Genomic DNA, 567,049 nt, shown 5'->3' on the forward strand with positions numbered 1-567,049 from the left:
GGCACGACCATCTGCTTTGCCTCTGCACCCTAAGGACCTTTCCATTCGACTTGGGAAGGGAAGGAGAAGGGAATAAACATTTATAAAGTGCATACGCTGAGCCAGGCACTGTGCAAAGTGTTTTATAATCACTATCTCAATTGATCTTAACGACCCTGGGAGGTAGGTGCTACTACCTCCATTTTACAGATGAGGAAACTGAGGCAAACCAAGGCTAAGTGCCCTTCTCAGGGTAACACACAAGAGTTCTCTGGGCCTGGCTTCAGTAAGACCTGAGTTCCAATCTCTCCACTCTGGTGCCCTCTAGTGGTCTCAGACTTGTAGCTGAAACCTTCCATCTATGTTGTCTCCCCCATTAGAGTGTGAGTGAGCTCCTAGAGCAAGGAATTTCTCCCATCTGAACCTCCAGGGCTCAGTGCGGCACTTCAGTCCTACTAAGTACTTAATAAATGCTTCATTCAGGGACTTAGCAGCAGGGACTAGGGGAGTGATTCAGCCTAAAGAAGTTTCATACATGTCTCCAAGGTGTGAAGCAACCCTTGTCCCAGAAGGGCTTAAAATCTTAGCCATGACAGACCAAGAGGGAGACGAGATAATGGGGGGGGGGGGTGCACCTAGGAAGGGCAAGGGGAATCAGAAAAGAGATGAGGTGGGGGAATGCTTGAACTGAGCCTTGAAGATGGAGAGGGATTCTCAGAGGCAGAGGTGAGGACACCCTTTGGTTTGCTAACCAGAGAGATGAGTCCTGACAGAGAAGTCAAAGAAGCCAGGCAGACAGGCAGACAGGCAGGAAGGCAGGCAGACAGGCAGACAGGCAGGAAAGCAGACAAGCAGGAAGGCAGGCAGACAGGCAGGCAGGCAGGCAGACAGGCAGGAAGGCAGGCAGGCAGACAGGCAGGCAGACAGGCAGACAGGCAGGAAAGCAGACAGGCAGGAAGGCAGGCAGGCAGGCAGGCAGGCAGGCAGACAGGCAGGCAGGCAGGCAGACAGGCAGGAAGGCAGGCAGACAGGCAGGCAGGCAGGCAGACAGGCAGACAGGCAGGAAGGCAGGAAGGCAGACAGGCAGGAAGGCAGGCAGACAGGCAGACAGGCAGACAGGCAGACAGGCAGGAAGGCAGGCAGACAGCAGGAAAGCAGACAGGCAGGCAGGCAGGCAGGCAGGCAGGAAGGCAGGCAGACAGGCAGGCAGGCAGACAGGCAGGCAGACAGGCAGACAGGCAGGAAAGCAGACAGGCAGGAAGGCAGGCAGGCAGGCAGGCAGGCAGGCAGACAGGCAGGCAGGCAGGCAGACAGGCAGGAAGGCAGGCAGACAGGCAGGCAGGCAGGCAGACAGGCAGGAAGGCAGGAAGGCAGACAGGCAGGAAGGCAGGCAGACAGGCAGGAAGGCAGGCAGACAGCAGGAAAGCAGACAGGCAGGAAGGCAGGCAGGCAGACATCCTGCCTCTTCCCTCCATCAAGAGCTGCTTCTGGCCAAAGGGGTCCAGGCTGGCCATGAGGCCGCCAAAGGTGGTAGTGGGGGGGGGGGGGGTATAGAGGAAGTGTTGTAGGTGGCCCCTCAGAGCTGGTAGACCTTTGGGGTCCTCCCCAATGGTCTCAATGGAGACCTCAATGGAGATTCTTTGCTCATTGTCTCATCAGCACAAAACAGGAAGAGGTCTAAGGAAAATGAAAAGGTGTCTCTTCCATCACCTGAAAGATGCTACTTGGTCCCCACCAGTAAAATGAACCGCTTGAACCAAAGGATTTCTAGAAATCTCTTGGAGCCATAGCCAGAGGCAAAACCAGCGCCTACATGGACCCTGACACCAAGGGGACAAATGGCTGGGCATCTGGTCTGCTCTCCCTGGGGCCCCACTCCCAAACTCTTACTTTGCAACGGTTAGAAATGCACGTTAACACAATTATCTTCCAGAATGAGCTGCGTGCTGAAATGGGGCATGTCTGTGTGTATGGGGAGCGGGGGGGGGGGGGGGGGGCAGGGCGGAGAGGAATGGAGGTAGGAAATAGGAGAAAGGATGAAGATGGGACAGAGACAGACAGAAAGGGAGAGAGGGGGGAAGGGAGATGGGGAGGGAGAGAAGGAAGGATGGGGCAGGAGGAGAATGCTCAGACTTCAGGCAGCCAGCCCCTGACAGCATTCTGGGAAGCTCAGGACCGGGGAGTCACCCGTGTGTCGTCAGGGGGATTCAGGACAAGAGGATTCGTTTTCATTTCTCTCTCCCTTTGCAGGAAAGCACCAAGATGAGGATGTGGCGACCATGGCCAGAAGTGAAGCAGCCCAAGCTGCAGTTCAGGGCCAGCCACCAACCACACCAGCAGCCCAGGGGTCACTCCCCTGCTGCATGTGTCCTCTACACCGCCTGCTAGGATGCTGCTCCCTCTCCTACCCACATCAATCAGCCACTGATTCAGAGCTAAAGCCTCTGGACACCTGGAGGCTCCTCGGATCTTTTGCAGCCCCCCCCCATACGCAGTGCCATGGCCACATGGGCACTGCCATCCTCCCTGCCCATGTCCAGCCTCCCCTCTCTGGAGGGCTCTCCTGAAAATTCTCAGAATTTACGTGGCTGTCAGGAACCTGATGATAGCTCCACTCATACCCATTAACCCCCTAAAAGAAAAGCCAGGTTGGGAGGACCTTTCAGAATGGGGTGACGACTTTTCACCACAGCCCTGGTGGTGAGGCAGGGAGACCTGGGGCACTCACCAGCTGGGAGCCCAGGCCAGGTCACTCCACCTGTCTGCTTTCGTTTGCTGAACTGTAACACAGTTGTAAAGCTCCAATGAGATAATATAGGCAAAGTGCTCAGCGGCTGTGTATTGCTGCTGCTGCCACCGCCGCCACCACCACTACCACTTACCTCTTACGACCACCACCACCACCACCTGGGAAAGGCGAGTAGTGAGAAGCCAGATGAAGCCCAGAGGGAGGCAAGAGGCCTCTAAAGTCAAGCTCAGCCCACGGAGAGGGGGATTCTCTCCAAGGCTCCTTCCTGGTTAAGGGAGATTGTCTCCTAATGACACAAGCCCTCCATCTCTCCTCTTGGGCTCTGACCAAGATGGGCTGTGGCCCACAGGAGCTGTTCTGCCAGGTCAAGCCCTCCGCACATTCTCAGGAGACAACCACTGCTTTAATTGAGATCAAGACATGTCTTTCTTGTCCTCTTTATTCAAGTATTTCACAGCAGGTATATTACAAATTACAGTAAATGTTCAAAAATTCCAGAAGTCCAAAAAAATTAAATAATTTACTTCAAACTAATGCAAAATGAAGTCAAAATGCAAAAACATCAATTTAACACAATTCCAAATCGAGCTACAGAATCCCAAAGAGACCATCACGGATGATGTCTACTTAATTCTCCAAGTAGACAGAACAGGAACAAAACTGAACAACAGGACGCCCAAAGTCTAAATAACCAAACGTATAAAATACAAAAGATGCAGGTACAAGCCCAAATTCAAGCTTACTTTGTGATTACAAATAAGAATTATACTTATAATGATGACAACTGTATCCAGCTACAGAACCCGACACTGAAGATACCGACTGGATGGTTCCACGGCTGATTCACGGAAAACTTAACCAAGGAATGGGAAGACAAGGTATTACCACGACCCACCCCACCCCACCCCCCAAAGAAACCCAGTCAACCTATAAATACATTGGCATATGAGAAAAAAAAAAAATCAAGTAACATACAAAGGACACAACAACCCGAATTAACGCCAGGTGAGGTCCCTGGCCATCAGCTCCTGCATCACCAGGAGTGACCAGGTGGGGCGGCTGCCCTGGGCCACCCGCTAGACAGACCCAAGAGCTAGCTGATCGTTTGCAATTTTCACAAGAGGAAGCAAGAGCAGAGGTCAATTTTCAGAGTCTTCGCCAGATGCTACGCAGTGAAGACCAAGCTCACATTAAGTAAGCCACAGTGAACACTCTTGGCAAACTCTGCCAGCCACTTTTCACTGAACTATTCAGCGTCTGTGACGGAAACATAGCACGCCGTGGGGCTTCAGTGACAAAGACCACTTCTGCTCAAGTGGCCGCTCCCAGGCTGCTGTCCTCGCCCCCGTTTCTCCATCCACATATAAGGGTTAGATTAAGGTGAAAACAACAAACCAACAAACCAACTTGATCTTTCGGAAGCACCCTAAAATCCCTCAACAAACTCACTGATGGCTAGAATCTGGTCCGTACAAACTGAGGAACTCACTGAAAGCCTGAAGTTCTGCCATTCACAAGCTTGGCCGTTACTAGAACAGAATGCTTCTGAATTAGTGAAACAGGAATCAAGATTAAAAAAAATACTGCAGCAAGAACCTGAGACTTGCCAAAAACCCTTTTACCAGAAACTTGCTACAAAAATCTGCTACATTTTATTTCATCAAATCTTCAAAGTCTGTAACAATTTTCATCAAAATACAAAATGTTAATGTATTAGACAGTAAAATATTTGGAACAGGTATGATGGTAATAAATACTAAAGAAAGCATGAAAATCCTCCTGGGAATCAAATGGGAGCTACCCCAGAAACCCCGCTTTTCAAAGGTTTGATTTTTAATCGCACTTGCCCACCTACAAAATACAGTGCTTGGACATGGGACGCATCTCGAGCGATGAATGCTACAAAGTCAAAGTCTCTTAGGAATAGGGATTAAGGGAACAAGTGGCATTTTAAAAAGGGAAAGCGAGGCGCGAGGGAGCCACCTCTTGCGTCCGTCCACACCAACAGCTCCACGCAGCAGGGACGGACAGCAGAGGAGCGAGGACCTTAGCCTGAGCTCCTGTGGGCACTGACGGCTGTGGCCACGGTGCTCAAAAGCTCACAGGGCTTTGTAAACACTGGTGGTCATAAATACAAAAAGCTGAGGTCGCCCCACACCTCCGCAGTAGTCTCAGACTACGCAAATGAAGCCCAAACACGCCGTGTGTTGCATATATGGGAAAGATGCACCTGTGGGTGAGTGATGCTGATGGAGAAGGAGGTGATCCTGGGCAGCTGGTCTGGGCACGTCCCTGACTACCTCAGAGAAACAGGCAGTGGGGCACCTGCCTTTTGGGGAGAGCCAGGGTTGTGTCCAACTTCTAGAGCTCCTGACCCACAATTCACCTCTCAAGAGCTAGAATCCATACCGATTTGTGAATGACAGACCCAAAATGGGTCCAAATTAATAACTTTTTTTTTTTTGGGGGGGGGGGAGGAGAACAACACAGGGGGAAAGATGGGAGAATAGATTTCTGACTAATACTGTTTGTGCCTGGACTGCGCCATCAGAGCCTCCGTGCAATGGAGACATACAGAGAACGGGGGAGGGGGCAGGAAGGACACGGATGATACACACAACACGCCCTGCAGACCAATTCCCTCTTTTCTCTGGTCACTTGGCAAGTCCTGGCTTTAAAAGGGGGGCCTGAATTCACTCATCATGGACAATTGATAAAGACATCATGGAGAGAACACAGGGAGGCCCGCGCTGATTATGCTCTGGTCAGCATGGTCAGCAATGAATGCAGAAAAGGTTTTGTTTTGCTTTGTCTTTCCAATGTGATATTTCTAGAAAAGCAAGAGACCCTACAGGAAAAAGTGGTCACCATTTTGGTCAATCGGCAGCTTCCTCTGATGGCCACCCGAGGGGGGGGGGGGGGGAAGATGTGTCGGCCATCCTTCCTTGAAGCTCTCGCAGTCATCTGCTACAACCCCCCCCCCCCTCCCCGTCTGTAGCCTTATCTTTCTCCAATGAATTAAAAGGCACATTAAAAGCAGTCCGAGAGAGCCTCCTCTCCTCATCACATCCTGTTCCCCAGCGTCCCACCAGAACACACTGTAGCCAATGCGGTAAGAGAAGCAAAGGGCGAGAAGACGGGGAGGGGGAGACAAGACCCACGGCTGCCCACTGTTCCCAGAACCCCACGTGGCTGGAACTGCCCCCATCCCGCTTTCTCACGTCAGCTGGCCTGCCCACCGGAGGTGAAGCAGAGGGAGAACAATTTCTGTAGCACCAAAGTCTCCACACGGTGACGTTGTGTTCAGTCTGTGGAAATACAACATGTGCCTGAAGTTCGGTTTGGTTCTTGTAGGCTGGCTGGTTTCAGGTACCTGAGACAATAGCACCAAATGCAACAGAGGGAAAGGGGAGCGAGCCCTTTGGCCCGGACCGAGGCTCCACACAGGCTTGGTGCAATCACGAAGTGAATGGCTCAGAGAAGGCTGCCCGCCCGCCCGCCTGCCCGTCCTCACGAGCAGCGTGGAGAAAGAGAGGAGAGCAGGGGAGCGAGCTCAGAGGAACGTCTCAAACAGATGGACAGTTCTTTCCATCTCCTGCGAGCAAAGAGAGAGCAGCGCATCATCCCACAGGGCACTCATTCATCCGCCCCAACCACGCCCAGTCCAGCCCAGCCCAGCAGGAGGTCACAGAGGCGACGAGGACCCATGTTCAGGGGCCCAGTGCCCGCTTGGCCAATATCTACTGAGCAATTCCTCCTTTTCTCTGTGGAGAGTGACCAGAGGGAGCCCTGGCTCATCTCATGTGGCTCTAGGCAGGGTCAGAAGCCCACAGCCACACAGGGAGGGTCAAAAGTAAAGTGGGATGGCAGGTGGACTACAGACTGCCACAGGGGGCTGGGCACCTCCATGGGAAGGAGAGGCCACAGATGGGCTGCCATCCCCACCACTGCAAGGAATGCCCACAGGCCCATCCAAAGGGCCCAAAGCACGGTGGACCTTTGGTCTGAACATACATCCTCAGTGAAAAACCTCAGTGAAATGCCCTGTGTCCCGAGTCCCTCTATAGCTGGACGCACACCTGAGAAACAACCTGTGCCCCACCCAGAGCCCCCCACCCACTCTGCAGAGGGAGAAGGGCTCCGCTCCACTGCCTGTGCCTGGGGCAAAGGACAGCTCTGACAGGAGGAAGGGGAGGAGAGCGACAGCAGGAAATGGGAAGATGGACATGGCTCAGAAATCTCACAGAGAGCCTTGCTCCTCAGCAGCCAGAGAGCTAAACCCAGACGCGGCAGATGCCTTCTCCGCCCCTCCCCACCACACATACTCGTCCCTGGGCATCTGAGCGAGCTCCTTGGGAGCAGGCCCCGGCCCACGCGCTCCAAACCCCGAGAGCCCCGTGAAGCTGGCATTCTCTGCTCTTGGCTATCCCAGGCCAATTGCGCATCAGCCAGACAATGGCCACCAGCCTTCTTTCTCTCTCACCTCCACGAGTCGGGACTTGTCGTAGTCTTTGCGATGTCGGTAGATGCACTGACTGAGCAGGGAGTACAACCTCTCCAGCTGATCCACGGCCAAGTTGTTGCTTCTCTTGACCAGCAAATCCAGCAGCTTCTACAGGTACAGCGGGGAAGAAGAGAGTGGGTCTTCTCCTGCAGGTACTGAAGCCGCACCCCCCAACAGGGACACCCCCCCCCGGGGGGCTGCTCACTCACCTTCAGCCGCTCGTGGTCCACTACCAGGGCGGGCACGGGCTCCAAGGGCTCCTCCGGCACCAGGTCCAGGCTCGCTGTGCGGGATGGCTCCAAGACCAGCTTACGGTACCTCTTGCCCCGAGCAGCACCTACAAGCAGAGACACGAGGGGAAGGCAGGCATTGAGCAGGGTCGGGGCTTCTGAGGAAGGACAGGCAGGCACAAGATGGGAGAGGCCGGGACCAAAGCCCTGGGGCCGCCTGGCTAGACACTCAGGCCAAGAGCGCATTCACACACAGGGGCCGTACCTTCTTTATCGGGCTCCGACTCCTTCCCCTCGAGGTCTGTGCTGTGCTCGGCCCTCTCATCACTGAGACTCGGGGGGCCCTCGGGACTGAGTCGCTTCTCAGCATCCCCGCTGGGACCGTGCTGGGGAGTCTCTGTTTTCTCTTTCGTGCGATCCTCTAGAGGAGTGTGGAGCTCCGGAAGGGTGGTGTCGGCAGCGGAGCCAGATGGGCCTCGGGGACTCTCTGGGCTGTCGACGGCGGCCTCACCATTGAGGCAGCCCCCCACTCGGGGAAGGGGCTCCTCCTTGGGCCCCTGCTGCGGCTTCAGCACAAGGCCGCTGCTGTTGGCCGGCAGGGACTCGTTGGAGCTCTCCTCCTCAGTGGAGGCCCGGGGCCCGTTGTCGAGCCGCGGCTCCGGCTCCAGGTCCATGACGTCGCAGGACGACTCGTCGTTGGTCATGGACAGGTCCCCGTTCTCCTCTCCGTTCTCCTCAGGGCAGTCTGGGCTGACTTCGAACTCGCCATTCTCAAGCAGCTTCCTGCCCGCGGGCGGGCTGTCGTAGTCAGCCTCGTCTTTTTTCAAGTTGTTGGCCTTCCTCTTCTTGATGATGCCCTTGCCCCACTGGGAGCGCCGCCTCGACTTCCTCCGGACCCGGACTGATTCACAGACAAACAAAGGCAGGCATCAGACGGCGGAAAGAGCGCTCAGTTTCTCTTGGGGGCGACGCAAGGGAAGGACCCCAGGAAGTGACAGCAACACCAGCTCCGGCGGGCAGCGCCAACCGCCTCCAGCTGACCCGGAGTGAGTGCGGGGCTCAGAGCCCACCCAAGAGCCCACCCACTGCCGCCCCACAGCCCTGCTCCAAAGGGGCTCCTGGGAGAAGGCGTCAGCAGGAGCACAAAGGCAGGTGGGGAGCTGTGCTGGGGCAATGAACTGCTGACCTCCACATCGGTCTGTCACGGGCCCCCTCCTCTCCCTCTCAGACACATCAGGAGGCCCATCTCCCTACATCCTGGCCGCCTCCCTGCTTTAACCCTTGTCGGTTCTGCTCTCTCTCATCACAGAGGAGGCCGCCTGAGCGTCCCGGATCTCAGAGGAGGGAAGTGAGGCCCGCAGCCAGGGCCGGTGTCTAGAGGCATTCGGTTGCTTCTGTCCACTGAGGCAGACCCAGACACGACGACATGTCTGTGCCAAGACTCCCTCCCGGGGCCTACCCTCCTACAAAGAAGGCGCTCGTTGCCACCTGTGGCGCCTGAGCTCCGCATCCCCCGGGGGGGTTTATGCTCCCAAGCTGCCGCTGGCAGGAGCCAGGGAGGGGTCAGGGGCTGGCCCTTCCATGCATGAGGAGGGTTCACCTCTCCTGTCCAGCTGCCTGCCCTCCCTACACGAGCAGACGCCCCCGTGGGCACCAAGTGTCTGAGTAAGTACTTGGGCCGGGATGTCCTCACTCTTCCTGAGAGGTGTCTGGCAGGAGGCTGTTTGCAGGGCGCAGCCAGCCCAGCCAGTGGTCGCCTGTTCCGGCCAAGGGGTCCGCTGGCATCACCAGGCCACCCTGTGGCTGAGTCTGACCAAAATATAGCCACGCCCCGAGCCGGACTCCAGAGACAGAGCAGGAGAATCAGCCCCAAGACTGGCCACAAATGAGCTCCGTGCACCACCTGCTGGTGAGACAGGGACACTGCCGAGTCCAGTGACCAGGGAGCCAGACGCCCCAAAGGTCAGTCAACAGGCAGCCCCCTCTCCACAAGGAGGAGCCCCGAGCTACGCACTCTGGGCCAAGGGAGATGAGCGCGTGGGGGGCACTGAGGCCGGGCTGTAGGTGACTCGGACCTCAGCCGCCTCTCCTCATCGCAACAAGGGCATGGACTCACAGGCACATTTGTTTGCGGGGTGGTGCCAGACATCCATAGCGTGTCTCTGTTTACTGCGGAATGCCTCCTCCGTTCTCGTTTCCGCCCTGCGTGCCGCAGAGCCAGGGGGACTGACTTGTTCTGTGGTCACCGGTAAACCTGTGAATGGAGAAGCGGCTGCTGGACCTCAGGCCGGCCCTGCGCGGGGCACAACAACCTGCAAGGTTGAAGTCGAGGCAGGGCCAGGGACAGGTGCGCAGGCCCCTCTAAAGGGAAGGCGGACACCGACACTCCTTGGACTCTTACAAGTGTCACTGCCCAGGCAGTGGCCAGACCCCAGTACGCTCACCTCTTTTCCTTCTGGATTCCTTGATTTCTTCACAAAGTTTGTTAAATTCCGGGTCAAGTTCCGCAGCGATGATGGCATGCGCAGTGTCCTTCAAAGTGCAAGCCCGGTGCCTGATGATTTTATCTGTGAAGTAAGCAGAGGGACAGTCACCAAGGGTCCGTCATCCCTGGCCAGAGCCTGTCCAAACCCATGGGTTTGCCCGCTACCATCAGAGGGCTGGGACCATATTCCTGACTTTCCTCACTGGCCTGGCACACAGTAAGTGCTTAATAAATGCCTAGTGACTTGACTTCCCTGGAGATTCCAGGAGTTTGGATCTCATTCAATATATAAATTAATTTAGAGGGTGTGTCATTCCATGATGTTGGAGCAGCCCAGCCATGAGCAATCTCTAGTTATTTCAGCCATTTTTTGTTGGGCCCAACTTGGCAATCAGTGCCTTACTTGCTGCACGTCAGACAGGTGCCTTTCCACAAGATGCTCATGTTTCATGGAGAAGATGACATAAAAATAACTGTACACACAAGGTGTACTAACAACAGTGATAATGAGCATCGGGATGGTGCTTTACAAAGAGGCTCGCAGAAGCAGGGGCATGACAGATAAGGAAACTGAGACAGGCTTGCCCAGGTTCCTAGCCTGGCCTCCTTGGGGGCCACACATGACACTGTCTTTTGACTCTGGGCAGTCTGACGGGTTCTTCCCTCTGGCATTCTCTCCTCACTCCGGCATCACCACCTTGGCTCCCTCCAAGTCTCAGCTAAAATCACACTTGGGGCAAGAGATCTTTCCTGGTCCTTCTTAACACTAGTACCTTCCCCTGGTGAGTGTTCCCAGATTCTCCTTTCTCCATTATGTTGGTACATATTTGTTTACATACTGCTTCCCCCATTCAACTGTGAGCCCAAGGAAGGTTTCTGCCACATACACAACAGGCACTTAATCAATGCTTGCTGATTTGACATGGAGCTCAGGAAAAAGGATAGGACTGGACCAATGAAGTGGAAAATCATTTACTGAGATGATCCCTCAACCCACTGGAAATGATGAAATCCCCAAGAGACCCAGTCTAGATGTGAGAAGATAATTACTAATAATGGATTTCTAGGGGAGACCCAAAGATCAGTGTTAGTGCTCTCTCTCCCTCACTCCAGAAAGTTCAGCTCTTACCTGGGATGAACCCAAGGGAAACAAAGGAGATGGAAAGTGATTCTTTTGATGCAGGAACTTGCCCTTTTGCAAAATGTCTAGACCACCCTCAAGTCAATGGAACTGAATAATGCTATGACCAATTAGCTTAGATCAATATACAATGACCCATCATTCTCTCTTTGCCCTCTCCTGCCCCTTGCTCTTCCTCTTTGGACTATATAGGTATGAAAGCCTGAGACTATGAGAAGTTAGGGAACACACAGTCAGTTCTTTACTGGTATATATGACATTAATTAATAATGAATGCTGGGGGCAGCTAGGTGGCGCAGTGGATAGAGCACCAGCCCTGGATTCAGGAGGACCTGAATTCAAATCCAGCCTCAGACACTAAACACTTGCTAGCTGTGTGACCCTGGGCAACTCACTTAACCTTCAATGCCCCGCAATTATTAGATAGATAAATGAATAAACAAATAAATGAATAAAAAATAAAAATAAATGCTTACTGCCAAAATGGGTACGGTAGCAATTAATATATAAATAGCAACTCATTTATAAAATACAGTAGCCACAATAATTTAAAAAAACACACAGAAGAGCAGGGGGCCCAGGCCAAAGCCCAGGGGACAACCACAGGAAGGCCACGTGCCTCTTCAAGGACCCAGAATGGACTTGCAGATGCTGTCTACATGGGACCTCCCCTTTCTCATGGTCTTCTCTTGGAGTCCGTCACTGCCAGAGAGAAATTCTGTTGGCGGTGGTTGCCAAGCATGCCAAGGCCTGCAGTGTGGAGAGAGGCTTATCCACCCTCTGTGGCCCTGAGGTTTGAGGGAGGACTGAGAACATGCACCGAGGAGCACCTGGTGACTCAGCAGACAAGCCTCTCTCCATCAACACTGTGCTTTGTGCCAGACCTAGCGGTGGCTACTAGGCCCAAGCGGGCACAGTCTCTGCCTGATGGAAACTGCTACTCTAATGGAGGAGACAAGGGCACCCGCACACACTGCTGTGTGTCTGTGTATGCACGCTTGTGTGTGCAAGCAGAGTCCCGGCTGGTTTTAGGGCTTTCTCCTTGGGATCAAGACTTCAGCAGGACCACCCCAAGGAGCAAACTCGGTGTCGCAGGCTCGCCCCTCCCATCCCCTCTCCTTCCAGTCCACGGCCCACACGCAGAACATGTTGCTCCCTCTTCTCCACCCCTCTCAGAAGCTCTGTCTCCCTGAAAGGTTCAGCTCAGAGACCACCTCTTCCAGGAAGCCTTCCTTGGCCCCTCCACATCCTGCATCTCCATCTCTCTGGGAGGGCAGGGGCTGGCCCGTTCTGTCCTGTTTTTGGACTGCAGGGTCTACAGAGCCTGACATGTGGGAAATGCTGGGTCAATGTCCACTGAACTGAATTCAAAGAAAAGGCACAGAGGCGCTGGGCACGAGGAGGAATATCATCCCAAAGTGAAAATGGCTAAGTGATAATGAACAAAAGGACTGCTACTGACATAAAAACAACTGACTATTCGTGTCAACCCTTCTGTGGCCTGTTGACACTCAGAGACCAAGACCCATATAAAATGACAAGAAAACAAAGGAAACATGTGCTGCGCAATCAAAACTGTGCCGCCCTGACCTGCGGCAACTGAAAAATCAAAAGGCATTTAAGCCCCCCACAAATGACCCACGTGGCTACAGAAGCTTGTTTAGTATAAAGAGAACACAACTTGATGGTAAATTCTACGGGAGAATGCTGGAAGACGATGGGCGAGAGAACAAGCTTAGAGGAACCCTGCGTAGTGACTCAATTAAACCAGACCCTCCTGAGAATGTCTGAGGATGAAACAGATCAAAAGATCTGTCTCACTTCAACAACAGAGACAGTCCCTCCTGGTCCTATGCTCTCCGGACTCTTACCCGCTCAGCACCGAGGAAAACCAAGAGTACTGGAGCGGCTGGCCCCAACCACGAACACTGAAAGGGGGCCTGTGCTGCCACTGATCCCAGTCACAAAACTCACCGGAGCACATCCCACCCTCAGAAAAGACAAGGAGGTTATCACGCTATGGGAAAAAACCAACAACACATTGGTATTCATAGCCCATCTCTACCTCAACTACTCAAAATCTCACTGGAGATATCTGTCCACAGACAGATGAAGGGGTTACACAGGCTCTCAAAAATGACAGCACAATTAGAGTCCCCCGCAGATTCCAGTATCCATCTCTGCTAACCAGAAAGCAGCATTCAATTTAGGAAAACCAAAGGGCAATGGAAAGACTCGAATCTCCCAAACCCAATCCATACAAGGCCTTAAGAGATGCCACCAGAGAGATGCCATGGTGGAATCAATGGCTATGAGCAGAACATCAGCTAAACAAGAAGACAGGTGGGTCCCAAAGGGGCTGGCTATGGTCCAAGGACACACCCTAGACAAAGTCTAGTTGAAAGAGATTGTGCAGGCATTGCTGGCCCCTTCAGAGGCTCTGGTCTGCATGTGGCATTTGCCATATACATCAAGCCTGAGGGTATCTCAGAGCTTCCTAGAAGGCATCCAGAATGACTCAGGTTGAGCTGACTCAGCACACAAGAAGAGTGTCTAGTCCAGGGGATGGGCAGGCACTACAGATGAACACAACACCAATATTCTTCCTGGAACAAAAGCCCATCTTTGGAACTCCCAAGACAGGAATGTATCGTTACAAAAGGGCCAGCAAGAGTCAGCAAGCTCAGCCTCGGGCACCCCTCAGGGCCCCAACCTACTCTCTCCAACTCGGATGTTTTGGACTGGTCACCAAGGGCATCAGTCAAGAAAGTTTCCACCCACAGGATAGTGTCTACACTGATGAACCTTAGGTCCAGACACCCCACATGCCACACTCTCCACCAGAGTTCCACGTGACAAGTTAAGAATGTGCCAGTGTCACAGAGAGCCACCAGGAGGAAGAGCAGAGCTTCTGGGCACCAAGAAAGAGGCCCATGTCCCCCACAGTTCCTCCTGACTCTCCTGGGCCCATCTGACGAAGGACTTCCCTCGAGCAGTGGCCTCCGAAGTGGAGAGGTGGGAAGAAAACGTTGGAATCTCTGCTTATGTTTATTTTTAATCTCAATAAAACAAAAACCTAAAAATAAGGAGATCAGGCCTTACAAAAGATTCAATAGCTGGTCTCCCCCCCCCCCATATCAGACAGCTCCCTATCACATAAACCAGACCAACCATCATGAAAAGGACTTGAGAGCCCCAAGTGATAGAAGGGGAGCCCCCTTCAGTCCATTGTGGCATCCTGCAGGAGGTGACTTGTGGCTTTATGGATGATCTGACCTCATTTTAAACTAACTCAAGATGGAAGAACTGATTGACCCGGCAAGCCCGAGTGAGCAATGAGCCAACAGTCCAGCCAACATTCCTTCCTCAGCCGGGAGGAACGCCTGGCCACAGCCACCTTACAAACCAAAACCAAATACAATCGACCTTACGGGGAAGATGGATTTTTCCATCCACAGTCATTAATGGCTAACCTCCCCCCTGACCACTTAAAAATAAAGCTTTTCTTGCCAACAACGTTGTGGTTGGCCAACATCCTGACACTTAAAAAAAAATTGGAAGTCCAATTCTCACTTGCTTCAAACTCTCCTAGGTCAAGTGCTTCACCAGTTTAAAACATAAAAACGTTTGCCAGAACAACTGAAAGGTGTCTGGGAAGACAGACACTCGCTGACTTCCAGCTGAACATCTGTCTAACAGGCAGGTGAGACCAGCCGATCTGTGAGCAACTCCATTTACCATCCCCAACAAAATGGCGCACAGTGGGTGCTCAACTGACATGGCTGGATTGAGCTGCTGGCTCATCTTTGTCAACTGACATTAGTAAAAGCTCAGGGCAGGCAAAAGCTGGAGCACCCAGCACCAAGCCTTTTAAAAACAATGAAGCTCAATCGCATTGTTCTCACAACAAAAGGAGGTTTCTTCACCACTGCTGCTGAACCTTCGACACCTCCTGGTTGCTGTTGTGTGTCTATTCCTAAGGAAGGGAGCATCCACAGACGGCAGCTTTCCCTCCGACCCAGGGACAGCTAACCAAGCGGGGGCTCCAAGGGCTTCAAGTTGCTAGAAGCTGTGGGGATGCTAAGCCCGTTCTCTGCTTTGGGAGGGGGCCACCCCAACAGTCCCCATTCAGACCCAAGGCAGGAGAGCACGCCAGAGAAACGCAAGGTTTCCTGCAAACCAAACCAGCTCATACTGCAGGACAGCACAGACAATGAAAGAACACAGCTCTGTGTCACTGGCCTGCTCGCCAGAGAGGAAGACAAGCACAGCAGTAAACACAAGCTTCCGTGGCCCTCGCTGGCCTACGCCGGCCCACGCCGGCCCGCGCCAGCCCCCTTCGTTATTGTAACGGTCCTCCCCACTGGGACTCCAGTGTCAGCACCCCTCCAGGTGGGAGAAGGCAGGCCCACGTTCAGACAAGCTATACCAGGGCACCAGATCGAGAGCCTGAGGCCCCCCTCACCAGAACAGCCTCGCTGGGAGTCTTCTCTCCATGCTCTGGCTCTTTAAATGCTTTGTCCTCTCTGACGGAAGAACCTGGAGGTTCTTCACCTGGGAGGCATTTAGCTGGGAAGTGACCCCGAAAAGACCCACTGCCCGCAATCGTGCCTTCAGTCCACACTGTCCTGTGGCCCCCGCACAGCCCTCTGCTCTCTCCCTTTTAAGGGCACTGTGAATGTCTCTGCCCCCCCCCCCCTTTACCTCCAGGGTCTTTGTCGGGGTTGTACTCTAACGCGTTGTTGCAGATGAGATCAATGTCGTTCAGGAAGTCCTTAGCGGTTAGATAGTTGTGTTTATCAATCCTGGTAATGACTGTGGATAAGTCCATGGGCTCCTTGATCACCTCCAGATAATCAGACACCTACAACAAGAGGGCACACTCAAGCAAAGACTTTCCTGGAACTAGGCTTATTTTGGTTTGCTCCTCCAGCCTCCCCGAGAAAGAGTCTGGGGACAGAGGGAAACAAGCAGAGATGAGCCCAAGGGGCCAAGCAGGAACAGGAGCTAGTTCTGGGCTCTGGCGAGAGCCACATGAGCTCAGGGCAAGGGGCCAGAGCAAGAAGCAGCTCCTTGCGAAGGGAGTCTGGCACAAGCTGTCCCCAACCCCCCACTGTCACCACTTCTCAAAACGCCCGAGGGCACAGCCCAGGCACCCTGTCCTTTGGAGATACTACAGAAGTTCGGGCCTACTCCCTTGCCCACAGCCCCTGCCTGGTGGCCAAATCAGCCCTCTCGCCTCGAAGGTGTCAAGTCTTGGCTTCACCGCTGACCTCGGGGTCTGGGAGAAGAGATGGAAAGCTCTGCCCCCCACGCATCAGGGAGAGGCGGGGTGTCTTTGCAAGAGGACACCCCTACCTCTGCAGAGCTCTCAGCCCCCAGGCCTGGTCTTGGTGCCCCTGAGCACTCAGAAGCAACTATTAGGGACAAGACAGATGACTGCTGCTCTGGCCCCCAGATGAAGGGCCAGATGATCACAACGGTGCCCTGGGATACAGGAAAGTCATCGGCTTTCCTGAGAGCAAATTAGGGGACGTTTTTATAGCCACCACCAAGGGGTTCATGTCGAAAACCGAATTTTTCTGTGAAACTGTTTTGCAAGGGGTGGGCTGAAGACACCGTTCTCCTCCAGCTAGCCTCTCATGCAATTCTCCCCTGTCATCAGAAGACGTGGACGTGTTTCCTGTCTCTGATCACTGCTGGTGAGGGGAGGTGAGACAGATCACGTCCTGCCTGGGAAATGACTCTTCTCTGAAATGGTCATGATAAGCAGGACCCTCCAAGGAGAGAAGTGACCCCACCTCGATCTCTTCCTTAAGCCTCCTCTCCTCACATTCCCACCCACCTGCTGCTGGGATTCCTATGGCTCTGGGCCTCCAGGAGCATGCTGGGAACTAGTGAAGAAGGGGTGCCTGGGGAGGACAGAGCAATAGCAATGCAGCCCACAGGCCTCCCGGAACAAGCAGTGTCCTCTCTGCTCTAACCAGGTGGTCCCAGACCTGGGCCCAAACCTGAGGAGCCCTGAGCCAAAAGCGGAGCTGGCTCCAGACCTGGCAAGGGGACCAGGCCCGGGAGGGGCAGCCCCAGGGCTGTGGAATGCAGGCAAGCGACCATGACTCCCAATTATGACATTTGCAGGCAAAGCCCCATGCAGACTCCTCTTTCAAGGGGGTGCAGAGCTCCCCAAAAACAATCCCAACATCACCTAATGTGTCCCTGGGGGACATCACGAGAGCAGCAATGGAAGCCAAGGGAATAATCAATCGGTCAAAAGGAAGACTGAAGGGTCTGCCCTCTTCCCAAACCGTGTAATAGCACCAAAGGACAGAGGCTCACAGGGATGTCACAGGAAAACAACTACCCCAAGCCAAAGACACAGTGATCACAAGGAACTGCACAGACACAACACGAGGGGGGGAGGGAGGGAGGAAGTTGGGAAGGAAGGAAGTCGGGAAGGGAGGAAGGAAGTAGGGAAGGAAGGAAAGAGGGAAGGAAAGAAGGAAGGCGGGAAGGAAGGAAGTAGGGAAGGAAGGAAGGAAGTAGGGAAGGAAGGAAGGAAGTAGGGAAGGAAAGAAGGAAGGTGGGAAGGAAGGAAGTAGGGAAGGAAGGAAGGAAGGAAAGAGGGAAGGAAAGAAGGAAGGAAGTAGGGAAGGAAGGAAGGAAGGAAGGAAAGAGGGAAGGAAAGAAGGAAGGAGGGAAGGAAGGAAGGAGGGAAGGAAGGAAGGAGGGAAGGAAAGAAGGAAGTAGGGAAGGAAGGAAGGAAGGAAAGAGGGAAGGAAAGAAGGAAGGAAGGAAGTAGGGAAGGAAGGAAGGAAGTAGGGAAGGAAGGAAGGAAAGAGGGAAGGAAGGAAGGAAGGAAGGAAGGAAGGAAGGAAGGAAGGAAGGAAGGAAGGAAGGAAGGAAGGAAGGAAGGAAGGAAGGAAGGAAGGAAGGAAGGAAGGAAGGAAGTTAGGAAGGAAGGAAGGAAGTTAGGAAGGAAGGAAGGAAGGAAGGAAGGAAGGAAGGAAGGAAGGAAGGAAGGAAGGAAGGAAGGAAGGAAGGAAGGAAGGAAGGAAGAACCACCCAAGATGTTCAAACATGGAGTTCGAACTCTCAGAAGAGGGTCAGAAGAGGGTCAGCAGAGGTGACCTCAGGTGTGTCCAAGATGGAATCTATTATTCCAGGATAAAGACTGTGATTAAAACTACTACTGAGGTCTCCAAATGGAAAATTTCTTCCACCATCAACATCAACCACACTTGTACAAGTACACAAATGCAGACACGCACACACGCGGATACATGAGCGCGTGCGCGCACAGAACACACACACACACACACACACACACACACACACACACACGCGAGCACCAAGGAGCCAGAAATTTCCCACTGGGAGCAGAGAGGAACCCCCACTGCACAGGTGCGGGCATGCACTGGGCACCAGCCTCCGGGAATGGAGTCCTTGCAGGCTCAGCTGTCCCCATAAGCAGCTTCATGCCAAAGGGCTTGGGGTCAACATTGGCACCTCCACCCCCCAACATTCTGCCTGGAGGAGCTTTATCCTGGAATAAAAATCATCTGCTATGGACAGCTGCCCAAAGGAATTGAAAACTGCCAAGCCAGTGATCAGAAGGCACAAGTGGGGCTTAAAGTGGCTCAGAGTGTGCCCAAGAACCGGCCACCAAAGTCGCTGATGACAAGAGAGGATGACCACACGGGTACAAAACTGGCGGCAGAGGGGAGCGTGTGCCCACGCCTTTTCCAATTTTTTCTTTTTAGGCAGTTCAACCTCACTGTTTGCACCCTACTACGGGAACAAGACCTCTTCAATATCCACCGGTTTGCTGAAGATGCTAAAGCGCTTGTCTGTGGCCAGCCTCTTGGTCACGTCCCTGAGAAACAGCCGCAGCTCTCGCAAGGTGTTCTCCTCCTGGTCCTCCATTCGGGTTTTCTCCGATTCTGACAACTGGCGGGATGGAGAAGGTAGCGCCAGAGGCAGGACCTCCATAGCGTACAGAGCTGAAAACGACAGGAGAAGAGGGGTGTTCAAGGGGAGCCGGGAGAACCAGCGCAGCAGCAGCGCCTCCACTCACAAGGGTGGGCACAGGGCCCAAACCTGCCCAAAATGTTGCCCTGGGGTGGCCTTTTTGTACCCACCCGAGTGTGGCAGTGGGAGGGCTGGCTGCCCTGAGCACCTTTGTCACAGCTGGAGCGGGAAAGAATCCCACCATCTAGGACAGTGTGGGAACAGGGCACGTGCACCCCAGGGCACCCAGGGCCACAGAGGGTCTGCAGATGAATGCCACACCAGCAGGCTCCAAAGGGACAGACAGCCAACGGGACTCACACTCCCGATCCCAAAGCACTCAAAAGAGCAAGTTACAAAATAAAAACCTCCTCACAAATGCAGACTGATGAGAAGAAAGGGCCCGACATGCCACTGCTGGGCAGAAACCCCGAAGGGGATACAAGACAGCAAGAAGGTACAAGGCCGGCAAGCCTTCTCCCATTAGCAAACATCAGGAAATAAAGCAGAGAAACATGGGTAGAGCAGCAGGAGCCCCAAGAAGGAGGGCACTAAAGATGGCAAAGAAAGAAACAATGGGCAGGATGGGTGGCAGGGCCTCAGTCAGGGCAAGACATTTCTCCCTCCCTCCCTGTCTGTCTGTGTCTGCCCCCCCCATCCACCCTCCCTCACTGCCCTCCCCCACCCCAGGGCACTCTGGTGTTGCCCCTTAGATCTAAGGAGCTCCAGGAGGACAAGCTGCCTCTGACCCCCCGCCCCCATGCCCCCACGGCCAGGAGAAGACAGTGCCAAGCACACAGGAGGCTTCCTTCTGTGACTGATCTCGCCCTGACCAATCTCAGCCTTGGATCACTCCCCACGCTCGTGCTGCTCCAGGGCACCCCCTCAACAGCCCTTGGCAGCTCCCCCTACCACCCTGAGCTGAGACTCATGGTTTATAGAAAAATGGCGGCCACTGGCCCTGGGCCCCCTTTTCTCCCCTCCTCACCTCCCATCACATCCCCTTCTACCCCTCCACTCTTACTTTCAGCATCTCCTTCCCTCCTGCCTCCCTCGTCCTCACCAACGCCGGTCCCCTTCCTTCTCGGTCCTTTCTGGCCAGACTCCCCCAGAAGGTGTCTACACCAGGGGCCTCCACTCTATCTCCTCTCACTGTCTTCTTACAATCTGGCTTCTGAGCTCAGCCTTCCGGTGACCAGTCATCTCTCACTGGCCAAACCCAGCAGCCTTTTCTCTACAGGCTGCTCTCTCCTTCTCTCTGTTAGGTTTGCAGGTCATGGCCACCGATTACAGAGGTTACCCAAGGCTCTGTCCTGGGTCATCTTCCCTTCTCCCTTGATTATATGGTGACCCTGTCACCTCCCATGGATTTTATGACCATCTCCAGGCTGATGAGTCCGGGATCTACCCATCCTGACCCAAACTCCCTGCCAGTCTCCAATCTCACACCCCCAACTCCCTTTCTGGGTGCTCTTTCCAATGAAACTCGTGGTCCTTCCCCCAAGCCCACAGCCTTCACCTTTCCTGTTACTGCAGAGGTGCCCCCTCCTCCCGGTCCCTCAGGCTCCCACCCGGAGCAGACCCTCATCTCCTCACACCTGACCCAGTGCAGGAGCAGCCAGCTGGGGGCGGGGGAGGGGGGGAGAGGGTTTGCTGCCCCAAGTCTCTCCTCGTTCTGGCCCATCCTCCATTCAGTCACCAAAGAGATTTTCCCAGAACACGTCACCCCCTACTCAGACAGCTCCAGGTGGCCCCCAATGCCCTCCAGTATCAGACACAAAATGCCCTCTCCCCGTAGAGTGATGTTGGGGCCCGGGCTACTGTGACAACTCGGTGCTCTCTGGCTCCCCAAGGCTCCTCTTCTCTGTCCTAACACCCCAAGTTCCTTCTCTGGATCCTCTGATGACCTTCGCCCCCACCCCAGCCACCCGCCTCCAAATACTCCACTTTGGCCACGTCTTTCCTGACCCAGGGTGCCCAAGGCAGCAAGCAGGCCTCCCAGCTAATGTCCCTTAGACTCCTTACTGAGGCCGCAAAGCTTGTGACGGGCCTTGCAGGCCTGCGAGGGCAGGACCCGCAGAAGAGAACAGCCCCTTGGCCAGGCCATGTTTGCAGCCACCCATGTCCAAGAAGGGCCCGAGCACGTGCCGGACACCCCCAGCTACCCTCAGGCCCCGGGACCCAGGCACACAAGGACAGGCCGTGCCGGTCAGACTGCAGAGGTACGAGGAGTAGAGAACAAATGATGGGCTGGCTGGGCCTTAGCAGACCAGAACCCTGAAATGTCAGAACATCCTCCTGCAGAAGTGACCCCTGGCCAGGCACAAACCCAAGCAAGGGGGGACTCGCGAAAGGACTGCCCGCCCCAGCCCACCCCACCGGCCTCCCGTGGGTGAATGGGGTTTGGCCTTACCAGTTTTTTTCCTTCTTGGCGGCGGCATCGATGCCTGGTTGAGAATCAACTCCTGGAAAAACTTCAGTCTGTCTTCTTCAATGGGCCTTTGAATATACAAGACCTCTTCATACTGGATTCTAAATATACATTTAACCTACGCCAGGAGAGAGGGAGGTGACAAGGACAAACGTCAGGAGGCAGCCCTCAGGTCCCGCATCTCTCAGGCTGGCCACCAAGTAAGGAGGACGGGGACCACACAGAAAGCCAGCACGCTCGGTCTCCCCGACTGTGCAGAGGAAAAGCACGAGGCCCCTCTTTTCTGCTGACCAACCCTAACACTGGGCCACCTAGAATTCCCCCGGCACCCCAGACGCAGATCCCCACGCTGGAACGGGCCACCGGCATCTCCGCCTTGAGGTTTTCCATTGCTAGGCACACGGTGGTGAAAAGGAGGCAGAAACACTCATATTCTCTCCTCTGCCCCATTCCCCAGGCTTTGTCCCCCCACCCCTACCCCCTTCAAAACACATCCTACTCAAGAGGAAGCCTGCAAGGTGCGGGGAGTGGAAAACTAGGTGAATACCAGATCAGTTCCTGAGTCTGAATGATGAGAACAAAAATCTGGGATGGACACACACACACACACACATGCACACACGCACGCACATGAGCAAGGTTCCTCTTCAATTGGGGAATGAACAAATTATAGTAGTATGACTATAATGGATTACTGAGCCCTAAGAAATGACAAACACTGCAGAGAAATCTAGGAAGACTTGTGTGAACGCATACAAGAGGATCATAAAAACAAGCAGCTTTCTTTAGAGAATTTAGGGCTCTGGCAATTCAATGATCCCCCATGCTTCCAAGTGACCAATGCTGAAACCTGGTACTCAACGTCTCCAACGTAGTGGGACTCTGCCAGCCGCCAGGAAAATTTATTCTGCTTGATGACATTTGTTGGTTACAAGGGGTTCCCCCCACCACTGAAGAGGAGAGATTATCAAAAGCCCCCCAAAAGGAGGAGGTGGGGGGTACGCTAGAACATTATAAAACTCACAGAAGGAAGGGCGGTTCTGAAAATAACACGTGGAATTGATTATAAACTTTTCTGAAAGTGTGCGGCATGAAATGGAGACTGACGGGGTCTGGGGTACGCCTATGGGCCTGCACACACGGTACAGTGGGAGAGGGCTGTCATCACTCAGAATAAAAAGTAAAGAGAGAACATTTAAACGGGATGCTCCTCAAAGGGAATCTGGGACTAGCAGAGAACAATTCCCAAACCCAGGGATGACCCTGAGCCAAGGCCAGACGAGGGCTGGGCCAGTGTCTTGGTTGTCTGTAACTCTCCATAGTCGACCCAGGGGTGAAGGCACATCTAACACTCTTAATCAAAGGCTGCTGGATGAAGGACACTGTGTGTCCCTAAGCAAGTCCATGAGCCAGCAAACCAAGAGAGGAGGGGCTCTGGCTCTCAGGAACATTTCTAGATGCCCAAGGGCCAACTGTTGGAGCAGAACAGTAGGTAGAACAGAGAAAGGCCTCAGGCCATGGCCCTGCTACCCCTCGAGCCCAGCAACATCTCCATTCCTGGGTCGGGCAATGACAGGAAAAACGGGCCACCAGCTATGGCCAGCCCAGACCACGCCAGTCAGGCTCCTAAGACACACAGAACAGGTGCCCAGTAACAAGAAGGAAGACAAACATGCCCTCTCCCCCAACCCTGACCTCCTCCGGTGGAGGGCCCTGCCACCTGCCAGTCACTCGGGGTCACAACCAAGTCTTGTCCGTCCTCCCTGGGTGCTATCTCCTCCGACCTGCCCCGACCCTGGCGCGGGCCCTCCTCACCTCAAGGCCTGGAGGATGCTCAGAGCTGTCGCCTCGAGCCTCGCTGTCCAAGCCGTCTCCCAACAGCCCGAATCTGACCCATCCTTCACCCTGGATTGGCAGAAGGCCCGCATCCTCCCCATCTTCCTCCTCGCTACTTCTCACCCCACTGCTGCCCCAAGGGCTCCAGGAGCGTGATGAGCTGTCCCCTGCGCTCATGCTTATGCATGAGCCGTCCCATGGGCCTATGAGGCTCTTCATCCTCCCCTGACCTTGGGGGATCCTGAGCTATCTGTGAGGCTGAGCTTCAAGGTGCCTTCAAAGATCCCCCGATAATTTCTGGGCACTAACTTGGGACTGACTCAAAGGCAGGAGCTCTGAGAGCAGCCCCAGGGGAAGCACAGCAGGTTGGCACTGAGCCTGACTGCCTCACAAGGGTTCAGGGTCTCCTCCGGAGAAGCCTGTGGGCAGCCCAGGGCCCACACGGTACTGACCGAACGCTGTGAGAAACACGGGAGCCTGCCATGGCCCGCGGAAGTGGAGGGATTGGGAGGCTGGAGCCTCCCTCTTCAGGCCCCCGGCCCCCACACCCAAAGCCCACCAAGTGACCCTGGGCCCTGCCAGTCTTACCTCCTCAGGCAGCTCGCTGTACATGGTCTCAGAGGTAGAGAGGAGAAAGATAGGGGAGAAGGATGGTATGTCCTGCAGCAGGGTCAGAAACGTCGCTCTCACAGTCTCGCTGACGGCTTCCCACCAGTCGCCGATATGAGGCATGTAAACGATGCTTGGGACTGTTCTCCGTGCTTCACGGAAGATCTGACCACAGGGGAGACAGCAAACACAAAGGCACGTGAGTGTCCCCCCTGACCTAGGGAGCTGCTGGTCGCGTGCTGGAGACAACAGGCAAATGATTAAGGGGATTCAGGAAGGCTTCCTGTAGGAGGATGGATTTCAGTTGGGACTGAGAGGAAGTCAGAGAGGTCAGGAGTCTGAGTAGAGAAGGGAATATTCCAGGCCTGGGGGACGGCCAGAGAGAACCCCAGAGAGAGAGAGAGAGAGAGAGAGAGAGAGAGAGAGAGAGAGAGAGAGAGAGAGAGAGAGAGAGAGAGAAAGTGTGTGTGTGTGTGTGTGTGTGTGTGTGTGTGTAGGGGGGACTGGGGGTGGTGTGGAGGATAGAGAAGGTGTCTTGTTAATGGAACTGCCCTAAGGTCGGAGTCACTGGATCCAAGAATAAAGGGTCAGTGGGGGCAGCTAGGTGTCACAGTGGATAGAGCACTGGCCCTAGATTCAGAAGGACCGGAGTTCAAATCTGGCCTCAGACATTTCACACTTACTAGCTGTGTGACCCTGGGCAAGTCACTTAACCCTCACTGCCCCACCAAAAAAAAAAAAAAAAAGAGTAAGGGTGAGGGAGGAAGGTGTGAGAAAACTGGCCAGTAGGAGGGGGACAGGTTCTGAAGGGCTCTGAATGACAAACAGCACTGAGTACTATATCCTAGAGGTAAAAGGGAGCTGCAGTTTATTTGGGGGTAGTGGTGGCACAGTCACACCTGCACTTTGGGGAAATCCATTTGGTGGCTGGATAGAGGGTGGTAGACCCCCCAGCAGCTACTGCAATGGTCCAGACGTGAGGGGATCAAGGCCTGGTCAGGGGAGAGGAAGGGGCGTGTCCAAGAGACACTGCAGAGGGGAGACGGCCAGGTCTTGGCACCAGAGCGGATATGGAGGTTGAGAGCGAGAAGCCCAAGACTCCTAGGCTTGGACCCTGGGGCACTGGGGAGGGGGGCACCCTTTGGACTAACAGGGTCATTAAGAAGGGGGAGGGCTCTGGGGGCAAGGTGATGAGCTCCGCTTTGGAAACAGTGCATTTCACACATCTGCCGGACATCCAGTTTGAAATGTCTGAAGGGCAGCTGGAGATGAGAGATTGGGGCAGGAAACTCAGATCTGAGAATCATCCGCAGAGACGGTCGCTGACTCCATGGGAGCTGATGGGAGCACCCGGTGAAGTAGTCCAAAGGGACACAGGCCTGAGAGTCACCTATGGTGAGCTAAAGGGGGTGGCCTACGCTCATTTTGCCCACCCCTTTTCACCCAGGACATTTTTCCATGACTCCGGGTACACAGATACATAAAATAGGTCTACTTAATCATTTACTGTTGAGGCATTTTCTACTACCCCCACATTCAGTATGGGGTCGCAATTCAGTCTATGAAGCTAAGATCTAGGGGAGGATCTGGCCAAGGATGCAGAGAAGGGGCAGTCAGAGAAGGAGGAGAAGCGGAGGGGAAGTTGCTTGTTCCTGAAAACCTTGACAGAAGAAGGGAGTATTCAGGAGGAGAGAGTGACCAATTGTAGGCGAGGCCGCAGAGAGGCCGAGGAGGCCGAGGACTGGGCACTAAGAGCAGTTTCAGCAAAACGAGGAGGTCAGAAGCCAGACTGCAGGAGGGTAAGAAAAGAGGGAGGGAGGAAGTGGACACACCAACTGTGGGCGGCCTTCTCGCGGAGCTTAGCCACAAAAGGCAGGAGATGGGGACCACAGCTGTGTGGAATGTGGGATTTCCGGAGAGGGGGCAGATGCACATGTGTTTACAGGCTGGGAGAGAGGTGAAATCAAAGATAAGGGACAGGGCAGGTGACAGGTGGAGAGGGTCGCCCTGGTCTGGGGCCAGGCCGTGGCACAGGGAAGGGAGGAGCAGAGGCAGCGGCCAGCCCCTCTTTTCTGTAAAAGATGAGGTCAGGTCTCAGCTGGGAGGGAGCTGCAGAGGGAGGCATGGTAGGAAAGCCCCGGGAGCCCCATCAGAAAAGCGTCAGGACCTCCCACCTTTGTGTCTGTCCCCAGACCCTCTCTCTCCCTACACACTCTATGGCTCAGCCCAACAGGGGCCCTGCTTCTGCTCCCCCCACCCCTCCTGGGCCTCCGTACCCACTGACAACACCACACTTGGAAGGCAGGCCCACCCTCCTCCTGTCCACCTCCCCATTCCAAGTCTGCTACCCCCTCCTCACATATTCTTCCCGTCATTCTCTGGGCTGCCAGGTGGTTCCATGCATGGAGAACTGCGTTTGGAATCCAGAACCACAGAATGAAGAGCACAGAGCCCCATGGAGGTCCTAGAGAGGAGGCTCAGGAAGCCAAAGGGAAACCCCCCCTTTGCCCACGAAGTGAGAGACGGACAGCCAGGAAGCGAGGGAGGGAGGGACTGGGTGCGAGGGAGGAGAATTCACCTGAAAGCGCCTCAGAAAACGCCCAAGAGAAAACTCCCCCAACCTTCAGAAGAGTGCAAAGGGCCTGCCTCGCAGCAGCACTCTCCTGTGACTGGCCCAGCTAGCCCGCCCTCCCGAGTCCCCGGACCACCCAACAAGGGGCAGACTGAAATCCTTTTCAAGTTTCTGACACAGATGGTGGTGGGAACTCTCCTGAGATGAGGCGCTTCCCCTGGCCAGTGAGAGGCAGCCACTTCTCTGAGGCAGTGAACGGTGTCACCGGTCACTCAGTGTCCCCAGGGGGCCTTGAACTCAGGCCCTGCAGGCTCCAAGGGTGCTCTCTCAGGTCCCACTACCCCCTGCCTCACCACATCCCTTGCCCTAAGGGCACCTCCGTGCCACCATGCCAGGGACACAGTGCCCCACCCCACCTGTGACCTACCTGGGCACACGACTCCTCGGGTGTTTTGGCACTGACTGAATAAAGTGCAGGGAGGTCAAGTCTGTGCACAGAGAACTTTTCGAGAGTGTGCAGCAGGGCAGGGGCCAGGTGCGAAGTCTGCCCTGAGCCCCTCTCTCCAGAAAGCAGCAAGCGGGGCCTGTAGGACGTAGGCTGCTGAGAAGCTGACCTGCAGCAGGAAAGAGAAAGGGGTCACTGGAACCTTGGTCATCAAGCTGAAACCCCCCCCCCACCCATGGGCTCACCGAACATGACTGGGGGACATTCTGGCATGTCGGGAACCAGAGAATGATCTGAGCAATGGAGGGCTGAGGGGAGAGAGAAAAAGAGAAGAAGGCCCAGACTGAGCCCGGGGCTGCGTGTGTGCAGGGGGCGGGGAGCTGGTCTACACTCACAGTTCAGGGGGCGTGACACAGAAAGGGAGGAGTGACACAGGCAGGAGGAAAACTAGGGGGGAAGGAGGGAAGAGAGAGGGAGAGAGAAGAGAGGGGGCAGGGAGGAGAAAGGGAGCACATGGCCAGGAGAGGGCAGACGGGGGCATCAAATGCAGCAGAAGGGAAGTGTGAGGATGAAAACTTCTGCCTCTCCACCTCTCGGCCCCAACACCACAGAGTCAATGGTCCAGTGGACAAAGAACAGATGCAGAGACACCCAGGGGCCGAAGAGCTGCTCAGCACCGAGCTGCGGCCAGTGTGAGCGACCAGCCGTGGGAAGCCGTCCCAAGGAGGACTTGAGAACTTCTCAGGCGCTACTGAAACATGGAGGGGCGAGGCCCTGGCAGGAAGATGGCCAACTCAGCAGTCCAAGAGGAATCAGCGAGGGGGTGAGGGTCGGGCCGAGAAGCGCTACCGACCACGTCGAAGAGATGGGAGAAAAGAGGGGCCGATGTGGAAAGAAAGCCAGGCACGAGATAGGAGTCAACGCAGAGGGGCGGCGGGCTATGCCAAAGGAAAACCAGACTACACTCCAGACCAGCCAGGCAAGAAGAGGGAAGAGATGAGTTGAGTGACCTGGCCCCCATTTTGCCCCAGAACCAAGTTAGAACAGCCTGGGGCAGACTTCCACGGGCTGAACACGGCAAAGAGAGCAATCAAAGTCAGGCTGGTAAAGATCATCTCCTATCTTCACAAGTCTGTGAGGGCCCCGCTTGACAAATAAGGAAACTGAGACAGAGAGAACTTCAGTGACTGTGCCCAGTGTCTGAAGCAGGATCAGAACTCGAGTCTTCCTGCTCTAGGCACGGTGGTGCCCCCTTAGTGACCTCCAGAAGCAGCCCTCTTCTCTGGCAGCCAAAGCAAGGTGCACTCACCACTCAAGAGGCGAGTGGGCTTTCGGGGTGACTCCGGGGACTACACTGATCTAGGGAATGACGCAGGCAGGCACTGTTCTCAGCCCCACATGGCCAGGCTCTCTTCTTTAGTCAGAGGGCAGCTCTCCAAACACTAGGCCTCCTTGACCTCCCACAACTTCACCAGCCTGGGGAAGCTCTCTTCCATCTTTGAGCGAGAAAGCCAACTCAAGCAGCCTCAGAGAAACGTTCGGGGCACATCCCAGGGGGGAGCCAACCCAGAAACAGGAAGTCTACATGTAGGAAAAGAGGACCCAGAGGATCCAGGAATATCACTGAACAAGGATATCCACACCCACCCACAGGTGGCACCAGGCTTGGATGGAGAGTGAAGCCAACGCCAATCACTTGTTGAGGCACAGAGGGGACCACGGGCTCAAAGGCTCGGAAAAGAATCTGCCCAACCAGCTACACCCACTGGCTGAGGACCTGCAACCAGCAGCGCGTGGGCATGGCACAGCCTCAGCAGGTAGGTCACGTGGGATTCCAGGAGCCCCCTGCTCGGGAGCCCAATGACAAAGACAAAGCGTCACCCTGTCCTTGAGTACCAGCAGTGACACTACCAGAGGGGAGGCAGAGGGGCCGAGGTTTCTAAGAACTCTGCCTCGTGAAGCTGGCTGTACTGAATCACAAAATCACCAAGTTGATCATTTAAGAGATTCTGATGATGGGTAAGAGTCCTTGCTGAACCAGATGTCTATGGACACACACAAGGCCAACTGGTTACAAAACTCAAAACCAGATGAGAAGGGGAAAAACGAAAATGAGTCATGGCCCTCAAAAGGCCCTACCATGAGCAGGGGCAGGGAGAAGAGAGCACACGAGCCTCAAAACCCAAACGGAAGCTTTACACACCCCTCCAGAGTCAACCAGTCAACAAGCAAGATACTGGAGCCTGATTTGCTGGATGATCTGAGGGGCTCACTGGCTCTTCCACATCTCCCACCTCCACACCTCTGCCCAGGCTGGACAGCTCTCCAACATCACCTCAACCTCCCTCCACACTTGGTAAGAGCCACAGCGCCAGAAAGGTCAGCATTCAGCCACGGGCCCCAAATGCTGGGGGCCTGGTCTACCTTTCTCCTCTGTCTACTCCGTGTTTCCTCCATTAGGATGCAAACTCCTTGAAGTCACCATCCTGACATTTTTTAGAAGTGTTTACTTGTGATTGTGCACATACAACCTATATTGGAGGGAGGGGAGGGAGGGAGAAAAATTTGAAACTAGAAATCTTATAAAAACAAATGTTGAGGGGGCAGCTAGGTGGCACAGTGGATAAAGCACCAGCCCTGGATTCAGGACATGAGTTCAAATCCACCTCAGACACTTGACACTTACTAGCTGTGTGACCCTGGGCAAGTCACTTAACCCTCATTGTCCCACAAAAAACAAAAAAAAACAAAAAAACAAATGTTGAGAACTATCGCTACATGTAACTGGAAAATAATAATATACTTTGATTAAAAAAAAAAGTGTTCTCAGGGCAGGTAGGTGGCACAGTGGATAAAGCAGCATCTCTGGATTCAGGAAGACCTGAGTTCAAATCCTGCCTCAGACACTTGACACTTCTTACTAGCTGTGTGACCCTGGGCAAGTCACTTAACCCTCACTGCCCCATAAAAAAAAAGAAGTGTTTCCTCTCCTCTCTAGAGACAAACAGAACAAAGGAAAGCCCCATTCCACACAAGGTGGCCTAGCTTGTCCTGGCAGCCCCACCTCCAGACTTCCTCCTCTACCACGTGATGAACACCCAAGACAAAAGAAAACAGGACATAGCGATAATCAAGGCCAGGTGAGCAAGGGCTGGAAGGTGGCCCTCCTGAGGGACAAAACACCTCTGTCCAGTGCTGAGCGTCCTCCACGAGACCACTGCTCCCAAGCTGAGCAGTCCTTGGCCTCACTCCCCAGGCAGAGCTGTGATGAAATAATGGGATTCATCAGGTACTCAAAGACCCACCTGGAGATGAATCAAGACTGACTGAATCAAGTGAGAGTGATTGACTGCTGATTAGCCTACTTCAAATTAATTGGATTGTAATCACACCTGGCTAGCCCTTAAGAAGGTATTGTTCTCAGAAGCTAGACTGTGAACTCAACTTGAGAACACCTTCAAAGACAATGGATTTGGATAACTCCAACCAATCACCTTGAAGCAGTGTCTGAGGACGGCCTCTGTTCCAGACCTATAAGGCTGGGGAAGGGGCTCCTGATTAAGACAGGCTCGTTGAGGAGTTCCTGATTAAATCAGGCTTGTGGAGGAGGACTTCAGGAAGAACCCAACCAAGCTGGAACTCTAGGCTAGGTAGGACTTCTTTTTCATAACCTTCTGAATTCTTTGTAAATATCTGTATGTTCTAATAAATGTTTAATGCCCAAAGACTGGTACTGAAGCCTTTTAATTTTTGGCGACCACAATTAAGATTTTAAACATCACAGAGCAAAGGGAACTGTGGGAAGCACCAGAGCCCCTGGGAGAAGAGCCACTGGACTCTGCCAGCGGGACACCGTCCCTGGAAACCAGGCCCACGGACCAGGAAAGGGGCTGAGAGCAGGGCTGGAGGAGCAGAGCAGACGGGCTGCCAACAGGTAGCTTCTCCCCACTGATGCCTGCCTGCAGTCTGAGCAGGGAGGCGAGTACCAGTGACCCACGCAGCTGCCCCAAAGCCTCCTCAGCTTGGCATTCAAGGCTTTTTAGAAGCTAGCCCACATTCACACCATCAATACCCCAGCTAATGAGAGCCAGCTGGAAGTCCTTTAGATCAATGGGACAGACCAGATGAAGGAGAAGCAGACACCGAAGAACTCTTGAGAAACCCCATCCCCCATCTGGTCTGACCGGCTATGTGACCTTCATATCAGAGGCTGGGCCCCAAAAATGTTTGGACAGGGGGTATGAGAAAATAATGGGATCTGCCAACTCCCAAAGGCCCCACCTGGAGGAGACTGATGTGGATTGACTGAATTAAGTGAGAGTGATTGACTTTGCTAATTAAGCTACTTAAAGTTGACCTGATTGAAGCCACACCCGCCTGGCCCTCAAGAGCACTATTCTCAGAAGCTGTAGGCTCAGACCACCCCCCCACCACACCCACACACACCACCACACCCACACACACCCACACCCCCCTCCACACCCCCCCCCCACACACACGAAGTCCTAACTAACTAAAGAAAGTTAACTAACTTAAGACCGCCTTCAAGTCATGTCAATCAATGGCCTTCAATGCTCCCAGCCAATTAGCTCGGAGCAGCAGGTGGGGGCTGCCTCTCTTCCAGACCCAAAGAAAGCTTCTGCTCAGAAAGGCACAGGAGATTTAGGAGAAGAACCAGGTCAAGCTGTTGGTGGGTGAAGCTCAGGACTCTAGGATCGCACAGGCTTTTTCTTGGTTTTCTGACCCTGGCGTATTCTTTTTCTCACTAATAAATGCTTAATGCCCAAAACTGGTGCTCACACTTCTAATTCATAAGTAAACGCTAGCTAGTTTCCCCCACACTGAGGACAGGAATAAGGTGAGTGAGGGCGAAGCCCCAGATGAGCAGCAGGGTCAGAAGGAGTGAGAGGCTGGATAAGGGCTAGCAGAGGGAGGGACGCCGAAGCTATAGGTCTGGGGATCTTGGCCTCCTCTTGTTTGATGCTGAAGGATGACCGTGTGACCTTCTTCGGAAGGGGCGTCATGTGGAGGAGCCCCTGCCAAGGCCCAGGACCGGACACTCCCTGTTCACTAGCCAACCGCACACCCAGTGAGATCTCTTCCATCTGAGGGCACTCAGAGTCAACACACGAAGAAATGGTCTTAACAGTTACTCGACCATTCACCCAGTGAATACTACCAGCATGACTGGAGGGTGGCGGCAGGAAGCTTAGCTGACAGCATGGATGCCGATCTCGCCGGATCCTCACAGCCCCTGAGGGAGGCAGGGGCCAGTATTAGCCCATTTTACAGATGAGTAAATGGAGGCAAACGGGGTCACCCAGCTAGGAAGGGTCTGAGCCCAGGTTGGAGGGCGGGTCTTCACCCTCTGCCCAAAGAAGGCGACTCTGCTCACCCGCCTCCAGGGCTTCAGCAGGCCCCCTCGGCCCCTTTGGTCAGCTTCCTTCAAGGCGCTGTGTCCCTCATTAGATGGAGAGCTCCCTGAGGTTGGAGGCTCAGCACTCAGCATGGGGCCTGACACACCCGCCATCCACGAGTTGATCTGTGGGTGCTGACCCCCACATCGCCGGCTGCCCAACACCATACCTGCCACATTAGCTGACCCTCCCTCCTCAGCTCCACACCCTTGGGTCCCAATTTCTCCTAGTCCTTCCTGGACCTGACCTCAGTGGGGCTTGTCTGCAGCTCCCCAAGGGTGCCGATCATCTTTGCCTTTCTTTGTAGCCCCAGCATCTGTGCGGCGCACAGTAGGTCCTAGGACCGTGTGGCCTACTGAGGAGAACAAAGGATGCACCAGTTGGTTCCACAATGAAACCAAAACCACCTCCATTCACAGGAGTCCTGCTTATCCTCCTAACAGCTTGGCACTGACAGGAAAGCTGTGGCTGATGCTCACTCGGCCCCAATGCCCTCCCAACAGGGCCCTCTCCAGGGGGACCAGAGGCCCACGGGGCCGAGGGCTGTTCCAGCCACTCTGTGGCTGTGCTACAACCAGACCAGCATCCAGGTCTCTCCCCCTTTTCGGTCAGGCCTCCCCTAATTCCATATTCCACCTCCTAAGTCGGCATCTCCAAACGACTGACTAGTCCAGGCAAAGATCAAAGCTCACAGAACAAGCAAAGAATAAAGGTGAGGGTTGGCCAAGCTGTGCGCACGGAGGAGGGGGCTCCCATGGAGCGGGGCCCAGCCGGCTCTCCCGAGTCCCCAGAATCCCCAGTACTTGGTGCGATGTTTTGCACATTCTTTTGCTCACACATTATTTGTGTCTGAGCCTCGCAACCACCTATCTTATAAATGAGGCAGACAGAGGTTGTGTGACCGGCCCAGGGCCACCCCACTAGAAGTATCTGAGACGGGATTTGAATTTGGATCTTCCAGGCCACTGGACCCCCTCCCCCAGTGCACGGTGGCCTGCTTCTCTAAATCCTCTCCCTTTGTTCTTTCTGTCCCAGGGGTCCGGGGGCAACCGTCGGCAAGCTCCTGCCCTGCACATACAGACTCCGGGTACATCCTTCCCCTTTTCATGGGGGATCTCAGCGGCAGCAAGGAGATTCAATCTGCCCCTCGCCCTAGGACCTTGAGCCCCTGGAGGCCGGGCACTAACCGCTGGAGCCCAGCCAGACATCGCTTTGCCACAAGGTGGATGCTGGCTGGCATGCACGGGGCCAGGGGAGGGAAGGTCAGGCTTAGTCAGTGAAGGGAAGAGTGAACCTTCCTCAGTCCTGAGGTGGGCAGGGACAGCCCGAGTCTGAATTCTGTGCACCCAGCAATGGCAGACTAAACCACAGGAAAGGCAAGCTTCATACACGCTAACTCGCTGCCAAAACACGACATGAGAACACAGCAGAGGCCCAGCTCACAAGCACGTGGCCACAAGAAGACACAGGGAATATGCATTTGCCTGAATTGCCCCCTCCCTCCATCCAAAGGCCAATGAGCCGCGAGAGGCAGCTGCGGGTGCAGCAGATACAGGAAGTGCAGAGTGCGAATCCAGCCCAGGCAGGGATCACAGCAGCCCCAACCTCCCAGAGTTGTGGAGAAGATCCAACGAGATCCTACACACAGAGCGCTGGGCCCAGGGCCTGGCACGTGACCGGTAAGGTTTAAAGCCTTCTCCCTTTCCCTCCCACCCTAAGAGGGCAGGGAACCTGCTCCACAGGAACAGCAGCACCCAGGATCGCACCTTGGCCCTGTCCCCATGCCCCTTGCAGATCACAAGGTCACAGTGCTCAGAGAGATGTGGGAAGAAGCCAGGCACCCCCAAACTGCCGGGGGGGGAGATTTAATGAAAAAGACTTGGGGGCAGCTAGGGGGCGCAGTGGATAAAGCACGGGCCCTGGAGTCAGGAGGACCTGAGTTCAAATCTGACCTCAGATACTTGACACTTCCTAGCTGTGTGACCCTAGGCAAATCACTTCACCCCAACTGCCTTACAAAAAGACAAAAACAAACAAACAAAAAAACAGAAAAAGACTTTGGGGCAGAAGGTGGGAAAAGCTTCCTCCCAGGCCAGCACCCTGCTCCGGATGGGAAGGAGTGAGAACTCAGAGCTCTGCAGGGCCGTCCCAGCCACACCCATCTGTTGGGACACAAGCGGCACCTTCTCCTAGGGTCAAAGGGAGTAAAAGGAAGCCACCTCCGCCCAGCAACAGGGCTGCCGACCCACAGGACACTCACGTGCTGAAATGCAGGTAGGGCTTGTGGGCAGCAGCTGGGGACGGTTTCTTTGGTGATCCGGAGGGACAGCCCGTCTCAAATATCGACAACACGTTCTCATCGTCACTGTCGTCTAAAAGGAGGCTCTGCACATCTGTCCGAGAGCAAGAACGCAAAGGAAGATCTGATCTCAGACTCTGCAGGGGACCACCAAGCTCCATGGGACGGGGGAGAAGTTCGACAAGCCCACCCCACATCATTCCTCAACCACAAGGCAGGCTAGGGCTTCGGAGCAGGGGCACACACTCAAGAGCAGTTCTCCCCAGGGAGGACTCAGCACAGGCGCCACTGCCAGGATACCTGAGGCTGGAAGGGGAACTAGACCCTCCTGCCAAAATCTAAGTCCAGTCCCAATCCATCAAATAGAGCTTTAGGTCCCAGTGGACCACCTCCCCGACAAGTGGCCTTTCCAGGGTCAGAATTGACCCTGAGGTCACACCCTTCCCTTTTCTTCCCAGTGAAACCTGGAGGGCACATAAAAAGAGGGGGAAGGGCACCACAAGGGCTTCTGGCACGGCCAGTGACGTCCTGGGAAGCTGCCAGGCCCGTAGGGACATCTGAAAGTAATGTCCCAGGACTGGGCAGACCACAAAGCCAGATATCAGCCCGAGACACACAAAGGGCAAAGTAGCCCAGGGTCACACGGCTAGCAAATGTCAGAGGCAGGATTTGAACCCAAATCTTTCAGACCCCACAACAACTCACTGCCGCCATGTACGGTATACACCCATTTCTCCCTTGAGTGATGTGCCGGGCCCAGTTACTCCTAACCGACATCCCCCCCCCCCCCCCAAGGGCCACTGAGGAGCACAGCGCCACCTTCTCGTCTGTCCCCCTGGCTGGCCTCGGCGTGAGGAAAGACTCTCTGCAGAACAGAGAGGATGTGGTTGAAGCTCCTCTCCAGAAGAGGCCTGATAATGGGCGACAGGGCGTGGCCCGAGGAGGTGACGGCACGTTGGGAGGCAGGCACGATGTTCTGCATGGCGTGGTGGAAGTCCTGCGCACTGAGCACGATGGAGGACACATCCAGCTGCAACTTATGGCTGCTGGCGTAGATCTGCGGGTAGCGCCTGCGCAGGGCGAGCAGGGCGGCCTCCGTGCACAGGGCCTTGATGTCCGCTCCGCAGTAGCCTAATGCACACAGGAGACAGAAGGGGGCAGAGGTGAGACTGACTCTGGGTCTTCTGAGTCCCACTCAGGCCAGCCCGGACCGCCGAGGAGGCACGGCAACGTTGAGGGGCGGGCGGGTGGGCAGACGGACATAGAGATGCCCCCTCGGCCGCCACTGGGCCTGTCTCCACAGAGACTGAAGTTCAGAGTGCCCCGGCGCTCCAGGTCCGAGGGCCTCTACAAATGCAGCTCCTTTTGTCTTGGGGAGGGAGGCCCAATGACCACACCAAGCACAACCCCGCCCTGCAAGGGAGGCACTGCCCAGATTCTGTGGGAGCCCCACGGCTGGTGCCTGAGGCAGACTCCCAAGAGCCAGGCTGGGTTAGCACCCTCTCCTTTGCACCGGCCCTCACTGCAAACAGTTCTCATTAGGCCAAGGAAGCTTTCACGATAACAACAACCAACCACACAGCGGTAACTACACACCAGCACGGAGCTGAGCACCTGACAACGCGGTGATCCTCACAACAGCTCTGGGAGGAAGGGGCTGGGACGATCCCCATTTAACAGTTCAGGAAACTGAGGCAGGCAGCGGTGAAATGACTTGCCCAGGGTCCCGCAGCTAGCGAGTGTCTGAGTCTTCTGGGTCCCAGGCTGGAGCGCACAGCTCGGAGCCCCCCAGCTGCCTTTCACGCTACACTTGTGAAAAACAATGCCACAACTTGCTTCCTCCTCTAGACATTGTCTTTTTTGTTTTGTTTTTGTTTTTTGTTTTTTTTTTAAGTGAGGCAATTGGGGTTAAGTGACTTGCCCAGGGTCACACAGCTAGTAAGTGTTAAGTGTCTGAGGCCGGATTTGAACTCAGGTACTCCTGACTCCAGGGCCGGTGCTCTATCCACTGCGCCACCTAGCTGCCCCTAGACATTGTCTTTTAAAAGGGGGCATTCTTTGAATTTCATGCCAGAGAGGTGACCATCTCCTGGCCCTGCATCCCACGGACAGAGGACCTAGTGTGGGGAGAGAACCTGGAGGCTGGGCCTGCTCCCAGCTTCCATCCGGTGCCTACAGCAGGCCCTTAGGAAAGGCAGAGGGGAAAAAAAAAAAGTATGTGGGTCCTAGTCCCAGCTCTACCACTAAGGGTGTCCCAAAATCTACTGCACTAAGATTTTGGGGACATCCTGTAAACCTTAGAAAATTCAGTTAACCTTTACTTCTTTGTTACAAGGGGGGAACAAAGTGGGAGTTTAGAAGATACTGATAAAAATGAGAGGGGGGGAATAAAGGGGAGGAAAAATCAAATTTTTTGTTAAATATAGAGAATACAAAAAATTTCCAAAGGAACACAAACAAGGCAATGTCGTCACTACCCTGTTAAATATAAAATACACTCAAAACAAAAACAAAAAGGAAAGGCAGAGGAAGCCACTGACAAGCGGCACCCAGCGGAGCCTCGGGATGCTTCCTGGGAGCCCACGCTCAGCCTGCCTCGGCCCCTGCCCTGTGGCACATGCTCAAGTCACCCCCTCAGTGACCAGGCCCTGCTGAGATGCCTTTCTGCCCCGGGCCTCTTCTCCCCCACGAGTCAGCCTGGCCTGCACACAGCTGCTCCTCATGTTTTGTATGTCCGACTCAGAAGTGCGAAAGGCGTGGCCAGCGCCTGGGCAAGAGGAGGACAAGATCTCCCCCCAGTTGGCCAAAGGGAAGCCGCCCCCGCCTCGTTCCCCAAAGAAAGCGGGAACGCTGCTGCAAAGAGTCTCCCACCCGGGGCGCTGCTTCCCTCCGGGTTTGTGCAATGAAGGTCACTCTGTTCCTCTTCCCTTGTGCACGCACACACACAAATGGGGAGGGGGGCCCTCTCTCCCTTCATGGGACACAACTGGATCCCACCACAAACAACCCAGGTTCACTGCCGGCTCCGATAACGCTAACTGTGGTTCTTCTGGAGGCCCAGAGTCCCCGTGAGGACCTGGATGGAGAGGGGACCGTGGCGAGCTGGGAATCTGCTCTGGGGAGGGCACGATTTGAGGCAGAGGTGGTGGAGTGCCAGGAGAACACGGGCACACGGCCCAAGCCGTGAGTGCAGGAAAGAACACACCACCATGCACTGGCACGTCTGCTTCAAACAGCCCAGAGTGGCAGCGAGATAAGGGACCGTCAGTGCCTGTGTCACAGCCCCTGACCCCCTTTCTAAGCACTGTCAATCATCCGGCACAAGACCCACAGCAGACACAGACAAGACGCTGGGGGTCTTGCAAGGCCCATGTCCATCCTGAAGACAAACCAGTGGCCCAGCAATTGCCACCTCACCGAGACAGGGCCCTGGCAGGGGGTGCTGGGAGTGGCTGGGCCTAGGCCAACAGGGCCAAAAAGCATGCAGCACATTCCTCCTTCTCTCCTCTTTTCCGATTTCTATTTGATCTGTGGGGGAGGATGCGTGTTCTCTGACTGGAATGTGTCACGTCAGCCAGGGGCCACTTAAAGACAAGGCATAAAACCCGAGGTAGGAAAAGAAAGGCTGGGATCAGCCCACCTGCCTTTGGGCTCAAGATGGACAGACTTTCCTAGCTTCAAAAATGATGGTGAGAATTTGAAAAATTGTGTCACAGCTAAAACACTAGCCAAATGTGAAGGGAATGTGGAGGGAAAATGAGCTGCCCGCACCTCATCTAGAAAGAAGATGGTGGAAATGCCTGGGGAGAATGAGAAGCTAAGACTGAGAAGGAAGAAGGAAAGCAGAGAGTGCGCCCGGCACTGCGGAGAGCAGAGGGGGGAAGACTGCTTGTGGGGTCTGGCTGGGGCGCTTGCTAGGGGCGGGGGCCCCCTCCAGGGCCTCCCTGCAGCCTCTAAACGCCACCCTCTCCCACCAAGCAGCACAAGGCCAAATCACAGGGAATAGGTTGGGCGCATGCTGTACTCGGGGTGCCCGGCCAAGTTAGACTGGCGGTGTGCCGGAGAGAGTGACGTTTTCTCCTCACCCGAAGACGTCGAGGTCTTTGTGGCTCAAAAGCTGAGGGAGGCTGCTTCGGAGATGGAAGTCCCTGTGGATGAAGAGGATAATTTGGGTGTAGCTGACTGAATATGGACGGTGGGCAATGTAGGGTTTACTTCGTGAAGGGGAGACAGAGCCCTGTGCCTTCTGAACAGAAGTGATTCTGGTGGCTTATCTCGGGATGGGGGCCTCTCCACAAGCCTTAGAACTGACGGACGGACAGATGGATGGACGGGGATCCTGCTTTGTTTTCTTAAAGAGTGAGAGGGAAAAGGAAGGAAAAAAGGAGCAGCAGTGAAAGAGAGCAGGAGCCCTCTGCCTGGGCAGAGCAGATCCCTACACACGACCTGGGAGTGGCGCAGCAGCCACGCTGTCTGGCCTGCTGCGGTGTGGGGGAGAGGCCAGGCCCGTGCTGCAGCTTCCATGGACACACAGAGCAGGCACCAAAGGGTCAGGAGCTGGGCTGCCCACCTGGACAGCCTCCTGTTTCTCCTACACACATTGAGGAAGGTTTGCTTAGCGCAGGACACCGTGAAGAAATAGGGCGCCACGTGCCTGGGAAGGGCAGCGTCCTCGGTGTGCCCTGGCTTTCTCAACAGTGGCCCTTTCACTCATAAGCAGGAAAAGATCACGCTCTAAATCAAGCCAAAACTATCTAAGCACAAAAGTCGAGTCTCGTTTCCCACACTGGACATACGCCACAGCATTCTCTGACACAGGCCGGATGAGAGCAAACACTCATTCACTGATGATCAGGTTCAAAGAGCACCACTCACCGACACATTTCTCAGCCAGCTCGCCAAGGAAGAGGTCCGACAGTCTGGGGCTCCAGTCCCGGGTATGGATCTGCAAAATGTGCTTCCGGGCCTGGGGAGCAAAGCACAGGCAGATTACAGGATGTCCCACACAGTGACAAGTCCATTCCTGACTCACAGAGACAGCAGCCCCTCCTGTAGACAAGCACCCCAAAGGAGGAGGCCAAGGAGGACCAAGGACAGACCTAGGATAGCACAGGACGGGAGCACCTGCTGGGGCAGAGAGAGACAACAGGAACTTCTCATCAGTGCCCCAAGAAGAGGGGTGCCCATGGTGCCTGGCAAGCAGGTACGTGTCTGAGGCCAGGCCACTATCCTGGCTAGGAGAGACAACGGTGCCAGGGGGCACTCTGATCCCGCTCCTACTGGGGGCTTTGTTGGGGATAAAGAGAAATGCTGGCGACCCTTAGGGGACTCTGACTTGCAGAAGGAATTAGGGTGATCCTCGCTGCCCCGGCTTGTTGCTCCCAAGCCTTTCTCTGGTCTCTCTCTAGGCTAGGCTGCAGAGTGATAGTGACAAAAAACATCCTTGATCTCAGGCAATGCTGAACCCTGGGTTCAAACTGGACGCTCCTGAGACGTTCCTAGGCTTTCTGGCGTGTTTTGTTTTGTTTTTTAAGCAACAAACATTTATTTGATTTTTTCCAGTTACATGTAAGGGTAGTTTTCAACATTCATTTTCATAAGACTTAGAGTTCCAAAAGTTTCTCCCTCCACAAGATAGCAACCAGGTTACATATGTACCATCCACAAGTGCTCTTTTTAATCAGTTCTTTCTATGGGGTGCGTAGCAAGCTTCCTCATTAGTTCCTTGGATTAGTTCACTATACATGGATGTTCATGAGTCTTTCCAGGTTTTTCGGGGATCATCCTGTTTGTCATTTCCTATAGCACAAGACCATTCCACTACAATCATATACCACAGCTTCTTCCATCATTCCTCAATTGATGGACATTCCCTTGATCCTCAATTCTTAGACTCCACCAAGAGTTGCTATAAATATTTTTTGTACAATTTTCCCCCCTTTTCTCTTTTTCATGATTACTATTGTTAACTGTTTCCCTTCCATCCTATTCCCTTCCCCATGATATTTATTCTATTATCCAGGAGGCAGCTAGGTAGCGCAGTGGATAAAGCACCAGCCCTGGATTCAGGAGTACCTGAGTTCAAATCTGGCCTCAGACACTTGACTAGCTGTGTGACCACGGGCAAGTCACTTAACCCCCATAAAAAAAAAAATCCTATTCTATTATCCATCTTCTTTCATCCTATCACTCTTTAAAAGGAATTTGCTTCTGTCTGTCCCCTCCCCCACTCTGCCCTTCCTTCTTTTGCCCCTCTCTCTTTATCCCTTCCCCTCCAATTTTCCTGCAGGGTTAGAGTGTACATTATTCCCTCCTTGAGCTAATTCTAATGAGATTGAGGTCTTTGAGCCAATTCTGATGAGTGTTAGGCTCATTTACTGCCCAGATTAAATACATTACTCCACCCAGTTGGGTGTGTATGTGTGTTAGTCCCTCCTCCAGGCAGCTCTGATGAGTTTAAGGTCTTTGAGCCTTTTCTGATGAGTGTAAAATTCATTTACTGCCCAGCTCCTAAGCCTTTTCCTGTTTCTTTCAAGTAGGATTTCACCTCTGCCCTTCCCCCTCCCCCAGTGCATTCCCTTCGCCCCTCAATTTCAACCCTAAAGATGTCATCACCTAGCTAGGTGACAAAGCAGACAAAGCATCACCCCTGAAACCCAGGGGGATCCCAACCAAAACCCGGCCACCTCTCTGGCATTTTTAACAGGAAGAGTGGTATTATCTTGTCAAAGGCCTTTCCTGCATTTACTGAAGTAATCTCATGATTCCTACCACTTAAGTTATTAATGTGGCCAATGGAGTTTCCCAACATTTCCGGACAGAAATCTGGCTGGTATAGCTATTCGTCAGCTACATCGGTCTACAATTTTCTTTCTCGGTTTTGGTTCTCTGTGGTTTAGGTGTCAAGACCTTATTTGTGTCATAGAAGGTGTCAACGGGCACTCACAGCTTCACAAAACTTAGGTGAAAACTAGGGTTATTATAAGAGAAAAGAGCATGCATGTGGAAGCAGGACAAAGGAAGGAGGTGGGACCAGAAATCTAAAGAAGGTGTGGTATGGGAGGGGAAAGGGACAAAAGTCCTCCCAAAGGGGAGGGTCAAGGCACCACAAAAGCCACTTTTCCCCTTGGAAACTGTTAGACCATGAAGACAGGCTGGGCAACTCATCTACAGGGTCCCAGCCGCACAAACATTATCCCAGCCGGGCAAAGTCTGGCCTGTGCTGACTCCGGAGGACACACAGGGAGTCCAGCTTGGGATACAAACAACAAATGATGTCATCTCAGAGGGAGCTTTGTCCTTGACGCATTCAGGGCCTCCTGTACGCTCTGGGCCCAGTGTTTCTGGAAAATATGGCAACTCAAAAAGACAAGTCCATTTATCTGGACAAACTATAAATCTATAATTATTCATCCATTTCACTGAAATTACCAGTTCTGTCGGCATATAGTTCAGCAATAATCACTCCTAATAATTTATTTGTTCTTCATTTGGGGTACATTCACCTTTCATCACTTTTGATACTGGTTATTTGGCTTCCTTTTTAAAAATCAAGTTATCTAATAGCTTACCTAGTTTATTGGTCTTTTTTAAAAAACAGGTCATGGTTTTATTCACGGGGATTTTTACTATCAATTGTGTTTATCTCCTTTGATTTTTAAGATTTCTATTCTGGTGTTTAACTGGGGGGTATTTCATTTCCTGATTTTCTTGTGTTGTTGTTATCATTGTTTTAGACTTACATCCAACTCAATGATCTGCATTCTCTTATTGATGAACTGTTTAGAGAAAAAAAGTATTTCCTAAATATGGCTTTGAGTGCATCCCCAAAATTTTGGAACGTTGTGATTATCTTTAGCAAAAACGTTCATTGATTTTATGGCTTGTTCTTTGACCCACCCATTCTTTGGGATTAAGTTATTTAGTTGTAATTACTTTAATTTTTTGCAATTACTGAATATAGTTTTTATTGAACTATAATCAGCAAAATATAAATTTAATATTTATACTCTTCTACCAGAATTTAAAGCTTTAATATGTCATCAGTTTTTGTGAAACTGACATACACAGTGAGAAATAGATATATTCCTTTTTCTTTCTATTCAGTATTCACCAGAAGTTTATCCTAATTTTTCTAATATTCTATTCAGTCTTCATTTCTGTTTATTTTTTAGTTAGATTGATCTAGGTTGAGAGAAAGAAATTATGATTCCCTGGTATTATGGTTTTACTATTTATCCCAGGAACTTATTTAAATTTTTCTTTAGGAATTTAGATGCAATGCCATTTGGCATATATAATTTTAGTATTTATGTTAATTCATCTTCTATTATAACTATTAGCTAAATGCAATTTCTCTCTTAAATAGGCCTATCTGTGTTGTTGCTTTAAGATCATGGTTGATACCCCAGCTGAAGCACAATAGATTCTGCTTTAGTCCCTTATTTTATTATAAATTTTAATTTTTTTAGTCTCCTATTTTAAGTCCATATGTATTTTTCTGTTTCAAGCACGTTTCTTATAAACCTATTGTTGAATTCTGGTTTCTAAGCCAACATGGTATCCTTTTCCACTTTATGGATGATTTCACCTCATTCACATTGTTTTAACTGCTAATTGCCTATTTCCCTCTATACTATTCTCTTATAGTTTTTCCCTTTTTTGTTGTTGTTTCCCACCCCTATGAGTTTGTTTTGCTTCTTACTGATCTCTCCCCTAATTTCCCTTCCATCTTATCCCCAACCTTTCCCTCCTGTAACTCCAGTAAAATGTATCTGTCCCCACATATATCTTCCTTCCTTTCACCAGCTCAAATGTAAATGGGGTTCAAGTGTGTCTCTGTCTGTCTGTCTGTCTGTCTGTCTCTGTCTCTCTCTCTCTCTCTCTCTCTCACACACACACACACACACACACACACACACACACACTCTTTTTCTCCCTTCCCCCTCTTCCCTGTGTACTCCTTTTAAGATCCTCATGACAAGAGCATCAATCCCAGCTGTGTGACATTGTATTCAGGAAAAGACCACAGTCTCAGTTCTAGCTTCCAGCCCAGGCTGAATCTTGGATGTAGTGGAATAAACAAGGCAGGAACACCAGACCAAAGAGGTACCAGCAGCTTGGTCTGAACTTGTCGGGTTTCCCAGCTGACTAACAATGGCCATGCCCAGTTAGCAGAAGTGAAATGTCCAAACAGAGAACAGCCAAGAGAGAGCTAGCTTAGAATCAAAATGAAGTCAGGAGCTTGCAAAACTCAGCCCAGGAGGGCAAGCAAGCAGACTTCACCCTGGAAAACATTGCTTTGGGAGGGAGTCCTGAAAGCTTACAGGTCCCCAGCCTGAGCATTCTTCAGATGCTGGAATAAAACAATATCCCAAGAAAGCAGCAGACGGAACCAAGTGAATAAAATCAGCCCAGAAGGGAGCAGAGTGCAGCCGCAACACAAGTCCCAAGTCAAGAAGTCAGCTGGAAGAATGAACAAGAAATGAATCCCAGCATAAAAGGCAATTACGGCAAAAGGGAAGTGCAAGACACAAACCCAAAACATTTGCTACCAAAGCCTCAGAAAAACAAAGAATAAGAACACAGAAAAGAAAAAGCAAGAACTCTAAAAAAAAGACTGAAGAAAAAAAACAACTATAAGACTAAATAAAAGGGGCACCTAGTTGGCGCAGTGGATAAAGCACCAGCCCTGGATTCAGGACATGAGTTCAAATCCACCTCAGACACTTGACACTTACTAGCTGTGGGACCCTGGGCAAGTCACTTAACTCCCATTGCCCAGCAAAAACAAAAACAATAGAGGAAAAAAGGTGTAAACAAATGAGAGCTATGCAGATACAACAAACTGTGGCAATCAGACTGGATATCAAAGAGAAGCCAATGACTCAATGGGCAACAACAAACGTTTGAGTTAAAAGAAAAAAAAAAAAAACAGAACAAAGTGTTAAATATCTCATTGCAAAAATCACTGATCAAGAAAACAGACTGAGGGGGGCAGCTAGGTGGCGCAGTGGATAAAGCACCGGCCCTGGATTCAGGACTCCCTGAGTTCAAATCCGGCCTCAGACACTTGACACTTAACTAGCTGTGTGACCCTGGGCAAGTCACTTAACCCTCATTGCCCTGCAAAAAAAAAAAAAAAAGAAAAAGAAAACAGACTGAGGAGAGATGATTTCATAATCATGTCCTAACTTCCCTGGCCCCTCCCCAAAACGAAGGCTTAGACATCTCACTTCAGGAAACCCTAAGACAAAGCTACCTAGACCTCTTGGTTCTAGTGGGCAAAGTACAAGTGGAAAGAATCCTTTCCAGTCACATCCTCAAAACATCCAAATGAAAATTCTCAGGAGTCAAACTCCAGAGCTCCTGGGTCAAAGAAAAATGCTGGGAAGTAGTCAGGAAGTTTTGAGCACAGAGGAGCTGCTGCCAACACCACCAGAGACATAGCAGCCACAACTACGGAGAAGCGGAGAGCTTGGAATACGACATTCCAGAAGGCAGTGCTAATATATTCCAGGAAAAAGATAGTCAAGAATAACTTACAAAATGAGCAGAACCAGGAGAACACTGTACACAGTATCAACAACACTGTGTGATGATCAACTGTGATAGACTTAGCTCTTCTCAGCAATACGGTGATCCAAGATAACTCCAAAGGACTCATGATGAGAAATGTTCCACAACCAGAAAAAAAAAAAACTGTGGAATCTGGATGCAGATTGAACTGTACTGTATCTACTTTTTTTGTTTTGTTTTGTTTTGTTTTTTGAGGTTTTTCCCTTTTGAGTTTATTCTTCTTTCGCAACATGACCAATACAGAAATATGTTTAATGTGATTGTACATACATAACCTATATCAGATCGCTTGCTGTCTTGGGGAGGGGAGAGGGAAAGGAGAAAAAATTGGAACTAGAAATCTTATTAAAAAAATGTTGAAAACTCTCTACAATGACAAAATATTTTTACGATTAAAAAAAAAGCTAAACAGAATATGGGGGGGGGGCCCTGAGGAGAAAAAAAGAGAATAACTCCCTTAGCAAAACTGAGTATATAATCCTACAGAGGAAAAGCCGTCTTGAATGAAAAAGAGGATTTCTAAGAAATCCTGAGGAAGCCATTAGAGGGGCAGAAGAAAGGCCAACCTGAGCATACAATCATCAAGAATTAAACAAAGCTAACGTTCTTGTATGGAAAAATGACGCCTCCGTTTGCTCAGCACGTGATCACCGTCAGGGGTCACAGAGGGAGTCTAATCTCCCAGCGCTGCTAAGTTACATAGGCTTACTTTGTAGCTGGCACCTTGACTGAAGGCATTCATTCTCTCTCTACTGCATCTTTACTGTCTTCCTAGGATTTTCTACATAGACCATCATGGTGTCCGCAAACTGGGAGAGTGTTGAAGCCTTGGCTTTTTTCCTCATCTTCTTGCTCTTGCTAGCATTGGAGAATCATAGCAAACAAACAGCCACCCTTGCTTTCCTCCCGCACTTACTGGAAAAGCTCTTCCTGTATCCCCACTGTACAGGACACTTGCTTTTGGTTTCACATCATTTTTAGGGTATTAAGAAACCTCTTCCATGCCTATAGTCTGTAGGGATTCCAACACCAGGAGGGTTGTATTTTGTCAAAAGCATTTTCTGCATCAGCTGAGAAAATCTCTCTTCTCGGATGTTTTTGTCTATAATAGGATTAGTTTGATCGATTATATTCCTCAGGGTGAAGCACCCTTTGATCCCTGGTAGAATTCCTACTTGAACATAGTGAATGATTTCCAGGGCGGATTGCTGTAGTCTGATAGGATTTTATTTAAAATTTTTGAACCCGTATTCATGAATGATACTGGTCTATAGTTCTACTCCACTACTTTATGCAGCTGGGAGCTCAGTGGAGAGAGCACTGGGCCTGAAGTCAGGAAGAGCTGAGTTCCAATCTGGCCTCAGACACTCATTAGCTGTGTTAGGCCTGACCTCTGTCTGCCTCCCTGAGGTTCAAGGTGATCAGTATACTCAAGGTGAAAAAAGTTTCTTTGAAAATTTCAGTAAAGTGCTTCTTTACAAGCACGCCTCATTTGATTGCCATGGCTTAATTAATAGGGCTTCAGTCCTTTTATCATCAAGGAGAGTCAAAATACCTTTGATTTTAATGTCTAATATAATCAGCTATTTACATTCATTCATCATTTATATGTCATTATACTCTGGGTATGGTTTGGAATTATTGTATATATTACAAGTATATCCTCTGTCTGCCTCTAGCTCAGTTATAAAGCAGGCAAGTATAACAGCCCCCAGTCCCCAGGTGCTTCCCACAGTGCCTGGCATCGTGTACACTATAGAAATGTCTGCTGTCTCGCCCCTCCCAAGTTTGGGCATGAAAACTGTCTCGGGCTCAAAAGGAGGCTGGTAGCGTACTTATTTTCCGTCAGTGTTTGAACTTAATCTGTGTAGCCTTCATACCATTCGCTCTTTGAAAGTTTGGTGCAATCGCCCAGCAGATCTGAGAAGTAGGAGGGCCGTTCTTGGGTTGCCTGTCACTACGAGATGCATTTATCCTACGAGCAGGGGAACGGCCAAGGCGAGGCAGAGCCTCCTCCAAGGTCACCCAGTGAGTGTGATAGCGAGGCCTCAAACTAGCCTAGGCCAGAGCCCTCTCCCCAAGGCCACAGGCTGACGCTCACCTCTACCAGTCCTCCTGCTGTGAGACACAACAGGAAGAGGCTCCTCCCTCCTCGTCTCCCAGCATTCCCCCTCATGAGCACACAGTGCATCTTCTCCAGCTGGGACAGGAAGGAGGACAGAGGAGCCGTGCCAATGGCAAGTGGAAGAGCGGGAGGACTCAGAATCCCAGAAGCCCCCAGTACACCCGACATTAAAAAGCAGCAGCCTCGGCGGCACACCGTCCAGGGACGAGGACCAGCTCACCAAGGAGATGGCTGCGATGGCCCGTCTAGATGGGCCTTGGCTCTTTGGCCCTGGCCTGGGCAGCTGGACTCGTGCTAGTTCCAAGCAAGACAAGTGAGGCAAGGGCATGGCCAAGATTCAGCCTCACAGGAGAAAGAAACGCAGCTCCCTGGGCCTCCAGCCTGGCCTTGGCAATGTCTCCATCCCATCAGCCCTGGCTGCACACACCTCCCATTCATTTCAGGCGGCAGACCAGCAAGGGCAGATGTCCAGCCATGCCACCCCCTTCCCCCTTCCCACACGACAACAGGTTCTGGCAGAGCATGGGTCCAACAGAAACATGACACTCCACCCCGCCCCCCCCCCCCGCCCCGAGCACGCCCCCAAACGAGTGCCAAGCACTGCAGAAGCCACAGGACGCCATTACGCAAAGTCACCTGCCAAAGGCTTCCCTAAGAGCCAGGTACCGCTGGGACTATACCGTCCAACTGGGAGAGCACAGAGCAGACGGTGGTCTCAGAGGCACAATCTAAGGGACACCCCCCAGCCTGTTTCCCCTCTCAGGATCTTTCTCCCCCTGCCCCAGCGGGATCGACAGGCAGGGCAGAAGCAGGAAAGCAGAAGTAGCTGCACCGACATCCCTACAGCCTCTTCCAACAGGCCAAAGGGCCCCTGCAGCCCCAAAGTGGTTTAGTTCCTTCGACTTTGGAAGATTTCCTTAAGCCACCAGCCAAGTGTCCATTCTGCCCTCCGACCCAACAGGCCAGTGCCGGGTTCCTCAGAGCTAGGAAGGCCCACAGACAGGGAGCAAGCCACCCTAAGTGCAGGGCAGGATCTCAAAACGGGCTGAGTGCCCATCCCTATGGACAGAGAGGTCAGAAATGCCTACCAAGCTGGAGGCCAAAGGCAGGGCCGGCTCCCAGGGGGCTGACCTCCAGGGCACCGCAGCCCAAACTCGAGAAGCTACTGAGCATTTACCTTTTGATCAGGCAGGTTAAAAAGGAATTCCCGGTCAAAGCGGCCAGGTCTCCTGAGCGCGGGGTCGATGGAGTCCAGTCTGTTGGTAGCACCAATAACGACAATTTCCCCTCTGTTATCTAGTCCGTCCATGAGAGCGAGCAGAGTAGATACGATGGAGCTGGAAGAGAAGGGGGCAGGAAAGGTGCTGAAGCCCCCCCCCAACCTAGGCTCTCCCACGACCGGACCTGCCAGCTCACTGGGCCCGCGACAGCATCAGCAGCACCATCATTAGCTTCTCAGTGACATTACCAGAGCACAGCGGCATAGACCGCCATTTAGCTCTCGGCCCCGGGAACCCTTGCCAGCCATGAAAAAAGGCAGAGGCTTCTGGAAAGGAAAGGAGGCAGGGCGGGGAGCAAGCCCCAGCCCCCAGGCACAAAGGCTTTCAACCCAACATCCCACAAGAATAAATGGGGCAAAGGGAGCCAAGGCTCTCTGTCTGTGAAGGTCCCACCAAGGCCTGGCCTGCTCTGTCCCTGTTCAGAAGGGCTTCACGCTGCCCAGCCCAGCTGAAGGGCACCAAACCCACCGCCTCCAGATGGACCTCACTCCCACCCCAGCGGCTTCACACCCAGGAAGGACGCTCCTCCTAGACTGCTGGGGGGTTGGGGGCTGCCCCCACTGGCCCCAGGGCCTTTTTAATTCCTTTTGGGGGCTGCCTCCTCGAGGTCCCACTGGCCTCAACACAGAGGCCACCCTGACTGAGCACCAGCTGGCCCACCCCCAGCTGGGGACCTGGTCCGAGAGGCCTGACCTGAAGAAAATAGTCCTGAAGGTGGGAGCCCAACACCCCCTGAGACTAAAGAGGAGATGTGAGCTCTAAAGTGGGGATGGGGGGCTCCCCCCAAGGAGTTCTCTGGAGCACACATGTGACCCCCCACCCACATACCACCTAGTAGGAGCGTGACCACAGGTGTTACCCCAGGGGCAGGCCATGCACCTGGAAACAGACAGGCTTCAGTCTGGGTCCAGGGTAGAGCTTCCTCCCCCGCATGCCCCCAAAGGGAAGACCACAGGCTCAGTCAAGGAAGAGGTTTCTTGGGGTAGCTAGGTGGTGCAGTGGATAGAGCACTGGCCCTGGATTCAGGAGGACCTGAGTTCAAATCCAGCCTCAGACACTTAATACTTACTAGCTGTGTGATCCTGGGCAAGTCACTTAACCCCAATTGCCTCACCAAAAAAAAAAAAGGAAGATATTTCTGAACCTGGAATTGCCAGTCACCCAAGGAGCACTGGGCATCCCCTGGGCCCTCTATCCCTATCCCTAGCATGGGCTTATCCATCCTCGACCCCAACATCAACTGCTGACCCACCAACAGCACCCTGAGGGCACACAACGGCCCCGGGAGCTGGCAGGATAGTCCCTTACCACACTGTGGACTGATGGCTTCCTGCACCGATTAATGCTTCTCCCTACCCAGAACCGTCAGCCCCCAGGAGCCAGGGAGGGCGACTTCTCACCTGTGGATCTGGTCCTGTCTGCTAGAGCGAACTGGAGCCAACCCATCGATCTCATCAAAAAATATTATCGAGGGTCTCATCAAGTAGGCCTAATGGAAGGAAAGAGGGATGGTGAGCAGTTCCAAACTCCCAGGCTAAAGACGCGGCAGAGACCCACGCCCCCACTGCACCTTGGCTGCTCCTCCTTTGTCAAAAGCCCTCTTTCACCCCAGGGGTCATCCCAGGCCCCACAGAGGTCCTCCCGCCCACCCGAGCAGACCCGAGGCCATGGAGCTTCCCCTCACGCAGGCCAAGGCCTCCAATTTCCTCAGCAGTAACAGAGGCAGACCCTACGTACAATTCTCATAGTCTGAGCCTTTACAGAGGACTCGGGAGGTGGACATTAGGCGCTACATGCTGCTGTGTGGCAACCCCTGAATGGAAATCTGACTCAAGCTCACCCCCAGGAGGGCTCGGCGGGATCTGAACCCAGACCAGCTCTACCCTGGGCCCGGAGTTGTGACAATGTCCAAAGCTCTCTGTTATATCCTTAGTGCCATTCCATAGGCAGACTAACGCAACAAGGGGTCTCCTAGCCTCTGCCCAAGTGAAGCCCCCGCCCACCCCACACCAGGATGGCACCCAAACCTGCCACCCCTAGCTGCACTCTGCGGCGAATGCCTTCCCTTCTTTGTCTGGGGCCACGGTGTGCACCGTCTCAGTGGTCCTGCTCTGGACTCGTCCCGGGGCTGTCCTCACTGCCGCAGGAGGACGTCTGCGCAGGACAGAGAGAGGACAGAGCGACCCTCCCCTCCACCTTCCTGGAGCTCCGAGCAGCTGGAAACCTATTAGCTTCTCCAGCTCCCCTATTGCTGTCAGACAATCTACTGTCTGAGCACACCTCCCACCTTGTGCATGCGGGCAGGCCCACTGGCCAGCATGGGACTTCCTATTTTTCTTGATGGTTTCACAACACAAGACCCTTCCAGACCTTCAGGACACAGACTCATGCGGTGGGTGAGCTCGCCCTGCCAGGCTGCTGTTTTCTGCAAACCTAACGACAAACCACGTAGGCCTCTATCCTAGTCGCTGATCAAATGTTCAAGGAGCACAGACCCCTGGACCCTCCCCTGGAACAGAACCCCGACCTCTGCAAAGGCACCACACTCCTGACCCTTGATCAGATGCCTCTCTGCATATCAGCAGAGCTCAGCACGATGCCTGGCTGTTCACAGAGTGACTCAACGGTCCAGAGGGTGCTCCCACATAGGGGACCACCCCCATCCAACTGCTCGCAGGGCCTGGCCTGCCTGCCCCCCTGTAGGGGCCCAAGTTTTCTCCCCATCACATCTTCTCCACAGCTTTGGAGAACCAGGCCAGCCAATTCCACCCCAACAAACTCAGCCTGGAAGCTGGCCCTCACACAACGGATAAACAACCCACGCGGGGCCCAGGAGTCCGAGGGACCTCCCTCCACCGGAGAGAAGACACCAGAGGTGGACCCAAAGGGGCTGTGTGTGTGCACGTCACAGAGCACACAGAGCCCACCCCCATTCTGGGACATCCCACATAGGGCTCGCTCTTCCCCAGCCCCTCGCCCAGAGACACACAGGCTCCAGGCCCAGCATCCAAGGCCTTCCCTGGGCCGAGCAGGACAGACACAAGGTTTCCTGGGCCCTCCATTACCTGGTCAAAAAGCAGACGAAGCTGCCGCTCGGACTCCCCAACCCACTTGCTCAGACAGTCGGCTCCTTTGCGCATGAAGAAAGCCACCTTCTTGTCTCCCTGGCTGCACTCGTTGGCCAGCGCTCTGGCGACCAAGGTCTTACCAGTGCCAGGGGGACCATAAAACAAGCAGCCCCTGTGGGAGGAAGGGAAGAGAGAAGGCTATGACGAGCGCTCCGGTGAGTAGGGACAGAAGGGGCAGCGGGGAGGGCCAGGAGACAAGGGAGCAGGCCTGGGGCAGCTGGCAGCACCCTGAACAGCCCCCAGGGACCAGGGCCAAGGAAGGAGGGAGCATCCCTCACCAACAGGACCTACCTCGGAGGCTGAATTTTGAATTTTTCAAAAATTTCTGGATACAGAAGTGGGAAGACGACCATCTCTTTCAGTGCATGAATGTGATGGCTCAGTCCTCCAATACTATCGAAACGCACCTGGGGAAGAATGTGGGGAAAGGGCAGCTGGGTAAGCATCGGGACTGGGGCTAGGCGTGCCACGCCAGCAGCATGCCTGATCCCAGATGCCCAACAAGGACAGCACTCATGGGTCCTACTGTGTGCAAAGGGCAAAGAGGAAAACGATGCACTTCAAAATCACAAGTCTCGTTTACTCTTAAAAAGTGTCTCGGCCACCATTCTCCGTGGGGTTAATGTGGTTGTGGGGCTTTCCCGAGCCAGCCCGGCGCAGCCAACGTCTGAAACCCATCAGAGACAACAGCCTGTCACTCTGCTCTTCTGTGGCTCTCTCCTTCTCCTATCCTACCCTTAGTCAAAGTTTTGAGTTCCAAATTGTATCCCTTTTTCCCTCCCTCCTCTCCCCCATCCCTGAGGAGGTAAGCAATCAGATATAGATTAGACATGTGCAATTATGTAAAATACTACCATATTAGACATTTCGTATGAGAAAACTTGAATTTAAAAAATCAAAGTGAAAAATCGCATGAAAAAGTACTAAGTTTCAAAGAAAACATGAACTTGATACAATCGAAACATAATGATCTCAAAGAATTGGAAAACTGAGAGGGTGCCTGCCCATCAATTGGGGAATGGCTGAAGATGTGGTATGTGTTATGTGCTGTAAGAAATGACGCATAAGCTGATTTCAGAAAAACCTGGAAAGACTAAGTGGACTGATGCAGAATGGAGCGAGCAGAACCAGAAAAACACTGTACACAGTGACAGCAGCTTTGCATGATGATAGCTGTGATAGGCCTGGCTCTTCTCAGCAGTGCAGTGACCCAAGACAATTCCAAAGGACTCATGATGGAAAATGCTCCACACCCAGAAAAAGAGCTGTGAAGTCTGAATGCAGATCAAAACATACGATTTTCTTCTTCCTTGTGGTCTTCCCCTTTTGTTCAGATTTTTTTCTTACAACATGACTAATGTAGAAATACATTTAGCATGACTGTACCGTATAACCTATATGAGAATGCTTGCTGGCTTTAAGAGGGGAGAGGGAAGGGAAAAAAAATTGGAACTCAAAACCTTACAAAAATGGATGTCGGGGCAGCTAGGTGGCACAGTGGATAAAGCACCGACCCTGGATTCAGGAGGACCTCAGTTCAAATCCAGCCTCAGACACTTGACACTTACTAATCATGTGTCCTTGGGCAAGTCACTTAATCCTCGTTGCCCCGTGCCTCCCCCCCAAAAGAATGTCAAAAACTATCTTCACGTGTAATTGGGGAAAAAAAAGAAAAAGAAAACAGAAAGAAAAAACATGATGAGAAAGGATACATAAAACAACCTAAGGATTCTAAGTCATGCCAAAGACCACCAGTCAAAAACTGAGCGGCACAGTGCAAGAAACAATAAAAGAAAAATGCCCAGAACTTCTGAACACAGAAAATCAAGGGTCAATCAAAAGAAATCACAAACCGCCCACAGAAAAAACTCCATCCACACTGGAAATTTCAAGACAAGGTTAACTTAACAATTCTACTGACAAGGACCAAATTCTGCAAGAGAACAGGAGAAGACTTTCAAATGGAAAGGAAAGATATCCGAATACACCTCAGTCCAACCATTCTGCACCTGCCAGACACCACAAGACAAAGTGAATGATGTGCCCCAAAGAACAAAGGAGACGGAGCCATAACTAAGGGTGACGCGGCCCTGATCCAGGCTGCAGCCAAGGCCCAGTAGCCTCATCTCTGTAGCATCTCTCCAATACACTGCCCCGTCCTCTGACCCTGTGCCTGCCCTGCTGGAGGCCCTCACCCCTCGTGCCTGGGCTTCTGCAGTATCCTGGGGGTGGGTCTGCCCACCTCAGGTCTCTCCTGGCATCCAGTCTGTCCTCCATCCTCCATCCAGAAGTCCCCTCCCCCCAGCACCCCCCAGTGGCTCCCTATGGCCTCAGGAACAAAGGCTCAGAAACTGCTCTGCTCAGCTTTGCAAGCTTCCTTCATGCCCTCTGTGATGCAGCCCCCAGGCCAGGAGCAGCCCCTCCCTCCTCATCACTCCCTTCAAGTCTGAGGCCTCCCTTGACACAAAGTGTTTTTGCGTTTCCTTGTGTCTCCAGACCTTGGCCCAGCACAGGGCACACAGTCGGTGCTCAATTGATGCTAACTGACCACCGGGCCAGGGAAAAGGGAAGGGAGAAGCAGGGAACCAGATGCGGTGGGCAACAACACCGAAAATGTTTCAAAGAAGGCCCTCAGCATTGTCTCTCTTTCCATGAAGAGCACGGAGCCCACACAAGTGAGGGAGGACCACGGGGGTGACCAAGCCAAGAATAAAAGTCTCAGAGGGAACAAGGGGAAAACCCCTCACTAGGAAAAGGCACCGAAAGGAGAATGAAGGCCTGGAGGGAATCCCAGCGGGAGCTGGGCCTGGGTGCGAGAGACGGCAGGGACAGAAGGAGGAGGGAGCCCCAACTGAGGAGGGTGGCAGCATCCCTGGAGACTCCTTCCCGTGACGCCTCCACTGCCGTTTCCTTCCTCCCCCAGCCCTGGAAAAGGACTGTGATCAGACACACGGGGCTCGGCCTCTGCAGAACAGGCCGATGCGTGCCAAGCGTCTCTCCCTACCACATGGGGTCGTGGTCTCCAGCTCTGGCTTTTCAGGAACACAAGAAGATGTAGGAAAGGATGGAAGCCACAAGGGTGAATTTCCTATCAGAGGGATGGACAAAGAACAGATTTGGGAGAAAAATCTAGAAGGCCTAAATACCAAGTACAGCCAAGAAGCTCCCAGCTGCCCACGGCCAGAGAGAAACCAACTCCAAAAGCACGTATGACCTGTCTACCGTGCACAGAGGAAGCAGCAGAGATCAGTCACCGACCTCTTCTGTGAGGGCTCTTCGTCACTACAACGTGATCCAGGGGGTCCTTCTGACTAGGAAAGAGATGCAGGTGGGACAAAGCAGCTGAAGGGGAGGAGTGGGCGAGGGGGCACCGGCAAGTCTCTCTTTGGACAAGGAGGCAAAGGGTGCTCTAGCAGGGCGGAGGAGGGCAGGCTGGGCAGAGGAGAGAGGGAGTGACTATGGCCGGAAAGAAGTCTGGGGTGGCGCGGCCAGTCAGGCATGAGGGGGATGGACCACAGGGGAAAAGCCGATAAGGAGGTTCATTCGGGATAGAAACTATGGAAGAGACAGAGATGGCTCCGGATGTGTCAAATGCCTGCATACAGGTGACGCAGACAACGGGAAGGCCCAGGACAGCTCCCAGGAGAAGAGGTGCAGGGGAACCCTGTGTAACCCAAGAGGCCCGTGGAAGAGGGCGGAGGTCGGGTCAGTCAGACTTGTAGCCGCCAACACTCAGGAGAGGACCCGGATCTGACTCGAGGGTCATTTCGCTCGTCTTCTGTGATAGGCTGTTTGTCCCGTTTTCCAAGAAAACCAATGACACCATGGAGTGAGGTCTTCCTCGTGCGTGTATCAGCTTTCAGCCACGTCATCAGCCTCTCTCCTCCCGAGTCATCCAAGTCCAGGGGCAGGACACGAGTCTGGACGACTGGCCACAACGACTCAGGAAGCAGCAGATGACCCTGGCAACCGCAATGTCTGACCAAGCTCTAAAGTATCCCACGGAGCCCGCTTCAGCCGCCTTCCTGGCCATCAGCACCAACCGCTCTCACGCACCTTTCTCCACTAACTCACCACTGGGCTGAAAGCCTGTCGCTTAGCCTCAGCCTGGGGCAGCTTTACCGGGGTATGGCCGCTGCACTGGCTACAGCTTCTGGAAGCCACAGGTGAGGGTCAGGTACCAAGCGGGCACCCTGAGTGGGTGAGCGGCCCTCACGGGCCCTCCTAGCACAGGTGCTCATCCTCTCTGAAGCTCTCAAAGATGATGGAGGAAAGGCAGTGAGCTCTTGAACTCAAGACATGATCGCTCCAAAAAACATCCAAATCGTGCCATAGGACAATTCCTGGAGCAGCCAAATCCACAGAACAAGGATGGTCTGGAAGGTCGGACGGAGGGAGCTGCTGTGCCGAGACAGGAGTGGAGCCCAATCTCATACAAAGAGACAGCAGGCTGGACCTCAGAGTGGATGAAAAAGAGTATGACGAGATAAGCGAGGACTACTAGGCGGGGCGATATCAGCTCACAGAGGGGCCTGAAACACCAGCAAGAGGATTTCGAACTCGACTCCAGAAAGAAGAGAAAGCCCCGATGGTGTGACCAGACCCACAGGGAAGGAACATGACGCTGGCAGATATGAAAAGTGGATGGAGCATCTTGGAGGCGGCTCCTGCCATATCCCAGGGCGGATCTGAACTGGGGAGGGGCAGGGCCGTGGCTGTAGAACAAAGCCCATCTGTGCTGCCAGAGAAGTCAGGAGACAAAGGTGAGGGAGACGCACTGGCGGAGCTCACCCCCAGTCACCTGCCCCACCTCACTACCTTCTCAAACTCCCCAAATCTCCGCCTTCCCGGACTCTCTCTTCTTGCTAGGCCTTCCATTCAGGGTACTGCTGGCTTGACATCACCATCTGACTAGTCTGCACGTCTTCTCTTCTCCCCCTGGACCGCTCCCCTTGGGGATCTCATCAGCTCCCTTGCATTCAGTGACCGCTCAGTGCTGATGGTTCTCAGATGGACCTATCTGGACCCAGCCTTTCGGCTGAGCTCCAATCTCATCTCCAACTGGACATCCGGTAGACGTCTTTCACTCCACACGTCCAAAACAGAAATTATTATTATTATTTTATTATTTTTTTTTCTACAAAACCTTCATCCCCTCCTGTCTTCCCCATTACTGTAGTGGGTACCACCATCTTCCCAGGCCCTAGACTTTCAACCTAGGACTCCTTACTCTCTCTCACACACTCCCCCCCCCCCCCCCATATTCAATGTAGGCCTGTCATTTTCACCTGTGTAGCTACTCTCTAATACACACCCTTCTCTCCTCTGACACCGCCACCACAGTGGTCCGGGTTTTCATCAAACGAACAAAGAAAACCAAATTATTGTTATCGAAAATGAAAGGGTGAGTGCACAACCAAAGAAGATCAATTGAAAGCAGTATTACAAATTATCTTGCCCAATTATATGCCAATAAAACTGATAATCCACATGAAATGGATGAATAGTTACAAAAATATAAAGTGTCCAGATTAACAGAAAATGCAGTAGAATCCTTAAATAACCCTATCTTAAATAAATTGAACAATCCATAAATGAGCTCCCAGGACCAGACAGGCTTACAAGTGAATCCTACTGAACATTTAAAGAACAATTAATTCTAGTACTGTGAAAATAGGTAGAAGAGTCTGACCAAATTCTTCCCCTGACACAAATATGGTTTTGATACCTCAACTAGGAAGAACAAAAACAGAGGGAGAAAACTCTAGATCAACCTCCCTAATCAACATTGATGCAAAAAAGAAATGGAAATAAAATATGAGCAGGGAAATTATAAGCAATTTACTACAAAAATCATACACTGTTCTCAGGCTGGACTTATATAAGGAATGCAGGGCTGATTCATACAATATTAGGAGGGAAACTCAGCAGAATAGAGCAAAACAACAAAAATCAGAGGATTGTATCAACAAATTCAGAAAAATTTTGACAAAACATAGCACCCATTCCTATTAAAAACTCTAGAAAGAACAGGAATAAACGAAGCTTTCCTTAAAATGATTAAGTAGTATCTATCTATCTAAAATAAGAGCAAGCATAATCTGTCATGAGGATAAACTAGAAGCCCTTCCAATAAGATAGGGAATGAAAGAAGAATGTCTGTTATCACTGGTGTTACTGAATACTGCACTTAGCACGATAGCAATTAGACAAGATAAGACAATGCGGGAATAAGCACAGGTGATGAAACCAAGCTAGCACTTTTTGAGGATGACAGAATGGCTTAAGCAACCCCCTAGAGAATCCACTAAAAAACTACTCAAAACAATGAACAATATTAGCAAAGTTGCAGGATATAAAATAAACCCATAGAAATCAGCAACATTTCTCCATATTACTAAAATAACAAAAATCAAAACCAAAAGGAAGAGACAAAGAGAAGGTCCATTTAAAAGAACTGCAGACAGCGCACAATGCTTCAAGTCTACCCGCCAAGACACACACAAGAACTCTATGATGTACGAACATAATTACAGCATACTCTAGAGCCAGAGGAAAACTAAATGCTCATGGGTGGGCTAACTCAACATCATAAAAATGGCAATACCACCTAAATTACTTTACTTATTCAGTGCCATATCAAACTACCAAAGAATTACTTTTTTTAGAGCTAGAAAAAATAATAAAATTCATCTGGAGGAATAAAAGGTCAAGAATATCAAGGCAATCAATGAAAAATAATGTAAAGAAAAGAGGACTACCAATACCAGATCTCAAATTTTATTACCAAATGGTAACCATCGAAACAATCTGATATTGGATAAGAAATAGCATGACTGATCAATGGAACAGATGAGGTACACAATATAGAGAAGCAAATGAGCATAATAACCTCATGGCTGATATACCCAAAGATCCCAGCTATTGTGGTAAGAATTCGCTATCTGACAAAAACTGCAGGAAAAACTGGAAGTAGTCTGGCAGAAACTAGGCACTCTCACACCATACACTAAGAGCAGCTCAAAATGGGGACATGATTTAGACATCAATGGTGATATAAGCAAATGAGGGGAACGTGGAGAAAAATGCCTATAAAATCGATCAAGAGGGGAAGAAGAGTTCGTGACAAAACAACAGATAGAGAAGGTCACAGGAGGTAAAATGGATAATCTTGATTTGGTTTGGGGGTTTTTTTGGTGGGGCAGTGAGGGTTCTAAGTGACTTGCCCAGGGTCACACAGCTAGTAAGTATCTAAGGCCGGATTTGAACTCAGGTCCTACTGTAGCCAGGGCCAGTCCTTTATCCACTGTGCCACCTGGCTGTCCCTAAGTTTCTCTGATAATTGATAAATGGTCAAGGAATATGAAGAAGCAGTTTTCAGAGGAAGAAGTCAAGCTATCAATAGTCATGAGAAAAGAAAATGTTCTAACTCATTAAAAGCCAGAGAAACACAAATCAAAACTAAGGTACCCCCTCAAACCCATCAGATTGGCTAAGATGACAGAAAAGGAAAATCACAAATTCTGAAAGGTATGAAGGAAAGTCAGGACACAAATGCATTCCTGGTAGAATGAAAACTAGCTCATCCATTCTGGAGAGCAATTTGGAACTGGGCCCAAAGGGTTAGAAAACAGTCTACACCCTTTGACCGTAATATCACTGCTACGTTTATACTCCAAGAGAGCAACAGAAAAGGAAAAGGTACCGAAATACAGAGCAGCCTTTTGTGGTGGTAAAATCTTGGTGACTGAAGGGATGCCCATCAATTGGGGAATATCTGAACAAGGTCTAGAATAGCAATGTGATGGAATACTTTTATGCTCTAAGGAATGAAGGGGAAGCTCTCTGAAAAACCTGGGAAGACTTAGATAAACTGATGCAAAGTGAAGTGAGCAGAACCAGAACACTGCACACTGTAACAGCAACATTGTAACAATGATCAACAGTGAAAGACTTATCTGCTTTGATAATGACCTAAGACACCTCCAAAGGACCCAGGATGAAAAATGGGATCCACCTCCAGAGAACTGATGGCCTCCCAGTGCAGGAAGAAGCCTATTTTTTCCTATTTCTAGAACATGGCAGAAACGTTTTACATGAATTCATATACATAATGGTTGTGGGGAAGGAAATAGGGGTAGGGAATTAATTTTTTTTGGAGGGCGGAGAAAAGTCTGACCACATCCCCTCTCTTCTCAACCATGCTGGTGGCTCCCTCTTGCCTCCAGGATCAAATATAAAATTCTTCCTATCTTCTGTAAAAAAAATTAATAATAATTAGCTAATCCAATCTGGAAAAATTTATAATTTTGGACTTATGAAAAATTATAGGTTTAGAGAAGTTATAAGTGGGCTGTAAGTCCCTTTGTGGTCGCCATTCAAATGTAAAAATATTTTGAATGACTAGGGCTAATTTGGGGGGCTAATCTGACTGGAGGACTAAATCTTTCTGAGTGGAAGACTAATCTGGGGACTGTTGACTAACTGGCTATCTGACTGCTGGTAATTTAATATGGGCCGTTTATAAAATTCCCCACACTGCTCCCAAATTGATAAGCAAAGGATTAAGAAGCCTCTTAGCTAAATAATCAAAGCAGAGTTTATTTATGAGATACTATTGAAAATTAAGAATACAGGGAAATAAAATGTACAACCAGGCCTCAGCTGCCTCTTGCCTCAGGGCACTCAGGTCCTTTATTCTAACTCAGAGCCCCTTTCACTTTGTAAATCCCCCTGCTTCTCACTTTCCTCTCCTCACTGCCACTGCTGAACCCATGTTTCTCTCTCACCAACCTTCTGTCTGTCTGCTCCGTCAGTCTGCCCTTCGGCCTCTCTTTTCCCTGCTCCTAGTCCTTCTCGTCCTCTCCTGTGTCCTTGTAGCCCCGTCTCTAGTCTGCCGCGCTCCAACCTTTCTAATCTTGTCAGCTGCCGCTTGACCTCTTCTCCCCCCTTCTCTAGTCAGAATCCCCCTGAGTCTAACCCCCAGGTCTACATATACCTTTTCTTCTCTCCACTCAAATCTCGGGGCTTTTTGCACCCACCCACCAAGCTAATCCTCCAGCCAGGGCTATGGCTGGGGCCTGGGGCACGTCCAAGGATCCCGTGCCTCAGCACAGGCTATCTGGGATCTCTCAGATAGCTCCGCTCAGGTCGGAGGGAGCTGGGGGCTTCCCCCAGCTGTCTGACCTGGCTTCTTGTACAGCCCACGGGGCTTTTTGTCTCAGCTGAAGCAGAGGGGGAGGGGAAGAGACCCTGAGGGCCTAAGGCTTTCCAATCTCAGCCCAAAGGTAGGGTCCCCAAATCAAAATAAATTTCCACACTTCTTAGCCTTCTTACATGGCTCCTCAACTCCTGCCCTTAGGACAGTCGTCCTCGACTCCATCTCACAAGGCTGATCTGAGGTGTCTGTAACATCTCTCCAAGACGCCCCCTTCTCGCCTCATGCCTAGACATGGGCAATAGCTGCTGTGGGACTGGCCTGCTTCCCTCTCTCCCCATGCCAGTCCATCCGCCATCAATCCACCAACCTGACCATGTCACTTCCCTGCTCCCCAGACCTTCCCAAATTCTCCATTTTTTAAAAAATTCTCAACAAACATTTATTTTATTTTCCATTTACATGTAAGGGTAGTTTTCAACATTCATTTTCATAAGATTTAGAGTTCCAAATTTTTCTCCCTCCCTTTCCTCCCCACTCCACAAGATCGCAACCAGGTTATATATGTACAATCCACAAGTGTTCTTTTTATCAGTTCTTTCTATAGGAGTGCATAGTAAGCTTCCTCATTAGTTCCTTGGGATTGTCTTAGATCATTGCACTGCTGAGCGTAGTTAAGTCATTCACAATTATTCATTGAGCAATACTGCTGTCACTACGCACAATGTCCTCTCAGCTCTGCTCACTTCACTATACATCGATGTATACATCAATTAGTCTTTCCAGGTTTTTGGGGGATCATCCTGTTTGTCATTTCCTACAGCACATGACCATTCCACTACAATCATATAGCACAGCTGTTTCCATCATTCCTCAATTGCTCCATTTATTTTTGATGCCTTACATAGCCTGGCTCCTTCCCCAGTCTCCTCCCAGAGATACTGAACCTCGGCTATTCCTGGCACGAGACACTTCGGCCCCTGAGTGGGTTTTCAGTCACCCCTGCTTAGAATACTCCCCCGTCTACTCTGGCTTGGCCTCTGGGCTTCCTTTTAGTCTCAGAACCAGCCCCGCCTTCCACAAGAAGTCCTTCCTTCCCAGTTCCCTTCCACATCATGTGTTTCCACTGAGGTTTATCTCCAGGTCTAGCACACAACTTATCTTCCCACAGCTGTTTGTATGCTGTCTCCCCCCACCGGACAGTGAGCACCTTGAGGGCAGGGACTGTCTTTGGCCTTTCCTTGTATCCTTGGTGCTCAGCCCAGGGTCTGGCACCAGGAAAATGTCTAATTAACACCTTAATAAAATGCCAAAATAAAATTTTCCTAAGATCTAACTAAGTTTGATGACGTCTCCCCCATATTCGAAAATGTGCGGTGACTCCAGTCACCTTGTGGACAAAATTCCTCCACCTGGCATTTACAACTCTCCTCAGCTGGGCTGCAGCCTCCCTACCCATCCACCCAACTCCTGCCCCATGCTCACACCACAGGCCTTCTGGCTACTTTCCAAAGCTTGGCCCTGGAGTCCTCCTTGGGCAGGGCATTCCCAGCCCGCCTCCCAGACCAAAGGGCACCACACATGTAAAAGCACTCTGCACCTCTCAAGGACCCACTGAAATCCCAGCTAGCCAGTACCACCAGCCAGCTACAACCATTCACACAAGTCACCAAGGTGCCCCCGTCCTCCATGGTCTCGCCTAGGAGTCCTCTTCAATTCAAGAAAAGGGAAGTTCCTGTGTTCTTCCCCCGAGAGGGGAAGCAGGGTGCCTGCAGACACAAAGGAGAGGCCAAAGAGAGGTCCCGGACCCCCCCTTCACCAAGAAGGCTTGGGAGCAGCTGACAGGAGACTCAGGGAAGGCACTGTGGCTTCATGGAGGAGAAAAGGGAGCTGCCATATTGGCAAAATTGAGGCACACCACGCCCAGAGAACAGGAAGCACCCACCGATTTGTCAAGTATCATTGGGTCCACATCTGCCAAGCTGGCACCAACTTTGACGCGTTCTCGCAGAATGCCGCTGGCTAAATCTTCTGCTCTAAAGTTCATTGGCAAACACCTGCGGGACAGAAAGAGGCCAGGTAAGTCACAGGAGGGAAGACCCCCACCCTTGGGGCTCAGCACCAGGTCCCAGAACATCGGGCTCCCATTGGAAAAAGCGGCCCTACAAAGACACCTGAAAAGTGGGTCATTTTCTGGCCAAGCTGAGTGAGGAGAATTAAAGGGAAGAGTGTGCATCTCCCATGGAGACCAAGGCGGCTTGTGAAGAGGGAGGGCATTTGTCCTGCGCCGAGCGTCCAGCCATAAAATGGAAAAGTGAGCCCCTTAGCTCCACAAGCGTGCTTCTCAGCACCTGGGGGGAGGCATGCTCAATCATTCAGGACACCAGAAACAAATCTGAGAGATTTCTGCCCTTCTTAAAAAGAAGTCCTGGCCAAGCGAGGCCGCGTCCGCTTTGCCCAGCCAGGCTGCTTTCTAACTACGAAGGCCTCGGCCAAGGGCAGCTCCTGCAGTCTCCTTCTGCCATCCTAGGTCTCGACCGGTCCTATCTTTGCCTCAAACCTGCTCAGCAGAACAGATGGAAAACTGCCCAAAAGTCTCTCCTGGGGCAATCCAAGGCTAAGGAGAGAAGCTCTGAGAGCCACTGTTGTTCTGGGAGTGTGCCAAGCTGTAGCTGCAGACACGCCCTAATGGGGACAATGACAACTGGCAGCTGGAGGGCAGTCGGCCCACGCGATACTCATAACAGCTATTATCTCCCTGTTACAGATGTGGGAACAGGCCAACCACGACTGGGTGACCTGCGCAGGGACCCCAGCTACAAGGCATCCGAGGCTGGATTTGGGTGCAGGCACTGGTGAACACGCCTCTCCTCCCCTCAGAACAGGGCTTGCTATGCCCCTTAGACCAAGGGACTCCAGGGGTGAGTCTGCCCCAGCTGACCTCGGACCTCCAGCTCCACAAGCCAATGACTCCAGACCCTTCAGCAGAAGGGATGGCCCTTGGGGATCCCACCCACCAGCTTTCTGGTCAGTGGAGCCTGAGGTCTAGGAGGACCACACACACTTGCTTTCCCCAGGTCTAAGGGTCAGACACTCCCTTAGGGAACTGGGGAATTCCAAGCTCACGATCAATTCCTTCGATCAGATCAGAAACCAGCAAGCAGGAGTTAATGGGGGTCAGAGAACAAGCCATGGTGCCGAGACCAGACCTTCTCTGGACCTCAACGTGCCGGCGCACCCTTGTTCGCCCAGACCGGACAGCTAGGATGTGAGGGTGGCTCTAGGGCAGACCTAAGCGTCCAAGGGATCCCCAAAGAAGAGCCAGCCTTCCGCAAAGACCATCGCCCAGAGCCAGCCCTCCCGTGGCCCTCCCGTGGCTGGTCCTAGGCCGACCTGCCTCCAAAGAGCTGACAAACCTGTTCCTAGCCCTGGCCATGCTCTTGGACTTCCTTCTCTCGAAGCGTTCTTCGTCAGAGGAGGTCGTGTCACTGCTGTGAATGGCGTGCTTCTTTCTCCTGTGCAAAAGAGCCAAACTGAGTCAGAACTGTGAGCCTCCCAGCACAAACCCGAAGGAGAGACAGCGAAAAGCAGTGCGACCTTATGACCCCGAGGAAACACGGGGGGGGGGGGGGGTGTTGTTGCCTGGGCCCACCAAGGTTGCCCTCCCCCTCTCTAGGCCACAGACACCCTGCACACCACCTCCGGGGGCAGCGTCAGGGGCCTGCTGGCAGGGGGTACAAAGGGGACAAAGGTCAGGGCCGAAGGAGGACTCTGAGAAGCATCATCCCTGAGGGAAAGGTGGAGGAGGGCCCAGGACTGAGGCCCCTGTTGCAGCATCACAAGCAGGAGGGGACCCAGCTGAGGAGACTGGGCAGAGGGGGAGGGGAGAACCAGCAGCGAGGGAGGAGGCTAGGGAGCAGGACAGGGGACCGACGGTGGGTCCGAGGCTGCCGGCCTGGGTGACAGCTCTGGACAGAGCCGTCTCGGCTGCATAACGCAGGTGGAAACCAGACTGCAGAGTCAAGGGGATCAGCGAGGGGGGAGCGATGGAGGCTGCTGTGCTAGACGGCCTTCCCAGGGAGTGTAGCCACGGACCAAAGAAGAGACGGGCCATGGCAGAGGCTGGACGTGAGAGAGCAGGGGTCACAGGGCACAGAGAGAGGTGGGGGGAGGGATGAGAGGATCTGCAAAAGGCCGGCTGCTCAGGGAGACAGGGATCCAGTCAGGGAGGGGAGGGCCTGGCCCCAGTGATGCAGCATCCACCTGAGGTGGCCCTCATCAGCACCCCCTCATGGCCACCCACAGCCTTCACTCCCCGCCTCTCCAAGGAGTCGAGAGGGACAAGTCCACTATCACTGGACCCCCAAGGAGGCAAAGCAGGAGACAGAGTCAGGCTCCACCTTTCCCAAAGCACAGACGGCTGCCGCCCGGCCTCCACTGAGGGCTCTCCTGGGACTTCCTTCACAAGGTGCCCACAATAACCTGGATGGACACACACAGACACACACACGCACACCACAAGGGAGAGCTGCTGGCCTGGCTGGTCCCCAGTGTCCTTCCCCATATTTGGCCAGGTCTCCACGGGTAATCCTGATTCTCTGGCCTTAGTCCTCATGAATCCGTCACAAAGAGGCAGGGGCAGCCAGCTCACCCTGGCCACCGTTTGCACTGCAGAGATGGGGGATGAGGGTCTGGAAGGTCCCACACAACAGGGATGGGTTTTGTGATCTGGGGGCTTCTTTTTAGAGACCTCTCCAGCAGCGGGGGCTCTGCAGCCACCCAGACCTCCGCGGCTACAGCAGGGAAAGAGCCTTCTCACGCACACTTGTCACAATCATAGTTCATCCGCTAAGTGTCATTTCTGGTCCAGACTAAGAGGCTTTGTGCAGGGCCAGACATCAGGACAGGCCACAGAATGCCACCTTCCCCAGGGAGTGCCCAGATCGGGGCAGAGGCATGAGGGTCATCTGGGGCACTTTGCTGCAGAGGGCGCCGTGGCCAGAGAATCTGCCGCCCAGGCTGCGTGCCGTCTTCACACAGCAGAGCAATAGCTCTGCAAGGACAGGAGCCGTTTCCCTCCTTCCTCTTTGTAGCCTAGCACCTACTGTGTGCCAGGCGCTGGTGCCAGAGACAGTGCTTGCCCTTAAAGAGCTTACAAATGGGGGGGAGAGGCCAAGACATGCACCTCGCGGGCAGGTGGGAAGCGAGTGCTCTGAGCCAAAGGCTCCGCCCTTTAGTCCTGGGGGGCAGAGGGTGCCGATGCCTGAATGGGTGAAGCAGAAAAGCGATTCATAACCGAGGCGGCCAGAGAACCAGGGGCTGTTCAGCTGGATAAGGACGACTTGGCTCCAGGCCACCCGTGGCAGCTGCCTTCCAATACACGCCAAGCCTCACCAGCTTCCCCACTGTCCACGACTGCCCATGGCTGCCTGCGGTCAAAGAAGGGCAGGCCAGGCCAGGCCAGCACGTGCACACAGGAGCACAAAGCAAGGGCCCTTCAAGTGAACGCCAGAAAGCCCCGAGCACGATCACGCTCTCCTCCCTGATGACGACTGTGCGAGGAAAGCCCGGCAGCGCCAAGAGTAGGGCCATCCGTGTTGGGTCTGCCTGGGGCACACTACCTAAAGCATCACAAACCGCCCCACAATCGTCACAGTCTGCCAGGTCCTCCGGGGGCCCAAAGATCAGGAAAGAATGCCGGCCCAGCCCAAGGACCAGCGAGCTCTTCCAAGAGGGCCCCAAGCGAGGGGCCGAAGGGGAAGGGCCTGAGGATGCCATGGGGCATCTGCCAGGAGCCTCCCAAAGCTGCTTTGGAGGGAGCAGGAGAGAAGGGGCACTCACTGGCTGGCCCAGGGACCGTGCAGCACGCGCTTGCTGGGCATCAAGGGGGCCGAGCCCAAGGCAGGCCGGGGCTCTCCTGTGCAAACCCAGGGGGAGCTCACCTGATATGGCTTCTTCGGGCAGGGGACCTGTGGATGTCAAACAGAGCGGTCTCCCTCTTTTTCTGATGAACTGGAACTAAGAGGCAGACAAAGGAAGTGAACACAGACACTTTGCTGTCTAACTTCCCCTTGCAAATCCCCCAGGCCAGCCCGAGGCCTCCCCTTTACCTGCATCAAGGGGAGCTTCCCAAACCCATGGGGTGCCAGGCTAACCACGTGGAGGAGGACTGGTCACCCCTGGCCAGAAGGCCAAGTTATTTCAGCCAGGCTTTAAGGGATTGGAAGGCACAAGATCAGCTAACACCACGAGGCAGGGGAGACAAGGCTGAACTACTCAGTTCCCCTCGGGAAGAAAATGCCACAAAAAGGTCAGCGAGGATTTCAGACCGAAGTTAGGGGAGAACAGCCCGTGGCTGAATAAAAGCAACCACCACAGGAGAGCCGAGGTGGCTCTGCAAGTCCTCGTTCAAGGGGAACGTGGCAGATGCCAAGATGGATTCATGGCAAACAGGAGACTGGGAGGTCATCGAGGGCAGGGCCTACCCTTGGCCCTTCTCTGCATCGCCAGCGCTTAGCCCAGCACCAAACACACCGGAGCTATCTTGTGGAGCAAGGAAAGCCCAGAGCACTCAGCCTTAGTCCCCCATGTCCGTGCTGGGGCGCCCACAATGGGGCCCCGAGCCCCAAGCACAAGTCTGAGCAGCGAGAACAGGTGGGGTGACTGGGCCGACAGGAGAAGCTCCAAGAAAGCCTCCCAGACAGAGTATACGAAGGGTTTCTGCTTGGCCACAAGGTGAGCTCCTTAGCCGGCCCGGTCCTGCAGGCCTCTCAGTGCAGACAGGGACACTGGGCAAGCCACGGAGAGGATGCAAAGGGCCACACGGTGCTCTACTCCCAGCGCCAAGGTCAAAGGAGGGCAAGTGCAGTGGACCAGCTGGTGGAACCCAGGACCAGAAAGCTGCCGTGCCCGTGTGCCCACCTGCCCGCCTGCGGGCAGCCATGGCCCGGCCGCCTCCCTCGGGGCAGCTCTGCTCTCAGAAGTCACCACTGCCCCCCAGCCCGAGCCCTCCTCTTGGCAGCTTCCCCCGCTCCCCTCCTCACCTATGGGCGGGGCCTGGTACCTCTCCACAGTCTTCCTCTGCCTCAGGTTATAGGGGCGGTCGTTCTCCTCGCCTTCAGCCTCCTCCACCTCGATGTCCCCGTCCTCCTCTTGAGACTCTAGACACAGGACACGGGCTCTCACCCACAAGCCCACAGGGAGGCCTTCAGAGACAAGACCTTGCCAAGGGAGCTGCAGATTCCCGGGGGTTGGTCTGCCCCCTCAGCCTGGGGCTGGCCACAGACAATCATGCCACAACCCCACTAGGACCAAAGATACCCAGACAGGCAGCAGCCTCCCCCCCTAGAGGTTTAGCTCGCCCTCAGAGGGCTCTCCCTTGGAACCGCTCCAGAGCCCCGGGAGGGAGGCACTATCTGCACCCTACTTTACAGAGGAGAGGAGACAGAGGGGAAGTGACTTTCCCAGGGTCACCCAGTTCCATGTGTCTAGGGCATGATCTACATTCGGAGTTATTGCACTCCTTGTACAATATATGACAAGTCTGTGAAAACGGGCTCCCAACGTCCTAGGACAGCCTGGCTGGCACAGCCTGGCCCCCAGCAGGCGAGCTCTTTCAGAAAAGCAGTGCCCAGCAGAGGGAGGGCAGGGCTTTCATCTTTAACTGTGAAAGAAGTCTCCACTGCCAAAATACATCCCTACCCTTGATGTGTGGGTCACTGTCTGAGCAGCTGAAAACTCAGGAGGACATGACATAGAGTGCCCTGGGGGCAGCTAGATGGCACAGGGGATAGAGCATCAGCCCTGGATTCAGAAGGACCTGAGTTTAAATCTGGCCGCAGACACTTGACACTTACTAGTTGTGTGACCCTGGGCAAATCGCTTAACCCTCACTGCCCCACAAAAAAAAAAAAAAAAAAAAAGGTGCTCAGACCCTCATCACGGGGCTCCTAGCCCAGAGGGTGCCAACCCTTCAGCACTGGAGGAAGCGTCCCCTCGGACTGCCACCCCAGGCCAGAAACAGTGCAAACATACTATGGTAGCTGGCAAGAGTCTCCCATTGCAGAGAGCCACTTCACCCATCAGGAAAAGGAGAGGCTGCCAAGCCCAGAGACCCTCGGCAGCCCCTGGCAAAGGACCCAGCACCGATCCAGTGAGTGCTGGTTCTCCTACAGAGCACCGCCGCCGCTTGGCTGATGTACAAACGGCCCCTCCCAGGGAGAGGCCCATGCAAAGCCCACTTCCCTGGGCGTCCCGGTGCCGCCCCAAGACAAGTCTGGGCTCAACACAAGCCAGAGAACGAGAGGCTACAGATGCATCAGACTGGAGACCCACACAAGGCAGGAGAGCCCGGCCCAAAGGTCCCTCAGTCTCCTCTCCATCTGGCCAGAGAAGGGCATTCCTCCAGCCCCGAGGCAGGCAGGCGGGAGGGGTGCCCAAAGGCCACCGAGGCCCAGGGCCTCACCCACCTTCTTCTTCGCCCTCAGTAGACACCTCGTGGTGGTTCTGGATGCCATAGCTGTTCCTTCTCAGGGACTTCCTTCGCCTCTTGACTCTTGAATACATGTCCATGTTTTCCTTTAATTAAAGAGTAAATCAATAAGCAGGCAGCTGGCCGGCGTGACACGAAAGAGAGCTCTGAGGGGACAGACAGAATTAAGAGGAGGGTCCAGGGCAGAGGCTGGGGGGGGGGGGGGGGGTTGCCGCTGGCACACGTACAAACTCTGTGTCGGTCCACATACGAAGCCTCTCCACCTCCCCAGACCGTCTGTTCCTCCGGATGTTGATGTTGTCCATTTCCTGCAGGACGGCCTCAGCAGTGCTTCCAGGACACAGAGACAGAGGGCCCCAGGGTTAGGGTCAGGGTGGCTAACTGCACACCCCCCAAATCCCCAGGGAGCCCTTCGCTTCCTCAGGTCTGTTCAAGCTATGCAGGAAGGCCATGGGCCACGGGCTCAAACTTCAGAGTCACCTGGGCCCCCGCTCTGGCCCCCAAGGCCTGGCAGGGGGGGCAGGGGCTCCCCCTGTGACCATCAGGGGATAAGAACAGCCACAGGGGGAGGCTGCATTCATCCGAGGGGGGCCCTTAAGGACCCTCCGGCCGAAGGAGCACGCAGGCTTTCAGAAATACCCACAGCATTTGGTGAGAAGGACCCGAACTAGCTCGGTGAGCAAAGCAGTTGGCCAGCTCTGCTCTCAAGGGGACCCGAACCGCTGAGCTGGGAGACTGCGGGACTCCCCAAAGGAGACAGAGGGTGCTCGTCCATACCTGTTGACGAGCTGATCAAATAACAGGCTCTGATTCACGCTCTCGAATCTGTTTTTCCTGGAGCGGCAGCTTTTCCTGACTTCCATATCCCCATTCATACAAGGACGGTCCCCGTCTCCCTTCTTTTCCCCTCGGAGGGGATGGCTTCGAAGAGCTACGAAGAGACAGAGATTTTACTTGAAAACACAGAAAAACGTCTGAAGGGACCAACCTAAAACCACAAATGGCTGAATAGAGTTCCAGGTACTCAACTGTCTGATGTCACAAAAACAATGACAATCTCCAATATGGTTTGAGGGAAGTTCATCTGCGTAAGCTGGGATTTCAAAGCTTCCCCCTCCTTCATGGCCCAGCCATCCCCCAGCTACGCAGATGAGCTGAGTGGGCACAGAGCCCCCACGCCTTTTGTCCCCCTCAAATGTTTACTGAATCACAGCAGAAAAAGGTCAGCACTAACCAGTTCCACGTCACCCAAAGAATACTCACATAAGCTACTGTGTCCGTTGGGTATCGTAGCACCAGGCTGAGAAGTTAACCTAGAACACAATTACATTTAATATGCAAACATCCATATTCATACAGAAGCCAAATATGCAATAGTGTGGAACAACTGTACACTAAATGTTTGTCATGAAATGTTACACTCTCATGAGCTAATGAGGCTTGCTTCAGGATGAGCGGCGTGCCTACTGGCCAATCAGGGTGACCCTTTACTATCCCAAGCCCGCCCTTCAACGATGACTAACGGGACAGAAAAGTGGGTGGCTTGGTCAGTCAGCACCCCAGTGAAAAGGCCCAAGTCTGGTCTTCTTAATGGCAACCTTCAATTGACTTTTCCAAATCAAATGAGAAACAAAACCAGACAAAAGCCTGTGGCCAAAGACTCTGGCCAATCTGGAGACCCCTCATTCTTTAAGAAGCTGAGAGCCCAATCAGTATAGCAACTCTTATCATGCAGCATGGAGCTCTGCCAAGGCTCTGGCTTCTGCCCCTATTGTCAGTGGGCTGGGAAAGTGGGGGAAGACTGTCAGGACACAGGGACCAATGAGGTGACAACATTGGCAGTTTCCACAAAGGTACTCCATCTGGCCCCAAGAAAAGCAGTGTCTAGACTCCCGAGGACCATCTCTAAAAGATCTTAAGGTCATCAAGAAACAGGCCCAATGCACAGAAGAACCACCGAGAAAAGAGTAAGAGGAGGGACACTGAGAGTTTCCATTCTGGGTTGAGCAACTGGACCAAAACCAAAGGCCTTGGGGCAGCTAGGTGGTGCAGCGGAGAAAGCACTGGCCCTGGATTCAGGAGAACCCGAGTTCAAATCTGGCCTCAGACACTTGAAACTGGCTGTATGACCCTGGACAAGTCACTTAACCCTCACTGCCCCACAAACAACAACAACAAGAACAAAACCAAAGGCCTCTTTCCTAAATTCTCGAGTGGCAGCAAAGGGAAGTGTGGGCCTGGGGACAGCCAGAGCCCAGAGGGGCTCAATGCCCAGCAGAGGAGGGCAGGAAAGGCTCTTCCTTACCACTCCTGCCACGTGCCCTAAGTTCATGGTCCAACATCGTGCAGAGGCAGGCGAATCCAAACAGAGCCACCCACAGGAGAAGGGTTTTCTCCTACTTTGTCGGAGACCAAGTGCCTGACGCAGAGGAGGGGGGCACCCAGAAAAGCCAACTCATCACTGCACATTTGTGCCTCTGAGCGAGCTTAGCCCAAGCCCGAAAGTCACCTGCTGGGGCTCCTTAAAGACGTTTCCTTACATCCCAAATGCACGTCCATAGCCAAGGACAAAAGGGCCACCTATGAGAAGACTCGGAAGAGAGGACTGCAAGGTGGGCCAGGGCATGACCAGCCTCCCAAGCCGGGAATCACATGACTTCTATCCTGAGGGGTTTTCTAGACTAGACTGGCGTCAGTTGGGCCCAAATCCCTTTACAGCTGAAATCTCCCCTGCTCTTTCATCTCAATAGAAGAGCCCATTTTATCAGTCCTTGGCCTTTGTGGCCTCGGACAGTGGGGGCCTCTCCCTCTCCGGACACTCTCCTCTGTCGGTTTTCTCCTGCTTCTCCTTGGCTGCATCCTCATCATGGTCATGCCCACTGACCAGGTGTCCCCCAGGGCTCTGTCCGAGGCCCTTCCCCCCCAGACTGCCTCACTGGGTGACCTCGGCAGCTCCCGTGGATTTCAGACCGTCCCTATGCTGAGGATCTCCTGCCTCAATCTCTCTGCTCGCCTCTAATTTCTCACCTCCAGGCGGACAGCCACTGGACAGGTGAAATGCAACATGTCCAAAACAGAGGCCAGGCTCCTTCCCCCAAAGCCCTCCCCCCACGACCAGAATTCCCCATCACTGGAGAGGACTCCCCCTGCTCCCTAGAAATCGTCCTCAACACACACACATGCTCTCCCAGTATCCCACACGGTGCCCAGGCCTGTCACTTGGACCTCACGCCCTCCTGCCCGGACTGCTGCAGCAGCTGCTGGGGGCGGTCCGCCTGCTCCAAGTCTCTCCCCACTCTAGCCCATGCTCCATTCATCCGCCACAGTGCAGGCCTGACCATCTCATCCCCTGCTCAGTAACTCCCCACATATCCTCTGCTTGACGGCCTTTTCCTGGGGCGACCTGCGCTCTCCCACAAACAGGACCCTCTGTCTGTCCTTCCTCTGGCCGTCCCTCATCGCTAAAATGCTCCCCCTTCTCAGATCTGAGCACTGAGCCTCCTGACTTCCCGGAAGTGGCCACTAAAATGCCAGCTTCCCCAGGAAGCCTTCGCTCCGTTAATGACACCCTCCGGGTCCTAGCCCACTGCTGTTTATCAAAGGATGGGAATTCCTCTCATCTCTAATTTCTACTGTGCTGACCCCACTGTGCTGTACTGATTTTAGGGCTGAGCAGGCACTGCGCCAAAGGCCATCTTTCTACATCCTTGAGTTGAGCTCAGAAATCCAGCTTCCCCTCTCAGTTAGCTTCGTGTTACTTGCTGGACATCTGTTTGGTTTGGGGTTTTTTTTTGGTGAGGCAATGGGGGTTAAGTGACTTGCCCAGGGTCACAGAGCTAGTAAGTGTTAAGTGTCTGAGGCCGGATTTGAACTCAGGTCCTCCTGAATCCAGGGCCGGTGCTCTATCCACTGCACCACCTAGCTGCCCCTGCACATCTGTTTGTTAAGCACAACTGCCTCCCCCAAGAGATGTCGTCTGTCCTTGCCTGGCTTTCTGCAGTTCAGGGAGTTTTTCTCTCTTCCAAGGAGACAGCAAGTCTGGCATTTCTGATCCCCCCAGCAAAGACTACAGGATGCAGGTGGGGCTCAAATGAGGTGCTATTTGTCCAGAGTGCTTAGTAGGCACTCTGTCAATGCTTGTTCCAATCAGGCAAGAAGGTGGAAAGGGGCCCAGCTCCCCACATCAATGCAAGCCAGGAGCAGATGCTTCCCAGGGCCAAAGGCCCCTGCTGGTCAGGCCCAGTTCATCTGCATGTTGGCAGATGCTCACGGTGATCCACGTTAATAAAATCTCTAATGTGGCATATCTGGGGGAATGCATGACCACCTATTATTCAGAAAAAAATGTAAAGGCCCAAATTCTTGACCAAGCAGGAAGTTAGAAGCACCACCTAGGTAGGGCAATGGGTAAGACACTGGCCTTGGAATCGAGAAGAAACTAGACACTTACTGGTCACCCAAACCCCTCTTCTTCAGTCTTCTCTTCTGCAAAATGGGGGTAATAATAGCACGACATTCTACGGTTGCTAGGAGAATGTTTGCACCCTACAGCAGTTACTAAGCTTTATGTTTCCGTCCCGCAGATGAGGAAAAGATGAAGGCAGGGACAGTATCTGAGAGCAGGATTTGGCACACTCTGCCCGGGCTGTTCCCGGCCAAGTCAGGGGCTTCCTTATGCAGGGGAAGGAGGAAGAGTTTCCAAGGCCCTGGGCAGAGGAAGAGAAGGCAGGCACTGCCATGAGAGGGCAAAGTCCTGACAAGAAGGGAGGCCGCAAGGGGAAGACAGCCTGCGCACAGGCTGAGGAACAGGACAGGGAGGCTCAGGGGCCTGCGGGGCACTGCCCCCCGGCCACCTCCATGCTATCCAGGGTTTTGTCAGCAGCGTGAGCACGGCTCCCCTTCTGGGTGGGGACATTAGGTCCCTCAAGATTATCCTCATCTCCCCCGTGGCCACCGTGCTGGAGACCCCAGTGCAGCCCTAATGACAAAGTGCATACTTTCAGCGTATGCTGGAGTCAGAGGGAGGCCAACAGGTCTGGATTGATGACTTTCATTCACTCAGAGATGGTGGGTGGCAGGGGGCCCTGGCCCTACAGTGGACAGAGCACGGGCCTGGGGTCAGGAAGGCCCGAGTTCTCAGCAGCTCTGTGCACTGCTGGGCTGCACAGGTGAAGTGACTGGATGCTGGGAGCCTATCACTCCTGAGACTCTCCCTGACTCCAGAAGGGTCCAGCAGGTACCTGCTGGCCAGGGCAGCTTCTCCCCGGGTTGTCCAGGCTGGCTTACAGAACAGCTGTGCCCAGCTGAAACTGGGCCCTATGTGTGCCCTCATTCAACGGGTTCAACGATGTTCGAGGGACCCCCTCCCAGCCTGGCTAAACTGGACAGCGGTTGACGGTCTGAGCCGAGGCCAAGGAAAGCAGACACTCCTTAGAACTCAGGGGCTCTAAGGAGGTTGAAACAGAAACAGCTGCAACGAAACAGTTTTCATCTCACTGAACAGAGGAAAGGACTCGAGATTATTGATCATCTGTTTGGGGAGCACCTGGATCCCTGTGGACAGGAAAGGCCTGTCCACATGCAGACCAATGGAGCGCTAGGGACCTGTGGGGTTAGTCATTCGGTACTCTGTCTGTCTGTCTGTCTGTCTGTCTCGGGGAGGGTAGTTTGTAAAGTTTGCTTTTCTTTGACCGCAGTGACTGGGGCAGCTTTTCAGATGGTGAGGGAGCAGAGTCTGTGACGAGGGGAGCTAAGCCAAGCAGACTGATACATGCCCTCAAGTCTGGAAGAGAATTCATTCGAAGGGTTCCCCAGAAGGACATCCCAGCAGACATCAATGAGAGGGGCCTTCTCACCCTCCATAGGCTCCTCAGAGATGGATCTACAAGTGTGATAGATTAGACTCTTCTCAGCAATACAATGGTACAAGATAAGTTCCAAAGGACTCATCATGGTAAATGCTCTCCAAATCCAGAAAAAAAAGAACTGAGGAATATGGATACAGATTGAACCTTACTTTCTTTTGTCATTGGTGCTGTTGGGTTTTTTTTTTTGAGGTTTTTCCTTTGTGCTCTGATTCTTCTTTCACAGCAAGACTAATGCAGAAATATGTTTAATGTGATTGTACATATATAACCTATATCAGATTACTTGCTGTCGTGGGGAGGGAGGGAAGGAAAAAATTTGAAACTAGAAATCTTATAAAAACAAATGCTGAAAACTGTCTCTACATGTAACTGGAAAGTAATAAAATACTCTTATAATTAAAAAGAGAGATGGATCTACGTGGGGGAAAGAGAAATCACCCCTAAGAGATGGCTGTAAGTGAAGTTCTCCGCTAACCCCTCTGTGGGCAGAGCCCAGGCCAGCAGGCCCTCCTCATCACCGGGCCGTGGGCATGGCCTCTGCACCCTGGGCTGCATCTCCATTAGGGGGGGTTGTTTTTTCCCTGGATAATCAGTGTCTCTAATCCATCCCTTTTATGATCCCCATGAAAAGTGACATCGTGCCACTTGGACAGAAGCTGAACACGTCCCCTGGAGCTTCACAAACACATCATGGGATCCTGGACACACACTTGTTGTCACTGAATTGGGGTGGGGATGGAGGGGTTTGTTGTTTTTTGGGGGTTTTTTTGTGGGGCAATGAGGGTTAAGTGACTTGCCCAGGGTCACACAACTAGTAAGTGTCAAGTGTCTGTGGCCGGATTTGAACTCAGGTCCTCCTGAATCCAGGGCCAGTGCTTTATTCACTGCACCACCAGCTGCCCTCAAAGGGATGGAGGGTTTTTAGGATGGGGAGATAGATCGAGATATATATTTAAGAGAGAGAGAGAGTCGTCATTCGTGGTTCTCATGAATAAAAATGCCCACGCGGATGACATCAATCTGCATAGTTAGTACTATACTGTTCAAGCAGTCAAGGAGTTATTTTATAGAACCACACCCAAATTATAAAATTCATTTGGAAAGCCGAAAAGTTTGATTCAATATAAGAAAAAGAGATTCCTGAGTTAGTGATATTCCTAAGGAGCATGGGCCTTTGGTATGCAGTGAGTTCCTCAACATTCAATTTTTTAATTTAAATTTATTTGAAGTTTTATTTTGACAAATAATAAATATTTTTTTCTCTATCCCACCTCTCCATACTCCTTTGGGGAAAGGAAGAATACAATCCTTGTAACAAATCTCCATAGTGAAGTCAGACAAACTCCCACATCGTTCATGTCTCATTAGGATATTTTTAAGGCTCCTGAAAGGACAGAGAAATCTCTTCACAGGCTTTTCCCTATTTCTGTAGCCCGAAGCCTCTAGAGAAGAGCCAAAGCAGATTCTGTGGAAGAAGAGGCTTCCCCATGGCCCCTTCTAGGGGCACCCCAACCCCGACGTGGAGGCTGAGACAGGCAGGCAAGAGCCGAGAGCCAATTCCCCCATAAGATTGTACCAGGTACAAATAGAATGAGATGACGTGGACATCCCAGAGTTCCAAGGGATCATGTGTCCCATGATAAAGTTGGGATGATGCGTGCAGGCTGCCTCATCTCAGTAATTCAGCGTCTCAAGGTGCTGAAGACCTCCTGTGTTTCAGACCTGTCCCTCAAGAAATCACGCCCACTCTTTGTGGGGAGGCTCCCTTCTGGACAAGAAAACTAGGAGAACTAGTCAGTACAGCCGCCCCTCTACTCTTCAGCACCTGACAAAGTGGGGGCATACCTCCGCCACCCTCAAGGGGCTTGGCAGACGCCGACACCTCTCTACTCACCTGGACTGGCCAGCCGCAAGACTCCATTCCTCCCGCTGGCCAGGACTGCGAGGTTTGGATTTCTCCTTGCAGAGAGCATCGGTGAGCTTCAGAGTGCGCTTGGCGGGCGGGGATATGTGACTATCACTCAAGCTGCCATCGGCATCAACATTCTGAAAGAAAGCCATGGGAGTGAAGGCTATTTTTCCTGTTACCACACTCCCCGTACAAACACAAGACGGAAAACCCACAGTATGCTCCCAGCCCCCCCACCCCACCCCAGCCAGAGGCCCTGCTCCCCACAGGAAGGCAGGAGAAGAACCAGGCTTGGGACAGCTGGTTTGGGGACAGGGGACCCCCCACATAAACCAGAGCATGGAGCCCCTAGCCATGTGACCCTGGGCACACCACTTCAGCTTCTTCAGGGAGACCATCTCCATGCCACCCCTCTTATTACTGTTGTTATGCCAACCCAGTTCAAACACAGGTGATGGGACAAGAACCAATGACCCCTAGGGCAAGTTGAGGGGGTGAGGGGGGCAGAGAAGCGTCAGGATGCGGACCCCTGGAAGGGGTCATTTTGTGAACAAAAACGATGAGCCAGACGAGCCAGGCGGTGGGGCTCCCTGGGAAGGAGATTCCGAAGGCCCAATTGGCAGCAATAACAATGCAAGCCAAACTCCCCCAAGTGTGGGGGATGAGGGCAAACCCACAAATCAACACAATGAGACCAAGCATTCAGAGAGGAGCTCTGGACAAGAAAGGAGAGAAGTGGGTGGAATGTTAATCAAGTTCAGCATATTCCCCTTCCAGCCAAAATCCCAACTCAGAACATGCGGGCAGCAGGGAAGGACTTCCCTCAAGGGAAGGACCAATGGGCTCCAAACCACAGGACCTGATCACAGCTGCTGCCTAACCACGGTCCACCCCCGCAGATGACTGCCCCCCACTTTCCAAGACTCCTAAACATCAGGAAAACACCAAATTCCAAAGTGTGAGGGGCACTGTGGCCAGTTCAGCAGGGATCCATTAACTCCAAATGTAGAGCCTTGTTAGCTACATGCTTTAATAAAAGCACATTAGTAACGAGCTAATCTGGAGCCCAGCCCCCTGGGGGGATGAACATTCAGGGGCTGGCCCAAAGCCATTAGGTACTTCTGAGCCGGGAGATGCCAGGCTTGAGCCTCAGATGCCTGGCAAGATGGCGTCAAAATCATCTTGGGCATAGTCTTCCCCTTCCATATACTTAGTAAAAGCAAACCAATCTTACTCACCACCTACACAAATAAAGAGAACCTGCTATTATGAAGGCTTCTAAATGAGTAGTGTCTGTGCTGATGGGGGCTGAGACAAAAGATTCAAGGCTTCCGAGTGTGACTTACTGCCTCCATTTTATTAACTTTTTAAAGATTTAGTCAGCTTTTCACTTTCCTTATGATTCCTATCGCTTTTTTCATTGCATTCACCCATTTCTCCTCTCATCTGTAGGAGCCCCTTCTTTTATGCTTACTCTAAGGTCATTTTCTTTTGGTGCATTCTGAGTTTTTAAGTTTTCAGTTTATTAGTCTTGCCTTTTTCTATTTTGTCCAAGGAGACTTGTAGAAAGACAAACAACTGTGAAAGACTTAGGAACTCTGAACAGCACAATGGCCTATCACAATTCCAGAGGACCCGGGATGAAACCTGCAGTCGTATTCTGGACAGAGCCAATGAGGGGAATGCATTGTGATGGATCACACATGTTTGTAATGGGGCTCTGCTTCTCATCTTGTTATTGTTTTCAGCAGAGGGGGAAGAGGGGGAGAAAAAACAGACCCCAAAATAAAATAAAATTGAATTTTTTTAAAGCATATTTTCCCCTGAGGATTGCTTTGGGCATGTCCCAAAAATTTTGAGATGTTTCATCATCGTTTTCTTTCACATTATTATTGTTTCTATCATTTTCCTTTGACTCACTCAAGATTTAAGATTTCATTAACTCTCCACTTGGGTCTGTGTCTTGTTTGTGCTCCTTGAACTGATTATTTTTTTATTACATCATGATCTTTTAAGGACATATTTATTATTTCCAACTTTTTTGTATTTGTTTGCAATATCTATGTGGCCTTACACATGATTACACCTCAGGAGATGCAGAAAAAGCCTTTGACAAAATACATCACTGATTTGTGCTAAAAATCCTCAAATATAGTCATAGTTACATTTTTAAAAATATCATCAGAAGTCTCTAAAAGCAAAGGCAATCATCATATGCAATGGGGATACACTAGAAGCTTCCCCAACAAATACTGGTTTAAGGAAGGAAGCATGCCCTCATTATTACTTAAGATAGTTCTGGAAATGCCAGTAATAGCAATAAGAAGAGAGAAATAGATTAAAGACATAAAGCTAGATAATGAAGAGACAAAGCTATCTCTGTTTGCAGAAGACATGATAGTTACTCAGAAAAACCTAGGGAATCAGCAAAGTTATTAGCTTAAACAATCCTTTCAGCAAAGTCACAGGCTATTAAAAAAAAAAAACCCTCAAAAATCAAATGCATTTCGGGGCGGCTAGGTGGCGCAGAGGATAGAGCACCGGCCCTGGAGTCAGGAGTACCTGAGTTCAAATCCGGCCTCAGACATTTAACACTTACTAGCTGTGTGACCCTGGGCAAGTCACTTAACCCCAATTGCCTCACTAAAAAAAAGAATTTTTTTAAAAAATCAAATGCATTTCTATCTAACAACAAAATCTAAGAGCCAATAATAGAAAAGAAAATTCCATAAAATATTTGGGGTTCAACCTATCAAAGCACAGGAGGGAAAACCACGTTTACATTCCATTACAAAGTGTTCCCTAAAGAAATAGAAGGCAACAAGGAACTGGAAAAATATTCTGGACTCAGAACTAATGACCACATAATAAAAATGACAATACTGCCACAATTTACACTTTTAATACTATTACTAACCCAATTACAAAGGGGACACTTTGTAGAACTAGGTGAGATAAAAAACACAAGCTCTAGTGATGAAAAGAGGCAAGGACAAAAAGGGACCTCAGAATAGGTTATGAAAAGTGGCATTCATCAAAACAATGCGGTTCTGCTTATGAAAGAGAGGTAGATCAGTGGAACTGACTAGACATGGCAGAACCAGAAACAAAGGCATTCAGTAACCCAGTACTGAAAAACCAAAACTCTCTATCAATAAAAACTGCTGGGAAAAGTGGAAAACAGTTGGGCAGCAATGAGACTTATATCAAGACTGTACACCATACTCCACATTCTAGATGGATACATGATCTTCATATTAAAGATTCCCACTATTAAAAACAATGAGGGGGGCGGCTAGGTGGCACAGTGGATAAAACACTGGCCCTGGATTCAGGAGGACCTGAGTTCAAATCCGGCCTCGGACACTTGACACTTACTAGCTGTGTGACCCTAGGCAAGTCACTTAACCCTCATTGCCCCACAAAACAAAACAAAACAATGAGAAGAGCTATGGCACAGACTCAGATGACTGGCAGAGCAGTACAGCGCTGGTTAAGCACTTACTACATGCCTCTGTGCCTGCCAGTCACTGTGCTAAGCTCTGTGAACACAAACAGAAGCAAAAAAGATCATCCTTGACCCTCAAGGAGCTTTCATTCTAAAGGAAAAGACAAAACAGAAAAGGAAACTGGCAAGGGAGGAAGGCTGCTCAAGTGCTCTACACAATTAAGCCAAATCCAATAATCTTATCAAATCAATCTGATGGAGGAGGTAAAGAAGGGGTTAACAGACAACCTAAGACCCAAGCTTTAATTTAGATCTGAGCTCCAATAGATAACTTGCAGACCCCAGTTCTGAAAGGGCTTAATAGATAACTTAAGACTTGGGCCCTCATCAATATGTCAGGGCCTAGGTTCTTATTAACTGTTACCTGGAGGTCTGGTTCCCATTAATTACCACCCACAACATAAACATAAAGAGACAGGTCACAGAGACCCTAACTAGCAAATGTTTATACCCAGAAACCAGGAATAAGAAAAAAGAGATCAAAAACAGAGACACTCTGACCTTGGCAAGTTGAAATATGACTTTAGAAATATGCACATCGCCCAAATTTGTCCCTAGATTCACCTTATGACATGTAAACCCCCAAAACATACCTCCACAGAAAAAGGAACCTTGCCTAGGGGTTGGCTTAGGACCCCAGGAAGTCCAAATTAGGATATGAACCCCACAATGTGTCTCCCTAAAATGGAGATTATTAGAATGAGGCTGATAATTTATCCATCCTATAAATATAACACCTTTGGGGGCTCTCCCTGTGGTTACTTACAGTATTGCAATAAAACTTGGGAAACTGAGTCACTGAGTCTAGTAATTCCTTTGGGACGCCTCACAATCGGTCTGATCACCTTCACTCCATCCCACATCAAATCAAAGGCAATGATTAAGCACTACTCTTTGCCAGGCACTAGGTATAAACATACAGAGAATGAAATCATCCCTCCTTTACTGATCCTCTCCAAGCTGCCTGCCCGTAGCCAGTTTTACTAGGCCTCCCCAGGATATGGGAATTAAGAGGATACTGCAAGAAGCCAGGTGAGCCCTGACAAAGACAGCAAAGACAGACAGACAGACAGACACACACACACACACACACACATGTTGTGGAAGCAGATGACTTGACAAGTGACTGGGCAGGGAGGGGTGAGGAATCCAATCTGACTGGAATCAAGGTTGGAAAGCTGTCAGTGCCCTGTAGAAAAAGGACATTCTGAATGGAGGGGGAAGGAAGAAGCCTACTATGTGACCAGCAGTGGTCTATCCTCTCCCAAGTAGAGCCCTTTCCTGACCAGATTTCTATATAATCAACACTTATGGTGCTGGGGGGGGGGGGGGGGGCCTGGCATCAAAGACAAAAGTCAATGCTTCAGCCCCTCCCATTCCTGCAGCTTGCCCAGAACAGACAGTCACTCACATACACAGCACAGGCACCAAATCAGGGAAAAGCTATTACAACCCCTACAGCAGAGCTGAGGATTCCTCAGACTTACCCAGGTCTGTCTGCCCAGGGCCAGACTCAACCCCAAGGCTGGTTACTGGTGTGGTAAAAATTATTTGCGGTAAAGATTAATATTGCCGTTTTAGCTGACTCATTTGGGAGGGGCCACACCTGGCCCACCCTGAAGTTACATATGCTACTGAGGTTAGAAGCAGAACTCTCCATAGGCAGTTTTTTGAAGGACCTCCCCTTTCGGGGGAGGAAAGATTGAATGCTCCCTGAAGGGAGGCGGAGGGTCTTCTGGAACTCAGTCTCTTGTTCTTCTGCCCTTGCGGTGGTAGTACGGGCTACCAGGTGGCACGAGCAACTGTAGACTTCCAGGTGTTGGTGAGTTAATTAAGGAAAACCCTAAATTCCCTTGAACTAGCTTAACTGGAAACGGTCTGGGGAGTGCATAGGTTAAGTTTAAAGTGAAGAGTATTTCTCTGTATTTCTATTTTCCTATTTCCTTATCTTTGATTTTTATTAGTTTCACCTTTGTTGTTTAATTAATTCCCAAGTAATAAAATCTGATCCTTTTGTGAACTAAAGCTTAGAGGCTCCTTTCTTATTGGCCTGGGAGAAATATCTAAAAAGGGCAGTTCAGAGGGGAGGGTGAACCTAAAAGGTCCCTTGTATTTCCGGGACCCCTTTTCCCGTGGGTGAACCCCCTCCCAGCTTTCTGAACTTTCAAACTATGTCCCAGTGGCAGGGACCGTCGTACCCAAACCCCTTTTCAGCTCCCTTGTGTGGAGGTTAGAAGGCAGGGACTCTTGGGGGGCATGTACAGATATATATTCCGGCCCTTAGCACAGTTCCCAGCACAGAGAATGAACATGTATTGCCTGGTTTTACCTTTCAAACAAAATTCACTCGTTCACTTAATGGTAGAACTGAGACTATGTCAAATTATTTCTAATCCACAAGTATTTGTTTATAAGTCACCTTCCCTGTGCAGGGAACCATGCAAGGCACAGGGATAAGTAGGCAAAGCACTCAGTAGAAATAAAGAAATCACCCCCTAGTTAACCCAATAATCTCACTGTAGGGAATGTGCCGTGAGTTAGCAAACTGCAAAGGTATCTCTGCGGTCAGAGACTTTCATGACGGCCTCATACAGAATTGCTGGAAACTGGGTGTCCAGCAGTCCTCCACAACACGGGGAAGTATCACCCTGTGATCTTCTGCTTCCATCAGGGCTTTGTGAACTAAGGCCATGGCCAAGAAGGCTGGGGCCCGGCCCGAAAGGGAGGAGACCACCATAACTGCAGCCCAGGCCAAAACAGGGTGAGGGTGGGGGGCCTTAATGCTCCCAGCCCGGAATCCTGGAGGGTCATGAAACACCGGCTTCAAAACAGGTTGGAGCAGTCGCAATGAGGGACTGCGGGGACTGGGCCAGGGGAAACCAGCTGCCCCTGCCCAGGGGCCTTGAGGCAGCAGGAGGGAGAGCAAGGGAGGCCTCGCTCCCCTGCCTCTGAGGACTCCTGGGCCCACCGGGCCCATAGCCTGCCACCCGCCCAGCGAGGCTGGGCTCGGGCCCTCAGAAGCCCTCCCCAGCTTCTGCAAGTCAGGCCTCAGCCCCCTCCCCCCTCCAGCCCACCGGAGTCACAGACGGCCAAGGGATGGCTCTGCCCTAAGCCCACACCTGACCTTGGGGGTCTTCTCCTCCATTACCGCCAGGGGCCCGCTATTTACTGCCTGGGACGATATAAACTGCCCCTCTGCTCATCTTCTGAAGCCCCTAAGGGGCCCCAAGCTAGCTTGTGACTCCATTGGGCATCCTTCCCTCTGCTCCCTCAGCAACCCGGCCAAGAGGCCACCTTCTCTCCACTGCTCACAAACAACATGTGCCCATGCCCACCACGCACATTCGCAGCAATGCGCGGCAGAGAAAACAAAAAGGAGAAAAGTGTTCCTAAAAGTCTTTGTGAACCCACTCCAGGCAGCGCTCACCCCCTCTGAAGGGCCCGATGAGGAAGCTGAACAAATGCAAAAGCAGTTATGTTTGTGGGTGGGGGCCCCCTCCCTCTGTCACCGGCTGCCCCTCAGAGAGCCAAAACTCCAGGGAGAGCAGAGATGGGAGCTGCCCCTGCCTTGCGGTCCCCTTGTGCTCTCCTCTCCCCTGCACTTCCTGGGCTGTTTCCCGGTTACTGTGTTAGGAAATGGGCATGTTATCAGAATTAATGTTCTGTTATAAAAAGGGCATTTTCCACCATCTTTACAAAAACTTGGTGCTCACGGGCCCGTACGTCCCATAGGGCCAACGTATCAGCACTTGCGTCTCTGATCACGTCACTTCCCAGATGAAGTCTGATGAGGGCAGAGGACAGAACCACTTCCCTCCAACTCCCAGATCTTTTTTCACAGCTGCTGTTCCTCTATGCCTGTCCATCTTAAATTTGGGGATTTGTTGTTTGTACCCAAGTATAAGACTTTACGAGTCAGTTTGGTGGTGTGGTCGGTAGAGCATTGTGCCTGAAGTCTGGAAGGCTCATCTGACTAGCTGTGTGACCCTGGGCAAGTCACTTCACCCTGGTTGCTTCAGTTTCCTCACCTGTAAAATGAGCTGCCAAGAAAACCCCAAATGGGGCAGACACAACTAAAACAAATGAACAAAACCAAAGTCATTCCTACTGAATTTCATTTGATTGGATTCAGCCCAATGCAGAATCTGTCCAGATCTTTCTGGGCCCTGATTGTCACTCCTATGTCAGCCTTCCCTGTCAGCTGGGTGTCACCTGCAAACAGGACGAGCATGCCATCCCAGGCTGGGCCCAGCCCAGATCCTGGGACACTCCACAACTAACAGCTCCTCTGACATGAGCCAGGACACCCCTGCCACCAGCCACAATCTTGCAGACTTTTTCTATGAATGGAGAATTTATGCTCATTTTTTTTCTTCTTTCCTTTTTTGTCTTTTCAAAATACTCAATGTCATATGGGATGGCTCTCTGGGAAGGGGCAGGAAGATGCCAAAAACTGTAGAGAAGCAAAAATGAGAGACAGCAACAAAAACTTCCTCTTAGGAAAGCAATTGCCCTTTCAGTCTGAGCAGCCAATGAGTCCTGAATTCCTCTGACTTATCTGGTCCGCTCTGTTCTCTCCACCTTCTCCCTAAGAACAAGATCTTGGACAGAATCGGGTCAACTCTAGCCCAGCATTCATTCTCCGCTTACCGACCAGTTCAGTGTCCTGTGAGCTGGGCGCCCCTTGTCCTTGAGGACACCCAGCTTGCTTCCCTTTTGGAGGTGTCGGCCAACCCTCCCAATAACCCATGCTAGAGGCCTGCCAGACCCCAGACTCGCCGCCTACAGTGTGCAGGCTCTTGTCCGAGAACTCCAACATCTGCCCTGCTCCCACCTCTGATGGTCTCTGATGGGCCGGGCCATTCCATGTGCCAGTTGTTCCAGGACTGAGGTTGTGTTGACCTGAGCCAGGGCATGGAGGCGCTCTCTTAGTTACCTCCTTACTCATCTTGGGAACCAACTCCCTGTTAGTCATTCCGGTTCTCACTTTCAAGGTAACAGAAGCTCCAGTCTGGCACCAGAGCCCTTCCCAACCTGGCGACAACCACGCTTCTCCACCTTATTCCACACTGATCCACCTACTGCTCTTGTTCCTTCCCCTCTATGTCCCACCTCCAAGCCTTTGCTCTGACTTGTCCCCTAGGTCTGGAAGGCCCTTCATCCTCACGTCTGTCTCAGCTTCCTTCAAGGCTCAGCCCAAGCATGAGCACCCCACCGCCCCCTAAAGCCTCCAGGAGCAGCTAAGCCCCCGGCACTCCTCTGTTTACTCTGTCAAAGCTGGTATACATAAGGCCTTCGGGTGTCCTCCCTGAAGAAGGGAGGAAGAGCCCTGCAAACCCTACAAAGTCAAGGCAACTTAAGAAATACTTCATGGACTTAATCAAAGGGGCTACAAATCATGAATTCTAATTCCCAAAACATTTATTAAATGCCTACTGTGTGCCAGGCACTGTACTAAGGACTAGCACTACAGAGCAAGGTGGCCCTTGGCCGTCCCAGAGAAAAGGCACAGACTGACATTTCCAGGGGGAATGGAGGAATGGAAGGTGAGCTGAGGGGATATGAGAAGGCCCTGAAGTTGGGGCGGGGGGTGTGAGAGAAAGGGCTCCTGCAGCAGATGAGAACAAGCTCCTGTCCCATTGCCAAAAGCTCTCATGCTGAACTCAATGTGCCCTGTTCTGACTTCACAAGGGCACTGCCCAAATGAAGCCAAGACGACACTGCCCAACGCTGTTTCTTTGCCCATTTCACCGCACACATCCAAAAAAAGCAAACGTCTAATATCTTCAAACTAGCGTAATAAAAATGTCGCTACACCTATCCAATTCTGAAGGCAACTCAATGTACAAAAACGTATACCACAGAGGGAGAACAGGCCGCTGGATCCCGAGAATGGAAGCCAACTCAGAGGTCACCTCATTTTATAGGAGGGAAAAAAGGAAGCTCAGAGAGGGAAGTAACTGGCTTAAGGTCACAGAGCTCATAAGCCCCAGAACTGAATCTAGGCACTGACTCCAAACTGAGTTCTCTCTCAGGTTATCAAAGAAGTCTTTAAAAAAGTAAAAAGATTAATCACTGGCCTTTAAGCACATCAGTCCTCAAAAGTCAAACAGAACCAGATCCCTGCAGGCCCAGGTATTAACATGATCCTCTGTTGTGCTCTGGCTTTAGGATTCTGGGAGACGCTTCATCTGGTTCAGGCTCATGCAGGAATGAGCGTTGGGGACCCAAAGGTGGAGCTAACACTGGTGAAGCACACGGTGCCTGGCAGGCAGGCCCCACATGCAGGAGATGTTCCTGCTCCCGGCGTGCGAGGTTCTCACTATGGTCAGTCACAAGAAAGGCGCTCTCTGCTCTCTGCACAAACAGGGGAATCATCCAGGGTTCAAAGGACCCAAGAGGATCAGGACAGACTGAGTAGAGGCAGCCAAGTCATGCCCAGGTGCAGAAGAAGCAGGCCAGAGGGAAGGAGGCACCAGCTTCTTTGCCAAGAGATCAAGCAGGGATTGGGGGCCACCTCACTGAATGAAGGGGTCTCCAGCAGCACCCATGAAGAAATTTGTGAAGTATTCTCTAGTAACTTGAATTATTGTCTTTTTTTAAAGAATAAAATCAAATGCTTCAAAGCATCTGCCTGAGTGTCTTCTACCGCAAAATAAGAGATTTATGGTCTCCTAGCTCTAAGAGTAACCATTTTAGTCACATACCTATGGCATAAAACGAGGTGTGCTTGAAATTATTCCTACAGCCAAAAAAATTAAGACATTGATTTATTCAAGCCCAGATGCTTAGAGATACAATTCAAATTAAACATGGAATCAAAGACTGCCATGGGAATACTACTACTACGACACTGAAGAATTCAGAAAACCATGGGAAGACCTATCAGCTGATACAGCCAGAAATAATTGTAATATGAAAACCACAGGCAACAATCGCTTTTGAAGTGTTGCCAAGATGCTGGTGTATCCCTACTAAGCGTCCAAATGTTCTGCAGCTGTTTCAGCTAGGCCGGTAAAAGAAGGCATCTCCTCCCCCAGTTCTCCATAATTATCGGGTTCCTCAGACCCAAGCTGTCACTGTATTTGACAGCTCATCCAGTATGTTCCACTCACATATTTTTCTGTATTTTTGACATTTTAAGAGGTCATTTTCCCACCTTGAGAGCAGGGCCAATTTTTTGGACTCCTCCCTAAACTGATTATCTCATTTCCCAAGAGGTTGTGACAAGCCTTCTCTCTGTAAGCACGCTCCCTGCCTGCCTTTACTGGAAAAATAGATGCAAACCCTAATCACCTGGTTCCTCTTCTCCCACCCCGGCAGGACCCCATCTTCTCTCCCTTCAGTCTCTGAGAAAGAGGGGAGGAGCCTTTTCCTTCCCAAGGACAAGAGCTCTACCTGTGCCCTCCTCTTTCCTCCAGACAGTTGGCTCTATTGTTCTCCTTTCTCCAGCCTCTTCCCCCAGCCTCCATCCCCTCCAGTCAGCTCTTGTCCTGATCCTGCCTCCTTCGTCACCCAAAGGCATCTACACTCAGCCTCCTCACCTCTCATTCATTCTCAACCCTCTACAAGTCCTATTCCAACACAACTAGACTACAACTCAAGATTTTTTCATCACGAAATGTAATAGTGTGTCCCCACCTTCAACCATCTCACCCTCTTTGGTGCATCTTACAGTGCTGACGGCCCCCCCCCCTTTCCTCCTGTACATTCTCTGTCACCAGGTTTTTATGAAACCACCCCCTCAGTTCTCATCCCACCTGTCTGACAGGATTGTTGCTTCTCAGTCTCCTCTGCTGGCTCATGCATCATCTCCCACCCCCTCACTGTGGGTGTTCCTCAAAGTGCTGCCTTGGGCCCTCTCCTCTCCTCTCCCCTCCCTAAACTCTCTCATGGTGACCTCGCCCACACTTAGGAGTCTAACTATCACCTCTATGAAGGTAACACTCAGATCTTTTTGTCCAATCAGTGTTCAAAGCTCCACACACCTGGAAGAGGACTCATTGTCTCCACCCCAAAGCCGGTCGTCCCATGAACCTCCCTCTCTATCCACTATCCTGCCAGGCACCCAGGCCAGCAGCCCCGGCACCATGCCCAACTCCTCATCCTCATTGGTTACCACATCTTGTCATTTCTGCCTGGAACATCCAACCCATGTCTCCACACACAGCCAACAGCCTCCTCATTTGTCTTCTTGCCTCTAAACTTTTCAAAGTGACTGTCCCACAATGCGGACCCTACTCAAAATCCAAGCAGCTCCCAGCGTGGTCAGTGCCCAAAGCTCGTTCCAGCCCGGCCCCAAGTGACCTTGGGAGTTTTAGCAAACACTGCTTCTCTTCCCACATTCAACAGCCCAGCCAAAGTGGTCTGCACACAGGCCAACTTCCAGCCTCTCATCTCAGCACTGGCTGTCCTTACATCCTCACTTCTACCTCTCAGAATCCCCTTCTTTCAAGATCAGTATTTACTGAGGGCCTACTATGTCCCAAGCACTGGAGATACAAGTGCAAAAGGACACCATCCCTACTCACAGTCAACAGACATCCAAATGGTGGTTTGGATAAGAAAAAGGTAAACATAATAGAACATATTAATAGCAAAATAATAAAAATCACATATTCATAGATGCTGAAAAACCTTTTGACAAAATTAATTTCTGTTGACAATATCCACTTCTATTAAAAACACTAGAAGGCAAAACAATAGATGAATCTTTCCTTAACATGATAAGCAGTATGGATCTAAAACCAAGAGCCAACATAATCTGTAATGTGGATAAACTGGTGGCCCTTCCAATAAAATGAGGGTTTGAGAAAATGGGATTTGCCAACGCCCAAAGGCCCCACATGGAGATTGATTTGGATTGATAGAATTGAGTGAGAGTGATCAAGCCACACTTGCCCCTCCCCGCTGTCCCCCCCCCCAAGAAGTTAACTAACTTAAGACCACCTTCAAGTCATGTCAATCAATGGATTTGAATGCTACCAGCCCATGAGCTTGGAGCAGTGTGTGGGGACGGCCTCTCTTCAGGACCCACAGGGAGCTTCCGCTCTGACAGACATAGGATCTTCCTCTTTGTTGCTGGGACTTCGCAGTGGTGGCAGAAGAACCAGGCCAGCTTGGACTCTGATCTCTCCTCTAAGGTAGACAGGCTTTGCTATCTTTCTGAACTCCATGTGTTCTCTCTTTTTCACTAATAAATGCTTAATGCCAAACTTGGTGCTAAGGCTTCTAATTTATAAGTAAACCCTAGCTAGTTTTCCCCACACTTGGGACAAGAATAAAGGTGACAACACAGTAGATTTCACTCGTCACAAGGGGTAAAGCAAGCATGGCCACCACTACCACAACTATTTAACAGTGTCAGAGGTGCTGGCTCTAGCAATAAGACAAGAAAAAGACATCCAAAAAAAAGCAAATAAGACAAGAAAAAAACATAAAAATGATGAACTCAAGATACAGAAGAAAAGGTCATTTCTGGACAAGCCAATGGGGAAAATTTGTTTCGCAGAACTATTTGTATTTGTTGACAAGGGTTTGGTTTTGTCTTTTCCAATGGGAGTAAAGGAAGAGGGAGAGGTGTTGAGGCTAAAATTCTAGCTAGTCTGTCTAAAATATCCAATGAGTGGTCACCAATCAATTATAAGCTTGAGCAAGAGTTAGACTTTTAAGCATTTATTAAGGAGAATAAGAATTTGGTAAAGAGAGAGAAAGGCCTAGATTCCTATCTATTAAAGGGAGAGCGCATTTCTAGCTCCGCTCTCCACCAGAGTCCAAAGGAAAGAGCCCCAGACTGAGTGCCAGTTTCTTCCTTCCTCCTCCCACTAGCCCGCGTCGCTTCCTGACGCCAAAGAAAAGACTCCTGGTCTTGCCCTCAAAGACCTTGGCTTCATGGGCGGAACTCTTGTACAGTAAGTCTCCAGCAGGGGGTGTCATTCCAATCGTTACAGAGGGGAAAGACCAGAACAGACTGTTTGTTAATTGAGAGAGAAAACGTTTAAATAAAAACTCGGGAAAAACAGAGTCAAGAAAATCCAAGCAATTCCCACCCAACTTAATGTGTTCTGGTTTCATTCAGCCCTGTGGGTGATTCTTTTATCAATGAGCGTGACCACATATGCATACACACCACAGGCTACAATGATGGTGTTATTATGGCCTAATAAATGCCTCACAAAATAGCAAAGATGCCTGGTTAGCAGCCAACACCCAAATGAACGCTGCTGGTAACCATCACCCCAAGAACCCAGGGTCCCAAATATGTTATGTTCAGAGCGGCACTTGAAGGGAAGTGCATCCTGGTCTTTCTTTAATACATCACCTCAGTGGAGCCAAGATTACAGGAAAATTATAAGTACAAACTCCTACAAAAAGATCTAGAAAATGCTCCAGACCACCTTGACAATGAGTCATTTGTCCAGTTCAGTTCCGCAGAGAGACAGAAAAGTCTGCAGAGCCTGTGGATGCGGTTGGGCCAAGAGTGCGCCACACAGAGAGCTCCAGGCAGAGACACTGCATCAGGGCAAGAGGAGGTTCCTGACACAGCAACACACCATTCTCATCCATTTTATAGACAAGAAGTAGGCTCACAGTCCACTGAATGTCACTGTGTCTTGCTTTCAAAAATCTGAAGATGCTCCTACTGATACTGCAGGGTTCAAATCAGAGAAGACCCAGGTTCTCAAGGAAATCAAAATCTTGGGTGACTCAAAGAACCACGAAGGGTCTAAGTTGGATCCGGCTTTAGGTAGGCTTCCACCAGTCGCGGACGACCACGGATCAGCGCCTTGAAGAGCCACAGGAGTAATCTACTTTAGTAATCTACTGTTTGATAAACCCAAAGACTCCAGTTTCTGGCACAGAAACTCAGTATTTGACAAAAACTGCTGGGAAAAGTGAAAGATAGTATGGCAGAAACTAGGCACAGACCAACATCTTACACCATATACTAAAATAAGGTCAACAAAAGGGAGTGATTTAGATATAAAGGGTGATGCCATAGGTAAAATTAGGAGAGGGAAGGAATAGTTTACCTCTCAGATCTATGGAGAGAAGAGCAATTTATGACCAAACAAGAGATAGAGAATATTATGAAATGCAAAACAGATGATTTAAATTACATTAAATTAAAAAGGTTTTGTACCAAAAGAAGCAATGCAGCCAAAATTAGAAGGGAAGCAGAAAGCTGGGAAACAATTTTTACAGCCAGTGTTTCTGACAAAGGCCTCATTTCTAAGATATATTGGGGGGCAGGGGGCAACTAGGTGGTGCAGTGGATAAAGCACTGGCCCCGGATTCAGAAGGACTTGAGTTCAAATCCGGCCTCAGACACTCGACACTTACTAGCTGTGTGACCCTGGGTAAATCACTTAACCCCAACTGCCTCACCAAAAACAAACAAGCAAAATATAAATATAAAATAAAATATATCAGGAACTAAATCAAATTTTTAAGAATCCAAGTCATTCTCCAATTGAGAAATGGTCAAAGGATATTAATCAGCGGTTTTCAGATGAAGAATCAAAGCTATTTATTGACATATGAAAAAATGCTGTAAATCACTATTGATTTGAGAAATGCAAATGAAAACAACTCTGAGGTACCACCTCACACCTATCAGATTGGCTAATATGACAAAAAAGGAAAATAATAAATGTTGTAGAAGCTGTGGAAAAATTGGAACACTAATGCATTGTTGGTGGAGTTGTGAACTGATCCAACCATTCTGGAGAACAACTTGGAACTATGCCCAAAGGGCTTTTCGGCTATGCATACTCTTTGACCCAGTAATACCATTACTAGGTCTGCATCCCAAAGAGATCATAGAAAAGGGGAAAAGACCCATATGTACAAAAAATATTTATAGCAGCTCTTTGTGGTGGCAAAGAACTAGAAATCAAGAGAATGCCCATCAACTGGGGAATGGCTGAACAAGTTGTGGTATATGAATGTCATGGAATACTATTTTGCTGTAAGAAATGATGAGCAGGCAGATTTCAGAAAAACCTGGACAGACTTAAGTGGACTGATGCTGAGTAGTGAGCAGAACATTATACACAGTAACAACAACATTGTGTGATGATCAACTGTGATAGACTTGGCTCTTCTTCAGCAGTGCAATGACCCAAGACAATTCCAAAGGACTCACAATGGAAAACGTTCTCCTAATCCAGAAAAAAAAGAACTGTGGATTCTAAATGCAGATTGACCCATACGGTTTCTACTTTTTTGTTGTTGGTTTTTTTCTCTTTTTCGAAGTTTTTCTCTTCTGTTCTGATTCTTCTTTCACAACATGACTAATGCATAAATGTGTTTAATGTGATATTAGATTGCTTTATGTCTTGGGGAGGGGGAGGGAAGGGAGAGTGGGAGAAAAATTTGGAGCTCAAAATCTTATGAAAACAAACATTGAAAACTATTTTTACATGTAACTGGAAAATAATAATATGCTTCTATGATTAAATATTTTTTAAATAGAAGCAGTCTAAAAAAAGAGAGCAAAAGAACAGGCCCTGTCTAAGATTATGGTAAACAACATGCCAAAAACCATCGTCCAACCTGTTTGCCAACAGTCAACTGTAAGAGAGGATAAGGTAGGTCAGTCTTTTATTTTTTTTTTAAGTGAGGCAACGGGGTTAAGTGACTTGCCCAGGGTCACACAGTTAGTAAGTGTTAAGTGTCTGAGGCCGGATTTGAACTCAGGTACTCCTGACTCCAGGGCCAGGGCTCTATCCACTGTGCCACCTAGCTGCCCCAGGTAGGTCAGTCTTGACTGTTGGCCACCTCCCTCCTGGCCCCGCCACACAAGAGAGAGACCCCCACTAGGCCAGAAAAGGACCCAAGGCCCTCTGCTCCTGCTGACTCAGCCCTCGGTCTTCGATCAACAACCCCACTTTGGGGAATGCCCAGAAGCAGGAGACAAGCACAAGCCCTTTCACCACAAAGGGAAGTCCTCCTGCAGAGCAGCAGGATAAGCCCATCTGGGAGTTTTGAGAGTAGTGCTGGGGAATCCTCTCTTCTAGAGTCAAGCACAACAAAGCAAAACGTGCAGACAGCAGGCCTCATTCCAAGCTGCTTTTGAAAACGGAAGGGATGAATTCAGATAGGGACGATGCACTTTAGCAACAGAAAAGGGCTGATTCTAAGACCCAAAAACGCTGGCCAAAACTCCCAACCACCACCATTGGGCAACTTCAGAAGGATCCTCCCTTCCCCCTTCACACAATATGCCAGAAGAAACACACTAGACTGAGAGTCAACTGATCGTTTATCAAGCACCTGCTGTGTGCCAGGCACCAGGGGAAGGTGCTGGCATGAGGAGGGCCTAGGGAGGACTTCCTGTAGAAGGGGAGATTTTAGTGGGGACTTAAAGGAAGCCAAGAGGTCAGCAGAGGAGGGAGAGTGGTCCAGGCCTGGGCAAAGCCAGGGAGGATGCCCGGAGCAGCAGAGAGACAGAGGATCTTGTTTGTGGGACAGCAAGGCGGCCAGCGTCACCAAAGTGTACAGTAAGGTCTGAGGAGACTGGAAAGGTGGAAGGGGATCAGACGAGAAGGGCGTTTGAACAGCAAAAAGGATTTTGTATCATATGGCAATAGATAGCTTTGATTTCTTCATCAGAAAACTGCCTGTTCCTATCATTTGACCATTTCTCAAATGAGGAATGACTTGCATTCTAATAAATTTGATTTAGTTTCTGACATATTTTAGAAATGAGGTCTTTATCGAAAATACTGGCTATAAAAATTGTTTACCAGCTTTCTGCTTTCTTTCTAATTTTGGCTGCATTGCTTCTGTTTATACAAAAACTTTTTAATGTAATGTAATCAAAATTATCCATTTTGCATTTCATAATATTCTCTATCTCTTGTTTGATCATTAACTGTTCTCCTTTCCATAAATCTGAGAACTATTCCTTCCTCTCCTAATTTACCTATGGTAGCACCTCTTACGTCTAAATCACATACCCATTTTGACCTTATTTTAGTATAAGGTGTCAGATGTTGGTCTATGCCTAATTTCTGCCATACTCTCTTCCAGTTTTCCCGGCAGTTTTTGTCCCACCACATCTTTCCACAAAAACTGCTCTTTCCAAGGCTCCCTCCCAGTGGTCTTTTCTCAGTCCTCATCCTTCCTGACCACAGGGCAGTTTCTGACCCTGTCCATCACCCTATTTCCCTGGCTACTCTCTCTCCTGCTCTCCTCCTCCCCCTGTCTGTGCCAAACCCTTCTCCAGGTCCCCCCTGCCAAACATGGGGTCCCTCAGGGTTCTATCCCGGGCCCTCTTCTCTCCTCCCTCCAGACTAGTTCACTCGGTCACCTCATCAGCTCCCATGGGGTCAATTATCATCCCTGTGCAAATGAGCCTCAGATTTTTTTTTTTGTCCAGCCCTAATTTCTCTCCTGACTTTCAGGCTTGAATCTTCAACTGCCTGTCAGACATCCCAAACTAGGGCTGACCTTCTCTTTCCCTCCAACTCTCCCCTTCTTCCTAACTTCCCTAACACCCAAGGACACCCCTCACACCGCCCCCCCCCCCCCCGCCCAGCCTCACCAGCTGGGTGTCGTCCCCGGTGCCTCACTCTCACCACCATGACCCACAGTCAGTCTGCTGCCAAAGACTGCTGGTTTTGCCTTCTGTGCCCCGCTCTCTCCTGACACTGCCCTCACTATGCCCTGGAGCAGGGCATTCCTGGGCTACGTTAATAGCCTGCTGGGGGAGGGGGGCCTCCCCCTCTCTTCTTAAAGTTCAGGTCTAACCATGTCACCACTCTCTCCTATTCAATAAACCTGCAGAATCAGGCATTCCAGGCCTTGCATAACCTACCTCCTCCCCCAAGTACTGACCTGCTGGTTGTTCTTCCCATAAGTCCCATCATCTCCAGACTCTGAGCATTTGCTCTGGCCGGGCCGCATGCCTGGAACGCTCTGCTTGCCCATCTCGGCCTCCCGGCTTCCTTCAAACCCCTGCTAAAATCCATCTCCTCTCAAAGGCTTTCCTAAGCCCCCTTTATGCTAGTCCCTTCCCCTGGTGCTCATTTCCAGTCGATGCTGTATCCCAGGGTGTTTGGATGAGGCTGTCTGAATGCGAGAGCAAGGCCCTTCTCTGTATTCCCAACACAGACACAGAGCTTAACACATATTTAACGACAGACTGATTTCTGCTCAAAAACACTGTCTAATGGTGAATTCAACAGATTTCACTCAGCTGGCATTTATCTGGCTGCTCCTTTCCTCTCTCCTCTTCCTTCACTTCAAAACGGAGGCCCTTCCCTGAGAGTTCGTCCTTCTCCCCTCCTGCTCCCCCATGGCTCACACTGCCCCCCAGGCCACCCCTGCCCTCCTGTAATGGGGTGGGCCTACTCCGCCCATGGAAGGCCTGCTACATGCACCCTGGATCCTACCTATGCCCTCTAGCGCCCATGGAAGGCCTGCTGCATGCACCCTGGATCCTACCTATGCCCTCTAGAGGCTCCAAGCAAAGGCGACCACAACGAGGATTTACTAAGCACTGGCAGAAGGCCGTGCACAGGCTAAGTGATGGGGACACCAAGACAGTCCCTGCCTGAGAGGGGAGAGGGCAGAGAGGAGCCACGGGGGCATGGCAGCTCCACAAGGATAGCAACTTCACAATGGGAGAAGGGAACATCTCACTCATCTCCAGCCACCTCCCTGATGCCTGAAAACACGCCTGGGGCCCTCCCCAGCCTCCTTTGGGGATGTGAGAGAACAGGTGCACTAATGTACCCTGGGCGGAGCAATGAACCAGTCCAGCCATATGCCCCACAAAGCTATGTGGCCCTGCACACCCTTTCACCCAGAGATACCCCCACAGCTCCACATGCCAAAGAGTGCAAAGAGCCAGGAAAAGAATGCCAATGGACAAAAGCATGCGTAGGTGCAGGGAATCAGAACCTGAGGGGATGCCCCTTAGCACCCTAAGTGGGGAACAGCAAAACAAGGTTTGGTATGTGGCCTCGATGGAATACGGTCATGCTCCACACAGGGCTCATTAAACTTCTTCCACTCACAACCCCTTAATGCAACGCCAGGAATATAGGTCTATAACACAGGTACACAGAACCTTTTACTGTTGCCACATTTCTCACGATCCCCACATTTAGTTACATGACCTCCTATGGGGTGGCAGGCAACCCACAGTTTAAGAAGCTTCTAAAATGTGAAAAGGATGGTTTTAGAAAAACCTGGGAAGGGAAGCGATGCAGAGTAAAGTGAGCAGAATCAGGAGAACAATTCACATAATAACACCGATCTTACTATTATCGATCGGCTGTGAAACTTTCAGTAACTGATCAACACCATGAGCAACCCCAATTCCAAGGACTCTTGATGAAAGTCGCTGCCCACCTCCAGGTAAAGCTGAGGAACTCAGGAGGCACAAGGAAGCAGCATTTCTTCTTCTTTTTTTACCTTTTATTTGTATTTTGTTAATATGGTTAATTCAGACCTTTGTTTTGCACGAATATACATATTTGCAACAATTTTTACTTTTCTTGACTTCCCAATGGTGGGTGAGGGGAAAAGACAAGGGAGAATTGGGAACTGTAAACAACAAACACCCCCCGCTTTGACCCAACACCACCCACCAGCACCCTGTATCTTTCCTTTTCTTAGATAAACTAATCAAGGCTCCTTCTACTCTTGTTCTCTTCTCAAAGCTCCGCAATCTGACTGCCAGTCTCATGAGGCAACTGAACCCCATCTCTCCCGTGACGAATGGTCCCCAATCAGCTTTTTCTGCACTTACCCAATACAGACATTAGTTGCATTCTTCCCTCTTCCCAACTTTTTTCCTACTGTTGAGACATCGCCATCCTCCCAGTGGCCCAGGCCCCCGACGCTCCTCTCCTACTTAACCTCATGTAATCAAGCCATCTCTGCTCACATCGAAATCAATCAAGCTCAGGTCATCGTCATCTTTCCCCTTTGTTGTTGTTCCATCATCTCAGTTGTGTCCAACTCTCCGTGACCCCACTGGGGGTTTTCTTGGCAAAGATACCCAGGTGGGTGGCCATTTCCTTCTCCAGCACGTTTTACAGAGAAGGAAACTGAGGCCAACAGGGTAAAGGGACTGGCCCAGGATCACAGAGCTGGCTAGTGTCTGTCTGAGGTTGCATCTGAGCCCAGGTCCTCCTGATTCCAGGCATGGTGCCCTATGCACTAGGATGCCACCTAGCAACCCTAGAGTATTGCAATAACCCGCTGGTTCGTCTTCCGGCTCGGCTCTAAAGTCATTTGTCCAAAGCGTAGAGCTTAATGGGAAAAAAAAGTGGAAAGCAAGGGCACCCAGCAGTGCCTCATCTCTCATCTCAACTATGCTCCAAAGCCGTAACCCTGGACATCGCAGAGTACTGGTTAAGAAGGAGAGGCTGCTTGTTGGGACAGATAAGCCACAAAATACAGAAACCAACAAACCCAGGAGGAGCACAGTGTTGGACAACCCCAAAGTCCCTGGGGTGCTACTAGGGTGACCATCAGCACAGGACCAAAAAGACTGGGAAAGTCGAAAGCAGTCTGGCAGAAACTTAGCAGTGGCCAACAGCTCATAAGACATACCATGTAAAGCTCCAAATGGATACGTGATTGGACAGAAAGGGAGACATTAAAAACAAATTAGGGAGGGGCAGCTAGGTGGCGCAGTGGATAGAGCACCGGACCTGAAGTCAGGAGTACCTGAGTTCAAATCCGGCCTCAAACACTTAACATGCACTAGCTGTGTGACCCTGGGCAAGTCACTTAACCCCAATTGCCTCACTAAAAAAACAAACAAAAAAAAAACCCAAATTAGGGGATCAAGGAAGAAACTCTCTTCAGATCGACAGAGACGAGAGCAGTTCAGGACCAGACAAGGGATAGAGAAGATCACAGGAGAGAAAACTGACAATTCTGAACACATGAAATTAAAAGCTTTTGCACACACAAAATTAAGAGATTAACTGGAGGAAAGCACATCTTTACAGTAAGTTTCTCTGATAAGGGTTTCATTTCCAAGATAATGAAATAAATGATTCAAATTTATAAGAGTAAGAGCCTTTCACCAATTGATAAATGGCCAAAGGATGTGAACACAGTTAGTTCTTCAGGGAAGAAATTCAAGGTACCAAGTTAGATGGGAAAAAAAACAACATTCCAAATCACTAATAATTAGAGAAATGCAAATTAAAGCAACTCTGTGGTTCCCCTTCACACCCTTCTGATTGACAAAGTTTTTTAAAAAGGAGGAAAAAAAGGAAAATGTGGAGAGGATGCAGGAAGACAGGTGTGTCAACTGATGGCGCTATGAACTGGCCCAGCCAACAGCATGGGGACTGATTTTCCCTACTGTACATTCTGTGAACAACGGCTTCCCTTTTTCTTTTTTCTGAGGGAAGTAGTGGTGAGAAAACAGATGTTCATTAACTGAAAAGTAAAATTTGAAAAGGTGATCCAGCCACTCTGCCCAAAGAGTGCCTGAACCTCTGCACGCTTCTAAGCCAGAGAGCAAAGAAAGAGGCGAGGACCAGGCACCCAAACTGTCCTGGTAGTTCTTCTCCCAGGGTGCTTAAAGAACTGGAAACAAAGCCAGTGCCCACAGACGGGGGAAAGGCTAAGGTGAAGGCACTGGAATAATATGATGCCGTTCAACACGAAGGCTAAGACGACCTCAGAAAAGCAGAAGGAGGGAGGCAGAGCCAAGGACACCACACTTCCGACTACACAGCCCCACCAGAGACCTGGAGAAAACCCTTCCACCCATTCCTCAGATCCTCAGGCTTCTCCCCAGCCCTCGGCACTGTGGCTGACACAGAGCAGGCACCAATTCTATGAAGTGCCTTTGTACAAGGGTGGGCACCAGGGCCCAGGGCTATGAAGATCCAAAGGGTCAGCACCTGTCCTCAACAAGCTTCCCATCAGGCAGCCAAAAAGGAATGGGGACAAGGGCAAAATCCAGACCAAGAGCTCCCTGAGAGGAGGAGAGGGGGCAAAGGACTCCCAGATGGGGGAGGGGTCAGGAAAGGTTCCTTCAGGATGGGGCTGAGGCATGGGGACACCGCCAAATGCTCACCAGGGACAGCCAAGAGGGCAGGTGTATGAGCTGCAGGAACAAAAGCATCTCCATGCCAACAGTCTCACTAGACACAAAACCAAAGGAAGCACAGTTTGAAGGTTCTCCTTCAAAAGGCAAACAAACCAGCTCTGTCTCCTCTACCAAAGGGCAATGAGAAAGCCCACCGTTCTAAGCACCTGCAAAAGACCAATCCGAACAGCGCTGCCGGTGCACGCTGGAGCAGAAATCTACCGGGCGCCACAGAGGACTCTCTAGTCAGTACAGTTCTGCAAAACCCTCCTGGTGCCGATTTAGATCCAGAAAGACCTTGAGGAAAGAGTCAAACAGCATCCGGAGCGTGATTCTATTGGAGAAGAAATCCTCTGGAGCCAGGGCCCAGTGTAGTGAGACCACAGAGTTCTGAGAGCAAACTCAAAGAATGAAAATAGGATATGGCCCTCCACGGATGAAACTCCAACCAAATTCAGGTGAATAAGCTGTTGGGGGGGCAGGCTAGAAGGAAATGAGGAAAGGGTAGACAAGATAACCCAGGAGATCCCTTCCCAGAATCAGCAAGGAACAAAGAGCCTGGAAAGCCAAACCAACCAACAAATGCTTATCTTCTGGCCAAGAGCAGCACCTCTTTCAAAACCCAAACTCTTCAGTCAAGTCTAAGAGAGGCTTTGTGGTGGAAGATTATCAACAGCACCACCTCACAAAACTGAGAAACACTGCAGGAAAAAACAAACCACAAGAGGCTAACCTAAGCAAAATTACCCCAATGGTATTTAAAGATGAAACTAAAAAAAGGCAAAAGCCAGATAAAAATGGAAATTATCTATAAAGATTTTTGTAACAAATTCAATTCCCCACCAGGGTCCCACAAGTCACCAAGTCATGGGTCACTGCCAGCACTCTAAAATCCTGCAGAGCGCCTCCTTGAGTCAGTCACAACTTTTGTTTGCCTCAGTTTCCTTATCTGTAAAACAGGGATGATAGCACTGACCTCCCAGGGTTGTTGTGAGGATCCAATGAGAACACTGTAAAACCCTCAGCAGGGTGCCTGGAGTGTCACAGGCCCCCTGTTCATGTTAGCTAGTATTATTATTATTATTATTAAATCTGAACAACAGCGGGACAACGGCTGGACTAGACAAGTATTCAGAAGGGATCTGAAAGAAGGACCGACACCGAAGGCTCAAAAATCTCTCAGGCTGATGGCTGGGTGGAGGAGGGACTGCAACAGGGCTACCCCCCTCCAGTAGCTACTGCTGTCATGTGGGCCAGGGGTGATGAGGGCCGGCAGCGGACAAGAGGCGAGGGTGAAATCGACAGAAATTGGCACCATATTGGATCTGGGAGGTGAGAGAGAGTGAGATGAAGTCGACAGCCAGGCTGCAAGCCTGAGCAACTGGAGAAATGGTCATGCTCTCAACAGTAATGGGGAAGTTCAGAAGAGGAGGGTTGGGGGGAAGATAATGAGCTCAGACTGGGACATGCTGAGTTTCTCCATGTATGAAAGGCAGTTAGAGACAGAAGACTGGAGGTCAGAGATGGACAAACAGGGTGGAGAGTCTTTTGCATGAGATGACAATCCATGGGAGCTGATGAAGTCTCCAAATGAAACAGGAGAGAGAAGAGAAGAGGGCCCAGAGGCCAGAGGTCTGTGAGATATCCGAGCACGGTCAGAGGGTGTGATATGCAGGAGATGGCCAAGAAGACAGAGAAGGAGCAGCAGGAGACCCTAGAGAGAAAAGAGGATCCAGGAGGAGAGAGGGGCCCACAGTGTCAGCTGTCAAAGAGAATGAGGACAGAGAAAAAGCCGATGGATCTGGTCCCCAAGGGATCACTGGTCACTTTGGAGAGAAGAGTTTTGGTGGAACCCAGACTACCGAGGATTCAGAAGCAGGGAGAGGAAAGGAAGGAGTGAGGAGGATAGGGCTAAGTGTGCAGGTAGCAGCCAATAGGCAAGGAGAGACTGAAGTCCGGCAGTCTGCCGGAAGAGAAAGGATGGAATGCGACCACTTGAACAAGGAGGCGGGTTAGCCTTGGTCAGAAGGGTCACCTCTTCACATGAAATCGGGTGAGGGAAGAAATAACGGGAGGAGCTATGAGAGGTTGGAGAAGAGAAAAAAATCTGGGAGAGCCACTCTGATGAGCGGGACTGTGAATCAATTAAGAAGGCGTGGGGGCCGCTAGGTGGCACAGTGGAGAAAGCACCGGCCCTGGATTCAGGAGGACCTGAGTTCAAATCTGGCTTCAGAGACTTGACACTTACTAGCTGTGTGACCCTGGGCAAGTCACTTAACCCTCATTGCCCCATGGGGGGCAGCAGCAGTGAGGGTCCAGTGGAGATCACAGGACAAACTCTTAATGGAGCCAGTCAACCTGGTTTCTTCTCCATTGTCAATAAGCAGTGTGTGGGTAGAACCAAAGGCAAAGTGATGCAAGGCTGAGGCTTGGCGAGGCTAGCCCAGCGACAGAGGGTGAGGGACTGGAGAGAAGAGAGAAGAGAATGCAGTTCAACTGGTTCACCAAAGGGGTCAAGATGGAGAAGGGAAGGAGATGTTAAGAGGTGAGACCTAAGGAGGCATTTGTGCTTGAGAGAAGATGCCCTGGACGAGCTGACTGTCTATGAGGAAGCCGAAATGCGGAAAATCCAAGACCCAGCGAAGGGAACTTTGGAGGGGAGAAATAAGCAGGAGAGGTCCCCTGAAGAAGGCGCTCCTTTGGCAGACAGCCCAAGGAACCAGGAAAACAATAATTAGCCAACAACATAAACCCAAAGAATCAAAGAGTGAAGGAGAATGTTGCAAGACTAATGACTGAGCACCGGCCTCCGCCTTCTTTGCAGAGGTGGCTTGGGTGTGGAACCCTGCCTGTAACCAGTAATGGCTTAACTTTGGCCAGGCTGGGGGAGGGGTTGGGGGGGCTCTTTTTTATTCTTTCTTCCCATAAAAGTTCCCTCTCTGGGAGTGGGAAGGGACCAAGACACAGCAGGAAACGTAGGTGATGGGGAAAATCAAGCTGCCAATCAAACATTTTTGAAAACGAGGAATGGCAAACTGGTCACAACCCTTTGAAAGGGCCCAGAGACACGAACGAGAGAAGGGCCCAGCAAAACCTGCAGAGGGTCCGAGCCCTTTCCTCTCCAGAGCTCCCGCTCCTGACCAGTCTGGTGGGCACGGGGTGCCAGCCCTGCCTCCCTGACTGTCCTACCCGCAGCCTCCTGGCTCTGCCCCTTTCCGATGCCGGAACCAGAAAAAAAAGCATTCCTGTGATCACTGCAAACGGCGGGCCAGGCCGCTGCCACCCCCAGGTGGAATGCCCGCTCCTTCCTGGCACCCACCAAGCTCAGCCCTGGGCTGGTCGCCTGCTCCCCAACCCCTTCGCGTTAGTTCACAGTGGCCCTTCTGGGAAACAGAAGCAGCCAGGGCAGCTTGGGAAGGCAGAGAAGGAGGCACAACCGTCTGGAAACGGTCAGCCGCTGGGGCTAGGGGGCCCCGAAGCCCTGGGTGTGAATCCTGCCTCACACCCCGGGGGAAAGCGGCTGCCTCAGCACCTCCTCTCGCAGGCCTTGGGATCTCCCAAGGAGATCAAGGCAAACGCCTGACGGCCCCACAGGTGCGGGCGGGCAATGGGCTTGGAGAAGGGAACAGAACATGCGGTGAAGCCTCGGCCCAGCCTGGCTCCAAATGCCAACGCCCCCCCTCTTCTTCCTCCCCCCCTCTTCTTCCTCCCCCCCTCTTCTTCCTCCCCCCTCCCCTTCTTCCTCCTCTCTCTCCTCTTCTTCCTCCCCCCCTCTTCTTCCTCCCCCCTCCCCTTCTTCCTCCTCTCTCTCCTCTTCTTCCTCCCCCCCCTCTTCTTCCTCCTCCTCTTCTTCCTCCCCCCCTCCCCTTCTTCCTCCCCCTCCCCTTCTTCCTCCTCTCCTTCCTCCTCCCCCCTTCCTCTCCCTCTCCTCTCCTTCCTCCTCTCCTTCCTCCTCCCCCCTTCCTCTCCCCCCCCCCCCGGGGGCAGCGAGCAGCAGCCCCGGCCGCCTGCGCCCTCCAGGCCTCAGTGTTCCGGCCTGTGCAGTGGGCGCTCGGCCGCCCACACGGGGGCGCCCGCAGCCACAGGTGGGGGGGGGTGTCCGAGGAGGGCTGTCCCGGGGTCTCCCTGACGCCGCCGCGGGGGCCCCGGGGGGAAGGGGGTGCCAAGGCTCTGGGTCCCGAGGAAAGAAGGGGCAGAGGGGAGGAGGAAGCGCCCCGGCCCCGGGCTCTGGCTCCTTACCCGGGCGTCGTCCAGCTCGGTGCCCCCGCTGCCGGCTCCGGCCGCCCCCGCCTTGGCCCCGGCCGCGCGGCTCTTGGAGGAGCGCGTGCGGGACGAGATGAAGTGCCCGCCTCCGGGCCCGGCTGCGCCGCCGGCCCCCCCGCCGGCCCCTCCGGCCCCGGGCCCGGCCGCCTTCCCGCCCAGGAGGCGCAGAGCGCTCTTCCGGGTGTTCACCATGGCCGCCCCGGCCCGGCCCGGCCCGGCTCGCCTCGCTGCTCGGGCCCGCGGGCGCTGGGCAGCAGCGCAGGCCCCGGCCCGGCCCGGCCCCGGCGGCGCCGCCTCGTCAGCGGCCTCGGGAGCGGCCCAGCGGAGCCGCCATCGCTCCCCTTTCTCTGGCGCGCGCGCTCCCGACGGCCGCGGGACGGGACGGGACGGGACGGGGGACCTGGAGGCGTGCGGACGTGCGGGCCTGCGTGACGGCGTGCCGCGTCCCTGCGTGCGCGCTGCGTCAGCTGGAGGGACGGGGGCCGGCTTGCGCGCGCAGCGGACGGAGCGAAGAAAATGTGCGTGCGCGCCGCCTGCGACGTGAGGGGCGTGCGTGTGCGTCTGCATGCCCCGCCCCCCCCCCCCCGGGAGACGCTCTAGGCCGGGAGCGTCGCGTCTCTATGGTTGCGGGAGGCCCTGGCCCGGCCTCTCCGACCGAGCCGAAAACAGGCCTGGGGAGGGGAAAGGGGAGCTGCGGCCGTGGGGGTCCGGAGTAGGAGAGGGCAGCGCTCGCCTCCCGGGAGGCCAGGAGAGAACCAGAAGAAGCTGGCCACCCCAGGGCGAAGGTGTCACCGGGGAGACCGAGGCCCCCCTTTTACAGAAGGGAAACCCAAGGCTTAGGGGAGGAGCCCAGTGGCAGGAGCCCTGCCCCCGCCCCCGCCTGCCCCGCCCCGGGCACCCCCAGACACTCCTCAGGTCCCTCGGTCGGAGTCTGCGCTGTGAAAGGGCTGACCCTGTGCAAGCCCTCGAGCTGACAGTGTAAAAGGATCAGTCCGGAGCCCTGAAGGAGGGCCCCGGCCTGTGCTGGAGATGCTCCCCCTGCCCCGTTCTCTTCAGCTCTCTTGGCTCATCCACGCCCTTGTGCTCATTCACAAGGACACATGCCGAGGAGGCTGACTGCACCTCGTTCCCTGTCCTTCCTTACCGTGGTCAGCGCCCGAAGCGTCTCTAGCACAGTGGGTCTCAATTGTTCTTGGGTTAGTCGGCCTGGAGAAGCCTGTGGACCCCTGTGCTGACCCCTGTTCGGAACCATGGGTCTAGATGCACAAAATGGAGGGCAGGGAATTACACGGGATACCAATCCGGTTGAAATGCTCTTGTCAACAGCCTCACCGTGTCTGACCACATAAAGGACACGGGCCTCCAGGGGAGATGCCTTGAGCCCTGGCTGGAGGGGCAAAATCCAATCACTTCTGAGCTGGCTCCTAGAAAGGGAGCGAGGGTGTCCAAAGATCCACTCCCTTCCAAATCCGCTCTCCCTTCTCCGTTAGCCAGGGAGCTCCTCCCTTTTGTGTCTAGTCATCCCACTAGTCAGTCAACAGACAAGTATTAAGTACCTACTGTACACACAGTCAGGCCATTCCCCCCCAGCTCCTCTCCAAGAGAGCGCCACCCCCTCACTCCCATCATCCCGGCTCTCTACCGGCTCCGGCCCTCCTGCCCATGTCTCCCCGGCCTGAAAACACCCTCCGTGCTATTTTCCCATATTCCTCCTCCCTTTTCTGACTAACCTGGAGAAGGCTAACTCTACACCCGGCGCCTGTGCTCTCTTAACCCTTTGCAATCCAGCTTCCGACCTCGACTTCCCACCCAAGTGACCAAAGAGCACAGCTGCCCAATCCAGCGACCTTCTGCCAACCCACATTCTCCTCGCCCTCTCTGCCACTATCCGTGAGGCTTTTCTCCGGCATCCCTCGCAGCTCAGGACAGACACACCCCCTCCCCCGTGCTCCTTCTCCAGGGACCGCTCCTTCTCTGTCCCCTTGACTGGATCCTCTCATCGTGGGTGGCCCCCGGGCTCCGTCCTGAGCTCCCAGCTCTTTTCCCTCTAGCCTGCTTCCCTTGGGGATCCCATCAGCTCCCTGGGATTTAACGCTTTAATGCTGATGATTCTCCGATCTTGTTTCCCTCCCCAATCCCTCTCTCATCTCCAGCCGCCTTTCAGACATCGCCAGCTGGACGTCCGGCAGACATCTGGCACACGACATGTCCCAAACAGAGCTCTCGCTCCTTCCCCGGAAGCCTCCCCGCGCCCCTCCCGGCTGTGCAGGGCACCCTCTCCTGGCAGGCCCTCAGTGCAGCCTCCCCCCTCCCCAACACTGGTCAGTTTCCAGGCTCTGTGGATTTCACGGGCTCCGCCCCCCTCCCCGCCGGCCCTTCTCCCCGCCCTGTCCTGCCCAGAGCAGGAAGCCAAAGCCAGGCCCGGCCTGAGCCAGCGGGGGCCGGCGCTTAGTCGGCCGAAGGTCACCCTAGGCCGGCCCTCCCTCGTCTGGGGAGGGAGACTACTGAGCCTTTGGGCCGCGGCCAGAGCTGAGCAGAGACTGGGCCAAGAACCCGGGGTTTGGAACCCAGCCGGGCTCCCACCCCGCCCCCAGCTCCCTGGGGGGTGCCGGCCTCCGACCCTCCCCTGCGGGGGGCCTGCCCCGCGCTCGCTCCCGCGGGCTCGCTCCCGCCGCTGGGGCGGCGCACGCTCGTGCACGTCCAGCCCAGAACCCGGAGGAAGAAGAAGAGGAGGAGGAGGAGGAAGGGCCAGGTCCGGGAAATCGGCTCCGAGAGTTGGGCGGGAGTCCCGGCGGTGCACACGCACGCGGCCGCGAGCCGGTGAGCGCTCCGGGCGGGGGTGGAGAGAGGATCTGGGGTGAGGAAGGGGCTGCCGGGGGGAGGGTGAGGGGTGCCGGCCCCTGGGCCGACTGGGGTAGGGAGGGGCAGGGTCCCTGGGCCAACCGGACCTCCCTCAGGCAGCAGGCTTGGGGAGGGGATCTGGAGTGAGGAGGGGACTGCTGGGGAAAGGGAGGGGTCGGTGCCGGGTCCCAGGCATGGGGAGGGACTCCCAGGTGTTCAGTGGGTGGGTGGGCAGGCGGGCACAGACCCAGCCCCGCACGACCGCAATCCTTGTACGTAACCCGAGCCAGGAGTTGGAGGGGAAGGAGGGGGCTGCTTCCCAGATTGCCCGAGAAGCTCCTCGCACCCTTCTTGCCCCTTCTGAGACCACCAGCAAGGTCCAGGCACCCCGTCGTACCCCAGCGTGTCCTCCCCACCAGACCTCCTCCGGCTCCCTGCCCTGAGCTATGCTCTCCACAGCCCCACCTGGCTGGGGGCGTGGGAGGAGGCATGGGGCCAAGGTGGGGTGTGCCTGCTTCATCGGGCACAGAAGAAGCATGTGGAGGGTGGGGGGCAAAGGGCGGACCCACAGGGGAGGTCACATGGGCCATGGGGAGGCACAGGAGGGATCTGGGCAGGGCAGTGAGACCCCAGGGATTGGAGAGAGGGGATGATGGGGGCTTAGGGCCTGGACAAGATCCCCAACCGGGAAGACACAGAGAAGAGGAATGAGCTGAGACCCTGGGGGCAGGAGGAGGATTCGGGTCCTCCAGACTGTAAGATGGGGACCCCTGGAGCAGCCACATTTTCTGAAGGGTGTTGATAAACTGGAGAGTCCAGAGGAAGCCACCACAGCAGGGAAGGGTATTGAGTGCCCCTCATAGGATTACTTTCAGGAGCTCAGCATGTTTTTAGCCCTTCCCATAGTGAATCTGCGAGCCTGGCTGCCCACAACCCCCCCCCCCATTTCCTCCTTTTCTTGTCTCTGCCGAGTGTTTGAAATGAGTTTGTTGCTGTCTTTGGTTTTTCTGTCACCATTGTTTTCTAAATGCATCCCCTACTCTTTCCTTCCCTGCCCAGGGATGCCTTCCTTAAAGCAATGACTAAAAAGAAGAGAGGTCTCTTGAATCCAGGGTGGGTGCTTTATCCACTCAGCCTGCATTCAGCATCTCACACCCGTCGTCCCCCACCTCTGCCTTGAAGGGAAAGAGGTGCTCAGTCTCCTTTCTGGTTCGAGGCCAGACTGGATCCTTAGATGTTTGGGTGGTCATTCCATTTCTGGTGTTGCCATCAGGAATCCCTTCTCCTGGCTCTGCTCAGCCCCCCACCTTGTACCTGCTACACCGGCCCGTGCTTCTCTGTAGTCTCTATGTCAGCATGTTCTCTATAGCACAGGGCTCAGATCCCTTCCCCCACTGACAGCAGCTGCTTCGGGTCTCTGAAAACTATCTGGCTGACATCAGTCTGTCTTCCGAATCTTGGGGTCAGGGGGGAAAGGGGGGCATTTGGGTCCCTGTCGTCACTCTACCAACCAGCAGCTCGCCTTTGTCCTGCGGCTTCTGTTCTCAAGAATTTGCTGGGACACCTCAGGGTTGTGCTGATCTCCACGGGTGGCGTTTTTAGTAGTTGGCAAGGGGGGGGGGGCAGCCCCTGGACACATACACACATGGATACAATGTGTATACACAGATATGCACATAGGCGGGTATAGATACCCGTGTGTGTTGTGCATTTTATGTTACGTTTTGTGTGATATCTAGCTTGTATTTGTGCTTTTATATCTGTCCATATGTCTCTTGAGCAGCTCTGCCTCACGTAGCCCCTGCTTACAAGTATTGGTAAGGGTTTTTCCCCCACTTGTCAGTCTCCTTCTCATCTGAGGTGCATTGATTTTGTTTGTGTCAAACTTTTTAATTTCACATAATTGAAATTGTCTATTTCTGTTCAGGGTTCTCTGCCAACTGTTGTTCTACCTTGCATACTCTCCTCTCATTTCTTTAAATGTGAAATTTTACTAGCACCTTACCTAAATTTCATCGAAGCATTTCACTGGATTAAAAGATATAAATATTTGTAAAATTCTTTGCAAACCTCAACGTCTATATAAATGATAGCTATTATTGTTGTTATTGTTTCTCCTGTTCTTTTGTTTTGTTTTGTTTTGTTTTTTTGGTGAGGCAATTGGGGTTAAGTGACTTGCCCAGGGTCACACTGCTAGTAAGTGTCAAGTGTCTGAAGCCGGATTTGAACTCAGGTTCTCCTGAATCCAGGGCCGGTGCTTTATCCACTGTGCCACCTAGCCGCCCCGTCTCTCCTATTCTTGTGGGGAGTGGGGTGAGAAGAGAGGGATGGGCTGGACCATATAACATGGCCAGACCCAAGGAGGAGTCAGTCAGTCGGTCAGTGAAAATTTGTTAGGCATCTACTCTGCGCCAGACACTTGAGTGTGCTAAGTGCTGGAGATACAAAAAGAGGCAAAGACAGCCTCTGCCTTCAGGGAGCTCACAATCCTAAGGGGGGAGACAAGATACAAATGCACTTAAGGCAAGCTGTATAAAAGAAATAGCCGAGGGGGGCTGCCGGGTGGCACAGCTGATAAAGCACTGGCCCTGGATTCAGGAGTACCTGAGTTCAAATCCGGCCTCAGACACTTGACACTTACTAGCTGTGTGTGACCCTGGGCAAGTCACCTAACCCTCCTTGCCCCACAAAAAAAAAAGGAAGAAAGAAAAAGAAATAGTTGAGCTATAGGGATGTTTGGGGAAGACCAGTGCCTCTGGTGGGGTGCTGCTGAGCCCTTTTCAGGGCTGCTTTCCACCTTTGGTGTCCACCTGATGCACCCCACTCTTTCCTGTGCCTCCAGGAAGTGGTAGCATGCACAGTGCCCACACCCTGGTAAAGCATCTCAGCCGATGGGCTGGACCAAGAGTCATCAAACCAACAGGCGAGTTAGAAGACTGTCCACCCCAAGCGTGTGAAGACTTCTACCGTGAGAATGGGTGGATGAGAACAGCTTGTTCCATTGACCATGAAGACAGCAGGCACTGTGAAGCACTTAGAGCTTGGTCAAGACCACCCGATGTATCTCGGGGGCATTGCCCATCATTCAGACCTTTGTCCTGCCACTGGACTTCAGTGACTCAGGCCAACAGCTTTGAGCAGCTCTGCCTCACGTACACCTAATTTCTGCATGAAGCAAAAGATATCACCCCTACTTTTACCATTTGTACTTACCTCAAAGTTTTGTGACAAAGCAGGAGGTGTGGCTACACTGGGAGCAGTTGTCACAGCCCTGCCATGTGGCCACCCAGGCCATAGGCTTGTCTTATCACTGCACCCAAGCAGCAGAGGGATTAGGCAGCTGGTAGCCCCCAGGTGCCTGAGCAGCCTTTTTGAAGCACGACTCACTGCCAGCATAAAGAAGGGGCTAGAAAAGGTGCCCTAAAAATTGTCTGTTTCACCCAACCTAACCCTAACCTGTTCCCATGGCAGATGGGGAGTTCTATCCTGCCATCAAAACACAAAAAGACATACAAAAACTGCAGCAAAGATGATTCCAGTCACCATCGGTACATGGCATGGGTACACACTTATGCACAACACAATCCAGTAGGCTTGAAAGACATACAACTCTTGTGAGAGAACTCAGCAGGGATCCCATCCAAAGAGCAGCCCTGAGTGAAACAAGACTGGCCAAGGAAGGCCAGCTCACCCAAGTCAGAGCTGGATACACTTTTTTTTGGAATGGCCACAATGAAAGGGAGGGCAGTGAAGCCAGCATAGGTTTTGCCATCAAAACTAACCTAGTCAACAAGCTTTTATGCCTCCCAAAAGGAGTGGGTGACAGCCACCATCATCATTCTCCCACCATGAAAAACCCTGATGAGGTCAAAAAAAATGTTATGAAGACCAGGACACCCTGGTCCCCAATATGCCAAAAGAGGACAAGCTTGTAATTCTGGGCGACTTTAATGCCAGAGAAGGCACAGACTCCCAACCTGACAGAAAGTCCTCAGGAGGAATGGAGTTGGAAACAGCAGCAGCAATGGTCACTTACTACTGAAGACTTGTGCATGTCAGGACCTCATCACCAACACTGTCTTCTATTTACCTAAGTGCAGTAAAACTTCATGGATGCACCCTTGCAGCAAACTGGCATTTAATAGACTATGTCATTGTAAGGAGAAGAGACAGACAGGATGTGAGAGTGATGAAGGTGACGTGTGGCACAGAGTGCTGGACCAATCATGGACTTCTCCTCTCCAAGCTAAATATTCACATTCGACAAAAGCAGGAGCCCCAAGGCAAGGTGACTACCAGAAGACTTAATGCCAAGATTGCAATGCTTCTCTGAGTGGGAACAGTTTGTTGCTAACTTGGAGAGAAAGCTGAGCACAGGGTTTGTAACAGTGGAGCAGAACAGGAGTGGGCAGCTTTCAGAGATTTGGTGTACAACACTGCATTTACTCTTCTGGACCAGGACACTTGCAGACATCATTCCGGTTTGACCAGAATGATAGAGAAATTTAGAAGCTGCTAAATGAAAAATGAGAACTCCACAGGGTTTACCAGCAGGATAATTCATCCATCTCTAAGAAGGCAGCATTTAACTCCATCAAAAGTAAAGTGCAGGGGGCAGCTAGGTGGCGCAGTGGATGAAGCACCGGCCCTGGATTCAGGAGTTCCTGAGTTCAAATCCGGCCTCAGACACTTGACACTTACTAGCTGTGTGACCCTGGGCAAGTCACTTAACCCTCATTGCCCCACCAAAAAAAAAAAAAAAAGTAAAGTGCAGGGGCAGCTATTTGACGCAGTGGATAGAGCACCAGCCCTGGAGTCAGGAGGACCTGAGTTCAAATCCAGCCTCAGACACTTGACACTTACTAGCTGTGTGACCCTGGGCAAGTCACTTAACCCCAATTGCCTCACCCCAAAATAAAAAGTATTATTAAAAGTAAAGTGCAAGTGAAGCTTAGAGAGATGCAGGATTTTTTGCTTAGAAAGAAAACAGAAGAAATTCAGTTTTATTTTGATAGTAACCATTCAAAGTTCTTTTATGATGCCCTGAAAGCTATTTGTGGGCCAAAGACATATGGTACATCTCAACTACTCGGTGCTGATGGAGCCACACTGATTAGTGCTAAGGGCATGAAGCTGGAGAGATGGGCTGAACACTTCCATACTGTTCTCAACAAACCATCATCAATTAATGCTGAAGCCATTGACCACATACCTCAGATTGAAGTCAATCCCTTTCTAGCCAAACTTCCAAACGAAGAAGAGGTTTTGAATGCCATTAGACTCCTCTCATCTGGCGGAGCACCTGGCGCTGTTTCTGTTCCAGCTGAGATTTACAAGGTCTGGCTCCACTGCTTGTACAAAAGCTGTCTGAAATCTTTTGGGTTATATCACAAGAGGAGGCTGTACCCCAGGAGTTGGAGGACGCATCCGTTGTCCATTTCTAAACAAGAAAAGAAATAGATTTCTCCTGTGACAATCACAGGGAGAGGCCTGGGTCTCTCTCTTAGTCATTGCTGGCAAGACTCTTGCCAGAGTCCTCCTTAATAGGCTGATTCTTCACTGGGAAGATGGTTGTCTACCTGAGAGCCAGGGTAGCTTCAGAAAGGGTGGAGGAATGGTCAGTATTTTGTTTGCTGCCCAACAACCCAGGAGAAATCCCAGGAGCAGAACAGAGGTCTGTATGCAATGATCTTTGATCTGACCGAGGCCTATGGCACTGTCAGTCAAGAGGCCTTCTGGGAAATTATGGCAAAATTTGGGTTTCTGGGGAAGTTTGTCAGGCTTGTACTCTGGGCTCACAACAGCATGCTTGCAGGGCAGCTAGATGGTGTAGTGGATGGAGCACCGGCCCTGGAGTCAGGAGGACCTGAGTTCAAATCCGTCCTCAGACACTTAACACTTACTAACTGTGTGACCCTGGGCAAGTCACTTAACCCCAATTGCCTCACTAAAAGAAAAAACAAACCCAGCATGCTTGCCCAGATTCTGTATGATGAATGGTGCTTTCTTGATTTCCCAGTCACCAATGGAGTGAAACAAGGTTGTGTGCATGCTTCTCTGCTTTTTAGTATGATGATTTCAACCATGTTGTCTGACTCCTTCGATGAGGACAAAAAGGACATCAGGGTCATCTGCCATACTGATGACCAATTATTTCACTTTAAAAGGCGTCCAAGCCAGCACTAAAGTGGAGGGAGGGTCAGTGAGTGACTTTTTGTCTGCAGATGACTGCTCGCTCAGTGCAGCCTCTGCCACTGAGATGCGACAAAATATGTATCCGTTCTCTGCTGCTTGTGCTCATTTTGGCCTAAGAGCACCAGAAAGCAGTTTCTCCACCCGCTGGTACCACACCATCGCTATGTGGAACCAGCAGTTACAACAAATGAAGAAATATGGGATGCTGTGGATAAGTTTACTTACCTTAGCAGGATGCTTAGCACACATTGCCAGAGCTAGCTCAGCGTTTGGGAGGCTGCAGAGGAAAGTGTAGGAGAGAAGAGATGGTAGACTGCCTACCCACCTGAAGGTCCATGGAGCCCTTGTGCTGAGCTCATGGTTGTATGTCCATGCAGTCTGGACAGTCTACCAGCCCCATGCCAGGAAACGGAATGGCTTCCATTTGAATATTCTAGGAAGATTCCAAAGAGCACCTGGCAAGATAAGCTGCCAGACACAGATCTTCTTGCAAGCCAGACTGCCAAGCATCCAGATTCTGCAGAGAGTGCAGCTCCATGTGTTGGCCACATTGTTCAGATGCCAGATGTACGTCTGCTTGAAAGACTGCTTTACAGAGAGCTCAGATGGAGGTCTCAAGAAGGGATATGAGCACACTCTCAAGGTAACTCAAAAGAATTTGAGAATTGATTGGGAGACCCTGGCACAGGACCGCCCAGCATGGCATGCCCTCGTCAAAGAAAGTGCTGGCTCTGGGAACAAAGCAGAATCGCAAGAGCTTCACGGGAACGTGAGGTGGGCAGATCTGGAGACATCTCCACTCCAAGTGTTCATGTGGTAAACCCTGCCAAGCTCCCGTTGGACAGAGCAGCCACACGCAGACACGTTGTACTTTGACCCCACCACAGTGATGTCATTTTCATCCTCTGAGCATGAAGGACAACAATGAACCCACAAGAAATAATCAACAGAAGGGGGAGGTTTTAATTGGGACTTAAAGGGAGCCAGGGATGCCAGGAGGCAGAGCATTCCAGGCATGGGGAAGGGCCAGAGCCAGTGCCCAGAGCCAAGAGCTGGAGGGTCTCGTTCAGAGAACAGCCGGGAGGCCGGGAACACTGAGAAATGTGGAGGAGGAGCACAGTGGCTGGAAAGGATGGGGAAGGAGGGTGTGCAGGGCTTTGAGGGTCAAATAAAGTATTTTGTATTTGATCCTGGAGGTCGTAGGGAGCCACTGGACTTCACTGAGGAGACGGTCAGACCTTTGTTTTAGGAGAATCACTTTGTGCAGGGGAAGGTACTAGTACAGTCAGGAAGACCTGAGTTCAAATCCAGCCTCAGACACTGGGCAAGTCATTGGCTTAGTTTCATCTGTACAAGGAGCTGGAGAAGGAAATGGCAAACCACTCCAGGATCTCTGCAGAGAAAACCCCAAATGGGTCACAGAGAGTTGGGTACGATGAAGAACTGAAAAACAACAGGGCACCCAGCCTCTGTGCTTGGCCCTGGACTGTTTCCTATTCCTTATCAGGGACCGCTGTCACAGCTTAGATGACACAAGGATCTGAAGTCATCTTGACTGGGTAGAACATTGGACTGACTCTAATGAGATGAATCTTAGGGTTATGATGAAGGAGATCTTCAGATCCAGTATAAAGGAAGAGAGGAGTGGCAGCCTTAACCCCGGGGACTCTGGAGGCAAGGGCCCTGTTTGCTGCCCCCCTCCCCCCAGGATAAGGAAGGGCTTCAAGGACTGATCTCCATGCCCAGAGCGCCCGCCCTGTCTCTCTTCTGTCCTGTGTCCAGTCTGATCAGGGTACCCACCACCACCCAGTAGCCTTCCACTCTTGCCTCTCCTCCTGTGGCCTTTCAAGCTCTCTGGCACGAAGAGGGCTTTTTTGGCTGGGGTTCCAGCACCACCCACCTGGAAACACAAGGTTATTGAATAAGGTTGACTGGGTGGTAGAGAGGCACTCCCCTGTAAGGGGGGGCAGCTTGGAAACACCTGCCAGTGGTGCACTCTCTGAGCCTAGCCAGGCCTTCCTGAGGTCGAGGTTGAAGTCTGTTGGCCTTCAAGCCCTACAGATGGGCACCTGCCTTAGGATCCCCCTCGGTGAGAGACAATAGCCCTACCAGCCTCTGAAGGTAGGACATTGTCCACCTGGAAGGTCGCTAGGAGAGGCAACAGACCTACCCACCCATGCAGGGGGATTTTGATTTAGCCTGGAGGAAGAAAGGCTTAATGGGAGGATGAGCGCCACCCCGATGTTCCAGCCAGCCTGGCCCATGGAAGAGGAGTTAGTTGTTCCCTCCTCAGGCCCAGAGAGCAGGACGTTACAGAGAGTCAGGCCCGGTGCCCAGTGGGAGTTGGTACAAAGGGCCTTTTCTGCCTCGGAGTCTGATTTTATGACCATTGACAGGCGCAAGAAAACCCAACTTTTTCAGAGTAGGAGCAAAGGAGGAAGAAGATGCTCTGCAGGCAGTTTTGGACCCTCTCTGGTCCTCTGGATCTATCGCTTTTTTTTTTTTCCTTTTTGTGGGGCAATAAGGGTTAAGTGACTTGCCCAGGGTCACACAGCTAGTAAGTGTCAAGTGTCTGAGATCAGATTTGAACTCAGGTCCTCCTGAATCCAGGGCTGGTGCTTTATCCACTGCGCCACCTAGCTGCCACCCTCTGGATCTATCTCAGGGGAAGTAGTCAGTCAGCAAGCATTTGTTAAGCCCTTAGCATGTGCCAGGGCTAGGAATACAAAAAGAAAGCCTATTCTTGTCCTCCCGGGGGTTACAGGGCCTTGAGGCCACATCTGGAGAATGGGACTGACTGGGCGACGGAGCCCTCCTGCTGTGACCCGTGTACTTCCACTTAGCCCTTAACGCTCCAGGGCTGCTTTGGAGCCCCACAGTGGCTCCTTTGAGCTCTATGTGCTGTCACAGAGTGGGAGTTTAAGAAGTGCCAGGGGTTTTGTGAGGTTCCAACACTGCCCATGCAAAGTGGCTCTCAGAGGAGGTGAGGAGTCAGACCAGGATGGAAACTCCATCTTCCTCCTTAACTTCCTCGTCCCCTTCACCCCCACTTCCTCCCCCCTCTTACTCCTTCTCCTTCTGTCTTTGTGCCCCCAGAAGACAGCTGGGTTTTCCTGCTTTTGTGCGGATCTTACTAAAGGTCGTAAAGTTCCATTTTGACTACCTGAGGAGTGGGGAGGGAAGTGTGACCCATGGGCCCAGGAGCAGCGTGAAAGCTGTGGAGTTCTGGGGTCCGAGCCCTTGTTCTTTCCCTCAAATGGGTGGGCCCCCCTGCTTCCCCAGAGTTTATCTCTTGCAGGCCCCTCACACTTCGGTTAAGTCAATGAGCTGGTTAGACTGTTGCGGGGTAGGATGCTCTGAACCAGAGCAGTCGCCCAAAGGGGCCCCTACCTGCTGAGATCAGATTTTGCTGGAAAAGCTCATGCATTGTTTTGGGTTGGATTGGGATGTTTCTTAAATCCATTTAAGGCTTTAATCCTGGAATTATGGAGAATGACTTTTCAGTGTATAACTAGATGGGTGTTTGTTTTCTTTTCCAAAGCTCCCCTGCCTCCTTCCCACTTTCATAAGGACCAATACCATAATCTGGTTGCCCCTATTTTATGCAAGCTGGATCAGCACCGTGGACAGGGGGGTTAGCACTGGGCTGTGGACAGCACCAGGTCTCCCAGTAAGTGGTGGCCAGAGTTGCTCTGGGGGGGGTGTAGAAAGGGGCTGGCTTCAGCTTTGTGCTGAGAGCCTGCAGCCTCCCTATAGGGTGAGGTGGGAGTGGTGATTTCATTTGGCGCTGAGGACCCCTGCTGTAGTGCTCCCACTCTGACACTTCTCTGTCTAAGGCACCAGAGGGTGAATCTTGAACCCCTGTGTGGTACTCCCCAGATCTGGATTCCATGGGGACCGCCCTAGGAGCTCATCTTCTAGACTGCTGGGTATTGTTGGAATAGCTCTCTTCCTCCTCCATCTCATCCCCTCCTCCTCCATCTCATCCCCCTCCTCCCCTTCCTCCTCCATCTCATCCCCCTCCTTCCCCTCCTCTTCCATCTCATCCCCCTCCTCCCCCTCCTCTTCCATCTCATCCCCTCTTCCTCCATCTCATCCCCTCCTCCTCCATCTCATCCCCCTCCTCCCCTTCCTCCTCCATCTCATCCCCCTCCTCCCCTTCCTCCTCCATCTCATCCCCCTCCTTCCCCTCCTCTTCCATCTCATCCCCTCCTCCTCCATCTCATCCCCCTCCTGCCTCCTCTTTCTCCCCCTCCTCTTCCTCCATCTCCTCCCCCTCCTCTTCCTCCTCCATCTCCTTCCCCTCCCCCTCCTCCTCCTGATCCCCAGAGGCCTCTGGCCCCACCCACACCCACTGCACCGCCACCCCATTTCCTAAGCTGCCGCAGCCTCTGTGTACTTAGAGGCCTGCTTTCCAGCACTCTAGCGGCTTATATCCTATTACCCCACTTGACCTGTAAGGGTAGTGCTATTCTTAGCCGTAGGCTCATGTAATTTTTTTAATCCTGGTTTCCTCATCTTTTGTTTTCACTTCACCCTAATTTCTTCACACACCCCACCTTGGCTTTCCCCAGGAGCCAACACTTGGAACAAGTTAAGTGCGTGTGGTGAAGGCCGTCAGCTCTTTCCAAACCCAGACCCGGCTTCATGAACCACCCCCCTCCCTCTCCGTCTCCCAAGGGGCTTTCCTGGCTCCTTCCACCTTCCGCCTTCTCTCGGGGGCCTGCCCTGGGACTGCCTGAGATGTCCGTGCAGACCCACCTGCTCATCAGATCTGTGCAGGTGACGCGGGATGGAATTAAGGGGATCAAACTGATCATGGAGCATTCCCAAGGAATGACGAGACTCAGTGACACAGTTTCCCAAGTTTTATTGCAATACTGGGAGTGACCACAAAGAGTGCACCCAAAGGAGAAAGGGGAATGTCACCATTCAAATGACACTCCTCCAGACCTGCTTGAGGACAATGATCTCAGTCCCCCTCCTTCCCCTCCAGCAAACAAGATCACATGGTTCTAGGAGCCCTGAGCTGGTCTCATTTGGGTCCTCTCCTGGGCCGTGTCCATATAAGGGAAGATTGAAGAAATGTTCCCTGTGTCACTTCGCCCATTGGCTAAGAACCCAAAGAATAATTATGGAAATTAGGGTTAGGAATACTTCTTTCCGGTTAGGTAGTTTTTGCACTGTTAAGCTGTAAATTAGGGAAACAATCAATATAGGAGAAAATAAGGTCTTTATTGGGGCAGAGGAACTATAGCTCGCAGTATTGCAAAGCCAGAAGCTAGGAATACCCAAAGATGGGAACCGAGGACAGGGTTTTTATGGGGTAACAGAACAAAAGGGAACTTAATATGGGGGCAGCTAGGTGGCACAGTGGATAAAGCACTGGCCCTGGATTCAGGACTACCTGAGTTCAAATCTCAGCCTAAGAGACTTGACATTTACTAGCTGTGTGACCCTGGGCAAGTCACTTAACCCTCATTGCCATGCAAAAAGAAAAAAAAAGGAACTTAATGTAAATGAGCCTTTAACAAAAGAAATCTTAGAATTGCTCCTGAGTTAAGTATAGATACTACTTAACTTTAAATAGAAGCTACTTAATGTAGATGGATCCTTTTACATAATGACATAAAGTCCAGGGAGTAATGTAGGGAACTATTGGGAGCAGATAGTGTGCTTGGGGAGAGGTGGGGGGAAGTCTATAAGTTGATCAAGAGTTTGGAATTGACAATGATTGGTTAGCCCCAGGCAATTCACCTGCCTGGGCAGGTGGAGTGGGTGGGGATCAGTCTGTTCTCCTTAAATTTGTAGTTATCAGCCTGTAGATTGTAACCCTTGAGTAGTCCACCAATGATGAAAAAGGGGAGGGTCCATTCAAGTTAGGGCCTGAGGGTTAAAATGGGGCCTTCAAGCTCCCATTCCTTGCACCCACCAGCTGCAAAGTGGGTGACCATTCTTGCGAGAATGGCAATAAATGAGCCTTTGACACATCACCGCCTCGGAGTTCCAGAGTATGATTGAGGAGTTATTTCCCTCTCATTTATAATCAGAAAATAATTGATCATCTCATTATCCTAATCTCCACTTTAGGGAGGTACAGGGGAGGGCCTATCTTAATTTGGAGTTTCTGGGGGCTTAAGCCAACCCCAGGTGGGTACCTTTTTCCCTGGTGGTGTTTTGGGAGTTTACATGTCTTAAGGTGAACCTAAGGACACATTCGGTCCTTTCTGCACATGTTCCTACAAACATACCTCAACTTGCCAAAGTCAGAGTGTCTCTGTGTTTTTGATCTCTCTTTACTTAGGCCTGATTTCTAGGTGTCCTGTCATCTAATTTAAACATTTCAGTTCTTGATTATTAGTTAGGGTCTCTGTGACCTGGCTCTGTTGATGGTGAGGGTTGCTAGGGACAAACCCTCTTGGTTATCATGAGAACACAAACCTTAGTTTCTCAGTTAACCCTGTTAGGTACTGTTATGGGGAAACCGAGCTGGGGTTTGGGATAGGGGTCCTTAGGAATTCCTCTTTAAAGAATTACACCCTCTTGCACACAATTCCAATTAGAGTAAAATAGTAGTTTATTTAGGTGCTAGGGAAAGGAAACCAAGAGAGAAGTCCTTGGACTTCTCATGGGGAGAAGGCATAGCACAGAGGCATGGCTTGGTTGGGCTAACTTTAAAATCTGGCCTCAGACACTTGACACTTATTAGCTGTGTGACCCTGGGCAAGTCACTTAACCCTCATTGCCCCACACACACAAAAAAAGTGATGAGTGTGATGAATACAGAGGGAAAAAAAGGCAGAGCAAAGTCAGCTATTACAAAACAGGATGCTCTTTAATATTTTGGCGTATAAAGGGAATTTCTTATCAGTGGTATAAATCCCCAAGGAGTGGAGTCTAACTCATGTATAACTTATATTGAATTGCTTGAGTTCTTGGGGTGGGGAGTGGGAAGGGATGGAAGAAGAGAAGTTGGAACACAAAGTTTTTTAAAAATTGATGTCAAAATTTGTTTTTACATGTAATTTGGAAAATAAAATTCTAAACAGAAAAAAAAAGGAGTGGAGTCTATTTGCATAATTCCAAAATGGTAGTACCCATCGCAGCTCCACCAACAATGTAGTGGTGTGTCTCTCTCCCCTCCATTCCTCCATCTTTGAAGGTTGCTTGGTCTTTGCCAAGTTGCAGGGCCTGAGGTGAAGCCTCAGGGCTGTTTGGACAAGCATTTCCCTTGTTATTTGTGACTGTGAATACTTTTACTTGAGAACCTCTGAGCACTTCTCTTCTGGGGAAATGAATCAAATGGACTTTGGGTTGGTTGTTGTTGACTGTGGCTTCTGCTTGAACTTTGCAGCCGGGGCCAGCAGGATGAAAGAGGTGGAGAAGCTGGAAAGCGTCCGAGAAGACTGGTGAGTGCAGACCACGCTGTGCCGGGCCAGAGCACCCTCCTTTCATGTCTCTGTCCCAAGGGTCACGACAGGATGCCAGTGCTTGGCTTTGAAGTGGGAGGGACAGGTTGTTCCTCCCTCCTTCAGCTTCCCTATTTTAGGAGGGGAGGGATTCGATTCCGTGACCTCTGGGGTCCCTCCTCACTCAGATTCTGCCAGTCACGTGCCAGACACCATGCTAGCATTTTTTGCAATTATATTGTGTGATCCTCCCAACAAGCCCGGGAGCAGGTGCTATTACAATCCTCATTTCACAGTTGGGGAAACTGAGGCGGACCAAGGCGAAGCGATTTGCCCAGGGTCACACAACTAGGAAGTGGCTAAGGCTAGATTTGAACCCAGGTCTTCCTGACTCCAGGCCCAGCTCTGAGAGATCTTTGAGCAGTCAGTTATCACAAGAACAGCAAAGCACCAAACTTTGTTTTATCCGCTGGCCAATGGCTTCCTCAGTCCCAGCATAGCCCCAAACTAGAAAATGGAATAGAGGGTCTCGGGCAGTCTCAGGAGGGACCTGGGGTGGGCCTGCAGCCCATTTACTCTTCCTTTACACACACTTCTGGGGCAGCTAGGTGGCCGTGGATAGCACTGGCCCTGAGCTGGGGAAGACCTGAGTTCAAATCTCACTTCAGACACTTATTAGCTGCATGAACCTGGATGAGTCACCTAACCCAATCACCTTAAACATCCGGGGCCATCTCCAGTCGTCCTGATCTATATTCTACCGCTGGTCTCAGGTGGCTCTAGAGGAGAGAGTGAGGCTGGTGACCCTGCCCAGCCCTCCCTCACTTCTATTCAATTGAGTACTAGTCGTGACATCACCTCCCCAATGTCTAACAAAACAATGACAACACAGGATTCTAGTTACCCGCCCACAGCAGTCACTTAACAGGCCGGAGGCCCTCCAGACCTGTCTGCCCGAGCCCCCTTGCCAGCCTCCTTGGTGTGGAGTGAAGTCACAGGATGTGGGGGCCGCCTGCCCATGCCCTGGAACCCTCCAGAAAAGTCAGGGGGTTTGTGTGATGGGGGTGAGTAGGGGGAGCCAAAGAAGCCCTTTCCCAGGGTCTGCAGAAGATCAGGCTGTAGGGGCCTGGACGGCCGGGCTGCTGAGGCCCTGGGTGCGAGGCAGCGACCAGGGCAGCCTCCTTCGGGCCCTTGTTTGAGGAGCAGAAGGGGAGGGGGTGTCAATGGGCATGGAGCAGGAGCCAGTTGTGGGCTGAGAGTCCAGAAGAGAGGCTGTGTCCTGCACTGGGCATGGGGAGGGGGTGCCCTAGGCCTTTGCCTTCGCCTGCCTCAGTGGGCAGAGGCATCCTTGGTCATACCCCGGGGACCAGTCTCCACCCTGGACTCTTTCATAATGAAAAGAAATGCCGGGCACATGCCAAGCAATACCAGGCACACGAGTGCCCTGTCCCTGTCCCTCCCAGCCCTTCCTGCTTTGAGAAGGTCCCAGGGACCTGTAGACCCACTGCCGGGCGGGGGAGGCTCCAATGCTTGGCCCGGGTGACCCAGCTGGGGCCGGGGCCGACTGAGCTGCCTGTGATGGAGCACCCAGAGCACAAAGAGTCAACGGTAGCCATGGTGGGGGCTGCCCTGGGCCTCCCCCCTCCCATAGCCCAAGGGCTCCCTCCCTTCTTCCCTTAGGGTCTGTGACTCTACAGCTGAAGACCAGAGCCTCCATGGTGGCACCACCAAGAACTGCGAGCTCTTCTTTGACAGCCTCTTGGAGGAAGCACAGAAAGTTGGCACCGAGTGTTTGCCCTCAGCTGACAGAAGACAAGTGGGTAGCGAGGCTGGGGGGCGGGGGGGGGGGGGCGCCCTGGCCATCTCCCATCATGCTCTAGGGGCCAGGCCACCTGAGGACAGATCAGCCTGGAAAAGATGCTGTGGTCCCCTGTGAAGGAGCAGGTGCAGAGCACAGCCAGGAGCCTGGAGGGCAAAGGACTGAGGCTCGAGGTCGGGATGACCTCGGGGAGGGCATGACCTGGACGGGGGGGCTCCCATCTGTGGGGGCGGGGCTCACCTCTGTGAAGTGCTCTGTGCCCCCGGCTTCAGACCCCGTGGGTGACATCCCGCCCGGTGGCCTCATGGCCAGCCCAGGGGCTTGGCAGTGACTCACCAAGCTCCTGCCCTTGCTGGGCTGGGGGCGGAGCCCCTGGGGGAAGGCAGGCCTTGGGGTTTCAGGATCTTGCCCCTGCCGGGTGGTTCTGTTTCCAGGGACCCCTCCCAGAGGTGGCCCCCAGCAGCATGTCCTGGGTGCAAGTCTCGGCAGCACACGTCCTGGGGGTGACGGGGTCCAGCGGAGGGTCCCACTGACTGCCCCAGGTTCCCTCCTGGACCCTTTGCAGGCTGACATGAGCATTAAGCTGTGGAAGAACGGCTTCACCGTGAATGACGAGTTCCGCAGTTACAAGGACGGGGCCAGCCAGCAGTTCCTCGATGCCGTCAGAAAGGGGTGAGTGGGTGGGATGAATCGTCCATCTGGCGTTGCCGCATCTGAAGGGAGGGAGGGAGGAGGCAAAGTGCAGGGGTCCTGGCTGCGCCCCTTCCCTGGAGAGAGGTCCCTGCAGCCCCTGCTGGGCTCTTGGGAGGACTGAGCCAGATGGGAGCCGGGCAGGGAGAACCTTAGGAGCCGCGGCCTCTGGGAAGACAGTTGGGGGAGCCAGGTGGGGAGGAGGCCTCATAAATACAGGGTCTTGAATGAGGGACTGACGGTCACCCCCTCGGACCCCCTGAGAGGGCCGGTCTCTCCTTGCCGAGGCGCTGGGGGGCGCCACAGCGCCTTCAGAGATGGCTCTGGAGTCGAGGAGTCCTGAGTGCAAATCCAGCCTCAGACACCGCCTAGCTGTGTTTCCCTGGGTCTCCGTTTCCTCTTCTGGGACTCCGCAGCCCCCCCGGGCTCTAGATCAGAGGCCCGGTGACACTCAGACGTTGACCCACTACATTTCTTGCCTCCCGTTCCACCTCTGGGGAGAGGGCTGAGATGGCCCCCCTGGTCGGGTAGGAGTATTTACATAGCGCCACGGGGCACCTTACAAGGATCACCCACTGATAACGAGAAGAAGAAATAGTGGATGTTGCCACGCCCCGACAGGGGCCAGACTGTGCCAAGCACTCCATCGATGTGAGAACCTCATTGGATCCTCACAACGACCCTGGGAGGGGGTGCGGTTATGATCCCCATTTCACTGGTGAGGAAACTGAGGCAGAAAGTGGCACCGTGACTCGCCCAGGTCACCGACTGCACCGTAGGAAGGGTCTGAGGCTGGATTGCTGACTCCCAAGCCTGGTATTCTGAGCCCTGTGGTGCCACCTGCTGCCTGACTGAATGTCAGTCAACGTTCATTAAGCACCCACTGTGTGGCAGGCAGAAACCGCTCCCTCCCCTCAAGGGGGCCACACGTGCAGATGAGTGTGGATGGATCGGAGCGAGGGGTGAGGAGAAGGTGGCTGATGAACCTGTGGACTCACTTGGCCTGGAGATGGCTGAGCTGGGGGAATGTGGGCGGAGCTGTGTGGCTCCCCTTGCCCAGAGCCCCTCCTCTCATCCCTCTCCCCCTTTCCGGCTCTCCGTGGCTCCCTGTCGCCCCCTTGACCCTGGCTCACACCTGTCCTCCCGGGCTTGCTCCCTAGCAGCCTTGGGGTGCTAGCCCCTATGTCCCAGCCCCTTGGCCCATCAGGCCTGCCCAGCCAGCTCCCCTCCTCGTGTAATTCCCCAATGAGTCTCTTGTTTCACTGAAGGCCCGGCCCCGCTGCCTCTTCCTGGGGCAGGTGAGGCTTTTTCCGAGAGCTCTCAGGGCTCCTGCCCCTAACACAAGAGCATCCCCAGGACCCCCAGGGCCCAGGAAGCCCCCCAGAACAGGCCCAGCACAGCGTTGGCAGGCCTGGTCTTAACGCTTGGCACTTGCCCGGGTTTTGTTCTTCCCCAGGGAGCTGCCGTCCGAGCTACAGGGGATGTTTGATAAGGAGGAGGTGAACGTGAAGGTGGAGGATAAGAAGAAGGAGGTGTATGTGTCCAGGAAGCCGGCCTTCCAGCCCTTCTCTGGGCCGGGCCACCGGCTGGGAAGGTGGGCCTGGGTACCCAGGGGCAGGGGGCTGCACTGAGCTGAGCAGGCTGACCCCTCTCCTTCCCCCCCCAGAGAGCCATACCTTGTGCCCAAGAAAGAAACCACTCATTCCAGCCATTGTGTGTGGTCGGCTCCCTGCCTCTGCAGCCCCTGCACAGGGCTGAGACATATCGTGCCTATGTGCTGAGGAGGGCCTGGGTAGCAGACGTCCCTGTGGGCACCGCCCCCCCCCACTCCCCCAGCCCAGGTTCTGGGGCTTAGCACGTTTCCTCTTCTCTCATAGCGCTACCCCAAGAATAGTGTCCAAGGCCAGCAGCGGGGACGCTGAGGACCCAAACACTCTGCACTCCGTCCCCTTGGACCCCTCGGAGCCCATCACCAGCGTCCGGATCTGGCTCGCCGACGGGAAAAGGCTCGTGCAGAGGTTCAATGTGTCTCACAGGTGGGTTTGTTGGGGGGGACGGGGAGAAACAGGAGCGCACAGCCCTTTACACAGGCCTCACCTGCCCGGAGTGGCCTAAGAAGGGCTTGGCTTCTCACCAGAGTTTGCAGCACGGAGTCCTTTCTGTGTGTGGCCCCAGGATTCCTCATTCCAAGGAGGAAGCAGCTCTGGGTGCCCCCCACCTCCCGCCGTGCTCAGCACCCACAGCCCCGCCCCTGCATCAGCTCAGCAGGGAGGGGCCCTTTCCCGGGTCACCAGCCTCCCTCCTCCTCCTCAGCATTTTAGTGCTAAGCCATCTCGGCTCCATCTTCCCCCTGGCCTTCCTCCTTTTAAAGAGACCCTATAGGGGCAGCGAGGTGGTGCAGTGGATAGAGCACTGGCCCTGGGGTCAGGAGGACCTGAGTTCAAATCAGGCCTCGGACACTTGACACCTACTAGCTGTGTGACCCTGGGCAAGTCACTTAACCCCTCATTGCCCCGCAGAATGAATGAATGAATGGATAAATAGATAAGTGAATGAATGAATAGATAAATAAGCAGATAAATAAATAAAGAGACCCTTTAAACATAATGGACAAATCAGTAAAATTAAGATCATATGATTATCTCATTTGATACAAAGCTTTTAATAAATGCCATCCAGCCTTCTATAACAGCAAAAAGACTTTTCCTCGATGTGATAGACAGGCCACATATATCTAACACCAGGCCAGCTAAGAATCGAGCACTGGGTGGGCAGCTCTCAGCATCCTTCTCTAGGAAGAAGGTATTTCCCTAGGTGGGTGTTTAAAACCACAAGCCAGCATTAGCGGTAATAGAGAAACAATAGAGTCCTTTCCAGTAAGATCAGGGGTAAAGGTCTATCACCTCCACACCTTTTTTTCCTTGCGAGACATGCTAGCTACAGCAATAAGACATGAGGAAGAAATTAAGGGGATTAATACACAGAGACCAAAGGGAAGGAACTTGCTACTTATGCAGATAGGATCAGCTAGAAAAATTGACTGAAAGCATTTCAGCAAAGAAGCAGGAGAAAGTCTGAACCCAGTAAGGCAAGAAAGAAGGAGAAATTCCATTCAGAAAGCTAACCAGTGTGTGAGATATCCGGGAGCCCACCTCCCTAGACATGTGAAGCAGTGTATAATACGAGTTTATAATACAGTGCTATGTAAGGGACAGAGATGGGCCTCCATAATTAGAGACAGTGTTGGCTCATGGTCGGGCTGTTCCAACATAAATGTGACATGGCCTCGATTGATGTACTTTTTCAGTGCCACACCAATTAAGCAACTAAAATAGAAAGCACTGTAACCGTGTCCCCAGAGAAATTACCTGGTCAAGAACCTCCAGGAAAATGTTGAACAAAGCAGGAAGAAAAGGGGCCTAGCAGGACATGATCTCAAACAAAGTAGTGATTATTGCTTAAAAAGCGGACAAATGGGATGCACGTCATGTCCTCCCCAGCGCCACCGACCCCACAGGGAAGAGCTGTCGGCAGAAATTGGGGTTAGGACAGGATCTCACACCACAGCCCTGAGTCAGTGCCTGAGGTGGCTGCCTGAGCCAGACTCCATCCCACCATCCCCAACGTGGAGGAGCAGAGAAAGAGGGCACACACTTTGCCGCTGTGGACAAGAGTCCTTCGCCAAAGCAGGGTTAGAAAGGGTCACTCAAGAGAAACGGAACAAGCTTCCACACAAACAGAACCAAAGCATTTATGTCTTTGCAAGACCTTTAGAGGAGAGGTCTGATGTCCAAGGTCCGTAAGGAACCTCACAAGCCCACGTGGAAGTGGTCCCAGGCGATGAACAAGCCCCTTTCAGGAGGAAAGCCAAGCTGCCGGCAGCCATGGGACAAAGTGAGAGAGTGCTTTTATTGAGCACTTCAGGGTCTGCACAGGCTTCACAGCTTCTCACTGGACCCTCACAGCAGGCCTGAGAAGTGGGTGCTGTAATGATCCCCAGTTTACAGATGAGAAAACTGAGGTAGACATAACTTAGGTGACTCGCCCAGAGGCACCCTAGCTAGTCAGCATCTGAGGCTGAGTCCACTGCACCACCCGACATCCCCCCATACCCATCAGGTTGGTGAGGAGGTGGGAAGACAAGAAAGAACACCACATGGGGGGTATACAAATGGCCTCCTGGTGGCTGGGGCCTGCAGAGGGGTCTCCACAGGAGCTGGGAAAGGCCAGACTGCCCAGCTCTCAGCAGGCAGCTTTAGCCTTCACCAAGACACGGGCTTGCCTTGTCGGGCCATGCCTGGTGGTCATTAGGAAAGTTTGGCCTGGTTTGGGTTTCGTTTTCGTCGGGCCGAGGGGTAGTGAGAGACACTGTGAGTGAAAGAAACAAAGGAAAGGAACCACTGAAGAAGCCAGCCAGGAGGCTTTTTGTTAGTGCACAGAAGGGGGGGCTCAGAGAAACTGAGGCAAGCAGCTCTGGAGAGGAGGTGCTGGCTTACATCGAGGCCTTTAGGAAAAGCTGCCATGGGGGTGTGCGGCTCAGGAGCGGCCTCCAGTGACATTGGGGAGTATTGGTCAATCCCCAAACGTTTTCTGACCCAGAGTCGGGGGCAGTTTGAATTCCACGTGGGCTGAGCATCTGCCCGGTGCCAGGCAGCACACTGGGCATTGTGGATGCAAAGACTGAAGTCTCCCCTGCCCTCAGGGCCTTACGCTCGGCTCCGGCTCCAGAAGGGAGATGACACGGACGAGCGAGCGCATTTGAGGTTATTCGGGGAGGGGGCATCAGCACAGCTTTTAGGGAGCAGGTCGTGCCCGGCCTGCACCTTGGAGGAAGGGCAGGATTCGGAGAGGGAGGGCCGAGGAAGGGGGGGATTCCTGTGTCCTAGGGGGCCAGAGAAGGAGCCGAGTGGGGGAAGAGGCAGCCGGGTTTGAGGAGTGCAGAGAAGCCCCTGGGCCTGGGCTGGCGAGGAGAGGAAAGGACCTGACACGGCCCGCTGCGGGCAGTGGAGGGGTCTCCCCAAGCGCTGGTTAATTCTGCGTCCTCACTCACCCAGGGTGCGCCACGTCCGAGACTTCATCCGGAAACACGAAGGCCCCCAGAGGAGTCGGCCCTTCACTCTGGTCACTGCTCTTCCTGTGCTCAAGCTACTGGATGACACCCTCACCCTAGAGGAGGCAGACCTGCACGACTCGGTGGTGATCCAGAGGTGGCAGACCGCCCAGGCGGCTCTCCCAGGCCTGTCCTAGCCCTGACCCTGGACATCCGACCCCGAGTGGCCCCTCGAGGAAGGCTTTGGGGGTGCTGGGGGCCGGATGGGGAGGCATAACCCTAAATCCAGACCACAAGCATTGCCCAGTGGTTGGGCCCTTCTGCACTGACCTCTGGGGCAGATGCTACTGCTTTCTTCAGAGGAGACCCAGGCAGCATGAGCCAGCTGCCTTCTGGGCTTCTTTTCCTCCCCAGGACTGCAGGTGGGAGCCAGGTGGTGGGAGCAGTGGGGGGTCACCCTGTGTATCTTAGATCTGATTTGTTCCACAAAGAACATTTTTAGAAAGTGTAGCTGCTCCCTCCTCTCCTCCCCTGGAGACTCACTGCCAAACAGTGGGATTGAGCAAAACTCCCTGGGGTGTCTGGCTGGTGTCCCTCCGCCCTCTGGGACCTCATCTGAGGGCTCTTCAGGGTCCCTCTGTCTGCCTGAGGCAGCTGCTGAGCTCCCTGAGAGCGCTGGCAGGGCTCCTGGGGGGATGGGATTAAATCAGAGGAAGAAATAGGAATTGAGCACAGATAAACAGGCCCTTTGTGGGACTCTGGCTCCAGAGGCCAAGCCTGAGCATCCCACGTGCAGCCACATCACGGGCTTCAATCTGTACGGCTGGGGTCAAGACTCATATTTGGACCCCAGGGAAATGCTGCCAGTAAACCCCACATCGTTCTGCCCTGTTGCACGTGTAGCACGGCCAGCTGCCCTTCATCAGATTTTCTGGGAGCCGTGGCGCCTGGGCCCGCCACCTCCCAGAAACCACCAGGAAAGCACACATGGCTGCCAGCCACTATTTGGAAGACAAAGCAACTGGAAATGGAGGTGACTCCCACCAAACACAGCTATCCCAGATCCTGAAGAAGAGGCTTGGGGTGACCTGCAGCTTCATCGGAGGGCTGGCATTTCTACCCGTTACAGGACCCTGACAATTGCTCCCACCCCGCCCATCATCTTTAGTCCCACCTTGGCTTGGCAGAACACCTTAGGAAGGAGGAAGAGGCCCCCACCTGCTGCACTCCCTGGGGCAGAAATCTACCTTTTTGCAACTGTGAAGACTGCTCCTAATGGGGGTCATTTCAGAATCTGTCCTGAGAGTTACAAATGGTGAACAGAAGACATTTTCTTAAGGATAATTGAGGCATTATCCTGACCTTCGACGGAACTTCCACCTCACCTGGAGCAGGACTCGGTGGCAGTGGCTGGGCATTTCGTGCGGCGTGACAATGGCCCAGTAGAGCCCCTGCACCAGCGGTTCAGCGAGCGCATCCTTCAAGCCAGACTGAGCTGACTGCTCACCTCCTGCCGAGCCAGCAGGCCCCTGTCATGTATCAGCGCTGCCCCAAGTCTGATGCCAAGCAGAGGAGCTGGCTTCAGTGCCTTAAAGCATATAGGACGACAGTTCACTGCAAAGCGGTGGGGATTGTTCCCTTAAGTGTGAAATGGAGTTGGAAAGAAATTCATTTGAAATGATTTTTGTGTGTTTCTGAGAACCCAGATTTCCCTTCCCTTTGGCAGTTTGTTCAATATAGCAGCTCAGTGTTTTAAATAAACTTAGAAAAATGCAGAATGCCTCTGCGTGTGTATGTGTGTGTGTGGGGGGAGAGGGGGGACAGTTAAAACTTTACCTAGTTGAACACTGGAACAGAAAGAAAGGACCTGGATCCCACGCTTAGCTGGCTCTGGAGGGGTGGGGAGGGTAATGGTGAAATCCCTGGGGAAACCAACTTTGAGGTTATGATAGACAAGGAGAAAATTCAGGCACAGTCTGATGGGCAACCTGTACATTTCAAAGAGCTCAGAGACAGGGTGGGTAGGATGCCTCGGACCTTCAGGGAACTGAGCCCAGAAGAGAGAAAAAATGCCAAGACCCAAAGGGGAAGAATCATCCCAATGAGGGAAGAGGGTGACATGTCTGTAGAGATGTGGACGTACAGGGAACTCACCTTAGATTTTTTTTTTTACATTTTTAAAAATTTTGTTTTTAATTTTTTTCCAATTACATGTAAAGATATTTGAGTTTCAAATTTTTATCCCACCCTCCCTTCCCTCCTTCCACCCAAAGCCAGCAAACAATGTATATAGGTTCTACATTTCAGTTGTGTTAAACGTTTCTACATTAGTCATGCTGTAAGAGAAGGATCAGAACAAAAATGGGGAAAAACTGCCAGAAAGGATAAATAACAGTAACAGAAAAGCAAAAACAAAAGTGAAACTAGTCTGCTTCAATCTGCATCCAGATTCCACAGTCCTTTTTCTGGATGTGGAGGGTATTTTCCACCATCAGTCTTTTGGAATTGTCTTGGATCATTGCACTGCTGAGAAGAGCTAACTAAGTATATCACAGCTGGTCATCACAAATGTTGCTGTTACTGTGTACAATGTTCTCCTGGTTCTGCTTGCTTCATTCAGCATCAGTTCATGTAAGTCCTTCCAGGTTTCTCTGAACTCCTCCTGCTCATCGTTTCTAACAGCACAATAGTATTTCGTGACATTCACATACCACAGCTTGTTCAGCCATTCCCCAGTTGATGGGCAACCCCTCAATTTCCAGTTCTTTGCCTCCACAAAGAGAGCAGCTATGAATATTTTTGTCCATGTGGGGCCTTTTCCCTTTTGTATGATCACTTGGGGATACAGACCTAGTAGTGGTATTGCTGGGTCGAAGCAACCACCTTAGATTTTAAAAAGAAATGGACAGAGGAGGGAAGTGGGGTCAGGAAATGACCTTCAGCGGGGCAGGTCTTGTCAAAAGAACATCGGAGCTGCAATAGCTCCAAATGAACTGCGACAGGATGGAGGGTGAGAGGGACCAAAGGAAGCTGAGGACTGAAAATTAAAACAAAAACATTCTCAATGCTGGGGGAAGAGAGAGAAGGGCTAGGGCTGTTCTTGGCGGACAGAACGATGACAGCAAAGCCCGCAGGATGCTCCATTTTGTGGGGTTCCTGTTTTCTCTGGGAAGGAGCCTGCAAGTGGCAGAAAAGTGGCCACGTAGGGGAGCAGTGCAGGCCGCTGTCTGCCCCGTCGCCATCCTCCTGCCTGCCTCGGGTTGGGGAGGATTCCTGAAGATGCTGGGTTTCACTGGAGACCCAAGGGCAGGAGGAAGAGAAGAGGCGCGCACGGGGCACTTCCGGTGTGCCTGGCACTGAGCGCAATGCTTTTACGAAGGTGATTTCAAATGACCCTCCCAACAACCCTGCGCCCGAGGCGCTCTTCCGATCCCATTTTACAGTTGAGGCAACTAAGGCAAACCGATCGAGTGACTAGCCCAGGGAAACCCTGGGTTTTGGAAGCTGGATTTGACCTGTTAAAAAAAAAAGTTATTGTTATTGTTATTCTTCTTTTAAGATGCCGGGAAATCTAGGAGGTGGAAATGAGGAGGGGCCGCTTCCCAGGCAGGGGGGACAGTCAGGGGAAATGCCGCAACTCGGGAAATGGCAGCGAGTCTCAGAGAAGGTTCGAAGGAGTAAGGAAAATGACTTCCTAGACCAAAGTGCCCCCCTCCCGTCTCCCCCTGCCCATCCCCCCTCTCCCCCGCCCATCCCCCTCCTCCCTTCCCCCTCCCGGTGCGCAGTCTAGCCCGGGAGAATGCTATCTCCCTGTGGGCCAGACTGCTTTGGAGTTGGGTAGGTACTCTCGGGGCCTGGCACGGTCTAGGCGCTTAATATGGCTTGAAAAAGTCATTCACTTTCTGTTGAAAATCTGTTCGATTCGATTTTCCAGACTCAAACATGGGTTCTTCTCAGCCCGGCCTGATCAGGGGCATTCACTCCATCCCTGACCAGAGCTTGCCCTTCCCGGGTCTTAAGCTGAGGACCAGAGGCTGTGAGCGAAGCGGCTGGCATCCGACTGCCGCCGATCTGGGGCACGGCTGAAGCACCCATCCCGGGGCTGGACCAGGTTCTGGCTCTCCCTTCCCAAAACTTAAGGCCCAGAAAGGGCAAGGTATGCCCAAGGTCACACAGCAAGCAAAGGGTGAGCCAAGACCGCCCTCCTGGGATCTGAGAGCTCCCCAGCCCCAGCCCTAGCCCCACCCCGGACAGCCTCTTCCTCTTTAGAACACACCGGGGAGTCCTCCAGCCCCCTCCTGCCCCGCCCTCTCCAGCCCTACCCCGAAGCTCAGATCCAGAAGAGGAGCTGGTGTTCCAGGTGGCAGCGACGGTAGAGGATACCGAGGCAGCGGCGGCGGCTGGATGGCAACTTCCACGCCGGGCCCCAGCCCCCAGCCCCTAGAGAAGGAGGAGGAGCCCCCTCAGGTGAAGGCAGGGAGGACTGGGAGCGGAGTCCAGGATCGGGGAGGGAGATTAGTGTTTGGTCCAGCTCCCTTCTGGGCAGTCTCCAGCTAGTGGGGGGACTCACCGCAGCCGGAGGCTGCTCTCCTGGCCCGCTCAGGGGCAGCGCTCCTAAGCGGGGAAATTCTTCCAAACATTCGGCTGAAATCAGCCCTCGGGGCCCGGGCTACCGCTACCGGTGAGGTCCTCCTCCTCCCCGGGCGGGCAGCGCTGTCCAGTGCTGGCTTCACCTGGTCACCCATCCGTCAGCCCCTCGGCCTTGGCTCCAGGTTCCTCCAGCACCCGCTGCCCGGGGGGTGGGGGTGGGGGAGCTGTCCCTGCCAACATGTCTGGCCGGCCCACTCTCCATGACTTGGCTATCCACGACTCTGAGGAAGTGTGAGGGTGAGCAGCGCGATAAGCTTCTATCTGGGGGCCCAGGGAGGGAGCTCAGGCTGCCGGGTGGGGCCACTAGCTGCTCCCCCCCACCCCCACCCCAGTCCCTTCTTCCTTTCCTCAGGGCTGGGCCTCCCAAGACTGTTGACAGGGGCTAGGACAGCTCCTAGACCTTCTTGGAATCCCAAGTTCACTGGAAAGGAAGCGTCTTAGGCCAGGCTCACTCCCGACACACATGCTGACTTGGCATCCAGCCTCTGCTTGAGCAGTTACCTTGCCTGGCATCTTACTACACTCACATACATCCTCGCACACTCTCGCACACACATGCGCAGACACCTACACACCGGGAGCACTAGCAAGGTTAGGCTGAGGGAGGAATGCCCCAGCTAGGCAGGTTGGCCTCCTGTCTGTCCTTGAGGTTCCAGTGAGACACCAGGTGCTGGGGACAGTCCTAGGACCCGAGGGTTCTAGAGCCCAGGATATCCATAACTCAGTGGGGGCGGTGCCGGCTCAGTGTGCTGTGAACCAAGTGAGACCTTCCATTCAATTCAATCCATCCCGTTTATTTAGCTTTTAGTAAATTCCTCCTGTGTTGCAGGCACAGGGCTAGGCACGAGGGCTCCAAAGGCAAGACGGAAGCCGCTCCCTGCTCCCAGGAAACTGGCATTCCTCTGCGGGAAATCTCCAGACAAGAAAACACAAACCATCCAAAGGTCCATACCAAGTGGACTTGGCCCATTAACCCTTCCTGCCCCCAAGTCCTTGGTCAGGCCACTGCAGAGTAAACGTAGGAGAGTCAGGAGAAAGCACCCCCAGGCCCAGGCAGCAACCTCCCTCTCTGCCCATTGCTTCTGGCATTGTCTCCAGAAGGCCCCTTTGAAGGTACAGCTCACATGAGAGAAGGGACAGTATAGAGGTCTGTCCCTGGTGGCATCTGCACTGTGAGGGAAATCTTAGGCCAGCACCCAGGGGCCACTCTCACAGACTCCCTGCTGTCTTCGCCCCAAGACCCCTCCTGAACCCCAGGTCCCCAGCTCACCTACCATCCTGCCAGGGCCCGTGAGGGATGCTCTGGAGATGGCAAACCTTGCACCACTCTGCCCCTGTCTCCCCCAGGTCCACAGCTTCCTAGTGGTCATCCTCACATACCCCCATTCTCCCCATCCCCAGTCAGTCACTTAGTCTTGTCAATTCTTCCACTTACCTCCCATCCTATGTCTCTCTTCGCTCAGAAATCTCTGAGATGGTGGGGACCTCAGGCACTTCCGGCTCACCCCCACTCTGCCCCAGAACTGTCTACACAATCCCCCCGGGAGCTCTCTTTTCTCTGCTTGAAGCTCCAGGGAGGGGAGCCCTCCACCTTCCATGGCAGCCTCTCCTATTCTAGGACAGCCCACCGTTGAATGCCCCTTCCTGACATCCAGCCCACGTGGGCTTCCTGGCATCTTCCCCACGCCCCCTGCTCCCTGCTCTGCCCTACCCTCATGCAGACCAGGCCAATCTATTGTCAGGGGTCAGCCCTTCCGATGCGAACACAGGTACTGTGTCCCCCCACAATGGGTCAGAACTACAGCAATAACCTAGGCCCCTCCCCCTAATGCCCAGGTCTGATTGTGGCACCCCTTGAAGTCCTTCCCCAGGAGGGGCCACTGTAATTGCTCTTGTCTTTGTACCCCGGAGCCTGTCCGGGCTTAACAAACAGTGGACACAAGCAAGGGACAGTGAGACAGTGGAAAGGTGGTCCCAGGACCTGGGACAAATCCCTTCTTTGCCCCCAAGCCTCAGTTTCCCCCTCCAGAGTTCCTCTAGCTCTGAAAGTGTGACCCTGTGATAAGGAGGAGGGGGGTCCAAGGCTGAGGGGCCTGGTGACATTTGTCTTTCCCCAGGGCAGTCCTGCTGAGCACCTCTCGGTGGTCTCTAAGCTCTGTTACAGCATCGGTGGGGCCCCCAATCAGGCAGCCTCCAGTGCTGCAGCCTTCTACCTGCAGCTCTTCCTGCTCGATGTAGCCAGGGTGAGGCCTTCCTCCCGTCCTCCCTTCATCCTCTCCTCCCTGTCTGCCTTCCCCCCCCCCTCACCCTCCTCCCTCTACCTCAGAGTGGCCTCCAAAGGGCCAGGGACTGTGGCTGGGGTCTGCCGGGATGGGCGTGGGCGTGGGCATGCGCACCCTTGTGCACGGCGGGCCAGGGGATGGTGGGGCTGGCCATGGACCTGGAGCTGTCCCCGTACTTACTCCTCTTCTTCTTTGGCCCCAGATCCCTGCAGCTCAAGCCTCGCTCATCCTGTTTGTGGGTAAGCTCTCCGGGGCTGCGGCTGACCCCGCGGCTGGATTTCTCATCAGCCGGAGCCCATGGACGCGCCTGGGCCGCCTCACGCCCTGGTGAGTCCCAGTGGTTCAGGCATCCTTGGGGTCATAGGCATGGGCAGCCTGGGTGTCTCCTGCCTGTGAGAGAAGGGACAGGGCTGGGGGAGGGAGGGTCATTCCTGAGGGAGCCAGTCTGGGCTCACCCCCTTCCCGCCCTGCCCCAGGATCCTGGGCTGCTCGCCTTTCCTGGCCCTCACCTACTTCCTTCTGTGGTTCCTACCCCCCATCACCCATCTGCGGGGTCTCTGGTACGGAGCTTTCTACTGCCTCTTCCAGGCCCTCTCCACGGTGAGTCCCCACACCTGGTACCTGCCCACTGACCCCCCCACACACACCTGGCACCTGCCCACTGACACCCCCCCCGCACCTGGCGCCTGCCCACTGAACACGCCCCCACACCGGTGCCTGCCCACTGACCACCCCGTGCCTGCAGAAGAGACCAAGCCAAGGGACAGTGGCTGTCGGGCAGGGCAGGAAGAGGATCCTCCGAAGGGAGCCAAGGCCTGTCCATGTCGCTGACGCATCCTCTTCTTGCAGCTGCAGCAGGTCCCATTCTGTGCCCTTACCATGTTCCTCACTCAGAACCAGCAGGAGAGAGATTCGGCCACTGCCTATCGTGAGTTAAGAGATGCCTGGGCTGGGCCCTCTCCAGGAAGCCCGGGCAGGCAGGGCAGGGGGCACAGAAATGGGGGAAACAGGCTCGGAGGCGTGCAGGGCCCCCCTGACATCGCAGGCAGTCAATAAACAGTTAAGAGTCTACTGTGTGCCAAGCACTACAGAGACCAAGAAAGGCAAAAGGCAGCTCCTGTACTTGGGGACTGTCGGGGAGGGAGGGGTAAGAAGAGGGCGGGAGGGAGGGAGAAGGGGGGTCTAGGTCATGAAGGGCTGCGAAGGCCAAGGGGGCCACTGGAGTGGACTGAGTAGGGGGTGACACTATCGGATCCGCATGGAGGATGGCCGGGAAAAGGGAGAGACCTGAGGCAGGCAGACCCCTCAGAGGCTCTGGTCATAGCCCAGGCCAGAGGGGATGAGGGTCGGCCCCAGGCTGAGGGCTGGAGCAGAGGGAGAAGGAGCAAAAGTAAGAGACAACTGGAGAAACAAGAGTCGACTGGTTGACAGTGAAGGTGCCAGGTGGTGGGAGGACCCTGGGGCGGGACCAGGTGGGCGGAGACCCTGGGGCGAGGCTAGGGGGACCAGGGGCGGGGCCAGGTGCTACCCCTCCCCTCATCAGCAGTGACTCTGTCCTCCACCCCCACCCCACTCCAGGGATGACCATGGAGATGGTTGGGACGCTGATTGGAGCCACCACGCATGGCCTCATTGTGGCCGGGGCCCACAAGGCCCCCAAATGCCCCGAGGCCAACCTCACTGACCCACTTCTGGCTGTGGCCTCCAGCATCTCTCCCCATACGGTGAGACAGCCTGGGAGTGACTCCCCTAGACAAGGAGCCTCGTTCATTGGAGGCCACGGGACCTTCTTCGTGGCCTGAGGGAGGGCAATATAGGCCCTGAAGAGAGGCTCCCACGGGGACCGGCTGGGGAATGTGGAGGGGGTCCCAACCTTCCAGCCAGGCCACCTCGTGACCCCGTGCTTCCCACAGCGTCAGCTTTACATGGTCGCCGCTGGGCTCATCGCGGGAACCTACCCACTGTGCGCGTCCCTGCTCGCCCTGGGGACCACGGAGGAAGACGGTGACTGCGGCTGGGGGCGGGATTCCGGCTGGGGGCGGGGGCTCCCGCGGGCTCCCTCTCCTAACGCGCTGCCTGTGTCCGTGTGTGGCCCCCAGCTCTCTACATCCTTGAGCAGCGGAGGGTCCCCTTCTTCCAGGGGCTCGGCCTCACCCTCCGGCATCAGCCCTACCAGAAGCTTGTGGCCTCCTTCCTGTTCATCTCTGCTGCTGTCCAGGTGACTGGCCCCGCTGACCCTGGGAGAGCTCCGACGCAGGGGGGAGGGATGGCCAGCCCTTGCCCAAGGCCCATAGGCCGCAGCCAGGGCCGGAGGGTGGGCACGGGGGGGGGGGGAGGGTGCGGAGGCACAGCAGAGAAGGGGAAGAGAGCGGCGGCTCAGCGCTGGCTGGCTTGGGCACTGCTGGGGCTGGGGCCAGTCATCGGGCGGGACTCAAGGGCGGGGCTGCCGCTCATCTGCAGGGACCACAGCCGTGCCCACGCCAGTGGGCTTCTGTAACTGCTGGCGGCCTTCCGCGGTATGACCCGGGGTCGTGCTTATGGGGAGAGCCCCAGCCAGGACCCATAGCCCCCGCCGGCAGCAGCACTGAGTTCTGGGCTCCTTCCCTAGCAAGGCCCAGAAAACCGGGAGCCTCAAGCAGGAACATTAACGGGGTGCCCCGCCCCGGAGGGAGCCTGCCCCCAGGCCAGGGGCCATCCCTGCCTCCCAGGGAGCTCAGTGCTCTGCAATAATCAGCGCCCACCATGCCCAGGGAACGCGGGCGCCCAGAGAGATGGGGTGGGCAGCGGCTTGGGGGCCAGGACAGCTGGCCTCACATCCTCTTTGGCAAACCCCCCTGGTTCTTGGGGGCCACCCCGATGGCCACCGTCCTCCTGTGCCCGCAGGTTCAGCAGAGCTACCTTGTCCTGTTCTGCACCCATGCGGCCTCCCTGCATAGCCACGTGCAGAGCCTGGTGCTGCTGGTACTGGTAAGGGGGCGCGGCGCACTGGGTGGGAGGGGGTGGGAGTGTCACGGTCAGAGGCCCTGGGCAGCGGCCCCTGCTGACAGCGTGGTTTCCCTCCCCCAGGTAGCAGCTGTCCTCAGCACCCCATTCTGGGAATGGTTCCTGCAGAGAGCCGGCAAGAAGGCGGGGGCCTACGGGATTGGGGTGCGTGAGTGCAGGGGGCCCTGGCCGACGGTGGAGGCTGGCAGCCTCTGACAGGCTCCCCTCTCCTTCCACAGGTCATGGTGCCCTCCGCGCTCCTACTGGCCGCGGCTCCCAGTGCCCCCTTGGCCTACGTTGTGGCCTTAGCGTCTGGTGCCAGCATCGCTGTGGCCTCCCTGCTGCCCTGGTAGGTGGCCCAGGGAGGGGATCCTCCCCGAGGGTGGGGTGGGGCATGTGGCCACCCTCTGGGGGCCCGGCCGCCTGGGGGGGCGGGGTGTGCTTTCCTGGCCTGCTCAGGACAGGCCGCACGGGTCAGAGGAGGGTGAGAGTTCAGGGTTTATGTCCAGGCGCAGCCCTTAGAAGGGCCAGCAGGGAGGGTTTGGGAAAGGCAAGAAGGCGTGAGGTCAGTCAGGGTCCAGGCAAGTAGAGACCACCGACCCAGCTGGCGAGCCTGCGGAGGGCTGGGCAGTGAAGGCTCTGAATGGCACCCATTGGGTTGGCTCCTGCACCGAGGGGAGCCGGATGAAGCTTGGGGCGGGGGGCGAAGACTGGGAGGACAATGATGGTGGCAGTTCTGTGCACTGTGAGGAGAGAAAGGGTGAGACGAGAGCTGAGCCGGGGAGAGGTAACAAGGGCCTGACTCAGGGCAGCAGTCGCTCCTGGGAATGGAGAGGGAAAGGAGGGAGAGAACAGGCATTTATAGAGCCCATCAGGGTGCTAAGGACTTTACAATTATCTCCTGTGATCCTCACAACCACGCTGGGACAGAGGTCCTATTATTATCCCCATTTTTACAGGTGGGGAAACTGAGGGAGGCTGAGGTGCTGTGACTTGCCCAGGGTCACACAGGTAGTAGGTGTTTAAGGCTAGATTTGGGGCAGCTAGGTGGTGCAGTGGATAAAGCACCAGCCCTAGATTCAGGAAGACCTGAGTTCAAATCCGACCTCAGACACTTGACACTTACTAGCTATGTGACCCTGGGCAGGTCACTTAACTCTTATTGCCCCGCAAAAAAAAAGGTGGGGGCAAGATTTGAATTCAAGTCTTTCTGATTCCAGGCCGAGCGCTCTCCACAGCGCCTACCTCAGGGCAGCTTGGAGAACAGAGGGGAAGAAGGGATGTGTGGATATGGGAAGTGGGGAAGATTGGGTTGGACTGGAACTGGGAGGAGCCTATGAGCCCGGGGGTTGCTTTGGGGGGGGGGAAGGCTAAGGACTCTCGCTTCCCGCCCCGGGCTCCGGGGGTCGCGGACAGCGCCTGGGGGGCTTTGTCCCCAAGGACTGACCCCCCCCCCCAACCCCCGGGGCCGCGGGCTTGCCAGGGGTCACAGACAGTGTCTGGTGGGCTTTGTCCCCAGGTCCATGCTGCCTGATGTTGTGGACGACTTCAGGCTCCGGAGACTTCCCCTGAAGGGTCTGGAAACCCTTTTTTATTCCTCCTACGTCTTCGTCACGAAGCTGTCGGGGGCCGGGGCCCTGGGTATCTCCACCCTGAGTTTGGAGTGAGTGACCGATGTCATGGGGCCCTGAGGGGAGCGGGGTGGGGGGCGTCCTGAACCTGAGTGTCTGCTCAGCAGCTCTTCCTCCGCATCTGGCCTTGGGGCCCAGCTAGGGCTGGTGGGGCTGGCGGGCCCTGGGAGAGCCCTGCCTGGCCTGGGTCTGGGAAGATCTCTCAGCTACTCCCATTCCTGGGAGCATTGGAGGCCATCCCTGGCAGGCCTTGCCTGCTTGCCTGTGTCTGTGATGGTTCCGCCGGCCCTGAGATGGCTCACATTTAGTTTTGGGCTCATTTGGTCCTCGTTAACAGCCCTGGGAAGTAGGTGCTCCTGTTTTTCCCATTTCACAGATGAGGAAACAGGCCCAGAGAGGCTAAGTAACTTACCCAGGGTCACACAGCTCGGTCCTAGGAGGTGGGGAGAGGGTCAGTCCTGGTAGATGGCTGTCACGTGCCCCGAGCTCCCCCTGCCCCCGACCCATTTCCTTTTCCTTCAGGGGTCTCAGAACACGTTCTCCAGATGAGGTGTGACAAGGGCATCACTTTCTGCATCTTGTAGCATAGTTCCATTTGGAATCAATGACTAGGAGTTACTCACATGGAGCTTGTGGCTTACTCAGACCCCAAGATCTTTTTCAGGCAGTTTCCTGGCCATGTGCCCCCATGCCCCCATCCTGTTGTGAGTTTAATTTTCTGGACCCAAATGCCAACCTTCTCTTGGTGCCAGTTGGTGCCCAATGTTCCTGCTGGTGGCTCCAGGGTGGGAAAGCCCTACTTCCAGGTGGCCCCTCCACGCCTTCTTCCAAGTCAGTGATTAAAACATTAAATAGGGCAGAGGGAGGGGAGGGGCCAAACATTTGTATAGGCCCTACTATGTGCTGGGTACTAGGCACCTTACCACAAATACCTCCTTTGATCCTTACTGTGAGCCTTCAAGGCAAGTGCCATTATGATTCCCATCTTACAGCTGAGTAAACTAAGGCAGACAGAGGTGAAGCGACTTGCCCAGGGTCACCTGGCTAGCAAGTATCTGAAATGTGAACTCAGGTCTCCTGGCTCCAGACCCACGTCTCTGGACACAATGGCACCTCCTCGGCACCTCTCAATAGCCCCCCATCCCTCCCTGGGTTGCCTCCTTCCAAAGTGGTGCTAGACCACTGCTGACTGCTGATAGGGTCGGCCCATTCCCCCAGCTCCAAACGCCATCATAGGATTCACATCTCTCCACCTTGTCCACAAGGATAGCGTGAGACCCTCGGCCAAGCATCTGCTGAAATCTGGGGGTGATCAGTGATCTCTAGCTCGGGGCTTGGAGGCGGCTTCAGACGCTCAACTGGCCAGGGGACTTGAGCTGGATTTTTTCCTCTGCTTCAGCCACACCCTGCAGACCTTTCAGTGTGGTCAAAATGGGAGGGACGATGGTGTCCGATGTCCCTGGTGGGGGCTAAAGTTGGCTTCGGGATGGGACTTCACCCAGGGCAGCTCGGCAGGGGAGCTCCCTTGCTCTTCTTGGGGACCGATTCCTCTTGAACTCTTTGGTTTCTGTCCAATTTCCAGATCACTTATCATCCTTGTCAGAGGGAAGTAAGCCTTCCTTTTTGTGCTCCGGCCCAAGCAATGTCCCTCTGGCTCCTCTGATCCTCCTCTAAGGGGCGGCCTGGCCTGGCTGCTAAGGAGCTGGACATGAGTGAGGAAGACAAGCCTCAGACCCAGACCAGCAGGTCCCTTGGGCTCTCAGCGCCCCCAGAAAACTCCTGAGCCTCTGAGCTGCAGAGGTGCTGAGCAACGGCTTGGCTCTGGACACAAGCAGGTGCAGTTGGCGCCGTTTGTGTCCTTGCTAGCCAGAGCTCATGCTGAACAGCTGGCTCTTTTCTTGTGGGGTCAGACCACCCTTCTGGGCATCTGCTCTTGCTACCTGCCCACACTTCCATCTTCCGGACATCAATTTCTAAAATCCACATTGGCCAGTGAGCTCTTTCTGTGCCCACATCAGTCTCTCGAGACAACTTCCCTTTTGTCCCTCACTGGAATTGTTTCAGTGTCTTCAGGATCTCATTCTTGAGCATCTCCTGTCTCGGAGGCCCTGGCTTCCCTGCAGCATTTTAGACTCCTTTTTCTGAGCCCTTTGAAAACAGCTCTCCCCACATCAAGGCACCTCTTGGGCTATGCCCAGCTTGTGCTGTACTCCATCAAGGACTCGGGGTTAGAGTGCTTGTCACCCCAGGGTTCCCAGCATGTGCATATCAGCAGCGAGTTAGTGAGAATTAGGTGAGAAATAGGACTTCTCTGTATTGATTCTTCCTAGTAAGAGGAGTCAAGGTGTTATTAGCTAGTCTTCCTTTGGCAAAAGTTAGGAGAGAGGAGAGAGTGAGGGAGAAGAGGGGAGAGAGAGAGAGAGGAGGAGGAGGAGAAGGATTCCCACTGCATTTTTCCATGCCAGGCTTGGGATCTGCTTCCAAAACTTTTCATGTCTATCTTTTTGATGTCTAAATGGGTCTGTGGTCTCTTCCAATGACAATCACTTCTACCAAATCACCCACTTCTCTCCCCCATCCATCTCTCCTCTGGTTCCTGGGTCTCCTCACAGACAAAATGTTACCCTGGGGATCCCACTATATTTTTCTATCTTATTTCTTTTGAATGAGTCTATCCATCTAGATCCACCTCCCAGCCAAGCCCACCAAATCTCAGCGAGATGCCTATGACGTCCAGTTAGCCTCTTAAGACCACTAGTTCATTTATGGCCTAATTGTTGCGCATCTGGCTTCAGACCCTCGGAGGGCATGGACTTTACTGGATTTTGTCTCAGGTTTGCAGGATATGAGTCTGGCGCCTGTAAACAGTCTGACAAGGTGGTCGTGGCCCTCAAAGTCTTGATTGGAGCTGTCCCCACCAGCATGGTGCTGATAGGTCTGGGCATCCTGTCCGTTTACCCCATCACTGAGCAGCGGCGCCAGGAGACTGCCCACAGGCTGGATGTGCTGAGGTGGGCACTACTCACACAGGTCTGAAGGACCACACGGAGATGTGCTCGTGGACACACGAGTGCATCCCGTCAAACAGGTGTGACGTGTAGTCACACATGTAGTTTCCAGCGTGGAAGGCCAATCATGCTGACCCTGGGCCCAGGGAGAATTCAGGGAACTCAAGGAGGATTGATTAGCTTCTTCCTATGGGCAAGGCACCAAACATACAAGGACAAAAATGGAGCAGCTGCTCCTGCCCTCCAGTAGCTGGCAGCGTCCTGGGCAGTGGCCATCAAGGCATCAGATCAGAAAATGCACCAGCTGTGTACACAATGAACACAGAGTAATTTTGGCAATGGGGGGAAGGCGCATTAACCACAGGAGCAATCGGAAAGAGCTGAGCCAGGAAGGAATTAGGAATTCCAAGGGAAGAATATTCTAGACATGGTGGGTGGCCAGTGCAAAGGTGCAGAGGTGGGAGATGGAGTATTGCAGCGAGGAACAGTGTGGAGAGGGGCATCACTGAGGTTGGAATGATAGGCTGGGTTGGCTTGTGAGGAACTTCTGTTGATCCTGGAAGCAATAGGGAGCCACTGGAGTTTAGTAAGCAGGGGAGTGACATGTTTAGATTTTCTCTCCCCAGTATCTCTCACACAAAGAAATATCCATGAGAAGCTGATCATCTGGGTCAAAGGTAGCTGAGAAAGGGCCATTGGATCAATCCAGTAAGAGTAACATGGGAGAGAACATGTTCAGTTGGAGGATGAGGTTGGAAACCAGGTTACCCAGAGCTAATAAGGAGGCAAGAAGAGTCTGCCCGAGAGTCAATCAACACTTACTATGAACTGTCCCAACCCCTTGCCTCCCCTTCCCTCAAGGAGCTCACAGTCTAATAATGGAAGCAGCAGACAATGAACTTTTTTTGTTTTGTTTTTGCGGGGCAATGGGGGTTAAGTGACTTGCCCAGGGTCACACAGCTAGTAAGTGTCAAGTGTCTGAGGCCGGATTTGAACTCAGGTCCTCCTGAATCCAGGGCCAGTGCTTTATCCACTGCGCCACCTAGCTGCCCCCGACAATGAACTCTTAATTAAGAAATGTACAGGGTAAATTGGAGGCAACCTGAAGGAGAAGGCAGTGTGGAGGTCAGGAAAGAGAGGCTGAGAAAGCGGGGGGTTTGAGCTAAGCCTTAAGGAAGGCAGGGATAACAAGGGAGAGTGCTCCAGGCTTGGGGCCAAGAGATGGCGTGGGACACCCTGATTATCAACTCCAGACTCCAGAAGGGCGGTGGGGAGCTCAACAGTAATGGAGACCTTAGGGAGAGGGCAGGGTAAGGCGAGGTGAAGAGGCCTATGGGACATCCAGTCTGAAATGTCTAATATCTACCTGCAGTCTGCTGGTCAGGGGCAATGGCAGGGCTGGATAAGGAGATTTGGGCATCTTCTGCATAGAAGATGATACCTGATCCATGGCAGTGAAGCAGCCTAGTAGAGAAGAGGGGGCTCAGACCAGAGCCCCAGGGGACAGCTGTGCTTGGAGGGAGTGATCTGGAGAAGCAGCAGGGGGGTGTCTTGAATACCTAGAGAGGAGTGACCCCCGGTGCCCAAGGTTGGAGAGAGGTCAAGGAGCATGAGGATAGAAGAGAGTGGTAAGGGGTTTAAAACGTGGGGAGGGGAAAGTGAAGGCTCCCATTGTAGGCCATGATAGGGGAGGGGAGAGATGCTTGAGGGGATGGTGGTGTCCAGTGGGGAAGTTCTCAGGATTGGGGAAACCCGGACACATCTATAGGCAGCCACAAAGGAAAATGAGAGAGGGGGTATCTAAGGGGCATTCGGATAGGAGGAGGGTACGAACAGAGGAAGGGCCGTCTTTCCTCTGCACTTGGAACAATGTTTGGGGGCAGGAGGGCATGGGAACCCACAGGTCAGTGGCAGCATCCTCTGGAGGGATGGCCGGTGGCGGGTGTACACAGGAGCCTGTGCTCATGCTTGGCCTTCTCCTCCCTCTCACAGGAAGGAGGGCTCCACGTCCAGTCACCCCAGTCCCAGTGGAGCCCAGGGTGGAGCCGCAGGTCCCTGAGCCCAACCCAGCAGTGGTAAGCCTGGCAGACGCCTCAGGCCGGCTCCCGGCTTGGGTTCTGCGGGGTTTTAAGAAGAAATTAGGGTCAGGCAATCCCAGGTTACAGCTGCCATCCCTGCAGTCCCTCACCAATGCACTGCGGGCAGCCTTCCACGGAAGAGCCCCCACATACACAAAGAGCCAGTGCTGTCCCCTGGGTGGGGCCTGAAGGACATTCCCATCTCCACGTACCTCCAAAAGGCCATGATGTTTGGTCCATTCCCCTAAACCCTCTCCCACGCCTTGCTTTCCTGTTATGTGACTACAACACCAACCTCCCACCTGCCTTGAGTCACAACCTAGGAGTCACCCTGGATTCTTTGCTAACTCTTCCCCCACCCCCCACTGTCACATCCAACATGGTGCCAAGGCCCGGGATTTGCCCCTTGCAGCCTCTCTCTGCAGGGTGCCCCAACCTGGTGCAGACCCTCACCTTCTCACACCAGGCCTACTGCAATTGCTGCTGAGGGGTCTGCTCGCCCCAGGCCTATCCGCACTCCAGGCCAGCCTCCAGCCACTGAAGGGTTTTCAGCAATGATCTGACCATGTCACCTCCTCTTCAATAAATTCTGATGACTCCCTATCACCGTCAGGAGCAACTACAGAATGATCTGCTTGGCCTCCAGAGCCCTTCCAAACATCCCCCACTCCTCCCTTTCCAGACATTTTACACCTGCCTCCCCAAAGAGACTCTTTAGTCTTAGTGCCCCCCTGCCTCCTGGCTCTCCCATCTATAAGACCCTCCAATCTCTCCACTGCTCTGGGCCTTCTCTCTGGCTCTGCCCAGGCCTGGAGTGCTCTCCCTCCTCTGCTCCAACTGCTGACCTCCCCACTGAAATGACACCTGCTACAGGAGGCCCTCCCTACTCCCTCTTCACGCCAGTGCCTCCCCATTGGTTATTTCCCATTTATCTTGTACTTCGCTTGTTTTGAATACTGTTGTCTGCCTGTTGTATCATCCCTCCCCACTCAAGGCCTTTTTTGGTATCCCAGTGCCTGGCATACAGTAGGTGCTTAATAAATATTTATTGATTACCGATCAAAGCCCAGCAGGGTCCTAATTGCTTTTCTTAAGTTTTGAAAAGGCAGAAGCCAAGGCTTTTCAGAAATTGAAGCTGGTGGCCTACACGTGCATGTGTCCAAGCACGCATGCACAGAGATACCACCTGTCCCCGCCCCCGCAAGAGCATGCACTAAAGGGTGAATTGATGCTGCAGGTGGTACGCCCTCCACCATGTAGTCTGGGCTCATTTTCCTTAGTGGGTCTTGAATCTGTCTGGCCAGGGGACTAGGGCTTAGGTCACTGACCTAGCTGCTTGGTGCCCTAAGTGCAAATGCCCCCTCTTCCCTCAGGAGAACTCTGACCAGCAGATCAACATGGCCAGCACAGAGACAAGGAAGCCAGGCGCAGCTGAATCCAGGCTGTACCCTTGCTGAATCCTCTCCCTGCTAGGCCTCAAGGAATCTCCCTTTGCTCCCTGCTGGATGGTCCGAGTCAGGTCTAGGCTACAGAGATGCCTTTGATTTCTGAAATCACAGTAATTTCTGGATGTAACCTTCCCCTTTGAAACACACAAAACGGGATGCTTCCCATAGATAGAGCATTTATTAAGTGCTTAATGTGTGCCAGGTACTAGGTGCAGGGGATACATAGACAAGGAAGCAAGGCAGTCCCTCCCTGCCCTCAGGAAGCTTGCATTCTAATAGGGGAAGACGACACATAAAAAGCTGGGAGGAAGGGGGAGGGAAGGAGGGTGAGGGTGCCCACGGGAGTCAAAGTAGCTGGTGAAGAAGAGGAAAGTGCAGAGACTGAGTCATGCTGGGCATAAGAGAGCAAGATGGTCAAGGCTAAGGACTCACCAATCAGAAGAGGTGGGGGAGACCACCAGCCTGAGTGCTTAGACTGGCCTGTGGCTGAGGACTGGGGGGAGGTCCTGTAATAAAGAGTTCAGCAAAATCCCCTGACAGCGGCGGGCTGTCTGCCAAGAGGGTGCTCTTCAGTACCACGTCTGAAGCAATTTCTGTGAAATTTTACATTCTTTTGGTTGATCAGTGAGCATTTATTAATCACCTATCATGTGCCTTCTTTGAAGTAACTGGAAAATCTGTCATTGGATGTGAATTAAATTGTTGCTATATGTATTAGGATATACACATATATATATACATCCTAATATAATCTATAATATACATAATGTAATCATGTTATATATAATAATAGCTATATTCCCTCACTGTCTATATAAATATTTGTTGAGTTGAATCGAAAAGCAAAAAAGAACCAGGTCTGAGTTCTGATGCTCAAAAGGCATCTTCTGTGTGCCCCTGCTTGGTTCCACTCAACTCCGTTCACTTCTTCACTCTGCACCAGGTCATAAAAGTCATCCCAGGAGTCTCACATTCTCATTTCCTAGAACGCAGGAGAACTCGGCTCCATCCCCATGGCATCTTTTGTTTGGCCATTCAGTGATCAGTAGGTCTTCAAAGCATGCTTTTTTGTGGCTCTCCCTTGGAAACACACATCCACAAACTGCAGGTGTCCCTCGGGGGTCTGTCCTGGCTCTCTGCTCTTCCTCAACCCTACTTCCCTTGGGGATATCATCAGCTTCCATGGATTTAACGACCATCTCTCTGCTGATGATTCTCCACCTCTCCTGCCCCAATCCCTCTGCTGGCCTCCACTCTCTCATCTCCCACTGCCCTTCAGACATCGCCAACCGGAGTCCAGCAGATATCTGAAACTCAACATGTCCCAAACAGAGCTCATGCTCCTTCCCCCGAAGCCTCCCCTCCCCCTTTTCTATTACTGTCAAGGGTACCGCCCACCTCCCAGTCCCTTAGGCTTCCAACCTACCAGTAATACTGGGCTGTCTCACTACCCCTAACCCAGGAGGGTGCCATAGCCTGTCAATTTCACCTGTGCAGCATCTCTGGTCCATTTCACCTCAGCAGCATCTCTGGTTCATTTCACCTCTGGTCCATTTCACCTCAGCATCTCTCAGACACGCCCCTTCTCTCCTCTGACCCTGCCCCCACCCTGGTGCAGACCCTCATCCCCTTCAGCTTGGACTATGGCAATAGCTGCTGGGGGCACGGCTACTGTCTTTGCATCTCCAGAAGCAAATACAAAACCCTCCATTTTAAAAATAGTATTTAAAATGGTTTTCAATTATATGTAAAAGATAGTTTTCAAAATTCATTTTGCAAGAGTTCCAAAATTTTCTCCCCTCCCTCCCCCCACCTGCAGTCAGCCAGCAATTTGATATGGGTTGTACATTACAATTCTGTTAACCATATTTCCACATTAGCCATGTTGTGAGAGAAGAATCAGAAAAGGGAAAAAAACCACACAAGAAAGAAGAAACAACAACAAAACAACAAAAGTGAAACTAGTGAGCTTTGGTCTGCATTCAGACTCCATAGTTCTTTTTCTGGATGTGGGGAGCATTTTCCACCATGAGTCCTTTGGAATTGCCCTGCATCACTGCACTGCTGAGAAGAGCCAAGCCTATCACAGTTGATCATCACACAACATTGCTGTTACGGTGTACAATGTCCTGGTTCTGCTTACTTCACTCTGCATCAGTCCACTTAAATATTTCCAGGTTTCATCATTTCTTACAGCACCATAATATTCCATGACATTCATAGACGACTTCTTGTTCAGCCATTCCCCAATGGATGGGCATCCCCTCAATTTCCAATTCTTTACCACCACAAAGAGCTGCTAGAAATATTTTTGTGCACGTGGGACCTTTTCCCTCTTCTCTGATCTCTTTGGGATACAGACCCAGCAGTGGTATTGCTGGGTCAAAGGGCATGCCCAGCCCCACAGTCCTCTGGGCATGGTCCCAAACTGCTCTCAGAACAAGGCTTGCCATGTTAAAGCTCTCTGTTACCGGGTTCACCTCCTCCTTTCCTGATTCCCTGAATGCCAGTGCCTGCCCTCTGAGATGAGCTGCACGTTGTCCTGTACGGATCTTGTTTGTACACCGTCATTTCCCTGTTCTCTCCCCCATTCGACCCTAAGCTCCTTGAAGGCAAGGCCTGTTTTTGCCTGTTCTTGTACCCCCAGCTCTTAATCCATGCCTGGCACACAGTAGGTGATTAATAAATGTTTGTGGGCTGACTAGGGTTGTTTCCCAGTGAGCCTGGTTTGAGGATATGTTTCTCAGACTCCCCAGAGCTTCTCACCAATTCTGATGAGGAGGAAGAATGGGGTTTGGACCAATGTAGCTGCAAAGGGAGCTCCCCAAGGCCTGATCCTTTCACTGGGACAGCATCTCTTGGTCGTGCCCCCTTCTCTGCTCTGACCCTGCCCCCAACTGGTGCGGGCACCCGTCACCTCACCCCTGGACTAGGCTAGTAGCTGCTGGAGTCCCCACCACAGTGCATCCTCCATTTGACCCCCAAAGGGCCTTCCTAAGGCTCCCCACCCCCCATCTCCAGGAGCAAACACAAAATGCTGTTTGCCATTAGAGGTTCTCCAAGCCTCGCCCCTCCCCTCAGCGTCTTCCAGACAGTGACCAGGAACAAGACCCTCCCCCTTCCCACCCTGGGCCTTTGCCTAGGCTGCCCCTTCTACCTGGATTGTGCTCCCCTCTCCCTTCTGCCTCTCAGGACCCGGCTCGGGGTCCCCCCACCCCCCAGAACTCCATTCTCCACCCGCAGAGTCCCCACAGACTGCAAGGGCCCTGAGGGCAGACTGTGGTTTTTTGTTTTCACCTTCCCAGGGTCAGGAGCAGTGCCTGGTACATTTTGGGGTGTGGTGGCCCCTTGGGGGATGTACATGCTGTGAGATTTAAAACTGGATACAAGAGCACAGGTCCTTCAGTTATCCTAACCGACAAGCTTTCACTTGTTACCACAATGCCTAGACAACCACCCTGGGAGGGGGCTACTACTATGATCCTCATCTTACAGGTGAGGAAACTGAGGCAAGGGCTGGTGACATGACTCCCCTAGGAGGCCGGATTTGAGCTCAGGCCTCCTTGGCTCCCAGCCCAGCCCAGCCCAACCCAGAGCTCCCTGAGCTGTCAGGGGCCAGTAGGACTCTCAGGTGGCAGCCATGGAAGGAGAGACTCCTCAGTGGGAGCATCACCAGACTTTATTCTTCCTGTCTTTCTATAAAGTGACGCCCCGGCACCTTTCGAGCTCATCTGTCCCCGAGAGCTCCAGGCACCCAACACTGCAAAAGAGCCGCACAGAGCTCTGGGTACTTCTCAGGTACAAACGCCCCCCCCCCCCCAGCGGGAGGACGCTGACTCACTGGGTTGGGGAGCCCAGCCCACTACGGCTGCCATCTCGGACAGTGATCTCCTGGGAGGCGGAGAACGTGAGAGGGACGAAGCCTTCGCTGTCGGCAGAAAGGACGATCCAGAGAGAGCCTGGAATTCCAAGAGAGCGGGGTCACAACTCTGCCCAGGGCCCTGCCTGCCCCTCACTCTGGCACCTTGCTCTGGAGAGGGCCTTGGGTAGCCCGGGGGCACAGTGGAGAGGGAAGGGCAGAGCCCAGGTGTCGATGGCTTATGGTGCCAAGTGGGGCCCTGCAGAAGGAAGCCCAAACCCCTGCCCCTTACAGGCTGAAAGGTCAAGGGCCTTCAGCTGGAGGTCTGTCCCCAAGGAGGACCGTGACATCAGGAGGCTGTGCAGGGTCCCCAGCCTCACTCTCTGCTTCAGAGCCATCCATCAGGACGCCTGGAGATGGTCTGGATGTTTGAGGCAATCGGGTTAGGTGGCTTGCCCAAGGTCACCCAGTCACTGAGGTGAGGTTTGAACTCAGGTGCTCCCAACTTCAGGGCCACCCAGCTTCCCCAGCTAGAGGGTCTAGGACTATGAGGAAGAAGGGCCTGAATCAGGCTGGTTCACATGAATGATCAGACATCCTCGCCGTCTTCTCCAGCAAACAGTCACCACGGCCCCGCTGCCCTGTCCAGATCAAATACTCCCTCTGGTCTCTTGAAAGATCCTTCCCAAGACCCTGCCATCTCTTTGAGCTATCATCCAATATCTCTTCCCTTTCTCGGACAAACTCCTTGAAAAAGATGTTGCCACAGCTAAGTGTGTTTCCTCCCCATCTCTGTTTGCCAGGACGAGGGAGGCTCCCTCCTGACCGAGAGATCCCCTGCCATCCCACCTCCTCCGGCGGGTCGCCCCTCGGCCATCCCCCCCTTATCTTCCCTCTCTCCTCCCCTCCTGCCCACAGACACACCCAGGTGTCCTCCATCTGGAGATGACCCTCCTCTCCCATCCCTGCTATCTCCCTGTGCCTCCTCTGCCCTCTATCCACACCAGTGGTGTCTCCACAGTGACCAGCTCCAGTGGCCTCCTCTGAATCCCCGTGCTCCCTGACCTCTCTCCTCCCACATCCTCTCTTCTCTCTGATGGCCCCCCTCCTCCCTCCTCGACCCCTCCTCCTCCTCCTCTGTCTCCTTGGCTGGATCCTCCTCCAGACCACACCTTCTCACCTCAGGTGTCCTTCAGCTTCTGTCCTAGGCCCCCCCTTGTCTTCTTCCTCTACCCTCACTTGGTGATCTCATCAGTTCTCTGAAGGTGATGCCTCAGTATTTCTCCCCCGAGCTTCCATCCCCTATCACCAAGTGTCTACTGGACATTTCAGAGGGGACGCCTCAGCGCCACCTCACACACAATATGCCCTGAACAAATGTCTCCCTCCTCCAAATGTGCTTATTTCTTTTAAAAATGTTTACATTCTTTTTTCCCAATTTTAAGTTCCAAACTATCTCCCTCCCTCCCTCCCCAGCCCGCACCATTTGACACAGAGAATCATTGTATTCATACTCCTATCTGACAGTTCTTTCAATGGATGCAGATAGCGTCTTCCGTCATGGGTCCTTGGTAGTTGGTTTGGATACTGATCATACTCAGGATAGTTCAGCTGTTACTGTGTACACAACGTTCTCTTGGCTCTGATCACTTTTCATTATTTTATACAAGTCTTTCCATGTTTTTCTAAAATCAATCAGCTCATCAGACAGCACAGCAGCATTCCCTCATAATCCCATGCCACAACTTGTTCAGCCCTTCCCCAATGGATGGGCATCCTCTCAATTTCTAGTTCTTTGCCCCCACAAAGAGAGCTGCTATAACTTATTTTAGAACACCTGGGTTCTTTTCCTTTTTACACAATCACCTTGGGAAACAGACCTAGTAGTGCTATTTCTCTCTTTGGGCACAATTCCAGGTTGTTCTCCAAAAGACTGGATCACTTCACAGTTACATCAACAGTGTATTAATGTCCCAATTTTTTTCAATTCCCTCCGAGATTTGTCGTTTTCTCTTTATACCCAATCTGATTGGTGTGATAGTATCTCAGTCATTTTAATCTGCATTTCTCTAATCAATAATGATTGAGCATTTTATGTGACTATATATAGCTTTGATTTCTTCACTGAAAAACTGTTCATATCCTTTGACCATTTATCAATTGAGCAATGATTCATATTCTTATAAATTTAACAAAGTTCTCTATATATTTGAGATATGAGACATTTATCCGAGAAACTCTCTATGAAATCCCCCCTACCCCAGTTTTCTGCTTTCTTTCTAATCTTGGCTACATTGATTTTACTTGTACAAAAATGTTTTAATTTAATCAAAATTATCTATCTTGCATCTTACGATTCTCTATGTCTCTAGTGTGTCCATAATTTTTTGTCCTGTCCGTGAGTCTGATGGGTAATATGTTCCATGTTCTACTTTATTTATGATCTCTCCCTTTATATCTAGGGCATGTATCCATTTTGACCTTTTCTGGTAAATGGTGGAAGATATTGGTCTACACCCAATTTCTGCCAGACTGCTTTCCAGTTTACCAAAATGTTGTTTTGGGGGTTTTGGTTTTGTTTTTTTTTTTTTTGGTGAGGCAATTGGGGTTAAGTGACTTGCCCAGGGTCACACAGCTAGTAAGTGTTAAATGTCTGAGGCCAGATTTGAACTCAGGTCCTCCTGAATCCAGGGCAGGTGCTCTATCCACTGCGCCATCTAGCTGCCCCAAAGTTGTTTTTTTTTAACCCAATAGTGAATTCTTATTCCCAAAGCTTAAATGCTTCTATTTATCAAACACAAGGTTACTATAATCATTTGCTTCTGGGTGTTGTACATTTACTCTGTTCCACTGATTTGCCTTTCTATTTCTTGGCCAGTACCAGATAGTTTTGATAATTACTGTCTTATATTATACTTTAAGATCTCACATTGCTAACCTTCCTTCTTTTATATATATATATATATATATTTTTTTTTTTTTGCGGGGCAATGGGGGTTAAGTGACTTGCCCAGGGTCACACAGCTAGTAAGTGTCAAGTGTCTGAGGCCGGATTTGAACTCAGGTACTCCTGAATCCAGGGCCGGTGCTTTATCCACTCTGCCACCTAGCCGCCCCCCTTTTATATATTTTTTATTTGTTCCCTTGATATTCTTGACTTTTTGTTCTTCCAAATTAGCTTTATTATTTTTTCTAGCTCAATACAATAATTTTTTGGTAATTTAATTGGGATGGCATTAAATAAGTAGTTTTATGTATTAATTCAATGGTTTTCTTACATTCAACTTTATTAATCTCACCTTTAATTTTTAGGACTTCTAATTAGGTGTTTAATTGAGGATTCTTAGTTTGTTCTTTCCCTAGCCTCTAGCATACCCAACTCGTCAGTCTGCTATTTCTCTATTTTACTGATGTAAGCATTTAGAGATACAACTATTTCCCTGATCAGTGCTTTTGCTGCCTTCCACAGGCTTTGGTACGTTGTCTCCTTATTGTCATTCTCTTCAATGACACTGATGATTGTTCCAATGACTTGTTCTTTAACCTACTCCTTCTTTAAGATTAGGTTTGGGCTCCTGTTCATTTCTTTCTTTTTTTTTTTTGGTGAGGCAGTTGGGGTTAAGTGACTTGCCCAGGGTCACACAGCTAGTAAGTGTCAAGTGTCTGAGGCCGGATTTGAACTCAGGTACTCCTGAATCCAGGGCCAATGCTCTATCCACTGAGCCACCTAGCTGCCCCTCCTGTTCATTTCTAATCTGTGCTTCCATGGTCCAAACTTGCCTCTTTCTGTCTGGGCACTGCCCTTCCTCTGGCAGGTTCTGAACTCCAGCATTATCCCTCCTTTTTCTTACCCTGCACATTCAGTAATTACCTTGCCCTCCTCCACAACATCTCTCATGTCTGTACCCTTCTCTCCATCCCTCTCAAAGGCTGTGTCTGACGTACAACAACCTGTATGTAGGTGTATCTAACCAACTGCCTTATGTCGAGAGCTTAGGAACTTTATGCATAATTCTTGTCAGGTAAGGTTATCCCAGCAGGGACGGCTCCATTCTTAAACCTCCTATCTCAAAATGCCCCGCACACACCAAGGGCTTCATACTTTTGCTGGGTGATTGACTGGAAGTCTTCCCGACCCCTGTGCCCAGACACAGAGCCTCCCCAGCCTTTGCCAGCCCTGCCCGGCCCCAGGCAGACTCACCGTGCTGCATCTCCACCAGAGAGAGGCCAAACATCTGCTGAACCATCTGGAGGCGCAACTTGCCATCACAGAGAAGGACTGCTCTCTTGTCCTCCGTGGGCCCTGTTGGGGATGGCTTCTTGGAGCCCAAGGACAAAATCTGTTACCCCAGAGCCTGGTGCCAGGGCCTGGGTGAGAAGCGGCCCAGGCCAGACCCCCCTCAACCTCATGAAGAACCTGAGCACCCACAAGCAGCACTGAGATGAAGATGATAAAGAGAAGAAAGGAGGATTTAAAAAAAATTAACTTTAAAATATTTAAGCAGATGGAAACAACACCAAATAGTTTCAAAGAAATTTACTTGAAAGAATGTCTTCCTTTCCTGGTTAGAGCATGAAGTGCCCCCACCTTCTCCACAGGCTCCTGCCCAGCCACTGCTTGCCCCGCCCCCCACTCCATGAAAGTTCTTGGGGATTCATCCCCTCCTCACCACCCCCACCCCCATGAGAGCTCTCAGGGATTCAAAGACCAAAGCAGAACCCATCCAAAGCATAAAGGAATTAATCAGGAAAACGTCCCAAACAGTGGTGACCAAGCCCAGGGTTTCACAGCTAGTGGGAACCTTCAGCAGAGATCCTACCCCTGGCACACCCACGCTTTTATCTGTTTGGAGGGCAGGGATCAGGGACAATGAAGCCGCCCCCACCCCACCCCCAGCTACCTGGTACTTGATGAGAAGAAAAGACGGATCTTGAGTAGGCGGGTAGGTGGTGGGGGGCGGTGACTGCTTCCTCCCATGCAGAAGGTCTAGGAGCTCTGAGAGGCGCTGGTGGAGGGCCGTGAAGCTCCCCGACAAGCTCTCCAGGGTCCCCCACAGCTGACTTTCTTCCTTTTCATTCCAGGAGACTCCGCCCTGGGCAAGGTTCAGGGGCTCATGGATCAGACGGCATGGGGTCCTGGGCGAGCTTGGCTGGGCATTAGGGGATGGGGGGCTAGACACGGCCTCCGTCTCCTCCACAGAGGCAGCAGCAGCGTTGGGAGTGGGTGAGGGCTTGCTCAGCTGTGGGGGGTCGGGCCTGGGGCTCGGCACCGGGGAAGCCACAGTGATTTCTTCAATCAGGGTCTTCCTGCTGGCTAGAGACTGGATGGCAAGGTTCCCAGGGAGGAGGAGCTCCCTCCTCTGGGGGCAGGAGATGGGGTGATGGCTCTCCCCGGGCTTCCTCTTGCTGCCCGTGCCCAGCATCATGCCAACATTGCAGAAATCTCGATGGCTCCGGGCAGACTGCAAGGAGGGCTCTTCCTCAAAGCTGACTTCCCGGACTGCCAAGCGAATGGTGTACCTGTCAGACTTGGAGGAGGGAAGGAAAGTGGGATCTGAGAACTTCTGCTTCCCAACCAAAATCAGGAGGAGTTTGTCCGTCAGAAAACAAATGCCCTTGGGCCTCTCACAGGTCTCCAGGCGGATGCACTGGACATCCGGTGCCAAGGTGGGGCTCAGGGAATAAATGAGAAGGATGTGGCACGTGTTGGAGGCAACAGCCACCACTTGTGACGTGGGGTCAAACGCCAGCAGGTCCGGCACCAGGATGCCAGGGACGCCCACCTTCCGGGTGATGGTGGCCATGCTATCGAAGGTCACCAGGACCAAATGGGAGGAGTCCTGGCCAGGCCCAGACAAGCAGTCCTTCTCGCTGAGGCAGAAGAGGGGGCTGGAATCAGATCGATAGTTCCCAGGGAGCACCTGAGGGAGATCCAAGGGGTCCAGGGAGGACGAAGAGAGGGAAGCAGACGAGCAGGGTAGTGCCGAGTCGGGGGACGCTTTCCCGGTGTTCACAAAGGGCAGCTCTGCACCGCCTGTCAGGGACGAGGGGGAGGGCTGCATCTCTTCCGCGGCTAACATCTCCAAGGCCTCCATCGAGTTGGGGCGACAGATCTTGTCTAGTGGGAGCTCGGTGGCCACCACGATCTGCATGTCCACAGTGGCCAGCACTGAGCAGATGCGACTGCCTATGTCCAACACAGGGCAGAAAGAGCACGCGTGCAGCGTCTTCTGGGAGTCATCCCACGCGAAAGAGTGTAGGGCACTGCCCACGGCCACCACCAGCCTGTGGCCATCACGGGTCCAGCCCGCACAGTGTACAAAGCCCTGGACCTTGACCAGGTCGGCCTTGACCCTGGAGCTGTCACAGTGGACGGAGTGGAGGACAGAGACGTCCCGACTGGTGAGCACGGTCAGGATAGCCTTCTTGGGGTGCCACACACAGCCCTGGGGGAGCACAGGGAAGGGCTCCCCAATCTCGCACGTCTGGGACACCAGCAGCTTGCTTCTCTCTGAGGAACTTGAGCACAGCTGCCACACGGTGACGTGCTTCTTGTGCTGCACCGCCAGAAGTGTAGGGCTGCCCCCTGACCCCGGGGGGCCCCAGGACAGCCCATGCACGTGCTCAAACTGCCCGATGATCCTCGAGTCCCCAAACCTGGGCTCCTTGTTCTGCAGCTGCAGTGCTGTCAGGACGACCTGCTTCCCGTCAGTCCAGGCGATGCCATGGACAGGATGGATCGCCTGGTAGAGGGCGTTGAGGCCGGTTCTCAGGAGTTTGCCCTTCCCCAAGTCCATCCTTCCTGTTAGAAGGTACCTGAAATCACAGAGAAGACCAGCAGTGAAGAAGCCCCCAGGAGCTCAGGGAAGAGTCTCTGTATGGAGACCCTCCCCATATCCCTCCCAAAGGGTGAGGGGACCCCTTTGTGGCTTCTGATCCCTGGACCTTGCCCCTCACTTGGTGGCTGAGTGACCCTGGGCAAGTCCCTGCCAAACTCCAACAGAGACAAGGAAGGCTCCTTACAGCCACATCCTGCCTTGAGAACCCACAAATTAAGAACACTATCTATGTTCTCATGTAGCTCTGTTTATTTCATTATTTCCCAATGATGTGGGAGGGCCCCATGTTTGCCGCCTCTGGCCAAGCTTGCACACGACTTCCAGGCAAGCTTTCCCTTGGCACTAAAGCCTACCTGGGAGCCCACACCTGGATCCCTCAGCACTTGGCCACCTTGGCAAGGGACTGAGAGCCTCCTCACCCCAGTCGCTGCAGGTATGTCCTTGTAACAATCATCTATTAGCCCGAATTCCACACAAGATGCCAGAAGGTTAGAAGCTGCATATGAGAGCAGGAGGTGGGACAAGCCAAGTCCCTGGTCCCTTGGGAATGATTTATTATGAAAAGACAGTTCCCTAGCCTCACCTTCGGGCCCCGGTGCAGACCCAGGGTTCCTCAGCCACACAGGAGTGGAAATGTCAGATGTCATGGGATTATAGGTAGAGAAAATAGATAATTGTGTTGGATCCAGGTGTGACTTCCCTAACAGCCGCAAGCTGAGTCACCCAAAATCAAAGCTTCCTATTTCAGACAGGGCTCCAGCAGATGGGAGACAGAGCCCACAGAAACCTACCGCCTCTCCTCTACAAAGGGCATAGCTTCTTTCAGGAGATGCCCAGTCAGCCCAGGCAGGGGGAGTCCCCTGATACCTCTCCCTGCCCCGACTCATCATCCTCTCTCCACCTCATGGCCACCTCCATCTCCTGCTCTGAGACCCAGACTCAGTGCGCAGGGCTTGGCATACAGTAGGAGCTCCCTCTGTGTCTTCTAGACCACAGGATCAGGGCCCTTTCCTGGCTCTATCCTCAGTATCTTGACCCACTAGCTTCCTGCACCACCCCCCTCTCCCAGCCAAGCCTTTCCTCCATGGGCCTCCATCTTTATCTACATACAGGCTGTCTCCCTCAGATAGATACAGGCTGGTCTGGAGAACAAAAAGACCTCTAGGAAGAGCTCAATAAAGATATTATAAACCAAACAAGAAAGGGAGAAGAAAACTGAGGAAAAGAAAGGAGAGCTCTGTAAGGGAGAGTCATTAGCTTAGAAAAAGGACAAAAATGGACTGAGGGAGCAGCTAGGTGGCACAGTGGATAAAGCACTGGCCCTGGATTCAGGAGGACCTGAGTTCAAATCTGACCTCAGACACTTGACACTTAGTAGCTGTGTGACCCTGGGCAAGTCACTTAACCCTCCAAAAAGAAAAAATCCTCAGGAACAGATGGATTCACATGCGAATTCTACCAAACATTTAAAGAACAATTAATCCCAATACTATATGAATTATTTGAAATAATAAGTGAAGGAGTCCTACCAAATTACTTTCATGAGACAAATATGGTGCTGATACCCAAACCAGGAAGAACCAAAACAGAGAAAGAAAATTATAGACCAATCTCCCTAATGAACATTGATGCAAAAATTTTAAATAAAATACTAGCAAAAAGATTACAGCAATATATCACAAGGAGGAAACACTATGACCAGGTGGGATTTATACCAGGAAAGCACGGCTGGTTCAATATCAGGAAAACTATCACCATATCAAAAACAAAACCAAGAGAAATTATATGATTATCTTAATAGATGCAGAAAAGGCTTTTGACAAAATATAGAACCCATTTCTATTAAAAACACTAGAGAGGGGGCAGCTAGGTGGCGCAGTGGATAAAACACCAGCCCTGGATCCAGGAGTACCTGAGTTCAAATCCGGCCTCAGACACTTAACACTTACTAGCTGTGTGACCCTGGGCAAGTCACTTAACCCCAATTGCCTCACTAAAAACAAACAAACAAACAAAAAAACACTAGAGAACATAGGAATAAAATGAGCTTACCTTAAAATAGTAAGTACTATTTACCTAAAACCATCACCAAGCATAATCTGTAATGGGGATAAGCTAGAAGCCTTCCCAATACAATCAGGGGTGAAGCAAGGATGCCCATTATCATCTCTATTATTTAATACTGTACTAGAAATGTTAGCTATAGGAACAAGAGAAGAAAAAGTTAAAGGAACAGAATAGGTAATGAGGAAACAAAACTATCACTCTTTGCAGATGATATGATGTTATACTTAGAAAATCCTAGAGAATCCACTAAAAAGCTACTTGAAATTATTAACAACATTAGCAAAGTTGCAGGATACAAAATCAACCCACATAAATCATCAGCATTTCTATATATTACCAACAAAGTCCAGCAACAACAGAAAGAAAGAGAAATTCCATTTAAAATAACTGGCCAAGATCATAAAAACGGGAAAAGAACCCACATATACAAAAGTATTTATAGCTGCTCTTTTTTTTCTTTTTTTTTTTCTTTTGGTGAGGCAATTGGGATTAAGAGACTTGCCCAGGGTCACACAGCTAGTAAGTATCAAGTGTCTGAGGCCGGATTTGAACTCAGGTCCTCCTGAATCCAGTGCCGATGCTCTATCCACTGCACCACCTAGCTGCCCCTATAGCTGCTCTTTTTATGGTGGCAAGGAATTGGAAATTGAGGAGATGCCCATCAATTTTCCCCCATGGCTGAACAAGTTGTGGTATATGAATGTAATGGAATACTATTGTGCTGTAAGAAACGATGAGCAGGCAGATTTCAGAGAAACCTGGAAGGACTTACATGAACTGATGCTGAGTGAGATCAGCAGAACCAGAACACTGTACCCAGTATCAACAACATTGTGTGTTAATCAACTGTGATAGACTTGACTCTTCTCAGCAATGCAATGATCCAAGGTAGTTCCAAAGGACTCAGAATGGAAAATGCTCTCCAAATCCAGAAAAAAAGAACTGTGGAATGTAGATGCAGATTGAACCATACTATTTCTACTTTTTTTGTTTTTCTTTTTTGAGGTTTTCCCCTTTTGCTCTGATTCTTCTTTCACGGCATGACTAATGCAGAAATATGGTTATTGTAATTGTACATATATAACCTATATCAGATTGCTTGCTGTATTGGAGAGCAGGGAGGGAGAAAAATTTGAAACTAATCTCTACGTGTAACTGGAAAATAATAAAATACTTCTATGAAAAAAAAAAAAAGAAAAAAAAAGATGAATAAAGCACCGCCAAGTGCTGCATGCCTGGATTCTTTGAGCAGCAACTTGCTAACTGCAACACTAGGGCTCCTAACACTAGAGCTGTGCAACACTATGAGTGGTTAGCTGCGTTTCTAACAATGCTTACGGCCCAAACTGGTGTAATAGTCATTAATTTATAAGTAGCAAATTTAAGAAAACCAAGCCTACCCCCTCCCAATAATTTTTGTTGTTGTTGTTGTTTGTTTTTTTGGTGAGGCAATTGGGGTTAAGTGACTTGCCCAGGGTCACACAGCTAGTAAGTGTTAAGTGTCTGAGGCCAGATTTGAACTCAGGTCCTCCTGAATCCAGGGCTGGTGCTCTATCCACTGTGCCACCTAGCTGCCCCGCCCCCAATAATTGAATTAACACATGGTTCTATAAACAAAAAATCTATAAACCTCTGGTTAATTTGATTAAAAGAAAGAAAAAAGAAAACCAAATTACCAGCATCAAAAAATGAAAAGGGTGAACTCACCACCAACAAAGAAGAAATTAAAGCAATAAGTAGGAGCTATTTTGCCCAACTATATGCCAATAAATTTGACAAATTAAATGAAATGGATGAGTATTCACAAAAATATAAGCTGCTCAGACTAAGAAAAGAGGAAACAAAATCCTTAAATAAACCCATTTTAGAAAAAGCAATTGAACAAGCCACGAATGAACTTCCTAAGAAAAAATCTCCAGGATCAGATGGGTTTAAAAGTGAATTTTAAGGGAGTAGCTAGGTAGTGCAATGGATAAAGCACTGGCCCTGGATTCAGGAGGACCTGAGTTCAAATCCAGCCTCAGACAACTGACCTTACTGTGTGACCCTGGGCGAGTCACTTAACCCTCATTGCCCCAGGGGGAAAAAGTGAATTCTACCAAACATTTAAAGAGCAATTAATTCCAATAGTATACAAATTATTTGGGAAAATAGGTGAAGAAGGAATCCTACCAAATTCCTTTGATGAGACAAATATAATGCTGATACATAAACCAGGAAGAGCAAAAATAGAGAAAAAAATTATAGCCCAATCTCCCTAATGAAAATTGATACAAAAATTCTATATCAAATATTAGCAAAAAGATTACAATTTATCACCCAGATAATACACTATGACCAGGTGGAATTTATATCAGGAATGCAGGCAGGGCTGCTTCAATATTAGGGAAACTATCAACATAATTGACCACATCAATAACAAAACTAAGCAAAATCATATGATTACATCAATAGATACAGAGAAAGCTTTTGACAAAATATAGCACCCATTCCTATTAAAAACACTAGAGGGGCAGCTAGGTGGTGCAGTGGATAGAGCACCAGCCCTGGAGTCAGGAGTACCTGAGTTCAAATCCGGCCTCAGACACTTGACACTTACTTTGCCCCACCAAAAAAACCCAAAAAACACTAGACATCATAGGAATAAGTGGAGCTTTCTTTAAGATAAAAAGCAGTACCTATCTTAAACCATCAGCAAGAATTGTATGTAATGGGGATAAATTAGAAGCATTTTCAATAAGATCAGAGATGAAACAAGGATGTCCATTATCACCATTATTATTCAATATTGTACTAGAGATGTTAGCCTTAGCAATAAGAGAAGAAAAAGAAATTGAAGGAATTAGAACAGGCAAAGAAGAAACAAAAATATCACTCTTTGCAGATAATATAATGATATACTTAGAGAATCCTAAAGAATCAACTAAAAAACTACTTGAAATAATTAACAACTTTAGCAAAGTTGCAGGATATAAAATAAACCCACATATGTCATCAACATTTCTATATATGACCAATGAAGCACAGCAGAAAGAGAAAGAAAGAGAAATTCCATTTAAAATAACTGTAGACAATATAAAATATTTGGGAGTCTACCTGCCAAGGCAAACCCAGGAACTTTATGAACACAATTACAAAACACTTTTCGCACAAATAAAATCAGATCTAAATAAATGAAAAATATCAATTGCTCATGGGCAGGCTGTGCTAATATAATAAAAATAACAATTCTACCTAAATTAATTTACTTATTCAGTGCCATACCAAACTACCAAAAATTATTTCATAAAGCTAGAAAAAATAATAACAAAATTCATCAGGAAGAACAAAAGGTCAAGAATATTAAGGGAATTAATGAAAAAAATGCAAAGGAAGGTGACCTAGTTGTACCAGATCTAAAGCTATTCTATAAAACAGCAACCATCAAAACTATTTGGTACTGGCTAAGAAATAGAGTGGTGGATCAGTGGAATAGGTTAGGCACACAAAACACAGCAGTAAATGAACATAGCAATCTCCTGTTTGACAAACCCAAAGACTGTCGCCCCCAGGATAAGAACTCACTATTGAACAAAAACTGCTGGGAAATCTGGAAAATAGCATGGCAGAAAGTAGGCATAGACCAACATCTTATACTGTACGTGAAAGTGAAGTCAAAATGGGTACAAGGACATATAGGGTGACTCCATAGACAAATTAGAAAAGGAAGGAATAGTTTACTTGTCAGATCTATGGAGAGAGGAAGAATTTATGACCAAAGATGAGATACAGAACATTATGAAATGCAAAACAGATCATTTTGACTACTTTAAATTAAAAAGGATTTGCACAAACAAAACCAATGCAAGCAAGATTACAAGGAAAGCTGGGAAACAATTTTTAAAGACAGTGTTTTTTTATAAAAGCCTCATATCTAAAATATATAGAGAACTGAATCAAAGATATAAGAATACAAGTCATTCCCCAATTGAGAAATAGTCAAAGGGTATAAACAGGCAGTTTTTGGATAAAGAAATTAAAGGTATCTACAGCCATATGAAAAAGTGTCCTCAATCACTACTGAGTAGAGAAATGCAGATTAAAACTATTCTGAGGTACTACCTCAGAATATATGACAAAAAAGGGAAATGAAAAATGTTGGAAAAGATGTGGGAAAATTGGAACACTAATGCACTGTTGGTGGAGCTGTGAACTGATCCAACCATTCTGGAGAGCAATTTGGAACCATGCCCAAAAAGGCTATAAAACTGTGGATACCAGGGGGCAGCTAGGTGGCGCAGTGGATAGAGCACTTGGCCCTGGATTCAGGAGGACCTGTGTTCAAATCTGGCCTCAGACACTTGACACTTTACTAGCTGTGTGACCCTGGATAAATCACTTAACAAAAAACAAACAAAAAGAAAAATTGTGTATACCCACCAATACCACTACTAGGTCTATATCCCAAAGAGATCATAAAAAAAAGAGGAAAAGGTTCCACATGTACAAAAATATTTTTAGCTGCTTTTTGTGGTAGCAAAAAGTTGAAAATTGAGGGGATGTCCATCGATTGAGGAATGGCTAAACAAGTTGTGGTATATAAATGTAATGGAATACTATTGTGCTATAAGAAATGATAAGCAGGGGGCAACTAGGTGGCGCAGCAGATAGAGCACCAGCCCTGGAGTCAGGAGTACCTGAGTTCAAATCTGGCCTCAGACACTTAACACTTACTAGCTGTGTGACCCTGGGCAAGTCACTTAAATCCAACTGCCTCACTAAAAAATAAATTAAAAAAGAAAAAAGAAATAAAAAAAGAAATGATAAGCAGGTAGATTTCAAAAAACCTGGAAAGACTTGCATGAATTGATGCTGAGTGAAATGAGCAGAACCAAGAGAACATTGTACACAGTATCAACATTCTGTGATTATCAACTGTGATAGACTCAACTCTTCTCAGCAATAAAACGATCCAAGATGATGCCAAAAGACTCATGGTGGAAAATGCTCTCTACATTTAGAAAAAGAACTATGGATTCTGAATGCAGATTGAAGCATACTATTTTTTACTTTTGTTGGTATTTTGTTATTGTTCTTGTTTATTCTTTTTTGTGTTTTTCCCTTTTGTTCTGATTCTTCTCTTACAATATGACTAATGGGGAAATATGTTTATTAAATGTTTTATTTAGAATTTTTATTTTCCCAAATTACATGTAAAAACAAATTTTAACATCAAGTTTTTAAAACTTTGTGTTCCAAATTATTTTCCTCCCTTCCACCCTTAAGAACTCAAGCAATTCAATATAAGTTATACATGTGATGTCATGCAAAACATTACCACATTAGCCAGGTTGTGAAAAAAAAGACAAAAACAAAACTTCAGATAAAAGAACAAAAAAAAATATGCTTCAATCTGTATTCAGATACCATGAGTTCTCTGTAGATGGATTGCATTTTTCATAAGTCCTTCAGAGTTGTCTTGTATCATTGTATTGCTGAAAATAACTAAGTCATTCACAGCATATCATCTTACAATATTGCTGTTATTTTGTATACAGTACATTTCACTTTGCATCAACTCATGCCTTTCCAGGTTTTTCTGAGAGCATCCTGCTCATCATATTTTTTTTAGAGTATACTACATTTATATAGTACTTTGGGAGGGGGGGGGCTATAGGGGTTAAGTGACTTGCCCAGGGTCACACAGCTAGTAAGTGTCAAGTGTCTGAGGCTGAATTTGAACTCAGGTCCTCCTGAATCCAGGGCAGGTGCTTTATCCACTGTGCCACCTAGCTGCCCCTATATAGTACTTTAAAGAGAGATTTCTTTACAATAAACCCACGAGGTTGATAATTGCAACAACAGTAATAGATAACATTCATATAGTATCTTATATATAACAAAGAATTTTCTTCACATTAGCCCAGCAAAGTACCATATCATCATTTAATCATCAGTCAAGTGAAAATAAGTTTAACATGATTGTAATGTATAACCTATATCAGATCGTTTGCTGGCTTCAGGAGTGGGGAGGGAAGAGAGGGTGGGAGAAAAATTTGGAACTCAAAAAAACCTTTACATGTAATTGGAGAAAAATTTACAAATAAAATATGAAAAAAAAATTTTCAACATTTTAAAAAGAGGGGGGCCCCGATCTAAGCCCTGAAGAGAATTAGGGGTTCTAAGAGGCAGGGGTTAGGAGGGAGGGCATTCTAGGCACTGGGATAGCCCCGGTCTAAAGAGAATGTAGCATCCATCCACAGGTACGTACTACTTGCCAGAGAAAAGAATAAGGCAGGTCGAATAACATATGGTAGCCCTAGAGTGAGTAAGACTCTGGACGTGACAGCTTCTGCGTTCTTAGATACTGGATGCTTCCCATTTTAAGACGTGCTTTCCTGTGGTTATCTCCTCTCCTCAAGTAAGTGGCAGAACTGAACCCGGAGCTTCTGACCCAGTTCAGGCCGATACTGCCTGCCTAGGCTGGGGGCAACAGCAATGGTGTCTCTGGGGCAATCTCCCATACTCACTCAGATCAGACATGGAGCAGGGCAGGGTCGGGCCCTTGATGGTCCTAGGGGGAGGGAAGCCCTCCTCCAGCAGAGCACAAGTAGCAGCGGTCAGATGAGCACCTACCAGTGCGAGGCTCCGAGTAACTGAATGCTCTGCAAACTTCGTGGGGTGCAGGGGTGCTGAGTGGGAGACTACGTAAGGTTCTGATTGTTGTTTCAACCTGGGGCCAAGGGAAGGGCAGTCGGCCCCGCCCCCCCACGCCCCGCCCAGGCCTGTGGAATAGTCAGACCCCACCCACAGCAGATCCAGTTCTCACACTCCCATGGTGGGGTGAGCAGCCAGGCCCTGCTCTCTTCCCCCACATCTCGAATCCCTTCTGGGAGGATAACCAGGCCCCGCCCCCTGTCGGGCCCGCCCCCAGAACGGCCAGGTCTGGAGCTGTCCGCCCCCACCTGCTCCACTCCAGAGCCAGCAGGAGGCCTCCAAAGCCGGATCTCGGGCCCCAAGTGCATGTATGGAGGGTCCATGGCGACCTGGAGGAATGAGGCCGTGGCATTCTATTAACATACCCAAGATTCCTTGGTTTTTCCCCTGCTGTATCACCCTGTTGACTCACATGGAACTTCTAGCCCACCAGGATCCCCAATCTTTTTCAGACAAAATACAACGTGGCCACCCTTCCTCATCATCTTGTACTTCCAAAGTGTCCTCGTTTTCTCATTCTGTGTACACGTTCACACACTGATGTATAGGACTTTCTTGAGAAGATAGGACTCTTTCCTTCCCTCCTCTACTATGGGAGTGCTTTGGGACAAGGATGTGGGTGGGGCAGGGAATCGCCAGTGTAAGGATGTGGGTTAGGGATGTGTACTCCCAAAGAGGAGCTCCTTTTTGGCCTGGGGAGGAAGATCCGCGGCTTTCCACTTTACTCCCTGGAGGCCACGGAGCCCAGGTCTACTACACAGTTGCTGTAACCACACTTTTTGTCATATCCAGGAATGAGTTGAAGACAACAGCAGCACCAGCATCCAAGGTAGAAGAGAGGGGCTTGCTGTTAAAGTTAGAGGATAGAACCTGGTCTTCTGTGTAGCCCAAGATGCCCTTCCAGGGTCCTTCTGATTCCTGCTTCACCACATTCTTGACATCATCATATCTGGCAGGTTTCTCCACACCACAGGCCAGACCCACAAGAGATACACTGGGAGTAGGAACACAGAAGGCCATGCCTGTCAGTTTCCCATTCAGCTCAGGTACAACCTGGCCTGTAGCTTCAGCAGCACCTACGGAAGCAGGGGTGATGTTCTGAGCAGCATCACAGGGGCCACCTACTGTCTTCTCAGAAGCGGTATCCTTCCACAATACCCAAGTTGTTCTGAATGACCTTGTCTAAGGAGGACAAGCAATGGTGGTGCAGGAGGCATTACTGACCATCTTAAGAGAATTATACTTATTCTCATGGTTCACTCCCATCCTGAACACTGGGGCATCAGCAGAAGGGGCAGAGATAATGACCCAGTTGGCTCCACCCTTCAAGTGAGTCCCAGACTTTTCCATGGTGGTAAAGAGACCAGTAGACAACAACACACTAGGCTCCAGTGGGATCCCCCTCCCGAAAGGTGGCAATGGCTTCTCCATTCTCAACTCTGACGGTGCCTTTGAACTTGCCAGGGGTGGAATCATTAAAAACATATAAACTGTGTAACTGAAGCCAACAAAGGGGTCATCGATGAGCACAATGTTGACTCCAGCCCTGGTTACCAGGAGCCCAATTCAGTCAAATCCCTTGACTCCAACTTTTACCATCTTGTTTCAGGGATTTGACTGCAGAAATGGGTCCTGGCACCAACTTGGGAGAAGAGCTGAGGGCCAAAACTCACCTTTTTAAACTCAAGTGTAACACTTGACATTTTTCTCTATTAAATTTTTAAAATGAAATGATATTCAGGGCCAGTGCTTTAGCCTCGATTCTGTCACTCAATGCCTCCATTTTCTCACTACCCCTTTGTCATCTTTCCCAAGTCAGCAGGGACCTGGGAACCACCACATGACTCCACTTCCTCCTCTCTCCTTTTCTCACTTGGTTTCCTCTTTTGACTCATCTGCCCCCAAGCAAGGCAGTATCATTGGTCCAGCTTTCACACTGAGTATTCTTGTCAAGTCATCACTTCACTCAATACCTGTGTGCACCTGGACGACTTGCCAGCCTGGAGCTCCAGCTCTAGCCTCTGTTGGAATGCAGTGTCTGCTGCATATGTTGCACCCGCACCCACTCACACACACACACACACACACACACACACACACACACACAGCAATACTGTCTGATGAAGAACTGGGAAAGACTTAACTATTCTCCACAATACAATGATCCAAGATAATTGCAAAGGACTATTGATGGAACATACTATCAACCTCCAAAGGAAACTGCATGCATGTATGCACACATGCGTGTATATGTATGTGCATGTGTGTATGCACACATGTGCATGTGTTTTAATTCTGAACACAGGTAACCAAATAGCAATCCTGAGAATGGTTTTCAGCAGCCTGGCAAGGATCATTGGAGTTTCAGTGGTCTGGAGCATCTTCGTCCCTTAGTGAGAACTAGCTTCACTAAGGGAGGCTCCCCAGGGAAATGCTTGTTGGGGCTTAGAGAACTGATTGTTAAATTTTCAGTGTGAGCATTTATACCTCAGAAACTATCAAACCACAAACCAGGGCCTGAATTGCTGTGTTTTGTTTTGTTTTTCTTTGTAGATTTAAGAAAGTGATGGACAAAATGTTAATACACATTTAACTTAAAAGTATGTCAGGAGCACATTTCTCTCCCTCTCCATAGAACCTGTTGTTAAATATTTACTAGCACACCCCTGCCTAAAGAGAATCACCAACAACAGGAAGACAATCCAAACCCAAGTTTGACAGAGAATATGTGTCTCCTTGGCAGTCTGGCAAAATGTTTCGTGTTCTGAATGTTTCTGTTCACCTTCAGCCTCCTGGGTGTGTATAAGAGCAATTATGTTACTGTTGCTTGTTTAAGTCTTGGAAGGGAGGAGATAAATAGCATGACTTTCTTTGTCCATTGAGTCTCTTTAGTGAAGGGGAAGGAGTAAGCATCTAAGTGCCCACTATGTGCCAGGCCCCATGCTAAGCACATTACAAATGTTATCTTATTTGATCCTCACAATAACACTGGGGAGTAGGTGCTATTATTATCCCAATTTTACAGTTGAAGAAACTGAAACAGACAGAAGTAAAGTGACTTGCCCAGGGTAACATAGATAATGAGTGTCTGAGGCTCGATTTGAACTCAGGTCTTTAAAAAAAAAACTTTTATTTAAGGTTTTGAGTTCCAAATTTTATCCTTGAAGTGATAAGCAACTAGATATAGGTTATACATGTGAAATTATGTAAAGCATTACCATATTAGTCATTCCATAAAAGAAAATTTGAATAAAACAAAAGAAAAAAGGAAAGTGAATAGATAAGTCATTCACAGTTCTTCATCCAACAATATTTCTGTCTCTTTGCACAATGTTCTCTTGATTCTGCTCTCTTCACTATACATCAGTTCATACAAGTCTTTCCAGGCTGTTCTGAAATCATCCTGCTTGTTCTTTCTTAGAGCACAATCATATCCCAACAACATCATATACCACAGCTTGTTCAGTCATTCCCCAATTGAGGGACATTCCTTTAATTTCCAATTCTTAGCCACCACAAAAAGAGCTGCTATAAATATTTTTTTCATACAAATAGGTCTTTTTCTCTTTTGGGGGATGATGCCTTTGGGAAATAAACCTAGCAGAGGTATTGCTGGATCAAAGGGTATGCACAGTTCTATAGCCCTTTGGGCCTATTTCCAAATTGCTCTCCAGAGTGACTGGATCTGTTGAATTCAGGTCTTCCTGACTCCAGGGCCAGAACTCTATCCACTGTGCCACCAAGCAGCCAAGGGAAACTCTAGAAAGGGGCCAAACCTAAGCTCTCCATGACTCTCCTTGGGGAACCTGAAGTCAGGACCTGCACAGGTACAGAGGGGCCCCTTTGTGGCATGGATGAGGAAATAGCCCAGGCTCTGGGGCCAAGAGAGGGGTGTGTGTATGTGCGTGTGTGTCTATGTGCATGCTCCCATGGGTCTATCTGTACTTGTGTATGTGTGTGTGAGAAATGCTTCTTCAATGACTGTCCTCCTGGGCCTGGCACCATCCTGGAGGATCAGCTACTCATCCTTCCATTTGCAGAACCACTTTCCTCCATATTGTCTCAGTCCTTGACCTCCTCAGCTCAAACTTCAGCCGTTCCTTCCCTATTTAGTAAATCTAAACAACTCAGCCTGGTATTCAAAGCCTTCCAGTCTCGATACAATCAGCCTTTAGTTCCAGAAAAATGAGGAGTCTTTCTGTCCACTAATTAGGGTGCACCCTCTGCCAAAGTCTCTCCCACTCTTCAGTCATGGGCCAGCTGCTCTGAAACCTTCCGTGCCTCCCACAGATGAAAGGGATACTGCTCCCTACACTTTTCAGAATTTTCTCATTTTCCTCTGGACTTTCTTGCGGACCCCCCCCCCCCGGACAATGGGGCTTGTGACTGATTTTCTTTTGGCATGGGGCACCAAGATTTGTGACTGGTATTACACAAATATTCTGAATTTCATTCTTTAAACGACTAATGCTTCAAAGTCATCATGGAGAGACAGAAAAGATGCTGGGTATGAACCCCAGCTCTGACACACTGCCCTGGGGGATGGCGAATTAGTGCTTCTTGTCTTCTGGACCTCATCAATAGGGGAGGGTCCCTCCCTGCTCCGGCGATAGGGGCCAGGGGCCACAGGGGGCCTGTCTCGGGTGGGATCTTGTGACTAGTTGAGGGCTGCTGATATGAGGGCTTATCTGAGAGGCTGCTACAAGCCTGGGAGGCTGAGTTTCCTTTAATAGCATCAGTGAGAAAGCATCTGTGGCCACCCTGGAGGGAGGGGGCAGGAGAGGCTGGGGAAGCAGCTCACTGGCAGCCTCTCGTTCCCATCTGATTCTTCCCGATTTGGAGACCCCGCTCTCTCACACAGCACTCGGGATTGTGGCAGACCCAGGATGGCAGGAAGCTTCTCCTCAACAAGAAACCCAAGCAGAGAACAGCCTGGTGCACTTGGGCAGTACCTTGAGATCGATAAAGCACTTTCCTCCCTACAAGCCCTCCTCCCAGAGGTCAGGCCCATCCCCAATGCAGAAAGGGTCACTGAGGCTTGGTCCCGGGCACAGAGGCCGACAGTCTGCCAGAAATTAGCTTCAAGGGCCAGGCTGTGGGGGCTCCAGGCTGGGGGGGGGGGCCTCCCCGCCCTTCCCCCACCCCAGGCAGTGTATCCCTGGTTCCCCTGGCTGTGATGCGGGGCCCCTCAAGGTGGGGGCCAGTAAGGGAGCGCCGGCCCCGCCTCCCCAGGCTCCCGGGGCGGAGGGAAGCGCTGCATTGGCCACGGGCTGGCCTGTCAGGGCGGAGTCCCAGAGGCCGGCCGGCAGCAGCTGTGGTGGCAGTGCCAGCAGAGGCAGAGACGGCTGCTGGCAACCCTGGGACTGGGGAGGACCGGGTCGCCATGGGCGTGGAGATCGAAATCATTTCCCCAGGAGATGGTGCGTCTGGTGCGATGGGGGAGGAGGAGGGGGAGGAGGGGGATGAAGAGGGAGAAGGGGGTGAGAGAGGAGGGAGGAGGAAGACCAGGAGGGAGGAGAGCAGGGGGAGGACCAGAAGAGGAGGGAGAAAAAGGAGAAGGGGTGAGAGAGGAGGGATCCAGGGGGAGGACCAGAAGAGGAGGGAGAAAAAGGAGAAGGGGTGAGAGAGGAGGGAGGAGGAAGACCAGGAGGGAAGTGAGCCCCTAGGGGGAGGACCAGAAGAGGAGGGAGAAAAAGGAGAAGGGGTGGGAGAGGAGGGGTCCAGGGGGAGGGGAAGAGGACTGGGAGGAGGAGAGTGGAAGAGGAGGAAGAGGTATGGGAGAGGGAGGAGGAAGAGAAAGAAGGGGAGAAGGTGGAGAGGTTCAGGAGAAGGGAAAGAGGGCTGGGAGGAGGGGGAGGGGGGAGAGAAAAGTACCCTGGGAGCTTGGGCAGACAGAGGGGGCCAAGCCCTGGCCTTGCTACAGGCTCAGTCTCCTCCTTCTGCAGTGCCGGCCGTCCTCTGTAGCCAGAGTTTAGGATGCCTCCGTATACTCACCACCCACTCCTTCTAGGATGTACATCCCTCCCCCCACTGATCCACAGAGAAAAGGGCTCTGGTCAGTGACAGGCCCCCTGTCCAGCTCTTGTGACCCCGGGACCCAGCCCCGACTGAGGCCCATCCTTCTGTTTCCCCACAGGAAGGACATTCCCCAAGAAGGGTCAGACCTGTGTGGTGCACTACACAGGTAGGTAGCCCCCTGGGGTGGGTGCTAAGCTGGGTCACAGCTGTCACAACTGGGAGGTGGCTCAGTACCTGAGGGTCCTGTTTCCCATCACAGGATCAAAGCGCCATCATGGAAGGGATTTTGAAGACCATCAACCCCCCCCCGCCCCCCTGCACTGAAATCTGGATTTGAACCCAGTTTCAAAGCCCAATCTAGAGCCCTGGCCTGGATCCCTGTGTCCTTCGAGCTACAGAACTGGGCTGCCATAGGCAGATAGGCAGGCCCTGAGCCTTGGGATTCACTAGCCCCTAACTAGGCTGTGGAGAGTTCTGAACTCATGGCGAGGGGGCGAAGCCAACATTATCAGCTTGTCGAAAGGCAGCAGAGACTGGGCACTCGTAGGATTTTTTAAAACATCACAGACATTTCTTGATCTCTTCTTGTCCCTAATCCTGCCTCAGATCAGTGGGTTTTGGGGGAAATAGGACGAGTTCATTTTTGGACAGGCTGAGTTTGCAAAGTCCCTGAGGCTTCCAGTTTGTAATGCCTCCCAGGCAGTTGATGATATGGGACTGGAACTCAGGAGACCCTCTGGAGCTGGAAGTATGCACAGAGACTGAGTCCATGGGGGCTGCAGAGAAGAGCCTTAGGGAGTGGCCAGTGTCAGAAGATGTGATCTGGGTGAGGAGGGGCCAGACCAGTGAGAGAAAACGTAAAAGAAAGTATGGAGGAAGAGAGAGCAGTCCCCATGTCCAAGGCTGGATAGAAGTCAGGGAGACAGCACTGAGAGCTGATGTCGGAGCCACGTAACTTGGCAAAATGCCTCAAGGAGTCAGTTGTCTCTGAAGGTAGAGCAGGAAGAAGCACCAACTGTGCATCCCCCACTTCACAGTGAAGGAAACTGAGGGAGAAAGAGGTGCCAAGGGTGGACTTTGTCTCTTTTTTGGGTCAATGTTTGGTGCCTCACCTTTTTTTTTTTTGGTGGGGCAATGTGGGATAAGTGACTTGCCCAGGGTCACACAGCTAGTGTCAAGTGTCTGAGGCTGGATTTGAACTCAGGTCCTCCTGAATCCAGGGCCGTTGCTTTATCCACTGTGTCCCCTAGCTGCCCCATGGTACCTCACTTTGACTCCTGCTGCCTTTGCATTCTGATGGGAGCGAAATCCTCTTGGCTCCCCTGGCAGCAGTCACTCTCCATTGCTTCCTAAATGTCATTCCTCGTGGCTACACTCCTACCCACGGGTACCCATTGGCTCCCACAAGATCTGCTCTGAATGTCTTGGGGTCTGAGGGGCCTTCTTCCCAGCACTGACCTCCTTGGGGGCAGGACTGCTAGGCCAAGGCTACAAGGAGGCCGAGACATGTGCACACCACACCAGAGACAACAAAAAGCTGTTCTGTAGGTTATTCCCCAGCCTCCTGCTGCTGAGGGCCATGCCCCAGAAAGCCAGTGTTTACCACTCAGGTGTCCTCTAAGGCCTCAGAAAGCCAGACTCACAAGAATGTGTCTTATGAGCTGGTGAAAGCTGCTGTTCTGAAAATAGAACTGGGAGGGTGGGGTTTGGCTCCCAGCCCCAAGCTCAGGGGCTCTGGCAAGCCAATCACCAGAGGCCTGGGCCTGGGGTCTCTGAAGGGAGAGGCTAGCTTTTCAGGGGGCGACCACAGAAAGGGGGCTCTTCTGTCTCTAAGGCTCTCAATGGCTCCTCTTGGCCTTGTCCACAGCAGAAGTTGCCAGCAAGGACCTGGGCAGGATGGGCAGAAGACCTGGAGGGGGGGCGGGGGTGAGGATCGCAGCACTTCAAGGCCTGCGGTCCCCATCTCCTCCAGATCTTGGCCCCACTGAGCAGAGCTGAGCAGGACTACCCTCTCAACACCAGGTGGAGAAAAACCACTTCAAAGTGGGGGTTTATACTTGTAAGAACACATGTTGACTTCAAAGAAGTTTCAGCTTAAACTAAATCAAGCCCTGACTGAAGCATTGAGGAGACAAGGAAAATGAACTAGTGCCCACCCTCAAGGGGCGTCCAACCTGTAGGGAGCAGAGGGATGCGGTGCATATGAGGTGGCTTCTTGGGACAAGAGCTTCCCCTTCTGGCTTCATCCCACACTCTCTCCTGGTCCCCTAAGGCACAGAGCAAGGATGCTCACCAGTCAATACTGGAGGATCCTGGTGTCCTCAGAGGCACAGGCCAACCCACTGACCTCGAGGAGGATCAAGTCTGTGAAAAGGGGGTGTGGTGAGGGTGGAGGCAAGGCCCTGGGGAGGGGGGGGGGAGAAGAGGGGCTTGAAGCAGAGGTAGCAGCAAAGTGCAGAGCAAGTAGGATTCATAGAAGATGCCAAGGTTCTTAGTTTGTGCCATGGAATTCAGTGATAACCTCCAGAGAGACTGGGCTGTGGAGAAGGGTCAAGAGGACAAATACGATCTGAGAGTTCGATAGGGCCGAAGGCCAGAGCTATGTGCTTCTCCCACAAACAGGCACCAGGGGGCGGCCTCTTCCAATACTCTCAGGGCCTGAAGGCTGCCTGCGCTGGTCCTTTCTTTAGCTCATCCCATTCCCCTCACTCCCTGTGGGGGATGCTCTGACCTCAAAACTCAGGGCTCTTCTAATGGAACCCTTTTTGCTGTAAATATATGCATGGGAGACCCCTTTAAGTTTTTTCTTTACTCTGTCAAATCAAGAGGTTTGGGGTAACCAACAACCCACAGAGAGAATAGCACCTTGTGCTCCCTACTCTTCAGTGCCCTCTAGGTCTCTAAGGGTGTGATGCCCTGTGAAAAAGTCTGCATCTGTCCCTGCGGCCATCCCACTGTTACCTCCAGAATGCCCTCAAGATGAGTGCAGATGGCTGCACAGGCATTTGTTTGTTTGGTTTTTGTTTTGGGCTTTTTTGGTGAGGCAATTGGGGTTAAGTGACTTGCCCAGGGTCACACAGCCAGTAAGTGTTAAGTGTCTGAGGCCAGATTTGCACTCAGGTCCTCCTGACTCCAGGGCTGGTGCTCTATCCACTGAACCACCTAGCTGCCCCTTGCACAGGCATTTGTATTTGCAGGTCTCTTCTCAGTCACCTGTGGGGTGATAATGCCGTCCCTGGTCTAATTCATGGAATCATCGCTTTTAAAATCCAGTCCATTTTCCAGCGTCGACAGATGGTTGAAGTTGTCTCAATTGCTTGCTGCACCTTTCCATTTGTATATTTTGCATTCGTTCTCAATTTGGTGCTTAGATCTGTGTCCTAACTACTCAACCATACACAAAAATCAGTCAGCCACCAGGGCAGCCATCCAGCACCTGAAGAAGGTACTGATCCACACAAACCATCCTGCCTTCAGCAAAGACCGCCAGCCATGGGAAGCTACCTTGCTCCCAAGGGGATGGCCCCTTTTGGACGGTCTTCCTGCCAGTCCAACCCTTCTGATCCTAGGCTCTGAGGCCAGGAAGAACAGGCATGGCCCACTCACTGTGCTCTTCTCCAGACCCTCTCTTGTGGCCTGGGTGCCCTCCTCTGGGCAGTGTCCTGCTTAAGAGAGTTGAAGTTGGTGCTCCAGGTGCAGTGTGGCCTTAACCAGGGCAACGTTGGACAGCTCTCTCCTCTCCCCATCCTTACCACTGTTCATCTTTAATGTTCATCTTTTTTGGGTGCCAAATCACACTGCTAACTGAGCTCGTGGCTAGACCCACAGACAAACTGTCTCCTTTTGTTTTGGTTTTTGAAAACAGGCTTCTAGCCAAACCCAGCCCCACTATTTTCCATCTTTTCAGAAAAGGCCAATTTAATTTTTTTGCAATGTTCAGAACTCCTGGTGTCCAAGGACTTCAAACTCTCTTCTTGGAGAAAAAAAAGTTCCTGAGATCCAGGCAGGAGTACCCATAAGCCTCAGACCCCTTTCATTCCCTTCATCATAAACCAACATTTTCAGACTATTTTTGCCTGCCTTCCCACTAAAGTCACAGAGAATCAAGCACATCTGCATGTGAATGCACCTGAAGCCCAAAGAGGATCAAGCTCTGCCTGTGAGTTACCATTTATCTGCCTGCACTCCTGGTGGTCTTACTCATGATAAGGACATTGAATGAAAGCACTCTGTGAGCCACTGCTCAATGGGAACCCTGGGACACTTTGCTCGAGGACCCCCTCACGTCCACTGTCCCTGGACGGGTCTGTAGCCATGAGAAATCCAACAGGCAACAGAGGAGGCTTTGTGGAGCTCATGTCTGCCTCTCCCACTCTTTCACCCACTGTGCCTAGCCCAGGACCTGCAGGGAGGAGGTACTGAACTGCTGAACCCACCCTCTGGGCAGGGCAAAGGACAGTCCCTCCTCTAAAGGTCCTTATAAACAGGCCACGCAGAGAAATGGGTGTTGGATTATGCAAAGCATGAAGAGACCAGGCCATACACAGGAGTCCAAGAAGTGGAAGTCAGATGACATGGGCAACGGCCCGATGCCAGAGTGAGACAGTGACCTCTGGCTCCACTGACTGCTCTAGGGCCTGTGCCAGCTGGGACCCCAGACCATGCTCCCCTTACCCCTGGCTTTCTGCCCCACCTGGGCTCTCCTTGATGACAGCCACTGTCTGGCTTGCTTTGAACTGTCTCCCCAGCACTGAGCATGGTGCCTGACACATAGTAGGTGCTTGGCCGGTCAAACTACCTAGCCAGGAAGCTCGAGTGCTAGGACAGGCAGTGACTGGGAAAGTTTGATGGGAGACAGGGTGTGAAGGGCCACCTGGTGCTTTCTCTGGGAAGTCCTGAAGAGCCACTGGAACTTTCTGAGTGGAGAGTGGCATCTGTCTGGGACTGGTGAGACTTGGAAACATCACTGACCAAGGCAGCTCCACAGGCTGAGTGTCCAGGCCTGGGTTCTGCCATTTAAGGGAGGCTGTGCCACTGCTGTGATCCCAGGGCTCTCACACACCACTCAGGGTCTGCCCGAGGCCAAACAGCACCCCGGCAGGATCACTGCTGTGTCCTCCAGGCCCGAGGGGCGATGGAATGAGTCTCCCTGCAAAGGAAGCGCCTGCTTTCCAGTGCTTGGTGTACACATGCCTAACAAATGCTTACTGGTGGACGATGCCCTTTCCACTTCTACATCAACTCAAGCCCAGGAGTCGGTCACGATGTGCAGCTTCAGTGCCTTGACTAGCCAGAATTTCAGTGCGATCCCCCAGAGCAGTTCAAGTCCAGGCTGTGGGGTTAATACTGTTTGTGTCTTGGAGTCATGGGTCTGACCTGGGGCACCCTTTGATCTACCCTGATGCCTCTGGCCCTGAAAGTGGCCATCACACCCTCCACCGAGGAGGAGGAAGGAGGGGTCCCAGCTTCCCCTTGGACCCAAGGCTGATCCCAATCTGATGTCTTGGCAGGAATGCTCCAAAATGGGAAGAAGTTTGATTCCTCCAGAGACAGAAACAAGCCTTTCAGGTTCAAGATCGGCAGGCAAGAAGTGATCAAGGGGTTTGAAGAGGGGACCGCTCAGGTAAGGCCCTGGGACCTGGGTGACTGAGGGTGGCAACATCATCCAGTGCCACTCACTTAGAAGTGATCGCAGGACCCCTGTCCCTACGCCATGTCTTAGGGGGTTTTTTATGAACTCTACTTGAGGGATCTCTCCTGGAGAAAAGAGCCGGGGAGCTGAGCTGGCACAGTCAGTGGTGACTGGTGAACACGGGGTGGGTACCAATGGGCATGTGACCCAGGCTGCGGGCAGCTCTGCTTCTTACTCACTCTCCCCTGAAGTAACCTAGTCACTATCCTGAAGAAGGAAGAACTCCCTAAACCTGGAAAAAGGGGCACTTTTAGAGCCTCTCACACAGACACATGCCCCACAGCCCCACCTGATCCTCCTGACATCTCTCATCCCAACCTGCGGCTTTCTTTTCTTCCTTTCTGCCCCATGCCTGTCAGATGAGCCTGGGTCAGAGGGCAAAGCTGACCTGCACCCCTGACGTGGCGTATGGAGCCACGGGGCACCCAGGAGTCATCCCTGCCAATGCCACCCTCATCTTTGATGTGGAGCTGCTCAGGTTAGAATGAGCACTCAGGTGTGCCAGCTGAGGCCAGCTGCTGCTGCTGTTCATGCATCATCTCCCTTCTTTCCCGGGGAGGGGCCACAGTCCCCCAGTACCTCCCATTCCAAGCTTTCATACCAGTGATGCCTGCCTCCATCACAGTTATGTGTGTGCGTGTGTGTGCGTGTGTGTGCGTGCGTGTCCAGTTCTGCACTGACAAGCTTCCTGACTTTGAGAAAAAGCTTGTTGGGAACATTCTCCAATTGGGTATCATCTTTAACTTGCATGTGATAGTACCCCGCCCCCACCCCGTATGCGTGTGCGCAAGCTTTTTATTTATGAAGCAAAAAGTCTGCACTGCCTTACTTGTCCACTGACCCCAGAAGCTGCTAGTACTCAGCCAGACGTGCATGTGCTGGGCACACACCGTGGGCATCGATCCTGCCTCATCCTCGCTGATAATCTGGACTGTCCCCTTGGAATTAAGACTTATGCAAAATAAAGGCTCAGTACACGCCCACATCCTCTGCATCTCCCCTGGCACGGAAGGGTGGTGGCAAAGGTGGATGGGCCCCCGAATCCACAATGAGAACCCCTGGGGGTGGGGGAGGAAGAGATGACGACTCTGTCCCAGGCTCCCTGTGCTCTCACCCTTCCCAAAGATGAGACTGAAAAAGAGGGAAGCCCCCAAAAGGATCTCACTGGCCCCTCTCAACAAGCCTAGATTCTCCTTTGTATAACGGAGGCCTTCACAGGCTCCCAAAGACCCCAGAACAAAGAAGTTGAAGGCTAGTGCCTCGACACAGCCACTCCACAGGCTGAAGTCCTTGCCTGGCCTCAATAAACATACCGGAGGCCCCTGAAGATGTGTGGGCCTGGGGATCCAGTCAGGTGCTAAACACTGATTAAGCACCTACTATGTGCCAACCACTGGGCATACAGAAGGGCAGAAGACAGTCACTGCCTTCAAGCAGCTTACAGTCCAATGGGGGACATGACATACAGCTATGGGGCAGGATCAGAGAGTCCACGGCAGGGAGTGAGGTGGGAGAAGACTGGAGAGGAAGAGGAAGTCACAAAGGGCTTCAAAGGCCAAACAGAGCATTCTGCATTTGATCCTGGAGGCCACCTGAGGGGTAATGTGCTGGGTAGAGCCTGTGGCTACAAGGGCTGGCAGGGAAGGGCACCCCGGTTCCGATATGTAGCTGTGGGACCCAGGGCATGGCTCATATATAAACAACACCTGCCCCAGACAGATGAGTGAGCAGGGCTGTGCAGGGATTTGCAAACTTTCCAATACTACAATGGGCTTCTAAAAAGATTCCCCATCCAACCCACCCCAGGGGGCTGATCCATTGAGGCTCTCATCAGGCCACTAGGGGGCACCACAATGAGTGTACAGAGCCATGTCTGGAGAACCTGAGTCCAAACAGTCTCTGACATTTCTCAGCTGGTGACCCTGGAAGAGTCACTTCACTGCTGCCTTAGTTTCCTCAACTCTAAAATGGGGATAACAACTCACCTCATAGGTTTGTTGTGAAGATCAAATGAGATCGTATTTGTAAAGAGCTTAGCCCAGTGCCTGGCACACAGTAGGCATTATAGAAATGCTTATCCCGAGGGCACCAGCTGGACACCCTCAGGCTGCCTGCCAGTCCTCCCTCCATTTTCCTGATGATATATTTGCCTCCAAAGTTCCTCCTTGTGGGTTAGAGGCTACAGCCTTCTCATGCCTCCTGTGGGCCACTCCATTATCATTCTCCCAAAACTGCAGGAGCAGGGGGTGCTTGAACGAGCCCAAAGTTTCCCCAAGGACACCCCACCTATTCTCCCTCCTCTGTTTCATTCTGGATCTTAACGGTTGTCTACACTGCCCTTTGATACACTACGCGACTGTTAAAACTTGTTGGGGAAGGTCAGCCACCCAGGGATTCAAACTCAGGTCTCTGGCCTAGAATGCAGGTGCCCTGTCTTGGACGGAACCATTCTGATTTCTGGGCCAGGAGGATGAAGGGAGGTCGCTGCTTAGCGGAAGTCACCCAGGTAGCAGCACAGGCCCGCCGGCGCTCTGGAGCCCTGTGCCCAGTCCTAAGGTTTCTGGGCAGAGGCTGCACTGGGCCGGGCCTGGCAGGGCCACTGGACATCTGGGGCACTGAGTCGGCACCTTCTCCTTCCTGCTCGGGACCCTGTGTTAGTAGGAGGTGGGTGGGGGCGGGCCTGGGTCACTCTGGCATCTGGTCATCCAGAAGCTGAGGAATGAGGAGAGGCTGGGCTGGGCATCCTGGGGGGCAGGGGCTCAGGGGCTCCCCGCTCTGGAGCGCGGAGGTGGCCACGGAGACGCAACCCCGAGATCCGGAGGAGCAAGCGCTTAATAAATATGCGGGGCTCCCAGTTTACAGAAAGGAGGTGCCCTGCCCACATTCCTCACCTTTATTTAGGAAGACGTCTCAGCCCGGGCCCGGCCCGACCCCAGACCCGAGGGAGCGCTAGGCCTGGCTGGCAAGAAAAGCTTCCTACTGAGGAAGCCTGCCTTGCAAAGTAAAGAGCTCCCCGTCGCCGGGGGTATCCAAGCAGAGGTCTGAAGCGGACACAAGGCAGCGTCCGGTTGAGGGCACCTAGGGCCCAGAAAGCCAACAGCTGATCCCGGCATTCAAAGCCGCGCACTGGCACCCAGCCACCACCTCCCAGAAACCTTCCGAAAGTCACCGCCCCAGACGCCGGAAACGACGCAAACCGCTCCCCAACCCCGGAAGTGACGCCACGCGCCGCCGTCTCACTCACCGGACGGCGCTCGCGGACTCCCTGGGCACTCTGCGCGCCTCCGGGCCCGGGCCCGGGCTTGGCGGGGCAGGGGGAGATCTCCGGCTCCGGGAGATCTCGAACGTAGGCCTGGCCCTCACGCCGCTGACCGTGGCGGCTACTTCCGCTTCCTGTCGTCGCCTCGGAAGTGACGAACACGTGGGTCACGTGTCGTGTCTCGCGCTTTTCCTGGCGCACGCGCAGTCGGGACGGTTGGTTCCCATCGTCAGCCCCTCCCCCCTCCCCGCCCCCAGGTGTAGTGGGAAAGACTGAGGCTGTGGGTTCCTGTACTTCGGGGCAGCCGCTCGGCCCCCACAACTCCCCCGGCCTCAGTTTCCCTGCCTGGGAATTAAGTGGGGCGAGAGAAATTGGCACCGCCCAACGGCGGGACCAGCCCAGAGGTCCCCCTGGTCCCTTTAATGCCCCACCCCAGTCCAGCTAGTAGTCAGCACGCACCGGGGCCTGTCGCGGAGGCGTTTGTTTGCTTTGGCCCGGGCACGCTGGAGGTGCCTAATAAATGCTCGCCGCCTTCATCAGGTCATCACTACTGCACAGCTGCCCACCCTACCCCCCAGGCACGCAGGAGGTGCTTAATGTTCACTGCCTTGGCTGGCGGGGTCATCACAGCAGCCCCACCCCCAACCCCCAGGCACACAGGAGGTGCTTAATGTTTGCTTCCTTGGCTGTCGGGGTCATCACAGCAGCACAGCTGCCCCCCACCCACACCCCCAGGCATGCAAGAGGTGCTTAATATGGTAGAGGCTGAAAAGGGATTAACAATCAACCTAAGATCTGAGCTCTAAGACCCAAGCTCTAAAAAGCATTAACAAATAAACTGAGGTTTGTGTTCTTGAACCGTAACTAGAGGGTTCAAGTCGCTACCAACCAACACCAACAAAAGAGACAGTCACTAGAGACCACTAACCATTCATAGCCATGAATATTTCTAGATGACAGGACACCTAGAAACCAGATCTTAGGTAAAGAGATACCCAAAACAGAGACCCTCTGGGCCTAACAAATTTGAGTGTGTCTTCAGGAACATGTGCAGAAAAGATCAAATGAGTCCTTAGGTTCACCTTAGGACGCGATACCCCCAAAGCACACCAAGGGAAAAAGGTACCTGCCTCAAGGGCTGGCTTAGGACCCCAAAGCCCTCCCCTGTACCTCCTTAAGGTGATTATGACAAGGAGATAACCAAATTTTTCTCACTATAAAATATAACCAGAGATACCTTTTCTTTTCTCCTATGGTATTCTCCCTGTGGCCTCAGGGTTCTAAACCTTGGGAGACTGAGTCACTGAGTCTTGTCATTCGTTTGACGACTCCCAATAATCAATCTGATCAATTAAACCCACTTCCACTACTACATCCAGGAAATGCTTGCTGCCTTGGCTGGGGGGGGGGGGGCGGTGATCAAAGCAGCACAGCTGCCCCACTGCCAGGCACACAGGAGGTGCTTAATGTTTGCTGCCATGGCTATTTGTGTCATCGAAACAGCAAGATTGGCCCTCTGTGGTTCCTTTAGGCACTTTACAAAGCACTACAAATGCTGAGGAAAGGAGCTGACAGTGCGGGCCTCAGAGCATCCGGGGAGAGCGCATGCAAGGCATGAGATGTAGGGTGACTACTGAGGCCAGGAATGTCAGGGCAGGAGGGGAAATGGGGTCAAGCAGAGTGGGGGGGGGCAGCCCCAAAGAAGCACAGGTCAGTGTAGACAGACTGGAGTGGGCAGGTGGACACAGAGCAGGTCTGATTAGGAATGGCTTTGACCACTGAATTGGGGGGGGAGGGGACGGAAAGGTAGAAGCCACAGGCTGGGTGAGAGGGGAGTCTGGGGGACACTTGGGCCATGAGCCTTAGCAGCAAGGGGGAGATGATGACTTTGAGGTAGCCTCGGGTCTTCCAGTCCAATTGTCCAGTAGGGGGAGGTTTGAGGGGCACAGGTCTGTTCTATTGTCCTGGCTTTGGCAGAGCAGTAGGCATTGGGGTTGGGGGAAGGGATGCTGCCCCAGTGGCTTCTGGGAGCTCTGGAGCCCGGTCACTGAGGCCATGTCGGTTATCACTCAATCTACCAGCATTTATTAAAGCTCTACTACACACCAGGTCCCGGGGTCCCAAAGCCCATTGGCCGGAAGAAGACTGTCCACAGAGCTGCTGGCACCATCCCTAGGCTACGTGTTAGATGTATTCAGTGTGGAGCTGGTATCTGGGGGGGCAGAGACGCCACAGATGGAAGCCAAGCTGGTGCCCAGTCCCTTGGGGCGGCACTGGCCCATGACAGTCAAGCGGCTCCAGCAGAGAAGTCAGGTGGAAGTGCACACGGGGGTCTCGGTCCTTCCTCTCCCTACCCTGGTCAGCCCTCATCTAGAGGACCGTGTGCAGTTCTGGGCACCACGGACTAAGAAGCAGCTGGAAGGTCAGTCAGTCAAGCATTTATTAAGAACTATGTTGGGGCAGCTGGGTGGCACAGTGGATAAAGCACCAGCCCTGGATTCAGGAGGACCTGAGTTCAAATCTGACCTCAGACACTTGACACTTATTAGCTGTGTGACCCTGGGCAAGTCACTTAACCCCAACTGCCTCACCAAAAAAAAAAAAAAAAAAAAAGAACTACGTTGTCAGGACCAGGATTAACCAGAGGATACAAAAGGACAGGGCAGGACAGGAGTTCACAGGGCCAAGAAGAGGAAGCAGAGGGCTCAGAGTAGCTGGTCTGGAGAAAGGGCCGCTGGATTTGGCAGTGGGAAGGAAGGGCCGTTCTGGATGGGAGGACTGGCCCGTGGGGGTCCCAGGAGGATCAGGGGAGGGGGCGGGCCCACCACCCAGGTTCTCTTGTACTGTTCCTGGAAGCCCACCAACTCTTTCTGGGCCCTGCAAGGCCCTGGATGACGACAGTGACTTCCGCTCAGGGTCCCTGCCGGCCCAGCTGAGGCCGCAGCTGGGCGACCACCCTGTGGCCAGAGAGACGGGTCACAGCCCCAGGTAGGCCCAGAGCCTTTATTTGCTAACCCTCCTTCTGCAGAGGGTGACTCACCCTGAGCATCGGGCACAGAGAGCGCCTCGGGGAGACTGGGCAGAGCCCCCCATGACAAGGGCCCTTTGGGGTACAGTCACAGGACGCCAGATTCTACCTGTGTCCTAAAGGGAGCCCAGATCTGGCCCAGGACCACTGGGCGGGTCAGGGGTCAAGTTCAAGGTGAAGCAGCCCAGGGGAAGAGGTCAGTCCAGGGCTCCCAAGGGGGCCAAGCCGAGGCAGGCCCAGGGCCTCACTTGGGTGGGTCTGTGTTGATGCCGTATTTCTCTTTCAACAGCTTCAGCTGCTCCTCCTTCTTCTTGGTGTCCATCTTCTGGAAAGCCTGGAAAGAGATGAGGCCGTGAGCCGCCCTGTGAGCCGGAGGCGAGGCTGCCGCCCCCCGCGGCCCCGCCCCCCGCGGCCCCGCCCCCCGCGGCCCCGCCCCCCGCGGCCCCGCCCCTCGCGGCCCCGCCCCCCGCGGCCCCGCCCCCCGCGGCCCCGCCCCCCGCACCCGGTTGGCGTTGTAGTAGAGCACCACGAGGTAGCGGTTGCACACGTTGAAGCCCGACAGGTGGTCGCAGGCGTTCTTGGCGTCGAAGATGTCCTCGTAGACCACGTAGGCCGTGCCGCGGGTTTCCGGGGTGTTCCCCACTCGGATCTGCCGGATAGGCCCGTACTTGCCGAAGATGTCGTACATCTCCTCGGCCGTGATCTTGTAGGGCAGGTTGCGGATGTAGAGGATGCGGTTCACCTCGGGCGGGAGCCGGATCTGGGAGGGGAGGGACACAGCAGGCGCTCAATGCGTGAGTGGGTGCCTGGGGCGAGGCTGGGCGCGGGGCCTTGAAGGCCGCGCTAACGGGGGGGGCGGGGCGTACTCACGTTCGCACGTTTGGCTGCTTGCATCGCCATGGCGGCGGCGGTGGGGGCGCGCTCGGGCCGGAACCGGGAGCGGGGCGGGGCGGGGCGGGCCGGGGTCCGACGGGGCCGGGGTCGACCGACGGGGCCGGGGTCCGGATCCGCTCGCTCCGGGTCCTTCTTCCTCTTCCGCGCCGCCGCCGCGCCGAGATCCAACGCAACTTCCTTTTTGCGCCTGGCCTCCGGAAGCAGAAAGCTTGCCGGAAGTCCCGCCTCCCCGCGGCGCTGAACCAACAACACATGCGCCGGAAACCTGTCCCGCCCCCTCCGCCCGGAGCTCCTCCCTCAGGTCCCGCCCACACTTCCTTGCTCCTCCTACCTGGCCGTGGGGCGGGCGGAGGGCCTGAGGGCACCGCGGGCTGAAGGTGCAGAGGCGAGGAGGCCGGAAATGGCAAATATATAAGGGGGGCGCAAAGGAGATGGGAAGCGGGGCTAGGGGCCAAAGGGTTCCCGGAGGCCGCAGGGAGCCCCTGGAGTTTATGGTGCCGGGGAGTGACACGACCCGATGAGCCTGGGGCGGGTCGGAATCTCTGTGCCCCCCGCCCCCAGGGGCTGGCTATCAGTGCTGAGAAGGGGCTGGATGCGACCTCCCCCCCACACCTCAGCTCTTGGCACTGGCCCGGGCCGGGAAGCTTTCCGCTTCTGGCGAGGTCAAAGGCAGCCCCCTCCCCCTCCTCGCTAAGGGTCTCGCCAGTCTAGAGGTTACTTTGTTTTACTTTGTATCCTTTTAGCCGAGTCCTCCCGGACTCCCTGTGGCCAGGAGCCCTAACCGGCGGAGAACCGCTCTGGAGGGGTCCCCTGCTCCCTCCACACACAGACCCCCCACGGGGTCCTGGCCTTGCCCCCCCTCCCCCAACTCTGCCCAGGAAGCTTTTCGGGGGTAAGAAGGCACCACGCAGATCGCTGGGTGACGAGGAGACTTTATTGTGCCCCAGCTCCGGCGGCTCCTGGCTCAGGGTCCGGGGCCACCTCCAGGACAATCTTGCCCAGGTTTTTATTCTGTTCCATGTAGGCGTGGGCTTCTGCCACCTGCTTCATGGGGTAGACTCTGTCCACCACCGGCCTGAGTACCCCGGGCTTGTCCTGGGCAAAGTGAGGCAGGATCTGCTGGGTGAAGGCTGCCACCAGCTCTGCTTTGTACTGCGGGGCAGAAGACAGGAGAGCATGGCATTACTTGAGGTCACAAGGCTCCGCCACCTACAGCCTCAGTTTTGCCCCCACCCCCTCCCTGTGCAATGGGTGTGGGCGACATTTGACTGAGAGATGGGTTGAGGGGGTGGGCATGTGGCCAGGCCTCAGAGCTCACAGAGCTGCCTTGGGTGGGCACCACAGCCCATTGTCATTCTCCCTTCCCCAGGCTGTCTGGAGACAGGACAGAACCTTCAAGGCTGTTTGACTCTGAGCCCCTGCCCTTCTTCTGCACATAGCACAGAGCCCCGCCCACCCAAGCACACACCAGCTACCCTGGCAGATCCCATACCCTGCACCTCAGCTCCCTACAGACACCCCCACACCAACTCTAACAGGCTGGGCAGGAGGGGCCGGCAGTGTGGAGCGGTGGGGGCTGCCCAGGGATTCTAGGAAGAGGGTGCCTCCAGCCCTAGGGCCTCGGGAGTCACCCAAGAGCCCCTCCCCATGGCTGGCCACTCTTGCCCTGTGCAGGGGCTCCTTTCCACACTCCACACTCGGAACACGGGGCGGGGGGGGGGGGGGGGGGGGAAGGGGAGGAAAGAAGAATAGCAGTGAGGGAATGACTTGCCTTCTTGTCCCGAGACCTCAGTAAGCTCGTGAGGAGACTCCCTCGCTTAGCCAGGAGTTTGGAGAGAAGCTCTCCATGGACCTCGGCCCCCCCCATCAGGCCATACAGCACCCAGCGGCCATCGGGGGCCAAGCAGGCCACATTCTTCTCCCAGTAGGATGCCCCAACACAGTCCAGAATGATGTTGGCTCCAGCACCTGGGGGAGGTGACACAAGGTGCTGGCTGAAGGGGTGCCCAGGGAGGCCCAGGGTGTAGCTGCAGCCAGAAGAGAGTGCCTGGGTCCCTCCACACTGGACTGGCCACAGCCCCTGACATCCTACCTACAGGAGCTGCTGAGAGCTTCCTTCTGAGGGCACTTCCTAGCCAGGGAGCAGCTGAGACGCCCAAGGCAGGGCTGGCGCTGCCCCTGGACTGTCTACACCTCAGTAACCTAGTGGGCTGAGCTGTGAGGGTGCCGGGGGTGCCCTCACTCTGTCCATGCAGATCTCAGCCACTTTGTGACCCAGGGGCTTGCCTCAGAGAGGCCTGCAGGCCCCCTGGTGACCACCCTCTCACTCCAAGCTTACCTTAGTCAGCTCTTGGACCATGAGGACAGTCTATCACCAGGCCAGGGCGCCCAGCCTTTCCAGAGCTCATGTCCCCTGTCCAAAGAGCTTTTGAAAGCATCACATTATGGGGAGGCACCAGGGGACTGGGACAGATAGATGGCTGGCTGGTTAGAAAGAGTACCAAGAGTGGGAGAGAAAGGGGGCCCTTTGGTCTGCCCCTCCCATCCTGGTGCATCCAGCCCCTTCTCACCACTCTGATAGCCAGCCCCTGGGTGCTGTGTCTCTCTCTCTCTCTCTCTCTCTCTCTCTCTCTCTCTCTCTCTCTCTCTCTCTCTCTCTCTCTCTCTCTCTCACACACACACACACCAGCCCTCACATGTGTCCCAGGCCTGTGAGGCTGCACCTGAAAACACCCTTGGGTGGGTCTCAAAGCCTGGCCAGGGGACCCTGCTGCCAGAGGTGCCTGAGCCCTTAATCTGGCTGTGGGACCCACCTCTGTAAGTCCTCCTCAGTAACCCTGGGAGGAGGGAGGGAAAGCTCCTTACCCTTAGTAAACTCCAGTGTTGCAGCTGAAAAATCCCCTTCTTTGTAGTTGAAGCCGGCAGCAGCCCCAAGCTTTTCCACTGCCTCAATTTTGTCCAGGGACCCAGCAGTGACCAGAGGAATGGCCCCCGCCTGGCGGGCCAGCTGGACAGCAGCTGTGCCCACACCACTCGATCCAGCATGTATCAACACTGTCTCCCCAGCCTTAACTTGGCCTGTAACAAACAAATCATGAAGTGTACACATACTCTGCTTGCATCTCCAAGGCAGCCTGAGGATCCTAGCCTCCTGCTATCTCTGACTCCACCTTCAGTGCCTCTGGAAGGCTTTTCTTCATTGCTTCACCTCGTACACATTCTGGCAGTCAGAATCTTGGAGAAACAGGGCAGCCAGCAGTTGGTTAGCCACCTAACCTAGGGGTAGAGAGCCTCCCACCATTTATGTACATGTTGTCTCACCAATAAAATAGAAGCCACAACCAGGAGAACACTTTACACAGTAACAGCAACTTCTCAATAGTGCAGTGATCCAAAACAATTTTAAAGAACTCAAGATAGAAAATGTTCTCAACATCCAGAAAAAAGAACTGTGGATTATGAATGCAGATTGAACCATACTGTTTCTACTTTTGGGTGGGTTTTTTCCCTTTTTTCCCCCCAGGGCAATGAGGGTTAAGCGACTTGTCCAGGATCTCACAGCTAGTAAGTGTCAAGTGTCTGAAGCTGGATTTGAACTCAGGTCCTCCTGAATCCAGGGCTGGTACTTTATCTACTGTACCACCTAGCTGCCCCTTTTTCCTTCTTTTTTGAGGTTCTTCCTTTGTGCTCTGATTCTTCTTTCACAACATGACTAATGCAGAAATATGTTTAATGTGATTGTACATATACAACCTATATCAGACTGCTTTCTGTCTTGGGGAGGGGAGAGGGAAGAGGGGGGAGAAAAATTTGGAACTAAAAATCCTTTGAAAACAAATGTTGAAAACTATCCTTACGTGTAACTGGAAAATACTTTTATTTATTTATTTTTTTGAGGGGGTGAGGCAATTGGGGTTAAGTGACTTGCCTAGGGTCACACAGCTAGTAATTGTTAAGTGTCTGAGGCCGGATTTGAACCCAGGTCCTCCTGAATCCAGGGCTGGTGCTCTATCCACTGTGCCACCTAGCTGCCCCGGAAAATACTTTTATAAAAAAAAAAAAAACTTGGCCTCAAAAAAAGTTAAAATCAATTAGAAGCTATTATGATATCCATTTTACAGATGAGGAAACTGAGGTGGACAAAGGTAGATGACTTGCCCAGCATCACACAGCTAGTGGGCATCTGAGTCTAGATTTGAACTCAGGTCTTCCTGACTCTAGTCACTGCACTGCCTCTAGTTACCTTAGGCAAGCCCCCGAAGAGGTCTCTTGTGTTCCTGGGGCATGTATCCAAAGGGATGACCATTATCCATTCCTGGTGTGGTAAAATTATTAGAATTTGGCTGACTCGGGGCAGCTAGGCGCAGTGGATAGAGCCTCGGCCCTGGAGTCAGGAGTACCTGGGTTCAGGTCCAGCCTCAGACACTTAACACTTACTAGCTGTGTGACCCTGGGCAAGTCACTTAACCCCAATTGCCTCACTAAAAAAAAAAAAAAAAAAGAATTTGGCTGACTCATTTGGAAAGGGCCACACCTGGACTGCCCTGAAATTATGTATGTTACTGAGGTCAGAAGGAGAAACCTCTCTCCATAGGCAGTTTTTGAAGGACCTCCCCTTTTGGGGGAGGAAGATTAGACACTTGCTGAGGGAAGTCTGAGTCTCTTCCGTAGCAGGAGCAGCAGCAGTGGAGTCACTCAAGCCTGGCTGTAAGCTGTGCTTTCCACTGAAGCTGCAAGCTCCAGGTGGGGAGTGACTCTGCTCTTTTGAATGGACTTAGGTTAGAGCTAGGAGGGTTCTCCGCATTTCTTCTTCCCTATTTCCTTGTCTTTGATTTTGTTAATTTCACCTTTGCTGTTTACTTTATTCCCAATTAGTAAAATCTGATCCATTTGTGGGAAAGAGGCCGCAAGGCTCCTTTCTTATTGACCTGGGAGAAATATCTAAAAAGGCAGTTCAGAAGGGAGGGAGCTTTGGAACTAGAGGTCCCTCATTATTTCTGGGACCCCAATATTTCGGCAAGCCACCCAATTAACTTTCCATATATTAAATTTGGCCCTTACACTGCGATTAGCCAGCCCCGGGGGGGGGGGGGCGGGGAGCCAACAAACAGGGACAAAGAAGACCAAGACTTAGGCAGGGAGTCCAGGGGCTGTTTTCATTACTGGGATCCACTGAAGGCAGTGATTTGGAAGAAAAGAGAAGACTTAGGCAGGTCAATGCAAAAGAACCCAGATGGTGGGACTTGGATTCCTGGACCCTAACTTACCCTAAAGGAATTGCAAGCTCCCAGCCAGGGATAGGAGGGGAGTGCCCCTAACAGGTGGATAAAACAGTGTTTGCTCGGTATCTTGCAAATCTCATTTTTAAAAAGCTTTAAATTTAAAAGGAAGGGGGCAGCTAGGTGGTGCAGTGCATAGAGCACTGGCTCTGGATTCCGGAGGACCTGAGTTCATATCTGGCCTCAGGCACTTGACACTTACTAGCTGTGTGACCCTGGGCAAGTCACTTAACCCCAATTGCCTCACCAAAAAAAAAAATTTAAAAGGAAGGAGAAGAGAGAAAATAGCAGATGCGCGCACGTACACATGCACACGAACACACACATACACACATTTGAGCACACATCTCCCATACTAGCCATCAGAGCCTCACTGCAAAGCAGGATCGTTAATGGCTGAGATACCCCAAAGTTCATGGAAACAAAATGTGAGAAATGAATGACCTGAAACCCCTATACATGGAATGAATTCAAGAACACACCAAGGTCAGGATAGTGCCAGGGCTGACACGGGGAGAAGGTGAGAGGAGAGCCAAGGATGACAAAGAGCAACCACCCTGGTGGATGGGGGTGTGAAGGGGGTGGGCCTGGGCTAACTGACAACAATCCAGAGGAAAAGCTGCTTCATTGCCACTTTCCTTCTTTTCTCTGTCAAGAAGCCCGTCAGTAACATGCTCTGTGACCTGGAGTGAGACACTTACCCTCTCTGTTTCATCCTCCTTGTCTTGGAGGTTTTCATCCACCTTGCCCCCCAACCACAACACACACCATACTCCCACTCCCCAGCATGAGTCCTCCGGGCTGGTCAGATGGGGCTCCTCTCTGGCTGTGTCCACTCCCCTACCCCTTGTATACCCTCCAAACTGGCCTCACCTCCTCCAGAAAGCCCACCCCCCAACACACTCGGTATCCACACTGGAAAAACGGAGCCATCCATCCACAGCAGTGTCCCCGGGGAAGCCTCGGCTTGACCTGGCACAGGCGGAGATCAGACTCTTGGATGTCCAAGGTCGCTGCTCCAGCCTGTACCCGAACAGGGATTTTCTGGAGGGGGGGCACTACCTCCTGAGGCAGGCTGTTCTACGCTATGAAGGCCACAAACAGCTGTTGGGAATGGGGGAAGGGGGTGGCGTGGGGCTCTGTCCCCAGGCCCAGGAGAAGGGGATGCAGAGGCTTAAGCCGGCTTCCTCACCTACGACTTGGAGCAGCTGGAAGGCAGTGAGCCAGGCTTCAGGGATGGCTGCCGCCTGGGTGAGAGTCAGCCCCTTGGGAACAGGCATGAGGTGGCCTTCGGGGACCACGACATATTCTGCCTGCCCCCCTCCAGCAAGCAGAGCCATCGCCAACTGCCCTTGTTTCCACGGCCCCTGGCACCCTGGACCAACTTTAACCACTTGGCCAGATGCCTCCAGGCCCAAGATGTCGCTGGCTCCCGCAGGGGGGTTGTATTGGCCTCGGCGCTATGGAGAGAGAGGGCACAGGGTCAAAGGAAGTGCTTCCAGCCCTCCTGCCTGCATTTCCCCCACCTGGCCAAGTCATGAGCAGAGAAAAAGGAGGTGACAGGGATCTCTCAAAGTACTGATTAAGTCCAACCCCTTCATTTTACAGGTAGGGAAACTGAGACCCAGAGAAGCCCATAGTGAGTCAGTGACAGGGCTGGTGCTGAAGCTGGATTCCCCAGTGAGCAGAAGGCAGGCCTCTCCCACCCCCGCCCCCCAGATCCCTGACCAGGCCGGAGGCTGAAACAGATCAGGAGGGAGGGGCCACCTCCAAGACACCCTGAATGGAGATACTGCCGGGAATTCACTGAGTGCTGGTGACCAATGGGGAGAGGGCTCGATTTGTCCTCCCAAGGCCTGGGTTCAAGTCCCTCCTCTACCACTTGGGCGGGGCCCCGGCCAAGCCCCTCTTCCCCTGTCGGCACCATTTCCTCCCCTAGGAAATGAGGATATTAAACCCCCCATCTGCCTTGCAAGGGGACCGTGGATCCGGCTGGCCAAAGATAGGGCAACAGCTGAGGCTCTCGGAAGTGGTGCCCCGGCCCCAGCTCCTTCCCACCTGCAACACGTCTGCCCTGTTCAGAGCACTGGCGGCCACCTTCAGGAGAACTTCTCCCGGTCCGGGCTCAGGCTTGGCCACCTCTTTCAGGTAAAGGTTTTCAGGGCCCCCAGGCTGGTCAAAGGCCACAGCTAACATGATGCCTGTGTTCTCGTCCCTGTGCGTGGAGACAGACCATGGGAGAGAGTGAGGCCAGACATCACATTGATGGAGATGAGAAGAATGGGGGTGGGTGGGATGCTGTTCTCTCCACTCCCCCCCCCCAACCTTGGTGCAGTAGCATTCCTTCAGTAAAGTTGTGGAGCCCTTCTAGAGGCCAGGCTTGTGCTGGGAAAACAAGGTCAAAAACATTTTAGATTGTCAGCCCCTTTATCCAGGGAGTCTGGCTCACGGTCCCTGGATTCCTAGCTTGCAACAGGACCACCCACACCTTTTGCCTTCTCTCTCCCCCCTCCTGCCCACTTCCCCCGAAGTCTGAGCCCCTAGTTTATGGCTCACAGGCAATCAGTCAGCCAGTCAACAAACATCTGTTAAGCACTTATGGTGGCCCAGGGACCCTGTGGGAGAAAGGCCAAGCCCTGATGGCTGATGAGCCTTAAGCTGCCACTAGTCAAAGGCAGTCATGACCCCTGAGTCATCACCCACTCCAGCCATCCCCACCCCAAAAAGGACACAAGCCCCATGACTCCAGAAGGGGGGGGAGGGGTTTGAGAGACTGAATATTGTCAGTCTTACATTGGGGCTCCAGAAAGCCCTCTCTGGGAGTAGCTCAGTCTTGGAGTGGATTGCAAACTCAGTGTGAGTCAGCAATCTGCTGGTGGGTGGCATTTAGAGAGGAACAGGGAGGACACAGTCCCCAGGCAAAGTTACCTACAGTTGGAGGCAGCTAGGTGCTGCAGTGGATAGAGCACCACCCTGAATTCAGGAGGACCTGAGTTCAAATCCGACCTCAGACACTGGACACTTCCTAGCTGTGTGACCCTAGGCAAGTCACTTAATCCTCATTGCCCCACAAAAAAAAAAAAGTTACCTACAATCCTATGAAAAAATGCTCTGGATCACTATTGATCAGAGAAATGCAAATGTCAACAACCCTGAGGAATCACTTCACACCTATCAGAGAAGCAAAGACAATAAAAAGGGGAGATGTTGGATGTCAAGAGGATGTGGGAAAGCTGAGAGGCTAATCCACTGTTGGTGGAGTTGTGAAAAGATCCAGCCATTCTGGAGAGCAATTTCCATGCCTGGAAAGACATGAACTGATGTATGGCAAAGTGAACAGAACCAAGAGAATTCTGCGCACAGAGACAGCAATATTGTTCTATAAGAACTGTGAATAACTTGACTATTCTCAGCAATACAGTGATTCAAGACAATCCTGAGGACTCATGAGGAAGCATACCATCCACCTCCAAAGAAAGAACGTATATCGATGGAGCACAGACTGAAGCAGGCTGTTTTCACTTTCATTTTTTCTTTTATTCAAGTTTTCTTGTACAAAATGACTAATATGGAAATATTTTACATAACTGCACGTGTATAACCTATATCTGATTAATTACTGCCTCAGGAAAGGGAAGGGAGGAAGGGATAGAATTTGGAACTCAAAACTTTAAATAAAAATGTTATAAAAACAACAACTGGAGGTGCAGCTAGATGGCACAGTGGATAAAACACTGGCCTTTGATTCAGGAGGACCTGAGTTCAAATCCAGCCTCAGCCATTTGACACTTACCAGCTGTGTGACCTTGGGCAAATCACTTAACCCTCATTGCCCCACAAATTTTTTTTTTAAAGTCATCTATAGGGGCAGCTAGGTGGTGCAGTGGATAGAGCACAGGCCCTGGATTCAGGAGGACCTGAGTTCAAATTCGACCTCAGACACTTAACACTAGCTGTGTGACCCTGGGCAAGTCACTTAACCCCCAATTGCCTCGCCAAAAAAAACAAAAACAAAACTGGGAGGTGCCCCACATCTTTAGGAGAAGGTGATTGAGCGATAAATGGGAAGGAGATACCAGGGCTAACCAGAATATTTTAAAGCCACTAGATTCAGCGAGAAATAAATCACTGAACCAATGAAACGTGCTTTAAGGAGAAGAAATGTGCGCCCCTACGAAAGCCTGATGATTCTCTTTAGGGAGCCCGGGGAACAATCTGACCCCTGCTCAGGCCCCTGGCTCCTCCTCCCCCAGCCCTCGCTCTGGGTGTACGGAGGAGCCTGGGACCTCCCAGGAGGGGCTGGGGCAGGGACGAGATGGGCGTCACTCCCCACCTAGAGTATCAGCATGACCTCCGATATACCCTGGGGAGCCTGGAACCAGGTCCATTGCAAGTCGGCTCCTCGATAGGGCAGCTAGGTGGTGCAGTGATAGAGCACTGACCCTGGAGTCAAGGACCCAAGTTCAAATGTCACCTTAAACTCGTACTAGCTGTGTGACCCTGGACAAGTTACTTAAGCCCAACTGCCTTAAACATCCAGGGCCATCTCCACTTGTCCTGACGTATATCTTGCCACTGGACCCAGATGTCTCTGGAGGAAAGAGTGAGACTGGTGACTTTGCACAGCCCTCCCTCACAGAAATCCAATTAAGCTTAAGTCATGACATCATCCGGGCGGATAATTTGATAACCTGCTTCTGTCCCATCTGGAGGGGTAAGGAACCAAGCGCCCGCAGACAGCTAGGTAACCTCGGCATGAGGACAGGATGCCCAGCTCGGGGGAAGGGGACGGGCTGACCCCGGGGTCAGGCCCAAGGCGCGGCAACTGCCAAAGTTGCTCAGGTCACCCGGGGCACGGAGAACCGCCCACAGCTCCTGGCAGCGGAAGGGGCGGCAGCTGGGCAGAGAAAGCGCCCCTCCGTCCCCTGCAAAGCCCTGGGTGCAAATCACGGCGGGGAGCGAGCGGAGGGGCCGCTACTCAGCCCAGGACTTCTCGGGAGGCGCGTCCCTATCCCGGTTGCTGAGGGGCCTCCCCAGGGCCACGGTCTCCTGGACCCGCTGCCTTCTCCGTCAGCGGCTGCTGCCCTCCTTCCCGCCCTTCGCCTCACCCCGAATCTTCTCTTAGCCCGCTACCCCCACAGCTCCTACCTGTGCGGACCAGGACGCGGATGTGTGGCCAAAGGCAGAGACTGGGGTGCGCGGGGAGCACGCTGGCAGTGAAGTTAGGCGTGGGGTAGGCAGGCCTGCCCGGCCCAGCTCGAGGCTGGGAGGCGGGAGGAGAAGGGGAAGGGGCCGCCTTCTTCTCGGGCTCTGCCCCATTTGACTCAGACTTCGACCCCGCCCTGGCCTAGAGGGGGAACAGGCAGCCGAGCTCCCGAACCCGCTTCCCGGGCCCTCCACCCCCGCCCCGCCCCACTCCAACTAGCCCAGGCTTCAGTTCCACGGACACTGATTGTTCGGGCCGCAAACCCCAGACCCCAGGCCTGCACTCCTGGAGCTGCCAGTCCCCGGGGCGGAGCTGAGACGGGTCCTTTGAGCCGGGAGGTCAAGGCGGTCCAGATGCAGAAGCCCTGCGGCCCTCCCCACGGACTCCTAGCTACCCGCCTGCTGGACAGCTCCACCTGCCTGGTGGGGGAATCCATCTGCTCGTCTAAAAAGGAAGTTACTCCCCCCACCCCCCACAGTAATGAGCCAGTTCAGAAAAGGGCGCGCGGGGGGGGGGGGGATTCCTAGGGGAAAGACCATGAGTTCTCTTCTGGACCAATTTGAGATGCCTACGGGACACCCAGTTTGAGAGGTCTAACAGCTGGTAGTGCGGTACCCATGAGTCCTTGGGGGTCGAGGAGGTCACCAAAAGGGAGGGTTGAGACAAAGAGAGGACACCCATGACAAAGGGAAGGGGGCTGAGAAGGGACAATCCTACAAGGAGTCACAGACACCAAGGGACAGTATGGAATCCAAATCGCTCCCACACACATTTTTAGGACAGCTGGGTTTGGAGCCGGAGGGCAGCTCCCTGTGCACAGACCAGGAAACTGAAGCCACTTGCCCTCGAGGTTACAAGCATTTACTAAGCACCTTCCTACCACGTGCAAGACACTGGCCTGGACACGGCCTTATGCTGACCAGGAAGGGCCTCCGAAGTGGAGAGGTCTGACCTTAAAAACCTCCAAGGACAGGGGGCAGACCACCCCAGAGGCTACCCCTTTCCCTGGGGTATAGATCTGCCTAGAGGAAATGCTTCCTGCTTCCCAACATTCTTCCAGACAACTAGGCTGTCCCTACTCCCTCCCCAGCCTTCTCTTCTCCAGGCTAAACACCCCATTCCTTCATTCAGACTCTGAGTTTGGGCTGACTTTCTTCTAATGTCCTGAGCCCCAGAGAGGTGAGGCAAGGCACAGATCTGTCCCTGCCCTCGGGGAATTTACCCTCCACAAGACCCTGGGAGGAGCAGACCAGCACCCTGTCCCATGCGAAGACTAACCATTCCACTGGACCATGGACAGTAAAGGGTCAAACCTCAAACCACCCAGTTGGTACCAGCACCTGCCCTCCAGCTTAAATAAACCCTGCCGCTGTGAGTCAGGACTGAGACACCCACACCCATTCCCTAACCTTTGCACCAAGAGGCAGAGGGAGCAGGGAGTGCTGAAGCTAGGCAGACCGGGTCCCTAAGCCTACCCTGGACACTCACTCTTATTTGCAAGCCCTCAGTCTCTTCTTCTGTAAGAGGATAACAGAGGGCACCCAGATCCCTCCCCCTCAAAAATCTCTTAAAGGAGCCTTGACCAAGCCCCAGAGCCCCAGGTAAATGGTGGCTGTGGGAAATTAGAAGGAAAGAGAATAAACATTTATTAACTGTGTGTTCTGTGCTGAATGAGCCTGGGCAACATTGGCTGCTGGAACCCGCCCCCCCCCCCCCACAGAGGAGGAGGAGGGGAAGAAGGGACAGCCACAGGGGAAAGGGAGGAAAGAAAATCCTAGGAAGGGAAGGAAATGGGAGGAGAGAGAGAAAGGAGAGAGGAGGGAGGGGGGAGGGGGAGGGAGAAGGAGGAGGAGAGGGAGAGGGAGAAGAGAAAGAAGAAGAGAAGGAGAGGGAGAAGGAGAAGAAGGAGGAGGAGAAGAAGAGAAAAGAGGAGAGGAGAAGAGAGAGTCAAGCCTAGGAGGAAGTGTCCAAAGCAGTCTGGTGGCCTCCTGCTCTATACCCCCGGAGTGCCTAGCTCAGTACTACGACTTCCAGATAATAAAGAGCCTGCATCCAGATCACCCATGCTGGGCTTGGGGAGGCAGCTCTGTAAGGCACTCCCAGTACCTGGCATCTTCTCCCACCCAGGGCTCTACAGGAGCCTAAGCAGCAGGCAGGACACACTGGCACTTGTGGGCCCCGGCCGGAGGTCCTGTCCACAGGGAGCCAACAAAAAAGGTGGTGCAGAGGTTTATTTGGCTTTGAAGGAGGCTAAGCGCCAAAATCCAAGCCCTGTCCTCACAGGGAAGCCTCCCAGGCCTGGGTTTCCAGGGACAGGAAGGAGAGAGTGACCGACACATGGCCAGGCCCCAGGTGGGGGGCGATAGGAGCAAGGTCTCTGTTCCCAGGGTGGTCTGCCCTGAGATGTCCAGGTGACATCTCGATGGGAAGGCTTGATGACAGCTGTGGCCCCTATTCTCCTAAGGGTGGGGAGGTCCTGGCTCCCTGTGGGCTTGCCTGGCCAGTCCCCAAGAGAATCCCCTCCCCTGGGGGGCTGGCTGGGCCCCTGGGGCCCTGAGTTTGGGTGACATGAGTCGGTCTTTGTAAGGCCTGGCCATTATTGACCTACTCCTCACCTACCCATCTGCTGGTCCCTTGGCTTAGGACCAAAGCCTCCAACACAAACAGCAGCAGCAGACCTGAGGCCTTGGGAAATGCCCTGGGGCCCTCTGCCCCCTCCCCCAAGGGCCCCAGAGGCTGGGGCCTGGAAGACCTGCAGTTGTGGGGGAACAAAGGGTTCATTTCCCCTAGGCCCCGAAGCCTAGGGATAAAGGCTGCTCATTTCTTCAGGATGGAGGCCCTGGCCCTGGACACTCCAAGCCAGGAACTATAACACCAGCCCTAGTCCTGACCCCAACCCTGACCCTGACCTTCAACCCTGCACTGTCCAAGATGTTAACACTAAGCCTAACCCTACTGCTTATCCTGACCACAACATCTATTCTTCATAACCCAACCCTCCCTTTCTCAAAATCTGTTGTTTCCTCTTCACACAGCTGAGGTTTTCAGAGTCTTCTGAGTGAATTAACTTCCCTTTTTCCTTAAATAGTCACCTAGAAGGAAACAAGAGAGACGTTCTGACTAGGCCATGGGCAGCGATGGGGTCAGCTGCCAGAGTCAGGGTCCAGTGGTGTCTCTGAGGGCCACTGTGGTCAGAAGAGCCTTTCTTAGAGGCCTCAGTGAAACAAACAGTTCCAATGTGGCTCATCCCCCAAGTCATCAAAGCCAGTGCCTGCTGAGCCACAGCGGCAGAGCCAGACTTCAGACGGGGCCCAGGCCTTGCCCACCACTGCTGGACTGCGCTGGGCATTTCCTGTTGATTTTAGGACCAATCCATAATGTGAAAACTATCCCTCTCTCCACTGCCTTCTCCTGCTCCAGAATCTCACGGGGCTCCCCAGTGCCTTGTCCTATTATCCTGCTGTCAGGCTGGGGGCCCACTTGGCCATTCTCCTTGCCTGGGATGTTGTTCCCTCTCCCCTCAGAGGTCATCTCCTTCCAAAGGCCTTTCCAGATTCTCCTCCACCCCCACTGTGTATTTGGAATACGCCCCACCTATTCACTTCTCTGGGAAGGTTGTGTCTCCCCCCACCCCCACTCCCCCCGCCCCCAGCAGAGGTGGGGAGATGTAGGAAGCAGGTGTTCTGAAGAAGATCTGGTGGTGGGAGTGGACTGCAAGCAGAAAAGGGAAGTGAAAATCCTGCTCTCCTCTGCCCCAGTCAGGCCTTGTTGAAAGGACTGTGGTCAGGTCAGGGCACCATGGTCCAAGAAGGGTGTTGATAAACTAGAGTTTGGCAGCCAAGCGTTGGTTTCATGGGTGATTACAAATGGGTCCCTGAGACCCACCCACGTCTGCTGGCATGGGGCCTCTTACCCAGCTTCTCTACGGCCTCCACGCACACGCTGGCATACATGTCCTCCCGATATGTGGCCACCAGGAGGTGCAGATTGGTTTGAACAACCACCAGCCCCGTCTTGTTCTAGGGAGAAGCAGAGGAAGGTACTGACTCAGGGCCGGCCTTCCACTGGCTCTGCTCCCCCAGGGCCTGGAGGCAGGGATTCCCCACCTTGCAGACCCCCCTTGCACCTCCAGGGTCTGGCTGGCATTACCATCTCGGCCTGAGGACTGGATGGCCCAGCAGTCAGTACTGTGCACACGCATGCCTGGGGTGCCTGGGGAGACAGCACTGTCCAGTACTACATAGAGCTCAGCTATTGCTCCTGTAATCCAGGCTCAAAGGCTCTCCTCATTGGTGGAGGTGGATGACTTAAGGGGTGGAGCTGTGTGTCCCAACTGCCTTCCTCAGCTCCCCAGCTCCCCTGGAGTCCAAGTGGGCTTTCCCAGCATCCACAGGCTGACAGGTTTCTGGCAGGCACAGGCATTGACGTGGCCTCTTGGTGGGAAGGCCTGAGTTTAAGAGTTTGGACTTCAGACCTTCTAGAGAGAGAATGGTTCCTTGGAGAAAGTGGGTGTGTCCAGAGTGACTCAGACATGTTCCTCCACATGGGAAGGTTGAGGAGGGCCTCAGTGACACCATCTGAAACTGGTTCTGGTCTGTTTACTATTCAAGAGACAAGGCTCTAAGAGGAGAGCTCTGAGACATGGGCCTCGGGGTTGGCACCTTTGGCTCAAAAGGAGTGGAGCCTCCCACTTTGTGAGCCATGAGAATCAGTGAGAGGTAGTGCAGGCCCGGAATCCACACCTCAGGGGGTAAGGAAGAACCTTTGAGAATGACCAGCTGGATCCAAGCTATGAGAAGTCGGGGCAGGGATGTGCAACTGTCTGCTCAAGAACTTGGTGGGATGAAGAGCCCATTGTGAGCCTACTGCCCCAGATGTGGAGGTGGGGTAGGGGAGGGTACGTCCCCAAGGTGTGTGGGAGAGTTTGTACTTTATTCTTGCTCTACTGTTGAAGTAACTAGTTCTTTGTAAAGGGTAATCAAGGTTAAGTGGCCAGTTACATGGAACAGGGACAAGTGAGTGGTACCTAACACTGGGGGGAACACAGGCAAAGGGAGCTGGAGTCAGGGTACTCCCGAAACCCAACCTATGTGCTCTGGCCCCACTCGCCAGGCCAGGACCATGACATCTCCCCTCAAGGTTCTGGAATACCTCAGGTGGACACGGGAGCCAGCCTGGAGTACACACACACTCTCCATCCTACTTCTAGCCCATTAATGGGGGAAGCAACTGCTATGGAGAAATCACTCTCTTCACTGTCAACCACCACCCCACACAGGACAGACAAGTCAGCCTCCTGCAAACTGCTCCTGCAGGGGCTATAACCACAGCCTCTGACGACCCAGAAAGGAAAGTCACCAAAGTCATTGGCCCTGTCTAATGGCTCAACCCAAGGAACTGCTATGTGATTTTCTCAGTGAAGAAACCTTTGCTCCTACCCCCTAAAGTGGGCCATTGCCAGTTGTTCTGACCTCCATCCTGCCCCCAGAGTCATCGGGGTCCAGAAACAGAAAACAGAGTTCAGCATCTTTATCCCCAAGGCCTCCCATCTTCCTTTTCTTCCTTCCTTCCTTCCTTCCTTCCTTTCTTTCTTTTTTTTGGTGAGGCAATTGGGGTTAAGTGACTTGCCCAGGGTCACACAGCTAGTAAGTGTTAAGTGTCTGAGGTCGGATTTGAACTCAGATCCTCCTGAATCCAGGGCCAGTGATCTATCCACTGCACCACCTAGCTGCCCCCTCCCATCTTCCTAAAAGCCCTGTTACTATATGGGACAGCTCCCAGCCTATGAGTCATCCTGGCCTCCTCACTATCTCTCACCCTCAGATTCAATATGGTGCCAAAGCCTGTTGATGTCACCTCTGCAGCATCTCTGGTCCATTTCACCTCTGTTGTACCTCTGGTCTATTTCACCTCCTCAGCATCTCTCAGACAGGCCCCTTCTCTCCTCTGACCCTGCCCCCACCCTGGTGCAGGCCCTCATCCCCTCATGCCTGGACTATTGCAGCAGCCTGGGGTGGGTCGGCCTGCCTCTAGTCTCTCCCCTCTCCAGTCTATCTTCCATTCAGCCCCTAAAGAGATCTTCCAAAACCACAGGTTTGATCATATCCTGCCCTACAGGACCTCCAGAATCAAACACAAAATGCTTTGTTTGGCTTTCAACACTCTTCACGATGTAGCCCCCTCCTACCTTCCCATTCTTCTGACAGCTCATTCCCCAGTACTTCCTCTTTGATTCAGTGACTATTAGCCTCCTGGCTCTTCCACAAACAGGACTCTCCAGCTCTGGGCTTCGGGCATTCTCTCTGGCCATCCCCCTTACCTGGGATACTCTCCCTCCTCTGTTCAGACCACTGACCTCCCTGGCTTCCTTCAAGTCCCCACTAAAATCCCACCTCCTCCAGGAAGTCGTCCCCAGCTCCTCTACACTCCAGCATCTTCCTTCTGCTCAATATCTCCTGTTTATCTTGTCTGTAGCTTGCTTTATATGTTTGTCCCCATTTATCTCCCCATCATTCTGTGAGCTCCTTGAGGGAGCTTGCTTTGCTCTGTATTCCCAGCACTTAGCACAGTGCCTGACACACAGGGGTGCTTCAGAAATGCTCACTGATTCATTGACTGCCTGACTGCTTCACATACTGCCCACGTCCTGACCAAGAAGCTTTGGACCCAGGCTGCAGGCGCCAATTTGTTTTGCTTGACTATGCATGAGAGTTTTGTTTTACCTTTTTTTCAGTGGAGACAGGGATAGAGTTTCTACCCCCACCCCCACCCCAATAAAAGAAAAAAGAAAATAGGGTCATTGAAGCATCTTAAAAATGCACCAAACAGAAGGAAGCAAGAACAAGCAGGACAACTATGGAAGTTATGCTGTACATTACAGAGATTCACAGTTTCATTTAAAATCCACATTTCCCATTCTAATGTGTCTGTGCAAGTGCTCACTTTATTTGATGTTTGTTCAGTTCAAATGAAAGTAAAAAGAAAATGTTTGATAAAGCTGTCATGGGTTAATAACAACCCCAGCTCAAACAAATCAAATGAGTCTTCATTTTGTGAGAAATAATTATTAATAACTGATATCTTGGGGATCCAACGCTCTCCCTTTCTTAATCCTTTCTCTTTCTCCCCCCCAAGGTCTAAATTCTCCCTGAAAGTAAAATTCATCTGGGTCAAATCAGAGCCAAGCTCACAAAGGAGTCTTGGGTGGAGACCGATCCTTTTATCTAGATAGCCCAAGGAATTACTGATAAGATTAAACCACAAGTAGGTGGAAACTAGTTTGAGTGGGGGTCTTAGTCATCTTCCCCAAGAGATGAGAGACCTGAGTCATCTCCCCAGACTTCATTTTAATATTACCCACCTCCAATCAAGTCAACCAATTAGATTTGAATGAGGTTAATCAATTAGATTGGATTGTTATGTGATGAACCTCCTACCTGTTGGAAGGGTATATGACCCAAGACCCAAATGCCAGGAAGGGTCATTGGTCTGAGAGAAATGGCCAAAGGGCCTCCTTTTATTAAGGTCTTCTCAGCATGTTAACAAAATTATTCAATTACCCAGAAACAATGTCTCTCATTTGTAATGTCATAATTTCTTGAACAAAATGACAAGCAAACTCACTTATCTTTGGTAAAGGTGGAAATTGATCCAACCAAAGCACTTTGGAATTAGAGACATAAAACCATTAAAATGACCATATCCTCTGACTCAGCATCTCCACTGCTAGACATACCCTCCAAGGAGGAACGCCAGGCCAGCCTCCCATCCCCACCTCTTCTGCAGAGGTCAAGTCCATGCTTATGGAACGCTGCAGACAAAGGCAGATTTTTTCCCCATGTGTCACTGTTTTTGCTGATTTTTTTTTCACTTCTTTCCCTTTTTATTTTTAAAATCCGTTGTTATAAGAAATGGCTCTTAGGGAGGAGAAAGGAGGAAGGATACAGGGGAAATCTAGGTGAAAACAAAACAATATCAATAAGATATTTTTTAAAGAGAAAGAAAAAGAATTTAATCCTTGCCCAAAGTATTGGATCTTCCTGTTCCCTAATTTTGGGATGGTATGCTCTTTCATTTGCCATGTGCCCATCTTGATTGCATCATGGTGCATGGCTAGAGATGCTGCTTCCCAGCATTTCCAGCTTCTAGTGAAAGGCCCCCTCGCCTCTCAGCCACATACCTTCTTGGCGTAAAGGGAGCGCTCATCTGCTCGGACACATTTGTAATCCTTCTCCCTGAAGTAGAGACCATCCCTTCGCACTTGAAGAGGGTTCTTGGAGAATCCATTCACAAGTACACGGATGTCACTGGGTGATATCTGCAGTTGTTAGGGCAAAAGAGGGAAAGGGGAGAAGCTTTTTTTTTCTTTAAATATTTTTTAAAATAATAATAAACATTTTTTTTCTTTTTTTTTCCAGGGCAATGGGGGTTAAGTGACTTGCCCAGGGTCAGACAGCTAGTAAGTGTCAAGTGTCTGAGGCCAGATTTGAACTCAGGTCCTCCTGAATCCAGGGCTGGTGCTTTATCCACTGTGCCACCTAGCTGCCCCAATAAACATTTTTATTTAAAGTTTTGAGTTCCAAATTCTATCCCTCCTTCCCTCCCTCCCCTCCCCCCTTCCTGAGGTGGTAAGCAAGGGGAAAATAGCATGCTTCATAGGTGTTCCATCAATATCAGTTCTTTCTCTGGAGGTGGATGGTCTGCTTCATCAATAGTCCTTTGAGATTGTCTTGGATCCTTGTATTGCTGAGAACAGTTAAGTCATTCACAGTCCTTCATCAGACAATATGGCCGTCACTGTGTACAACATTCCCCTGGTTCTGCTCACTTCACTCTATTTCGGTCCATATAAGTCTTTCCAGGCCTTTCTGAACTTGTCCTGCTTGTCATTGGGAGAAGCATTTATTAAGCGCCGCCTATGAGTCAGGCACTGGGCTAAGTGTTTTACCTCATTTGATCCTCACGTAAGGGCTGTGATGAATGCCACTGGACAGTTAAAGAAACTGAGGCAGATGGAGGTTCAGTGACTCACCCAGGACACCCCAGGTAGTCATGTCCTCCTGACTGCCCCGGTGCTAACCACCCCTGTCCCCAAGCTTCTTTTCTTACATTAAACCCTGGTGAGGACACCAAGACAGTGCGCTCATGGAGCTTGATGATGGCTGCATTGTCCACATGCTTTGTGCCCAGGAGGGAGTCCAGCAGCAAATTCTGCACGTTGCTCATTCTTGGTCAGCTCCAGGACAGTGGAGGGCCTCTGGCCTTTTGAAGATCTGTGAACAAGAGAAGGAAATGAATGCATTTAAAAAGCATTGGGGGCAGCTAGGTGGCACAGTGGATAAAGCACTGACCCTGGATTCAGGAGGATCTGAGTTCAAATCCGATCTAAGACAATGGACATTTACTAGCTGTCTGACCCTGGGCAAGTCACTTAACCCTCACTGCCCTACAAAAAGAAAAAAAGAGAACAGGGGCTGTAAAAAGCATTGGCAGGGGCAGCTAAGTGGTGCATTGGATAAAGCACCAGTCCTGGATTCAGGAGGACCTGAGTTCAAATCTGGCTTCAGACACTTGACACTAGCTGTGTGACCCTGGGCAAGTCACTTAACCCCCATGGCCCTGCAAAAAAAAGAAAAAAAAGCAACCAGTGGATAAAGCACCAGCCCTGGATTCAGGAGGACCTGAGTTCAAATCCACATCAGACATGTGACACTTACTAGCTGTGTGACCTTGGGCAGCTCACTTAATCCTTATTGCCCGGACAAAAAAACAAAACAAAACCAAAAAAGCATTGGCTAAGCTCCTAACTGTGTGCAAAGTGCTGGGGAGACAGAAAGAAGAACAGCACAGGCTTTGCTCTTGGGGGTTCACGTTCTAGTGGGGAGACCCCACCTTTAGAGACTGCATTGTCACCCTCATTTTATGGGGAAGCACAAGACCCCAGCCAGCCAGGACAAGGGGCTGGCGCAGGGAGGGAAGAACTCACTCCAAAGGCTATGACCATGTGATCCCTACAGGTCCTTCTGCAGAGAATCCCAGATCCCCCTAACGGAAAGGCCCTCAGAGGCCTTAGCCTGACTCCAGCCTGAACAAGAAGCCCCATGCTTAGAGCACATGGGACAAGTGGTCCTCCAGGCTCCCAGGGCCCTTCTCCACATCAGCTTGCTCTCATGTGCCATGGCCCCGAGGTCCTGCCCCCATCCTGGGAGTCCTGGTGTAATCTTCAGTCCAGGATCCCAATCCCCAAGATGAATCAGATGGGGAAGACGTCAATGGGGACGGTTTCCTCCTCACTCCCAGAAGCACTGCCCTCTTCATGCAGTTCATGGACTGCTGACACATCCTGAGTTTGAAATCTGTTCAAGACCACTAAATTCCTTTCAGATGAACCATTATCCAACTGTGGCCAGTGAAAAGTGAGAGACAGAGTTTCTGGGTAATTAACAAAGCAATTTATTAATTAGGCTAACAAATAATAAAATGATGGTCAGTGGCCTTTTGGTAACCAAAGATGGAGATCAACAAATGCTTAAAATGTCTTTGGAGGGGGCAGCTAGGTGGTACAGTGGATAAAGCACCAGACTTGGGTTCAGGAGGACCTGAGTTCAAATCCAACCTCAGACACTTAACAGTTACTAGCTGTGTGACCCTGGGCAAGTCACTTAACCCTCGTTGTCCCGCAAAAATAAATAAAATTAATTTAATTAATTAAAAATAAAATGCCTTTGGACAAATGGGTGCCCATGATAGGCAGAGACCAACCCTGATTAGCAAACAATTAAGGAGGGGGTTAGACCTAGGAGGTGGGCTGAAAGCTTTCAGCACCTGCTGCTGGGAACTTGGCTTGACCCCAGACTCCATCTCCACCCAGACCACTCAAGTTGAACAATGAGGGAGGAGGCGGGGTGGTCTCAAGGGTGTGAGCCTAAGTTTTTCCATCTGGAATTCCCCTAGATTAGATTGTCAGAAGCGAACCCTCCTAGTTGGGGAGAATATTCCTGTAGGATTAGGCCAATCTCAACATCAGCCCTGTCCTTCAGAGACTGACTGACCTACAAGGACTGGTCCCTAAATGAGGAAATAAAGCAGGGGGACCTCAGTCCAAATAACTATTCCCTCACAGCCAGACCTCCCTGATTTGGTAAGGACTTTTAAAATCCAAATTTAAGATTACATTTATCCATTTTAAGACACATCTTATTTGAATTGATAGAGGTCTAAGCCAACAGTGCAGCTTTCCTTCCTAGCTTCTTGCCATCTGCTGCCTGCTAGGCCTTTATCCAAGGCCTTGATAAGAACATCTGCGGCACAGGGCTGAGCACTGGAATGCTCGCTCCTCTGTCCACATGGACATGGGCCATGACTGTATCATCCCCCTAAAAGCTAGATAAGCTCTCCACAAAGAGGGACAAAGGGCATGAGGTAAGTCTGCTGAAGCTGGCACCAGCCTGACTGTCCTGTGGCCAGCTTCCTCCAGACATTTGCCCCACTCCCTGCCTTTCTTCCAGGACCCTGCACTGGAGTTCATCCAGACAGTTGGGGCAGCTCTCTTCCCATCTCTTCATCACTTGGGAATCAGCTTCTCATTATTTACTTCCAGGACAATATTCATGCTCCTTTATGGATAAATCAGAAACAAAATGGAGCACTCCAGCCTCCTTGTTGCTAGTTATCATCTTCACAGCCAGTATTCCTTGATGATGATTGGATGATGGTGATTGATGACGACTGATGATGGTGACAAAACGTATGGGACTTACCATATTGTGAAGAAAATTCTTTGTCAGGTATAAGGTACCATATCAATGTTATCTATTATTGTTTTTGAAATAATCAACCTCATGGAGAGGTCCTATACCTTCTTTGTTCTCTCAGTATAACTGAAGAAAAAAAGGCCTTTGTGTTGTCCTTAGCTTCCTTCCCTTGCCAACCTCAGTTCATTCTGACCTTTAGCTTTCCTGACATTCTTTTTAGATAACTGTGCCAAACTTTAAAGAAAAATCATATTTAATTTATTTCTCCAATTACATGTAAAAATAATTTTAATGTTCATTTTACCTCCTTTCTTTCTTTCTTTTTTTTAAATTAAGAAAGTATTTCATTTTTTCCATTACATGTAAAGATAGTTCTCAACTTTTGTTTATACAAGCTTTCCAATTTCAGATTTTTCTCCCTCCCTCCCCCCTCCCCCAGACAGCAGGTAATCTGATATATATATATATATATATATATATATATATACATATATATATATACACATAATAACATTAATCCTATTTCTGCATTAGTCATGCTATAAGAGAAAAAATCAGAGCAATGATGAAAAACCTCAAAATAGAAAAAAAAAACCCAACAGCATCAAAAACAAAAGAAATAGTATGGTTCATTCAACATCTATACTCTGCAGTTCTTTTTTTTTTTTTTCCTGGATTTGGAGATCCTCTTCTATCACGAGTTCCCTGGAACTCTTCTGTGCCATTGCATTGGTGAGAAGAATATAGTCCATCACAGTAGGTCAACACTCAATGTTGATGATACTGTGTACAATGTTCTTCTGGTTCTGCTCATCTCACTCATCATCAGCTCATGTAAGACCCTCCAGGTTTCTCTGAACTCCTCCTGCTCATCATTTCTTACAGCACAATAGTATTCCATTGTATTCATATACCACAACTTGTCCAGCCATTCCCCAATGGATGGGCACCCCCTCAACTTCCATTTCCTTGCCACCACGTAAAGAGCAGCTATAAATATTTTTGTACATGTGGGTCCCTTTCCCCCTTCCATGATCTCTTTGGGAAAAAGACCCAAAAGTGGTATTGCTGGGTCAAAGGGTATGCACAGCTTTATTGCCCTTTGGGCATAATTCCAAATTGCTCTCCAGAATGGTTGGATCAGTTCACAGCTCCACCAACAATGGATCAGTGTTCCAATTTTCCCACAGCTTCTCCAACATTTATTATTTTCCTTTTTTGTCATTTTAGCCAATCTGATAGGTGTCAGGTGGTACCTCAGAGTTGTTTTAATTTGCATCTCTCTAATCATTAGAGATTTAGAGCATTTTTTCATATGGGAATAGATAGCTTTGGTTTCTTCATCAGAAAACTGCCTGTTCTTTCTTTCTTTTTTTGATGGGGCAATGAGGGTTAAGTGACTTGTCCAAGGTCACACAGCTAGTAGATGTCCAGTGTCTAAGATCAGATTTGAACTCAGGTCCTCCTGAATCCAGGGCCAGTGCTTTATCCACTGTGCCACCTAGCTGCCCCTAGACCCCTTTAATTCTAAGTGGACTGTGTGCAAGAGTGTAATTCTTCATTGAGGAATACCTAAAAACCACCACTTCTCCCCCATGACAATGTGCAACCATGCAAAATATATTTCTATATTAGTCATATTGCAAAAGAAAACACAGACCCCTCAAAAATCCATAAAACAAAGTAAAAACCAGTATGTTTCAATCTGTATTCAGACTCCATTAGTTCTTTCTTTGGACGCAGATAGCATTTTTCCTCATGAGTCCTTTGGAATTATCTTAGATCATTGTCTTACTGAGAATAGCTAAGTCATTCACAGTTGATCACTGTACAATATTGCTGTTACGGTGTACAGTATTCTCCTGCTTCAGCTCACTTCACTTCACTTTGCATCAGGTCGTGTAAATCTTTCCAGGTTTTTCTGAAAGTATCCTGCTCATCATTTCTTATAGCACAGCAGTATTCCATTATAATCATATATCACCACTTGTTCAGCCATTCTCCAACTGATGGACATCCCCTCAATTTCCAATTCTTTGCTACCACAAAAAGAGCTGCTATAAATATTTTTGTACAAATAGGTCATTTTCCCTTGTTTAAAAAAATCTCTCTGGGATGAAGACCTGGCAGTGGTATTGCTGAATCAAAGGGTATGCACAGTTTTATAGTCCTTTATTCTCCAGAATGGTTGGATCAGTTCACAACTCCACCAATGGTGGGTTTACCAAGCACTAGATGACTATGATCATACACTGTCTCTCCTGTGTCTAACCTATCCCACTGACCTACCACTCTATTTCTTAACCAGCACCCGACTGTTTTGATGATGACCACTCTGGACTTCTGGGAGGGCAGATGGTAAAATAAGGAGGAAATCACCTGAATTCTCTCATATTCACCTCCAAACAACTATAAAACAGCACCCCCAGAAGAATGCTACAGTGGTAGAACCAGCAAAAAGATGAGGTGAAACAATTTTTCTAGCCCTAGAAACATGGAATATTGGCAGGGTCTGCCTCACTAGTGTAAAAGGGGATACAGTCCAGGACAGGAAGTGTCCCAGAGAGCCAGCAGCAGGTACTGCCTCAGCAAGACAGTGGGAGGCCCTGAGCTTCAGTGTGGTGCCAGGCAAGCAGGCAAACACCAATACCAGGATGCCCAACATGCCTTAGAAAATGGGCAGATGCCAGCACTGGGACCCCTACACATCTCAGGGCAGTGCCAGGGAACCGGCAGATGACAGTGCTGGGACCCCCATGTGACTCAGCACAGCACCATATAAGCTGCCAGACCCCGACAGCCTCCAGCAGCTTCAGCAACCATCCCCTCCATCAGCGCAGCCCCAAGCATGAGGGTCCCTCTGTGGGCCTCAGGGCAGTGCAACACCATGCAAATAGCCAGGGACTGTAGTTCTCTCCTTCCTCCCTGCACAAGAAGCTTGGAACAGTGCCCCCTTCCGCCCTCAGACTTTAAAGTTTAAAAGGGAAAAGGCTGGAAAAGATAAGCAAAAAACAAACAAAAAACAATCTGACCAAAGAAAAGTTATTAATGGTGGCAGGGAAGATCAAGACACAAACCCAGAGACAGACGACAATGCAGAAACATCTACGGGCAAAGCTCCAAAGAAAAATGGGAATTGGACTTAAGTCTAGAAAGAACTCATGGAAGAGCTTAAAAAGGAGTTTACAATCAGCTCAGAGAGGCAGAAGAAAAATTTGGAAAATAAATGAAAGTGATGCAAGAGACTCGTGAAAAAAGAGTCAAGAGACTCCTATAAACTCTATCAGCTGACATGCTAAAGCAGGCGGGGAGTAAATGACAGGCCTCAAGTCCATTGGTGAGTTAGGGGGATGTCTAGCCCAAGCCTGTGAAGACCTCCTCCGTGGGCAGAAGAGAATAAATTGTTCCCATGGCAGCGAAGGTGCCTGAAATAGGTGCTATGGAGCGCTTAGAGCTTGGTCAGATATGGGAGAGGCCAAAGTCACCCACTGCACCCCAGGCCATGGTCAGTTGTCTTGACTTCTGTCTTGCCGCTGGACTTTGATGACTCTGGAAGAGAAACTGAGGTTAATGGCTTTTTGCTCCGCTGCTTCACTTAAATCCCATTCATGTATAACTCAAGACATTGACGACGGTGTCATTGGTCCTCTTCAAAAATGAAGGGCAAGGGGGCAGGTAGGGGGCGCAGTGGATAGAGCACTGGCCCTGGATTCAGAAGGACCTGAGGTCAAATCCGGCCTCAGACACTTGACACTTACAGCTGTGTGACCCTGGGCAAGTCACTTAACCCCCATTGCCCCGCAAAAAAAAAAAAAAAAATGAAGGGCAAGGGGGCAGCTAGATGGCGCAGTGGTTAAAGCACTGGCCCTGGATTCAGGAGGACCTGAGTTCAAATCCAGCCTCAGACACTTGACACTTACTAGCTGTGTGACCCTGGCCAAGTCACTTAATCCCCATTGCCCTGCAAAAAAAAAAAAAAAAAAAGGGCAAGGGGGTAGCTAGGTGGCGCAGTGGATAGAGCACTGGCCCTGGATTCAGAAGGACCTGAGGTCAAATCCGGCCTCAGACACTTGACACTTACTAGCTGTGTGACCCTGGGCAAGTCACTTAACCCTCATTGCCCTGCAAAAATTTAAAAAAATTTTTAAAAAAATGAAGGGCAAAAAACAACCACTGGTATACTAAGACCACTAGTATACTAAAGAAGAAACAGAGAAAGAGAAAGAGGGAGAATACAGATAAGTAAAGGAATACAAGTGATTTAGAAATATATGATTGTGTTTGGATAGATATATCTCAAATGTATGTGTGTATCTGGCTGTATACCTATCTATCTATCTACCTACCTACCTATCTACCTATCTACCTATCAGTCATCTATCTTCAAAAATCCCAAAATTATTCAGGGAGACTAGAAAATAATTGAATACTTCTATACCAGCCAAAAAAAAGTGATCATGTATAACTTATTTTGAATTGCTCGAGTTTTTGTGGGTGGCGGGTGGGAATGGAGGGAGGAAGAGAAGTTGGAACACAACATTTTTTAAAAAATTGATGTTAAAATTTGTTTTTACATATATTTTGGAAAATAAAATTCTATTCAAAGCAAAAAAGAAAGTGATTACATATCCTCGTTCTGCTACCCTCTAACTCAAATCCTAAAGTAATTTGCTTTACAGAAAAAAAACAAAACAAAACCAACCAACAAAAAAAGAGTCAAGGGCTTGGAAAAAGAAAACAACTCCTAAAAAAGTAGAATTGGCCAAATGGAAAAGAACGTACAAATATCCACTGAAGAAAAGAACTTCTTAAAAAGGAGAATTGGCCAAATGGTAAAAAGAGGTAGAAAAGCTGAGGAAAATAATTTCTTAAAAATTAGAATTGGGCAAGTGGAAACTAATGACTCTGAGACATCAAGAATCAATCAAACAAAATCAAAAGAACGGAAAATAGAAGAAAATGTAAAATAGTTTATTGGAAAAACAACTCACCTGGAAAATAGATGCAAGAGAGAGAATGTCAGAATCAATGGACTCTCTGAAAGCCATAATCAAAAGGAGAAACTGGACATTATACTTCAAGAAATTATCAAAGAAAACTGTCCTGATATCATAGAACCAGAGGGCAAAATTGACATTGAAAGAATCTACTGATCACCTCCTGAAGGAGATCCCCAAAAGAAAACTCCCAAGAACATTATAGCCAAATTCCATAATTTCAAGATAAAGGAAAAATTACTGCAATCAGCCAGAAAGAAACAATTCAAATATCAGGGAGCCAGTCAGGATTACACAGGACTTAGCAGCTGCAACACTAAAGGATCAGAGGTCTAGGAACATGATATTCTGGAAGGCAAAGGGGCTAGGACTACAACCAAGAATCACCTACCTGGCAAAACTGAACATAATCAAGTTTTCATGAGCAAAACAAAAAATTCAATTTTCAATATCAAGACTAAAGAGGAACATGATGCTTGTCATTCTTGACAATTGTCTTTTTTATTTTTTATTTTTTTGTGGGACAATGAGGGTTAACTGACTTGTTCAGGGCCACACAGCTAGTAGGTGTCAAGTGTCTAAGGCTGGATTTGAACTCAGGTCCTCCTGAATCCAGGGCCTGTGCTTTATCCACTGCGCCACCTAGCTGCCCCCAATGCTTGTCATTCTTAAAAACCATATCACTAACAGTGCAGTTATAAGGAGTATACATAGAGGGTGTGGGTAGAAAGCAAATTTGAGGGGCAGCTAGGTGGCACAGTGGATAGAGCACCGGCCCTGGATTCAGGAGGACCTGAGTTCAAAACTGGCCTCAGACACTTACTTGACACTAGCTGTGTGACCTTGGGCAAATCACTTAACCCCAATTGCCTCACCAAAAAAAAAAAGAAAGAAAGAAAGTAAATTTGAGGGAATGACAAAGAATTAAAAAGTAAGAAAGAGAATTACATTCAGAATAGAGGGAAAGGACAGGAAGAATGGAGCAAAATATCTCAAATAAGAGATGGGAAAGACCTATTATAGTGGAATGAAAAATGGGAGGATGGGCAGTGGGCATGATTCGAACCTTACTCTCATCAGAATTGGCTCAAAGAGGGAATAGCACACACTCAGTTGGATACAGGAATTTATCTTACCCTACAGGGAAATAGGAGGGGAGAAGGTTGATTAAGGGGAGAAGATAGCAAGTAACAGAAGGGAAGGCATAATGGGGGAGACAGTGGTCAGAAGCAAAACACTGGTGAGGAGAGAAAGAGAGTATGTTTTCAAAAATGAACTAAAACTGTGTTTTATAAATAATTGCTATTGTACTAGTTTTGGCAGGAAGCATTAATTATTAGTTAATATAGGGCAACTAGGTGGCACAGTGGATAGAGCACCAGCCCTGGATTCAGGAGTACCTGAGTTCAAATCCGGCCTCAGACACTTAACACTTACTAGCTGTGTGACCCTAGGCAAGTCACTTAACCCCAATTGCCTCACTAAAAAAAATTTTTTAAAAAAATTAGTTAATATTAATGATGTATATCATTTATATTAACTAATAATGAATATATTTGTGTATCTATGTGTACACATAGATATAGACAGATATAGATGATATAGGTATAGAGATATTGATGATATAGAGACAGAGATGAGATAGATATAAATAATATGGATATAGAGATATAGACTATATATATGATATAGATATAGATCAGTAAAGAATTTGATGTGGACTAGAATAAGGGTCAAATTGATTGTCCCAAAAGAATTACAAGATTCAGTGACTCAGTTTCCCAAGCTTTATTGCAATACTGTGGGTTACCACAGGGAGAGAACCAGAATATTGGAAAGGTATCTCTCGAACAGTGAAAGAAAAGACAGTTATATTTATAGTATGAATAAATTGATGATTATAATATTCTCCACCTAGGGGAGGTACAGGGGAGGGCCTGTCCTACTCATTATAATATTCTCCACCTAGGGGTGTTACAGGTGAGGGCTTATCCTAATTTGGAGTTCCTGGGGTCCTAAGCTAACTCCTGAGGCGGGTACCTTTTTCAGTGGAGGTGTGTTTTGGGGGTTTACACATCATAAGGTGAATCTGGGGATAAATTTAGCCTTTTCTTTGCATGTCTCTTCCTGATTCCCATGGCTAGTTTCAAAATATCTCCATTTTTCATTAGAATTTCTATACTGTTGTCATTTAGTCTAAGGTCATCATGGCCTCTCTCCCTCTGTTCCTGTTATGGGCACTGATTTCTGTGGGCACAAGAACCTAGTATAAGTTATCCATTAACTGGGGTCTGACTCCCTTTTGGAGCTCATATCTGAATTAGAGCTTGGATCTTAGGTTTTTCTATTAACCCCTTTTTGCCTCCTACATCAATATGATGATCTCAATAGACACAGAAAAGACCTTTGCCAAAATACAGCCCCCAGTCCTATGAAAAACACTAGAGAACATAGGAATAAAAGGAGCTTGCCTTAAAATGATAAGTTCTACTTATCTAAAACCATCAATGAGCATTATCTATGATGGGGATAAGCTAGAAGCCTTTCCAATACAATCAGGGGTGCAACAGTGACTCAGTTTCCCAAGTTTTATTAGAAGACTAATGGCCACAGGGAGAAGCACCCAAAGGAGAAGGGTGTCTCCAATAGGGAGATGAAAATGGTTATATTTATAGTGGGAAAAGTAGGTTATCTCCTCATTATCTTAATCACCTCCTGGGGAGGTTCAAATCCTATTTTGGACTTCTTGGGGTCCTAAGACATCCTAAAAGGCGGGTACTTTTTTCCCTAGGGGTGTGTTTTGGGAGTTTAAATGTCATAAGGTGAACCTAAGGACTCATTTGGTCCTTTCTGTGCATGTTCATAAAGACATGCTTAACTAAAATAAGGTCAAAATGGATACACGATTTAGACATAAGAGGTGATACCATAGGTAAATTAGGAGAGAAAGGAATAGTCTACCTATCAGATCTTTGGAAAGGAAAACAGTTTATGACCAAACAAGAGATAGAGTATATTATAAAATGCAAAATGGATGATTTTGATTACATTAAATTAAAAAATTTTTGTACAAACAGAAGCAATGCATCCAAAATTAGAAGGGAGGCAGAAAGCTGGGAAACAATTTTTGTGGCCAGTACTTCTGATAAAGGCCTCATTTCTAAAACATATAGGGAACTAATTCAAATTTATAAGAATCCAAGTCATTCCCCAATTGAGAAATGGTCAAAGGATATGAACAGGCAGTTTTCTGATGAAGAAACCAAAGCTATCTATTCCCATATGAAAAAATGCTCTAAATCTCTAATGATTAGAGAGATGCAAATTAAAACAACTCTGAGGTACCACCTGACACCTATCAGATTGGCTAAAATGACAAAAAAGGAAAATAATAAATGTTGGAGAAGCTGTGGAAAAATTGGAACACTAATGCATTGTTGGTGGAACTGTGAACTGATCCAACCATTCTGGAGAGCAATTTGGAATTATGCCCAAAGGGCAATAAAGCTGTGCATACCCTTTGACCCAGCAACACCACTTTTGGGTCTTTTTCCCAAAGAAATCATGGAAAGGGGAAAGGGACCCACATGTACAAAAATATTTATAGCTGTTCTTTACGTGGTGGCAAGGAAATGGAAGTTGAGGGGATGCCCATCCATTGGGGAATGGCTGGACAAGTTGTGGTATGTGAATACAATGGAATACTATTGTTCTGTAAGAAACTATGAGCAGGAGGAGTTCAGAGAAACCTGGAGGGTCTTGCGTGGGCTGATGATGAGTGAGATGAGCAGAACCAGAAGAACATTGTACACAATATCATCAACATTGTGTATTGATCTACTGTGATGGACTATATTCTTCTCACCAGTGCAATGGTACAGAAGAGTTCCAGGGAACTCATGATAGAAGAGGATCTCCAAATCCAGGAAAAAAGAAAAAGAATTGTGGAGTATAGATGCTGAATGAACCATACTATTTCTTTTGTTTTTGGTGCTGTTGTTTTTCTATTTTGAGGTTTTTCATCATTGCTCTGATTTTTCTCTTATAACATGACTAATGCAGAAATATGTTTAATGTTATTATGTGTATATACGTGTGTGTGTGTGTGTATATATATATCAATCAGATTACCTGCTGTCTAGGGGAGGGGGGAGGGAGGGGAGGGAGGGAGAAAAATCTGAAATTGGAAAGCTTGTATAAACAAAAGTTGAGAACTATCTTTATATGTAATGGGAAAAAAATAAAACACTTTATTATTTAAAAAAAAAAAAAGACATGCTTAGACTTGTCAGACCCAGAGGGTGTCTCTGTTTATGGTATCTCTTTACTTTAAGATCTGGTTTCTAGGAATATTAATGGATATTAATGGTTAATGGTCCCTGGTTACTGTCTAAGCTTCTGCTAATAATATTGGTTGATGGGATGAACCTTCTTGGTTACTGTAAGAACACAAACCTTAGTTTCTCTGTTAACCCTTTTAGGTGTTATTGATCAAATCTTAGGTTATCTGTTAATCCTTTTAGCCTCCTCCATCACTATGAAATTATACTTAGAAAATCCTAGAGAATCAATCTTTGTACTAGCTGTACCCCAGGCATTCCCTCCTTATTTCTTTCTCTTTTCCTTTAATATGCATCTCAAGTACCATCTTTTTGTTGTTGTTTAGTCATTTTCAGTCATATCCAACTCTTCATGACCACTTTTGGGGTTTTCTTGGCAAAGATACTAGACTGGTTTACCATTTCCTTCTCCAGCTCATTTTACAGATGAGGAAACTGAGACAGAGTTAAGTGATTTGCTCAGGATTACACAGCTAATAAGTGTCTGAGGCCAGGTTTGAATTTAGGTCTTCCTGACTCCAGGCTGGGAACTCTATGCACTGTGCCACCTAACAGCCCCACATTATCTTGTATTTAACTTCTTTGCATATATTTGCATTTCTCCACTCTATATTTATGTTGCACATACTTGGGACATACATCTCACTTCCCCCTTGGAATGTAAGCTCCTTCCAAGTAGTAATTTTTCATTCTTTGTACTCACATTCCTAGCCTAGTACCTTGAACATATTAGGTGCTTGTCAATTGATTGGCTGATTGATTCCTAAGCTCTCTTCCAGCTTTAAATTCTATAACCTTTCATCAGTCGATGAGGGAGCTAGGTGGTACAGTGTCTAGATTTTCCTCACTGGGAGTTCAAATCAAATAAAAACTACCTGAAATCATTAACAACTTTAGTAAAGTTGCAGGATACAAAATAAACCGACATAAATCATCAGAATTTCTATATATTACCAACAAAGGCCAGCAACAACAGATAGAAAGAGAAATTCCATTAAAAATAGCTGTGGCCAATATAAAATACTTGTGAATCTTACCTGCCAAGATAAAACACAGGAACTATATGACTAGAACTACAAAACACTTTTCACATAGACAATGAAGTAATATCAATACTAAACATATATGCACCAAGTGGCATAGCAACCAGATTCTTAAAGAAGTTAAATGAATTATAGGAGGAAATAGACAATGAAACTATACTAGTGGGGGATTCAACTGTTCCCTCGCAGAACTTGATAAATCCAACCAAAAAATAAAAAAAGTAATTAAGGAGGTGAATATAATTTTAGAAAAGGCAGATATGACAGACCTCTGGAGAAAACTGAATGGGAATAAAAGAGAAAACACCTTTTTCTCAGCAGTATATGGCACCTACACAAAAACTAACCATATATTAAGGCATAAAAACTTCAAAATCAAGTATAAAAAGGCAGAAATATTAAATGCATCCTTTTCAGATAATACTTCAATAAAAATTACATTCAATATAGGGCAGTAGAGGGGGCAGCTAGGTGGCACAGTGGATAGAGCAGTGGCCCTGAAGTCAGGAGGATCTGAGTTCAAATCTGTTCTCAGACACTTGACACTTACTAGCTGTGTGACCCTGGGCAAGTCACTTAACCCCAATTGCCTCACCAAAAAACCAAACAAACAAAAAAACCATAGGGCAGTAGAAAGATAGATTAAAAATTAACTGGAACCTAAATAATCCAATCCTAAAGAATAAGTGGGTCAAAGAATAGAAACAATCAATAATTTCATTAAAGAGAATGACAACAATAAGACAATATACCAAAATTTATGGGATACAGCCAAAGTAGTAAAGAGAAAAATTTACTTAGAGGAAAATTTCTTTCTCTAAATTCATACATCAATAGAGAAAGAACAGATCGGTAAATTGGGCATGCAACTAAAAATACCTATTAAAACCCCAATTAGAGAATTGATTTTAAAAAAAGAAAGAAGAAAACCAAATTACCAGTATCAAAAATGAAAAGGGTGAATTTACAACCAAATGAAGAGGAAATTAAAGCAATCATTAGGAAATATTTGTCCAATTATATGCCAATAAATCTGATAATCTGAGTGAAATTGATGAATATTTATGAAAATAAAAATTGCCCAGATTAATTGAAGAGGAAAGAGATGACCTAAATAATTCCATTTTAGGAAAATAAATTGAACAAGCCATCAATGAAATCCCTAAGAAAAAATCCCCAGGGCTAGATGGATTCTTACATGAATTCAGTCAAACATTTAAAGAACAATCAATTTCAATACTACATTTGGAAAAAAAAAATTTGGAAAAATAGATGGAGTCCTGCCAAATTCCTTTTATGACACAAATATGGTGCTAAACCTAAACCGGAAAGAGCGAAAACAAAGAAAACTGTAGACCGGTTTCCTAATGAATAGAAAAAGTCTTTCAGGAAGACTTTCTGGGCTTGAGACCAATTCATATGTCTTTCTGTTTTTTGTTTTTTTGGGGGTTTTTTTGGTGGGGCAATGGGGGTTAAGCGACTTGCCCAGGGTCACACAGTTAGTAAGTGTCAAGTGTCTGAGGCCGGATTTGAACTCAGGTCCTCCTGAATCCAGGGCCAGTGCTTTATCCACTGCGCCACCTACCTGCCTGTCTTTCTGTTTTGTTTTTGTTTTTGTTTTTTTAGTGAGGCAATAGGGGTTAAGTGACTTGCCCAGGGTCACACAGCTAGTAAGTGTTAAGTGTCTGAGGCCGGATTTGAACTCAGGTACTCCTGACTCCAGGGCTGGTGCTCTATCCACTGTGCCATCTAGCTGCCCCGATGCCTGTCTTTCTGAAGTTTCACATGTAGACATTTTGACATTGTTCTCTTCTAAGTTTGTGTTTTGATTTTCCCTGTTGCCACAATAGCTTTCTATGGTCAGGGATTTTTTGTTTGGTTGGTTTTTGCTCATTTCCTAGCCTATTTCATGACTTTTAAAGTTGAGTTCTACCCCAAGATTGTTACCCTGTGGCCCAGGGGCCTAGTCACTGGCTTGCTAGGGCTGCCAAGGATGCTGGCTCACTTCTTGTGTTGGGACAGCCCAGCCTAGTCTCACCCTGGCATCTTACCAGCAGCATTGAGGCCACATCTGGTCAGCTGGGCTTGACTACTGGGCCTCCTTTGCTGATCTCTTGCTGGTTTGCCCGGACACTCCTGCTCTGGGCTGCATTCCCCTTTTACCCAAGTGAGACAGATCTTTTCTGCAGTCCTTCTGATGTGAGATAGAATTTGGGGTCAAATTGATCGTGAGTCATCCCAAAAGAATTACAAGACTCAGTGACTCAGTTTCCCAAGTTTTATTGTAATACTGTGAGTGATCACAGGGAGAGAACCAGAAAAGTGGAAAGGTATCTCTCAGATAGGGAAAGAAAAGCTAGTTATATTTATAGTATGGATAAATTGATTATCAGTCTCATTAGAATATTGTCCACCTTAGGGAGGTACGGGGCGGGCCTGTCCTAATTTGGAGTTCCTGGGATCCTAAGCCAACCCCCGAGGTGTGTCCCTTTTTCAGTGGAGGTGTGTTTTGGGGGTTTATGGGTCATAAGGTGAATCTGGCGACAAATTTGGCCTTTTCTGTGCATGCCTCTTTCTGATTCCCATGGCTAGTTTCAAAATATCTCCATTTTTCATTTATTTGGAGTCTAGATTTTCTATAGCCTGTCATTTTATCCCTGTTATAGTCTCAGATCTTCATGACCTCCCTTCCTCTGTTCCCGTTATGGGTACTGATTTATGTGGGTGAGAGAACTTAGCATCCTAACTTGTAAGTTACCCATTAACTGGGGTCTGAATCCCTTTTAGGGCTCATGCTTGGGTCTTAGGATTTTCTGTTAACCCCTTTTTTGCCTCCTACATCACTTCTAAGTTGTTTTGGCCTAGAAAATGGTTTCTCCCCATCCTTTTGTGTGTTCTATAACTCCAGAATTTGTTTTGAGGCTTGATTTAAAATTGTTTGGAAGGAAATTGGGGAGAGCTCAGGGAACTTGTCTCTGCCTTTGATGAGTTAAATTTTAAAGGATACAACTGGATCATTTAAATTTTCCAAATTAACAGCATTCATTTCTTATATAATGGTTTCCCAAAAATCCCAGTGAGAAAATCAACAATGTTACAGATTTAAACCTGAAACAAAATTGCTAGTTAAATGACATCGGTTTGGTTTGAATGCATTTCTGAATTATTTTACATGGAAAAATCACTTCATCCTTCTATCAATTTTGATGCTCTAAACTGATTGAATTCAGGAAATAATAATTTTAATTCAATTATATTTAATTCTGTTCTTTTTTTTTTTTTTTTAGTGAGGCAATTGGGGTTAAGTGACTTGCCCAGGGTCACACAGCTAGTAAGTGTTAAGTGTCTGAGGCTGGATTTGAACTCAGGTACTCCTGACTCCAGGGCCAGTGCTCTATCCACTGCACCACCTAGCTGCCCCTTTAATTCTGTTCTTATGTTCTTTGAAGATATTGCCTTAATGCCAAATTGTAAGTTATTTTGCTTTCAGGTCTGATCGCCCTGTAGAGGGTGAAACACGATAATTACTGTCATTGGAGAACACAGCTGACCTTCAGTGAGCCCACAGTCCCAAGAAATCTGGACTTACAGTTACAAACAGCATCCAGACTTCTAATATGCTCAAGGGCCATTTGTTGCCAGCACTTCCAAGGTGGACAAATGCGGCCTGCTCGGAAGGAGGTGGAAGGTAGTGAAGGAGCTCCGAAGGGGGAGGAGGAGCTCTCTGGGACGATCACCTGGGTGGGCGGTGGCCCAGGTGGAATCCGCCCCTGGGGCAGAGTTTGGAGGCCTGGAAAGAGTGTAGGGGAAAAGGAGATCATTCAGGTAGTGAAGGGATTCCATGCCATGGAAGGCAAATCTTGGGGAAGGGAGACCGGCAGGGTCCTGAGGTCCTGTCCCTGGGTGCGACTGTGGGCAGCTAAGTGGATAAAGCACTGGTTCTGATGTTGGGAGGGTCGTGAATTTTGTCAAGTCACTTAACCCCAGTGGCCTCAAACATCAGGGCCCTCTCCAGTCGTCCTGATGTCTCTCTTGCCACTGGACCCAAGTGGCTCTGGAGGAGTGAGTGAGGCTGGTGATCTTGCACAGCCCTGCCTCCCTTCAATCCAACACGCAAGTCATGACTTCACTTCCCACAGACAGGATCGTCTTCTAGAACGAAGGACAAACACCAACAACTGGAAGAGAGGGCTCCTCCTTGGAGCCTCAGGGGCTGGGCAGGGTTGGGACCCTCCCAGAGCGGGCTGGCTGAAAGCAGGAAGTCTGGGAGCTTAGATTACTGGGATTTCGCTAGAGCTGAGATCACCTTCAGTGGGTGCAGGTCCCAGGGAGGCCGGAACCAGGGCGCTGCGCAGGCCCTGCCTTCCGGATTCCTTTGCCATCGGGTCTCATCTTTCTCATCTGGCCTCATGGTAAGGGTCCTCCATATTCACCTTCTTCCCAGGCCTGGCTACTAGACACCCCTAACTCTTTCCCAGACTCCCCATCGCTTTCCAGGGCCACCCTCCCTCCCCAGATTTACCGCTGAGCCCCACTTTCCCAAACTTCAGACTTTCCTGCTTTCAGCCTTCCCACTAGAACCCGGGTGCCCCCAGCTTGTGGTTCAAGTTTGATTGTGATGCCTTCAGAGCTGGCCCCATCTGGGAGCTCTAGCCCCCTCTGCCTCTTGGGCCTCTGTAGGAGCATGAGGGGAGGGGCAGAAGAGAAGGAGTAAGAGAGGAAGGGAAGTAGCTGTTGTCCTTTCCAGACTGTCTTCATTTCCCGGCTCCTTCCATCTGTAGGTTGGAGCCTCCACCCTCAGGGCAGGGCCAGGGCCTTCCCAACTCTTCTGTGACCTCCACCTCCTGCCTAGGGAGAGAAGGCCAAGACCTCTCCTGAACCCTGGGGAAGCAGAGAGCCTGGAGCCAGAGCCAATGGCTCCTGGGAGCAGCAGTGGGGCCCAGGTGAGTGCCGTCCAGCCCTGGAGGCTGTTTCCCTGGACGCTGGTAACACCCACCTTAGGGGTCGTTTCTTCAGGAGTGGCCACACTGTGGTCTCTGCTGTCTGCCCTCTCCTTTGTTTCTAAGAGCTTCCTCTTTCCAACCACTTTGCCCTCTAGTCTCTGTTCACAGGGATCACAGCTTTGCTCTCTGGGCCTCCTAGCACCCCCTCTCCCACTCACAACTTCTCCCCCTCCTCTGGTTCTCGGGGCCAATCTCTCCCTTGTGGCAGCTGAAGGTCCAGGCAAACCCTTCTCTCTAAGGCTTGTCTGGACAGGCCTGGAGCAGAGCCCCGAAGGCGTCCCCAGTTCTTGGACTCTGCCTGTGGTTGCTGCGGCTCCTGGCCTTCCTGGCTCTCTCTGAGTCCCTCTCCTCTTTTGGGAAGTGGCAACTCTGTGCCAGGCACAGTTCCAGACTTCAGGGGGTACAAAGGAAGGAACAGACAGTGCCTGCCCTCAGGGAACTCCCGGTCTATGGGGGAGACGGTGTGCTAGCAGCCATGTCCACAGGAGCTGCATATGGTGGAGAAAGGCGGTACTCTGAGAGGGAAGTCTCTAACAATTTGGGGGATCAGGAAGGTCATTTTTTTCAGGTGAGGTTTTAGCTGACACTTAAAGGAAGTTGGGAGTCCAAGGTGAGAGGGGGGAGGGGTTGGTTTAAGTCCCCAGGAACTCCAAATGAGGACAGGCCCTCTCCTGTACCTCCCCAAGGTGGAGATTATTATAATGAGATTGATAATCCATTTACCCTAGCCCAGGTCCCCTTGCTCTCTATTGTGCCCAAAGGTATTTCCCCTTCTTATAACAAGGAGGAGATTATAAATATAACTGTCTTTTCTTTCACAGTTAGGTGTGGCTACTACCTGAGCTAGGAGCCAGAGATAACTCCAGAGGTCAGGACTATCATTCTAAAAGAATCTTTCCCCACCCCACCCCAAAGGGAACTTTCCACTGTCAGGTGGTCGCCCCATCCCTCCCACCCCCCACCATCCATCCTCTATAAAGGCTTTGGCAGAGGCAGCTTGGTGGCGCAGTGGATAAAGCATCAGCCCCGGATTCAGGAGGTCCTGAGTTCAAATTCGGCCGCAGACACTTGACACTAGCTGTGTGACCCTGGGCAAGTCACTTAACCCTCATTGCCCTGCCCCCCCCCCCCCCCCCCCCCCCCCCCCCCCCCCCCCCCCCCCGTCAGGAGAAAGGTGACTCGGAGAATCTTGTCTCTAAAGCACTGTCTTCTTGAGACAAGGTCTTTGACTTCCCTCTTGGTCACTTTCTCTAGCACCCAAATAAAGGACCCTTTTATTCTAACTGGATTGTGTAATTCTTTAAAGAGGAATTCCCCCACCACACACACACACCCCATGAATACTATGCACTGAAGAGGAGTGACTTTAAAATGTTTTTGTTTGTCTTTCATTCTCCCAGAGGACCAGGACATCCGGAGGGGATGTTATAATTTGCACTGAATTGGATTTAAATGCAAGGCCACCAGCCTCACTCTCCTCCAGAGCCATCTGGGTCCAGTGGCTAGATACAGATCAGGACGACCAGAGATGGCCCTGGATGTTTAAGGCAGTTGGGTTAGGTGACTTGCCCAGGGTCATACAACTAGTGTCTGAGGTTAGATTTGAACTTGGGTCCTCCCAATTTCAGGACCAGTGCTCTATCTACTGCACCACTAGCTGCCTACTGACTTTATGATACCCTATTTATTCTTGGGAATCTCAAAAAAGTATAAAAGAGCAATGAATTCCTCAATTGTTCAGAAGTAAAATAATAGAATAAAGGAAATCAAAGGTGAAATGTGGATTACAAATAGACCATAAATCAGATGCTTTAAAGAAGAAATCACAATAATGAAAAATGAAACATCAGTTTTATGTACAGAATGAAGAATTGTTTCCAGATATCTGATTCTGATAAAGTGAATCCTATGCTTATGATGAAAATGGAAGAAAATGAAATGGAAGATTATCAAATTCCAAGAACATTGGCCAAACACATGTTGCGAATGTAGTAGGTTGAACTATAGATGATCCCTTCTCACATTTGGCCAGACTTTCCTGAAAATGGTCCATCCGTTAGCCTCTTAACTCATTCTTTTCAGTCTTGTTCTCCCAAGTTCTTAGAGTTCTAGGGGTATGTTTAGATTATTTATTTCTCATAAAGAAAATGGAAACTTTTTTTTCATGAATTAGGTCAAAACCAAACCCAAGTTAAGTACTATTTTAATATCACTTTTTTTTGGGGGGGGGTGAGGCAATTGGGGTCAAGTGACTTGCCCAGGGTCATACAGCTAGTAAGTGTCAAGTGTCTGAGTTCGGATTTGAACTCTGTTCCTCCTGATTCCAGGGCCAGTGCTTTATCCACTGCACCATCTAGCTGCCCCTAAGGACTACTGTTTTAATCAATGCAGCGCATGCCTTCCTTCTCCATCACAGTTATTCTTGTTTCGATGTAACTAAATGTTATAACTAAGGAATGTATGCCACAGACCAATCAATCATAAACAGAGGCATGAGCTGTTTTGGCTATGACAACATCATCTCCAAAGGGGCCTCAAGCCCTCACAGTAACAACAGGTAACTCTTCTTCCCTTAGCTGGAAACCATCTCCTACCACTGAGTGCAGCCCAGGTTCTGATGATAATCTTCTTCGAATCCTCTCATGTTTTCACCCAGATAAGACTATTCTAGCCTCTCACAAAACAAACTAGATCTTTTCTTTAACTTTGTTCTCTTTTAAGTGAATACATCAAACTCCTCTCCCCACCCCCTACCTCCACCCCGAAGAATGCACTGGACTGGTCAGCTGTTTGCAAAGCCTTCACAGAATTTCCTTTAGGACTTATCACTTACATCAGTTCTGAGATGGAACTTCACATCAATCTTTCTCCTCCATACATCCACCTACCTCACAAACAGAACACATCCTTTCTCCCTGATTCCATAGGGAGGTACACTGCGAAATAAGACATTTCTCAGATTGATTCCACCAGACCCTATAAAAGGCTTTCCTCAAAATTGGATTGGGCTCTAAATGACAATAATTTTAGCTGCTAACTCTGGTGATCACAAAGGGTGTACAGCCTTTGAGCAAATCCTTTCTCTGTGCTTGTTTCCTCCTATAAATGGACAAGGATTGGACTATTTAATTCTGAAGTGTCTTTCAGCTCTCTGTCCTATGACTTTCAATGGTTTAGGAGTTGGTGACATTCAAGGATGTGGCTGTGGACTTCACCCAGGAGGAGTGGGGCCTCTTGGACCCCCCTCAGAAGGAGCTGTACAAGGAGGTCATGCTGGAGAATGCCCGGAACCTGCTCTCCCTGGGTAAGGACGATTCCCCTGGCCACTCTGAGTCTGCCGTCAAAGGGAATATTTTCATTCCTGAGTGTGAGGGTTTGGAACATCTATGAATTAGTGACAAGGGACAAGGTCCTCCTGCTGCCCCGCTTTCCTACAGAAAGTCTTTGCATTGTGTGACTGGAACCTGAGTGATCTCCTCTGTTGCTCCCAAAGTTGTCTTTTACCAATTCTAGGGAGCTTCAGGTCCAAGATCAAATCAATATTAAAGAATCTCAGACGTTATGTAGTTTAGGGCTTCTTAAACTCTTGCGACGCCTTTTCACCTGAAAAATGTTTACATGATCCTGGGTATACAGACATAGAAAGCTGGTATACAAAACAAGCATTTCCTGCCAAATTTTCTGCAACCCTCCCATTCAGTTACATGACCATATATGGGGTCATGATGCATAGTTTGAAAAGCTTTGATTTAGTCTCACATCTCCTAGAACATGAATTTGTCTGCTAAATCTCTGGAAACTGCTCAGGCAACTTTTCCTTGCCACCTTTCCTCTTTGGGATGAGTCCAGTATTTGGCCTGGTCTTCTTCTAAACAAGCATCAATGTGTGTGTAGTTCATGGCTCCTGGTTGTCCCTAGTATAGCAAATCAGCAAATCTGTCCTTAATCTTCCTTCCCTATTCTATTACCCTGGAATGCCAGCACAGATGGTGGGAAAGGAAGGGAATGGAATAAGCAATTATATTCACCTACTATTTGTGAGAGGCTGGGCCCGGTGCTTTCTTTACAATGTAACGTCATCCTCATAATAACCTTCCAAGTAAGGTGATATTATTACCTCCATTTGACAGTTGACAAAACTGAAGCAAACAAAGGTTAAGTGACTTGTCCAGGGGCACACAGCTAGGAACTGTCTGAGGCCAGCTTTAAACTCAGGCATTCCTGACTCCAGGCCCAGGGCTCTTCACTGCTGCTCTATTAGCTGCCTCTAATTTCTAAAGATTGTAAGCTATGGATAAGTGCACCCTTCTATGCACCAAGACCAAATTTTCTGACTCCAAACTGTTTCCATGATCTTTGCTCCATCTCTCTCCAAAATAAATGCTATAGTGGGCGGCTAGGTGGCGCAGTGGATAAAGCACCGACCTTGGATTCAGGGGGACCTGAGTTCAAATCCAGCCTCAGACATTTGACACTTACTAGCTGTGTGACCCAGGGCGAGTCACTTAATCCTCACTGACCCTTAAAAAACAAAAACAAAATAAATGCTATGGAAACTCCTTGAGGAGGCCTAGGAACCATCCTGTGATCTTTGCTTGTATGCACTTGTGGATGCCAGGAACAAAAGACCGGCTGAGAAACAGAATTTGGACCAAGCAGGGTTTCTGGAGTTTGCCAAGACTCTCAGCGGGAGAGGCAAAGACTCCCTGAATGAACAGCACACAAGGTTCACATAGGTTTCAGGGAGTCAGGATCAGGGTAGGGGGACAGGGAAAAAACTGACTCATCAAGGTCCCTGTTGCTGAGGCTTGAGGTTGATCTGACACAATAACCTTTTTCACCCAGTTTGGGGCTTAGGAGTTTCTTCCATAATGGAACATGACAGAATGGGGGCAGAGGGTTTGGCTGTTTCCCAGAACAGACAGGTTGTATCACCCATCATTCTTTGGTCTCCTTGCATTACAAGCACTAATGGGGGAGTACAGACTCACATGTGTGAACACAATGGGGTGAATCTCCAAATGGAGCAGCTCTGAAGCCCCTCCCCTCCCCTTTCCCTAAAGAGAACTGAATGACAAGTTTCTCTCCATCCTCATCTCTGATTCCCCCTCCCAGGGCTTTCAGTTCCCAGAGAAGATGTGATCTACTATTTTGAGCAAAGGGAAACACCATGGATGCTGGAGCAGGATGGCCTGAGGCACCGCTGTCCAGGTGAGTGAGGTGACAGCAGGTATAGGAGAGCTGTGATTTCAAGAGGCTTCAAGGTGTTGTGGTGCTACGAGGGCTCGATTCAGGGGCAGGAAGAGCTGCCTTGGAATTCCTTCTGATTTTGTTAGCAGTGGCTTCCTGGGCCAGTCACTGAACCACTGAGTCTTGGTTTCTCTCTCTGTAAAATGAAGGGGCTAGACTCCGTGGCCTTTTACCTGCTCTCCAGGGATCTGTAATCGACAGTCCTATAAGAAATCATCATTTGGGATTTGGGGGCGTGGGATTCTCCACAAAGGGCACACAGACTATCCAAAAGGAGCCCCTTCTTAGACCTTCTTCAAGTCAATAAACATGGACTCAGGTCCTGCTCTGTGCCAGGCCCTGTGCCAAGCGCTGGTCACATGAAGAGATTCGAGAGATGTCCCCTGCTCTCATGGAGCTCAGTCTGGTGGGGCAGACAGCACACTAACAGCTATGTAGAAGCCCACTGTGGACAGCCTCAAGTGGAGCTTGAGGAGGGCTGGGAGAGGCTTCATGTGGAAGGGGGGCTCCAGCTGGGGCTTGGGGGGCCAGAGGTGCAGAAAGAGAGGAGGCCGGACCACTGGAGTCTAGCATGGATGGGGGAGAGAGGGGGAGGGGAGGAAGCGCTTAGCAACCCTAGAGAGCGTTTGATGTTGGTCCTTTCACTGCTGTGGTGGTTTCTCCTCCGTTCTTGAAGAGGACCATGACATTGGGTGCGGTCATGACCAACAGTGGATTGGTAAATGTCCACTTTTTCCAGTTAAAGAAGAAGCCAAGTTCTCGGGTGACAAGCTGTGGATGGGGGTTGGGGTGGGACTGAACCATCAGGAAGGGCTGGGGATGAATGAAAAGATTTGGAAAAGCTGCTGTGGCAAGTGGCCCAGGGAGTCAGTTAGGGAGGTGGCAAAGCACTGGCTTGCCACAGCGAAGGGCCCAGCTGAGAGGAAAGAGGATCCGGGCAGCCCGGATCCATGACTTTCTCTCCCTCACTCAGTAGCACATCTACATTCAGTAGAGTCAAAGCTGCTGCCTTGTTGTTGGAAGTCATCCGAGGAATCAATCATCAGCCCAAGTCGCTTTCCCAATTTCTGTGGCTGGATCTCTGTCCCATTCTTGGAGATGCAGGTGACCACCACCTCAGTTTAGGGAGCTGGGAGGTAGAGACTAGCAGGTATCCCAGAACGTGAGATTCTTCAGGAGCCAGAAAGAAGCCTCTGAGACCTTCAGTACTGGGTCCACTCAGGTTTTGTCAGGTTAGAACCTGACAAAAGTGACTACTTAGAGGTGAATAGAAGAAAGAGATAGAAACAGGGCTGAGGTCCAAAAGTGTGTCTGAGCAGTAGGGATAGAGGTAGAGGCTGGGGCCTGCCGTCGCTCCTGGACCCAGTTAGGGAATCGGTAAACACTGATGAAGCCCCTTTCTAGGCCCTGTGCTAAGCCCTGAGCATACAAAGGAAGGTGCAAGACAGATCCTGCCTCCCAGAGCTCACCATCTAGTATACAAACACAGAGACATTTGAGAAGAAGCAAGTTTTAGCTCCTCTACTGGAAAAGAGTGTTTTGGAATGGAACAGGGAAACAAGGGAATACCAGGAGGGAAGGTCAGAATTGCTTAAGAAGTATGGAACTGGGGAGGAAACAGTCAAAAGCAAATCAAGTCATACCTGGCATTTATACAGCACCCACTGTGTGCTGTGCACTTTGATACTTCACAAGAACCTTATGAGTTAGGTGTCATTTTACAGATGAAGAAACTGAGGTAAACAGAGGTACTTTGACCTGCCTAGGGTCACAGTACTTGCAGGCTTCTGAGGTGGAATTGGAACTCAGGTCTTCCTGACTTGAGGTCCAGCACTCTATCTACCACAGCATACCATGGAAATGCTCACACATACAGGAGGTGGAAAATGGGAGGAGAATTGGGCGGACATGCTGTCTTGCTCTCTAACCCATCAACAAAATGCATTACTAGTTACTCCATAAAATATTTTTCTATTTGCTCATGAGAAGTAGCATATTAAATGATAAATGTACTTGAACATCAATTGCACATATGACCTTTGTTCCATTTTAAACAATGTTTATAGATAAAACAACCCCCGAAAGGATAGGATTTCTTCAGACAACTTTCTTTTTTCTACCTCTTGCAAATGGGAACATTCTTTAAACCTATTGTTTTTTGTTTGTTTGTTTTTTTTATGGGGCAATGTGGGTTAAGTGACTTGCCCAAGGTCACACAGCTAGTAAGTGTCAAGTGTCTGAGGCTGGATTTGAACTCAGGTCCTCCTGAATCCAAGGCTAGTGTTTTATCCACTGTGCCACCTAGCTGCCCCAAACGGGAACATTCTTGAATGACTAACCCGCCTTGCTGACCTATTCCTCTAAGAAGCTGCCCCATAGAAGACTCGTATTGGAGCAGAGGATAAGTTCACATCAGAAAACAATGAGAAATAATGGACAACTGAAGGTGTGTTTCTGTAGAATGACACCACCATCTCCGCTACAAGAAGGCAAACCAGAGTGACATTCTGATCTGATGATTATGGCTTTGCCGAGACACGATCTCAGAATAACCCAGGAATGAGACAACTTCTGTGGTGCAGGGACAGATAGGCAGTGAGGGTCTGTCTGTGTGTGCATTCCTGTGACCATTTATTTGCACACAGATGTCCAACCATCTCGAAAGTTTGGAAACAATTCGATCTCAAGTTGAAACACTGAAAGGATATGTTGCATTTAGTCGGAAGCAGAGTTTGATCATATCTTTGTGTGATCCCCAAACAGTATATGCCTGATCAAGACAGTCTGGAATCGCTGCAGGAAGAAACCTGCTATTGTCTCAGAGGAATAGTATCTTTGTTACAAAATTGGGCCATCATTTACTGCTGAAGGTGCCATGAACACCTTTTAGTTGAAATCCCTCGGACTAGTGTCTCCAAGGGGTTTGGAAACCATGAAATGGGAAGGAAGGGGGCTACTAGTGAAGCCTGCTGTCCACTTCCCTACAAAAGGGACGTAAGTTGCTGTATGAGACACATTTTCAGACATGCAATTTTGAAAAATTGTGTTTATTACTGGGATTTTATTTTTATTTTAGTGAACAGAGGCATTTAAAGATAATTTTTTTATTTAAAAAAACTTTAATAGTATTTTATTTTGTTTTTTCCAATTACATGTAAACATAGTTTTTAACATTCATTTTTGTAAGATTTTTGAGTTCCAAATTTTTCTCCCTTTCTCCCTTCCCAAAGCCATCAAGCAATCTGATATAGGCTATACATTATAATCATGTTAAACATTTCCACATTAGTCATATTGTGAGAGAAGAAATAACAAAAACTAACAACACAAATAAAAATCGTCTGCTTCAATCTGCATTCAGACTTCATAGTTCTTTCTCTGGATGTGGAGAAATGGATGTGCATTTTCCATCATGAGTCCTTTGGAATTGTCTTGGATCAATGTATTGCTGAGAAGAGCTAAGTCTATCACAGTCAATCCTCACACAATGTTGTTGATACTGTGTACAATGTTCTCTTGGTTCTGCACATTTCACTCAGCATCTTAAGTCTTTCCAGGTTTTTCTGAAATCTGCCTGCTCATCATTTCTTTGTTTTTTGTTTATTTTTGTTTTTTGTTTCTGTTCATCATTTCTTACAGACAATTGTATCCCATTACATTCGTATACCATAACTTGTTCAGCCATTCCCCAATTGATGGGCATCCCCTCAATTTCCAATTCTTTGCCACCACAAAAAGAGCAGCTATAAATATTTTTGTATATGTGGGTCTGTTTCCCTTTTTTATGATTTCTTTTGGATATAGATCTAGTAGTGGTATTGCTGGGCCAAAGGGTATGAACAGTTTTATAGACTTAGGGGCATGGTTCCAAATTACAAAGATAAAATTTTTTAATGAAATAACTCATGGCTATCTCAAAAATGGAATGTGCAGGAACAAAATCTCCTATGCATTAGATAACTACAAACAGTGTTGGCAATCCTCATCCGATCTCAGATACCACAACAGAAAAAACAAGAATGAAAATGATCACCAGGAAATTACATAATGCTTAGGGATATGATAGGTCATGAAATAATATGAATATTTAGTACATTGCATCAAATGGCACAATATCTACTGTGAGAAAGTTATTAATAATAGAGCCAGGCCAGACCTTTCTCAAGGTCAGCCCAGAGTCAGGAAGTGACCTCACTCAAAACCACACCTACCTGAGCCTGGCCCTCAGCTGGTATGTTCTCTGACCTCAGTTCTGCTCATGGACCACCCTCAAGTCCAGTGAACCAATGGATTTGGGTGGTACTGGCCAATGAGCGTGGAGTGGTGTGTAGGGATCACCACTCTTCCAGACCAGCAGGTAGCTTCCACTCTGACAGGCACAGGAACTTCCTCTTTTTAAGCCCGAGACTTGGAGGTGGTGGCAATGCCTTGTGCTTGGTATGTAGGGCTTCTGAGCTTTCTGAACTCCATGAGTTCTCTCTTTACTAATATTTAATATACTTTTATAGATGTTTAATGCTCCAAACTGGTGCAGTAGTCTCTAATTTCTAATATATATATGATATGATAAATATATGATAAACCCCATATAATTTTATATTATAATTTTCCCTACACTTGGGACAGAAATAGGGCGACCACATTTAATTTTTCACATCACACTACATAGAAAGAAATTGAAAGTGTAGCCAATATAAGTGAGAGTGAAAAGGAAAGACTGAAAGTGCAAAAAGTCTGTCCAGTACTGTGTAGATAGCATGCACAGTTACAGGGTTTGAGTTCTCAGCTTCTGGGACTTGGGTCAAGTCACCCAGCCATTCTGAGTCATAAATGTAATGAGAATCCCAGCCCTGAGTGTGTTACAGGTTTGTTATGAGGTTCTAATGTGATTGTGTATGAAACTCTTTATAAATTAAATTATCCTTGGATATGAGCTAATGGCATTTTCAAATGATTGATTCTGCCCATGTAAGTTTAAAGAATTTCTCTTTGCCTAGGGAAATAGAATGTAAATCAGTTTATGTTCTGCCAGTGGAGGGAAAGGGAAATAATTATGTGTACATATGTGTCTGTGTAAATAAGTTTTATTGTTTGTTTCTTTCATAAGGAGAGATCAGACTTGAAATGAAAGAGACTCCTGCAGTGCAAAGCCTTTCTGTGGAAGAAACTCAGAAGCAAAGATTCATGAGTGGTGGTCCCTGTGACTTGACTTGTAGAGAAATCTGTGCTGTAGATCAGAAGATCCACACTGGGGAGAAATCTTATGAATGTAATCAGTGTAATAAAGACTGCAGTCAAAAGTCATCTGTTATTGACCATAAAAAAATTCATACTGGAGAAAAACAACATGAGGGCCATGAATGTGATAAAGCTGTCAGTGAACACTTACCCTTTAGTAGACATCAGAGAATTCACACTGGAGAGAAACCTTATGAATGCGTTCAGTGTGGAAAGAATTTCCAACGTTACAAAAAATTTGCTGAACATCAGAGTATCCACACTGGAGAGAAACCTTATGAATGTAGTCAATGTGGAAAGACTTTCCGAAAGAAACAGAAACTTGCTAAACATCGGAGAATCCACACTTCAGAGAAACTTTATGAATGTAATCAGTGTGGAAAGGCTTTCAAATATAAGAATAGTGTTGCTATACATCAGAAAATCCACACTGGAGAGAAACCTTATGAATGTAACCAATGTGGAAAGAATTTCAGATGCAGGTCCAGTCTTTTTAAACATCTGAGAATCCATACTGGAGAGAAACCTTACAGATGTGTTCAATGTGGAAAGAATTTCCGAGTGAAACAGAAACTTGCTGAACATCAGAGAATCCACACTGGAGAGAAGCCTTATGAATGTAACCAATGTGGAAAGAATTTCAGATGCAAGTCCAGTCTTTCTGAACATCTGAGAATCCATACTGGAGAGAAACCTTACAGATGTGTTCAATGTGGAAAGAATTTCCGAAAGAAACAGAAACTTGCTAAACATCAGAGAATCCACACTGGAGAGAAACCTTATGAATGTAATCAGTGTAGAAAGAATTTTAGACAGAGGGATAGTTTTACTGCACATCAGAGAATCCACACTGGAGAGAAACCTTATGAATGTAATCAGTGTGGAAAGAATTTCAGACGCAGGTACAATCTTTTTAAACATCTGAGAATCCATGCTGGAGAGAAACCTTAAAGATGTGTTCAGTGTTGAAAGAATTTTCCACATCACAAACATTTTACTGAACATCAGAGAATCCACACTAGAGAGAAACTTTATGAATATAATCAATGTGGAAAAGTCTTTGTGCAAAAGTCAACCCTCATTTCCCATCAAAGAAGTCATACAAGGTAGAATTCTTATCTATGAGGCAGCTCATAGCTCAGTGGATAGAGCACTGGGCCTGGAGTCAGGAAGACCTGAGTTCAAATCCAGTTTCAGACACTTCCTAGCTGTGTGACCCTAAGGAAGTTACTTAACTTCTGATTGTCTGACAAAATGGATCCTGGAGAAGGAAATGGCAAAGGACTCCAGTATCTTTGCCATGAAAACCTTAAATGGGGTTATGAAGGGACAGATGACTGAAACGACTGAACAACAAAAAAAGAAATCACCGACATGAATGAGTAAAGGCATTCGAATGGAATACAGAGACAGGAGAACATTCACTCTGGATAAAAGCTATAAATAGACTCCACGTGGGAAGGCCTTCAACCAGGGATCATCTCTGACTTTATATCTGTGGATTCATACCGGAAAAAGGCCTTATAAATACGCTCTGTGGGAACATGCCTCTCTCCAGACGCTGCTGAAGGGTTAATTTTTATTTCTGAATGTAACAGAATGGTGAAATAAGGGGAAAAAATTAATGTCAACCTGCCAGGTTGCAAAACGGCCAAAAGGAGGCAAAAGAGTTGTTCATAAACTGCAGGATTATGTGAAAGGAGACATCAGGATATTCTTGGAAACAGAATGTCTTCAGAATGAGGAAAAATATTTCTTTTTCTTTTTTTTCTCAAATGGGTTTAAATGCGTTTTATTTTAGACAACCTCCATGACATGTTTTTAAAAACAATGCCTCTGGGGCAGCTAGGGGGCGCAGTGGATAGAGCACCAGCCCTGGAGTCAGGAGGACCTGAGTTCAAATCCAGCCTCAGACACTTAACACGTACTAGCTGTGTGACCCTGGGCAAGTCACTTAACCCCAATTGCCTCACTAAAAAAAAAAAACCAATGCCTCCACTCCAAATAAAATCAAGGTCAAAAATAGACGAATAAAGCTCAAGAAGACATCAGTCCGAGTTTGTCCAAGTCCTGGTGTTGTGTAGATGACAAAAAGCAGCAGGCAGTTAGGATGACAGTAATCAGCTGAATTTGTTACCATTTCTCCACTTCTAAACCACTCTTTTTTTTGTTGTTGTTTTTTGTTTTTTTTTAGTGAGGCAATTTGGGGTTAAGTGACTTGCCCAGGGTCACACAGCTAGTAAGTGTCAAGTGTCCGAGGCTGGACCTGAACTCAGGTACTCCTGACTCCAGGACCGGTGCTCCATTCACTGTGCCACCCAGCTGCCCCTAAACCACTCTTAAAGAAAATCATCTATGGGGTCACACCATCCTCACCGAAGTCCAAGACAGCCCCCATGCCATCTGGATTCATGTTTTGCCTATGAAGAACTGGTAGTTTTTAAATGGGCAAGGATGTGTTTGCTTTGTTCTGCAGTCCCGGCCATAAAAGGTTTTACTCTATCTGGCTGGTGCTCTTCAAGTCTGCCTTTCACTGATGTGCTTTTTGTAGGATTCTTTTGTGCAGCTAGTTTCTTGCAGAGGATGGTTTATCACTATGTCACCTCCCGTGATGACAGTGGCACCTGTTCCTTCACCCTCAGGACTTCTGCAGAGGCGTTTCCACCAATGAGTGAATCGTCAATGGTGCCCTCTGTCCTACTGCCCATCTTCCCCTCCCCCTCCAGGCACAGCCCGTTGGCGATCTCCCGGATCTTGTAAACGTCGGAGAACATCTCATCAAGGCTGATGAGGTCCCGGGAGATGTTCCTGGTGGTGGAGGGAGGGAGGCGGCGGCGGAGGCGCTGGACCCGGGAGCTGGGTGTGAGTGCGATGCGCTTGGGGGCGGGGAAAGGGGGGCGCGGGCGGAAAAGGCGCAGTCAGCTGCTCCCCAACCTCATATAGAGGGCACGAGGACAAATATTTCTGTCAATATTATGTCAACTAGGGAACAGATGTTTAGTGAAGGGAAGAAATCGGAGTTGTTTGACAAAGGGCTTGAAAAGTGGGGACAATTTAGGGCAAAAATTGGGGCAAATGTGTTTGGTCCTAAATTCGTCTCTTATCCCTAGATCCATTCTCCCCTCATTTGCTTATGGCATCACCCTTTATGTCTGTTCTTTTTGACCATATCTTGGTATACGGTGTAAGATGACGCTCTACTTTATGTCATGCTGTTTTCTTAGCAGTTTTGGTCAAATAATGAGTTTTTGTCCAAAAAGCTTGAATCTTTGGGTTTATCACATCTAGAATTACTGTGGTCATTTACTACAACATATCGTGTACCTAATCTATTCTACTGATCTACCACTCTGTTTCTAAGCCAGTACAGATAGTTTTGAGTTCAAATTCTATCCCTCCCTGCCTCCCTCTCCTATCTCCTCCCCGAGATGGCAAGCAATCAGATAGAGGTTGTACAGAAGCAGTTATGCAAAAAATTTCCATATTAGTCATTTTGTGCAAGAAGAATCAAAAGAAAAACAACAAAAGCAAGTGAACAACAGCCTGCTTCAGTCTGTGTTCCATCAATATCAGTTCTTTCTTTGGAGGTGGATAGTCTGCTTCATCATGAGTCCTTTGGGACTGTCTTGGATCATTGTATTGCTGAGAATAGTTGTCATTCACTGTTCCTCATCCAACAATATGGCTGTCTCTGTGCACAACGTTCTGGTTCTGCTCACTTCACAATACATCCTTTCATACCTGTCTTTCCAGGCCTTTCTTGTCATTTCTCATAACACAATAATATTCCATCACCATCATATACCACCGCTTGTTTATTGATTTCCCAATTGCTGGGCATTCCTTTAATTTCCAATTCTTAGCCACCATAAAAAAAAGCTGCTAGAAATATTTTTATACAAATGGATCCTTTTCCCATTTTTTGGGATGTCTCTGGGATAAAGACCTACCAGTGGTATTGCTGGATCAAAGGGTATGCACAGTCCTGTAGCCCTTTGGGGATAGTTCCAAATTGCTCCCCAGAATGGCTGGGTCAACTTCACAACTCCAAAAGTACATGAGTGTCCCAGTTTTCCCACATTACCTCCAACTTCCAGTATTTTCCTTTTTTTTCATATTAGTCACCCTGGGTGTGAAGTGGTACCTCAGAATTGTTTTAATTTGCATTTCCCTGACCAATAGTGATTTAAAGCATTTTTTCATATAAGATTGCTTTCTTTGTCTGAAAACTGCTTGTTAATATCTTTTGACCATTTGACTTGTATTTTTATAAATTTGACTCATTTATATATTTAAGAAATGAGGCCTTTATTAGAAATACCTGTTGCAACCCTGCCCCAATTTTCTGCTTTCCTTATAATTTTGGTTTCATTGTTTTTGTTAATCTACTTTACATTTTGTTATGCTCTCTATGTCTTCTTTGGTCCTAAATGTTTCCCCTATCCTTAAATCTGACAGATAAAATATTCCATGCTCTCTTAATTTGCTTATGGTATCACCTTTTATAGATGTTGGTCTGTAACTAGTTTCTGTCAAGCTGTTTTCCAGTTTTCCCAGAAATTTTTGTCAAATAGTGAGTTTTTGTCCCCAAAGCTTGGATCTTTTGGTTTATCAAGCACTACATTGCCAAGGTCATTTCCTACTATGTTCTGCGTACCTGATCTAGCCCACTGAGCTATCACTCTATGTCTAAGCCAGTAGCAGATTGTTTTGATAATTACTGCTTTATCATAGTTTGAGATCTGGTACAGCTAGACCGCCTTCTTTTGCATTTTTCTCATTGATTCCCTTGATATGCTTGAGGTTGTTTATCCAGATGAATTTTGTTATTATTTTTTCTAGTTCTATAAAACAACTTTTAGGTAGTCTGATCGGTGTGGCACGGAATAGGTAAATTAATTTAGGTAGAATTGTCATTTTTATTATATTAGTTCAGCCTATCCATGAGCAATTGGTATTTTTCCAATTATTTAGATCTGACTTTGTTTGTGTGAAAAGTGTTTTGTAATTGTGTGTTCACAGAGTTCCTGGGTTTTCTTGGCAGGTAGACTCCATAATATTTTATATTGTCTACAGTTACTTTAAATGGAATTTCTCTTTCTATCTTTTGCTGCTGAGCTTTGCTGGTCATGTATAGAAATGCTGATGATTTATGTGTATTTATTTTACATCCTGCAACTTTGCTAAAGTTGTTAATTATTTCAAGGAGTTTTTTAGTACTCTAGGATTCTCTAATTATTCCATCATATCATCTGCAAAGAGTGATAGTTTTGTTTCCTCCTGCCTATGCTAATTCCTTTGATTGCTTTTTCTGGAGAAGACATTTCTTAAGAGAAGTGAGTTTAACTCATCCTGGTGAGAAGATCCATCAAAAAGAATTCTTGAGAGACCTTACTGGCCATCTTAAGAAAGCTGAATGGTGAGATTATTTAGAGTAGAAGAGAAGCCAGCAGTTCAAATGATGGATACATGATGACTGATTGATTGTGTCATCTTTTTCACTGCAATACGTTGCTGAAAAATTAACTGTTTTTGTATTGTTTGTTACCCTATGAAAAGACTTCATAGCCAGTAACATCAATGCTTATTTAAGCCTGTGAGAATAACAGGTTTGATGTTGAGAGAGGGAGAGGAATAAGCAAATGAGCGTTAAGCAAGAGAGGAGGCAGCTAGGTGCCACAGTGGACAGAGTGCCAAGACTCAGCTTTGTGAGTTCAAATCTGACCTCAGACACTAGCTATGTGACCCTGGGAAAGTCACTTCACCTGGTTTGTCCCAGTTTCCTCATTTGCAAAATGAGCTTGAGAACAAAGACCATATCTGGACTCTTCTCAGAGCCCTAAGGGCAGCAAGTGAGTCTGGTTTTAGGCCCTACCTCCCAGCAGGGGCCGCCCAGCACACGAGGCTCTGAGGAGCCAAGGCTCCTGGGCCTTAGGCCAGAGCAGGGCCTGAAGAGGGGCCTGGGTTTGGAGGGAGTCAGGCCGGGCTGGGAGTTCGCCTCGAGGTGCTGAGGTGATCCCCACATGACTTGGACTCAAGCCGGGACTTGAGTTTTGTTTTGTTTTGTTTTTGTCTTTTTTTTGCGGGGCAATGGGGGTTAAGTGACTTGCCCAGGGTCACACAGCTAGTAAGTGTCAAGGGTCTGAGGCCAGATTTGAACTCAGGTCCTCCTGAATCCAGGGCTGGTGCTTTATCCACTTCGCCAAACAGCTGCCCTGGTTTGTTTAGTTTTGTTTTTGACAGGTTATGTTTACACAAGCACTGTTTAGTGGGGAATGGGGACGGTCTTACTCCAGCATAGGGTTGGGGCCTGAGACTGAAATCTGATTGGTCAGTAAACAGAGCAATCTGATTGGTCAAGCCCCGATTCAGGTTTTCTTTCTTGAAGAGCTATGTAGTTAACACAGCATTGTTCTAAGGAGGAGCCAACACTGTTGCCTATAATAGGTTATGGCTTGCTATCATAGTTTGTAAAATCTGATTGGTCAACTGGTACCAGTTACTAGCACTGTGATTGGTCCACTTGGTCCAATCGGATTGGTTGTTATTGTCATGCAACATGTTGATAGGGGGAAAGTATGTAAATGAGGAATTGTAAAATGCTGTAATGTAATTGGTCAGAGGGGAACCCTTGAGAGATATAAATAGAGGTGAGGGACCTTACTTCAGTGCCCTCTTAGCAACATTCAGAAGAATGCCCATCTTAGAGAAGATGAAAAAAGAAGCCTTCACCCACAAAGTGTTGCCTGCTTGGATTCTTTGAATGGCTACACTAGAGCTGCACAACACTGAGTGGTTAGCCACATTTCTAACAAGGAATTGGCAAACCACTCCAATAATTCTGCCAAGAAAACCCCAAATGGGGTCACAAAATTAGACATGAATGAAAGGACTGAACAACAAACTAAACAAAGAAAAGCAAGACAGGCATGACAACCACACCTAAGTAAGTTGTGGGGAGCATCCTCCTAAGAACCAATTACATTTACCTATATATTTTGTTGTTGTTTGTCCTTCATTCTCTTCTTTTTTTTTTTTTTTAGTGAGGCAATTGGGGTTAAGTGACTTGCCCAGGGTCACACAGCTAGTAAGTGTTAAGTGTCTGAGGCCGGATTTGAACTCAGGTACTCCTGACTCCAGGGCTGGTGCTCTATCCACTGTGCCACCTAGCTGCCCCACCTGTCCTTCATTCTCAAAGAGGACCATGACAAATGTCATGACTTGCAATGAACTGGATTGAAGTGAGGGAGGGCTGTGCAAGGTCACCAGCCTCACTCTCTCCTCCAGAGACTTCTGAGTCCAGTGGCAAGATATACATCAGGACTGGAGACAGCCTGGATGTTTAAGGCAGTTGGGGTGAAATGACTTGCCCAGGGTCACACAGCTAGTAAGTGTCTGAGGTCAGGTCTTCATGACTCCAGGGCCAGTACTTTACCACCTAGCTGCCCCCCACGCGGATGTATATATAAACAAATCCATACATAATAATTCACATTGTGTGTGGACATATGCATATCTATATACACTTCAAATACTGGCTTTTTAAACTTGACATTAACTCATGTAATGATTGCACATATAACCTTTTTAAATTCTTACCTTTTTAGGGGGGAGCCAGGGGAGGAAGGGCAGGAATTTGGAATTCAATTTTTTTTAATTCAAATTTTTTTTTTAAATGAATGCTTAATACCACTACTAAGTCTATATCCTGAAGAGATTTAAAGGGAAGAGGCCCATATGTATACAAATATTTCTAGCAGCTCTTTTTGCAGTGGCAAAGAATTAGAAATTGAGGGGATGGGCCCATCAATTGGGGAATGGCTGAACAAGCTGTGTATATGAATGGGATGGAATACTATTGTGCTGTAAGAAATGATGAGCAGGAGGAGTTCAGAGAAACCTGGAAAGACTTACGAGAACTCATGTTGAGTGAAGTGAGCAGAACCAGAAGAACACAGTATAGAGTATCAACAACATTGTGTGATGATCAGTTGTGAGACTTAGTTCTCAGCAATACAATGATGCAAGACAATTCTAGAACACTCATGATGGAAAATGCTCTCCACATCCAGAAAAAAGAACTCTGGAGTCTGAATGAAGATCAAAGCAGACTATTTTCACTTTATTTGTTGTTATTTTTTCTTTCTTTCGGTTTTTCCCTTTTATTCGGATTCCTTTACAACATTACTAATATGGAAATATATACATATATAAAACCTATATCTGATTGCTTGCTGTCTTGGGGAGGGGGGAAGGGAGAGACAGAAAAATTTGGAACTCAAAATCTTACAAAAATTAATGTTGAAAATAATCTTTACATGTAATTGGAAAATAAAATGCTACCAAGAAAAAATAAAAAAATGCTTAAAATTGTCTTTACATGTAATTGGAAAAAATGAAATACTATTTTTAAAAATGCAATTTTAAAAAACTTAAGTTATTTTGTTTGCTTGGTTTTTTGTGGGGCAATGAGGGTTAAGTGAGGATTAAGGTCCTCCTGAACCCAGGGCCTGTGCCACCTAACTGCCCCTAATAAGTTTTAAGCCATTTTTTTTTCGGGGCAATGAGGGTTAAGTGACCTGCCCAGGGTCACACAGCTAGTAAGTGTCAAGTGTCTGAGGCTGGATTTGAACTCAGGTACTCCTGAATCCAGGGCCTGTGCTTTATCCACTGTGCCCTAATAAGTTTTAATTAATGTGTTTTGTTTTTTATATCACCCTCATATCTCCTAGCATCCCTCCTCTTCCTCTTTCTGAAGAGCCATCTCCTATAACAAACAGTATTTAAAAAGAAACAAGAAAAAAATCAGCACACCTGATCAGTACTTTGAAAAAGTTCTAAAATGTATGCAAGATGTAACAACTTATACCATTACAATAAACATAGGCAGTTTCGGTTTTGCCTTGGCTTACCCCTACTACATAGCACAATACTTCCAGTGTATTAGACCCTTATGAAATGTTTACTGAAGTTAATTGAATTGAATTAATCTAGTTTCAGTTTCTGGAAGAAGAGGTTCAGCTAAGCCGGTGAGTTATGGACTTTTTTTTCAGCTCTTCCTAGATCAGGGTTTCCTGCATTGGGAAGATGGGTCCAAGGAGATGTGGGACAGGGACGACCAAACTGACCACTAGCGTTTGCTGCTCAACCTTTAAGTTGTATTAAAGAAAAATCTCTTTTCTCTTCTGCCCACTTCCTCACCCCACTCTGAAAGACAAAAGAAAACAAAACCTTGTCACGAGTACATCCAGACAAGCACCACAAATACCCACACTGGCCTCTCTTAGGAAAGGGAGTGTGTTCCACCAGGAGTCTTCAGAATAAAGCTTGGCATTGCATCAGTGAATTTGGACATCTTTCAAAAGTTTTTGTCTTTACAATATTGTTGTGATTGCACTAAACATCTGCTGGTTTTACCTAATACACATTCTTCTGGTTCCTCTCCAACTGTCCCTTTCATCATTTCTTGCAGCTCTACAGTCTTTCGTTATCTTGTCCAGTCATTCTCTGTGCTCTGCCCCAAGGGAACTGACCAGTGGTGCTGCCCCATTGGTCAATAAATGAATGAATTTTAAAATGGATTAAATGCTTGCTCTGTGACAAGACTGCTCAGCACTGCAGACATTCACTGCCCTCCAAGAGCTGGCTCATCTTGGGAAGGCTTCAGCTGTCAAATGGAAAAGTCCCATGAGCCCAAAGGAGCAAAGCAGAACGTCATGCTCTTTCACCATAGAAATCTTCGAGAAAGAGAAACCGAGACACAAATTCCAAGCATGATCAATTTATTAGCTAGGCCAGCAATTGCCAATAGAGAATAGAGTGAGATCCCAAGTCTCTCCACGGCCAGGGGTACTTCTGACAATCAGGGCGGCTACAAAAGGTCCAGTGATGAAGACTGTGATTAGTATATGAGGAAGTGTCAAGGAGACTACAATTGGCTTCATCCCACTGACTCACCAGAGTGGCTCTTCACAATCTATAGCAGTGGGAAATATCCACCAGGGCTGTCTGGTGCTCCGTTCCCTTACAGTCCCTGCTGTAGCCCAGAGGAGCAGGCAAGTTAAACTCTCACAGACTCAGCTGCAGCTCAGGCCTGTACAGGCCTTATATAATCCAATCTCAATCTAGTCCCGGAGCACTCATTCCAGTGATTAGATGGAATTCCCAATCATGAATCAATGATATAAAATGAAGTGAGGTTCAATGTTCCATTTTACAGCTTTCATGTCATTTCTGTCACTCAAACGATTTTCCTTTCTGATGCTGAATCATTTGGCAGGGCCAAGGTCTTTGAGAAGCTGTGGCTGTCGAACAGGGAGTGACTAAACTGGCCAATGATTCTGGCCACTCCCAACACCTCTGATCGATGGCACTGAGCAGTCTCCAAATACTGAATGACGAGCTGACCATTCCAAATAACATTGACCAATGGCTTTGCCCAGGACACATAAGCTGGGGTAGTTAGGTAGTCCAGTATACAGAGTCAGGAAGACCTGAGTTCAAATCTGGTCCCAGACCTTGACTAGCTATGTGACCTTGGGCAAATCATTTTACTTCTATTTGCCTCAGTTTCCTCAGCTGTAAATGGGGATAATGACAGCATCTATTTCAAAAGGTCGTTTTGAGGATCAAATAAGATGGTGCTATGTCTATGTTTCACCCCTGTCTTCCCCTGAGTAGGGTTAAAGACACATTGTTTTTCCCAGTACAAACTGACCAGTGTCACTCACCAGTCTTGGCTGTGTTCTCCAGTGTCACTGACTGGTCCCAATAATCCTGCTCCATGATGACAACCAACAGAAGTGACCAGACCCAGCCCTGTTCACCAATGGCACCAAGCAATCCAAAAATGTTGAAAGATAATTTAAAAAAAGTTTTTCTTTTAGTGAGGCAATTGGGGTTACGTGACTTGCCCAGGGTCACACAGCTAGTAAGTGTTAAGCGTCTGAGGCCGCATTTGAACTCAGGTACTCCTGAATCCAGAGCCAGTGCTCTATCCACTGCGCCATCTAGCTGCCCGAAAGATAATTTTTTAAAGAGCTAAAAGTAGTCTATTAAGAGTTGACAGAGGGGCAGCGAGGTGGAGCAGTGGATAAAGAAAGCACCGGCCCTGGATTCCGGAGGACCTGACCTCAAATCCAGCCTCAGACACTTGATACTTACTAGCTGTGTGACCTTATGCAAGTCACTTAACCCTCACTGCCCCGCAAAAAAAAGAGTTGACACAACTAATTCCATTTTGTTTTGTATTGGTCTCCCCCCCCCCCATGTGATGTTTCAGCAGACGCTTCAGGAAGAGCTTAAAGTAAAATGTCTCCCTTCCTCCTAATAATCATTTTACCAAAGGGTTCTAGATGACTTTGATCAAAGTCCTTTTTATCCCCCCTAAAGCGCTGCTAGACCCTGAACAATGCTTATTGACTAACTCACGGACAAAGATGGCTTGGGTCTGGGGAGTGGCTGATCCTAGTTTCCTTCCTCACAATGTAAGCATCTTCTTTCCTTTCTGAGCTGCTCTAGGACACACCAGGTCCCGGCAGAATGATTCCACACTGGTGATGGGGGGTGCGCCCCGCTCTCAGCACTGGGAAACTGCACTCGACCTGTCGGTTTCGTTTGCCGGCTTCTGTGGGCACTGGCTAGCAAAGGCTTGAGAGTTTTTGCAACACAACGCTGCCCAATGGCGTTGTCCGGTCCGTACAAACTGGACAATGTCACCTGTCCTAACAATGAGACCAATCAAAACAGACCCGTCAAGACAACACTGACCAGACCCAACAATGCCGACCGACCCATGCGCAGGAGCAGTCCCCAAACACTGAATAATGGAACAGACCACTCCAAACAACACTGACCAACGGCATTATCCGATACACCCAAACTGACCCCAGGGAACTTACTTACCCAGTCCAACAATGCCAACCAGTGGGCCGTCCGTCCCATCAGCACTGACCAATGGTGTCTCCCGCTACTAACATCTCTGACCAATGGGACTGAACAGTCAGAGACCGGACAGCTTAATCCGTCCTTCCCCCTTCTTGGCGCCCAGGCCGGCCCGTCCTCCCCTCTCCCAGGAGCACATGGGCCGGTCCAACCTCCCTGCCTCCCTTCCCCCATGCCAACCCCGCCCCAGGATGCTCCATTGGTTGCCGCTGGTGTCCGTCAAGGGCGCAAACAAAGCCCGTCCACGGTCCCCATGGAAACGGCGAGGGACGCCAACCACGCGGACAACGAGGGCGAGCCGACTGTGTGCTGCCTACCTAGGACAGGCTCCTCGTTGTAGTCGCAGGTCCGGGCCCGCGGGGACAAGGCGGGCAGGGGCCGCTCCTAGACCTCAGTGCCGGCTCCCTGAGGTCGCCTGCGGGAGGCTGCGAGCCACGCCCGGGACAGGACCTGGCTGGGAGGGCTGCAGGGTGGAGTCGAGGGGAGCGAGCCGCCGCCCATTGGCTAGAGGAGGTGCCGTTCCCGGTCATCTGGGGACCTGCCCGTGCCTTGTCACCATGGAGATGGGGGCGGGCCAGCGTGGAGGGTTCTCGAGCATTAGAAAGCGGGCCGCGCGGCGGCGGGAGAGGCAGCGTGAGGACCGGCGGCCGGTCAGCGTCGGCTCCTATTTGCTGCCGGGGACGCCAGGCCGGAAGGAGGGATGCCTCTCGTCGCCGTAGGGACAGGCTGGGCGGGCCCAGAGGGCGGGGCGGCCTCCGGTGACCCCGCCTCCTTTCCGGACCTGCTCCTGTCTGCGCCCCGACGCCAGGAGCTTTCCTAAAGCGCCTCCTGCTGGCCAGGCAGGGCTCGAGCAGCGTTCGAGAAGGGGAACCGAGGAAAAAGTCCCTGGCCTCCAAGAGTCGCTTGAGCCGGCTGGGGCAGGTGGTGCGCGCAGCCCGTCTGGCCGCGCGTTCCTTGTCGGGTCGTTCTTGCTGGTATCCGCTTAGAAGAGCATTCGTGCCATCGTTCTTGTATTCATTGTTCATGCGCTCCTTGGTCCGTCCTTTGTTCTTACCGTCATTCCTGAGAGTACCCACCTCAGAGGGCATCCAGCCATTCATTTTTGTTTATGCCCTTGTCATTCTTCCATTCGCTCGTTGGTTCACTTACTCATCCGTGCATTCATTCGTTCACCCACTCATTCATTTATTCATGTAGGTATTTATAAGTATTCAATTCCTTTGTTCTTTCATTCATTCACTCATTCAGTGGGTCATCCATTCAATTCCTGTGTTCTTTTATTCATCTTATTCATCGTTTATTCATTTGCCCATTCACTAGTTCATCCATTCATTTGTTCATCCATTCTTGTACAAGGGCATGCATTCATTTGTTCTTTCATCATTGTTCATTCAATCATTCATCATTTATGCAGGTATTTAGAAGCACATTCATTCCTTCATTCTTTCATTCACCCATCCATCCATTTATTTGTTCATCCATTCATTCGTTCTTGCAGGTATTCACTTATAAAGGCATTCATTAGTCATTCTCATCCATTCATGTGAGTTTTCATTTATGAGCATTTATTTCTTCATTTGATCATTCACTCCTTCATTCATTTGCTTATAAGGGCATTCATTAATTTTTTTCATCCAAATTGGGGCAGCTAGGTGGTGCAGTGCATAGAGCACTGGTCCTGGAGTCATGAGGATCTGAATTCAAATGTCACTTCAGACACTAGCTATGTGACCCTGGGCAAGTCATTGAATCCCAATTGCTTTGAACATCTGGGGTGTGTTATTTAAAATATTCTGGGATTAGGCTGGGGTTTCTAAAATATTGCTACTTATAAATTAATGGCTATTGCACCAGTTTTGGCAATAAGCATTTATTTATTTATTTTAATTAAAATTTTTTTTGGTGGGGCAATGGGGATTAAGTGACTTGCCCAGGGTCACATAGCTAGTAAGTGTCAAGTGTCTGAGGCAGGATTTGAACTCAGGTACTCCTGAATCCAGGGCCAGTGCTCTATCCACTGCGCTACCTAGCTGCCCCCAGCATTTATTATTAATAAATTAAGATCACATATTAATAAAGTATTGACTAGGTGTATCCCTAACTTCCCCACTGGTCACAGGTTTACAGGCCTATGCTATTACCTACCCAGCTTGAAAAGTAGGAGTCCCAGGAAGGAGGCCTGAGAGAGAGGCGCCAGAGCAAGAGAGTGCACATGGCCTCAAGCCCTTATATTACCTAATGAAGAGAGAGAGAGAGAGAGAGAGAGCTAGTTCTCCTGGTGTTCCCAAGGATTTTTATCCCCTTTTTGGTAAAAGCGGGTCACCACACATTGGTCTAAGATAATTGGTTAGTACCATTCAGCTCCATTTATTGATAAGGCTTGGGGGATGATCTTTTTCCCCAAGCTAATCAGAAAGGTCAATCTGCATTACTTTTGTTAAGCTGAAGGTTCATCCCAGGTTGGTTTCTGGGAAGGGGAGAGAGCAACTAACACTTAACAAGTCTGAGTTTCTCCTAGAAATTCAATATTAATAATTATTTTCTCACAGGGGCCATTCTCCAGTCATCCTGATATATCTATATCTTTATATCCTTGTCATGGGGAAAATGGGGTAGGGGGGTTGGGCTAGGAGTTGGGGTCCTTAGGAATTCCTCTTTAAAGAATTATACCCTCTTGCACACAAAACCAATAGAATAAGATAATAGTTTATTTAGGGGCTGAGGAAGGGAATCCAAGAGAGAAATCCTTGGACTTCTTCTCATGGGGAGAAAGGCATAGCACAGAGCATGGTTCTGAGATACCAATCTCCTCAAGCAGGAGACAGGCAGATACTTTTATAGAGGTCCAATGGTGGTCCAATGAGGTGAATGACCAATGGTGTTCCTCTATTGAGGGAGGATCACCCCTTCTGGTGGTGGCTGAAGAAGTTGGGTGAGGGGTGCCTGCAGATCTCCTCCCACCACAAAGGCAGCAGCCACACCTGATCCTATCACCCCAGGGGTGAGGGAGACTGGAATGAAGGGTGGTGGTCCTGGGGCTAGCTCAGTCCTGATCAGGTTCCACTTATCTCTTTAGGTGTGTCTGTCCTTTGGTTTAGTTTCTCCAGGAGAAGGTTCTTTGATGCGCCCCAGAGAACTTCTGGGGTGCTCTGGGCCCATAACATCCATACCCATATCCATATTTATATATCATCTACCTGCCTATCTATATCCATCTATCTATCTATCTATCCATCCATCCATCCAATCTTGCCGCTGGACCCAGATGTCTCTGGAGGAGAGTGAGACTGGTGACCTTGCACAGCCCTCCCTCACTTTAATCCAATTCACCCAAAGTCATGATCCTCTTTGAGAACAAAGGACAAACAATATTCAAATAATCCATCCATTCATTCCTGTATGTAGTCATTTATAAGAGCATTTATTCCTTCATCCTTTCACTCATCCATCCATCCATTCATTTTTGCAGGCATTCATTCCTTTGTTCAATGTTAATTCACACATTTGTTCTTCCATTCCTGTTGGGATGCCTTTATAAGAGCACTCGTTCCTTCTTTCATTCACTCATCCATTCATTCATGCATCTATTCCTGGAGGCAACAGGGAGGGAGCCCTGGAGTTTATTAAATAGGAGGTGACCTTGTCAGACCTGCACTTTATCCTTTCGTGGCTGAATGGAGGATGGACTGGAATAGAGACAGACTTGAAGCCAACTCCCTAGAAGCCAATGCCATAGTCTAGGGATGAGGAGGTGAAATTGACCAGAGATGGTACAGAGGTGAAATTGACTAGAGATGCTGCAGCAGTGAAATCAACCAGAGACCATTGGAGAAGGTGAAATGGACAGGCTTTGGCAACAGCTTGGGGGGGGGGGGCAGGAAAGAGAGTCCTGGATGGTGGTACCTTACTACAGTAAGAGGGAAGGGGGGGTTGGGTTTAGTTCAGTTTTGGACATCATCCAGCCCTCAGTGGCTTAATTTGAGAGGGCAGGACTGGAGGGTACAAACCAGAAGTGTATTCAAAGTATACACAAAATCAGCACAAGGTGATCTTGGGGTTGGAGGTGTCAGAGACTCAAAACTAGGAGGATGAGATGAGAAAGGAGGACATTTGAGGAAGCAGGACAAAGCTCTATATGAAATAACAAATTGTTGAGAGCCTTTGATGCCAAGGTGAAATAACAGGGAGTCTCTGGAGCAGTTGCTTCTTCTTAATTAATAGTATTATTTCCCCAATTACATGTTAAGACAATTTTTAGCATTTATTTTTACATGATTTTGAGTTCCAAATTTTTCTCCCTTCTCTTCTTTTAAAAATGGTAGGCAAAAAAAAGGTGGGGGGGGCAGCTAGATGGCACAGTGGATAGAGCACTGGCCCTGGATTCAGGAGTACCTGAGTTCAAATCTGGCCTCAGACATTTGACACTTACTAGCTGTGTGACCCTGGGCAAGTCACTTAACCCCCTATTGCCCCAACCAAAAAAAAAAAATAGTAGGCAATTTGGTATAGGTTACACATACACTATCACGTAAAACATTTCCATATTAGTCACAGTTATGAAAGAAGAAACAGATCAAAAGAAAAAACATAAAAAAGAATATAGTGTTATGGGCCTAGCATACCCCATTTTCTGTCTTGCCATCTAATTTAAACATTTCAATTATTGATTACCACTTAGGGTCTCTGTGACCTCTCTCTGTTGATGGTGAGGATTGATAGGGACAGACCCTCTTGGTTGCTATAAGAACACAAACCTTATTTTCTCTGTTAACCCCTTTAGGTACTGTTATGGGGAAATCAAGTGGGGCTTTGGGATAGGGGTTCTTTCTCTTTAAAGAATTACACCCTCTTGGTAGACTTCCAGGGCGGAGCCAAAATGGTGGAGGAAAGGCAGTGAACTCTTGAACTCATGACATGATCATTCTAAAAAACATCCAAATAATGCCATAGGACAAGGCCTGGAGCAGCAAACCCCACGGAAGAATGTGCTGAAATCACCTTCTAACCAAGAACGGCTTGGAAGGTCAGAAGGAGGGAGCTGCTGTGCTGAGACAGGAGTCGGCCCACAGTCACCCTGACACAGATCCAGTCTCAGGAAGGCCTCACCAGAGAAGCAGACCCCCAGAGCCTCTGAATCAGCTGAAGCGCCAGTGTTGTCTGGAACTAAGCTCACAGTCTGGTGAGATGGCTGAACCCTGGGCAGGGGGGATATTACAAGGGTCTCTGCTGGTGCTGCAGAACTTGGGTTTTTCACCCCTGCTGGGAACCAGGAGGTAGGCTCGAGTATCAGTGGCCCAGGTAGGGGAGGGGCACAGGCTCGTTGGAGCTGACAACCACAACACACAAAGCTGGTTGATTAGCAAGTTGGTCTGGGGTCATCTACAGACCAGGGAACAGGCCAGGTGAGTGAAGAACCTGATCCTCCTTAAATCATACCACCTGGGACTTCTTAAGCTTGCGATACTGCAGCTTGGAAACAGTGCCCCACTCTAAGGAGCTAAAAGCCAAGTAAAAGAAAGGCAAGATGAGCCGACAGAGAAAGGTGAGGACCATAGAAAGTTTCTTAAGTGACAAGGAAGACCAAGGGGCACCCTCAGAGGAAGATGTCAACGTCAGGGTCCCTATATCTAAAGCTTCCAAGAAAAATATGAATTGGTCTCAGGCCATAGAAGTGCTCAAAAAGAACTACGCCCTCTTTCACACAAATCCAATTAGAATAAAATAATAGTTTATTTAGGTGCTAGGGAAAGGAAACCAAGAGAGAAATCCTTGGACTTCTCATGGGGAGAAGGCATGGCACAGAGGTGTGGCTCTGAGATACCTATCTCCTTGAGCAGGAGTCAGGCAGATACTTTTATAGAGGTCCGATGGTGGTCTGATGATTGTCTGACTACAGAAAGTTCCCCTAATGGGGGAGGACCATCCCCCACTGGTGGTGGCTGAGGAAGTTGGGTGAGGGGTGGCTCTGGGTCTCTCAAGCCACCTCTCTGCTCCTCAGGCCTACCAAGGCAGCAGCCACACCTAATCCCATCTCCTGGAGGAGTCGGGGAGAATGGTTGGGTGTGTCTGTCCTTTGCTTTAGTTTCTCCAGGAGAAAGTTCCTTTGAATTACCCCAGAAAACGGGGAATGCTAGGCCCATAACAGTAAATGGAAAAAGTCTGCTTCCATCTGCATTCAGTTCTTTATCTGGATGTGGATCGAATTTTCCTTTGTGAATCCATTGTACCTGTCTTGGATCATTGTGTTGCTGAGAAGGGCTGAGTCTTTCATAGTTGTTCATCACATAATGTTGCTAATAGTTTGTATGGTATTTTCCTGGTTCTGCTCATTTCATTTTGCATCAGTTTGTACAAATATTTCTAGGTTTTTCTGAAATCTGCCTGCTTACCATTTCTTATTGCACAGTAGTACCAACTGACGAATAGAGAGAAAGGGAAGGGGCAGAGAACCAGAAGACAGGGAGTCTGGCTGTGAGTGGGAGGACAGATGCAGGTGTGAGCAGCTGAGGGCTTTGGATGAGGGGGTAGAGACAGGTTCGATTGTGGGCAGTAGGGAAGGAGATGAGATAGAGCCAAAGGTTTGGCTTTCTTCTCATTTGAGACTAAGCATTTGTTAAGCAGCAGCTTTGTACCATGGTCTTTGTAAGTCCTGGTCCTCACAACTTCCCTCCGTCTTAGAGACATTGAAACAGAAAGTCAGTGACTTACCAGGGCCAGACAGTAAGTCAGTACCTGAGGCTAAATTTGAACCCAGGTCTTCATGACTCCAGGCCCATCTCTCCATCTACTGCATGGCCTCGGGTTTTTTTCAGTCAAGGATGTAACTTCCTCTGGTTCTTGCAGCAGCAGCAGCAAAGGAGGCAGATGGCGGGAGCAGTCCAGGCCTGGCATTGGGTGATAGGACCAAGGAGACAGCAGAGTGTGGAGTTGGCCTGATTCACAAAGGGTGGAAGGTGGGGCTGGAGCAGGGGCGGTCGTCTGGGGCTGTCCCAAGGTCAAGGTGAGGATGGAGACCAGAGTTTGGAGGACTGAGGCACAGGAGGAGCTTAGGGCCCAACACAGGCATTTCAGGGGAACATGGGAGTGATGGTGTGATCAGCGGGATTTTGGAGGGGACTTGGAGGTCGAGTCAGAAATAAGGAGGGAGAAGAGAGCATCCTGGGTGTGGGCACAGCCAGAGGGAATGCTCAGAGTCACGTGCAGCGTGAGGACCGGCTAGGAGTCGTGTGTGTGTGTGTGTGTGTGTGTGTATGCGTGTTTGTGGGTGTACATGTGCATATGGGCATGTGTGTGGCGGAGGTGGAGTGAAGGTCGAAGGGATGGCAGATGGAGGAGATGGAGAAACTGGGAGGCAGCACCCACTGCAATGCCCAGCCAACAGTTGTCATGCAGTACCTGCATGTTGATTGATTTTCCTTATCCCTCCGCCTCTTTTCCGCCCTAGAATAGGAGTTCTTGGAAGGCAGGAGTGGGTTTTGTTTTGGTGCTTTGTGTAGTGTGGGGCACAAACCAGGTGCTGCTTGAAGGCTGGGTAGACAGACAGAGAAGCTGTTTGCAGAGGGATGGTGACTGCCCACAGGGGTGGATAAGATGACTGAGACATCCTGAGGGTTATCTCAGGATGGACAAAGGGTTCATGGCCCTCCGATAGGAAATCCTGTGCCTCCCACCGCCCACCTTGGGAGTGACATCACACACACCCTGTGTCCCCTTGACCTTTCTGCACCTCTCCTGGCATTGCTGATGGCTGTCAGGAGGATGAGAGGCTGGCACTTTCTAGCCCACGCTTCGAATGGCTGTTTCTTTTGTCCTGCTCTCTCCTCTCTAAGGGATGATGGTGACTATGTTCCAGCCTACCTCTGCCCTATCTGAGCTAATGGCTAATGTGGAGTTTCATGTAAATATTCCATGCCCATGGGGTGGCAAGGAAACGTGGCCAGCTCTTGTGGGTAGGACCCACACTGACAGGGATTGGCTCAGTGACAGCTTTTCTTCTTGGTCAGGTCAGAATTCTTGGGGTCTCAGAATATGAAGACTCAGAGAGGGTGAGGAGCCCACCAGGTAAGGAACTCGCATCATTATTTTATTCTTTAACTGTTTTTCTTTTTGCTTTTCCGTACTTCCCTGCCCCTCCTGCTCCCACCCCCACCACACATGCAGGCGCGCGCGCACGCGCACACACACACACACACACACACACACACTCTCCCTTATAACAAAGGAAAGCAGTGACACACCGCTGCAGTCCCTGGGTGTGAGGGGCTATGCTCCCCTCTGGAAGCAAGAGGGGTCCCTGTGAGTAAAAAGGGGAGTCGATGAGTTCATGGAATCTTGAGAGAAAAGACCCTGTTTGGACCCTTCTCAGAGCCCTAAGGGCAGAGAGTCAGTCTGGTTGCTGGCCCTACCTCCCAGCAGGGGGCCTCCCAGCACAGGCTCAGCTCCTAGGCCTTAGGCCTGAGCCGGGCCTGAAGAGGGGCCTGGATTTGGGCTGGGAGATCACCTTGAGGCGGTGAGGTGATCCCCACTGACTTGGAGCTCAAGCCCCCCCTTGAGTTTTGTTTTGTTTGGAAAGATTATGTTTACACAAGCACCGTGTAGTGGGGAATGGGGACATTCTTAAGCCAGCATAGGGTTGGGGCTTAAGACCGAAATCTGATTGGTCGGTAAATGGAGCAATCTGATTGGTCAGGCCCTGTCAGGTTTTCTTTCTTGAAGAGTTATGGATGTTAACACGGTATTGTTCTGAGGAGCTGACACTCTTGCCCAGAATAGGTTATTGCCTGGTATCATAGATTGTGAAATCTGATTGGTTGACTGGTACCACCTGACTAGTTGCTAGCACTATGATTGGTCTACTTGGTACAATCTGATTGGTTGTTATTGTTATGCTGCATGTTGATAGGGGGAAGGTATATAAATGAGGAATAGTAAAATGCCTTAATGTGATTGGTCAGAGGGGACCCCTTGAGAGATATAAATAGAGGTGAGGGCCTTCACTTCAAAGCACTCTCCAGCACATTCAGGAGAGTGCCCATCTATGCCTAGAGCTACAACACTAGAGCTGCACAACACTATTTGAGCTATTGGCCTCCTTTCTTCTTTTTTTTTGTATTTAATAGAATTTTATTTTCCAAAATATATGTAAAAACAAAATTTTAACATCAATTTTTTTAAAACTTTGTGTTCCAACTTCTCTTCCCCCCCTCCATTCATACCCCCCACTCACAAGAACTCAAGCAATTCAAAATAAGTTATACATGAGCAGTCATGGAAAAATTCCCATATTAGCTAGTTGTGAGAGAAAACAGTCAAAACCCCCCAAAACTTCAGATTAAGAAATTGTCAAAGAGGAAAAGAAAAAAAAATTTAAATGTGTTTCCATCTGTTTTCAGATACTATCAGTTCTTTCTCTGCAGTTGGGCTGCAATCTTCATAAGTCCCTCAGGGTTCTATTGGATCATTGCCTTGCTGAAAATAACCACATGCTTCCCAGCAGATCATCCCCCACTATTGCTGTTATTTTGTATACAGTACATGCCACTCTGCTTCAGTTCGTGGGTCTTTCCAGGTTTTTCTGATAGTATCCTGTTCATCATAACCTGTATATAGTACCTTAAGCTTGACAGAGAGTTTTCTTCACAAAAGCCCAGCAAAGTAGGTACCATACATTTTGCCATTATAATCAATCATCATAACTATTTCCCTTCATCCCACTCCCTTCCCATGACATTTACTCTATCTTCTTTTTACCTATTCCTCCTCAAAAGTGTTTTACTTCTGACTATCCTCTCCCTCGCTCTGCACTCCCTTTTTTACCCTTCCTTCCTTAGCCTCTTCCCCTCCTACTTTCCTGCAGGGTTAAATAGATTGCTCCTCCCAATTGGGTATGAATGCTATTCCCTCCATGAGCCCACTCCAATGAGATCAGGGTCCCTGAGCTAATTCTCTGTTCTAAATTTTTCTTCTTCCCTCCTCATCCCTCCCTATGAAATCAGCAATTCAATATGTCATAGTGGTGCAGTAATGCAGAGCATCTTCATCTTCCTTGAAAGTGTTTTGCTTTTTACTGCTCTCTCCCCCAGTTTGCCCTCTCCTCCTTCCCTTCTTCTCCCCCTCCCCCCTTTCTTCCTCCCCTCCCTCAGGGCAAAAATATATTACTATACCTACTTGAGTATGTATGTTAGTCCTTCTTTGAGCCAATTCTTTGTATTTTTTTAGTGAGGCAATTGGGGTTAAGTGACTTGCCCAGGGTCACACAACTAGTAAGTGTTAAGTGTCTGAGGCCAGATTTGAACTCAGGTACTTCTGACTCCAGGGCCGGTGCTCTATCCACTGCGACACCTAGCTGCCCCTCTTTGAGCCAATTCTGATATTAAGGTTCACTCACCCCCCAACTCCTTCCCCCTCTTCTGCTCTAGCCTCATTTCTAACAATCCCCTCCCCCAAAATGGTTAACAGCTGGTTCTCCCCTGGGCGCACTGTGAGTTTCATCTTTGTCAATGTTGTTTCCATCACTTTCTGAAGTCTAGACAACAGAACAAGAAGTCAAGCCCCCATTCGCAGTGTCCCCCTGAACATTTAACCATCAGCCTTCTTGAGGCACCTCAATTAATTAAAGACTTTAGACTCAGGTGAAAAGTATGTGAAGCCACTGGGCGGCTGCAGTAAACCCCAGGAGTGTGCCCAGGCTGCTGCCATGCCCCACCAGCTAGCTAAAGTGTGGAGTGTCTTCTGGAACAAGGAGAAATTGGAACAAGTGACAAGCCAGGAAAGAGAGGGAGAGAGAGAGAGATAGAGACAAAGAGACAGACACGTAGACAGAGACTAAGAGACACAGACACAGAGACAGACTAGAGGGACAGAGACAGACACATAGACAGACACCCAGACAGACAGAGACAGAGAGACGAGAGCATGCTCAGGATGCCAGCTGCCCAGTGGTCTGGGTGGGGGGGAAGCGCTGAGCTGGGGCTCCTCCTGGACCCTGAGGGGCCCTGACCCAACTCACCAGTGCAGGAAGGTCAGAACAGCAGCCTTGGAGCCTCATGGTGTGGCACACATGGGCCTCTCCACTTGGGCGCTGGCAGCTGAAGAGCTCACTGCCCTCTTGGTTCTGTGCGCTTCATTTTCTGTCTTTACACACCTTGTTCCGAGTTCCTCAGATTCATGGTGTCTTATGGCCCAATCGTGGCAGGCAACACGCATGCATTAAGTGCCTTCTGTGTGCCAGGCACTGGGGCAAGCCCTGAGGACACAAAGATGAGCAGAAAGAAGGGCAGTCCCTGCCCTCCAGGAGTTTCATTCTCCTAGGGGAAGAAGGAAGTTTGACCTCCTGGGCCCCTCTCCAACAGCGAGGCCTCAGGAGGGACTGGCCAGTGTGGGGGTGGGGTGGTGCTCGGGGCAGACGGAACTCTGGCCAGCTCGGCTTGGCACACACAGCTGCGCCAGGTGTTCCTTGATGGGCGGGTACCTGCTGTGTTGCTGCGCCACTGCTGCCAAGGGTTAAGCCGCGCCACACCATGCCGCCATTCCCTTTGCATCTCTTTCTCTCATGGTGGGAATGGTGGCCAAGGCAATATGACCATTGCTCCAGGAACAGTGCCGCCCCCCACCTCTGTGAATGCACCTGCATCTCCTCCCCAGTAGGCGTTAGAGTGCAGGCTCCTTGGCAGTAGGGAGCCCCCAGGTCGGCATTTGTATTTCCAGGCCTGGCGCACAATGGATGGTGGGGGCTTCTTAAATCTTAGAGCATCTGCAGGGTTCACACCAGTAACGGCCTCAAAGGGGAGGGACAGTTGGGTCACATTTCTGGCAGGGTCCGCAACCGGGGAGCACCGTACCGCCTTCCCACAGCCCCCTGACACGGACTTTCCCCAGCGCTTGTCGTGCCAATTCTCTAGGTGTGAGGTCAGACCTCAGAACTGCTTCAGTCTGCCTTCTAAGATCATTGCTCGTGTTGGGGAGCATTTCCCTAGATAGCTGCTGAGAATTTGCTCCTCTGATGGGTTGGCGCCTTATCGATTGATTTGTGTCCATTCTCAGCACAGAGACGACTGAAGGAAAGAAAGCCTTCATGTCCCCTGGAGGGCTGCACAGAAGTCATTTGATGTTCTAAAGAAATTCCTTCCCCACCCCCAGCTCCAGAACTTAAACCGACTTTCTTTTTTCCTCTCATTTCTTAAAGATGCGGCCTGTTATGCTATGGTCACTTGTACACCTGGGGCATTTGTGATGACACTGACCTGAACCTGGTTTATGTAAAAGCCTAGCGATTCTCCCGCGGTTATGTCCCCTGCACTCACAGAAGCGTGGTGCTTGTGGGCGGATATTTTGGGCTCTTTCCAGTCTCCTGTGTGTCATTAATATCTATTTTGGGTCATGATTTCTACAGTTTGAGATCTGGTAGTGTGGGGCTCCCTGCTTTCCTACTGGTTTTTTTCATTATTTCCCTTGAAATTCTTTACCTTTCCTTCCTTCCAATGACTGTCATCATTTTTAAAGCAGCCCCGGGTGGTTTGGTTGGTATAGCACTTGATCTGTAGGTTAATTTTGGTAGGTGTTATCATTGTTACCACACTGGCACAGTCCAACCATGAACACGAACATCAAGCCTTCTTTTATCTTTATAAAGACTGTTTGTATTTAAGTCTCAGGTAATCAATGCCCCTCAGACCCTGATGGGAATAGTGACATGAAGTAATGATGCTCCAGAAGAGCCGTCCCTATGGGCTTTGCTGCTGCCCCTTCTCCATGAAGTGTTTCTCCAGCAAAACAGGAGCTGTCGGAGAGTAGAGACTTCCTTGACTTCCCATCTGTATCTCCAGGGCTTAGCAAAGAGCAGTGTCTACAGCTGTCCCCCCAGACCCCCATCGGCACCTTCCCTTTGCTGGGAGTCCATGGTTAATTAGGTGGTGGAAGCAGTACAAGGCAGTGGGAGGGAAGGGGAGGACCATTTATTAAACACCTACTGTGTGCCAGGCACTGTGTTAAGCACTTTACAAGGATGATCTCATTGATGCTCCCAACAGTCTTGGGAGGTGAGTGCTCATTTTACAGCTGAGGAAACTGAGGCAAACAGAGGTGAAGTGACTTGGAGTATCTGAAGCTGGATTTGAACTCAGGGCTTGCCATCTGGGCCAGGGTTTCCTCCTTTATAAATCAATGACCTCCCACGCCCGCTCTGATTCTCTGTCTGGTCTTAGGATGATGTTATTCATGCTTCATTTTTAGGGTGGCTCTTGTTTGTGACTTCAATGAGTCAGGATGTGGGCCATGCCGATTCTTCTGAACAAAGAGAACAAAGAGACTCAGATGAGGGTGTGGAAGCCCGGGAGGTGTCTCTTGGGGAGGTAGGTCATTAGGGCCTAGTTCTGAGCTATCCTTGGACAAACCTGAGGTTACTCAGGTGGGACCCCATGCCCCGGGGGGAGGCAGCCAAGAGAAGGAAGTGCAGAAACAAGAGCTGACCCTGGGGATGTGAGAAGGCGCCCCCCTCCTTCCACCTTCACAAGGCCTTGGGCCCCCCCCCACCCCCACCCCAACCCCACTCCTGCCTGCTCCTCCTGTGTTGAGCTCAGTGCCTTTCTCCAGAGCTCCAATCCAGTCCCGCTAATGACCCACTGGACGTCTGCCCATCTGTCTGACGAGGAGCTCCTCATCCTCCCTTGCCTTCCACAGCTCCCTATTTCAAAGGCATCGCCCTCCCCCCAGCCTATCTCCAGCTGTCTGCTCTCCCCTGCACTATGCAAAGAGCCCTGGAATCCATCCCCATGTGGCTGCCAAAGGGATGTCTCTAGGCCCGTGTATGACCAGGTCGTTCCCCTGAGGTCTCTTATTTTAAAGCAGGGGGTTAATCAAAGAGCCACAGAACTGGAGCCCGGGAGAGACCTCTGCGGTCACCTGATCCCACCCACTGGGCTCCACTGTCCCAGATGCAGCTGGTGGTCACCAGGCCTCACTGGAGGGGGAGTGCCATCACCTCAGGAGCCAGCCTATTCCACGCCCCACAGCCCCTCGCTGGCCCCTGGGCCTGAGCAGAGCAGATGGAGACAGGGGTCCTAGCCCACTGAGGCTTCAGTCTCTTCTCCAGACTCTCCCCCACTCTGACTGCCCTTCCTAAAGGGAGGGGCCCAGAACTGAGTTGACTGGGGCAGAAAGCAGTGGGATGATCCCTCCTCCATTCCTGGAAGCTGGGACCCTCCCAATAGGACCCACGGCTGCAAAAGGTTTTAGTTGGGTGGTTTGGGGGGCTCTCCCGTCACACACATTTTGTCTGTATCGAGCAGACACCTGCTGTCTGATGGGACCTCCCTTCTCATTTGGGTCAGGACTCCTCCCGGCCTGGGGCCCTGGCTTCCAGTGACCCCTTGCTCATCTTCATGGAAGGGGCCCAGCTAACTCCAGGCCTTCCAGCCTGAATCTGGGCCTCCGCAGCAGACCCCACTCGGCCCATCCTGACGCAGCTGTCTTGGGGTCCAGCTATTCAGTAGGTTCTGAATCAATTGAGTACAATCGTCTAGTCCTGTTTGTGGTTGTGAGGCTTCGTCACTGGCTCCTTTTTTGGATTTTGTCTCCTATGAATTTCTGTGTGTCCCCAGTCCCACCCTGGAAGGGACCTCAGACATTTTACAGAGATGAAAACAGGCTCAGGGAGTCAAGTGACCTGTCTAGGGTCCTGCAGGATGTAGGCAGAAGAGCCAGAATTCGAATCCATGTCCGGTGCCATTTCATGGTCATCTAAGTGTCCCTTCTGTTTTAGGCCTTAGCAAAGAACGACATTGATGCTGCTGTGGAGCGCATCCTGTGCAGAGAAAACAGCATCATAAAGGTGAGTGACAGCACAGCCGCAGCCTGGGACTAGGCCCCGCCACCCATGTCTGGAGGCCCCTGAGCCCCACTCTTGCCCGCTTGCCCACACTCCCAAGGACCTGTCACTGCTTCCGATTGGACATTGTCAAGCAATGTGACTTGGGGACAGGAAGGAGGAGCTGGCTGGGTGACCCTGGACAAGTGATGTGCTTTCTCTGCCCTCTGGGCAGCTCTCTAAGACTCTGAGATATCTTAGCCAGCTGTGGGACCTTGGGCATCGCCTAACATTCCTCTCCTTTCAACTATTCTAGCTGAGTCTTGTGAGATGTTGCCTGTGCTTTTTTGGGTGCTTAAATCCACTTTTTTCTTTGACTTGTAAGTACTAGATTTTGTCTATAGTATCTTTCCTGAGGTCTTCGGGGGGGGGGGGTCACTGGTGTATTCTTACTATTTTCCTTTCTCCCTCATTATGACAGATCTGGGCAGTTTCCTTTGGTGATTTCTTGGAATATGGTATTCAGGTTTTTTGTTTGGTCATGGCTTTTGGAGAATTCCGTGATTCTTACTTTATCTCCTCTATGGCTATTTCCCAGGTCTGTTGTTTTTGATACTATAGATGCCTCAAATTTTCTTCTATTATTTCAATCTTTTGACTTTGTTTAATATTTCTTTTTGCCTTTGGAGTCACTGAATTCTCACTGTTCTGTTCTCTTTTTCATGGAGTTTACTTTTTCCAATTATCCCCTCACCAGTTCAACCATTATAGTCTCACCATTGAACCATCACACACTCTCCAACTTCTCTTGCCTACACCAAACACAAATAAAACAACTTCTTCTTTGTATGAGTCTCATTTTAATCATCCCCACATAAACTTCTACAAAACTAAATTTGCTTTAAATGATATATTTTTCTTCACCCATTCTTTTGACCTTTTCTTGCATAGTCCAGGTAACAATTAGTTTAAAAGTCACCTTTGGTACAAGGGTGGGATTAGTGCCAAGATGGCAGAGTAAAGGCAGGGACTCACCAGAGCTCTTCCAAATTCCCCTCCAAACATCTTTAATATAATGTTTCAACTCAAATTCTGGAGGGGCAGAACCAACAAAAAGTCAAGGAGAAATAATTTTCCAGCCCAAGCTAATTTAGAAGGTCAGCAGGAAAGGTCTGACTCACTGGGGTGAGAGAGGAACATAGTCCAGCACAGGTGGTGACCAATGTGAGAAAATAATGGGATTTGGCAGATATTCAAAGGCCCCACCTGGAGATTAATCTAAACTGATTGAATTAAGTGAGAGTGATTAGCCTACTTCAAGTTAATTAGACTGTAACCACACCTGGCCAGCCCTTAAGGAGGTATTGTTCTCAGAAGCTGAGGACTTTGAACTCAACTTGAGACCACCTTCAAGTCCAGTGAACCAATGGATTTGGATGATGCTAACCAATCAGGTTGAAGCAGTGTGTAAGGACCGCCTCTGCTCCAGACCTATAAAAAGCTTCCACACTCAGTTTGGGGGCAGTTTGTGGTTGAAGCAGGCTCATGGTCGAGGACTTGAGAAAGAACCAGATCAGGCTGGAACTCTAGGCTAGATAGGCTTTTTCTTAACTTTCTGAACTCCATGTGTTTTCCTTTTTACTAATACCTGGTATGCTTTAATAAATGCTTTAATGCTCAAAGACTGGTACTAAAGCTTCTAATTTAAGGTGACCACACATTAGATTTTTTAGACATCACAGTTAGATTTTAAACATCACATCCAGTAACCCAATAGGAAGTCTTGAGGGCATGTAAGTCTTGGTCCACAGATGGTAAGGTGATCAGACAACTGTTGGTCAGAAGGAGACTGCAGGGGACCCTTTGCTGGCATGAGGTGCAGGACTCTGCTACATTGCCCATATTTAGTTCCAAGTCAGATTCTCAGGGTGAGGAGGAGCACTAGCACAGTGGATCATTTAGCCACAGGGGAACAAGGATCCTCCTCACAGTTCCAGGGTGAAAAAGAATGTTTGTGGTCACTCAGACCAGAGCACAAACCAGCAGAGCAGTGACCATACCTCTCCTTACATTAGACCACTTTGTAAGAATTGAAAACTTTAAAACCTTTAGAATTAGCTCTAAAAACAGCAGCATGAAAAACTTGAACTTTGGGATAGTATACTCTTCACTCCAGGAGCAGAGCCCAAGTTTTAAAAATCAAGAAATAAACTGGGAAAATTAGCAAACAACAACAACAACAAGAAAAAGAACATAGAAAGTTACTATGGTGACAGGGAAGATCAAGACAAACTCAAAAGACAATGAAATAGAACAGCTTCATGCAAAGTCTCAAAGAAAATTGTGAACTGGACACAAGCCCAAAAAAGAATTCCTGGAAGAGATCAAAAAAGGATTTAAAAAATCAAATAAAAGAGGTAGAGGAAAAAATGGGGAAAGGAATGAGAGTGATGCAAGAAAATTATGAAAAGAGCCAACAGTTTGGTAAATAGGAACAAAAATATGAAGAAGATAATACCTTAGAAAGCAGAATTGACCAAGTGGAAAAAGAAGTACAAAAATTCATAGGAGAAAATAACTATTTAAAAAATAAAATTAGAAAAATGGAAAAAGAGGTACAAAAGCTCACTGAAGAAAATAATTTCTCAAAAATTAGAATTAGGCAAGCAGAAGATAATGACTTCATGAAACAATAAGAAACAATAAAACAAAATCAAAAGAATGAAAAACAGAAGGAAGTATGAAACATCTCATTGAAAAGCATCTGACTTGTAAAACAGATCAAATAAAATACTTATTGGACTATCTGGAACTATGTTTGTTTTTTTAAGAGCTTAAACTTCATATTTCAAGAAATTATCCAGGAAAACTGCCCTGTTATCCTAGAGCCATAGGGCAAAATAGAAATTGAAAGTAATCCACATATCACCTCCTTGAAGAGATCCCAAAATGAAAACTCCCAGGAATATTTATAGCCAAACCTCAGAGCCAGAAAATACAACAACAACAACAACAAAAATAGTTCAAATATTATGGAGCCCCAGTCAGGATCACACAAGATTTAGTAGCTTCTTCATTAAAAGACTGAAGAGCTTGGGATATGATATTCCAGAAGGTAAAGGAGCTAGGATTAAACTAAGAATCACCTATCCAGCAAAATTGAATATAATCCTTCAGAGGGAAAATTGAATATTTAATGAATCAGAAGATTTACAAGCATTCTTGATGAAAAGACCTGAGCTGAATAGGAAATTTTACTTTCAAATACAAGACTCAAGAGAAGCATAAAAAGGTAAACATGAAAGAATAATCATAAGGAATTCTACAAGATTAAACTTTACATTCTTATATGAGAAGATGATACCTATAATTCCTAATAACTTTATCATTATTAGGGAAGTTACAAAGTGTATACAGAGGGTATGCCTGTGAGTTGACTATGATAAGGTCATTTCAAAAAAAAAAATTAATGAAAAAAAGGAATGCACTGAGAAAAGGGGGGAAGAGAAAATGGGGAAAAATGTGTCACATAAAAGAGGTGTACAAGGGAGAGAGTTTTTGCAATAGAGGAGGAAAAATGGGGGTGGTGGGCAATGCCTGAAGCTCACATTGGATTTGGTTCAAAGAGGGAAGAATATGTATATGGATGTATGATGTATGTGTGTATGTATGTATGTGTGTGTATATATATATATATATACTCGGCTGTGTATAAAAATCTATCTTATTCAATAGGGAAATGAGAGGAGAAAGGGAGCATAATAAAAAGGAGGGCAGATAAAAGAAGGCAGTAGCAAAACAGACTTGAGGAGGAAGAGGGTAAATAAAAAGCAAAAGAGAAAAAGTTAAATGGGGAAAATAGGATGGAGGTGTTGTGGGGAAATAGGGTAGAGGGTTTGGGATAGGGGTAGGGGTTTGGGGCCATATTAGCACTCTCAAAGCTGTCTCCAGTGCTGAGTAGAGTCTTCCATAGGTCCCTCCTCATCCTCCAGACCCACCTACCTCCCTGCCTAAATAATTGTTATGGGGAAATAGGATGGGGTTTGGGGTAGGGGTTTTTAGGAATTCCTCCTTAAAGAATTACACCCTTGGGGCAGCTAGATGGCGCAGTGGATAGAGCACTGGCCCTGGAGTCAGGAGTACCTGAGTTCAAATCCGGCCTCAGACACTTAACACTTACTAGCTGTGTGACCCTAGGCAAGTCACTTAACCCCAATTGCCTCACTAAAAAAAAAAAAAAAGAATTACACCCTCTTGCACACAAATCCAATTAGAATAAAATAATAGTTTATTTAGGGTGCTAGGGAAAGAAAAGCAAGAGAGAAATCCTTGGATTTCTTCTCATGGGGAGAAGGCATGGCACAGAGGCGTGGCTCTGAGATACCTACCTTCTCGAGCAGGAGACAGACAGATACTTTTATAGAGGACTGATGGGGGTGATCATCTGACTGTGGAAAGTTCCTTTATTGAGGGAGGACCATTCCCCACTGGTGGTGGCTGGAGGGGTTAGGTGAGGGGTGGCTGCCAATCTCTCAAGCCATCTCTCTCCCCCTCCAGCCACAAAGGCAGCAGCCACACCTAATCTTATCTCCCCATGGGTGGGTCAAACTGGAATGAAGGGTGATGGTCCCAGAGCTAGCTCAGTTCTGATCAGGTTCCACTTATCTCTTTAGGTGTGTCTGTCCTTTGGTTTAGTTTCTCAAGGAGAAGGTTCTTTGATGTACCCCAGAGAACTTCTGGGGTGCTCTGGGCCCATAACAGAGGGAAATACACAGTTATCATAACTGTGAATGTGAATGGCATGAACTCACCCATAAAATGGAAGAAGATAGCAGAATGGATTGGAAATCAGAATCTAACAATATGTTGTTTACTAGAAACACCCTTGAAAGAGAGAAGCACAGAACAAAAATAAAGGCCTGGAGCATGATCCATCATGCTTCAGCTGGAGTAAAAAAAAAAAAAAAAGCAAGGGTAGCATCATGATCTTAGACAAAGCAAAAGCAAAAATAGATCTAATTGAAATAGATAATCAGGGAAACCACATTTTGCTAAAAGGTACCACAGACAATAAAGTGATATCAAAACTAAGCATATATATGCACCAAATGGCAGAGCATCCAAATTCTTAAAGAAAAGTTAAATGAATTAAGGCGGAAATAGACAGTAAATCTATTCTAGTGGGGGACCTCAACTTTTCCCACCCAGAACTTGATAAATCTAACCAAAAATAAATAAGAGAGAATTTAAGAAGACAAATACAATTTTAGAAAAGACAGATATTATAAGCCCTTGAGTTCAAATTCAGCCTCAGACAATTACTAACTAGCTTTGTGATCCTGGGCAAGTCACATAATCTCTGTTTGCTTTATTCCACTGAAGAAGGGAATGACAAATCACTTCAGTATCTTTGCTAAGAAAACCCCATGGGCATCATGGTCCATGTGGTCACAAAGAAGACATCACTGAACAACAAAAAAGAGTATACAAATGGGTACAAACCATAACATAATTTCATTAAAGAGAATGACCACAAAGAGACAACATACCAAAATTTATGAGATGCAGTCAAAGCAATACTTAGGGGGAAATTTGTATCTTTAATGCTTGCATTAATAAAATAGAGAAGCAACAGATCAACAAAATGGGCATGAAACTAAAAAGAAAAACTAGTAAAAGAACAAATTAAACCCCTGTCCCCAATTAAACACCAGATTAGAAATCCCAAAAATCAAAGGAGTAATAGAATCGAAAGTAAGAAAACCACTGAACCAATAAACAAAAATAGGATCTAGTTTTATGAAAAAAAAGCAATAAAATAGATAAAACATTGGTTAATTTGATTTTTAAAAAGGTAAGAAGAGGGGCACCTAGGTGGCACAGTGGATAGAGCACTGGCCCTGGAGTCAGGAGTACCTGAGTTCAAATCTGGCCTTAGACACTTAACACTTACTAGCTAGCTGTGTGACCCTGGCCAAGTCACTTAACCCCAATTGCCTCACTAAAAAAATAAATAAATAAATAAAAGAGGTAAGAAGAAAACCAAATTACCAGTATCAAAAATGAAAATGGTAGGGGCAGCTAGGTGGCGCAGTGGATAGAGCACTAGCCCTGGAGTCAGGAGTACCTGAGTTCAAATCTGGCCTCAGACACTTAACACTTACTAGCTGTGTGACCCTGGGCAAGTCACTTAACCCCAATTGCCTCACTTAAAAAAAAAATGAAAATGGTGAATTCATCAGCAAAGATGATGAAATTAAATAAAGCAATTATTAGGAACTGATTTGGCCAATTATATGCCAATTAATCTAACAGTCTAATTGAAATTGATGAAATATAAATTGCCCAGATTAACAGAAGAGGAGATAGAATACTTAAGTAACGCTATCTTTAAAAATTAAAATGAGCAGGGGCAGCTAGGTGGTGCAGTGGATAGAGCACCGACCCTGGAGTCAGGAGGACCTGAGTTCAAATCTGACCTCAGACACTTAACACTTACTAGCTGTGTGACCCTAGGCAAGTCACTTAACCCCAATTGCCTCACCAAAAAAAAAACCAACCCAAAATTAAAATGAGCAGGCCATAAGTGAACCCCCTAAGAAAAAATCCCCAGGTCCAAATGGATTCACAAATGAGTTCTATTAAACCTTATAAGGACAATTAATTCCAGTATTATATAAACTATTTGGAAAAATAATCAAAGAAGGAGTCCTACCAAATTCCTTTTATGACACAAATATGGCACTGATACTTAAAACAGGAAGAGTGAAAAGAGAGAAAGAAAATTCTAGACCCATTTTCCTAATGAATATCAATGCAAAAATTTTGAATAAAGTACTAGCAAGATTACAGCAATAGAGCATGAAGATCATACACTACGCCCAGGTGAGCTTTATACCAAGAATTCAGGGCTAGCTCAATATTAGGAAAACTATAAGCACGATTGACCAGAAGTTATTTTGACTATTATAAATAACTAAATGAATACAAAGGACATATGAAGAAAAATGCTATTTGCATCCAGAGAAAGAACTGATAAATAGAAGTATGTATAGTAGAATAATTTAAAATATATAGATATAGATGCTTATTTGTGTCTATTGGTAGCCATCTCTAGACAGTGGGGATAGGAGGAGAGAAGGGAAGAAAAACAGAAATTTACATGATAATTTTGTTGTATATTTGCAAGAAATAATCAGTTGTACGCAGTAGATTTGCAGTTTCATGTGCAATCATCTTTTTCCTTGTACTATGTTATGGAAATGCTTGTTTTATTCTGTAAATTAAAAATAAAATAAAACAAACCCAGTAAAATCATTTAATTATCTTAATAGATACAGAAAAAGCTTTTGACAAAATACAACACTCATGCCTGTTAAAAACACTGGAAAGCATAGGAATAAATGAAACTTTCCTTAAAGTGATACATAGTATCTAAAATCACCAGCAAGCATTATCTGTAATGGGGATAAGCTAGAAGTCTTCCCAGTCGGATCAGGGATGAAGCAATGATGCTCACTATCACCACTATTATGCAATATTGTAGTAGAAATGTTATAACCAAGAGAACCAAGAGAAGAAAAAGAAATTAAAGGAATTAGAATAGGCACTGAGGAAATTTTGCTGATGATTTGATGCTATACTTAGAGAATCAACTAAAAATGAGTTGAAATAATTAACAACTTCAGCAAAGTTGCAGGACACAAAGTAAACCCATACAAATCATCAGCATTTCTATATTTTACCAACAAAGTCCAGCAGCAACATAGAAAGAGAAATTCTATATAAAATAACAGTAGGGGCAGCTAGGTGGCGCAGTGGATAGAGCACCGGCCCTGGAGTCAGGAGTACCTGAGTTCAAATCCGGCCTCAGACACTTAACACTTACTAGCTGTGTGACCCTGGGCAAGTCACTTAACCCCAATTGCCTCACTAAAAAAAATAAAATAATAAAATAAAATAAAATAACAGTAGATAATATAAAATAGAGGTCTACCTGCCAAAACAAATACAGGAACTTTTTTTTTCTGGGCAATGGGCGTTAAGTGACTTGCCTAGGGTCACACAGCTAGTAAATGTCAAGTTTCTGAGGTCAAATTTGAACTCGGGTCCTCCTGAATCCAGGGCCAGTACTTTATCCACTGCACCACCTAGCGGCCCCCCAGGAACTCTTAAGAACACAATTATAAAATGCTTTCCACACAAAGTCAAATCTAAATAATTGGGAAAATATTAATTGCTCATGGATAATCTAAGCCAATATAATAAAAATGACAACTCTACCTAAATTAATTTACTTATTCTATGCCATACCAATCAAACTACCAAAGAATTATTTTATAGAACTAGAAAAAATAAGATTCATCTGGAGGAATAAAAAGGTCAAAACTTTCAAGCAACCAATGGAAAACAAATTGTGAAGGAAGATGGTCTGTCCATACCAGATCTCAAAGTATATTACAGAGGTAATCATCAAAACAATCTGATGCTGTCTAAAGAACAGAGTGGTGAACCAATGGAATATATTAAGTATACAGTACACAGTAGTGAGTGACTATAGTAATCTAATGTTTGTTAAGACTAAAGATCCAAGCTTTTGGGACAAGAACTCACTATTTGACAAAAATTACTAGGAAAACTGGAAAACAGTTTGGCAGAAACTAGATATAGACCAACATCTCACATCATATGCCAAGATAAAGTCAAAATGGCTACATGATTTAGACTTAAAGGGTGATACCATAAGTAAATTAGGGATGCATGGAATAGTTTACCTGACAATCTATAGATGAGGTAAAAATTTATGAGCTAACAAGAGATAGAGACCATTATGAGATATAAAATGGGTGTTTGATTATATTAAATTAAAAGGTTTTGCAGAAATAAAACCAACATAGTCAAGATTAAAAGGAAAGCTAGAAACTGGGAAAGATTTTTACAATAAGTTTCTCTGATAAGGACCTCATTTCTCAAATATTTCAAAAACTTAGTCAAATTTATGAAAATATAGGTCATTTTCCAATTGATAAATGGACAAAGGATATGAGCAGGCAGTTTCCAGATGAAGACATCAAAACTATCTATAGTCATATGAAAAAGTGCTCCAAATCACTATTGTTTGGAGAAATGCAAATGAAAACAATTCTGAGGTACCATTACATACTCATCAGATTGGCTAATGTGGCAGAAAAGGGAAATGACAATATTGGAGAAAATATTTTAAAAACTGGGACAGTAATACATTGTTGGTGGAGTTGTGAACTGAATCAACCATTCTGGAAAACAATTTGGAACTATGCCCAAAGGGCTATAAATCTGTGTATACCCTTTGACCTGGCAATACTACTACTAGGTCTATATCCCAAAGAGATCAAAGCAAAAGGAAAATGACTTATATGTACAAAAATATTCATAGCAACTCTTTTTTATAATAAACATTTTTATTTATAGTTTTGAATTCCAAATTTTATTCCTCCTTCCCTTCCTGCCCTACCCTCTCCCTGAGGCTGTGTAAGCAATCAGATATGGGTTATAAACATGCAATCATGTAAAACATTACATTAGTCATTTTGTACAAGAAAACTTGAATAAAAGAAAAAATGAAAGTGAAAAATAGTATGCTTCAGTCTGTGTTCCATCAATATCAGTTATTTGGAGGTGGATGGTATATTTTATCAACAGTCCTTTGGGATTATCTTGGATCATTGTGTTGTTGAGAACAGTTAAGTCTTTCACAGTTGTTAATCAATCAATATTGCTGTCTCTGTGCACAATGTTCTCTTGGTTCTGCTTACTTCACTATACATCTATCTATATAAGTCTTTCTAGGCCTTTCTGAAGTCATCCTGCTTGTCATTTCTTATAGCACAATAATATTCCATCACAATCATATACCACAGCTTGTTTAGCCATTTCCCAATTGATGGGCATTCCTTTGATTTCCAATTCTTAGCCACCACAAAAAGAGCTGCTATAAATAATTTTGTACAAATAGGTCTTTTTCTCTTTTGGGGCATGATGTCTTTGGGATATAAGCCCATCAGTGGTATTGCTGGATCAAAGGGGACACACAGTTCTATAACCCTTTGGACATAATTCCAGATTGTAAAGCAGCTCTTTTTGTGGTGATAGAATTGGAAATTGAGGGCATGTCCATCAATTGGGGAATGGCTGAACAAATTGTGGTATATGATTGTGATGGAAAACTATTGTGTTATAAGAAATGATGAGTAGGATAGTTTCAGAAAAACCTGGGAAGACTTATATGAATGGATGCAAAATGAAATGAGTGGAACCAGGAGAACATTGTGCACAGTAACCACAATATTGTATGATGCTCAACTGTGATAGACTTAGCCATTCTCAGCTATACAATGATCCAAGACAATTATGAAAACTTATAATGAAAAATGCTATCCACTTCCAGAGAAAGAACTGGAGTCTGAATAAAGATCAAAGCATACTTTTCCCCTTTATTTTTCTTGTTTTGGGGGAGAAAGGTCTCTGTTTTCTTTTGTAATATGGCTAATATAGAACTGCGTTACATGACTGCACAAATGTAATCTATATTGAATTGTTTGCCTTCCCAAGGGGTGGGGGGAGGGAAAGAATGTTGAATTTAAAATTTAGGAAAATGAATGTTAAAAATTGTTTTTACCTGTAACTGAGAAAGACACCTTTTGGCCCCTACCTTTCACCTCTTTGTTTCATTATCCTTTACTTTTGGGGTTTAATTTATGCATTTTAATTTTTAAAAGGGAGGCAACATGGGTCAGTGGGGAGAGTGCTAGGTTATATAGTCAGAGGACTTAATTTTGATACTGGATGTGCTATTTAGAGTATTTCGGTCTTGCACAAAATCACATAACCTTTCTGAGCCTCAGTTTCCTCATCAATCAAATCAAAGAGTCAGGCTAGGAAATTGCCAACTTCAGATCTAGTATTTCACTTTTCAGGACCCGTTCTTCCATTCCTTTACAAAATATTTACCTTTGTATTTCAATTACCCTTACACTAGATATGACTTAAAACTTAAACAACATTCTTAACACTTCCCTCTAGAATATAAACCTTGGTGATTCTTTCTTCATTACTTGTATTTAATTCTAGATGCCACTGTTAATTGTCACCTCCTTGGTCAATTTACCTGTAAAAGGCACTTCTGAGCTCTGGATTTCTCAGGAAGAATGAAATTTTCTGACCTCATTGAAGAATTATCCTTTCTCATGATGCAATGTGTTAAATTTTTAGCTTTATTAGTTCTGGAGTGTCTATTAATTTCTTTTTGATTTTTGGCAGAGCACATCTCAGCCATGTCTTTCATTTGTTAAAAGTCATTGTTGAATAGTTTTACATATTGTGAGTATGTGATTTGCTTCTTGGCTACTTGTAGGATTTCTTCTTTGATACTGCAGTTTGGGAACTCCAAATTTTGGAGTGAGTTCATCTTCAGGTTTGTCTCTTTTGGCAAGCTGTGTATTCTATTTGCATTCCACTATTCATTTTCAAGACTTCCAGGTTGTTGGGGGGTTTTTGAGGGGAGGGCAGGGGGTTTCATGGTTTCCTAGAATATGATATTAAGATTACTTGTTTCCTTACATTTTTTTTTTCTGAGATACTATCATTGTCTCATTGAGCTTTCTTCTCTAATTCTATTGTTTTGGTTTGTAGAGAACTAAAGCCAAACTAAACTCTCTAAGTTTTACTGCTAAAATTTTTTCCCCTTTAGTTTACTTTTCCATCTCTTAATTTTGTAAATAGCCTGAACCCTTCTATTCCTTAGAGTCTTCTGCTTCCTGGATATTCTTCCTTTTTGAATTCTTGATCTTATTTCTGATGCCAGGATTTCCTTCTTGAGATTTTTTGACTACTTGGAAGTTCTTTGGGGGAGATCCTGGGGACTTTTTTGCCCCCTGAATTCATTTATTCTGGCTTCCTGGTGGTTTAATGCCAAGTTTTCCTGTCGTTTATCTTCTTGATCTTTTCTTTTCTTTGGAATAGCTGCTGTGGAGGAGCTGGGCGTAGTCAATGGAACTCCTCTGCCCAACCCTTCTGGAAGACATCTTCTCTCCAAGAAGGCTTCTGCATATTCTCACCACCTTTGGTATCCTTTATTTTATAATTCTGGACCATATTTTCTGACCTCCTCCTCCTAAGCTTGCCATTCTCACTGCTGTCTGCGCCACATCTCCCTGGATGTGTTGTCCTGACTTAGGGATCTTGCCAAACCCTAACAATAGGAACTTCCTCCCAGAGTGGGAAGGATGGACTCAAGCTCTTGGGCCACTTGTTGGATTCTTGTTCACAGATATCTTTGAAGTCCAGTCCGAATCCAGGAGCCTGTGTCTGTGTGCTCCTCATGGGATTTCTTTCACCTCTTCACTCCCTGCCCACGACACTGTTACATCCCAATGAGAATGCCCAGTGTAATGGCCCATGAGCCAGACTCTGCCCACTCCAGTGGGAGCCCAGGGCCTCTCCTTGCTTTAGCTTCCCCATTTCTTTGCTGTCATTTACAGCAGGAATGTCTACCTACACCTGGTTTGATTTATCTGGTGACTTGATTGGTTCACTGTTGGACAAGGATTTCACATTTAGAACAGTGCTAATGGCTCTTGCTGCCCACCAGTCTGGCACTGGCATTGTGGAAGCTGAGCATGCCTCACAGAAGGGAGGGATGTTTCTTTTTCTTTTCTTTTTTGTTTTGGTGCGGCAATGAGGGTTAAGTGACTTGCCCAGGGTCACACAGCTAGGAAGAGTCAAGTGTCTGAGGTTGGATTTGAACTCAGTTCCTCCTGAATCTAGGGCCAGTGCTTTATCCACTGGGCCACCTAGCTGCCCAGGAGATGTTTTGATTTTCCTGGTTTTTGAGTTGATATGGGGAAAGAATTCATTGCGCAGTGGTTGCCCAGAGGTGGGAAGGAGTCATTCTGGGGTGGAAGAACAGCCCGTTTGTGGTTCAGGTGAGAGGAAGCGAATGAGGTTGTCTCCCCATTCCCTGTATCTTGTTTCGAAGCTCTAATTTGTCTCTCACTCCCCGCCCCCCCGCCCCCCCCCCCCCCAGGAATTGGACAGGTATTTGCAGCGCCAAGATTTTCTAAATGCCAGAAGGAGAGAGATGCTGCATAAGAGATGGGTTGAGAATGTTGCCTGTCCTCTCCAGCAGAAAATTGTTGACAAAGTCGGTTCCCCCAGGGAGATTGAGAAGAGGAAGCGTCTGGAACTGGAAGGCTACCTTCGGTTCAGGAATGCTGTGGTACTGAGCTCTTGTTCTGCCCTTTTTTGGGGAGCAGTCCCTAGGGGAGGCACTCTGCAGGCCACTTAATTATTAATTAATGAGACCCACAAGAGAAGCTAGAGTTTATTAAAAAAAAAAACAGAAAAAGTAAATGCGTGTGTTTGAGGCGGTGGCTGGTAGTATTCACCACCTACGAGGAAAAAATACAGGGAACGGACAGGAAGACTGGCCACTGACCACTAGAACAGAACATGTCTGTCCATCAGGAGGGCCAAGATCCCAAGCCTGGCCCAAGACAGGACAGCAGCGAGGGAGGGGGTGGAAATGTCTGTTGGCATCTACACTTTGCCAAGGGCAGAGCAGTGAATGATTTCTGGGTTTGCCTTCCTGATAACATCATCACGAACATTTATGAAGTGCCTACTGGGTGTCAGACAGACTTGTTAACAGGGCGGCTAATTGTAGCACAGGCCCTGGGTCCGCTCTCCGAACAGGCATGCCCACTGGCAGTCTGGGTCCTTGAGAGCCGCAACTCCGGGGTGGCTGTCTGGTGCAAGGACTCACGAGCCCCCACCAGTGTCCTCCTTCGACTGTCTTTTGTCTGTGCCAGAGTCAATTAGCTCCCAGATGTCTGGAACACACTGCCAAGAACACACAGGGAGGACATGGGAAGGTGGGCTGGGGAGCACAGGTGGTGCTAATGAGTGCAATTAGCTCACAGCTCCTAGCTGGCCACAAGTCCGATCTGCTTTTGCGGAACCCTCATGAATGTGCCCCTGCCAGGCCCTTGTTGGACCCTAAAGCTGCCATTCTCTCCACACATCTGGTTGTCCTCTCCACTCCTGGGGGGAGGCTTTGTTTGTTCTGCGTCTGATCTCTTGGAGCAGGGGGAGGTGTGACTCCTCCTCCTGGATTTGCCTCCTCCCAGCTGCCTGCCCCCAGCTTGGCTTTCAGAGCAGTGGCTAGCCAGCTCCCTCTCTTAGCGCCCCCTACACTCCTGATCAGAACTTGTCTGCAGCTAGTTTATGTCTTGGGTTGATTGGCTGGCCCATTACTGTCCCTGGTGCTGTGAGGGAAGGAGCCCCATGGGGACCTGATTAGCCTGATCTGATCATTCTCCTCTCTTCTTTCCTCCATAGAACATCATGGTCCTAGAAACAGGATCCTTTTCACATGATGAAAAAGGACCCTATTATTTAAAGGTAGGGTAGCCCCAGGGTCTGCTCATTCTGGGACTCATCCTTCCGGGGTGTGAGTTCTAATCCAGACCAAGACCAAGTAAAGTAATTGGTGAGTCCTTGTGTGCCAGGGGAGTAGGGATTTCAGCAGTGGGGCCTTCAGGGAGGGCAGATTCACACCTTTTTGCCCTGTGTCTGTTGTCCATGCTCTCCCCTAAATCCTTCAAAGAGGGTGCCCCACTGAAACCTCTCTCTGGGGGCTCCCCCTCTGGCGAGAGCCTTGCTGACTGCAGCCTGTCTGTGGTGGTCCTTTGGACCACCTAGAGTTCTGATTCCTGGAAGGCTACGATGGCTACAGACAGGTGACTTCAGTGGAAAGACATCAGTGTTCGTTTTGATGCACAGACATTTAGAGGAGCCTAGAATGGCTAAACTGAGGCAGATCTCCACACGAGATCACATTTATTATCTGGTCAATGCTGCCTGTCGATAACTGGGTCCATGAGTTGTCTCCATTAATACCAAAGACCGCTCCCCCTTTAGAGGTTTTGGGGGTACAGAACAAAGAACAGAGCAGGAGAGATGACACCTGACTGGTCGGAAGTCTGGTAATGGGACTAGCAACAACCCTCTTCTTCTCCCATGAGGCCGAGATGTGCTCCTTACCCAGGTGCAGATGCAAAGGTGGGAGGTAACGGACAAGACCTTCAGGGCAGTGAATCAGCCAGCCTTGAGCAATAGCCTGGTGGGGTGAAGATGACTGGCTGGACTCCCCTTCTGTTCACATACATTCCCCAAGGCCAATTAAATTCCTTGAGGCAAGAATATATGGATTTTAAAATTTAACCTAGGCAGCTAGGTGGCACAGTACATAGAGCACCGGCCCTGGATTCAGGAGGACCTGAGTTCAAATTTGACCTCAGACACTTAACACTTACTAGCTATGTGACCCTGGGTAAGTCACTTAACCCCAATTGCCTCACCAAAAAAACCCCAAAACCCAACAAAATTTAACCTATTACAGGCCAGTAGAACTCAGTTCCGAGACAGAGAACTGTGACAAGCAGTTACAGGGCAAAATCAACTCCTCATAAATAGGATCAATAAGAAAATTACACAGGGTCCATTTTAATCTTCTAAATTTTCCCTTTGACCAATGAGAGATAGGTATTTCTCCTAGATCACTTATCTATAAGAGAAGCTTTTAAGATCCTTAACACAATCATCATCAACAGGGTGTACCAGCACAAGTTTCTCTGGTGGACGTCCAAAACAGGCATTAGCACAGTAACTAATGCAAAGCTGAAAAAGATCGAGATGGATTGCTTATAGGACAAGGCATAGCAGGGATATCTAAAACATGAGGAGCTTGACATGTCTCCAAAATAATGAAGAAAACTCAGCAGATCCTGGGAAATAAAAGGTCAAAGTAATACCATTATGGTTAACTAACCTCAAGTCTCCTGGAATCCCAGCATCCCAGGCCCCCCTTTCATCTTGGGTGTCTCTGGTCTGGAAACATCTTCTTTTGGAAGTCCTTGGGGTACTTCTGAAGTTGTCTCCTCCTCAGTAGATCTGCTCCCCTGGTTCCATATTGCTTATAGAAATACGTGGATGTTCTTGCTAAAATCTTTAACAAGACAGATCTCAAAACACCTTAGGACAACCTCTTAAACATTACTTCTCCACTAACTAATTAAAACCAGCTCAAACCTCATGGTTCTGATGACATTAACTTAGGAACCTATAGTTCACGTAAAATTTCAGAGACTGTCATTTTTAAATAACCCTTGCTTTTTCTGTCTTTATCTAAATTTTGTAGCTGCTACAAAAATGGTTAACAAGCTAAAGGAAGAATCTTAAGAAAAACTATGAGAATTCTGACTTGTAAATTAGTCTTTCTGGTTAAAGATTTAATATTTACCAAAGCAGAAATAGAAACCAGGGCTGAGAGTGCTTTTCTAAATTGGTATTGACTCCATTATCATTTATCTTTCTAGGATGTAAGTTAGCAAGCTGTTAACATTGATATATTTAAGAAATCCAAATACAAACTGGAAAATCAGGAACTAAATATTTTGCTGCTGTTGTTTGTCCTTCATTTTCAAAGATGATCAATGACATCACAGGTGATGTCTTGGCTTGCCCGTGAATTGGATTTAAGTGAGGCAGAGTTGCCCGACATCGTCAGCCTCCCTCCCTCTCTTCCTGAGTCATCAAAGTCCAGTGGCAGGACAAAAGTCAGGAGGACCTGGGATGCAGTGCATGACCAGACCAAGCTCTAAGTGCTCCCCAACACCTGCTTCAGCCTCTTTCATGGCCATTGGAACCAAGTGTTCTTATCTGCCCATTCTGCTGGGGGATGTTTTCACGTCCTTGGGCTAGACATCTCCATAACTCACTGATGGGTTTGAGGCCTGTCACTTACCCACAACCTGGTTTGAGCCCATCGACTGAGATGGTTGACCAGGGTGTGACCACCGTATGTGCTACAGCTTCCTGGAGTCACAGGAAGGTGGACACCAAAGGTGGATGGGAAGCCTTGAAAAGGGCTCAAAGGGGAAGCTAGGTGGTGCAGTGGATAGAGCATTGGCCCTGGATTCAAGAGGACCTGAGTTCAAATCTGGCTTCAGACACTTAACACTTACTAGCTGTGTGACCCTGGGCAAGTCACTTAAACTCCAATTGCCTCACCAAAAACAAAACAAAACAAAACAAAACAAAAAAAGGGCTCAGAAAGCCCTCAGATCAGAGGTGCTAGTCCTCCTGAATGGCATACAGCCCAGCTAAATATTTTGAAATGCCACAGAAGGTAGAATTCTTTTTTTTTTAATAAAAAAACATTTTTATTTAAAGTTTTGAATTCCAAATTCTATCCCTCCCCGCTCAGTGAGGCAGTAAGCAGTCAGATATAGGTTATAAATGTTCAATTATGTAAAACATCACCATATTAATAATTTTGTACAAGAAAACTTGAATAAGAGGAAAAAAGGAAAGTGAAAAATAGCATAATTCAGTCTGTGTTCCATCAATATCAATTCTTTCTTTGGAGGTGGATAGTATGCTTCATCATTAGTCCTTTGGGATTGTCTTAGATCATTGTATTGCTGAGAACAGTTAAGTCGAGAAGGTAGAAATATTTTTAAAAATTTATTTATTTAGAATTTTCCTCAAGTTACATGTAAAAACAAATTTCCACATTGATTTTTAAAACTTTATGTTTTAAATTCTCTTCCTTCCTTCCTCCCCACCACCCCTTAAGAACTCAAGCAATTCAATACAAGATATACATGTGCAGTCATGGAAAACATTTCCACATTAGTCAGGGTGTGAAAGAAAACAGACAAAAAAAACTTTAGAAAGAGGAACTAACAAAAAATTATTCTTCCATATGTATTCAGATACCGTCTGTTCTTTCTCTGCAGATGGACTGCATTTTTCATATGTCCTTCTGAGAGCATCCTGCTCATCATTTCTCCCAGCACAAGAGTGTTCCCTCCTAATCTCATCCCACTATTTATTCAATCATTCCCCAAGTGATGGGTATCACCCCAATTTCAAATTCAACTTTAGAAAAATCTCTTTTTTAGACACCAACCTAGCAGGGGTAGTGTGAGGTCAAAGAATATGCAGGGTTTTACGGCCCCTTGGCCAGAGTTCCAAATGGCTCTACAGAATGTTGGAATCAGTTTACAGCTTTACTAAGAGTATATGAATGTCTCATTTTCCCCATAAGCCCCACAACATTTGTCATTTTCCTCTGCTGTCCTATTATCCAATCCAATAGGTATGAGGTAGTACTCCAGAATTGTTTTGACCTGAATCTCTCCAATTAATAGTGAGTTAGAGCATTTTTTTTCATATGGCTATAGGTGGCTTTATTTCATCTGAAGACTTTATGTCTTTTTTTTTTTTTTTTTTGGTGAGGCAATTGGGGTTAAGTGACTTGCCCAGGATCACACAGTTAGTAAGTGTCAAGTGTCTGAGACTGGATTTGAACTCAGGTCCTCCTGAATCCAGGGGTCAGTGCTCAAACCACTGCGCCACCTAGCTGCCCCAAGACTTTATCTTGTGTAATTTAAGATTCTAAATGTGGATTCTAATGTGTTCCCCCAGTTTGGGGGAAACTGACTAAAAATCACTGATAAAACGATTTTAGGTTTTTAAGGGTTTATTGGAAAATAGAAAGAAAAAGATTGAGAACAGAATTCTAACAGCCTGGCATTCCTATCTTTCCTCAAATCTCCTGTGAAGTCCTCTGCCGCCACCACCATCAAGTCCGGAAGCCAAAAAGGCCAGCGCTCTCTGCGCAGGCTCCCTTTTCCTCCTTCCTTTCTCCTCCCAGACCATAGGAGGCTCCTCCAGTTGATTGGCTGGTAGACTTGATAGACAGCACCCATGAGCAAGCGTCATTTCCTGACGCCAAGGAAAAGCCACAATGCCTCTGAGGCATTTTCCTCATGGTGGAGGTCTCCACAGCAAGTCTCCAGTAGGTGGCGTCATTCCAATCATTCCAATCTTTTGATCATCTATCAATTGGGGAATGGCTCTCTTTTTAACAAATTTGACTCAGTTCTCTATGTGCTTGAGAACTGAAGCCTATCAGGCAAACCTGCTTCAATTTTTTTTTTATATAGTTACTATCGGTAACTGTATTACTCTCTATCCTATTCCCTCCCCTTGATATTTACTCTGGTTTTTATCAAGAAGGTAGAAATCTTTTTAAAAAATTTTTTTTTTTGGTGGGATAATGAGGGTTAAGTGACTTGCCCAGGGTTACACAGCTAGTAAGTGTCAAGTGTCTGAGGCAGGATTTGAACTCAGGTCCTCCTGAATCCAGGGCCAGTGCTTTAGCCGCTGCACCACCTAGCTGCCCCCTGGTGTTTTTTTTTTAAACAAGGTCTTCCTTCTACCTCACCCCACTTCCTTTTCCATAAAGTGAGCAATTATTCTTCCCTTTTAAAATATACCTAATTAAAGACTTATTAGACTTTATTAATTATCATGACAATAGCTTCCAACAGTAATAATTTCACAGTATCCAAATAAAGAATTAAGATCTTTGATGATTTGATTGTGCCATTAACTTAAAAGCATTTCATATTCAATGTATTCTCAGAATTGATAACACAAAAAAACTTAGAAACATAATGCATGAATTTAAAATATGAAGCAAAACTCCATATTAATCAGATGATATTAATTAGTGAATTAAAAAACCATCTGTGGTAGTATGACTATTTCCTGTATGAAGTTTCTACTAAAATGAATGATCAGATTTATGCTAACCACCTTCTTTATTCATGTCACAGACTGGTAAACTGAGGTAATTTGTTTTAAGACCACATTGTTGACAGATTTCCAGATCCATGCATTTCCTTAACACTTTGTCTTAATGCCAAACTTATCATAAGTATCTTATTAGGAAAGACACACTTCACTTAAAAGGAGACCAGAATAAATTCAAATATATTTGGATTTATTTTCCAAATGCTATCATGTAGAATCTTGTTTGAAATGCAGCTAACAGCTTGATTAAGTGTTGCAGCTCAAGTGTTCCAAGCAGCTCAAAGAATCCAAGCAGGCAGCAGAGAGTGGTTGAAAGCTTCTTTAATTCATCTTTGTGAAGCTAGGTGGCACAGTGGCTAAAGCAATGGCCCTGGATTCAGGAGGACCTGAGTTCAAAGCTGACCTCAGACCCTTGACACTTACTAGCTGTGTGACCCTGGGCAAGTCACTTAACCCTCATTACCCCACCAAAAGAATTTTTTTTTTTAATTAATCTTCATGAAGATGGGTACCTTTCTGAATGTGCCAGGGAATGTACTGAAGTGAAGTCCCACACAGCTATTTATACCCACCCAAGGGTTCCTCCCAACCAATCACATCACAGTATTTACTATCCCTCTATTTACATATAGTAACAGTAATAACCAATCAGATTGTACCAAGTAGACCAATCACAGTGCTCTGATAGAGACCAATCAAATTGTAGTCAACCAATCAGACTGCCCTGATAAAGACCAGTCAGATTATACCAGTCAACCAATCAGATTGTATGAAATACGATACCAGGTCTTAACCTATTGTGGGCAAGAGTGTCTGCTCCTCCTTAGAATGATGCTGTGTTAACATGCACAACTTTTCAAGAAATGAAACTAAACCCACTCTCTGTCCCCAGGACTCTGAGAAGAATCCAAATATGGTCTTTTCTCTCAATCTGAATTTATAATGTCAATTATTTAGCACTATATGTTTCACAAGGGCCATGTATTCAAAGCATTTTGTATTATGGGGTCCACTATTTCCCATTAATTCACTGCCAAAGATTTTTAAAATGAAAGCCTGAAATTAGATTTAATCTACCCTAATCATCCCACCAAAAAAGCCCATTTTAATTTAGTTCAAATATGGGTTCTAATTTCTTATAAGTTCACTCCTAGCTCTCTATAACTTTTCCCTATATACTTCAAATAAAGCTGCAATTTTTATTATGATAGTGCCCAATAAAAGAAATACATGAAGTTTCACATGACCTTCCCAAGTAAACAAAGCCAAAAGTTCCCTCAAACCTTTCTTTCAACAAACCCATACCTGTCTTACTGTCTTCTACATTTCTTCCCTTAAATGTCCTTTAATTTTAAAGTTCACTCCCTAAATTCTCCTCGTTATTTCAGTAGCATTTCAGACTATTATTCTCTCATCTTCACTGAGTTTCTCCTTTATAATTTTAGCACACCATTGTTAGACAAAATGTCTTCCTAAAAGCTTTTACTCAGTGCAGTTGTGACTTTGCCAATACTTTAATTATAACAGTTAAAGACTGTTGAATTATTGCCAATTCTGTTATTTCCTAAAAGATGGAAGCACCAAAAAATCCTTTAAGATACTTTTAGCAATTATAAAAGTTTTTATCAGCTTACAAAAACTTGATCTATTTAAATAACAATTGTTTCTATATATTATTCACAGTAGTAACACAAAGCATCTATCTAAATAAGTTTCCTTTGCATTTCAAGTTGTTTTCTTTTTTTTTTTTTGGTGAGGCAATTGGGGTTAAGTGACTTGCCCAGGGTCACACAGCTAGTAAGTGTCAAGTGTCTGAGGCTGGATTTGAACTCAGGTCCTTCTGACTCCAGGGCCTGTGCTCTATCTACTGCACCACCTAGCTGCCCCTCAAGTTGTTTTCTTAAATAAGCATCTCTTTTTTTTTTCTGGGCAGAGCTAACTTTAAAAATAATAGATGTAGTCTTTTTAATATATACCTACAAGTTTCTCTCTAATCAGAATCCTCCCCTGCTCAATAAATCTGTCATTCATGGGGGCAGGGTGAGTGTGGGGGAAGGCCTCAGTGCTCTTAAATTCTAAATAATATAAACTCCCAAACTTCAAAAAACACTATGTTGTTTCAGCATTTATTAAAAAAGTTTTAACCAAAATCTGGAAATGCCTAGTAGAGAACTTGCAATTCTGTCATAAATTCAGCTTCTAATTAGTTTACAATATCACAAATTTCTCTGGTTTGGGGGGGAAGTTTCCCTTACCTCTTATCTCTTCCCTTTCACTCCCACAGAGTGCAAAGAGAGCAGGAATGAAAAGAGAATAAAAAGAGGAAGAGACTTGTTCTAAAGGCTTAAAGAACTATATCACAAGGCACAGAGAGGTTTTCCCCCTAAGTTTCATGCATACAATTTTCTGAAAATAACCTTAATAAAATGGTATAGACAGACCATATACAGGCACAGTTGTAGAAACACAGATGCTCACCAACAAACAGACAGGCATGAAAAATAGGGTCTCCAATATTTTTTTCTTATAATTCTGGGTGATTTACATGCCAGAGTAGGTACAGACTCCCAGACATGGCAGGGAGTCCTTGGGAGGAATGGAGTTGGAAATAGCAACAGCGGTGGTCACTTACTATGGAAGGCTTGTGCATCTCGTGACCTTTTTGTTACCAACATTGTCTTCCATTTACCTAAATGCAATACAACTTCATGGATGTACCCTTGCAGCATGTCATTGTAAGGAGAAGAGACAGACAGGATGTGAGAGTGATGAAGGTGATGTGTGGCACAGAGTGCTGGACCAATCATAGACTTCTCCTCTCCAAGCTAAATATTCACATTCAACAAAAGCAGGAGCCCCAAGGCAAGGTGACTACCAGAAGACTTAATGCCAAGATTGCAATGCTTCTCTGAGTGGGAAGAGTTTGTTGCTAAGTTGGAGGGAAAGCTGAGCACAGGGTTGGCAACAGTGGAGCACAACAGGACTGGGCACCTTTCAGAGAATTGGTGTACAGCACTGCATTTACTCTTCTGGGCCAGAAGACTCATAAACATCAGGATTGGTTTGACCAGAATTGTGGGAAAATTGAGAAGCTCCTAAATGAAAAACAAGAACTCCACAGGGTTTACCAGTAGGAAAGTTAATTCATCTCTAAGTAGGCAGTGTTTAACTCCATCAAAAGTAAAATAAAAGTGAAGCTTAGAGAGATGCAGGACTCTTGGCTCAATAAGGAGGCAGATGAAATTCAGTTTTATGCTGACAGTATAAAAAACAACATTCTGTTCTCTTGCTTGTGTTAATTTTGGCCTAATAAACACCATGAAAACACACGTTCTCCAGCCATAAGTAGCCTTCAGGGCATCATAAAAGTAGAGCTAGTCACATTACTTGAATGCCAAATGTATGTCTACCTAGAAGACTGCTTTATGGAGAACTCACACAGGGCCGGTGTTCCCATGGTGGTCAGAAGAAGCAGCAACACAAGGACACTGTCAAGGTCTCTCTGAAGAATTTTGGAATCGATTGTGAGATATGGGAGACACACTGGCACAGGACCATCCAGCATGTTGTGCCCACATCAAAGAAAGTGCTATGCTTTGTGAGGCAGAATTGCAGTGGCTCAAAAGAAATGTGAGATGTGAAAATTTAGAGAATCGAATCCAAATGATCTGTGGACCATTTGTGCCCAACCTGTGGCAGAGCCTTCTGAGCTCATACTGGTCTTATCAGCCACCATTGGACACACCGTACCTTGACCCTGACAGTGCAGTGTCATGTTGGTCCTCTTTGAGAATGAAAGACAACAAACAACTGGAAAAGTTACAGTTATTAGCCTTTTGGAGGGCTATTTCACCTGATAATTTGTCATTTCCTTTGCTTAAAGAAATCTAACTGGTCCAATTTAAGTAAATGCTGCTGACAGACTTACACAGTACTTTATACAGTTTGGTTGTTGTCACTGTCTCAAGCACAGAAATTGGAATCAATTTGGCTTGTCTTTCTGTGTCTGTTCTTTTACTCCTGACAGGAATAAAATCCTTTTTTTTTCCCTCAGAAAAGATACACTGAAAAAAGATAGATAATCCTCATCTTTAAAGGGTGCTGTTGGGAATTCAATTTCATCTTTTTTTTTTGTGGTTGGAGACATGGACAATTCATCTCAAGGTCAGATAACAGTCATCTGTCTGGCACATGCTCAAATCACAATTGATCTCCTCTCACTTTTCTGGCCTATTTCAAGAGGCCTCTTCAATGGAGATCACATTTATTAGCAGGGGTAGGCTTCATGTCAACAAATGGGTCCATGGCTTGCCTTCATTAGTGCCAAAGACCCCCAGAAAAAGGACAGCTCCCTTTTATATGTTTGGGGTCTACAGGACAAAGAGCAAAACAAGGTGGATAACATCATGGTATCGGGGGCAACATGGTGGATACAGAGCTGAAGTGTAGGGAACAATATGATTGGAAGTTTGTTAACCAGCTAGCAATGATCCTCTCCTTTTTTCATGAGATTAGGAAATGCTCTTTGAGTCCAGGTGGGAGACAGGGGCCCAGACTTTGGACGGAAAACCAGACATTTCTGAAGGGTAGCTTGGTGAAGTGAGGATATCCGGGCCCAAACTCACTTGCTTTCTCACAAATTCTCCAGGTTAGTTAAATTCCTGGAGGCAAGAATAGATGGATTTAAACATTTTCCCCATTCCAGGCCAGCTGAGCTCTTAACTAAGTTCAGAGATAAAGAACCACGACTTAAGCAGTTACAAGACACAAGCAGTTAAAGATCAAAATCAATTATAAATAAGATCAATAAGAAAATGATACAGGGTTGATTTTAATCTTCTCATGTCCAAGGGGCTAGACCAGTCCAACCAAATGGTGTTCAGGTATACAAGCATTTCCATTGGCTTGATTCTCCCATGTGGGTTTGTGAACTTTGTTTACAGTACATACAAAAGCTGCCTTTGTATATCCAGAACCTGGCATACAGTTGGCATTTAATAAATACTTGTTGAATGAAAGATTTTTAAAAATGGTAATAGCTAGCTTTGTATGACATCAGTGAAAGTCATTTTGAATGATTGGTATTTGTCAATAGAAGGAAAAGGACAAGAATTCAATGGATGGGGGGCAGCTAGGTGGCACAGTGGATAAAGCACTGGCCCTGGATTCAGGAGGACCTGAGTTCAAATCCAGTCTCAGACACTTGACCCTTACTAGCTGTGTGACCCTGGGCAAGTCACTTAACCCTCATTGCCCTGCCACCCCCCACCCCCCCCACCCCCCCGAAAAAAAGAATTCAATGGATGAGAAGGGTGGGGTGGGATAGCTGCTGAGATCACCTGTGATATCAAGGGGTCAGAATTGGGGGCCTATAGACAATGGCAGCTCTAGTGTGGTCTATCCTAGGCAACAGCCCAACATCAGCTTTCCTTCCACAAGATTCTTCAGCATGGGGGTGGCTCTCTTGGGATGGAAGAATGTTGCCCATCTGCTGGGGCATTGTCCCCCAGAAGGGCAAAGATGAGGCTGCCGTCACACAGAGTAGTCATGGCCACATTGGCCCTGGCCAGGACCAGGGATCCTTGGGCCTGACCAGCCTGCCCTGCACAGGATTTAGGTGAAAGGATCTTGCAGAATTCAGTCTTGCTCAAGGTCCCAACTGCAGAATTCTGGGCTCCCTTATGCAGAGGGGCCTTCTCCCCCCCCACCCCCAGGCAGAAGGGGCAGTAGCTGGCTCTGGCTCTGAGGACCTTTCATGCCCTTGCTCTGTGTGAAGTGCCTGAGCTGGAGCCCAGACTTCCTGAGGCCCACCCTGATGCTGCTCTGATGCCCCTGGAGCCACACCTGTCTTCAGGCTAAACCTTCAACGGGTTACTTTTCTTGCAGGTTACACTCCCACCATTCCATGATCCCCTGTTACAAGCCCAGCAAGACAGGGATGAGGAGAACAAAGCTATTCTTCAGTGTGAGACAGGTACTTGGAGAAGTGCCCACTGCCCCTTCTACCCTCCCCCCCCCCAATACTGTGAGAACAGCACAGGTGATTAAAGTTAGGCTCTCATGCCCTGCTTCTTTCCCTGTAGGAAGAATATACACAATGAGGGAGTTTAAAGAAAGAGAGAAAGCCGAGCGGCTGGCCAGGCTGCCCCAATCATCCCTCGCCCGGCAGAACATCAGCCCAAGCCAGTGGCTTAAGATCCCTGCTGGATACGTGGAAAGTGAATTTTGTCGAAAGTCCAGGTAGGGGGTGGTTTCTAGCATTTCAGCCGATGCTCAGCAGCAGAGAGGGCTCGGCTGCTCTGTGTCTGTGCCTTGGAAAGGCGTGTGCTCAGTAACCCTTTTCTTGTTGAAGGTTAAAAGTGAGAGTGAATCGAAATCGGATCAGCTGGGACTTCAGAAAGGTTTTCTATCCTTCAGAAACCAATGAAGAAGAATCCACCATTTCCCTGTAAGTCTCTTGTCAGCACCTTTGTCATTCCCTCATTTGTTACCATTATAGTTGGGTGACATCAGGCAAATCATCTTCCTTTTTGGAGCCTCAGTTTCCTTTCCTGTACATGAAGCTCACAACACTTGTACTCTCCAAGGAGAAAGCACTTTTAAAACTCCATAGAAATGGGAACTGGTGGGGCTTCTCTCACCCGGGGATCGCCAGAAAATATGTCTGGGGTTTTTTTTTTTTTTTTCTTTTTTTTTTTTTTTTTAGTGAGGCAATTGGGGTTAAGTGACTTGCCCAGGGTCACACAGCTAGTGAGTGTTAAGTGTCTGAGTCCGGATTTGAACTCAGGTCCTCCTGACTCCAGGGCCAGTGCTCTATCCACTGCACCACCTAGCTGGGTTTTTTTAATCTTATATTCGTTTTATTTTCTATTACATTTTGAGTTCTGGATCATCTCCTTCCCAGCCCTGCTTAGAGAAGGCCAACATCTGAGCTGGATGCACCCGAGGAAGTACACACTTGATGTGCTCGCATCTTCCCTCCTGGGCCCTTTGTTGTTGACTTGAATGTTCTTATCACTCAGAAGAGCTTCATCATTCAGCTACTCTAACAATATGGCTGCGGCTGTATATAGTGCCCTCCTGGCCCTGCTCGTTTCACTCTGCACCATCTGACATCTGAGATGCTTTGAGGGTCAGCCTCTGCACACAATATTCACTGTTGCCAGCACACCAGAGGATCAAAGGGTCCCAGAAATGTCCCTCACATCCATGGGGTCTGCCATCTTGACACATCTCAGCTGGGTGACTCTGAGCAAATCCCTTTCCCTTCAGAAGCTTGATTTTCCTTTAACCGTAAAATACTGACAATGATTCTGTGACCACTTGGTGGTGCTGTTGGGCAGTGTTGGCAGTATAGGTGTAGTATAGGTGCTCTCCTAGATAGGCACCTGCCTTTGGAACATAGGGACAATCATTCATCCCAAACAGCACCTTTATTCTCCACTGAGCAAGAGGAGAGCAAAAGACAAGGAAAAAAAGTAAAAACCCAAACACCAATAAACCAATAAGAAGACAGTATGGATCCCTAGCATCCATCCTTCTCACCAGACCATCGTGGCTGCCCGACTCACAGTATCAAAAAGAAAGCAGAGGAACCAGATGTTCCTGGATAGCTCTTTTCTGATATAGGAAGCTTACTTAGAGCTCTGATTCTGCATAGTCCTGGGGACCTCTTTCTTATGGTATTTCTCTTCTACCACAAGCCACTCACTGGTTTTCTCTTACAGCCCTATTATTTATAATTAAGGACATAATACATATAAAGCAGATATGACTAGTCGTAATTCAAGCATTAAGTGGAGTGAGCGCTGAATTCAGAATGACCTGAGCTTAAATCCTCCTTCAGATACTTAGTAGCTGCATGATCCTGAGCATCCTGAGACCCATGATCATGTCATTCTTGGCCCTGTAAAATGGAGATGACCATGGGGCTGTGAGCACTCAGTGAGGCACTCTTGGAAAGCGCTTCGCAAACCTCGAACCAGCCGGGGCCACCATTTGTCATTGCTGCCCCATGTTGGCTGGCGGGCTGCCCTGAGTCCACATCTGGGGCCTTGCAACCCCTGGGGCTTACTTGGGCAAGCAGAGGAGGAATCACACTTGGACCATGGAAGAGCCAACCTCTGTAGAAGGCAGCTAGGTTTATCTGTGGTCGAGGGAGCAGGGACCCACATCTCCTGAACAGTCTACACGGCAGCTTAGAAGCAGCGATGATGTGTGGTGCCCTGGCTTTTGGATCCTGAACATCTCAGGCTGTCCTTGCATGGATGTCCATGCAGGATCCAAGAGCACTGAAGGCCTCAGACACTGGAGCAGATGTGAGCAGACACTCAGACAATCACCTGAGCCTCCCCAGACCCCCGCACACAGCGTGAGATTAGCAGATGCTGGCTGAGAATGAAATCTGGCTGCCAGGCGGTTGGAATTGGGGATCTGACCAGAGGCACCCATGGGAGGGGCCGCTCTCCCCCTCCCCCTTACACATACACACACTTTACAAGTCAAGACTGGGGATTCCATTCCGCCTTGACCCACACTTTGCAGACAGATGCCCCCCAAGATCCCATGGGGAGAAGCAGCAGACCAGGACTTGCAGCCTATATAGTCAGCTCTGATCCCGGGTCATGGCCTGGAAGGATGGATGGCTTGCATCTATGGCCTGTGCTTGAGATGTGGCCTCCATGGAGGGGTTCACCCCTGGCAAGGGCAGCAAGAACACGCTGCTGTCATGAGACACGCCAGATGGCCAGAGGCCGGCCTTCCACAAGAAATGTCACGGGTAACACTCCCAAGGCTCACTCATGGAATCAAAGGAGATGATAGCTGGGAGGAGTCTTGGGCACCATGTTAGTCCAGACGGGCAAGGGGCTTCGGGTCTGAGAATGTCTGAGCCAGGAGGGACCTTCATGACTTTGTGGTTATGTTCCTTGTGCCTTGAATCCATGAAAAAAATGACTCATTTTACAGGTGGGGAAACTGAGCCCTGGCAGGATGTGAGGCACCCTCCTCCACAGGGCCACATCTCTCTGGGGATCAGTTTCCCCATCTGCAGAGTGAAGGAATTAGACTTAAGTGGGAGAGCCGGCATGAAGTCCCAGGCCCTGTGAGTGCAGACAGAGATAAGACAAAGCCCTGGCACTCATCCCTTCATGTTGTATTCATGTGCATCGATGAGGGAATGGCCTTGTTTGTCCTTCATTTCCAAAGAGGACCAATGACCTCAGGGGGTGATGTCCAGCCTCATGCATGCATTGGACTTAAGTGAGGCAGAGCTGCCCAAAGCCGTCCACTTTGTGGGCAGTAGTGTCACACATAGCAAGGGGCTGGCAGAGGTCTGTGCTCTCAAATCTGCCACTGGCTCAACTTGAGGCGCTACTTCCCCCCACTCCTACCCCACTTTCCTAGGGAACTCACCAAGTTGGGCTCTTTGGACAGGAACGACACTTACACAGAGTCCAGCCTAACATGGTCATCTCTCCCCAAGAAGCATCCTGATGTGAAGCCAAGCTGTGAGGAGATGGAAGATGAGGAACAAAGCCTGGTGAGAGAAGACTCCTGGGGGGAAGGAGGGAATCCTGGTGTGGGTCAGGCCTTGTCATAAGGACAGGAATTCAAGGGAAGAAGGAAGCATGAGAGGTCAGAGGGAGTGATTTGGGGACAAGAAGGGAGTTCCATGGCGTCCTCCTCACCCCTACACCTTGACAGCTGCAAGCAGTCCCCTAGAGCCTCAGCTGAGGGGATGGCCCTGAGTGGGGTCCCAGACACCCATGTCAGATCTCCCAGAGAACCGAGGAGTGGGAGGTCCTCTGGAAGGGGTCAGGCACCCAGCTGCCCCTCTAAATGCAGATGCTCTTTCCCCCCCTCTACACACATGCAGAGTGTTGAACAGTTGGTGCCCACAGCCAGAACGAGTGAAGGAATCACAGCAAATGACAATCACAGTGTCTCAGACATTTCTGGAGTCAGTCCCCAGGCCTCCTCTTCTTTGTCTGAGGAGAGCCTGAGTTAGGCCCCCAGAGCTTCCGAAGGTAGGTCTGGCCTGTAGAGGACAGCCAGGCAGATGCTGGGTACTGCCCGATGCCAATTTACCGGCCACTCCTAAGAACTTGTAATAAATGATTTTTTTTACTGTAATTTGTGTGTCAGGTTAGTACATACATACACAGACGTGGCTGGGGGTGGCCCAGGTGCACATGTCCCAAATCTGGCTCCCCTTTGCAGAGATGAGGCCTTGTGTGAGACTTGAAGAGCTACAGACGAGGTTCAGGATAGCCAGGCTCAGCGGCAGGCTCTGCTCTAGTCTCTAAGAGGGGTATTATTGAGCCAGAAACACCTTTCCTTGCCCCACTTGGGTGCGAGTCTGGGTTCAGAAGGAAAGCTGCTCCCCACCAATCACTGGTGACATAAAAGGTCCTCCCGAGAAGGAGTGAACCCACCTGTAAGTGGCTGTGTCCAAGCCCATGGGTCTGAATGAGGCTCTCTTCTTGCTGGTGGCCCTGGGGGAGGGGGCAAGGCAGAAAGCTTCAGTCCTCAGTTAGTCAGTCCCTTTGGAAACTCATCAAGCTTCACATCTTCTTTGGGTGTTGACTTGCCTTGGGTGCTCCTAGCTTCCAGCTTTGAGATGGAAAATGGAAGAGGCCAAGTCCCCATTGGGAGGCTGAAGGGAAAGACTCTGGGAAAAGATAAGAGGGAGCTTCCATCAAGTCTTCGTTCCCAGCCTGTGATCCCAGAGACCCCAACGGGTGAGATCCAGAACCCCCTCTTGGCTGGGCTGAGCTCCCTCCCTCCCAAAGGAGCTGCTTCCCGCTGTCTTGTCTTTTCTGCGGCCTCCCCTAGAGACCTTCTCCAGTGTCTGTTTTGTTACCATTCGGATAAGTGCGCTTCTCAGCTATTCACTGAGTGTTCGTTGTGGAACTGCTATTAGGTGGGGGGCGGGGGGGGGGGAGAGGTCAAGCCTTGGATAGAAAGCTTAGGGTCCCCAAGCTCCCCCCAAATAACAGAGCACTTGGAAATGAGATGGAGCCTGGTCATCTCCCCTAGACAAGCAATATTTAAGGGAGCAGATAGACTCGCTTTTAGCTAGCCCCACTTCAAGGAGAGTGGGGGGTCGGGGATCAGTTTGGGCTCCTGCTTCCCCTCTGCCTTGGAAAAGGGCCTCGAAACGTCTCTTCTTCCTCGATTCAAGCCACACACAAGAAGAGCCCTTGTTACATGTGGATGGGACTCATTTGTCTGCTACAAACCTATTTGTCCAAAGAAAACACTCTTCATCCTCCTTCAAGGTTGTCTCCACTAGTTGTTCTTGTGGCTTGAACCCACAAGGTTATGCCATTCACCTATTCTGAGACCAAATCCTTATGACAGTGCTGACCTACCTGAACTCAAGCCTCAATTATTATCAAACCTCCACCTCATTCCGGAGAACCTGAACCCTTAACAACCACTGTTCAAAGCCTGTTCTTGATCTAAGATGGACTGCCCCTTATTACCAGCACCGACCCCGACCCCGGCACCCCGCCCATGTCCCACTCCAGGTTAACCTGCCACAGTGCTCCCTGGAATGCCTGCTTCATAGGTAACAAACTTGCTTTCATTTTAAACCTTTTTTCCTTCCTAGTCCTCTCATCTTCCTGGAATCACCAAGACCCACCTGGCAGAACCCGGCTGGGCTTTGCTCATGCCTGCTTGAATCTTATCATCCTGGTTCATATCAACTCTGGAAGTCATGTGTCCTCAGGGGCCCCTGACCCTAGGGCTTCTCTCTCTTTGATTAAACAAGGTAGCAGATAGACAAAATCTCTTCACTGGCTGTAACCAATGGTTCCATGTATGGCTGGTGTGGTGCTGGCTGGGGGAGAAGCTCTGTTTTCTTGGTGTTGGTGGTTAGGCCAAAGGGAGCACAAGCAGCAGAGAACTGACCCCCACCTTGTGGCATCTCAGCTTCAGAAGCTGCACAAAAAGTCATGCACCAACTGTCCCTCCACTTTAGTCTTGGCCTTTTCAAGTTAAATCATCTGCCCTCAGTGCAGCAGCTAACCTTGATGGCATTTTTATCTTCTTTGATGGCATCTGACAACACAGCAGAAAACATCATGTTAAAAAGCATGGGTACCTCAGGGAGGGGGAGGGAAGGGAGGGAAGGAAGGATCAAAATTGGAACTCAAAACTAAATAAAAATGTTTATTACTTTAAAAAAATACAGGGATAGGCTTAGGGACAACATAAAAATAAAATAAAAAGCCTGGGAGTAAGCACACAGCCGCTTGGTCCATTCTCCAGAACCTGTGTGAGTCACCATGAGGTGCAGGTGAAGGGGGCAGAACATTCCAGGCATGAAGGACAGCCAGAGAGAAAGCTAGAGCTGAGAGACGGAGGGTCTTGTTGGATAAAAAAAAAAGAGTACATGTCAGGGAGCTGGGTGCGAGAAGACTGGGAAGGTAAGAGGGGACTAGGCCATGAAGGGCTTTGAATGCCATATAGAAGGTTTTGTATTTACCCCTAGAGGCAACAGGGAGCCACTGGGGTTTATTTAGGAGGAGGGCGATGTGTTCAGATCTGAACTTTACACAAATCTCTTTAGCGGCTCAGTGGAGGATGGATTGGAGGAGGAAGAAACCTGAGGCAGAAAGACCCCTCTCCCCACAGCTATTACAGTAATCCAGGTGTGAGGTGATGAGGGTCTGCACTGGGGGAAGGGGGTGCCTCAAAGGAGAGAAGGGGAATGTATTCAAGATATATTGCAGCGGTGAAATCACAGGCCTTGGCAACAGCTTGGATATGGCTCCTTACCTGCATTTACTCATCTGGGCCAGAAAACTCATCAACATCAAGACTGGTTTAGTGAAAATCATGGGGAAATTCAGAAGCTGCTAAATGAAAACCAAGAACTCCACGGGGGTTGCCAGCAGGATAGTTCATCTGTCTCTAAGAAGGTAGAACTTCATGCCATGAAAAGTAAGGTGAAGGGGGGCAGAGCCAAGATGGCAGAGGAAAGGCAGTGACTTCCTGGAGCTCTCCCTCAAAACCCCTCTAAATACCTTCAGATAATGCCATAAGACAATTCTTGGAGCAGCAGAACCCACAAAAGGACTGGGTGAGATAATTTTCCAGTCAAAGATGACTTAGAAGGTTGGCAGGAAAGGTGTATGAAAGTGGAGTGCAGATCTGGGCTTCACCCTGCAGCCCCAGCCCCAGCCCCAGCCCCAGCCCCAGAGAACTAGGCCTCTGGAACCTTGAAATCAGCTGCAGCAGCGGCTACTTCTGGAACTCAGCACACAAACTGGTGAGGGGATTGAGCAGTTGGCCAGGGGGAGATCGCAGGGGTCTCTGCTGGCACTGAAGCAGGACTGTTACTTTGCCCATGCTCTGAACCAGGAAGCAGTCTTGAGTGGCAGCCCAGGTTGGGGAGGGGCACAGGTTCAGTTTGTGAGAATTGGAATGGCATCCCTGCTGGAGAGATACTGTAGGGAAGCTCCCATGAGGAGAAAGCATGTGATTTAGAGACCATGTGACTTTAGCAACCAGAAATTACATCTTGTAACCATAGTGAAACGGAATTTTGTTTCTGGGTTAAAGAGCAAGCAGGCCTGTGGTTACTTACCAGAGCACAGGCCAGGGGAGTGTAGGCTGTGCCTTTTCATAAATTTTACCCCATGGAACCCCCTGAAGCTTGGTACAGTGCACCCTCCACTCTGGAAGCAGTGACCCACTTTAAGGAGGAGTTAAAAGTCAAGAAATAGGCTAGGAAAATGAGCAGACAGAAAAAATGCTGACCCTAGAAAGTTCCTTTGGTGACAAGGAAGATCAAAGTACACCCTCAGAAGAAGATAGCAAGGTCAGGGCTCCTACTGCCAAAGCTTCCGAGAAAAATAGGAATTGGTCTCAGGCCATAGAAGTGCTCAAAAAGAACTTTGAAAACAAAGAGAGGTAGAGGAAAAAATGGAAAGAGTAATGAGATGTAGACGGGTCATGAAAAAAAAGTCTACAGCTTGAAAAGCCAAATTGGCCCAATGGGAAAGAATTAGGATAGAGCAAATGGAAGCTAATGACATTATGAGAAACTGAGACACAATAAAGCAAATAGAGGGCAATATGAAATGTCTCCTGGGAAAAGCATCTGACTTGGAAAATAGATCCAGGAGAGATCATTTGAGAATCACCGGACTACCTGAAAGCCATGATGAGAAAAAGAGCCCAGACATCGTCTTCCGAGCCTGTCAGGGAAGACCGCTTGGGCCAGAGTAGCTTGTCGCTGAGCTGCCCCTGGAGTCCTCCCAGCTGTGCAGGCGGACTTGCTCCTTGGCAGCAGCTACAGTATCCATCGCTCTGTGCTTAGGCCTTAGTTGGAGCCTTGGGCTAGCGCAGAGGCCCGCTTTCCTTAGGGAAACACAAGCCTTGGATGCTAAAACTGACAAAGGCCTTTCTCCTTCTTCTCCCCTCTCAGGACCGTGGGGTGCAGGGAGCAACAACTCGCTGGACACCGGCATTGCTTCTCCTCTGCTGGGCCCCCAGTGGCCGGAACTGCCGACAGGCTGCTTCCACCTCTCCCTTCCCCTGACTTTTCCGGATCTCCTCCTGCTGCTGTCTACAGCCCAGTCACAAAGAGCCTCCCAGCACCCCGTCCCCCCAGCTGCGGCCCCTGCAGAGAAATGACCAGGCCTCCCAAGCGGCGCCCACCCAAGGGAGCAGGCCAAGATGGAGTGCTCCCCGGAGCCCTCCATCCTCAGCTCTGTGCTAAGGTGGGAAGACACCCCGCAGGGAGGGGGAGGAAGCCGTGTGGGAAGAGGGCCTGGAAGGGGGGAGAAGGGGGGAAGTTGGGCCTGGGGGAGTTGGGCGGGGGGGGGGGGGAGGGGCGCTCCGACGGGACCCCTCCTCACCCCTGCGCCTCCCCTGCCAGGCCCCCCTCCACTGGCCATCCCCAGTCTGTCTTCATCACAGCCTGGGAGCCCGTCGCTTCATCCATGCTGATTCTCTGACTTGCTTTGTCAGGACTTCCATGGGATAAGGGTGGGGTCGTGGGATGTCCGCAGGGAGTCGGGGCGGGTTATGGAGCGAGGACCTGCTGGTGAGGCACGAGGCACGGCCAGTGAGGCACGAGGCAGGCCCAAAGCCCAGGGCGCCTCTGAGGCCTCACTGACGTCACTTCCGACCCAACCCAAGCACTCGACTCCATTGATGGGGGCTCCAGGGCTGAAAGAGGAAGGGCGGAAGAGGCAGGACCAGAGCAGAGGGGGCGGGGTGATACAGGTGAGCTCTATAAAGAAGCGGGGAGGGTCCTGGGCGGAGGGCGGGACTGCAAGGGGGCGTGGCCTCCTGGCTCTCCCCTTCTCAGGCCTCCAGGGGCGGGGTCTGGGGGGAGACCCACCTCTGTCCGTTATGGCGTGATGACGTCACCAGGCAGCCGTTAGCGCCCTGAGCATTGCTCCTCCTGACCTCACAGGCCTTTCTTCTAGGAAAATCCCTTGTTCCTCCGGACCCACGTGAAACCCGCTTCACCCCAAAAGAGGAGTCAGGGGGTCTGGGGGGGGTGAATTAGGGAATCAGCCAGTGGATGGATGGATGGATGGATGGATGGATGGATGGATGGATGGATGGATGGATGGATGGATGATGGATGGATGGATGGATGATGGATGATGGATGGATGGATGGATGATGGATGATGGATGGAAGGATGGATGGATGGATGGATGGATGGAAGGATGGATGGATGGATGGATGGTGGATGGATGGATGGATGGATGAGTATGAGGAATGGGCAAAGACCTCCTCAAAATAAGTTCTTTCGAAGGCAGCCTTGGCTATTGCATTCTAACAAGAATGAGCACCCACAGTAAAGCCAATCATCAAGTGCCAGTGCTGAGAGCAAGCTCTTTGTATTTATCCCACACCCTGCCTCTCAACCAACCCCTCCCCTGTTGCTAGGCACAATCTTCTCAGAAGAGTTCTAGCTAAATCCTCCTTGATAGTTACCCATCCCATACACATACACCTTCATGTGACCCATGATCAAAAATGGGGTGGAGATTTTAGACAGGAGAGAAGTTAATATTCATAAAGTCTATTAAGCAAGCGCAATAGAACTTTTACCTACTTTTTCTAGGACACCAGCGAGAGCCAGCTCAAACTGGTTTCCATCTCCAGCCCCCAAACTTACTTTTCTCCTTCTTGAGTTGACGTAACTCACTAGATAATATTGCCCTGCTGTTCCCTATGTGGGCATGCTTCCCTTGAGATCTCTTCATGTAGCAAACTATTCTGAGAGATTTCACCATGTATCCAACTATTACCGTTTCTTTTAATGAGCCAGTGAGGGAGGGCATTGCCCCTGGGGAAGGTGAGGATCTTAGGAGCTCCTCGGTAAAGAATCACACCCCACAAACCATCCAGTTGGGGTTAAAGTGGCCTTTATTGGGTGCTAGGGAAGTGAGCAGGGGGGAAGACAAAGACCACCTCTGGGAAGGGGGCTCAGGAACATCTCCCCCCCTAGCAGGGGGAAGTCAAAAGCTTCCAGAGAGGAGAGACAGGGTGCCTGCCCCAAAGTGGGAAGTTCCTCGTGGGCTGGGGAAAGCCCGGGTGCTTGGCATATTCCTTGGAAGAGGGAAGAATGATGGTTCTGATATCAGGGTCTGTGTCTGTCTCCTGACTCAGGTGGGTGGTAGCCACACCAAAGTGACTTCCCTGCTGTAGAAGACTTGTTAGGTGTGTCCGTCCTCACATCATCTGGTTGGCCAAGCCAAACTTTAAGAGCCCCTTGATGCCTCCATGTGTCTGTCCTGTTGTCTGGTCATCTTCTGACTTATCCTAATCCCCAGGTCAGAGTGAGGGAGGGAGGGAGCAAAGGAATTAGCCCTCCCAGTTTCCACCTTCACGTAGAAACCTTGAAATAAAAGGAGCCCATCCCTTTGTGGTGACCCTGCTTTGGTCCAGATGGTGGGGCAGGGGCTTCTCTGTGTCTACCTGTTCCATGAACTGATGCATAGTGAAGTGAGCAGAACCAGGAGAACGCTGTGCACAGAGACAGAAATACTGTTTGCTGAAGAACTGTGAATGACTTAGCTATTCTCAACAATGCAATGATCCAAGACAACACCAAAGGACTATTGAAACATACTATCAGGGGCAGCTAGATGGCACAGTGGTTAAAGCACCGGCCCTGGATTCAGGAGTACTTGAGTTCAAATCCGGCCTCAGACACTTGACACTTACTAGCTGTGTGACCCTGGGCAAGTCACTTAACCCCCATTGCCTGCAAAAAAAAAAAACAAAAAAAACCAATCAAACAAACAAAACAAAAAACCCCAAAAAACATACTATCTACCTCCAAAGAAAGAACTAATATTGATTGAACAAAGACTGAAGCATGCTACTGTTCACTTTTTTTCATTTGTTTTTCTTTTATTCAGGTTTTCTTGTACAAAATGACTAGTATGGTAATATTTTACATAATCATAGATGTATAACCCATATCTGATTGCTTACAGCCTCAGGGAGGAGGGAGGGAAAGAGTGAAAAAAATTGGAACTCAAAACTATAAATTAAAAAAAAAAAAGAGTTCCTTTGCTTCATTTTAATTAGTCAGAGATTCTTCCTTCCCTTACTCGGATCATTACCACAATCTGGTCATTATCATTGTTCTTTGTTTCTGGGTAATGCCATGACTTGCAGTGAATTGGATTTAAGTGAGAGAGGGCTGTGCAAAGTCACCAACTTCACTCTCTCCTCTGGAGCCATCTGGGTCCAGTGGCAAGATATACACCAGGATGACTGGAGATGGCCCTGGATGTTTGGGGCAATTGGGGTTAAGTGACTTGCCCAGGGTCACACAGCCAGTATGTGTCTGAGGTAAGATTTTAATTCAGCCTCTCCAGGGCCAGCACTCTATCCATTATGCCACCCACTCTGGTCAGGGTACAGGCATAGGCAAAGAGGGCACTGTTCTCATGTGGATTAATCCATGTCCTCCACTTTCTTCTGGTCCAGCTGACTGACGTAATCACCCTGAGTTTCTCCTTTAGCTCTGACTCCATTTTAAGAAAGGATGCTTAAAAGGGTCCCAGACTAGGCACCGATTTCCTCTGCAGATAAATCTGGAAAAGACTTTGGAAGGAAGTTCTGTCCTATCATTACCTTGTAATACAGGGACTCTCCTCCTGAGCAAAACTTGATCTGCATATGGTGAGGAGCCATCCCCAGAGGACCTGCATCAGCTCCTTGATGCAGTCTCCTCTCATTGGCCACATCAGATCTCTTGGGAACGAGTTTGGGGCTCCCTGAGCCTGAAGACTCTTCGCAGAAGACATTATTGATAGGACTGTATCAGGTAAATGCACACTTTGTTTATCTAGAGGGGAAGCTTAAGCTTCTAATGAATTTTGCCTTGTAACTGAGGAAGCTGACACATTGCAGACAGACCCGATCATTCCCTGGGAAACATTGTCTCCAACAGGAGCCACTTGCTGTAATTACCATAGCTAACATTTCTAGCACAATATTAAATAATAGAGGTGATAATGGGCATCTTTGCTTTACCTCTGATTGTATTGGGATGGCTCCTAGTTTATCCCCATCACAGATAATGCTTGCTGATGGTTTTAGATAAGTAGTACTTATCATTTTAAGGCAAGCTCTTTTTATTCCTATGCTCTCTAGTGTTTTTCATAGGAATGGGTGCTATATTTTGTCAAAGGCCTTTTCTGTGTCTATTGAGATGATCATATATTTTCTATTGACTTTGTTATTGATATGGTCAATTATGCTGATAGTTTTCCTAATATTGAACCAGCCCCGAATTCCTGGTACAAATCCAACCTGGTCATAGTGTTTCCTCCTTGTGATGTATTGCTGTAATCTTTTTGCTAGTATTTTATTTACAATTTTTGCATCAATATTCATTAGAAAGATTGGTCTATAATTTTCTTTCTCTGTGTTGGCTTTTCCTGGTTTGGGTATCAGCACCACATTTGTCTCATAAAAGGAATTTTGTAGGATTCCTTCACTTATTTTTTCAAATAATTTGTATAGTATTGGGATTAATTGTTCTTTAAATGTTTGGTAGAATTCACTTGTGAATCCATCTGGTCCTGGGGATTTTTTCTTAGGAAGTTCATTGATGGCTTGTTCAATTTATTTTTCTAAAATTGGGTTATTTAAATATTTTGTTTCTTCTTCTGTTAATCTGGGTAATTTATATTTTTGTAAGTATTCATCCATTTCATTTAGATTGTCAAGTTTAGTGGCATATAATTGGGCAAAATAATTCCTAATAATTGTCTTAATTTCCTCTTCATTGGGAGTTTAGCCCTTTCATTTTTGATACTAGTAATTTGATTTTCTTCTTTCCTATCATAAAACCAGCTTCTAGTTTTGTTTATTAATTCAATGGTTTTCTTACTTTCAATTTTGTTGATCTCTCCTTTGATTTTTCAGGATTTCCAATTTGGTGTTTAGGTTCCTGCTCTTTCTAGAGACTGCCTGTGGTGAGGACCATGGAAAGGCCTTTCTGCACCTCTCATCTTTCCAAATTCTGCATTAAAGACTGGCCAGAGCCAAGGTCAATGGCTTTTCTGGAGGTAGGGACAGATTATCACCCTCAGGAAGAGGCTCCTGTAGGAAATGGGATTTGCATAGACCCACCTCCTGGACTACTGGAGGAACAGAGGAGGGAGGGGGCTTGTTTGGGAAGCAGAACTTTTCTGTCTCTGGCCTCTCCTCACATGTGGACCTTTGCCATGGTCTCCAATCCATCTTGCCTAGAGGGGCTGGTCTGACCAGGGCCCCTTCCTCCTCACAAAATCCAGTGACTCCCTATTGCTTTGAAAGCCCTCCACAGGGGGCAGCTGGGTGGTGCAGTAGATAGAGCACCGGCTCTGGATTCAGGAGGACCTGAGTTCAAACCTGGCCTCAGACACTTGACACTTACTAGCTGTGTGACCCTGGGCAAGTCACTTAACCCTCATTTCCCTAAAAACAAAAACAAAAACAAAAGAACAACAACAAAAAAGCCCTCCACACCCTGGCCTTGACCCCTCTTCCCTTTTGCCTCCCTCCCCCTTTCCCCCCTCCTTCCCCTCTCTTCCTCTTGCCTCTCCCTTCCCCCCTCTTCCCCTCTCTCCCTCCCTCCCCCCCCTTTCCCTCCCCTCCCTTTTTCCCTCCCATCCTCTCTTCCCCTGCAGCCAAGCCAGAGTGGCCATTTCTCTTTTCTTTGCCCCACTCTGTGCCTTTGCTCTGGCCACCCCTGACCCCTGGGGTTCACTCTCTCCTCAGCTCACAGTCCTTCTCTCCCTTCAGCACTCAGCTCTAGCCCCACCTTCTCCCCTCAAGCGATCCTCTTCATGTTGTCCTCATTGTCTTCCCTAGTAGAAGGGAAGCTCTCTGAGGCATCCAGATTCCCTTCATAGTCTTTATAGGGGTCATGGCCTGGCCTCCACCCTTCTGCTAGAGTGTTGTTAGAAATAGATAAACTGAGGCACAACTTCTGGTCTGGTGCAAAGAAAGAACGCAAAAAAGGGCAGGCACTCTAGAAGAGTGGTGCACCTTGCCACAGTGAAGTTCCCCTTTTTATCCTAGACCTGACGCAAGGTCCCTCCCCCATCCTGGTTCACATTCTTCATGACACTTCTAAACACATAGACCACTCCCCCTAGATGTGGCACCACTGCTGTCCCCACCCCCTGGGACAACCAGATCCTGAGATTTTATGTTTTTTTGCTATCTAACTTCAGACAACCTCTGTTGACTCATCAGGGAAAGGAAGGGAAATTTTGGGGAGTGGGGATAAGCCTTTAGGGCTTGAATTATGTAGTTTGTTCTTATCTGAGAGGAACACACTCTATTGCTTAATTGTTAACTCAGCAGGAAAAAGGAAGGAATGGTGGAGATGGGGGGACCCCAGGACTTGAATAATGTATCCTTCTTAGTGAGGAGGACACACTATTTCTCTCGGTCCCTCCTCTTTTTATTTCTTCATTTGTGTCTCTCCTCACCCATTGTTCTCCTCCCATGCTGAGTAAATCTTATCCACCATTTCTTCCATCTCCTGATCTAGACTTTGTTTAATCCCTCATTGATGGATCATCATTTGATACCCTTCTTCAGCTCCTTTTGGTAGGGTTACTACCTGCATTCCCTCCACCACTCTAATAAGTTAATAAAGTAGGGAATTAGGCAGTGTGTGACTAATAGAGCTGCCAGGGCACATAGGAGAAAGAGCCCAAATTGCTTCCACCAGCTTCCATTTAGCCATGAAAACCATCCACCCTCAAACCAAGAATTCCATTTCTGAACAGGCACATGAGCCACCTTCCTAATTTCTGTGGCTATACAACTGAATCCTATCCCATAGGCATCTTTCTGGAGGAAAAATCGGGGCCTAATTATCCCAATATAGCATATACTTGTGCAGTTCTTGGGGAGACATGGGTAAGCAGTTTTTGGCCACAAATCCAATAGTGTCCTTTCAAGACTGGTTTTGTTCCTTGGAAAATTCTATCTTTGCCATATTTTTGGTAATAACCCCCCAGATATAACACAAGGAACTGACGTCAATAACTACCAAGATTATAACAGCAAGCATGGCTAAGAGCATTAGCTAATATCAAGTCTCTGTAATTTCAGTGAGGTGCTCCCAGTGTCCATTCAATTAGCAATTTCATCTTGGATCTGAGATGTCCCATGTAGTTATCTGGTCTCTGGAGCAGCTTTTCTTGGGGCAGTCTGGAAGATGTCTTGTCTCCAGGACACCTCTTCAAAGGATTCACTTCTCTGGCCTCAAATTACTTGTAGAGGCTCCTCAGATGTTCCTGTTAAAATCTCTTGCAAAACAGATCTTAATACAATTTGATATAGTTTCTCAAATTCTACTCCTTCAATAACTGGCCCATGTAGTAAGAACTACCTCAAACCTTATGGTTCTGACCTTATTATCACAATCAAGGTCTCATAGTTTACCTGAACCTTAACAAATTTATAACATGGCTGTTTATAGCCTTATCTAATTCTGTATGTGACAAACATTATTAACAACAGGCCAGAGGGTTACCACTACATTAATACATGCAAGCCATATAGCCTAAATGTTTCAAAATACCACAGAAGGGAGAAGCTAGGTAGTACAGTGGATAGAGCACCAGCCCTGGAGTCAGGAGGATCTGAGTTCAAACCCAGCCTCAGACACTTAACACTTACTAGCTGTGTGACCCTAGGCAAGTCACTTAACCCTAATTGCCTCACCAAAAAAAATGCCACAGAAGGCAGAACTCATCTTTCATATATATCCATATTTCTCTAAAAATTTTCACTCAATGGTTTAAGATCTAATCCTCACATACAACTTAGGTTACAGAATACCTTTGTAAGAAGATAACCACAAATGAACTTACATAAAAGTTACCAAGTTAACTTCAATTATAGTAAAGGATTTAGGATGACACTTCAGCAATCAATTTCAAAACAGTGCATATCAAATAAGTTGTCTGTAATAGACCATGTTTGTATTACAGGACATGCTCTACGGACAGTTATTATTTCCACATTACATAATAAACTTAAAGTTGACCTTTCCATAGGTGTAACAAAACATTCTATAAGTTACCCTCCTCTACTTTTCTTGAAACAAACTTGAGATGTTTCTGATTCAGTTTTTAAAATGCATAAGTAGTAACAGACAGATGACAAGGCTAAATGCTTATACATTCTTGTTGTTTAGAATCCAAAAGGGACTAGAAATAGCTTGAATCTTATACCTACATCTCACAGTATTTTATTCATTTATTCATTTATTCATTTATTCATTCATTCATTCATTTATTTATTTATTTATTTATTTATTTATTTATTTATTTATTTATTTATTTATTTATTTTATAGGGCAAAGGGGGTTAAATGACTTGCCCAGGGTCACACAGCTAGTAAGTGTCAAGTGTCTGAGGCCGGATTTGAACTCAGGTACTCCTGAATCCAGGGCTAATGCTTTATCCACTGCGCCACCTAGCTGCCCCATCACAGTATTAACTTAATTAATTAATTACAGTATTAACTTAAGGATGAAGATCCAATGTTGTGTTCATGCTGATTACATGACACGATTATAAGAATTTGCCATAAAAGAAGATGGACAAAGCCTTAGGGGAATAATATTTTCCCAAACTTCATGTCCACTTGTGGTAGAAGTTCTGCAGACGGCCAATGCAGTGTGCCAGGCTTTACATCAGCTGGTGGGAGTTTACATTCCATATGTAATATTTGGGGAAACTGAGTCAAGAGATGCCTACCTTAGCCTTTGCTAAAAAGTTGGTCTCCCAGTCTTTCCCAAGAGAACTCCACTTGCAGTGCATACATGCAAAAACCCCATAGGGTTGCTGGAATCATGGGTTGTATGGCTCAACATTCCTTGATGGTCATAACTGGAGTCAGACTCATAATAATAATAGCCCCAGAATGTCTTAAATAGTAAACTCCAATAATCAGTACTAAAGGTTAACTCACTTCTCAAGGATCACACATCCTAGATAGCAGGGGAAGGCCGTTTTCTTATGACCTTGCAAGAAAGGGAAGGTACTCTAGAAGAGTGGCGTGCCTGGCCACAGCAAAGTTCCTCTTTTTATCCTAGATCTAATGCGAGGCCCCTCCCCCATCCGGATTCGCATTCTTCAGGACACTTTTAAACATGCAGACTGCCCCCATATGTGGTGCCACTGCTGCCCCTGCCCCTGATAGCAAGCATTAACTAACTTGTATTTAACTTAAAAAGATGGTTTTCATCCCTAAGTTAACACTAACAAATGCATTTACTTTAAGATGCTTAATAACAAACAACAGAAGAGTTGGAATAAGTGTAATTAATCCCAAATTGCATACAGAAAACAGACTGGGAAATGTTTCATATAATAGTATATATAGTAAAACAGGTTTAGGTATCAACCATGTAAGCATAAACATAGGATACTGCCCTCAGAATTCCTTTAAACAATGGGAATATCTTTAAAGTGACAACTAGTTTGCATGTGTTCCTACACTTCCTACACACGTTCTAATTCCAATTAAATAACAACATAAGTAAATTCAGATTCCCCATTAAGGTGATATAGGAGAGCTCATAAGTTACTTTTTGTTGTTCACATACATACACACGCCAAGTTCAGGCACCAATTTAACTATTGCTTCATATCATTGCATGCAGGGATGGGGCATCACCACTAAGGACATCTGGTTTAGTACATTGGTCTTGCTTTTGTTTTGCTTAGAGGCATTTCTCCCTTCTCTATAAGCAAGTCTGAGGCTGTGAGATTGACGGTCTGGGTGTGCTGGCTCAATTATCCTCGATGGTTTGTTACAAAATTTTCGCAGATTTTCCCCCTCATTTTCTTCTGTTTGTCGTCCTATTCTCATCCTTAAATATTCCTGGAATGCCTTCGCTTCCTTTGTTCTCTAACACATGCTTCATTTAAATTGGTTTTAACCTCTACTGCTCCTCTCTGCTTTATGAGATACTACTTATAATCTTCCATTCCCCTTCTTCACTAGATTTTAATGATGTTTTTAGTTAAAAAGCATTTATTTCTCTCCCACTTATCTCCTCCCCTCTAGTGGAAAATAAAATAAAAGATAAACAAAATTCTTTTAACCTGCATAGCCACGTGGCTCATGTCCAATACTGATAGATATCTATATTTGTATCTCTATCTGTCTTTCTGTCTGCCTGCCTGTCTGTCTATTTTTCTAGCCAACCATCCATCTATCCATCCATTTGTCCATCTATTTTTCTAACCGTCCATCTCTAAGAAAATAATTATTACTAATGTGACGTGTAAAATTAAATGTGTGGTTACCTTATTTCTGTCCCAAGTTTGGGGAAAATTAGGTGGGGTTTCTAATCGTTACTTATAAATTAGAATCTTTAGCACCAGTTTTGGGGCATTAAGCATTTATTAAAGCATACCAAGTATTAGTAAAAAGAGAACACCTGGGTCAGAACTTTAAGAAAAGGCCTATCTGCACAGGAAGTGGAAAGAATCAAGAAGGCAACAGAGCAAACTGTGACATCTTCTGTAGCCTCTGAAAATGGGGACCAGAAATAGTTTGGGAGGAAGAGGACATTTTAAAATGTCCTTGTAATTCTAAAAGGCTTCTATTTCTAACCTTCACTCAGGAGCTATGGTTCTAGACAAAAATTCTGTTATTGAGAGGATGATGTCCCCTCCCAAGTTCGAAAGTGCTTCTGCCTCTTTTCCTGCTGAACAAGATTTTTATTCATCGATGAGTATCAGTAAGACAAGCTACATTACACTCCCTACACTGTGGGCCAAGTTATAAATGGCCTACATGAAGCCAGTTAGCACACTCTTCAAGGTTTCATGGACTTGAGGAGTGAGGAAGATGACCCTCAAAACCAAGAAGTTTTCTGCAGAAGAGAATGCCAGAATTTTCTCTCACTAGCATGAACAGGCCCTGCATGCTCCCAAGAGCATGTAAACAAAGCTTTCTCCCTGAAGAGCCGGTGATCACAAATCCCAGCAATTCAAGAAAGTGGTGAATTATCTTAAACAATCAAGGAGAAGATGGTTATGTAGTTACTCTTATGAGCTAATTCTGGGGGGAAAAAGTGACTAATTGTTGCCTTCTGTTAATTATCAGGAGTCTGAGTTATGAAGGAGAAAGGACATGGGGGGGAAGTGTACTATGTATCAAGAGGGCCTTGATTGCCCAGCCAACTTTCTTCCCACCAGTGGAGCACACCCATTCCCGAAGAGGTGCAGAGGACAAAAGGACCAAGAGCTTTCACTGTCACAGTTTCTTTGGGGGGATATCAGCGGAGGGAACATGAAAGAATTGAGGAGATGGAGTAGAATATCAGAATAAAGCTTCTGAACAAATGTAAAATAAAATAAAAAAAAAGAAAGACAAGGCCTATGTAGCCTAGAACTCAGCCTGGCCTGCTCCTTCCCCCAAGTCCTCTACCACTAGCCTGTCTGAGATACAAACTGAGAGTGGAAGCTCTGTGTCCAGAGGAGAGGTGGTCCTTCCACACTGCTTCAAGCTCATTGGCCAGCATCACCCAAATCCATTGGTTCACTAGACTTGAGGGCGGTCCATGAGCAGAATGTGTCAAGGTCAGAGGGCCCACCCCCTTTCAGCATTTCAGGCAGGTGTGGTTTCAAGCAAGTCAACTTCAAGGGAGTCAATCCATAGAGTCAATCTAATCCATCTTAATCCAATCCATCCCCTCCTGGGGCCTTTGGGCATTCCAAAACCCATTATTTTCTCACAATAACGAATTTCTTGAGGCCTAGGGACCCAGTTTTAGCCTTTTCTCTCCCCCTACCCCCACTAAGGAGGTCAGTTTTTAGGAAGAAGTTTTAATCCTGTGTGCAAGGTGCACAATAGGTGTACAAGTCTCACCTATCTGAACTTTGACTTTGCCCCTCAGGGGGTCTCTCCCATTAGGCCATGAGGTCACGGTAGAGCTCATTTGAATATGGACCACTCTCAAGTCATGCCAACCAATGGAATGGAATAATACCAGCCAATTAGCTTTGATTAGTGAGCAGTGACATGCCTCTATCAGAAGAGGATAAAAGGAAAGAACACAGAGGCTCATGGGCAGCACTATCTTGGAACACATTTGGTCTGGACCCGCTATCATTGGTGCCAGTGTAGGGGACAGGGGGCTTATGAACTCTGCTTGAGGCCATGTGCTCTCTTAGAGACAATATGACACTGGGAGTTTGTCTGCTTGTGTTAAATGCCACATGGTCAATACTCTTCTGATATTTAATATACTTTAATATGCAATGTTAATTAATAATAAATGCTTACTGCCAAAATGGCACAATAGCCATTATTGTAGAAATATAAATTAATATATAAGCAGTAAATATTTTCGAAAACTCAGCAAGTCCCCTAATAATTTAGGGCAAAACAGTAATTTAAATAAAACACATTTATTCCTCCATCTATCTGTCTATCTATCTGTCTTGCAGCCTGAGTCCATCTATCACTTCTTTGTCAGGAGGTGGGACAGAGTGATTGGTTCTCTGGAATCATGGTCTTCATAAGATGTTTAGAATAAGTTTTTTTTTTTTTTGTTTTTTTTTATGAGGCAATTGGGGGAGCAGCTAGGTGGTGCAGTGGATAAAGCACCAGCCCTGGATTCAGGAGGACCTGAGTTCATCCGGCCTTAGACACTTAACACTTACTAGCTGTGTGACCCTGGGCAAGTCATTTAACCCCAATTGCCTCACCAAAAAAATTAATTAATTAAAAAATTAAAAATAAATGAATGAATGCGGTCCTTACACACTCCTCCAGACCCATGAAAAGCTTCCACATAGTTAATGGGGAGTTAGGTTCCCTGAGGCGCTCATGGTGGCAGAGGACTTGAGGGAAGAAGCTGGCCAGACTGAGCTCTATTTCTCCCCTAGGCTAGAAGGCCAGGTTGAGCTCTCTCCTCTAGGCTAGATAGGCTTCTTAACTTTCTGAGCCGGGTGTTTTCTTTTTACTAATATTTAATATACTTTAATAAATACTTAATGCCCCCAAACTGGTGCTAAAGCTTCTAATTTATAAGTAACAACTATATCAGGAACCCAGCTCATTTTCCCCAAACTTGGGACAGAAATAAGGTGACCACATATAATCTTACACACTTTCTTTAATATGGAACTGAGACAATTGTGATATTAACTAAGAAGAGGACTCATATCCTGGCTTCATCACTCTTTGCATCATTTGCCTAATTATCCCCATGCTATTATGAGAAATTAAAGAATCTAACATAGCTGGTAACAGATGTTAAGGCCAAATCCAATATTGTGTTCATCATATGACATCTGAGATGATTACAGGTGGTTACAAGAAAAGAATTGGGGCATGAACTGTACAGTAAGGGAGGATAAATCGTTCCCAAACTTCATGACAGTTCCAGGCAAAAGTTCTGCAGACAGCCAGGTGTATTATCAAGCTCAAAGTCAGTTAAGTGGGATTTTTTTCCACTCCATGTGTCATATTGGGGAAATTAAGTCAGAAGAATCCTACCTCAGCCCTTGCTAAAGTCATTTTCCCAACCTTTCTCATGACAATCCACCACCTGTGATTCATGCATTTAAAACCTCTTAGGGTTGCTGGCACATTGGCTCAGTAGTATTTCTCCATGATCATACCTGGAGTCAGACTCAGAATATTTTTTGGGGGGGTGAGGCAATTGGGGTTAAGTGACTTGCCCAGGGTCACACAGCTAGTAAGTGTCAAGTGTCTGAGGCCAGATTTGAACTCAGGTCCTCTTGAATCCAGGGCTGATGCTTTATCCACTGCACCACCTAGCTGCTCCTCAGACTCTGAATATTATTAACAGCCCTATCATGTCTTAAATAGTAAGTTCCAATAATCAAAGCCTCATATGGATTTAACTATTGAGGATAATAATGGTAACAAAGAATGTGAATTTGCTTCTTGACTCAGGATATAGTTACAATATATAATCCCAAATAATACTACAAATATATAATTACAATCACATATAAAGTAAATAACAAATGGGAATGATTAACAACATTATTCATTACTACATGACTATTAGTATGTTAATAATTAAAATCACATTACTTTGGGAATCAATATAATCTGTCCATGAATGCCTTACTTATAAGCTAAGTTCATACAATCATCAACATATTCTTTTTTTGGGGGGGGGGCAGGGCAATTGGGGTTAAGTGACTTGCCCAGGGTCACACAGCTAGTAAGTGTTAAGTGTCTGAGGCCGGATTTGAACTCAGGTCCTCCTGACTCCAGGATCAATGCTTTATCCACTATAGCGCCCCCTAGCTGCCCCCTCAATATATTCTTTACCCATAGTGTGTACTGCCAAAAGTTTTCCTTTGGTGAAAAATTAGAGCATATCCTAGTACAATAGCTAAAACACAATAAAAAAAAATAACAGTCCCCATGATAATAAAAACCCATTTAATTAATTCCAAATGTGGATACAACAGCCCAAAAGAACCTTTGTGAAACATTTTAGTCGGACATTCAAAGTCAGGTTTGCTCACTAGACTGATCTCAAGGCTCCCATATCTAATAAATAATCATAATAAGTGTTGCCAACATTAAGAGGTACATGGTGGGGGGGGGCAGCTAGGTGGTGCAGTGGATAGAGCACCAGCCCTGGATTCAGGAGGACCTGAGTTCAAATCTGGCCTCAGACACTTATCACTTACTAGCTGTGTGACCCTAGGCAAGTCACTTAACCCCAATTGCCTCACCAAAAAAAAAGAGTTACATGGGGTTCATTATTTTGGGGAGAAGAATGGATTGGGATAATAGGGGCCAGGCATCAGGTTCTGGGAAAGTAAAATCTTTAGATTCCACAGTCCTTTCCCCTCACCTGTACCATCAGGCATTACTATTCCTCTGACAGAAACTGGAATTGTTTTGGTTTTGCCCTCTCTGGGAGCTTCTAAAGTCACTAAATCTTGTATGAAGCAAACTGCCTCAGTTTACCCAGATAACTTGAGGAGACCACCAAGTCAAGCAGAGACAGATTTATTACATTCCCGTAGGAATGGGCAAGTTCAATACCTGAACCGCGCCAGCCAATACATTCCTTGACCTTATATAGGAATGTCGGTCAGAAGGGAAGTCCCCACGCACACTAGGTCGAGCTCACAATCTAACATCCAATCCTGTCTCACCCAGGGTGCATGTTCAGCTCGTGATCAATGTATGGAGACATGCATACGTGTTCCAGGAGCAAGGGGGAAAAGAGGAGGGGGAACAAGGTCAAACCAAAGGAAGAGGAAACAGGGGAGTGACAGTCAGATGTTTCAGATCTCACAGTTCCCACTGACTCCCCTCTCCCGGCCCCTATCTCTAAAGATATTCAACCTGAATAACAGGAAGAGTCACTCAGGTGCTTCAGCATTGTTAAGGATGACAGGGGTAAAATTTAACTTCGGCTATGTTGGGAAGTCAAAGAAATAGAATAAAGAATAAAAGAATAACACATTGTTGGGACCCTAGGGTCAAGGGGATTCTGCTCTGAGAAAAAGAGACATGTCACTTAACATCTGGTCTCAACTCAATTGCTGCATCCTGTGCCAAGCCCCGTCCTTTCTTCTTGAGTCCCGAGTATTGAATTGGTGGGCAAACTCCCTGACCCACTGACTGGGGTTCTGACACATGATGGATTGCAGACAAAACTAATACGTAGCTGACAAGTGGGGAGACTGAGCAGAAGTAAAAATACTGTTAATTGGCAATAAAACTTAAAGGAGACAGTGAGAATTTGACAAGCAATAAACTTCTAAACTAACTATACTGGGGCAGGGCTGGGTACCTTCCAGACCCCATCCTCAGAGTTTAATCTGACTCAAATCCATAATCATATCATACAATCTCATTTGTCTAAGGTGCAAAATATGCCCTTGCCTATTACAGTGGTAACAAATTCATGAGGGCTGATAATGAGTCTGAGTCACTTGAACCAGATTTCTAGATATTTCCTGTAATGGAGCTAAAATACTTTGGATTCTGTTTGTTTCTTCAGGGGTTGTGGGGTTGAGTAACTGTCCCTTGTTTTGCACCTCTTTATTCAGCTTAAGTTTCTCTTCTACTTTCCTCTCTATAATTTCTTCCATCTTTTCTTTCTCTTTTTCTCTCATAAGTCTCTTGTACTTCCTTCTCTACTTTCTTCCCTCTCATTCCCTTCATATACATGCTATTTCTTTTATCTTTTTTGTGCTCAAGGCATTCCATGCTGGACACTGACTTTCAAAATACCTCCTTTCTGGTAAAGATTGATTTACAAAATGACTACAGATGAAATGTACACCTCTAGGATTTAACAGATATAATCCAGCATACTACTTGGCACTCTTACAAAATCTATCTTAAAATCTATTAGGTTGGGGCAGCTAGTTGGTGCAGTAGATAAAGCACCAACCCTGGATTCAGGTGGTCCTGAGTTCAAATCCAGCCTCAGACACTTGACACTTACTAGCTGTGTGACCTTGGGCAAGTCACTTAACCCTCACTGCCCTGCCCCCCCCCCAAATCTATTAGGTCTTTCATTCACTTCCTGAGTTGTATCTAGAAATTTTTGCCAGTTATCTGTTTTGCCAGCACATGATTCTTTTGCTTTTAAAAATATTTCTTTCGCTTCTTGTAAGTTATTAAAATGCTCAGGGATATTGGGGTCCCAGTTAGGATCTTCTAAAGGTCAGCACGTAGCTGCCTTCCCTGTAGCTACTAAGGACTTTGTGGTTTCTATAATATCTGCTCTTTCACCTGGGGAAAGTATTGTTTGCATGAGATCTGTTATGTAACCCCAAGGGGCTGGTATCCCGCCATATTGTCCTAAACTGGCTTAACTGTTGTTGGATCTTCATCAAATTTAGGGATATCTCTTTTCCGCATGCTTAAATCTCTCGGGCCAAAAGGCTTATGCTGTCTCAGGACCACTACTGCCCCTCTCCGGCCATGAGTAACAGTCTCATAGAGGTAAAATGGTCTTAGGTTTCTCTTTCCTCTCTTATGCGAGACTCTCAGTTGAGATGGATTTAGAGGATACAAGGGGAGAGCAGGAGCAGGAAGGGTCAGAATTAAAAGATGGTTCCTTAGCTATTTTTTTTTATTTTTATTTTTTTTGGTGAGGCAACTGGGGTTAAGTGACTTGCCCAGAGTCACACAGCTAGTAAGTGTTAAGTGTCTGAGGCCAGATTTGAACTCAGGTACTCCTGACTTCAGGGCCAGTGCTCTATCCACTGCGCCATTTAGCTGCCCTTAGCTATTGAAGCCTGTATGTGGGGAGGGGGGAATGTGCGCATGGGTAGAGCAACCATAGCTGCAGGGGGAAGAGCTTTCACCTGCATATGCACAGGGTGAGGAGTGGGCAGAATCAGAGACATTGTCTGAGCCATGGCAGGAGGAGCAAGAGGTGTAGCCACTTCAGGAGGAGTGGGGCTGAGCCTCAGTCCCAGGGAGGGAAATGGAAGCAGAAGGAAGGGACAGGACCACTGACTCCATGTGCTCCGAAGGAGTCTTAGCAGGACATTCCAGCCAGCAAAGCCGGAAAGGGAGATACAAGTGGGGAGGGGAAGGGGACTCAGGAGAGGTATGGGTAATTAGGTTGGAAATCCCCCCAAATTGCTTTCTGAATTAAAGAAGTGTTTTCCTTTCCACGCTCCGGAGAGGAGCTAATAGCCACACTTGGTGGTTCTTAAGAACCACATAGGTTTCCAAAATTTCAAACCACAAATCTGTTCACTTCCTTTTGGCATAACTGGAGAGAGGGGTTTTAAACTGGCTTTAGTTTTGTTTTAAGAAATGAGCATTTTCTCGCTGGTAAAGTTACCTCTTCCTCTTGCACTGACACAATAAATTGGTCACTTTCCAGGGAAAGGAGAGAGAGGGATGGCGGGGTCTAATGGCCATTTGTGTGTAAGTTTCATCAACTTTGAACAATCTGAGGGAGTGGCCAACCTCCTGACCCGCAGTGCATTAGGATACTTCAGCATGTGTAAGAATTCAAGCCACACTTGTATAATAATTCTGCAAATTAATAATAAATGCATTGCAGTTACAAATTTAGCTTCTAGTTAGTTTGCAATGTCATAAATTTCTGCAAACAAAGAAAGGGTTACTTCCCTCCTAGTTCTCTCTGCATTCCAAACCTTGCCAGAATCAGGCACACAGAGATGAGACTATATCTTTTGAAAGCTTTAAATCTTGGCAGAAAAGATCTTATTCTTCTCCATAAATTCCACTGAAGGGTTATTGGGAAGGCTGATTATTTGAGGCAGAATGGACACGGGTGCCTGGGTTGTGAGAAGTGATGACAGACAACAGTAAGAGGTCATTTAAATTCTTTCTTTCCTTCACATTCTGCAAAAATGGCAGCTTCAGCCAGTATCTTGCCGCAAGGCATTTAGCAGTTGTACCTGGTCTTTCTGCCTCTGGGTCTCTATCTGTCTTTTTCTTTTCTCATCCTGTTCACTGAAGACAAAAGTTATCAGTGATAGTATTTCAGAAAGAGATTTTTCTTTCCTACTGGGGCAGGTATTTCTCTTTAAAGGAATAGGATACTGCTTCTGGGGTGCCTTATCCCCAAGTAAGGTGTGTCTGAAACAAATGGTGGGGTACAAGGTGGAAAAAGGGGAAGAGGTGACAAAGCATTAATACTTCTCCTCTGATGAAGTCTCATGATGAGATTTTGTTCTTTTCACAAGGAGAAAGATTCATTAAATTTTCTAAATTTGGTTGACATTTGAAAATTTACCCAAATAAACCAGTAACTCATTGGTTTTGGGAATTGAACCTCTTTTACCCTTTAACTTTTGTAAATCTTCATGACCCAAGGTACTGTGGGTGGCCAGTGTTGTTCAGGGCAACAAATGTCGATTGGCCATTTCTGTTGGCCGGTGTAGACAGACCCGACCTCTCAATTTGCCAATAGACCCTGAGAGGGCTTTGTTCTAGATTGTCTAGTAATCACTGACAACTACAAATGGTTTCTGAGGATTATTTCAGGCAGTGACCATGACAAATAATTAAGATTTATGATAAGATTTTCTCATTATTTTGGCAGGAATAACAATGGCTACTTGAGCCTTATATCAGAATTTCACTGAGGGCTAATCTCACTCTTCAGAATTCAAGAATTTAGACAGGGATGATGGCCAAGTCAACACAATAATCTCAGATAACAGACAGATAAGTCTCTGGTTTACTTGCCTGCAAAAAATTAGGGTTAGGGTTAGGGTTAGAAGTGAAGGGGCACATCACTAAAAAAAATCCTAGTCCTAGGCTGGGTATTCACCTAGAAATAGAGGAGGCCCTTCTGGTGAAACATGAGATTCCTCAGCCAAGACCTAGTATTTGAAATTTGAATCACAGCACCATGTTCATCAAGGCACTGGGGGCCTGGTAGATGCCTTAAACTGATTGCTTCACTTGAACTTTTTGTGTCTAATAAATTACTCGGGTGCGAGAGACATACACTACACAACAAAAATACATAAAACACTAACTTATCTCCGTAGATCTCTCCATTTAGAGCCCAAAGTTGGACTGCAACTTTATCAGCTCTTCTCATTCTCACTTCCTAGAATAATCCAAATAGGTGAACTCACCTGAATGCACACTAGAAAGTTCTGTCCCATCTGGGTTGCCAAAATTGTTTCATGAATTTTTTTTTTTGGATCACTGACATGGACCATGCTGCATCAGGCTGACAATACAGAGACAGATTTGACCGCAGTTTATTCACTCAGAGCATGATATACTCTGTCAGTTAGAAATCCATCCTTCATAATATGTAGTATTTATGTAGTACATGAGACAAAGGAAAAAAAGGGCTTTGCTGATGACAAAGGACTCCTCTTGGGATCCCAAGCATCTCTAGTCAATTTAAAGTCACTACTTCCCTGAAAGTCTTTTCCTTAAGTCAGAGTTCCACAGATGGTATAACTTGGCTTGGGTGGCAGTAATTCTGGGGCTTCCTGAATAGAATTTATTTCTGTCATTTTAGACATTGGCACAATATGATGTTGATACAGCTGTCCAGCTGATTTTATGCCGAGAAAAGTTCATTGTGAAGGTGAGTGTGTAGCCCAGCCCCAGGCTATCCGTCCCTCACTGGCCAGGCAGGGCCTGCGGATCTTGGCATCCTGGGAAATTCAATCTCCAAAGTGTTTAATAAATACTTGCTGCGCACCTGGCATGTCCCTGGCTGTGGGACACCTAAAAAGGCAGTGTCTGCCTTCAGTGAGCTCACACCGCACCGCGGGGGGGGGGGGGGGACGTGCAGAGAGAAGTCACCTGAGATCAGTGCAGAGCAGGTGGCCAGGGAATTCCGGTGGGGAAGAGACTGGGAGTGACTGTTGGGAGATCGGGGCAAGTCTTGTGTAGGAGGCAATCCCTGGGCTGTGCTGGGAAGGACGCTAGGAATTCTAGGAGGTGGTGACAGGTGGGAGGGCGTCCCCAGTCTGGGGGACAGGCTGCGCAGAGCCAGAGAGAGGAGATGCCACAGTGGGTGTGTGTGCTGCGTGTGGCAGATATGCCGACACCCAGTGTGGCCGGGAGCCAAGGGCGGTAGTGCCTCTTGCCAAGATCACTGCATGAACAGAGAAACAGCCACGAGAGTCCAACCTTCTGCCACATACTCACAGTTCCCCTTCTATGAGTTTCCACGCCTTTCCTCAAGTTTGTTTGCTAAGGAAACGCCCAAAGACCCTGCAACATCTTTGGGAGGGGGGTATACACGGCTGAGGACCCTCCCCCCTTCCCTTCTGCTGCTTCTCATCATTATTAACTAGACTTCACAGCTTGAAGAAAGGGGTCATAGAGTGAGAAGACTGGGCACCAAACACAGTCCCCTCCCACACTGCGCACAGCCCACAAGAAAGTGGGCTCAAGTCTGAGAGCACATGGGGCAAAGGAAGGTGGAGCCTGGTGGTCGGAAGGTCCTTCCTCCCCACCTCGGGGAACTCAGGCAATGCCCACCAAGCCTGGCGCCGGTCATGCACGTGGCCCCTCCCGATACACAAGCTGCCAACAGATGTGCTGGGGCTGCCGCCAGGCGTGACAGCCCAGTGAGAAGTCAGCCCTTCTCCGGGCTCTCCTCTGGACAGAGGCTGCCCCCTCCCCTGCCACGCAAAGCCCCACGGTGTGACAGAGCCTCCCCACTGATCCAAACACACCTCCTGTGGAACCTCACTCCAGCCTTTGGGGACCTACACTACACACACTGAGGGCATGATTTGATGCCTTCGCCACCCTTGCCACCCTCGCCACCCTCGCGCGTGAACACTCTTGAGGAGGTGGGTGCAAGGGTGTGAGAGGAAAGACATTCTCTGGGCTCTTCTCAGAGCCCTAGAGACAGAGCGAGTCTGGTTTCAAGCCCCACCACTTCCTTGCCTGAGCTTCCCAGCGGGGGGCCACACTAACCTCCCACCAAGGGCCTGCCCCAACCTCTCAGCGGGGGGCCACCCAGCACAGCACACGAGGCTCCGAGGAGCCGAGGCTCCTGGGAAGGCCTGCGCTTTGTGGGAACTGAGCTGGGCTGGGAGTTCACCTTGAGGGGCCCAGGGTGACCCCCACGTGACTCCGATGTTCAAACCCCAATTAAGTTTTGTTTCTTGACAAGTGATGTATGGTTCTGTGGGTTCACACAACACTGTTCTAGTGAGGAATGGGGACATTTTTGCCCAGAATAAGGTTAAGGCCTGGTGCCTTAATCTGATTGGTTGTTAACCAATTCTGGTCGACTGATACAATCTGATTGGTCCTTACAGTTACCATACATGGGAGGTTGGTACTATATGCTGTGATTGGTTGCTTTTGTAAGGTTGTATGTAAATGAAACTCTAATGTGATTGGTCGAGAGGGACCCTTGGTGGGTATAAATAACAGTGGGAGACCTGACTTCAGTGCACTCTCTGACATATTCAGAAGAGAGCCCATCTTCCTGAAGATGAATAAAGAAGCCTTCACCCACCCTCTGCTGTCTGCTTGGATTCTTTGAGCTCTGAGCTGCTAGCAACACTATGTGAGCTGTTAGCTGCGTTTTTAACAGGTTGCGGCAGACAAGACATGTCTGGAGAAGGCCCGTGTGGCTGGATCACAGCATGCAGCCCAGGGAGGACGGTGCAGTGGCTGGGGCAAGCAGTAAAGCACTCCGAAACCTACACACAGACAACATCAGGAGCAGAAGAGCCGCCACCAAACACCCTATTGGGCAGTAAGGGATGAGGGATGGGCTGGGTCAGAGACCAGAGGAGGCCTGCAGGCACTGATACAGAGGGAAGGACGCAGGGCCAGGAACAGCCACAAAGACCAGAACCTCAAGAAAGGGGTAGTTATAACTCACAATGACACAGAATTTCAAGGGTTACAAAGTTAACTCTCAGGAAGACAGCCTGGGAGGTGAGTGCCATTGTTATCTCCATTTTGCAGATAAGGAAGGTAAGGTAAACAGAGGCTGAGGGATGTGCCCAAGGTCACAAGTTGCCAAATGTGGATTTGACCCAGGTCTGCCGCACTATCTAGCAGCCTATTACAAAATGGAGAACCATTCCCCACACGGAAGCGTGCTGGCCACCTCCTGAGAGAGGGATGGATTCAGGACGCATTTAAGGTGTCTAGGGGACAGCCACTTGGAGATGTCTACTAGGCAGTTGGAGAGGCGCGAGACCGGAAGTTAAAAGAAGGCTTAGGGCCAAACCAATCTGGGAATCACTGCTGTAGGGATGATTGTTAAATCCATGGGAGCCACTGGGGATGTGAGAGGGAGAGAGGCATCTCTGCTTCCTGCAGCTGAGAGTGGATGCGCACTCATCAGCATCTTGTGTCTCACTTTCCCCTAGGAAATGTACAAGTATTTGGACTACCAAGATACGCTGAATATCAGGAGAAGGGAATTGTTGTACAGGAAATGGTCTCTTAGGGTTAGAGACCCTCTCCAGCAGAAGATCCTCGAAAAAGTCTATGCATCCCACGGTATTATGAAGAGGAAACGGGAGGAGTCGGCCAGCTACATAAGATACAGCAATAAGATGGTACTGGCCGAGCCGGGGGTGCCGGCGGAGGGGATGGGTGACTCTGGGTGGGTAAAGGCGTGGTGATCACCCCTGCAGGGGACCTCCAGTGGTCAGGGGCCTCTGACACAATGCATAGCAGAGTCCGGATCTAAGTGGATCCTGTCAGACAAGAGCATGGGGCTGGACTGGTGGGGATGAAGCCCCACAGGCAGGCGTGTCTGCCACGAACAAAATCAGCTTCTCCAGTAAAGGGCAGGAGAGGCGTGGCGAGAGAGCAGTTCTGAAAAAGATCTGCAGGTGTCAGTGCCCCACAACTCCATTGGCCTCAGCCGTGTGATGGGGCCCCCAAGAAAGGTGGCAGAGACCCTCAGCATCCCCTTCCCCACCGTCATTCATTCAAAAACCTTTAGTGCCAGGCCCTGCAGCCGTCCGTCCGGCCTCTCCACCACCAACCCTGCCCCGAATGTGGGCAGGAAGCTCCTCCCGACATCATGCCTGGCCCAATCCCTCCTCCCCAAGACCGGCCTCCCAATGCTGGAAGCCCCCACTCCCACCGTGCCTTCCCTTTGCCAGGGGGGACGTGCCCACTTCCGCCAACCCGTGAGTGTCACCAAGCCGTGGTGAACCCGTTCTGGTGAAGCCCCAGCCTTTCTCAAGTGCCGACTGTGTGCCAAGCTCTGCATTAAACCCCGGGGAACCCAAGACAAGGCCAATTGAAGCCGGCCTGTGCCCTCCAGGGGCAGAGCCCTGCCCCTCCTCTGGCAGCCTAGCGCCGTGTTCCCAGGACCGTGTCACCCTCCATAGCCCACCCTCTCCCTTGGCTGTCCCCAGGGCTAGAGCCTCCCCTGGCGCCTCCCCACTTTCTCTGCCTGGCCTTGTGCCAGGAGCGCTTTTCTTTTCCAGCTCCCGCCTCCTACGGGAAGCATGCCCTGATCCTCCTTCATCTTGGCATCTTCCCTATGAGATGACCCCCCCCCCTTTCCTGTCCCCCATCAGAGGACAGGGACCGCTTGCTTTCTGGGCCCGGTAAATGCTAAGTGACTGCTGGTCTTCTCCCTCCCCGCTCCTTTCCTCCCCCGCTTTTGATCAGTGCTGAAAGCCCTCAGGCACATCCATTGCCCCCAGCCCCGGTTAAGTGGGCTCCATCTCTGGCCAGGGGCCTGGTCCGTCCCAAGCTCAGACCCCTACCCTGGCCAGCTGTGCCCTCTCCTAACTCATTTGGCCTCCTGCGGCCAGCAGTGAGGGAAAGAGCCCAGGTCCAGGGTCCCATGAATCATCAGAAGTGGGGTCTCCACCCACTCTAATGAGTCTTGGGATGTCTGGGCTACACAGCCCTCTCACCGCCTCTGTGTCTGCACAGGCTGCTCTCTTCTTCCTCTGCCCTTTGCCCGATGCTCTGTCCCCGACCACAGCCGGTCACTCTCCCTGCAGCTCCCTCCTCCCCTCCCCCTCAGACCCATTTCCCTTACTGCTGTCCCACAAGGCCCCTCACCTTCTCCTCCATGGAGACAGCACACATGACCCACGGAGGTGAGAGTCCCTCTCCTGAGCCACTGAGCTTTCCACCATGGCCCCCGATGCCCCTGCTCAGAGTCCTGGCCCATCGGTCCCCTGCCCACCTGTCAGCTCTGATCACATCCTCGGCATTCCCATTCTTCCTCTTGCCTTTTCTTAGTCCGGGCCTTGCCGACTACTTCCTCCTTCGTCTTGAGTTTACCTCCACTTCCATTCCCTGTAATCCTTTGATCCTTAATCCTTCCTCTACTCAATTTAGCTTCTCTTTTATTCCAAGAGTAGAATCTCAGCCCATGCCTGGGCCTGAAGAGGATTCTTCAGATTCTCCTCAATTTCTCCCAAATTTTGCCAAATCTCTCCTTTCCAAATCCAGCCGTGGATCTGCTTCCCTCCAGGTCACGGACACGACTCCTCTACTGACTCAGCTCAAAGCCTTCTCTCTTCTCCTCATGTCCTTGAAGGGTCGCCTTGAGGAGGAAGAAAGTGAATGCTTCTATTTGGTCCAGAAGGAAGAACCAGGAACAACGGAGGGAAGGGACAAAGAGGCGAACTCAGGCCCGATTCTCAGTGGGCTACCTTAGGGGGTTCTTCATGAATGAGACGACCAGCTGACTGACCACTTCTTGGATGTGTTGGGGTGGATATGGGCCGAATTAGATCAGGTGGCTTCTGTGTGTCTAGACAGCAGGCACTGGACGAAGCCCTGGGGACACAAAAATCAAAAGGGAATTATTTCTGTCCTCATTGTGGGGAAGACCCTCGCCCCAAACCCTGGTCTTCTCTGTCCTTCCTGGAAGGGGTGCTGCCTAAGTCAGGGCTTGGAGCCACGTGGGGTAACCTGGAGCTAGAGGTCAAGAGACAACACCTTCCGGATGGGGGCATGACCGATGTGAAGGCGTGGAGGCAGGAGGTTGTGGGCATGATGGGCAGGGTGGCTGGAAGGGTAGTGCCGGGCTCTGAAAGCCAAACAGAGGAGTTAATAGTTTAGTCTGGAAGGAATGGGGAGTCACTGGAGTTTCCTGAGACACTTGGGATGGGCATCAGGATGGATGACTTCTCTGGTTCAGAGCAGGCCACCATGTCTTTTTAGCTCAGCCTCTCCCATGGCCTGACCTATGGACTGGCCTCCCCGCTCCTCCCTTGAGACTCGATGGCAGCCTGGGTCCTGAATGAGAAGCAAACATCACGCGCTGGCTGACCCCCCAACCCCTCCACACACATCTAAGCTGTGGCTCAAGGGCCGCTTTGCGGCACCTTCTCCTCTGACACCCCCTGGTGCAGCCCCTTGATGTGGGGTTGGGGCATATCAAGGAATTGGGGACTATTTAAAAAATTTTATTATTTTAAAATTTATTTTTTTATTTTTTGGAATTTGGAACTGTTCAAGCCTAAACCAGCAGCTAAACTAGAGGCCAGATATACTTTGAGCAGTGAGGGAGCTCAGCCCATGAGGTGCAGCCGCCACCTGACGGGTGCGGGGCAGAGAGAGCTCTAGAAGTCAGCACCCTGCCCCCCCTCTCCCCGTCCCCGGAAGCCTTCCTCACCCCCAAAGGGGACTTCCCATGGTCAGGTGGTCACCCCATCTGTCCGCCGGCCATCCGCCTTCTGTTCCAGGAGAAATCATGTGATCTCTACGCCATTTTCTCCCCTCCAGAGGTCTTTGACTCCTTCTTGGTCCCTTTTCCAGCCCCTAAATAAAAGACTATTTGCTTCTAATTGAATTGTGTGTGAGAGGGTGGAATTCTTTAAAGGGGAGTTCCTCAGGACCCCACCCTCTATTTCCCCCATGACACCCTCCTCGCCTCCTCACATCTGGACTGTGGCAGTCACTGGGACTGTGGGGGTGGGGGTGGGGGTCTGCCAGCCTCCATTCCACCACTGACCACACCCCATCCCTGCCCCCCCAATCCACTCCAACGACTTCCTCTTGCCTTCCAGTAATCTGGCTCCAGGTGGCCCTTTTGTGCCCAACTCCTCAGCGTAGCCTTGATGCAAAGCCCCAGGGAGGCCTCCCCACCTTGGAGCAGACAGAGTCCTTGGGTCAATGAACCCCGAAGAGTTGTTCTCAGCCTGACCTAGTGTGCGCTGGGTGTGGGCTCAGGGCCCAGCACGGGCACTTCTGAGGGGAGACCCCGGCTGGGCCCTCCTTCCCTTGGAGCTCACGAGTCCTTGTCTTTCCCCAGGGCAACGCTTTCTTCGATCACTATGACCCTGAGCAGTACGACCCTTTTTACATGAGGAACAAAGACCCAGACTATCTCCAGGTGGGACCTCGGCTGATTCTATAGGGGCTGGAGACAGCTGGGCCAGAAGTGTCATTGGTCACTCTCCTCTCTCCCGGGGGCCATCCAGAAGGATGTTCTAAGATGTCCTCAGAACCCACTTTCCACTGCTGGGACTTGCACCAGAATTTGGGGCAGAGGAATGGTGCCCACCTATTGGGGGGACATCCCCCAGAAGGGCAAGGATGAGGCTGCTATCATACAGAATAGCCATGGCCACATGGGCCCTGGCTAGGACCAGAGACCCTTGGGCCTGGCCAGCCTGCCCTGCACAGGATTTGGGTGAAAGGATCTCGCAGAATTCAGTCTTGCTGTGGCAGCTAGGTGGCGCAGTGAATAGAGCACTGGCCTTGGATTCAGGAGGATCTGAGTTCAAATCCAGCCTCAGTCATTTGACACTTACTAGCTGTGTGACCCTGGGCAAGTCACTTAACCCCAACTGCCCTGCAAAAAAAAAGAAAAAGAAATATAGGAAAAAAAAAAAGAATTCAGTCTTGCTCAAGGTCCCAACTGCAAAATTCTGGGCTCCCTTATGCAGAGGGGCCTTCTCCCCGCCCCCCCAAGCAGAAGGGGCAGTAGCTGGCTCTGGCTCTGAGGACCTTTCATGCCTTTGCTCTGTGTGAAGTGCCTGAGCTGGAGCCCAGACTTCCTGAGGCCCACCCTGATGCTGCTCTGATCCCCCTGGAGCCACACCTGTCTTCAGGCTAAACCTCCAACAGGTCCCTTTTCTTGCAGGTTACGCTCCCACCATTCCATGATCCCCTGTTACAAGCCCAGCAAGCCAGGGATGAGGAGAACAGAGCCATTCTTCAGTGTGAGACAGGTACTTGGAGAAGTGCCCACTGCCCCATTGACCCCACCATGCTGTGAGAACAAGCAATAAACGGATCAATCGACATCTAGCCCCACTGTGTGCTGGGCAGGTACTCTGCTAAGCACTGAGGTGTAATCTGAATATGATAGAAGTGCAGGGTGGGAAAGAGGCGTGGCTAGAGAGCACTTTATCTGAAAAGGATCTGGGGTCTGAGTGGACTGCAAGCTCAAGATGAGTCAGTGGTATGCTTTGGAAGACAAGAAACTTGTGGGATGTTGGTCACGGCTCCTAGGAAAGGAATGGAACAAGGATAAGGAAGAGTCCCCTGTCCTGTGTGCTGGCCACTGTAGGTTAAGGAGGACATTGATAAGCTGGGAAGTGTCTAGAGGGTGACCACAGGCACATAATCGTGTCTACAACTCCGAACTCTCTGCTCCAAGTCCCTGAGGCCCGATGGAGGGAGCAAGACCCAGGGGAGAGGGTTCCTGGTGTGTCCTTGTCCTCAGCACGTTTAGCCTGGAGAGGACTGCGCAGCCAGGAAAGCCGTTCTCCCATGGGGTCTCCAGCACTCCCCAGGCACCTTTGTGATCCCCACTGTGGATGCCCCATGAATGATCCAACTGACATCAATCAGTCTGCCAGAGCTCATTAGCTTTTAGAAAGGGATTTTCCCTAAGGTGGGGACACACCCTCCTCCAAGGACATAGATTCCAGGGGTAGTAGGCTCAAGCTTGAGGGGTGGCTCCCAGCTCCTGTGGATGGAGGTCCTCTCTGTAGAGTCCCCATGAGTTCTCTGCTCCCCCCACCCCCCTGGGGAGGACACACCTCCTCTGGGACTGGTCCAGCCTCTCCACACACCCAGGCCTCCTATGGGGGGCCTATGACGTCATCCAGCATCATCCGCAATGCCAAGCACTTCCCTCTTTGCAAGTCACAGCCTCTGGTTTATGCCTGAGACGGAGGCTGGGATGGAGGCCGGGATGGAGGCTGTCAGGTCTCCTTCCCACCCCCCTTCCCTCTTTGATGAACTGATTCTGTAACTCAGTCACAAAGGCTTTCTCCAGTGATAAAGGTTATGGGGGGGCGGAGACACCCCTAATCCCCTCGGGGCAGGAGAGCAACAGGCATTGATTAATGGCAGTTCTGTGCCAGACTCTCGGCTAAGGAGACAGCCCCTGCCTGCCCTCGCCAAGGTCACATTCTAACAGGGAAAGGCCACAGAAGGAGCTCAAACCTGGGGGGGGGGGGCACGAAGGGATTTGCATGGGGCTAGACATTGGCGCCAGGGCCAGGAGGGGACCCAGGGCTGGCCGGTCTGGACCCCTCCATAGCCTGAGGAGAAGGGGGCTGTCTCTCAGAGGGATCTTCTGGGCTGAGAAGTCCGGAGGGAAAGAGGAGGCCCCGGGGCCTCCAGGCCCCAGCAGCAGCTGAGGCTTCATTTCATTGGCAGCACAGCTGGAGGGAAGAGACATTAGCCTGGTTGGCTCTGGGACCAGGGCCAGGGGAGCTGGAGGAGAGGCCCTCACCACGAAAGCTGCCCCAGTGTGGGTCCCGAGGCTTCCAAGCAGAGGCTGAATGGTTACCAGGAAGGGATGAAGTATGTGTGTGTGTGTGTGCATGTAGGGTGTGTGTATGAGGTGTAGGTGTGTGAGGTAAATGTATATGTGTGTGTGTGCGCAGTGTGCCCGTGTGTGAGGTATGTATGCATATATGTGAGGCGTATGTGTATGAAGTATATATGTGTGAGGTACATGTATGTGTCTGTGTGGTGTGTCTGTGTGTGTGTGCAGTGAGGTGTATATGTGTGTGGTATGTATGTATGTGAGGTGTGTATGTGAGGTATATATGTGTGTGTGATGTGTCTCTGTGTGGTGTGTGTGAGGTATATGTGTGTGTCTGTGTGTGCACTGTATGGTGTATGTGGTGTGTATGTGTGTGAGTTGTCTGTGTGTGAAGTGTCTGTGGGGTGTGTGTCTGTATGTGTGTGTGTGTGTGTGTGCGTGTTGGACATTCAGGGATGGGATGGGCTCTGGGCTGCTCTGCAGATTTGGGGGGTTCTGGGTGAATGTCAAGCTCTTACTTGGCCTTCTGCTCCTCTGCCCACAGGGAAAATATACACCATGAAGGAATTCAAGGAGGTAGAGAAGGCCAAGCAGCTCACAGGCCTGCTCCCATTTTCCTTTGCCCAGCAGGACAGTCGGTTAAACTCGGGGCCGGCTGAAAGGGCAATCCCCCAGAAGAGCAGGTGGGCTTTGCAGCCTTCTGCAGGTGTAGTCAGCTTTTGGGGAAGCCCCTGTGTCCAAGACAAGAGCAGCTTTGACTCGGACCTGGTGGGGCTCACTCCATTTGGGATGGTGTATTGAATTGAGAGCCAGCCTGGAAGCTGGGTATAAGTTCCTCTCCCCATTGATTCTGGGTCAGACTCTGCAGTTCTGTGGCCTCCAGGGGCCTTGAGGTGGCTGATCCCCTGCTCTGAGGTCCTAAGAGGCAGAGGGGTGCTGACTGCACTAAGGGAGCAGTTTCCTGCCCTGAGAGCTCCTGCTATGGGCGAAATGACAGGCGCAGAAAGATGATCATTAAGTCAGCACGAAGCTCCTTGAGCCTACCCTCCCATGACATGCTTTCCAGTCCCCTTGATGCGCTGCCCGTTTAGAAAGTGCCCACTGAATCGATTCCATTCTCGGGCTCGCATTCAAGGCCTCCTAGAGTCTGGTCCTGAGCCCTCCTCCATGTGATGGTGGACTCACTACCATTCCCTCAAAGCCCCTGAGCTCCTGCCCCAGCCCTAACGTGCCCAGGGCTGTGCTGCTGCCTCATGGGTGGCCCTCACAAGGCAGACTCCTGCCCCGAGGCCGTGTTGGGACTGAGCCTTGGACCTCCTGGTCGATGATTCCGAGACCAGTCCTGGTTCCCAAGTCTCGATGGCATAAGGGTCAGGGAGGGACAGATAGGACACTGTCCTGCCCGCTGCCACTCATGGGGTGACCCCTGGTTCTTCTGCATTTCCTTCAGCGCCAGGGCCAAGCTGGGCTCTGCGGGGAGGAGTCGTCCACCCAGCATGAAGTACTTTCCCATCCTGACATTCAGGCCAGAGGACACACGGGAAAAAGTGGTGGGCTCGGTGAGTGGGGGTCTAGGTGGAACCCTGCCCTGACACTGTCCAGCCTCAGCCCTTGGGAGTCGCCAAGACCTTCCGTGTCTGGGATTCTGCTGATGCCAGCTCCGAGGGCAACGGTCCCCAGGGAAGCCCTGGGGCACCCCAGGCCCTTCGCTGAGGGAGCCACCTCTTTTCTGGGTTCCTGTCTCCCTTCCCTCTCCCCATGATGACGTTCATTCATTCCTTTGGCCACAGGCACAATGCCTGCCCTCCTAGAACCTAGCCTCTGGTGGGGCAGTGCCCCCTTCAGGTAGCTTGGGTCCCAGGGATAAGAATCCCAGGAATTAATAAGCCCAATGGGGGCGTGTGAGGCCCCTGGGCCGGGGAGGGCTTCTTGCCTTGCCAGGCAGCTTTCCCTGGTCACTGGGCAGGTTCTGGGCATTTCTGGGCTGACGTCAATGGCCTGGAGTACGGCGGACCAAGATGAGGTGCGGAGCACCAGGGCCAGCAGCAGGGCCGCAGAGGTCTGGGCACATCGCCCCGCTCCGCTCAGGTCCGTGATTCGGCCAGCCTCCCAGAAACTGCGCCACACGTAAGTCAGCTGCCTCTCCACAATATGGCCATCTTAGGCACCTTGGGGCCTCTGGGGCCAGGCGGGGCGGGCCCTCTGCCCTGGGCACAGAATCCCTGATGCCTGGCCAAGGGGCTAAGGGCTCATGGGGTCCCTCTTTGCCCCAGGTACCAGGAGAAGCTGTCACGCATCCCCTGCATGGGTCAGGTCTCCCGCACACCCTGAGGAGGTCAGCAGGGGCACTCCTAGGACCGCCTGAGGGCAGACCCAAAGCAGGCCGTGTGTGGAAATGAGGTGTGAGGGCGTCTGGGCCCACCCGCCACCCCAAGGGATTTCTGATCTCAGGCACATGGCTCCAGCCATGGGGCTCAGAGACCGCCAGGGCCAAGTTTGGGGAGGGCCTGGGGGGCCACAGCTGTGAGAGGGTCAAAGAAGAGTGTGCTGGGCGGGGGGTGGGGCCTGAGGGCTCAAATAAAACAGCTTGTTTGTCTTTACAATACACTCTGGGTTCCTGGCAGTGGCAGATCTCGTCCCTAGCCCTGCCCCATCTCCAGCGGTCAGTCATGTCCCAGATGGGCTTCACAGATCGAGCAGCCACTGAGGTCAGTGACCGGCCTCTGACACCGGCTGTCTCTGTACCATGGGGATAGTGACCCAGCCCCTGGACCCTTCCCCAGCCCAGGTCTGGGCTGAGTTGAGCCCAAGCCGGTGGCCACACCCAGCCTGGGCTGCTCAGACCCTGCTTGGCTTCCCCCACCTCCGGCACAGGTGCTCAGATGTCATCCCCACTGCTACCTCTGCTCCTCTCCTCAGGTGTCAGTCAAAGGCACCTTCTATTCCTGTCCCCGTGGATGTTTCCCAAGCTGGGAGGGAGAACTCACTCCCTGGATGACAAAAAAAGGACCCAAACTTTTGAATTCATTGAAGATGAAACCCGGGGGCCACTAGGAGGCGCTGCAGGGGATAGAGCACAGGCCCTGGAGTCAGGAGGGCCTGAGTTCAAATCTGACCTCAGACACTTAACATTCACTAGCTGTGTGACCCTGGGCAAGTCACTTAACCCCAATTGCCTCGCCAAAAAAAAAAAAAAAAAAAGATGAAACCCACCAAAGTCAAATTCACAAGAATGGGAAGGAAGAAGCTTGAATGGTGTTTGTCTGGAAAAGAGCTGGGAGTCTTGTGGGACCACAAGTACAGCATGAGTCAGCAGTGTGATGTGGCAGCCCCCAGACAATGTGATCTCGGGCTCTCTGAAGAGAGACCAGGCTCTAGGGAGGGAATGGTCCCCCTCTCTTTGGCCTGGCCAGACCTCTTCTGGAGGGTGGGGCTCGGCTCTGGGCACCACAGTTGAAGGACATTGATTGGGGGGGGGGGGGGACCTGTGCATGGGAGAGCTACCAGGCTGGGGAAGGGCCCAGAGTCCATATCACACAAGGACAGCCTGAAGGATGGAGAAGAGAAGGCTCAGGGGGAGGGGACAGGACCAAGAGCCAAAAGGCCAAGCTTCCCCCACTGGAAGGGGCTGCCTCCCTCCCTGTCCTTGGAAACCTCAAAGCCGGGGAGCACCAGAAGGGCCACAGAGGGTGGAAAGGATGCATCCAAGGTCCAGGAAGGCAGAAGAGACAGCAGGCCTGGTGGCCAGCTGGATGAGAAGGGGCCAGACCCCTGCCCTGCCTCCTCAGCCTCCTGCCTCCCCCACCCCCTCAGGACATAGCAGCCTGACCACAGAGGAGTCTGTCCACAAACATATATTCTCTCTTTCTGTACATGTTGGCAATGACAAAGCTTTAAGATGCATGTCTGAGGGCAAGATGCAAAACCAAAGCCTTTTACATCAATAATTTACACTTCTTAAGAAAATGAAATCCAAAAATATTTTCCACATCATTAGAGGTCACAGTATTGAAAGCAAGTCAATTCTCCCTCCCTTGTTAAAGCCGCCTTGTTTCAGCAGGGTGCCCCCCTCTCAGTGCCCCCTGACCCTCTGGGGCCTCCGCTCCCAGGGCCTCCCCGCTGGGAACCTGCCCCAGCTTGGGGGCAGGACCCTGGAAAGCCCTGCTGGGGATCTCTGGGCACAGGCCCCTAGAGCAGCATCTTCTGTTCAAAGAGCTGCAGGTCCAAGCGGACCCACACCTCACCCGTGGGGACCTCGTGCAGCAGCAGGCGGCGGGTGGTCGGCCCCTTGCTCTCCTGCTCAGTCCGGATCTTTGCCACGGGGATTTCAGTCCGACCCAGGAAATCTGGCAAGCGAACACAAAGCGTCTCTGTGCAAACAACGGCCTGGGTGGCTGTGGTCAGTTCTTCCCCAGCCAAACCCTGTCTGACTCTGTCGTCTGGAGGCCCCCCAGCTCCATCCCAGCCCCCCGGAGCCCCCACTGTCCTCCACCGTCTCAGCCCTCCCAGCCCCCCAACTCCATTTTTGCCTCCCGACTCATCCGCTCTTTGCCCACCATCAGGGGAGAACTGGTCCCGGTCAAACAGGGTCAGGCAGAGCACGTCTTGGTAGAGGTCTTTGATGAAGAACTGACAGTTGAAGTTCCACTTGGGACTCAGGGTGTCCTGCAGGGTCCGAGTCGTGAAGCTCTGGGAGCCCAGGCTGACTTCACAGTAGGGGTTGCTCTTACCTGCGCGGGGCAGAACCGCCATGGAAGGGAGCCCGGAGCCGGCCCCTCCACCGCCCAGAGGGACCCAACTCAGCACTCACCATTGGGCTTGCAGGCCTTGAGCTCTGACGCCTCGATGACGTGCACCATGAGCCGGCCGATGCCTGATGACTTCTGTGATCGAGCTGCAAGGAAGCGGAGGGGTCGGCCGTCAAGGCGCCATGCCTGACCAGAGGCCCCAGACAAGAGCCACCAAAGCCTGAGAGATGGAGGGCTTAACTCCCTGGGGCAGGCGGGACCCCAGCCTCCCCTACAGCAGGCAGCTTGGCCCCCCATCTTCTTCCCTGCCCTAAGTTTCAGCCAGGGAGTGGAGGTTCTGGAGACAAAGAACCCGACAGAAAGCTTCCAGACGCCATCAGTCCCCATACAGTCAGACTGAAGGGAGTCTGAGAGAAAGCAGGGCTTGAGCTGCATCCTGAAGAGAGAGAAGGATTCTGGGCAAAGGCATGGAGGTGGGAGCCCCATGTGTGAGGAGCAGGGAGGAGGGAGGCTGCCAAGCACAAGTATTGATATCGGATCCCAGAGGGACTTGAGGAGGACGGTCCCATGGGTCACAGTGTGGGGGATGGAGGCCCCACAACCAGTGGAGGCTATGGCCACATTCCAGCTGAGAGGTGGCGGGACAAGAACTTGGGTGGGGAGGGATGAAGCCAAGGAGGGAGAAACAAGATCTGACGACAACTGACTGGACGTGAGAGATGAGTGGGACGAGGGTCGAGGATGACACCAATGTCGTGCGAACATGGCATCTGCCTTTGACAGAAGAGACACTTGGCCCAGGGCTGGATCACGAGTTTGTTTGGGTAGGACGGCCTCGAGGTGTCTGTGGGGCAGCTTGTCACTGGGGATGCAGACGCAGGGCGGAGCCGGCAAGGGCACACAGCCCTACTGGAGGCGGATAAGGAGCAGTCAGAGGGGGGAGATCCAGGAGAGAGGGGACAGTGGTCGAGGGGCCGAGCACATCGGCTGATGGTAAAGACGAAGGGCTGAGAAAGACCATCGGATGGGAGGGTGACTAAGCTGTCGGCAGCTTTGGAGAGAGGGTGGTTTCAGGTGTGTGTGGGGGCGGGTCAGAAGTGCACGTTCAAAGGGTGGGGAGGGGGGTAAACACAGAGGAGGTGAAGGCAGAGGGTAGGTGACTTTGGGTGACAAAGGAGGTGAGATCAGGACAAGAGGGGACTGGAGGGGATGGAGGGTCGGGGAGCCTTAGGAAAGAACCAAGAGACAGGGAGAGGCTAAAGATTAGAAAGGAGAATGGTAGAGCCAACTGGCTGGAGAATAGAGGAGGGCACTAGGGGAGGAGAGGGGCCACCCCTTTATCAGAGACTAAAAGGAGAAAAGATGGTGGATGACGTCCCAGGGGGGTGGGAGAAGAGGGACCAGGCGGTGAATGACCTCAAGTAAACAGGGGCCCCTGTAATGAGGGAGGAATCAAAGGGCCGCCTTGCCCAGTGGAGGGGAAACACCGCAGGCATGTTGGGTGTCCCCTTCAGAGTGACCCAGGCCTGGGATTTGGTGAGAGAAGAGTGGTGACAGGACAAGGGGTGGGGGGATAATGTAGAGCCAAGATGGGTTGGAGGCCAAGAGTGAAGTCATATTGAGGGGGGTCACAGCCTAAGAAAGTACTTAGGCAGGGTTAGAGGTGTCTCAGTGAGGAGCAAAGAACAGGTCTACCTGGGGGCCAGGGCGGAAGGTGGGAGCTTTTTTTTTTGGGGGGGGGGCAGGGGAATGAGGGTTAAGTGACTTGCCCAGGGTCACACAGCTAGTTAAGTGTCAAGTGTCTGAGGCCGGATTTGAACTCAGGGAGCCCTGAATCCAGGGCCAGTGTTTTATCCACTGCACCACCTTGCTGCCCCCCTGGTGAGAGCTTCTAATGAGGGGAAATGGAATAATTATGGTCAATGGGGCCATGGGGAGACCCAGTGTGGCTGAAGAGGATATAAGGAGGCAGTCATGGGAGTCAAGGAGGCTGAGGAATTGGGAGGTGAGGAAGAGGAGGACACACAAGTCCCCCTGTAAGGTCAGGAGCTGGGCAGCAGAGGGAGTCAGAGAGAGACAAGGGCTGTCCCCTTCTCTTATGCTCCCACCCAGAAGAGGCCTCGGGTCAAAGCATCCAGGTCCCTATGATGCGCGGTCCTCGCTCATCAGGATGTCAGCTCCGTGAGGGAAGGGGGCACTCTCAACAGGTGTCCTCAGTGCTCAGCACCGTGCTTGGCACGTAGCAGGTGATTAATAAAAGCTCTTGTTCCTTCTCTTGCTGGCCACCAGTTAAGTCCCATCCCCTCCAGAAGGACTTGGGGATTGCGTTCTGAACCTCACACCACAGGAGGTGGCCCACTCATCCCGGCTCTCTACTGGCTTCTTCCTGACTTTCACCACGGGAGGGAATGTCCCCTCTTGGCCCTCTCCTCTCCATCTCTGGACATTTGGTCCTTCCCATCCTCCTCCTCTATGTCCGAGAAGCCCCCAAACTACCGCATCCTAACAAATGCCCACAGTGGCCCTTCCTCCTGCTTCTGGCTCCACCATCCACTTGACAAACTTGAATTAAGCGTCTACCCTGGGCAAGGTCCTGAGACGAGACAGGTGCTGGGGGAACAGTGAGAAAGAGGACACTGTCTCCCCGGGGGGTGGGGGGGACGACACACGAGTCAATCCACAGTGACCTGTGGAGGGAGTTGGCCAGGCCTGTACAAATGCACGGAAATGGGAGATGGGCTGGAAGGCAGAGGGAGGGCGGCTCAGGTCAGCAGGAGCCTCTCGGAGGCAAAAAGAGAAACTTGTTTGTCACATCCGCCTCCTCCCTGCGTTCCTCTCCTAGGCCAGACTCACTGGCAGTGCCCCCCCTGCCTCAAAGGCCCTCCCAGACCACTTGTCCTCCCTATGTTCTCCCCAGATTGCCTCTGCCCCCCAAGTCTGCTTCTGTCCTCCCTCTCTAATGACCTCCCCGGGGTTCCCCAGCCTGACTCTAGCCCCCCGCCACCCCCAGGCAGCCCCAGTCAGCTTCTCCCTCCCAGGGCCCGCCTCTGCCTCTTGGCTCCCTTCAGGTTCAGCTTGAGTTCGGTCCCTCCAGGTGACTTTTTTCCTGCCCCTGCCCCTGCCCCAGTCTTGTAGTGCCTAGCTCCAGCAGGGAGCTCCTAAAGTCCAGCTGTGGGGGCATTTTCTTGGTTTTTTGATGGTGGGGCTTCCCCCAAGGCAGTGGAAGCCCCCTGAGGCCGGGGCAGTCTGGCTTCTGGGTTGGTCCCGAGACTGACCCACAGCCAAGTGCCTGTGCCCTGCCCCACGGATGCCCACCTCGGCTGCGGGGCTGCCCTCCGTGCCCTGCACTCGGGGGCTCCCTACCCCCACGCCCCACACCTTGATAGGCCTTCTCCCGCCTCTTCTTCTCCGTCTCGATGTACTGCTCGGAAGCCCCTTTGATCTTCTGAACCCAGGCTGTCCTGGAGACAGGGAAAGCACGTGCATCAGAGGCCCTGCGGACACTGCTTCTACCTGGGCTGGGCGGCGCCCCAGCAACGCCCCCCTGATGACACTGTCCGAAGATCCCTTGGAACCCAGAGTGGGGAGGGAAGGATGTGGAGCCTGTCTCTGACCCAAAGCCGCCATATCCCCTAGCCAAGGAGATGGAGGCCGGGGCCCAGCCTCCACAGTCCTCCTCAGCAGCCCTCAAAGCTGGGCTGGTTGGGTCCACCCTGGAGCACACAGCCTCTGCCTTCCCATCTCTGCCCTTCTCCTCCCCAGATACTTTCTCATTTCTGGTGGAGCAGGGAGCAGAACCCTGGACACAGTCAAGCCTCGGATTCAAATCCAGCCTCTCCACTTACCCTGTGATCCCGAGCAAGTCACTCCCTTGCTCTGTGCCTATTTCCTCACCTGTAAATAGCCCTGACCTCCAATCTCCCTGAGGTATGAGTGGAACAGACCTCCTAGAGCCACCTACATGCTCAGGTGTGGCACAGGGCAGCTGCAGGCTTCCCTCAAACACCATTGCCCCATCTCCTGAGCTTGGAGCCCTGTGATGCCAGGAGGCACACTCTTGGAACTTGGCTAGCTCTGGGTGCTGGGGGAGGGGATGTATCTCATTGGATCCCAGGGGCTAGTGGGATCCCCATTTTTCAGGTAAGGAAACTGAGGCAGACAGAAGTGAAGAGACAAGCCCAGAGTCACAGAACCAGTGAGTTTCTGGGACAGGAACTGAACTAAGGTCTTCCTCACTCGAGGCATGGTCTTTGCTCTGTGCTCTGTGATGCCCCCTAGATGCTAGACTTTGGAAAAAGCAGATGAGGATGCTGGAACTAATGTATGACAGAGACAGACGGACAGAGACACACAGATAAGACATACATACAGCCATGTGGATGGAGAGATGGCTGGACAAACAGATAGAAGGAACTATATGGATAGAGAGGTGGGCAGAGTCCGATGGATGGGAGGACATATAGATGCATGGAAATGGACAGAGTTGAGAGTCCCATCTTGCTGCTACCACCCACCCCAGGAATGCTCTGACCTCTCATTGATGTTGTCCACTCGGAGCGTGTAGACTCGGTCAATGTGGGAAATGTGGAAGACAGGCTCATCGCTTGAAGGGTCTGTGGGCAGCTTCACTAGGACCTCATTCAGGAGGACGGGCTACAGGAAGGCAGATGAGTGAGTGGAGTGGCGCAGGCTGGCCCTGCCCCGCTGGGGTTGCCCTGCACTCCCCACTGCTTGGCAGGAGCAGCGCTTCACTCACCGTCTTGTACATTTTGAACTGGGCATTGGACTTGGCACTGAAGAGCTTCTCGGGGCCCGAGGCAGCTGGGAAGGGCCTGGCCGCGTGGGTCATCAGCAGGAAGTCCGTGAAAAGGAAGCCGAAGAGCTCTTTGTTACTCTTGGCCTTGTACAGCTTCCCGCTGTGCAGCAGCTTCCGAGGGCCCAGGCAGTTGGTCAGCGAGTTAAAGACAAGTTGCTTCAAGAGAGACAAGCGATGGTCACTCAGGACCCTTCCAGAGGGCCCTGGGGTGGGGGTGAGGGGCCTTCTCTGGGAGCAGACAGATGGGCAGGGGGCTCTGGGTGGTCTGGACCCTGACATACTCATGGATAAAGATGGCCCCAAGGTGGGGAGGAAGCTTCTCTGAGAACAGACGGACAGCCAAGATCCTCACACACTGTCAGATGTCCTGGGGTGGGGAGGAGGCTTCTCTGGGAGCAAACAGATGGGCAGGGGGTCTGGACAGTCTGGACCCTCTCACACTGTCAGACCAAGAGGGCCCAGGGTGTGGGAGGGGGCTAAGTGGGGAGAGTAGAGGTTGCCAAGGCAGACGGCTGTCTTCGGGAGTTTGGCAGTGAGGGGAAGCAGAGACAGAACTCTCATGAAAAGGGGATCACTGGGCAGGTGTCCAGGCACTGAGGCTGGCTAAGCAGAGATGCCAGAGTGGGGACTGGGGGTGAGGGGCTTGAGAGGGGCCCCTGAATGAAAGGATGGGGTCCCTGGACCCCAGGAGAGCTGGGTTCTTTCCTGTCCACCCCTTCCCTCCCTTATGCTGGCACTAATGCCAGGGTGACATAGGAGGCCCCTGAGACCCTGAGCTGAGTTCTGCTCTCAGTCCTGGAGGTGGCACCTGGCTGCTGTACCTGCCACCCCCCCCACTGCCCTAGTACCCAAGTCCTTAGGACCCAAGGGAAGACCACAAGTGGCCACTGTACCCCTCCTTCCTTCCCTATACCCTCATGGCTCATTCGTCCCTGCCACGTGGTCTCATCTAGCCCCAAGCCTGGCTGGCCTGACACCCCCCGGGGCTCAGCGGCCGCTTCTGCACTGGCCAGAAAGTCAGGACCCCCACCTCAAACACATTCCCCAGAAGCAAGTGCAGCTGTCTCCCAGTGACTCCAATGTGCTATTTGTTGGGTTTTTTTTGTTTGTTTGTTTTGTTTTTTAGTGAGGCAATTGGGGTTAAGTGACTTGCCCAGGGTCACAAAGCTAGTAAGTGTTAAGTGTTTGAGGACGGATTTGAACTCAAGTCCTCCTGACTCTAGGACCAGTGCTCTGTCCACTGCGCCACCTAGCTGCCCCAATGTGCTATTTGTGAAGTTCTCCAGTGGCCATTGCTAGAGTCAGAATGGTTATTATGTGCTCATCAATAAGAACAGGGAGCAGAAAACACCAATGGGGACTATGCCATCTCAGAAGAATAATTATTGTCATCGACGACTCCTCCCCAGCTCCCCCGGCCACCCAGTATGTGCCTCTGTTCCGGGCCTGGCCCCGCAGCAAAGGGGCTTCTCTAGGGGTCTTCCTTCAGTTCTGTCCCTCCAGAAGCTGTTGACCACCCTTCTCCTGGTCTGCAGGTCTCATGGCACGGGGTCTCCCCGTCCTCCCCGTCTCTTTTCTTGCATCATCACTGACAGTACGCCCTGCCACCTCCCCCCCCCCCCCCCCCCCGGGCCTTTTTCCCTTCACCTTCTTCGTCACCTTGTCTGCCTGGCTGGGCTCCAACATGGTCTCTGTGCAGACACAAGCCCTCTCAGAGCTCGCTCTCCTGGCTCACACCCTCCCTGGCTATCCAAACTTCCATCTCCACTGAGAGGCCATACCTCCCCATTCCTACCTCTGCATTCTCTCTTGTCCAACTCTCCTAGATCACACAATCGCTTCCCACCAGCCTTTCCCAGGTCCTGCCAAGCCTCGAGTGCCCTGCTCAAACACCAGCCATGGCTCCCTGTTGCCTCCAGGAGAGCCCGCTTGGGCTGTTTGTGGTCCCCAATGCTAGAATGTACCGCATGGCTCAGCTCCTCGGGGAGGCCCAACTCCACCGGCAGCATTTTCCTCAAGAGAACCTGGGTGAGCAGGGGAGTTTGCAGGCCCCCAGCCAGCCCCAGGAGCCCCTCCCTTACCTCGGCGAGGCCTTCACACTGCACGTGAGCCTGTATCCACTCCAGGCGGTCCGAGTTTTCTTTCTCACGAACCCCTTCATTGACCTGGGAACAAAGTTCTTCAGCACGCTCCAGGGCGAGCTTCAGGGAGGAGTGGTCCGGGTGGCTTTCTGGGGTATTCTCCAGGATCTAGAGATGGGCCCAAAGGGCATCAACCTTAAGGCAACTCAGGGCTTGCCTCTGTGGCTGCTCTCCTCTCCGCCCCCCAACCCTGCCCTGCCCTCCTCCCCACACCCCAAGGACTTACATTCTTGATGAGCAATGGGTAGCGCGTGATCCTCTGCATGGGCTTCAGCAGAAAGCTGGACAGCGGCATGCCTTGGCACCGAGGGTCTCGGGCCAGTCTCTAGGAGTGGTCACAGAATAAATATGGACGGTGACTAGTTGTGGCAGAGCACCCACAACCTCAGAGCTCCTGCCCGGCCCAACTACCCTCAGGTGTCCTGGCCACAGTCTGGGTCTCCAGTAGGAAGGAGCTAGAGAAAAAGCCACACTGGTCCAAGGGCAGAAACAGCTTGGACCTGAGACCTCGTTTGTCCACACAGAGGCTGCAGGCCCCTGGGCTCCATCTTCTCCAGGACACCCAGAGCATCAGCTGCTCCACATGGAGAGTCTTGGGATCCCGCTTCTGAGGGCAGCAGGACCATGGAAGGGAAGGGCCCTGGCTCTGGCCGGCTAGCCACACGGGCACGGGCAGGCACAGAACTGGAACCAGTGGGTGCTGAGCAGCATCTTGGCAGTCCTCTTCCTGGGACCTCATTCTGGTGGATGGCCTGAGGGGATAGGCCAGCCTGTGACCTGCAAACAGGGGCCTAGCTTCTTATCTTAACACAACTTTTCAGATTTGCTTTGTAACTATTTACATCTGAATTCATTTCAATGAAATATATGTTAAAAACTTCTCTTTGGTGGTGACTAATTTGTGCTTCTTTTGAAGCCTGCTCAACTTCTTTGGCTGATTCTCCTCTGTGAGATGAGAGTTGCTGTTGTAGATTTTAAAAAGTTCCTTATTTAGAAATTAATCTTCCTCACAGGATGGATGTGAGGATTCAATGAGACAACAAATGCCCAGCACTTTACAAATTCCCAAGGACTGTAAATGCTAGTGATGAAGACAATGATGTCATATTTATTATGCATTTCCCTTACTTTCTTCTTTTGTTGTACAATTTTTTTTTTACTGCAAACACATTTATCTTGTCTGTAATAATTGAATGTATTTGTGGAATGAAAAAAATCACCTCTTCTCTGTAATAGAAAGAAATTCCTCAGGCTACTTTCTTCTAAGTCTTAAATAGTTTAGAACATGTTTGCCTCCATTATTTAGGTTGGAAGTTCCTAGTTGGGGGGGGGGGTGGCAATGGACCAGAGAATATACACTAACAATTCTTTAGTGGTGCCTTAATTACCCAATTATGGTACAAGTACATTTTCCCTTTGTGACAAGAAGCATGTCCATGTTTGAAGCATTGTAGGGTTATTTTGCAGCAATTCAAAACTGTCATGATCAGGTACCCAACAATTCTGCTGCTGGTGCAGTGATTACGGCACCCTCTGACCAATTCTGACAAAGTACAACATGTCATCAGACTTTTTGCAAACCATGGCAAGGGTGACATGGGCTTCACATTACAGTGCATATGGTCAGAGACATGCACAGGCCCTCTGTGCCAGAGTGGCTCTCCCTCACTCCGATTACCGGGTTCCTGTTCCTCCTTAGCTGCGTGATCATATGACCAAGGGGAGGAGAAGAGAATCCGCATTTGCACAGTACTGACTCTAGGCACTGAGCTAAATGCAAACCACCACGGGAGGTGGGGGATGTGATGATCCCTTTTTATAGTGAAGGAAACTGAGGCCGACTGAGATGAAGCGGCTTGCCATGGTCACACAGGCAGGAAGTGTTTGAAGTCGGATTTGAATTCAGGTCTTGCTGACTCCAGGACCAGGGTTCTAGGCAGCCACCTAGCTGCCTTTGATCATAGGTATATGTTTATTCATTGTTTATATACCTTGAATACCAAATCATTATAAGAGAAATTTGATACAAATATTTTTTTTCCTATTCAACCACTTCCATTTTTACCCTCGGTGTTCTTTTGTCTGTGCAGTTTTTCAGTTTCATGTAATTCATTTTCTATTTTATCTTCTGTAATTGCTTCTATCCCTTGTTTAGTTAAGAATCTCTTCTAACTATGCACAAAGAGCTATGGGACTGTGCATACCCTTTGACCCAGTGGTACCACTATTAGGTCTGTATCCCAAAGAGATCATAGAAAAGGGAAAAAGACCCACATGTACAAAAATATTTATAGCAGCTCTCTTGGTGGCGGCAAAGAATTGGAAACTGAGGGGCTGCCCATCAATTGGTGAATGGCTGAACAAGTAGTGGTATATGAATGTAATGGAATACTATTGTGCTGTAAGAAACTATGAGCAGGAGGAGTTCAGAGAAACCTGGCAGGACTTACATGAACTGATGCTGACTGAGAGGAGCAGAGCCAGGAGAACATTGTACACAGTAGCAGCAACATTGTGTGATGAACAATGGGGATAGTACTTGGTGCTGCTCAGCAGTGCAATGATCCAAAACAGTCTCAAAGAACTCATGATAGAAAATGTTCTCCACATCTGGAGAAAAGAACTGTGGATTCTGAATGCGCACTGAACCATACTGTTTCTACTTTTGGGCTGTTTTTTTTTTCTTCTTTTTTGAGGTTTTTCCCTTGTGCTCTGATTCTTCTTTCACAATATGACTAATGCAGAAATATGCTTAATGTGATTGTACATATATAAGCTATATCCGATTGCTTTCTGTCTTGGGGAGGGAGGGTGGGAGAAAAGTTTGGAACTAAAAATCCTATGAAAACAAATGTTGAAAACTATCCTTACATGTAATTGGAAAATAATAAAATACTTTTATAAAAAAAAAATCTCTTGGGGCAGCTAGGTGGCAAAGTAGATAAAGCACTGGCCCTGGATTCAGGAGTACCTGAGTTCAAATCCAGCCTATGACACTTGACACTTACAAGCTGTGTGACCCTGGGCAAGTCACTTAACCCCCATTGCCCTGCCAAAAAAAAAAAATCTCTCTCCTACACACAGCTGTGAAATGTTAAGGATTAAAATCTGTTTCTTCTATTTTTATGATATTGTCAAGAAAAATATTATGCATATTTAATATTAAGGTTATGTACCCATGTAGAGTTATTATGGGATATGGTGAAAATTTTTAGTTTAAGCCTGATTTCTCCCAGACTGTTTCCCAGTTTTCCCAGCAGTTTTTATCAATAGAGAATTCTCTCCTAAATCATTTTTTTTCAGTTAATAGAACACTGGGTCATTGAGTTCCATCGTTTCTAATGTACTCTTGTCTAATCTGTTCCACTGGTCTCTCTTCCTATTTTTTACCCAACACTGGATGGTCTCGGTGACTGTTGCTTTATAATGCGGTTTGAAGTTTGGAAGTGCTTTCCCCTCCTTCGTCATTATTTCTTTCATTATTTCCCTTGCAATTATTTGATCTTTGTTTTCTCAAATGAATTTTGTTATGATTTTATTGAGTTCTGCTGTACAGCTCGACTGCCCGAGATCTATCCTGCATTCTGTATTTATTTGGAACAGTGTCTTTACTCTGTTGTTATTACAGAAATGTTATTGACTTTGGCCTGTGGATTCCGTAGCCTGTGACTTTGTTGAAGCTATTTATTATCTCAATTAGTGTCTGATCTCAAGGTCTCTTTGAATTGGAACCCAAAGTTGTCTGTCCTCCCCCTCTCGTGGGGTTCCCTGTAAAGTGGCTGAGCCACAAATAACAACTGTCAGGCACTGCGGCCCAGAGCACAGATCCCTTGCAGACACTGGATGGCGAATGACCGAGTCCTTCCTGGGCTGCCCTCCCTTCACCTCCGCCACAAAACAGTGTGGCCGACTATGCAGGTAAATCTGACAGGGGGCGAGTCTTTGAGATAGCTCATGACTTCCCTTTCTACAGGTTCACTAAGTGCCCCTCTAAGAAGACTGTCTAAAATGTTGCTAGTTGTCCAAGCCTGGCCTCTGAACTAGAGCTTAAGGGCTCCCTTCCCTTAACTCTGCCTTTCTCCTCCTGTCCTCAGTCACCCTCCGAGGATCACTGGCAGGGGCTCAGCCATCAGGCTCGCCCATTCTTTCTGTTCCCAAGAATGCCAGGACTGGAGCTCACCAAAGGCAGCAGGTGGTTTTCAGTCTCCTTGTGTCGGATTATCTGCCATTTGGGTTTGATCCCTCTGGGTGAGGCCCTCTCTCGAAGCAATGAGTCTTCCTAGTCCTCCTGAGATCCCCCTCCTCTCCCCAAGGAGAGCCTCTTGCTGAGGGCCCTGGATCACTGGATTCACTATGTCCTTCCCTCCTCAGTGACCATGCCCAGACACACCTGGTGGGGGGGGGGTTGGAAGGAGGAAGCTCAAGGAGCGTGGTTGGTCCCTGTAGGGAGCAGAGCCCCAGCGCCTCTCCATGCGGTTTGTCCTGACCGTGTGTTCTCAGACGGCTCATCCTCCTGGTGCTCTCCATCTTGGCTGGTCACTTTCATAGAAGTCTTTCCTACCCCTTTTCTTCGGTCACACTCCTGAGCCTCCTTCTCTATATCACAGGCCTCCATGCTAGCAGGTCCTGGCCCAGGCCACAGGTCCCCTGTGACCACAGATATTTCTTCTATTTGCCTTTTCTGGTCTCTTTGGATGGATTCCCCTACACATTCCTTTGTTCCTCTCTTAATAGCTAATCATAATAACGGTGACTTAGAGAGTCATTGGAGGTTTGCAAGGTGCTGTTCTTATTGTTTAAGGAAACTTAAACAGAGGTGGGGAACCTTGTCCAGGGTCACACAGCTGGTGTCTAAGGCTGGATTTGAACTCAGGTCTTCCAGCACCCTATCCATTGCAGTATAGATAATTTTTTGTTTTTATAGTTTGACAGTCATGAGCCCTGGTGAAGAAGCATAGGGTCTTCCCTTGGTTGGTGTCCTGTAGTCCCTCTACTTGGCTGCCTGACCTCATCCCACTTTCTTCTGAGCATCATGGGGTGCCAATATTCTGTGTCACTTGTCTCATCTTCCAAACCTGTTGGGCCTTTTCAATTTTGGGACTGAAGAGAGCCCTGCGTCAGGGGTCAGAGCTTTGGCGGAGGGGGGGGGGGGAAGAGGTAAGCCTTCCAGCCCTGATCCTCCTGGACTTGGCTTCTTCCCACTGATAATCTGGGCCTGGGTTTGTTGGGTGTGTTTTGGAGAGGCCAAAGGAGGCCGTCTATGGGTGGTCTCTGCAGGGTCTCATGACATTCACTGAGCCCTGGCTCACTGCCTGCCCCAGGGCAGATGCTCAGCTGAGAGGAGGGACAAGCCTGGGACTGTGGCGGGAGTGGCAGGGGGGGAAGGACAAGAGCCCAGTGTGGGTGGGGCTGGCCCTTGGGCATGGACCCAGGGGGAGTGTTACCTTCAGGAACTCTTTGAACTCTGCATCCTCGTCAGTTTTCTGCTGCAGCAGGGCCGCCCCGTTCAGTTGGCAGCTGCAGAAGCGGATATAGGCCTGCATGTGGGACAGCTCGGCTGCCACGATGTCCCCTACCATCTGCACGGGCATCTTCTCACCTCCTGTCTTCTTCCGCACACGCAGAGCCCTGCGGGAGAGCCTGGCCATTGACTCACCATCTGGCTAACCCCCAGGACACGCTGGGGGCACACCAGGGCATTCTGGGGTCTGCTCCCCCCTTCCCAGCTTGGCCTTGCTGTCATGGCTACAGAAAATGTGTGCACACACACATGTGCACTCGCACAATCATGTATGCAGACACCTGTGTACACACTAGCAACTCAGAAGTACACCATGCACATGCACTACCAACTCACATAAGTATGTACATACACACACCTGCACATGCAGAGCACACACACATAATCACATGGCACACACATGTGTACACACCATACACACAAGCAGTTACACACATGCACCTGTACACTCACACAGAGCACATACACTCCTATGCTCACATGGTATACATGCATGCACAACTCACTCATGCGCACAATCACACACTCACATGTGCACATACACACGTACTCATATACACCGTTCATACATGTTATGTGTGATCACACACATAAACACACATGTACCCATATACTCACAGTGCAATACACACATATGCTCATATGTGCACTCACCCGTATGCACACAATGTACTTGTATACTCACACAGTGCACTCACCCATATACAGTTGTACACATGTGTGCACACACACTCATATACTCACATAGTGCCCATATACGCATATGCTCACATGGTGCACATGCACACACACACAAGACACACACATGCATGTGCTCACACAGTACACATGGGTGCACACTCACCCATACACACAAACACATGCACACACAGAAATGTAGAACTGTGCACTCACTCACATACATACATACACACTCTAGCACTTGTGGAGACCCTAGCAATGAAGGCTGCATGTGAGGGAAGGGTCTCAGGTATTCCAAAGGGCAAAGGGGGCTCCAAGCCTGAACAAGAATCAGTCCCCCAAGGGTTAGCTGCCCAACAGGAAGACCTGCAATGGGGGTGGGGAGCAGCCTGTGCCACACTGGAGGGATCACCTCAGTCTGCCCTCTGGGGCCAAGTAGGACAAGGTGAATCTCTCCCATCTTACCTGACTTGGAGGCTACACACATAGGTAAGGCCTGGGGCCTTCTTAGTGTCCACAGTATGGTGGCTGTGGTCTGACCGAAGCACAGCCTCTCCTAATGACCAGCGTTCTTGGCTGACCCACACCCACGTGCACTGATTAGACACCAACTGTGTGCCAGGCTCTGGCTTTGAGGAGCTCACCTGTGTACGCATATGACAGACGAAGTAAACAGGATCTCACCAACAGCGCGAAGAAGGGCTGGGACTGGCCAGGGAAGCCAGGAGAGAGGGCACCCCAGGCATGGGGTACAGCCAGGGGAAATGCCCAGAGGTAGAGCAGAGGGCGTCAGGTGACAGAAAGGGAAGAGGAGACAGGGCAAAAGCAAACAGGGGATTTTGTATTTGATCTAAGGGGTAAAGGGACCACCCAAATACAATGACCAGATTTGGGGGGTGGGGGTGGAAGATGCTCAAGGCTTCACATTTCTACTTATTATTCAGGTGGGCTTTGAGTCAGGAAGATCCAGGTTCAAATCCAGCCAGAGACACTTCTTACTTCACCTCTGTCTGTGTCAGTGCCATTTGAAAAATGGGTCTCCTGTAACAGCACCGACCGCCCACCCTCCCATGAGAGAGGTGCAGTGTGCCTGGCATGCAGCAGGTGCTTAGTAAATGCTTATCCCGTCCCACTCTGCCCTGCCCCTTGCTGGTCACTCAGAAGGACTTCCTCTCTGGACCCTGGGGCATTCAGGCTATTTCTTCCCCATCCATTCTCCCCAGGTTCTGAGTAAAGTGAACCTGGACAAACCCCCAGGAAGAACGAGAAGAGAGGAGCCCATCGCGGGAAGGAATAAGCGTGGCGACTCTGGGACAGCGAAGAAAAGGACAAGGGCCTCACTCTATGGCGGCTGTTCCACTTGGCTCCGGGGAGGGGGGCCATATTGGTCAAGCTTGGGGGATGTCTCTCACACACTTACACACTCATACACCTCACACACATCTCACACATGCACGCACACACAAGCACAATCTCACACACATCTCAGTCGTACACACCTCACACATGCACACATCACACACCCCCCTCACACATATGCACACACCTCACACATGCACACACACACAAGCACAATCTCTCACACACATTTCAGTCATACACACCTCACACATGCACATATCACACACACCCCTCACACATATGCAGACACACACCTCACACATGCACACACCTTACACTCACATGAATGCACACACTCACACACACACACACACACACACACACACACGGGATGAGTCATCCCCTGACTTTGCAGCCACTCTCCAGTGTTTTCAACCCCCACGCCCCCAGCTCAGGTGCACATGACACCTACAGGTGTCTTTGCAGACTTGACCTCTGGTCCTGCTGTCTGGGGATACCCTGGGCGGGGGGGGGGGGGGGGCGGGGCCTACCCTGGGTCCTCAGATCTCTGGGGGTATGGCTGCTGGAGACCCTTAGAAGGCAGTGGGAGCAGGGCTGGGGATCCTCTGAGAAAAGTGGGGGGTGAAGGACCCTCAGAGGGCAGGGGGGCTGGGAACCCTCAGAGGGCAGTGGGAGCAGGGCTGGGGACCCTCAGAGGGCAGGGGGGCTAGGGCTGGGGGACCCTCTGAGAAAAGTGGGGGGGTGAAGGACCCTCAGGGGGCAGGGGGGCTGGGGGACTAGGTCCACTCACTTGAGGAGCTTTGTGTTGGACATAATGATCTCCTTCCAGTTCACAAAGATCAAGGCCATTTCTCCTTCGCTCAGACGGCCTGACTCGGCCATTCGCTTCTGGAATACCTAAACTCCCCAACAGCGAGAAGCCCGTTGGCCCGAGCAGGCTCTGGCTGGCATCTTGGAGCCTGCCCTGACTCTGGCCCTGGACACAGAACCTCAGATGGCCGGGGGAACAGAGATGGAGTGGTCAGAGGGACATAGGCCCAAGGTCCTCAGGCACAGAGAAGGAAGCCCAGCATCACCCAGGCAGGATTTGAACCTAGGTCTTCTGGATACCACGTCAAGGCTAGTGCTGCTTTCCTAAACTACAGAGAGAGGTGCACCTCTGGACCAGCCAGCCAGGGCAGGACCACACACAAGCATGTGTGAAGCACTTACTGTGTGCCAGGCCAAACATTCTTCCATGGGATTCTCCCATGGGACCCTGCCTGGGAGAGATGGGATGCTGCTCCCCCCATGTTACAGGGACAGCGAGCAGCAGGAGTGATGACCGAGTGGTGACGCAGGGGCACGGGAGGACATTCTCCAAGAAGGCAGACAGGGAAGCTCCTGTCTGGAGTGACTGCTCTCCTTGAGAACGAGGTGCCCAATGGAGGCCACCATGTGGGGCTTCAAGGCGGGAGAGGGTCTGAAGCGGCAAAGGGGAAACGTGGCCCTTGGTCAAGAGGCTGGAGAGCAGAAACAGAACGCCCCACAGAGGAGCAGCCGGCAGGGGAGCATGGCGGGGAGCGCCCGCCTGTGGGCCCTGAAGGCCAAGGATGCTCCCAGGCCAGGTCCCAGCTCCCAGGGCACACGCCTTTGCAATGGGGAGGGCTGGCTGAGGCAAGGCCTGGGATTTCTGCGACAGGCATTAAGGGAGAGAGAGGGCCCAGCCTGAGGAGGCTCGGAGAAGGCTCATGGGACCAGTTTGACACAAGGCTTCAGATTTGTTGGGGTGGAGAAGCAGAAACCTGCCTGCACACACACGTGTGTAGAGAGAGCTCTGTCTATGTCTGTACCTTTGTCTAGAGAATAAGCACAATGGGAGGGAACACGCCCAGGAGTTCTGGGAGACAACCAAGGCCCATTTTCCACGGCCAACGTGGAGGCCACAAGTGAGAGGAACAAGGGATTCTTGAGGAAGGGGATGGGGGTGGGGTGGCACCCTCATGGGAGGGAATCTAGGGCCCCATAGAGCTTCCTTCAAGGCCACCTGCCGGCTCCCAGCTCCCGGCACTGGAAATGACTCTGGTCTCCCTTTGCTTTGATGAGTTTGGCCTCTATGCAAATGTTCCTCGTGGAGGAAAACTCTCCGAGGCTGCCTGGCACACAGTAGGCTGTCAGGAGGGAGGCAGCAGGGCGGGCTTGCAGAATACTCCGGATCACTCTCGGGTACAAAATGCCAGCTTCCCGGGTGCTGGACGGGACTAGAGTGGAGGTGGTCAGTGCTGGCGACCCAGAGAGCCAGCCCACCATCAGGCCACTGAAATGAGTCACAGCAAGAGCGTGACAAGGACTCTCGACTGACAGGTCCAGCGTCGGGGGCAGAGCCGGCCAAAGGCCGAGGATGAGCACCTCCTCTGACGGGCTGTCTTGGGGAAGAGGGTCAGGCTGGGCCAGGACTAGGGAGGGGGGCAGCTGGCCTAGCCCCCGGGAGGGCGCTTTCCAAGCAGCACACAAGGCCATTTCTCTTCAGCTAGGGCTCCACGCCCTTCCATTCCCCTCTAGCTCTGAGGTCCTCTGGGGGCTCCCGTCCATGGGTCAGGCTCCCCACCAGCTGCTATTCAATGCTCAGGACACCCTGCCCTCGATGACTTCTCTTCTAACTGGAGAGATGCATCCATAAAGAGGTATATGCAAGAGCCTCCTATAAAGCCCTGGCACACAGTAGGTGCTATATAAATGCTTGTTCCCATCCAGCCCCAAGGTGAGGCTTGGTCTGAGTCTCAAAGATGGTTGGGGATGTCAGAAGAAAAGGGAGCGAGCAGTCCGGGCATTGGGATGGTCAGTGTGAGGGACTAGAGATGGGCCAGGAGCGGGGTGGGCAGACACTCAGAAGGGAGGTCTGTGGAGCCCTGAATGCCAAGGAGAAGAGGCTGGCATCCTTCTCAGCACATGCAGCCCAGCCCTGCCCAGACCACGTGGAAGGGCGTAGGGTGGAGGCGACCCAGTCTTGCCACAACCCCGCCAGCTCTCATGTGCTGGAGCTCCCTTCGGCCGCCCCATTCTAATTTCCCTTCGTCACCTGCAGGTTAACATGGAGCCCAAGGGCTTTACTCAGTGGAGGAGGGGCCTGGCCAGAACTCAGACTCAGAGAAGTCACTGGAGAGGGAGGGACCCCCCCAGCCCCCAGCAGCTATTACAAGGCTCCAGGCCTGCTTGGGGTGGGCGTAGGGCCAGAAGAGGAGAGGGTGGGATCATAGCCTGGAGCCCACGGTGCCACAGAGGTCACCAGCAGTAATAATAGCAGTGACGACACTGGGTCAGACACCGTGCCAAACGCTCTACGGGGATCATCTCCCTGTCAGGGAGGGGCGGTTCTTATTCCCATTTTACACCTCAGGAAACAGAGGCAGGCAGCGGTGAAGTGACTTGCCCAGGGTCACACGACTAGTGAGCGTCTGCACCCGGGTTGAACGGGCTTCTCCTTTTGCCAGGGACAGAACTGAGGCCAAGGGGTGAAGGGGCAGCCAGCGCCAGGTGAGGGGAGACGTGAGAGCAGGCTCTCTGAGCCCAGAGCGGCTGCCCTGGCACTGGCTGCCCTAGCCGGGGTCAGCCTCCATTTTTCTCTGTTCTTCGCTTCTTGCTGTCCTTGCTCCTTACACGTCACTTGGGTGCCCTGATGAGGTGGAGGTGCCAGTCTCATGTTTGTGCTCTCGCTCCCTCCGTGGTCCTTCCTGTACCATGCAGGCTGGTGTGTCTGGCTGGGGCTGGGCTGGAATAGTGGGCCCCAAGGCAGCAGCAGGAGCCTGTGCTCAGCCTCTCTTTCATTAGTCTCCCTTTTCTGCCCCTTTTATCTCCCTCTGCCCACCTTCTTTGATGAGATAGTGAGATGACGGGTAGAAGCTCTGGGGCCAGGACCCTCAGCACAGGGTGGGGGTGGGGTGTCTGTGACCCATGCCTTAGGAGAGAGGCAGGCCAGATCTGTCAGAGCAGAGGAGGAAGAGAAGCTGGCCCAGAAGGTAAGCTCTCTGAGGGCAGGGCCTTCTTACTCACTTTGACTTTAAGCCCCTGAATGCTGCTTGCCTGCCTGACCAGGCTGTCAGGGTGGCCCCCCCAGACCCCTGAGTGCCCCTCCGCCTGCTTTCACCAACCCGGCCCACCTTCCCTGCTGCACAGGCGGCAGGACCTCACCTCAGTGACCAGCTGCAGGTCGTCCATGTACCTCTCCTCAGTCCGGATCAGCTCATGAATGTAGCCCTGCCTCTTCCTCTCCATTGGGGCCATGGTGTCCAGGCTCTGGAGATCAGAACACCCTGAACAAAGGACACACACACACAGTCAGGTCCAGCATCAGCGTACTCAGCAGCTGAGCCGGCCCGGCCACTCCCAGACCATCCTGGTGAGGAAAGGTGGAGGGCAGAGGGGCATGCCCCCCCTCGGCTTTTCTCTGAAAGGCTGTAAGTCCCCCACATCTCTGCTGGCCCTCCCTATCTGGAGGCTCACTGGCACCACCTGGTTCTAATCTCCCCTTGGCTGAGCTGATACAATCTCCACCTAGACTGACATCCTGGCCTCACCCAATGACCACTGCTATTAGCTGATGTACGGCTGGCAGAATCACTTTGGGAAGGCACGGATCTCACTGACCACAGCAGTCCTCTGGCAAGAACTCTGCGGCAGTTTTCTGCTGTGGCCAGGCGAAAACAAAATGTCCGGGCCTAGCAATGGGAACCGTAGCCACCTACACCCCCACCCTGCTCTACACATCACTTCCCTTCATGCCCATGTGCCAGCCAGACTGGCCTGCTGGACAACCATGCCTTGAACTCGCTGCCATGTTCTCTCTCTCTCAAATGACTTTGTGTAGACCCAGTTGCTGCACCCGCTCAATAAAATGCCCAAGATACAAAGAACAGCAAGCCATCCCTGCTCTCCAAGAGCTCACAGTCTTAGGGGGAAGATGCCATGTGAACATCCTTATCCAAACAAGACTGAAAGACCAGCAGGCACTCGTATTGGGGGAGGGGGCAAAAAAGGCTTCCTGAAGGAGCTGGCATTGTCGTTGGGAGCCTTAAAAACAAGCCAGGGAGCTCAGTAGTTGGAGAGGAGGAGGGAGGGCATTCCAGGCCTGGGGATGGCCAGAGAAAATGCCCAGAGCCTGGAGGACTGTCTTATTCACGGGACAGCCAGGAGGCTGGGGTCACTGGATCCAAGAGTATATGATAGGGGAACATAAGGGGTAAGAAGCCTGGGAAGGTATGAGGGGGGCAGGTTATGAGAAAGGAGATAAAGATAGATACACACAGAGAAAGAGATAAAGACAGACAGGTGGGGAAAGGGGGAAGGAGGGAGGGAAAGACAGACAGAAGACACAGAGAGAGAGAGAGAGAGAGAGAGAGAGAGAGAGAGAGAGAGAGACAGAGACAGAGACAGAGAGACACAGAGAAAGAGACAGAGAAAGACACACACACAGAGACAGAGAGACAGAGAGACAGAGAAAGAGAGACAGAGATAGAGAGACAGAGACAGAGAGACACAGAGAGAGACAGAGAGAGAGACAGAGAGACAGAGACAGAGAGAGAGACAGAGAAAGAGACAGAGAAAGAGACACACACACAGAGACAGAGAGAGAGAGAGACAGAGAGACACACACACAGAGACAGAGAGAGACAGAGAGACACAGAGAGAGACACAGAGAGACAAAGAGACACACACACAGAGACAGAGAGAGAGACAGAGAAAGAGACAGAGAAAGAGACACACACACAGAGACAGAGAGAGAGACAGAGAGACAGAGAGAGAGAGACAGAGACACACACACAGAGACAGAGAGACACACACAGACAGAGAGAGAGACAAAGAGAGAGACAGAGAGAGAGACAGAGAGAGACAGAGAAAGAGACACACACACAGAGACAGAGAGAGAGAGACAGAGAAAGAGACACACACAGAGACAGAGACACACACACACACAGACAGAGAAAGAGACACACACACACAGAGACAGAGAGAGAGACACATACACAGAGACAGAGAGAGAGACACAGAGACAGAGAGAGACACAGAGTGACAGAGAGAGACACAGAGAGAGAGACAGAGACAGAGAGAGACAGAGAAAGAGATAGAGAGAGAGACACAGAGAGAGGGAGAGAGGAGGGATGTGGATCTCTCGGAGAGGGCCACCTCTTCATGTGAGGCACGAGGACCCTGAGTGACGGGAGATGAAGAGGAGAGCAGAAGAGAGGGCGGAGGGAGGGGGTGCCTCAGGAAGGGTTTGGATGGCCCCCTTTTCTTCTCTAGAAGCTTGTCCCTTTGAGCATCCCTCCTCCTCACATGACCTTTGATTTTCTACTGGTCTGTCTCCTGCTGCCTTCAAACATACCCAGGCCGCTCACATTTATTGCCCCTTTATCCCTCTCCCGCTGTCTCCCAGAAAGCCATTCCTTAGGACAAGATGTTATTTTTTTTTTAAAGAAAATGCAAACAGAAATTCCACCAAATTGGTGCTCTCTCACAGACACACACACACACACACACACACACACACACACACACACACACGCCATGCAAAGCCCATGCACGTGGTTTCCCCCACCTCTGGGGCTGAGGGTGGCTGACAGTTCTGACATTCACACTGGATGTCTCATGATGGTTGTTCTGGGCACATGGTTCTCCCCATGCAGACTAGTTTGCTCTGCATTGGGCTGTGTCCATCAAGGATCCACTGTGCTAAGTTACTGGCCCACGAGCAGACACTCGGTGCCCAGGTGTTGGTGACTGACCACCACATGAAGGGCTGGCTGCTCTCAGTGGTTCAGTATAGACGGCAGTCCATGCCAGAGCATGGGGGCGGGTATCGGTCCCAGCTGCTTTCCAGGACACTCCTCCCACAATGCACCAGTAAGCCTGTTTTCCCCTCTTTTCCAGAAACCTCCATGGCCTCTCTGTCTCTCACAAGCCACTTGCCTCCACTTGCTCCCCTCCCAGTCCCTGCCACGTGACGGAGACCGCTCCGCATGGATCCCTTGCAGGATCCTTCTGATCAGTCCCATGCACGGCACTCTCCCAGGCCACTCCCTCTAGACTCGTCCCGGTGAGTCAGCCTGGCTCCCTCCCTGGCTTTTCATGACGCTGCTCCCCACAGTGGGATTCTGATCCCTTCTCAGTCAGGATCCTGATTCAGGGGTCCCCAAGGTTCTGCTCCACTAGTCCCAGTTCTCTACTCTCCAGCTATCCTATTCCCTGCTCCCACATTACTTCCACGGCATTTTCAGACCCTTCCCCATTCTAGCTGCTGTCTGACCTATTCCAGGTGGGGTATGGCTAATGAAGAGGACACAAGGTGACCAGCTCCTTCCTGGAAGTGGGTGACACTGCGTATGCAGCAAGCTGTGGCCTCCAACCAGTCCCCCTCCCCTGGGCTCACTCGAGGACTGCCAGGGCCCCAGAGTGGCCTTCCATTGGCTTGGCTTCGGCCATTGTGTCATTGTCCCACCTCTGTCCTGACATCTAGCAAGCTTCAGACTCCATCACTCCAAGAGCAATGCCCGGGCTGGAAACACCCAGGCTGGACCGGTAACTTCATGGGCGGGGGTGGGGAGTGTTCAACTTCAAAGAGGAAACTCCTTCTTTCGAAGCTGACTGACTCCACCTATGTCCTGCAGAGCAGGCCCACAAAGCCAGGACGGGTCACAAGTAACTTGAATTTCACAGACCTTCCTCATTTCGAGGCACGTGCCCTCCCTCTCTCCCTCCTTCCCTCTTCTCTCTCGCTCTCCCTCCCCCCGATCTCCCATTGCCTTCTCAGCCCCATTTAAGCAGGACAGAGTTAAGGACAGAGCTGCTGGTGCACAGAGGGAGTCCACAAGCTATGAATTAGAATCCTGATTTCAAGGACATGCATCTGCGTGTAGGTATGCGCATGTATAATGTCACACTGCTAAAGGCCAGCAATGACATGGCCCCGGCCCACCACTTGGGCCCACTCAAAAGGAGCACAAGCTCAGCTTGAACTAGAATTCTCTTACTGCCTCCTTTTCATGCCAATCTGATCCCCATTTTATAGATAAGAAAGCTGAGGCATAGGGAGGATTAAGGAACTTTACCAGAGTCACACATTGAGTAGGGGTCTGCCACAGGTTAGGGATGCTCTTCTGGGCAGAGAGAACAGTTAGGGATGAGCAAAGAAAGAATGCAGACTGGAGAGGGGAAGAACTGATGACCAAAGAGGAGACAGAGAACATTATGAAATGCAGAGTGGATCATTCTGACTACCTTAAATCAAAAAGGTTTTGCACAAACAAAGCCAATGCAACCAAGATTAGAAGGAAAGCAGAAAGCGGGGAAATAATCTTTACAGACGGTGTTTCTGTTTTTGTTTTTTTGGCAGCCAATGAATGGGGTTTAAGTGACTTGCCCAGGGTCACACAGCTAGTAAGTGTCAAGTGTCTGAGGCTGGATTTGAACTCAGGTACTCCTGAATCCAGGGCTGGTGCTTTAACCACTGCGCCATCTAGCTGCCCCACAGACGGTGTTTCTGATAAAGGCCTCATATCTAAAATATAGAGAGAACTGAATCAAATATACAAGAATACAAGTCATTTCCCAATTGAAAAATGGTTCAAGGATAGGAACAGGCAGTTTTCAGATGAAGAAATTAAAGCTATCTACAGCCATATGAAAAAATGTTCTCAATCACCACTGATTAGAGAAATGCAAATTAAAACTAATCTGAGGTACCACCTCACACCTATCCAATTGGCTAATATGACAAAAAAGGGAAATGATAAATGTTGGAGATGTGGGAAAACTGGAACACTAATGCACTGTTGGTGGAGCTGTAAATTTATCCAACCATTCTAGAGAGCAATTTGGAACCATGCCTAAAAGGCTTTAAAACTGTGCCTATGCTTTGACCCAGCAATACCACTACTAGGTTTGTATCCCAAAGAGATCATAAAAAAAGGGAAAAGGACCCACATGTACACAAATACTTATAGCTGCTCTTTTTGTGGTAGAAGAGAATTAGAAATTAAGATGATACCTGCCCATCAATTGGGGAATGGCTAAACAAATTGTGGTATATGAATGTAATAGAATACTATTGTGCTGTAAGGAATGATAAGCAGATGGATTTCAGAAAAACCTGGACTTACATAAATTGATGCTGAGTGAAATGAGCAGAACCAAGAAGAGAACACTGTACACAGGATCAACGACATTTTGACAAGATCAATTGTGATAGATTTAACTCTTCCCAGCAATACAATGATCCAAGACAATGCCAAAAGACTTATGGTGGAAAATGCTCTCTACATTCAGGAGTCTGAATGCAGACTGAAGCATACTATCTTCACTTTTGTTGGTTTTTTTTTTTGGTTATTGTTCTTGTTTATTCTTTCTTGTGTTTTTTTTCCTTTTGTTCTGATTAATGTGGAAATATGTTTAACATGATAGTAATGTATAACCTATATCAAATTGCTTGCTGGCCTCGGGAGTGGGGAGGGAAGAGAGGGTGGGAGAAAAATTTGGATCTCAAAAAATATCTTTACATGTAATTGAGAAAAATTAAAAAAAAAAAAAGAATGCATGCAGATCTGTCAATCCTTATGTCACTTTTGTTGGCCAGCCTCTGGGCTAATGACAAACAGAGTTGGTTTTCATTAGTTCCTCCACCTCTTGAAGGATGAAATGATCTTGAAACCAAGACAGGAAGCAATTAGCTGTTCTGTTATTGGCAGAGAGAGAAAGGGGGGGGGGCAGGTGGAGGGAAAGACAGAGTGACAGAGAAAGAGAGAGAGTGTCAGAATGAAAGATGACTGTCACAGAGAGAAAGAGACAGAGAAAGACAGAGACAATAACAGAGAGACAGAGAGGCACAAAGAGAGATGGAGAGCATGAGTGACAGAGAAAGACAGAAGCAGTGACAGAGAGCCAGAGTGACAAAGAGACACAGAGGGAGAGACAGGCAGAGTGAGAACAAGCACGTTCCAGCCAATGTCTGCTGCTCAAACCCACTCCTGTCAGCTCACCTGCTATGTACCCCAATGCTGAAATCCATTCTGTATATTCTGCCTCACTGACTGCTCTGATTCTTGGGACTTCCTTACATGACAACAAGACTTCAATGGACAGTGCCATCTTGTCTGTCCCCTTGGCCAGAGTCTCATTCTATCAAGGCTCAGCGATACCTCTAAGGCATCCAGGAGATTCTCCTGAAGAGCACATCTGGCTGCGTCACCCCCTTAACTCCATCAATACCAGGGAAGGCCTGCTACCCCCCCTCTGTTTGGCTGCTCAAGTTCTCCACCCATCTGCCCTGCCTTTCACCCCCTGCTCTAGACAGTAAGCCAGTGGTCAGTGTGGCCGAGGGTCTAAGAGTCTGGCCTTTTTATGGTCTTTGCGGAGACCCCCTGATGTCTGAGGACTCCTTTGTCTATCTCCTTTACCTTGTCTTCTCCTATGCTGCTTGATATGAGGTGCTCAAGGGAACTACTAAGGTTACCCTTTCCTAAGGGACGCCACAGAAACTAAAACGAGAGGGGCCCTTCTAGGCCCCTGCTGGCCAGCTCCCTAAGCTATGGGACCTCACAGCTGGGAGAAAGCACAGTGGTCACACAGTGTATGATGGATCCACCCAGAGGCCAGGGACCAGCCTGTGTGGGCTTTCTATGCCCAGCGAAGAATTGCTTCTAGAGCTGGGGCAGGGCAGAGCCGTGGTGTGGCTGGAGGTGTCCTTCAGCACTCTCCATTTGGCAGCTCCATGGAGGGCATCCTGGATAAAGGATGGAGAAAAGAGGAGATGCTCAGAAATAGGCACCTCCTTCCTCTGTCTGTCTGAGGCAGATACCCCTGGGGCGGACGACAAGATCAAAGGATGGAGAGGTCACTGTGAAAGGCTCAGGAGACAAGGGAGGAGTCCCAGGGTGGCCATGAAGCAGACTCCAGTTTGGGACCTGTACCCATGGGGCCTAGTGCCTGCTATTTTAGGTGTCTCTCCTTTAAGTCATGACAGGTGAGTCTAAGAACAACCTGCCTATCCATTTATCTGGGTCGAGACCTTCTCGGGGTCTGAGAACTTCTCTGTACAAACATTATTTTAGATATTTAAAAGCACAATTCTGAGGACACAGAAAAGGCTCAGATCCCCTGAGCCAGGCTTTCCCAGAAAGCCGGGCTTTCTGACCACATCAAGAAAGGACCGCCCAGTTCCTGGCTCTATGCTAGGCACTGGGGATAAAAGGCAGAAGTAAGAAACATGCTTGGACCTCTAGTAGTGCCCCTTCTTCTAGAACACAGACCAGCAAAGAGAAAAGACAAAGCTACTGGGGTGAGGCGAGAGCACTACCTGAGGGGACCAGGCACAAAGGTGGACGCGGTCAGAGGAGGACCCCAAGAAGCAGATGTGCAGAGGCACAGCATTCCAGGCTGGGGGGTGGTGGTGGGGAGGGCACAAGAGCAGGAGATGCAACACTGTCTGCAAGCTGCTGTGAGCTGGCAGAGAAGGTAAGGGAGACTGTGAGGTTAGACTCAAGCATGGCTTCGAAGGCCCTTCCATGTCTGATAGGAGTCTGGGTTTTATCCTAAGCATTCAGAACATATCATCATCTGGCAGGTGGGTGGAGAGCTAGCAGAGTCCAGGCCAGAGGTCACACGGAGTCAAGTTTTAAATGAGGAGGAGACGCTCTGGAAGCCACTGAGTCTATACTATCTGTGGGCACTCAGTGGGCCCCCATCCCAAGGGGAGGGGCTACATGTCGGGCTTTCAGAGACTGTCTGCTTCTGTTTGCCTCAGAAGCAGCATTTCCCAAACTTGTCGGGCCACATGACAGACCCTACCCTAGCCAAGCCAAGAGTTGCTCCAGGGGTCCCCAGGAGAACAGAAAGTGGAGAAGCCAAACTGAGGAGACCCATCCTTGTGCTGCCGGCTTCCTGCATGTATATCTGACACAATCACACTCTCATATTTAGTGTTTTGCAAGGGAAAAGGCCACCAGCTGTACAATTTCTCAAGAACACCAGGGTTCCCAGAACAGGGCTTGGGCATCATCATCGTATTAACCAGGTGTGGTCCTTCCAAGTGCCTCCCCCTGCCTATCCTGGGCGCTGTGCATAGACGCACCAGCCCGCAGACCTTCATGGTCTTCTGAAGAGGGCAGGGTAAGTCTTCACATAGAAGCGGCTCATCCCCGCCCTGGGCTGTGTTCTCTCCTTTCTGTTGAACTACCAAAGGCGAAGGACCTTTCCCCCTCCTCTTCCCAAAGTCACCGATCAGGGCTGTAGTTGACAGGATGCCAAGCCTTGTCACTTAGAAAAAAATTTCTGGCAACAGACCAAAAAAAAATCTGTTTCTGCACACCCCGAGTGGGGAGAGGCTGAGAGCCCCGTGGGCTGGGGCTGTCTTCAGAACCAAAGACTGAACCAAGGAGTTCTCTCTCAAGGAAACTTCCAAAGAAACACACACACAAATCATCTGGTTTGTGTCCCTTTAATTAACACACTTGCATAGTTATTTGACAGTTAGGAGAAATCCAAAGAAAACAAATGACCTCATGCCCAAGCATGCCCAGCGTTTGCGCAATCCCCACAAACAAGACGCCAGCCTCTGATGGCACCCAACCGTGCTTGGCAACAATCCAATAATGTAGGACATCACAGCAGTGCAAGAGCAGCATTCCTGAAGGCCCCCCATCCCACCCCATGAGGGAGAGCTTCTGGATTTTCTGTTAGAGATTCCTATTTACAAGTATTTAAAACTCGGCTAAGAACCACCCTTCAATAACTTGGCAAACAGCTCTGGGCCAGGAGGAGGCAGGCGTTTCTGCCTACCAGCGGCTCGCTCCCAGGCTCAGCAGGTATTTTAAGGGATGAGCAGCATGTCAAAGACATCCCCACCATCCACGCTGAGCATCACTGTGAAGGTGAAGCCCCAGAAGAGAGGATGGAAGTTGTGCCTACTCTGCCTGCCCCTGCTGCCCTCCAGATTCTGTCTGAGCTGGGATGGAGGCTCCAGACCTCAGGAGAAAGGGGAATGGAGGGAGGACTGCCAGGTGGCTGGGGGCTTTTCTCTACTTCATAATCCTTTTCAACTCTCCAGGTTTACTGATGGAGAAGCCCCAAGATTCTGGCTATAAAAAACCCGCCCTAAAACCATTTAGTAGCCAAGATTCCAGAAGGCCAAGTCTATGGCCAGGAAGACAAGAAGAGGCCTGTCAAATCCTGAACCTCAGCTCCTGCCCCGACTGCTAAGGTCCCCAGAAGCTGAGCAGCTGTCTGAACTCTAGAGCAGGTCTGCTTCAAAGACGACTTTGGAATGGAGGAAAGAGAGGGGGCCTAAGGACCATCCCCCTACTTCCCAGTAGCCTCCAGGGATGGTAGGCGGATCTCCCCCAACAAGTAGTTCTGGCTACATGGCCACTGCCGTTTCCCCCAGGGTGCCCAGACTCTAAGGGAGCTGAGTTCTCCCTGGCTGGGCTTAGCTGGCACCAGGTTAGGCCATTCTCAAGTACAGCACAGTTGTGATTTGGGTGTCCAGGAGGACTGGCTAAAGTCTTGTCTGCAATCCTGTCACTATTGCACAAGAGAGGCTTAGGAGCCGGCTTAGAATGCCTGGGAGGACTTTTCTTTGGAAAAGGCATTTCCCTTCTGCAATTCCATGGACACTCTTCCTGATAAAACCTTGACATTCATACAGAGTTGATTGCACAATCATTTGTAAACATTACAAAATTGCATAAACATTATTTATTAGGCTTTCCAATACAGTTTGATACTCTGAGGGTCAGAAAGTCCACTGTAATTTGAACTAAGGATGCTGTGCTCCCACTCACGAACAAATAGCCACTCCCCACGTTCCAGCGCAAACCGTGAGATCTGAACTAAGGTGCGATTAGCAAGGCCCCCCTCCATGTCCCACACCTCCTACCCACCCCTTGGGAACTGCTGGCTTTCAAATGTCTATCAATATCTGAGCCAGCAATCAAGTGTTACATTGGACTTTCTTTTTTCTTTTTTTTGGTGGGGCAATGAAGGTTAAGTGACTTGCCCAGGGTCACACAGCTAGTAAGTGTCAAGTGTCTGAGGCTGAATTTGAACTCAGGTCCTCCTGAATCCAGGGCTGGTGCTCTATCCACTGTGCCACCTAGCTGCCCCCTACATTGGACTTTCAAGCAACAGAAGGCCTCAGCTGCCACTCGTGACCTCCTGGCCTAGAACACCTAAAGCCACCAGGAGGTTGATGGATGCCTGCATTGGGTCAGTACGACGGCCTGGAAGGGGCCTCAGAGGTCACCTAGCCTAGCCCTGTCACTTTATAGACAAGGAAACTGAGGCTGAGCTGGGAGGTGAAGCCTCACCCTTGCACAATGCCCTGCCACTGTTGATCACGCTCTCAGGACAGCCGTGAGGGGTAAAAGCCACTAGCTCGGACAGTCACTGATGCCCACCCACAAGGGGGCACTCAGGCAGGCTTAGCTCAGGGGGTGAGAAGGAAGGAGGTGAGGACAGGGCCCACACCCTTCCCCCAGTCACATTCCTCTGCTCCTCCCAGCCCAGCCCAAACATTTAAAAGTAAGACGCTGGCCACTAACACTCAAGGAAAAGGAAAGCGCAGCCGTCACAGCCCATACAAAAGAGCAAGCAGAATGTGGGCAGATAGTGGGTCTTTGTGCGTTGAGCTTCCCGCCTGGGGAGGCAGGGAGACTCAAGAGGCTAGCCAGTCAGTGACCTGCTGGGGTAGACATGAAGGGAGGAGCAACAACAGAGGACACCAGAGGGAGCAGCAGTGAGAGCCACACAAAGACCCACTATCCTTCAAAGCTTTGCCCAGAGCTATGACTTTACGTTGGAAGCCCAAGCCCAGAACCCAGGTGGCGAACGTGCGCCCGCGGTGTAGGAGCCAAGCAGCCAGGGCGCCTGCCCGGCCTCCACGCTATGGCCAGACTGGGAGGATAGTGGGTCTCTGAGGAACTTTCACGCTGGAAGACAAGATTGCGTCCTAAAAGAAAACAAATGAGGAATGAATGAACACAACAGATTCGAGCAGTGCTGTGCACAAACAGCAGACACACAGCCCCTGCGGGGAGTGGCACGTGAACCGCCTGCCTGCCTGCCAGACTCGGGGGCCATTCCCAGAGGCCCCGACGCCTACTCATCTCTCTTCTGCACACATGTCCCTGGCTCCCAGGCACTTCCCCAGGCCTGCATGGCAGCCCTCATCTCCCCTTTGCAGCTAGAATACCGCCTTCAACGTACGGGAAGCCAGGCTTTCTGGAGCCTTCTAGTGCCCCACTTTTGAGACTCCTTGTTACTGATCCCACACCAAGGTTTACATGTTGTCTTCCCCATTAGACAGGCAGATACCCTCCATCTTTCTTGGCATCCCCAGGGCTTGGGCCCAGCACACAGCAGATGCTCAGTAAATGCTCACCGAGTGACTGCCTAGATAAATGATCCAGCAAGTTCTCTGCATGCTGGGGAGAACTGAGTATTCTAGTCATGGAAAAGTCAAGGACAAACTCTCCCTTCTATGCCTTAGAAGGGGGCTGGGCATCAGAGGTGACTCAAAATGTCCACTCACTGGGGACCAGTAATAAAGATATAACAGACAGGGGACCATCCACTATATGCACGGTTCTCCTTCCCTAAACCTCGGACAGGCAGGATGAGGGCCAAGGGGTCAGCACACACCCAGTCCTACCTTCATTCTGTTCCCCTTCCGCTAACCTGGCTGTCCCCTCCCTCTGAGGGGCATGGCCAGAGCTATTTGACAGGTGGTCCCACCCAGGGTCTTGCGGTAGCTGCTGGCAGCCATTTGGAATAGGGAGGGGGTAACATCTCCTGCCAAGGACCCAGGAGAGGGGAGGCTGGGGGCTAAGCTCCAGACAGGCTGCTGATCATAAGGGAAACCTGGGGACAACCCCTCCCACCAGGGATGGGGTTTCCTTGGGAATCCTACCTACTTTAATAACATCATTCAAGAAGGCGCCCCTCCCATGGTTTCTCCAAACAGACTGCCAGGGAAAGGTCGGAGAGTCCTGTTCTATAACCGTGCCCATGGCCTGGCCACCACAGGTCATGAAAAGTGGACCGTGGGGTCATGGCCTCATGGAGGCATGGACCATCAGCACAACCAGTCACACGCGCCAGTGATGGGATGAAAATTAAATTCAGTAAATCAAGGAGCCGAGTGTCCACAAACCACCGCTCATCTGGGTGGAAACGCGCTCATGTAGTCATAGCACAGGTACCCGAGAGGCACAAGGTGGGCAGGCTTCTAGCGCCTGGTTCCTGCACTGACAACTGCTGCTCCCCCTCTCCCCTCCCTCTCTCCTCCCCTTCCTCTTTCCCTTCTCTTCTCTCTTTCCTCACTCCCCGGCTCTCTCTCTGTCCCCACCATGTCTCTTCTCTCTGTCTCCCTCTCCTCTTCCCCCTCCTTCCTGTCTCTCCCTTTACTTTGTCTCTGTCCCCTCCATCTCTCTTCTGTCTCCCTCTCCTGTCTCCCCCCTCTCCTCTCTCTCTCCCTCCTCGTCTCTGTCCCCCCCCCCATGTCTCTTCTCTGTCTCTCCTCCCTCTCAGGACATGGCAGTGCATGCTCCCTAGAAGGATCAGGGAGGGAGCCACGCTTTGCCATTGCCCAGGGCCCGAGCTTTTGCATTATTCATTCCTGGTCCTACCTGGCCACCCCAAAGACAAGGCAAAGGCCCAAGGTGGCCATGCAAGAATACACAGGGAAGCAAAGAAAGGCTTGTTCTCTGGGAGAGGGGCAGTAGGAAGACCACAGGGTGCCTACATGCATAAGTGCTCCCTGTAAGGACGCTAAGTGTCTGTCTGGGCACATGACGGAGCCACAGACCCGGAAAAGCCACCCACCCTGGCCCTTGCAGCTGCCAGACGCTACTCACACTGCTGGCTGGGATCCGAGTCTGTGGTCATCTTCACATAGTTGGCAGGAAAGAGGCCGCTCACGCCACTGATCTCTCCTTGCCACCAGTCAACATCATCTTTGTTCCAGACGTTGATAAGCTGTCCCTTGGAGAAATTCAGCTCATCCTCATTGTTGGCAATGTAATCATACATTGCTATGACCTGGCACACTGGTGGGAAAGAGAATCGAGGGTCAGTGGGGGCAGACGCCACCCCCGGTGGTCTCCAGGTCCTAGGCTGGGCCTGACTCTAGCTGTTGGCAGAAGGCAGGGTCTGGCTTGGCCTTCCCTCCTTGCCTGGCCTTGGATAATGTTAGGTCTGTCCATCTCCTTGACACCTGGAACTAGACTATTGGCAGTTCTTACAAAGAGATGGGAAGGCACTGAGTACGTCTGCTGAGAGGGCCGGCCCCAGTCCAGGCTACCCACCCCTGCCCCGGAGCCCTCTCCTGAGGCAGAATTTGGAGTGGTGTCCCCTACTTGAACCCAGGACGTGAGGCCAGTTGTCTCCAAGGCAGAAGACAGATGGTACCTGGCTGAGAGGCAGGGGTCCCTCGCTCACTCCCCGGGCCCAGAAGCTTCACGTGGCTGGCTGGAAACCATCCCTTCTGGCGTTTCTTTCCTCTGGCCTGTGAAAGTGCTCAAGGTCAGGGGGCCTGAAGCCATAGCCAATGAGAACACAGGGAACCTATCCAGGTTCCGAGGCCTCCCCATTTATGCCTGGGCAGAGAAGGCTCGGCCCATCACATTTTCCGAAGGTCCCTTAAAATGACGTCACGGCAAAGGCTCAATACGCCACAGGGGACCATTCTCTCAACTGATGTGGAGGGAAAGGAACTGAACCAGGGAAATGGGAAGGACAGTCTCCACCTCCCCCTCCTGGCAGTGCCATGGGGCTGGGGGGCCTGGCCCTGCCTGCCCCCTCCCCCCTGCCTATCCCCTCCCCTCCCATTCCCCAGTTTTTCTGTTACAAGGTACGGGAACCACAAAAAGTTCATTTTCTGAACAAACAGAATGCAAGGAGAGGAGTGGATTCTCAAAGTTCTCCTGCGTACCCGTGTAGGGCAGGGAAGGCCCAGCGCTGTAGGGAAAAACTGGCCGAAGGTGCGTGCCGGGCCTTCCTAATGCTAAGGCCTGAGGAAGGGGCCAGTCCAGAGTCAAGGAGCAAACAGTGGAACAGTTTGGGGGCATCCTCAGCTCCTCCTGCTCTCAGCCCAAGGCAGAGGACAGAGAAACAAGCCTCTGACCTGGCCAGCCCAGCCCAGCCCTTTCTGCAGGCTCCCCTCGTCCCCACTCAGTGCATCGGTGACACTGGCAGCCCAGGGGTGAGGCTCCCCCGACCTGTGCCCTCTGAGGCGTGGAGACTCATGGACCAGGAGCTCAGGATATGAAGGGGGGACGGTAAATGGTTACCTGCAGCTCTCCTTGCCACCAGCCACTGGGGTTTTTCTTCAGAATTAATATTAGCTGTCCAGGTGAGAGGCTGAGCTGTTCAGCCCCAGAAGCCACGTAGGAGGAAGTGACCTGGGCGATTTCTGCAAAGACAAATAAGAGAGGGTCAGCAGGAGCGGGCTGCGGCCCCGGCAGCTGCTTACCGGCTGCCCCTCTGTGCCCCGCCGCACCGTCCTCACATACCTGGCTTTTTGTTCAGGGCCCCAGCTCGGCCAGCGCTTCCCAGAGCCTGGAAAGGAACAGCAAACAGCCTCGCTTGTCTCATCCAACAAACTGACAGGGCTCTTGGGCCCCACTTCTCCCCAACCCCCTCGCCCAAGGGCGGCCGGCAGGGAGGCACTGAGTCACCATCTTTGGTCTGGTCCTCGTGCCCTGCATCTCTCTGGGCATTCTTTCCCCTGCCCTCCAGCTGAAGGCTCGTCTCCCTCCCGGCCTCACTGGAGCGTGATCTAAGGGGCTGATCAGCGTTCACATGCCCGCTCCCTCATCTCCCTCCTGGGGGGTCTCGACTTCAGGGACTATTGTCCAGCCTGCCTCTTTCTGTCTTTCCCCCAAGAATGGTGTCGGCTATTTGACATCCAAAGGGGCGCTAGGCCTGTGCAAACTCTACAGTCTGTCTCCCGCCTGAGCTGCTGCAGATGACACCAGGCCGGCTCTCGGGGATGAGGCCTCCCAGCTGTACATGCTCACTCCCCATCCCTTTAAAACATGTCCTAGAGTGCTACCAAGAGTCCGGCCAAGCTCCATCCAGTCCCGCATTTGCCACGTCGGGCTTTTTGCTAGGGCATGTCTCAGCACAGACTACTGGGAGCCAGCTGTCTGTCTGTTTCTCCCTCAGTATCTCTTTTCAACACTGGACAAAAGGGGAACAAAGAGGACTCTGTCCCGTTCTCTTGATGCTACCTGACAAAGCACATAGTAGGTGCTCCTAACAAGAAGACACAGAGTTAAGGACACATTCTTTCCTTGGCAACAAACAAGGGACGATGATACTGCTTTGAAGCGATGAGTGCCCGGCCTGCTGCATGACCACAGCTGACCAAGGCGCACCTCTCCTTGGACCCACTTGCCGGGGGAAACACCCACCGGCTGCTGGCCAGGTGGGTCACCCCTCCACAAATGGCCAACACGGGGGCCCAGCAGAACCACTCCTGCCCCGGCTCCTTCCATCAGGATCAGCTGGTCTAACCTCACCAGAGGGCAGCCTAGGACTCTCCCACTATTTCCCCACATAGAGCAGAGCCTGGCTCACAAATGAACAATCATTGGTTATAACAATAACAACTGATTAATTGATAATTAATAAGGTACATGATACTGGGCCCCCATTTGGCAGATGAGGAAGGTGACTCCAGGCTCCGTACTCTGTGCCTCCCAGACAAGGCTTCTCCTTCCTCACAACCAGCTCCCCCCAGTGCCCAGGCCACTGATGGCTTTCCCCCTTTTCCCAAGGCATGGGTCATCTCCCACACTGTGCCCTCAGCCCCGCTGTCCTACTCCCCCTGTCACACTGGGGCAGCCAGACTCATCAGCCCTCAGGTCTCTCTACCTCAGGTTCCTTGGCTCTGACGTAGTTGGAAGGGAAGATGCCGGTTCGGTTACCGATGCTCCCTGTCCACCACTCCCCATCCTTCTGGGTGACCAGGATCTCTTCACCCTCGGTGAAGGTCAGATCTCCAGGCTCTGAGCTTGAATAAGAGTAGAGGGCCACATATTCTGCCAGGAAGAAAAGGAAACACCCAGCTGGTCACTTGGGTGTCCTGTGAGTCCTGCTCAAGGTGGCCTTCTGCCCAGAAATGCTGGCCAGCACTTGGTGGGGTGAAAGGGCCTCTGGGAGACTAATTGTCCCCAAATGACACTGCTCCATCACACCATAGCCACTTCCTCCTCCCTGCTCTGCCTGCCTCCAGTCTCCCTCAGGCCAACCCCCCTGCTCGCTAAGCACCCCCAGGGCTGACCAGGTGACTCTCTTCCTCCCCCACCACCAGGGACGAGTTCTTGACCTGGGAATCACGCCCTTCACAATGGTGTGTCCATACTGCACCTACTCAGTGCTAGGCCCTGGGAGATAGGTGCTATCAGGATCCCACTGGACAGATGAGGAGAATGAGGCAGGGTCTGAAGTCAGGTCATTCCGACTCCAGACCCAGTGCTCTAGCCACTGAGCCACCCAGCTGTCCTGCACTGACACCTCTAGGAGCAGGGCTCCACGACCCAAACAAAGCTCCTCCATTTGGCTTCTAAAGCCCTTCCAGAGCCAGCTTTCCAGCCTCCCCAGGACTCTCCGCCTCCCGCCTCAGGGCCCTGGCTGCCTCCTTTCCTGGCCCACCCTCCCTCCACCACCAACCACTCTTCTAATGCAATAACTACGGAGTATCTGCCTTCTCTCCGTTGCGTCTATGGACGTGCGCGTGTGTGTCTGTACATACACCCACACACACAGCTCGCCCCCCAGTAGGTGTTGACGCTGATTGACAGTGGAGGCCCCCGCCCAGGGGGAGCCTGCAGGGACCAAGGAGCAGCCCCAGGGCCAGAGCCTCACCTTCTCCCAGTGCAGAGCCCGTGCCGCCCGGCTTCCGGTTGATGCTGGCATAGACAGGTTCTGGTCTACAGGTGGGAACAAGAGGGAAGAGTGGGGAGTGACTCCCAGTGGGTGGTGGGCTCCCTCCTTCGGCCCCCCAGGGATTGGCTCCCTCACTGGCCATTCCGCCAGTGCAGATGCTGTGGGACCATTCCAGGCCGGTCCCGAGAATAAGGCCCAGAGCCGTCTCAGGGCATGGAGCCAAGGCTCTAAGCAGGGAGAATCCCTCAACCAAGGGGGGGGGGGGCGGGGGCGGGCGGGCAAGAAGCTCCCCACCCCCAGGCCTTTCAGCCCGAGGTTACATCAGGCCAGGCCTCAACTCAACAGAAGCCAGGTTCTGATCCAGGCTCACACACGTCCTGGCTGTGGGAGCCAGGCCCAGTTATATTTTCGCTGTCTGCCTCAGGATCTTAACGGCCCCTCCCTCACAGGATGGTGGTGAGGGTCCAGTGGGCTCAAGCACAGCATTCAGAACACAGAAGGCGTCCCATAAATGTTCTCTAGTATTCCTCCAGACTGTTCTATAACTAAAACAGGGTCACTCTGAGGGTTTGATACACAAACAACCCCCAAGGGCACATCTTTCAAAAAAACAGGAAACCGTCTGAGGCCAAGCACACATCATCTGCCTTGTCCGTCTGTCCACCCATCCTTCCTCCCTCCAGGATTTTTCATCTCCCTTCATTAGAGAGTACCTCATGACCAGCAGGGAGGGCTCCTGCCCCTCTCACTTCTCCTCCCAGTGCTGGGCACACAGCAAGCACTTCATAAGGGCTCTTCTCCATTCATTTGTTTGTTTGTCCATTCATTTGGTTATTTATTCAGTCATTCATTTTTCGTTCATTCTTTTACTTTACTCTTTCATTCATTCCTTCATTTGTTCATTTTCACTCACTTGTTCATTTGTTTGTTTGATTGTTCATTTGTTCACCCATTTTCATTCATTCAGTCACTTTTGGTTCATTCATTCATTCGTGGGTTCACTTGTTCACATGTTCATTCATTCTTTCAATTGTTCCTTTGATCTCATGGAGTCTGACTACTCATCTCGCTCCCCACCTGTCTGTCAGCACTCTCATCTTGTCTCCCTATACAAGGCCATGTGTGAAGCCTGCTGGGCCTGGGGCTCACCGGGACTTGTGCCCTGGCCTTGCTCCATGACTACTGCTGGGCCTGTGTGCTTCCTGCCGCCCTCAGACTCTTGTTACCTATGGACACAAGTCCTTTATCAGTCTTGCTCTTTGCTCCCTCAGGAAAACCCTGCTCAGAGCTTCCTGCCACCAACATGGGTCACCAACATTTGGCACTGTATCTGGTATCCAGGCAGCGCTGCATCAGTGTCAGTTAAGCGACACTTGACTGAGTACCTACTATGTGCCAGGCACTGTGCTGAATGCTGGGGACATGATGTGTATATGACTCATTTAAACCCAAGGGATGTGAGCAACTAGCCCCAACTGGGGCCAGGGCACCTGGGGCACAGAGCCCTGAGCTCAAATCTGGCCAAAGACACTCCTCGTTGGGAGACCTTGGGCAAGTCACTGAACCTCTGTCTGCCCCGGTACCCTCACTCCCAGGGGAGGATCCCATGAGGTCATAGTTGCAAAGCACAGTCCATGCTCTGTAAATAGCCTTTGCTAACCCAAGCTCCAGGTCCATCGGAAACCCAAAGCGCAAGCCCAGGAGCTCTCGTCTTTCTCCTGGCTGACACCCACTGGTCTCTTCTCTGTGCTCCCCCTCTTCCAATCCTCAGGACAACGTGCCCCTCGTCCTGTGTCTGCACTGGCTTTTCCAAGGTCACGGCAGATAAGGCAGCAGTCAGAGAAAGACCCGAGTTCAAATCCAGCTTTAGACACTCCCTGGCTGAGTGTGAACGCCCCTGTCCGTTTCAGTTTGCTCATCTATACAATGGGTCCTCACAGCCCCTCTCTGCCAGGGAGTTTGGGAGAATGAAGTGAGATGATGGCTGGGAAACTGCCAACAGCAGCCTCAGCACTGTTACGGTGAAAGGCCTGCGTGGAGAGCAATCACCCCAGCCCCTCCTCAGAGGCAGACGCTTCTGCCGGGCTTGGGGGCCCAGGAGGAGCAGGCACAGATACTCACTCTTCCTTCTTGGTTTCTGCCAAGATCTTGACATAGGACTTGGGGAACCACCCTCTGCCTCCATGCACCGACCCGAACCACCAGTTTTCCTGCTGCTCCAGAACCGTGATGATGTCGTGCTTGGAGAAATTCAGGTGGTTTTCCTTCTTAGCCGTCCAGGAACAGAGCGCTTGTGCCTTCAGGTTCTCTACCGTCTGTCCCTGGGGAAGGCAAATCCAGGGAGTGACCTCAAGGTCTGATGACCTCCCGGCCTGGGTCAACCCGCTGGCTGGGTGTGTAGGGGCCACCGTAGGGACACGTACAGTTCATTGAGAGAGGTAACACGGCACAGAGGAGAAAGAGCTGACCTCAAAGTCAGAAGACCTGGTCTTCTGCTTATTGCCTCTGGTCACTGCTTATTGGGTGACCCTGAGTTTCCTCCTCTGGGAGGTTCCCTAGGCCAGTGACCTCCCAAGACCTTTTCCCAAGTCTCCTTCAATGTCTGAATAGCAGAGCTAGAAGGGACAGTGTGACTGTCTACTCTGACCAACTCATCTTATAAGGGAAGAAACGGGCAATCAGAGCATTGCATGCAAAAGAAGGCATTCCATTCCTGTGGGTTTTCCCTTTGGTTCTGATTCTTCTCTTACGACACGACTGATGTGGACATATGGTGAACAAGACTGTAAAGTGGGGCAGCTAGGTGGCACAGTGGATAGAGCACCGGCCCTGGATTCAGGAGGACCTGAGTTCAAATCCGGCCTTAGACACTTGACACTTACTAGCTGTGTGACCTTGGGCAAGTCACTTAACCCTCACTGTCCCACCAAAAACAAACAAAAAGATAACTGAAGACTCCAAAGTGTGATATGTGACCTCTATCAGATTGCCTGATGGCTTCAGGACTGGGGAAGAAAGGGGAGGGGGGTGTGTGGGAGAAACATGTGGAACTCAAATCTTCCAAAAATGAATGTTGAACATTATCTTTACATGTAATTGAGAAAAAATAAAATTCTTTATATCTATCTATCTATGAAAAAATAAAATTCCTGCTAGAGCTCATGACTTCTCAAAAAAAAGGCAACCCAGTGAAATGACTACTTTCAACTGAAGTATAAACAAATGCATCTTAGGCTTAAAATCTGAGATAGAACAAAGGTCCAGCCCCCAGCCCCCTTTGGCCACGTAACTCTCTCTCCCAGTGGAGCTTCTGGGCAGGCCTTCCTATCCTCCTCAAGCCTAACTCTGAAACCCGCCCCTGTCAACCCCCCCCAGCCCCACCACAGACATTGGGATGCCCCTAACGAGGCACCGGTCAATGCTTCGTCATAGGACAGGCACGGAGAAGAGGCTGCAAAGCCCAGAAAACAGAATGAAGGACCACATACCTGTCCGTGAATGGGAGATGCAGATCCAGGGGACACAGTTCGAGTGAAAGCAGATTTCTTCTGCCAGTTGGCATTAGCAGTGAGGGTAGAGAAGGGTATGTTCTGGTAATCGGTCTCTGTTGTGGGCCGCCCTGAAGGGTGGGATCTGTAGGGGAGACACAGGCCTATGAGTCAGCCCAGCGGCTGGACCCTCAAAAAGCCACTCTGAGAAAGCGGGCCTGGGGGCCGCTGTCGCCCAAGTCTCGGCCCCGGAGCAGGGCTCGGGACCATTCACAGTCTCGTCAGCTGCAGACTTACTCAGGAGGAGCTGAAGAGGTAGTTGACAGAGTAGCCGCGGGCGGCAGCAAGGCCTTCTTGGGAGACGCCAGCTTTTCACCAGCTGACACCTTTTCAACATAGTTCCCCGGGAACCAGCCACAACGGCCTTGAGAATGGCCGTAAAGCCAGCCAGGTTCGCCTGTGGTTTTTTCGTCCACCTAAAGAGAGAAAAGAACGGCCGGGTGAGGTGCACGCCGTCTTTGGGGGAGGAGGCCAAGAGCAGGAGCTCGTCATGGCCGCGTCTCCGTCTGGAGGAGAGGGGATGCCTGGCCGCACCTGCACGATGTCTCCAGCACTGAAGCTCATCTCGTCCTGACTCCTCGCTTCAAAGGCATAAAGGGCCCTGTAATTCACCCAGCTGGCTGGTTTCCTGGGATCGGAGGCACCGAGAGCCTCCCCTGAAGAAGAAAATGACTCTCAGCCCTCCCTGCCTCTGAACAGCGGAGAGGGCAGCAGAAGGAAGGTGGGCTTGAGGCCCGGCTGCCCTCTTGAAGCCCAAGGGGGCAGGCGTTGGAGAGCCCAAGCCCCCTGCTGGCTCCAAGCCTGCCCTGGATCGTGGCCTTCTCCCAGTGCAGACTCTGACCCCCTTCCTCAGCCTCACCCGGCTTATTCTCGGCTCTCGGCAATTCTTGTTGGGTTTTCTCTTCTACAAATCGCTTCTGTTTCTCCTCTTCCTCCTTCTTCAGGTTTTCCCGCCACAGGTTTTCTTTCCCTTGCTTCGCTTTCCTTAAACGACAAAGAGAACGGCGTGTAGGCTGCATCCCTGATGGAGCCCCTGAGGGAAGTCACCCAGACGAGCCCCGACTACACAAAGTCTGTCAGGAGTCTGGGCCCTCGGCCCCCACTGCTTGTGCCTCACCCCAGAAAGCTTGGATCTTCTGCCTCTCAGCGCCCCCGAGGCCTGGATGCCAGGCCCTTCCTCCCGCACGTGTTCCTCATCTCCTCACCCCTGGCTCCTTGCCTGCTGCCGGCAGTCATGCCTCCCAAGACCCCAGCTTATCATTCACTCCTGCTTTCTTGCACAGACCAAACCCTGGAAGGAGGGCAGGCACTCTCATGACCTCGGCTTCCATGAGGTAAATGACCAGGCTGAGGCAGCATGGCTGTGCCCACCCGAGTTAACAGGACAAAGTTCTAAAGCTCTCTTTGGAGGGCAGACTCCTCTTCTTGGGAGGCCTCCGAGCACGGGTCAGGTCTAAAGAGAGGGCACAAGACTCTTGTCCAGGCCAGCCGCAGGGAGGGAGGCATCCCCATCTGCTCCCTCCTCTTTTCTGGGCTCGGGTCAATGAACAGTGAGCAGAGGAACAGAAGATTGTGGCCTTGGTAGGCGCCTCGGGGCAGTGTGATGGGCTAGGGAAGCCCTCTGGGCTTCCTGTATTTCTTCATGTTCTCAGTATTCTCTGTGGTGAAGCAAGCCAAAGTTGCTCTGGACGTGAGCCCTGGAGAAAAGGGGAGGCCAGGAGGGGCCAGGGGCAGCCGGGAGAGGCCGGGGGAGGCTGGGGGAGGCCAGGGGAGGCCAGGAAAGGCCAGGAGAGGCCAGGAGAGGGGGTTGGGGGCTGGGAGTCCTGCAGATGCTGGCAAAGATTTTGTGAGGACGTCCTTCTGACCCTCCTGGCAGTAATGACTCCACAGAGGATGACCCAAGCCCATGTGGTGCCCAGCTTGACCAGTGCATAAAGACTGACGAGTCATTCATGGCTGCTAAGACTCCTACTAGTCTGGCCCTGCACCCTTGACCCACCCATGATCCCCCTCAGGCCAGTGGTTTGAGGCCTGGTGCCAGGCTGGGTCCTGAGGATCCCGCCAACATAAGCAGGCCCTGCCCTCAGGGCGCTTCTGTGATGGGGCTGTGTATGGTGTGGAGCTCAAGGCCCCCGGCCCGGCCTTCTCGACGTGTGAACAGAAAAAGGAACCTGAGGAAGGGCAGCACTGCCTGCTAAGAGCGAATGTCTCTCGGCCCAGGGAATTCCTGGTCTTGGAAAGGAGGTGTGAGAGGACCTGCCCTACCCTGCAGCGAGGACCCTGGCACTGGTCCAGGGACAGAAGGATGGCAGAACGCCAAGTGCCCCCCACCCAAAGACGAGGGGTAAAGCTGGCGGCCCGCACCCCGCCTCACCTCGTGGCCTCTTCTTCCAGTTTCTTCTTCTGAGCTGCCTCTGCCCTTTTTCTTTCGATCTCTCTCAGTTTCTCCCGTTTGATCTGGTTGAGCTGCTCAAGGGCCAACTGTTGCGTGTTATAGTTCTCTCTCAATTCCTATGGAATAGGAAAGTCATGTCAGGAGAACTGCAAACACCCGTCTTCCTGCTGCACAGACAAGGCAGCTCTGAGCAGAGCACCGAGAGAAGGAGGGCAAGAAGGGAAAGCAGGAGCCACGGCTCCTGCCCCTCTCCCATCCCATCCAGGGCCAGGCGGCTCCTGGAGACAGATGCTTTTCCTCACAGGAATTAGGATTGGACTGCAATCATTTCCAGTGAAGGGGAGAATTCTGGGTTGCCAAGAAGCCTTCCAAAGCCCACTCTTCACAATTAAAGACTAACTGCTCTCTGGTCATATTTTGGGGAGGAAAGTGGGTCGTCAGCAAGCAACCCATATTGTCACATCGTGTGTATCTGATCACCAGTTCATGATCACTAAACACTAACAGTCGCCTCAAGTCAGGACTAAAGACTCTGAAGAGGCCTGAGTTATCCCCACGAGGGCGATGAGTGTTAGCTCAGGAGGAGCTTCCTGGAGTCTTGGAGTGTTAGCCCTACAAGAGCCTTTGGAAGACATCTCCTCTAACCCATGGCCAAAAGGCAATCGCCACTACCAGCATCCCTGACAAACAGAGGGACAGCGAGCAGGCCGGGCGGTCCCAACTCCTCTACAGCAGACCTTGGCCGTCACGGTTGTCATCACACACACACACACACACACACACACACACACACACACACACACACACACACACACGGGCGCACACACGGTTCTTCAACTCTTCCCGGACGTTCTCCAGCTTCTAAAGCACTCACTGGTCCACGGTCCCTCACCACTTGCCCACACCATGGATAATGCTTTCTCCAGGCCTGTTACTGACCTGGGCCTTTTCTCAGTCCTGCTCTAACGATGCAGCTGAACTCACTCACCCCGCCCCGCCGCCCCGCCGCCCCCCCCTCCCCAATCTGCTCCCAGGAAGCCTTCTCATCTAACCAGCTCCTGACACGAATCATCTCCACAAGAGATGTACCCGCCAACCAATCTTTGCCTGAGAGCCTCAGGATGGGGGAGCCCCCTACACACTAAAGACTCTAAAGAGGAATCTACCTCTAATACGGCAGCTAGGTGGCACCAGAGTTCAGAGTGAAGGCCCTAGAGTCAAACTCCTCTTCCCGAGTTCAAATCTGGCCTCAGACACTCACTAGCTGTGTGGCCTTGGGCAAGTCACTTCACCCTATTTGCCTCCATTTCCTCATCTGTCAAATGAGCTGGAGAAGGAAATGGTAAACCACTCTGTTATCTCTGCTAAGCAAAATGGGGCCACTAAGAGTCAGACACCTCTAGTTCAATTGTGAGCCCTACCCTCAGAGGACACACTCAGCTTGCCTAACCCGCTCCTCATGGGAGTCCTTCAGACACGTGAGCATAACTCTCACGATCGAGTCGCTGCCCTCCTTCTCCCCGCCAGCCAACCGAGCACGAGTATCCCGAGGGCCTGTCTCGCTACTCTCCCAGGATGAGCTCACTCGTTTCCCCGGGTTTCAGGCACACAACGCCCAGGCCTGACACTCTTCTCTTGATGACCTTCCCCTGGACTGCTGCTGTCCCTCACATCCTCAGCTCCTCCCCAGCCATCAATAAACCCTCCCCTCTTCTCTTTCCTCTTCAATGGGCTGCTTCCCTTCAGCCTCCCCTGGGGCTTGGGCCACAAGAGCCAGCGTCCCCTTTAGCCATCAGCCCATCACTTCTTTCCTTCCCTTCTCAGTCAAACTCCTGGGAAGAGCTGCCTATGCTCGCAGCTGGCGTTTCCTTTCCTCTCACTCTCTTCTCCACAGCCTGCACTTTCGCTGTAATCCTCTGGGCTGGTCTCACCCCACATCTCCAGGCCACTCCTCCAGCTCCTCAGATCTGCCTCATGAAGACAGGGGCACGAGGTCGTGCCCAGTGCTGGTGCCGTCCTCTGGACGTGAGGTGTGAGCAGGGCTGAGGACAGACCGAGGTGCCCTCTGCGGCCTGCCCCCAGAGGCCGTGCCACTCTTGATGTGGCAGCTGAGGCTGTGGTCCGCTAAGCCCCCCAAGTCTTTTCTGCACAGACTGTCTATAAAACTATGCTTCTCACTCTGTGTCATCCTCCTGGCTGTAGCCTGACGCACTGGCCTGCCAACAGCTTTCTGGGCCTAACTGCGGCCTCTCTACTTCTACTTTTAAGTGATTGTGGGCGGCTCCTGTCATTTTTAAGAGAACACAGTCAACATAGACAGCAGCTGGGAGACAACCAAGGACAAGCTTGGTCTGAAAGAAGAACATGACAAGACACCTGCCCATGCTGAGAGGGGGCCACGGCTGTGGGCACCATAGGCGGTAGCATCAGTCTGAGGGTGGGTGGTTTTGGGCGTGGGGGTTGTTTTTGCTGGCTTTTTCCCTGGGCTATTCTCCCCATTTCCCTCTCCCTCTCCTTTTCCTCCCTTCCTTTCTTCCCCCCCTCCCCATCTGTGGCTGTCTGTCTCTAAGAATTCTTTGTTATAAAGAGTGGCTCTCTGAGAGGAGAAATGGAGAGGGTGGCTGGGGAAATCTACATAATGTAAAGACCAACAATATCAATAAAAAACCTGCCCAAAAGAATATATTCGATATAAAATTTTGGTTTTAGAACATCTTAACCAAAAGAAAAACATAGAACATCTTTTCTAAAGGCAACATGCTTAAAAGGGATTTAACTGGTCCAATATAATGTGACAATTAAGCAGGACCAAAAAGAATAATCCCAGGGAATGAAAGAAAAATGTAACCTGCCCCCCCTCTCAGATCCAATGACTTCCATGCAGCACCAAACCTCCAACATCCACCTAAGTGAGCCAACCCTAAAAGGGGGCATCACCTGCCCTTAACAACTGGGAGGACAGATGGGTACAGAAGGCAAATGAAAATGGGAAAGGCCACGCTGAGGGCGGCTGTGTGTCCAAGCCCATGGCTATCCATGGCCCGGGGCCCAGGTGCCCCCTTCACTCTGCTCTTACCTCTTAAGAGCTTGGAAAAATGGATTTTTCTGACCACTCTCTCTTTATGTCCTGGGGCACTGAATTCCCACTATGTCCCAAAGAGACAGGGATTCTCTGCCCCCCTAAGTTCCCCACCTGGTCCATATCTCTGCTTATGACCTCAGAAAAGGGAAAACAGAGAGAGTCACTTGAGAAGGTGCCCATGCCTTTCTATAAAACAAGTGTCCAGTCATCTTGGCCCACAAGAGCTCAGTATGAGCAAGTTCCCATTCCTGGGCTAAGCTTTGGAGGCCTCCCCCCCAGCCTGATGCACCGCCTAGCTTTCCTCCCTTCCTTTCTCCCCTCAGGGTCAACAGGCCACCCCACTAAGAGCCACACCCTGCTATCCCCAACTTCTTGGGCTCATCCAGCAGGCCAGGCTGCAGGTAGAGATTGGCCGACTGAAAGGAAGCAGGGGACCATGAAGGACCACAGAACATATGCGAGAGCTGGAAACTTCCAAGCATTTTCCAGGGTGTTCTTAGAGCCCTCCCAATGGGCTGTCTACTCTCCTCACTGGCCTTGGCAGTCGGGGTTAGCAGGATCCAGTGCTCCTGGCCAGAGCACATTGGCCTAGGGACTGGCCCGTGTGAGCAGAGATGCCCCACTCCTAGAAGAAGGCATTTTCCATGATTTGGCTCAATGCCAGACAAGTGGCTCAATTGTTCACAGCATGGGACTCTGAAACCTTGTTACAGGGCACGGATCCCAAGGGCTCAAAAACAGAGGCACAAGTCTCATACGTGGATCTCTCTCTCTCTCACACACACACACACACACACACACACACACACACACACACACACACACACAGCAACAGCAGCAGCAGCAGCAGCAGCATGGTGGAGACACAGTGGGCACCCACTGATCAGGAAATGATAACAGATTATTACTGAGTCAAAAGAATCAAGGAAATAAAAAATTCAGAGAAGCCTGAGAAGCCTCCGATGAGCCACCACTGGAGAAATAAGCAGAAACAGAACATGAGATCCACGGGAACTCCTATAAGCTCCCTTGAAGAAGACCTAATCTTCATATTGGCAGAGGGTGGGGGAATCACTTGTTTTTGCTCCACGGATTTTCTCTGGGATGAAGAAGGGGTCAGTTCCTGGGGCCAGCTACTCAGAAATAACCACACTGGAGAGACTTTAAAAAAGCAAGCTGGCGGGGTAGCTAGGTGGTGCAGTGGATAGAGCACCGGCCCTATAGTCAGGAGGACCTGAGTTCAAATCCAGCAGCCTCAGACACTTAACACTTACTGACTGTGTGACCCATGGCAAGTCACTTAACCCCAACTGCCTCACCAAAACAAAACAAAACAAACAAAAAAGCAAGTTGGCGTCAGATGGGTCAAAGCTCCGCCTGTATAGCATCTGTCCTGTGGGTCCCCTCCTGCCCACACCTGGACCGCTCAGGGGAGTCTCACAGATGGTGGCCCCCCCTACCTGCCATCTGCACAACTGCAACCCTTTCCTCCCTAAGGCACGGGTCCAAGCCTGCCACGCCACAGCCCAACAAGTGTGAAGACTCCTTCCTTCCAAGCTGGCTCCCACCAACCAGTGCCCTTCTTGGCCGCTCTTCCCACATCGGTCCGGAGCTTCTGCCTCCATGCCTCCATGTAAGCTGGACGATACCCTTTCTCATCTCCCCGTGCGCTCCCTCACGATGTAGCTCGGGGTGCCTCCTGCAGGCCTCCAAAGGGACCGCGCCCCCGCCCCCCCACTTCCCCCCCATGGTAACTCCCTCTCTCGGCACTGATTTTAGGCAGACACGTTGCTTCCCTGGGGATAATTCCATTTTCAGCATATCCCCAGAAACATGTGCCAGGCATGAAACTGGTGACCGAGCCAAATGGCACTGGCTAAGCCCAGGCTGCAAATGGGACCTGCTTTACACATCAGCCCAGGAACGTGGGCAGAGCAGTGAAGGAAGGAGTGGAGCTAAGAGACAGATCAGGAGGCCACAGGATTGGGGGGTTGGGGGGGGGCAGAATGGCAGAGTCCCAAGGCTGATCCCACAGATGAAGGAGGAGCAGGAGTGTGGCAGATGGCCAAGACAGGGGGACCACCAGGGGCAGGAGCTGGGACAAAGAGAAGCAGGTTTCAGGCCTAAGGGACCAACATTTTCAACAGGAGCCAGGCTCAGTGGCCTCAGAGGTCCCTTTCCTAAGGAGGAGAGGGGAACAGGCACTCAGAAACTTCTCCAGGTCTCTGGCTGTGGGGACAGCAAGGGGAGAGGGGGACCTCTATCCCCACCCCAAGCAGGATGCAGGGCAATGCCAAGGCCAGGAGACAGGGCCGGGCTCTGTCTTTGGCTGACCCCTTCTGGGAGCAGTCCCCCAGGGTGCATCAATTCTCCCCCAGCAAGTCCCAAGCAAGTCCTTGTTAGAGTGGTGCTCATGTGCCTTGACTTGCTTTGCTGCTCATTTCATCTTTCTTTTTTTTTTTGGTGAGGCAATTGGGGTTAAGTGACTTGCCCAGGGTCACATAGCCAGTAAGTGTCAAGTGTCTAAGGCCAGATTTGAACTCAGGTCCTCCTGACTCCAGGGCCGATGCTCTATCCACTGTGCTACCTAGCTTCCCCCATTCCATCTTTCTAAGAGGAAGGACAGTCCCCTTTTGAACCTGATTCTGACCCACAAGGGGGAAGATGGGGGAAGTTGATGGCTGACAGAAGATAAGGCCTAGGGACAGCTTCTCTCTGGACAGGGGGGGTGGGGGAATCCCAGAGTATCTGAGTCCAAAGGGGAGGTTAGCTTGCAACAATAAGATTCTGGGGACCCAGGTAAATATGCTTCTGATGAGGAAGAAAAGCGGAAGAGGTGTCCAATGAGGCGAGTGTAGCTGTCACATGCAGACTAAGATGTAAGTGGGGAGAGGGAAGCAGCTGGAAACAAGTGAAGAAGCTACCAAACCCTTCAAGAAAATGATACAGAACCTACAAGGCCAATACAAACGGAGGCCATTGATCGTGACAAAGCTTTTGTTTAAAGCTGTATTGGTGATCAAAGAAGGGTGAGGAGCCCACTCAGGGGAAGGAGGAAGAAGGCAAGAGACTGGTCAGGAAGGCTGCCAACATTTGTTAAGCACCTACCATGGGCCAGGGACTGTGCTCCATACTGCTTCTGAGGAGGTTCTTATCTACAGACGAGCTGGAGACAGGGTAAAAGATCGATAGAAAGAAGGCTTCGTGACAGAAAGCCAGGGAGGACAGTAGCAGAGCAGAGGAGGGAGAGTGATCCAGGCCTGGGGCATGGCCAGGACATGGAGGGTCCCATTTGTCGGGCAGCCACAGAACAAAGAGGCTGTAGCAGGGAAGGTGTAAGGAGACTGGAAAGGTGGCAGGCGCTACATTATGAAGCACTCTGAAGTCGGTGCAAATCATTTTGCATTTAATCCTGGAGGCCACAGGGAGCCACTGGAGTTTATTGAGTAGAAGTGACATGATCAGACCTGTGCTTTAGGAAAATCTGGAGGATGGATTGGAGTGAGGAGAGACTGGAGGCAGGAAGTTCCCCCACCCTTCAGCACCTATTGCCATAGTCCAGTTGTAAGCACATGAGGGACTGAACCAGGGTGCATCAGAGGTGAGAAGGGGGCATGTCTGAGAGATGCTGCAGAGGTGAAACTGACCAGAGATGCTGCAGAGGTGAAACTGACCAGAGATGCTGCAGAGGTGAAATCCACAGGGTTTAGGGGAAAGAAAATGTTCTATTTTGGACATATCGAATGTAAGATGCCTATTGGACATCCAGTTCAAGATGTCTGGAAGGCAGTTGCAAATGAGAGATCAGAGGTCAGCAGAGATATCAGAACATAAAACTGAGAATCATCAGCACAGAGATGGTCATTGAATTCATGGGAACTGATGAGGTTACCAAGTGATTCAATCCAGAAGGAGAAGAGCACTGAGGGGTTAGAGGGCGGGGTCTGGAGGAGGAACCAGCCAAGAAGACAGAGGAGGAGCAGTCAGAGGGGGAGGGGGAGAAGCAGCAGAGAAGGAATCCCAGTAACCCAGAGAGAAGAGGGTATCAAGGAGGAAAGAGTGACCCAGAGTGCCCAAGGCATAGAGAGGTGAATGAGGATGAAGACTGAGGAAGGTTAAGGGCACTAGCCATAGAATGGGGTACAGCTAACCCTCTAACATTAAGAGTAGCTCTATGGGGGTGGCTAGATGGTGCAGTGGATAAAGCACCAGCCCTGGAGTCAGGAGTACCTGAGTTCAAATCCGGCCTCAGACACTTAACACTTACTAGCTGTGTGACCCTGGGCAAGTCACTTAACCCCCACTGCCCCGCAAAAAAAAAAGAAAGAAAGAAAGAAAGAAAGAAAGAAAGAAAGAAAGAAAGAAAGAAAGAAAGAAAGAAAGAAAGAAAGAAAGAAAAGTTGCTCTAGGAGGACTGGTTTGGTCCTGTCTGGGTCTTGCCTAGCATCCAATTTCAAAACTCCCTTGTGTCCTAGGAAAATGTTTCATCTTCCCATCATTCCCTTCACATTCCTGCTGATGAAAGTATTAACAAATAAAGGTAGCCAGGTAGCAAAGAGCTCAGCTGGGAGTGAGGAAGATCCAAGTTCAAATCCAGCCCAGTCATTTACTAGCTGTGTGTGACTCTGGGTAACTCACTGAACCACTGCATGCCTCAGTTTCCTTATCTGCAAAATGGTACCAAAGCACCTGCCTCCCAGGGTGACTGACTATGGGGATCCAATGGAAGAACACAGGCCTGGCTCATTGGAGGTGCTTCCTCCATACTCATTCCCTCCCCCTCCCCCAGCCCCACCCCCATCCCCAAAAGGCAGCCGACATTGGAAAAGAACTACAAGGCTCCTGCCACGGCCAGAGGGCAGGCCTGGGTAGCCCAAGGTGGGCCACGCAACTGTGTCACTGACTTTCAGAGTTAGAAAGGGCTTGAGAAATGCTGCCCTCTGCCTTTCCTTTGACCAGTGGGCAAACAGAGCACAAAGGTGCATGAGCTGCCAGTGTATACAAGACTGGCGAGGACAGAGGGCGTGCTCTCTCTCGCCCTTCTTCCTGTATGCTGCACCCTCCAAACCAGAATGCCCGCTATGAGGCCTCCCAGGAGCCAAGCACGCTTCTACACCCTGGCTACCATCTGCCTTGGCCCCTGTTGCAGGCACAGCTGTAGTATCCCAAGGAAGTGATGCTTCAATCAGCTGCCAGAATTCCTGGGCCACCTCACTCCAAATGCCCTTCTTGAGCTGTGTGGCCTCACCTCGCTTGAAGAGAAGCCCTTTGAAGGCAGGGCCTGCCTCACACTTCATCGTGTGTCCCCTCAGCCCACAAGATGCCTGAGGCGAAACAGGCACATTCACTGAAAGCCAGGGTTTAAGGAAAGGCTGCCTAGAGCAGGCCTTCTTCAAACTTTTCTCACTTGCAACCCCTTTCACCCAAGAAACTTTCATGCGACCCTGGGTATACAGGTCTATAAAACAGGTCTACAAATCAAACATTTACTGCCCCATTGTCCGAATCCCCCTCAGTTACGCGACCCCATGTGGGGTCACAAGCCACAATTTAAGAAGCTTTGGCCTAGAGGAAGGGGCCTGGAACTAAGACTGGAGGGAAGTCCAGGTTCTAAAGAGGTGGAAGGGAGGAGGAGTTTTCATGGCTGGCAGGCAGTAGGGGCAAAAGGGCAGAGGCAGGATAGAAGCTGCCCAGTGAGGACAATAGCAAGGAGGCTGCCGGTGCAGTTGGCATGGTAGGGTGTGAAATGAGCATGGGAAGCCTCCTTTGAAGAAAGGGCAAGGAGGGTGGTGCTCCCTTGTGCCATCGGGCAGCCAGAGGCGGGGTGGGGTGGGGTGGGGGGAGCCCGGGGCTGGGGGGCAGCGGGCCCATGTTGGGGGAGGGCAGCCCAGAGCCCTTCCTTTTTGTCTTACCTGACAAACACAACATTCAATCAATCCCTGGAGGCCTGGTTCCCAGACCCCCCACTTAGGCCCCACTTTCTGCTCAAACACTGACTCACCCTCCCATCGACCAGCCCCCCCGAGAGGCGGGGGGCTGGGGCAGAGAAAGGGGAGCCAGAGGAGTGTGTCTGTGGCTTCCTGGCTCTGCATTCAAGCACAACCAGACAGAGAGCAGAAGGCTATGAAAGCGAGCAGAAAGAAAAAAGGTCCACATGGCTTGTGCGGCAGGGGAGGTGGAGAGAGCTGAGACGTCACTCCAAGAAAGCGAGCCCAAGGTGGGAAAGTAACCTTAAGTAAGAGGAAGAGGTGGTGGAGACAGCTGAGCAGGGACAAAAGGCACTGCAGCAGAGAGCCATCCACAGTGACACACTGAAAGATAAGGCAAACAGAAAGCCCGATTAACCCAACGAGGCCCGGCACAGCCCGCTGCCCCACTGGGGCCCTGACCGCTCTCCTCACTCATGCACGTCCTCCCACGGACCTCCTGCCGCTCCAGCGCCATGCCACGGAGCCAGGGCTAGGCCCTGCTTCAGGGAGCACACAGCCAAGCACGAGCAGAGCACCGGCCTCTGCCTAGACGGCCCCGTGCTCCGGGCCTCACTCATGCAGGGAAGCCAGGGGCTGCCGGACATCGCCGCACGCTCACACAGCGCCTCACACAGCGCCTCACACCGCAGGCCATGATCACTGAAAGCCACCCTGGCCCAAAGGCCACACTAGCATCCCCTGCCCTGCCCTTCACTCTGGCCAGCCTCAGCTGAGCCGGGGGCCAGTGGTCCTCCAAGGGAGTCGCTCCAAAAACCTCCACAAACCAAACCTGAGACTGTGACACAAAAGGGGCGAAGATGGTGAACCCGACCTGAGCATGCAGAGCCAGCCCTGAGGGCCTTCTCTTGGAGCAGGGCCTCGGGCAGAAAGCGCCCACGCACACCTCCGTGAGGGCCTACCTTCAGCTCACTGTTAAACTCGTCCATCGCCAAGAGCTTGGCTGCAGTCTCTCTCTCCACGGAGTCCAGCTGCTCCTTCAGTCTTTGGCAGAGACCCTCCTTCTCCAGAGACTTCTTGTGCACAGCACTGATCCCCAAATCTGAAACACATACACACACTCTTTCTCGGTATCTTGGCATCAGCCAGCCCCTCTGGGCAGAGGCAGGTGCTGCCAGGGTCATCACCATTAGATCCTACACTTCGACTGAGCCCGGGGTGCAACAGAGAGGGGGCAGGGCCACTTCCTAGCAGAGTAACCCTGGGTAAGTCACCTAACCTCTACCTGCCTCAGCTTCCTTCTATGTACCTCACAGGGCTGTGGCAATGACAGAATCAGAGCCTATCTATAAGGAGCCAGGACAGTGTTGGGAACAAAGAGGGCACTTTACAAACGTGCCTGGGAGGCAGGAGCTGGGTCTAGTGTCATTAACAGCAAAACCCACCTTTAAAGAAGGCATGTGCTACGCAGGAAGGAAGAGCAGGCAGGGCCCAGGAGGCACCTTCATTGGACCCATCACTCAGTCAAAAGCATTGTTGGAGCAGTGGGGAGAACACTGACCCTGGAGTCAGCAGAACCTGAGCTCAAATCCGTGTGACCCTGAGCTAGTCACTTAACCCTGACTGCCTCCCCCCAACCCCAAACATTTATTAAGCAACTACTATGTGCCACACACTGTGCAAAGTGCTGGGGATCCCAACAGGTCAAAGACTATGCACAAAACAGGACAAGCCCTGGGCCAGACTCTGCCGTGGGTGCACAGGGCCAATCCTGGGGTCCTGAGCAACCTGCATATAGTGCTGTGCAAACCAATAATATCAGCTGGAAATCCTAGAGGACTGTAAGGTTACACCATCTCCTCCGTCCCCATGATAATCCCATGAGACAGGTGCTAGGATCGCCCCATTTGACAGGGGAGGAAACTGAAGCCCAGAGAAGTTTATTGATTCATCCTGGGCCATGAAGGGAGTAAGCCTCTAAGGTGGGGCTGGAACTTGGGCCTGCTTTCCTTGAGAGCGCCACAGAAAGGAGCCAGGGCTTGGAAGAAGAGTGGCGGAGGGAGAGAGGGAGAAGGAAGAGGAGGGAGAGGAAGGGGAAGAAAGAGAACCAGAAGGGGGCCCTTCTCCAGAGGGATGATGCCAGACCCACTGAAGCCTAGGCAGAGGCCTCCAGGGGCCAGGTGCACAGCATCCAGGACACTCAGAGACCACGAGCCGCAGGCTGAGGCCTCCTGCCCCACGACCAAGATAAGTCCCTCATAGATGCCAGATGTGAAACAAACTGTGGGAGCCAAAGCCCAGGGGCCTTCTGAATCTAGGAGGAGGGTCAGAAAAGCAGCAGAGAAGATAAGAATGGACAGTGTTTATCCCATACAATTTAAACCAAAACCAAAGCAGCTCAAACCAGAAGGAAAACAGTTACCTGGGAAAAAATATGTCCTGAGTCTCTCTGACAATGGTCACAGATCCAAAACATATCATTTAATTATATTCAAATTTATAAGCCTGAAAGCCATTATCCGATTGACAAATGACCAAAGGATGTGAGCTGGCAGTTTTCAAAGAAAAAAACCCAGCCATCAGTAACGTAGAAAAAACTGGTTCTGATTCATTCACTAATAATGAGGGACATACAAATGAAAGTAATTTGGAGTCTTCGCTCACACCTGTCAGATTGGCAAAAAGGGCGGCACTCAATGCCCTGGGGATGGCACCAAGCCCCAGAGTGACTGAAGTGAGCCCACGCCCCAAAGGGAGCAAGCAAGAAAGCACCAGGATGTGCCTGCCAATCAGAGCTGACCAAATGCAGGTGTGGGGTTGTCATCTGCACTGAGGGACAGGTTCAGAGAAGCCTTTACTGGGGATGTAGAGGAAGCCGGGAGAACCAGGGAAAGGCTTCTATGAGGATGAGGACTTGCACAGACCCCCCCAGATAGGAGAAGTCCTCACCCACAGGGCCCTTTTGGGTGGTGGAGACCCGCGGTCATGGGCACAGTCCACAAGGGCCTCGTTACCCTGGATTGCCTGTATTTTACGAGGGTTTTGCTCTTTTAATTGGGGTGCAGGGAAGGGCTGGAGAGAAACATTGAGAGCAGGGAAGGAAGGAAGAGAAGAGGCCTGGGGCTGAGGGCTTGTGCAGAGCCTGGAAGAGCTGCCTCCAAGGGCAAGGCTAGAGAGACCAGCAGAGCCAAGGTGGCAAGGAGGCGAGGCCCTCCCAGCCCCACCCCCACTCCCTCTCTGCTGGGCACCAGCTGGGGGGGGGGGAAGGACTGCAGGGAGGGCGCCCAGCTAAGGGCCAGGCAGGGGACTCACGGGCTGAGCTGTCCGGCTGCAGGTGCTGAACCCTCTCCTGTAGCCGCTGCTTCTCCGGCACCAAATAGACAAGCTGATTCTGAGATTCCTTACAGAAAAAACAAACCACCCTTGGTTGGCGAGGCCTGGCATTTTCCAGTCCCTTTGGAATGAGCCCTTTATACCTCTACTGGAAACAAAGTGACACCAGACTCAACAAGCACCGGGTCCAAATCAGAGGCAGGGATGAAGCCTGGAGGACAGTGGCAGGCCAGGTGCTTGGGGTGAGGGGGCGCCTCAGTGGTTCGAGGCCAGAGCTCTTTGCAGCTGCCCAGCCCCGGAGGGGGAGTCACCTGGAGCTGCTGCTGAAGCTGGGTGATCTCCAGGACCCCCAGGTCACACTGCTTGTCGAGGATTTCCAACTCACTCCTCCGACTCTGCTTTCTCTGCCGCATGTCCTCGAGTCTCCCTGAGATCTGCTGATGTTTGCCATTCTGTCCAAAGGCCAAGAGAGCCAACAATTAGAGCAGCAAAAGAGTTCGAGGAGCCTTCTCCAGAAGGGAGTGTCTCGAAGCTAAACAGGAAAACGGAAGTTACAGGACAGGCAGACCTGACTGACGGCAGGCAGGCAGGCTGTAAGCATTGATTAAGCACCTACTGTATGCCAGGCATTGCGCTCAGCACTGGGGACATGAAGAAAGGTAAGAGAGTCCCTGCCCCGGAGGGGCTCTCCATCTAATGGGGGAGATGCTGTGCAAACAACACATGTGGTCTATGTTGGACAGAATCAAGGGCAGAGTCATCAGGAGGGATCTGGGCTGGGACCTGAAAGAAGTCATCAGACCTCTTCCTTCTCTCCCGTCACTCAGGAGCCTTCGGCCCCTCTCTCTTTGGTCATCTCTGTTTGCCAGGACGAGGGAGGCTCCCTCCTGCCCAAGAGATCCTCTGCTATCCTGACTCCTCCGGCGGGTCACCCCTCTGCCATCCCCCTCTTATCTTCCCTCTCTCCTCTCCTCCTGCCCACAGACACACCCAGGTGTCCTCCATCTGGAGATGATCCTCCTCTCCCATCCCCGCTATTTCCCTGTGCCTCCTCTGCCCTCCGTCCACACCAGCAATGTCTCCACAGTGACCACCTCCAGTGGCCTCCTCTGAATCCCCATGCTCCCTGACCTCTCTGCAGCCCCGGACATGGGGTGTGTGTGTGTGTGTGTGTGTGTGTGGGGTGTGCGCACTCTCGGGGGGCGGGCCTCTCTCCTCCGGCATCCTCTCTTCTCTCTGCAGGGCCCCCTCCTCCCTCCACAACCCTTCCTCCTCCTCCTCCGTCTCCTTGGGTGGTTCCTCCTCCAGACCATGCCTTCTCACCTCAGGTGTCCTTCAGCTTCTGGGACGGGTCCTGTCTTGTCCTGCCCACTCTTCTCCCCCCATCGCGCTTCCCTTGGTGATCCTACCAGCTCCCATGGACTCAAGGACCCTCTCTATGCTGATGAGTTGTTTCCTGGCCCAGTCTCTCCAGCTGCCTTTCAGGCATCTCAGGCCAGATGTGCAGTAGCCATCTAACACTTGACGTGTCCAAAACGGGGCTCAGGAGCCTTCCCCCTCACCCTTCCCTGTGACTGTGGTCCCCAAGGCTCCAAACCCAGAAGTCAGACAGGACTGCTCACGCTCTCTCATCTGTCATATCCAATATGGTGCCAAGGGCTACTGCTTTCACTGCGGCAGCAAATTTGCTCCCCTCTCCCCTCTGATGCTGCCAGCTCGGTCCACTCCCTTAAGGCTTCATGCCTGGAGTACTGCCACAGGCTGCCCCACTCCAGTCTCTCCCCAGCCAAACACGCCCCGCCCCAATCTGCTTAGCAAACTCCCAGGGCTCCCCATGGCCTCCAGACGCAGATACAAAATGCTCTCTTGTGCTTTCAAAGCCCTTCACAGCCGAGCCCCCAACGACCTTCCCAGTCTTCTTGGACCTCATTCCCCACTGTGCAAACTCCAGTGCCCTGGCCTCCCGGCTGCTCCTCAAACAAGACTCTCCATCCTTGCCCCACGCCTGGGACGCTCTCCCTCCCTCCTCCACTGACCACTGACCTCTCTGGCTTCCTTTAAATCTAAACTAAGTCCCCACTAAAATCCTACCTCCCACAGGAAGCCCTTCTCCAGTCCTCCTGATTCTAGTGCCTTCTCAATGGGAGTAAGGTCCAATTTGTCCTGTATAGAGTGAGCTCGCTCTCTCTCTCCATCTCTCCCCCGCTTCTCTCTCTCTCTCTCTCACACTGTCTCTCTCTCCCTCCCCTTCTCCTTTCTCCCCCCCCGCCCCTCTCTCCCTCTCTATCTGTGTTTGCATGCTGTCTTCCCCTGTGAGCTCCTTGAAGCAAGGGAGTGTCTTTAGCTTTTGCCCCCCACCCCCCACCCCCCACCCCGTGCCTAGCACACAACAGATGCTTAATGACTGTTTTCTGAGTGATTGCTGATGAGAAAGGGGAACATTCCAGGCTTTGAGAGTCAGTCCATGAAAATGCCTGGAGCTGGGCAGGCTAGAAGGGGCTTGCTCTGGAGCCCCTGGACTTTACCCCAAACACGGCTTAACCCTTTGCCACTTTCCCTCGCTGCTCCCGAGTCTGCCTGAACAGAGCCAGCCCTTCCCCCAACAGGGGAAGCCAGCTCTCTTGCCAGGCTAAGTGTCTCCTCTTGGCTGGTCCCTTCACACTATCCTGGTGTGTAACCAGTAAAGGCATCAAAGCAGAGGAGAGGCAAGGCCGTGGATGCCACAGAATTCCTGACCCTGAATCTCCATCAGTCTGCCCTTGGGCACCTCCCACCAAGGAGCCTGCCCAGCCTCCCTCAGGTGCCAGGAGATCTGGTCGCCTGAGCTGCTTAGGCCGGGCCTTGGAGGGCAAGGCTGAATCTTGTTGGGGGTCTCTATCCTGGTATTTGTGGGGAAAGGCCCAAGTCACCCTAATGCTAAGCCCTCACCAGTGCTTCCAGTTCGAGGTGCAAACTCTTCTTCCTCGCTTGCAGCCGGACAATTTCTTCCTGTTCCCTATTCCGCTGGCTAAGCAGCTCCTGTCGGCGAATTCTCTCCCATTCCAATCGGCGCTGACGTTCTAGTTCTTGTTTCGCAGCCTGCAAGAAAGGAGCAAAATGGCGGAGATGACAAAAGTGACCATCAGATGAGATGGTGCAGAGCCCCTCACACCGCAGACCCTGGTAAGCAACCTACGGTCCCACCACAAGCAATCTGTAGCAACAGGCAGAGTTCTTAAACACAGGAAGCAAGAACCTGCTGTAATGACCTGAAATGGAATGAAACCAATGTAGACAGGACAAAAAAGAGAAAATGTGGGATTGGGGATTTGTATCCAAGGTCAAATGAGGGTCTGCTACCTGTGATCTATAGGGAAACAGGACGAGTATCAAGCCTGAGATCCATTCCCCCATGGCCAAGTTGTTGAAAAGAGGTGAATAAAAAAAAAAAAGAGGTGAATAAACAATTTTCAAAAGAATAACTACAAGTTTATGCCCCACGAAAGACTGCTCCAAATAGCTAATCAAAGAGTGCAGATCATAGTAACTCTGAGGTATTGCTTCACACCCAGAAATTCAGCCAAGACGACACAAACAGACAGAGCCAATGCTAGAGGGGCAATTGGCACACTGTGTGTGCAGAGCTAAGCACATGGCCAACCGCTCTGGACACCAACTTGGAATAAGAAGGGGACAGGGCTGGCCACAGCACCAAGAAAAGGAGAGAGGAAGAAGGGCCCACAGACCCCAAAGCAGCCCTGGCATGTCATGGGGAGGCCTGGCTCAGACCTCTCCAGCTTCCCTAGCTATAAAAATGCACATTATGAGCACGTGGGACCTAGAGCCAGAACGGACCTCAAAGGTCTGATCAACCTGAGACGGGCAGCCTGACACATCCAAGGTCACAAGGGAGGCGTGAAACAGATGACGGAAAGTAAGGTATCCAGAAGTAAGGAAACAAGCATTGATTAAGCACCTACTGTGTGCTAGGCCTTGAGAACTTTATCAATTTGATCTCACTGGATCCTCACAACAATGCTGTGAGGCAGGGGCCAAGATTATTACTGCACCTATCAAGAACTGGATTCAAATTCCAAGCCTGCCATCCACTGCCTATGTGATTTCAGGTAAGTCTTCCCCTCCCTGGGCCCCATACCCTCAGAAGGCCACAGTCCATGAGAAGAGGCTTCCTCAGGCTTCTCAAGCAAGAGGCACTGGGCTTGCTGAGATCCCTTCGAATGCTTTGGCTCCCTGGCCAGAGAAATGCTGCTTCAGAAGGGAAGTCTCCTTGCATTTATGCCAGTGCGTGCTGGGGACTGAAAGTGAGGAGGGAGCAGGGCATGAGAGGGCTTCCTATTGCTCCTGACGGTGCCAGGGAGCCCTTGGAGGTTTCTGAGGAGGGGTAACCTGGCTGGGCTGGACCATGGACTGGAGGGGAGAGGAAAACAAGGCAGACAGACACCTGCCCCGCTGCTCAGCAGCTACTGCCGCAGTCCAGGCTGGTACACAGTAGGCACTCAATCCATGCTTGGTGACTTGCCTTGAGGCTGAGATTTCAAGCCTTGGTTAGGAGGTGGCTTAGTATCTTCTTCTAGAGATGGCGGCCTGGCCCTGACCCTCCCCCATGGGCACTGTGCTTCTATCTCACGCACACGTCACCCTCACCAAGGGCTCCTTCTCAGCCCACACTTGACAACCCATAGTCCTCGTGCACACAGGACTCCAAGTGCTCAAGAGCGGCTGCAGCTCATTCCCAACGGGTCCGACCTCCAAAAGGAAGGAGATCGGGGCCTCCCCGAATGCCCAACGACTCTTTTCCCGATGTTATCTCTTGGTCCTTGAAGACCATAGGCTCGGCCGCTGGCCCCCATGCCACCAGACGAGGGGGTTCAGGTTCTCCCTCCCTCACATCTGGCTGAAGGAGCCAGGTGAAGTGCCTTGACCTCTAGGATTCCCAGGCAGACAGTCCTCTGCACCAAGGGGACCCCTATCAGCGACTCCTCCTGACCACAGGAGAGGGCGGCACATACAATTTCCTGTAAAGCAGAACTGAATTTTCATCTGCAGAAGGAAGACCTGGAGACTCCGGCGGGCCCCCCCACACCTCTGCTGACTGAGCAGGGCCTTGCAAACAAGTAGCAGGCAGAGAAGCCTGTGGCCTCTCTCCCTGGGCATGTGTCCAGGGTGTGACTGAGAGTTGCTCTGGGCCCCGGCTCCACGGACTGCACTTGGTCTTGCTAGGTGCCAGCAGCCAGACGTCGATCCTGAGGAACCAGTGGGACTTCATCGACAAGTCAGGCCAGACTGACCTCATCCTCCTCTGGTTATGGCTAGACAACACCATAGGTGTAGTTTACCTAGATGCCGGCCAAGAGTATGACAAAGCTTCTCATGCCATTTTGTGGGAACATGGTGAGAGAGCCCACAGGCTTTTCAGGGCTCATAGAATGGTGCTCATTAAGGCAAAGGTATCCACAAGAGGGCCAGAGAATCGTGCTTGGCGCTTGGCTCGGCACTCTTTTGATCAATGGTCTGGCTGGGCCACACAAGGGCCCCTCGTGAAGCTTACTCACTGCATGAAGCACGGAGGGAGGACCAATCCATCAGATGACTAAGTCTACACGGATGCCCACTTAGCTTTGGCTTATTCAAGGATTTCTCAAGTAAACAATGGAGGCAGAAATGGGATCCTGACGGATGGTAAACTCAAGAAAGCTGTCCCAGGAGCCCAACAAGCAGCAGTGGGGCACCCAGAACCGGACCATGCTGTCTTCAGATGTCAGCTCCGCGCCTCAGAGAAAGGGTCCCAGACGGTGGGGCTGAGGGGATGCCAGCTAAGGGTCAGCTTTGAGGAATGCAGCATCGGCCTTGTCAAAGAGAAGGCTTGCGGGGGGGGGGGGGGGCCTGGATGCAGCTTGGGCTAAAGACCAGGAGCGGGGGACGCAGGTCTAGGTGAGAGGCCCAGAAGAGCCTCCTGTCAATGAGCTGCCTCAAGTGGAGCTTGGGGTAGAGCTCAGACAGAGCCCGAGAAGGGGTGGCCTCCTGCCCTAGAACCTGCAGCCTTCGGCTGCTGACCTCAGAAGGAACCTTGACAGGACAAGTCTGGTAACTGTGACATGAGGTTACCCAGGTTAGCCTGTTCTAAGTCAGGGCTTTCCTCCCTAAGCCAACACACAAAAGGAGAAAAGAAATATCACAGCCACAGCCACAAGCCCCACCCACAGTGGCCTGGGCCCTGGATGCATCAGCCAGGGAAGGTAGCACTAAGGGCTCAGGGGAGCCACCAAGACCAAAAGAGAAGGCCCTGAGTGGGGAGGGCCCTGGAAGAGCTGAGGTTCGGGGGCTGAGCTCCTCCTAGGCCAAGCTCTGAGCTCATGCCACTGTACTGGCTGTCTCTCTCCAGGCCTGCTGACCCTGAGCGAGCTAAGCCCAGGCCAAACAAGAGCCCCTCCTGCACGGATGTGCTGGGACTTGGGGGGGACGCGCGAGCTCCTGCTCCAGTTTTATTGCCACTATCAGTCAGTTGATCCAAATGCATTAAGCACCTGTGTGCCAGGCACTGGGCATCCAGAACAAGGCAAAAGGCCTTGGGTCCCTGGGGAGTACCGAGCTCCCATCACAAAGGGAAGGCGCCAGACGCGTGCAGGAGGAAGCCCTGGCCCCTTACCTCCCGTCTCTCAGCGTCTCTCCTCCTCTCCTCCTCCCGCTGCCTCTCCAGCTCCCGCTGCTTCTCGAGCTCGAGCTGCCTCCGCCACTCATGCTCCTGGAGCAGCCTCTGCTTGCGCTCCAGCTCCTCCTTCTCCTTCTGCGCCTTCCGCTCGGCCTCGCGCTGTTGCTGCTCCAGCAGCACCTGCCGCCGCTTCTCCAGCTCCAGGTTTCCCCGCTCATAGTTGGCCTTTCGTTTGTCCTCAAAGGTCACTAAACAGGTGACACCGTGGTGAGTGCCCAGACACCCCCAGCTCCCGAGCCTCCTTCTCTCTCACTGCTCGGGGGCTGCTCTGCTCTCCTATGGGACAGGGGGCCGCCCCTTTACGAGAAGGGTGCGGGCAGGAGGGAAACAAAGGCCTCGGGTCAGGCCGCACACGGCTTTTGTCTGGATTTCTCTTCCGACACCTGGCTACCAGGGCTGGGAGGCCACTGGGGTGGACGTGGGCCCAGTCTGAAGGACCTCACCCACCAAGCTGGCTGCCTGTCCAAAGACACTCCCGAGGGGCTGATGGGCCTCGTCTCCCACCTACCCCTCTGGCCACGTCTCACTGGTGCCACTCTAGACCTCGTCCTGCATAGAACCCCCTAGCGTGGTTGTTTCAGCCCAAAACACGACTCAGACAAGTCCCTGGTACCTGGTAACTTTTTCTGAGGTGGCTCTTCTTGGGTTCTCTCGTAGCAAGGCTGAGTTCCATTAAGGGAATCAACAGGTTTTCCTCCTCTAGAAAAAATGAAAGGCAGTTGGGAGAAATCTCTGGAGTTGAATTTTACGGAAAGCAGCATGGGCTGGGCTTTTGGACCAGAAAGGAGGCACACTGGGCCCCTCTGGCACCTCACTGTTCAGAACCAGGGAGCAGTCTGGGGATCTCTGCTAGGCAGAGCGCACGGGTGCACCCAAGCATCCAGAGCGTTACCCTCTCCTCTCCCTGTCTGAGCAGGCCTCACGCTCCTTGGCTTGCTCCCACTCTTCCAACCTTCTCCTCTTCCTTTAGGGACCCAAGCGTCATCAGGATGCAGTCAGACAGTCCATCCAACTCCACCTGGAGCCCTCCTCTCTCCCAAACTTTCCCCTGACGTTCCCAAAGTTTCCTTTCAGCAGCTTTTGGTGAGAGGCAGACTCCCAACAGCCATCTCCCTGAGAGAAATGAAGCCATCACTAGGGCAAGGCAAGAAAGAACAGGCTGAGAGAGCCCAGATGGCAAAGTGGGACTCACGATCCTCTCTCGCTCCTTGAAGTCACCTCTCCTCAAACTTTGGTTCTCTCTCCCCATCAGCCCCCAAAGCCACTGAATTTCCAGTCTCAGCCTATGTGACCTCTACAATCTCTTTCACAATGATTCCATCCTCTAGGGAGTTCACTGAGTGCACTTGGAGTCAGGAAGTCCTGAGTTCTAATCCTGCCTCAGACACCTGCTAGCTGTGTGACCTTCATTTCACTTCTGCCTCAGTTTCCTCAACTGAAAATGGGATAATAATAACACTGTTCTCACAGGGTTGTCGTGAGGAATAAACGAGAGAATATTTGTCAAGTGCTTAGCCCAGTGTCTCACACACACTAGCGCTGTACAAAAACTTATTCTTCCCAATCCGCTCCAAAAGCAACCAGGCCTCCCTGAGCAGTTTAAATGGCTCTTGGTTGCCACCAGCAAGGCTTCCCCACCTTTTCCAACAAATTTTTATACAATTTCCCCCACCCAACAGGAACTGTATTACTAATATCCACTAACTGACAAACCACATTACACCAAATGAAAAGCATTTAGCACGAACAAAATCAATGCAGCACAAATGAAGAGAATGAAGTTAGCAGGTAAAAAACCATCTTCAGAGTAAACATCTCTGAGAAAGGTCAGATATCCAAGACATATAGAAAGCTGATAAAAATATGTAAGAATAAAAGCCACACTCTAAAAGCAAAGTGGTTAAAGGATACAATCAGGCAGTTTTCAAAAGAAAAAAATGCAAACTATTAACCACCAAATAAAAGAATACTCCAAATCATAAATCATAGCATATAAACTGATCTAAAGACAATTTTAAAGTTTCGAATACACCAGATTAGCAAAAATGACAAAAGATAAAAACAGAAAAACTAGGAAGATGGGAACCCTGATGCCCTGGGGGCACTCGGGGCAAACGTTCTGGGAAGCAAGTTAGAATCATACTCACAAAGTCACTCGGACAAGAACATCTCTGACTCAGCAGTGCCCCACCCGGGCAAGTGCCTCGCCAAAGGCAAGGCCCCCTGCTTACCAAGGCAGAGTCCACGCCAGGGGGCTGACTGTACCTACTTATCTCCTTGAAGGTCCCACTGAGAAGGGGCATAGATGTTAAACCCTGACTTTCAGAGAGCAAAGCTGCCACCAAGGCCATGAGGGCATTCCTTTGATCATGTGGCATCTACATGCACTTGAATAGGAGGATGTGAGAAATTCTGGTGACCCACCAGAGAGGCAGTCATTTGGCCAAGGAGCCAAGAAAACCCAGGTTCAAGTGCCACCCCTTGTACTCTGACTGTGGGACTGACTGGGTAAGTTATAGTCTCCCTCAACATCCCAAGCGTCCCTTTTAGTTGCAAAGAAGATGCCGATGTGCCCCATGTACCCCCAAATCCTAGCTCCAGCCCTTACCCCTATATGAAAGGGGAAGGCCTCTATAGGATACAATCCTCTGTGGCCTCCCAGGTGTCCACAGCTCATAGGGAAGGAGTCCTCACTGTCACCCACTTGCCATCCCAGTCTCCTGCCATCTGCTGCCTAGGCACACCTGAAATGCAGTGCCTGCCCTCAGCTCTACCCATGGAGATCTGGTCTCCCCCTGTTGGGCCTCGCCTTTCCCACATCATGGGTCCATATCTCTCATTTGCCCATATCATGTCACTCCTTGTATTATACTGCAGGCTCACCCAAGTCAGACACTTAGACGGCTCTTCTTGGTCGCCACTCTAATTCTTGGCATTTTGGCTGGCTGCCCTTACTACCTTTGCCACGCTGCCCTCTACAATTATGTCTCATAAGCCTAACACTGACCGAGTAGTCACAAAAACTGACTGAATTAACTTGTGAACTCCTGTGATGTGTGCCCGGCCAACTACTGGGACAAATGAATCCTGCGGTGGGTCTTTCACTCCCTGCCCCAGGCTGCCTTGTCTACGTCCCCTTCAAACCTCCACGAGGGTCCTCTAATGTGTTCAGGGCCCTAGGCTCAAGACCTCAAGCCTGGGGGCCACCACACATTTCTGAGATTTCCTAGGCTGCTTCTCATGCCCAATTCAGGATCAGAAATGGGCTGTCCCTAATCTGTACCCACCCATCATCCATCCATCCCTCTCTCTCTCCCTCCCTGTCTGTCTCCCCCCACCCCCCCTTCCATCTCTCATCTGTCTCTGTATGCCTGTCTCTCCCCATGGTGGTGCCCCATGGTTCTTAGTCGTGAAGTACTGCCAAAGAATTCAATTCAGTTGGCATTTGTAAAGGAGCAATCAGGGGCCAGGCTTTAGGATATATAGACAGAAATGAAATGGAAACTGCCTTCAAAGAGCTTATGTTCCACCAGAGGACACACATTAAGAGTAAGGAAGCAGGGAAGAATGCTGCAGGGCCTTGGATGCTCAGCCAAGGTCTAGTCAAACACTGGCCCCTGGGTGTGTCACAAAGCAGTATGGGGCTGCTCAAAGAGCTGATGAGTTTCCCAAGGGGACTGGGACTGCTCAGCTCCTCCCTGCCCACCTCTGGGCCCCGCTGAGTCTGAACACTGGCCTTTGGCACCCGGGGGCTCTTCCATGTAGACTGAGTAGGACAAATTCACTAGGAGGCCACATACCTCCCCTCCCTTCGACAGATGACACAACGCAATGTTCCCAAGCATCTGTAACAGGGAGGAACCCCTGGTCCGCTCACCTGAAAGGAGGCGGCACCAGCTCTGGGGGCAAGGTCAGAGGCAACGGCTGCCCGGCCCTGGCCATATCGGTCAGGTGCATGGCCAGAATAAACTCTTCTGCTTTGAGCTGACCATCTCCATCCACATCGGCCAGGTTCCTGAAGGAAATTCAGTATCAGAAAATCCCCGGCACAAAGTGTAAGACAGGAACCACCCTAATAAAGGTGACGACAACAACACAAAGACAACCATCCCTGCTCAGTGACATGGCCACCCCCTGGGAGGACCCTCTTGGTTATTTTACAGACGAAGATCATGAAGCCTGCACTGCGTGAGCAACAGGCATAATCATTTGGGCAGGAATAATGAAGGAAAACAGCTTTATCTGCTCTCCAGAAGCTAGAGACTTTCAAAGGGTCTGAAGCACACTGGGCTTTTGTCTCAGTAGCTCCTATGCCCAGGACAGCACTCTGCCCATGTCTGCCAAGCACTGGCCAAATTGCTTTTCAATCTCTTCTGAAAGGGTCAGTGAACGACACCATAATTAACCACCGAGCCTCCTTCCCTTGTTTTAGGGCTGCCCAGTTAGGCTTCCTTGTTCCCAAGAGGTCCTAGGGTCAGAGCCCAGGTGCGCCTGGTGATCTGCTCCCTGGACATGTGGAGAAAATGGAAGGCAGGGCATGGAGTCTGAGGCCATGGGTTCGAATCATCCCCCTAAGGCCTGGATGTGAGTAAGCAGCTGTCCCGCTGGGGGGAGTTTTCTAGGGGCTGTGATGTGAAATGAGAGGCTTGGCTTGAGGGTCTTCCTAAGATACTTTACAAAAACAAAATGCTACTAATACAAAGAAATCTCAAAGAATCCCAATTCTCTGTGATCTGTTACCTTTTAGACCATCCCCAGCAGAAACTTACCAAATAGTAGCCAGCTGGGTTTGAGAGAGGTTGGACTGGAGAAGGGCATTCCGCGCCTGGAGACCTGGCAGACAGAAAATCACATTAGGGTCTACAGAAACCTTCCCTGAGCTCGTGAAGCCAGTTACCTTGGGGTTCACCAGGATGCTCTTTCAGGTTAAAATGGCTCCTTTTCCAAGAACCTGCACCCAAGGGCCTAAGGTCTGGCTCCCAGAAATGAACTGGCTAGCCAGGGAGATAAAGGGCCAACCTGTAGCTGTGGCCTCCCAGGCAGGGAGGAAGTCAGACTTCTCCCCCAGGGCCCAAGAGGCAGGGGCTGGCAAACCGAGTCAGTCCCCCTGGGCCACGCCAGCTAATACGCAGGTGAAAACTCAGGCCTGAGTTCTCTGTGGTGGCAAAGAACTGGAAATCAAGGGGATGCTCATCCACTGGGAAATGGCTGGACAAGTCATGGTCTATGAACATCATGGAACACTATTTACTGTGCTGTAAGAAATGAGCAGCGGGCCAGCTAGATGGCACAGTGGATAGAGAACCGGCCCTGGAGTCAGGAGTACCTGAGTTCAAATCCGGCCTCAGACACTTAACACTTACTAGCTGTGTGACCCTGGGCAAGTCACTTAACCCCAATTGCCTCACTAAAAAAAACCCCAAAAACCAACCAAACAAAAAAAAAGAAATGAGCAGCAGGCAGAGTTCAGAGAAACCTGGAAGGACTGAAGTGGGCTGATACAGAGTGAAGTGAGCAGAACCAGGAGAACACTGTACACAGTAAAAGCAACACTTTGTGATGATCGACCATGACAGACTTTGCTCTTCTCAGCAATACAGTGCTCCAAGATAATGCCAAAAGACTCATGATGAGAAATGCTCTCCACACCCAGAAAAAAAGAACAGTGAAATCTGGATGCAGATCAAACCATAATGTTACTACTTTTTGGTTGTTTTTTTTCCTTTATTGAGGTTTTTCCCTTTTTTTCTGATTCTTCTTTCACAACATAACTAATGCAGAAATAAGTTTAATGTGACTGTACATATATAACCTATATCAGACTGCTTTCTGCCTTGGGAAGGGGAGAGGGAAGGGAGGGAGAAAAAAATTTGGAACTAAAAATCTTATGAAAACAAATGTTGAAAACTATTTTTGGGCAATGAGGGTTAAGTGACTTGCCCGGGGTCACACAACTAGTAAGTGTCAAGTGTCTGAGGCTGGATTTTAATTCAGGTCCTCCTAAATCCAGGGCTGGTTCTTTATCCACTGTGTCACCTCGCTGCCCCCTGAAAACGATCTTTACATGTAACTGGAAAATAATAAAATACTATTATGATTTTAATAAAGGAAAAAAGATATCAAAACTATCCATTAAACGTTGGCAAGAAAGAAAAAAATACTAAAAAATCAAACGAGCAAAACAACACTCAGGCTTGGTCACCTGGTATGCAGCATATCAGAGGAAAGACAGGCTTTGCTTAGCATCTCCTGGGGACAGTGTGTGACACTTTGGCTCAGTCACACCCATGGGCCCAGTCACACCCGTGGCCCCAGTCACAGCTGGTGCCCAGTCACACCCGTGGCCCCAGTCACAGCTGGCGCCCAGTCACACCCGTGGCCCCAGTCACATCTGGGGCCCAGTCACACCCGTGGCCCCAGTCACAGCTGGCGCCCAGTCACACCCGTGGCCCCAGTCACAGCTGGTGCCCAGTCACACCCGTGGCCCCAGTCACAGCTGGCGCCCAGTCACACCCGTGGCCCCAGTCACATCCGAGGCCCAGTCACACCAGTGGCCCCAGTCACACCCGTGGCCCCAGTCACATCCGGGGCCCAGTCACACCAGTGGCCCCAGTCACAGCTGGTGCCCAGTCACACCCGTGGCCCCAGTCACATCCGGGGCCCAGTCACACCCGTGGCCCCAGTCACAGACGGGGCCCAGTCACACCCGTGGCCCCAGTCACAGCCGTGGCCCTAGTCACACCCGTGGCCCCAGTCACATCCGGGGCCCAGTCACACCAGTGGCCCCAGTCACAGCCGGGGCCCAGTCACACCCGTGGCCCCAGTCACATCCGGGGCCCAGTCACACCCGTGGCCCCAGTCACAGACGGGGCCCAGTCACACCCGTGGCCCCAGTCACAGCCGTGGCCCTAGTCACACCCGTGGCCCCAGTCACATCCGGGGCCCAGTCACACCAGTGGCCCCAGTCACATCCGGGGCCCAGTCACACCAGTGGCCCCAGTCACATCCGGGGCCCAGTCACATCTGTGGCTCCAGTCACATCTGGGGCCCAGTCACAGCCAGGGCCCAGTCACACCAGTGGCCCCAGTCACACCCGTGGCCCCAGTCACATCCGGGGCCCGGTCACACCAGTGGCCCCAGTCACACCCGTGGCCCCAGTCACATCTGTGGCCCCAGTCACAGCCGGGGCACAGTCACACCCGTGGTCCCAGTCACAGCCGGGGCCCAGTCACACCCGTGGCCCCAGTCACAGCCGGTGCCCAGTCACACCCGTGGCCCCAGTCACAGCCGGGGCCCAGTCACACCCGTGGCCCCAGTCACACCCGGGGCCCAGTCATACCCCCTCTAGCACCCGTCCTCTATCTGTGTTCTGGTCCAAGTCCTAGAGTGAGCAGACTCACACTCCTCTGCAGACACAGAGCCTTGCCCCCTGGGGTCCCCCCAGCGCTTGAAGCTCCCTCCCACCTCTCCCTGCTTGACCTCTTCCTTGAGGACATTCCTTCCTCCCGGGCCATGCTGGGCCACTGACTGGGAGGGGCTCTTTTCTCTCTGTCCTGGTGCCCAGTGCAGCACCTAACATAGAGCACATGGTCAGGGCTCTGGCCGCACCCAGGCTCCACTCCCCCCCCCAATCCTGGGCTCCAGAAGGGATCTCTGACTCGCTCCCCACCCTCCCTCTGTCGTGGGCGCCCCATCCTTCCAGAGGCCCAGCTTTATGAGCTCTCCATGCCCCTCAGCTTTTCTCTCTGCCTCCCTCCACAATAGCCAGAGCCTGTCATTCCACCTGCTCCGGCCCTGCCAGCAGAGTGCTCTTCACCAAGCCTGGCTCTGACCCTGGCCCCCATGCTGGGGCCGGTGTGGCTGCAGCCCCCTTTCGGGGAACACTGCCCAATGTTCAGGCCTGCCCTGTCCCCCCCACCTGGCAGAAGGTTTTTGGTCTCCTTTTAGAGCTCAGCTCGAGTACTGTGTCCTCCCATCCCCCCATGGCTCATTACCCCCCCCACACACACACACACAAATGGCCCTGAAGATGCTGGCCTTGGGCTCTCTCCACATGGACCTATGTGGTAAAAATTATTAGAGTTTTAGCTGACTCATTTGGGAGGGGCCACACTTGGCCCACCCTGAAGTTACATATGCTACTGAGGCTAGAAGGAGAACTCTCCATAGGCAGTTTTTGAAGGAGCTCCCCTTTTGGGGGAGGAAAGATTGAACTTCCCTGAAGGGAAGTGGAGGCACTTCCAGAATGCTAGCGCGCTCTCTCTCTCTGGCTTCTGTTTTTCTGGTGGTGCGAGCAACTGTAGACTTTCCAGGTTTTGGTGAGTGAACAACAGAAAACCCTAAATTCCTTTGAATTAGCTTAATTAGAAACCATCTGGGGATTGCCTAGGCTAAGTTTAGAGTTAAGAGTATTTCTTTTTCCTATTTCCTTCTCTTTGATTTTTATTAGTTTCACCTTTGTTGTTCAATTAATTCCCAAGTAATAAAATCTGATCCTTCTGTGAATTAAATTTGTAAGGCTCCCTTCTTATTGGCCTGGGAGAAATATCTAAAAGTGCAGTTCAGAGGGGAGGGTGAACCTAAAGGTCCCTCATATTTCCAGGACCCCAATATTCTGGCGAGTCACCCAATTAACGCTCCGTGTATCAAATTTTGGCCCTCACACCTACTGATCTTGGTCAACAGAACCCAAGTCCCAGGATGGCAGGGACTCTCCCTTCTTTGGGTCCTTGTGTCCCCTACAAACAAGCTTATGGGGGCAAAGGTCTGGCTGTGCCCTTCCCCTCCCCCACAAGCCATCGCTTCGGGGCTAAAATACAAACCCTGAATGGCACCTCCCACCCAGCTGCAAGTAGCACCACTGGAATAGGGATCTAGGGGTCCCAAGAGGGCAGGTGGAGGGCATAGAGCAGAGCATTCCTCAAGTCCCTCCCCCTGTCCCCTCCAAGAGGAAGGAGAGAGGTGTAACGATTGGAATGACACCACCTGCTGGAAACTTACTGTAGAAAAGCTCTGCCATGAGGTGAAGGTCTCTGAGGGCAAGACCACTCATTAGATTTTAGACAGTTTTTAGCTAGAATTTTAGCCTTAACAGTGGTCACCAAAAAATTATAAGCTTTAGCAAGAGTTAGACTTTTTTTTTTTTTTGGCGGAGCAATGGGGGTTAAGTGACTTGCCCAGAGTCACACAGCTAGTAAGTGCCAACTAGTGAGGCCGGATTTGAACTCAGGGCCTCCTGAATCCAGGGCCGGTGCTCTATCCATTGTGCCACCTAGCCGCCCCCAAGAGTTAGACTTTTAAGCATTTATTAAGGAGAATAAGAATTTGATAAAGAGAGAGAGAGAGAAAGGCCTAGACTCCTCCATCTATTAAAGGAAGAGTGCGTTCCTAGCTCTGCTCCCCGCCGGAGTCCTCAGGAAAGAGAGCGAGACAGAGCGCCAAGCTCCCTCTTCTTCCTCCCACAAGCACACGTCACTTCCTGAGGCCAAAGAAAAGACTCCTGGTCTTGCCCTCAGAGACCTTCACCTCATGGCGGAGCTTTTCTACAGTAAGTCTCCAGCAGGGGGCGTCATTCCAATCGTTAGAGGATGACCAGCAACAGGGAGGGGGCAGGGCTGCGATGGAGAGCTGCAGACACCACTCTCTGTGCCCGGTGCTTCTTCTCTGCCCCCTCCCGGGCCCCATCAGACTTGCTCTTCAGTAGCTCCCTCTTTCCCCCTTTGCCCAGGCGGTCTCGTCCTAAGCTCACCGAGGGCTGGGGCTATCCTGGGTCACGGGAATGTCAGGTATCAGTTAGGTCCAGGACACTTGCTAGAGCAAGACGGTCTTATAAGGAGGCTCTTGCGGTCTTCGAGTAACTAGGAAAACTAGGCCAGGGCCCAGTAGGGGCCCTCCACCCGACAATGAGCCAGATACGTTCCTAAAAAACGAGGCATCTCCTGACGAAGGCTCGTGTCGTCATTTTAAAGAAAACGGCAGATGTTCAGCTACAAACCCATGACCCCCACTGCCTCTACCAGGCTGCTGGCCAGCTGGAGGGAGGGATGCCCCTCATCCACCCCTCAATTCTGCTCACCTGACAGGTAGCCCGTCATGCCCTTATCCAAGCTGTTAAACTTCTGGCGGTACTTCAGTCGGGAAGGCTGAGGGACGGCCCAGTCTGAGGCGCCAGCTTTGGGTGAGCCGCCCGTCAGGGAAGCGGTGGAGGACGTGGAGCTGTAGAGAAAAGGAGGTGTAGGGGAGCCGGGGGAAGGGTCGGGAGCATGCCCCCCCATGGTCCCAGAGGTGAGGGCCAGCTCACTCCCTAAGGGAAGCCTGTTAGAAGGGAGGGACTGGGAGGGTGCTCCCAGGGCACCCTGACCACATCCAGGATGGGTCCCTGGTGTCTAAGCTCTAGCAGAGACGCTCTGAGGAGCAGCTCATCTGGGCAAGAGCTCGACCAGAGAACCCAAGAAGAGTGCCGCCGTGCTGCAGGGAGGGGGTCCTGGAAACAGACAGGTTTGGGGCTATGCCACATCCACACAACATTAATCTGGGAAAAGGCTCGGCAGGCTGGGCTTCACTGGGTGGGGGCAGGTGGAGGAGGAGAGGGCTACAGCGTGGCCTTCTCTCTTCTCCAATCTAAAATGATGACTCATTTCAGAGCAGAACAGAAAGTTGGACTGGGGGACCCTCTGGACCCAGCTGGATTCCAATCACTAGAGGACCAAACACGGACCTGGAGAGACTCGATACCCAGAACAAACCCCCTGAAGTAAAATGGGCAATCTCCCCAGAACGAATCAAAGAGTAGACCCAGAGCTCCACAGGGCTCGTACCTGCTCGATCCCAAGTCAATCAGAGACTGAGCCTTCTGGATACAAGAACTGCCAAAGCTGCCCATCAAGAGACCATAGGACGACGTGTGAGGCAATGCTGAAAGAAACAACACGGTGTGTCCTTGCTGGATGTCCCTAAGGGGACCCCCAGATCCCACCCATCCACACTCCGCGGCACTTACTTGCTGAAGAGAAGGGGACGGCCATGGGCTGGAGCAGGGTGGCGGTCCCGTTGGGCAATGATGACGTACTAACGGAGGGCACCAGGGGAGCGGGCATCCCCAAGGGAGGAAGGGAAGTGACGGAAGGCCTTGAGGATACGGGAGCCATGGGGGCAGCTGGGGGCACACACTGAGGGATGGACAAGTTGGGCATGCTTCCCATTCCTGTGGGGGACACACCAGAGCTCCAGTGAGACCGGACACTCCCTGCTCATGACCCAATTTGTAAGAAGGGCCCAAAGCCACGGCAGGCCCCCCCAGAAGGGAGCGAAGCCCTGTGTGGGCTCATCTCCAACCCCCTGGCCCTCACCCCCTGATGAGGCTCAGCCAGGTCAAGCATGCATCACCCACCACCAAGTATCCTCTTCCTCTCGAGGGGTGTTGTGACCTTGTGACAACAAAACATGCAGCCAGGAATGGCGGAAACAGATGCTTCAGGGGCTGCCTGCACAGGCAAGCCCTCGGGCAGCCACCCTCCATGAAGGCTAGGCCATGTCTCTCTGCCTCTGCCCACAGCTGCCTGGGCCCAGGGATCCCTCTGGAGTCAAAAGGACTATTCTTTCGACTGACTTTGGAATTCACTAAAGGAAAACTGGCCTGTAGGAGAGTGACCTGAGAACCCTTGGCTATTTCTGGCAGCAGGTCCCAGCTGAACATTTTCTGTTCTGGTGCCCAGAACAAAGGGTGAGACCAGAAGGGAGCAGAAATCAAGTTCCAGAGGAAGAAAGGGGAGCGGAGGCTCGGGGGAGATGGGCGAGCCCAAGGATGGGCACAGAGAGATAAGCCTGGCGACCGCCATCTCTTTGGTTGGGGGTGAGGGCTGGCCGCCCTTTTCAGACAAGAAGCAAAACCTGGCAGGCAGCCGAAAGGACTTGGTACCAGCTCTTGTGGATTCTGTGTCCAGCCCCAAGAGGTGGTAAGAGTCTCTGGGGTAGCCATTGGTCTTCTGACACAAGCGGGAAAAGACTGGGCGGGCCCTAAGAATGATGTCAGGCTAACCAGTGACCACAGCACACTGACCCTAAAGAGCCACCACGCCCTATGACCAGAAACATGGCAACTGGGGGCTGCCTTCTCCCCCAAGAGCCAATGACGCTCTGGCTCCACATTGTTTACCAAAGGCTTCCGTGGGGGAGGGAGCCAGATTCTCCTAACGGGCTCACTCTAAGTCTTTGCTACAAGTGACTTACGGGTGAGGAGGGGCCCCAAGACTTCACCGTGCTCACTCCACCACCTCATTCAATGACTTACTATCAAGCAAGGCCTAAAAGGTGAACAGATGCTTGCCCTAGGTCTCTACCAAGTGCCCTGGGGACCCTGAAGAACTGAGGAGGCATGCCTACAGCAGTGAAATGGCCCACTGGGGCCCAGGCGGGCAGTGGGACGCCAGGGAGGAGCTACAGGTGTCGGAGAGGCAAGGCCAAGGACACCAGGAAGTTAGAATTGGGGGCGGGGTGGGGCCCTATGTGACTGCATGACTTTGCTGCCAGGTGCCCACACTGTGGTGATGATACAGGAGGCCACAGCTGAGGGGAGCAAGCTGGGTCCCTGCAGGGATGAGCCACAATCATTCCCCACCAGAAGGGTTCTAAAGCCCACCTGGAAAGAGCTTCTTGGGGAACAAGGTTCAGCAGGCAAAGGCCCAGCTCCACAGGAAGGTGGCAGCAGAAGCTGGCCCAGTCCACCCAAAGACTGGGCACGTCCAATTTGAAAATGCACACTGTCTGCAGACCTCCCATCAGCATAAGCTACATGTGTTAAGTTTCTTGGTACTTTGGGCCCCAAGTGACAGGGTGCCCATGCCCGATGACTTAGAGACCGGCCCCCTAGGGCTAGCTAGAAACTGTCCAAGAGACTTTCCCAGGCACGGCAGGCCCCGCGTACGGCCTGGCAACAGCTGGATCTAAGGGGGGTTCTAGCCTCCACCTTGCCGTCCACTGGCCGCCGGCTACCTCCACCTCTCTGGCCTACTCCGGACCCTGTGCAAGGCTAGCATTCACTCTAAGTGTAGCTACCAAAGCGTGCAGATGCCAAGGGAGAGAAGACAGGTGGTTGCTTCATGACCGGAGGCAGGGACGGAGGCAGGCGCTGCCCTTGAAGTGTGAGCTTGATGAGCTTCATGGCGATGGAGAATTCTTGCTGGTCCATCTTCCCATCTTTATTGAGGTCTGATAGGGTCCTGAGAGCAAAGAGAAAACACAATCAAAGGTCTGTCCCCAGCGGGTAAAGGGCTCAATGCCACCGAAGAGTGAGCGCTACCAACATGGACAAGAAGAGGTGTCTCCCATGGTCATGACGGCTCTCTGGAGCTTCCCCTCAGGGTGAGCTTTTCCTGACCCCAGCCTCAAGGACCCCTCTCCACATTTCCCCCTAGTGTGTCATTCTTGGCTCTCAGAACAGAGAACCGAGCCTCTCTCTCCCACACCCCAGCCCAGGAAGTTCTCAAAGGCAGCTACCACAGCCCCGCGTATGTCCTCCCTTCTCCAGGCTTCATGTCCACACTTCCCTCGGCTAGTTCGAGGTCCTTCCCCACTCTGATTGCTCTCCTCTCCCGAGCAATGTCCTTAAACCACCTGGTCCCTGCAGATGAGGTCTGGAGGCTGTTTTGTACACAAAGCCTCCTTTTCCAAATGCTCACTGACTGTCCCTTGAGAACTGGGCCAGGAGTCAGGGCCTCCATTCTTGTCCCTCTTTGAAAACTAGGACAGATATAACAGGGGACAAAGTGAAATGCAAACACAGAAATACGAGAAAAGGGGAGAGAGCTAGCCTGGAGCTCAGGTGAAAAGGAGCAGGCGGCCCTAGTAGACTCCTCTTTCCTAGGGAGGCCGTAGTTGTTCTTGGGCCCCATTTTGGGAAGGCAGGTCGGAGGGTGACAACCACGGTGAGGAGATTCGGGAGCTGCGGCACAGGAAGACCAGTTCAAGTTCCTGGGAGCCTTTAGGCTGAAAAGAGAAGCGTTGGTGGGCAGCTAGGTGGCGCAGTGGTCAGAGCACCAGCCCTGGATTCAGGAGGACCCGAGTTCAAATCCGGCCTCAGAGCCTTGACACTTACTAGCTGTGTGACCCTGGGCAAGTCACTTAATCCCCATTGTCCCACCAAGGAAAAAAAAAGAGAGAGAAGCGTTGGGGGGGGGGGGGGGGCGCAGCTAGGTGGCACAGTGGATAGAGCACCAGCCCTGGAGTCAGGAGGACCTGAGTTCAAATCTGGCCTCAGACACTTGACACTTACTAGCTGTGTGACCCTGGGCAAGTCACTTAACCCTCACTACCCCACCAAGGAAAAAAAAAAGAGAGAGAAGCGTTGGGACCAAGGGACAGAGGACAGAGAGATACAGAGCCATAGCAAGAACGCCCCTCTTCAAATACCTAAAGGCTTTTATTGTGCCAATAGGTGGGGACCAGCACTCCAGGGTCCGATCTACACCTGGGGATGAGGAACAAGCCTGTCTGGGCTCCAGGCCACAGAGGTTGCTCTGGGTGGGGAGGAGAGAGCCGGGCGGCCTCAGTCACTGTGGGAAGAAAGCGGCAATGAGATAGATGAGGCAGACCCCAGAGCGGTGAGTCTGTCAGGGGGATTGTACAAGGACTCCTGCCCAGGTACAAGCTGGACCCTTTAGCCTGACAGACACAAAGGGCACGTCCACAGGTGACTTTCTGAGGTAGCCAGAGGGTGGCACTCAGCTCCAGGGAAGAGCATCAGCCTCCAGCTACTGGTACCATAGAAGAGGAGGGTCCAGATGCTGTGCATTTTCCTCCTCCATTCTGCCCTTAGCCACTACAGGTGGCACATCAGTGTGACTTGGGCCAAGGAGTGGCGTTAGTCCTTTTATTTGAATGGGTCCAGAATCCAATGGAAGGAGGAGGAGAGGGGGAGGGATGACTGTCTTTGGGGAAGATGCTTGGGAGCTTCCCGGCCTCAGCTCTTCCTTCAGCCAAGTGTCGGACACCTGCTGGGTCATGCACTCCAGCCACAAGCCAGTAGAGACAGCTATTTGTAGTTCACTCCCAGAGCTCTGGCGAGGTCTGTGCTAGACAAGCAAACTGGAACACAGCCAGAGAAGAGAGGCCACCCAGAATGACCTTGGGGGAGTGGTGACCAGAAGAGTTAAGACAGGCACACAGCAGAGGCCAGCCAGGGAGCATCCAGAGTGTGCACCAAGCCTATCCAGGTGGCTTCAAGGGACCGAGAGAAAAGCCCCCAGTGCACACTGGGAAGGTGTGTACAAGGATGTAAGGGAATGAGAGGCGGGGTGCAGCAGGGAATCCCAAAGCGTTCAAGGGCCCTCCCTCAGTGGCCAGCACTGCAGGCTTCATCCCAATATCTCCAAAGGGAGGGAGGCCTGGGTCCTGGGGCAGCCTCACCTGGGAGGACGACGCTGACCTGATTGAACAGGGTGAGATAGCGGAAAGCCACTGGAAGCCTAAGGAAGGGGCCTCAGCTTGTGTTCAGAGACCTCCCGGGAGGGGCCCTCCCCCAGGACAGGAGCTCTCCCTGACCCCAGACTGGGACACTCAGAACAAGGAGCCGCCTCCTCTTTCCACCAACGGAGCTTTGAAAAACCCTTTTGGATAGAAACACTCAAGTGACTGAAAGGACAGAAGTGGCAGGGGATTTGCCTCACCACTGGGTAAAGCACCCTGGAATTGTGTCATGAGAGGGATGAATGGGGGGTCCAGGTCAAGGACACCCGCTTCACCTGAGTGTTTCCCTCAGGCCGGGCCCAGCTCCACTGGGGTTTCGCAAGTGGAGGTGCATGGTGGAGAGGGACTGCCCCAGTGCTCCAAGCAATACCCACGTGAGGACTAGGGCAGGGCATCCTCAAAGGACCCACATAAGCCAAGAGAGCAGAGAAGCAGTGGGCAGGAGGACTGCCACCACACAAGCTGGCATGGAGTAGGTGCTTCGGATTTCCTTCCTTCTTTCCTCCTCCTTCCTCTCCTCCCCTCTTTCTCCTTCCTCCTTCTCTCCCTTCCTCTTCTCCCTCCCTCCTTCCCTCCTCTCCCTCCCTCTCTTCCTTTCCTTTTTTCCCTTCCTCATCAGAATGGCTTCCTCCTTGACTGGGAGGCCGCACTCCCTATATGCCGACCAATGGTTCAGACGCCTCAATGCCGGCTCAGCCTGCACCTTCGGCACCTCCACCTCCTGAAATCTTGAGCCCTCACAGGGAGCAATGATAAAAATGCCACTTGACCCCCTTTTGCTTTTAGCTTCAGAACTTTGGAGAGCCTGGGAGTCCCTTCTGGCCACACCGTCTGTGCCCAAGTGGGGAAGGGCTCTGCTTTGGCTGGGACACAGCCCGCCCCCTGCCGGGATCAGTTCAATGAGGATCTCCCAAGCAGCAGGACTTTCCTCTTGCTCCTGAATGCTCCAGCCCCAACGGGGGCTGGAGAGAGGAGCAGGAACACTCTCCCCTGGTCCTTCTTCCCGCCATCCCTCTGCTCTGAGCCTGTTTTCCTTCTGCCATATTCCCTCCTGACTTTAAGTCACTTCTTTCTTGACTATAGTCCTTGAGGGCCTCTGAAGCAGGATCAAAAAGCTCCCCTGCCCAGGGAACAGAGAGCAGTCACTTGACTGGGGTAGAAATCAGAGCATCGTCCGCTCGGCGCGGCGGCTGTGACAATGGGCCTGGTGGCTCTCAGTCAGGCCGCTCTTCAGGACGATGACTGGTTCTCTGCCTTCTCTTGCCAGGTTCTTACCTTGTCTTACCAGCGCCTATGTATGACAGCTGTTAGGGGCGTTAGAAGGCCCCGAGTCCAGTGTTCTCAGTCGCATCCTTCGACTCTCAGGGTCTTGCTTCAGTTTTGCCTCAATTATTCCAAATTGATGTCAAAGGTCTCCAGGCCCTGAGAAGCCCCTCCTTTGCCCCATTCCATTCCCTTCTTCCCATGGCACCAATGCCATTCTTAAGCTTAGGGGGTCTGAAGAGGGCTAGGGATGAAGATGTGAAGACAAGGACACATTGGACGTGAATCTTCCTCCCTGGGTAGACAGGAAGGACACTCAAGGGGCAGATCGTCCATGTCTGCCTGGTGAGAGAGGCCACGTCCTCTCCGATCTTGTCCAGCTGGCTGCCCCAGCAATCCTTCCATCTCTAGACCTGCTGGCTCCGATAGCCACAAATGAGCCAAAACCCTCCTCAGGCCCTTTCACAGCCAAACTCCTTGACAAATCTGCCTGTGTCTGCTGCCCCTGGGCTATTTCTCAACCCGGAGAGCAGGCAACTTCAGATTTCTTGGCTCCATTCAAACCATCCTCTCCAAAGTGATGCAGTGTGGCCTCTTCTCGGGGCTCATCCTTCCTGGCCTCTCCACAGCCAACCTCTGACCCCACTGACCACCTAGGGAGTCCTGGGGGAGGAAGGGTCAGAGGCAAGAGGAGTGGAAGGAGGTTCTGCTCCTGTTCCCTTTTTATCTTTTGTTTCATCTCTTCTGGCTCTCTCTCACGCCTCATCCTTAGCACATCCTCCAAAGGGAGCGACAGACCCTGACAGGCTCGGACAAGGCCCAGCCTTCCTCAGGAATCCCCTAGTCTCCTGGCTCTCCTTCCACCTGCACAGCTCGGAAGCCAGCCAGATGCTGATGATCCTCGAGAGACTAGGATTTGTTCACCAGGTCCATGACCGCCTGGTGCTCAGCTCTGGCGGGGCTCAGGTGCCATGCACACACTGGTCTATCCTGGGCTCCCTCCCCACCACCAACTCTGGCATCTTGTTCTGAGCTGCCCTGGGGCAATCGTGACCAGCACTCAGGACCTCTGCACGGGGTCTCTGGTTTTCTTTCTGATCAGCATTCTTGGGGTACAGACTGGGGGTCTGGGCTTCTCCACAGGGCACAGGCACAACCACATTACACTCCTGCTCAAGAGACTTCAATAACTGTCTGCTGCCTCTGTGTGTCAGTCTCCCTTTTTGGTCTCTGATGATCTACAAGTCCACGAGCCCCGGCTGCCCCAGGCTTGCACAGAAGTGTTTCTAGGTGTCTACATTTGGCTCATAAGCCCCTCAAGGACAAGGTCTATCTCTGCTCCTCTTTGTGCACCCACACTCAGCCTGGCAGCTAGCAAACAACAAGTGCCCCGTAAATGCTTCCTGGCTGGCTGACATCAAGCATGGATAAATGGACAAAGGTATGCAAAGAAGACTGGTCATTCCCAAGAGTGGGAAAAAAATAAGAATTCAGATATGAAAAAGCTATAAAGGGGAAAATTTTCTTTAGGAATTAAAGATGGCAGAATCAACACCAAAAAACCCTGAAAGATTCTAAAATTAACTGAGAAATCTGGAGCGAAATCTCCCACGCTAGAGAAAGTGCGGAGCCACCCAAAGGGCCAGAGAGAAAGAAGAGAAGACTTGGAACCAAGGCTGAGCCACACTGCCTCCTCCCCAGAAGCTGCACTGTCCCGGCGGGGATGCCCAGGGGCCATCTCTCATGGGATGGGCTCACAGCCCCCAAGTTCTGCTGTTTCCTCAATGATATCAGCTCTCTCTCTTTGGCAGGCCCCAACTTGTCTGCTCTAACCAGCCTTCCCCTTGACAAGCAGCAAACACCCATCTTTAAACAATTCAATCAAAGCAGAGGGATCCTTACCATATTTCAGCTAAGACAGGAGCTGGGAGGCCAGACTGCAAGAAGAAACCACGTGCCTGATCACCTACAGCAGAAACAAGAATCAAAATCAGCCAATTGACACGCATTTATTGAGCAGCCCTTGGTACCAGGCACAGCACAAGGTACAAGGTACACCAAGACAGAACCAAAACCACCCCAGTCTTCAAAGCACTCGGGGGAGGGCATCCCCGGACTGTGGGGGTGGGGGTCAGGAAAGCTGCCAAGGCTTGAGCACGACCTTAGAGGAAGCTCAGGATCTGAAGAGGCAGAGGTGAGCGGGGGGGGGGGGGGGGGGGGGGGGGGGGGGGGGGGGAAGAGGGCGCCGCACCACTGCCAAGCTGGAGGCCAGTCTGGACTCGTGGGGAGGGGAGGCTAGAGTCGGCCCAGAGCCGGGAGGGAACCACGGTTGCTGATTAAGTAGGAGGGACAAAGTTGGGCCTGCTCTTTGGCAGGGAGATCCCTCACCTGTGAGAAGGGGGTGTGGCACTTTCTCTCTGACTGGGGTGGACTCAATGACGGCCACCCTCAGACACCGAGGCAAGGTGGCACCATGGTGAAGGACTTGTGTGACCACCCAACATAGACAATGACAGCCCCGTTACAGAGAACATCATGACAAAGGCATTATACTATATTAGAGGCTGCTCGCTTGTGGCAAGAGAGTGCTGGGCCTGGAGTCAGGGAGACGTGAGTTGGAGTCCAGTTCCAGACATACCCTCACTCTATGACCCTCTATCTGCCTCCATGTCCTTCCTGGGCTCCCATCTGTCCGACACGGAGCCCAGTGACTGGCCCACTGCAGATGCTTTATCCAGGCCTTTCCCTGTGCAGCATTCTGCCTAACCAAGAACCCACGTCTACCCAGCAGTTCCCAATCAATCTGAGACACCCAGCTGAACCATTTTACTAGCAAGTGAGCCAACAATCGACCTGATGACAGCCAGGCTCCAGATAACGTACAAAAAGAGGGCATGAAAAATCTGGAGGAACTTGGAAAGGCTTATATGAACTGATGCAGAGGCAAGAAAGATACCAAGAAGTGGACGGTTCTGAGCGACCACAGAGCCAAGCTCATCCAGGCTAGGCAGTGATCTGGTGGCAAGCGGTCAGGCCGTTAAGGTCCCATCCTGGGGAAGTGAGGTGACTTTGTCCACACTGACCTGTGATGTGTCCTCCAGCGGGTCGGAGGCTGTCAAACTGCTTATCATGCTTGGTCCGCTCTTCCGAGGTGATCACCCACACGTTAGGGCCTCCTGAAAACACACACGGAAAATGCAGCCGTGAGATGCGGCTGACGGGAAGAGGAACTTCCCTGTCCCATCCCCCCCTCCCCCCACCCGGAGCTGACAGCCAGCCATTTGGGGGTGGATGACATAGAGTGACTGTGAAGGGCTAAGCTGTACACTGGCAAAGGCCAATGACAGAAAATAGACACTCATCTGCCACTGTTTCTACCCTGACGGTTAGCCCCCAAATAAGGAGGAGGAGGGAGGAAAGGGAGGGGGGAGGAGGAGAGGGAGGAGGAAAAGGGGGGAGGGGGAAGGAAGGAGGAGGAGAATCAATGGAATGGGGAGAGACAGAACTCAAAAGAAGCTGGAAAGAAGGCGAGGGGCGGAAGCAGAGCTGGCTCCTTAGCAGCAGAGAGAACGACTTTGTGCTTCTTAAGGTCCTGCCTTAACTCAAAAGAGCCCTTTCTGGGGAGAGCTTTGGGAGTGGGGGGCCGAAGTGAAAGGGGAGTTGGGTGACTCTGTTCTGGGCCCAGCCCTTTTGCCATCTCCCTACTAAAGGTGGTCCCAGCAGAGGGGGCACGAATGAACGTTTGGGGTGTTCCAAGCCCACTCTTGCACCCTTGGGCCTGGAAGATGCTACCCAGAAATTTTGGGGGCAGCACCAGCAGTCAGCGCCTTACCGTTCATAACAGCTGGAAACTGAGCCATCATGGTCCGGGGGCTGACTGGCAGCTCTCAGCCATCTGCAACATGAACAAACACATTGTTCAGGAACCGATCATGTGCCAGTGCCAGGAGGCAGGACTCCCCTTTACGGCCCACTTGGGGCAGGGGGCAGAGGATTCTGACAGGAATGGAAAGAACGCACTTAAAGAGAAGCCAGGAATCACTCCCAATGGCTACTGGGAAAGGAGCCAAATGTCTGTGGAGAGCTCTGTGTGTGGATCCAGCCCGCTGCAGAGGTGGCCAGTACAAAAGGACACCCCCCCCCATCCAGAATGCCCAAAGTAGAGTTCTGTGCAGCTGCTGACCCTCCAGGCCACCGTGTGCATGGGGCACTCTGCTGCATGCCAGCACACAAAGGGTATTCTCCCTGCCCTCCAAGAGCTTCCACTCTCCCCGAAAAGTCAGCTAAGTCTATAGGAAATAAATAGCAGGGCATTTTGGTGGGGATGAGGGGAGGGGGAGAGCTAGCAAACATCAGACAGAGGCACTGGGACGAGCTGTGAAGGAAACAAGGGACTCAGAGAGGCAGAAGGGAGGAAGGATAGCATTCCAGGCAGAGGAGCTGGTGCAGGCTGGCACAGAAGTGTGGGGCCGGGCTGTGTCCCCTGAATCTCCAGGAGCAGCCTGCAGTGGAAGAGTTCAGGTAAAAGGTTCCCAGGGTAGGCCCCAGGGAGGCTGAGGGAAGGGGTGATCGATCAAAGAAAAGGTTTGGAAACCGATTAGACCTGGAAGGTCAGGGAGAAGGAGTCGGAGTAGAGGGGGAAGGAAGTTGGGATGGGAAGCAAAGGCAGCTAGAACTGCTCTTTGACTCCACTTCCGTTCCTGTCCCCCCCAGAAGGAGAAGCTGGGGCGGGGCTCCTTCCTGTGCCCCAGCTGGGGCACTGACTTGCCAAAGCTGCCAAGGGTCCTGGGGCGCAGGAGGGGGGGCGGGTCATTTACTTCATACTGATACTGTGTGTACGCTTTGAGATGTGCCTGTTCGGGGCAGCTAGGTGGTGCATCGGATAGAGCACCGGCCCTGGAGTCAGGAGGACCTGAGTTCAAATCCGGCTCTAGACACTTGACACTTACTAGCTGTGTGACCCTGGGCAAGTCACTTAACCCCAATTGCCTCACCAAAACAAAACAAAAAAGCATATAAGAGATGTGCCTGTTCTCTCCACTGGGATGTCAGCTCCTGGAAGGAGGAAGGTGCTCATTCTTTGTACCTGCATCCCTAGTGACCTGGTCAGAAATACTCCTTGGAATGATGTGATCGATCAAGCAATCGCTGAGACTGCTGGGCATTCCAGCTCAGGCCTGAGAGGCCAATGACCGTCTCTTAAGGGAATGTCGTGGGGGTGGGAAAGTGAGGGCTAGCACAGCAGAGGCAGGGTTCGGGGAGTTGACTGGGCATGAGGGAAGGCATGGAAATGCCATCCATCTTCTCATCCTCCAACATCGATGGGGTCCTCTTCAACCCCCAGAGACCAAGGACTCAAGAGGTCTCTCACTCTCCCCTTACATCCCCTAAGTCACCTAAAGTTAGAGGACAACCACTCAGGCCCCCACATCAAAGAGAATGCTATAAGTTCTTTCTCCCTTGACATCAAACTCATGATGGATTGAAATGAGAGACAGCTACAAGCCTATACAGACTGACTATTTCTGAGCATTGTGGCCAAAAGGAATGGGGAAACTGAGGCTCAGAGAGGTTAAGCCACTTGCCCAAGGTCACACAGATACCATGTGAAAAGCAGGATTTAAACCCATGTCCTGTAGACCATATTCAACCATGGCAGTGAGTCACAGCGTTTGATTACTCAGGATAACAATGGATGGTCTGGCTCTATTTTGTGCAGTCACTGCCTAATGTGCACGCATCGCCGATTTTCTATGATTTCATAACAACGTTGACAAGTCTCTGTGAATCAGTCTAAAGGATGAGAGCTGGCCCCAGAACAAATGTGCATTCCCCAAACATACACGAGGAGACAGAAAACTAGAGAGTTTCATTTCAATAGCCAAGCACGGAGACTGCTTCTAAAATTAGCACTTGTGACAGCAGCTAAGTCACCAAGCCCTCAATATGCTCACAGCAAAAGAAGGGAAACAAGACCCTTGGGCAGGAACAAAGAACTTTTTCCCTAATGGCACACATACCTACAAAAAGCAATTGACTTAGGATCAAAAATGAAGGAGTAAAAGGTCATCATTTGAAAACTAAAGTCTTCCCCACTCCCCTCCTCTAATGTCATCCAGTTCAACTTTATTTTGCAAGCAGTGGAATCTCAAGACCAAAGAGGGAATGACTTACTTGCTTAACAAAGATGAGGAAAAAGAGAGAAGGATGACACTGAGGGGCATGTGGGAGTCCTTAACCGAATTCTGTAGTGACCCTGTGCTTAGCTAGCCAAGTAAAGAGGTGTTGGGGCTCCCTGCCTTCAGGATCTCAGACCAAAAGGTCTTTGCCTAGGTCGACCTTGTTAAACCTTCCCCCTCCCTCCCTCTCCCCCTGCACAGGACACACTGGGAAAATGAAGGCTGTTTGAGCTGAACTGAATGGCGAATTTTGAAATTCAAGGACTCCTGTGAATGTGGGCTTTTGGTCTTAGAAATCTTCTCTGGAGGTGCCCCAAAGCTGGAGGGGATCAGACACCTGTTCATTTCTTCTTCTGTTTTCAATGTCTTCATCTGTGTTCCTAGGGAAGCTGGGGCTGACTGATAGCTCCCTAAAGAACAATCTCTCCTTTTTCATGCTACCCCAGGTCAAATGAACCCAACCCAAGGGCTCGATCACCAGCATCTCCATCCTCAGTAGGACAAGGACAAGGCAGGCAGTGAGTTCCATAAGCAGGTGCTAGAGTGAATTAGCCTTGGCAGCATTGTGTAAAAATACTCCCTCCCCTCAGAGGGCTCCCATTCTAATGAGGAGATGATAAGGAGTAACCATACAAACCACTACATCCATAAAAGGCATATATACTGTATAATGTCCCAATGTAACTGGGACCTGTCACATGGAAGGTATTAGCAAAGGCCTGCTAGTGATACCATAAGCAGATTAGGAGAGCATGGAAAAGTTTATTTGTCAGATCGAAGGATAAGGGAAGAATTAAAGACCAAACAAGTCATAGAGAGCATTACAAAATGAAAAATGGATCATTTCGATTATATAAAATTTAAAAGCCCCTTCACAAAGAAAAAAAGCAATGCAACCAAAATTAGAATGAAAGGAGAAAACTTGAGGAAAAACTTTTTACCACAAATACCTGATAAAGGTCTCATTTCTCAAATATATAGAGAACTGACTCAAATTTATAAAAATACAAGTCATTCCCCAATTGATAAATGATCAAAGGACATAAACGGGCAATTTTCAGACAAAGAAATCAAAGCTATCTTTAGTCATATGAAAAAATGCTCTAATCACCTAATCCTAACCTCTCATTTTATAGATAAAGGGGTTCCCTGAGGCCACACAGGTAGAAATGGAGTAAAGATTCATACTCCAATTACTCAAATTTCAAATGTGGGAATGTTTCCACAACCAGACTACCCTGAATATTTTTAAGAAAAAAAGGCTTCTGAGAAAATTCAATCCAATTGTTAGCACTCTTCCCTTATTTAATGTTACTTTGTATATTATTTGTACTTGATTCCATGTTTATATGCTGTGATGTTCCCAAAGGAACACGATATCTTTGAGGAAATCTCTTTAAGAACTCTTTAGTTTTCATATTGGTAACCCTGAGTTTAACATAGTACATTGCATGTAACAGAGTTCTAATAATCCAATCACAGAATGCTAAGAGTTAGAAAGGACCCACTCGGGGGAAGAGCCAAGACATTAAACGCACAGAGCTCCTGATACAATTACCCCCAAAACAGCAATAAAAGAACTCCTGGAGCAGAAAAACACACAGAAATACGGGCTAAGATTATTCTCCAGCTATAGATAGATTGCAGAGGCTGGGCTGTGAATAAAGTCTCACCCCTCAATCACATAGACAGAGACCCTATCCACACCATCGGAGGAATTTACCCCAGAGCCTCTGAATCAGATACAGCACCAGCGTCTTCCAGAACTGAGCGTGCTGTCCGGTGAGAGAGATGAAAGGCTGGCCAGGGGGGAAGTGCAGGGGTATCAGCAGGATCTAGGGAGGAATTCAGCTGTCCCATCCCAGAGGGGAACCAGGAAGAAATCCTGAGTGGCAGGAGGCTCAGGTCGGAGAGGGGTGCAGACTCATCAAAGCTAAGAACCACACCACAGAAAGCTTTGCTGGTTGGTTGTTTAGTAAGTAGGTTTGAGGTTATCTTCAGACCAGAGAACAGGCCAGGTGAGAGTAAAACCTGCCCTCCCTCAAACCAAAACACCTGGCACCCTCTGAAGCTGGGAACAGTAGTGGAACCAAAAAGCAGAGCCCCCCAGTGGAGAGTTTAAAGTCTAGTAAAAGATGAGCAAGCAAAGAAAGTTCAGAACTAGAGAAAGCTTCTTCAGCGACAAGAAAGATCAAGGGGCACCATCAGATGAGGAAATAAACCAAAGGGCCCCTACATCCAAAGCTTCCAAGAAAAATATGAACTGGTCTCAGGCCATGGAAGCTCTCAAAAGGAACTTTGAAGAGAAAGTAAGAGAAATAGAAAGAAGATGTAGAGAAAGGGAGGAAAGAATGGAAAGAGAAATGAGAGAGATGCAGAAGGGGCATGAAAAAAGAGTCAACAGCTTAAAAAGCCAAGTGGAAAAGGAGATTTTAAAAAACTGTCTGATGAAAATAATTGCCTAAGAATTAGGATTGAACAAATGGAAGCTAGTGACCTTATGAGAAACCAAGACACGGTAAAGCAAATCCAACTGAATGAAAAAATAGAGGGCAATGTGAAATATCTCCTCGGAAAAACAGCTGACCTGGAAAATAAATCCAGGAGAGATAATTTGAAAATCATTGGACTACCTGAAAACCACGACCAAAACAAAAGCTTAGACACCATCCTCCAAGAGATTGTCTGGGGAAATTGCCCTGATATTCTAGAAGCAGAAGCTAAAATAGAAATTGAAAGAATCCACCCATCACCTCCTGAAAGAGATCCCAAAAGGAAAACCTCCAGGAATATTATAGCCAAATTCCAGAACTCCCAGGTCAAGAACAAAATATTGCAAGCAGCTAGAAAAAAAGGAATTCAAATACTATGGAGCTATAGTAAGGATAAAACAAGATCTAGCAGCATCTACATTAAAGGACTGGAGGGCATGGAATATGATATTCCAGAGGGCAAAGGAACTGGGACTACAGCCAAGAATCATGGACCCAGCAAAACTGAGTATAATCTTTCAGAGGAAAAAATGGGATTTCAATGAAAAAAGACTTTCAGGCATTTGTGATGAAAAGACCTGAACTGAATGGAAAATTTGACTTTCAAATACAAGACCCTGGAGAATAATAAAAAGGTAAACTGGGAAAAGAAACCACGAGGGACATTAATTTGACATCAATGTTTACAGTCATACGTGAGAAAATAATACTTCCAACTCATAAGAACTTTTTCAGTAAGGAATACACAGAGGACACAGGTCTGAAGTAAATATGAAGGGATGATATTTGTAAAGCATTTATTTTTTGTGTATCCTTCTTTGTCCTTTGTGGAGCAAACAGGGTGGGTTGTCTGGTATCTGGGGCTGGATTTGGGCTCTGGGACTCCTGGGCCCAGGGCTGGTGCTCTGTCCACTGTGCCACTTAGCTAACCCATGATGACATCTTTAAAATAGTGGTGAGAGGTAGGAGGAATAGACTGGGGGAAGGGGGAGGGGAGAGGTAGCTCACATGAAGAAAACAAGAAAAAAGCCTATGGAGGGGAGGGGAAGAGGGGGAAGGAGAGGGGGAGTGAGTGAACCTGACTATCATCAGAATTGGCTCAAAGAGGGAATAACATACATACTCAAGTGGGTATAGTAATATATTTTTGCCCTGAGGAAAAGTGGGAGAAGGAGATGGGGGGGGGGAGAGAAGAGGGGAAGGAAGGAAAGGAAGTTTGGGGGAGGGAGCTATAAAAAGCAAAACACTTTCGAGGAAGGCGAAGATGTTCTGCATAACAGCACATGTATTGAATTGCTTGATTTCATAGGGAGAGTTGAGGAGGGAGGAAGAAAAATTCAGAAAACAGAATTAGCTCAAAGGCCTTAACCTCATCAGAGCAGGCTCAAGGAGGGAATAACAGACACACCCAATAGGGAAGAGTAATCTATTTAACCCTACAGGAAAGTAGGAAGGGAAGAGGAAAAGGAAGGAAGGGGAGAGCAGGGGAGGGGGCAGTCAGAAGTAAAACACTTTTGAGGAGGAATAGGGCAAAATAAGATAGACAACAGAGTAAATATCATAGTAAGGGAATAGGATGGAGGAAAATAGTTATGATGATTGACTACAATGTCAAAACATATGGTACCTACTCTGCTGGGCTATTTGTGAAGAAAATTCTCTGTCAAGTTCAAGGTACTATATAAAAATTATGATGAACAGGATACTATCGGAAAAACCTGGAAAGACCCACATGAACTGAAGCAGAGAGAAATGTACTATATACAAAATAACAGCATTAGTGTAAGATGATCTGCTGGGAAGCACATGGTTATTTTCAGCAAGGCAATGATCCAATAGAACCCTGAAGGACTTATGAAAATTGCAGTACATCTACAGAGAAAGAACTGATGGTATCTGAAAACAGACTGAAACACATTTTTTTGGACAATTCCATAATCTGAAGTTTTGTTTTTATCTCTTTTCTCTCACAACCTAGATAATGTAGAATTGTTTTCCATGACTACTCATGTATAATTTATGTTGAATTGTTTGAGTTTTGGGGGTGGGGCTGGGAGGGGAGGAAGAGAAGTTGGAACACAAAGTTTAAAAAAAATTGATATCAAAATTTGTTTTTACATGTAATTTGGAAAATAAAAGTCTAAAAGACAAAGATTTAAAAAACAGAAAGGACCCACTCACTTCATAGAGGAAGAAACTGAGGCCTCAAGAGAACTGACTTATTTGAAGTTCCAGGCCTCCTGACTCCTGATCTCATTGACACTTGTTTTGTTTGGCCTTGAGGACAGAATAAACACACAAGTAGAGGGGGCAAAAGTCACTAAGAAGCAAATTTCACAACTTCCTGACAAAAAGAACTCCCGATCCTTGGAAGTCTTCAAGTAGAGAGTGGGGATGTCCTGGGGGTGGGGGGTGGGGGTTCTTTGGCGTTCAGGCTGGACCAGAGGCACTGAAATATCCTCGACTCTGCATTCCTGATTCTGTGATTCCCCCACCCCTATATCTAACTCAATGATCACTCTCCTATCTTTGAGGCAGCATGCCCAGGGTCCTGGACTGGAGTCAGAAGAGAGGGGGCTCAAACCCCATCTCCACTTGTGTCACTTGGGCCAAGTCACTAAGACTATGCTGGCCTCAGCTCCTTCCTCTCTAAAACAAGTGGCTCCCAAACCATCAGGCTGCAAGGAATGGATGCAAGGCATGAGCCCCTCTCCTAGCCTCCCTCTCATGCCACACACCCAACCCATCACTAAATCTCAGAATTTCCGTCTCTCCATTGTCTCTGGCCCATCTCCTTCTCTTTAGGCTCTTCTTGGCCTCACACCTAGACTACTAGAACGGCCTTCTAATGGGTCTCCCTGGTTCCTGCCTTCCCCAATACCAACAGCATGCTCCCGATGTACTCTCACCCTGGACCCTCCCTCTCAGGAGGGGGAGGACAGGAAGATGAAGCTCAGCTGCTCACCCCAGGATAGCTGTCTCCCTTGCAATCTTGTCCCCTTGGGATATCCTTTTGCCACCCTGGCCCCCTTCCACGGCTGATGAGCTCCTCATAGGGCATTCACTTTGGGGAGTGGCCCTTCCAGTCAACCTTTAATCCCTTCTTGGAGAATCAAAAGGAAAAGATAAGATTCTGTACAGACAGAAGCATATGATTTTTCTCTTCCTTCCTTTCTCCTTTTATTTAAGTCTTCTTGTACAAAATAACTAATATGGAAATGTTTTACATGATTGTACATGTATGAGCTGTATCAGACTGCGTACCATCTTTAGGCAGAGGTGAGAGGAGGAGGGAGGAAGGAATAGAATTTGGAACTCAAAACTTTAAAAACAAAAATCAAATGTAAAAAATTGTTTTAACGTGTAATTGGGGGAAAAAATTAAAATATTTTTTAAAAAGATGGACTCCTAAGAGCCTGTCACAGGCAGAAAATGACTGAGGAAGGGGCCTCAAGCCCTAGCCCAGCCCCAGGGCCTATCCCCAACAAGGAGCTGTTCCAGCCCTGTCTGCCCAGTGTGAAGTTTAAAATCTTGATTGTGGTCGCCTTAAATGAGAAGCTTCGGCACCAGTCTTTGGGCATTAAACATTTATTAAAGCATACAGGTATTAACATGGAGTTCAGAAAGTTAAGAAAAGGCCTATCTAGCCTTGAGTTCCAGCCTGGTTGGGTTCTTCTACAAGTCCTCTGCCAGGAGCCTGCTTTAATCAGGAACTCCCAGCAAGCTGACTGTGGAAGTTTTTTATAGGTCTGGAACAGAGGCGGGCCTTACACACTGCTTCAAGCTGATTGGTTGGCATCATCCAAATCCATTGGTTTTGAAGTGTTCTCAAGTTGAGTTCACAGTCTAGCTTCTGAGAACCATACCTTCTTCAGGGCTAGCCAGGTGTGATTACAACCCAGTTAACTTGAAGTAGGCTAATCAGCAGTCAGTCACTCTCACTTGATTCAATCAGTCTAGATTCATCTCTAATCTAAATCATGCTATGTGGTGCAGTGGATCTTTGAGTATCTGCTAAATCCCATTATTTCATCACACCAGCTATGTGCTAGGGGGCAAGACCCTAAGTCTTATGCAGGATTGGCAGAACCCCATTCTTAGAGATCTATCTGCTCTCTGCTTGAGCTGAAACCTTTGGGGGTCACTTAGAAAGACACAGGGGCCTTACTGACAACCTTGGGAGGTATACTGAGCAGAAAGGCCTGGTTCTGGCTCTGAAGATAGCAGCTGTTTGGGTAGAAGCAGGCAGAGTGCTAGGCTTGGCATCAGAAAAAACTGAATTCGAACCCCAACCCTAATACCCTCTTCCAAGGGAGAGGCAGTAAAAAGGGAAGAAAATATGTTCTTGTTATTTGGGAAAAAATGAAATTTAAAAAAAACCTCAGCCAAAGCATCACCTTTTAGATAAGGCCTCACCTGACCCCCTCTGCTGCTCTTGCCTTCCCTCCCCAAATTGTTTGGTATGTTCTTCCCAATAGAGGGCAGAGGATGGTCTCTTTTGGGTCTCTGTTCCCCACCTGGGATTGAGAATAGGGCCTGGCCCAGAATGGCCCTTCCTTGTGGCAGGCATGCAGCCCTGGGGAGAATCTGGCCCAGGCTACAGCAACCTGTAATGCCCAGACCAGCCCCAAGGCCTTTAAATAATAGATGTCATTACTAACTTACCAAGTCAGATTTAAGATGAAACTTGGAAAAAAAACCCACCACAATGGAAGGACAGAGAAAGGCTCAAAAAGTAAGTGTCAAATGACTGAAGAGGGAAAGAAATGGGAGGACAAAGGCAGCCGAAGACACCAAAGGTATGAAAGGCAGCCTGGAGAAGTCATCCCCTCAGCACACTGCTAATTCTGGGGTTGGGGTGTCAGTCAAGGAACCTGCCCTGGAGGAGAAGGAACTCAAGGGAGCAGCAGCCTCTGGGCTGCATGCTAGACGGTGAGCTCGCTGCCAACAGTCACCACACCACTAGGCCACAATCCCAGAGGTCGGTGACATTTCCATGCCCTCACTTGGGTCTCCCAACAGCCGAGAGGCAGGCTATCCAGGTACCATTGCCCCCATTTTATACTGGGAGGCTACAGGTGGCATTTGGAAGCAGACCTCTCTCCTAAGTGTGACCCTCTGCTGCCTATGACACACACTGGCTATACAGAACAAGGATGGCCGGCTAGGATGCATGGCACTCCCACTAGACCCTTAAAGGTGGTGGAGCAGGGAGGGACCTGCTGATAAGTGCCTGTAATCAGTAGACAGTGATCCTGCATGCTAAAGATAGAATTCGATTCTTCTGGTTCAGGTATCAGCTCCCCAGTGTCATCATGGCTCAAGATAACTAAGGAAGGTTACTCAGCTGTTACTTAAGTGACTTGTCACACTCCCCCCACACACATTCCATTTCCCAGCTCCTCTCAGCCCCTAAAATAAGTGACTAAGGGCAGAGTTCAGAGGGATCCGCCAAGAGTCAGAAGCACACCTTTCCTGGGACACTTTTGCCAAGAATGATTTGTCTCTGGAGTCTCCCCCAATGCCTAATGATATTTAACAAGATGTCTTACAAGGGCATTGGGCCCACTTTCGGAGGAAGGCATACTTAACCTAACTCCATGTCTAACTCTGGGTCTAACTCTGATTCGGAGCATCAGGTCAAAGCTTCTAGGTCTCTGGATTTGCTAGGGAATTTTTGTGGTGACGATCAGTTTTGCTTGGAGTAGGGAGACCAGATTTAGCCTCAGGCTTGGAACAGCTTGGGTGGGGGTAGCTGGGTAGAGAACAGACTCCCTAGGCTGGGATTCATCTAAGGCAGGACTGAAAACCAGGACCCTACTATTCACAATCGGATTCTCCAATTATAATGGCCTCTCCAATAAGACCAGTGAAAAACTAGGCACAATGACAACAATGTAAATGGAAACAATAGAAAAGAAGCTATGCGACCCAGTGCTAGCAAAAAGACCCTTGTAATCTCCTTCTGGCCAATTGATAGACCACACTTGTGCCCAAGTGAGCGACCAAGAAGACTGGCTGGCAAAAGTGTAGAGAACATGCGCTTTCCCCTCCCTCCCTCCCAGCTTGAAAGGGATTGAGAGAATGCATACAATAACAGACTTGGGGGATCTGACGGTAGGTTCCTGACCTGTTTTCTTCCTTTTTAACAAAATGTCTGGGTGGTCACACGTACAAAACTATATTTATAGCTGCTACTTTTGTGATGGTAAAGAATTGTTACTTGTGGGGAAGCCCATCAATTGGGGAATGGCTGAATAAGCTGTGGTATATGAATGTGATGGAAAACTACTGTGCTATAAGAAATGATGAGCAGGGGCAGCTATGTGGTGCAGTGGATAAAGTACCAGCTTTAGATTCAGGAGGACCCGAGTTCAAATCCAGCCTCAGACACTTGACACTTACTAGCTGTGTGACCCTGGGCAAGTCACTTAACTCTCATTGCCCCGCAAAAATAAATAAATAAAATAAAAGCCATTCCCCATTGACAAATGATCAAAAGACATGCTGTAACTCACTATTGATTAGAAAGATGCAAGTTAAAACAATTCTGGGGTATTACCTCATACCTATTGGATAGGATAATAGGACAGCAGAGGAAAATGTTATGCTGTAGGGGATATGGGGTAAATGAGACATTAATGTACCATTGGTGGAGTTGTAAACTGATTCTATCATTTCGTAGAGACATTTTGAACCATGGCCAAAGGACTTTAAAATCATGCATACTCTTTGACCTAGCACTGGTATCATTACTGGTATCATTAGTATCCAAAAATAGATAAAAACCAAAAAGTTAAAGGACTTATATGTACAAAAAAAATTTATAACAGCTCTTTTCTGATGGCAAAGAATTGGAAATTGAGGAGATGCCCATCAATTGGGGAATGGCTGAACAAACTGGTATATAATTATGATAGAACACTATTGTGCTATTAGAAATGATGAGCAGGGGGCAGCTAGGTGGTGCAGTGGATAGAGCACCGGCCCTGGATTCAGGAGGACCTGAGTTCAAATCTGGCCTCAGAGCCTTGACACTTACTAGCTGTGCGACACTGGGCAAGTCACTTAACCCCAATTGCCTCACCAAAAAAATTTTAAAAAAGAAATAAAAGAAATGATGAGCAGGATGCTCTCAAAAAAAACCTGGAAAGACTTACATGAGCTGATGCAAAGGGAAATGTGTCGTGTACAAAGTAACAGCAAATATTGTAAGATGATCAACTGTGAATGACTTGGCTGTTCTCAGCAATACAATGATCCAAGACAACTCTGAAGGACTTATGATGAAAAATGCTATCCAGCCCCAGAGAAAGAACTGGTGGTGTCTAAATACAGATTGAAGCATTTTTTTTTACTTTATATTTCTTGAGATTTTTATTTTGGTCTGTTTTCTTTCACAACCTAATATGGAAATGTTTTGCAGGACTACACAGGTATAACTTATATTGAATTGCTTGCCTTCTTAAGGGGGGGGGGTGAGGACGGAGGAAGAGAATTTGGAAAACAGTTTTAAAAATGGATGTCAAAACCTGTTTTTACAGGTAATTGGGGAAAAGTAAAATTCTAAATAAACAAAAAAAAAGAATGTTGAAAACTATCTTTACATGTAACTGGAAAAAGATAAAATACTATTATTAAGATCGAAAAAATGTCTAGGGAGGGAGGGATAAATGATGTAGTCAGAAATGAAGGCAATAAGTAAAAACAAAAAGCAACCAACAATCACAATAACAGGAGCTAATAACACTGGTAAAATGCATTGCCTGAAATACTATTTTGGGGGGCCCCAAACTGAAGCACTCAGGGCACTGGGGTTGGGCGGCTTGCAGAGATCTCCTGAAGAACCAGGGGCAGAACCAGGAACTGAACACGGACATTCTGGGCCCCAAGGCTTATAGCCCTCATCTCCTGCTACCATTACTGGAAACACACAGCGCCCCCCCCCCTTTAATTTCATGTGGACAATGGGAACATTCCTCCACCTTTCTGATCCAAGTTAAAATGGTCTTGTGGTCCCTGCCTGCTGCCAGGCACAGTGCTAGGCACGAGGGACAGAGACAGGGTTTGACCCAGTGACTTCATTGCTATAAGGAACTCACAGATGAAGAAAGTCACTCTGTCAACCTTGGGCAGCACCTCCTCTACCACTTGTAGTTTAGGGGCTGTCTCAGGCAATGCCAAGGTAAATGACTTGCCCAGGGTCACCCAGTCAGGAAGTATAAAGAGCAGCACTTGAACTCAGGTTTTCCTGGCGGAGAGCAGTTTTCTATTCCCTATGCCAAAGTGCTTTTGTATACTGTAGGAACCTGCCTGCTGTGATAAATTAAGGGGATGTAGCAGATACTCAAAGGCCCACCTGGAGATTAATCTAAACTGATTGAATTAAGTGAGAGTGATTGACTGCTGATTAGCCTACTTCAAATTAACTAGATTGTAAGCACATCTGGCTTAAGCAGGTATTGTTCTGGGGCAGCTAGGTGGTGCAGTGGATAGAGCATCAGCCTTGGATTCAGGAGGACCTGAGTTCAAATCTGGCCTCAGACCCTTGACACTTACTAGCTGTGTGAACCTGGGCAAGTCACTTAACCCCCATTGCCTCACACACACCCCCAAAAAAAAATAAAGAAAGAAGGTATTGTTCTCAGAAGCTAAAAACTTTGAACTCAACTAGAGACCACCTTCAAGTCCAGTGAACCAAAGGATTTGGATGATGCTAGCCAATCAGCTTGAAGCAGTGTGTAAGGCCCGCCTCTGCTCTGGACCGATAAAAAACTTCCACACTCACTGTGGGGGAGTTAGTAGTTGAAGCAGGCTCATGGTGGAGGACTTGAGGAAGAACCCAACCAGGCTGGAACTCTAGGCTAGATAGGCCTTTTCTTAACTTTCTGAACTCCACGTGAATACCTGGTATGCTTTAATAAATGCTTAATGCCCAAAGACTGGTACTAAAGCTTCTAATTTAAGGTGACCACACCATTTAGATTTTAAACATCACACCAGAAGTTTATATTTTATAAGGAAAAAAATCTGCATGTCAGCATGTACAAAATACAGACCTAGAAAATGTAAATTGATTTGAGGGGGAGGAGTGAGGGAAGACTTCCAAAAAGAGGGAGCTGAACCCTAAGAAGCAGAAGGGAAAAGGGGGTACATTCCAGGACTGGGGGACAGAGTGTGAAAAGGGGCTGAGGCTACATCGAAATCCAGGACTTCTAATGTCAAGGCCCCACTCTATTGGGGGGGTGAGCAATGGAACCAGGACCAGTGTGACTGACAGCCAGTTAGTCCAAAAGCATGGAGTTAGCCCTGCCTGTGTGCCAGACCCTGGGCTAGGCTGAGAATAACGGCCCTACCCTCTGGGGGCTGCCAGTCCAAAGCAGACATCCAAAAAGGTTGGAAAGATAGACTGGCACCATATGGCAAGGGGTTTGACATAACAACTGGGCTCGAACAAAGAGGAGCCACTGCAGTTTAGAGAGTTCGGCTGGGTGGTGGACTGGCCCAAGCAAGAGGTTCCTCCAATAAATCATGCAGGATCTCAATCCATCTTTCCAGTCCCTTCTCACCCACGATGGTCCAGCCAAACTGTGGCCTTTCTACTGGCCGTGGTGCATGTCCTTCCATCTCCCGCTCACGTGCCTTTGTCTGCTCGAGCTGCCAGGCTAGAAAGGCATCCCTTCCACTGCTCCTGGGAGCGCCCTTTACTTCCACAAGAAGTCTTCCTGATCCTCGCCTCCCCCTCCCTAACTACCTGCCCGTCCTTAGATGATTCTCCATCTGCATGTCGCTTCCTGATAGAAAGAAAGCAGTCTCTGAGAGCAGGGATTGGTTCCCTTTTTTGCCTCTGTGCCTGGCACACAGTGGGCACCTAGACAGCTCTCAGGGATTGACAAACTGCTTTGTCCACACCAGGCCCTCCAATCCTTCCCGCCTTGGCTCTCTCCCAAGCCTTCGCTCCTGCTTTAGCTGCACATGCAGACTCTGCAGGAAACCAATCCAACTTCACACAGTACTCTTCTTGAAGCCCCTGCCCATTTATCACAGCCCTAATTCCAAAGATGCCCTGCTAAGCTCCAGCCTGGCATCCCTCCTACCACCTGCTGCCACCATCCCTCAGACTCATGGACTGCTGCTGACTGGGTCTGCTACCAGTTGGTGTTACCACTGGGCCCTTGCTGCTGCAAAGTGATCCTTTGATGCCCTCCTCCCCAGACTGGCTTGATATTCTCCTCCTCAAGCCTCTACAGCATATCTGTGCAACAGCCCCCCCCCCCACCGCCCCAGCAGTTTTACTGACAAAATTGAGACATTTGTCAAGAGTTCCCCTTCATCTCATATCCCCCATTCTCTCCTCCTCTGCCCCTATCTCCCATGGAGAAGTCCCCCATCTTCCTGCCAAGACAGACATCTATATGTATAAGCAATGCCATTCCACCCTGCCCCGCCCCCACTCTAGTCTTCGATCTCTCCATCGCCTGGCTCCTTCCCTACTGTATGTACCCCCCCCCAATCCTCACGTATCCCGCCATTCCCATAAGCAACCATCCCACATCTCACCCATCATTCAGGGCTAAACGTCTTTTTAATGGGCAGCTAGGTGGTGCAGTGGTTAAAGTGCCGGCCCTGGATTCAGGAGTACCTGAGTTCAAATCCGGCCTCAGACCCTTGACACTTACTAGCTGTGTGACCCTGGGCAAGTCACTTAAGCCCCAGTGCCCTGCAAAAAAATAAATAAATAAATAAATAAAAATAAAATAAAATAAAATAAAAATAAAGAAGCCTTCACTCATCCTCTGCTGCCTGCTTGGATTCTTTGAGCTGCTAGCAACACTTGAGCCGCTAACACTTGAGATGTGCAACACTATTCAAGCTGTTAGCTGCATTTCTAACACCTCCTTCCCCTCCTCCCTCTTCCCAGAAACAATCAGATAAAGGTTATACATGTATAATTATGTAAAACATTTCCATATAAGACTTGAATAAAAGAAAAAATGAAAGAATGAAAAATAGCATAATTCACTCTGTGTTCAATAAATATCAGTTCTTTATGCACAAAGGGCTATTAAAACCATGCATACCCTTTGACCCAGCAATACCACTACTAGGTCTGTATCCCAAAGACTTCACAAAAATGGGAAAAGGACCCATGTGTACAAAAATATTTATAGCAGCTTTTTGTGTGATAAAGAGTTGGAAATTGAGGGGAAGCCCATCAATTGGGGAATGGCTGAACAAGTTTTGGTCTATCAATGTGATAGAATACTATTGTGCTATAAGAAATGATAAGCAGACAGATTTCAGAAAAACCTGGAAAGACTTAAGTGGACTGATGCTGAATGAAGTGAGCAGAACCAAGAGAATATTTTATCTACAATATTGTATTGATAATCAACTGTGAAACACTTAGTTCTTCTCAGCAATAATGTTTCAAGGCAGTTCCAAAAGACTTACGATGGAAAGTGCTCTCCATATGCGGAAAAAGAACCATGGAGTCTTAATGCAGATTAAAGTATACTAGTTTCACTTTGTTGTTGTGATTTTTTTCTTTGTTGTGGTTTTTTCCCTTTTGTTCTGATTCTCCTTTTACAACATGACCAATTTGGGGGGAAAATCAATATCATTTCTTTCTCTGGAAGGGGATAATACGCTTCATCATTAGTCCTTTGGGATTGTCTTGAATCACTGAATTGCTGAAAATAGCTAAGCCTTTCACAGTTCTTTATCCAACAATATTGCTGTCACTGTGCACAACATTTTCTGGGTTCTGTTCAACTCACTATACATTAGTTCATATAAGTCTTTCCAGGTTTTTCTGAAATCATTCTACTTGTCATTTCTTACAGCACAATAGTATTGCATTCCATTCATATACCACAACTTGTTCAGGCATTCCTCAATTGATGGGCATCCTTTGATTTACAGTTCTTAGCCACCACAAAAAGAGCTGCTATATTTTTGTACAAATAGATCCTTCTCTCTCTCTCTTTTGATATCTTTGGGATATAAAACTAGCAGTGGTATTGTTGAATCAAAGGATATATAGTTTTATAGCCCATTGGGCATAGTTCCAAAATGCCCTGTAGAATGGTTGGATCAATTCACAACTCCACCAGTGGTGGATTAGTGTCCCAGTTTTCCCACATCCCCTCCAACACCCAATCAGGGCTAAACTTCTTAAGAATGCCATCTAATGGGGCAGCTAGGTGGCACAGTGGATAAAGCACCAGCCCTGGATTCAGGAGAACTGAGTTCAAATCCGGCCTCAGACACTTGACACTCACTAGCTGTATGATCCTGGGCAAGTCACTCAATCCTCATTGTCCCACAAAAACAAACAAAATGCCATCTACCACTGGTGCCTCTACCTCTCTTCCCCTCACTCTTCTTCATTCCCCCTTCATCTCCAGGCCTTCTCTCAATCCTCATCCTTCTTGATCTCCACGGAGCCTCTGACACTGTTGTGCTAACTTGCTCGAGTTCTCTCTCTCTCCTGATAATCTCTTCTCTAGATTTTCAGGGTCTGTCTCTCCCTCTCCTTGTTCTCCTACCTCTTTGACAGCTCCTCCTCAGTGTCCTTTGCTGGATCTTTGTCCAGGTCAAAATAGGCATGCCGCTTTTCCAGTTTCTTTCATGTAGGATTTCACCTCTGCCCTTCCCCCTCCCCCGGTGCATTCCCCTCCCCCTCAGTTTAACCCTAGAGATGTCATCACCTAGCTGGGCGACACAGTGGACAGGGCATCACCCCTGGACCCAGGGGGATCCCAGCCAAGGCCCGGCCTCAGACACAAGACAGTCGCCCAGTGTACGAGACCCCAGTAGAATGCCAGACTTGGAGTCCAGAAGGTGGGTGGGAGAAAGAGGAGGTAGCGTTTGCCAGTTTCCTTACGCTTTAGATCGCCAATGACATTGTGTTCCGGAGAAGAGGACAGGCCACCAGCCTCTGAACCATTGCTTCTTTGGCCCTCCGGTAAGAGTGACTCTGAACAGTTGTCCAACGGTCAGCCCCAAGCCTGGGTGCGATGACATTAAAGAAGAGGCATCATCTACTTTGCTGCTGCACCCGAAGGACCATGGAACCTTCCCTCTGTCTTTTCTTCCATTAGAATGTGAGCTCCTTGAGAGTAGGGAATGTTTGGTTTTTCTATTTGGATCCTTAGCATTCAGGATAGTGTTCTGCACACACTAAGTGCTTAATAAATGTGTCATTCATTCATTCAAAAAAACCCCAACAAAATAGGTATGCCACAGAGCTCTGTCTTGGGCCCCCTTCTCTTCTCCCTCTGTACTCTATCCCTGGGTTATCTCATTAGCTCCCACAGATTCTATAATCATCTCTACCCTGATGATTCTCAAATCTGCTCACCCAGTCCTAGCCTCTGTCTTGACCTCCAGTCTAAGTGGAGGTCCTATAGACATCTTTTTTTTTTTTAGGGCAGTAGGGGTTAAGTGACTTGCCCAGGGTCACACAGCTAGTTAAGTGTCAAGTGTCTGAGGCCGGATTTGAACTCAGGTCCTCCTGAATCCAGGGCTGGTGCTCTATCCACTGTGCCACCTAGCTGCTGACATCTTAAATCTAACATGTACAAAACAGAACCCTTTATCTTTGCCTCTAAAGCCTCCTTCCAAACTTCCTGTGACTGTTCAGGGCACCTCCCTCCTCCTAGTCCCCCAGGCTCGAAACCTAAGTGTCATTTTTGGGCTCCTCCTCTCTTACTTCCTATTTCCAATCTGTGGCCAAGGCCTCATGACTGTGTCTTCATAGCATCTCTTGTTATGAATGTAACATCAGCACCTCACACCTGCATTACTGCAACAGCAGCTGGTGGGTCTACCTGCCAGAATGGTGTTGGTGGTGATGATGACAGCAGTAACATTTACATAGCCCCTATTCTATGCCACAAGGGCAACTGAGTGGTGCAGTGAATAGACTGCTGGGCCTGGAGTCAGAAAAACTCATCTTCTCAAGTTCAAATCTGGCCTCAGACACTTACTAGCTGTGTGACCCTGGCCAAGTCACTAGACCAGTCTCTTATCTTGCCAAGAAAACCCAAATAGTCGGACACAACTGAAACAACCGAACAACTACAGGCCGGGCAATATGCTAAGTACTTTACAACTGCTATTTTATCTGATCCTCACGACCACCCTGGGTGCTATTACTAGCCCCATTTTGCAGATGAGGACATGGAAGCAACCAAAGGTGAAGTGACTTGCCCAGGGTCACACAGCTAGTGTGACTGTTAAAAGTGTTACATGTTAAAAGTGACTGAGTCCACATTTGAACTCAGATCTTCTGAGTCCAGGCCTGGGACTCTATCCACTGTACCACCGGCTGTCCAAGTCTCTCTCCACTCTAGTCCATGCTCTACTCAGCTGTGGAAGTGAAACTCCATTGCTCCTATGACCTCTAGCATCCAATATGGAAGCTGTCTTTCAAAGCTCTTCACAACTGCCTCTCCCAGCCCCCACCCTCCCTAAGTCCTCTGGCTTGCTCTGTCTCCTGCCTCTGCTGCCTTGTCTCGCGCCAGACCCTTCCCTGGGCTCTCCCTCTTCAGTTGCACAGCTTGGCCTCCCTGGCCGTCTTCAGACAACTTCTACCAGAAGCCTTTACAATCCCCCTTCTCTTCATCAGTTCCTCTTTGTGCTGACACACATCGAGTTAATTCTAGCCTTTGCATGTTGTTCTCCCCAGGAGACTGAGTTCCTGAAGGTCGGGAGCTGCTGTCTCTCGTTCTTTTTCAACTTCCCAGGGCTCAGCAAAGTGCCTGGCACAGAGTAGGCCCAGATCCCCAAGAGCATCACCTTCGTAAGCCAGGAGAGTCAGAAGCCTTGGGTTCAAGAGCTACCTGTGACATATGCTGGCCTTGAGAGCCGGCTTAGGCAAGTCTGCCTATGCTGAAGGAGTTTCTTCACTGTTGCTGCCACCTCTCGGATCCCACCTTCCTGACCCAAAGGACTAGATGCCAGAGAGGGAAGGAAGGGCTTCCTTCCTGAAGCAACAAAAGCCGGAATGTGATTCACCTCTTACTGAGAGTCCACGCCAGCCAGCATCCAGAAATGGGGCAATGCCAACATGGCTCTGCTGCACTGACTTACTGGTGTGGCCCTGGCGAGTCCCTGACACACCCTCACACAGCCTTCTCCTGCCTGCTGCTGTTTGTGGCAGAGCAAGGTCAGGCTGCAGAGAAGACACTCTTCTCCTGTGAGGGTGGCATGGGCCCTGCTGGCAGTCTGGTGAAGGGATGTGGACAGACACCTGCCCAGAACAATCTAACACACAGCATTATCAGGAAAAGCGAGCATAACGAAACAGTTATCAAAACCATACAATGGGAATTCGAGGTCCTACAGGGAGGGGCCTGGATGGGCGACTACATTGATCTAGGGCCCTCCCAGACGAGGAGTCTTCCTCCAGCAAAGCCGGTCAGCACCTCTATGGAGGAAAGAGGCTTGGTTCATCCTGGCCACAGAAGAGGCGAGACCGGAAGCAGCTCGAAGGCTAACTCTCTACCTACTACACCAAGCTGTCAATTCACTTCCTACTGCTTGAAAAACATCTCTCTTACTCTAACAAAAAACAATCCAATCCCCTAAGTCCACCAAAAGAGGCAAAAGGGTTTTACCAGCTGAGCACAGGGAGGGGTAAGGAGCTGAGCTTCCAAATGGTCCTTGGCCCTAACACTAAGCACCTGACCCTGATGACTGCCCGGGCTCACAATGCTACACATCCAGTCAGTCCTGCCTGGCCTGCATCAGAGGCTGTGCCAAAGGCTCACCACCCACCCTGGGCCTGGGCAGAGGACAGAAAGGGCTGCTACAGGCAGCCAAGTACACAGAGCGGGGACCACCCCCCAGTTCCTCAGCCTTACCTCTCCCACCAGGCTCAGAACTGCCCCCAAAAGTCAGATCTGCTTTCACTGGTGCCTCTGGGCCACCCAGCTCCTCCAAAGTGATAGAGGGGAGGCTCTGAGCCAGGCTCATCTCCCAAAGAATCAAATGAACACATCTGGCCACAGAAAGAAAAGGAAAGAAATATGGCACGCACACACACACACACACACACACACACACACACACACACACACACACACACACACAGCTTCCTCAGCATTTCCGGCAGTCGGACTTGCTGCCCCACAAGTCCCAAATCAAGACCCACATCTACCAACCCTGCAAGTCTGCTTCCTGTCCTGGCAACAAGTAGGGACAGAAACAAGCTTGTGGCGGGCGAGGCTCCCGCTGAGCTCATATCCCTAGCCTTCCAGGCATCCAGCCCAACTTGGGAGCCCTGTCTGGCAGTCTGGGTTTCTTTCTGACCCCTGGTAACTTCGGCCAGTAGTGCCTACTAACCTGACCCAAGCTCTAAGTTTCCTAAGCTCTGCCCTAGGTCTCCCGCCACTGGAAGGTACACCTGGGCCTCTTTCAGTTCTGTCTCTGTTTCTATTTAGCACTTAGGCCAATACCTTTCTTCTATCCAGCAGACATATAATAAATGCATTATCCCCAGGTGACCTTGGGAACACACAATATCAGAGTCAGAATGGACCTTTTTTTTTTTTGCAGGGCAATGAGGATTAAGTGACTTGCCCAGGGTCACACAGCTAGTAAGTGTCAAGTGTCTGAGGCCAGATTTGAACTCAGGTACTCCTGAATCCAGGGCCAGTGCTTTATCCACTGAGCCACCTAGCTGACCCTAGAATGGACCTTTAAGACACAATTCATCTCCCTACCACCCCAAACTGACTAAAGAATTGTAATAAGACTTCAATGACCCCAAACACCAAGCAAAATTACCTTTCCAAACTGGGACACTAATCCACTGATGGTAGAGTTGTGAAAAGATCCAACCATTCTGGAGACCAATTTGGAACTATGCCCAAAGGGCTACAGAACTATGCATACCTTTTGATCCAGCAATACCACTGCTAGGTTTATATCCCAAAGACATCTAAAAGGCAGCTAGGTGGCACAGTGGATAAAGCACCAGTCCTGGATTCAGGAGGACTTGAGTTCAAATTCCATCTCAGACACTTGATACTTACTAGCTGTGTGACCTTGGGCAAGCCACTTAATCCTCACTGTCCTGCCCCCCAAAAAAGACATTCAGAAAAAGAAAAAAGAACTTGTTTGTACAAAAATATTTATAACAGCTCTTTCTGTGGTGGCTGAGAATTAGAAATCAAGGGAATACCTATCAATTGGGGAGTAGCTAGACAAGCTGACTGTGAGAGAATATTATTGTGCTATAAGAAATGACAAGCAGGCTGATTTCAGAAAAACCTGGAAAGACTTACATAAACTGATGTATAGAGAGGGGAAGAGAACCAGGAGAACGTTGTGCACAGTGACAGCAATATTGTTGGATGAAGAACTGTGAAAGGCTTAACCATTCTCAACAATACAATGATCCAAGACAATCCCAAAGGACTCATGATGAAGCAAGCATACTCTTTACCTCCAAAGAAAGAACTGATGTTGACTAAACACAGACTGAAGCATGCTGTTTTTCACTTTCATTTGTTTTCTTATACAAAAGGACTAATAGGGTAATGTTTTACATAATTGCACATGTATAACCTATATCTGTTTATTGCTTCAGAGAGAGGGGATGGGAGGGAGGAAAGGAGGGATAAAAACTGGCACTCAAAACTTTAAATAAAAATGTTTATTATTTTTTAAATGCTAAAAAAAAGAATGCTCATTAAAATTTTAAAAAATAAAGCTAATTTTCTAAAGGCCACGGAGTTGCATTTTTTAAAAAGAAATCCAGTAAGTCACAAAGTATTCAGAATGTGATTTTTGAATCTGTGGGATCTTAAAATGACAAGAAATGACCCTCTCAGGACTAGGTCCCCTTCTCCCAAACACATACAGAGAACCAAAAGTGTGACTAATATCGAGTGCCAGGCATCTGCATCAAGCTACATGCTCATTGACTCCCTTCTCTTTCCCCTGACCCAGATGCCATCTGGGCAGTGAGCAATGCTTCTCCCAATGCGGGGGAACCAAGCACGCTCTTCCAAACTGCAGATGTAGACTGAATGCCCAGTCCAAGCCAACCTCAAAGAGCAACAAACACTGCAAGGAAAAAGGGAACACAGTAATTCTTTTTGGGAAACATCAGCTTCCACTAGCAACACGCTCATACAAGGAAGAAAACAAGGCAGCATCTAAAGCATAAACAGGGCCCTCCCCCATTTTCCAATCCCAGCATAATGTAATAATTTGGCCTTGAAGAAAACGGCTCCCTTTCCACCAGAAAGCCACACAGCTGTTTTCCTGAGATCCAATACTCCCATCACCAAAGAAAACTTGTTTGAGATTGGGCTGGCAAGGTTCTGACAGAGAGTGAAAAGTCACCCCAAAAGACAAAATGGGACCTATGTGCTGAGCTAGCCTGAAATAGAGGAGGCAATGCCCGAGGGTTCTCCCGACAGTCTCTGGTCTGTAACCAACCCAAGCCTAGAACATGACAGCGAGAAGCCGCCTCACAAACAGCAGGATCCAGTCCCTTCGTTTAACTGATGAAAACAGGATACCCATCAAGGGGAAGAAAGAGGGACGAAGGGAGGCCACAGCTATCCACATTCCAATGTCCCTCTTTGTGTGTGTGTGTGTGTTTATGCGCGCGCGCGCGCTGAGGGTTAAGTGACTTGCCCAGGGTCACATAGTTGGGGTCAAGTGTCTATGGCTGGATTTGAACTCAGGTCCTGCTGAATCCAGGGCTGGTGCTTTATCCACTGCACCATTTAGCTGCCCCTTCCAATGTCCCTCTTAAGAAAAACTTGCTCCCCTCCAAAAAACCCCTCCGTTTGTTGCTCATGTTGGGCCCTCGAATACCATGCTCGGGACATACAAATCCCAGCAGTAAAGGCCTCTGGGATGGCACTGTTGACTGTCCATGCAGGCTGGTCGTGGGTGACTGAATTAATGATTGCACCCCCCACCCCAAAATAAAGGGAAACAAGAAATAGCTCACAGGCCTGCAAGAGTTCTCCCTCTTGTGACTGGGCAATAGAGGTCTCTGGTGGCCTGAAGCTTCCACTGATCTATGGAAAGTCTCTACATTTGACCCAGCATGCTTCTCGAGGTCCAGCTCCAACAGTGCTGACAGGTTCACTATCAATGAAAGGCAAAGCCAGATGGAGGAGAACCTCAGCTTGTTCTGAGAGAAGCAAAGGATAGGGTGAGGGAGTCGACCCTTCATGGGACAGTGGGTCACCTCACCTTTCTGAGGCATGAGGAGCTGGCCCCACCCCGCCCCCATCAGACAGCTCCAGGGGAGAGGAGAAACTCTGCAAAGGCCTTGAGAAGACCCTCCGCACCAAAGCCTGACACCCAAGTCTGAGGCCCATGGGGAAAACTTGGAAAACTAGACTGAAAAAGCCAGTTCAGGGCAAGAAACAAAAAGGTGCCAGTGATTTACTTCACACCTGCGCAGCCTAAAGAGCCTTAATAGAAACGCACGTCCTTCTGCCCAAACAAACTCAATGCTGTGAACAGAAATGAAGAGCAGGCATGACAGACTGCAGGGAAAGAGAGAAGTGCCCCCGGCCTGCCAAAAGACGAACGTCCTGGGGGAAGAGGCTGGGCAGCTGGACCACAGCTGGGGACACATTCTTGTTAAGAGGAGAGCCAATATTTGGTTAAACATTCCATGTCTTCTCCATCAGAATGGATGGCAAGGACCCCCAAGGCTGAGTCCACGGTGCCAAGGCAGAGGAAGGAGGCACCATAGCACTGTACTGTGAGGTATACAGGTCCAGCCAGGCCAGGGGCTCCACACCTGGGGTCCATGGAGTTGTAAAAAATATATCGATATAATTGGCTTCCTTTCCAACATTCCCTCTTTTATTTTCCTCATTTACAAACAAGATGCTGGGAAGGGCTCCACACAAGTCCTGACCTGCACGTTACAATAGTCCCAAGCAGACCATACGAGGACCTGGACCAGGCACAGCCAATACCACTCGTACTGCCAATATGAGTGGAGAGAGGGATCAGATGTAAGAGACATGGCAAAACAGGACGCCAGGCCTTGGCACCCAACTGCAGGCCCAAGGAAGGGTAAAGGATTTCAAACTGGGGGAAACTGGGAGGAGGCTGGTACAATCCACAAAAATAGGGCAGGTGGGAGGAGGGATAGCCTTAGGGGAGTAAATACTGGGACCCAGCATGCACCCACTCCAGGTGTTGGTGGGAAAGAAGCTGGGGCTGGGATCAGGAACTTGGGAGCCCCAGCCCTCTGGCAGCTTCAGTAGATAATGGGGAGGGGTTGGAAGCATCCACAAATAGCCAGGATATTCTACTGGAGGGGAGGCGGGGAGATGCCCTCCCCACCTCTGGCCTGGAATGCTGCCATGGTCTCAGAATTCCTGGGTTTCATCCATTCCAGGCGATCCCCCACACTGTGACCCATGGGACCGTCCTCCTCAAGTCCCTCTGAGATCTGATATCAGTACCTGCACTTGGCAGCCTCCCTCCCTCCTTCCCCTGCTCCTCACGTGGGGCTCCCACCTCCACGCCTTTACCCAGAATCCTTCTCTCTCTTCAGGATGCAGCTCAAGCCCTGCTTTCTCCCAGACTCCCTTCAATCTGACTGTGTGGGGACTGATGGTGTCTGGAAGCTTTCTGTCGAGTTCTTTGTCCCCATGTCCCCAGGACGTGGCACATGGTAACTGGTGCCCAAGAGTTGCTTTTGCACTTATTGGCTGGATCAAGATAGCCTTCATGGGGACTATACCTGAGCCAGGAGTTGCTGCTTGTCTGTGCGGTAGTTGGGGGTGGAGGGTGGGCAAATGGTTATTGAAGGAAGGGGGATCAGAGTCTGCAAAAAGAACCAAGAAAAGGCAATGCTGACTCAGGGCAAGTCAAGTCACCCTGTCGGTATCTGCAAGGGAGAGAGAGAACACCAAGGGAGGAGGAGCACGTGACCCGCACGGCTGGACCGGTCAGAGCACAAGTCCTGAAGATGTCCTGGAATGCCCTGCCTGTACTTTGAGAAGTGCGAGGCAGCCACTGAAGGTTTCTTTGGAACAACTGTAATGAGGGTCTGAGTGCAGCTGGTGGCAGTGTAGCTGGGTGAAGTATGAAGAGGGCTGCTAACTATGGTGAGACCCCACACACTGGATGTGAGGTCAGAGAAGCAACGTTCCAACCCCCATCTGACAGGTACCGGCAGCGAGACCATCCCAAACCTCGGGTCCTCACCTGTAAGATGGGAACGGCCTATTTTGGAGGGTAGCCCTGGGAAAACCCTAACACTCACCTCCAGGCCTCCCCCACCACCATCTAGACAGCAACAAAAAAAGGGAACTCTGGACAAAACCCTGCTGAGATGGGTCTACTAGCTCATAGGCCGCAAGCATCTCAAAGCTAAAGCCTCTTTTCCAGACCACTGCTTTCTCTGTGCCACGTGACTGACTGGGCTGCCCGGGCCCCTCCCCTGAACCTTAGCCAGCCCTGATCTATGGGATCAATGTGACTGAGAACTTCCCAAGGAAACAGTGACTCCTACCCCACTTTGTTTCTGACACCCATTTCTATCACAAAAGCATGGGGGCTTGCTGCGATCTCTTAACACAGTCACTCGAATCGGACTACTATAGAATGACAGGACTAACTCCCAACAGCTCAAGCCCATTCAGGTCACTCCCCCTCCCGCCCATGTCCTACCTCCATGCCTTTATGCCAACTGTCCTCCCAGAATCCCAAACACTAATCTTAGCTCATGAAAGGCCTGCCCTCAGATGCCTGTACCTCTCTCCTCAAAAAGAGGCCATCCATTTATTTTGTATGCGCTTCTATGCAGTGAAAGAATGGAAGCCGGGGGCAGCTAGGTGGGGCAGTGGATAGAGCGCTGGCCCCTAAGTCAGCAAGACCTGAGTTCAAATCCAAACTCAGACACTTGATACTTACTAGCTGGGTGACCCTGGGCAAGTCACTTAACCCCAACTGCCTCCGAACCCCCCCCAAAAGAATGTAAGGTACTTGAGGGAGGGGTGTCTTAGTACAGCGCCCCCCCCCCCAGCAGGCCCTTAAGGAATCTTTGCTGATTGACGGTTAGTTCGTTCTCGTCCTCGCCCCCGCCCCGCCCCCTCTCCCCCTCTCTCAGGAGCCAGGCCGGTTGTTTCAGGGCGATGCCCTTTTCTGGAACACCTCAAGGCTAATGCCCGGTGGCAACGTGAGAATGCCCGGCTTTCAACCTCCCTTTTCTTCCGTGTGACCGAGGTTTTTCACACCGGGGCGCTGGACAGGCGGGCACGGGAAGGGTCCCACTGGGAGTGGGGGCTCGCTGTCCCCCCGTGAGCACTTCTGAAGATCGCCCCAAATCTTCCGTGTGTCTGAAGGCCCCACCAGGTGCTCGGGACGCGGGGGCCAGGCGGTCCCTGCTCGGAGGGGCTGGCCCCGTCCTAACCCTAACCGACTCGGGGAAGCTTCCCGGCCAAGAGTCCAGAGCGAGCCCCGGGGCAGAGGGAAGGCCACAGAGCCCCCGGGAGGTGACGCGGAGTGACCCGGGGTAGGAGGGGGCGCTCGGCTCTGTACGGGCCCCCCCTGCGATCTGCGCGGCTTCGCCGGGGCGGGGGGAGGGCTGCCCGTGGCCGGGACTCTCCTCCTCCCGACCCCCCCATCTCGCCGGCTCCCAAGGGCGCTCCGCGGGGGCCCCCGGCCCTGCTCTCGTCCCGAGGGCTCCAGCTCCGCAGCCCCTCCCTCCCCCGCTCCGCCCCCCCCGCGCGCACACACGGCGGCCGGGCCGGACCCGAGTTCGAATCCGCCCCGGACCCTCGGCCGGCCAACGGGGCAGCGGCAAGAGCCGGACCAGGTCGCGTCCCCCGCCCCAGCCGCCCCCCAGAGCTGCGCGCGGCAAGGCCCCGCGCCCACGACCCGGGGGACTCCCGCTCCGACCGCGGCCGCCACCCCCGCCCCCGCCGCGGCCAGGAAGTGGCTGCCGGAAGCGGGGTCTGCTTCCTGCTTCCTGCTTCCGCGCGCCCCCGCGCCCCCCGCGCGTCCCCACCTGCCGCCTGCTCCGCCTCCGCCTCCGCCTCCGCCGCTCCGGCAGCCGCCCGCGGGGACCCGCGGCCGGGGTCCCGACTGCGGCCAGGGGCTGACCGGCGATGAGCGACGAGCGACGAGCGAAGCGGCCGCTGCGCCGCCTGTCACCGCCGCCTGTCAGCGCCGCCCGGCCCCGCCCCGACGTCACCGCTGCGTCATCGTGACGTCACCGCGCCCGCCGGGACGACATGTCACGGCAGTCCGGAAGGAAGCCGGGGGCGGGGCCGGAGATGGGCTTGGAGGCTGAAGAGGAGGCCTGGGGGACGGGGCCTAGAAAGGAGACCTTCGGAGGAGAGTGGGAGGGCGAGGGGGCGGGGCCGGAGGGGCCTGGAGGAGGGAGGCGGGGCTCGGAGGCGGGGCCGGAGGGGGTCTGGAGGTGGGAGGCGGGGCTCGGAGGAGGGCTCGGGGGCGGGGCCTGCCCGGGAGGTCTCGAGATCGCGACAATTACAGCTCCCAGTGGACCCCTGGGGCCGAGAGCGAAGGCTGCTACGCCGGCCTCTGCCCATCTTAGAAGAGCCAAATAAAGATTTGAGGCAGAAAAAGCGTCCCTCGCTTGCCTGGCTCTCCTCTGGACCCTCTGGGGCCTCGGCACCAGAGCCAGCCTTGAGAGGGAGTCCGCGGGGCCGTGCTTGGTGTCGGGGCCCCCACCTGCCAGAGCGATGTCTGAGGGATGTCAGAGGGAGGCCACGGCCCTTGGAGCATGGGTGGCAGGCTGTGCCTGCGATCTCTCCTCGGGGCTTTGGGGAGCCTGTTTGCAGGAGGGTGTAATAGCGGGGTAGCCGTTACCCTCCCACTCAGGGGCTCATGCAGGTATTCTTTCTTTCCTGTCCACCTGTTGAGGCCAGTGAAAAGCACCGTGATTCCCTGCTGAGCATGGAAACCAAAGGCAGGACTAGGAAGAAATGATGGCATCTCCCTGGTGCCTTTTGGGGGATGGGGAAGAAACGCTGTGGACCTCCAGGAGGAGAGAGGTACCCTCAGTAGCAGGCAACATCACGATGCCTCATCTGGGCCTACACGTGGTGCCATGCTTCATCGGGCCCTCTTGTGTCTGTTCTTCAGACCAGGCCTTCAGAAAGTCAGAAAAGTGATTCCACAGAGTCTGCCCCAAACTGCATCAGATGAGGCTGGTAGGGGCCAGGCCTTGGCAGCAACGGGCCTAAGGAAGCTTATCAGTGCATTGCTGTTACAGCCTGGATGAGCCCCGCACCACCCTGGGGTTCACTCAACCAACTCTTATTGGTATCCTGACTCACAAGAGAGAGAGCAAGCTACTGCTATTTTCAGGATCCTAAGGGCAACCCTGTGGGTAGCTATTCTAACACTAGTTCTTGAGCCCCCACCAGTCTATTTCTCTTTAGCACTCAGACCACAGACTCCGTTCTTTAGCAAAGGCTCAATTCCACTTGTGAGATGAAAAAGTTGAGATACTATAATAATTATTGGGTAATTTAATCATTAAGACCAGCAGCTTATCAATAAAGGTTTGGTCATTTGGCTGTCTCTTTCAGACCAAAGACAATCATAGTGGCAGGACTCACAGTTTCTATACCCTTGAAACAGTAGGGAGCCACTGGGGAGAGTTGACTCCTGCACCAAGAGGTCACCTCCACTCAGACCATCCCCAGTATTAAGCTATCAATTCAAAGAATGTATCTCCTCTTCAGTCTCCCCTCCCCTAAGGAGAAGCCCACACTGGCCCAATGGAGGGGCTAGGATGTCCTTTGTCACTTTGTGTACTCTGACACACTCCAGCTAAGGAGTGCAGTGACCCATCTCTCCCTGCTGCCAGGTCCCTTCCTCCAGAAGCAATCACAACAATAAACACGAGGTGACAGGAATGTTGCCTGGGGAGTTCTGGAGTTTCTGGGTTGGGGGCTATATGGGACAATTGCCTCAGTTTACCCAAATAATTCAAAAAGACCACTGAATCAAGCAGAGACAGATTTATTTCATTCTCATGAGAATAAATGACCTCATGCAGGGAATGAGGAGTGCCCCAACGAGTTCAGGAGCGGGATTCTTCTAGGAGTTTGAGGGGGCAGTCCCTTCGTGCACAGGGTGAGCTCACAATATAACATCCAATTCTGTCTTACCCAAATTCATGTGATTAGCTCGTAATCAGGGTATGGAGGCATGCTCAGCTAGGTTGGAGAGCTGGGGGGAAGGGGAGGGGAAAAGAGTGAAACCACTGCACCTGTGTAAGAAGAGGGAGGAGGGGAGAGATGGTACTAGGAGCTAGGGCTTAGAAATGCAAGAAGGGAGAGGTGTAGTGCCATGTGGCTCTGCGCTAACAGGAGACAGCTTTCCTGCTTGGCTACAGAACCGGGGCCAGGGAGTGTGCTTTAGCATTGCAATGGAATATGGACATGATGGTCTGGCAAGAACAGGGACTTGGGGGCTGGGGACTTTCCAGACCTCCATCCGTTACATCTCATCCAGGTACTGCTGGGTGCTAAGGAGGAAGTCATTTTTACCACTAGAAACTTCTCAAGAGAGAAGAAGATGACTGCCAAGATGAGCCTGAAGCGGAAAGACTAGAGTCATGTCCTGGCAGATCAGGGGTCAGGACTTGGGAAATGCCTGGGTCACACCTCCAAGAAGGGAGTACAAAGAGTGTGATTTCATACAGAATGGGAAGGGAAGCCTTTCCGAAATGCCCCCGGTCCCCATGTGCCAGGCAGTGTGCTGAGCACTTTACAAATATGGCCTTATTGAATCCTTGTGTTATTGGCCTAGCACCCCAGAAGTTCTCTGGGGCGAATCAAAGTACCTTCTCCTTGAGAAACTAAACCAAAGGACAGACACACCTAAAGAGATAAGTGGCACCTGATCAGGACTGAGCTAGCTCTGGGACCCCCACCCTTCATTCCAGTCTCCCTCACCCCTGGGGAGATAAGATTAGGTGTGGCTGCTGCCTCTGTGGCCTGAGGAGCAGAGAGATGCCTTGAGAGATCCCCAGCCACCCCTCACCCAACTCCTCCAGCCACCACCAGTGGGGGATAGTCCTCCCTCAATAGGGGAACTTCCCACAGTCAGAGGATCACCTCATCTGACCCCCATCAGTCCTCTATAAAAGTATCTGCCTGTCTCCTGCTTGAGGAGATTGGTATCTCAGAGCCATGCCTCTATACCATGCCTTTCTCCCCAGGAGAAGAAGTCCAAGGGTTTTTCCCTTGGTTTCCCTTCCCCAGCCCCTAAATAAACTACTGTCTTATTCTAATTTTGTGTGCAAGAGGGTGTCATTTTTTAAAGGGGAAGTCCTAAGGACCCCAAACTCCTATCCTAAACCCCCTACCCTATTTTCCCCATGTCACTTAAAACCACCTTGGGAGGGAGGCACAATTTTTATCTCTGTTTTACAGTTGAGGAAATTGAGGCAAACAAGTTTATGACTTGCTCATAAGTGGTAAATGTCTGTGACCAGATTTGAACTCGTCTTCCTGACTCCAGGCCCAGCCTAGAGGCTCTCTGCTAAACCCCAGTTTTGTGTCTCATCTGTCTACTGTACCATCTAGTGCATTTAAGTGCAAAGAAATGGGCTGAGTCCTTGGGATGCCGTACAATACATGAATGAGTAAATGCAGCACTTAGCACCTCTATCATGGCTCCCCTAGTCCCACCTTCTTGGCTGAGAAGCTTTGCCTCACGTTTTACTGAAAAGAGGCTTTGGTTCTCTTTTCCTCCTCATCTCACAGCATGCAGGTGCCTTCTGTCCTCTCTCCCCGCTTCACAAGAAGAAAAGGGCAAACCCTTCTTGGCGCACAAAGCAATCCATTCTATGCTGCCTTCTCCAGCAGACTGAGCCCCGTAGCAGCCCCACCACTCTTCACTGCCTCTCTACTGGCTCCTTCCCCCTGCCTACAGACAGGCCCATTCAGAGAAAAACCTGCTAGTACCGTGCGTGCACTAGATGCCTCTACTTTCTCTCCTCTCACTCTCTTCTTAACCCCTTACGATCCAGACCCCAACCTCATCTTTTGCCATAACGACCATCTACAAAGTGAATGGACAAATCCAGTGGCCTTTTCCCAGTCCTCATCCTCCCTGACCCGTCTGCTGTTTTGGACACTGTTGATCACTCCCTCCTCCTTGATACTCTTTTCTCTGGGTTTTCAGGACACACCTGTCTATCTCGGCTCTCCTCCTCCAGGTCACACCTTCTAACCTCAGGCCTCTATCCTGGGGCCTCTTGCTCCCCTCTATACGGCTTCTTTTGGTGATCTCATCAGCTCCCGTGGATTTAATGATCATTTCTATGCTAATGATAGGGGTGGCTTAGGTGGCATAGTGGATAGAGGGCCGAGTCTGAAATCCAGAAGACTCATCTTCATGATTTCAGATCTGGTTTCAGACACTTACTAGCTATGTGACCCCAGGTAAGTCATTTTAACCCTATTTACTTCAGTCTCCTCATCTGTAAAATGAACTGGAGAAGGAAATGGCAAACCACTTCAGTATCTTTGCCAAGAAAACCCCAAATGGACTCACAGAGAGCCAGACATGACAGAAAAGCAATGCTAATGATTCTGGCAAAGAACTGGAAACTGGGATGCCCATCCATTGGGGAATGGCTGAACAAGCTGTGTATATGAATGTCATGGAATACTATTGTGCTGTAAGAAATGATGAGCAGGAGGAGTTCAGAGAAACCTGGAAAGATTTAAGTGGACTGATGCTGAATGAAGTGAGCAGAACCAGGAGAATATTCTACACAGCAACAGCAACACCATGATGATCAACTGTGATAGACTTAGCTCTCCTCAGCAATGCAATGATCCAAGACAATTCCAAAGGACTCATGATGGAAAATGCTCCACATTCAGTAAAAAGAACTAGGGAGTCTGAATGCAGATTGAAGCAGACTATTTTCACTTATTTGGGGTTTTTTTGGTTTTGTTTTTTCTTTTGTGTGATTTTTCCCTTTTGTTCTGATTCTTCTCTCGCAACATAACTAACATGGAAATATGTTTAGCATGTTTGTACATATATGACCTAAATCAGGTTGCTGTCTTGGGAGGGGGGAGGGAAAGAGAAAAATTTGGAACTCAAAATCTTACCAAAATGAATATTGAAAATTCTTTACATGTAATTGGGGAAAATACTATTTAAAAAAAGGAATGTTTGAAAAAGAAAACAAAAAAAATTCTGATGATTCTCAAATCTACCTTTCCCTGTCCCAAACACTCTGCTGACCTCCAGTCTTACATTTCCAACTGCCCTTCAGACATCTTGAACTGGCTGTCCAGTAAACATCTGAAACATGTCAACATGTTCAAAACAGGGCTTAAGATCTTTCCCCCAATCTCTCCCCCTATTACTGGTGAGGGCACCACCTTCCTCCGAGGCTCACAACCTAGAAGGCATCCTGGACCCCTCACTACCTCTCACCACCCCACCCCCATCCAATATGGTGCCAAGGCATGTCAATTTCACCTCTGCAATATCTCCTCTCTAAGTCATCATCTCTCCACTGCCCCCTCCCTAGTGCAGACCCTCATCACCTCATCCCTGGACTACTGCAATAGTCGCTGGGGCAAACTTGCTTTCCTCAAGTGTCTTCCCCCTCCAGCTCATCTTCCATCCAGCCACCGAAATGGTTTTCTTCAAGTGCAAGTCTGACCATGTCACTCCCTACTCAATAAATTCAAGTCGCTCCCAGTGGCCTCCAGGATCAACTCTAAAATGCTCAGTTTGGCTTTCAAAGCTCTTCATGACCTCACTCCTAACCCTAACCCTGCCTCCCTTTCTAGTCTTCTTATACCTCACTCCTCACTCCCAATTGAAACACTTATTATGGGACAGGCAATGTGTTGAACCCTTTACAAATCTCACATTTGATCCTCAAAACAACCCTGGAAGGTAACTGCTAGTATGATCCCCATTTTTTAGTTGAGGAAACTGAGGCAGAGGTAAAATGATTTGCCCAGGGTCACACAGCTAAGTGTCTGAGGCTGGATTGAAACTCAGATCTTCCAAGTTCCAGGCCCTGCTCTGTTCACGGACCCACCTGACTGCCAGTGTCTCTGGATCAAAGAATACTTGTGGGAGTGAGAGCAGGGCCTGTGAGCTCTTTTCAGAGCAGACTATTTTTTCTCTTTGTCTCTGGTACTTAGAACTGTGGCTGGCATGTAGGAAGGAAGGAAACAATCATGGATTAAGCACCCACTGTATGCCAGGCCCTGTGCTAAGAGCTTTACCAATAGGATCTCATTTGATCCTCACAGCCACCCCAGGAGGTCAGCTGAGGGCACTGTGGCAGATAGCAGCTAAGTGACTTGCCCAGGGTCTTATAGCTATGAACAGTCTAAGACTGGATTTGAAATCAGGTTTTCCTAGCTCCAGGCTCAGTGCTCTATCCACTGGGCCACCTAGTAGACACTTAATAAATGCTTATTGACTGAGTCATGGGCCACATCTAAGCTTTGTTTTAAGAGAATTCCCCAGAATAAACTCTGGGTAGGGGAATAACAGCTAGAGAAAGTTGGCCCTCCTCTTTGGCTCAGCCCACCCCTGTCCCCCATAGACCCTTTCCATTTCAGCCCCAAGAAGAGCCCCCCTAGGAAATTATACATCTACCCATGCGTCTCTAGAGGGTCCTATTGTCTCACAGCAGGCGCTGCCATCCCGTCAGACCTGGTGGGAAAGAGAACTCTGACCTCATCCTCTCCCTGACAGGAACCTCTCCTGCAGAGTGGGAGGACTGAAAGAGGTGATCTCCAAGGGTCCGATGGAGTGCCAGGACTGAAAGATTCTGGCCTGACCACTGAGCCCGTTTCCTGTGGTGGATCAGTGATGGTACCATGTCCTTGCGCCCTCAGTCGTGCCCACTTACCTAGTGGGTGTCCCTCTGGTGACTGCCTTCCTCCATTTCCTTTTGGGCAGTGGGGTTCCAGAATCTCGGCTTCAGGGCCCCAACCCCACTTTTTTTCCTCCGGACACAGGAAAATGGCCTGTGAGGAATGTGTGCCGGCCAGGAAGAGGACTGATTCTCAGGGACACAGCTACTGTTGGGGGACTGGTCTTCAAGCCTTGGGTCCCAGGGCTGCAAACGGGGTTGCTCAGAGTAAGACTTGTTTAAGAAAGAAGTGCCAAGTCCTGTCAACTGTCAATCACAGCCTCACAAGACTTAGGTGAAACCCAGGTGGAACACAAGAGAAATGGACACGTGTGCGGAGCCCAGCAGGTTCCCAGCCTTGGCAGAAGTTTACATTTTTCTAACAGTAGGACAAAAGGAGGAAGGAATACCAGGAAGGGGGTGACATGGGAGGGGGGTCCAGGGCTGCAAAGGTGGGAAAAAAGACAAGACGGCTCCCTCAGAGGAGGAGCAAGGCCAAGGCAAAAGCCTCCTTCTTTTCCCTTGGTAATTGCTACGCTGTGAAGACGGGACAGTTTGCTTATCTGCACAAGGTTATCCCAGCCTGGCACAGGTGGCTGGCACCTGTCTTTCCTCCCAAGGACATACTGGGAGTCCAACTTGGGGGGCAACAACAAATGACTTAGCTCGGGCAGAGCTTCATCCTTGACACTGCCCGCCCTGGGGAAATAGGGCAACTCAAAGAGACACGTTCAGGGGACCCCTTAACAGTCCTGGGTCCACCTTGCCACAAACAAGGGTAGGCCCCAATTCCCTGACAAGATGATACTCATTCAGCTTCTGGGAGTTTTCTACAGCTCTGGGGGTTGCGAGGTCCCCTCCCCACACCCACCTCTGGGGGAGGTAGTGACGGAAGGTGGTAAAGAGTAACAATCCTTCAAGTTAGACCTGGAGAGCGAAAGAAGAGAGGAGAGGGGAGAAGTCTGGAAAGGACCCTGAGGCCGGGTGGGGCTGCCCGCCCCCCACTACTGAGCTGGCCTTAGGACAACCCTCGGGGTCCGGGATGACACTGTCACTGGGCAGAGCCGGGGCTCCCGGTGACTGCCACGTCTGAAACAGCCCACGGGCTGCTCTACCAGCCAGGCAATGCCATGGGTCAACAAACGCTCAGGAAGCCCTACTGTGTGCCAGCCCTCTGCGGAGGGGGCTGGGCCACGGCGTGGGAGTGACGGGACCTTGGCAGGGGGCAAAGGGGCTTAGGGGGAGGCAGGAAAGGCAAGAGAGATGGCCGGCCCAAGCCTTGGGACCGCCCCCCAACCTCGGCTGCCAGCAGCGAGGGGGTGGAAGGGGAGGGCATTTCTCGCGGAGGTAAGAGGGGGGCTCCGTCTCCCGCCCCCGGGGGCCAGGACTGCGCTCGGCAGCGCAGAGATGCCGCACTACATGAGACGGACAAGGTGCCCAAGGAACTGCGGGCTGGGGGGCGGAGCCAGGCGGGGCCGCCGGCCAATGGCGTGCGGACGCACTGCGCAGGCGCCTCCTTTGGAAAGCGTCTTATTCAGATTGCGGGACGCCGGAACCAGCCGAGCACGGCTTCACGCAGGCGCAGAAAGTGTGGACTATGTCTCAGCGACCTCCGCGAAACTTCCGCCAGCGCCAGGCGGACTCCGATTCCAGCTCCGACTCCGACTCCGATCCCGGGCCCGGTCCTGACTCGGGCCTCGTCGGCCGCGCTTCCGAGCGCGCACTCGGGGCTCCGCGGAACCGGGGCCGCGCCCGCGTATGGGCGACTTCGCGCCGCGCAGGTCCGTGTGGGGGCAGCGAGCTGGAGATGGGAGGCGACTGCGCATGCACGGCTAGTGTTGGCGCATGCGCGGCTGTGGCGCTCTATGGTGCCGGGGGCGGGGAGGGAGTGGGGGGGATGGGGAGGGGACGGGGGAGGGGGGAGGGATGGGGAGGGGTGTGTGTCGGGGGGTTGTCAATCGATTTCCGAGAGTTCCCTTCTTAGACTGGCTCCTCTCTGGGAAGCGCGATCTCATCGATTCCTGGGGGAGCGGGTCTGCACACGGGTTGTGGGGGGGCATGAGAAGGAAACTGAGACCCAGGGCGGGGCCGACGCTGGAGCAGGCCGGCTACCACCCCCCTCTTCAGTTTCCTCTTCTATCAAGTTAGGGTCACGACCCGGACATCCCCCTCCCATTCTGATCCTCTGTCCCTATGGCCCCCTCAGCGCCCTGACCATCGGGACACCTCTCCGGGGCCCGCCCTGTCTCAGTTGCCCCTTTTGTCAAATTAGGAGCCCGTCCCACCCCACCCCGATAAAGCCCTGACCTCTTCAGCCCCCCCCCTACTCTGCCTTAGTTTCCCCTTTTGTCAAGTGAGGGGCCCCACACCGCCCTGGTCTCCGCACCCCCACTGCCCCTGATCATCAGGGCTAATGCCCTGCTCTGCCTCGGTTTCCCTTTCTGTCCAGGCCCACCAGAGCCTGTCCCCTCTGTTTCAGGCCCTGTCCCCCGAGGCGTGCCCGGGGCAGGTGGAGGTGCCTCCTCATCTGACAGCTGCCCCAGTTCCCCCGAAACTAATGGCGGCTCCTCAGGTGGGTCAGTGGCCCCTGCCTTCAGGGAGCATCCACTCTGTGGATGGCTGGGGGAAGGGGAGGGTCGGCACTGAGGAGATGGCCAGACTATTGGGTGGGTGGGGCTCTGAATGGCATGGTCAGGATGGCCCCCTCGGAGGCTGGACCAGTAACCTCTGGGGAGCCAGTGAGGGTCCCTGGGGGCTCCCCTTGTCTTGGCCCCTGGGGAGCAAGGGTCAGCCTTGGGCTCAGGGTCCCTGAGGGGGATGGTATGCAAGGGGAGGTAGTGGGTGAGGGAGGGGGCATTCCTAAGGGGTCAGCCCCCAGCCCCTGGGAAGAGCCAGTGCCTGGTCCTCTGTGGGAGGGCTCCCCTCTCAGCGGGCAACCCCCAAGTGGTCCTCGGGCCCAGAACAGGGCAGGAGAAGCATCCTCGGGGTGGCCTCTGGAGGCTTTCCCCTGAGACAAAAGCCAGGGCTCTGGGGAAGATGGGGTGGGGGGAACGAAGCCCATGTACTGGGGGGAAGGTACTGCTATCTGCTTCACTGGAGGGACCTCCCCACTGAGGTCCCCATTGGACCTGTCACAGGATGCTTCTAAAGGCTGTCTGCCTAACTGGGGGGAGCTGAGGGGTCCACAGGGAGGCCCCCCGACGTGTCTGAGGTCTTCACCTTCCTGGCGCCTGGCGCTAACTAGGTCTCTGGCTCTTGGGCTTCTCCCCACAGTGGCTCCTGGCCGAGGGGATGAGGACCCTGAGGCCAACACCATGGACTTCTCGGGCAGCGGCCGTGACCTGGGCTCATCTGGCGCAGAGACTGTGGCTCAGGGTGATGCACCAGGTGGGTCCCAAAGGCCACTCGTGAAGTCCCTTCTATGCGCCGGGTGACGGGGTCCCGGTCTAATGCCATGTGTGCCTCACCTGGGGGCACCTGCAGATTTGCCAAGTGTGCCCAGTTGTGCCGAAGCGTGAAACGGAGCAGGGCTGAGGCCAGACCCTGGGGCCTCCCCCAGGAGATATCCAGCTATGAGCAGCCCCTCGTTCTGAGTGTGCTGAGCAGTCCCGGATTGGCTACAGTGTCCTCCTGGACCTGGCCCGTGGTGGTGGGCAGGGAGGTTGGGGGCCTGGCCTGGGCCAAGGGTGACGGCTGGGCTGGACACCCAGGCTGGACAGCCCAGGTTCTCTCCCTGTTCACCCCATCCATGGAGGCCATTTTAGACAGGATGTGGGGTCCAGGCCATAGATTTGGGGTCACTCTTTTTATGGATAAGGAAATTGAGGTCACCTTGGTCCCCCTTTTTCTGTGTGGTGCCTATGCAGGCACCACCTCTGTGACCAGGGCCAAGTTGGGAAAGCGGGTCTTGAGCAAGAAGGAAATGGGTGACAGGAGAGGGGCTCGTTTTCTGGGGGCAGACACAGGTGTATGTGGGGGGGCAGAGCGGGGAAGCCGGGCTTTCCTGTGGTGGTGGGCCTGAGGGGGCAGAGGCTGAGGTCACCCCAGCAGCCAAAACAGCCTGGGTGGTCAGGCTGTCCCCATGGGGTCCCAGAGGAAGAAGCACCTGGTTTCTATGCCCAGTGCTGGCTTGAGAGCGTGCCCAAGTGCAGCAGGAAAGCTGCCCTTTGTGGGGGTCTGCCAGCAGCCAGCATGGGTCCTTCACGCTGCTGGCTTTCTGTGTCACAGGGAGCCTCGATGACCCCGCCCGAGCCCTCGTGGTGCGAGGAGGGTGGCGGCGGGGGGCCAAGGCTCAAGAGGACTACCTCCCGCTGAGCACGAGGCCTCAGGGACGCAGCTTTGGCGTAACAGGGAGCAGCGACATCGACTCTGAGGATGGGCTTGCCTCAGGAGGAGTGGGCATCTCCACGCTGAGCCTCCGAAGGACTGGCGAGGCAGGTGAGAGCCAGAGATGTGGTCAGAGCCCAGTGGCCGGTGCCCAGCTACTGCACAGAGAGCCAGAATGGGCATTTCTATACATTCTTTGGTCTCCTTAGGGCCTGGGCCTAGAGGCGGGGTCCCTGCATCTGGGGGAGAGGTTGGCCCCCTGGGGCCCCAGTGTCCCTTGCTTGTCCCTAACAGTGACCTATGGCCTTCTCCCTCGAAAACTTTATCGATGGGCAAGGCCTCCTCCTGTAAATACGGCTCAGAGAGGGGGAAACTGAGGCCCAGGGAGGTGACTTGTTCAAGGTTAGGCAGGTCTGATGTCAGCATCAGATGTGAAATTTGAACTCAGGTCTTCTGGCTGCAGACCCAGGGCCTTTACTGAAACTTGTCAGGGGAGGTCATGCAGCATCATGCGTGTAGCAGAAGAGGATGTGGTGGGGGGGCCTGGCCTGGCCCAGCTCAGACCCAGTGCATGAGATATAGTGCATTAAAAAAAAAAGCCTTGGGGCAGCTAGGTGGCGCAGCGGATAGAGCACCGGCCCCGGATTCAGGAGGACCTGAGTTCAAATCTGGCCTCAGACACTTAATACTTACTAGCTATGTGACCCTGGGCAAGTCACTTAACCCCAATTGCCTCAGCCAAAAAAACAAAACAAACAAACCAAAAAAAAAAAGCCTTGCTAGCTGTGTCACTCTGGGCAAGTCACTTAACCCCGATTGCCTAAAAAAAAAAAAAAAAAAAGAAGCCTTGGAAGGGGGCTGCGGGAGTTTAACTGGAGGGGCCGGGGACAGGGGGGGAGGCCAGAAATAAGAAGGGGAGGCTGGAGAATGGGGGGGGGGGCAAGGATGGGAGCAGGGGCTGGGGACAGGAAGGGGAAGGGGAAGCTGGGAACGAGAGGGGCAGGCTGAGGCCCCTGGCAGGGCTGGGGACAGGAGGGGGTGGCCAAGGCCTCTGACAGAGGGCCAGGGTCTTCCTGATCCCTTCTCCATTCTAGCCTCCAACAGTGACATGGACTACAGCGGCTCAGAGGAGGAGGCTCAGGACGCTTGGGAGGCACAGCAGATGAAGAAGGCTCTGCGAGTCTGTGGCTCAGTACTGTGTGCCCAGAGGGTGGCCTGGGGGGAGGGGCAATGTGTGGTAGGGCACCACCTTGGGCGCTCTCCCCCTGGTGTGGGCGTGGGGGGGGGCTTCTCTCCATCATCTCCAGTTCTTGCCTTGGTTTTCACACTCTCTTCCCTGGGTAGATTTAATTCAGTTCCACAAATACTTCTCCACCGTAACTTTTTATGGATAACTTTGGCTTTTACGTTGCCGACACTTCCCAGTGTCTCTCCTCCCAGTCAGGCTAATGACCAAAAACAAAGAAAGAAAGAGCAGGCTATTAAAACTGACCGTTGCATCCTGTGATGTGACGCACCCTCAGCCCCCCACCCCAACCCAGAAGAGGGGGAGGTGAGCCCCGAGGCCTGTGGGTCTTCCTTCTGGTGCTGGGGGCCCTGCACTGGGGGCTGAGGAAGGACATGTGCTCTCTGGTTGTTCTAGGTACCTGACCTTGGCCTTTCCCACAACCAGACCCGTCCCATGGCAACAAGAACTTTGGAGGAGACTGGCTCCTTCCCTGCGGTGAACTTGGAAATCATCAAGAAACAGCTCAGTAGCCGGTAAGTGGTGTTCAGAATGCCTGCAGTCACTGTGTGTAGACCCTCAGCAGTAGGGAAGGAGTGTGGGGGAGCACTGGGGCGGGTCACAGAGGTAGGGGCAGGCTGAGGTGGAGGTCTGACCAGATCGAGCCAGAGGGGATGCTGAAGCAGGGCGTGACCCCATCAGAGCCTGGGACTCCCACAGCTGGCCTCCGGAGCGCCAGGCTTGGCTGGGCCTTGGCCTCGTGGGAGACCGGGCCCCACCTCCTTGTTCTCTTCCGCCCGGTGCTCACATGTGCCTGGGCAGAAAAGGAAGTGGGGTTCACCTGGACCGGCCTTTCTGGGGGATGTTCTGGCTGCTGGCTCGGGGCAGGCCCTGCTTCTCTGGCCAGCTCCTTAATGATTCCTCAGATCTGGGCCCAGAACAGAAGTCGCTCCCACCTCATCTCTGTGCCTTCCTGCTGGGGTGACCTGGGGCAAGGGCTCAGTGAGCTCTCCCGTAGAGAGAGGGGGTGAAGTGGCTGAGGTCGAGATTGGGGATTGGCAGAGGTGGGAAGGAGCCCTTCTGCCCCTGCCATCAATTCTCCCAGGGGAACATGCTGGCACATCAGGGCTCTGTCCTTTGGGCCCGCTCCTAGGACAGCATCGTGCTCAAGCGTCACGCTGTCTGCTTCCAAGGAAGGCCCAGAGCCTGAGCAGCTTCCTGGTTGGCCTCCAGGGCCCCACCAGAACGACCCACCCCAGAGATTTGAACGGGATCCCATCGGCCCAGATTACCGAGCCTCAGCTCTGCGGGTCAGGGAGAGCCAGGCATCACGCTATCACGCTGGTTGAGCATGAGGAGGATGGGGACAAAGGTAGTGGGAGCGAGGCAGGCCACATGCTCCACAGCTCCAGGAGGACGAGATGCCCCTCTGTCCCCATGGCCTGTGGGAAGTGGCCTTGGCCCTTGGTGGCCACCCCACCCCTTGCCCTTGGGCTGTCGCTGGGCGCTGCCAGCTGAGGAAGAGCATTTGAGTCACTCGCATCTGGTCCCTGGGTTTAGGTTGGCATCCTTGGAGGGCGTGCATCGTTCTCACCAGAGGGAATACGAAAGATGCTTGCAGGACATGCACAGCGCAAAGAACGCCATTGAGGACCTGGAGAAGGCGCCAGACCCCGCTCCCAGCCATGCCTTCTACAGGGGCCTGAAGGCCTACTTGGCTACGCTGGTCGACTGCCTTAGTGAGAAGGTACGGGGTGAGCAGGCTTGCTCAGGGAGGTGGGAGCGGCTGCCTGCTGTTTGTTCCTCTCTGCCTGGATGTGGCTGGAGGGCTCGCCTTTCCCTTCCAGGATCTCTGGTTGGGTCTTCCAGGTCAGCCCTGGGCACCCTCTGGCTGGTGAGAGAGGGACTGCCATCTCAGACCAGTTAGCATCTTGCTGGGGGGCTTGGATAGGACTATTGGACAGAGGATGGAAACTGAGGCCTCAGCAATTGCGGGTTCTGGGCCTGGCTGAGCTCAGACGGCCTCATGAGCATAGGCTCCTGGGGCGGCCCTTGCATTGTGGAGGAAGAACCTGGGGTTCCGCGGGCAGGGAGCCTCAGAGGGGATTTTCTTTTTTTCTTTTTGCGGGGCAATTGGGGTTAAGTGACTTGCCCAAGGTCACACAGCTAGTAAGCGTTAAGTGTCTGAGGTCGGATTTGAACTCAGGTACTCCTGAATCCAGGGCTGGTGCTCTATCCACTGCGCCACCTAGTTGCCCCTCAGAGGGGATTTTCAATCAGGGCTTCGGGACGCAGCCCAGCGCTGCAAACGCCTGGCTGCCTGTCCGTGTCTTGGAGCTCTTTTCTGACCCTCAGGCTTTCGGGTATTGGTGCCTGTTTGCCGCTCACCAGGGCAGGGCAGGGCTCCATAAACTGGCACGCTTAGTGCTTTGGTCGCTGTGCCTCCGTCTCGTTGGCCTCTGTTGTTATCCCACGTAAACACGATTGTGAGTGGCTGTCCACAGACTCAACCAAACTGACTGCCCAAGGTGGGTGTCCATGACATGGACACCGGGGAGAGCCCTATTCTCTGCTAGGGTTACCTGCTGGGCATGGCTGGGTTCTTATGATTGGCCCAGGGATGCCGGGAACTCGGGGGCAGTCGTCTGCCCAGCCCTGAGCTAATTCTCTTCTGGTACTGGCTTCTGAGAACTGTGAGCTCCTGGCATGGGCGCCCGCTCCAGGTGGTCCTCCAGCCTAGGAGCACGGCCTCCCTGCATGGGGCCTACTATGCTTGCTGCCCTTTGCTGAGATGCTGCCTCAGGCAGCAGCCCCCAGCTTGGAGGTGGGGGCCATGGCGCCACCTCCCACCAGGTGCCTTCTTTCTGTTGGGTGGTTCCAAGGCAGGTCGTCTACGGAATCATCCATTCTCACTGGCTGTGCTTTTTTACAGTGATGTAGGGTAACCTCAGCTTTGCTCTTCACCTCTCTCCCTCCATCTCTCTCTCTCTCTTTCTCCTCCCCCCCCCCTGCCCCGTCTCTCCCTCTCTGTCTCTGTCCCTCTCTTTCTGCCTCTCCCTCTTTCTTTTTCTCTGTCTCTCTCACTGTCTCTCTCCTCGTTCTCTCTCTCCCCCTCTGTCTCCCCTCCCCCTCTGTCCCTCTGTCTCTCCTTCTGTCTCTGTCCTCTATTTCTCTTGCTCTTTCTGTCTCTCCCTCTTTCTTTTTCTGTCTCTCTCACTGTCTCTCCTCTCTCTCTCTTTCTCTCGCTGTCTCTATCTCTCTCTCTCTGTCTCACTCTCTCCCTCTGTCTCCCCCTCTGTCTCTGTCCTCTATTTCTCTTACTCTTTCTGTCTCTCCCTCTTTCTTTTTCTCTGTCTCTCTCCCTGTCTCTCTCCTCTGTCTCTCTCATTATTCCTGTCTGATGTTTCAGATTGTACCCATTCAGGAGCTCGAGTCAGCCATGCACTCACTCCTTGAGGAACGAGCCGCCTTCTTCCTGCGGCGGCGGCAGGGAGAGTTACAGAATGAAGCCGTGTACTTACAGCAGCTGGCGGGTGAGTAGACGCTCCCTGTGCTGACGCCCGCCCACAGTTGGGCCCTTGAGGCCCCGAGCCCAGAGAACAGTGGGAAGGGCCAGACCTCTTCCTTCTGTGACATTTGGGAGTCCACTGAGGGTTGCCTCGGGGCAGTCACTATCCCCACAACCCTTTGTGCAGGCTCCCTGGGGGCCAAACAGATACCCAGTGCAGATAAGGCCGTGTTTGCTAGAGAAGGCCCTGGTGGCTGGGGGTGGCGTTTGGGCTGAAACTAGAGGGGAGGAAAGGGAGGGGGGAGTGTGAGAACAGAGAGAAGAGAGTTGCTGTTGGACAAGATTGGCTTGGGGCCTCCTGGTAAAGAGCCTGCAGTGCCAGGCCAGGGAGTCTGCATTTGATCCAGGGAGCCATAGGGAGCCCCTTGAGTTTAGAATGCGGGGGTGGTGTGGTCAGACCCGAGCTTTAGGGCGGTCCCTTGGGGAGAGACCCAAGGCGGCAGCACCCCCAGCAGCTACTGCCACAGTCCAGGCAGAAGAGCTGGTGAGAGGCTGCACCCCACCAGAGTGGGGAGGGGTCAGAGGAGAGCTGAAATCGACAGGCCTTGGTGCCATACTGGATAGGGGGAGGGGGTGGAGAGAGGGAGGAGTCCAGGGTGACCAGACTTTGGGAGCCCGGGGGACCTGGAGGATGGGGTGGGGGAAGGGAAGGAGTTCTGTTTTGGATGCCTTTGGAATGTCCGGCAGGCAGCCCCACTGTTAGGGTCTCATCCCCTTATTGCTGAGGGCAGGGCAGGGGCTTGTCGTATTGTTGGTTTTTTTGGGTTTTTTTGCGGGGCATTGTGGGTTAAATGACTTGCCCAGGGTCATACAGCTAGTAAGTGTCAAGTGTCTGAGGCTGGATTTGAACTCAGGTCCTCCTGAATCCAGGGCCCGTACTTTATCCACCGCGCCACCTAGGTGCCTGGGCTTGTTGTATTGATTGGCTTTCTGAGCTTCCCCTGGAGGGGCCCCTCCCCAGCTTACAGCAAACTCTGTGGCCTGTGGGAGTCCACGTGAGATCAGTTGGGGATTAGTTGTCCCTCTAATCAAGGGTGCTCGGCTGCACCTTCAGGAGCAGGTTCCAGACCTGAGAAGGGCTGAGAGGCTTGGGAAAGGGTTGACTCTCCCTCACCTGAGGAAGGTACTCATGCATGGGGAGGTCAGAGCACTCTAATGCTAGAGAGAGGGAGAGACAGGCCGAGACTGTTCTGGACTCCCAGAGGTCCAGCGGGGCTGGGGATGAGCCTCCCAGGCTGACAGGCTGGCTAGCAGAGCCTCTGTGTCTTAGCACCGTCCTCTTTGTCATTCGTTAGCCAGAAAGATGGATGATTCCCCAGCATCTGACAGCTTCGCAGAGGATGCAGGAACCCAGAGACTCCTGGAAGAGACTGTTGCCTGGAGGTAGCCCAGCAGAGCCCGTCTGCTGCCGTGGGGCCCAGGCTCATGGTCCTGGCATTGCTTTGGAGGCATCACTTTGGACCAGAATGACTTCTCAGGGGTTCCTAGCATTGTGACCTTGTTCTGAAATCGGGGGGGTGGGGGAGGGCTCCCTACCCCTGCAGGCCCCTGGGCAGTCCATGCTGGGGGGGGGCCAAGGCTCTTGGACAGATAGGTTTTCTCCAGCTGAGAGACTGCTGGTTGTCTCTTGTGTTGGAAAGGGGCTATTTGTTTTATAAAATGCAGGATACAAAGAAGACAAGCCAGGGAGAGTTCCGGGACATCCCAGCAGCCAGAAGGCATGTCTAGTGATGATGACGATGACGATGGTGTGTCAGAGGGGGCCGACTTCTGGGAAAAGCAAGGTCAGTACTCACTGTCGGAGTGTCCTGGTGTGAAAGTCTTCCACCTGGGTCCTTTCCCACCTGCCCACCCTTCATTTGTGCTTGTTTTCCTTTTTTGACATTGCAAAAGCCAATGGAGAACTTGGCCCATTGGCCCCATCCAAAAAATGCATCCCGTGGTATCCCAGGAGTCCTCCTGCTCACAGGCAGCCACCGTGAGCCCCGTGACCAGTCGCCACGGTCATTCCCCTGATCCCCATGTTATTGTCATCATGAACACTGGTCTCCTGGTTCATGACACTTTGGGAACCCCCCCCCCCATTCTATCTGTCATCTTCCTGGGAGTTCTCACTTTGGGGCTTGTTTCAGGTGAGTGGCGGGTTCTTTCTTTTTCCTCTCTGCCATCGGGTTCTCAGACCAGTTTTCTTGTAAGATTCCTTGAAATAGGGTGTCCAGGCTCTTTTTTTGGTCCTGTTTTTCAGATATTCCAATGATTCCGAACTTTTTTCTCACTCATCTGTTCATACATTTCCAGTATTTTTTTCTCATTCCCAGAGCTCTCATTTCTTTTCCAATTTTTCCCCCCTAGTGCTCTCATTTTATTGCCAGAAACCTTTTTTTTTCCCATCTGTCCGAGGAATTCTGGTTGAGTTTGTACCCAATTTGTCGTCTTCTCTGAGGCTTGGCTGGTAGGCATTTTGAAGTCATTCTCTTCTTTTGCATTTGAACATCCTGGCCACCTTCCTAGCTCACCATGGAGGGATTCTTCTTCGTTTGCCTGTTCTTTTGGCCCTCTTCCTGATGTAGGATCGGATATTAGGACTGGGCTTTGCACACTTCTGGAGGGAAGGCTTGCACAGGTTCTGTTGCTCCTTTCTTGGGCTGTTGAGGGTCGTCGTCTTCTAGGATCTCAAGGACAACTCAGGCCGGGTACTTGCAAGTATAAATACTCCCAGAGTGGTCTGATCCAGGACAAAATCTGAGCTCTGCAAATTCCTTAACCTGGTTTTGCATCTGAAGAGTAGATATTGCTGGACTCAGCTCCTCTTGGCAAGCTGGGAGGCTCTGCTACTTAGAGGGACAGAACTGACAGCTGCCCTTTGGTTCCTGCCCTAGTCATTCCTCTGCTAGCATCAGTCTGGGTTGGAGGCTGAAACGGAGACCTTGCTCTGATCTTGAGGGCTCAAGCCATTCTGCTGCTGTCGGCTTCTAAGCTTGGCTTCTCTCTGAGTATGCTTACTGTCCAATGTATTAGACTGCTGGAGGGGGAGTGGGGAGCATGGGCGCCTTGTCAATCCTTCCTGGTCCTGTGACCTGAAACTGGGGAGTGGACTACCTATCCATGGTGTGGTACCCTGGTATGGTTCTGGGGCTCATGTCTTCTGCCCTGTGCCCGGCACTGGGCCTTGTCTACACAGTCCTCAGACCTCTCTTTTGTCTGTCTGGGCCAATCTGAACTGGAAATTACTTAGTGTGACTTCTTGGATTTCCCCATAGGATTCAGTCCGGTGCATTTTCTAGATCTTTTTGGACGAGTTTGGGGCGGGGTGGGGATTGCCTCACTGTACTGCTCAGCTCTGCCCAGTTATTTATTTTCTCAGTTTGTCTTCCAGTGCTCTCATTTCACAGAAAAATATTTCAAACTTTTCTTTTAAGACTCTTGCTTCATCGCTTTTAGGAATTCTAGTTGAATTTGTGTCCGAGCTATGTTTTTCTTTGAGGTTTTACTTGTACATGTTTTGTAATTATCCTCTTCTGGGTTTGTATCCTGACCTTCTCTATCACCATAATAGCTTTTTGTGGTGGGATGCTTTTTGGTTTTGCCCATTCTTCCTGATTTTGGACTTGCTATTAGGCACAGGCTCTGTGCCCTTCTGAAGGGAAGATCTGGGCCGGTCCTCTTGCTGCTTTCTTTGGTATTGAGCATTGTGCTATTAGGACAGCTCAGGCCGGAGATTTGTGAGTTTCCAGTGCTCCCAAAGGGGTCTGATCCAGGGCAAAGTCTGATTGCTGCCCTTTGGCTTGAGCTCTACAGGTTCCCAGCTGGGCTTTGGGTAACACAGCTGTGGGCTTGCCCTGGTTGGAGCTCCAGTAGACTGCTGCTGGCTTGGAGGGACAGAGCTCTCAGCTGCCCAGGCTTCAGGCTGGGCTTTGTTTGCTTCTGACCTTGCTCCTCAGTGTGGAGGGCCGCCGAAGGTGTCATCCTTGGGATTGCAGGCCCTATCCTCAGGCTCCCTGGGCCTCTTGGTCTCTCCCTGGGTGCTCTTCCTTGGACGGCTCAATTCCTGCTGGTGAGTTGTCTAGGCCTTTGGCGGAGACGCGAGGGTGATGGGAGGGAGCTCTGTGCGCTTCTTGCTGCTCCTCAGCTATCATGGCAGCCCCCGTCCCCCGTTCTTCTGGTTTGGCTCTAAGGAGACCCTCAGGTGTGGGGGTGCCTGGAGGCATCCTGATTATTTCTGGACATGTGATGTTGAGGGTGGAGCTGGTCCAGCTTCTGGGAATAACAGCCCTCTCTTGCTCTGGATGGCGGTAGTGATAGACGCCCTCTGAAGTCAGTGTGGCCGTTGGCCGCGGCAGCAATGCCCTCTGAATCCCTGAGCGTGCTGTGGGCTGGGCAGGCTGGGAGGGGACACCCTTAAGCAGAATGCCTTGCTTTTTGATCTGCAGGGGCCATTTTGCAGAGCGGCCACAGTGTCTTCGAAGATGTCAGTGAGGAGTTTTCTGATGTCCAGAAGATTTTGCTGAGATTCCAGCAATGGCGAGAGTGGTTTCCTGACTCCTATTACGAAGCTTACGCCAGCCTCTGCCTACCCAAACTTTTCAGTCCCTTCATAAGGATTCAGATGCTGGACTGGAACCCTCTCACGGTATTTGCGATGCATAATTGGGGGAACTCCATGGGGATCTGCACTTGGTCCGGGCCTACATCTGCAAGGCGCTGTGTCTCTCAGGGGGCTTCCTGTGTACCTGCTGCCTGCAGGCATCTGGGTCTGCAGCCAGTTGTCGAGGTCAGAGAGGCACGAGCAGCATCCAGAATAAAAGAACAGGCGTTTGCCAGCCAGGGTTCCAGGGGCAGGAGGCAGGCCAGAGACCCTGGGCACACAGACAGGGGTAGGGATTTCAGTAGGGGACGAGGCAGTGCAAACCCGGGTGCAAAGTGAATTGGCCCAGCTGACGGTGCTCTAGAAATTCTGGAGAGGAAGCGGTGCCTCGAGGAAGCCTTCAGGTTCAGGTGTGATCAGCCAGAGGGCGCTGTTGAGCCTGCAGCAGCAAAGACTCAGGGCGTCTGGAACCACCCTCACAGAGCTGAAGGGCTGGGACAGCAGGGTGATTGGCCTTGGCCTGCTTGGCCCCAGACACCAGAACCAGGAGTGTGGGAGGCCGGACCTGAACACGGGGCCTGGAGGACCCCTTGGGGACCATGCGGGTGGAGGGGATTCTTTGTGGCTGAGACACTGAGCAGGGCCCAGTGACTGTGTATGTACATGGCCTGTGGCCGAGGGTGGTGAGGGGCTGGGGAGCTCAGGCCTAAAACACCACACTTGATCCTGGAGGTGCCAGACGCACCTTGAAGGCTTTTTGAATGGAACTTGACAAGCCTTGGTGGGGCAGCTTGGGGTCTGGGGGCAGGGTCCAGGCACCCATGGTGTGGGTCTCTACAGAGACACAGGGAGACAGGCCATGCCTTTGGGGAGCTCGCTCCTGTTTCAAAGGGAGTCAAACCAAACCCCGCTCTCTGCATCGGCGGTATCATCCAGCAGAGTCCCCCACTCCCCTATTCTTTTGCCCCCCGCCAGGCCTTGATGACCCTCCTTTGTTCCACCCACCCGCCCTCGCTCCTGTCCAGTAACTCTCCTGCCATCCGTGGCTGGGGCCTCTACCTTTATCCTCTCTTCTTCACTCCCCTCTGGCTTCTGACCCTTCACCTCCAACCAGGTGTCTCTTTTTCAAATCTTTCGTTGTGTTTCATTTTCAGGTCCACATTCTTTCCCTTCCCCACCTTCCCCCACCCCAAGAAAAAAGCCACCAAACAAACAAATGCAGGCACCCTCCTGGACGACTGTCTCTAGGATTTCCCGACACGTCTCTCCCTGGTGCTCCTCCTCCTGGCTTGTCTTGGCAGGATCTCCATCCAGGCCAAAGTAGGTGCCCCCCCCCCCCAGCTCTTCTCCCCCTAGGCTGCTCCTTTGGGGGGGGGGTCTCAGCAGATCCCCCTTCCTGATCTAGGTTCTACTGGCCTCCCTCTGCCTCTTGGGCATCACCACCTGGCTGTCCAGCGGACATTTTAGACCCAGCCTGTCCCAAACAGAACTCATTCCCTCTTCCCTCTTCCCTCTTCCTACTGTGAGGACCACTGTAGGAGCAGCAGCTAGCTTGTGTAGAGCGTGCCAGACCCTGTGCTGAGGCCTTTACAGTCATGGCTCTGTTGGATCTTCACGAGAGCCCTGAGAGGTTAGGGTTAGCAGCGTTCCCATTTTATAGTTAAGGGAACTGAGGCAGACAGAGCTGAAGTGACTGGCCCAGGAGATGTCCTGACTCCAGAGCTCCCACTCTCTACTACCTCCGTCTGCCCAGTCCCTCAGGCTCCTTGTACCCTTCGCCCCTCTTCCCCCCTCCTCGGCAGCATCTCTCAGACACACCCCCTTCTCTCCTCTCATCCCTTCACCCCTGGACTATGGCAGTGGATGCTGGGGGCGGGGGAGGGCTGTCTCCAGTTTCTCCCCTCTCCAGTTTCTCTTCCATTCAGACACCAGCTTGATCTTCCTAAAGCACAGGTCCTGATCACACCAGGGTCAGACACCCAGTGCTCTGCTTGGCGTACAAGGCCCTTCTCACACCTCGCATCTCCTGCCATATACTCTTGGATCCAGTGGCCCTGGTCTCATGACTGGCTCCCAAACACTCCCCCTGTCTCTCAGCTCTGGGCATTTTCTCTGGATTGCTTTCCTTCTGCTCCCAACGACAATGCCGCCTTCTGCAGTCTTGACGCCAACGCCTTCCCTCTGTTCCGCTATTTCCCATTTATAGAGTTTGTTTTCTGTCTATTTGTTTGCATGTTGTCCATTCTTCCCCCCCCCCCCAATTTGATTGTGAGCTTCTTGAGGGTGGGCACCATCCTTTGCCTCATTTTGTAGTCTCAATGTTTAAGCACATGGTCCGTGCTTAATCAGTGTTTGTTGACTGACTGACCAAGAAGAATGGCTTTCTGAGAGCATGGAGATAAAGTCTCCTCCCCGTGAGGAGAAAAGAGTGAGGTCAGTGTGGTGCATGCTCAGAAGGCCCTGCCCACTGTGTGGGGCCCGGGAAGGGCTCAGGCTGCAGGGCTGTGCTCAGCGCTGAGTGCCAGGGTTCACGCTTACAGCACTCCTGGAAGGTTGGGACAGTTCTCTCTTTTTCTCTCTCATTTAATGATGAGGAAACAACCAGGCAAAGTGCTGTGACCTTGCGTGGGTCATGGCTTGGCAGCCCCAGAGGTGCATCTGCCTACTGGAGTGGCTGGTAGTTTTCCGACTGAGGGCGGGGGTGTCTGCTGTTTTGTTTCTTCTTCAGCTGGACTGCATCAGTGTTCAGCGCATGCCCTGGTTCCAATACCTGGCAGGATTTGCAGCAGCCCGGAGGGAGGAGGACAACCCTGACAGAGAGATCCTGCCGGCTGCTCTAGACAAGACCGTGCTCCCTCACCTTACAGGTGCTGACCAGCTGCCGCAGGCTCCCCATGAGACTTCCCTTGTCCCCGGCATGGGCGAGGTGATCCACAGGTGGTGCCTAATCACTGTCCCCTCCTCTCTTGGTGGTTCTCCTGGTCTGGGCAGCCGAGGCCCACGGGTGGAGGCTGGCAGTCAGCCTGTGAGCCCTAGGCTCTTGGGCTTCAGCTATCTTGGGTCCATGGGGAGCACCGAGTAGAAGTGGGGTTACCTGCCCCCCCCCCCAAGCTAGGGTGTGTGTCAGGAGGTCGAGCCAGTTCCCCGGCTGCCACAGACTTTGCTTGTGTTCTGGCACTGGCCATGAGGGCCCCCAGGCTGTCCAGGGACCACCTTTGGGGGCGAGGCAGAACGGTGTGGTTTGCTTGGGTTCCTGGCCTCAGATGGGTCTTGAGGACAATGATTCCATTTTAGTCCCTCTTAAGTAGGCTTTCCAGCAGAGAGCCATCCACAGCAGGGGCCACCTTTGAAGGCCACGGCAGGCAGGCCCCTTCTTGACTTTGATGCTGCTGGCCTTCCCTGCAGGGACGCAACTGTGTGCTCAGGGTGCCCACTGCCTCACTCCCCTCCCTGCTCTCTCTGCCCAGCCACAGAGCTAGCTGGGCGAGGCAACCTTCTTTCTGGCCCTGTGTTGTTCACTCTTGGGCAGTTTCCCCCTCTCCTCCCCTTTGCCTGGACTCTTCTCTGGTGCACCCCACCTTCTTTGGCCTCTGACCCTCTAGTGGTAGGGTCTGCCTGTATTTGTCAGTGATGTGCACCCGTGGTGAGCCAGGATGCCCCCATTGCCCCTCAGAGGCCAAACCGTCCCTGGCCATCCATCATCACATTCTGGGAAGAAGGGACCAGGCTATTAGGGAGCCCTTCAGCCAGCACTTGCCAAGGGACTCTGTGGGAGCATGGCTGGGTTTGGGGACATGGAGACGCCAACCCAATGGACAGGATGCCTCTTTCAGGTTTTGTCAGATCCATCTGGGACCCTCTGTCCACATCGCAGACCAGGAGCCTCGTGGAGCACTGCAGGGAGATTCTTAGCTTTCTCACCCCTACGAGAGGCAGAAGGGGTCACACCACTCAGGTCTGTGGGCTCTGCCTGTCCATCGGACCCCTCTGGGGGAGCCAGGGCAGGAGGCAGTGAGGACATGGACAGGAAGATGCAGAAGAGGACCCTGCAAGATCAGGGCCAGCTTTCCTGTAGGATGTGCCACTTGAGTAGAGCCAGGGTTCTCAGCAGGAGAGGTGATGAGGGCCGATGGTCAGCCATTTGGTGCCAAGGCCCAGAGGTCAAGGGCGGCACAAGGGCCTGGGGCAGAGGAGTACTGGGGAAGGAGCCTCCGCTGGAGGCCAGAGGTGATGGGGACAGATCGGGGCAGGGTAAGAAGGAACCAACCACTAGGAAGGAGAGGGCAGGGCTGTGTTGGGCATGTGAGAGAAGGCCGGGAGGTTATCAGGTGGGGCCATCTGTCTGCAGTTGGTTAAAGGGGACAGTGGGGTCTAGGGGTTTCACCTCTAAGGTCCTGGAGCCTGCACAGGCTGATTTCCCCCCAAGGGCCCCGGATCCAGTGAGCTGGTGGGGCATAGAGCTGGGGGAACGGGGGTGTGCTTTGCAGGGGTGGTATTCTGCAGTGTGGCCATGGGATGCTCCTGTCTCCTCACTCAGCCTAGGAAAAAGGACATAGAAAGGAACAGGGGTTAAGAATATTCCAAAGAAGTGAAGGTGAGATGAGAGCCCACCCAGCTCACCGTGCCACTAAAAGTCCAGAGCCCCCCATAGACCAGCCATTGTCAGAGCCCTCACTTTCCTGCTTTCCTTCCATGACTAAGGTCTTTACCTACAAACACCAGGAGTTGATGGACTCGGTCATTTCAAGATTGAAGAGGGCGGTTGAGGAAGACGTCTTTATTCCCCTCTATCCAAAAAAGTAAGAGCTGGTACGGGAGGAATGCTGTTTGTGGCATGCGGACTCAGTGAGGGCTGTGTTCTGGGTGGGGTCCCCATGGTGACCTAACCTGAGCTGGGCCGTCACCGCTGCTCAGCGCTCTTGCTCTTACCCCCTTATCAGCTCTCCCACCTTCCAGGCCTCCTCCCCATCTCTCTCAGCTCACACCTTGACTCAAGTTTTACAGGAAAAGAGGTGGCCACTCACCGTGAGCTCCTCCCCTTCCTCATCTTGTCTCTCAGGTGCCTTCTGCCCGTCTCCTCCTTCCCCCACTGCTCCACTTCTGACCAAAGTCCACCCTTTGGCTGGCTCGAGGGACCCCATTCCATCCCACCTCCCCCATCAGACTGCCCCCTCTGGCACCAGCCCTCTCACTTACCTTCACTCCCTCCTCTGCTGGCTCCTTCCCTCCTGCCCAGTCCTGCCCATGTCTCCGCCATCCTGAAACCGCCCTCCTTTCACCCTTCTATTTCCACTAACCCTTGTGGCTAAACTGGAAAGGCTGCTCTCTCCAGAATCACCCAGTTCAGTGGCCTCTACTCCGTCTTCATTGTCCTTGGCCTTTCTGCAGTCTTTGACCCTGTCAGTCCCTCTCTTTTGTCTAGCCCCTTGTGATACCCTGCCTCCCCCCATCCCAATTCTCTGGCCACTCCTCAGTCTCCTTTGCTGGCTCCTCCACATCACAGCCTCTAACCATAGGTGTTCCTCAGGACTCTGCCTTGAGCCTTTTTCTCTTCTTCTAGACTACTTCACTGGGTGACCTCATCCGCTCCTGTGCTGATGGTTCTCAAAACTTTTCCCATCCCAACCCTCCAGTGACCTTTCAGACATGTTCAGTAGACACCTGAAACTCAGCATGTCCAGAACAAAGCTCATCATCTTGCCCCAACCCCTCCCTACACACCTTCCCCATTACTGTCAAGGGTACCGCCATCCTCCCAGTCCCCAGGCTCCTGGCTTAGGAGTCATCCTGGCCTCCTCAGTATTTCTCACCCCCCCATCTCCAATATGGTGGCAAGGCCTATTGATGTCACCTCTGCAGCACATCTGATCCATTTCACCTCAGCAGCATCTCTGGTTCATTTCACCTCAGCATCTCTCAGACACGCCCCTTCTCTCCTCTGAGCCTGCCCCTACCCTGGTGCAGACCCTCATCACCTCACACTTGGACTATTATAATAGTTGCTGGGGAGTCTGCCTGCCTCAGGTATCTCCTCCCTCTAGTTCATCCTCCATCATTCTACCAAAATTGTTCTCCAGCACAGGTCTGACCGTGTCATCCCCCTACTCAGTAAACCCCAGTGGCTTCCTGTGGCCTCCAGGATCAAATACAAAATATTGTGTTGGGCATTCGAAGCCCTTCCTAACTTGCCCCTCCTCCCAGTGCCCCTGGCCTCCTGGCTGTCCCCTGAACAAGTCCAGTGTCTAGAATGGTCTCCCTGCTCCACTCCAACTTCCAGCCTCCTTGGCTTCCTTCAAATCCCAACTAAAATCCCCCCTTCTCTAGGAAGCCACATCAGACCATGAGCTCCGTAAGCCAGGTTTGCCCTTTGCTTTATGTGTATCCCCAGCGCAGTCTAGTGCCTCACCAATGCTTGTAATGAGCCCATATGGAAGCCCAGTTATTTCATAGGATTGAGAGGTATAAAGGACCCATTTTTATAAGAGGGAAAGGCCAGAGAAGGGAGTTGCTTGGCACTGTGCCTGGGTGGGGCTGGATGGCAGAGTAGGGGCTGTCTGTGCCCAGCTATGGGTGGGTCAAGGACCAGGGTCCTAAGGCCGAGCTCTGAGTCCTGACTTCAGGTGGATGCTCACCCTCACTGAGGGCTCGGTGACTCCCAGGCAGGCTCCTCATCCTTTCCTTTTGGTGACCAGGGTTGTGGAGGACAAAACTTTGCCACACTCCAGCTTCCAGGAGCGGCAGTTCTGGTCAGCTGTGAAGGTGAGCGGCGTGCAAGGCAGCGTGCCTTTGCCTGTGCTGGGCCTCCTCTCCCAGGCCTCATGCTCAGTGCTGGCGTGTTCACTCTGGACATAAGACCAATGAGGCCCCAGCTCTGACAGGCCATTATTTTGGTTTTTTTTGTTGTTGTTTTGTTTTTGTGAGGCAATTGGGGTTAAGTGACTTGCCCAGGGTCACACAGCTGGTAAGTGTTAAGTGTCTGAGGCCGGATTTGAACTCAGGTCCTCCAGAATCCAGGGCCGGTGCTCTATCCACTGCACCACCTTGCTGTCCCCCAGGCCATTATTTTATGAAGCAGGACTTTGTGTCTCTTTGTGCTAGATAAGGGGTGAAGGGACACATGGCTGGGCTCAGGGGCTACCTATACCTCCTCTGGCATGCTTTCAGCTCTGGGGAAACCTTCTTCTCTGGAATGACCTTGTTCTTGAGGATGACTTACGTGAGCTGGCATTGGACAAGCTGATGAATCGCTATCTTGTCATCGGGCTCTCCAACGCCTGTCCCGGGCCAGGGGTGGTTGAAAAGTACCGCTGGGTAAGGTGCTTGGCCAAGGGAAGGGTGGGAGAGCACTTAGGACTTTGTGGACACACTCCTGGTGGGCGGGGCACTGCCCGGAGGAGTCAGTTTGCTCACCCCGTCCAGGGACAGAGATCAGGGATGGCCATACCTGAGCTGGAGGGAGGGGCTGGTCTGTGGAGGAGGGAGTGAAGAGAAGGGTGGTCTAGAGAAGCCAGGAAGAAGACAGTGGGCGGTCAGTTCTTTTAGTCAAGGGCAAGCTGACTCCTGTTGGGAGGGGAGGTGGCAGCACAGTGGACCCTAACCTGTGATGCCTCCCTGGGGGACACTTTGCATCTTGTCCCCTGGGCTTCTCAGTGAGCTGAGACACAGGGCCAGTAGCCTGCAGCGGCCATGGAGGCTGGAAAGGGACGCCTGTGGCTCTACTTGTCACAGGTGACCTCTATGTCAGGGTGACCCCGGGAGAAGCCCAGGGTGGGGAGGAGGGTGCAGGGGAAGCCCCGGGTCCACACTGGGGGCCTTGGGGCCAGGAACAGGCTTGAGCCCTGTCAGGTTATCTTAGAAAGGGTGGACGAGTTCAGCCTGACCCCATCAGGGGAGCGGCGCTAAGTGAGTTGTGTGTGGCTGGCCAGGTGGTCGAGAGTCTCCCCGAAAGCTGGCTCAGCAGGCACCCTGCAGGGTGTTCCATTCCTCAGCTCACCAGCCTCACCCATACGCTGGTTCGGGCCGCGCAGCAGCTCCATGACAACAAGTTCCGGTGAGTGTTTCTGTACCTGGGGGAGGCCCCAAGGGCTGGGACACTTGCTGTTGGTCTTCAGCGCTGGCAGGACCCGGCCTGTGTGTCTGTCAGTCTGTCTTGTCTGTCCGTCCTGGTGAGTCTTTCTTCTGGTTTCTAGGTCTGAAGTGCAAGAGATGGTCCTTCTATTGGTGAAAATGAAGGCTTTAACACAGGCCCGAACCTTTGTGGAAAAAAATCAGCTGGATCTGCTGAGGTCATGTGTGAATGATCCCCAATGAAAGAGAGAAGAGGGCAGCACTGGGCATTGGCCCAGGCCCCCTGTCTTGGAGGAGACTGTCACAGGCCGAGTCAGCCTCTGAAGGGCCCCAGCAGTGGGGTCAAGGCCACTCCCTCACATTGCTGGGCTCCCCCCCCCCCCAAGGGAACTGGCCACCTGGATTGTCCATTGCAGGCCCTGCCCCCCCCCCCCCCCCCCCCCGTGTATTGTCTAGCCACGCAGTAGGTGCTTAATAAACATTTATTGTACTGCATCATGTGTGCACGTGCCACAGGTTCATCTGGGAGTAGGGGGTGTCAGTTAGTGTGTTGGGTGCATGAGTGCCCAGGCTGGGTCCTCACTTTCCCAGATGCCTCTGAGGAGGACACGCGTGCTCCTGAGACCCCTGGCCCTGGCCAGGGAGGGTTGGGAGGAGGCTGAGCTTTCTGTGTAGGGGACCCGCTGGACGGAGCTGCCCCCAGGCTGCTTCCTGGGTGAGAACAAGGCCTCAGCCCCTCCGGAATGCCTCGATCTCCTCCCGTATCTTGGCCTCCATCTCGGATGTGTTGTACTCTCTCATCATGTCAAACTCCAGCCAAGGCTGGCTCCACTTCTGGGCTTCCTTCATCTGCTCCTCCGTCAGGCACAGGTCGAACCTGATGCCCTTGATGTTGAACTTGGGGCGCTCCCAGCGCTTGGACCATGGCTTGGGCTTCATCTTGACTTTGAGCTGAGGGGGAAGAAAGGCCAGGATGAAGGGGGGAGGCCAGACCCACTCCCCTGCGCCCCCCCTCCCCCAACCCACCTACCTCATTCATGGGGACTTCCTGGCCAGGGGCCAGCGCCACAGGCTTCATATCCAGGTCGAAGGTGCTGTACTCGGGAAGGGCATCCCGCAGGTACATGAGGCTGTCATCCAGGCGCTTCTCCAGCTTGACCACCTGGATTTCCTGGATCCTCGGGCTGTACAGGTCAAAGCAGATCTCGATGCCTTGGGGAGAAGAGGGGGCAGAGGTCAGGGCCGGCAGGATGGGGAGCTCCCTGCTCCAACTCGCCCCCAGCAGGCGCCCAGGGCCCAACCCACCTTGGCCCTCGATGGTGTTGCGCAGCACGAAGGTGGCCCCGAGCCCTTTCCCCGAGCGCTGGATACAGATGCCCAGAAAGCGGCTGGTTTTGCCCTTGGCGTATGGGTCCGAGGAGGTGACGGCGAGAATGCTTCCTGTAGCGGAGGAGAAGGGGGTGAGGAAGCCATCCCACCAGATGCGGCCTCCAGCCCTCCCCCCAGGCCCCACGCACCCACGTAGAACTCGGGGATGGGCAGGACCTGGCGCCGCTGCAGCATGTCCTGGCGTTCCAGCTGGAACTTGAGCGGGTCGGTCCGCCCCCGGGGAGGGATGAACTCGGGGCTCAGGAACCTGCGGAAGAAGGTCGGTGGGTGCCCGGGGCCTCGGGATCCCCTCGGATCCCCAGTCCTCGGACCTGCTGCCCCTCACCTGCGCTGCTGCTCCGCCTCCTGTCTCTTGTCCACAATGACGGGCTTGGGGGGCGGCTGGAAGCTCCCGGGGCCAGAGAGAGAACCTGCGGCACAGAGGGGCCTTGTGGGGGGGCACAGAGGAGGCTTGGGGGCACAGAGGAGGCTTGGGGGGGGCACAGAGGGGCCTTGGGGGGGGCACAGAGGGGCCTTGGGGGGGGGCAGGGGCGAGGCAGAAGCGCGTATCCCCTTCCCTAGCAGCGCCCGGGCCCAGGCGCCCCCATTTCCTCCCCTCCCCCCACCAAGGTCTTACGGCAGGCGGGTACGCGCGGCGCGGCCCCAAGACGGAGGCGGAGGAGGGCAGAGGCCAAGCCTGTGGGCGCCGCCATGTTTCCCAGGTTGGGGGAAAGCCGAGCTCTGCACGTGACCGCAGTAGGACGGCGGCCTCCCAGGGCCAAATAGCGCGTTTCTCGAAGGCGGATCCGGAGGCTGGGAGCTCGCCGCCGCTGCGCGGGTGGCCATAAGAGGGCGCCGCTGAGCGCGGAGCCCGCGCGGAAGGGGCGGAGCAGCTACTTTGTTTCCATTTACTTCCCACAGCAAATTCCGGCTGTGGGCGGAACAGCGTCCGGTCTCGGATCCCGGAGGCTCCAGGGAGCCACGGCGGGCTATTGAGTAGGGGGTGACGCGGTCACATCTGGGCTTGGGGAGACTCGCTTTGGTGACGGAATGCAAAATGGACTGGAGCGGGGGATGCTAGAAGGAGGCCGAGCCGACCCCCGAAGCTATTGCAAGGGTCCACCCCAGGGTCCGCACCAGGGTGGGGGCAGAGTCGGAGGAGAGGAGGGGGCGCATTGGAGAGCTGCTGGGAAATTAGCCGCTGATCGGACCAGGATGGGGCCGCCCTCGCCAGTGCTGGGAACATTCGGAAGGGAGGAGTCTTTGGAAGGAAAGAAGTTGGAGTTCAGTTTCGTTTTTTTTTTTTTTTAAGTGAGGCAGTTGGGGTTAAGTGACTTGCCCAGGGTCACACAACTAGTAAGTGTTAAGTGTCTGAGGCTGGATTTGAACTCAGGTCCTCCTGAATCCAGGGCCGGTGCTCTATCCACTGCGCCATCTAGCTGCCCCTTGGAGTTCAGTTTTAAACATGTTCAACAACAAGAAGAGTACAATTTATTTACTTATTTAATAACAATACTAATAAACACACGCGTGGGCCGCTTACTCTGTGCTGGTGGCCACGCCAAGTGCTGCACAGATATTTTCTGACTTTTATCCTGACAACAACCCTGCCAGGTGGATGCAATTATTTCCACTTTATAGATGTGGAAACTGAGACAAATAGCGATTAAGTGACTTGTCCGGGGTCCCACAGCTAGGAAGTGTCTGAGACCAGATCTGAATTCATGTTGAGTTGAAGAGATTAGTTTAAGATGTCCACCACGCAGTTGGAGATAAATTAATCCTGTATTTGTAAAGTGGTTAGCACAGTTCGTGGCACATAGCAGGTGCCTAATAAATTCTGCGGGGCAGCTAAGTGGCAAAGTGGCTAGAATACCTCATCTGAAGTCAGGAAGATTGGTCTTCCTGAGTTCAAATCTGGCCTCAGATACTAGCTGTGAGACCCTGGGCAAGTCACTTCACTCTGCCTCAGTTTCAGTAAACTGTGAGTCAGACACAACTAAAATGAATGAACAACAATAAATTCTTATTCCATTCCATTCCAGATGTGAGACTGGAAGTTATGAGAGAGGTGGCTCGAAATTAGACCTTTGCGGGGTCCTGGTGGTCACTTGCTTCCTAGTTCTGTTGTGGACAGAGCCAGTCTGACCCTGTGACATTCTCCCCTTCTCTGTCTTCCCCAAGGAATTCCAGGCCTCAAATGCTGTGGTGGAGATGGAGGGCACGAAGCTCCATTCAAGGCACTCAATTTCCTGAAGTCAGATGGAGGCCTGTGAGCTTTCTCCTCACTCATTCCTACATAGGCAAGGTGCCCCAATTCTTGCCTCTGTCCCAGATCTCAGGGCTGCTACTGCCTGCAGTCTGCCCCATTCACAGTCTCCTTGGTGAGTGGGTGTGGTAGCCTTGCCTCAGTCTCTGAGCATCACTGACTTGTTGCAGTTCCACCGCCCCTTCTGTTCTCCAGGATGGAGAAGGCTGCAGCAGAGAGAAAAACTGTCTGGGACCCAGGTGGGGGTGGGCCTCCAGCTGAGGAAAGGTCCAGTGGGCATAGCTCATACATAGATGGCCTTGATTGTAGCCCAGTCAGCCATCCTGCCAGCCTTTCCTGAGGTGACTGGGAGGTCAGCACTGTTGTAGGCACCAGGGAGCTGGCAATTACTTCAAGGGCAGGCTGGGAGAAAAGCTTTACAGCCACCTAGGAGCAGAGATCATTCAGAATCATCAAAGGATCTCAGAAACCTTGCGGCCAGGGGCTCTTCCCCATTTTTTGGTGTCCCAGGCCCCTTTGGCAATCTGGGGAAGCCTTTTGGCTCCTTGGCAGAATCAAGTTTTTAAATGCATAGAATGAAACAGAACATTGCAAAGGAAATGGACTGCAGTGCAACTTTCCATCTTGGCACTGAGATTTTCACAAGAGCTTTGTCCGAGGCTAATCCCCTCATGGGACAGAAACCCTGTGAAGAAAGGAGCGCCTGCTGCTGGCCCTTCAGAAGAGCGGTGCCCCCTGGACCCAGCAGAGATGTCGATCCTCAAGGCTGGGATGTTGCTGGATAGCTCTCTTTCCTTGTTAGGACCGAGGTGGCCCAATGGGCAGATCAGGAGCACTTGACTCTTTTTAGCTGTGGGACCCGGGGCAGACCTTCACTTCTGATTGCCTCTGCTTCCCCATCAATGGAGATCATAGCTCCTACCTCTTAGTAGGGGAGGCCCAAAGGAGATCATATTTATACAGTGTTGAGCAAACCATTAAGCACATGACTGGCTGTAATTGTTCTAAGGCTCTATGTGCTTCGAAAAGCACCGGAGTTTTCAGGAAGGGAGGGTGGCTGTGAGTCTTCCTGTCTGAGTCTGCCAGGAACTTCGACTCACAGTCCCATGCTCAGAGTTGGCAGACCCCATTTAGTCTGACCCATTGAAGAGGCCCCTGTACAGCAAAGGGTCACTCAGCCTCTGCTTGAAGACCCCCAGGGACAGGGAGCTCACCCCCTTCCAAGGCATCTCCTCCCACTGTGGGGTCACTCTGGTGACTCAGAAGGTTGTCCTCTCATGCATGTTGCATGCCAATTACTCTGCATCCACTGTTGGGGATGTTTCCTCTTTTTCCTCTCAAGGAGAAAGATCTTTAGATTAATCGACCAGGAAGGACAGACAAAATCTGATCAGCAGGAAGTTCTTGAGGTTAAACATCTGGTTCAGGCCAGCTCCATCCTGGGACCCTCCAAGAACCAGGGACAGGGCTGTTTTGTAGTGGGAAGGCTGTGGGGACTGGCAGAGACACTGCAGGCAAGAGAGGGGCGCACACGGAAGATGCCAGAAAGCCCGGGCCAGTAGTTTGGCTTCAGTTCAGTCAGGGTTCTAATAGGTTGATTGGATGTTGTCCTTCCCTTTTGAAGAGGATCAAAATGGTGTCCAGCTGTGGCTGCTCAGACCAATAGGAGCTCAAGAGGCTCTGCCATAGCTCGGACACACGTAGTGCACATGAACATTTGGGTGTGTGAGAAAATAATGGGATTTGGCAGATGCCCAAAGGCCCCACCTGGAGATAGATTTGGAATTGATTGAACTGGGTGAGACTGACTGATGGACTGACCGAGAACCTACTTAAGATTGATTCAATTGAGACCACATCTGGCCAGCCCTGAGTGGGGTGTTGTTCTCAGAGGCAGTGGACTACGACATCAACTCAAGACCACCCTCAACCAATCAGTTGGAAGGACCTCCCCTCCTGGGGGAGGGGTACAGGAAATAGGAGGTGAGGCTGGCTCCCTGGGTCTGCCCTTTTCCTTCCAGGACTTCGGGTTGGTGGCAGAGAGAGGAAAGGAGACAGGCTTTTCTTGCTTTACTTTCTGTACTCTTTGTGTTATGCTTAATGCCAAAAACTGGTGCTGACGTTTCTAGCTTATAAGTGTGGTAAAATATGAAAGTTTTTAACAGTCGGTTAGGATAACTGAAAGACGCCAGTTTTTCAAGGACCACCCTTTTGGGGAGGAGATGAACAGTCCGCCTGCTGCACATGCCAGCCTGCCGGGTTTTTTGACTTCCGGGGTGGAGAGAACGAGAGGAGCCTTTTTGCCTGCTTGGCGGGACTCCTGGCGGCGCGGCACAGACGGTCTCCCTCACTCCAAAGGTGGCCTTTTCGGTTTGGTGAGTTTTTATAAGGAATATAGACTAAGCCTAGATTTAAGACGATTTGTACTGTATTTCTATTTTCCTATCCTTCTAATCAACAACACCTTATATACAATAAAGGCTCTATCTAGAAAACCAGAAGCTTCTTCCATTTACTAGTCTGGGAGATAAATTAAGGGAAAAGTTAAGTAGGGGAGATTTATGATCTAATATCCAATTTTAAATCTCACATAAGTAAACCTTAGCTAGTTCTCCCCCAACACTGGGGGTAGAAACAAGGTGATCACACATTAGATCTTAAATGCCACAGTTGGATTCTCTATATTTGTGCATCTCGAGTTTCTTTTGAGCTACTGCAATTCTGCTTTGCGCAAAGAGCACAGTGCCTTTTTTCATGGGCTCTGTCTTCCATGCCTCACAATCCCAAAGTTCTTCAGAGACAACTTGAGAGTGTCCATTGATTGCTTCTTCTAACCACCAGGTGAGCTCTTGCCAATAAATAGTATTTTATGCAAATGTGTTTGGCATTTGAACAACATGGTCAGCCCACAGGAACTGAGCTCTCTGCCACAGAGATTGAATGTTTGGCAGTTTAACTTGAGAAAGAACCTCAGCGTCTGGTACCTTATCCTGCTGGGTGCCCTTCAGAATCTTCCTAAGACCATTCAAATGGAAGCCATTCCATTTCCTGGCATGGTGCTGGTAGACTGTCCAGGACAGGCATACAGTAATGAGGTCAGCACATCAGCTCTGTAGACCTTCAGTTGGGTGGGCAGTCTATTATCTCTTCTCTCCCACACTTTCCTTTGGAGCCTCCCAAACACTGAGCTATGTATGGCAATGCATGTGTCAACCTCATCATCTATGTGTACATCCCTGGAAAGTATACAGCCAAGGTAAGTGAATTTATTCACAGTGTTTAGAATTTCTCCATTGGAAGAATTTCTCCCAATGGTCCCATGTATGGATGGTGTGCTACTGGCTGGGAGTGCCCCTGTGTCTTCTTGGTGTTAATGGTTAGGCCAAAATGAGTACAAGGAGTGGAGCCTCTGAGGCTGTGTAGAATACACAGCCATCTGTGAACAAAAAATCACGCACCAATTCTCCCTGTACTTTTGTTTTGTCTTGTAGCCTTTACCAGTTCAATAATTTACCATCTGTGTGGTAGCTGGCCTTGATGTCACATTCATCCTCACTGAAGGCATCTGACAACATTGCTGAAAACACCACACCACAAAGCGTGAAAGCAAGCACATAACCTTGCATCATTCCACTGGTGACTGGGAAAGCATGAGAGCATTGTCTATTATCTAGAACCCGGCAAGTATGTTGTCATGAAATTGGCATACAATATCGATGAACTCAACATGACTAAGGCAGAAAAATGTTTAATGTGATTGTACATATAGAACCCATATCATTTTGCTTTCTGTCTTGGGGAGGGGGGAGGGAAGGGAGAGAGGGAGAAAAATTTGGAACTAAAAATCTCATGGAAACAAATGTAACTTACATGTAACTGGTATGGTAAAATAATGGAATTTGGCAGACACCCAGGGGTCTGACTTGATTGACTTAGTAGTGTTTGAATTGGGTGTGAATGGGAAACTACTAAGTACCCACTTAAAGGTGATTAGATTTTAGCCACACCTGGCATGCCCTGTTAGACCTAGCTTAATTTGGCCAACCCTGAGAAGGAGTGTCCTCAGAGGCTGTGGACTTCATCATCAACAGGGAACCAGTCTCAGCCACACTACTCCCTCTTTGGGGGAGGGAGAAAAAGGTAGAAAAAAGGACCCCAACAGGAAGTGACACATACACTCGGTCTCTCTCTGGCCTTGGAAGAGCATTTGGAGTGGATTACAAGCTGAACAGCTGACTCCCATAGAAATTATGGACCCCTGGTGGTGAGTTAAATCCAGCCCTTTGGGGGGGGGGGCGGTAGCTAGGTGGCACAGTGGATAGAGCACTGGTCCTGGATTCAGGAGTACCTGAGTTCAAATCCAGCCTCAGACACTTGACACTTACTAGCTGTGTGACCCTGGGCAAGTCACTTAACCCCCATTGCCCTGCCAAAAAAAAAAAAAAATCCAGCCCTTTGAATTAGCTGAGCTGAAAGCAAGTTTGGGTTTGAGACAGCCCTTGCTAGAAGAGCCAGGGAGATTATCCATTTTTCCTTTTCTCTATTCCCTTGTCCTTGACTTTATTAATTTCACCTTTGCTGTGTATTTTATTCCCATTAAATAAAACCTGATTCATTTTAATCTGTTGACATTAAATCTTCTGGTAGTGGTCTTGACTTAGGGTAATTGCTTTTGTTGAATGTAAATATTTAGCTTGGAGAGGATAACTTTATTATTGGTCCACCACTCTGTGCCACACATCACCTTCGTCACTCTCACATCCTGTTTATCTCTTCTCCTTACAACGATATAGTCTATAAAATGCAAGTGTTTGCTGCAAGGGTGCATCCATGAAGTTTTCTTGTGCTCAGGAAAACAGAAGAGTGTTGGTGATGAGAAGGTCATGACATTCACAAGTCTTCGGTAGTAAGTGACCACTGCTGTTGCTGTTTCCAGTTCCATTCTTCCCAAAGACTTCCTGCCGTGTCTGACAGTCTGAGCCTACTCTGGCATTAAAGTCACCCAGAATTATGAGCTTGTCCTCTTTTGGCACACTGGCGATGAGGATCTCCGGGTCTTCATAACATTTTTCTTTGACTTCATCAGGGTTCGTCATGGTAGGAGCAGAGACACTGATGATGGTGGCATGGTGCTGTCCTGCAAATGGCAATCACATTATCATGAGCCTGTCATTCACTCTTGTTGGTAGCCATAAAAACTTGTTGACTAGACTAGTCTTGATCGCAAAACCTACTTGAGATCGATGGTGTTCCCTTTTACTGTGGCCACTCCAGAAGAATGTGTATCCCGCTCTGACTTAGGTGAGCTGACTTTCTTTTGCCAGCCTTGTTTCACTCAGGGCTGCTTTTTGGATGCAATACCTGAGGAGTTCTCTTGCCACAAGAGCTGTTCGTCTTTCAGGACTTTGTGGATCTTGTGTTGTCTATAAGTGTTATGAATGATGTCTTGATTAGTGCATGCATTGGATTTGAGTGAGGCAGAGCTACACAAAGTCATCGGCCTCACGCTCCCTTCCAGGCATCAGAGTCCAGTGTGAGGACAAAAGTCAGGACTGGCAATGGCCTTGATGTCTTCAATGGCTGACCAAACTCTAAGTCTTGCCCCAGCACCTGCTTCAGCTGTTTCATGGCCGTTGGAACAAATTGTTCTCATCTGCCCGTTCTGCTGGGGGAAGTCTTCCCATGCTTGGGATAGATGTCCCCTAAGTCAGCCAAGGGTTTAAGACCCCTCAGTAAATCAAAGGAAGGCCCATCCATTGGGGAATGGCTAAACAAGCTGTGGTATATGATGGTGATGGAACATTATTGTGCTATAAGAAAGGGCAAGCAGGATGACTTCAGAAAGGTCTGGGAAGACATGTATGAACTGATGTATGGTGAAGTGAGTAGAACCAGGAGAACATCATGCACTGAGACAGCAATACTGTTTGATGAAGAACTGTGAATGACTTGATATTCTCAGCCAAACGATGATCCAAGACAATCCCAAAGGACTATTGATGAAGCATGCAATCCACCTCCAAGGAAAGAACTGATTAAATCATGTTATTTGTAACATTCTTTCATTTTTTTATTCAAGTTTTCTTGTACAAAATGACTAACGAGGTGATGTTTGACATAATGGTACATGTATCAACCATTATCTGATTGCTTGCCACCTCAGGGAGAGGGATGGGGAGGGATAAAGTTTGGAACTCAAAACTTTAAATAAAAATGTTTATTGTTTTTAAAAGACCCCTCAGTTTCCCTCCACCTGGTTTAGCCCATCTGCCAGAATGGTTCACCAGAGTGTGGCCCACTGTGCTTGCTCCAGCTTCTTGGAGCCATAGATGAGAGCAGGGTGGTGGGTGGACACCAAAGGTGGATGAGCAGTCCTGAAATGGGCTCAGCTGCATTCCCACCTTGAACCCTGGCACACTCCCAAGTCTCTCGTCCACAGTATTAAAAAAAAAAAGAGTGAATACTAAGAAAAGGGATCCCTGGGCTTCCAGATTCAGCCTGGCTTGGTCTGGAGCAGTTTGTGCTGGATGTCACCACACCTACCCCTCAGGATCTATCCCCCACAAAGCCCAGCATCCATCTGGGGGCTGAGGCTGAAACCACAGATGAAGCTTCTAGGGTTCCAGGTACAAAAGGCAGCCCAGGAAGAGGTCGGGGCTCCTTCCTCAGGCCAGATGTACACACTTGTGGCTGGTGTCTGTCCAGCAAAGACGGAGACAGAGAAACTTCTCTCCTTGGATTACTGCTGTATTCCCTTGCCCAGGTATGGTTACATCAGCTTTGTTTGGTCAGCTCTTGGGTGGTCTGTGGACATCTCATCTCCTTCCAATCCCAACCTGAGCCTATCAGACCAGCTGCATTCAGGCCTGGCACAGACCATTAGTCAGTGGCTGAAGTTGGGGATTGACAATGGGCAGGAAGATCAGGAGCCTCTGATAGGGAAGCCTCAGCCCCCATAGTGAGAATGCTGGGGGCAGTGATCCTGGACTCCTAGCCAAAAGCCATCCCCATGATGGAAAGTTCATCAGGATAAGAAATTCTAGTTCCAGGAAGTCAATTGTCTGTGGTCCTTCAGGAACTAGAGACCAATGTGGATGTCCTTGGGAGCTCTAAGAGCTGTGTCCTGCTGTGAGTGGCCATTGGCTTGATTTCTATAACTTCTATATTTTGGGGTGACTGTGATCTCCAGGTTTTCCAGCTGTGGGCCTGTAGCTTGGAGGGGACCTGGGCCTCTGCAAATGGACTTCCTGGGGCTCTTTTGTTTTTGTTTTGTTTTTTGGTTTTTTTACAGGGCAATGAGGGTTAAGTGACTTGCCCAGGGTCACACAGCTAGTGTCAAGGCCGGTGCTTTACCACTGCGCCATCTAGCTGCCTCTTTCATGATGTTTTTGTTTTGTTTTTTGTTTTTTCTGGGGCTCTTTTGTGACTCCTGAAAGGCCACCAGGAGCAGGGCCATGTGGGGACTTTGCTTGGACTCTGGTGCCATGTGCTGGGGGAGCAACTTGTAAGGACAATGCATGGCCTTTCTTGCCTCAAACTTTAGAGACCTTTCCAGAGTCAGGGATAGGGACAAATGTGCCAGATAGACACCAGATGGTTTGTGGAGCACAATTTGGGGGTGGAGAAAGGGGGTGTTCCTTTGTCAGTTAAAAGGGAAACTTTCTACTCTTGCTCCAAAACTGGGGACTCAAGCTCACTCCCTCTTTCTCCCTCCTTCTCTCTATCTGTCTTTCTCCATCCTTCTCTCCTTCCCCCCTCTCTCTCCCTCCCTTCCTCCCTTCCTCCCTTCCCCCTCCCCCTCTCTCCCTTCCTCCTTTCCTTTCTCTGTCTCTTTCTATTGCTCCCTCTCTGCATGTTTTCTCTCTCTTATTTTTCTCTCCCCTCCCCTCCATGGCTTCCAGTAACTAGCAGGTAAGGAACTTTGGGAGTCCGTTTTCTTCCTTCCTGTCAGAAAATCTTCCCATATAATAAACAATATTTTTCCATGCCCTCTGGTCCTTTAATATAGAAGCTGCTAGATCTTGTGTTATCCGGACTATAGCTCCACAGTATTTGAATCCCATTTTTCTAGCTGCTTGCAATATTTTCTCCCTTGACCTAGGATCTCTGGGATTTGGCTATAATATTCCTGGAAATTTTCCTTTTGGGAACTCTTTCTGGAGGTGATTGGTCGATTCTTTCAATTTCTATTTTACCTTCTGCTTCTAGAATATCAGGGCAATTTTCCTTGACAGTTTCTTGGAAGATGATGTATAAGGTGTTATTTTGATCATGGTTTTCAGGTAGTTCATTGATTTTCAAATTATCTCTCCTGGATCTATTTTCCAGGTCAGCTGTTATTCCAAGGAGATATTTTATATTGCCCTCTATTATTTTTTTTAAGTGAGGCAATTGGGGTTAAGCGACTTGCCCAGGGTCACACAGCTAGTAAGTGTTAAGTGTCTGAGGCTGGATTTGAACTCAGGTACTCCTGACTCCAGGGCCGATGCTCTATCCACTGTGCCACCTAGCTGCCCCGCCCTCTATTTTCTTTTATACATTTGTATTTGCTTTATTGTGTCTTGATTTCTCATAAAGTTATTAGCTTCTATTTGCTCTATCCTAATTCTTAATCAATGATTTTCTTCAGAGAGCTTCTGTAACTCCTTTTCCACTAGGCCAATTTGGATTTTCAAGCTGTTGACTTTTTTTTCATGATGCTCCTGCATCGCTCTCATTTCTCTTTCCATTTTTTCCTCTACCTCTCTAACTTTTCCCTCTATGTCTCTTATTTTCTCTTCAAAGTCCTTTTTAAGCACTCCCATGGCCTGAGACCTATTCATATTTTTCTTGGAAGCTTTGGATGTAGTAGCTTTGACTTTGTTATCTTCTTCTGAGGGTGTATTTTGATCTGCCTTGCCACCAAAGAAGCTTTCAATGGTCTGCTGCTTTTTTTGCCTACTCATCTTGACTGCCCATTTCTTGGCTTTTAGCTCCTTCTTAATGTGTAGCGCTGCTTCCAGGACACACTGACCCAGGCTACAGGGGGTACCAGGGGGTACTATTAGGCTTATTCTCAGCTTGCCTGGCCTTTAAGTAACCACGGCCTGCTTTCTCTTTAACCTGGAAGCAGAAGTCTGATTGAAATCTCTGCCTTCCCCCCCCCCCCACCGTGCCAACTGGGCCACAGACACTCGAGTCTACTTACTAGTTCAGAATATGGGTGCTCTGCCTTAGCTCCAGCAGAGACCACAGCTATTTTCCTCCAGCTGGCCACTGAACCCCCTTCACCAGTCTGTGAGCTGAGTTTAGAAGAAGCCATTGATGCTGAAGATTCTGAGACTCTGGAGGTGCGCACAGCCTGCCTGGGGCTGGATCTGTGCCACATACTGAGTTCCTCTCTCACCCTGAATAGCAGATGATCCCAGTAGCCCAATTAAACTGTCTTTGGCTGGAAAATATTCTCACTCTGTTCTTTTGTGGGTTATGCTGCTTCAGGAGTTGTCTTACAGCATTATTTTTGGAGGTATGTGGATGGATTTGTCAGGAGTGTGGGAGAGTCACAGCCTTTCCTCTGCCATCTTGGCTCGACCCCCCCCAATTATGTGTATGTGTGTGTATATATATATATTTGGTGAGGCAGTTGGGGTTAAGCAACTTGCCCAGGGTCACACAGCTAGTAAGTGTTAAGTGTCTAAGGCCAGATTTGAACTCAAGTCCTCCTGAATCTAGGGCCAGTGCTCTATCCACTGCACCACCTAGCTGCCCCTGCAAGCAGTATTTTTTAAGAAAAAAAAGGAGGGAGAAAAAATGAGTAAAACTGGCCAACAGAGGCCCAAAGTCTGAGAGTCTGTGCAGTTTGGAGGCAGGCTTGCTCTCTTTCATTTGACCACATTCCTTTGTGGATGTTTTGTGGCTGCTCTTCCCACTTACACTGTTGGGCAGTTTGTCTTCTTGGCTCTGCATCATCATGTAGCTCTGTCCAGACTTTTCCACATCCATCATGTTCCTCTCATGCTCTGGACAGAGCCACAGATCCATCAACCTCCTAACCTTCCATGGGGGAGTTCTTGCAGGAGACTCTATTTTGGGAAGGGGCCCGGATCAGCCATCCCTCCTTCTCTGGACTGAGCCCCCACATCAGCTTTCCTTTGGTGGGTCAGGTTCCTGTTCGTGTCCTGTCTTTTGTCTTCCTTGCCAGACTGGGGGGGGGGGGATCCTCATCACTGGCCATCTGGAGCATTCTTCCATCTGGTGCTGAAGACAGAGTCTGGGTGTCGGAAGAGCTTCATCCCAGTCAGAGCCATCCCCAAGCAGAATAGGTGGGCAGGGGAGATAGTGGAGCCTCCTTCCTGAAGGTCAGCTCTGTTAGAAAGGAGAATCCTTCATGGGGGGCGTAGACTCCATGGTTGTTGAGCCCCCTTCCAGTTACCAAACCTCCCAAAAGACCTTGTAGGCTGGTAACTCAGTGTCCATCTGCATCTTCAGGCTGCCTGCCCCCCTCCCCACACCAGGGACTCAGCCTGAATGCCCCTTGGGCCAGGGAGGAAGCAGACACAGATTGGGCTCCCCACAGGAAGAGGGGTGGAGAGCAGCTGGGAGGGAGTGTGGCCGATAGGGGAAAACAATGGAAAGGGGGTGAATGGGCTTCTGAGCCCAAGGGAGAGGGGACTGGAAACCTTGATGGACTGTGTGTTCTGGGGTGAATTTTGCGGGGAGTCCTTAGTGAGTGGGTGGAGTGAGGGGAGCTTTTCCGGAGGCTGTGATGCAGCATTTGTGCACACCATCTAGGCCAGTGTGGGGCCAGGCAGGGGCCCCTTGCTGGGGCTGGGGGAGGCCAGCTGAGGTGGCCAGGACCTTCGGCCAGGGCCAGATGTGCTGGCTGCCCCATCCTTGGCACACAGCCTCAGGCTTCCAGAGGCTGACTCAGGTTCCTGGGGAAGTGCTGAAGTGGCTCACTGTAGCCACAGGGGGCCTTCCCCAGGCTTCAGAGAACAGAGACTTTAATAATTCATCGGGTCTGTCCAGGCTTCTCCCCATCTGCCCACTCAGCCTGTTTCTCCCATGACTAATCTCCCCTCCCCTGTGGGAGGTGGGGTGTGGGCCAGAGCTAGGGCCAGGAAAGGCAGTTCATTGGGCCCTAATTAAGCTTGACTGAGGCAGTGGGAGCCCCAAGAAGGTTGCTCCCTGCAGCTGCCTGCCTCTCCCTGCACCTCTGGGTTACTGGGGGCTGGGCAGGGCCCTAGCTGAAGCCTGTAGGGAGAGGTGTTTTGCAGGACAGGAAGGAATGCAACTTTCTATTGGCATTGCCAGGGACAGGGGTGGGTGGAGAGTGGACTCCAAGGACTTGGAGGAACTTTCCCCATTTTTTCCTGTTTTCAAATTCCTACTGTGTCACAACCAGACTTGTAACTGCTTCTTGGGGCACTGACATTCAGGAGAAAGTGGCCTTGGTGGTGGTGGCGATGGTGCATCTTCCTGGCAGGACATCCACACTTCCCTTCATGGTCCTTGGCTGGCTGTCACCACAGGCTCTCCTAGTGAGGTTGGACCCCCCCCCCCCAGCCTTCCCCACACACACACACCACAGTGACATCTCAGGTAACACACCCTTCAGGTACAGGCCTCCTTTATCATGAGCGGAGGCAGTTCTGAGCAGTGGAGCACTCCCTAGGCTAGGAGACAGGAGGCTGGGGATGGGCACTGACGTCTTGTGCCTTGTGGATGGTCACTTTTTTCTCCATCTCAATCTGCTCTTGTTGTGATTGTTCTTGTTATGACCTTATTGTTCCAGAACTAGGCTGGCTACATCTCCCCATGAGGGTTCTGGGAACCCTGAGAACTCAGGGGTTCTTCTCTATTTATTATTGGTTCAAACCCCCTTCTCTTGCTTTCTCTCCATCATCCTCTCCCATAGCCCCATGAGCATCAGTTAGCCATCACAAAAGAATGCTGTGAAGATACAGCCTGGGTTATGCTTCAGGATTTGGGGACAATTGGTCCCACTGGGTTCACTTCCAAACTTGGTATAGCTGCTGGATGAGTCAGGAAAACCTAGTATGGACCCTGATCTTGGACCTCCTGGGGGCAGCAGGGGTGACCTCCTTATTCTCCTTACCTTTGGGAGCACCCAAGGTCATAACCATCTCTAACCTCCTTCACTTAGGAGCAGGAAAGAACAAACACAGAAGTAGCAGGAGGTCTGCTATCTTTGCGAGTACGGAGACCAAGTAGGAGCAGTGGGCAGTGGCACATCCAAGGCTCTCTCCAGAGGAGACTGTATCCTGGGCACATGGACTACCCATATGGAAGCATCTCTAGTCATGTACACTGGCCACATGTACGACCATGCAAGTGTGGATACCTTGACTCATTCATGGATTTGCCTTTAATAGTCACCCAGAGAACACAATTCTTTCAAAACAAAGGCATTCCATAAACTAACACAGTGAGAAAAGTGACAAACAAAGCCCCCAAAAGCCTGAGAAATGTCATCAGTAGGAAGAGTGGATGCTTTTAGGGGACTCATGGAGGAACACATGAATGGAGTGGAACACATGTGCATGTGCGGATCAGTAACTGACCCAGGACCTCCAATGCCTTTGGTGATGGCATCGGGCTATTTCTGCTGGATGTGCCCTGCTAGTCTCAATATGATCCCTGTTGGAGTTTGTGGTCACTGGCTGGGCAGATCTCTATTCGCCATGTGGACGCAATACACATAAACCCACTTTTCTGTCTGGGTCTGAGGTGCCTAGGTTTCCCCTTTGCTCCAATCTTTTGGGGCCCCCTCCACACAGAGTTGCTAGGAGGCACTGCCCCGCCCGCATCGGTTCCTGTCTCTATTCTCTGTGTCCAGGATCAAGTTACTCCTCTTATCTTTGCTCCAGTGTTGGGTGATGCCAAACTGAAAAGAGCTGGGGCCAGGTGGGACCAAGCCCAGGGTTTGGCCCGAGACAGGCCATTGTAGAAATCCTTGGCTGGGCCAAGCCATTCTTTCAGAGCATTGTCCCCAGTGCTTCAGTTCTGCCATGTCCCCCTTTTCCTATTCCTCCTTGAAGACCCAGCAGCCTTTCTTGACTTTTGTATGTGGCTGCAAATCCTGAGAAGTCCTGGGAGTTTGGCATTACACCCCACATGCAGCAGTTTTTCCAACCAAGGCTGATTTTCAATTAGCACCATCTTCAACTTTGTCTTTATTTTTGTCACATAATGATTCACAATGGGAAATTGACCATTTCAAGTAGAAAACTTCTAAAAGAATGTCTGCTCCTCTTAGAGGTAGGAGGGACCTCAGCATTTGTCCTATATAATCCTTCCCATTCTTTAAAGGCCAGGCCTCCTCTTCCAGAAAGCCTTCCCTGGTTATCCCTAGGTAGGAAGGAATACCTCCTAGCTACTCCAAATGATGCCTTTGGTTTTGTCCCTCCCAGTCCTAAGGTCTGAAGATCATTGACAGAGAAAGCAGGAGCCAAGTAAGAGTCAAGCTGCTCTGTCTTCTCTCCTTGGTCAGTCATCATTGTCTCCTATTTCTCCTGTGACTATCTCCTTTCTCCAATATAACTGAGCCCCACCCCCCAAACAAACAAACAAAAAGACAAGACAAAGTCCTCTGGCTTCTCCCTCCCTAAGCAAGAGCAGTTATGGCTTTCCCCAGGGTCCGAGGGTCTTTGGACTCTAATTTGGAGCATCTAGCCCCCAGAAAGGATGCTTCCAACACTGTTGGCTGTTAATGATTAGTGGACTAACTCCATTTAATCAATTAACATCAGTTAGCTTTTGCAAAACAAAGGTGCAAACAAAGGTACAAATCTGTCCCCACACACCCAACACTTTGGGCTTTACAGAGAGCCTCCCTGCCTGGGGCCTGAGGAATAGCCAGCCCAAACTGGGTCACCAAGGTAGGCTAGGAAGAGATGCTCTGCTCTGGACACCTTCCTGGATTCGTTTCTATTCCCTTCCAAGAGAATGATTGGTACATTGCCTGGAAGGCAGCGGGTGCTATAAGTAGATGTGCAGCTGTCTGTCTAACCACAGCTGGATCGTGCATCGGGTGGAACACTGGGCCTGGGGCTCAAATCCAGCTCTGGACAATTAGTAGCTACATGACCCTGAATGAGTCACTTAACCTCTGTCTCAGTTTCCTCATCTGTAACTTGGGTATGATCTCAGTCCCAGCCACACAGTGTTATTGTGAGGATCAAATGCTATCCTAACTATGGGGCGCTTAGCACAGTGCAGGGCACACGGTAAACGCTATATGATTATGCTAGTTCTTATTATCTATCATTTCTCTGCCTGGACTCCATGTATCCTTGAGGAAGTGTGTGTCCCCAACTTTCCGGGATGTTTGGTGCCAACTGTTCCTTTGTCTTTCTTTATCACAATCTCTGGGAAGGAGAGGTCATTTCCTCACAAGCTTCTCATCATTTCCACTTGCCAGACCCAGAGTAGAACTTCGCTTTGTTGGTTCCTCCACCTTCCTTGGCTGTTCTGCTTTTGGCCACAGGTGAGCTCCAGCAGAGGCCTGGATCATTGGAGTCTCTCACCTCTGTGCCAGATTCACTGTCTTTTCCCTGAACTTCCTCCCTCTGTACAGGTGTTCTGTCTGCAGCATACTTCAATGACAGGGGCGGCTAGGTGGTGCAGTGGATAGAGCACTGGCCCTGGAGTCAGGAGGACCTGAGTTCAAATCTCACTTCAGACACTACTGGCTGGGTGATCCTGGGCAAGTCACTTAATCCTAATTGCTTTAAATATCTAGGGCCATCTCTAGACATCCTGATGTATAGCTTGCCATTGGAGCCAGATGGCTCTGGAGGAGAAAGGGAGGTTGGTGACCTTGCACAGCCTTCCCTTACTTAAAAAATGCAATTCAGTGCAAGTCATGATATCACCTCCTGATGTCATGGTCCTCTTTAAGAATGAAGGATGGGGGGGGGGGCAGCTAGGTGGTGCAGTGGATAGAGCACCAGCCCTGGATTCAGGAAGACCTGAGTTCAAATTCGGCCTCAGAAACTTGACACTTACTAGCTGCGTGACCCTGGGCAAGTCCCTTAACCCCCATTGCCTCACAAAACAAAAAAAGAATGAAGGACAAACAACAAAAGAAAAGAAAAACTTCAATGACAATCTCTTTTCTGTCTCTCCTGTTAACCCTCACCAAAACACTCTTCATCATGCTTCCCCTCTCTGCTTCTTGGATTTTTACTTGAATGTCTTCTTACAGCATGCAGTCCTTGGTCCCCTGTCCCCATCTCCAAGAGCCACACCCTCTGTTCTTTCTGAACAAAGAGCCGTCTTTCAATCATGGGTTTCATCCTGGCAAGAGCAGTGTTCACCGCGAGCTCAGATTTGTCTCCTTGTGTGAGGTGCTCTTGTTCACCTTGCCTGTTACTTATATTTTGTGTATTTGATTTATAATAACTTAGACCATATATATACATATATAAATATAATAACTTAGACCTTTTCCCTGGCTCTTTCCTTAGATTGTTGTCTCCTGTGAACTCCTAGGTGTCTCAGCCATTTTTCTTTCTTCATTGTAGCTGCCTCTGAGGTACATGGATACATGCAGGCAGTTTCCTTCCTCCCCTCTCCTTTTCAGTTTCAGGCCCTTTTGATGAGATTTCTAATACTTCAGGCAAATAAATTCTGATAAATCCTTCTTAGGTGAGACACTCAATCCCTGACTAGTCTACCTCAAGCATGTGAAGACTCCTCTCACTGGAATGGGGGGCTGAGAACAGTTTGTCCCAATGGCTGTGAAGGGGGCTGAAGCAGGCACTGGGGAGAGCTTAGAGCTTGGTCAGACACCAAAGATGCCGAGGTCACCCACCCACTGCATCCTGGGGCATCAACAGTCTTTGACTTTTGTTCCGACACTGGAAGAGAGAGTGAAGTCAAGAACTTTGGGCAACTCTGCCTGACTTCCAATTCATGCACAAGTCAAGGCATCACCCTGTGATGTCATTGGCCAGTAGCCCATCATCCCTTCCTCCTGAGCCATTATCCATAATCAGATACTACCCCTTTTAGCCAGTAGTTCACTCCTCAACTCTGCCTTTCTCTCCTGGGGCCCTTACCTCTGATTGGCAGCAGTAGCAAAGAAAAGCCCTGGCCCTTCGAGTCTCTGTTCTTGACTGAGACTGACATCTCCATTGTTCTCTCTGGATTACTTCGGCAGTAATTATTTGTGGCCGTGGGAATCACCAGAAGTTGGTGGTAACCATCTGGTTTGACAAGTCTTAGATCCTGTCATATCCTGGATCCATGCCCTGGAACAGAAAACAGATCTCTCCATTGTTGTCATCTGACTGACCAATAACTGTCTCAGTTCCCCTTATTATCAGTCACCCAGCATTCTACTTCCACCTAGCTGTGTGGTCTCTCTCCTGAAAGACCCTGAGGATGTACGCCACATTCCCTGGATGACGAAGAGTTTCAGAGCTTGGTAAGGGTCCTCAGCCCTCTTGACCCTGAAGGGAGGGGTGGAGGCTTTTCTTTTTCTTTTTGGTGAGGCAATGGGGGTTAAGTGACTTGCCCAGGGTCACACAGCTAGTAAGTGTTAAGTGTCTGAGGCCGGATTTGAATTCAGGTCCTCCTGACTCCAGGGCCGGTGCTCTATCTACTGTGCCACCTAGCTGCCCATGTTGAGGCTTTTCTTGAATTCTTCTGGCTCATCATGCCTTGAGCCCAGGGTGGAACTACAGGAAAAGTCTCTAAAACAAAGCTTAGAGATTGCTTATTACTAGGCACAGTCCAGTATTCATCCTCTCTCCCTCCTAATTTAACCTAACTTAACTGAACTTATTTTTCTTTTTGTCTCACTCAGTCGAACTCACCTGTGGCCTAGCACAATCACTGGCTGTCTCGGAACCATGAGATGTGGTATGAGAACCTTTCCATAACATTTTCAGGTGTCATGAACACATACTAAATTTGGCTTTGATCCAGACACATGGTGGTAAAAAAGTGTTATAGATTGCATAACTACCTCAACCCTCTATTAGAAATCTAAGGATATAAAGGAGGGAATGTAATGGAATTTATTAATTTGATCATTGACAATGCTATGCTAAGGTTTAGTAAAAATACAGCAATTTTTCCAGAATCCAGAAGAGTCCAGAATCCAGTTTTCCAGACCAGAATCCAGTTTCTTCCTGATGACATCTTACCACTTCAAGAAGACAAGAGAACTCAGAGACTTTATATGAACTGTTTTGTTAGTTTTTACTATCTCCTTTCTGTTAGAATATACACTATCTGTAACATGTACTCTCTGCAGAGGCTCTCCCTTTGCAAGACTAATGTCAAAGCATTGGTTCATGAGAAAAAAAAAAATCGCCCCTCTGAACAAAACTTTCCTCTCTTCCTTTTCTATATTGTTGTTCACATATTATTAGTTAGCAATAGCTATTATATTCTTTTTACTGTTCCGTCAAGGAAATATTTTGTTTCTTGAGGAACAAAAGGGGGGAATGTGGTAAAAAGTTTTAACAGTCAGCGATAATGGAGAGACGCCAGTTTTTTTAAGGACCACCCTTTCGGAGAGGAGACCAACGGCATGAGCTACACATGCCAGTCTGCCTGCTATGCACGCCAGACTGCCTGCTAGCACTCAACTTCCAGGGTGCGAGCTTAAAAGGCAAGGAGAGAATGGAAGTGGGATCTTTTTCCTGCTCTGCTGGTCCCCTGGCTGCGCTGCACAGACAGACGCTGACTGGAGTTCGACTCGGCCTGGCTCGTGGTTAGCAGCACGCACTTGACTCGGTCTCTCTCTCTCTCTCCCCAAAGGTGGCCTTGGGCTTTTGGTGAGTTTTATACAGAATATAGACTAAGCTTAGACTTAAGACTATTTGTTTTGTATTTCTACTTCCCTATCCCTCTAATCAACATCACCTGGTAACTACCACACAATAAAGCTCTAACTAGAAAACCAGAAGCTTCTTCCATTTACTAGTCTGGGAGATAAATTAAGGGAAAGGTTAAAGAGGGGAGATTTATGATCTAATATCCAATTTTAAATCTCACACTTATGTCTAGGGTTCTGACCGACCCCTTACCCCTTAAATATTTCCAGGGTTCCTTTTAGAGAGGAATTCAATGCTCAAAGTAGATCAGATATGGGACAGCTATTTATTTCTCACACACACATACACACACATACACACATCCCTGCTTCTGACATGGTGGTAACTGACCTATGGGGCCCATCCCCTGTGTATGTTTCATGAAGTTGTCCCCCCAGATTCCAGTCCAGCAGACTGGGGACTCTGAAAGACCCCAATTACACATAAAAGACAAGATTTCCAAAGACATAAAACATAAAACAGTGACCTATTGCTCCTATTATGCTCTCCTGGGAAGTAAACACCTTGTGGAGCTCCTGAGCAGAGTGTTACCTGTCTGTACAACTCACAGGTCCTGATCTCTTAGTCTTTCTTGGTCTTTTCCACAGGACCCTCCTGGTATCGGTCACCATGGTAGAGATTACCTTCTGTAAGAATGCCAAAGAGGAGAGGCAGAGGTGGGAGGCTGGAGTGTGGCATGGTACCTCACTGCCCCTGTCATAGCTCCTCATGCCCTTAAACCAGGGGCCAGAGCGGACAAGAGAGGGGGCCTCACAGAAGTAGGGGGATCAAACTCAGACCCACTCATGCTCCATGAGGTGGCCCTTGGCCTGCCCCAACAGAAGACTGGAGGAATCCCCTCAGCACCCCATTACAGTCTCCTGACTTTTGTCTCATTCGCCCCAAAGGATAAAATGAGTCAGCACATCTTCCAGGTCCTCCCAGATCACTTCCTGCCTTCAGAGGTCACACACATACACACTCACACACACACACACACACACACACACACACACACACACACACACACATACACACTCACAGGGGCAGAGGCCAGTTCCCAACCCCTGCCTTTGACTCTAACTTTGGGGCTCTTCTCATTGACCCACACTGCCTCTGGCCTCAGCAGCAGTTCTCTACACTCAATATACTCAAAATTAATGCAAAGACACTCTTTTGGGAGGATGAGAGCACAGGTACCTGGAGGTGGAGGTAGGAGGGTGGGGGCAAAAGAAGCTTTTTTTTTTTTTTTTTTTGCGGGCAATGGGGGTTAAGTGACTTGCCCAGGGTCACACAGCTAGTAAGTGTCAAGTGTCTGAGGCCGGATTTGAGCCCAGGTACTCCTGAATCCAGGGCCGGTGCTCTATCCACTGCGCCACCTAGCCGCTCCGCAGGAGAAGCTTCTTGGAGAGGAGATGGGCTGGCAGAGAATTTGGGGATCAGGCCCCCTGACTCTAGACTTTCTCTGCCATGTCCCAGAAGCCCCTTCCCCTGGGGAGCCCCTCCCCTCCCCTCACACCAGAAGAGCCTTCACCCCTGTGGCCCCGCCTTCTGATGGCCAGGCTCCTCACAGAGTCTCCATTTCTAGGAGGAGCCCAGGCCAGGCCTATCCTCCTTCCTTTTGGGGCTGTCCTCCTGATCCTCCTCCCTGGCTTCCCCCTTTTCCACCCCTGCAGCTTCCTTTATGGGCTGTGACTATAAACTCCCTGAGGGCAGGGACAATCGTCTTTCTGTGTTCATTGGCAAACTCAGCACTTAGCCCAGTGCCTGGCACTCAACAGGTACTTAATCAATGTTTATTGACTGACTGACTCCTTCTGGGCTTCCTGATCTCCAGCCTCTGTCGAAGAGCTGCCCTTCTCCATCTTGTCCCGCCTTTGAGAGGAGCCTGCCCCCGGCATCCTCCCCTCTCCTGCAAACCTTCCAGGAGCTCGCCCTCCTGGGAGTTTCCCTTAGGCCTTCTCTTCCCTCAGAAGGGACCTCGGACTGGCCACCTTGAGCTCTTCCCCTTCCCCTTCCCATTGCCCTGTTCTGGTAACACCTGGCTCAGCTGAAGAGGCTTTGTCGAGGTGATCTGGGATCTCTCCGCAGTGGGACCCGGCGGCCCCTTGTCTCAGTCTTCATCCTTGTTGGCCTCTCTGTGACTGTGGATAATGTCGGTCACCCTGTCCCTCTCAGTGTTTCCTCTTCTGCCTGCGTGTGTGTGTGTGTGTGTGTGTGTGTGTGCCTTCGTGAGTGTGCTTGCATGTGTGAGAGAGAGAGACAGAGAGCGTGTGTGCACTCTCTCCTGGTTCACTGGTCTTTATGCAGGCCATGCCCACTGCCTCTACTGAATAAAAATATGAGAGGAAAAGCTTCTAGGTAGTTGAATCACTTTATTACTAAGGCCAGCAGGTTATTAATAAAAGGATGGTCATTTAGCCATCTCAGACCAAAGACCACCGTGGCCAATGGCAGACTCACAGTGTATAATTTCGTGAAAACAGTAGGTCAAGCATTGACCCCTGCACAGAGAGGTTATCTCTAGTCTTGAGCTATCAATTCAAAGAATGTCCTCCTCTTCAATGAGGAGGGGGCCCAATCGACACACCCTCCCCCCCCCCATAGAGAAGTCCAGCTATCTAGACACAGGGATAGTCTCTACCTATTTCTGCCCAAGCAGAACACAATGAGCTTCCCCACCTTAAATTCCTTACAAGCTTGGAATGGCTCTGATCAAGATCAAGAGCTTCAATATGATCTTACCAGAATAGTCCTTCAGCAAAAACTGAAGGACTTTTGGAAGAAAGAGGGAAGCTCTGAATCTCCCTAAGGTATCAGTTATTAGTAACAGTTTCTTACACCAAGACTGTTCTGGTCCTGCTTTTTTTGTCTCTGCTTCTGCCTATTTCTCTCTCTGTCTTTTCCTCTCCCTTTTTCTTTCTCCCTTTGTCTATTTCTGTTTGTCTTTGTCTCCCTCTCCCCCTCATTCCCCCTCCATCCCTCCCTCCTTCTCTCTCTCTCTCCCTCTCCCTCCCCCTCTCTCCCCTCCTTCTTTCTCTTTCTCCCTTTGTCTATTCCTTTTGTCTCAGTCTGTCTCCCTCTCCCCCTCATTCCCCCTCCATCCCTCCCTCCTTCTCTCTCTCTCTCCCTCTCCTTCTCTCTCTGTCAGTCTCAGTCTCCCTCTCCCCCTCCTTTTTTCTCTCCCTCCCCTCCCCCCCTCATCTAGCCTCTTTAGCTCTGGTCCTACACGAGGAACTGCCTGCTGGATATCTCCTCTTCCATACTCTGTAGGCATCTCCTTAACTTTTCCCCACACCCATCACCTCCAAATTTTCCCTTTTTTGTTGACAGTCATCGTTCTTCGCCTATGTTCACAACTTCAGCATCATTCTTGACTCCTCTCTCTCTCAATCTCCACATATAAACAGTTGTCATTTCCCAACATCTCTCCCATCCCTTCCTTTTTCTCCACAAAAACCAGTGGCTGTTGTCCTCTCATTAGGACTACTGTGATAGTCCTGGGACTGGTCTCCTTTCTTCCTGTCTTTCTCCTCTCCATCTCATCCTCCACCCTCAGTACTTTCCTCATACTTCCTCTGGGGTCGGTACAACCTCCCTTCCCAGGCTCTCCTCTCCTGTCTAGCAATGCCCCCTGGGGAGGTAGCACAGGGTTGAGAAAGGTGGCCGCTGGCTTGGGAGTCACAAGAGCACCATCCTGCTGTCCTCTGGCTCCCTTCTGTTTTCCAGGCTGACCCCAGCACAGCACTCACCTGTGCCCAGAGGGGCCGCCACCCCTTGTGGTATGGACCGGGTTCAGTCACTCTTTGGTTCACCCTGATGTATCTGAGAACAGTTTTTAATTAGAGTAACCTAGGTCATGGACCCCGGGGTGGAAGAAAACAGGTACTCATTGTCCCTTCTGAGTCAGGTATGGGACACCCCAGAGAGGCTCACCCGTGTACATGAGCAGCATTCAGGCCCTTAAAAGGACTGGCATGCTCCATGGCCAGGTGTTTCACAGCGCCTCTTGGGTCTGCGTTGCCTAGTGGTGGTTCTGGGGCCCAAGACAGCTCTGGGGTCACCAAGACACCAAGTGGAGACCTCTTCTTCCTCATCGTTCCCTGCAATCTCACATGTTGGCAGCTGGGCAGCAAGGTGGCTCAGTGGACAGACTTCCGGGCCTTTGGTCCGGAGAACCCGGGTTCAAATCTGGCCTCAGACACTGACCGCGGGCAAGTCCCTTCATCATGTTTGCCTCATTTTCCTCATCTGCAAAATGGGCTGGAGAAGGAAATGGCAAAGCAAGAAACCCCCAATGGGGCCACAGTGAACGACGAGAAGCAGCTTAAGCCGCCTGGTGGTCCTCAGGAAGCAAGCAGGGGACACTTGTGCCTGCTCTGTATCACCCATGTGACACCTGTCTTATCCTCTTGTCCCAGCCATCTCTGGCCACCAAGCCTTTGTCCTGGCTGTCCCTGACGCCTGAAGTGCTCTCCCTCCACCCCTGGTGCAGAGAATCCCTAACTGCCTTCAGGGCTCAGCTGGGACGCCCCTCCTCCTGAGCATTTTTTCTAAATCTTAGCACCTGTTGAGATAGCTCTCTCTCTCCCTTGGTTTATTGGCTTATTGGGACTTCTTGCTGAGAGTTGTTTCCAGCTCAGTGTGGGGTGAGGAAGAGGCCACACCAGGCCAGGTCAGCCCTTCTCAGTTCAGGGAGTTACTTGCCTGGGACCACTTGGCCAGTCACCAGGAATCAGAGGCCAGAGTCAAACGCCTTGGGAACTTCTCAGTCCCCCACGAAACCTCCCCGAGAATGAAGGCCTGGGCCTCGGGGCTAGGAGCAGCTGCAGAGATATAATTGTGCCTCCACTGCAGTGTCCCCTGGCAGATTAGAGCCAGGCCACCAGGCCAGAAGCAGCCCCAGGGTATGTAGATGTGAGCAGCATGCGCAGCTGGGGTGTCTAGCAGGCTCCAAGCCTTGCCCCACTCTTGGGCAATGGGATTTGGTATTGGGTAAGTCAATAGTCTGTCCTGTGTAGAGCCCCAGAGCTAGGGTTGGAGGGGGAGAACTTGCATGGCCTCTTCTGCAAGGCCATCAGAGTTAAACATTAATCCCCATGAGTGCTGACTGGCTCCTCCACATACCATCCCAGCTCTCCAGACTATTCCTAAGAGTAATGTTTGTAAACAAGCTGTCTGGTCCAGGGGGGTTAGCTTGACTTCTAAGTTAAGGGCAGATGCCTTCTGGGACCAGCGCTCTGAGAGACTGTCCTCCATCTACTCTTTCTCCCACCCCACTGCTCTGCGGAAATGGGCTCAGACTTCCAGAATTTCACACTTGGTGAAGCAAATGGGCAGTGAATAATGGCCACTGCTTCTTCTCTTAGCGTCTTCTGTTCCCCTGGGGTATTCATGTCCCAGAAACTCTGCAGTTCCCTCCCTGGGTGACCTTGGGCAAGTCAAACATTGGTGAAGCACTTGTCTCTGTGCCAGACTGTGGGTGAGGTGGCCATACAAAGTGCTTGCCCTCAAGGAGTTTAGTCACCCAGTGGAATGCAAGCTGTCAGTCGGTGGGTATGAATTGGATCCAGCAAAGATTAAGAAGGAGGGTCAGTGAGGCTGGAACGGAGAGAGCATAAGGAGAAGCAGATGAATAAAGCTGCAAAGGCCTTCGGAGTCAGATAGTGGAGGGCCTGAAATGCCCGGAGGAGGAGTCAGTGGATTGTCCTAGGAGCATCGAAGTTTTTGGGGTGGGGGAGGGATATGTCCAGAGAGGCACTTTAGAAAGGTCACTGGCACTGGCCTGTGAGAGAGATTGGAGAGGGGAGAGACTGACTGGGAGGCTATTGCCATAATCCAGGTGAGAGGTGATGGGGCCTGAGCTCAGGCAGAGGCTGTGTGAGGGAGAGGAGGGGATGGATGGGAGAGATGCTTCAGACTTTACAATGGAGTAGATGTAGGGGCTGACATTCTGGAGAGCAGTTTGGAACTAGGAACAAAGGGCTAGAAAGCTGTGCATCTCCTCGGACCCAGCAATACCACTATTAGGTCTGTATCCCACAGAGATCATAAAAAAGGGGAAAGGCCCCACATGCACAAAAATATTTATAGCAGCTCTTTTTTTGGTGGCAAAGAATTGGAAATTGAGGGCATGCCCACAATGCGAGTTGTGGTATATGAATGTAATGGAATATTATTGTGCTGTAAGAAACAATGAGCAGGAGTAGTTCAGAGAAACCTGGAAGGACTTACATGAACTGATACTGACTGAGAGGGGGCAGAACCAGGGGAACATTTGTACACAGTATCAACAACATTGTATGATGAACAATGGGGATAGGCTTTTTTGCTGTGAAAGAAGAATCAGACACTTAACACTTACTAGCTGTGTGACCCTGGGCAAGTCACTTAATCCCAATTGCCCAGCAAAAAAAAACCACTGTGGAATCTAGATGTAGATTGAACCATACTGTTTCTGCTTTTTTTGATTTTCTTTTTTGAGGTTTTCCCCTTTTGTTCTGATTCTTCTTTCACAGCATGACTAATGCAGAATATGTTTAATGTGATTGTACATATATAACCTATATCAGATTGCTTGCTGTCTTGGGGAGGGGGGAGGAGGGCAGGGAAGGAGAAAATTTTGGAACTAAAAATCCTATGAAAACAAATGTCAAAAATTATCTCTACATGTAACTGGAAAATAATAAAATAGTTTTATGATTAAAAAAAAAGATGTAGGGGTTGAATGTAATGGGAGAGTAAAGTAACATCCTCATTGCCATCCTTGAACTTGAGTTATTAGAAGGAGAATGGTACTTCCACAGCATGAGGAAGTTGGTGGAAGGGTAGGTTTCCATAAAAAGATTGTGTGTGTGTGTGTGTGTGTGTGTGTGTGTGTGTGTGTGTGTGAGAGAGAGAGAGAGAGAGAGAGAGAGAGAGAGAGAGAGAGAGAGAGAGAATAAGAGAAAGAAGAGAGAAAATGAGAATAATGAGGAGAGGGCCTCAATAATGGGGAGAGAGAAGAAGGCAAGAAGGCCTGGGAAAGAGTTTGAGGGAGATCCTTGGATGAGGATGGAGCAGTGACAGTCTAGAAAAGGTGACTGAAAAAGTGGTCAGAAAGGTGGGAGAGTCAAGTGAGCAACTCCATGGAAGCCAAGTGAGGGTATCCAGAAGGGTCAAAATACTAAATGAAGAAATAAGCCAAATGCTAGAACGTCCAGAGACAGCTGAAGCGAGGACATGGAGACAATGAAGGTAGGGAACTTTCTGGAGCCAACAGCTCAAGGGCCAAGTGACGGGTTTTCAAGGGCTGAGGATGCTTGTAGGTGGCAAAGGAGGAGTTGGAGGGTGAGTAAGGAAGGTTGAGGAGACAGGAGGTTCTGGAGCTAAGAGCACTGGGAGAAGGGCTGGAGCCTAGAGCCAAAGGGATAGTGGCTGAGGAGGGGGTCTAGCTGTAGAGTATAGATGGAGGATGGGGAAGAGGGAGTCCAGGACAGATGGCTCCTTTTTCCAGTCAAGCTGGAGGCAGAGTTCTCTGCTGCTCTCCCTCGGGTCTGTCTTGATCATTGGCTCTGGGGGGCAGTCTTCCCCCCTCTACCTTACCCCATGCAATAGGTGAGCTGTGATGTAGTAGAGGAGGGCTGCCCAGCTAGTCCTGCTTTGGAGGGGGTTCGGGCTTAGATGAGCTTCAATCAATCAATCCCCAAGTTCTGAGGGTCTCCTACGAATGCACTAGGTTCAGGAGGCTAGAGGGATAAAAGTCAAGACAAATGGATTAAGCCTGTAGGTGATCGCCAGCTATTTAGGGTGATTCAATTCAAGTGAGTGCCACGCTGTGTTCCATGGGCAGGATGAGAAAGTTCCCGCCATGGAGAAGTTTAGAGCCAGGAAACACCAGGGCAGCCAGACGGAAATGCAGGGCAGTGTGGGGAGGGAGACTTTAGCTTCTCCTTGAAGCAGGGTGGGCTTCATAGAGGGAGCTCAGGAGCTGAGTCTTAAAGGAAGGCAAAGATTCTGAGAAGCAAAGGGGTAGAAGTGTATTCCGGACATGACGGATGGCTCCAGCAAATGTCTGGAAGCTGGAGATGCAATGCTGAGTTTGGAGAACAGTTTGTGGTCTGCTTTGGCTGGGCCAGGGAGGATTAGCAGACACTGACCAGAGACACTGAGAAGGTAACAAAAAGCCAGAGGTTTCTTGGAAAAGAGTTTTGGGACCTTGATCTCGGAGGGCTAAATGAGGGTAAGTAACTCGGGCGGAGAGGGGAGAGCGGTAACCTGAGGCGTGCTGAGGAATGAGAAGCTGCGATTGGAGAGGCCTTGAATGACACACTGAAGAGTCTGCACTTGAGAGCTGGGCACCCCGCTCAGCTTCTAGAAGCAGCGCTGGGCCCTTCCTCCCTCCCGAGTCTCCTTTGCTGCCTCCTTCCTTCCTCCCCCAAGGGCTGGGCGGAGAGTACCGGTTGAAGCCATCTCCCAGCCTAATTTGGAAATGACCTGGCTCCATCAGCCCGTGCCAGTGGGGCTGGGGTGAGGTCCCGACCAGCGGACCTGGGTTTCTAGATGTCTCGGTAACCTAGCTGCTTCCCCTCCCCCTGGGTGGTGTCTGTCGTGGCTGTCCCATCCCTGCCCCCTCTGCCTCCCGTTCTCTCTGGGTCAAGGTCCTCATAGCCCGGAAGCCAGCAGCAGGGTCTGTCTGTCCCGCCGGTCGGGGTCAGCTGTCTCGTTAGCCCAGGTGTGGCCCCTTGTGCCCTCCCTTCCCCTCTGGACCCCCGAGCTCAGTCTGACCTAGGGCTCTGACCAGGCCCCCCATTCTGTCTGTCTCTCATGCACAATCTCGGTCTCTCTCTTTCTCCCCTTTCTGGCTCTCTCTGAATCTCGCACTCTCTCTGTGTCTGTGTCTCTCTGTCTCTGTCTCTTCCCCTCCTTTCGCTGGCTTCCTCTTCCTCCCCTCCTCCTTTGCTCGGTGAGCTTGAACTTCAGCTCGGGCGGGCGGCCCCAGCCTTCCGGGGGGCGGGCCCCCTCCCCCTTCCCTTCCCCCTCCCATTGGGGAATGTTTCTCGGGGGGGGGGGGTGAGGGCAGGCTTGGGGCGGGGAGGGGGAGCCGGGTGACTGGAGGTTGAAGGAAATGAGACAACCTTTTCCTCCTGCAGACGCCGCCGGTGTGTGCGGGGAGCCTGGGCCAGGACGGGGAGGAGGAAGGAAAAGGCAGGGGTCGCGGCCGAGCTGGGCCAGGCTGGAGGCTCCGGCTGAGCACCTTGGAGGTGCTGCTCGGGGCGCCCCCGCCCCCGGCTCAACTTGTCTCCAATCTCGGGCCCCAAGCGCCGCCACTTCGGCTGCTTTGTCCGGTCCTCCGCCGGGCTCGGCGGGGAGCGCCCCGATCCGCTCCCGGGGCCCGCCCGCCTCCAGCCCGGACCCCCGAGCGTTCGGAGATCCCGCGACCCAGGACGACCACCCCCTCCCGGGGCTCCCGGACCAGGGCGGCCAGGTAAGGGAGCGCTCTTCCCCGAGTCTCCCCCTCCTCCTTGGCTGCCAGGGGCATCTCCCGCTCCCAGGCCTCGGTCAGGTTTCGGTTTCCGTCTGTCTGTGCGTCCGTCCCTCCATCTGTCTTTAACTCCGTCCCAGCCTCGGGGGCCTGGGGGTGGGGTGGGCACAGCCCCGACACGCTCTTGGCCAGGAGCCCAGGGCAGCAGCAGCTCCTGCTCCGGGCTGCCCGGGCCGGCCCGACGTGTCCCCGCAGGCCGTCCGACCGCTCCCAGCGCTTCGCCTGCATCTTTCAGCCCCTTCCTCTCCAGCCCGCCCCTGGCATCCCCCGGCACCCGGGCCCTCCTCCGCCGTGGCCCGCCCCCCTCGCCCCGCTTCTGCCTCGCTACTGACCAGCCTCCCATCTCCCGCCTCCGGGTGGAGCTACCTCTCCGGCCCGCCCACCTGGCCTCCAGTTTCCCGCCCCGGAGTCCAGCCCCGAGCTTCTCTAGTGCTTCCTTCCAGCTCCTACCGAGATCTGCCCCGCGGCTCCCAGTACTTGGCAAAGGTCCGCTCCAGGATGGCACGGCCAGAGTCCCTGGGCACTCCCTACTTAGGAAGGTGGCTCCTCCTCCTCGGCATCCTCCTCCCCCTCCTCCCTCCTCCTCCTTCTCCCTCCTCCCTCCTCTTCCTCCCCCTCCTCCCTCCTCCCTCCTCTTCCTCCCCCTCCTCCCTCCTCCCTCCTCTTCCTCCCCCTCCTCCCTCCTCCCTCCTCCTCCCCTCTCCTCCTCCCTCCTCTTCCTCCCCCTCCTCCCTCCTCCTCCCCCATCCTCTCCTCTCCTCCTCCCTCCTCTTCCTCCCCCTCCTCCCTCCTCCTCCCCTCTCCTCCTCCCCCATCCTCTCCTCCTCCTCCCTCCTCTTCCTCCCCCTTCTTCCTCCTCCCTCCTTCTCCTCCCCCTCCTCCTCCCTTCTCTTCCCCCCTTCTCCTCCCTCCTCCTCCTCCCTCTTCCCTCTTCCTCCTCCCTCCTCCTCCTCCCCATCCTCTCCTCTCCTCCTCCTCCCCCTCCTCCCTCCTCCTCCCCTCTCCTCCTCCCCCATCTTCTCCTCTCCTCCTCCCTCCTCTTCCTCCCCCTTCTCCTCCCTTCTCTTCCCTCCTCCTCCCTCCTCCTCCTCCATCTTCCCTCTTCCTCCTCCCTCCTCCTCCTCCTCCTCCAAAGGGGCTTTCAGGGCTTCCTTTCCTGATCCCACCAGGTCTGCCCCTTCCCCTCTCACCCACCTTCCAGCTCTTGCTGGACAGGTACTGGGGACGGCCTCAGGTCTGGGGAGAGTTTCCTTGCAGGAGCTGAGCAGGGACCAGCAGGACTGGGGGAAGGGCAGGTGAAGGACAGAAGCATTTATTAAGCCACTGCTGTGTGCTAGGCATTGTGTTAAGTGCTGGAGATACAAAGAGGCAGACAGACATCCAACAAAAAGGTCCCTCTGTCAGGGAGCTGAGACAGGGCCGTTCATTATGCAGATAAGTGTGAGGCAAAGAGTGAAAGGGCAGAGGAGGTGGATCCGTGGAAGGATCAGTCAAAGCGGGGCTGCAGGGCAGAGCCTTGAAGGATAATCTGGGAGTTGGGAAGGAAGGCACCGGGCCTAACAGGGGAGGGAGCACTGAGGTAGGCGGTGGGCAGCGGGCAGAAGGTAAAGGGCCCAGGACTGGAAATGGGACTGGAAAGGAAGGCAGGAGCCACATTGGGTAGAGTCTGAAGATACATTTTATCCCAGAGAAAATCGGGAGCTACTGACCCTGGGCCAGGAGAGGCAGGGGCTCAGACCTACACCTTAGAAAGGATTGGAGATTGTAAAGCATGTATAAACAAAAGTTGAGAACTATCTTTACATGTAACAGAAAAAATAAAATACCTCATACATTAAAAAAAAAAAAAAAGGATTGGAGGAAGTGATTACAGGAGTCCAGTGAGAGGTTGAGACCCATTGGGAGAATGGGTCAGATGGTGAGAGGCTGGAATGCCCATAACTGGATATGGGGAGGAAGGGGAGAGAGTCCAGGACAATGCTAAAGTAGTGAACCTGGGAGCCAGGGGGTGTCCAAGGCAGAAAGAGGTGCATTTGGAAAGGCACGGATTTTGGAGAAAGATTGAGTTATTTGGGGCATGTGGAGTTGGAGATGCCTAGCAGACACCCAAGGCTAGTTGTGTAGATCTGGAAACCATCTTTATGTCAATGATCATTAAACTCATGGTAGGTGGTGTGTGTGGGGGGGGGACATCACCAATCAATCCACATTTATTAAGCACCTACTATGTACCAGGCAGGAGCAGCTAGGGAGCAATAGAGTACCAGGTCTGGAGTCAGGAAGACCAGAGTTAAAATTCTGTCTCAGACACTTATTAACTGTGTGACCTTGGGCAAGTCACTTTACCCTGCTTGTCTCAGTTTCCTCATCTGTAAAATGAATTGGAGAAGGAAATGGCAACCCACTCCAGTATCTTTGCCCCAAATGGGGTCATGAAGAGTCAGACAGGACTGAACAACAATGACAAAATATGCCAGGTACTGTGATAAGTGCCAGAGCTGGGAGGGACACCCACTTTGGTGGCATGAGCCTACTAAAGATCCAGGCAAGGAGACTTAGGAGGAGTGGAGAACAGGGAGAGTGCCGAGGGAGGATGGTTTGTTTATTGTTGTTTGTCCTTTGTTCTTGAATAGGATCATGACATCAGGGTGATGTCATGACCTGCATGGAAGTCATGGAAGCGAGGGTGGCTGTGCAAGGTCACCAGCCTCATTTTCTGCTCCAAAGCCATCTGGGTCCAGTGGCAAGATATAGATCAGGACCACTGGAGATGGCCCCAGATGTTTCTTTAGGCAATTGGAGTCAAGTGACTTGCCCAGGGTCACATATCTAGTAAGTGTCTGGGGTGAGATTAGAACTCAGGTCCTCCCAACTCCGGGGTGGTGCTCTATCCACTATGCCACCCTGCTGCCCCCATTGGGTTTAATGGTTACTGGAAGAGAGCAGATTCAGTAGGGGAGGGAGGGATTGAGAAGTGAGTAGAAGTTGGGGGAGTGAGGCAGCAGGAGTAGTCTGGGAAAGGGAGGAAAGAAAAAAAGAAAGAAAGGGAACAAAGGGATGGGATGATCACTGTGGGAATGGGATAGATGTCTTTATAGGAAGTGAATGAGGAGCAGTAGATTGGGAGATTGAATGTGAGGGTGGAGGAATGATGGGCAGGATCAGCACAGAGAGCACCAGTGGAGATTCAAGTCTTGAGAAGGCTCGTGGAGAGGCTAGGCAAGGGGCTGGGGCTTTGGGATGGAGAGTGGGGGTGCTGAGGGCTCTCACTATGGGTCCCCTTGGTATTCTTGGCAAAGGGAAAGGGGAGAGAGGACCTCTGTTGAGCAATGGGAGAGGGGGATACAGGCCAATTAGGGAAGATCCAGCAGCAGTGAGCCCGAGACAACTCAGTGGCACTGGAGGTCAGGTTCAGGAAGAGCCAAGTTAAAGCCAGCCTTAGACATTAACTAGCTGTGGTTACCCTGGGTGAGTCACTTCATTTGTTTACCTCAGTCTCCTCAACTATAAAATGAGGATAATAATAGCACCTACTTCCCAGGGTGGTTGTAAAGCTGTTAGCACAGGGCCTGACACATAGGAGACACTCAATACATGCTTGTTTCCTCCTTCCTTCCTTCCTTCCTTCCTTCCTTCCTTCCTTCCTTCCTTCCTTCCTTCCTTCCTTCCTTCCTTCCTTCCTTCCTTCCTTCCTTCCTTCCTTCCTTCCTTCCTTCCTTCCTTCCTTCCTTCCTCCCTCCCTTCTTGCCTTCCCTCCTTTATTCCTTTCTCTCTCTCCCCCTCCCTTCCTTCCTTCCTTCCTTCCTTCCTTGCACATTAAGAAAGAATAACAAAACCTGTTATAAATATGTATAGTTAGGGAAAACACATTCCTGCATTGACCATTTAAAAAAAAAGTCACAATCTGAGCCCCAAGTCCTATACCTCTCTATCAGGAGTGGGTACCATATTTCATTATTGGTCCTCTGAAATCATGATTGGTCATTAGGGTGATCAGAATTCCTGTCTTTTTTTTTCTAAAAAACAATTATTTATCATTCTTTTCTTTTTAAATTTTGAATTCCAAATTCTCTCTCCTTTCCACCCCTCCCCACCCACTGAGAGGCTAAGTAATATGATATCAATTATACATGTAAAATAATGCAAAATGTCCATATCAGTCATATTTTTGAAAAAGCAAGAAAAATAAAGTGAGAAAATTATCCTTCAATTTGCACTCAGAGTTCATCAGTTTTCTCTCTGGAGGTGGAGAGCATTTTTTACCATGAGTTCTTGAATCATTTCACAGTTAATTACCATTACAACTTTGTTGTTAATGTACACAATAATCTCCTGATTCTACTCTGCTCACTTTGCATCAGTTTGCATAGGCATTGCTGTTTTTCTAAACCACCCCTTGTCATTTCTTATAGAACAGTACTATTCCATCACAATCATATGCCACAACTTGTTCAGCCATTCCCCAATTGATGGGAATCCCTCAATTTCTAATTCTTTTTTAAAAAAAAATATAAGTATTTTATTATTTTCCAGTTACATGTAGAAATAGTTTTCAACATTTGTTTATATAAGATTTCCAATTTCAAATTTTTCTCCCTCCCTTCCCCCCTCCCCTAGACAGCAGGCAATCTGATATAGGTTATATTTACATAATAGTATTAAACATATTTCTGCATTAGTCATGTTACACGAGAAGAATCAGAGCACAAAGGAAAAACCTCAAATCAGAAATCCAACAGCACCAAAAACAAAAGAAATGGTATGGTCCAATCAGCATCCATATTCCACAGTTTCTTTTTTTTTCTTCTGGATTTGGAGAGCCTTTTCCATCATGAGTCCTTTGGAACTTCTTGTTCCATTGGATTGGTGAGAAGAATCTAGTCTATCACAGTTGATCAACACATAATGTTGATGATACTGTGTATAATGTTCTTCTGGTTCTGCTCATCTCACTCATCATCAGTTCATGCAAGTCCTTCCAGGTTTCTCTGAACTCTACCTGCTCATCGTTTTTTACAGCACAATAGAATTCCATTACATTCATATACCACAACTTGTTCAGCCATTCCCCAATTGATGGACATCCCCTCAATTTCTAATTCCTTGCCACCACAAAAAGGGCAGCTATAAATATTTTTGTACATGTGGGTCCTTTTCCCTTTTTTATGATCTCTTTGGGAAAAAGACCCAAAAGTGGTATTGCTGGGTCAAAGGGTATGCACAGCTTTATTGCCCTTTGGGCATAATTCCAAATTGCTCTCCAGAATGGTTGGATCAGTTTACAACTCCACCAACAATGCATTAGTGTTCCAATTTTTCCACAGCTCCTCCAACATTTATTATTTTCCTTTTTTGTCATATTAGCCAATCTGATAGGTGTCAGGTGGTACCTCAGAGTTGTTTTAATTTGCATCTCTCTAATCAATAGTGATTTAGAGCCTTTTTTCATATGGCAATAGATAGCTTCGATTTCTTCATCAAAAAACTGCCTGTTCATATCCTTTGACCATTTCTCAATTGGGGAATGACTTGGATTATTATAAATTTTATTTAGTTCCTGATATATTTTAGAAATGCAATTTCTAAAAAAAAAAAAAAAAGGGCAGCTAGGTGGTGCAGTGGATAGAGCACGGGCCCTGGAGTCAGGAGTACCTGAGTTCAAATCTGGCCTCAGACACTTGACACTTACTACCTGTGTGACCCTCGGCAAGTCACTTAACCCCAATTGCCTCACTAAAAAAAAGAAAGAAAGAAAGAAATGCAATTTCTAATTCTTAGCCACCACTAAAAGAGCTACTCTAAATATTTTTGTAAATATAGGTCCTTTTCCTTTATTGGATCTCTTTGGGATACAGACCTAGTAGTGGTATTACTGGATCAAAGGGTATGCACAGGTTAATAGCCCTTTGGGCATAGTTCCAAATTGTTCTTAATAGTTGGAGCAGCTCACAACTCCACCAACAATGCCTTATTGTCCCAATTTTCCCACATCCCCTACAGCATTTGTCATTTCTGATAGGTTTGAGGTACCTCAGTGTTGTTTTAGTTTCCATATCTCTAATCAGTAGTGATTTAGAGCATTTTTTCATATAGGTATGAATAACTTTGATTTCTTCTGAAAATTGCATGTTCATATCTTTTGACCATTTATCAACTGGGGAAGGACTCTTATTTTTATAAATTTGACTCAGTTTTCTCTATATTTGAGAAATTTATCAGAAAAACAGCAAAAATGTTTGATATTACTACATTGTCTATGGTATAGTGAAACATAAGTTCCCCAATTATCTATTTTAATTAGGTTTCTTTTTGCTTTTTGGGGCAGGTAGGTGGTGCAGTGGATAGAGCGACAGGTCTGGAGTCAGGAAGACTCATGTTCTTGAGTTTAAATCTAGCCTCAGATACTTACTAGCTGTGTGACCCTGGACAAGTCATTTAACCCTGTTTGACTCAGTTCGTCATCTGGAAAATGAGCTGAAGAAGGAAATGGCAAATCACTTCAGTAATTTGCCAAGAAAACCCAAAATAGGGTCATAGAGAGTCAAACATGACTGAAAAACCACTGCTTTTGCTTTGTGTGAGATCACAATTTCTACCCCTTTTTACTTCAGCCAAAGCATATTAGATCCTGCTCCAGTTCTTTTCTTTAACTCTGTGTGTCTTTCTTTTCTTTTCTTTTCTTTTCTTTTTTTTCCAAGGCAATGAGGGTTAAGTGACTTGCCCCAGGTCACACAGCTAGTTAGTGTCAAGTGTTTGAGGCTGTGTTAGAATTCAGGTCCTCCTGAATCCAGAGCAGGTGCTTTATCCACTGCCCCACCTAGTTGCCCCCTGTCTTTCTGTTTCAAAAGTGCCTCCTAAAATGGGAGAGGAACAGGACAGTAAATGATTTTTACACTCATCAGAAAAGGCTCAAAGACCTTAAACTCATCAGAGCTGCCTCAAGGAGGGACTAACACACACACCCAACTGGGTGGAGTAATCTATTTAATCTGGGCAGTAAATGAGCCTAACACTCATCAGAATTGGCTCAAAGACCTCAATCTCATTAGAATTGGCTCAAGGAGGGAATAATGTACACACTCAATTGGGTGGAGTAATCTCTCTAACCCTGCAGGAAAATAGGAGGGGAAAGGGCATAAAGAGAGAAGGGCAAAAGAAGGAAGGGCAGAGTAGGGGAGGGGACAGACAGAAGCAAATCCCTTTTGAAGAGTAATAGGATGAAAGAAGATGGATAATAGAATAAATATCATGGGGAAGGGAATAGGATGGAAGGGAAACAGTTAATGATAATAATCATGAAAAAGAGAAAAGGGGGAAAAATTGTACAAAAAATATTTACAGCAACTCTTGGTGGAGGCTAAGAATTGAGAATCAAGGGAATGTCCATCAATTGAGGAATGATGGAAAAAGCTGTGCTATATGATTGTAGTGGAATGGTCTTGTGCTACAGGAAATGACAAACAGGATGATCCCCGAAAAACCTTGAAAGACTAATGAACATCCATGTATAGTGAAGTGAGCAGAGCTGGGAGGACATTGTGCGTAGTGACAGCAGTATTGTTCAATGAGCAATTGTGAATGACTTAACTACTCTTAGCAATGCAATGATCCAAGACAATCCCAAGGAACTAATGAGGAAGCTTACTATGCAGCCCCATAGAAAGAACTGATAAAAAGAACATTTGTGGATTGTACATATATAACCTGGTTGTGATCTTGTGGAGGGGGGAGGAAAGGGAGGGAGAAAAATTTCCAGTTACATGTAACTGGAAAAAATAAAATAAATGTTTGTTGCTAAAAAAAACCAAGTGTCTCCTATAAACAACATATTGTTGTATCCTGGTTTCTAATCCATTCTTTTATCTGCTTCCATTTTATGTGTCAGTTTACCCCATTTCCACTCACAGTTATGATTACTGAGTTTTTCCCTCCATCACATTTTCTTCTTTTTCTTCCTCTCTCTTTATATCCTGTCCCTTCTCAAAAATCTTCTAACCACTGCCTTTCTTAATCTGACCTCCCTTTCATCATCCCTCCCTGCCTTTCTCTTATATCCTTTCCTTCCTAGTTCCCTATTGGGTAGGTTACATTTTTGTATACAACTGAGAGAGAGAGAGAGAGAGAGAGAGAGAGAGAGAGAGAGAGAGAGAGAGAGAGAGAGAGAGAGAGAGAGAGAATATGTGTGTATTTTTCCTGCTGTGAACCAATTCCAATGAAAGTGAGGTTCAATCTTAGACCTCCCCTCCCCCCTTTCCCCCTCCATTTTAAAAATTCTTCCTTGTGCACCTCTGTTATGTGAGAAATTTTTCCTCATTCTACCTCTTCCTTGCTTCTTCTCCCAGGACATTCCTCTTCTCACCCCAACCCCTTCTTTGGAGGTCATCCCAACATAATTGACTCACACTCATGCCCTCTGCCTATGAAAACTTTTAACTGTTCTAATAGTGATCAAGTTCTTAGGAGTTACGTGTATCATATTCCCATAAAGGAATATAAACAGTTTAACTTTATTGAGTCCATTATATAAGTTTTCTTTCATGTTTCCTTTTTTATACTTCTCTTGACTCCTGTGTTTGAAAGTCAGATTTTCTATTCATTTCTGGTCTTTTCATCAGGAATGCTTGAAAGTCCTCTATTTCTGTAAATATCAAATTTTTCCTTTGAAGGATTACACACAGTTTTGCTGGGTAGTTGATTCTTGGTTGTAATCCAAGCTCCTTTGCCTTCCAGAATATCATATATTAAGCCCTCCATTCTTTTAATGTGGAAGCTGCTAAATCTTGTATGATCCTGACTATGGCTCCATGACATTTGAATTATTTTTTTCTGGCTGATTGAAGTTTTTTTTCTTTGACCTGAGAGCTCTGGAATTTGGCCATAGTATTCCTGGGATTTTTCATTTTAGGATCTCTTTTAGGAGTTAGCAAATGGATACTTTCAATTTGTATTTTACCCTTTAGATCTAAGATATCAGGGCAGTTTTCCATGATAATTTCTTGAAATATGATGTCTAGGCTCTTTTTTTGATCATGACTTTCAGGCAATAATTCTTAAATTATCTCTCCTTGATTTATTTCCCAAATCTGTTGTTTTTCCAATGAGATATTTCACATTTTCTTCTATTTTTTCATTGTTTTGACTTTGTTTTATTGTTTCTTGATAGGGGCAGCTAGGTGGTGCAGTGGATAGAGCCCTGGCCCTGGAGTCAGGAGAACCTGAGTTCAAATCTCACCTCAGACACTTACTTAGGTGTGTGACCCTGGGCAAGTCACTTAACCCCAGGCAAGTCACTTAACCCCAATTGCCTTAAACATGTGGGCCCATCTCCACTCATCCTGATCTATATCTTGCCACTGGACCCAGATGGCATCATGGTCCTCTTCAAGAACAAAGGATAAACATATTGTTTCTTAATGTTTCTTGGAGTCATTAGCTTCTATTTCTGCAATTCTGATTTTTAAAGAATTATTTTATTAAGTGATATTTTTGTACCTCTTTTTCTATTGGGCCAATTCTGCTTTTTAAGGAGTTCTTTTCTTCAGCAAATTTTTGTGCCTCTCACCATTAGGTCAATTCTACTTTTTAAGGTGTTATTTTCTTTAGCATTTTTGTGCCTCTTTTATTTATTTTGTACAATTTAATTATTTATTTTGCTAGGCTGTTAATTCTCTTTTCATAATTTTCTTGTATCACTCTCATTTCTTTTTCCAGTTTTTCTCTACCACTCATCTCTTTCTTTTAAAAAATAATAAACATTTTTATTTAAAGTTTTGACTTCCAAATTTTATCCCTCCTTCCCTCCCTCCCCTCTACCCTCTCTAAGGCATCTCTAATCTGATGTAGGTTATTCATGTGCAATGATATAAGACATTACTATATTTAGTAATTTTGAATAAGAAAACTTGAATAAAAGAAAAAAATGAAAAATAGCATGCTTCAGTTTGTGTTCAATGAATATCAGTTCTTTCTCTGGATATGGATAGTGTGCTTCATCATTAATACTTCGGGATTGTCTTGAATCATTGTATTGCTGAGAATAGTTGTCATTCATAGTTCTTCAAACAATATTGCTGTCACTGTGCACAACATCCTCCTGCTTCTGCTCACTTCAGTATACATTAGTTCATTCAAATCTTTCCAGGCCTTTCTGAAGTCATCCTTCTTATCATTTCTTATAGCACAATAATATTCCATTACCATCATATACCACAACTTGTTTGGCCATTCCCCAATTGCTGGGCATTCCTTTGATTTCCAATTCTTAGGCACCACAAAAAGAGCTGCTATAAATATTTTTTGTACAAATAGGTCTTTTCTCTTTGGGGGAATGTCTTTGGGATATAAACCTAGCAGGAGTATTACTGGATCAAAGGGTATGCATATTCTTATATACATAATTCCAAATTGCTCTCCAGAATGGTTGGATCTTTTCACAACTCCAACAACAGTGCATTGGCATCCCATTTTTTCCGCATACCCTTCAACATCTGATATTTTCTTTTTTTGTTATATTTGCCACTCTGATAGGTATCAGGTGATACCTCAGAGTTGTTTTAATTTAAACATTTGCCAATTGGGGAATGACTTGTATTTTTATAAATTTGACTCCATTTGGGGGCAGCTAGGTGGTGCAGTGGATAAAGCACCGGCCCTGAATTCAGGAGGACCTAAGTTTAAATCCGGCCTCAGACACTTGACATGTTCTAGCTGTGTGACCCTGGGCAAGTCACTTAACCCTCATTGCCCCACCCCCCAAAAAAAATCAAAGAAAGAATTTGACTCCATTCTCTAAATATTTGAGAAATGAGAACTTCATCAGAAATACTTGTTTCAGGGGGCAGCTAGGTGGTACAATGGATGGGGCGTCAGCCCTGGATTCAGGAGTACCTGAATTCAAGTCTGGCCTCAGACACTTGACACTTACTGGCTGTGTGACCCTGGGCAAGTCACTTAACCCTCATTGCCCAGCAAAAAAAAAAATACTTGTTTCAAAAATTCTTTCCCAGTTTTCTGCTTTCCTTATAATCTTGGTTACATTAGTTTTGTTTGTACAAGAGCTTTTTAATTTTATAGAATCAAAATGATCAATTTTACATTTTGTATTGCTCTCTATATCTTCTTTGGTCTTAAATTCTTCCTCTGTCCATAAATCTGATAGTTAAACAATTCCATGTTCTCTTAATTAACTTATGATATCACCCTTTATGTGTAAATTATGTACCCTTTTTAGTATATGGTGTGAGATATTGATCTATACCTAATTTCTGCCACACTGTTATCTAGTTTTCCAAATAGTGTCAAATAATGAGGTTTATCATATAGTAGATTACTATAGGCATTTACTATGGTGTGATTTGTACCCATTCTACTCTACTGGTCAACCTCTCTATTTCTTAGCCAGTACCAGATTGTTTTCAGAATTATTGCTTTATAATACAGTTTGAGATCTGGTAGTGCTAGACCACCTTCTTTTGCATCTCCCCCCCCTCCAATAGAGTCCCTTGATATCCTTGAGCTTTTGTACTTCCAGATGAATTTTGTTATTATTTTTTCTAGATCTATAAAATATTTGATAGTTTTATTGGTATAAAAGTAAATAAATAAATTAACTTGGGTAGGATTGACATTTTTATTATATTGACTCAGCCTACTCATGAGTAATTATATTTTTCTAGTTGTTTAGATTTGAATTTATTTGTGTGGAAAGTGCTTTGTAGTTCTGGTCATATAGTTCCTGTGTTGTCTTGGCAGGTAGACTCCAAAGTATTTTATATTTTCTATAGTTATTTTATTTTATTTTATCGGGCAGTGAGGGTTAAGTGACTTGCCCAGGGTCACACAACTAGTAAGTGTCAAGTGTCTGAGGCTGGATTTGAATTCAGGTCTTCCTGAATCCAGGGCCAGTGCTCTATCCACTGCACCACCTAGCTTCTCCCATAGTGTATGATTCTTGTGATGTATTGCTGTAATCTTTTTGCTAGTATTTTATTTACCATTTTTGCATCAATATTCATTAGGGAGATGGGTCTATAATTTTCTTTCTCTGTTTTGGCTTTTCCTGGTTTGGGCATCAGTACCATATTTGCCACACTCTTATTTATTTCTCTAACTCTTCCAGAAATTCTTGGTGGGCCTGGGTCCAATTAGCATTTTTCTTTGAAGCCTTTTTTTGGGCTGCTGTTTTCATGTCTTCTAAGTATATGTCTTGGTCTTCCCTGCCACCGTAGTAGCTTTTTTTTTTTTTTTTTTTTTTTTTTTTAGGCAATGGGGGTTAAGTGACTTTCCCAGGGTCATACAGCTAGTAAGTGTCAAGTGTCTGAGGCCGGATTTGAACTCAGGTACTCCTGAATCCAGGGCCGGTGCTTTAACCACTGCGCCATCTAGCTGCCCCCAACGTAGTAGCTTTTTATGGTCAGCTTCTTTTTTTGTTGTTTGCTAATTTTCCATCCCATATCCTGAGTTTGAACATGGTGTTGAAGTTGGGCTCTGTTCACCTCAAGGTGAAGAAGGCACTGACCCAAACTTCAGGCTTTTTTGTGTTGCTGTTTTAAGAATTAACTTTGGGGTATCTGAAAGTTTTCAGTACTTCCAAGGTGATGTGATCCTGGGTGATGAGATCTTGGGAGAGGTGTGGTCATTGTTCTCCTGGTATGCCCAGAAAGGGCCCCTGGTTTCTTGAATTCGCAAGCATTAATGTCCCCCCTACCCCCTGCTTTGGAACTGTGACTAGGTCCCTGATGATTATAAGTGTTCCTCTCTATCCTGGAGCTGCATATGGGCAATAGAGTTGCCAATCAGCCCTTGCTGGACCCAGCCACAGCACAGGATCCCCTGTACTCTCTTTCTAAGCAGTTGTCTGATTTTCTTATCATCTTTGGGCTGAAAGCTGCTGCTACTACTGTGGCCACTGTTGCCAGCACTGGACAAACTCCACCCTGATGTTATAGACTTCTTCTGACTTCTTAAGTTTTCTTAGACTGGAAAAAAATTTACCCTGACTTTTTGCTCTATTTGCCATTCCAAAATTTGATTTGAGGCATTATTTTAAAGTTTTTTGGAATGGAATGTTGGGAAAGTTCAGTTGGTTCACTTTACCTAATTCATCATCTTGGTTCAACCCCAGAATTCCTGTTATTCAGAGGTTTTTTTTTTGTCTTTATAAAACTGTTGTTATCATATAAGTTGTTCTCTTGGTTCTGCTTACTTCATTCTGCATCAGTTAATGCAAGTCTTCCTATATTTCTTAGAAATCATCCTCTTTTTCATTTCTTAAAGCACAATAGTATTGCATCTGTAGGGGCCAAATTTAATATGTGGAGAGTTAATTGGGTGGCTCGCTGTAATATTGGGGTTCAGAAAATGAGGGACCTCTAGGTCCAAAACTGCCTCCCCTCTGAATTGCCTTTTTAGATATTTCTCCCAGGCCAATAAGAAAGGAGCTTAACAGCATCTTTTCTGCAAACAAATCAATCAGGTTTTATTAATGGAAATAAAATAGCAAAGGTGAAATTAATAAAGTCAAGGACAAGGGATAGGGAAAAAGAAAAATGGATAATCCTCCTAACTCTAACAAAATCCTATATAGTCCCCAAACTTGCTTCCAGCTCAGCTGATTCAAAGAGCTGGGCTTGTTTTATTAACTCACCACCAGGGGTCCATAATTTCTATGGGAGTCAGCAGCCAGTCTCTAGTCTGTTCTGAATGCTCCTTCAACGAGAGAGAGAGAGAGAGAGAGAGAGAGAGAGAGAGAGAGAGAGAGAGAGAGAGAGAGAGAGAGAGAGACTGAGCCACTTCCTGTTGGGGGTCCCTTTTTCTAACTTTTTCTCCCTCTCCCAAAGGGGAGGTCCTTCAAGTTATGTGGCTGAGACTGGTTCCCTGTTGATGACGCAGTCCACAGCCTCTGAGGGCCCTCCGTCTCAGGGTTGGCCAAATTTAGACTAAGATCTGACAGGGTGGGCCAGGTGTGGCTCAAGATCTAATTACCTTAAGTGGGTACTTAGTAGTTTCTCATTCACACCCAATTCAAACACTACTAAATCAATCAAGTTGGACCCCTGGACATCTGCCAAATTCCATTATTTTACCACACATCACATTCATTTGCCATAACTTGTTCAGTTCTTCCTGTGGTAAAAAGTTTTAACAGATGTTTATCTCCTCAGTTTCCAATTCTTTACCTTCAACCAAAAGAACTGTTATGAATATTTTTGTCTATTTTTAGCTAAAATTTGTTTTACTTAGGATTGATCTCTCCCTTAATCTCCCTTTACTCTTAGTCTTCCCCTCTACCCTTTCCCTCCTGTTTGCCTGTTGAGTGAACTGTATTTCTAAAGCTAATTCTGTGAGTGTGTATGTGTCTGTGGTATTCCCTTCTTTGTCTGTTTTGGATAAGGGTGAGGGTTAGGTGTTATCAGTCTTCTTCACTCCTTCTTCCTTGTTTGTATAGACTCCTATTTGAGCATCCTGATTTTGTGAGATAATTTTTTAAAAATCTTTCCTCTCCATTCTCTTCCCCTCCAGTATATTCCTTTTTCTCCCCTTTCCATTCTTCTTTTAAGACTATTGAGAGGGGCAGCTAGATGGTGCAATGGATAAAGCACCAGCTTTGGATTCAGGAGGACCTAAGTTCAGATCCGGACTCAAACACTTCATACTTACTAGCTGTGTGACCTTGGACAAGTCACTTAACCCTCATTGCCCCTGGGAGAGAGGGGGAAAATGATGCGAAGACTATCAAAACATTAAGAAGAAAAAAAAAATCACTTCCAGCCCCCTCTCTCACTTGACTTTCTCCTCATGGGTGTAGGCCTCCATCAGTCAAGGACAACCATGGATCAGCACCTTGAAGAGCCACAGGCCGAGGTGTGGCTGTGCAGTCTGATACAGGAGCTGCAGCTCCTGAGTGACTTATAATCGGTAACTGCTGCATCCCATGTTGTATCTACCCCATGAGGAGGAGCCGGAGTGTCCCCTGCAGGGCACTGGCCTGGGCGGATCAATTGGAAAACAAGCTGTTGCCCATGCAGCAGGTTTTCCCTCTCCGCGACATTGGTGGATGCAGAGGAGAGGCAGAGCCAGTACAGTTTGGCACCAGTGCCCCGCAGGAGTTGCCAGAGGGATGTAATGTCCAACATCCAACTGCCTAAGGGACTCCGGCTCCTGATTTTTCCTCGGGGTTAACTCCAGAAGCCTTTCCCATACATAGGTATAGCCTCAAGGCAGCAGAGGTTTAAAATTAGGGTTTCCTTCCCCTAGGCGGCTTGCCTGCCAAGGCTAACAAACCCCATCTGCCTGAAGTGACTGGTTTTAAGGCACCAGTGACTTGCCTTTGCCCCTTCTCCCAGTGGAAACAGTTCTGCCATGAGAAGGCCAGGAGTTGGACTTCAGTTGTCAGAGGCTATTTGAGACGCATGCTATTGGAGCATTTTATAGAGAGTGGGAGCTTATCCCCACTCCCACCCTGGCATGACAAACCAATGTCCTCATAATGAGGACATATATTATCTCCCCATATGAGCATGTATGCAGTTTATTCTCATTTAGTTCCTTATGGTTGTTAATGCTTAGCTTTTATGTTTTTCTTGACTCTTGTGTTTGTACTTTAAAATTTCTGAGCTTTTCATCAGGAATGCTTGGAAGTCCTTTATTTCACTGAAGTTCACTCCTCCTTTCCTCCTTTCCCCCTAGATTATATTGTTTTGTTAGTTGAGTTATTCTTTGCTGTAAGCCTTTTATCTCTTGTCCAAGCACCAGTTTTTTTTAGTAGTAATAATGTTAGCTAACAATACCATATCATTTTATTAAGCACCTACTATGTGCCAGGAAGTGTTTTACAATGATAATCTCCTTTGAGACTCACAATGATCCTGGCCTGCTGATCTTCCTAGCTCAGTGTCAGGGGCATCCTCCTGACTGATTCCTGAGTGGAGGGAGCAGTAGCCTGGGGCCCCAAAGTTGGCCATGCAGCTCTCCTCAGAGAGGGATTGCTGGGCTAGAATTATATGTCTCCTCCTCTCCCCCCCCCCACCCCCCAGGGAAGGGAAAGCATCCCGTGATGGGGAAGGAATGCTTCAAGTTACATATGTAAACCTTGACTCCTGTCCTGCCAATTATACCAAGACCACACACAGAAAATGGCAAGTGAACTCATTTATCCAAGCAGACAGCCAACAGAAACCAGAGAAGTTACATAGATGAGAATATGCCAGATGTCCTCCACATCTGGGGTGTAGGAAGCTGGAGACTATCAAAGTGCTTCCACTTTGGGAGGGGCTGGCACTCTAACCATGGCCCAGACTAGGGAGAACTTCTTCCTGAAAATAATCTGGAACTCTTCTAGAGTCTCTTCTCTCCAAGCTGCTAGCCAAGGAACAAGAGTTCTTCCCTCCCAAGATTTTGGCAACCCCACCCCTGGCATGGGCATGGAGTGTACAGCCCTCAGTCACCCCCAGTGGAGAGAGGCTAGAGTTCTTGGTTTCCTCTCTAAGTACCACCCTGCCCTCATCATCCCATTACAGTCACTACCAGCCATTTTATTTCTATATTTCACCTCTTTGAGGTATATGCCAAGGAGTGGAATGACTGAGTCAAAGGCTATGAATAGTTTAATCCCTTTTCATAATAACTTATTGTTTGGACTAATTTGTAGTTCCACCAACAATGTACCAACTTTAAAATTTTTTTTGGAGGAGTCATTTTACTGCCCCTCTAACATTGGCTATTTCCTACTTTTTGTCATCTTTGTCAGTTTGGAGGGTACAAGGTAAAATCAGATTTGTTGTCATTTCTATTCTCTTATAATTAGTTTTAATTTTCATGTGGTCATCAATAGTTTGCCATTCTCTTTATGAAAACTACATCTTCTTACCATTTATCATTTGGGGAATGACTGTTGGCCTTATATATTTGTGCTAATTCCATATATATATATATATATATATATTTATATATATATATAATTTTTTTTTGGCTGGGGCAATGAGGGTTAAGTGACTTGCCCAGGGTCACACAGCTAGTAAGTATCAAGTGTCTGAGGCTGGATTTGAACTCAGGTCCTCTTGAATCCAAGGCTGGTGCTTTATCCACTGCACCACATAACTGCCGCTTCTTATATATCTTTATACCAGACTTTGGTCAGTGATATCTGATGCAATTCTTTCCCCTCCCCCAACTCTAACATTGAGGAAGTGTTTTAGGCCCAAGTTATATGGGGTCCCTCTGCTCTAGACCCAGACATGTACTTTAGTCTGGGTTCAATCCTGGAGGAGTCTGGGTACTAATGAGAAGATTTAGGGTTCTTATTCCCACAGACTTCAGTTCATTAAGTCTCTTTTCTTAGTGCCCTGGGTACAAATTTACTTATAGCTTTTGGTATCTGTCTAGGGATTCTTCAAAAAAGAGGGAGTGAAATGTATTCAGTAAACATTGTGAATCATGTATGGGACAGGTATTCATTTCTTTTTTTTTTCTTTTTTTTTTTTGCAGGGCAATGGGGGTTAAGTGACTTGCCCAGGGTCACACAGCTAGTAATTGTCAAGTGTCTGAGGCCGGATTTGAACTCAGGTCCTCCTGAATCCAGGGCCGGTGCTTCATCCACTGCGCCACCTAGCTGCCCCGGTATTCATTTCTTGTATGCAAAACAGATGCTAAATGTAAGGGCAGCTAGATAGTGCAATGGATAGAGTGCCAGGCCTGCAGTCAGGAAGACTTGAGTTAAAATTCAACCTCAGACACTTACTAGCTGTGTGGCCCTGGGCAAGTCATTTAACCCTGTTTGCCTCAGTTTCCTCATCTGTAAAATGAGCTGGAGAAGGAAATGGCCAACAATTTGGTGTTCTAGACTTCCACACTCAGATTGGGAAAAAGGCTGTTGGAAGAGGCTGGGCCGTTGCCTCCAGGCATGCAAAAGAAAAGCATGAGTAGGGATTGGAGAAATGTGGAGAGAAATGGTTAGTGTTAGAATTTGAAAAAGCTGACTTTATTCCATACTTCCCAATAAATTAAATCTTTGGGGGCAGCTAGGTGGTGCAATGAATAGAGCACTGGCCCTGGATTCAGGAGGACCTGAATTCAAATCTGGACTCAGACACTTAATACTTACTAGCTGTGTGACCCTGGGCAAGTCACTTAACCCCAATTGCCTCACAAAAAAAAAAATTAAATCTTTGGGGAACTTGAGGCACAAGATTATTTGCAAATCTCTTAATGTTCAGGGATCAAAAGATCCTCACTCCAGCCATTGATCCCCTAATAAATGAAAATATTTTTTATGCCACTTAAAACACAGTGTGACAAGTTTTCCCCTGGTCATGTTTGATTGTATTGTAAATTTTCTCTCATCCCAATCCATGAGTAGCTTTCCTAAGGAGAGTCCTGGGGAATTCCAGGGGTATTATGCTTTGTCTAATCCCCATCTTGTAATTCAAAATTTGCCTTACTATAATAAAAATAAAAATAGAAAATCCACAAAAACAAAGCATTAACATGATCTTATCCCCAGTTTGTCTGATTAAACAGACTAAAATTAGAAACAGGGTACTTGGGAGATACTTAGGTACTTAGCAGGAAGAAGAAACCCAATTGAAAATTTAAAGGGACAGGCACATAAGTAGGAGTTTCTTACCTAACTTGAAGATGAGAAGATTGAGGGGTTCAGCACTCCGTTTTGTGGGTCGCCAACTGTGATGTTTAAAATCTAATGTGTGGTTGCCTTTTTCTGCCCCTAGTGTGGGGGGAAACTAGCTAGGATTTACTGATAAATTAGAAGCTTCAGCAACAGTTTAAGCATTAAACAATTATTAAAGTATATTAGAAGTTAGTAAAGAGAGAACACATGTCTCTGAAAGAATGGAAAAACCTTAGCATAGATCTGGGGGGGGGTTGGAGGGGGGAGGGAAGAGAGAGAGAAAACCACCTTCACCTAGCAGGTCACCCTATCAAAGAGAAAGCCCCTGAGTCATTTTGACCAGAAGCTCCCTGTGGCACAGGAAGAGGGGTGGTCCCCACACACAGCTCCAAGTTAATTGGCTGGTAGCATTCAAGTCCATTGATTGACATGACTTGAAGGCAGCCCATGAATTGTGAGGCCACTTCCAGATGCCAATTCAACCTCATGCTTTCTCAGCAGGGGGCCCTGGAGGGTCATATTCTTAGTCACTTCACCCTACTTGCCTCAGTTTCCTTCTCTGTCAAATGAGCCAGAGAAGGAAATGACAACCCCTCTAGTCTCTCTGCCAAGAAAACCCCAAATGGGGTCAGGAAGAGTCGGACAGGACTGAAAACGGTTGAATTGGGCAGACAGAGCTGCTAATCAGGCGTTTTACCTCAGTTCTGCATGACTTTGGGGCCAGCCCTCTTCTGGTCAAGCAGCATCTTCTCAGATGAAGAAACTTCCCTTGCTGACATTCATTTCCACTCAGTGGACCCAGGACCTCTCATCTCACAAGGCTCCTTCCAGGCCAGGACTTGTCCACATTGAGGTTTACCCTCACTCAGCTACTCAAGACAGGGGCTCAGGTGCAAGCTCACCTGGAGGAATTCATGATCCAGGGAGGAGCAGAGCTTGGGGGGAGAGGTGAGGGAAGAGCAAAGCTCCCCCCGCCCAGGGAATCTATTGGCAGATTCACCTGACTGCCTCTGAATGTGTTTTCTTCCAATAACTGACTCTATGCCGCCTCCCTCTGCCCTTGTCAGGGTCGATGAGAGACCACCCAGGGATTTGCCATGGCGTGTCAAAACACCAAGTCCTTTCTGGGGTGGGTTATTATGTAGCTGGAAGCAGTCCTTTAGAGGCTAAGTTCTCTGTTTCTAGAACCCAACACTTGCTCTTATTCTTTCTACGCTGATCTTGTTTGTGCACAAGGCTGTTACTTGTATGTTATCAGAATCGTCTATTTGTCCTGAAGCATGGCTTCTATCCCTCATTAGTTAAGATTCCAACCTGCTTCTCCATCACCTCCCATTCCCTGCCTCCTTTACAGAGCCGTAGATCAATTAACATTGGAAAGTTTATAACCATTTTATAAACTCATCTTTTTTTTCCCCCACTGGGTATAAGTATTTATTAGGGAAGTCCCCTGTGTCACACACACTCAACACACTCACCCCAAGTTTGGTTTCTAAAAATGGCAGAGGAGGTCTGGAGTGCCCAGCACGAAGGGGCAGGAGACAAGGTACTCTGGCTTGAGTGGGGGGGTTGGTGCAAGGAATAAGGGGGGGAAATGACTGCCCCCCCCACATATCACCTCAGAAAGTCTGAGGCTAAAATATATCCCCACATCACACACACACTGCTGGCTCCCAATGGACAATCTTTGCTCTTGGTGGGCAGATATGTGGGAGGGTTGTCTTTGGTAAGAAGGGTGTCTTGCTATCTCTTGCTGCTCCTCTGGGTCTCTTTGCTGTTGCTGATGGGGGTGGAGGAGGGACCTGGAGGGCCAGCAGTGTGTGGTTAGCCTGACTTTGAGTAATTTGGGTGTTGGTGGAGTGAGAAGGGGCATGGGGTGCATGGGGGCCACTGCCTGGGCCAGAGACGGTGCTTAGACCGTGCCCATTTTGACTCTCAGAGGCTGGAGAGACAGCAGGAGGGCCAGCTGGAAACTGGGAAGGGAGCTGCTGGGCCCTCGCCTCAGGATTTGGCTCCCTGAAGCTGGGGACCTCGGAATAGACCATACGGAATTCTCAGATCTTCTGTAGATCACCCCTCGGCCAGTGTAGAGCATCAGACAGCCTTTAAACACTGACGCATACCCCTCAGTGAGTCGAATGATGTCCCGGCTGGATCAAGTTGCCCACATCAGCCCAAACAGACAGATCGATGCTCTGGCTTTGGCTGCTACTTTGCAGGCCCTCATTTCACACCCAGTTTTTGTCTTGGTCACTCGGCCTGTCTCTAGCACAAAGAAGATGAGACTCGGATTCTTAAGTTCTGGCCTGATAGCTTTCACCAAGGTCTCTGTCGTCATGCTGCCCGGGCTTCTGCTCCCCAGTGGGGAGGATGGTGCACACCTTAACCTCATCTTTATTTTAGAAACTATGAGGGCAGCTAGATGATGCAGTGGATAAAGCACTGGCCCTGGATTCAGGAGGACCTGAGTTTGAATTTGACCTCAGACACTTGACACTTACTATTTGTGTGATCCTGGGCAAGTCACTTAATTCTCATTGCAGTTGGGTCTGTCACTTGGTTTGGGCAAAGAAGGCCTGGGGCAGCCTCTGAGTTTGGGCACACCTTCCCTTCCCTCCTCGCCTGCCAGATCCCCTGGTGCAGGGCTAAGGTCAGTGTATCTGGCTCCTGACTGAGGTCATTCTGCCCCAAGTCTCTTTTCATTCTAGAGCCCAAGACCCCAGAGCAGGACAGTCTCTCCAGGGTCTCCCCTCTGACTGACCCGTGCTCCCTCCCGGGCAGCCCCATGGCTTGGCCAGCATCGTCCATAAGGGAGAAATGTCCTCTGCTGCTTCCTCAGCCTTGACACAGGACACCTGCCCAGCGACAAACAAGGTATGTAGGCGGCAAGGCTGCATTTAGGCGTGTCACCCCCTTGATAGGGGACTGAATCCAGGAGGCCTAGAAAAGGGCAGGACCCTTCCCAGGGTGACACAGGCAAACCCTGCTGCTGGTGTCTCCTCCTCCCTCTCATTTGTGCCTAGAGCTCGTCTGTCCTGTGAACTCTTTGAGAGCGGGCGAGGTTAGTGGATGCTCCTTCATTGACTGGCTGACTGATTGGTGATGAGATGGTGGACCCCTCTTCTCACCAGCTAATGAGCCCATGGTCCTGCCTTACTCCGGGCAGCCGTGGAGAGGTGCTTGCTATTATCAGGGAGCAGAAAATGATGACAGGTACAAAGCCAGGGGCTGTCATGGGTGACTCTGGACAGCTCACTTAACCAGGAACCTCTTAGAGGCCGGTAGAGGGAATTTCCCCACGGGAGTGCCCTGCACCAATGACCTCAGGGGACCCAGAAGACAATGACAAGCAGCACCCACCTTTTCTTTATTTTAATAGTATTTTTCCAGTTACATGTAAAGACAGTTTCCAACATTTGTTTTTATAAGATTTCTGTTCTAAATTTTTCTCCCTCCCTTCCCTCCTCCCTCCCCAAGTCAGCAAGCAATCTGACATAGGTTATGTATGTACAATCACATTAAGCTTATTTCCACATTAGTCATGTTGTGAAGGAAGAATCAGAACAGAAGGGAAAATCTCAAGAAAGAAAAACCAAAACAAAACAAAGTAGAGAAATCATAGGGTTTGATCTGCATTCAAATCCCACGGTTCTTTTTTCTGGATGTGGGGGCCATTTTCCATCATGCCCCTTGGGCACCCCCGTTTTGTAAAAGCTCTGGGGCCCTGGGCAAAGTCTCTTAATTTCTAAGCTTGTTTCTCCCTGTGGTAAAACGTGTCTAACCTTCTCTGCTGCAGGTGGAGGCCCTGCGTGGAGGCTTTATTTTGTCTAGGGGTCTCTCTCTATTCCACTGCCCCGCCTCGTCAGCATTATTACAAATCGTAATTCTACAATCACATGAGTGACAATAAACTGAACTGGGGGGGGGGGCGGCTCTGGGTCTGAGAAGGCTCAATCTCTAGCCTTGAGGAGAAGACCGAGGGAAGGACTCTGGGTGAGGGCACCACCCCAGTGAGGCCCACGACGGAGCAGTAGCAGTCTGTGCTTGGCCCCTGCTATTTGGCATGTTGGTCCACATGGCACGTTCATTAAGTTTAAAGATGATGCCTGGTTAGGAGGGGTTCATGCGTGGGATGATAGAATCCCCCTCCCCAAAGCCCCCAAACAACAATAACATACTCAGGTGAGAACCTGGTCTAGATCTAACAAGTTAATAATCATACGAGGAGCAATTAGGGCTGACCATAGTTTTCTATGAAGTCCATCTGGGGGTTGAAGTAACCCCAAGGTCAATGACAGTCTGCTGTGGGATGCCTCAAGGCTGGGGAGGTCAGAGGCCTTCTGTCCTCAGCCCTGGCCTGACCCCAGGGGTAAAGCTCAAGGAGAGCTGAGGGAGGCCTCCAGTCCTTGGCCCAGAGGATTGGGGGAAGGAATTGGATGTGGCTCAGGGAAGACAGGCGGCTGTGCAGCCCTCTGGGTCACCATGGGGGAGGGGTAGCCGCGAGGTGCTCAGGGCCCAGAGACTTTGCTGGGGTCAGGATTGGGCTGGATTTCTTGGTGCCCCTTCTGACTCCCCTCCAGTGCCCCCCTCAGCCCCCCCTCAGCCAATACAGATGCCAGTGTACCCATGTGGCATGTGTGCGCATGTAGCTTTAAAGCACACCTTCACTTGGGCCCAGCTGGTCTGTGCCCCATGTGCCACCTGCTCTTGTTTTGTATTCTCTTTTTTTTTTCTTTTTTGGGTGAGGCAATGGGGGTTAAGTGACTTGCCTAGGGTCACACAGCTAGTAAGTGTCAAGTGTCTGAGTCTGGATTTGAACTCAGGTCCTGACTCCAGGGCCAGTGCTCTATCCACTGCGCCACCTAGCTGCCCCTTGTCTTGTATTCTTGCATTGCCTCGCATGCCCCACCATTCTCCCCTCATCCTCCCCTCATCCTCCCCCTTGAAACAAATAAGTGAAGTTGCCCAGAGGACCTTTCCACACTGGCTGAGGCTGAGCCCGGAGGCCTCCTCTGCCATTCTTTGCCAGGAGGTGGGCAGCCCCCAGCCCTCAGCCTTGATGCTGACCTTGACCTTCCCTGTCCTGCTCTGCTCACAGGGACTGAGCTGCTATGTGGTAGGGGTGGCCTTGGGAAAGAGGGGGAGGGGTGGCCTTGGGATCCCGTTTGGGGGGAATGGGTATCCCGTGGGGGATGGGCAGACAGGCCATCAGCCCAAGGTTGGGGTTGGATGGGCTGGGGGGGGGCGGATTGCAGCAGTCTGAGTCTACCCAGAACAAACACGTCCTCCCTCCTCGGCCTGACCAATGACCATCACGCCCCTTGGACTGGGCAGAGTCTTCTGGCTGGGGGCCTGAGGGCTTGCAGAGCCTGGTCTCACACTCATTGTCCCAGGGCTGGCTGGACAAGGGGAGGACTTTGCCAAGTCTCTGGTTACAGGTTGGCCTCCTGGTCTGGGCCCCGTGGTGGGTGTGTCTTAGCATTGTTGGCAGGAAGGAGAAAGAGCAGGAGAGGCAGAGAGGGGCAAGAGAAGGGGGGAGTGTGAAGGAGCTAGAGCGGGAGGGAGGCTGGGAAGGAGGCCCTGGAGACCCCAGGCTGCCGGGCTGGGAAGTGCTGGGGGTCTCACAGAAGAGGGCGTGACCAGGAGGAGGTCTTTGCCCCTGCTTGGGCCTCAGTCCCTCCATGTATCCAGCGGGGGTTGGGGGGCTGATCTAAAGGTCTCTAAGCACCCAGTGATCCTGACATTTCTGAAGGCCGAGAGCTTGCTCAGCCCCCGGGATTCACCCCTTCACTTTGTGCTTCCCAACAGAGAACAAGGAGAGCAGGCAGGTGTCAAGGGCAGGGCTGACCGGCCTTTAGCCCAGCATGGAGCCCAGTGTCCAGGGCACTGGGCAGATGGCCTTCCTCAGCAACCTCCTGGCAGCTTACTCCTTCATCATCGGTAGGTGTCCTTCCTTGTGTCTGCTCTTGCTCATAGCTTCAGGGGGTGGCATCACGGGGCAGCAGGTTAATGGTTCAGAGCCAGGCTTCAGGAGGCTAGCTCAGCCTCCAATCTGGCAGAGGCAGGGGCCTCTGAGATGAAGGAGCAGTGGTTTCACCTCAGTCTTCCAGGCAGGACTGAGCCCTGAGGCTTACCCAACAGGCTGTATCTATATGCTGAGCCTGGGGGTGAAGCCACCTCATGGCTCTCATTGGGATTATATGAAGCTTCGGCAGAGCAGGGTTTATGCTTGGCTGCCCCCTCTCTATGCCAAAGCAGCAGCCTTGTCCTGGGACCTGCCTTGGTGCTCTGCGAGGCTGACTGATTAAGGCAATGCACCTTTGGGTACTCTCTACCCCATCCAGGGGCATGAGGGGGGCACATCAGTGCCTGGGACCTGGCCTTGCTGGAGATCAGTCAGAACCTCTGACTTCTGGAGGGAAGGGGCTGATAGGAAAACTGCTTCCAAACCCTTGAATGACCATCCATGCATCCATCCATCCATCCATCCATTCATCATCCATCCATCATCTATCCTTCCATTCATCCATCCATCCATCCATCCATCCATCCATCCATCCATCCATCCATCCATCCATCCATCCATCCATCCACCCATCCTTCCATCCGTCCATCCATCCATCCATCCATCCATCCATCCATCCATCCATCCATCCATCCATCCATCCATCCATCCATCCACCCGTCCTTCCATCCGTCCATCCATCCATCCATCATCCATCCATGCATTCATTCATTCCTGCTTATTTATATGAAGACACAGAATGTTCTTTGCAGCCAGAATGTCATCCCCTGGAGGGCAGGAATTGCTTCACCATTGTCTAGCCCAGGGCCAGCAGCTGTTGAGTAGATGTGTGGTGATCCCCTGGTTAATCCATCTGATGAGCAGTTATCAGACACGTGGAGGGAGCTGGCTGGCCCTGTCTGGATGCTGGGGATACAGCGCTGGGAAGTTTTCAGGGTGCAGGGGGCCTGGCTGGCACCCCTGTGGGCCTTGGCTTGCCTGGGCCCTGGGCTGATTTTCCTGTAACTCACTGGTGGATCTTGGCCCAGGGTCTGTTTTATCGTGGGATGTTTCTGGTGGTACCAGGAGATGTCATTGGTCCCCAGGCTCACTCCGAATCAGAATCCCTGAGGCTGATGCTGGCCCCTTGACACCTTCCCTCAAATGCCCTCGGTCTGCTTCTGTTTGAACTGTGTCAGACTTTGCCCCTCTCTGGTCTCCAGGGAGCTGAACCCAAAAGGGAACAAACTGTACTCTATTGAATGAGCTGAGAGTGTGGGCAGAAATGGGCTGGGCCAGCCCTCAGAAGCTGGGGGTGTTTGACTGTCCCAGGAGCTCTGTCACATGGAAGAGTACTTATGCTCCCTGGCCCCTGGGACTGACTCGGGAGTGATGTGGAGAAGCCACATTCTGGGAAAATCTCCCTCATCAGAAGAGCTGTCCCAATGTGGAGCAGGTGGCCTTGGGAGGTGGCTGGATCCCCTTCCCTGGAGGGCTTCCCGCAGAAGCTGGTGCCCACTTCTTGGAAAGGGGATCCTTGTTTGGGGTCTGGATCGCTGCAGTTTTGTGATTCTGGGTGGTGATTTAGTCCCTGGGAATAGTTGCCTGTGAGAGGCAGCATCAGCAGACCCTGCCCTGGGTGTTTGGGGGAGCCTCTGTGTTTTCTGGCCCCCAGGAGTCTAGAAGATGCCTCGTGTCCTGCTGAATGACACTGGCCCTGCTGACTGGAGCCCACAGAAAAGCTAGCTGTTCCTCTCCAGCTTTCTGTCCGACCTCAGCAGCCAAAGCCTAACAGCCAGGACCTAGATGCCTCCTCTGCCCACACCACATGGTCTCTAAGGCTCCTTCCCACCCAGGCAGTGTGTGATTCTGTCTGGTACAGCATGCTGAGCCAACCAGCTTAGCTTAGCAGCACATGGGGCAGGCAGAGGCTGTAGGAAGCTCACCAGAGCAATGCATTTATTTTTATTTAGGAAGGGAAGGAGCTGACAATAGCATGGGCTGTTCTATTGACAAATATTTCCTGGGGAATAATGAGCTCCCTGGCTGATGAGAGCCTGATCTTAGCCATCAGGTGACTGGAGAGACAAGGGACTGCAGAAAAAACAACAACCCTGCAACCTTTTGGTTCCCATGGGAGAAGAGCAGAGACAAGGGACCCCAGCTATAGGGACCAAATGACCCTCCTCCCCTGGATCTTCCTCCTCTAGACTTTGTGGTGCTCCTGATAGTTGGGCAGGCAGGCTGGCAGATAGGCAGATAGATAGGCAGACAGAGATGTAAGTGGGCAGACAGACAGGCAGGAAGCTAACCAAGTAGACAGACAGACAGACAGACAGACAGACAGGCAGAGAGACAGACAGATAGGCAGACAGACAGGCAGGAAGGGTAAGCAAGTAGACAGATAGGCAGACAGGAAGACAGGCAGATAGGCAGACAGACAGACAGGCAGGTAGGCAGACAGGCAAATAGTCAGGTAGACAGGCAGGCAGGAATATAAGCAGGTAGACAGACAGACAGAGAGACAGGCAGATAGGCAGGCAGGAAGGTAAGCCAGTAGACAGGCAGGCAGACAGAGAGGCAGGAAAGTAAGCAAGTAGACAAACAGACAGGCAGGCAGACAGATAGGCAGACAGACAGGCAGACAGGCAGGCAGATAGGCAGGCAGACAGAGAGGCAGACAGGAAGACAGACAGGCAGATAGGCAGACAGGCAGGCAGGAATGTAAGCAAGTGGACAGACAGACAGGTGGGCAGGCAGGCAGATAGGCAGACAGACAGGCAGACAGGCAGATAGGCAGACAGACAGGCAGACAGGCAGATAGGCAGATAGGCAGGCAGACAGGCAGATAGGCAGACAGATAGGCAGACAGGCAGATAGGCAGATAGGCAGGCAGACAGAGAGGCAGATAGGGAGACAGGCAGGCAGGGATATAAGCAAGTAGACAAACAGATAGGCAGACAGGCAGGCAGACAGACAGGCAGACAGGCAGGCAGATAGGCAGATAGGCAGACAGGCAGGCAGGAATGTAAGCAAGTGGACAGACAGGCAGGCAGGCAGATAGGCAGACAGGCAGATAGGCAGGCAGACAGACAGGCAGATAGGGAGATAGGCAGGCAGGAATATAAGCAAGTAGACAAACAGATAGGCAGACAGGCAGGCAGACAGACAGGCAGACAGGCAGGCAGATAGGCAGACAGGCAGACAGGCAGGCAGATAGGCAGATAGGCAGATAGGGAGACAGGCAGGCAGGAATGTAAGCAAGTGGACAGACAGGCAGGCAGGCAGATAGGCAGACAGGCAGACAGGCAGACAGGAAGACAGGCAGATAGGCAGGCAGACAGACAGGCAAATAGGCAGACAGACAGGCAGATAGGCAGACAGGCAAATAGTCAGGTAGACAGGCAGGCAGGAATATAAACAGGTAGACAGACAGACAGAGAGACAGGCAGATAGGCAGGCAGGAAGGTAAGCCAGTAGACAGGCAGGCAGACAGAGAGGCAGGAAAGTAAGCAAGTAGACAAACAGACAGGCAGGCAGGCAGATAGGCAGGCAGACAGACAGGCAGATAGGGAGACAGGCAGGCAGGAATATAAGCAAGTAGACAAACAGACAGGCAGGCAGGCAAATAGGCAGGTGGGCAGACAGATAGGCAGGCAGACAGGCAGACAGGCAGACAGACAGGCAGACAGGAAGACAGACAGGCAGATAGGCAGGCAGATAGGCAGATAGGCAGACAGGCAGGCAGGAATGTAAGCAAGTGGACAGACAGACAGACAGACAGGCAGGCAGGCAGACAGGCAGACAGACAGGCAGATAGGCAGGCAGACAGACAGGCAGGAATGTAAGCAAGTGGACAGACAGACAGGCAGGCAGGCAGGCAAGCAGGAATGTCATCAATCTCGTCAGCCCTTCTGGCCCTCATGTGAAGATGTGAGTTTGTCATAGCCTGGGATGACCGTAAAGCCAAAGTTAGGACAGGGGAGGGCCCCGGGCACTTCTGCAGCTGGGCTGCAGATCACGCCCTGGAGAGGTAGGATAAGGGGATGGCAGAGGGTCTGTACAGACCCCTGGAGCTGAATCAAACAGGATCGCTTCCATGACATTCCATTCAGGAAGCGTTGCTTAAGTGCCTCCTGGGTGCGAGGCACCATGCTTGGTGCTGGGGGAACAAGGATGACAACATAAAACAGCCCCTGCCCCCAAGGCAGGACCAAGGGGGCCGATACCGCAGGTAAATAGGACCAGAGTCTTAGACAAGGGAGGGAAGAAGCCCTGGGAGCCAGGCAGTCAGGGAAGGAGGAGGTGGTGCTCAAGCTGGCCTTGAAGGAATTGAAGTACCCTAAGAGGAAGAGGGCTGAGGAGAAAGTGCCTTCTACCAATGGGATCTGGTGTGTACAAAGAGATGGCAAGTTTGGGGTACAGTAGGAAGACCACCTACTGCATGAAGGCAGCACAACGGGAGCTTGTGTTTTGCCCTGGAGATGGTAGGGAGTCACTGAACCTTCTTGAGCAGGGCAGTGGCATGACATTGTTCCTTAGGAAGATGGTTTTGGCGGTGGCATGGAGGATGGATTGGTGAGGGAGAGACTGGGAGAAGGGCAAGACAATCATGAGAATGGTGTGGCTGGGGGGTGGGGAGGAGGTCCTTGTGTCAGAGAATCAGCTATGGGAGTGGAGAGAAGGGGATGGAGAAGTGACAGAGATTGGATTGACAAGATCTGGCAACTGATTGTATGTAAGGGGCACCCCCTTGGCAATTAGGAAGGTGATGAGGTCCTGAAGAGGAGAGCAGGCATCTGGGGACAGGCTGTCTTGTTGGGTTGCTGATAGAGAACTGGCTGGCATCTGAAATGAAACCAGGATCCATACCTGAGGCACAATGACAAGATTTCCAAGATGTCAGAGGCACGACTAGGGAGTAGACTGAGAAGGCTGGGTTCAGTGGTTTGCCAATTCACTCTGAGTCAGCAATGGGGTTCCCAATACACCAGGGGCACTAGAATCTCCCCAATTCAACAGCATGTCCCTGCTTTCCTGCTCTGGGAGACTCTTGTCTATGTTCTTCCAAAGTCTTCCACAGGAACTCCACCTTCCACACTGGTGGCCTTCCTTGGGCACTTTCGGCACCATTCGGGAGGTTCTGGGCAGTACTCTGACCATCCACCAGTCATTCCTTTTCTTTCTGCCATACAATTCCTTCATGACATCCCTTGCCCTTCAGAGCTCCTTCAGAGCCCTAGTTGGTCATAGCTCCCAGCTGTTCACGCCCTCCACACACCTCACCTCTCCTCCACCACCTTCTGTGTGATGCTCATCTTCACCTCACTGTCATACAACAACGCTGAGAATATTTGTCTAGAAAAGACAGGTTTTGGCTTTCATGGGAAGCTTGGGGTCATTCGAAGCGCTTTGTAATTTCTCAAAGGTAATCCAACTTAATGTCTTGTTAAGGTCTAAAATTCTAGCTAAACTGTCTAAAATATCTAATGAGTGGTCGCCAATAAATTATAAGCTTTAGCAAGAGTTAGACTTTTAAGCATTTATTAAGGAGAATAAGAATTTGGTAAAGAGAGAGAAAGGCCTACATTCATCTATCTATTAAAGGGAGAGCACATTTCTAGCTCCGCTCTCCACCAGAGTCCAAAGGGAAGAGCCTCAGTCTCTTCCTTCCTCCTCCCACTAGCCCGTGTCACTTCCTTTTCCAAAGAAAAGACTCCTGGTCTTGCCCTCAAAGACCTTCGCTTCATGGGCAGAACTCTTCTACAGTAAGTCTCCAGCAGGTGGCATCATTCCAATCGTTACAGTCTTCTTGTTGAATCCTGGGCTCAGCTCATTGGCTAATTCTATTGTTTATCCCAGATACACATATCCCCATTGGACAAACTCTCAGAGGTGTACTTCAGATGCATGCTGTGATCTGGAAAAAGAGACTTTCTTCATCCACTTGGTTTCTCCTGTGTAAATAGTCGGGGCAAACTCACTTGAGCAGTGGCAAATCTCCAGCTAGAGGCTCTTTTAACCTTCCAGGGCTTGACGTAATCAGTGCAATGTCATCCCAAAACAGCAGCATCTGGAGGACTTTCTATCTCTGAGGAATCCTTATTGGGTCTGGACTCTGTGCTGGATCTCCATCATAGTGATGAATATTTTTGGTGAGCAGATACCTCCTGTGGTGAGCTTTATACCCTGCTCTCTTTTTATAGCTTCCAAAAAATCCTGAATAATTTTGACATATGGATGAGAGAAAACTTGTTGGAAAAGAGCCTGCATGGTGGTGTCCTATTCCACTGAGTTAAATGCCTTTTTGTAATCAACAAACAACAAACCCAATGGGATTTTATATTCTCTACAGATTTCAGTCAATTGTGAGATGATAAATAAGTGGTCCATGGTTGCACATCATTCATGAAAGCCTGTTTTTTTTCCTACTAATGTCCTCATTGGGAAGACCCTAAATTCATGTTTGAATGACCCTCCTAAAGATTTTGGGTGGGAGGGAAAATGAGTGGCTCTCCCAGTCGCCTTTTGTCAGGATTAATAAGGTCTGAGATGTTTTCCCACTTTTGCTATGTAATCACCTCCTCCTTCATATACTTTGTCTATCCTTCCCTCAACATCCTCATCTTTGAATCTGACCCTCTGAGGGTCAGAGTGGACCATTATCCTTGAGGGAGAAAAGTTTGTTCCAATGATTTTTGCAAGTTTTTTTTTCCATTTTTCTTCTGGTTGTAGTCCTCCTATTTCTGTCCTTCGGTGTCCTCACACTGGCTTCGCGTGGTTGATATTTTGCCTAGCTTTCTTTAAATAGGTTTTTCCCTCCCTTGCTTCTCCGTGTTTTATAAGATACACAACCATCCAGACCCCTCTTTTTGAGATTTTACAGATGACTTTACAGCCTAAGCTGGTGTTGCCTCAGGTCACCCTCTCTGTTTGGCACCTAAGCCAGACGTTTGCTGATTCAGGTCCTTTGGTCTCCTTGTTGTGGTGATTGATTTACAGTTATTGAGCCTCTAGACGAAATCATTGGATTTGGCATCATTTCTATTTTTGATTTTCAGTGGTTTGGGCTGAAGCCATTTCATTTGTTTGCCATTTTTTCCTCCTTATTCTTCTTTCTTGTTTTTAAAAGACTCAGTCTCTTACTAAGTACATTGTGGCTGAGCTGCCTTCCAAGAGGCTCAGGGTTCAGGAGGAGGTGAAAGTCAAGCCACACTTGGAGTGCTTGGTTAGTTCTGGGCACCAAGGCTTGAGAAGGATGTGGATAAATGCCAGAATGGTGACAGGGTGGGGAAGGCATTGGAACTGTGTCCCAAGCATCTGCAGAAGTGGGAATATTTAGTGGAGGAGCATGAGGAATGAATGCAAAAGCACTGATGATGTGCTTCCTATGGGTTGGACACTGTGCTGTGTTCTGGGGTACGAAAGCAAGACCTTCCCTGGTCTCCTGGAGCCTACATTTTCATCTGGGAAGACAGGACATACAGGGGAGAAAGGGAGTTTGTGAGTGGGCAGTTACAAGTATGGGGAGGGGGTTAACAAGGCAGCCTGTTTGCGAGGCATTGTCTCCAGAAGCAGTAGGCAGCCTGGCCAGGGCTATAGGCTGAGAAAGCTAGAGGGTGCCCCCCCTTCGGTCCCCTAGGGCGGGACACAGGCTGCTCAGGGAGCTGAGACCGTGTCCTGTGGAGGGGCTAGACTTGTTGAGGCTCAAGGTCAAGAAAATTGCCCAACCATGAACTGTCTCAGGGTGGAGGGTGGGGTGGGGTGATGACTCTTGGTCTAGCATCTTGTGCAGAGGCTTCTTTGTGACACGCAGACTGGACAACCCCAGGGGCCCCGTGGGCATCCTTCTGGCTCCGAGGCTCTTGGCTATGTGAACAGGGACCCTGCTTAGAACACACTAGCACCTGCTGGGCCCAGCATGGTGGGTGCAGAGCGCCCTCTAGTGGGAAGATTGAGCCAGGAGCGATGGGCTTCCCTTACAAGCCCGTTGGCTCCTGACCTAGTCCAGGGGCTGAAGGGGTTAGCTTGGGTTGTGGCCACAGTGTGCCCCGGCCTGAGGGCTGGCTCTTTTTACAACCGTGGTCCGTGGATGAAAAGCCTCTCAGCTGCCCAGGCCTGGATATCAAAGGAGAGCCTTGGGACACCTTGGGGGGGGGGGGGGGAGAATTGTTGGCTAATCCCTATCCTGATGTTCCCGGCCAGAGGCTTTCCCTCGGCCACCTTCCACAGCATTAAGCCTCTGAATGTTTCTGCCCCCCTCGAGGGTGACCCCAATAGGATCAGAGGCCTGGAATTGGAAGGGACCTCCGAGGCTGCTTACTCTGAAGAGGCAGCGCTTCGCAGAAGGGGAAGAGAGATTCGCAGAAAGGGCTTCGCCTGACTGTTTTGGGGCTCATCAGGGAGACTCAAATGAGGCAGAAAGTTCAGAAAGGAAGAGGGTTCAAGGGGTAGGAGGCGGGCCCAAGGGGTAGGAGGCGGGCCCCTGAGCCTGCAAGTCCGCCTGTCTCGCTAAAGCACGGGGCGGGGGACGGGGAAGCGGACGAGGCGGTCAGGGGGCACCTGTTTCCACCTCAGCCAGGGATCGCCTGGGATCGCAGCGCTTGGTCAGCCGTCCCAGAGGAAGGCGTACCGACCGATGCCCTTTTCGCTCGTTCCCTCCGGGAAGCCGGCCCAAGCCCGAGCGAGCCCTGCCTTCCCACCCAGGAAGCCTATGGCGCGGGAGCTTGTCGGGGAACTCCGGACAGAGCCAGGGTCACTGGGGTCAGGCGATGCTCGTGGTGCTGGAGCCACGTGACATTGGGCGGCCTGAAACATTCCTTACGGACCGAGCTCCTGTTCTAATGGGGGAGATGAGGACAGATTTCAGTATCGACTGAGTCTTGCGGTGGGGAAGAAGGGCCAAGCGGAGGGGGCCTGGGGGAGAAGGCGGAAGGGGGAACGCATGTTATCGGGGGTGAGCCAGGTGCACCGTCCCAGCCCTCTGACGTCCTCTGCTCCTCTTGCAGAGCACCCCGAAAGGGCCGCCCTGTGCTTCGTGTCCGGCGTGTGCGTGGGGCTGCTGCTCACGTTGGCCGCCCTAGTGCTGACCATCTCCTGCCGTGCCGACTGCCGGCAGCCCCACGGAAAGAAGGGCCTGGCGGGGCGCCGCAGCCGCAGCCGCATCAGCGACCTCAGCGCCAGCGCCAGCGCCAGTGACAGCGACGAGGACAGCGGCGGCGGCTGCTCGGCGTCTTCGGACGGGTCCACACGCAGGCCCTGGCTCTTCGAGCGCCCGCCCCACAGGAACGTGTTCACGTCGGCCGAGGAGCTGGAGCGGGCGCAGCGGCTGGAGGAGAGAGAGCGCATCATCCGCGAAATCTGGCTGAACGGGCAGCCCGACGGCCCGGCTCCGGGCCCGGCCCCGGGCCCGGCCCCGGCCACGCGCAGCCTGAACCGCTACTACTGAGGGGCGGGCCCGAATGGGGGAAGGACGAGGCCTAGCGGGGCCCAGAGGAGGGGGCGCAGCATCCTGGAGATCCTGCAGAAAACGGGCAGCCCCCGACCACTAGCGGGCCCAAGCGCTACTACTGAGGGGCGGGGAGGGGCCTGAGAGGGGCCTCTCCCCACCCCCCTGCCCCCGGGTCCTAGTCTGAGCCCTGGTCTGTGCCCCAGGCCCTGGCCTGGAACGGGGCTGAGTCCCCTGCTTGTGAAGTCAGCTGCTAACCACCCTGCAGTGCTGGGACCTCGCGTCTAGTCTGCCGCCAGGTTCCTGCCTGGACCGCCCTAACCCCCCCCCCCCCGCCCCCTGCAGAGGGACCCAAACAAGGGGCTGGAAAAAGGGCTGCTTGCTTGCGTCCCCTTCTTCCTTCCTCTTATTTTTCGTAATCCTCCACTCTCCCCAACTTCAGGATCAACTGGCTTGGGTAGGGTGAGGGTCCTGACTTCAGGCCGCTCCCCTCCCCAGTCCAGCCAGTGCTCCGCTCTGCTCGGGGAGAGTAATAGGCAGTCATCCAAGGGAGATGGAATCGAAAGTCCTCGGAATGAAAGACCTGCCCTGGCCGGAGGAGACTGCCGGAGAGCCTTCTGGGAAGCCCCTGGGACTCCGGGGTCGGGTAGACTCGGGGGACCTCCAGGAACTGCCCCTCGATGGGGAGAAGGGTGGGGTCGGAGCATGGGGAGTGGTGCCGAGAATATTCTCAGGAACGCTTACTCAGGACCCAGAGATGCGCCACAGGTCCCCCCCCCCCCCCGTTCCCCCCTCCATAATCGCGGTGCTCTCTCAACTCTATGACTTTTGCCTCAGGTATAGAGGCATCCGGCAGGGGTGGGGGAAGGTGGCTCAAGTGGCTGACTGGCCATTGATTGGTAACAACCTCAGAGAGCAAGCCCGGCGTTCTGGTTTGTGTGAGGGAGTGTGCGTGCGTGCGTGCATGTGTGTGTGTGTGTGTGTGTGTGTGTGTGTGTGTGTGTGTGAGAGAGACAGTGAGACAGAGAGACAGACAGAGACAGAGAGATGAGGGAGAGAACGTCGTTGAATATACTGACATTTGGAGAATGTCCTGGGTCAGTCTGTCAGCCGCTGTGCCTTAGTCCTAGTCAGACAACGGTCTTCACATGAACAAAAAAGCACATTGTTTTATATATTTTATTAAAAAATTCAACCAAGCAAACTTTTGTATTTCTCTGAATGATACGGGCGCTGTGGCCTGGAAGCAGCGATCCGACCTCTTTTCCCCATCCTCCCTCAGCAAGATAGATGAGCTCCTTCAGTGAGGTGACCTGAGGCTAAAGACCTCTGGCTGAATAACTCACACGGTGTGTGTGTGTGGGGGGGGGGGTCTTCCTCTCCCCCTCAGTCTTTTCCTGCTATTCCTCCCCTTCATCTTCTTCTCCCACCTTTTCTTCCCCTGCCCTTCCTCCCTTTCTTTGAGTTCAGCTGCTCTGGTGCCCTGCTTTCTGTTCCCTGTAGCTCTTAGCCTACCCTCTCTGTGCCATCCACGGGTCTTCAGCTACAGTGTGTCTCATTCCTCCTCAGAGGTGAGGGTCTGCCAGATATTTAGTGTATAGCGCAGGGACTGCCTTTAGTCTTTATATGGTACAGAACAAGCCAACCATACTGAGGGACCTGGCTAGTGAAGACCTGAGGCATTTTAGAGCCTGTCTTTTTGACAGTCTTCTCTGCTGTTCTTCCAATCTCAGACTCTTCTAACATGTCAGAACACTCAATTTCTACCATCACCCAATCCCTCCTGGGCAGCATCTGATGCAGGAGCAGCCCCAGCCAATCTTTCCTAGGAGCTCTGCTTAGCCAAACTGCATAGGAGCTCCATGCAGCGGTGGGGAAGAGATCTCTCTGATAACATCCCATCAACCCCCCAGTATTCTATGTAAATCTGAAGGCCTATGGGAAAGAGGGCATGGGTTGTGCCCCAGGTTCTCCTTGGCCCCAGTGCAATCCAATAAACATTTATCGAGTGTCCACCATGTGTAAGGCACTGTGGAAGGCAGAGCATGGAGAAGCCAGTGGAAGCTGCAGTTAGATTTAGACCTGATGTCAGGAAAAGTTTGCTCAATAATTTCAGCTGTCCAAAACCAGCACTGGCTGCTGACCGACAGGGACCCATTTCTCAGCTCTGATTTGGAAAAGATCCCCAGATGGGTAAGTTGTTTGGTATTGTGCAGAAATTGTTGCAGATTCCTTTTTTGGGGGGGGGACTATATCTAAAACACAACCCACCCTGAAGTGAACTTTGCAATGTTTCTCCCCTCCTTCCCCCTGGCCAGACCCTCACTCTCTTGTGAAGGAGAGTTTGGGTTGTTAGGGGTCCACCCATCTACCCATCCATCATCTATTTTTTAAAGCACAGACTTTAAAATAGTTTTTTAAAGTTTCAAATTCTCTTCTTCCTCTTCCACCCAATGAGGTCAAGAAAAATAAACCTATTGAAATAAGTATAGTCATGCAAAACAAATTTCTGTATTAGCCAGACCCCCTCCCCAAGGCAAGAAAAAAGAAGAAACAGAAGAAAATATGCTTCATTGTACCTTATGAATCCATCAGTTTTCTATCTGGGGTGGGCAGCGTATTTGATCACAAGCCCTTTGGAATCCTTGTTGATCACTGTGTTGATCAGACTTACTAAGTATTTCAAGGTTAATGTTAGAAACAGATAAACTGAGGCATGACTCCCAGTCTGGTGCAAAGAAGTGATATAGTGGGAAAATGGGGTACGGGTTGGGGTTGGGGTTCTTGGGAATTCCTCTTTAAAGAATTACACCCTCTTGCACACAAAACTTAGTTAGAACAAGGTGATAGTTTATTTAGGAGCAAGGGAAGGGAAGGGTGGGGGGGAGGGAAACCATGAAAGAAATCCTCAGACTTTTCATGGGGAGATTTGGCATAAAGCACATGGCTCAGAGGTACCAAATCTCCTCGAACAGGAGACCGGAAGGTACTTTTATAGAGGACTGATGGGGGTGGACCATCTGCCCGTGAAAAGTTCCTTTAGTGAGAGAGGACCATCCCCCACTGGTGGTAGCTGGGGGAATTGGGTGAGCAGTGGAGAACCATCCCCCACTGGTAGTGACTAAAGGAATTGGGTGAGGGGTGGCTACGGATCCCTCTTCAGGACACAAAGGCCGAAGCCACACCCAAACTTATCTCTCCAGAGTAAGGGAGACCAGAATGAAGGGTAGGAATCCGAAGCTAGCTCAGTCCGGTTTGGTTCAGCTTATCTCTTTAGGCATTATCTGTTCTCTGGTTTAGTTTCTCAAGGAGAAGATTCCTTGGTGTGCCCCAGAGAAATTCTGGGGTGCTCTGCGCCCCATGACATTCCCCACTTCTCTATATATAAGGAAAGGGGACGAAGATTCTTCTGAAACTGCTTCCTGCTGACCGGGGGTCGAAGAATCACGGCGCAAGGGAGGGGGAGAGGAGAGAAGTGGAGAAGGCCTGGAATGCTCGGAGTTGTGAGGGGCCCAGAGAGTCCAGAGGCAACACATAGGCACAGTGTCACGAATCCTTGAGCCTAGACGGAACAGACTTAAACAAAAAATTAAAACTGACCAGAGCAAAAGGAAAAGGGACTTTATCAGATCAGGAGTCAAGTGGGACCTTTTTGCAGGACAGGGTGTGGCCTGCTTTACAGGAGGGAGTTCAAGCCTAATTCTGTGATAGGCAGTGTCTGTCTACATTAAGGGTCCTTTTATCCCATCCCCACTTTGTGCCTTGATTGTATGCTAGGACCTGAACCAGAGAGTAAGACAGAGGTCGCCCCAAAACCATTCCTAGGCTTGCCTCCTATATCCAGCTTGGCCATAGGCCTGACACGATGCTGGTCAGGAGAGCAAGCTGCAGAGCCCTGGATTTTTGCTAAGCCGATCTCTCGGGTGCTGCCCTGGGGACAAAGAGGTAGGAGAGCTGACCTCACCTTCGTGCGGCGTCCCCCACTTCTGTGTTCCGGTTTACTGCAGCTGCCAGAATCTCGGCCAGCCAGAGTTCTGCTGGTAGCAGATGTGGTGATGGCTGCTGCTATTATATGAGCTTGGTCTATGGAGCGGGCACGAGCCATCTTTTCTCTCTCTTTGGCTACGGCAAGGTCCCTGTTATTAAAAATCTTAAAAGCAATGTCAAGGAGTTGTGAGGATGGGATCCGGGGACTCCAGTCTAACTTCTGGAGCTCTCTCCTAATGTCAGGAGCAGACTGGCTGATAAAATGAATATTGAGGACAGTAATTCCTACATCTCTTTGGGGGTCTAGGTTAGTATATTTCTTCAGAGAGTCTGCTAAGCGGCTCATGAAGACAGCAGGATTTTCATCAGACCCCTGTGTTATCTCCCTCACCTTTCCATAATTGACCTGTTTCTTAACCCCCCTTCTCATTCCCTCAACTAGGCAGGTGATCATGTGATTTCTACGAGCTCTGTCTTCCCTGTTATCATAGTTCCATCTCGGTTCTATGACCGGGACAGCTGTAAAACCAGGGACCCCAACCCAATTTCCAACCTGCGAGTGTTCATCCCCAACTTGTACCGCCAGGTCCCAAATCTGTTTTTTCTCATCAGGGGTACAACAGCTGGCAAGAATAATTTGCAAATCAGTCCAGGAAAGGTCAAACTCCAGTGTCACAGACTTAAAGCCATCTATGAACTTTGTGGGGTTCTCTGAGTAGCTCCCCAATTTCTCTTTAATCTGAGATAACCTGCTTATAGAAAAAGGGGCATGCCTTACTGTTGTGCCCTTCCCAATGGGAAATTCCCTTAATGGAAGCAGGGAAGTAGTGGGAGACGCTGGTAAGGACCTGGGTTGGGGAGATAGCTCAGGTGGAGACAGAGGATTGGGCGCAGGGCCCAGTGGGGGGTGGGGTGACAGCCTTTGGCTGTGGAGTAGGTGGGGGAGGGGAAACAGTCTTTGGCTGCAGCATGGGTGGAGATGGGGAAAGGGAGATAGCCGTAGGTAACTGCAGATTAGGTAAAGCAGATGGGGTTGGCTGAATGGAAAAAACAGGAGAAATGGGAACATATTGGAGTTCCCCCCGATTGTAAATGGGGTAGAGCAGGATAGAAGGAGACTGATATCCACTCCCCGTGTGGCACAGGGAATTGGTTCTGAGATCAGCCGGTGGGCAAGGAGAGGTCTCAGTCATAGAGTGATATGACTGTGGTTGACCCATAGGTATGGAAGCAGGCGAAGAAGGAGTGGAACGAGAAACAGGTAGGGAATGAGTTTGAGGAGGAGGGGAGGCTGAGGTCTCAGAGTAGGTGCCCAAAGAGTTAGCGAATTGCTTGGGCTTGTGGTGATTCTCAACCGGCAAGGGGACCTCATCCTTTCCCTTTGACTTCTGGCTCAAACTCATAAAAGCCGATATGTATGGAATCTCTGTCCATCTCCCTTCACGCTTGCAAAACTTGTCCAATTGCAAGATGGTATTATAATTAAGGGTGCCGTGTACAGGCCAATTTCCTTCACTTCCTAGAGGATAATGTGGCCATAAATTGTTACAAAATGTATCATACATCTCTTTCTTAGGTTTTTAAGTTCCAGTCTAGTCCAATCTCTTAGAATGCACCCCAGAGGTGAATTTTTCGGAACACTCCCTTTCTGTCCCATAACTACTGTCTAAGGAGAATAGTCTGAACCAAGAGCAGAGAGCTGGTAAGGGATAGACACATAAGCATAAATGTTCTTACCCAGAAACGTGTAGTCTGAGAGTCCGAGCGTGGTTCGGACATCTAGGAGTCCCAGGCTGCTCTCTGCTGTCCTGCAGACGCCAACCGTCTCTACCTCTCTGTGACTCAAATGGGAGGTTGAGTCCGGTGGGAGAGGGAGAAGAGAAACCCAGAAGGTAGGGCCTTACCTCCAGGTTCTGTGCCAAGCGTGGTCCAGACGTCTGTTTGAGCTTTCAGCGAGGGAGGGAGACTCAGGCTGCCCTCCACTGTCGCGTGCGAAAGCTGACCCTCTCTCTACCTCTCTGTGACTCAAACGGGAGGTTGAGTCAGGCGGGAGAGGGAGAAAGGAAACCCAGAAGGTAGGGTCTTACCTCCAGGTTCTGTGCCAAGCGTGGTCCAGACGTCTGTTTGAGCTTTCAGCGAGGGAGGGAGACTCAGGCTGCCCTCCACTGTCGCATGCGAAAGCTGACCCTCTCTCTACCTTTCTGTGACTCAAACGGGAGGTTGAGTCAGGCGGGAGAGGGAGAAAGGAAACCCAGAAGGGAGGTTCCCACCCCCCAGTTTTATGTGCTAAGAGGAAAGAGGAAAATCCCACGTCCCTACAACGTTCGGGCGCCAGATGATATAGTGGGAAAATGGGGTACGGGTTGGGGTTGGGGTTCTTGGGAATTCCTCTTTAAAGAATTACACCCTCTTGCACACAAAACTTAGTTAGAACAAGGTGATAGTTTATTTAGGAGCAAGGGAAGGGAAGGGTGGGGGGAGGGAAACCATGAAAGAAATCCTCAGACTTTTCATGGGGAGATTTGGCATAAAGCACATGGCTCAGAGGTACCAAATCTCCTCGAACAGGAGACCGGAAGGTACTTTTATAGAGGACTGATGGGGGTGGACCATCTGCCCGTGAAAAGTTCCTTTAGTGAGAGAGGACCATCCCCCACTGGTGGTAGCTGGGGGAATTGGGTGAGCAGTGGAGAACCATCCCCCACTGGTAGTGACTAAAGGAATTGGGTGAGGGGTGGCTACGGATCCCTCTTCAGGACACAAAGGCCGAAGCCACACCCAAACTTATCTCTCCAGAGTAAGGGAGACCAGAATGAAGGGTAGGAATCCGAAGCTAGCTCAGTCCGGTTTGGTTCAGCTTATCTCTTTAGGCATTATCTGTTCTCTGGTTTAGTTTCTCAAGGAGAAGATTCCTTGGTGTGCCCCAGAGAAATTCTGGGGTGCTCTGCGCCCCATGACAGAAGGAAGGCCATTTTATTACCATCTTGCAAGAAAGGGCACACACTTCCAAAGAGGTTGTGCAAAGCATGCTTGTTTCAATGAGTTTATATAGGTTAAATATGTATTCCCCCGCCCCCCTAATTGGAACGAGATTTTGCCATTATTTTGTTATCTAACTTTAGAAAACCACTGCTAACTCAGCAGGAAAGGGAGCGGAAATTTGGGGAAGGAGATAAGCCCCTGGGGCTTAAATAATGTAGTCTGTTCTTATCTGAAAGGAGCATCCTCTACTGGTTAACTATTAACTCGGCAGGAAAAGGAAGGGAAGGTGGGGGAAAGGGGAGAAGCCCCTGGGACTTGAACAATGTGGAGAGCATATTTAATTCCCTTGGTTAATTATCTTTCCAATATTGCAGTTACCATGTAGATTATTCTCCTGGTTCTGCTCACTTCACTTTTCATCAGTTTCACAAATTCACCCAACTCTGAAACCATTCTCTTCATCATTCCTTACAGCACAGAAGTATTCCAACACATCAGTGTTCCAGGACTTGTTCAGCCATTCCCAAGTTGATGAGCATCCCCTCAGTTTGCAATTCTCTGCCACCACAAAAAAGAGCTGCTACAAATATATTTGTACATTGAGGTCTTTTTCCCCTTTCTTGGATCTCCTTGGGGTATTGTCTTTTGGGGCTACATTTTTTCAGCCAAGAAATGAAGGTGCTATTGGTAAACGTCTCCTACCTTATAGGAGCCACAGTGAAGTGACTGGGGGAGCCAGTTCCAGGCAAATCTGGTGGACATCTGGACATCCAGGGAAGTGTGAGCTGCCTGGAAAGCTCTAAGATTTGAAGTGAAAAGGTGTTTGCACTAAGCTTTTAGAAAAAAAAAACTACTGAAATGGGTTGGGTTATATGTTAGCTCTGGCCCCAGGGTACTGCTGGGACCCCCAATCTTTTTTCTTTTTCTTTCGGGGCAATGGGGGTTAAGTGACTTGCCCAGTGTCACACAGCTAGTAATTTGAACTCAGGTCCTCCTGAATCCAGGGCTGGTGCTTTATCCACTGGGCCACCTAGCTGCCCCGGGACCCCCAATCTTTGATATGAGGGGCCCTGCGGGGCAGTTTAATGAAAAGTTAACTGAGCCATTGGGTCCTCAGCCTGGAGGAACACTATCATTGGTAGGAGGAGAAATGATTGGGAATGCAGCCGAAGGCAGAGTCTCTATAGAGGACAAGGCAGACATTTTTCTTCATGCCCCTTGTCCCACCATCAGGACCTTCTGGGATCCCAGGTTTCTTTCACTTCTCTTCCTCCCATTTCTCGTGATTTTGGGGCCAGAAATAACTGGCTCTAAGCAGGACTGTAACTCCCCAGGGTTGATCCCTTGGTGGGGGTGGGGTAGGCTTGGCTGGCCTCCCTGGGCTTGTCCTGCCCAGCTAGCTGACTGAGGTAGCCTTCATGTTCTGTTTTTACAAGGAGACCTCTAGTGCCGGTGGTGCTGGGGGCTGGGGGCTAGCCATCCTTACCTTGCAGGTCTGTGGTTGGCAAGGAGCTGCTGGACCACCCATGGTTCAGAAACAGGCTGTGGCCCAGAAGTTGTTGGGAGATCAGGAGCAAACAACTATAAACAGCAGCTAAGCCCCAGGCTAGCCCACCCAGGCCCATAGCACTTACCTGGGCTAAGGCCTCCTAAGGGGGAGGCAGTTCTAATGCTACCGTATAGTTCTCCCCTACTTCCTCTGTACCACCTCCACCCATAAGTCTAAGTCGATTCAGAGTAGGGGCTTTGTAGCTTCCCCCTCAAACAAAGTGCTTCCTAAGTGTTGGCTCTGTCATTGTTGGTGACCTTGATGTGAGGCTGACCCCTGATGATCCTGTGGATGGTCCAAAGAGAGGGAGAAAGAAAGGAGGGTATCTCTTATCTCTGGTCCTGGATGATTGGGCAGAATGGGGGCTGGGGCCTTCTGCTTGTCTGTGCTGGGGCTGGAGCCAGCCCCAGGGTGGGAGCCCAAGCCCCCTTGGAGTCATATGAGCCTCCAAGTCCTGGTGGCCCATGAGGGGGGATGGGGAAGAAATCCCTATGTTAGAGCTGGAAGGATGGGTTCTGCAGGGTTCTTGGCAAGAATCATCAGTTCTTTCTTTCTTTCTTTCCTTTTTTTTTTTTTTTTGGGTGAGACAATTGGAGTTAAGTGACTTGCCCAGGGTCACACAGCTAGTAAGTGTCAAGTGTCTGAGGCAGGATTTAAATTCAAGTCCTCCTGAATCCAGGGCTGGTGCTCTATCCACTGTGCCACTTAGCTGCCCCCTTTCTTTTTTTTTAAATAGCATTTTATTTTTTTCCAATTACATGTAAAGATAGTTTTTGTTATGGGCCCCTGGGTATTTCGGAAGTTTTCTGGGGTAAATCAAAAGGACCTTCTCCTTGAGAAACTAAGCCAAAGGACAGGCACACCAAAAGAGATAAGTGGCACCCTGATCGGGACTGAGCTAGCTTCGGGACCACCATCCTTCATTCCAGTCTTTGTGGCATGAGGGGGAAAGAAATGGCTTAAGAGATCTGGAGCCATCCCTCACCCCACTTCCCTCAGCCACCACCAGTGGGGGATGGCCCTCCCCCAATAGGGAAACTTTCTACAGTCAGACGATCACCACCATCGGTCCTCTATAAACATACCTGCCTGTCTCCTGCTCAAGGAGATTGGTATCTCAGAGCCATGCTCTTGTGTCATGCCTTCTCCCCATGAGAAGAAGTCCAAGGATTTCTTTCTTGGATTCCTTTCCCCAGCATGTAAATAAACTATTATTTGGATTTGTGTGCAAGAGGGTATAAGTCTTTAAAGAGGAATTCCTAAGATCCCTACCCCAACCCCCCACCCATTTCCTCCATAACAGTTTTCAGCATTCATTTTTGTAAGATTTTGAGTTCCAAATTTTTCTCCCACCCTCCCTTCCCTCCCCTCTCCTAGTCCAGAAAGCAATCTGATATGGGTTATACATTACCATCCTGTTAACCATATTTCCACATTAGCCATGTTGTAAGAGAAGAATCAGAACAAAAGGAAGAAAAAAAACACAAGAAAGAAGAAACAACAACAATAACAAAAAAGCAATAACAAAAGTGAAAATCGTCTGCTTCAATCTGCATTCAGACTCCATAGTTCTTTCTCTGGATGTGGAGCATTTTCCACCATGAGGCTTCCCCCCACCCCACCCCACCCCCAACTTGGGCAATGAGGGTTAAGTGACTTGCCCAAGGTCACACAGCTAGTAAGTGTCAAGTGTCTGAAGCCAGATTTGAACTCAGGTCCTCCTGAATCCAGGGCTGGTGCATTATCCACTGTTCCCCTTAGCTGCCCCCCACCATGAGTCCTTTGGAATTGTCTTGGATCATTGCACTGCTGAGAAGAGCCAAGTCTATCACAGTTGATCATCACACAATGTTGCTGTCACTGTGTTCAGTGTTCTCTTGGTTCTGCTCACTTCACTCAGCATCAGTCCCCATAAGTCTTTCCAGGTTTCTCTGAACTCTACCTGCTCCTTGTTTCTTACAGCACAATAGTATTCCATGATATTCATAGACCACAGCTTGTCCAGCCATTCCCCAATAGCTGGGCATCCCCTCGATTCCCAGTTCTTTGCCTGTTGATTCTTCCAGAAATGTTGGAAGTTAGCTGTGTTCTCACCTCCCTCCCATGTCATCATGCCTGCCTTTGCCTGTGATGGCCTCACATACCTTGGCCTCCCTCTGGCTCTACAAGAAGCCTGACCCTCCCTTGGGGTTCCCCACAGCCCCAGACCAGCACTTCTTTTTTTTTTTTTTTTAGTGAGGCAATTGGGGTTAAGTGACTTGCCCAGGGTCACACAACTAGTAAGTGTTAAATGTCTGAGGCTGGATTTGAACTCAGGTACTCCTGACTCCAGGGCTGGTGCTCTATTCACTGCGCCACCTAGCTACCCCAGACCAGCATTTCTTGAACCAGTTCCTCCCCCCAAACAGGTCTCCTTGCCATTCCCCACACAAACCATATATCTCCACCATTGGGACAGCTAGGTGGTGCAGTGCATAAAACACTGGCCCTGGAGTTAGGAGGACCTAAGTTCAAATTTCACCTCAGACTAGCTGTGTGACCCTGGGCAAGTCACTTCACCCCAATTGCCTTAAAAAACCTACACATGTGGGCCTGATGTCTATCTTGCCATTGGACACAGGCATCTCTGGAGGAAAGAGTGAGGCTGGTGACCTTGCCCAGCCCTCCCTCACTTCAAGTCATGACATCACCCCGGTGTCATGGTCCTCTTTGAGAAGAGGAGCACTGAATTAGGATGTGTATGCCGGCTCTGGTGTGACCTTGGGTGAGTCCCTTTCATTCTCTAATCCCCTCCCTCTTCCTCTATAGAATTGGAGGCTTGGATCTGGATGGTTTCCATAGCTCTCTGCATTCCTCTCAGCTATTCTCTGTTCCTGTGATTTCTCCTCTGGGTTCTCTTCCCCCTATCCCTGCAATTCTCATAGAATTGTATCCTAATTTCTTCCCTGCCTTCCCCAATGGCTCCTAGAAGGCCCATGGAATTCCAGCAGGTTAATGAGGCCTTCTTCCTGAAGCCAGGCAGTTGGGATTAACCCTCTCATTCCCAGTTTCCTAGGACCTGCAGAAATCAGGGCCATTGTTTAACTGGAAAGTTGATGCTCCTGGCCCTTCTCTTCTCTGGGTAAGACCTTTTAGGAGAGAGTGCTGGCTATCCCCTTCCCCCATGACCTGGACCAGCATGGGCTGGGGTGGGGGTGGGAGAAGGAAAGTATACCCCTGGAAACAAAAGGAGGAGCAGAGGAAGGGAGTGGAGTTGGAGTATTTAAACATGTGTCAAAGTCATTTCTAGTCTTTTCCACAAATGCACAGATCCCTGAGAAAAACGGACTTCTCCTGCTCTGTCCCAGGCAGTGGTGAAGCATAATTGGATGGACCATCTGTAGGCTTTCAGACCCTCCTCTATCCCTTTGTGGCTCAGCCAGAGCCAGCCCACTGAGCCAGGGCCTCAGCCATTTACAGAGGACTGGCATGGAAGGAAGCCCCAGTGCAAGAAGGCGTCAAACTCCCTCCCAAGGCCTGAAACTAAGGGTTAGGGTCAGCTGGATCACTAGACCTTAAGGGGGAGAGATGCAGATCTGGGTGCCCCTAGTGGGGAAAAATAGAAGCCATTTCACTACATTTGGATGGATTTGGAGTTTCTTATTAAAATGGAGTTAATTTTCATCTTGGTTACAAGAAAGTCATTCAGTGCCAACCATACTCAAATCAAACTATGTAGAAATCCCTAATCACGGGGGTGGCCTAATGTGCAAACTTGGTGACCTGCAGTTTCATCTTTTTTTTTTTTTAGAATTTTATTTTCCAAATTACATGTAAAAACAAATTTTGACATCAATCTTTTTAAAAACTTTGTGTTCCAACTTCTCTTTCTCCCTCCCCTCCCACCCCCACCTCAAGAACTCAAACAATTCAACATAAATTATACATGAGTAGTCATGGAAAACAATTCTACATTATCTTGGTTGTGAGAGAAAAAAGATAAAAACAAAACTTCAGATTAAGGAATTGTCAAAAAAAATGTGTTTCAGTCTGTTTTCAGATGCCATCAGTTCTTTCTCTATAGATGGACTGTAATTTTCATAAGTTCTTCAGAGTTATGTTGGATCATTGCCTTGCTGAAAATAACCACTTGCTTCCCAGCAGATCATCTTACACTAATGCTGTTCTTTTGTATATAGTACACTTCTCTCTGCTTCAGTTCATGTGTGTCTTTCCAGCTTTTTCTGATAGCATCCTGTTCATCACAATTTCTATATAGTACCTTGAACTTGACAGAGAATTTTCTTCATAATAGCCCAGCAGAGTAGGTACCATACATTTTGACATTGTAGTCAATCAATGTAACTATTTCCCTCCATCCCATTCCCTTCCAATGATATTTACTCTATTGTTTATCTTATTTTGCCCTATTCCTCCTCAAAAGTGTTTTGTTACTGACTGCCCCCTCCTCTGCTCTACCTTCCCTTCATTCACCCTTCCCTCCTTATCCTCTTCCCCTCCTACTTTCCTGTAGGGTTAAATAGATTACTCTTCTTAATTAGGTGTGTCTGTTATTTCCTCCTTGAGCCCACTCTGATGAGGTTAAGGCCTTTGAGCTAATTCTGTTTTCTAAATTTTTCTTCCTCCCTCCCTCCTCAACTCTCCCTATGAAATCAAGCAATTCAGTACATGTCATACATGTGGTATGCTCAAAAGTGTTTTGCTTTTTACAGCTCCCTCCTCCAAACTTCCTTTCCCTCATTCCCCTCTTCTCCCCTCCACCCCCCCATCTCCTTCTCCTCCCACTTTTCCTCAGGGCAAAAATATATTACTATACCCACTTGAGTATGTATGTTATTCCCTCTTTGAGCCAATTCTGATGATAGTGAGGTTCACTCACTCCCCCTCTCCTTCCCCCTCTTCCCCTCCCCTCCATAAGCTTTTTTCTTGTTTCCTTCATGTGAGCTACCTCTCCCCATTCCACCTCTCCTCTCTCCCTTCCCCCAGTCTCTTCCTCCTACCCCTCACCCCTATCGTGGGTTAGCTAGGTCGAACAGCAAAGCACTAGCCCTAGGCCCAGGAGGCCCAGAGCCCAAATTCGGGCCCCAGACACTAGATAACCAACCCTGTTTGCTCCACAAAGAACAAGGGTACACACGTAAAAAAATGCTTTACAAATACCATCCCTTCATATTCAGTTCAGACCATGTAAGCATTGGCAGGAAGACGACAAACCTGAATATTAATATACCTTGTTGTTTGACATAAAAAGTGACCACACATTTAAACTGAAAACAGTAAGATCTTACATACTTGCATTGTGTGCATCTCTTCTACTGACTACTTGCTCTGATTATAGAAATCTGCTATAAAAGAAAAAGCAGGGACTTGATTATAAGACCAGGATAAAACATCTTTAGCTCTGTTTGATTTCAGGTAAAAGTTACAAGTGACCACCAGTCATACAGTAATAGCCAAATTCAGGGATAGCCAGGTGGGAAAACATTTCCTATTTAGTAGGAACACAATGAACCAAAAGGAGCCTACCTCAGATTGAGCCCAAAATTGTCCTGGGCTTTTTCCCAGATACCTCCACCTGTAAGCAGCACATTCCTTCTTGTGGCATTGATTTGTGGCATTCTCTCCAATACTTGGATCACTGGCTTAACCATCCAAACAATTATACCTGAATTCAATACTCAAAATAATATAAATTACAGTCCCCAAATATTTTATCTTAAATAGCAAACCTCTACTCTCATGAGATTACAGTGAGCAAAAAAAGATTTACCAGGACACACACACACACACACACATACACACACACACACACATGTTGCTTGTTTTTTTTTCTTCCTTTTTCTCAGGTTTAAACTTTATCCTGGTGTAAAGATCAATCATTAGAAATTACTTCTATACAATAAGCAGCCTTATAAATCCTCAACAAAACCATTCCTTGTAACCAGCTCTTTTCTGGCAAGTTTACAAATTTAAAAAAGTCTAGAAGGTCCTTTTCTGTGTAATGATTTACCAGCTTCCAATGCTGTCTTCTGTGTCTTAGAGGAAACAACAACTATACCTGTTTTTGTTAAAACCATCAATTGCTTTTCTAATTTTAACACAATTACAAATTTAACACAATTTTAAAACATATGCATCAATTTAAAAGTAACTTTAAAACTTTAACAGTACTCTTTGGTTTCTTCCAGAATTCACAAACCTTGAAATGGCAGGTGAGCACTTAAAGTGGCAATACACCTTAAATATACTCCCCCACCTTTTTTTTCCTCAAGATTCCAAATTCTTTGAACAGTCAGTACAAAATAGCACAGCTTTCTTTTTATCTGCTTTTACCAATTATTTAAAATACTCTGGACAGTTTCTTAAGATTTTCTAAACATTTTCTCTCTCACCCACCACTCCACTCAGGTGCTGTACAGCCAGCCAGCACCTGAGGTGGGGGTGGGGGTTGGGGGGGAGGGAACAGTGGCACAAGTCACGCTTGACTAATTTCTTTAAAACTCTTACACATTACAAATAGTTCCTGATTTTTAACCATTCCATTACAAAAGATTTCAAAGTAGCAGCATTTTTTTCTCTTTTTTTTCCTTTTCTTTCTTTTTTTTTTAGTGAGGCAATTGGGGTTAAGTGACTTGCCCAGGGTCACACAGCTAGTAAGTGTTAAGTGTCTGAGGCTGGATTTGAACTCAGGTACTCCTGATTCCAGGACCGGTGCTCTATCCACTGCGCCACCTAGCAGCATTTTTTTTTTCCAACCAGCTTTTACAATGTTCATCTAAGGCTATGAATGCCTAACAAAGAAGTTTAACCATTCCAATTCCAAATTCAAAACTCTTAAGTAGACACACACCTGTACAGAAGTCAAAGACTTCCCTTCTCCCACCTTCAGAGCTTGGCAATCACTCTGAAAGGCTACAGGTGACAGTTTTGGATCAGGGGTTTCTAGAACAGGTTCGGTGCTGCTACAGGTAAGATGTTAAGGAAAAAAGACACAGAGACATAGGATGGGATTGGAAGGGCCCCATGCACTCGGGTGGAGGCAAAAGGCAAAGTTTATTCGGACAGTCTGACATTTTTATACTTGAGGTGAGCAAGAGGAATGTCTTTGCATGAAGTTCGAGCCAAAATAATAGGATGAGGGGATTGGTTTGTAGACCATGGGCCATGTCAGCTTTATCTATGATGAGGAGCATGTTTCTGTCCTTTGAAGTTTCCTTGGCACCTATGCAAATGAATCATCCTTGGTGCCCAGCAAATGCATCTGCATCTGGAAAGGATCATTGTGGTTTACAACCCTCTTATCAAGAGCTAACTAAGAATAAGCACATATTTTCTGGAAGGGGGGGGCCCTGTCTGTGAGCTTTGCTCAAACAGTGAAAGAGGAACTTCGTTAGCCCCTAACATACAGGGGTACAACCAAAAATTCCCCACAGATTTTACAACACAATTACAACATTTGACAGACATCAATGCATGAGACAACAAGCAGACTAGCAACCGCACACAGACAAGCAAATAGCCATAAGATATTACTTCTATCAGGAGGTATATTACCTTAAATCTTTCTCTTGCAAATAAGTCCTTTGTTTCTTTTCGCCCATGTCCATTTTTTTCTCCTTTCCCCCCCAAATTTGTAAGGATACACCTGAGAGGTCATGCAGAATATTTTCTCTCCCTGTCCCTTTAATGTAGATGCTGCTAGACCTTGCTTTATCCTTATTGGAGCTCTACAGTATTTGAATTCTTTTTTTCTAGCTGCTTTTGGCTGGATGTTTTTCTTTTGGGATCTCTTTCAGGAGGTGATGGGTGGATTCTTTCAATTTCTATTTTAGCTTCTGCTTCTAGAATATCGGGGCAATTTTCCCTCGCAATCTCTTGGAGGATGGTGTCTAAACTCTTGTTTTGGTCATGGTTTTCAGGTAGTCCAATGATTTTCAAATTATCTCTCCTGGATTTATTTTCCAGGTCAGCTGTTTTTCCAAGGAGATATTTCATATTGCCCTCTATTTTTTCATTCAATTGGATTTGCTTTACCGTGTCTTGGTTTCTCATTAGGTCACTAGCTTCCATTTGTTCAATCCTAATTTTTAGGCAATCATTTTCATCAGACTGTTCTTTTAATCTCCTTTTCCACTTGGCATTTCAAACTGTTGACTTTTTTCTCATGACCCTTCTGCATCTCTCTCATTTCTCTTTCCATTTTTTCCTCCCTCTCTTTACATTTTCCTTCTATCTCTCTTACTTTCTCTTCAAAGTCCCTTTTGAGAGCTTCTATGGCCTGAGACCAGTTCATATTTTTCTTGGAAGCTTTGGATTTAGGGGCCCTGTGGTTGATTTCCTCTTCTGAAGGTGCACCTTGATCTTCCTTGTCACTGAAGAAACTTTCTATAATTCTGAACTTTCTTTAAACTCTCCACTGGGGGGCCCTGCTTCTAGTTTACACTACTGTCCTCAGCTTCAGAGGGTCCCAGGTGTTTTGGTTTGAGGGAGAGCAGGTTTTGCTCTTGCCTGGCCTGTTCTCTGGTCTGAAGAAAACCTCAAACCTACTTACTAAACAACCAACCAGCAAAGCTTTCTGTGATGTGGTTCTTAGCTTTGATGAGCCTGCACCCCCCCCCCCCAACCTGGGCCTCCCACTGCTCAGGATTTTTTCTTGGTTTCTCTCTGGGGTGGGACAGCCGAATTCCTCCCTAGATCCTGCTGATACCCCTGCACTTTCCCCCTGGCCAGCCATTTAGCCCTCTCACCTGACCGAATGCTCAGTTCCAGAAGATGCTGGTGCTGTATCTGATTCAGAGGCTCTGGGGTAAATTCCTCTGGTACAGCATGCCTGGGGTCTCTGTCGGCGTGATTGTGGGGTTGGACTTTACTCGTAGTCCAGCATGGCCCCCTGTAATCTATCTATAGCTGGAAAATAATCTCAGCCCATATTTTTGTGGGTTTTTCTGCTCCGTGGTTCTTTTATTGCTATTTTTGGGGTAACTGTATCAGGAGCTCTGTGCATTTAATGTCTTTCCTCCACCATCTTGGCTCTGCCCCTCCCTGAAGTTTCATCTTAAAGGATTTCTTTCATATTTGTTTAAGTATTTGGTCTCTTCTCCTGGTCTCCTCTCTTTGAAAATAGATTTTTAACCCTTGATTTAACCCATTGCATACAGCCACTGGTGGTGGTGGTAGAGGGGGTGGGGAAGGAATGGATGGACTGGAAGGGAGACACAGACAGAGAGAAGCAGGGGAGAGAGAGGAGTGGGATTCTAGTTGGTTGTTTCCTTGATGCTGGTGGTGTTAAACTCATCTGTACCTTTTGAATAGCTCCTGTTCACTTGAAGGCCAAATTAGGATAAATGTACAGGTGAGATGTTCCTTTGTGGCTTGCTGGCATCTAGAAGAAATTCTAGATATTTGTCCTTTGTAGGAATTAAAAACCTCTCCAGGCTGGTATTGGGTTTGGGGATTGTTACCTGTAGGTATTTGCTAGAACTTGGATGAGTTAAAGAACAGGTTCAGCAGGTTTGGGCGCTGAGACTCTGTCTACCTCAGACACAAAGGGCTAACCTGGAGTTAGCCCCCACAAAATCTGATGGGGTGTAAGAGATGGATGAATTTAATCTTTTTTTAAAACAATAAACATTTTTATTTATAGTTTTGGGTTCCTATTTTTATCTCTCCTTCCTTCCCTCCCCTCCCCTACCCCCTCTGAGGTGGTAAGCAGATATAGGATATACATGTATGATTATGTAAAACATTGCCATATTAGTCACTTTGCATAAGAAAACTTGAATAAAAGAAAAAACAATGAAAGAAAGTGAAAAATTGCTTGCTTCAGTTTGTGTTCCATCAATATCCATTCTTTATTTGGAGGTGGATAGTATGTTTCATCATTATTCCTTTGGGATTGTCTTGGATTATTGTATTGCTGAGAATAGTTAAGCCTTTCACCATTCTTCAAACAATATTGCTCTCACAATGTTGCACAATTGCACAATATTCTCTTGGTTCTGGTTTCTTCACTGTACATCAGTTCATACAAGTCTTTCTAGGTATTTTTTTTTTGCGGGCCAATGGGGGATACGTGACTTGTCCAGGGTCACACAGCTAGTAAGTGTCAACTGTCTGAGGCTGGATTTTAACTCAGGTACTCCTGAATCCAGGGTTGGTGCCTTATCCACTGTGCCACCTAGCTGCCCCCTCTAGGTCTTTATGAAATCATTCCTCTTGTCATTTCTCATAGCACAATAATATGAATTTAATATTAATAGTACTTTTATTTTTTCCAGTTACATATATAGTTTTCAACATTCATTTTTGCAAGATTTTGAGTTCCAAATTGTTTTTCCTCCTTCCCCACTCAGCAAGAAAGTAACCAATCTGATATAGGTTACATATGTACAATCATGTTAAACTTATTTCTACATTAGTCATATTGTGAAAGAAGAATCAAAGCAAAAGGTAAAAACCTCAAAGAAAGAAAAAGAAAAAAACAAAAACAAGTTAAAATAGTATGGTTCAATCTGCATCCAGATTCCACAGTTCTTTTTTCTGGATGTGGAGAAGTTTTCCATCATGAGTCCTTTGGAATTGTCTTGGATCATTGCACTGCTGAGAGGAGCCAAGTCTATCACAGCTGTTCATCACACTGTGTTGCTGTTATTGTGTACAATGTTCTCCTGGTTCTGCTCACTTCACTCAGCATCAGTTATGGGTGTGTGTGTGTGTGTGTGTGACAATTGGAGTTAAATGACTTGCCCAGGGTCACACAGCTAGTTAGTGTCAAGTGTCTGAAGTCACATTTGAACTCAGGTCCTCCTGAATCCAGGGCTGGTTCTCTATCCACTGCGCCACCTAGCTGCCCCTCAGCATCAGTTATAGATGGATTTAAAACTTACTAAGTGCAAGGGGTCAAGGAACCAGGAGCTGGGCAGGGACAACTCAGTGTCCCTGCCCAGCTAAAATAACTGGGTTTTGGGAAGATGCATTTTGTTTCTAGCTTTTTTGTTATCACACTATAAGAAAAGCTGCTCTGAATATTCATGTACTTAGGGTCTGTTTCTGGCTGATGGTTCCCTATTTCTGGTATAGACTCAGCAAAGAGATCTCTGTGTCAAGCATCTTAGTAACTTCTCTTGCCTAATTCTTTTTTTTTTTTTTTTTTTTTTTTAGTGAGGCAATTGGGGTTAAGTGACTTGCCCAGGGTCACACAGCTTTTAAGTGTTAAGTGTCTGAGGCTGGATTTGAACTCAGGTACTCCTGACTCCAGGGCTGGTGCTCTATCCACTGAGCCACCTAGCTGCCCCTCTTGCCTAATTCTAAATTATTTTCTTTAACAATTTGACTGAAGAAGTTCGCAGTTCTGCTGTCAATGAATTCATGTACTAGTCTTCCCATCTTTCCTGACCTTGTTAGCTTTCTGGGTCACCTGGAGGGTGTCTTCCTCATCATCAGTGAATATTTATATTAGCTCTAAGTTGTGGTATGGTCCCTCTTTAGATCTTTCTCTCAGTGTTACTAAAAACTTACCCTTTTGTTCTTTGGGGGTTTCTTTGCCAGACTCTGCCCATTACAAGCTAGCATTTCTGAGTCTCTTCTCATAGGATTGCACCACACATTTCTGCTTATCCTGTTACCTGCCCTTGCTTTCCATCTTCTGTGCATCCATTTTTATTTTTACTTTTTTTCTTTTTGAAATCAGAAAATAGCTTTAATATTGCAACAAAAGGCCATATTCATTAGATTGTGAGCTCCTCAAGGGCAAGGACCATCTTTAAAAAAAAAATTTTATTTATTTATTTTAGTTTTAAACATTTGTTTAGATAAGATTTCCAATTTCAAATTTTTCTCCCTCCTTCCCATCCCTCCCCCACTCCCCTAGACAGCAGGTAATCTGATATAGGTTTTACACACACACACACACACACACACACACACACACACACACACACATATATATATATACATATAACATTAAACATATTTCTGCATTAGCCATGTTATACGAGAAGAATCAGAGCAAAAAGGAAAAACCTCAAAAAAGAAAAACAACAGCACCAAAAACAAAAGAAATAGTATGGTCTAATCAGCATCCATATTCCACAGTTCCTTTTTTTCTGGATTTGGAGAGCCTTTTCCATCATGAGTCCTTTGGAACTTTCTTGTACCATTGGATTGGTGAGAAGAATCTAGTCTATCACAGTTGATCAACACATAATGTTGATGATACTGTGTAAAATGTTCTGGTTCTGTTCATCTCACTCATCATCAGTTTGTGTGCATCCATTTTTAATTTGAACTCCTCAGTTAGCAGCTGAGTTCTCAGTGCATGCCCACTGGTTACCTTGCTGGAAATATATTCTCTTTGTCCTTTCAGAATTCATTCTTGAGCTGCCCCTTCCCCTCCCCAGCTGACCTTCCTGATAGAATTCCAGTCCAAGGGATCCTACTTCTCCTTCCTCTGAATCCTTTGAAATCTACTTTGCTCTATCAGAAGTTCTAAGATGGAACAGTCACTTTTCCCCAGGGTTCTCATCATTGCCACACTAGCAACCAGTTTCTCTCTGTGAGTTCCAAGACAGAATTTCCCCCTGTCTGTTCCTTTCCCCCCAGAGGGGTGCATTGATCCTCATGGTATATCAGGAAGTTGCTAGTGCAGAAAATTAAAAAATATATATATCATTTAAACTGCCTGTCTCATACAAATGGATCAAATCAATCTTTAATCTCTCCTTCAAAATTAATAAACAGATCAGAGAAATTATAATATCTTATGATATCTCCTACTGATATGGGATGGATTTAGGGTCAAACTGATCGTGAGTCATCCCAAAAGAATGACAAGACTCAGTGACTCAGTTTCCCAAGTTTTATTGCAATACTGTGAGTGAACACAGGGAGAGAACCAGAAAGTGGAAAGGTGTCTCTCGAATAGGGAAAGAAAAGATAGTTATGATGTGGGGAAAATAGGGTAGGGGGTTTGGGGTCCTTAGGAATTCCTCTTTAAAGAATTACACCCTCTTGAACACAAAAGCAATTAGAATAAGATAGTAGTTTATTTAGGGGCTGGGGAAGGGAAACCATGAGAGAAATCCTTGGACTTCTCATGAGGAGAAAGGCATGGCACAGAGCATGGCTCTGAGATACCTATCTCCTTGAGTAGGAGACAGGCAGATACTTTTATAGAGGACTGAAGGGGGTGATCATCAGACTGGAAAGTTCCCTTAGTGATCAAGGACCCTTCCCCATTTGTGGTGGCTGGAGGAGTTGGGTAAGGGGTGGCTGGGATCTCTCAAGGCATCTCTCTGCTCCTCAGGCCACAAAGGCAGCAGCCATACCTAATCTTATCTCCCCAGGGGTGAGGGAGACTAGAATGAAGGGTGGGGGTCCCAGGGCTAGCTCATTCAGATCTGGTACCACTTAACTCTTTAGGTGTGTCTGTCCTTTGGATTAGTTTTTCATGCAGAAGGTTCTTTGATGTACCCCAGAGAACTTCTGGGGTGCTCTGGGCCCATAACAGAGGGAAATACACAGTTATAACCGTGAATGTGAATGGCATGAACTCACCCATAAAATGGAAGAAGATAGCAGAATGGATTGGAAATCAGAATCTAACAATATGTTGTTTACAAGAAACACCCTTGAAAGAGAGAAGCACAGAACAAAAATAAAGGCCTGGAGCATGATCCATTATGCTTCAGCTGGAGTACCAAAAGCAGAATAGCTAGTGTTAATATGAATGTATAAATCACCTGGATTTGATGGAGCTGTTTTATGATCCAAATGAATTTTATGAGACCCTGGATTAATAGAAGCAAAATGCCCTTTGCTCATAGACTTCAAACGGAAAACAGACAGTCCCCATTTCCTTTCCCCAGGAGAATAATCACATGTCAGTGCCCCTTTGAAATTCTTATTCACTGTCTTCTTTCCCAAGAAAGGGAATAGATCTTATTGTTCTCCTGATCATTTAGACCTCCTTGTCTTTGATAATAGCCCTCCTGTCTCCACATAATCTAACCATAGCATATGCTTTAAGTTGAGCTGTTACACTGATTTGTGTTGAGTTTTTTTTAATGTTTTTGTATTGTTTAACTCATTTACATTTGTAGTATTTGCTTTGAGTTGATTTGTATCATGCCAGTGAAGTTATTTTGTAACCTGTGCACAAGGAAACCTTAAAAACCCTTAGAAAGGGGGCAGCTGGGTGGCACAGTGGATAGAGCACCAGCCCTGGATCTATTTCAATTAGATCTATTTTTGCTTTTGCTTTGTCTAAGATCATGATGCTACCCTTGCTTTTCGTTTTCTTTTTCTTTTTGGTGAGGCAATTGGGGTGAAGTAACTTGCCCAAGGTCACAGCTAGTTAAGTGTCAAGTGTCTGAGGCCGGATTTGAACTCAGGTCCTCCTGAATCCAGAGCCAGTGCTCTATCCACTTTGTCTCAATTCTTATCTAGCTCTAAGTCATTGAGTGGGTGCTGTCTCAGACAAATGGAGACCTGGGAAAGGCCTTAATTTAGAAAGGTCAAGGTCGCCCACTATATTCTGGGTCATCCCCAGTCATCTTGACTTTTGTCTTGCCACTGGACTTCCATGACTCTGAAGGAGAGAGTGAGGCTTTGTACAGCTCTGCCTCACTTCAATCCAATTCACATGTAAGTCAAGACATGATCTTTGTGATGTTATCAGTCCTCTTGGAGAGTGAAGGAGGGGCAACAACAATGTGCAGATGGGAGAACATTCAGTGAGAGTTAGAGGGACAATGGAAGAGCATTCATGGCTAGTGTCAGAAATAAACATATGGGACTTTCCCTTTGGGTGAATATATGAAAGCTTTATTACATTCTCAAAAGAGTGGGCACGTGCTCTAGAAGAGTGGCTCACTTTTGATATGGGGGAATGGGTATGGGTTGGGTTAGGGGTAGGGGTTCTTAGGAATTCCTCTTTAAAGAATTATACCCTCTTGCACACAAAAGTAGTTGGTAGAGCATGAGACTCTTAATCTCAGGGTCGTGGGTTTGAGCCCCACGTTGGGCGCCAAATGATATGGGGGAAAAAACCGGGAAGAGAAAGCACATGGGTCCTTAGGATTCCTCTGTAAAGAATTACAGTCTTGCACAAGACCTAATTAGGAATAAAAGAACAGGTTTATTGGGGTACAAGAGAAACTGGCCGGGAGGAAGGTTTTGCATGAACAAAATGCTTACCTCCCCAACTAGTTTGGGGAGCACCATTTTATAGGGTTTAGATGGGGTGGTAAGAGTCTCTTATTGGGTGAGGGGCTGGGGGTCTTCTCGAGTTGCGCTGGGGTAGGAGGAATCCCTCCTAATTGATCTGGTGGTGGGTGTCAACTTTGTCCTGATGGGTCTAAGCAGTCTGCTGATGGGTGGTTCCAGGTGGTCTTCTCCTGGATTACCTCATCCAGGTGCTCAGGAGGACTGGAATGTAGGGTGGTGGTCCTGGAGCATGCTCACTTCCATCTGGTGCTGCTTATCTCTTTTGGGTGTGTGTGTGTCCTTGATTGAGTTCAAGGAGTGGCCTACTTGATTTCAAGGGGTGGCCTACTTGATTTCAAGGGAAAACCCCTGAGGTTTCAAGGAAAAAGTTCCTTGAACTCCCCAGAAAACTGTTGGGGTAACCAGGGCCCATAATCCTCCCATGACACTTTGCTACAGCAAACTTCTCTTTTTATCCCTAAATCTAACACAAAGTCCCTCCCCTCTTTGTCACTGGTTGAGGACAAAAAGATGCACGTTCTTCCTGAAATATTGAAATATCTCTACCTATTTTCCCCAACATGTCCCCCTCCCAGTTCAAGCATCCCAAATCCACCAGACTACTGGCCTTAGGGCCACCTTCTGTAATCAACTTCTAGCTTCCTTCTTGGAAGTCTGAGTCTGGGTGAGATTCACATCTCTTTGTCTCTATTTGAGACAGCATTATTTTGTTTCTAATTGAGATAACAACATTCTGTTTTTATTTCTCTCAGTTGGGAATTCCCAGCTCAGGAGCAATGAAGCAACTATTCATAGACCAGATAACAACTGAGGTCTACTGTGTGCCCAGGGCATGCATCCAAGATATAATAGACTCCTCCCAAGACTTGTCAAAACAGATGACTTCTACCCACATCTGGTGACCTGAATGGTACTGAAAGAAGAGGTCTACAATGGATTACCAAAGATTATGACATCTGAATTGAGTCCACTGGTGCTATTTCCATCACTGTGGAACATTGAAGGCAAGGGGTGAATAAAAACAAAACCAGTAGGGGAAGTGAACAGCTAGTTAAGAAGATGGGGTCTGAGAGTGGAGTTTGGACTTTTGGATTATAATTTGAAATGTAGGAAAGACAGGTTTCTGGTTTAGGATGGAATTCAACTAACACAGGCTCATAAGATTATATTTGATTGGTCTTACAGACTCAATGAAAAGGGCTTTAAATTAAAAAGGAAGGAGAAAGAAGTGTTATGGGGGAATGGGGTACAGGGTTTGGGTTAGGGGTAGGAGTTGGGGTTCTTAGGAATTCCTCTTTAAAGAATTATACCCTCTTGCACACAAAAGCAGTTAGAATAAGATGGTAGTTTATTTAGGGGCAAGGGAAGGGAAGGGGGGAGGGAAGGGAAAGCATGAAAGAAATCCTTAAACTTCTCATGGGGAGATAGGCACAAAGCATGTGGCTCTGAGGTACCAATCTCCTCGAGCAGGAGACTGGCAGGTACTTTTATAGATGACTTGATGGGGGGAGGGGGTGACCATTTGACTGTGGAAAAGTTCCTTTAGTGAGGGAGGACCATCCCCCACTGGTGGTGGCTAGAGGAATTGGGTGAGGGGCGGCTACAGATCTCTCAAGCCATCTCTCTCTTCCAGACACAAAGGCCGAAGCCACACCCGAAGTTATCTCCCCTGGGGTAAGGGAGATCAGAATGAAGGGTGGAGGTCTGGAAGCTAGCTCAGTCTGATTTGGTTCCGATTATCTCTCTAGGTATATCTGTCTTCTGGTTTAGTTTCTCAAGGAGATGATTCCTTGATGTACCCCAGAGAACTTCTGGGAGACTTTGGGCCCACAACAGAAGAAAACTGCTTTTCTCTCTCTGTCTCTGTCTCGGTCTCTGCCTCTCCTTTCCTCTCCTCTCCCCTCCTCTCCTCTCCTCCCCCCTCCTTTGCCCTCCCCTCCCACCCTTCCCCCTCCTTCCCTCCCCTCCCCTCCCTTCTCCTCTCCTCTCCTTTATTGCTCAAATATAGACCCTGGACAAGTCACTTGTTCTCTGCATCAGTTTCCTCACCTGTAAAATGAGGATAATAATAGCACTTACTTCCCAGGATTGTGAGGCTTAAAGGATATAATATTTGTGAGGTGATTAGCTCAGGGTCTGGAACATAGTAGGAACTTAATACATTCTTGTTGTCTCCCCCTCCTCCCTCCTTAGACCATGGATCTTGATGGAGATTCCTTATTTAAAAGAAAGAAAAGAGGTAACATGAGGCCTAGGGCATCACTGTATGTTAAAAAAGGTATATACAGGTGGTGATGATGGTCATTAGTATGTACTGCTGAGCACCTGTATGGAAAGAAGCAATGGGTTAATAGAGCATCAGCACAGGCAAGCCTGGAAGAGCAGGCCAGGAGTGTTGGCTTGCCCTATAGCATGCATTACCATTGATTTTCACCTTCCCTTGCAGAAAAGTAAGTGGAGGCACTGGTATGATCACAAGCCATCCAGAATGCTGAAAGGATTGATGCATTTAGCCAAATGCTTTAGTCTTTTGAGAGCTTTGGGAAACTTGATTTTATCCCTGAAGAAATGAGCTATCCCTCAGCTTCATATGACTTGCAAGTATGATTTTTATGTCTTCTCTCTTTTTTCAGACCATTGGGAGGCAAATCATGTTGCCATGGAGGTGAGACACTCCAGAAGATGCTACCCTAGTACCCATTAACTTGGGACATTTTGGGACTAGGATTTCTGGAAACTGGAGATTGTTCTGGAGGAGAGGAGCTGCAAGGAGTTGAATCTATCTAAGAGTTGAAATTTGGGGTTTGACCTCCATATTGGAACTGGATGGGTAAGCAAAGAGTGTTGGATGAGTCAGAGTTCTGTGGCACGACATGAGAGAACAGTGGCATCAATGCATTAATAAATCATCTTTGGGTATGGCTTCATTCAGCCAGTCACAGATCAACTATCAATTCCATGAATAATAAGTGAGCACCTCCTATTTCAGCCAGCATTCATGGAGGAGGTGCTCAGGAAGGAAAAGAGGTACTGTAAGAAAGGGCTCTTTTATTCATTTACATCCTGGAACATTTTATACTGTGTTGATTGTCCTGAGAGTCCAAGCCTATCAATGCTCAATAAATAGGGTGGCATTGTCCTAAATACCAGCTCATGACCTGCCTCTCCCCACCCTCCAGTGTGCCTCCCTTTAACTAACCAACTTTTTTTTTTCTTAAGCAAAGACATCTACTTGAGTGGCCTAACAAGGACAGCAGTTACAAAACAATACTTTCTCATCTGTAACCATCAGGGGCCCATAAGAGTGGTCATGAACTTAATGTACAATAGGAGTGAGGTATGCTCACCCAACAACTCATAACTCCAGGGTTTCCACAGTAATCCTACATCTGGGTTGTCATGGCAGGTCTGGCTTTCTGCAGGGCCACTAGGTAGCACCACAGTGCACAGTGTCTAACCTGGAGTCAGGAAGACCTGAGGTAAAACTCTGGGCAAACCCCTGCAGTTGGCCTGTTTCCTCGACTTCTAAATGCAAACCACAATAGCTTGGGTTGTTGTGAGGATAAAATAAGAGAATATTTGCAAAGCACTTAGCACAGGGCTTAGCACACAGTAGGTGCTTGATAAGTGTTCACTTCTTTCCTTCCTGAAAACATGAAGTCAATTCAACTAAGTCAAGTCCTTATGACGAGCATATGGATTGTTGTCCAAGAACTTGGAACAAGAATCATTCTTTAGTCAATGAATAGTTAAAGGATTTTAGCAGGCAGTTTTCAGAGGAAGAAAATGCTCCAAATCACTGGTAATTAGATTCTTATAGTCGACCTCATCATCCTGAGTTCTAGGGCAATCCAAATATAGAGCTATTTCCTAAAAAAATGACTCCAATTTCAACAGATCTTTCAAACAACTAGGCTCTGTGATGAATGAAAATTTCTGAGAGACAGTTATTTTTCTTAGCTCAGAGCCCCTGTCCCTGTTCATCAATAATTATTTATTTAACAAATAGGAATAACCTGCTTTCCCAATAAGCACTTGTTGCTATCTATATATTAAAACCTTTAATCTTATAAGATGAAATATTAAGATTACTGAATATGTAACTTTTAACAATGAAATAAGTAATCACAAAATTTAATTGTTTGCAATATTTTATTTGTGAAAAGGACTACTGCTAGGGTCTTTTTGAACCATCGCTGACATTGCAGATTTTGCCTTACTTCATTTTATTCAAGACATCAAGAAAAGTATCTCAAGAACCCTCTGCATCCTCTCTATAAAGATAAAGAATGCAATAATTTTAGGAAGAAGATGCCTTCATGTTCTTTCTCATTCTCTTCTCCAGCTCTTAACTATTTGTGAGGAAATGGGGGTTGGGCTCAAAGGTCTGCCTCTCCTCCCCCAACCCCCAGCAAACAAAATCACATGATTTAGGGAAGCCCTAGGCTGGCCACAGTTAGATCTGCTCCTGAGCTGTGTCCATTTGGGGGAGGAGTTGAAGAGTTGTCCCTGTATCACCTCCCTCATTGGCTAAGGAATACTGAGTTCTGATTAGCTAGTTTTGGGGGCATAGATTGTAATCCTTGAGTAATTGGGGAAGAAGGGGGGGGACAGTTGCATTAAGGGATAAAAAGGCCTTTGAGCCTACATTTTGTTGTTTGCTCCACTAAGGGGTGACCCATCCTCATGAGAATGACAATAAATTAGCCTTTGACACATCACCCATGCTGAGTTCCAGAAGTTATTGGAGTTCTGTTTCTCACACTATTCATGACAGGAAAATGGTCTCTTCAGCTTCTCTTAAGTCATCAATTTGTGTGTGTGTGTGTGTGTGTGTGTGTGTGTGTGGCAGTTGGGGTTAAGTGACTTGCCCAGGGTCACACAGCTAGTAAGTGTTAAGTGTCTTGAGGCTGGATTTGAACTCAGGTCTTCCTGAATCCAGGGCCAGTGCTCTATCCACTGTGTCACCTAGCTGCCCCCATTCACAGTTCTTCATCAAACAGTATTGCTAGCTCTGTGCACAATGTTGTTTCTTCTGCTTACTTCACTATATATCATTTCATACATGTCTTTCCAGGCCTTTCTGAAGTCATCCTGCTTGTCATTTCTTATAGCACAATAATATTCTATCACCATCCCATGCCACAGCTTGTTTAGCCATTCCCCAATTTATGTGTATTCCTTTGATTTCCAATTCTTAGCCACCACAAAAAGAACTCCTATAAATATTTTTGGACAAACAGGTCTTTTTCTCTTCTGGGGGATGTCTTCGGGGTATAAACCTAGCAGTGGTATTGCTAGATCAAAGGGTACACACAGTTCTATAACCCTTTGGACATAGTTCCAAGTTGCTCTCCAGAATGGTTGGATATTTTCACAACACCAACAGTGGATTAGTGTCCCAGCTTTTCCACATCCCCATCAACATTCAATATTTTCCATTTTTTGTTATATTTGCCACCCTGATAGTTGTGAGGTAATACCTCGCAGTTGTCTTAATTTGTATTTCTCTGATCAATAGTGATCTAGAGCATTTTTCACTTGATTATAGATATCTTTGATTTCTTTGTCTGAAAACTGCCTGTTCATATCCTCTGACCACTTATCAATTGGAGATTGACTTCTATTTTTATATATTTGACTCAGTTCTCTATATATTTGAGAAATAAGGCCTTTTCAGAGATACTTTTTTCAAAAATTCTTTCCCAGTTTTCTGCTTCCTTTGCAATCTTGGTTATATTAGTTTTGTTTGAGCAAAATCTTTTTAATTTTATATAATCAAAATGATCTGTTTTACATTTAATTTTATTCTCTGTATTGTGAGAAAATAATGGGATTTGGCAGATACTCAAAGACCCACCTGGAGATTAATCTAAACTGATTGAATGAAGTGAGAGTGATTGACTTTGCTGATTAGCCTACTTCAAGTTAATTAGACTGTAACCACACCTGGCCAGCCCTTAAGGAGGTATTGTTCTCAGAAGCTGAGGACTTTGAACTCAACTCAAGACCACCTTCAAGTCCAGTGAACCAATGGATTTGGATGACGCCTGCCAATCAGCTCGAATCAGTGTGTAAGGACCGCCCCATGCTTCAGACCTATAAAAAGCTTCCACACTCAGTTTGAGAGGAGTTCATGGTTGAAGCAGGCTTGTGGCAGAGGACTTGAGGAAGAACCCGACCAGGCTGGAACTCTAGGCTAGATAGGCCTTTTCTTAACTTTCTGAACTCCACATGAATACCTGGTATGCTTTAATAAATGCTTAATGCTCAAAGACTGGTGCTAAAGCTTCTAATTTAAGGCGACCATACATTTAGATTTTCGCAAAGATACTAGAGTGGTTTGTCATTTCCTTCTCTAGCTCATGGGTTTTTTTTTTTTTAAGTGAGGCAATTGGGGTTAAGTGACTTACCCAGGGTCACACAGCTAGTAAGTATTAAGTGTCTGAGGCCGGATTTGAACTCAGGTACTCTTGACTCCAGGGCTGGTGCTTTATCCACTGCACCACCTAGCTGCCCCTCTAGCTCATGTTTTTACAGATGAGGTTAAGCCAAACCAAGGAAAATTGTGACATGCCTGATATGGTTTCTGAATTTCATTTTATTATTCTTTTACCTAATCCAATTAAAGTGTTTATTAAGATAATAAACAGAGGTTTTTATTGAGAGCTGTGAAGGAAAGAAGGGGTGGCTAAGTGGGAGAGTTGAATGGTGGACCCACAGCTCTAAATGGATATCAGTCTGATTTATCCTAATATGAGAACTGGACTCAGTGAGTAAATGACAATCATGGGCCCTTGAGGTCCTGACTATGAACAAGCAGCTTGTCAAATATTCACAGCATTCTTGGATGCTACATAATTCTAAGAACTTCAAAGTACTTTATAGTTAGTATTGGAAAACAGTGTTTTTCAGTTAAAAAAAGAATGCTACTTTTGAAGCCAAAGGATCTGGAGTGAAATGGCAGTTCTTCCATTGACAGTGTGTGTGACCTTGGTTAAATCCCTCAAAACAAAAGATTCTCTGTGCCTCAGTTGACCTATATATAAAATGACAGGGTTGGACTAGGTTACTTACAAGGTGCCTCCCAGCTCTCAATCCATGAGCTCATGCACATCATATTTCACTTCCAACAGGACCCTGAGAAGGAGAGGGTCCTACTAGGCTTTGCCTTGAGCTCTCCTCGATTCTCCCTCTATTGCTTGGCGTCATCATCATCTCTCATGGGTTTAGTTATTTTTTTTATGCAGAGAGCTCACAGATCTCTATATCCTGGGCTCTTTCCAGTCCCACATCAGTAATTTCTTGTTAGACATTTAAAACTGAATATCCCATCGGTATCTCAAATTCATAACATCAAAGGAAGAACTCATGATGTTTTAGCCCAAATTGCCCTATTTGTGTCGAGGGCATCACCACCCTACCAGTCACCAAAGTAAGCAACCTCAAAGCTATTCTCCATGCCTTGCTCTCCCTCACCCTGCATGTCTAATCAGTGCTAAATGTTGTTTCTACCTTCATGTCTCTCTCTCCTTCTCTCTGCTCAGTCACCAATCTTCTTCAGCTGCTCATCACCTCTCCTCTGAGCTATTACAACATTGTCCTAATTGGTCTTCTGCTTCAAGTCTCTTCCCACTTTACTCCATTCTGCAAACAGCTGTGAAAGTATAAAGTACTTTACTCCTTAAAGTACAGTTATGACAATACTGCCCTACTCAATCAACCCCATTGGCTCCCCATTGCCTCTAGGGACAAATATGAACAGGAGTTTATTTTGTTTGGCATTTAACCTTCATAACCTGGATCCTGCCTTGTTTTATATTAATTTATATTAATCATTAATTATCATATAATTTCTATTAATTCCCTTCACAAATTTTTTGGTCCAGTAAAACTGGTTTCCTTGCTTTTCTTCATGTCTGACACTCCATCTCTAGCCTCTAGGCTTTTATCCTGGTTGTCTCCCATGCCTGGAATTCCCTTTCTCCTTACCTCCCCCACTTAGAATCTTTTATTCCTTTCAAAATTGAGCACAAATGTCACCTTCTATATGATGCCCTTCCTGATTTCCCCCTCCCAGGTGCTCATGCTCATTCTCCCACCCCATCACCATGCCAAAGAAAAAAAATACCTGGTATGAGGTGGGGAGTATTGAGAGGGCAGAATCAGGAAGGGGATGGAATAGTGACAGTGATGCCAACAAAAGAAAAAAAAAAAGAAAGCGGGTATCAATTAAGCATTTTAAAGAATTCATAAATGGAAATTAAAACAACTGTGAGGTATTACCTCACAATTATGAGGTTGGCAAATATAACAAAAAAAAGGGAAAATATTGGATGTTGGAGGGGATATGGGAAAGCTGGGATGCTAGTCCACTATTGGTGGAGTTGTGAAAAGATCCAACCATTCTGGAGAGCAATTTGGAACTATCCCCAAAGGGCTATAGAACTGTACATACCTTTTGATCTAGCAATACCATTGCTAGGTTTATACTCCAAAGACATCCCCCAAAAGAGAAAAAGACCTGTTTGTCCAAAAATATTTATAGCAGCTCTTTTTGTGGTGGCTTAGAATTGTAAATCAAAGGAATGCCCATCAATTGGGGAATGGCTTAAACAAGCTGTGGTATATGATGCTGATGGAATATTATTGTGCTATAAGAAATGACAAGCACAGCGGGGTGGGGAGGGAGGGAGGAAGAAAATTTGGATCACAAAGTTTTTTTAAAAAATTGATGTCAAAATGTGTATTTTACATGTAATTTGGGAAAATAAAATTCTAAATATAAAAAAGAAAATGACAAGCAAAATGACTTCAGAAAGACCTGGAAAGACTTGTATGAACTGATGTATAGTGAAGTGAGCAGAACCAGGGGAATGTTGTGCACAGTGACAGCAATATTGTTTAATGAAGAACTGTGAATGACTTGACTATTCTCAATAATACAATGATCCAATACAATCCCAAAGAACTAATGATAAAGCATGCGATCTGAGAGAAAGAGAAAAAGTCTCCCACCAGAAAAATGTTGTTATCTCAGAAAAAAAGGCAGCAAGGGAGTCTGAGTAAAAAAGGAGGATTGCAGAAAGGGGACCTCAAGGCTAAAAGACAGTCTTGCAGGTGCCTAAAAGTAGATATAGAAGAGAACTTCAAGGCTAGTAGTCTAGCTAGTCCAAGTGTGCCAAGGTTAAAACTAGTTTGTACTGCACTTGCTTGATTAGTTTATGCATATTAACTGCCAAAACCCCAAAGGCAGAGACTGCTGCCATTTTCAAACATGCAATGTATGTAATGGGAAGGGGGACCTGTTAAAGGGAAATATGTAGTAGCATTCTCGGAAGATTGTACACCTCTTAGTCTTCTACTAATGAGGTGAAGAGGGGAGGGACCTTTGTGATAGGCTTAAAGATTAAAAAGAATAGTTTGCTGTGGCAAAGTGAGCCACTCTTCTATAGTGTGTGCCCAATCTTGGAAGAATGTAATAAGCCTTCATATATTCACCAAAAGGGAAAGTCCAGTATTTTTATTTCTGACAATATCTACCTCCAAAGAAAGAACTGATACTAACTGAACAGATTGAAGCATGCTACTTGTCACCTTCTTTCATTTTTTCTTTTATTCAAGTTTTCTTATATGACATTATTAATATGGTAATGTTTTACATAATTGCACATGTATAACCTATATCTGATTGCTTACTGCCTTGGGGAAGGGGGAAGGGAGGGAGGGAAGGAAGGAGGGATAAAATTTGAAACTGAAAACTTTATTTTTTTAAAGTCTAAGTATTTATTAGAATTATTAAATAAAAGAGTACTGCAGATTTAATTTCACATCTTGGCTATGTTTTGACAAGGGAAATGCTACTAAGAACCTAGCAACATCCTTCTGTCCCAAGCCAGAGATGAACTAATGCCCTGCCCCCACCCATCCTCCAAACTCACAACCATTCCTTATTTCCCAACTAAACAACACAGCAAATAAAGACAGTATGAAACATCAATAAACAAACAGAAGAGTTTAAAGTGTGCCAATACATTGTGTTTTTTGCTTTTTGGTTTTTGTTGTTTGTGTGTGTGTGTGTGTCTGTGTGTCTGTGTGTCTGTGTGTCTGTGTGTCTGTGTGGGGGCAATGAGGGTTAAGTGACTTGCCCAGGGTCACACAGCTAGTAAGTGTCAAGTGTCTGAGGCCGGATTTGAACTCAGGTACTCCAGAATCCAGTGCTGGTGCTTTATCTACTGCGCCACCTAGCTGCCCCATGCCAATACATTATGTAGCTATTCTAATAAATGATTAAGAGTCATCTACACTAGTACTTCTGGGTAGAAGTTGTATCTTTCATATCTACACAGCAAGAGACAATTCAATATTCTGAGCATGCTCCATGGTAAAATTATAAATGCTGCTATGCCAAAATCACAATAGTGAGCACGTGGATTTTCCCCTCACATGCTTCTTTTTGGGACACACTAGAGCTGCCCTAGCACAGAAGAGGAGGAACATGTGCAGGCTACACTGGGAAAGCACAGTCAGATGCTTTAGCACAAATATGATATCCGAAACCAAAAACTTTACATAAAAATGTGTATTATTTTAAAAAAAGAATTCACAGAAACATAAAGGTTCAGAGGAAATCACAAACAGGACAGCTTTGATATGAACATTTTGAATCTATTATACTTTTAAAAAAGAAAACAAACTGAATGTGCTAGAAAAATTAATGCATTAATAAATAAAAAGCATTAATGAACATTTAATCTGTTATAGGCATTGTGTAAAGTTTGGAGGATATCATTTTAAAAAGAGAAAAAGATAGTGCTTGCTATCTAAGAGCTTACTTCTATTGAGGGAATGATGATGGGGGGAGAAGGAGTTACCCATTCTGTGGCAGACAAATAGTGAGATAGCCTGTGTGGGTGGGATGAACGAAATGTAAAATTGAAGAGTGACCTGATGCCTGGGGCCAGCCACTATATGGACTAACCTGAGTGGGCTAGTTTACACATAATCACCAGTCCACTGTGTTAGTTCCTAGGGCAGGTGCTCCAGAGTTGAGTAGATTAGCATCCTCAGAGAATAAGATTATGGATTGGGAGAAGCCTGGATATAGAAGTATACACCTTAGGTCAGGTGCAATGAGTGCTGATCCAGGCATTGGGGTTACATCCTACAGATGCTAGAGTTAATGTTACCATAGCTTTAAGAGCAAAATGGAATGTTTAAATTTGTCAGTTGGGGATGGCAATTTTTTAGAAACTGGGAAGAGGGAATTAAAGGAAATAGTCTGAGATAAACTATTAAGACAAAAATTAAAAAGAGGATTAGAAAAATCTTTCTTAGAAGTCTTGACTGTATGAAGACATGTTTTACAAAGAGAATTTTATGAGGAATAAAGTTGGAGAAGAGACTCTTAAGAATGATGACTTGATGCAGGATATAAAATAAACCCACATAAATTATCAACATTTCTATATTACCAACAAAGTACAGCAACAACAGATAGAAAGAGAAATTCCATTTAAAATAATTGTGGCCAATATAAAATACTTGGGATTAATTAATTAAATACCTGCCAAGACAAACACAGGAACTATATGACCAGAACTACAAAACACTTTTCACAGAAATAAAGTCAGATCTAAACAACTGGAAAAAATATTATTTGCTCATGGGTAGACTGAGCCAATATAATAAAAAATTATAATCCTATGTAAGTTAATTTATTTATTTAGTGCTATACCAATCAAACTATCCCAAAAGTATTTTAGAGATCTAGAAAAAACAATAACAAAATTCATCTGGTAGAAAAAAAAGCTCAGGGATATCATGGGAATCAATGAAAAAATATGAAAGAAGGTGGTCTAGCAGTAACAGATCTCAAACTATATTATGAAGCAGTAATTATTGAAACAATCTAGTACTGGCTAAAAAATAGAGAGGTGGATCAGTGGAATAGAATAGGTACAAATTACACTATAGTAAATGACTATAGTAATCTAGTATATGATAAACCCAAAGATCTAAGCTTTTGAAACAAAACCTCATTGTTTGACCAAAACTGCAGGGAAAACTGGAAAATAGTATGGTAGAAACTAGGAATACACTAACATCTCACACCATATACTAATCAAAATGGGTACAAGATTTACACATAAAGGATGATACCATAAGCAAATTAAGGGAGTATGGAATCATTTATCTGTCAGATTTATGGGCAGGGGAAGAATTTAGGACCAAAGAAGATATTGTGATGTTTAAAATCTAACAATGATGTCTAAAAAGTCTAATGTGTGGTCTCCTTAAATTAGAAGCTTTAGCACCAGTCTTTGGGCATTAAGCATTTATTAAAGTATACTAAGTATTAGAAAAAATGGAACACTTGGAGTTAAGAAAAGGCCTAGAGTTCCAACCCGGTCTGGTTCTTCCTCAAGTCCTTCACCATGAGCCTGCTTCAACCATGAACTGCTGCTCAAATTGAGTGTGGAAGCTTTTATAGGTCTGGAGCAGAGGCAGTCCTTACACACTGCTTCAAGCTGATTGTTTAGTGTCATCCAAATCCAATGATTTGGTCACTGGACTTGAAGGTGGTCTCGAACTGAGTTCAAAGTCCTCAGCTTCTGAGAACAATACCTCCTTAAGGGCCATCCAAGGTGTGGTTACAATCTAACTTGAAGTAGGTTAATCAGCAAAGTCAATAACTCTCACTTAATTCAATCAGTTTAGATTAATCTCCAGGTGGGCCTTTGAGTATCTGCCAAAATCCCATTATTTTCTCACACAAGAAAACACCAGATGGGGTCATGAAGAGTTGGACATGACTGAAGTTACTCAACAACAACAAAAAGCAGTCTGGGAAAGTCTGGGGAAGAAATAGGAGATCATTAGACCTGTGACCTGTTTTGAACATGTTGAGATTGAGATACCTACTGGAATTCAGTCTAGGATGGATGTCCAAGAGGCAGATGGGGATGTGTGGTTGGACCTCAGCAGGGAGAGTAGGACTGGATATAGGATCTGGGCATCATCTTCACAGATATGATAATTGAGAACTCAGGAGCTGATGAGATCACCAAGTGACATAGTATAGATATAGAAAAGGGTCAGCTCTTGTGGGACACCTGCTCCTCTAGGAAAGGAGACCAAGGAATGGTCATGCACATGAGAGGAGAGTCATGAGAGAACAGTGTTACCAAAGTTTAGGGAGGATTGAATATCCTGGAGAAG

The 567,049-nt window shown here is 50.0% G+C and overlaps 13 protein-coding genes, 3 long non-coding RNA genes and 3 pseudogenes across 29 annotated transcripts; 7 read left to right on the top strand and 12 right to left on the bottom strand.

Moving 5' to 3' along the window:
* Positions 1-3,156: 3,156 nt before the first annotated feature.
* Positions 3,157-104,318, bottom strand: ATAD2B (ATPase family AAA domain containing 2B). 2 transcript variants are annotated; one of them, XM_043983983.1, is made up of 28 exons: positions 104,062-104,318; positions 77,225-77,376; positions 70,727-70,776; positions 70,241-70,394; positions 69,691-69,793; positions 69,441-69,549; positions 68,016-68,132; positions 66,915-66,990; positions 64,389-64,487; positions 62,918-63,029; positions 52,107-52,222; positions 51,753-51,927; positions 50,088-50,176; positions 48,585-48,744; positions 39,580-39,670; positions 35,524-35,835; positions 34,666-34,798; positions 26,971-27,157; positions 23,951-24,136; positions 21,509-21,644; positions 18,907-19,088; positions 15,793-15,952; positions 9,907-10,029; positions 9,579-9,716; positions 7,728-8,363; positions 7,442-7,569; positions 7,212-7,340; positions 3,157-6,323 (listed from the first exon to the last, which is right to left on the bottom strand). In XM_043983983.1, exons 1-28 carry the CDS (start codon positions 104,275-104,277, stop codon positions 6,282-6,284), a joined length of 4,311 nt encoding a protein of 1,436 aa, XP_043839918.1. In that variant the 5' UTR covers positions 104,278-104,318; the 3' UTR covers positions 3,157-6,281. The 2 variants fall into 2 exon arrangements, with proteins under 2 accessions (XP_043839918.1, XP_043839917.1); XM_043983982.1 differs by having other exon boundaries at positions 18,892-19,088.
* Positions 104,319-106,474: 2,156 nt separating this feature from the next.
* On the top strand, positions 106,475-129,857 carry UBXN2A (UBX domain protein 2A). Its single transcript, XM_043985659.1, has 7 exons — positions 106,475-106,905; positions 120,476-120,530; positions 122,211-122,346; positions 122,915-123,021; positions 124,496-124,633; positions 124,917-125,075; positions 128,094-129,857. The coding sequence occupies exons 2-7, from the start codon at positions 120,490-120,492 to the stop codon at positions 128,284-128,286; spliced, it is 774 nt and encodes a 257-aa protein (XP_043841594.1). The 5' UTR covers positions 106,475-106,905; positions 120,476-120,489; the 3' UTR covers positions 128,287-129,857.
* Positions 129,858-130,878: 1,021 nt separating this feature from the next.
* LOC122741843 lies at positions 130,879-133,332 on the bottom strand. Its single transcript, XR_006354879.1, has 3 exons — positions 132,660-133,332; positions 132,412-132,529; positions 130,879-131,604 (listed from the first exon to the last, which is right to left on the bottom strand). It is a non-coding gene; the product is annotated as an uncharacterized LOC122741843 (long non-coding RNA).
* MFSD2B (major facilitator superfamily domain containing 2B) lies at positions 132,419-146,048 on the top strand. 4 transcript variants are annotated; one of them, XM_043985653.1, is made up of 15 exons: positions 132,419-132,556; positions 134,857-134,982; positions 135,224-135,348; positions 135,498-135,621; positions 135,871-135,949; positions 136,600-136,745; positions 136,935-137,025; positions 137,121-137,239; positions 137,905-137,988; positions 138,088-138,168; positions 138,243-138,352; positions 139,523-139,666; positions 142,469-142,645; positions 144,635-144,717; positions 145,146-146,048. In XM_043985653.1, the coding sequence occupies exons 1-14, from the start codon at positions 132,494-132,496 to the stop codon at positions 144,699-144,701; spliced, it is 1,536 nt and encodes a 511-aa protein (XP_043841588.1). In that variant the 5' UTR covers positions 132,419-132,493; the 3' UTR covers positions 144,702-144,717; positions 145,146-146,048. The 4 variants fall into 4 exon arrangements, with proteins under 4 accessions (XP_043841588.1, XP_043841589.1, XP_043841587.1 ...); XM_043985654.1 differs by having other exon boundaries at positions 145,187-146,048; XM_043985652.1 differs by having other exon boundaries at positions 144,635-146,048.
* Positions 135,270-137,163, bottom strand: LOC122741844. The gene is made up of 3 exons (XR_006354880.1): positions 136,980-137,163; positions 135,751-135,944; positions 135,270-135,411 (listed from the first exon to the last, which is right to left on the bottom strand). It is a non-coding gene; the product is annotated as an uncharacterized LOC122741844 (long non-coding RNA).
* A 2,391-nt stretch (positions 146,049-148,439) lies between the features above and the next one.
* On the bottom strand, positions 148,440-180,723 carry LOC122741833 (WD repeat and coiled coil containing). Its single transcript, XM_043985651.1, has 4 exons — positions 180,584-180,723; positions 154,929-156,843; positions 154,229-154,346; positions 148,440-150,127 (listed from the first exon to the last, which is right to left on the bottom strand). The coding sequence occupies exons 2-4, from the start codon at positions 156,822-156,824 to the stop codon at positions 150,006-150,008; spliced, it is 2,136 nt and encodes a 711-aa protein (XP_043841586.1). The 5' UTR covers positions 156,825-156,843; positions 180,584-180,723; the 3' UTR covers positions 148,440-150,005.
* LOC122739685 lies at positions 166,351-167,060 on the bottom strand (annotated as a pseudogene).
* FKBP1B (FKBP prolyl isomerase 1B) lies at positions 170,876-178,314 on the top strand. Its single transcript, XM_043985661.1, has 4 exons — positions 170,876-171,049; positions 171,766-171,813; positions 177,158-177,270; positions 177,699-178,314. Exons 1-4 carry the CDS (start codon positions 171,013-171,015, stop codon positions 177,825-177,827), a joined length of 327 nt encoding a protein of 108 aa, XP_043841596.1. The 5' UTR covers positions 170,876-171,012; the 3' UTR covers positions 177,828-178,314.
* A 2,864-nt stretch (positions 180,724-183,587) lies between the features above and the next one.
* On the bottom strand, positions 183,588-184,675 carry SF3B6 (splicing factor 3b subunit 6). Its single transcript, XM_043985663.1, has 3 exons — positions 184,497-184,675; positions 184,129-184,386; positions 183,588-183,960 (listed from the first exon to the last, which is right to left on the bottom strand). Exons 1-3 carry the CDS (start codon positions 184,524-184,526, stop codon positions 183,871-183,873), a joined length of 378 nt encoding a protein of 125 aa, XP_043841598.1. The 5' UTR covers positions 184,527-184,675; the 3' UTR covers positions 183,588-183,870.
* A 757-nt stretch (positions 184,676-185,432) lies between these two features.
* On the bottom strand, positions 185,433-199,019 carry TP53I3 (tumor protein p53 inducible protein 3). 2 transcript variants are annotated; one of them, XM_043985658.1, is made up of 6 exons: positions 198,919-199,019; positions 191,858-192,014; positions 190,992-191,259; positions 187,386-187,598; positions 186,292-186,488; positions 185,433-185,672 (listed from the first exon to the last, which is right to left on the bottom strand). In XM_043985658.1, exons 2-6 carry the CDS (start codon positions 191,993-191,995, stop codon positions 185,454-185,456), a joined length of 1,035 nt encoding a protein of 344 aa, XP_043841593.1. In that variant the 5' UTR covers positions 191,996-192,014; positions 198,919-199,019; the 3' UTR covers positions 185,433-185,453. The 2 variants fall into 2 exon arrangements, with proteins under 2 accessions (XP_043841593.1, XP_043841592.1); XM_043985657.1 differs by lacking the exon at positions 198,919-199,019 and adding an exon at positions 194,948-195,211.
* Positions 197,741-244,694, bottom strand: PFN4 (profilin family member 4). The gene is made up of 5 exons (XM_043985662.1): positions 244,534-244,694; positions 204,114-204,277; positions 203,185-203,322; positions 198,919-199,024; positions 197,741-198,097 (listed from the first exon to the last, which is right to left on the bottom strand). The coding sequence occupies exons 2-5, from the start codon at positions 204,228-204,230 to the stop codon at positions 198,069-198,071; spliced, it is 390 nt and encodes a 129-aa protein (XP_043841597.1). The 5' UTR covers positions 204,231-204,277; positions 244,534-244,694; the 3' UTR covers positions 197,741-198,068.
* LOC122739686 lies at positions 234,257-244,493 on the bottom strand (annotated as a pseudogene).
* Positions 244,695-244,842: 148 nt separating the features above from the next.
* Positions 244,843-286,097, top strand: LOC122741838 (protein FAM228B-like). The gene is made up of 8 exons (XM_043985660.1): positions 244,843-244,918; positions 257,803-257,921; positions 259,331-259,399; positions 272,439-272,630; positions 284,966-285,053; positions 285,163-285,319; positions 285,432-285,527; positions 285,984-286,097. Exons 2-8 carry the CDS (start codon positions 257,826-257,828, stop codon positions 285,991-285,993), a joined length of 708 nt encoding a protein of 235 aa, XP_043841595.1. The 5' UTR covers positions 244,843-244,918; positions 257,803-257,825; the 3' UTR covers positions 285,994-286,097.
* A 40,523-nt stretch (positions 286,098-326,620) lies between these two features.
* Positions 326,621-436,525, bottom strand: ITSN2 (intersectin 2). Of its 6 annotated transcripts, XM_043985645.1 has the most exons (40): positions 436,371-436,525; positions 408,515-408,577; positions 407,766-407,858; positions 406,585-406,648; positions 401,011-401,174; positions 398,957-399,160; positions 398,775-398,871; positions 398,033-398,172; positions 392,727-392,790; positions 391,835-391,972; positions 388,571-388,656; positions 387,895-388,145; positions 384,177-384,326; positions 381,560-381,700; positions 381,228-381,315; positions 378,878-379,017; positions 378,219-378,299; positions 368,886-369,022; positions 367,371-367,495; positions 367,046-367,167; positions 366,749-366,927; positions 366,452-366,596; positions 365,085-365,284; positions 362,943-363,007; positions 361,950-362,116; positions 360,584-360,629; positions 360,362-360,483; positions 359,481-359,577; positions 358,928-359,119; positions 346,218-346,339; positions 342,841-342,947; positions 339,931-340,114; positions 334,713-334,811; positions 334,427-334,594; positions 332,286-332,501; positions 332,061-332,182; positions 330,908-330,990; positions 327,592-327,675; positions 327,338-327,511; positions 326,621-327,127 (listed from the first exon to the last, which is right to left on the bottom strand). In XM_043985645.1, exons 2-40 carry the CDS (start codon positions 408,543-408,545, stop codon positions 326,970-326,972), a joined length of 5,046 nt encoding a protein of 1,681 aa, XP_043841580.1. In that variant the 5' UTR covers positions 408,546-408,577; positions 436,371-436,525; the 3' UTR covers positions 326,621-326,969. The 6 variants fall into 6 exon arrangements, with proteins under 6 accessions (XP_043841580.1, XP_043841581.1, XP_043841582.1 ...); XM_043985646.1 differs by lacking the exon at positions 378,219-378,299; XM_043985647.1 differs by lacking the exons at positions 407,766-407,858; positions 408,515-408,577; positions 436,371-436,525 and adding an exon at positions 401,766-401,940 and having other exon boundaries at positions 406,585-406,621.
* Positions 436,526-444,653: 8,128 nt separating this feature from the next.
* GCFC2 (GC-rich sequence DNA-binding factor 2) lies at positions 444,654-465,445 on the top strand. The gene is made up of 19 exons (XM_043981334.1): positions 444,654-444,679; positions 444,756-445,027; positions 445,726-445,818; positions 446,520-446,633; positions 447,474-447,683; positions 448,667-448,752; positions 449,215-449,333; positions 450,358-450,544; positions 452,207-452,330; positions 453,661-453,748; positions 454,031-454,149; positions 456,796-456,995; positions 459,679-459,817; positions 460,784-460,905; positions 461,652-461,749; positions 463,643-463,709; positions 464,115-464,261; positions 464,876-465,000; positions 465,140-465,445. Exons 1-19 carry the CDS (start codon positions 444,654-444,656, stop codon positions 465,258-465,260), a joined length of 2,457 nt encoding a protein of 818 aa, XP_043837269.1. The 3' UTR covers positions 465,261-465,445.
* A 40-nt stretch (positions 465,446-465,485) lies between these two features.
* Positions 465,486-467,155, bottom strand: MRPL19 (mitochondrial ribosomal protein L19). The gene is made up of 6 exons (XM_043985057.1): positions 467,023-467,155; positions 466,732-466,816; positions 466,535-466,653; positions 466,323-466,457; positions 466,048-466,229; positions 465,486-465,968 (listed from the first exon to the last, which is right to left on the bottom strand). The coding sequence occupies exons 1-6, from the start codon at positions 467,096-467,098 to the stop codon at positions 465,747-465,749; spliced, it is 819 nt and encodes a 272-aa protein (XP_043840992.1). The 5' UTR covers positions 467,099-467,155; the 3' UTR covers positions 465,486-465,746.
* Positions 467,156-468,362: 1,207 nt separating this feature from the next.
* On the top strand, positions 468,363-474,515 carry LOC122738744. The gene is made up of 3 exons (XR_006354649.1): positions 468,363-470,637; positions 472,146-472,918; positions 473,448-474,515. It is a non-coding gene; the product is annotated as an uncharacterized LOC122738744 (long non-coding RNA).
* Positions 474,516-495,823: 21,308 nt separating this feature from the next.
* On the top strand, positions 495,824-531,289 carry EVA1A (eva-1 homolog A, regulator of programmed cell death). Of its 4 annotated transcripts, XM_043989031.1 has the most exons (4): positions 495,824-495,951; positions 517,342-517,507; positions 520,442-520,573; positions 529,646-531,289. In XM_043989031.1, the coding sequence occupies exons 3-4, from the start codon at positions 520,498-520,500 to the stop codon at positions 530,083-530,085; spliced, it is 516 nt and encodes a 171-aa protein (XP_043844966.1). In that variant the 5' UTR covers positions 495,824-495,951; positions 517,342-517,507; positions 520,442-520,497; the 3' UTR covers positions 530,086-531,289. The 4 variants fall into 4 exon arrangements, with proteins under 4 accessions (XP_043844966.1, XP_043844970.1, XP_043844967.1 ...); XM_043989035.1 differs by lacking the exons at positions 495,824-495,951; positions 517,342-517,507 and adding an exon at positions 519,615-519,749; XM_043989032.1 differs by lacking the exons at positions 495,824-495,951; positions 517,342-517,507 and adding an exon at positions 519,991-520,071.
* LOC122743839 lies at positions 516,377-516,971 on the bottom strand (annotated as a pseudogene).
* Positions 531,290-567,049: the final 35,760 nt, after the last annotated feature.

The sequence above is a fragment of the Dromiciops gliroides genome, chromosome 2, assembly GCF_019393635.1.
Source record: "Dromiciops gliroides isolate mDroGli1 chromosome 2, mDroGli1.pri, whole genome shotgun sequence".
In the NCBI taxonomy this organism is placed as follows: Eukaryota; Metazoa; Chordata; class Mammalia; order Microbiotheria; family Microbiotheriidae; genus Dromiciops; species Dromiciops gliroides.

Bases quoted from the DNA above. Each gene is read 5' to 3' on its own strand.
- ATAD2B (XM_043983982.1), bottom strand. From the start codon at position 104,277: ATGGTGAACACCCGGAAGAGCGCTCTGCGCCTCCTGGGCGGGAAGGCG. The intron at 48,745-50,087 runs GTGAGAAGTCGC...CTTCTCTTCCAG, and splicing joins AGACAGGACCAGATCCACAG to CTCCATCGTATCTACTCTGC. The intron at 21,645-23,950 runs GTAAGACTGGCA...CTCCTGGCGTAG, and splicing joins ACAGCGAGCTGCCTGAGGAG to GTTAAATGTATATTTAGAAT.
- UBXN2A (XM_043985659.1), top strand. From the start codon at position 120,490: ATGAAAGAGGTGGAGAAGCTGGAAAGCGTCCGAGAAGACTG. The intron at 122,347-122,914 runs GTGGGTAGCGAG...GACCCTTTGCAG, and splicing joins CCTCAGCTGACAGAAGACAA to GCTGACATGAGCATTAAGCT. The intron at 123,022-124,495 runs GTGAGTGGGTGG...GTTCTTCCCCAG, and splicing joins CTCGATGCCGTCAGAAAGGG to GGAGCTGCCGTCCGAGCTAC.
- MFSD2B (XM_043985652.1), top strand. From the start codon at position 132,494: ATGGCAACTTCCACGCCGGGCCCCAGCCCCCAGCCCCTAGAGAAGGAG. The intron at 135,349-135,497 runs GTGAGTCCCAGT...GCCCTGCCCCAG, and splicing joins CTGGGCCGCCTCACGCCCTG to GATCCTGGGCTGCTCGCCTT. The intron at 135,622-135,870 runs GTGAGTCCCCAC...CTCTTCTTGCAG, and splicing joins TCTTCCAGGCCCTCTCCACG to CTGCAGCAGGTCCCATTCTG.
- LOC122741833 (XM_043985651.1), bottom strand. From the start codon at position 156,824: ATGGACTTGGGGAAGGGCAAACTCCTGAGAACCGGCCTCAACGCCCTC. The intron at 154,347-154,928 runs GTAGCTGGGGGT...TTGGGCTCCAAG, and splicing joins TTCTTCTCATCAAGTACCAG to AAGCCATCCCCAACAGGGCC. The intron at 150,128-154,228 runs GTGAGTCTGCCT...TTGGAATTCCAG, and splicing joins TCTGGTGGAGATGCAGCACG to GCTCTCTCTGGATCGTCCTT.
- FKBP1B (XM_043985661.1), top strand. From the start codon at position 171,013: ATGGGCGTGGAGATCGAAATCATTTCCCCAGGAGATG. The intron at 171,050-171,765 runs GTGCGTCTGGTG...GTTTCCCCACAG, and splicing joins AATCATTTCCCCAGGAGATG to GAAGGACATTCCCCAAGAAG. The intron at 171,814-177,157 runs GTAGGTAGCCCC...ATGTCTTGGCAG, and splicing joins CTGTGTGGTGCACTACACAG to GAATGCTCCAAAATGGGAAG.
- SF3B6 (XM_043985663.1), bottom strand. From the start codon at position 184,526: ATGGCGATGCAAGCAGCCAAACGTGCGAAC. The intron at 184,387-184,496 runs GTGAGTACGCCC...CTCCCCTCCCAG, and splicing joins AAGCAGCCAAACGTGCGAAC to ATCCGGCTCCCGCCCGAGGT. The intron at 183,961-184,128 runs GTGCGGGGGGCG...ATCTCTTTCCAG, and splicing joins TCTACTACAACGCCAACCGG to GCTTTCCAGAAGATGGACAC.
- TP53I3 (XM_043985658.1), bottom strand. From the start codon at position 191,995: ATGTTAGCTGTGGCCTTTGACCAGCCTGGGGGCCCTGAAAACCTTTAC. The intron at 187,599-190,991 runs GTGAGGAAGCCG...TGTTTGTTACAG, and splicing joins CCAGCTGCTCCAAGTCGTAG to GCCAAGTTAAGGCTGGGGAG. The intron at 186,489-187,385 runs GTAAGGAGCTTT...CACCTCCCCCAG, and splicing joins AACACTGGAGTTTACTAAGG to GTGCTGGAGCCAACATCATT.
- PFN4 (XM_043985662.1), bottom strand. From the start codon at position 204,230: ATGAGCAACGTGCAGAATTTGCTGCTGGACTCCCTCCTGGGCACAAAG. The intron at 199,025-203,184 runs GTATGTGGCTGA...GCTTCTCCCTAG, and splicing joins GCTCCCTTTACGCCAAGAAG to AACAAGACGGGGCTGGTGGT. The intron at 198,098-198,918 runs GTAAGAGGCCCC...GTTTCCTTCTAG, and splicing joins GGAGGCCGTAGAGAAGCTGG to GTGACTATTTAAGGAAAAAG.
- LOC122741838 (XM_043985660.1), top strand. From the start codon at position 257,826: ATGAGTCAGGATGTGGGCCATGCCGATTCTTCTGAACAAAGAGAACAA. The intron at 257,922-259,330 runs GTAGGTCATTAG...CTTCTGTTTTAG, and splicing joins GGGAGGTGTCTCTTGGGGAG to GCCTTAGCAAAGAACGACAT. The intron at 272,631-284,965 runs GTACTGAGCTCT...CTTTTCTTGCAG, and splicing joins TTCGGTTCAGGAATGCTGTG to GTTACACTCCCACCATTCCA.
- ITSN2 (XM_043985645.1), bottom strand. From the start codon at position 408,545: ATGATGGCTCAGTTTCCAGCTGTTATGAACG. The intron at 392,791-398,032 runs GTGAGCAGAATT...TCTGTCTGCCAG, and splicing joins CATGACGGGCTACCTGTCAG to GTCTCCAGGCGCGGAATGCC. The intron at 359,578-360,361 runs GTAACCATTTAC...GCACTTTCACAG, and splicing joins GGTGGCAAGGAGAGCTGCAG to GCCAGAGGAAAGAAACGCCA.
- GCFC2 (XM_043981334.1), top strand. From the start codon at position 444,654: ATGCCGCACTACATGAGACGGACAAG. The intron at 448,753-449,214 runs GTCTGTGGCTCA...TGGTTGTTCTAG, and splicing joins AGATGAAGAAGGCTCTGCGA to GTACCTGACCTTGGCCTTTC. The intron at 459,818-460,783 runs GTGCTGACCAGC...TGCCTCTTTCAG, and splicing joins CGTGCTCCCTCACCTTACAG to GTTTTGTCAGATCCATCTGG.
- MRPL19 (XM_043985057.1), bottom strand. From the start codon at position 467,098: ATGGCGGCGCCCACAGGCTTGGCCTCTGCCCTCCTCCGCCTCCGTCTT. The intron at 466,458-466,534 runs GTGCGTGGGGCC...CCTCCGCTACAG, and splicing joins CATCCCCGAGTTCTACGTGG to GAAGCATTCTCGCCGTCACC. The intron at 465,969-466,047 runs GTAGGTGGGTTG...CTTCCCCCTCAG, and splicing joins AGGAAGTCCCCATGAATGAG to CTCAAAGTCAAGATGAAGCC.
- EVA1A (XM_043989031.1), top strand. From the start codon at position 520,498: ATGGAGCCCAGTGTCCAGGGCACTGGGCAGATGGCCTTCCTCAGCAAC. The intron at 520,574-529,645 runs GTAGGTGTCCTT...CTCCTCTTGCAG, and splicing joins AGCTTACTCCTTCATCATCG to AGCACCCCGAAAGGGCCGCC.